Source organism: Myxocyprinus asiaticus, chromosome 43 (genome assembly GCF_019703515.2).
Source record: "Myxocyprinus asiaticus isolate MX2 ecotype Aquarium Trade chromosome 43, UBuf_Myxa_2, whole genome shotgun sequence".
Lineage (NCBI taxonomy): Eukaryota > Metazoa > Chordata > Actinopteri > Cypriniformes > Catostomidae > Myxocyprinus > Myxocyprinus asiaticus.
Genome location: NC_059386.1, coordinates 18,570,891 through 19,147,606, shown reverse-complemented (window position 1 = coordinate 19,147,606; position 576,716 = coordinate 18,570,891). Strand labels below are relative to the sequence as shown.

Below are 576,716 nucleotides of genomic sequence, written 5' to 3'. Positions count from 1 at the left end.
TAATCAGTATGAGCATGTAAACAGTGGACAAATCATATATTTGCATACATTTTCTTGTGACGGGTGACAGGTCAGCTAATGTTTCTGATATCCAAATATGACTGACTAATAGCCACGTAATGCATATTTATTTATTTCAGTTGCCTGACAAAGGAACTAGCCTACCAGAGTTCACTCGTTTTTCATTGACGACGGCGTCACAACGCTATTTTATGCCAACACCAGACTAGCTTGCTTGTTGTCAAGCTTAATGGAGGGCTATTGCCTAAGTTAGTCTGGCTGTATTGAGATGTTTTAAAAGTGGTTTAATTTTACAACAGTGACAAACAATGCCAAAGCTTAGGGCAAACACTATCGTTACCTGGCTGTCACCAATGAAGGCAGGTCAGGGAGACATGGATGCTGCTCTGCAAGGCGCTAGATATGAGTGCGTTAACTGTGGTGGCTGTGACAAGAGAAGTCGAAGAAGGAGGGGCAGGGGCTTGTATGGTCTTGCAGAATTACAACTCATATGGAGTTGTCGGAAATTACAACACGGTATTGAGAATTGATGCCACTGGCCAAATTTAAAAACTAAAATATAAAATTAGAAAAAGAAATAGAAAAAAATGTCTTGCAAAAAGGGCACTTATCTAGTCAAAGGCCAAAAGGGCAGGTGTTTGAGCACCACCTGGAGTCTATCTGTGCACGTGTGTGCCTTAAGGCCTAGAGACTTGAATTTTGGGGGAATGGTAGTACTCTGGTTCTCGCATGGACTCGCCCCGATCGGCCAAAGGGGGGCACTAAAGTGAACAAAACAAAAAAAAAATTACATTTTGGGCCCATAAATCTTGGGCCGTAAGGCCTAGGAACAAATTTTTTTCCTGTGATTCCTTGCATCATGGTGAATATTTTAGAATACCATCAAATTTTTGCTCCACCCATTCGTTTAAGCAATTTTGGATTGTTTGAGAAAAAAATAAAAATGAACTAGTCCTAGGTCGTTTGCCCCATCGGAACCAAACCAGTGCAGAAAGATTCAGCAGAGTCCTCAATATGGAAAGTTATCAAAGGAATTTTTAACTTTCGATTAATAATCAAACATTAAGCCAAAACTTACATAGTGGGCATGGCTATGAAATCTCATCATACACGGAATTATATATTATCATATTGCATGCCTCTGACTCTTGATAGCACTATAATAATTAAAAATATAAAATTGGCTCTAACTATGGAACCCTTGGTCCGATCAACTTGAAATTTTGCATGCAGTGACCTTTGTCCAAGGTGTCATCAAGGTCTATGAGGACAGTTTCATATCTTGAACAACATGGCCATCGACCAATCAACTTTTATCAGCTATTAGATAGGGTTAGAAAAGGCAGATCGGAATGAAACTTGTTAGGCCTATTTGTCTCTTGGCCCAAGAGGTCTGTGCAAAATTTTTTAAATATTTTCCACCGGGAGGTGCATTTATCATGCTTATAAATCATTGTATCTACCACTGTGTTACACTCAGACACAAATTATTCATACCATATGATAGATTACCTCATTCTGAACAACTTTGCCTCAAGAAGCATTGGTGTCAATCAAATGGTTTGTTAAATATTTAAGATTATTAAAAAAAAATTACTTTTTCAAATTAGTCCTAGGCCATTCACCTGATCGGAACCAAACCAGTGAAGAGAGAATCCCAATAATATTAATGATAATTTTATTTATTTATTTATTTATTTTAACTTTTCATTCATCGTCACAACGGTACGCCAAAATGTTCAAAGTGGGTGTGGCCACATTTACTTAAATGGTTATAACTCGTGAACAGAATGAGATATTATCACCAAATTGTGGACATTTATGTAGGATGCCAGTCTGAGGATACATGAAAAAAATGGTCATGAATGTAAAAAATGCCATATGTCTGTGCTAGCTAACATCATGATTCTGAAAAAATAAAGCATTTTAGGTGCTAATGGACTGTCTAATTAATACTTAATATTGGTTGCATATGTACTTAAAGGACCTTAATAGCTTGAATGCTGTTAATTGCTGCTTGCTTTATTTTTTATTTGTATTTTTATATGGCAAAGTTTCACCTGTAGTACAGTACCTCTGCTTAACCATAAATGACTCTTTCCACAGCACTTGTAATAAAGTGATGTACATAGTTGGAATCCAATAGTCTATTTGTCTATTCTAAGCATTTGGCAGACAATTTTATGTTCAAAGCAGCTTACAGTGGATTCCAGGAATGCATTTTAACAGTACATGCATCCCTTGGAAACCCATGACGTTGTCATTGCTAGCACCATGCCCTACCTATTGAATTACAGAAACACACTGATGTGAAAAAGAGCTTTGATTATCAAAATAATTTAACCTTCAGACTGAAGATCTTTAATTCTACTTGTTTGAAACAAGCTAATGACTAATTTCAAGTCCTATAGTGTTCTTTAAAACGGTAATTTAGCCTGTCAAGCCAAAGGCAGTTTCCTCTTGCTTCTCTTCTCTCTCTTTAACATTCATACACAAGCATCTTTGATAAAAAAAAGTTCACTACAAAGAGCCTCTTACATAACCTGCATATTAAGAAATTGGAGCATTTGCAATAATTTTAAAATGCAAAAATCAAAGGTTAAATTATGCAAAAGTGAACACCAATATTTTAGTTCTTAGCTCTCTGAGCAAGTTCTGCATGTCAGACAACTTGCTGATACACAGATACATTGGCAACTTAAATATAAAGGCATTTCAGATGTTCAGCTGTACAGAATATGATGCATATACACTAAGGGATTCAAAGGGAGCACAACTTTTTTTCCTTTCTTTGAGCTGAACTTTTGGACACTCAAGTCACACTACCATGTCCACATATCATTGCATTAGAAATTAAATAAAATCAAGTCGCATGTGCAAACAAATGATAGACCTTTCCACAGAACCAACTTTTCTTAGACAGTCTATCAATTAATTTTAACCAACTGGTCTCAATGCCATTTTCAGTGGATGTATGAAGTCAGTACACCTAACATTGCACAATGTTTAGCTTGAAATGTGTTTTTGCTATAATTCTTCCAAAAATGCCTCTTGGTGTGATAGTGTCTGATATTATGCAAAGACACTTATAAATTGTGGCAAAAGTTTCCAAATAGCTTTAGGGTGTGATGAGGAATGAGGATCTAAAAATGCAGCTTTTTAGAAGGGAACAAAAGAAACAAAATACTCAGAATAAAACATGGGAAACTGGGCACAGAACATGACAACACATGTGAAGACTGACAAAGAAACCAGGGCTTAAATACACATGGGCAAACAAGGAAATGAAGAACACCTGGGGAAAACCAATCATGAAAAGAAACTACAAAACAAACAGGAACTAAACAAGAATTTCAAAATAAGTCTAAGCAAAAACACAAGGAATACATGACAGAGTCGCCCCCCCCCCAAGGAGCGGATTCCAGAGGCTCAAAAAAAATTATAATATATTGTCCATGGAGTGTGGGGGGGAAAAGGGAAAAACAGGCAGTTCAAGAGGGGCACAAGGGGAGCAGAGGAACAAGGCAAAGACAGGGAGGCTTGAGACCAAGGCAGAGCCGGAGGGATGGGGAGATAGGGCGACGCTGCAGGCTCCGAGGACCAAGCTGGAGCCAGAGGTTCAGAAGTCTGAGGCAGAGCCGGTGGGAGTGAGGACCAAGGAGATCAAAGCAAATCAGGCGGGCAGCCAGGAGACCAAGGAGATGACCTCAAGGTGGGGACTGGGTCAGGAGTCCTAGTAGGCGGCCGCAGGGCTGAGATAGGATCAGGAGGTGGCCGCAGGGCTGAGACGTGGACTGGGTCAAGCGGTGGAGCCGCTTGAGGAATAGTCTCTGGAGGAGTGGGCGGAGCTGGGAGAGGCTCGAGACGGAGTCCTGGATGACTGGGAAATACCCTCCGTGGTCACAAACATGGGAATAGACTCAGGAACTACCTCTGTGGTCGTAAACACTGGCCGAGACTTGGGAACGGAAGCCTTTTTTTCCTCCTCCAGATGGCTGAAGTTGGCAACGCTGGCTCTGGGACAGACGAGGCTGGCAACGCTGGCTCGTTGGCCGTGGAAGGTAGGCGTGGGTGCTGGCTCGTTGGCCGTGGAAGGCAGGCGTGGGTGCTGGCTCGTTGGCCGTGGAAGGCAGGCGTGGGTGCTGGCTCGTTGGCCGTGGAAGGCAGGCGTGGGTGCTGGCTCGTTGGCCGTGGAAGGCAGGCGTGGGTGCTGGCTCGTTGGCCGTGGAAGGCAGGCGTGGGTGCTGGCTCGTTGGCCGTGGAAGGCTTGAACAAGAGAGCCGAAGATGCAGGTTTTGGACCGGGGTTCCCGCCATAATCCACTGTATAATGGGAACCGCAAATTTCCAGAGCCCTCTCCACATATTCGTAGAGAGTCCAGTGAGGATCAGAGGTATTAGTTCCTTCAGTGCACTATTCAGACCAGTCTGGAAGAAAACCACCAGAGAACAGTCTGGATAGTGCACTAATTCGCTAGCTGTAAACTCAGACTTGATCCTCAACTGGACAGTCCCCTTGTTTAAGGAGCAGAATTCGGACAGCCGCTAGATCCATTTTTTGGTCAGTCTTTATGACGAGGAATGAGGATCTAAACGCAGCTTTTTAATGGAACAAAAGATAAACAAAATCCTCAGAATGAAATGAAATGAAATGAACATGACAACACACATGAAGACTGACAAAGAAACCAGGGGGAACAAGGGCTTAAATACACATGGGCAAACAAGGAAACGAGGAACACCTGGGGAAAACAATCAGGGGAAAACCAATCATGAAAAGAAACTATAAAGGACTACAAAACTAACAGGAAACAGGAACAGGGAACTAAACAAGAATTTCAAAATAAAAGTCTAAGCAAAAACACAAGGAATATGTGACTTTAGGGTCTTTGTACTCTAAATGTATGTATTTTGTTTGCTTTAAAAAAGAAAATTTAGTGGTAAGTGTACCCGTTAAGCCCACCAAAAATCAGTTTTCAGACAAATTTTACACATGTTTTAAATAAACATGTTTATTTGTTTGTTTGTTTGTTTTTTCAAAGTTTTATATGTCATTTCCAACAATGTCTAAAATATTACAGTAAATGCAAATATTTCATGAAATATGTTAAAAGTCTGGTATGGGCTTAAACAGTACATGATGTACCTTTAAACCCATGGGTGTTCCAATACAAATTATAAATATTTTATTGCCTACAATTGGTAAAACATATCCAACATGACTGGTAAACATAATATAACATTTACATCAACACAAGAATTAATTCTATAATATGTAAAATACATCAGTAGGTGATCAGTAAATGTATTTAATGAACAGACTAAATACATTCATCACCATTAAAACATTTAAAAGATGCATTAAATATGTATTAGGTATTTAATAAATTTTTTAATTTAAATACATTTTTAAGTATTAAAACCTCTCAATAAATAGTGGACATCTAATGACAAAGGAACTTCTAAAGCAATAAGCCACAAGAGGCTGTGCATTACAATGATTTTACCACATGTAAGAGGCATTCTTAGGCCCTTTTCCAAATGGCACACTTGATGTGGACTTGTGGACCGCAAGGGCTTAGGTTTCCATCTGGGAAGGGGCCACTGACATGATGCGAAGCAGAGTGCCTAAATCCTCCTTACCTGTGGTAAAATCACACTAAATCATGACCAAAACAGCAATGATGAAAGACACCTTGCATTACTCAGCTTTCCATTTCAAAATAAAGGGTAATTATTGTCAGACTGATATTTCATTACACGCATAGACCAAACCATTAATCTCTTAATTTTACATAAAGTATACATAATTTCTAAAGAATGTATTGGAAATAGATTAAATATGTGTTCATGGAGGGTCTCTTCACACCAAAGTTTCACACCACTTCTTGTGTGGTCGCTAGGGAATGCTTGCACAAAGGCAGTCCCAACCAAATATTGGCTCATCTGATTGTCTTGCAATTAAAATAACACTCAAGTGAAAAATAGACTTATTTAAATATAAAAAAGCAAAAAGAAATGAGGGTTTCCTTTTATTTTATTTCACTTCAAAGTGGGCTTAAAAGGTACGTGGGCTTAATGGGTGTACAATAGCAAAAGTTCAAGCAGGCTGCTTGCAACATTGGGACATTAAAGCACTAAACTCATTTGTTTATCTAAAAACAGAACACAACACAGCTTCACACAAAACAGAGAACAGAACTTACTAAACATGTCTTAAGAGTTTGCAATCGAAGAAGTTATGCATTTCTATGCCCAGTCTTATTTTTTTGAACGGAGCACTCAGAAATCAAACAGAAACATAGACGAGGCTACAGGCAGCCACAGTCACATCGTATCCTAACCTGATGGCAAACAACACACAATAAAAGGTATGTTTTCTATGTTCTATGTTTTTGTCCTAACAAGCAGTGAGGAGCGGCGGTACATTCTATCGATTGCTTGTTTTCTATTTTCTGCTCAAATTTTCTGGGCATAGAAATGCATCAATTCTTCATCTATAAACTCTACAGATATGTTTAGTAAGTTCTGTTCTCTGTTTTGTGTGCAGCTGTGTTGTGTTCTGTTGTCGCTATCACTGTGGAGGACCTGTTTTTAGATAAACAAACTAGTTTTCGTTTGAACTCCCCAATGTTGCGAGGGGGGCTTTTGAACTGTTGCTCTCGTGCCCTATCATGAATGCACACAGGAGATCAACGGTCAGTGAATATTTTCACTAAATAATACATTCGATTTCGATTTATTTCTCACCAAACCTTATCGTATATTTTCAAAACAATCATGAGTCTCATGAAATAATTTATTAGACTTCTGAATTATACTTTTGTATTCTTTTGAAGCGTGAAGATATGGTCACCTTAAACTGCCGTTGGATGACATCACTGAGCACAAAATTTTTTCACAATTTCTCCCTTTGTGTTAAGAAATTAAAGAAAGTCATAGAGTTATAACAGCACAGGGGTGAGTAAACAATGACTGAATTAAAATTTTTGGGTGAACTTTACCTTTAAGGATTCTTCAAATGTTATTAGTGCTATGGTGTCTTACGTAATAAATCTTTCAATAGAACAAGGCAAAATTCCAGGGGAGCTAAGTGATAGAGTTATTCCACTTTATAAGAAGGATAGCACATTAGATGGCACAAATTACAGACCAGTTTCCATTTTATGTGTACTGTCAAAAGTGATGGAAAGGATTATTTATGAACAGATTGAAAAATATATTATTAGACATAATATGTTGGATGAGTTACACTCTGGTTTACAGAGTGGAGGTAGACAGAGGTAAACTGTGTGGGGATGGTTATGTCAGATCTTCAGAAAGCTTTTGATACTGTAGACCTTGGCATTCTGCTCTATGCATTAAAAGTAGTGTTTTTTTAATAAAAAGGCTATTTATTGGATTCAGTCTTATTTTACAAATATATGCCAAATGGTTGACATAAATGGAGCACTTTCTATCTCTCTACCTATTACCTGTGGAGTTCCACAAGGGAGTATTTTAGGTCCATTTTTTTTTTTCCTTTTTATATTAATTATTTAAAAGAAGCCTGTTTAGGTGAGCTTTTTTCCTTTACGCAGATGATTCGGCAATTTCAGTTTCGCAAGACGATAAAAGGGTTCTTGAAGACTAAATAAGCACAGAGATGCAAAATGTGTTACACCTGGAAAAAAAACTAAGGTCATTTTATTTGGCTCTAGAGATAAGTTAAGAAAGAATCCTGAAATTTTTGTTAAGGCTGGAGATGCGTTAATTGCATCCAAAACAGTTAATTATTTGGGACGTCGAATAGATAACACATTAACAGGGGAGAGTATGGCTGTAAAAGCCCTGACAAAAATTGTAAGTGAATTAAATTACTAGCCAGAAAGTTAGTGCTATTAGATGTTGAGACTTTATAAAATGTCTCATTTTGATTCTGCTGTGTCCTTCTGCTATGGCAGCATTTCTCAATGTACTAAAGTAAAATTACAGAAAGCTCAAAACAAACTAGAGTAAATTAAAACTTGTACTCATCTGGTTATTAAACATTTTAATGATCTTGGTTTCTTGCCAGTTGAGAACAGAGTTATTTTAATTAAATTGGGTCTTACCCATTTTTCTTTATATATATATATATATATATATATATATATATATATATATTCCAAGGTATTTGGCCAACTAATTCAACTTGGTAAAACATCATCTTAATTATGCCACAAGGGCAAGTAATACAAATATTTGTCCTTGTAGATTTAAGAGTTTACTGGTGAAAAATTCCTTTTTATACACAAGCACAATTGTTTGGAATAAATTACAAGTGTCTAAGTCAGAGAGACATTTTAGAATGCCCATAAAAATAAGCCTTTGGCTTTATTGTGCTTGTTTATCCATGACAGTCTTCTGTGCTATTCTTCCTCTGTCACAGAAAATAAATAATTAAAAGGCATGCTCAGAAGAGAGGTTGAAAGACAAAGGCAGTAGCAGCATGGGCACCTCTTCCATGCTGTTGCATAAATTAGTTTAAACATTAAAGGCCAATTTGAGATTAGGATCCTGTAGCTGACATGGCTTGCGCCCCATCATACCACATTAATGTGCAGTCTCTGGGGAGATTAAACTCATTACTTACATGAACTGACAAAAGGCCACTGGCAAGCCTGGCATCACTGCGGCCGTGAACGCATAACGCACCCTTCAGTTCAAATTAAGCTGGAATGCACGAGTTACGTGTGTGCACATTCTGTATGCAGGGGAGAGACATGGAGAAAGAGAGATTGATCTTTCTCTCACTATATTTTTCATGCTAAGACTCCTCCTGAGCAGATTTTCAGATCTTCTCATTCACAACTGTGGCAATGATCTTCAAACACCTGTTGAACAGAACTGATACAACAGACTTTGACATTCCAGCATCATTCACGGAGAACATTATCTCAAATGAAATCAAAGCCTTTAGCTGTTCAGTGGGTGTCCCTGTCTAAAGTTTCAGCACAGGCCTTCAGATTATAATCCATTGGTTTAATAATAATAATAATAATAATTATAATAATAATAATGAATCAAGGTAATTAATTTAGCTAGATGCTCACACTTGCAAATATGACAACTTCACATGTCAAAAACTATGCGACAACCCAGTTAGCAAATTTAAGTTCTCAAAACTTTTTCCAAACCTTACATTGTAGTTGTGGGAACCATATAAATGCCCAGTTTTCTGACAGTAATGTGAGTAGAACTTCATTTAAAGGTTAGCATAACATTTTTGAACATATGAACACTTTCTGAAAATGTCTTTATCAGTTTCCACTCTCAGATTGTTTTTACGAAATCCAGTGTAAGGGACGTACAAACAATGTGGCATTCAGAACGTTTTCTCCCAACACTGTGAGGACTTCACAATGAATCAAATTCTAATAACATCATAAGGATGTTCCATTAACATGATTTTAATTATGTTTGATTCAAACCTTTACATAATGATACCAAAGTTGTTCCCTGTTAGATGAAACATTAAGTGAAAGGAGTCTGTTGTATTAAGACTAGTTGTCAAACAAATATGGGTTTCTTAATGGCCAATGCCAATATCTACAGAGCAGGATGGCCGATGGCCTATATAAATGCTGATAAACATGACACAATTTCATAAAGGCAAATCAGAGGTACACACAATTTCTAAAATGAAACAAACACCTTTTTCATGCAATATTTACTTAAATTCACTTAAAAAGAAGGAATAAAAAAACACATTGTTCACTATCCATTGACAAATCTGTTGGTAGATTTTATGAACTGACACAGGGGAAAGTTAACACTACTGTTAATTGGCCAAGCAAACACGGTTATCAGCCAATGCCAATAATCACAAAATGGCCAAATATCAGATGATTAATCAGTCTGGCTGATATATCGGTATATTACAAATCAAGATGCAACTTTATGACTTGAAATTATAAATTAGTTACAGATTATCAAGCACTGAAACTTTGCTGTCTACAGAACAATTTGGAATCATGTGTAACAGTCACATGAAGTCCTTTTTGCAGCCTAAACTGCTTCAGAGTGTTGAATCTTTGAATATTGGTCAATTAATCTGCCTGGCCAATATATTGGTCTATTACTAATCGAGATGCAACTTTATGACTTGAAAATATATACTGCTTACTGATTATCAAGAGCTGAAACTTTGCTGGGAACAGAACAATTTGGAATACTGTGTAACAGTCACATGAAATCCTTTTTGCAGCCTAAAATTCTTCAGAATGTTGAATCTTTGAATATCGGTTGATTAATCGGCCTGGCCGATATATCAGTCTATTACTAATCAAGATGCAACTTTATTACTTGTTAGCATGTCCCAAAACTGCCATACCATCCCTTTCCCATCACCAACATAGTGCATAGTTTAAGTGCAAAGTATAAGTATACGCATTGGTATGTGGCCAGTGGGTAGGGAGAGAGAGAATCTTAAGTGCTGCTATCTCAAAGTAATAAGAAAAGTTTGAGTACAAGCTTAATATCAAAGGCAACTTCAAAGGCTTTAATGCTATATGAACTTTTGTCATGAGCCATTAGCATTATTTTTGAGCGCTCAGATGGTTCATATTATTCTATCACTTGCATGCAGTTGACTTTTCTTGAGTGGTCAGATTCCCACACATTTTTACTAGTTTAATCATCTCTGTCCTTGAACTGCTGACTCTGCACATATGTGTGAATGTACGTAGGTGTTTTCTTTCTTTTTTTAAGTGTGGCTTATTTTTTTAGTAAGATAGTGGATTTTACTGTCATTTATTTGAAGAGTGAATCATAAATCGATCAGTTCCTCTAGCCATCCACACACACAGCTGCAGATACTTTGGCTGCAATCTTCTAGAGATGCTGTAGCCACTACAAATCTCAAAACTTTAATATTAGCCTATCAGTTCAACCTATTCTTGGACATTCTGTTGGTGTTAAATAGATATAATCAATAAGCAATGATGATTACAATGAAACCTTTAATATTAGATTAAGATTAGCATGGAATATCAAAAATCGCAGAGTATACAACTGACATAACAGAGAGTTGGAGATTGAGAAATAGAGGTGTCAGCATAGAAATGTACACCCTCTCTTCTCCAATTTTTACATAATTTAAAATAGGCTAGTCTAATACGCCTCCTCATAATTCCTCCACCAGAGGTGGTTTTGTGTCCGGAAACCTCCCACCCTAATCCTATTCTGAAAAAGTGATGTGGATTTGAGCAATTTCGCCTCTCTGGAATGCTTCAGTAACACCATTAATTGTCATGGTTGAAATTGTGAGTTGTGAGTAGTGATTCGAATGTCTCAGTTGGGTATTTGTCAAACCTTGCTCTCTTTTGCAGTGCCTCACAAACTGATTGAAGCTCAACTCCAATACAGCTTAGTATTTTATTTGAACATGTAAGAAACAAGAAGAGCCTGCCGTTATAGCTATTGCAGCTATTGCACCACAGTTTTCTATTGTAATCTACATAAAATGTCTCTCTCTAATTACAAATTTTTTAGTGATTTACACAGTTATGTGGGCAAAAAGCATGTTTTTCCATTTGACAGCCATATATTGTGATTAAATAATTTATGTAAGTAATATACAGTATAAATAATAGAAAAGTGTCATTTTACTTTAGTAAAATATAATGAAAAAAAAAAAAAGAACTTAGTGGCTTATGGCAATGTGAGTATATGTATTATTCTATATGTATATTATTCACACCAGTCATAAGATGTTGATTTTGGCCCTTCTTAACAGTTTTTAAAGTGCATCTTTTAGTTTGACTACAATATAAATGACTTATTAAGGGGAACAGTTCACCCAAAAATAATGGAGATATGATTTGTTTATATCCAGACAATGCAAGTCAATGGGACCCAAAATTTTCAAGTTCCAAAAAGGACATAAAGGCAGCATAAAGGTAATCCATATGATGTGAATAGTTTAATCCATGTCTCCTGAAGCGAAACGATCACTTTTGATTCTTAGACTCTTTTTCACTATAAATCTTGACAACTCAATCTCCTTGGCATGCTGATTACTCATTGAAGCTTGATTACAATTCCTCATGCTTGATGCATGCACAGAGCGCTGCACGCACTCTTGAACGTTTTAATCAGGAGGGTGCTGGAGCTCTCCACACATTTTTATTGATTATTATATAATACACATTTTAATATAATTCATTATTTAAAGCACAAATTACTGGTACAAGAGCAGAGGCAGAATAACACTACATACCTGACCACCAAACAAGACAATCTTAATTTGCTAAAAAACTTTCTTGTTCAAAATATTCAAGAAACCAAACACTTACAAAATGGAAAAACGTAATAAAACAGACTGCATTCATTGGATCAATCCATATTATATGACTGAACTGCAGTGCTACATTTCACATCCCTGGAACTTAAAGTAAATATATTGTGTTAGAGAGCTGTAAGCCAGAACAGTGAATGAGTTTCAGACATTCACTGATGTTATGTCCCCCACATTGAGAGGGGCAACCTTGTCTTACATCGTGCAGCAGTGATACTTGAGGGACTCCAGCCAAATGTACTGCTCTGATAGACAGTCTTGCCACTAGATAAAATGTCCCTTCATCAGGCTTATAATTGGGGCCAAACTTTGAAGATTTGGAGCTCTCTTTCACTACAAGGAAACAAAACATTAAAACTTCTAAGGTAGGGCGAAAATAACTTTTCAATCCTCTTGCTGACACCAACTATTTAGGCTGTCAACCTAAGAAATATGCCTACAGGGAGATGAAGAAGTTAAAAGGTGATGAAAAAAGAGGGAAGACTGAGAAGATGAGAGAATCAGAGAAAATTAACGATTTATGGCAAAGGGAATGCCTCCTAATTCTTCTCTCATGGCATCCTCGTAATGTTACCCAGTCACTGATGCTTATCCCCCTAAACAACTTGTGGATTTTCCATTTGCAAAACTGTGTCAATTGACTGCAAGCACAGCAGGGTGGGACTGACTTGGTGGGTGTCTTGTCCCCCAAGATCTCATCTGCTGCAGTGCAAAGACTCAGCCATCCCCCTAGAAAACAAATTATTGTACCTTTCTTTTGTAAAAGCCTCAAAAATAAGACTGGAGGGAATTCAATAGGAATAAATTCCACACACAGATAACATTGTTGATTTGCACATGCCGTCTGCATTGATTTAGCACTCGATTCACGAAATAAATTATGCAAATCAGGTAACAGTGCAAACATGCTCTTAAATTTAATGCTGCAAAATTCAAACTGGACAGCGCAGTTCCGATCTTGCGGGTTTGTTTTGATTGTTAGGTTGTGGAGGATGCAGACTACCGCAATCTGGCACACTTTATTGGGACTGTACTGTATCACCCACCACGTTTAATATGCTCTTTTAATTTTTATCATTGATGAATTATGCCACCAGGGTCAACAGAAAATGTACATGAACATGTTTTCTTTTTTTCTGTTGTCCTCCTGCTTTTTGTGGTAGGCAAATAACGTAAATCTCTAATAAGCCTAAATTACAAAGAAAGCTTGTGTGTTAGCAAACTGATCTTACTGTGAATTCGTCAACAGTAGTTCGGAAGTTCTTCTGCTGAAATCATTCTGTGCTTACCAAAATTTAAATCACTACCCCCAGTGGCTGAACCTAGAACTGTTGTTGAACATATGGGAACGGGTGAGCTCCATTTTCCAAGAGTGAAGCCAAAAGTGAGCTGTAATTTAGTTGTAAATGATGTAATACAGTCAACAGGAATGCATATTTTATTAACTCTTTAAGCTTATTAATTATTTATTAATAATTTTGCACTGCACATATTATTGTAATCAGTAAAAACATCAAACTGATCAAACAGCCATGAATCATATGTTGTTGGAAAGCTCTTAAAGAGTAATATACAATCAACCAATTTGTTTTACTCTCAGACAAAAAATATAGGGAGTAATAGCTACTGTACGTATATGAAATCTTACATGTAAACAGGTGTTGCTTATATGCCATAAATGATAAAATATCATACCATTACTTAGAGGGTGTGATTATCTTTAAAACGAGCCAACAAACAACGTAATCGGATGCATAGATCATTAGATAATTCACACGAAGCACAATATGCACACGGCACATAATGTGCTATCTGGCTAAATACATGTTAACTTTCCTGGATCCCTCCTCGGATGACATCATCGGAAATGATATAGTGTCCAGTGTCATGGAATGCTAAGCTATGCTAATGCTTATTGAATTAAGACTCAGATCGCTGCAACCAGATGAGAAAGTCATCCAAATATGGACAGAGAGGATCATTTACTCTGATTACATATTGCCATCAGGAGATGGCACCAAGTACATGACACAGACTCAGTGATGACTCAAATTACACAGAATGGAACTGAATGAGATCTCGTTACTCATGCCTGCATGCTTTGGAGAGAGAGCATACATTTAGTCGTTCTATTTACATGTGTAATTCGTTCTTACATACAATTATTATGTTTTATTTGTTTGGAGAGGCTTTTGGACATTGGAGATGTTTTTGGACACTAGGATATATTATTTTGTAATTCTATAACTTTTGATATACCCTCAGGGCTTAAATGATTAACCCTACACCTTAACCCAAACCCCAACCTTAAACCTAACTGTCATGTGGAGTAAAAATGTAATGTTAGAACCAAAATGCAACCTCTGAATCATGCTCCTCATTAAATATAGAATGGGATTACTTCCTCGTTCCCATGGGACCAGAACCCAAGTCTCCCAGGCTGACCACAGGAAAAGGTAAATACTTTTGTATTGAAGCAAAATTGTCTGATGGGAGATGAAGCTCGTCAGTACTTGGCAGAATGGGGTCAATTTCAGGGTACCAGAACATTCTAAAGCAACATGTTGAGTTCCTGTGTGATCATGTTGGTGTTTGCATTGAAAAGAATGACAATGACTTAATTTAAAAATAACACAGCACTGTTTCAGCACATTTAACACCTGGTTATGTTGGATTTGTGAATAAAACAAGTTTTTGCCTTGAATTTGTGTGCAAAAGTTTGTTTAAAGTATTCACCCTTCCGTGTTTGTCAAAGAAACACGCAACAGATAAAAAAACGTGTTTAATAAACTATGACATCTGACAGATTATCAGTGCTTAGATGTACAAAGCCGAAAGAAACATGCTGAAGCAGAACATTTTACAAAAATCCTGACCAAGTCTGAAGAAAAGGGTGAGAACTGCATTCAATAATTGGCATGGGGCTAAAGGAACCCAATTACTGTATGTTCTGCAATGCTGTATTTTACATGCTGTAGTCTCACAAACAGACAAGAAATCAACACCAATGCAAAGGATGACATCCTTTAATGCAGTAAGGGGGTGAGATGAATATGGCTGAGTGTGGCTTAGTTTTTAGCCTACTTGAGAAACACAACTCCGCTCATGCCTTATAAATTTTAAAGCCTTTCATTGATGTGCATTTCTCATTCTCCTTTTAATGATATGAGAATTTCTCTTGTATTTTTCAAGGGAAATGTCCTAGGAACCTAGCAGTGTAATATGGCAGATTGTCCTGAAAGGAGAAAAAGAGATGCATATTCAGCTGTTCTCACAAGCACACACTTGCTCTCTTTAAAAAGAAAAAAGTTATCTGTCTTCTCCGTCTCTTTGATTCTGCACCCTGAAATCCATTAAACCGTGCATCTGAAGAAGAAGCTGTTTTTCTTTTTACCTCTTTCCTTCAGGGCCCCTAAAGAGCATACACAGTTTTTTTCTATTTTTCTTACGTTGTACCTTGCCTGCCCTGTTAAGTGAGTTTGAATTTAAGTTTGATTAGAATGTGCCTGTCGTGCTCTCTTTCTGTCTCTCTCTCAAAAAGAAATTTGGAGAGCTACAGAGGCTGCCTGATTCTTAGAGCAACTTCTAATGTGAACTTTCTGTACATTTCACAATAACTACATGGATGATAATGCAGCATTCACTTGTGAGAACAAATGCATTTAATGATATTGTGGCAAACTGTGGGTGCATGATGATGCAATGATTTACACTAACAAACACATGAACAGAAAGCACACACATTTCAGGAAGAAGTTGTTCTAAACATGAAATAATAACAGGAAGTAAAACTTTTACAAGAAGACTAATAAGAATATATGAGGTGTGCTTGTCCATGCAAACTTGCAACTACTTAGTACATTGCTATGTGGTTTCTTGGGTGTCCTGAGTGGTTTCTATGTGGTTGCTTCCTTTCTCAATCCTTCCCTGGAGTATCACTAACACCACACATTTTGGATGTCTCCCTTATTTGACACACTCAGTTTAGATCAGGGAGCAGTTTATATCAATAGTGAGTGCGATTCAGAGGTTGCATTTTCGCTCTTAAATTAAAATTTTGCTCCACTGTTGGTTAGGTTTAGGGTTGGGGTTTGTGTTAGGGTGTATGGTTAATAAAATATGCATTACTGTTGACTGTATTACATTATTTATAACAAACAATACAACTCACTTTTGGTATCACTATGTGGACACACGAAAATAGAGCTCACACATGCCCATACATTTAACAACACTTCCAGCTTCAGCCACTGGGGTCAGTGACTTGAAAACGGTAAAGCACAGACTGATTTCAGCAGCAGAACTTTCGGCCTGCTGTCGCTGAATTCACAGTGCTGATGGTCTGTCCCTAGATATGGCTTAGGTCCCTTCTTCAATGTAAGTCTATGGGATTTTTTTTTTTTTTTTGCCCATTTAATTTCATACCAGGTGAAAATTGTAAGTCTGGTTGCTTATAAAAATAATAGCAAACCTGTTCTTGTCAAGTAGCACAATTTGAGGAATCATTCTGTAGCACAGAGTGGGGCAAATTTAATACTTAGGGTTCACGGTTTAAAACAAACCCTTAATATAATAGTGATGCTTGCCTTTGCAAGCACCACAAATTATCTGCAATTAGTCAACACTGTAATGCATGATTGGGATATCATTTGTACATGGTTGATGCCACAATATAATTTTGCAAGTACCAGACTAGTTTGTGAATGCATTTATTTCATTTCTTCTGAGACTGATACACTTTTTAGACAGTAATGATGTTTGGTATTTCCCATGGGCCTTTCAGACGCATGAAACTGTAATCAGATTAATTATGGTCTTGTTTTCGGTACTTAATCAGTAGAGCTGTATTAATCAGTATTGGGCAATCAGCCTGTAGTTAATCAGTAGCGTTGTGACTACTTTATTTCCACAGTAACAATCTTACAGCAACAATGCAATGCACTTCTGCCATCCCTGCCATTTACATCGACAAAGAACACAACAGAAAGTGACAAAAAATGTCCTAATTTAATGTATCTACAAAAATATATCAACCCAACTTCTAAAATAAAATTAGAATGAATGGTGTTTTGTATGGTAATCTGTAATCATCCTATGTCATGTTTGTATGTTGTTCTACCTGACTAGATGTAATCGCATGTAATTACATCATTTGCAGCAAACAATAAAACTCACTTTTGGCGCCACTCTGTGGACACTCACAAAAATGGAGCTCACACGTGCCCATACGTTTTACAGCTTTTCCAGTTTCGGACTTCACTTCCAGCAACACTTCAGGCTCTGGCTTAGATTGCTCTTAATTAGTAAATTACTCAATAATTCTTGCCATTAGCTGATTGGTAATGTAATCAAAAATGTAATCATGTAATCCATAAAAAGCAACTGCAATATGATTATGCAGATGTTTACATATAATGAAAATCATTTACAAGTACTTGATTATGTAATCTGATTACTTCATCCAGATTACATGTAATCCATTACTACCAGAACTACATAGATTTACTCCTGTCTCTTTTGTTATTCTCTCTCTCTCTCGCTCTCTCATATGCACACGCACACACATCAATAGCAATGATATATCTCCCACAGATACTCCCTTGGCTGAAAGAGTTCTTTCTTAACGACACAGATTTATGCTGTTTGTTTAAAGTACCACATGGTAATTTATACCAGTAATTAATGTCTAAGCACAGCTAGGCACCAAAGTTAACAGCAGGAAGTCTAAATTGTGTGTATGTGTGTATCTTGCAGATATTCAATTCTCGAACACAGTGTAAATAGGTCATCCATTAACTGATTCAAAACATTAAAATTCCATAAGACTCTAAAACCCTTTCAAACCCTTGTTTGTGTGGTGTGGATTTTAAATGACACCTATGTATTATCAGATGCAATACAAACTCAATCTTTTCCATTTCAAAACAAAATATTTCATCTTAGTCACGGCACACAGGGGTAATTACTCTGTGTAGCCCTAGTTTTGTTCGCTGCATGTAAAGTATCCAAGCGCTGATAGAACATTTAATTAAGGTTACCACTTGCATATTTTATTCATTGCTGCTTGAGAAAGTCTCAACATCGGTTTGACTGTACTTATGAACAATTTATAAACAATTGAATATTACCATGCAATTTTATTAATTAGATATCTTCCTCTGTGCATTGCACAGGGCCTACTGACTTATTCATGAACTATAAAAGGACTGAAAAAAACAAGGTGTGTTTTTAAAAGAGAGTAGACTGAGAGTAGACTACAAACCCCACAGTAACACCAATGACAGGCTTTCACAAAGCGATGGATAGTATACAGTCTGGAGACTTGCTGAAGTTTAAACTTCTAAGGCTATATGAACTTGCTTTGCCCCTTTGTGCTATCAGCTTTGTTAGTTTGACTCATAAGAAGGTTTATATTTATTCACTATGTATTTTCAGAATCAGAATCATAATCAGCTTTATTGCCAAGTATGCTTACATATACAAGTAATTTGTCTTGGTGACAGGAGCTTCCAGTGTACAACAATACAGAAACAATACAAAAACAGTAGCAAGACATAGATAATAATAATAAATAAAAAATAATTATACACATACATACATACACACACAGACACACACATACACACATACATACACACATACACATACATAGTGCAAATCAAATACAAATCTGTTATCTGTTATGTACAGCGCAAATACAAATCTGTTACGTACAGTGCAAGTTTTTTTGTTTGTTTGTATTTTTCAGAGGAATGAAATGGCAGAAGAGGTTGACCCAAAGTGTGGAGTTTTTCTCTAAGATCAAGAATGTACTGAATTTCATTTTTACTGTTTAAAGGTCCCTCCTCCCAAGCTTCCCGCATGACGTCAAGCACGTCGCGCAGCCGACGCCCATACAGAAGCTCGAATGGGGAAAACCATGTGGAGGCTTGAGGGGCCTCTTGAACTGCAAATAACAGGGGTTCAAGACACTTAAACCAATTCTTAGCATCCTCGTGTATGAACTTACGAATCATATTTTTCAGGTTAACTTTGAATATCCCCGTGCACACACCTCACCTTCACCCTCCGCCCCGTGCCCAAAGCCTCGTCTTGAACCAAACATTGGTGGATAGTGGTTTGATTACAACTGGTATCCACCAAGGCTTGATATGTACTTCCCCTGATGCTCATAGGTATCTGAAACATTCCAGCTCAATAGGGGGCAGCCCGTGGGGTGTCAGGGACCCAGACCAATGTCCCCAGTTCCATCACTGGGCATTGATCCTGGAAGTGCCCTGGCTCCCCGCAACTCCAGCAAGCTATCCCAGATGCTATGCCCACACCCGCAGCAGCAGATTCACCAACTTGGGGGAAGAGTGAGAAGAGACAGGGAGAACCACCTGCTGGACAAACCCCCGTGAATGGGGAGCCGGTTTGAGGGTAAACGTTCCCCATTTCCGGGGAAACAGGGTGGTGCAGAGACCAGACACGGGGGGGCAAGTGAGGGAGAGAGAGAGAACGAAAGCTCCTCCTCCAACAGGTATGGTGCCATAAGGACGGCCTCCTCCAGCGACACCGGGCGGTGGCACTGGACCCATTCCGCCATTCCTGTTGGCAGACGAAGGATGAACTGCTCCAGCACCACCAGATCGATGACTTCCTCGGCATCACGCTCCTCCGCCAGCAGCCACTTCTGGCAGGCGTCATGGAGCTGTTGGGCGGACACAAATGGGTGGCTGCGCTTGCTCAGCGTTAGCGAGCGGAAGTGTTGTTGTTGTTGCTCTGGGCTGCGGCCGACGTGTTGCAAGATGGCTTTCTATAAGTCCTCATTCACCAGAAGATTCACATCAGGCAGATGTTAGGCCATGAGCTGGGCTTCCCTGGACAACAGCGGAAGGAGGCGGGCCACCCACTGTGACTTAGGCCATTTCCACAGCACTGCTGTTCGCTCAAACAATTCGATAAATGCCTCTGGTTCATTTTGTGGACCCATTTTCATGAGGCTGAGCAGGGCCATGGAAGCTGTTGGGTCTGGGGTCATGGCTGAGCCTTGTTCCTGAGCCAAAACTGAATAAATCATTTTAACTGGCACAATTTTTGAAAATAAACATGGAGAGAGAAATTTAACTTCATATCTGTGGGGCAGTGAGTGTGTGAGAAACAGAAGCTCCAGGGCAGCTACAGTGTGTTTGGGGATGCTGTGTGTTCTTCTGCTGGCTGCTGTCATAGTGCTTTATAATAACTCATCAAACAAAGAGACCAATTAAAGCAGGAGTACAATGACCTTTGGAAACATCCTCATGAAAGGGGTAATCTTGCACTACACAAAGATTATACACAAAATATTCAATATTAAAAGGACATAGCATAAATAAATAAGTAGTGTAGTTCAGTGTAGGAATAAAGAGCTAATAGCAGAACTGGTTGTGTTAAAAGATGGATGGATTTAATATGAACTCAGTTTGTACTGTACTTGAGTGGAAGAGCTGTAATGAGAGCTGACATGGCCCACCCAGGGATGAGGTGACTACTCCTGACCGGTCTGGCCCGGGGCATCGCTCCAGCCCCATCATCGCCCCTGGGCCAGCGCGTGGTGGATGTTAATGTAGAAGCGCATCCTGGCGTCAGTACGACATCAGGATTTGTTCGCGGCCATCGACCTGAAGGACACATACTTTCACGTATTGATCCTTCCTCGACACAGAACCTTTCTTCAGTTTGCCTTTGAGGGACGAGCATACCAGTACAAGGTCCTCCCCTTCGGTCTGTCCCTGTCTCCTTGCGTCTTACCAAGGTCGCAGAGGCTGCCCTGGCCCCACTGAGGAAGAAGGGCATTCGCATTCTCAATTATCTCGACGACTGGCTAATCCTAGCTCACTCACGAGATCTATTGTGTGTGCACAGGGACCTTGTGCTTCAGCACCTCGACTGACTCAGGCTTCAGGTCAACTGGGAAAAGAGCAAGCTCTCCCCTGTGCAGAGCATCTCTTTTCTCAATATGGAGTTGGACTCGGTCACTCTCAGGGCCCGTCTTATGACCGAACGTGCTCAGTCAGTGCTGACCTGCCTGAAGACCTTCAGGCAGAAGGTAGCAGTGCCAATGAAATTATTTCAGAGGCTCCTGGGGCATATGGCATCCTCGGCGGCAGTTCTCCCCCTTGGGTTGATGTGAGACCGCTTCAGCACTGGCTACAGACTTGAGTCCCGAGGTGGGTATGGCGCCACGCCACCCGGTGTGTGACCATCATGCCACAGTGCTGTCAGACTTTCAGCCCTTGTTCGGACCTGCCGTTTCTACGGGCAGGTGTTCCCCTAGAGCAGGTCACGATGGACACCTCGAACTCGGGCTGGGGCACCATGTGCAATGGGCTGGCAGTGTCGGAGCTCTGGACGGGGCCCCGACTCCGATGGCACATCAACTGCGTAGAGTTGCTGGCAGTATTGCTGGCCATGAGGAGGTTCTGGCCATTGATTCAAGGCAAGCATGTGTTGGTCCGAACCAACAACACAGCGACCGCAGCATACATAAACTGCCAAGGCGCCATACGCTCGTGTTGCATGTCGCAACTCACCCGCTGTCTCCTCCTTTGGAGTCAGCAGACCTTGAAGTCTCTGCGAGCCACTCACCTTCCGGGCGTCCTCAACCATGCAGTGGACACGCTGTCACGGTAGGTAACGCTCTGCGGGGAGTGAAGAATCCACCCCCACATAGTCCAGTTTATTTAGGAGAGATTCGCGGAGGCGCGGGTAGACCTGTTCACCTCCCAAGACTTCTCTCACTGCCCCCGTGGTACTCACTGTCCGAGACGTCCCTCAGCATGGATGCCTTGGCGCACAGCTGGGCTCAGGTGCTATGCAAGTATGCATTTCCTCCTGTGAGCCTCATTGCACAGACTCTGTGCAAAGTCAGGGAGGACGAGCAGCAAGCCCTGTTCGTTGCGTCGTACTGGCCCAATCGGACTTGGTTCTTGGATCTGATGCTCCTGACAGTAGCACCTCCCTGGTGCATTCCCCTGAGGCAGGACCCTCTCACTCAGGGGCAGGGCACGCTCCAGCACCCGCGGCCGGACCTCTGGAATCTCCACATCTGGCTCCTGGATGGGATGCAGAAGACCTACCAGACACGATCACTCAGGCCAGGGCCCCCTCTACGAGGCAGCTGTATGCCTTGAAATGGCGTCTTTTCACTAACTGGTGTTTTTCCCATGGGGAAGACCTAGGGATGTGCCGTCGGGTATATGCTGTCTTCAGGAAGGGCTGGAGAGATGGCTGTCTCCCTCTACCCTGAAAGTGTACGTAGCTGCTATAGCAGCTCACCACGATACACTGGATGGGAAACCCTCACGACAGCACGACCTGATCAACATCTATCTGTGGTCCTACCTGCCCTACAAAGAGCCCCCTTTGAGCCCCTGGAGCAGGCTGAGCTCAGCACTCTGTCCCTGAAGACGGCCCTCCTGGTGGCGCTCACTTCCATCAAGAGGGTGGGGGATCTGCAGGCGCTCTATGTCACCAGCAAATGCCTGGAGTTCGGGCTGGCACACTCTCACATGATCTTGAGAGCTTTCTCTGCCTCGGCCACTGTGTTGCGTACCCTCTCTATAGATAGGGTCCTCCTGTGGTATCATTCCATATGTGAACTGCCCCGTTGGTAAGTCCATGTGAGGCATTCTCCACATGCTAACTCCCTTCGGCAGGATGTGGTCTCCGTAGTGCTCTCCTTCCTGGAGAGGGAAAAGCAATTCCCTGCGCTATTCTTGAAAAGTGCTCGGTGGGACATTGCTTGACAGCAATAAGTTAAGACACCGTCTGTAGCCTCCTTAGGTAAGTGCCTCCACCCCCCTTAACGAGACAAGGGAGACGCCTTACCTAACTCGCTGGAAGGTCATGACGTGGTTGAGCGCTCGCTGCGAGGCACGCAGCAGCTTGCCCATGTCCACTCTTCTGTAACTTGTGACACGGTTCAGTGCCTGTGGCGTTTCCTATAGGAACCCCTAGTGTCACTACATCGACACAACATCGAGTGAGTGACAGACAGGGAACGTCTTGGTTACTGGTGTAACCTCTGTTCACTGATGGAGGGAACGAGACGTTATGTCCCTCCTGTCGCGGCGCTGAACCGGCCACTAATACGAGAGGACTCTCTCTCGGCTCCTCAGCATAAATCTGAATGAGTGATGCACACAATCTCCTTTTATACCCGTATGTCCAGGGCGGAGAGTGGCATGCAAATTCCACTCGCCAATTTTCATTGGCCTTTTCTATTTTAAGCAAAGGTGATCAGGGCTCTCAAGATCGAACCCCTAGTGTCACTACATCGACACAACGTCTCGTTCCCTCCATCAGGGAACAGAGGTTACATCAGTAACCAAAACATTCTCTCATCTGTCATGTAGCCCCAAATAGTAATCAAGCTAAACTAAGTGACTTATTGAATATACATAAAAAAAATTATAAAAGCAAAATACTGAATATTCGCCATGGTGACTGGTGCTTAACAAAAGTGGGGAAGTGAAGACAATAGTTTTTGGTATCTGCAGTGTTGCTCCCAAAAGCTGCTCAGACTGCTACTCAACTATGACATTTCTTAACTAAAATAATTAACTAAGCTCAAAACAGTTTTTTCTTAATAATAGGCAAAATATCCAATTATGAAAGATTACGCACAGCAGTGTTTCAATTGTTAGCTGTTTACTGAAAAGGCCCGCCCATTTGAGAGCTCGACCAATCATCATATAGTGAAGTCAGGCTTCCAGATGGGACAAAAATACATCGATTGAAAGCCCAATGTCCAATAGGCAACCAGATGCAGATCCAATGCAAATAGAGCTCATGAATCTCAGTAGACTCCCAGAGAAGCATGACATCCAGGCAAGACTCAAAATGACCCATGTCTGAAATCAAGTACTGTCAGCGTACTTGAATGTGACATCTCCTCAGCTACTGAGGGATTATGGGATTGTAAAGTGTCCATTCAGAATCTTGACGGAAATAGTAGGTCATCCGAGTATTCTCTCTTACTGTTTTATGAAAATGTAGGATTCTGACATACTACTCCATTGGCATACTGTAAGGGGGTTCAGTGGAAAGGAGGAGGCGAGAACTGGCTTGACAACTTAAATAACAATTTATTAACCCATAAACAAAACACACAACTGAAAACACACAGTACAGCTGCCTGCAATTCTCTCTCTCTCGAACTGTCGTCCCCGGCCGCCTTTATCCCTCGCGCGCCCCATCAGGCTGATTGGGGACCGGGTGTGTCTCATTCCAGCCCGGCCCCGCCCTCCTCGGCTCTACACATACCTTTTTTGGAATACTATACATTAAGGAAGTATGGATATTTGGACACAGTGGACATGTTTAGAGCCTCTCTTCCAAACAACATCGATCTTTACCCAGAAACTAATGTTACAGATATCTGCCATAGACTCTCATTAACAGGGTTCCCACGGATCCTTAAAAGGTTTTAAAATGTCTTTAATTCAGCTTTCCAAAATTTAAGGTCATAAAAAGTCTTAAATATCTTAAGTTATCATTTAAAGATGTCTTAAATTTGGAGGTGGAAAGAGAGGAATCCTGATATGACCTAATGTGATAATCAAACTTTAAAAGAATATGATTTAATTAAATAAATGCATGCGCTGCATCCTTCAGAGTGATAACGTGGCACTGTTCTCCAACACATGGGGGCTTATGTGTATTCAGTTGTTGTAGAGCAGTTCGCAATCATTAAGCCATATCGGAAATTTATGACAAGCAATCATCCCCCAGCATGCTCGTTCTACCTGGAAGAGCTGTCGATAGTGTTGATGAAATATGACAATGTTTACTTTTGATTGTTTATATTGTAATACGTTGTAGATTATTGTAGGAGTATACAAGAGCCCCTGGTGTATTTCAGCCTTTAAAGTTAAAAGTTCTGCACTATGAATCAAATCTTTTTTATTCATTTTATTTATTTATTTTATTTTATTAATGTTTTTTTCTTGGTTATTGCTATATTGGTTGCACCATAAACTGCATCTGGAATTAATTCAATTTGGACTCTTGTAGCCTCTGTCTGGCCCTCCCCATCACAGGAAGGAAAGACTAAGAACATTTAATATTGGCTACCAATTTTAAAAAATATTGGCAGGTTAATTGCTTGTTTTTGAACACATCATATTAGCGAAATCCAATATTGGTCGACCTCTTATTTGTATTTATTTATATAATGGTGCATAAACCAATTTTAATGTGATATATATGGAAAACATGTCTTGAGTATTTTAAACTTGCATATAGCCTACCCTGTTTTACTGATAAGCAATGTTAAGGCCATGTTGAATGTATGCTCCTGTCTGTTTAAGTAAGAGTGTGTGATACATTATTTATTTTGAGATTGTATGGGTTTGTTTTTATATGGGGATATGGTATTAATTTTATTTGTTCAGGTCATAAAAAAGGTCTTATAAAGTCTTAAATTTGATTGTAGAAACTCTGCAGCAACCCTGATTAAAGCATGGCTTCAGTAGCGCTCTATGCGCTGCACATCAGTTGATTTCTATTAACCTATTTATGTAGAACTTGAATGAACAGAGTGATAGTGATGTGTGATATTTTACACTTTTATTTACTAAAATATTAAAATGAAAAAAAGAGTGATTTATATACGTATATTGTTTGTACATGTATTCTTATGAAATTTTAGTTTTAAAGCAATCACCACTGATATACACCAATAGATGGGTTTCTCTCACTAATTAAAACCTCTGTTCAACATAACCTACTCTTTTACAAATTATGTTATAAAAACCACTTATAATAAAAACAAACCAACTTCAGTTTACAGATAATGAGCTCAATTAACAGTATTTGATCAAATATAATCCAAACATAAAATAGTTTAAACTGCCAAATATTGTGTATATTTAGTTATTCTCTGTCTGTAATGTAATGCATGTAAATGCAAAGTTCAGTCATCTTCAGGAAGTGAATCTATTGTATGTCTAAAGTTCCACCAGGTTCATTGTGACTTTCTGCTGCAATGTTTGACTTTATCATTTCCAAAGTTCAAAAGCTCAAACATTTCTCACACTTTAACAGTGAACTGGTGTCAATGAATGTTAAACTTCACATATTGACCACAGAGCAGTTCTGTTCTCTGTCTGTCACTCACTCTGTCTGACAGACGTTGTGTTGATGTAGTGACACTAGGGGTTCGATCTTGAGAGCCCCAATCACCTTTGCTTAAAATAGAAAAGGCCAATGAGAATTGGCGAGTGGAATTTGCATGCCACTCTCCACCTCAGACATATGGGTATAAAAGGAGATGGTGTGCACCACTCATTCAGATTTTTATTTCAGAGCCGAATGCATGTATTGTGTTCGTCCCATCACCTACGCTTACGCTGCTGGATTTACGGCACATATCAGCGGTCACCCTCGCACGGTCGAGTGTTGTGCTTCCCCTGGGCGCTTTGGCAGCCGAGTCTACAGGTGCTAAAAGAGTATATTCTAAAAGAGTATATTTTCTACTAAAAGAGCTCGCACAAACGATTGGCATCTTTTTAAAGATGGCTGTTATCTCTCCCCTCTGGAAGCCATGAAATCTGTCTCGAATGCTTGGGGCGCCAGCACGCCGAGGCAGCTTTCGTGGAGGGGTTATGTTCTCATTGCGAGAACATGCCCATGAAAACGTTGCGGTTATGGCTCACTTCCTTCTTCATGACGCAAGAAGCCACCGTGGCTGCTTCCCAACCCGCTCTGTCCTGGGCTGAAACTTAGGCGGCCGAGTCGTTGAGCGCACCGGGCGATCTGGATGTGGACATGGGAGCGTTTCCGCCAGCTCAGCCCCGCAGACCTCCCATCCCCCAGCATGCTCGTTCTACCTGGAAGAGCTGTCGAGTGATGCAGGCGGTCCACCTCAGGGCGATTTAATGTCTCTATTGCGGCTCGTGACGAGGATGAGTTATCAGTTGCAGCATCGAAGGGTGGGCTTCTGCTGTCGGAAGTGGACGAACCGTCTGAGCTTCCGCTCATGGGCGGTAGAGCTCAGGATGAGGCGGATGTTGAGATGGCAGCCGTGCTTGCCCAGGCAGCTGCGAACATCGGGCTAAAGTGGAACCCTCCACCTTGCCCTGAGCGTTCACGGCTGGAAGAGTGGTTTCTGGGTTCTGGTGCCTTTCTTCCCGAATGTGCACGAGGAGCTAACGAAGTCGTGGAAGGCACCTTTTTCTGCCCGCGGGCTCGTCCATCTTAACTGCCCTAGACAGCGGTGTGGCTAAGGAATACGTCGAGCTTCCCCAGGTAGAGTGCACCGTAGCGGTGCATTTATGCCCATAGGGCGCAGCCACCTGGAAGGACCGACTAAGGCTCCCTTCCAAGGCCTATAAGTTCTCTTCCTCGTTGGTGACGAAGGCTTACGAGGCCGCAGGTCAGGCCACCTCTGCCCTGCACACCATGGCCATCCTGCAGGTCCAGCAGGCCAAGGCGTTGAAAGAACTGCATAAGGGTAGAACTGACCCAGGGCTTATGCAGGAACTGCGTACCGCAACCGACCTCACCCTACGGGCGACGAAGGTCACGGCGCACGCCCTGGGCCGAACGATGTCCACTCTGGTGGTCCAAGAGCAACACCTGTGGCTCAACATTGCGGAGATACGTGACACAGAGAAGGTTCGCTTTCTCAATGTGCCTATCTCCCAAGGGGGCCTTTATGGCTTCACTGTTGAGGACTTCACCCATCAGTTCTCGATGGTGAGGAAGCAGACCGAGGCAATCAAACACATCCTGCCATGGCACGACTTGGCTGCCTTCAGGCCTCCGAAGTCCCACGCTCCATCTGCTTCTCCCAGGGCCATCCTCCTGCAGTGCTGGCCCCGGCTCCTGCACCATCGGAGCCCATACACCGGCCTCCGAGAAGAAGATCCTCCCGCAGCAAGGCAGCTCCACCTGCCCATCAGTCGGCCCCCAAGAACCCCGGATGGGCTTCAAGGCAGCCCTAACATGGGCGACCCAGGGATAAGATGTCTGACTCTGACCAGTCTGGCCCAGGTGAACTTACCAGCCAGTGCATGGTATGAAATCGCATGGTCAATAAAAGAGCAGTTCCCTCATTCCCTGGGTCAGCGCGCTTGCGACGGCCAGGCCCTGGAAGTCTTTCCGGTCAACCAGTCAGACGCGAGTACCTTGCATGCCCTTGTTCTCCGTCGAGAGATGGCTGGCGAATAGGTAAGTATGCTGGTCTCTGGGGCCACTTGCCCGCCCCAGCCACCAGCCACCGTTGCGGGCTTGCAGAACAGTACGTCCCCTCGAGTTGTATTTCCGGCGGGGCGCCTGCTCTGCCTTGCCGTGAACCAGACTCTGTGCAAAGTCAGGGAGGATGGGCAGCAAGTCCTGTTCATTGCGCCGTACTGGCCCAACCGGATGTGGTTTTCAGATCCGATGCTCCTGGCAGTAGCCCCTCCCTGGCACATTCCCCTGAGGCAGGACCTTCTAACTCAGGGGCAGGGACCTAGCAAATCTTCCACCAGCAGTTGTAAATACAATCACTCAGTCCAGAGCCCCCTCCACGAGGTGGCTGTATGCCTTGAAGTGGCATCTCTTCGTGAACTGGTGTTCTTCCCATGGGGAAGACCCAAAGAGGTGTGCAGTTGGGTCTGTGCTGTCTTTCCTACCCGGCCCGGTTATGTGCCCAAAGTTCCCACCACTCCCTTTCGGGACCAGGTGGTGAAACTGCAAATGCTCCCTTCAGAGGAGGAAGACCTGGCCTTGTTGTTGCTATGTCCAGTTGGTGCCCTGCGCATCTATCTGGACTGCACGCAGAGCTTCAGATGCTCGGAGCAGCTCTTTGTCTGCTTTGGAGGGCAGCAGAAGGGGAAAGCTGTCTCCAAACAGAGGCTGGCCCATTGGGTTGTGAATGCCATTTCCTTGGCTTACCAGTTAAAAGACCTGCTGTGCCCCTTGGGAATCCGGGCACACTCCACTAGAGGTGTTGCGTCCTCCTGGGCACTGGCAAGGGGGGCCTCTCTAGCAGACATATGCAGAGCTGCGGGTTGGGCTACACCCAATACCTTTGCGAGGTTTTACAACCTACGCATAGAACCGGTTTCGTCCCGAGTGTTATGGGGTAACAGCTGGTAGGCCGGGCAGCCGGTTTGGTGTACCACTTGCATTTACGCCTTTCCCCTTTTTCAAGGTGATAATGTGCGCTATTTTGTACACAACAGTTCCCCATAACTGGTGAACCCTGGATGCCTCTTTAAGTCTTAAGCACTGTTTGGTGATGAACTCAGTGGAGGAGTGATGCCACCAGGCCCAGTACTCGTGGTATGCCCCTTTTCAGGTGAGCCCTTGTACTCGGGCTCAGTGCTTCATACATGATGATTCCCCTCTTGGTAATCCCATGTGACGTGTTTCCACTGTTCGGTTTCCCATCAGGTGAACCCTGTGTTTCCCCTCATCAGAGCTCCGCTCTGCTTCGTCCACTGTTGCTGTGTACCCTCTCCATAGATAGGGTCCTCCCAGTGGTATCATTCCATATGTGTACTTACCAGTTGGTAAGTCCATGTGAGGTATTCTCCACATGTTAACCTCCCTCTGATAGGATGTGGTCTCTGTAGTGCCCTCCCTCCTGGAGAGGGAAGAGCACTTCCCAGCGTTATTCTAGAAGGTGCTCGGCGGGAAATTGCTTAAGAGCAAAAATCAGGAAAGGCCACCGCCTGTAGCCTCCTTGGGAAAGTGCCTCCTCCCCCATTAATGAGACTAGGGAGATGCCTTTCCTAACTCGCTGGAAGGTCACAACGTGGTCGAACGCTCGCTGTGAGGCACGTAGCAGCTTGCCCATGTCCACTCTTCCGTACCTCGTGACACGGTTCAGCACCTGCGGCGTTTCTTATAGGAACCCCTAGTGTCACTACATCGACACAACATCGAGTGAGTGACAGACAGGGAATGTCTAGGTTACTGGTGTAACCTGCGTTCCCCGATGGAGGGAATGAGATGTTGTGTCCCTCCTGCCGTGGCACTGCAGGCCATCTCCTTTTATACCCATATGTCCGGGGCGGAGAGTGGCATGCAAATTCCACTCGCCAGTTCTCATTGGCCTTTTCTATTTTAAGCAAAGGTGATTGGGGCTCTCAAGATCAAACCCCTAGTGTCACTACATCAACACAACATCTCGTTCCCTCCATCAGGGAACAGAGGTTACACCAGTAACCTAGACGTTTTGTTGTTCACTTTATGTTAAAAACAGAATCAAACTGAAAAGATGATTCTGCTTAAATGCAGGTAAAATGAAAATTACAAATCTGAAAGAATGTGATTTGGTTCATTTTAGAAGTTTTTGGGTATTCTGTATGTGTGCTGTACTTTGTTACTGATGAATTTTGTTGATGTCAGGATGTAACATTATGAGAAACAGAAACCACAGAGCAGTGTTGCATCAATCTGTGGCTAGGGGAAGGGCTTCCTGGGCATGCACTGCTAGATGGTACATTTATTTATAAATTGACTTTTCATTTGAGGACTATTTTGCCACAACCGATAGATTAGTACATACGCACAAACAGCAATTTTATAATATGTATACAACATTATACAATTTTATAATAATTTTATAGCAAATTATAACTTTTATTAGCAGTGTTGTAATATTTGACTGAAGGTTATTTACGACAATGTGATCAGGGTTCAGTCACAGGGAATGGACAGAGAGAGATTGGAGATTATGGTGGATATCTATGAGAGTGTAGATTCTGTGAGAGATCATGACTTTAGGACTGAGACAGACTCCAATACAAACACACGACAACCATTTCAGTATACAGGCAGGGCCGGACTTAGGGGGGTGGGGGCCCCTGGGCTTGAGTCATTTTCGGGCCCTACCTACTCTACAAATGACTTTAAATAGAACAACATGTATCATAGAGCTATGTATCATAGCTCTAAAGCAGTTACATAAGTCCAGTCAAATACTGAATCATTTATTTATATGACAACTGACTGAAGCTTGAAAAACCTTTTCCAAATAATAATAATAAAAATAAAAGTTCAAAGTGATCATGACTTTTGTGCATTGCAATAAACACAACTGTTTCTTTGGCAGAATGATTAAAAAATAAAAAAATAAAAAAAAAAATAAAAATCTTCTTACATGGAAAATACTGAAAAACATACAAAGACCTTGCAAGGTTGCAGTCATAACAGAGAATTTCTATAACATGTAAACAGCAAGTCTATAATGAGTAAACATTCTTGGTAAGTGCTGACATTGTATAGATTGTATACATAGGAAGCATTAGGCTGACTCACACCCATGTATGACTACATCCCATCATTGGCAATTTTAGAATATAATCTATAACAGAAAAGTAAATTAGCATTTCCTCTTTTAAAGATACAGAATTTAGTGTTGGCACCTACAGCTGTTGGTTCACTCTAGCAACAACTACAAACTGCCTACAAACTACAAACTGCCTAGCTTAGTTAAAATTTTAGGGGTAATATTAGATAGCAATTATAATACAATATAATATAGGAAGTGCTCTCAGTTGCAAGAAGATATCAAAATAACACATTGAACAAAGTGCAAGATAAAGAATGAGTGAGTGGTTAGGTGTGTATGTGTGTGTGTGTGTGTGTGTGTGTGTGTGTGTGTGTGTTGAGTAGGTAAGTGAGTAGGTGGGTGAGTTTTAGCGAACTTTGAAAAACATCAAAACCATGCACACAAATGCAATAACAAATTACAGTAAATAAACCAATAGTACACTGTCTATCCCCCTCACACAGCTTAAACAAGCATGACACCATACAACAGCAGGATCCAGATGCTGATCATTTAAAACAACAACATGCTATAGAAAAATAGGTAATCGGGTTTTGACTTTATGTATGTACTGTCTGTCATCTCATTTTAAAGATATTTATGTAGTACAAATGATGAGATTGAGGCTTACTTGTTAGAAGTGGTGTCTTCTGGATTTCTTAGCAGCAAAGTCTTTGATCAAATCAGCACGCACACTCTCATCAATTTTACCCCAGTGAGCTGGATTGGTGGCTAAAGAGTCTGTAGAAGTTGTAGGCCTATCTGGTTCAGTAGCTGAAAAAGTTGCCATTTCTTCCACTGAGCTAACGGCTTCTGACTGAAGAGATGATCATCCACTGATGGGCTGCCCTGCTCGTGTAGTCAGATCGGCTCCAGAGGTTTCCTCCAGCAAGTTGTTGTCCTCTGGATTCTCTGCTTGCACATCAGGCTGTGGTGTCACAGGTGTGAAAAATCCAGTGATCGTTTTCATTTTACTGAGAGCTTCCTTTTCGCGTTGCTGTCTCTCATTTTTTAGTTTTCTTTTAAGCGTGCCACTCCGATACCGCTTGTCCACCATGTTAACAGTGTCTAATGCAGACAGGTGTGTAACGCGATATGTAAACGCGACACATCATAACCACCAATAACCAATCAGCAAATATCAAGATGACTGACATGTAATTTAGTTAATTAAATTACATCATTCCGTACACAGTACCAATCAACAAACTTTAAATGAAAAATAAAATGACCGGCATATAACTGAACAAATCAAATGAAAGTAAGCGGGCGGGGCCCCGTACTGGGCTGGAGCCCAGTCAAGGCCAGTGGTAAGTCCGGCCCTGTATACGGGTATATGGGGATGGGGGCGTGGTGGAGCGTTTGTTTGGGGAGAGGGAAAGCGGTAAGGCTTCACCCCTGGATGATTATTATAACTAACTGCAGCTCTGCATGTGATCATGGAAGAGCGATAAAAGAGGAGCCGACACCAGAGGAGGCAGAGAGAGAGCTACACAGCAGTGCCCCCATTAGAGTGTGAATATGATTCCTTTGAGTGCTTATTTTGTTGAATACAGAGTTAAAAACTTTACCTGAACCCTGCTTCCTCATTTCGATAAACGTCCATACCTGCTACAGTGGACCCCGGAGCTCCATGCCTCCGGTCACCCTCATGAAAATGGGCCCGCAAGATAACCCGGAGACATTCCTCAAACTGTTTGAGCGGACAGCGGAGTTGTGGAAATGAGGAAGCCCAGCTCGTGGCCCAACATCTCCCTGCAGCTAACCTCCTGGTGTATGTGAACATAAAGAAAACCATCATGCAACGAGTCGGCCGCAGCCCGGAACAACATCGACAGCACTTCCGCTCGCTAATGTTGAGCGAGTGCGGGTGCCCATTTGCATTCGCCCTACAGCTGGGGAGGCGGAGCCAGGGCCATCTACATCAGCTCCCCGTCAGGATGACGTAAGGGAGGGGACTGGCATGGACCTCGTCAGGCCATAAGAACTGATGGCACACGGACATCACTTTGTGTTAGTTCTGGTGGATTACACAATGCGATATCTGGAAGCAGTGCCTCTGCGCAACATCTCAGCATGCAGTGTTGCGGAGACACTCTTCAGAATTATCTCCCGAGTGGGGATTCTGAAAGAAATCCTCACTGATCAAGGCACTACTTTTATGTCACGTACACTATGCAAACTGTATGAATTATTGGGTATCAAATCGATTCGCACTAGTGTTTATCACCCACAAACTGACAGTTTGGTGGAACGAATTAATAAAACCCTGAAAAACATGATTCATAAGTTCATGCATGAGGACGCTAAGAAAACCCCTGTTATTCGCAGTACAAGAGGTCTCGCAAGCCTCCACATGGTTTTCCCTATTCGAGCTGCTGTATGGGCGCCGCCCAGGTGGTGTGTTTGATGTCATGTGGGAAGCTTGGGAGGAGGGACCTTCAAACAGTAAAAATGAAATTCAGTACATTCTTGATCTTAGAGCAAAACTCCACACTTTGGGTCAATTAACACAGGAGAATTTTCTCCAAGCTCAAGAACACCAATGCTGACTGTAAGACAGGGGAGCTCGGCTACTGGAATTTGCACCAGAAGACAAAGTGCTTGTATTACTCCCAACATCGAGCTCCAAATTACTCGCCAAGTGGGCCCTTTGAGGTCACACGACAAGTAGGAGATCTCGATTATGTGTAAAACGAACAGACAGAGGGGAAAATATACCATCTCAACCTTCTGAAATTATGGAGGGTAGTGGTCCCTGTGACGTTGGCTATGGTGGTTTCAGAGAGGGCGGAGCTCGGACCGGAAGTGAACATAAAAGCTAATCATGGCACTCCGGTCACTTGTGGGTACCACCTCTCACCGGCTCAAGTCACAGAGGTGGCCAAGTTGCAAAAGGAATTTACAGACGTGTTCTCACCTCTACCTGGTCTTACAAACCTCATACAACACCACATCGAGACTACGCCCGGGTTAGTGCTACGTTGTCATCCCTAACAACTTCCCAAACACAAAAAAAGAATAGTCTGAGAAGAATTAGACACAATGCTCGATACGGGAGTAACAGAGGAATCCCACAGTGTTTGGTCCAGCCCAGTCGTTCTAGTCCCTAAAAGCAACGGGTCAGTATGATTCTGTGTGGATTATAGGACAGTCAATGCAGTGTCTAAATTTTACGTATACTCAATGCCTCATATTGATGAGCTGCTCGATCGGTTGGGCACAGCTCGCTTTTACTTGACATTGGATTTAACAAAGGGGTATTGGCAGATCACCTTAGTCTGCCATCATTACACAAATGCTTATTGCTTCTGTCATTTTAAAGTCTTGGTCTGATAATCATCCAAAAATAGCGAAAGGCCATTTTATAATCAATAACCAAAATATAATAAATGAAAAGAAAGTAATTAATGGTTATTTTCTAATAGGAGATTAGTGGTTTATTTGTTCTATGGAAATATTCTGTTTATTGTTCATATTGTAGGGGAATACAGTTATTACAGGATTCCCACGCATCCTCGAAAACCTGGAATTATGCAATGCAGTTTTCCAGTCATGGAAAATTAGAAAAATAACGAAATGTCCTGAAAAATAATGATTTGTCCTGGAAATGATTTTAGTATAATAAAACTGTTTGAATGTGTCACTAACAAGGTTTTTGTTACATATACTAAAACATGGTAATCGGGACTTGGGATAGGCGTCAGATACAAAAATTGATATTGTTTTGTCACTTTCGGCGGCAGTTAATTAAATTAAAATTGCAATATGCCCTAGTGTGATTATTAAACCACAAAAGGCTGTGATTTAATTGAATAAATATATAATCTGCATGTGCTGCATGCTTCAAAATGACTGTGAAGCCGGCACTCATACACTGAAAACATCTCATCATGATCATTGCACGTGTGTGTGTGTGTGGTAGAAGACAGAGAGCAGAGCGCTCTGAAGTGCACAGCACATACAGACTATATATTTATCTAAATAAATCTCAGCTTTTGGGGTTTAATAATCACAGTGGTCCATGTACCAAACTGCTTATCCGGAGGTGAGAAACTACCGTCAAAAACACACATAAATGCCAAAATAAAATCTCTATTTAAATGATTGTGAAATGGAGAAGAAAAAAGACAAATAATAATAATAATGTTTTAATGCAATAACTTACATCTGTGATGTTCTGTTGTGCAGCACTTTTTTTGATAAAAAATAATGCAATGTAAAGTTGATGTATTATATATATGTTATGTACAATTAAAGTTGTAATTAATTAATTTGATTAGACACCATTTTGATAATACAGTTTAAGTAAACTGTCAAATACGGAATAAACAAACAAAAAAAAAAAACACCAAAAAAAAACCAATCCAGTAACCACAACATCATGACCTCCCATGTTTTTTTGCTTAAACACACGTTGGGCAAAAAAAATGTCCTGGAAATGTCCTGGAAAATTGTGCCTTGAAAAGAGTGGGAACACCACTCTTTTTCCCACCTGTAACACCAATTAGAGGGACCAGTATGAACAATAAAAAGAAAGTTGTCCACATTTCCAAATGCAGAAGACAGAAACAGAAGACGAGTTGAGGATCTAACCTCGAACTTACCGAATCAACAGTAATTATAGGCATATGTAAATGAATTGACATCAACTCTTACAACTGCAGGGTTCTGATTGGTGAACAGTACAAATAATTCTAGAAATCTTACAAACATGGTATTCTGTTTAACTATGTGATTGCAATCATTCAAAGATTATATTTTAAAAACACTAAGTCAAGTTTGCCAGCAGAAACGGGTCAGAGGTGAGTCTTCTTTTAGATACATTGGTGTCCAGTCCCTCTGACTTAGTCATATAACTTTCAAAACTCCAAACATTTCCAGCAATGACATCATTAGACAGAACAAAACAGAGGGCTATCTTTCCCTCAAGGTTGAGACAGACCTCACTGGGATACAGGCCTTCTCCAGCTGGAACAAACAAAACAATATGTCCAAATGCAACAGAGCAAAGTTAGGAAGAAATATACTTTTAGTGATAAATTCTAAGAATACCAATGCTCAATGAATTAACAACTTACATGTACTGTGTATAGTGCTGGAGCCTATCCCAGCTGTTTCAGGCCAAAGGCAGGGAAACACCCTGGATAGGTGCCCAGTCCATTACAGGGCTAACACACACAGACATAAACATTCACGCTCTCACTTTAGAATTTCCAATTCACTTAACCTGCAGGTTTTTTGGACTGTGGGGCAAACCAGAGCACCCAGAAGAAACCCAAACAAACACGGGGAGAACATGCAAACTCCATACAGAAAGGCCCTGGGTGAGTTGGAATTTGAACCGGGGACCTTCTTTCTGTGAGGCAACAGTGCTGAGCCACCTTGCCACTCCAAGGGGTAAATCCGCTACTTCAATATAATGTAATTGTTGATTGAAACATAATTGGTACAATTATTATTTATTTTGAAAAAGAATGTTAATATTTAATTGACTCACCCGTTATGTGATATCTAATCCGGGGAGAGTTAGTCACGTAGTGAGGTCAGAGGTGAAGAAGCGGAGGGAGAAGCAGAGAACTCAGCACATGCTGAATCTCAAATAGGGTGTTATGTGATAAACATATTTTGTTTATTCTATTACATCACTGGGCTGTGAGCATCCCGAACTCTTCACTGTGACAGTACACTGCTGACATCATCAAATGAGAACGTGTGTGAGTTTGCTTTTTGGAAAGAAGCAGTTATTCTTTTTGGGCTACCACATACCCAAGCTCCATTCAGACCTGCAACAGTAAACTGGTACTGTACCATTTTATTTATTTTATTTTATTTTATTTACTGGCTTAAAATATTTTGATAATTTTTCAAGGCTGAATAATTCCAAGCACACTTAAACCATGATTTCAGTCTAATTGATTCTGTTTTCCTGAATTGCAACTGAGACTACAAAGGAGACAACTGTTTATATTTCTTTCTTTTTTTCTTAGGAGGGGTTGAATAATATTATATTGCATTAAGAATAAAAAAGAAGACAAGCAGATAAGTTCAGCTGCATTCAGCACAGTGTTATAATGTTTATAAAGACTAGAGGTAACTGAGGTTATTTATTTGATCAGGACTGAGTCTCAGTGAATAGACCGAGAGAGACTGGAGATGATGGTGGATATCTATGAGAGTGCGTATTCAGTGAGTGATCATGACTTTAGGACAGAAACAGATGCCAAACAAACACAACAAACAAAGTGGGGTCCGGGAACCCCCTGGGGGCCGCACGGGGGTGCTAGGGGGTCTGCCAAAATTTTTTGAGAAATATGAAATGGATATTTTGAGTAAAAAAAGTTTACCAAATTTGACATTATCAGTGCTGTTTGAATTCCATATAGCTTTCTAAAGACTTATCATGTGATTAACCACAATTCTTTTTTTAAATATTGATAGCCAATGTTCCTTCTTAGTCGTGCATGTTAGCACCCAGGCACTTCTGATATTGCTCCCATGCAGACAGGGGGGGAAATCAGTGCAAACAGAATCAACAGGGTTTTCTTGAGTAAAAAATGTTCTTCGGTGGTGGCTGACGTACTCAGCAATCTACATGTACGATGCAAGTTTTTTTTTTTTTTTTTGCATAATTACAATAAATTAATATTTAATTCAATTATAAAGTTACATTTCATGTATGTATTGAATATGAGTTACTTTTGATCATCTAAGCATCTAGAAACTCAACAGTCAACAGACTTTTTGTCCTTCAATGTGCTGTGGGAAATCTAACTACAAAAATTATAATTCTCTTATCTTTTACTCACCCTTATGCCATCTCAAACTCGTATGACTTTCTTTCCTCTGCAGAACATAAACAAATATATTTTGATGGAGATATGATGTAAATATATCTATACAATGCAAATCAATAGGGTCCAAAACTTCCAAGCTTCAAAAAGGAAATAATACATTAAACAAAATGTAAAAACCTACAGTGTGTGTTTGTAATACAATGAATTCAGATGTCAAAAGGTCAAGGAAAATTGTATTCCTTATGTCATGACCCCTTTAAATTGTATTAAATAAATATTTTAAGTAATTTATATAAATATATGTGTGCGTGTGTGTGTGTGTGGGCAGGTTTAAGTGGTTCACGAGGATTTTTTATGTTACAAACTGGTAATTACAAGGGTATTATGCCATTAATGTGGTTTATGATTCAAATCACTTAAAAAACATACTAAACTATGTTTTATTGAAAATGTAAAAATGCAGAAAGTTTTTTGTGAGGGTTAGGTTTAGGGGTAGGGTTAGGGTAGGGGATAGAATCTATAGTTCATACAGTATAAAAATCATTATGTCTATGGAGAGTCCTCATAATGATAGCTGCACCAACATGAGTGTGTGTGTGTGTGTGTGTGTGTGTGTGTGTGTGTGTGTGTGTGTGTGTGTGTGTGTACATATATTTCTGCTCAGGTAGCCAAAGTGTCAATATAAATAGGTTTTGCCTAGCAAGAACAAAAATTAGAGGGAACATTGTTGACAGCCATGTGTTACATTTTATATTGCCTTTATATTGTAGAAAGGGGTCCCTCACAAGAGGATTATCATATTTGGGGGACTTTAGCATCAAAAAGTTTGAAAACCCCTGGCATATGACACTTGGTTTTTGTTTTAAAGCTTTAAAGCAAGTCACTATCAACAATGGCATTGTGTGGAAATCAGCGAATCAGACATGCTTTAAAAAAAATGTGTTCTGCCTAAACAAAGAAAGTCATACAGGTTTTGAATTACATGAGGGTGAGAAAATAATGAAAATATCCATTTTTGGGTGAACTTCTCCTTCAACAATTTATGTCATCCTTAGGGAGTGACCCTTTGAGAAACAGAAGATCCAGTGCAGCTACAGTGTGTTTGGGGCTGCTTGCTGAGTCCTGTGTGAGATGGGCAGAGGTGCCAAAATATGATAGAATGAGCGGGGGCCGCTAGTGGAGGCAGCAACGCACTAGGGTCCGCTCGGGGGATAGGAAACTGGGAGGTGTAGAATAGGTAGAGATGGAGAATGAAAATAGGCTAAAGCACTAAAGAGACAGTGGCGGTTGCGGCCGCATTGAAATGAGCTCTGCGAGAGATGAAATGAGCTAGGGGGATCAATAGGCCCGAACGCAGGGGCCACCCCCGCGGTAGGGCAGGGTCGCCCCGGATGGAGGCGTGAATCCTAGCTGCCCGGACTGACCTTAAATCTCCCTCCAGCCTTGGTGGGTTTGACTGATGGGCCCGTGCAATGAACAGGCACACACAGAGGGAAGGGGCACAGCAGCTGCTCGAGTAGGCGAGCCAAACCTGCGATCGAACGGGGGCCCTCGCTGCATTTGACCGGGAGAGTCCTCCTGAGCTTTGAATGGGAGAGCCCATGATACAAATAAATGTGAATAGCTCACTCTACATTTGGTCGGGAGAACCCTCGCTGCGGTTTGAATGGGAGAGCCCTTGATGTATTGCGCTGTAGGAGTTTGCCACGCCTGAGCGGAGGTGTGAATCCTAGGCGCTCGGAAACAACCTAAACCCTTCCTCCTTACAAGGGGGGCCCTCACGGCATTCAAAAGGGGTAGTCCTCACTGTGATTCGAATAGGGGAGCCCATGAAACAAATAAATGTGAGTTAGCTCGCACTGCATTTGAACGGGAGAACCCCCTGCTGTGGTTCAAACGGGAGAGCCCTTGAGTGTTTGAGGCCTGCCAGTCCAGAAATTTGAGACAGGGGGGCTCCTGGACTGGACGGGAGGGCCCCCGCAGCATCTAAACAATGGGGCCGGCCTATTGAACAGACGAGGATGAAGCAAGAGTCCCCCTGACTCTGATTGTGAACGTTATGATTAGTTAATAAAGGCTTGTTGTGCTTTCCTGATATGAATTCAGTTGGTGTAGGTGTAGCTGAGATATGTGTCAGATGACCAGCAGCCCAGTAATCGTATTTGTGGGCTGCTGTGGTTGCGGCACCGATGCGAAAGGAATGGATTGAGTAGTTTATCTGAGATGCCGGAACTGAGCAGGATGGATTTGAGGTGTTTTTGGAACCAGAATCGGGAAACTGCTTGTTTTTTGTCATCTACGAAAAGTGGATCGAGAGGGGTACTGGTTAGGGACCCTCTGTAATGGAGATAGTGTGCTAATGATTGAAAGGGCTGGATGGGAGTAGGCAGATTGAAAATGAAAATGTAATGCCTTTTTTGGTCTGATCTGTTTTGCTTTGTTTGATAAGGTATCTGATTGTCTTGTTGTATATGATATTGAAGTCCAAAATAATGGGATGGATTCTTGGGTCGAATTTAGCTGTGAGTTCTGAACAGCGAAGGAAATGGAAGGTGAGGATGAACACTACATCTAGTGTTTTTGAGGTGTTTGGAGAAATGTAGCCCTGGTGGAGAGTATTTAAGCATCGAATTAGCAGAGTGATGGAGGGGGGAAGCCTGGTATCGGTTCTGGTGGGTAGGGATTTGTGGATACCTTTAACGAGATGTGAGATCTGGGGTGGCTTATTGAGGAGGAGTTTTTGCCGAAAATGTATTTATGGAAGAAATGGATCCTGCTTAGATGGCTCCTGGATGGTTTTTGGATTGATTTAGGTGTGAGGAGAAGCAGGATGTGGAAATGAGAGAAAAATCTGGAAATGGAAGAGTTTTTTTTTAGGTGAAAAGTTTACGTTGCGTATGAGCGAGAACTTGTCCTGCAATATGAAAGGTTGGGTCGTCGAGCACGGCATTCGACGTGAGGGCGTATAGAAGGCTATATTCGAATGAAATTGATTGATACGGAGATGTGGCTTGTGTTGAACTGTTTAGGGAAGACCTGAAACGGCCTGATTGTTGTCAATCACCAGGTGGGTAATGGTTCATTTGGAATGAATGGCATAATATGGATTACTGAGCCATGTAAGCTTAGACGCATGGCCTGAAAGACGTGCCACGGTTGTAGCACGTCAACAACGCATTGCACTGTTTGCGGTGTAGTGGGAGTTTAACGCATGGCCCGAAAGACGCCACAGTTGTGGCGCTTGGACAGCGCATTGCGCTGTTTGCAGTGTAGAGTGATTTTGTCACTTGGCCCGAAATACACCACAGTTGTGGTGCTTGGACAGCTCATTTGCACTGTTTGCGGTGTAGTGGGAGGTTTAGTTGCACGGCCCGAAAGACGCCGCAGTTGCGGCACCTGGACAGCACATTTGTGCTGCTTAGTGATGTATTGAGCCAATAGAAAACATGGTAATGTGGTAAATGTAGCGTCTGCAGACACCTGAAAAAATTGTTCGCTAGATTGAATGTCGGGAACATATGTGAAGCAATGTCAGGAAACATGCTTGCGTGTGCATATGAATGACATCATTTAAAGTTGGTTTGTCATGAAATTAGAAGGCACCTGAAACTGAGTGCCCAGATGAATACCATAGTCTGATGTTTATTAACTTATGCGTATGGTTTGGAGCTTTGTAAATTGTTTTCCAATGTTTTTTTTTTTTTTGCTCTGATCGTGGGCAGTGGGTGGGGCTGAATGCCAGAAGACTCAATGCCATGTAGAGGTAAGCAGCTGTTTATATACTCTTACTCTGGCAGTGTGACTGGTTGGATTAAATGACCTGCTCCTCCCGAACCTTGTTAAATGAAACTCCATTTTATGTAGATCGGGGCTTTTCTCTTGAAGACCACAACCTATTTTAAGTAACTCCAGACAATCCAAAGCGTGTCAAAAAACAACAACAAAAAAACAAAACAACACAAAACATTGTACTCTGTATATACCTCATTGTATTCATTACACAATAATAAATACGCTTTTCTACTATTTGTTTCCCTGTATTCGAATGTCTGCAGACTCAGCATTTGATGTTGTCCATCAATGTAAAACGTATTATAGATCTGCAGACTGTCATTTTCACTTAAACCTGTCAAAAACAGAAAAACAAATGCCATATTTAGTCTGCAAAGGCAGCACAGAATCTTCATCTGAAGCAGCATGAATACCACAAAAAGGTGTGTTTACACAGAAATAACAATTGCAGAGGTAATGTTATGAAAATAATGTCTAAAATATGACATTATAAATATAAAAATGAGAAGAATGAAAAGTGAAAAATAATCTGTCATGATAATGACAAAGTTTAAGGATGCACTGATTCTGCATTTTATTTACACGGAACCAAAGCAACATCAAAGCTGCCTTTGACACTAGGGGCTGAGGTGGGTTAGAGTTGGCATATTTTGGTATGGTTTTTATGTACCATTACATCTTTGCATTGAATATGGAGCAGGCACAGAGCCTGCTAGGAACAGTCTTAATTCAGCTGTGTAAAGATGCCTGAAGGGCAACAATGGTGGCTCATCCATGCTGCCTCTGAAATGGAAAAGGTCTTGATTTGGTGTTCAGTTTCTGTTTCTAGTGCACAGTTGTGTAGACAGGGTTGGTTTTGTTAATTAACACACAAATGGTCTATTTGCAAAACAAATATTTGTTAGACTATTAGCTCTAGTGTAATACAGTAGGTGCCGTGGACAAGAAAGCAAGCTCAAGACTCATTCTTATTTCAGAATTAAAACTAAAAACCTATTCTGATGACTGATTTTATATTTCAAATCTGTTCTACAATAGCAAACCCATCTTATTGACTGCTGAGATTTTATTGCTGGATAAAAATTTTTTTTTAAAACCTGATGTACTCTGTCATCAGAGAATTTTTGCCCCGAGTGTGAATAGGTCCACAAGAATGTATTGTTTTGATTTTAAAATCTTGTTTGCCATCAATTGGCCTTAGAGGGATAGTTCACCAAAAAAATGTAATTCTCTCATCATTTACTCATCTCCATTCCATCCCAAAAATGTATGACTTTCTTTTTTCTGCTGATTACAAATGAAGATTTTTAGAAGAATACTTAAGGTCTGTACGTCTGTACAATGCAGGTGGCCAGAAATCTGAAGGTCCAAAAATCACATAAAGGCAGTACAAAATTCATCCATAAGACTCCAGTGGTTAAATCGATATCTTCAGTTGCAATATGATAAGTGTGGGTGAGAAACAGAACAATATTTAAGTCCTTTTTCACTTTAAATCTCCAATTTCAATTTTGGCATTATTGCATTAAAAACTAGTTGTTCAGTTAAGTTGAGCACACACTATTTTGGTTGTCACTACCTGAATTTTTAAGAGTGAATTCAGATGGAAAACAGTAGCATGAACTTTGAGCTTACTGGAAACAAATGACTCACTCAATAAAAACACTTAACACACACCAGTTCATGTTCCGTTCTAGACATCCTGTCCCTGTCCCATCCTGTTCTTCCTCACTCCCTTCTCTGTCTCCTCTTCACCTAGGCTCAAATCACCTAAAGTTCACCTGAAGATGGTTCCATGCAATACTGTATAACCCTGCTGAAAATACCAGTTTAACCAGCATGCTATTCCCATGCTGGTCTAGGCAGGTTTATGCTAGTTAGTTATGGTTTGGTTCTGGTCCTACTGGTGGGCTAGCATTGCACCATGTTGTTCTTCAGCAAAAATGAGCTGTTGAAGCTGTTCGACCAATATGGTTTTTCTGGTAATGCTGGTTAAACAAGAAAGTTTTGCTGGTTGAGCTAGTCAAAAAGCCATTGTTTTTAAACACCAGCAACCCATGTTGTGCACCAGCATTTGAAACACAACATATGCTGGTGACCAGCTATGCAGTTTTTTTTTTTTTCATCAGGTTAATGTTCTGTGTGAATGCAAGTGATTTTCCCATTCATTTTAGGTTCTCTCTTAAAATTGCTCAGTGCAACTGATACAATGGTCTCATTCTCTTAGCAATATACAGCAGTAAATCAAAATAAAGATCACAGAATAAATTCTGGGAAACTCTGTGTGGCTATAGGGGCTGTGCCTTTGCTTTATGTTAATATTTGAGAAGAGACCGCGGAATCTTCAGAAACACACGTTGAACGTTCGGTTTGGTGTTTATTTTGCAGAAATGACCGTCTGCACATTATCCTGCTTATTACATGCCATATTGCCAAAATTAATAAATAATTATTTTATAAGCTTACTTGTCTTACTTTAGATTGCAGAGTGATACAAGCAGTAGAAAAGATGACTTGCAATACCTGGATTGGATATTACTTTATCCCCAGATGTACGGTTGTTATTCAGAAATATCAGACCGCGACTGACAAATAAGAATAGAGTGTTCCAGAGTAATAAATCTATCTAGTAATAAATCTAATAAATCTATATAAATCAAAGAATGTATCCACTCTTAACTGGCAAAGTTTATAACTATTGTTATAGCACAGTAGTTTATGGACAAGTGATTAGGCAGCCTCTTCTGTAACGAAGCAGACGTGGAATGAGGATCTAAATGCAGCTTTTAATGGAAATCAAAAATAAACAAAGTTACTCAGAATAGAATGAAACAAAAACATGGGAACCAAGCACAGAACAAGACAACACATGTAAAGACTGACAAAGAAACCAGGTGTTTACACTACAAAAGCATGTGTTTTCGACACCCTCTGACTGTGGTTTGAGTGATCCCAATCCCATCACAAAATGTTTTGGACTCTGTGTATACTTGTATTTAGCGCTGTCCAATTGTGATCAGATCACCTGAAATGGATGTTAGTACTACTGTAGGTGTAAGTGGTCAAAGAGAGACAAAACATACAAGGCAAAATATCTTCCTGTAGGAGAGATGTACAATGATCACTGAAACTTTTATCTAGTAATGTGGTGGTGGATCATAACTTATTCTTAATAAACAATTCTAAACTTGTACTTGCACATTTAGAGTGGAAATTCACATGATCTTTCACACATAGCGTAGACCTCGTGTCAGTTCCATTTTTGTAGTTTAGTTCTAAGTTGTGTTAATTAACAGCCAACTTAAACTGAACTACACAGGAGCTGTTAAATGTTAAAGAATGTTAAAGAAATGTCTGATGTTTATTACGACGATGTGATCAGGTTTCAGTCTCAAGGAATGGACAGAGTGAGAGAAGAGATGATGGTGGATATCTATGAGAGTGCAGATTCTGTGAGAGATCATAACTTCAGGACAGAAACAGACTCCAATACAAACACACAACAACCACTTCAGAATACAGGTAATTATTCATTTTATTCGTTCAGCACTTCCCTATCTTAACTGTCATAAATGGAGATGTAACTATGGAGAGGAAAAAAAATAACATCACATTTGCGGTCTTCAGGAAGTGAGTGTGTGAGGAACAGGAGCTCCAGAGCAGCTACAGTGTGTTTGGGGCTGCTGTGTGTTCTTCTGATGGTTGCAGTCATAGTCCTGTGTGTCCAACTCAATACAAACATTCACCAGTGTCAAATCAAGAGCAAAAACCTCACAGAAGAGAGAGACCAGCTACTAACCACGATCAATTATCTAAAATCAGAGAAGGACCAGTTAGAATTCAAGATCCAAAACATGACAAAAGAAAAGAAAGATCAGTCAAGTGAACATTTAAACCAGGACAAAGAAGACATGTGGAAGCATCTTCATGAAATGAAAGGTAATCTTAAACTACACCACAACTACAATGAACACCTGTTATAAGTAAGTTGTATAATTTACTGTGAAATAAGAAAAAGATCTAACAGCCGAACTGGTTATATTTACAGACGGATGGATTTATTATCAATTCAGTGTTTACTATATTTCCTCTGAGATGAAGAGCTGGAGTGAAAGCAGAAGATACTGTACAGAGAGAGGAGCAGATCTGATGATCATAAACAACACAGGAACAAGTAAGTGAAAGATAGTGTGTGTGTGTGTGTGTGTATGTGTGTGTGTGTGTGGGCAGGTTGAAGTGGTTTACGAGGACTTTTTTTTAGGCTACAAACTGGTAATTACAAGGGTATTATGCTATAAATGTGGTTTATGAGGACATTTCTAGTGTACCCATCATTTAAATTGCTTAAAAAAAGTACTAAACGATGTTTTATTAAAAATGTAAAAATGCAGAAAGTTTTTTGTGAGGGTTAGGTTTAGGGGTAGGGTTAGGATTAGGGTTAGGGGATAGAATCTATAGTTCGTACAGTATAAAAATCATTATGTCTATGGAGAGTCCTCATAATGATAGCTGCACCAATGTGTGTGTGTGTGTGTGTGTGTGTGTGTGTGTGTGTGTGTTTTATCTTGAGAGTCAAAGGTTTGAGTATGAAACACAAATATAATACAACCTCTTAAAACCCATCCAAGGTTGTTCATGTGACAGTTCATAAATGGGAAAAAACATGGTGTCCCTAATAGGTTGGTGTAGTAATTATAATTAGCTTAATTTAAGAGCAAAAGAAGCACATGGTGTATCTTCACAAATACGTGTGAACTGGTTTTGTGTGTGTGGTGTTTTGCTGAGAGGTCAATTTAATTTTGTCATTATCAGATGACGATATAATTGTATTGTTGTTATATAATGTGTCATTTCAGGATTTTGTTATTAATATTTCTGGTGGTAACCAAGTCTGGATTGGTCTGACTGACAGTGATGAAGAAGGCACATGGAAATGGGTGAATGGCAGCACACTGACCTCTGGGTGAGAAATCACTTAATTTAACTGATTATTATCCAATAAATTATTCTCACAGTCCGTATCATTTCACACAGATATCAGCACTGGAGATCTAATGCGGATCTGTTGTTTCAGATTCTGGAGGAATGGAGAACCCAATGGCTATGTAAAAGAGAACTGTGCTCTAATTCAGTCATCACGGTGGCATGATTATCCATGTAATAATGCTTATAAATGGATCTGTGAAAAGAGCATTATAAGACCAAAGACTGTCATGTAGCCCCAACTAAATTTTTTCAGTTTACACCATAATAAATCATGCTGTTCCATAAATAAAAAAAATAAAAAAACATTTTTAAACGTTGTGCTGTGTTTGAATGTCTGCTTCTAATGTTGTCCTTCAATGTGCGTAATATAGAGGAAGTTCTGGAGGTGTAGTTTACACTGTAAACTGTAAATAAAATAAAACAACACTTGTGGCATCCATTAAGCAACTTCATAATGTCTCTCTCATTTAAAAGATCTTTGTCTGGTCAAGTTTTCTTCATGCAATTTATGAAATATTTTTGTATTCCTTTGTAGATGTGCAAAATAAACAGGGTTGTAGACTCTAGACACATGACTTGGAATTGACTTGGACTTGAGTCACAAATGTGATGACTTGTGACTTGACTTAGACTTTGACAACATTGACTTGCGGCTTGACCAGGACTCGAGCCCTCTGTTAGTTTAATACGATTCTGATGCTCTTTTATGTCTCCCCCACAGTCACTCTTCGATCAAGAAATAAATCCACCCGGGTGGGAAGAAATAAACGGACACATAATGTCACAAGCAGTTCTTCGATTTATTAAAAGCAAGCATAGGGTTATATGGTTCTTGTCACACAAGGCTGGTGTGACAAGAACTTTCTCAGTCCTCCATATATGGGGTTGTTTCCTCTCGCTTACAGAAGTACAGGTGCATCTCAATAAATTAGAATGTCATGGAAAAGTTCATTTATTTCAGTAATTCAACTCAAATTGTGAAACTCGTGTATTAAATAAATTCAATGCACACAGACTGAAGTAGTTTAAGTCTTTGGTTCTTTTAATTGTGATGATTTTGGCACACATTTAACAAAAACCCACCAATTCACTATCTCAAAAAATTAGAATACATCATAAGACCAATAAAAAAAGCATTTTTAGTGAATTGTTGGCCTTCTGGAAAGTATGTTCATTTACTGTATATGTACTCAATACTTGGTAGGGGCTCCTTTTGCTTTAATTACTGCCTCAATTCGGCGTGGCATGGAGGTGATCAGTTCGTGGCACTGCTGAGGTGGTATGGAAGCCCAGGTTTCTTTGACAGTGGCCTTCAGCTCATCTGCATTTTTTGGTCTCTTGTTTCTCATTTTCCTCTTGACAATACTCCATAGATTATCTATGGGGTTCAGGTCTGGTGAGTTTGCTGGCCAGTCAAGCACACCAACGCCATGGTCATTTAACCAACTTTTGGTGCTTTTGGCAGTGTGGGCAGGTGCCAAATCCTGCTGGAAAATGAAATCAGCATCTTTAAAAAGCTGGTCAGCAGAAGGAAGCATGAAGTGCTCCAAAAATTCTTGGTAAACGGGTGCAGTGACTTTGGTTTTCAAAAAACACAATGGACCAACACCATTGCACCCCAAATCATCACAGACTGTGGAAACTTAACACTGGACTTCGAGCAACTTGGGCTATGAGCTTCTCCACCCTTCCTCCAGACTCTAGGACCTTGGTTTCCAAATGAAATACAAAACCTGCTCTCATCTGAAAAGAGGACTTTGGACCACTGGGCAACAGTCCAGTTCTTCTTCTCCTTAGCCCAGGTAAGACGCCTCTGACGTTGTCTGTGGTTCAGGAGTGGCTTAACAAGAGGCATACAACAACTGTAGCCAAATTCCTTGACACGTCTGTGTGTGGTGGCTCTTGATGCCTTGACCCCAGCCTCAGTCCATTCCTTGTGAAGTTCACCCAAATTCTTGAATCGATTTTGCTTGACAATTCTCATAAGGCTGTGGTTCTCTCGGTTGGTTGTGCATCTTTTTCTTCCACACTTTTTCCTTCCACTCAGCTTTCTGTTAACATGCTTGGATACAGCACTCTGTGAACAGCCAGCTTCTTTGGCAATGAATGTTTGTGGCTTACCCTCCTTGTGAAGGGTGTCAATGATTGTCTTCTGGACAATTGTCAGATCAGCAGTCTTCCCCATGATTGTGTAGCCTAGTGAACCAAACTGAGAGACCATTTTGAAGGCTCAGGAAACCTTTGCAGGTGTTTTGAGTTGATTAGCTGATTGGCATGTCACCATATTCTAATTTTTTGAGATAGTGAATTGATGGGTTTTTGTTAAATATGAGCCAAAATCATCACAATTAAAAGAACCAAAGACTTAAACTACTTCAGTCTGTGTGCATTGAATTTATTTAATACACGAGTTTCACAATTTGAGTTGAATTACTGAAATAAATGAACTTTTCCACGACATTCTAATTTATTGAGATGCACCTGTATATTCTTGCCAAGTGCATTTTGTGATCAAGACAGTGCCAAAAACATACAAAGCAGATAAGCAGGCATCAAAGTCACATTGTTCCATCTGAGGCCTATTTCTCACACCCTCTGACTTGGAAAGACTTTATACCTTCTAAAATCAAAGATCAGAGTTGTACATTTAAAAATGTGCAGTAAATCACCGATTCATTTCCCCAATAAACAATTCGTTTGATTTTTTAAATCTACATTTCCATGCTCCATATTCAACCAATCAGAGAACCAACCAGTCAACTTCCACGAGAGGACCAAGTTTGAAGATTGCACATTCAAGGTTGACACAGACAAAATGATACCAAATGTAATTTAATTTAGATATAAAGAATAAAATATCAATGGCAACAAAAGGATTGTAACATGTAGAACCTCTGGTTTAAAAATTACAGACGCTTCATCAACAACATACAATTTTGTGAGGCATCTGAAAACACACAGACATAGGTTAGTTGAGATTGTTAACTGTTACACGTCAGCTATGGTTCAGTAGCATTTTACTTATCATGTTAGCTGGGTTAGCTAGCTAGATACTTAGTTCCACTGAGCTCAGTGCACTGCAGCTACAGTTTTGGCGTAAATTATTTTGCATACCTCATTGCTGAAACCAGATAAAAGATTGTGGACCAACGGTTGCCACTAGTCCCGTAAAATATGGAATCGTCTAGTATTTAAAATTGAAATGATGCATCTCATATCGAAGCTGGTCAGATGGTGTCAAGGTGAAATCATTTCAGATCGTTAAGATAAGTAGGAAATTTTGCCTATGGTGGGTAAGGGATCATCTGAAAAGTCCACACATTGTGCTAAAACATGCGAATACTATAGAGGGTGTAATTACTTTAGTAATTAATACTCGGACACTAATTTGGGAAAAGAAGAATTATGACTTGTTTAACCCTCCTATTGCATTCAAAATCTGCATACACCTTTTGCATTCGTGGGTCAGTTTTGACCCAGTGAATTTTTAAGCTTATAAAAGATTGATAATCCAATTGTTTTCATGAAAAAACATATCTATAAAATATCTACATTTTTGGCATGTTAACAGAAAAATATAAATGTTAGAATATATGATGTCAGTTTTTAATTTTTTATTAAATTATTTAGAAATTCTTTAACCTTTCAAAATATACATTAACTACAGCCAAACCAGTGTGATACATGTGAAGATATATATTTTTTATCAAGGTTTATATGAAATTTCATTTGAATATACCATTGCATTAAACAAAAAGAGATAATTTCTAATAATTCTCCTATTAAGTTACTTGCGTAACCTCCGTTCCCTGATGGAGGGAACGAGACATTGTATAACATATAGAGAGGCAAAACATACAGGTACATTTAAAATGTACTCTTTATTTATATGTATACAGAATTTTGCCATTAAGCTGAAGAATTCTTTATTTACTAAATAATTCACTGAGGTGATATTATTTTAACTCAGGAGACTGCACACAGTGGAAATGATAATTCTGTGGATGATTTAAATATTTGGTTATAGCATGTAGGTTATGATAACTTTGGTGCTGTTTATGGTCGGATGAGGGCGCTATGCGCCCAGAAACACTACCCATCTTGTACTGGAGTTTAAAGATACTAAAGTATAACAAATAAATACAATAATGTACATTTGATAAAATGTGTTTACTCTTTATATTAACATATATATAAAAAATGACAAACAGAATGAAGATTTATTGTATTAATATATTATTTAATAAGAATAACATGTAAGGCCCAAGTATTTTAAAAGTTCATATGTCACATTGTTTCTGTGACAGCTCCAGAGCTCTGACGCTCGGTGTATATGTCAGCGTCTGAATTCACTCACTCATTTCGTTCACTCACTGCTAAGATATAGTACACTAACTGCCATTCACTATATAGGAAATAGTGAATGAGTGAACGATTTCAGACACAGCCACTCATTTCGCCATATGATCATCTCGTGCCCGCACTTCTCTCATGCGCGAGCCCCATGCACCTCGCTGTGCATGTGCAAAAATGCTGTCTGTTCACGCTCCAGTTGTCAATCACGCGAACGGCAGAGCAAAAGGCATTTACACTTAACTTGTACTGTTTTCATGGATTTATACAGTTAATCAGCCCAAAGTAGCTGCGATAGTTTCCAGTAAATGCGTAAATACTGCTCATGACATGCGGGATGTGGGATAAAGTGCACTGATATATTGCTGCACTGATTTAAAAATTTACACTTAAAAACTGATGTCATAAGAGCCAAGTTACATAATCACCCTGAAAATTACCATCACCATGTCACAGAAAAGCCAGCGTTATGATTAGAGCCAAAACTTACCTCAATGTGCTGCCTTAAGTTGGAGCTGCCATTTTAATCTTGAAATATCCACTTTTCTTGGTGTTAAATGAAGGCATTGCATGACGAAACGTCATGGTTACTTGCGAAACCTCCGTTCCCTGATGGAGGGAACGAGATGTTGTGTCGATGTAGTGACACTAGGGGTCACTCTTGGGAGCCCGAGACACCTCTGGTCTTTGATAAAAGGCCAAGGAAAATTGGCGAGTGGTATTTGCATGCCACTCCCCCGGACATACGGGTATAAAAGGAGCTGGTATGCAACCACTCATTCAGGTTTTATGCTGAGGAGCCGAGACAAGGTCCGGCCATTTCAGCAGGTAGTTCAGCGTTGTGGCAGGAGGGACACAACGTCTCGTTCCCTCCATCAGAGAATGGAGGTTACACAAGTAACCATGACGTTCCCCATCTGTCACTCACTCGACATTGTGTCGATGTAGTGACACTAGGGATCCCTATACAAAACGCCACAACTGGCTGAACTGTGTTACGTGAACTGGCAATGTGTGATGGGCAGACCACTGTGTGCCTCATAGCCAGCACACCATGTCGACACGTAACCTCCCCCAACATAGTTATGAGTGCCGAACGGCCTTTTGGGGACAAGTCGACTACCCAAAAGATAAAGACAGGCTAACCCAGTCATGGCCTCTTTTCCCCTTCTATTTTTCCACTCCCTAAAAAAGAAGGGGGATTATCTGACTGAGCCGCCAGGTCTAGTCAGGGGGTGTCCCTCCCAAGGGAGGACACCGCGGAGACCACACCTCGCCCAAAGGGAGGGGGGGGATATTTAATTGGAAAAATACATCACATGGTCTTGCTGACCATGTGGAGATTCTTCAAGGTAGATCCTGCCCAACGGGGGAGGAGTTACTACAAACATGGAGACTGGGGTAGAGGGGCTCTGCACAAGGAAGACGCAGTTTGCCAACAGGGAAACGAATTAGCGGAAGATATACATCACATGGGGATTGCCTTACAGGGAACTGCCACATGTGGAGCACCTACCACAGAACAGGGCTCTTAGTTAGCACGTGTACTGGGCCGGCACGAGTATCTCCGAAGACTCAACTGCCACAGGGCTCGGAGGAAGTCAACCAGGGAACATAGTTTGTGAACACTACTGGGAATGAATGGCGCAAGTCTTCAGCTCATAAGAGGTGGAAGTTATGTGCAAGCGATACATCTGGCCAGCTATCCCGGGCTTATCCACTTGTATTGCGTGCCACTACCTGGGATGAAACCAGTTCCATCCGGAGGTTGTAGAACCTTGTAAAGGTGTTGGGTGTTGCCCAGCCTGCTGCTCTGCAAATGTCTGTTTGTGTGTGTGTGTGTGTGTGTGTGTTTGAGAGAGAGAGCGATTGAGCATGGGCAATAACCTGCATCCGTCGCAACTCCCAAGCAGAAAAGAACATTAAAGCTATAGCTGTTTAACAATATTCCTCAGCTGTAGAGTAGTGTTCTGGTCAACTACATCATATTTTCTCTCTAGGTCCTCCCTGAGTATTTCGCGGTAGTTGGTTCGTTCTCTCCTCCGCCATGTTGAATGTTTACATCTGCTCCTATCGCGGAAGCTCTGATAGATAAGCACCTTGATGTATAAGCCTTAATGCTGAAACTGTTAGCTTAACTGTATTTCCCAGCTGTAGTGTAGCAGTAATTTGAGCTATCATAGAGTGAGAGACAATGCTGATGATTTCAAAGAAACTGCTCACTGACTGTCAGCTGACTCAAATGAACCTCAGCTCAACTCCCTCATTACACATAAAAATGGTCTTTTGTCACCACCTGCTGGCTAAAATCTTTAATGTCACAGGGATAAGACACACACATCTAGCTGCTTTTACTGCTAGCTGCTCTCACACGTTAGTTTAGAACGTCACGAACACAAGTGGAGTGATACAAAAAGTAAAGCGTCCGAGTGCTACTTTTTTAAAACATCAGCACTCTTGGAACGTCTCACTCTTGTGATGACACAATCAAAACTTCAAATCACACAACTACACACATGCACACATATCTTTCAATCACTTGCTCCTCTCTGTTGTTTATGATCATCAGATCTGCTCTTCTCTCTGTACAGTATCTTCTGCTCTCACTCCAGTTCTTCTTCTCAGACAAAATGTAATACCAACTGAAATGATAGAAAATCCATCCATCTGTCAACCAGTTCAGCTATTAGATCTTTATTTCCATACTACTTTATTTCAACTGTTCTGCAGCTTCTGTTCCTCAGACACTCACTTCCTGAAGATGACAGGTATATAGTTATTTATTTTTTACTATTGAGGTTATTACAGAGTTGCTAAACATTTAGACTGTTTAATCTTTTTGTTATCTCATTACCTGCAATTGGTTTGTGTTTGGAGTTTTCTGTCTGTCCTGAAGCCACGATCTCTGCACAGACGTAGAAATTCACCACATTCTCTACAGTTTCTCTGTCCATTCCTAGAGACTCAGCACTGATCATATTTCATAAATAACTTCAGTTGTTTCTAGTCTTTCATCCACAGTTTTTCTGAGCAACCACTGGGCGGAGCCATGATGATTCTAATTGCCTGTTTTGTATTTCTGGTCTCGAGATGGCAAGTAAAAATTGCCAAAACAAGCGATCCAGAGTAGAACCACAACCATTTAAGTGTTACATGGTGTAAAAATTTATTTTAAGCTCAACTTGTGCATTTGTTGGCTGTCATAACAACCCAGAATAACAACGTAACTAACCTCGGACCATCGCTTCATATCATCTACACATCCAGGTGAGGCACTGTCTATAAAAAAAATGGTCATCTGTACTCTGTGAAGTATTGCCATGTTTTTTTGACAGTTTGTACAAATGTAATACCTTAAACATTACATTACCCGCTATGAATATACGCCGATGCGAGAGAAAACACTGGAGACTGGAAATTGAAAACAGTCGAATCGTGAAACACTTCCGCATTCAGGAAAATGGTGTATAGTCAAACATTATAACACTGTGCAAATGCTGAATATTTTTGCTGTGTAGTTCTGCTCTGTTATTCTCTTTGCCTCTCCTTTTTTTTTTTTTTTTTTTTTTTTTTTTTTTTTTTTTTTTTTTTAGCATCAGTTAGAACTAAAGAACAAAATGGAACTGAAGCGTGAAGTGTAACATCCTATTCAAACTAGACATGTAAATCACTTCTATAATAATCAGTGAAGCAGTCTTCACTTACTGTCAAGCACCCGGTGTATTGTTTATTAATAACACATTTTGCACATCTACAAACTCTTCCTTCATGTGTCTCACTGTAAAGTCGCTGAAGGAATAAAAAAAAATTATTTATATTTTTAAATATATCAATATTAATACTTTTGCTAGACAAGTTACTCTGTAATTTAATTATATGTTTTAACTCCAATAAGCAAGAAGAATAATAGAAGTGAAATCTGAAGTGAAGTGATTCTAAATTACAGTAAAATAGTGTGCAGTTTAAGTAGGACAGCTGGTGAAGTCGGACACTTAATCTTCTATAATTTGACGTGTATTTGCCCATTACTAAAATCAGCTTCAATTTCATTATATAGTATTATAGGAAGACATTCATGTAGCCATTTGGATCATATTATAAAAAGAACGCTAATGGCAAATTATCCCAATCAAATAGTCCCACTTTACCTGTATTCAGCTTAGAGGATTCTGTCTCAATCAGCCAAAGCTCTAGTTTTAGCCCATTTGAAATTATTATCTTGAATAATTTAAACTTGACTTTTACATGTCTGTTTAATTTTTAGTTTTTTTCATTATATATGTAAAGCACTTTGAATTACTATTGTGCATAAAATAAACCTGAAATGAAAGCATGAGCTCATCTTGCATTTCTGCACTGGTGAAAGTGAAAACTAGTAGAATGTTGTGAAACATTTGTTTTTTTACAATTTGCATTGCATTAGTGTTTCAGTGTGGATGATGATATACAAGCTGAGGAATGGTTTTATAAGCTAAACATCGAAACCTTTGAAGATATTTGTATGTGAGCTAAACCACGAAGAAGGATAAAAACCAACTTCTCAAACTGAACAGTAATGTGCAGAAAAGTAAAGTATCTGCAAAGGTCTTTATTCCAGCAACTTTCTCTCTTCTTTCAAGGCCACAATTTTCGTCCTTGATGCTGAAAACTGGAGGATATTCAATAATTCACTTCACACTGCTGAGCACTCAGGCTGACTGAGAGCTGAATGATAATTAGCATTTAACAGGGATCAACAACCCCCCCCCCCCACACACACACACACATTAACTATCTTTTCCCTGACCCTATTTATCCTAAGCTCCTGGATCTTTGCTGTATGTCTGTTCGCATTTACCACACCTTATGAGATAGTATAAGCTATTCATATAAGAAAAATACTCAGTAATTTACTATTGTTTGAGAGATATAGAGCTTTTCAACAGGAGATGCCATAATCAGAGTCATGTGCTCATGTGGAATACAATACCACCTACCATTCCTTCATCACCATCCTGAAGTTAAGCTGCCTGGAGAGATATTGTCAATTTTTGTCACCATTGGGAGGGAGTCCCATTAGTTGATTAGACTTCAATGTCATAACAACAGACAAAACCTCAGGCGATGTGTGGTAAGATGGAAAGCTACGAAGTTCCCATGGAAACTGTGAATATTTCTTGGAAGTTTAGACTGTGTGCACATTTCATATGGTGGTTCATTCTGTTGGTGGAGGGAAGACATCATCTATATGGTCTTATGCTGAGTATGTTCCAGAATTTGAGAACTTGATCCAGATTTCTCAAGCACATTGAAAGAACAGGTGTCACTGATTTTGTTGTTGTTGCTGTCACCACCAGGATATTAGTGAGAAAATGTGTCATTTCCAGATTTGCACAAGCAAAGCCGATGAAATACACTGTAAAAAAAAAGAAAAAAAGAAAAAGAAAAAAATGTGTGAGTTTACAGTAAATTCCTGGCTACTAGTTGCAGGACTTTCAAAGTATATTTTACAGTAGTATTTCTACAATTTATTACAAATAAATGACAACTGTATACTGTGACTTCATAGTGAACAGGACCAATAAATTATTGTAATGTAGCAATGCTGTGTTGTAGAATCACAATGATGATTTGTATTGTTTTAATATACAGTGTTTGTTAATTGTCACTATCATTGAGATTTGTATGCTGAGTGTTGATAACGTCATGGTTACTTGTGTAACCTCCTTTCCCTTGCACAGGATCTGTGTAAGCAGGCTCACTGGGGGAAACGCATATTTGCGTAGGCCAGGGGGCCAGCTGTGTGCCAGCGCATCTATGCCGAGGGGAGCCTCGGTGAGGGCGAACCAGAGCGGGCAGTGGGAGGATTCTTGGGAAGCGAACAGATCCACCTGTGCCTGTCCGAATCGACTCCAAATCAGCTGGACCACCTGAGGGTGGAGTCTCCACTCTCCCCTGAGGGTAACCTGCCGTGACAGCGCATCCGCTGTAGTGTTGAGGTTGCCCAGGATGTGAGTGGCGCGCAGCGACTTGAAGTGCTGCTGACTCCAGAGGAGGAGACGGCAGGCGAGTTGTGATATACAACGAGAGCGCAGACTGCCTTGGCGGTTGACATATGCTACCGTTGCCATGTTGTCTGTCCTAACTAACACGTGCTTGCCCTGGATCATCGGCCGGAACCTCCGCAGGGCGAGCAGAATTGCCAACAACTCGAGGTAGTTGATGTGCCAATGCAGTCGCGCACCCGTCCAGAGGCCGGCGGCTGCGTGCCCATTGCAAACAGTGCTCCAGCACATTTTGGAGGCATCTGTCATGACCATGACGCGCCTGGAGACGCGCCTGCCCGTAGAAATGAGAGGTCGGTCCAAGGGCTGAAAAGACGGTGACAGACCGGCGTGATGACCATGCCATGTGTCCTGTGGCGCCATGCCCATCTCGGGACACGAGTCTGGAGCCAGTGCTGAAGCAGCCTCATATGCATCAACCCAAGAGGGGTGGCCACCGCCGAGGATGCCATATGCCCCAGGAGTCCAACTCTAAACCGAGAAAAGAGATGCTCTGAACCGGGAGGAGCTTGCTTTTTCCCTGTTGACCCGAAGCCCTAGTCGGCTGAGGTGTGAGAGCACCAGGTCCCTGTGTGCGCACAACATGTCTCGAGAGTGAGCTAGGATTAGCCAGTCATTGAGATAGTTGAGAATGCGAATGCCCGCCTCCCTTAACGGAGCAAGGGCAGCCTCTGCGACCTTCGTGAAGACACGAGGAGACAGGCCGAAAGGGAGGACTTTGTACTGATACGCCTGACCCTCGAATGCAAACTGCAGGAAGGGTCTGTGTCGAGGAAGGATCGAGACGTGGAAGTACGCATCCTTCAGGTCTACCACCACGAACCAATCTTGATGCCAGACGTTCACCAGAATGTGTAATTTTGCGTCAGCATCTTGAACGGGAGTCTGTGTAAGGCCCGATTCAGTACTTGCAGGTCCAAGATTGGCCGCAACCCACCACCTTTTTTCGGTACGATAAAGTAGGGGCTGTAAAACCCTTTCTTCATCTCGGCTGGAGGGACAGGTTCTATCGCACCCTTCTATAGGAGGGTAGCGATCTCCACGCGCAAGGTAGCAGCGTTTTCGCTCTTGACCAAGGTGAAGTGAATACCGCTATGTGACCCAGGGAGGAAGGAAGCCACTCTTTTGCTGAACTGTTGGGTACCGCAGCCACTTGGGCATGCGGCAAAACCAAACAAAAAGGCAACAAAAGATTTTCCGGGGGATGGAGTGGTCTTTTTACCAGCTCCAAGTGAGTGGGTTCCCTCATCCCTGGGTCACCCATCTCAGGGGTGCTTTGAGGACCTCCGTGGGTTCTTAGGCGCCGGCTGTGAGACAGGTGGTGTCTGCTTCCTGCGGTGGGCTCCACGCCGGGGCTGAGCCGAAGGGGCAGGATGCGGCGGGGCCGGTGCAGTCACCGCAGGGGGACACCCTTGGCGATGAGCAGACGGGGCGCAGGATCTTGAGCCGCGCCAGGGCAGGATGTGCCGGATTGCCTCCGTCTGCTGCTTCACCGCCGAGAACTGCTGGGCAAAGTCGCCGAATAGGCTAGCCTGGGAAATGGGGGCAGTAAGGAACCGTGTCTTGTCGGCCTCGCCCATCTCGACCAGGTTGAGCCAAAGGTGGTGCTCCTGGACCACTAGTGTGGCCATCGTCCGCCCGAGACCACGCCGTGTCCTTGGTCACTCGAAGAGCGAGGTCGGTCGCCGAGCGCAGTTCCTGCATCAAATCTGGAATCGCCATATAGCCATGAGGGTCGTGCCCAAGACAGCGATCGTGACCATCCGAAGTTGAGAGATAACGACCGCAACCAGGAATAACACACAATCGGAAAGGCATCTTTAAAAAGACACGTCTTTAAAAAGACGTTCCATGTGTGCCGCTCTTTTAGAGAAACATATACTCTTTTAGAGGAGAAAAAAGCTCTTTCAGAAAATATACTCTCTTGTTTTTCTGCCGAAGCGCTCAGGGGCGTTCTCTGCAGTGCACCAGTGCAGAGCAGGGAGAAGCCGCTGAAATGCGCCGTCAGATCCAGCAGAGGTGAATGAACAGTAGGATTCAGCTCAATGAGCATGACCGTTCGGCTCAGAAGAGAAAATCTGAATGAGTGGTTGCATACCAGCTCCTTTTATACCCGTATGTCAGGGGGAGTGGCATGCAAATACCACTCGCCAATTTTCATTGGCCTTTTATCAAAGACCAGAGGTGTCTCGGGTGCCTGATTGACAACTCATGATAAAAAGTTAATGAGAGATAAAACCAACCATATTATAGCCTAGCTTTGCAAACATTCCTTCCTCATTGTTAATTTAAAATGATACTATTTACTTTCAAGTGCATCATATGGTGTAGTTTGTACATCATGAGACGACATAACATCAACCACTAAATTGACTTTTTTCTCCATACAATACAGTACAATAAATTGTGTTCTTACAGTTGCACCACCTGGGAGAAATTTTATTAGAAATAAATAAGAGAAGATCCCATCCAAAGGGAACACTAAAAACCACAATGGTGACTTCAAATGAAACACAATTTTCCCATAATGCAGTGCGATATTCAAATGTCTTTTTTCACCATGATTTGTTGTGTTGTAACAGAATTGAGTTGTAATTATACAGTAAACTAGTAAAAACAGAATTTTATTGTAAGAAATTACTGTTAAATCTTGTTAAACCCTGGCAATTTTTTACAGTGTACTGTATGAATTAAGACTTAAGCAAGTACAGAAACCTCAGCAATCATCACTACCAAATTTAAGGAAATATTAAATGAAGGGTTACTTTGGACTGTGCTGGAGCTTTTTTGATATCCTGTAGCACTGTGAATTATAATGATGGAGACCAGCGTTTCCCATATGCGCAATTTAATACAGTATTGGTTGTAATGCATTACTAAGTAATGAATTACTGTAATTAAATTACTTTTTCATTAAAAAATTAAAGGGGTTACTCTTAATTTTTCAGTAATTTAATTACACTTCTGATGTAAATGCGTTAAATACTGCATAGACTATAGAACAATTCTATATAAAACAATAGTGAATTTAAAATTGAAATTTAACATCTAATGTTAAAATATATGTTTTCTAACTTAACCCTACCCCCTTAAATTCTTTGGCCAGTTCATGAATAATTTATTTGATTTTATATGATTTACGTGAAACAATTAAAAGAACAGTTTCATGTCTAACATTGTATTTTTCATTTGGTCGAGATTGATCGGGGTTCCCTTCGGCATATTGTGGTGCCGTTTCACGGCCCTCTTCAGCCAGTCACGGCCCACCCGGCATAACGCGGCGGCCTGACTCAGCTTATCGCTGCCCTTTCGGCCCCGTTTCATGGCCGGCCCACCGGGACTCACTATGGCCAGTCTGCCTCTGGCCCCGTTCACACATGCAAGGTAAATTACAGGAAAATCGTTGGGTTGCCTTTACTGGTAAATGTACCAAATGTGCCATTCACACATACCATCGATAAAGAAATTTATAGCTAATGATACAACTTTGCATTAAAGAACATTGCCAGAGCAATTTACCAGTATTTTCATGTGAATGTGAAAGTAGACCGTATACTTTCATGTACTGGCAAACTGCTCCTGACCGTCCATTGGAACAGCTGCTAATAAGGTATCTACTTATGTATATCTATGTGAGTAACCACCTAAATAGTGAAACTAGTGTGCAGCCATATTGAAAATTTTGTCTCTGAACTTCCAGTCTAGCGTTTTCTATATAGATATCTATGGTGTTGATATTAAAGTGTAATTAGCTAACGAAGTGGATTTGCAGGTTATGGAGTTGTCAAAAGTTCCCATGAGTATTTTAAAGTGTTCAGGGAATGTCATAACTAAAGCAGAGCGGGAAGGTTTTAAAACAAGAGTTCTTCATTAATAAATCCACAAGATCCTACCTTCAAGCTGTGGATATACTGATATGCCTCTGTGCTCAAAAAACTCCAAGAGACAAAACAAAGTCATAAAACATTTCTCTGGACACCTCTGACCATCTTCTCATGTTATTCACCCATCGTGTTATAGTTAATGTGATTAGATTTTTAGAGTGTTAAACTGGGACAGGGGAAGGGGTGCAACTATATTTATTATACACACACACATACAGTGCATCCGGAAAGTATTCACAGCGCTTCACTTTTTCCACATTTTGTTATGTTACAGCCTTATTCCAAAATGGATTAAATTAATTATTTTCCTCAATTCTACAAACAATATCCCATAATGACAATGTGAAAGAAGTTTGTTTGAAATATTTGCAAATTTATTAAATAAAAAACGAACTAAAAAAAAAAAAAATAATAAAATCACATGTACATAAGTATTCACAGCCTTTGCTCAATACTTTGTTGAAGCACCTTTGGCACCAATTACAGCCTCAAGTCTTTTTGAGTATGATGCTACAAGCTTGGTACACCTATTTTTGGGCAGTTTCTCCCATTCTTCTTTGCAGGACCTCTCAAGCTCCATCAGGTTGGATGGGGAGCATCGGTGCACAGCCATTTTCAGATCTCTCCAGAGATGTTCAATCGGGTTCAAGTCTGGGCTCTGGCTGGGCCACTCAAGGACATTCACAGAGTTGTCCCAGAGCCACTCCTTTGTTATCTTGGCAGTGTGCTTAGGGTCGTTGTCCTGTTGGAAGATGAACCTTCACCCCAGTCTGAGGTCAAGAGCGCTCTGGAGCAGGTTTTCATCAAGGATGTCTCTGTACATTGCTGCATTCATCTTTCCCTCGATCCTGACTAGTATCCCAGTTCCTGCCGCTGAAAAACATCCCCACAGCATGATGCTGCCACCACCATGCTTCACTGTAGGGATGGTATTGGCCAGGTGATGAGCGGTGCCTGGTTTCCTCCAGACATGACGCTTGCCATTCAGGCCAAAGAGTTCAATCTTTGTTTCATCAGACCAGAGAATTTTGTTTCTCATGGTCTGAGAGTCCTTCAGGTGCCTTTTGGCAAACTCCAGGTGGGCTGTCATGTGCCTTTTACTGAGGAGTGGCTTCCGTCTGGCCACTCTACCATACAGGCCTGATTGGTGGAGTGCTGCAGAGATGGTTGTTCTTCTGGAAGGTTCTCCTCTCTCCACAGAGAAACGCTGGAGCTCTGTCAGAGTGACCATTGGGTTCTTGGTCACCTCCCTGACTAAGGCCCTTCTCCCCCGATCGCTCAGTTTGGCCGGGCGGCCAGCTCTAGGAAGAGTCCTGGTGGTTCCAAACTTCTTCCATTTACAGATGATGGAGGCTACTGTGCTCACTGGGACCTTCAATGCTGCAGAAATTTTTCTGTACCCTTCCCCAGATCTGTGCCTCGATACAATCCTGTCTCGGCGGTCTACAGACAATTCCTTGGACTTCATGGCTTGGTTTGTGCTCTGACATGCACTGTTAACTGTGGGACCTTATATAGACAGGTGTGTGCCTTTCCAAATCATGTCCAATCAACTGAATTTACCACAGGTGGACTCCAATCAAGTTGTAGAAACATCTCAAGGATGATCAGTGGAAACAGGTTGTAGCAGAGCTCAATTTTGAGTGTCATGGCAAAGGCTGTGAATACTTATGTACATGTGTTTTTTCGTTTTTTATTTTTAATAAATTTGCAAAGATTTCAAACAAACGTCTTTCACGTTGTCATTATGGGGTATTGTTTGTAGAATTTTGAGGAAAATAATGAATTTAATCAATTTTTGAATAAGGCTGTAACATAACAAAATGTGGAAAAAGTGAAGCGCTGTGAATACTTTCCGGATGCACTGTATATATAACTGAAAGTGTACATTTTATTTTATATTCCATTTACAACAATTTTAATCACATTTAAGCCTTTTAAAAATGTGGAGTGACAACAAAATTTTAAAAAGTTAAAATGTTATTTCATTAATGTTATGAACTTACACGTGAAATAATATGAACTGTCACTATTTGATATTTCATGTCATCTACACATTTTAACAAGTTGAAACCTAAAAAAATTAAGCAGAATTACACGTATAACAGTTAAACCCTTTCTGTTTTATGGAAATCATGGAAATGGAAAAGTATCATGGAAAAGTGCAGTGTGTCATAGCTGTCTGAATGTGATCTGCCTGGTCCAATTAAACTCTGTGAGTGTCGAAAAAAGAACATTTACAGTGACAGCAATACACCTCACAAGCATTTTCACATAGTAATTCACATACACCACCTGTAGACTCACACCATCAACTCTTGGGAAAAAAATCATTTCTGTGCTCCCACACGTAATCCATTTTGGTCGACTCTTCTCAGTAGCTTCAATACTAACAGGAAGTTAGATGACAAAATCCGGAAGAGTGGAGCGCTGAAAAGAGGCGTGCTAAATAAGGTGAATATGTCACTCAATATGAAAACTACTCAAAACTTAAGGGCTGTTCACACCGAACACGTTTTTGTGTCTGTCTGTGCTATTTTTCATTATGTAAACACTTGAGCCTGGGGAGCAGAATATTAGATCAGGCCAGAGAGTGCAATTCTGCATTGCTTCGCACTGTAGTTGGCAAGCCGATAAATACATTTAGTGGTTGTCAAACCCAAGAATTCAATCTTGAAATGTCAACAAATAAAATGGAGGCATATTTTCCTGCAAGCAAACAGACAGGCGATTAAATATGCATTCTTAGCTCTGTTTAAAACAATAGATGTGCCTCGGTGCCATAGTGAGGAAAATGTTTGCACATCTTGCTTTTTTTTTATTTTATTTAATCCAGTGTGAGATTATTTGGTGCAATGCACATTTGTTCATCAGTAAAGCTCCTTTGGCATGGATTGCAAGGATTTCATTTACCAAAAGTGTTTGTCAAATTTCCATAAAATTTATTTTTCCCCATCAGAAGATATATATATTATTAGATTTTTGTTGTTGTTGTTGTTGTTGTTGTTGTTTTTAATCCATCCGTGAGCTTGTCATCCGCATGTCCTTCTGTTAAAGCAGGGATTGTGATGGTTTTATCCAATCCGGTCTGCTTTGGAGCACTAACACTGGGATAAGCTTCTACATATTAGAGCAGAAACACACGCCTACGATGACAACCACACGATCAACTCAGACAACTGTGCATGTAATGATGCATACAAATGCAGACATACAGACCCTCATATTTACTGTCTCACATTTACACACACATTTACAAACAAGAAACATAAGTTGGTTGCATACCAGTATGTGAAAATGACTACAAAAAAACAAAAAACATGTACACTGATATTTATTTATTTAATAAGGGCAGTATTTTTGTCTTATTTTTCAGCAAAAAAATATCCAAACCAAAATATCCAAAATATCCTTAAAGGAATAGTTCACTCAAAAATGAAAATTCTCTCAATATTCACTTACCCTGATGCCATCCCAGATGTTTATGACTGTCTTTCTTCAGCAGAACACAAATGAAGATTTTTAGAAGAAGATAGAGCTCTGTCAGTCCCTTATAATGGAAGTACATGGGTGCCAGCACTTTGATGGTCCAAAAGTCATATTTAGATAGCAGTAAAGTAATCCACACGACTCCAGTCGATCAATGAATGTCTTCTGAAGCAAATCAATAAGTTTGTGTAAAAAATAAATCGATAATTAAAACGCACACCCCATAGCGCCAGAGCCCTTCTACGAAGATGAGACTACAAGCTTAGCATAAAATAGCATAACGTGGCAGTCCCATAGATATTCTATGGGTGGTACTGTCGTAACACACTAGTTGACCGTTACATTCTGTTACTGTAACCTCTGACAGTGCGTCCCTGTCACTGATAAAATGGAGAAAGGAGCTCTGAGCGCTATTTGATGTACAACACAAGCCCAGATGGGTTATCGAAATCAAGTATTTTTCTGCACATTTTAATTACCACAGAAGCACACCAAATCTTAACTATCACCAAAATGAAGAATGAGACGTTTTTGCTTGCAAGTGCTTTTCATGGTGAGTTCAAAGTGGTGCTCAATGCTGCCATTGACGCCCTGACACAAATCATGAACTCGGCTTCACGATTGCTTTAGAAAAGCAGATTGCCACAGTCTACCAGCATATTAATATTATGGAGGATGAGAGTTTAAGAGATTTAATGCCCATTGCAATGGATATGCAATCTATTGGGAGAACAGTTCTTTCAATTAGTCAAACTCCCACTTAGACTTTGGGAAACTTTTAAAGTTACTTGAATTGGTGCTATTTTAGTACATTTCTATCTTTATACTGTGGAAGGCTTTGTTTGGAAAATGTTAATGAAGCATTATATTGTTACATATTGTTTTGTTTTCTTTCCTAAGAAGGAAATAAATGCATTTTGACAAAAAAAGAAGTATATATAGTGTCAAATTTCAGCACTTTCAAAATCTGTGAAAAAAAATTAGCAATTAATCATAATTAAAAATGTTTAATTTAAGTTAGGTTTAGGGTTGGGTTTGAGTTAGGGAGTAGGGTTAATAAAATATGCATTCCTGTTGACCGTATTACATCATTTACAACTAAAAATACTCGCTTTTGGCACCACCCTGTGGACATTTCACCTCTACAACACTTGCAACTTTGACCACTGGGGGCAGTGGTTAAATTTTCAGTAAGCACAGACTGATTTCAGCAGCTTCCTCTTGCCAAATTCACAGTGTGATCAGTCTGATAAATTTACTGGAGAAGCAAATTTGTGTAAGGTTTGTGTAATATTCAAAACAGCTTGCCATTGTGTTACAGTGATTTTACCACAGATTCAGGGTGTTCTAATGGGCGGTAACAGCAATCGACACCAATGTTCAATAAACAGATACATTTATTATTAATAATAATGGGATTAAACATTTCTTCTGCAAAGTAGCATAGGTTATTATCTTGACAGTTTGTGTTGGCACATTATTATAAAATGTGCCGTCGAAGGTGTGTATTTGTGACACACATTCTCCAATCATAATTTTGAGTCAGAACTAGCAGTTTATTAGCATATTGATGTATTCTCACAGAATGCTAATTGTGTTAAAATGACACAATTCACATCAATTGACGTATTTGACATAAATGGATGGCACTCTGTGTGTTTTTGTATGGTTAGAAAAAAAGCCTTGTAAAAAAAAAAAAAAAAAAAAAAATGTAAGAAATGTATAAATGTAAATAAATTGCTGTTAAAAATAATTTTTGACTTTAGTGCATATACAGGACTCTGTCCTTTTCTCTTTCTTTCGCATTAACACTCACACAAATACAGACCCAGTCATGCATAAGAGCCAAGTCTGCAATGTCCGTGCTGTATTTTGCAGCAGTCTGGAATTATACATGGAGAGAGCGGGGCCATAGAGTTCACTGAGAAGCCAGAGAGTGCTAAAGGCTCATCAGATGGGAATGGGCTAAACTAGGAGGGCAGGGCGCTGTACGCCAGTGGAATCACAAAACCAGCTTTCCTCAAAATGGCCCAACACTTCTGAGTGCTTGTCTCTGAGGCCTATAACAAAAGACAGCAGAAAACAAGACAAAAAGTGAGTTGGACTGATTACAGGGTGGTTCAAGGCCTCACATGCCCACAACCATCTTCTACTCCCACTCTCACACTATCTCTGACTTCAGTGTCCTTTTTTAGTTTCCCCTTAAATACTGTCCACTTACCACTTTTCAATAATTTCACAAAGTAACAATAACAATTTCCGAACCGTTTTGACAGATGCAGCCGTGTTCTCTAATAGCTCATTCCTTTCATGTATTTTGTTGGATTATTCCCAATCCTCTTTTGAATGAACAAAATCAGCAGATTTCTGACTTTACCTCTCATGACACTCACAATTTTCTACCCCCGCCTTTTCTTTCAGTACAGAGCTCAATTGAGTAGGCATTTATGAAAAGTGTATACACTCTCAGACAGCATATAATCCAGTGCTGTTAAGGGTATACTGTATTTTAACAAAAGCCATAGGTGGCAGGACTAATTTGCAACAACAAACTGAGGAGAAATTATCCTCCTTTTGAAGACGGATAGAAATTATGATTGTCTGGAGGATGTTCTGTTTTCTGTGATCTTAGAAAATGTTCTTCGGACGGTAGAAATTATGGTGATGGAAAAAAATTGTTCTTTTGCTCTCTGCATTCAAATGGACTGAAGTGTTTACAGTATTTTGCTTAAAGGGTGATAAAAAGACATCTCTCAAAATGTTCTAATGTAAGTCTATGGAAGTCTTTTTTTTTTTTTTTTTTTTTTTTTGGATAGTTTTAAATGCAGTTTCACAGAAATTATCAAAATAAAATGTGCAAAAATAGCATAAAAGTAATCCATAAAACTGCAGTGGTTTAATCTATGTCTTCTGAAGTGATGCAGTAACTTTGGGTGAGAAACCTTTTTTGCTATAAATCTTTAAAACAAATTATATTAAAAAAGGACTTAAATATTTATCTGTTTTTCACCCACACATATCATATCGCTTCAGAAGACACAGATTAAACCACTGGAGTCACATGGATTATTTTTATGCTGATTTTAATTGTGGAAAAAAACCACACACACAGTAATTGTGTCCGGACAGAATGATCATCATCGTTGTACTACAGTAATGCAAATTAGATTTTGTGTGTGTGTGTGTGTGTGTGTGTGTTGCATTACAGTAAAGAGAATGTGCATAATTGCCATGAATACAGTGACAAAAAAAAACAAAAACGAATATTCCTAAAAATAGGCTTCACTTTTTTAAGCTATTTTTTTATTTATTATTTTATTTTTGGGGGTTGAAATATAATGTGTACATTTGTTAGTGAGATTCACTCAGCTGTCTTAGCAGACAGACAAGGCATATTTATCCTATTTTTTGACTCCTGGAGTCCACAAACTATTTTGATTTCCTTTGGGTGCACTGGGTGTGTTATAAAGTTGATTCCAATTTCATAGTTTAAAGATCTGCTGTAAATCTTGCTTGTAGTAAGGCGTTTTATCAGATCATTCACTTGTACTTATTTGTGATCTCAAAGCTCTGAAAATCTTGTTTTTCTGTCATTGCCCAATCTGTAACACCACTGCTGGACCATTAACTGTAATGCATTAGGAATTAATGGAAATTGCATACAAACAGGAGGATTATAAATTATTTCCAACCAAATTTGGTGAATATTCAGGCAAGGAAGATGTTTGTATCAACAAAGACTGTTTGCAAAAACAAGTCAAATGAATTTACCACACAGACTTGCATCTAGAGGATAATTTCACTGATCTGTTTTCTGCGTCATCACTGAGCAGACATATGTCCGGTTATAGGATTTATGCCAGATTTTATAAGCCTAAATTTACCTCCCCTCAGCCAACTTTGGTTAGACTGGATAAAGAATTGCTGTTTAAAAGCAGAAGACAGTGACTTTGTATTTCTTTAAGAGACATATTAAACTATTTATCACAGAATGACATTGTAAAGAATTGTGTGCATCCAACTTTGTGGCAACAAACTGGGGAGGAGAATTTCTGTTCCAACATGACAATGCAAGAAGATAATCATCTATAAGCAGAGACAGCATAATTTCTGAAACAATTATTCTTAATATACCATGCACAAATGACACTGCAAAACATGCCCAGCTTTTTTTCAGGCTTGCATATGCATTAAGGGCACTTCAAAGCAGTGGTGTAGTAGTGACTGAAGAGTTGGGCATACTGTGAATTTATTGAGGACTGGGTACTGTGCCTTAATAATATTCCAATTAAATATGCAGTCCTGTTTTGCAGTATCCTTGAAACTAGCACTGCAAAGATCATTTTGAGATTTTATGAATACAGTACAGTTACGCATAAAATTTATGAATAAAATATTGAGTAGGCTACAATTCTGAAACTGAACAATATACACAGTAACCAATTGTGATGAGGAGGAGGGCGTGGCTGGGCCGTGAGGAGGCATACCCGGCGCTGAGTTGCCTAATCAGCGGAAGGGAGATAAAGGAAGAGCCGGGGATGCCAGAGAGAGAGAGAGAGAGAGAGAGAGAGAGAGAGAGAGAGAGAGAGACATGGCTGCTCTCTCTGTGTGTGTGTGTGTGTGTGTGTGTGTGTGTGTGTGTGTGTGTGTGTGTGTGTGTGTGTGTGTGTGTGTTTTATGTTGCTGTGTTATCAGTTTGATGTTGTGTTCTATTTAAAGTCTCGTTGAATGTAGATTCGGCTCCCACATCCTCCTTTCCCAAACTGTTATACCAATATTATAGAATATATATAAAATATTAAAGTTTTAAAAAACTTCTAAAAAACATCATTGTTAATTCAATATTTACATCGATGAGGCAAAACATTATGACCACCTGCCTAATTTGCTGTTGGTCCTTTGTGTGCCACCAAAACAATACCGACCTGCCAAGGCATGGACTCTGCAAGACCCCTGAAGTTGTCCTGTTGTATCATGTCCTGTAAGTTGCGAGGTGGAGCCACCGTGGATTGGACTTGTTGGTCCAGCACATCCCACAAATGCTCAATCGGATTGAGATCTGGGGAATTTGGAGGCCAGTGCAACACCTTGAACACTTCATCATGTTCCTCAAACCATTCCCGAACAATGTGTGCAGTGTGGCAGTGCACATTATCCTGCTGAAAGAGGCCACTGCCATCAGGGAATACCATTGCCATGAAGGGGTGTACCAGGTCTGCAACGATGTTTAGGTAGGTGGCACATGTCAAATTGATGTCCACATGAATGGCCAGACCCAGGGTTTCCCAGCAGAACATTGCCCAGAGCATCACACTCCCTCCACCTGCTTGTCATCTTTCCACAGTGCATCCTGGTCCCATCACTTTCCCAGGTAAATGGTGCACACATAAACAGCCGTCCAAGTGATGTAAACGAAAATGGGACTCGGACCAGGCGACCTTCTTCCACTGCTCCAAGGTCCAGTTTTGATGCTCACGTGCCCATTGTAAGTGCTTTCGACTGTGGACAGGGGTCATCATGTGCACTCTGACAGGCCCATTAAGTAGCAGGGTGCAATGCACTGTGTGTTGTGACACGTTCCTCCCGTAACCACCATCAGTAGACCTTCTGTCAGTTTGGACCCGATGGGATAGCCTTCATTGCCCTCGCACATCGATGAGACTTGGGCATCCAACACCCTGTTGCCGGTTTGTCCCTCCTCAGACCACTGTTGGTAAGTACTCGCCACTGCTGACTGGGAACACCCCACAAGCCTTGCTGTTTCAGAGATGCTCTGACCCAGTCATCTGGCCTTAACAATTTGGCCCTTGTCAAAGTTGCTTATGTCTTTAATCCTGCCCATTTCTCCTGCATTCAACACGCTGACTACGAGTAATGATTATTCACTTACCATCTAATCTACCCAGCCTTGACATGTTGCCTTGTTAGGAGATGATCAACATAATTTGCTTCACCTGTCAGTTGTCATGATGTTTTGGCTAATTGGTGTATGTATTACATGTATTTAAAGACTTATGTTCTTGCTGAGTATTACAAGATAAATATGTGCTTTAAAATGTTCATTTTCACCTATAACCTACCATCTGCCAGCTCAACATGGGAAATCGTCATGCTGCTTCCGAAAGTTCATGTACCCTGATATTGACTGAATTGCAGAATTATTGACCAGCATCTCCCTTCAGACATTTCTTCATCAATTTAAGTAGTATCACATTGCCCTCTTATGCTACTGATAGTGCAGTGCACGAGCAATCTCTTAAACACGGGTTCTGGTCCCATCGAAACAGGAAGCAATTGCATTCAAGTAAACAATGGTGAGCACGATTCTGAGTGCATTTTTAATGTACAATCACATTTTTTCTCCACTGATGATTAGGTTTAGGGTTGGGGTTTGGGTTAGGGAGTAGAGTTAATGAAATATGATTCCTGTTTACTGTATTACATCATATTCAACTAAAAATACAACTCGCTTTTGGTGCCACTCTGTGGACACTTTACCCAGAAAATGGTCAACAACACTTCCAGCTTTGGCCACTAGGGGCAGTGGTTTGAATTTGCACAGACCAATATCAACTACAGAACATTAAACCTACTGTCTGAATTCACAGTGTCTGCAATACCCATCCATACAGGGTATTTGGGTGTTTTAGGATTATGATTCCTGTCTAAAAACATTGCAACAACCAAGATATGTCCCCACTTTCAAAACCCAGAGGTCTTGTCATAGTTGTAGATAACAACAGAACAGAGTGCTCAAAGGCTGTGGCAATCTGAGGTGATGGAAGTCTGTACCATTCTCACTGACATGCTGACAGTAATAATCCAAAAATGCCTCTCTTTTTGCCTGGCAATGACACAGCTTGTAATATGGTGGAGTGCAATGACATATTTTGCAGCATCAGAAAAAAGACTGCCTCTCATTGAGCTAGAATATTTCAATAAATTGACTATGTCAGGCTTGGCTCAAAGATATTTCAGTCAGCTGGTATGGTCCACAAAATCCCCAGATTCCATCACTGCATGCAGGAACTCTTCACAAGCTGTATAATTTAGCCCTTGCATCAAATACTCTTTAATGAGGATGATTTCAGTTGTAATGCTGAGGGAAATGGTAGTCAAGTGAGCTCAGTTCTTTTGAAATTTCTCTGCCAGTTTGCCAGCAAGCAAGTTAGCAGTCTACTGTCTTACTTTTAGGAAAGTGCCAGGTAAAGGTGAATGAAAAGAGGAAAAGAGAAGGAATTTTAGAAGAGAGTTAGAAGACTAATGTAAAGAGTGTGACCAAGGGCAGGTGTCTCTGTGCTGTGGAGTCTGCTTCAACTGTTCCAATATTCAATCATTGTTTAGAAATGTTTGTGTTTAGTTCACTTTTATGCCACAATGTCATCTACTGTATACAGTGTAGAAAAGAATGAACTCATTTGTAACAGAAGACAATTAAAAAATTGTCAACTTTACCCCCATATCAGAATTTCATTGAGACATATTCAACAGAGTATGATATACTATAGTTCATGACATTACTACATTCACCATGGTCAAAATACATAACATCCAAATTGCCCCCCTCATTTAATTCATAAATAATGTGAAATTTCAATGACATGTTTATCACTGAACTAGACATGTCCCTGTTTGTCATTTCAGAAATCTGGTCAACTTAATGTTTAGTCATATAAAGTAAAGTACTCTTGGGAGTTTGTTTGGATGTCTCTATTTAGGCTGTAGGGCATATGGAGTTTTTCCTTCTAAACTGTGCCAACTGGGCTGTCGTGAAACTCCACTGAGAGCCTTTCCATCTTGCAACCACAACCTCAAAAACTCTAATGTCAAATCTCAAATGTCTAATCTCAAACTCTAAAAGAAAACTGATACGAAGATTCTGCCAGTTTTAAAATTTGTTGAGACATGGAAGTGTGTTTATAGTTAGCATGTTTGTGCATGGAGGAGACAAAAATGATGGGGAGAAATTAGTGGAAAATTATCAAGAAATCTGACTTTTAGTTTCCCGGTGAAATGACCACTAGAGGCGCTACAACAACAATGACTTTATACACTTTCACACAAACCACGAGAAAAATGGCAGAGTATCATTTCATAAACACTTACTTTTCACCCTTTTCCTCACATACTATTATCTTATGACATCTAAAAATGTTTACTATACCACAGGACTTGTAAGGAAATTAATTTAGCATATATGCTTAATATAACAAACTACATGAAGAGCATGCAAGTCAACACATGAGCCACAAGTGTCATAGAAGCACCACAGAGTGACATGGTTGTTTTAGCAGTTGTGTTTTGTCACATCACATTTGCTTTTTATGGCACTATCAGTTAGGTTTAGGTTTAAGGTTTAGGGTAGGGAGGTCGGTTTATTGATTTAAAACACGATAGAACATTAACCTTAAAAACCTCATCTGTTTGGGAGAAAATGTAACTCGCCTTTAGAAGCCACTAAGTGGACATTTAACCCCGGAAATGCTGCATTACGTATAAGAAACCACGTACAACCTCAATTCTGGAAAAAGTTGGGACAGTATGAAAAATGCTAATAAAAACAAAAAGGAGTGATTTGTAAATTATATTCACCCTTTGCTATATTGAAAGCACTACAACTTCAAATTATATGATGGTTTACCTTGTGAATTTCATTGTTTTTTTGTTTTTGTTTTTTTTTTAATGTACAGTCATTTCAAATCAGATGATTGCAACACGCTCCCAAAAAGTTGAGATGGGCAATTTAAGACTAATAACAATTTGACGAGTTAAAACAACAAGGTGATGTGAAACAGGAGATGTTAAACAGGTGAGGCAATCGTGTCATAGTATATAAGGAGCCTCCAAAAATAGCCTAATCCTTCAAGAGCAAGGATCATTCAAGACTTGTCAATTTGCTTCAGCAAATAATCCAGCACTTTGAGAACAGTGTTCCCCAAAGACAAATAGGAAGGATTTTGGGCATTTCACCTTCTACAGTGCACAATATAGTTAAAAGATTCAAGGTATCTGGTCAAATCTCGGTGCGTAAAGGAGAAAATGAAAACCATTTCTGAATGCGCGTGATCTCTGATCCCTCAGACATCACTGCTCTTAAAAACATCACTCATCTGTAATGGATATCATGAACATGGGCTTGGGATTACTTTAGTTAACCTTTGTTAGTCAACACCACTCACCGCTGCATCCACAGATGCAAGTTAAGACTTTACTATGCAAAGCAGAAGCCATACATCAACACTGTCCAGAAGCGCTGTCAAATCTCTGGGTTCGGTCTCATCTTAGATGGAAAATAAAACAGTGGAACTGTGTTTTTCGGTCCGATGAGTCCACATTTCAAATAGTTTTTGAAAAACACAGCCGACATGTTCTCCGGGCCAAAGAGGAAAAGGATCATTCAAGCTGTTATTAGCGTCAAGTCCAAAAGCCAGTGTCTGTATGGGCCAGGAGTATGTCAGTGCCCATCGTATGGGTAAGTCGCACATCTGTGAGAACACCATGAATCCAGACAGATATGTAAAAATTTTGGAGCCATCCAGCACCGTCTTTTCCAGGGACGTCCCAGAATTGCTCGTGCACAGCTCTGTTCTGAGTGAGCACACATGAGGCAACTCTGTGCTGCACCACAAATTTCATCTCATGCACAAAATAACAGACATGTTGCATCGGTGTTGGTTTGGTAACATGCGCTGATATATGTAGGCCTACAACGCTCCAAATTTACTTGAATTGTTCACTACAAGTTCCTTTATAAATCTTAAACAACCCTATGACACCAGGTTTTTGTAGACAGAAGAAGGTGAAATCATCTCGAAGGTTTAACCAGATCCCATAGCAATGCCACGTACAAGTTTATTAAATTATTAGAGAAATATTAGGCCTACTTGGGTATAATAATATGAATATAGTTATTATTAGTTATTTAAAATAAATTGTAGGCCTAATATATTTCTGTGATTTCTTAATGTAGTAAAAATACCCATTATTATTAATATTATTATTATTATTATTATTATTATTATTATTATCAATCAAATTGATCTTGTTTTAAGGATTTTTGAGATATTTTTAGATATTTTTACAGGAAAACAATACAAAAATTATTATTAAGAATATGATTTTTGCCTTAATATCAAAGGTTACTTACTAGAAAAAAAGAAATTATGATTCAACGTGAATTTTCTCGATAAAAAATATGACCGTGCCTGGTAACGTGCATGTAAAATGGCTAGAAATAGCATTTTAGCTTAGCGTAAAGCTGACAATTTACACAAGGTTTATTTCTATTTCTTCTGCTCCAAACTTACTTCAAACTTACTTCTCTGTCTGCTTGTATGAATGTAACACATCATAAGAAAGTGTTTCACCACTGTTCAAATGCACTTTGGATCGCATCATTTATATGTATAAATGTTTTCCATCTGAAAGGACTAAATATTAAATGAAACAAATGACAATAAAATGCAAAGTAATCTCTTCAGTAATCAAAATACTTTTTGAATGTAACTGTATTTTAATTACCAATTATTTAAACTGTAGTGGAATACAGTTACTTATATTTTGTATTTTAAATACGTATTCCCGTTACATATATTCCGTTATTCCCCAACCCTGACTTTAGTTGCATTTGGTGCAAGTACCATGCGCAAAAGCCTCCTTTTGGAGGGTGTGTCCAGCATATTTGCACGTGTACTGTAGTTATTTGCACATTTTTCTTAGTAAATCACCTGAAAAACGGCCATGATGCGCACACACAATTTCAAAGATTGCACAAGAAAATTAGCACCAGTTATTTCATATCTTAGTAAATCGGGGCCAAAGACTATTGTGCAACGAGCAGCCCTATTTATATCTGCAAAAAAAAACAAAACAAAAAAAAAAATGATATATATCAATAATAATTGGGAACATCTTCTGATTATCAATAAGCGATCCCAAGCCTAATGTAAACTTAACCTGTGTCTCATGACAAGTTGTAATAATAGTAAGAAATAGCAAAATAACTTTTACTCCCATAGTGAAAAATAAACAAACTAACGAATTATGTTTTTTACATTTTTCCTAAGTTCACCCCCTAACCGAAACCTAACCATAAAGTGTAACCTCTTACCCAAACCCTTCTGAAAATAAAGTGTTGGATAGGACACTAGCTAAAATTTGATGCCTGTATTGTATTAATTTGAATTCTGTTGTACGTTACCTTACGATTTTGTCATCTCGTATTAATTATATTGAGTTTTCATGAGACTTTTGTGTAGACCAGATTTTATGCCGCAAGTCAAAAGTCTGGCTACGTGAGACTAGTTTATTACTGACATGATTATAAGTTCAATGCATTTTCAATATCTTTGGGCTCAAACTTGTCTTTTGAGGCCTAGTTTAGTATACATTATTTTCAACATGCATAATTGTCCTGGTATGATATTTGCACTCTTTTGCAAGCTGGATTAGTAAATCAGCTTCTGTTCAAAACATAAATATATGAATAGGAAGTCTGAGCAGCAATGCTACTGAGACACCTAACTCAACTAAATGCCTGAATGTGCTTTTGTAGCTCTGTCACACAATGACCTGGAAGTGCCAATCTACAGGCCCTTCAGCAAGCCAACAAGCCCGCCATGCCTGCTGTGCTCTGAACCCAAAGGACTTGTTTCTTCCTCCTCCTGTCCTTCAGCACTGTCTCCTCTCAACTCTGCTCACTAGAGTGGATTTTTACAGACACAAAAAAAGTGAGGAGACAAGTGGGCTGGAGAGAGATGGAGGAAGAAAGGCAGGGTATGCAATGAAAGTGAAAAAGGTCATAAAGAACATGATTATAATGCATGCAAGGCAGCACTGTATTTATATTTCTCAAACATTCTGGTTACCCTGCAAAAAAAGAATCTTCTTAATCAGTATTTTGTCTTGATTTCCGGTAAAAAAAAAAAATATCCTTAAAACAAATTAGATTTACTTGAGACACAAAATTGTGTAAGATAAGATTTGTTTACTGAAAATATATATTGAATTAATAATTAAGATAATTTCTTACACTGTTGTTTTTCCCTGTTGTAAGCCTAAACCTCATTAATTATTTAATTAAACTTAATCCAAGATATATTCTGTTAAAACAAGTCTTAATATCCAAGGCAATTTCTTTTCTCAAGTAAATTCATCTTCTTTGAAGGATGTTAAGATATTGTACTGGATAACAAGACAAAAATATCGATACACCCCTAACCTTAAGTATCAAACTTCTGCAATTAATCAAGTCTGGATTACTTAATGCTTAGACTCCATTTAAACATGGCTTTGTAAATAATGTTATCCTTTTTAATAAATTTAAGAGGAAACATCTTCCATTGACTTCCATTGATAAAATGTTCAGAAACATTGAATGTTAAAAATGTAACTAACAGTGATGATTTCATCATAATCTATGTATATTGAAATGCAATAGGTCTTCTTTCATACATCTGTTGGCATTGATTCTTAACAATAACTTATAAGCCTTTAAAGACAGACCTACCAAGGTGAATGACTCAACCGAGTTTGTCTCACTGGACTCTTATACACTCACGGAGCACTTTGTTAGGCACACCTGCACACCTACATATTGATGTGATTATCTAATCAGCCAATCGAGTGGCAGCAGTGCAGTGCATAAAATCATACAGATACGGGTCAGGAGCTTCAGTTAATGTTCACATCAACCATCAGAATAGGGAAAAAATTTGATTTCAGTGATTTTGACCATGACATGATTGTTGGTACCAGACGGGCTGGTTTGAGTATTTCTGTAACTGCTGATCTCCTGGGATTTTCACGCACAACAGTCTCTAGAGTTTACTCAGAATGGTGCCAGAAACAAAAAACATCCAGTGAGCGGCAGTTCTGTGGATGGAAATGCCTTGTTGATGAGAGAGGTCAACAGAGAATGTCCAGACTGGTTCGAGCTGACAGAAAGGACTATGGTAACTCAGATAACCACTCTGTACAATTGTAGTGAGCAGAATAGTTTCTCAGAATGCACAATACATCGAACCTTGAGGCGGATGGGCTGCAACAGCAGAAGACCACGTCGAGCACTTTATTAGGTCCATAGTGTTCTTAATAAAGTGCTCAGTGTGCGTATATTTGTATAAATCAGAATAATTTGCAACAAACCTAATATATATATAGTGATTCTATACTTATATTCAGTAGTTTTATATATATTTTTCCATATATATTTTAGCAATTTAGATTTGATTACGTCATTTGCAATGCTTTGGGAAGATGCACAGCAAAAGTCCCTTTGAATTAAGTTTATTTAAGTTAGTTAGTTACATTTTTCATACCTCACTGACAAATATTTTATTTTATTTTTTTCTTGTTTTAAGCCTAATCAGTACATTTCTTTAGATTCCTCTGTAAACAAGACTTAATAACTTTTGTCATTTTGCCTCTCAAGTAAATGTGTCATTTTTAAGGACATTTAGATGTTTCTTACTTGAAAACAAGACAAAATACTGATTAAGAAAAGTACAGAGTTCGTCATTTGGATGTTCGTCATGCACCTTGGAGACAAAGGAAGGTTGTGTAGAGAAGGAGAGAGAAATAATTGGAAGGAAATGAAGAAGTAGAGAGCGTATGTGTGCAGATGTGTGTCAACTCCCTTCCCTCAGTGCCTTTTCACTGTTGTGCAGGAGAACACTAAAAAACACACTTCATCTCACCCTAATGACTCTGATGAAATGTGAATGAACTGGATTATGACCACAGCAGCTCTGTCTGAAAATGCTTCCTCAGCAACTCCCTGGGAAAGTTTTGTAAATGAGAAATCCAACCTAGACATCTTTGTTTTCTGAGATGGGTTGATTTCTGTAAATCCAGATCATTTACCTCAATACAAAATTATTTCACTCGCCACTAGAGGATGTGGTAATGCTTTTTAGTAAGCAACAAGTCCAGACTAGATTTATTTCTTTGTGTGGTTTTATAGGAAAAAGCTGGTTATGTATATAGTTACGTCTTAGTTTCACCTCACTGACTTGAGGATGTTGTGATAAACCACAGAACTCATGTGAATTCCCCGGTTCACATTTCTCATTCACCCAAGCAATTGTGCGTCAGTTGTCTCACAACATCCGTCATGCATAATAGTCTGAATTCTGAATGTAATTAAATGGCAAAATGAAGCCGCAGATAAAACACAGCCTCACAGGGATTTGTTGGAATGAAAAAGGCTGTTATTGTACAGCTGTGAATCTAATCTTATCTGAAATGAGAAGAAATGGTATTACAGTGTGAACCTGACCTGAATTGAGCAGGCAATTCCAACCTGGCCCATATTACACTTGCATCCATTCAGTGACTTGCAATCATTCTGAGTTTTCGTGAAACCCCTAATTCGATCAGGTTATTTCAATAACAAATGTTACTGTGTCTGAAGAAATTTTTGATTATGCGTTATCTAAATTTTCATTTAGACAATCTGTGATGCCATCTACCTTTAAATCACTCTCCTTTCATTCATACATTGATTATTCAGTTTTGCCTTCTTTTGATGTACCTCTTGATCAAAGTCTTTAACTCTGAGTTTGTTGAGGGTTACTGTAGTGTGGCTGACCTCAAGCTGACCCCCACTCTTTGTCTGTATGTGGATTAATGGATCCACAATGTCTTGATTAGGGATGGGAATGAGTACCTGAGTATTCAGAACTTACAACAATGATCAATCACAAAATGAGCCAGATCTCATGAAAAAATGGGGACTCTAGTATATTTTTTGCAAAATTACTGTAAATTACATGGTTCCATGGTGAAATGTCCACAGTGTGGCGCTTAAAGCTAGGTTTTTTTTTCTTTTCTTTTTTTTTAAACAGATGAGAATTTGAAGGTTAATGCTCTATCAAGTTTTAAATCAACAAAACCTACCTCCCTACCCTAAACCTTAAACCTTAACCTAACCAATAATATCATAAAAAAAGCAAATGTGAGATAAAAATGAAAAACATTTTAAGCAACCACATCAAGTTGACACTTTCGGCACATGTGTCAAATCACGTGCTCTTCAGGACTCGTACAGATACTGCGCAATTTGATTGCACTCGAACAAGCTTGTAAATGTAGTTGGTTATGTATTGCAAATATACTTTTACTTAGCATTGTGTGAGGAGCAGGGTAAAAATTAAGCAAATTAAACTGATTTCGAAAGAGGAAATAAAAGTCACTGTCGCAATACGTACAACAAGCCATGTAAAAATAATTGAGCAAAAATGTAAGTATAGTAAAGTGAAGTGTTGTCACGATACCAAAATTTCAGTAGTCGGTACCGATACCAGCTAAATTTTGTGGTTCTCTATACCAATTTCGATATAACAGCAAAATATGCTAATATGGTAATGTGCTATTGAACACACTCCTTTAGCCTATTTTTTTTTTCTTTTTTTTTTTTTATTAAATTTCTTTTAAAAACTTTTAACAAGTAAAAATATAACAATTACTTTTCAACATACCATTGCATTTAAAAAAAAATATTCAGCAGCACTCTTGCTTGTGATATATTGCTTAATTTTTTATTATTAATCATTATTTATTAATCATTATTTATTATTATTAATAATAATATTACTAGAGTGAATATGACATTTTACTATAAAGTTGTAATATATTTCTGTTACAATTTCTTCAATTACAGGTATCTAGCTTTTATTATGAAGTGTGTGGTTTTGACAGAAGCTTCACTTCTTCTGAGGGATAAACAGTTCACCACATGGCCCAGTGTGATCGTTAACAGTGCAAGTGTTGTGATTTAATTATATAAATATACTGTATAGTCTACAGGTGCTGCGTGCTTCACAGTAGATTAGCGCTCCTCTCCTCTTACAATGCAAATTATTCTCAATGTCTGTGGAGTTTCAAATGTATAAGTGGTCTGCTTCACACATTCATTTAAAACACGCAGCTCATACAGAATAAGATTGCAGTCTTTTGCAGTTTAATAACCACACTAGGTCATATCACGATTTGAATTTGATTAATTGTGCATTTCAATGTAAAGGGAGTAACAGAGCACACGCTCAAAAAAACGTGTGAGCATTTGAAAGCAGTTGTGTGTCATTCAGACTATGGGATTCAGTCGGTGCTCGCTACTATCGGTACTGCAGAAACACTGGTATCGTTACATCTTTTTTATGTTAGTACCGACTTGGTTACGAAGTACCGGTACTTTTGACAACACTAGTAATGTGTTTCTATGAGACCAGGTTGACGAAAACACCATAATTTCACTTTATTTTATTCAACTATAAAACAATTTCTTTTTCGTTTTGTGACTGTTTACAGTGGCATTTTGGGTGGAATCTTGCTAGATAACCTTAGGACAGCAATGGTTCATGGACACTGTAAGTGACTTGAGTCTGGGGCAGCAACATTATTCAACAATGTTTATAAAGAAGCAAAATTGCATAAGATATTAAGACTTGTTTTCAGAGAAAATATCTTAAGTGTATTTTTATTTTAAACCATTGGCCAATTGTTTTTTCTTTTTTAAATCAAAAATCTATCACAATTTAGTAAGGTTTAAGCACTAAAAAATAAAAAAAATTGCCAATGGGGTAAGAACATTAAAATTAGAACGTACTGTCATCTCTGTATTCTCCGAAAGTTTTATTGTCTTACACAATTTTGCTTCTCAACTAGTGGAATGGAACAGAATGCAGGACTCTGGAGACATGTTTGTTTGCGACATTTATTTAACACTTTCTAGCTGACGTCCTTCTTTTAAATATTCGATTACGCATTGTCATGTATACTTTGTCCTTTATTGCAACATAAATGCCACGAGATGCTGGAAAACAGTGAAATATGATGCAATGACCAAAGCTGTCCATCTGATGTAACTGTACATAGTGTAGACCAACAGCTAAAATAAATATGCAGACAGAACTCACTCCATCGAAAAAACATCATCTCTCTACACTTAGAAGAGAATGAATCCCATATTTGCCATATAAGGCATTTTTTCTTACTGTGATCTTCCAAAAGTCAAAAGAACTTGCTGTAATTATAATCATTAATGCTTGTTTCTTCCTCTGCTGTTCTGGTTTGTAGTTGATGCAATCATTGCAGAGCTTAGAGTAATTTTCATTCTTTTTTGCACACTCTTTTCTTCAGTATGACAGAATGGCTTCTCAAAAGCTTCAAAGTAAGATCACATAAAACTGGGCTGCTTTCTGAGCAAGGAACTCCAATTTCAAAAAGCGAACTTATTATACTTTGTGTGCAGGAGTGGGGGTGCATTTGCCTGTCAGTGTTTAATGTTTCTAATCCTCTGTCCAAAGACCTGCTTGCATAAACTAAGGGAAAGTGCAATGGTCTTCATTTAAAATTTCATGTATTCAGTTTATTCCCTAAAGAGAAAATTGCTCCTTTAATGAAGTCTGGATGGAGTCTTCTTGCATAGAAGCTCATCCTACACACTTTGCAGATCCTCCACTTCACTTCTGAAGATCTTTTTGAAGATAACACATGGCTAACATGAAGAAAAAGATCAGCATGTGTAAGATATGATTTTAATGAGAAAAAAAAATTATGAGAAAAAAAGTTTATTGATGCAGCTTTAATTTAGCAGATTGCAGAGTAATGTTTTGCTTTTTGTATAATGAAATCATAAAGGAGGGGAACCAGGGCAACTTTCATATTTTAAATAATACAGTTTGCAGGGACTGAAATCCGGCGCGGGACTGCAGGTATTGTGCACAATTGCATTCATTCCCGCAAGTTCCACCCCCATAATGCGGAAAAATCCCACACACTTTTAATCACTTTACAGTGCAGCAGCGAATTAGTAAACCACTAGATACAGATGAACAAATCAAATCAATAAACTTGTTTTTGTATCAAACTGTAATTCCAGAAGCTGTGCAAGTAAATCCATTCTGTCTCTCCCTTTCTCTCTCGTGCAGCAGTCAGCAGCACCTTGAGCACTTGTTGAATTTAGTATAAGTGCACACAGTAAGGAGCGCTTTGTCACATAGTTACTGAACATAAGATGTTACGGATGCATAAACCTTTCTAAACCTGTTAATTCCACATGCAAATGGCGTTATACCATGTCTCCATAAGCGAGCGACACAATAAAACTATATCGTTCCTGTTTATAATTAACAAAGCTGTTAACATTGCAAGCACGTGACGGCGAACGCCTTTCATATCTTGGTGCTCCTTTATTATTCATAATGCAGCATATTTGCAAGAAAGACAGAAATAGCAAAAATGCTTGGTGTAACATACCAGCTGCATGATGAAGAGAGACACTTAAACACCTGTTACATCTCTCATCTCCATCTCTTGTTCCATCCAGGGTCGGAAATTAACGGGGGCTCTGGGCTAAAAAATCCCCCTGCAATCTGATATAGTTCCAAATATGTTCATCGTGATCTTCATTTGAATTTTCACTAAAAATGATTTGTTTCATGCCCCGTTGTGCAGTTGCCGAGTCATTGGCAGAAGCTCGCACCAAGATGTGCACTTCTCACGCTCCACATCAGTTCAGTGTCATGCTTCTGCGCTAAAATTACTAAATGCTACAATGTAGCTAATAACAAAATAACAAAAATAATATCTGGATGTGTTAAATAGCCTTATTTTACGGAGGAATGAAATGGCAGAAGAGGTTGGATGTGTTGGATAAATATAAAAAAGACTAAACTGTGTATTGCACATAGTTATTGCTCAATGTGGCAATTTAACTGTTCATGAGATGGATAGCCTGAGGGAAAAAACTGTTCCTGTGCCTGACGGTTCTGGTGCTCAGAGCTCTGAAGCGTCGGCCTGAAGGCAAAAGTTCAAAAAGGTAGTGGGCAGGGTGAGTGGGGTCCAGAGTGATTTTACCAGCCTTTTTCCTCACTCTGGAAGTGTACAGTTCTTGAAGGGGGTTGCAGGGGGCAACCAATAATCCTCTCAGCAGTTCGAACTGTCCTTTGTAGTCTTCTGATGTCTGATTTCATAGCTGAACCAAACCAGACAGTTATTGAAGTGCAGAGAAACTGTATCAGCAGCGCCTGTGGCAGGTTGAATTTCCTCAGCTGGTGAAGGAAGTACAACCCCTGCTGGGCCTTTTTCACAATGGAGTCAATGTGGCTCTCCCACTTCAGATGGTAGTGCCCAGGAACCTGAATGACTCCACTGCTGCCACAGTGCTGTTTAGAATGGTGAGGGGGGTCAGTGTTGGGGTGTTCCTCCTAAAGTCCACAATGATCTCCACCGTTTTGAGCGTGTTCAGTTCAAGGTTGTTTTGACTGCACCAGACAGCCAGCTGTTCAACCTCCCTTCTGTATGCAGACTCATCGTCATCTCGGATTAGGCCGATGACAGTGGCGTCGTCTACAAACTTCAGGAGCTTGACAGAGGGGTCCTTGGCGGTGCAGTCATTGGTGTAGAGGGAGAAGAGTAGTGGGGAGAGCACACATCCCTGAGGGGCACCAGTGCTGATTGTACAGGTACTAGAAGTGAGTTTCCCCTGTCTCACAAGCTGCTGCCTGTCCGTCAGAAAGCTGGTAATCCACTGACAGATAGACATGGGAACAGAGAGTTGGTGTAATTTATTCTGGAGTATAGCTGGGATGATGGTGTTGAAAGCCGAACTGAAGTCCACAAAAAGGATCCTTGCATATGTCCCTGGTCTGTCCAGATGTTGCAGGATATGATGCAATCCCATGTTGACTGCATCATCCACAGACCTGTTTGCTCGATAAGCAAATTAAGGGGATCTAGAAAGGGTCCAGTGATGTTCTTCAGGTGGGCCAACACCAGTTTCTCAATGATTTCATGACCACAGACATCAGGGCAACAGGTCTGTAGTCGTTAAGTCCTGTGATTTTTAGTTTCTTTGGGACAGGAATAATGATTGAGCGTTTGAAGCAGCATGGGACTTCACACTGCTCCAGTGATCTATTGAAGATCTGTGTGAAGATGGGGTCCAGCTGGTTAGCACAGGACCGAAGACACGCTGGTGAGACGCCATCTGGGCCTGAAGCTTTCCTCGTCTTTTGTTTCCGAAAGAAGCGGCTCACATCATCTTCACAGATCTTAAGTGCAGGTTGAGTAGCAGGAGGGGGGTTGCAGGAGGTGTTGGTGTTTGTGTGAAGTGAAGGTCAGAGTGGGTGTGGGGTGTGAGATTGGGCCTTTCAAATCTGTAGTAGAACACATTCAGGTCGTCAGCCAGTTGTTGATTCCCTACAGGGTTGGGGGTAGGAGTCCTGTAATTTGTGAGTTGTTTCATGCCACTCCACACTGATGCAGGGTCGTTAGCTGAAAACTTGTTTTTCAGCTTCTCAGTGTATCTTTTTTTAGCCACTCTGATTTCCCTGTTCAGTGTGTTCCTGGCCTGATTGTACAAGACTTTATCCAAAGCTTCCTCTTTGGCCTGAAGAAGCTGCCTGAGCTCTGCTGTAAACCACGGTCTGTCATTGTTGAACTTTAAATAAGTCCTAGTAGGAATGCACATATCTTCACAGAAACTGATATATGATGTAACAGTATCTGTGAGCTCGTCCAGGTCTGTGGCTGCAGCCTCAAAAACACTCCAATCCATGCAATCGAAGCAGGCTTGTAGTTCCCACTCTGCTTCATTGGTCCATCTCTTTACAGTCCTTACTACTGGCTTGGTTGATTTTAATTTCTGCCTGTAGGTTGGAAGAAGATGAACCAGAAAGTGATCAGAGAGTCCCAAAGCTGCTCTGGGGACAGAGCGATATGCATCCTTTATTGTTGTGTAGCAATGATCCAGTATATTCCTGTCTCTGGTGGGGCATGTGATGTGCTGTTTGTATTTGGGCAGTTCACGTGCAAGATTTGCTTTGTTAAAATCCCCAAGAACAATAATAACTGAGTCCGGGTATTGTTGTTCTGTGTCTTTGATCTGATCAGCCAGCTGTTGCAGCGCTGTGTTCACACACGCGTTTGGCGCGATATACACACTCACCAGAATAAACGAGGAAAACTCCCGCGGCGAGTAGAAAGGCTTACAGTTAATAAAGAGCGCTTCCAAATTAGGAAAGCACATCCTCTTTAACGTTGTTACATCTGTACACAAACTTTCACTGATGTAAAAGCATGTTCCACCGCCTCTCGTTTTCCCCGTTAACTCCGCGATGTGATCCGCTCTGAACAGCTGAAAGCCGGCAGATGTAACACACTGTCCGGAATGGCTTCACTCAGCCAGGTTTCTATGAAGCACAAGGCAGCAGAGGTTGAAAAGTCCTTGTTTGTGCGGGTGAGGAGATGTTGTGCGTCCGTTTTGTTAGGAAGAGAGTGGAGATTCGCTTAAGTGAATACTCGGCAGCGCTGTTCGAAATCCGCGCCGACGGAGTTTGACCAGCGCACCGGCTCGTCTTCCTTGCCTGCGTCTCTTGAAGAGCAGAGCTGTGCCTCCAACTAAAATGTCTAGCAAAACGTCTGAATATTCGAAAACCGGGAAAAGATTGTCTGGTATATGCTGTCGAATGTTCAGCAGTACGTCTCTGGTAAAACTGACTGGAAAAAGATTACTAAACACAGGACAAATAAACAAAAACAACAAAAGAACTGAGGAGCTCCACACTGAGGCAGCCATCTGCGGCACCATCATGATGATATCATGTCATCGTCATATCAGTAACCTTATAAAAGCTGTTTTATTCTACATGGAGAGGGTCCACACATGGGGGCTGCCATGTTAGAATCACATGACCAGCCGAATACTACTCGTTTAATCTCAGTAACCGTCCTGTTATTTGACACTTTCACTCATTGATTTAAGTAATTATGGCTGACTGTGAATACTAAATTTCTACAATGGCATCTGAAACTGAAAACTATTGATTTTAAATGATGCTACATCCAAGTTGCTAGATGACACAAAAACAAAAGTTACTGAGTGCACCTTTAAGTCAGAAAATATACTTGCGTTATTCACGTAAATTACTGTGGTACCAAACCCCAGTACTCAAGGGGGCGGTAGAGTTACCTTCAAATATTAGTGGCAACAATTTCACTTTAACTAACTTGCTCAGCAAGATTCTCTTCAAACGGTTATGACACCATGGCAGTAGTTGACCTGATAAAGAAAACTGATGATAAAGAAGAGCTAAAGCTAATTATAGCACCCCTTGCAGCAACAATGTAAAACATATGCAATTTCTGAATGGCGAGAACTCGATTGCATGTGAAATCGTGCTTGTGTAGCTAGAAGGATATGTTATATATGTTACTCTTTATAGTAAATAAAACAGCCTAATTAAATTAGCCTAATGGAGTTTTATGTTTCAATTATGTCTCAGTATGTCTCAATTATGTTTTATTTACGTACTACCGGTCAAAAGTTTTGAAACACTTACTCATTCTTTATTATAATTTTTTTTCACATTTTAGAATAATAGTAAAGTCATTAAAACTATGGAATAACATAAATGGAACTATGGGAATTATGTTGTGACTAAACAAAATCCAAAATAAATCAAATATGTGTTTTATTTTAGCATCTTCAAAGTAGTCACCCTTTGCCTAGAATTTGCAGACATGTACTCTTGACATTTTCTCAACCAACTTCTTGAGGTATCACCCTGGGATGCTTTTTAAACAGTATTGAAGGAGTTCCCATCTATATGCTGGGCACTTATTGGCTGCTTTTCTTTATTATTTGGTCCAAGTCATCCAAAAAAACTTTTTTTTTTTTTTTTTAATTTTAGATTTATAATGAAATAAATTAATATGGTGGCACAATTATATTTTTGTCTACAAAACTAATTTCAAACATTTAAGCATACGCCTTCAGATCAAAAGATTTTTAAGATCATGAGAAACATTTCAGTCAAGTGTTTCAAAACTTTTGACCGGTAGTGTATGTATCAACTGGGTCTCATTTGTCTCTTGTAAAAATCCATTGGAGATAAAAGCACAATATAGATACAATTAAGACAGTTGTATACATTCAGTAAAGCTATAGAGCTATAAAATGAATGTGGATAGATTAGCTCAGATAGCTTAGTACTGGAAGAATCTGAAATGAGAAAATGTTAGATTTTACATTGAAAAATTTTTTTAGGGATAAAAACTAAGACACAGGAGACAGTATCTCCATTTTCTCTCCATATAATCTCATTGCTGTCTAGGAGAAACAATTCACATACTGGAGAGATCTCATTTGCGATGTTTCTTCCCATGGGTTGCTAATTGACTATTTTACTAAAATATATCACAGGTATTTCAATATTTTAAAAGGTTAGTTCACCCAAAAATAAAAATTCTATAGTATCATCATTTACTCATTGTCATGTTGTTCCAAACTTTCGGCCTCAAGGGTGCAATTTATATGACACTGCATACCATACCAAAGCTGCGTTCAAGCTTGGTGAACTCTGAACTGTGAATCTGGATGATGACTGAATGTGATTTTATTTGTTATTTGGGAAATTGTATTTACCAGAAGCCCTCGCGCGTGACAGCATATCCTGGTCTGGTGCGTTGTCAGAAAAAAAATCTAAAATATTCAAAGCCTAGTGTGTCTGCCCCTTCATTCAGGCACAACAGAAGATACTGTTGTCTAAATCTAGTGTCATCCTAAAACATAGCACATTTACTGCATTATACAAAATAAAATGAGTGTAATACACAATATTTACAATACTCTTGTTAAAGCATAAGTGTTAAACAGTCTTGAGAACACATTGCTCATAAGCGGTTTGATCTGATATATTACCAAGCAGTGCCAGAGTACTGAAGAGCAAGAGGCAGAATTTTGCTCTGAGAATGTTCAAGCCCTGTTCGGCCTTTTTCCTCTGATTTTGTTCAGTCGGTTCATGTCAGAGTTAAACGCTGCTGTGCGGAGAGATAAAGATGACTAATTGAAGAGAGGGTCAGATGAAATTAACCTGAATCCAATTTGAAACAGCCTGATTCATTCCTGCTCTCGCACACAATGTGACCTCAGTCCAATAGAATGTAGAACCAGACACTGAACTGTTACATCATCACAAATACACAAGCAAACAAATGCTAGCACCCTTAAAATCACATAGCAAAAACATGCAGGCAGTTCCCAGTATGTCACATCACATGTAAATCAAAAATAGGTTCACAAGTTCTAGTTTTTTTCTGTCTAGAGTATGAACATGCCCCAGAGTTTAAAGGCTTTCTTGTTTTCCCTCTGTGTGTTTTAGTAATCATGCATTTGCATAAATCACATCCAGTTCTGTGGCTTTTGGCCTGTAACAGAGCCAGAAAGCACTTAGCAACCCACCTTGATGACTCACTTACAAATAATTTGCAACTATAAATTGACTTACTGGAGTAAGAAACTAGTTTTCATGTGCATTGTAGCTTTGTGCTAATTTCACTGCAAAGATAAAAAAAATAAAAAATCACTTGCACATGACATATCAATCTTCCTTATCTCCATTGATATGCCACTGGCGAAAAAAATAATGACTATGTAACATTTGCTGCCATATCTATCTAACTTAACTGATATTTAAAATTTTTAAATTAGAGACATGGTTTAGAAAAGACCAGACTGTGCTGAATTGAGATGTCATATAAAAATTTGAAATTCGAACATTCGTTGAATTTAAGATAAAAAATGCATCAATATATCCTAAATCAAATTTAAGATGTATGCCAAGCACTGATGATGACTTAGGTGGAGATCTTTGGCATCTCGCAGCATAAGCAATGCATTTTAAAACGCTGTTAAGAGGTATTCAGTTTCGAAAATCGTTTTGAGATCTCCATGTTTTGTTCCATTCTGTAGTGAGTTCTGCCTAGCGTCCTGTTTGAACAGCCCCTATTGCAGCACTGGGCTTAGATACAGTACATGCCATTACCGTGGTGAAGCGGAGTCTGAGCAGCATACTGCTGCTTCACAATCACATTCAACAGAATACCACTACTATCTAGGAATTTTACAGTGTACCTACTGTACAACTGTAATTATGGAAAAGAAATGTGGTATAATGAAGCCTGAGTACCCCAGTAGTTAGTACTGTGCAACCCTAAGTTGTAACATAGAACTGTCTAGTGGTCGCAATTCTCAAACAAACAGAGCAAATTTTTTAAGTGCCACATACCCACAGTGTTTAAACTTTTTGAGGGAATCAACCATATAGTTGTCTCTGCATATTAAGCTGGGATAGGAGAAAGTATGTAAAAAAATAAAAAATGCATTGAGAAATTGTACATCATCATGCCGTTATCTAGGTATCTCCTTGTCAATCATGGATCAGCCATTGCTTTATAGGTCTGCTTGCAATCTATCATATTGCTGTTTCAATGTGCCAACACGCCAACCTCCTCTTCCCCCTGCCGTCCTGCACAGGTGTAGGCTCCTCGCCCATGGCTCCTATCTCGAGCAGCATCTGACGGTTTGAGTAGCAATTTTATCGGACCACCAGACGCGGCTTATGCCAAAAAGAGACAATACATTCCTGTTTCATATAATTCATCAAATAAATGTCATGCCAACTTAACTCAAGTCTGCGAGTCTTTCTGATAGAACAACCTAGCAACCACATAGCAAAGTTTTGCGCAGCAACCACCATTCACATTTTCTTTTTTCTTTTTTTTTTCTCCTCTTTTCTCCCCAATTTACAATGACCAGTTCCCAGTGCACTCTTAAGTCCTCGTTGTGGTGTAGTGACTCGCCTCAATCCGGGTTACGGAGGACAAATCTCAGTTGCCTCCACGTCTGTGAACGTCAATCCACGCATCTTATCATGTGGCTTGTTGAGCGCGTTTTTGTGGAGACATAGCGCGTGTGGAGGCTTCAGGCTATTCTCTGTGGCATCCACACACAACTCACCACGCGCCCTACCGAGAGCGAGAACCATACTATAGCGACCACGAGGAGGTTACCCCATGTGACTCTACCCTCCCTAGCAACCGGGCCAAGTTGGTTGCTTAGGAGACTTGGCTGGAGTCACTCAGCACGCCCTGGTTTCGAACTCGCAACTCCAGGTGTGGTAGTCAGCGTCTTTACTCGCTGAGCTACCCAGGCCCCAAGAAAATGTAAAAATATAGTCCTTATTTCAATGGCACACAGTTTTGCCATTGTTTATCTTTTATGTAACAGCAAGTATAAGCCATTTGTATCTGCTGTATCATAGTTCCTTTTGAAAAGTCTCTGTTAATAACCCCTGGGACAAGTTTTACACATCAAAGGTAGCTGGCAATGTCACAAGCATCAAATAAGTCAACAGAATTCTCTATCACTGCACTAAAATGAGGCTGGTTGAATACAGCAAACTCTTGAATATCAACAAGACACATTTTGAAATTAATGTAAATTGGGAATTGAATAATAGATTCATTCATTTTATAAGGGATGTATAAAGTGTGTGTGTGAGTGAGTGAGAACGGGAGAAAATGAGGTGAAAAATAAAGAAAAAATTCCATCTGAACTCATCAACACTTGATTCTAATGACACACCATACAAGCAAACAATCATGTGCAAGTTACCATGCACTGATAAAGATTAATTGCAGCACATTACCATTCATTATAGTTCACCCAAAAATGAAAATTCTCTTATCATTTACTCACCCTCATGCCATCCCTGATGTGTATGATTTTCTGTCTTCTGCTGAACACAAAATAAGATTTTTAGAAAAATTTCTCAGGTCTGTAGGTCTATACAATGCAAGTGAATGGTGACCAGAACTTTGAAGCTCCAAAATGGAGATAAAGTCACCATTATCATAATCCATCAGACTCCAGTGGTTTAATCAATGTCTTCTGAAGCAATCCAGTTGGTTGTGGGTGAGAACAGACCAAAATATAACTCCTTTTTCACTGTACATGTTGTCATTGCAGTCTCTAGGTATGATCATGATTTCAAGCTTGATTACACTTCCTAGTGCTTGATGCATGCGCAGAGCACTAGATGGTGCTGTAGGAAGTATAATCAAGTTTGAAAGGAGCAATCGGGGGAGAAGGGCCTTGGTAAGAGATGTGTCCAAGAACCTCCTGTGAATGTACAGAGTTAAGGGTTTGAATACGTATGTCACTGTGATATTTCAGTGATTTTTTTATTTTTTAATTTTTTTATAATTTTGCAAAGTTATCAGAAATATGGTTTTTGCTTTGTCATTATGGGGTATGGAGTGTAGATTGATGTGAATTTTTTTTTAAAGCATTTTAGCATAAGGCTGAAACATAACAAAATGTGAAAAAATGAAGGGGTCTGAATACTTTCTGAATGCACTGTATATAATAAATATTATAATTCAGACAACTCAAAGATAATACATTATTGTGTTAGATGAGCAAAGCATTGATTAGACAATACTAAATGTGTCTTTAGAAGTCAATATATTGTTTGGTTTGTTTCCATGTAATTGAATTTATCACTGGCCTATAGTCCAAAGAGATCAATTTTACAAATTAGTTTGTCAATCTGTCTGGTGTAGACTTTCAAGAGAAGTTCTCACAGGACGCATTTTTGTTTGCTTTTGGTGCATCTCATTAGCATATCTAGCCATAAAAAACTAGTTTTTTGGAAGCTGTGTCAGGTTAAATATAGTTTGAAACTGTAGACAACATCGAGACCCCTGCACTCTGCTCAATCCAGCTGTCTTTGGTCACCTGTTGGTTTGTTGTCTGTATAGCAGTGTATTCCCTGAACAGCTGGAGTGGCCCTTATTGCCTCCTGCTGACTGAGACTCACAAAAACTTCAAGCTTGAATTGCTCCATTGGTAGGAAAATTCCTTATAACAGTGGCGTGGTTAATTGCATTAAATTAAAATATATATATATATATATATATTTCTAATTGTACTGAAATAATGTGCTAATTAGCAGCCTTAGTTTTAATACTGAGCACTTGACCCTCACACAAACCGTTTTTTTTTTTTCATTGACGTATGGTTAAGTATGTTGGTTGCACTTTATTTTACAGTATGTGTACTTTCAGTATATTTACAGTGTACTTACCCAAGAAAGTACTGAGTATTAGGTAACTACATGTACCTAATATGGGTTAAGGTTAGGGTTATGGTTAGGTTTAGGGTTAGTACCTAGTAATTACTATAGTTATATAATTACTATTGTAATTATATAGTGTGTAAATGTAGAACAGTACTGTAAATTAAAGAGCTACCAGTATGTTTATTAAGCTATTTACTAATGGGGACTGTTGGCTGGTGCCCAAAATGTAGGTGATTTCAGGTTTTATTTGTCCTTGCACAATATAGGCAAAACCTGACTCTCATACATATACTTGTATACTTGTATTGTTTTTATTAGTGCTGTTGATCGATTACAATTTTAATCATGATTAATCTTATAATTGTTCATAGTTAATCATAATTAATCTGAGATTTTGTAAGTGCTGAAATTTGACTCTAAATATACTTCTCTTCATGTCAAAATGCATTTATTTGCTTCTTGGGAAAGAAAACAAAACAATATGTAACAATATAATGCTTTACTAACATTTTCTAAACAAAGACTTCCACAGTATAAAGATAGAAATGCACTAAAATAGCACCAATTCAAGTAACGTTAAATGTTTCCCAAAGTCAAAGCTGGAGGTTTGACTGATTGAAAGAACTAATCGCCCCATAGGTTGCATTTTCATTGCAATGGGCATTAAATCTCTTAAACTGTCATCCTCCACAATATTAATCAGCCTGCAGACTGTAGCTATCTGCTTTCCTTCAGTAACCATGAAGCCGCATTCTTGATTCACGTCAGGGCGCCAGCGTCAATCACCGATTTGAATTCCACATGAAAAGAGCTTGCAGACAAAAAGTCTCATTCTGCATTTTGGTGATAGTTAAGACTTGGCATGCTTCTGTGGTAATTAAAATTCGCCTTAGGCTGAAAAATACTTGATTTCTGTCACATGTTCCATCTATGCTTGTTTTGTACCACAAATAGCGTTAAGATCTCCTTTCCCCATCACTTTATTACTGACACTGAATCACTGCTGTGTGTGTTGTGGTTTGAGCGTCAGTTTAATGACTCCGGGCGGACACATTACAAAGGTTACGACCTTCCAACAAGTGTTTATGCTGGTTTATGCTTTATTAATGGTAAATGCATTAATCGCAATTAAGAAAAATGTACACGTTAAACTTTTTAAACACATGTGTTAATGTGTTAATTTTGACAGCTCTAGTTTATATCCATGGTATTTTCTATCACCTAACCCTACCACTACCCCTAAACCTAACCCTCATACAAACCTTTTTGCAGTTTATTAAGCTGTTTTACAGCTAATGGTCCCCACAATATAACTGTAGGTGATTTCAGGTTTTACTATTCTTGTGGGGACCATACAAGTCTATTTTAAACACATAAATGTGCAAGCACACATCTTTCTTCCTTCCTTCCACACATACACACACACACATGCTTGTATATATGGTTTACGAGGACTTTCCATAGACATAATGGTTTTTATACTGACCTTACTACATTTTCTATCCCCTACCCCTAAACCTAACCCTCACAGAAACCTTTTGCCATTTTTACATTTTCAAAAAAAACATCGTTTTGTATATTTGAATTACGGGGACACTTGAGGTGCCCTCATAACACACACAGTCACACACACATCACACCTCACATGTGTGTGTGTTTGTATGTGTGTGTGTGTGTACTTAGCTATAGTTTTGGAACTATAGAATTTTATCTAATGCATTTCACAGATGATGTCTTAGCTGGACTCGACACTGAGTCATTGGTTGAAGCTTTTAATAAATCTTGTACTTCTACACTTGATAATGTCGCTCTGCTCAAGCCAAGGAGAATTAAGGGTGTTTTACAGCCTTGCCCACATGACGTCACCCACGCTCTCAGTCAAGAGTGCAGAAAAGCTGAGCGCAATTGGAAAAGAGACAAGCTTCAGATCTCTTATGACATTTTAAAGGAGTGTTTAACTAACTATCAGAGAGCTGTAAAGGAAGCAAAAGCTAAGTTTTTCTCTATATTAATCTCTGATAATATAAATCAATCAAAACTATTGTTCAAACAATTGATTCTGTTTTAAACCCAACTAGAAATGCTTTTCTGGATGCCACCCAAGAGACCTGTGAAACATTTTTAAACTTCTTTATTCACAAAATTGAGCAGATTAAAGGAGCGATTGCACCTTCACAATTTAACTACTAATTCCTTCCCTGTCCAGCTCCCTGACTCATTTTGAACCAGTTTCATCAGCACAGATAGCAGATGTAGTCTCTAAGATGAAGTGTTCCAGTTACAAGCTGGATATTCTTTCTCCACACCTTCTTAAAGAAGTTTTCATGACTATCAGTTCCAGTGTGACAGCTATAATTAACAGCTCATTAGCAAGTGGAGTTGTTCCAAGTAGTTTTAAACATGCAATTCTACATCCTTTGTTAAAAAAAACTTTTTTAGATCCGGCAATACACAACAATTACAGACCAATCTCCAAACTGCCTTTTATTTCCAAGATTTTGGAAAGAGTTGTTTATTCGCAGTTCTACTCCTATCTATATACATTTAACATTTTAGATAAATTTCAGTCTGGTTTCAGACCCTTTGTCAAGTAATAACACCAGGAGAGTAGGATGCAAGTGCAGTTTGGAGTTTTAATGAAGGTTAGGCAACAGTACAGATCAAACGACAAGCAAAATCCAGCAATGAGTACAGGCAGAGCTCAGGCAAATGGCAGACAGGGATAATCAGGCTAGAAGCGAACTCGTCGTCAATAACAGGCAAGGTATATCAACAAGGAATCAGGCAGAACAATGAAGCCTTGGTAATGTCTTAAACACAAGGAATAGAGCGTATACTTCGCAGTGAGTGGACGTGACAGAGTCTATTATAAAGGGTGCAGTGATAGCTGTGGCGATGACGTGCAGGTGAGGCTGATTAGAACTCCGGTGATTGGGATCGAGGTGGTGCATGGGAAATGGAGTCCGGGGTGGCCATATTTGGATGCTGCTGTGACTGATGGGAATCGGAGTTCATGACACCCTTGCACAGCACTGAATCTGCATTGTTGAAGGTCACTAATGATATTTTTCTTTCCATGGATCCAGGTTCACCTGCCATCTTAGTTTTATTAGATCTATAGTCTTCCTTCAGCCTGAGCATTATTTTTCATCCAAAAAGACAACAATAATAGTCTAATAATAGTGAGTTTCAATAATGTCCTTACCTTCTCCTATATTAAAACTTGCATGGCTACAAATCTACTGACTTCAGTATAAGAATTATAAACACAAAGCAGATCTACGGTATAATTTTCCTACAGTAGCCTATTTAAACTGCTGGGCATGGCTTTTATCAGAAAAGAACACAATAATAATAATTCTGAGTTTCAATAATGTTCTTTCGTCCCTGTTTAGTGCATTTCACATGTTGAGTTGAGTCGAGGCGTCAAGCGCCACATTGCCCTCCACATGACAAGCGTCAGTGGTGGTTCTAGCTTGTTGGGCGCCCTGTGTGAAACCCACTTCAACACACCCCAAAGTTGTTGCTGGGGGTGGTGGTTGTATGGTGCCTTGTGCAAAACCCGCTTCAACACACCCCCAGAGTTGTTGACAGGCGGGGGGGGAGGGTGTCTGTGTGGGTGCCTCATGCCGCAACCCCGCAAGATGCCGCCCTGGGCAACTGCACATATCGCCCATGCCTAAATCTGTTACTGACAAGCATTGCAGAAAGCGTCACAGAGGGACGATTTTATGAGTTTGCCACGTAAAAAAGCGGGAGGTGTGCACAATAAACATTGAAAACACGTATTTGGAAGAGAGAAAAAAAGCTTGCAGTTGCTTTGATAGCAGAAAGTATTAAAAGGACTCGTTTATGTTTAGGTCTAATCATTTTCTTGGTGAATTTAAATTAGTTCAATAACTGGGGTCTCTGATATTCATAAATGATAAGGTAATATTAAATTAAAAGAAATTATGAGACATTCGATGTCTCTTTACAAATTTGGACAGTTTTTAAATATTTCTTGTTGCTTAGTACTCTCAAAGACATTGCTGGTGAAGCAAAAATGTGTGTGTGAAAAACACATTGGTGTAAAGTGGCGTCACTTCATAGACTTCAATGTATTCTGCAGCACTGACACGAGTCATGTGAAAGATCCTTAATGTGTATAAATATCAGTCACTTTTGCACATTAATCATTGGATTTCATAATCACAAAAGTGACCGATTATGGTTTCAAAATGGCAAATTTCTCCGAAAGGTGAGGAGTTTGGATCCCTGAAACTATTATTATTATTTTTTTTCATGCATTTATTTATTTTGTGGAATTTGATAATTTTCCATGGCAACCCTGACAATCTTTCACGGCACACTGTTTTAATCAAACCAGTGAAATTGTTATATTTATCAAACCATGGCAAAGAGGAATTATTCACAGTTTTTCCAACTCTTGTGGTACCTGTGATTATTACGACCTTCCTACAAACACTAGAGTTAAAATATGTTTCTCTTAATTTTAAAGATAGTTGGCTTCTCTTCAAAAAGTGTGGCTACCGGTCATTAGCATTAGCTTTGTAGCTCTGCAAACGCCACACTGTATTATCAAAAACAAACCTCATAATATATTATGAGTTATACAATGCCATGAGACATACAGTAGATAGTCTGCTTTACTTACTTGTGGAGTGTGGTCTGCTGTCATGCTGAAATGCTGAAAATTTCCCTCTCTGTGCACTTATGCAGGCACATTGCGCAGAACAAAGCTAGCTCAATGTGATTGGCTAAAGAGGACTTCTCCAAAAAAAAAAAAAAGTAAAAAAAGAAAAAGCTATTTGTGAATGGTAACTGGCAGTAAGGTCTCAAAAATAGCCACACACAAATCCAAAGCGATCCACACACATGTGACAATTTACAAATGCAGATTCAACAATCAATTAATAAATGTAACAGCATTCACACATTTTTGATGCAAATAAATTAAAGAACTTGATAGATACATATTTGTGAAAACATTTAGAATTTATTAAAGTGAGATTTATTTGTGTTGGCAATCAGGGAAATATATGTGCTCTCACTTGTGTATTTCTGAATTTTATTTTGAATTTATGAATCAGATTTTGTGAATGCGAATTGTGCTGTACATTTATGATTGTATTTTGTATATATATATTATTTTTGAGATCATTCTGGCTCCATACAAATCAGACAAAACCTCCCTTTGGGTCAAACTTGGGACATTTTTGGAAGTTGTCATTTGAAAAAAATGATCCTAATATAAATTAAATAATAATTTTTAAAATTCTAATAATGCAAAATGTTTTCTGTTAGGGTTAAGTTTAGGGTGTTGGTTAGGATTAGTTTATAATATTTATAGTTAGCTTTATATAAAAACAATAGAAGTCTATGGTATGACCCTATTTAGATAGCTGAACACACACACACACACAAAGTGTGTAAAGATGAATGCTGCACAGGCTACAGGCACCTGTCATTCTTGATACTAACTTACATTTTTGTATTGGCGGGAGGTCCTGTCTGTACCTGTCTTTGTCAGGATACGGCTAACAGCCTGTGGCATTCTGCTACAGTAAGTGGTCCAGAGATTTGATCAGGATGAGGCAGTCTCAGAGTCTTGCTTTTCCTCTTGGGCATCCCTTCAACTCTGTTGCTTTCAGAGAAACTGCAGAGCAGCCAAAAATTAGTCTTAAGAAGCAAAGGCCTCTGAGTGTAGGCACCCACACAGACCAAAATATGGGACCTCCCAGCTAATATGGGACAGTTAGCAACCCTACTACAGAGAGCTATTGCAGTACAAAGTGAAAAACATAAGTCCTCCAAAAATCAGTACTGGTAAAAAAAAAAAAAAAAAAAAAAATTTTAATTAATTTTTCTTGACACATATAAATTACAATAATATACACTGCTAAGAAAATTTAGACAACTTTACAGCTCAAATAACACATTATTGTATGGAAGAATTATTATATGAACAAAAATAAAAGCTGTTTATTTATGCTTTTACACTCTCTGTAATGCATTGCCACATAAACTTTCATTGAAAGTGCACTCAAAAAATGAAGTCATAACCCTTACTTAAGTTTTTAAAAGCAGTTGTTCATTCAGATTAAGTATTTTCATTGATCCAAAATAATTTGGTTAAATTAGGTCAAATCAATGTACTGTAGTAGTTTTAACACAACTTTATTAGGTTAGTCAAACTCAATTTAATAATGTTTAATTTAATTATTTTGTTGGTCCAACTTAATTCATTTTATTAATAATTAATAAACTGTTAAACTGTTGCACTGTCAATTTGATAGCAACTTCTTATGGAGCTGCGCAGCACTCAAATTAAACATCACTTGAACTTAAAAGTCCATGCATAACAAAATGCATAAAATAACACTTAAGTTTAACATTTGTTCACCCCATCTAGTCCCATGCAAAGCATGCTGGGAAATGGAAATCCCCTGTCCAGTTTCATTAATGCTACAAAAAGCATTTATGTAGACCCAACTCAAATGGATTAAGTACATTTCAGTTTTATTAATTTAATTGGATAGAACGCAATGAAATCAAGTTGTAATAAAATGTTCTAGAATTGTGTTGCTTTAGTTCATTTAATTAAACCTACAATAATCCTTTATTGTATTGCTTTTTTGTACAAACATGTCAAGATGATTGTCTTTGCAAATCACAATCAGCAATCAGCCTCCAATCTTTTGTAATAAAAATATGTATCTCCCAATATGTTAGCATATCATGTCAGTGCATTTAAATTAATCACAAACGGTCCTCTTCAAAGCACCCAGTAGATGCATGTCCTCTTGTGGTTGTGAACCAATTTAAAGACACATTAATTATGTATGAAATTACATGATATATATACTAAATCCCTTAACAGAAAGCCACCTGTAAGTGGCCTTTATCTTTTTGCCCACGTGTCTTTACAGAGCAAACGCATGAGGATGAAATGCTTCTTGTAAGGGCATCTTTCTCTGTGCCTCCCAGCGGGGCCTGTTTATGTAACCTAGTTTAGCCTCAAACATCTAGAGGCCCAGTATCAGTCATTAAATTAATGAGCACATCCCTGGAGATCCTTCATGCAAAACAAAGATGTCAAAACAGGCTGCTCTTCATGATAAGGTCTGTCCATCCCCAAGCAGTTTTGTTGACATGGCGTAAAAGGTCCTTATGCCCATTTGTAATTATTAATTATTTTCCATCACTTTGACAAACTGGGAAGTAATTTTTCTTTATATTTTTATCCGTCAGTAAAATATCACTTACTGTATGTTCTTGGATTCTTCATTATATCCTATAAAGCAGACAAGAGACATTGCCATCTTAAAGGAATAGTTCTTAGAAATTATCATTCTCTCATCATTTACTCACTCTTATGGTGTCTCACACTCATATGGCTTTCTTCTGTGGATCTCAAACTAATATATTTTGATGGAGCAATGGGGTGTTATTGTCCATTAAATGCAAGTCAATGGAGTCCAACACTTTCAAGCTCCAAAAAGGACATAAAGGCACCATGCAGGTAATCTAAGTGACTCGTGTGGTTTAATCCATGTCTTCTGAAGAAATATGATCAGTTTTGGGTGAGAAATGGGACAAAATGTAACTCCTTTTTCACTATAAATCTTGTCATCTGCAGCTACATTTTGGTACATTTCTCACCCAAAACCAATCATATTGTTTCAGAAGACATGGATTAAACCTTCGTAGTCATATGGATTGCCTTATTGCTCTTTTTGGAGCTTGAAAGTGTTGGATCCCACTGACTTGCATTGTATGGACAAAAACATCTCATATCTTCATCATAATTTCTTCATTTTTGTTTCTCAGAGACAGAAAGTCATACAAGTTTGAGAAGGCATTAGGGTGAGTAAATGATGAGATAATTATCCTTTTATTAACAATATCACATGACCCATTCCACTGGACTACACTTCCAATCCCTCCCTATTGTCGTGAAGGTTGCTTTAAAACCTTGTTTTCTTAAATTTTCGTCCCTAAAGTGTGATCACTGATGCAGGATGAATGCAGAAAACTTTTAATGAAGTTGTCAGGTCTTTTTCAAGAGAGAACAGTTTCAGTGTCCATTATCAAAACAACCAGAAATGAGCCATGTCACCTTGACCACACAACAGTAGAGTGAGAGAAAACGTGGGTCAAAACACCACCAGAAATAACAGTTCTGGAACCAATCAATGATGTAGCCTGAGATTAAAACCATCTCCTGTGGACACTCAATAACAAAATGCTGCATTTGCTTGCAGAGAAATAACCAGTGTCTGCAGAACTTTCCCGCCTTTCCAAACATCAAAACAGCAAAAGTCAAAGACATTTTGACGTTTTCACACCAGTTGTTGAGCTGGCCGGAATAGCTCGCAGTGAATGTGCTCAGACTTGTAGGCGTCATTGAGTTCATCATTAAATTTCAATTATAGATAGTAGAAAACAACGGCCAGAGTAGTTTCAATTTAATCCAAAGGAAGTGGGAAGTAGAATCAGGGGTTTGATTAAGAATGAAATTTCATTTTGAAACTTCTCCTGAATTAACAAAGACAAACTCATTATTAAAGCCTGCATATAAACAACCCAATTACACAGATAATAATAACCTATAATAATCATGTTCTATAATCCCGTTTCAATTTCATATAATTAAATGAAATATAAATGCTACAAAAGGTCAAAAGAACTAATGATCAGAGCAATCAATACTAAACAGGAGAAACATGGATTTGGAGGTACAGGACAGAGAATAGTCTAGTGATTTAATGAAGTACTCATCAAAGCAGATTCCCTCTGCAACACAGCCAGTGCCTGAGGCTGAACAGAGAGAGCCTTAAAAAAATTACTTACAAGTGATGAAAGGAAGGCAGAATGAGAGGATACAATACCAAATAGAATGCATTCGAGCAGAGAGAGATGTAAAGGATGAAAAACATGTTTGGCTTGTTGCCTGGTTTGTATGGAAAAGGATGCACATGCACTTTAATAAACAGGGGAGAGCGGGGATAGTTGTCACATTTTTATTTACTCCAGTGACTATATCTCAGGGTTCTTCAACCTATCTTGGAAATTGGCATGTTAGTTCCAAATGCTTTGCCACCCATATTCGGACCCAATATGCTGAATTCCAGACAAGCGCCACCATGTGGTGAATGACCATTCCCCGAAAATTACCCATGCTGTGCCTTAGACATCAAATCACAGATAATACATTTTCAAAGAAGTAAAAAAAATAAATAAATAAAAATGGAACAATTTGAGTAGTAATTCCATTAATATACTCCTAACCCAAACCCTAAACCTAACCTTAAACTTACTTCTTTGAAAATGAAGCATTTATTAAGGAGTTGCCATCATTACATATAACAACATGCATAAAAAGGGTGACTTTCATGCAATACCTGCCACATCGTGAGCCACTTTACCTCACATGTTATAAATGCTTAATAATACTTATTCAACATAACCTGTGAAAATGTGGACACCTGTGAAGCATTTATCAAGGAGTTGCCAACATTAGAAACCTGTGTACATATTTTAAAGTTCCTGAAAAATGTTTTTGCAGTAGAGTTTAGGTAACTGGGACTAGGTAAGACCCTTCTTTTGACATGAACATGACAAGGCAGTAGACAACACAAGTGAGTCAAGACACTGTAGTAATCAATAAAATCACAAAACAGACTGTAGCAAAATGAAATTTTTCCTCCTTTTAATCTCATTTTGATAGTCTATATTTTTCCTACATTATAACATAAATCATGAATTAGGGCATTTTATGTTTATATATATATATATATATATATATATATATATATATATATATATATATATATATATATATAGTATGAATATGTGTATTTACTAAGCATTTATAACATGTAAGTTAAAATCTTATTATTTGGCAAGTATTGAATGAAAGTTGCATTTTTTTATGCATGTTGATTTTACTGAATACAAATGATTTAAAATGCATTTGTAAATGACTTAGTCATGAATAAACTCATTTCAACATCCTTAACATAAAGAACATTACTGTAAATTATTACCAAATGATTAAAGATGGTTTTAATATGAACATACAAAACATTGTTTCAGAAAACAAGCATATGTGTATTTGGACTCTTGACTTAAAACACTTGTTACTGAGAAGTTCCTGAAATATCTATTCTTACATGTGTCTGATTTGTGTGTCTGTGTGTGTGAAAGAGTGCATATGTGTGCATAAACATATCCATGCGTGTATATCTCTGTTTTCCTGCGTGGTTGTGGCTGTGTTTTGGAGTGTCCAAGTGTTTCTGGCTACAGACACAAGTGTGTGAGTTTGTGTGTGTGTTCAGACCTTTATAGTTATGGATGTGATTAAAGAGGCTAAGCAGAGGGAGCAGCACTCTCTGATCAACCCCTAAGCTCTGCTGTCTGCTGCTAAAGAGACAGAGGCTGTAAATGAATCCTCTCTTTACACTCCAGTTAAAAAGGACTTCAGAGCCATGCAGACACCCCAAAGACCAGCCTGTCCAGCCTGCTTCTGTCCGCTACACACAGACACTGCCAACTACAGCTGGCTGAGGGCCAGGCCTGACTTTAGTAGAGCTGCATGAGGCTCATACTGTGTGTGTGTGTGTGTGTGTGTGTGTGTGTGTGTGAGATGACAACATTAACCTGGACAATAATATATTATTTACTTTCATCAGCCACTATTTCAAATAAAAAAGAGATTTGAATAAATGTTTTGTTTAAAATGCAACAGCTTGATAGATATTGACACAACACTTCCTGAATTGAAGATAAATTTATTTTAGCATAGTTCATCCAAAAATAAAAATTCCATCATCATTAACTAACTGACACCAATCCCATATGACATCAATGAAATTTTAAAAAATCATTGCTTATCACATTTCTTAAAGTGGTGTGATGTGTCTTGAGGAGCCATTTTTTAATGTATGAGATTTGAGAGCTATGGCAGAGGGGAAGATTTTCAACAAATAACTACTTAATTTTTGGTCTGTTCCTCACACAAATTTATCGTATAGATTTAGAAGATTGGAGTATAGCGCACAGATTGTATGGACTACTTTTATGGTGTTTTTAGTCAATATGTACAGCTCGACAGGCCCTGTATCCTATTAACTTTCATTGCATGTAAAAAGCATCCAGAACACTCATGATGTGAGTAAATTATGTCAGAAATGTAACTGTGGATGAACTATTCCTTTAAACACTGAAATACATTTCTGTTCAAATCTGAAACGGTTGTGCCATTAATTGTCAAACTATTGCTCTTTAAAAGTTTCATTCTAATCTCTATCATAAGCAGATTTATTTATTTGAAAAAGTGGTTGATGAAACTAATTTTATAAATCTTATGACCTGAGTTCGAGTCCCAGCTCGTGAGGTTGTTTCCCGATCCCATTCCCTCTCTTCTCCCCAGTCATTTCCTGTTTCCTCTCCACTAAAAAGCCTACAAAAGGCCAAAAAAAAAAAAAAAAAAACCTGTTAAACTTAATTGCATGGATTTAACCCATTAAATCCTACATTTGTCTCAGCTAAGTGAAGACATGTTTTTTCTCATGCATCTCATGAGAATATGTAAGAATAGTACGAGATGCTGAATGCGTAAAAAAAAGTTGTAAAAAAAATTTACGCATTTGCCATCTCGTACTATTCCAACGAATTCTCATGAACTGTGTTGAACAAACCACATTCAGCTTTTTTTAAATAAATAAAATAAATAACTAAATACAAATATAAAAGTTAGTGAAAGTATTTGCTTTATTCTAGGTCACAACTGTAACTGTTGGGAAACTACTGCACAGAGTCAAAATTTAGGAAATTGCAAAGAATATTGATTGATTGTGACCATTTACATTTTTAATTGTCCTCTGATATAAATTTGATGAGCCAGTGCAAAATTATTAATAAATAAATCATTTTAAATGGTAGTTGTATGTGTCTTATGACAGGTTTTACTTGCTTCCTTTGTGGAGCTTAGACACAGACATCATCTTTCAGATGGAATTAAATGGCTCTGGTCATGTTACTATATTCATATGAAATCAAGATAGGCTGCACTGTCATTTATTGTTAACAAGTCATGAAAAATGTGTAGACTCTTTGTAGACCCTTTATATTTCAAACTAAATAGGCCTACTGGACTCTGGACTCTTCTTCCATTTAAGAATAATATTCTTATCCAGTAAAATTTCCAAGTATCAAAACAAAAAACAAAATGTGACCATTTTGAAATATTAAAATTGTAGGAAGTCTTTGAACCCATCTAAACTGAGATTTTGATGCGTGGACCTTTTTGATGGTAAGCAATTTAAAAATGTCCCTCTGATATCTGCACATGCTGCTGCAGGTCTGATTGGATGAAGTGTGCAGAAAGGCATGACACCCTGGGGCCGCACTGACAGCGGAAGGATTCTCTGCATCACAGCAGAGAGGAGCTAGTGCCACCTATGGACTGACCTATCTCAGAGAATAGGAGAAAGAGGGTAAAAGGGCATTGAGTAAAAGTATAAAGCTCCAAGCAAATAATTCTTTTTTTTTTTTTTTTTTTTTTTTTTTTGAGCACTCTCAATGGGTCTGACAGTGTTCTGGAATGGAAAAATTGCAAACCTGCTTTGAATAAAGCACTGCATACATCCTGATGAAAAGGTCCACAATGACCATGTGTGTGGCAGTATTTGATGCAAGTAATGAGTCATAGCTTAACAGTCGTGACCAGGTTATCTATCAGGGTTTATTTACTCAGATCTCAGAGGAATTACAATATACCAGCTCAATGTTCGGAGTAGGATCCAGTTATTAGACAAGGTCAGTGTCAGGTAAAATATATATATATATATATTATTTTTTTTTTTTTCACATACTGGCACTGTTGTTAGATTTTCAGAAAGTATGCTTCAGAGTCCAATTTGTGAAATTACTATACAGGTGTCCATGTCACAAAAGATGGGACATAAAAACAAGTGTTCACAATAATAGATGCATATAACACCACAAATAAGTATATCTCATTAATGGGAAGTGATCTTCGGATGACATCAGTTCCACCAAAATGGAAAATTCTGGCATTCATTCACCCTCATGTCATTCCTAAGGAGGAGGGGAAGATTTTCAGCAAATAACGACTTAAATTTCGCTCTGTTTCTTACACAAAGCCATGTATGGCTTTCACCCTACAGTTCACAGTACAATTTTCAGGTCATTTTTGACCCATTTAAGGGTTAAAAACAGTGAAAAACAAATGCTAATCTTGTATTTGGTCAAAATGCCTTCGGATTCTCCACAACAATTAAAGGGATATTTTACCCAAAAATCATTTACTCACCCTGATGCCATCCCAAAACTGTATTACTTTAATTCTTCTGATGAACACAAAGATATTTAGAAGAATATTTAAGCTCTGTAGGTCCTCACAATGCAAGTGAATGGGTACCAAAATGTTGAAGCTCCAAAAAGCATATAAAGACAGCATAAAAGTAATCCATAAGACTCCAGTGGTTTAATCCATGTCTTCAGAAGCGATATGGTAGGTGTGGGTGAGAAACAGATCAATATTTAAGTCCTTTTTTTTACTATAAATCTCCACTTTCATTTTCTTCTTCTTTTATTTTTGGTTATTTGCATTCTTTGTGCATATCACCACCTAATGGTCAAAGAGGAGAATTTATGGTAAAACCAGACTTAAATATTGATCTTTTTCTCACCCACACCTATCATATCGTTCTGAAGATATAGATTTAACAACTGGAGTCTTATGGAACTTTTAACTTCAAAGTTCTGGCCAACATTCTCTTACATTGTATGGACCTCCAGAGTTTAAATATTCTGAAAAATCTTTGTTTGTGTTCAGTAGAAGAAAGAAAGTCATACACATCTGTGAACTATCCCTTTAATACAGGAGTAAGTTAAGAAATGTATACAATTTTTATGACACTTGTATATTTGACATATTTATGCAATGTCAGCATGTTTGGATGATTACTAGGGTATTGCTAGGTGGTTGCCAGGGCAGTACTAAATGGTTGCAAGATGGTTGCCCAAGTCAAAAGAGGCCTGCACCAAGTCTCCATGACACCTTGATGCCTAGATATGTGGGAACCTTTTCGATGTAAGTCTATGGGATTTTTCTCTAAGTTTTTGTCCACCAGGCAGAAGTTTATATTCTGAAATAAAAATGTTTGTGAATAAAAACCAGGATTCTGCATTTGTTTCGGTATTTTGGAGTAAACTATTCCTTTAAATTAAAAAGTTTTTGGGGGGCTAACTAAGCTTTGTGTTTCATTCACTTCCATTCATACACATGCAAATGTGGGTAAGTGGAAACGCAAGCATATGAAGTTTCATATTTCAATGTGTAACAAAAATCACATTTGGTGAACTCTGACCTGCAAATTCACATGCGTTTTATTTTTTTCCAATAGAGGATCTAAATGTCCATTTATCTACACTGACCTTTTGGCTCAATTCAAAGAATATAAATTTCAAAGCTGCATTGTTTGCAGTGTTGCAGGAAAGTGGAGTGGATGATAGATTTTAACATTTTGAATATAATATTACTTGTTAATTGTATTTTTTATTATTATTAGTAAAACCAGAATCCCTAGACTAGAGCATCATATTTTGTTGCCGATATTTGTTGTAGAGTCTGAATTCCATTTCGCTTGCTCAAAGCCTAGTTTGACTGCTGCATTAGGGGCTGTTCACATCAGATTCATTTTTGACAGTCTGTGCTCTTTTCCATTGTTTTTCTATGTGAGCATGCGCTTGATGGATGTCTTTGACCACTGCTCCACGTCCAGCTGTTTTTTTCAACGTCAACCACAGGAAACAGTAACTTTTTTTTTGTGTCATCTCAGACTTACAGTGACACCTAGTGACGTGGATGCAGCATAATTCAAAATCAATAGTTTTCAGTTACAGTTGCCATTGCAGAAATTCACTATTCACAGTCAGCCATGATTATTTTAGTTCATGAGTGAAAGTGTCCAATAACAGGACAGTTATTGAGATTTAGCGAGTAGTGTTCGGCTGGTCATGTGATCCTAATATGGCCATCCCCATGAGGAAAATCATCTCCACGTAGAATAAAACACATTTTATAAAGCTATTGATATGACTGGAGTTTTCATCTCATGTGAGTGCTCATGATTTTATACAAATGTTTCAAAATTACAATTCAATTCTTTACAAGTAAAACTTTTTTAATGAGGAAACAATTACATTATATGTACATTACCCATTATATGCATTGAGCTACATCTAGCTTTTTTTTACGTAAGAACATGTTCAGATTGAACGGCCTATAACTTGTAAAAAGTTAGGGGAAGTGACATCACAGGAGGTTGGAGGAGCCACTGGAGGGTGACGGCAATGTGGTGGTAAAGTTATCAGACAAATCAAAGAGTAAAAAAAGAAACATCTCTCACCTCCTTCATGAACTGAATGACCTGCAGGGATCAAAGTGCAGCGAAGATCTGAAGGAGTGACAAACTTCACAGCCATACTTCTAAAACTACTGGCTTGATAATATTACTGCACTATATGGAAGAACAGGAAGAAGTGGGTTGCCATCCGGAAGGTCGTGAGTTTGATGACTGCTGCCGGCACGCTAGTTATATGACATCTCCCTGACATCCTCACTGTGTACCTCTAGCGTGCCCTTAAGCAAACCACTTAAACCATTTCTGCTCCAGGGGACAAGGCTTATGCTGCATTCTGACCTCTCTATCGGCTGCTGTGTGTCTGCGTTCAGATAAGAGGCTTGGCATCTATCACCACCAAACACACCACAATGTCCTGTGAAATGATAATAAAGATGAAGTAGTAACATACTGCATCTTAGCCCTAGATATGTGTTTTCTAGTGTCCGCTAGTCATGTTATGCCTTTAATAGCATTATTCCAATAAAACTGATCAAAGGAACACATCTGTTGCTTCTGTGTCCTACTCTTTACAGAGAAAAAGACACTCACCTTCTAATATCACTAACAGAAATCCCATTAGAGGCAGTGGACTATCATTATTTGTTTTTGATTATGTGCCATTTATGTATTGATTATGTGCCAGATTTAATGACTAAACAAGAGCTTTTCAAAAGAGCCATGTCCTCTTACAAAACAACAAGGAAATGCATAACACTGTAGAGAATGGAGATGTTCAATGTGGCTTACAATGTAAAGCCTGAGTCACTCTTATGTTGTCATATTATTGTTTACTAGTGATGATAAAATTCAAAAACTGGGTTGCCATTATAGAAACACAAATGAAGGCCTGCAAAACTTTTGCATCCATTAACCCATTCCGAAAATCAATAATTTAGGTGGAATAATGTGGTTTTGACAGATCTGCTAAAAGCCTCTTTGTTACGTGCTACATTACTGTGTTACATGTATTACTCATAATAAAAAGTAAATAATTACATTTAGTGTTACTTTGCATTGAAGACTATTTCTTTAGAGAATTCACATTGAAATTCACTAAGAATGAATTGTGCTTGATGAAAGTGCAGTTTATTTGCACTCCTCCCTGTGCTGGTTAAGTGCCCGATTCACTAAAGGAATTATGCAGATCATAAAATAGTGGACAAATCTTTGCTGATCGCAATACGCACGGTACAATTCTGATCTTGCTGGTCAGTTCTGAGCGCTATAAACAGTAGCAGAGGATCCAGCAGATCACCGCGATTTGGCACACTCTGCTGGGACTGTACAGCATTATTCCACTACTGCTATCCGGACACCTGAATGTGTACTTGACTCTGCACATTTGGATATACACTGATAAGCCAAAACATTATGACTACTCACAGGTGAAGCGAATAATGCTGATCATCTTCTAACAAAGCCACATGTCAAGATCTGGGTAGATTAGATGGTAAGCAAACAATTGTTTCTCATAGTCAACGTGTTGATTGAGGAGAAATGGGCAGGAGCAAAGACCTAAGCGACTTTGACAAGGGCCAAATTGTTATGGCCAGACGACTGGGTCAGAGCATCTCTAAAACAGCAAGGCTTGTGGGGTGTTCCCAGTCAGCAGTGGTGAGTACCTACCGACAGTGGTCCGAGGAGGGACAAACCACAAACCGGCAACAGGGTGTTGGGCGCCCAAGGCTCATTGATGCGCGATAGCAATGAAGGCTTTCCCATCTGGTCCAAACCGACAGAAGGTCTACTGTGGCACAAGTCACAGAAAATTTTGATGATACAGGAGGAATGTGCCACAACACACAGTGCCTCGCACCCTGCTGTGTATGGAGCTGCGTAGTTGCAGACTGGTCAGAGTGCACATGATGGACCTTGTCCACTGCCTAAAGCATCTACAATGGTCACGAGAGCATCGGAACTGGACTTTGGAGCAGTAGAAGAAGTTTGCATGGTCTGATGAGTCTCATATTCTTTTACATCACACGGACGGCCCTGTATGTGTGCGCCCTTTACCTGGGGAAGTGATGGGACCAGGATGCACTATGGGAAGATGACAAGTCGGAGGAGGGAGTGTGATGCTCTGGGAAATGTTCTCCTGGGAAATCCTGAGTCTGGCCGTTCATGTGGAAGTCAATTTGACACGTGCCACCTACTTAAACATTGTTGCAGACCAGGTACATCCCTTCATGGCAATCGTATTTCCTGATGGCAGTGGCCTCTTTCAGCAGGATAATGCGCCCTGCCACACAGCACACATTGTTCGAGAATGGTTTGAGGAACATGATGAAGAGTTCAAGGTGTTGCACTGGCCTCAAAATTCCCCAGATCTCAATCTGATTGAGCATCTATGGGAAGTGCTGGACCAACAAGTTGCTAATGTCTTGGTGTCAGATACCACAGGACACCTTCAGGGGTCTTGTAGAGTCCATGCCTTGGCAGATCGGTGCTGTTTTGGCGGCAAGCAGAGGACCAATAGCATATTATGCAGGTGGTCATAATGTTTTGGCTCATCAGTGTATTACTCTATGTAGCAATAGTAGTTATAATAGCTGAAAAAAGAAAAGTTGCAGGTTCAAACACACTAAGAAGTGGTCCAGGCACTATTTGTTCCCTTCCTGAAAGAACTGAGAAGTGATCAGAAGAAGAGTTCTCGTGCCTCGTTGTAAATAAAAAAGTAACTCAGATATTATAATGTCAATTCAAAAAGTAATGTGTTACCAGTTACTTTAAAAAGCAGTTGTTGCTACACTTTTTGCCACTTTTTACAGAATGAAATTAAAACTGATGACATTTACATGACATTTGGGACTTGAATGAGGAAACCAAAAAGATTATTGTGCCTTAGAAGACAGATCTCACAGTAAATTCAGAAACAGTAGGTTAACTTTTTTTTAGCTAAACTTAGCCTGATCTCATGAAATGTACATAACAATAGCAACATTTTTGCTAACCAAAAGTACGTGCTTCATTAGACGTTTGGCTGCAGTTTCCTAGTAAATTGTCCAACGGGGGGCACTAAAAGAGAGAGAAATGATGTTGTAATCAGAAAATGATTTTAAGGTGAATATTAGATGGATGTTTTAATGAGTAAAACGTACCTCCCTAGCCTGAAACCTTAGCCTAAACCTAACCAATAGTGTACTAAAAGATAAACGATAGGTGAACAAAACAGACATCCTTACCCTAAACCAACATCTAAACCTAACAGATAGCATTTTAAAAGCAAATTCGACATGAAACAACCACATCATTTCGTGTCGCTTCTATGAGACTTTCACTTCACTCACACTCCTTGGCTGTGCTTGAAGCTCGGTCTCCGAGTCCAAAGCTCAACTCTCCATCAGGTGGCATTTGTGTGTAAATGTGGGTCATCTGTAATACAAGCGTTAAAATGTTAAAATGTTAAAATTTTTCAAATGATGTGTTAGAGTCAAAGTGTTTCAGCAACCCCCCCCCCCCCCCGGGCCGAATTTTCTTCCCAGTCCGCCCCTGTTCGAATGTATGGGCACATGTGAGCTCCAGTTTCAGGGAGAAAACCCCACAGAGTGGAACCAAAAGCGAGTTCTAAAACAAGTTGTTTTTAACTGTAAAAGATGTAATACAGTCAAGAGGAACTTAACTCTACCACCAAACCCTAAACCTAAAATTAACCCTCAGTGGAGTAAAAATGTAATCTTATAGGGAAAATAAACCTTCGAATCGTGCTTGTCACTAATTCTGCAAACACGATTACTTCCTGGTTTCAATGCAGGATGGAGCATGGGTTTCCTATGCTGTTGATTGCAGCACACTTCAGGTCACACCATAGGATAAGGTAAACACACATGAACTGATGCAAAAATGCCTGATGGCACTTGTCAGTAACTTAGCATATGGGGCCTATGTCATTCATTCATTAATTCAGGGTACTGGAACATTCAGAAGCAACATGTCAGTTTCCTGTGTGATCATGTTGGCTATAGCTCTAAAGATACATTCTGGTGTAGCCTCATTATGGCAAAGCTGAACATGATTTCTGAGTATTCGGAATGAACTGATATACCCATGCCATCAGAACTTAATTTGTCTCACCACTTTAGTCTGGATGCAATTTCTGTCTGTTTACAAGCTCAATTCTGCCTTATTTTTATTGCTGATAATCACAGGCAGGAATATTTTGCACATGACTGCATGATTACATTTATCTCATAGCAGGGGCCACGATAAGATGAAACGGGCCGCCACATTATGCCAAACGGGCCGCGACAGGCCCCCCACTATGTGAGTTAAAATCAAACTAAGCAGAGGTCACTCTACTCTTCTGAAGGGCTCTCTGATTCTCGCCATGATCCTGTGGTCAAAAAGAATCTACCGCAAATCTCATCAGAGCTAATCTGAAATGTCTCTTCTTTGTTATACTGAATATTCAAACTCTCACCAGTAGGCTATTGTTCCCTGTTAGGTGTCATTTAAAGGTAAAACTCCAATAATGCAGAATAACAATTAAAATCAATGCGCATCATGGGACAAAAAGGATCCTAGGTAATTGTAAACAAGTTTGAATATTAGATATAATATCCGCAAACAATAATACCTAGTGCCTGAAGGGGCTTAAAATTTTGATGCGATCTTGAAATAGGGGACTTTCTATATGTTGTATGAACACAAATGTATGAGTCCATGCTGTTGTGAGAGTGCATGTGTGTTTTATCTGCACAAAACTGAATGTGGCCACAGCTTGTTTCATAGATTCAAGGAGGAGGAGGACAAACTGTCTTTAGATACTTTGATAAAATAACATCATTCATCGGGTGGAAGCAACACCAAACTCTTGCCTATACAATTCTCATCTAGACATAAATATATTAAGTCTTTGTCTGTATGCTTGTACAGGGGAAAAAGAAAACTGCATAGCTGACATGAAAGTGTTAATGAATTACTGTGAAATTGGCAGATGATAAAGACAGAATAGAGAAGTAGGTTGTTGCTTTCCTGTGCTCTGCAGCTGCTTGGCACTCTGCGTTAAGACTGTTGTCCTTACAAATATGGCAAATTCTATACTCCTTATTTTTATAGGCATCATACAAGGTAAGTGTGAATCTATTTACTACAAAGAACATGTTTTTACTTTTAAAATGAACCTTTGTGGTTTAGATGCTTCACAAAAATTGTTGATGAAAACTAAAACTAAATGAAACTGAAAACGTCTTTTTTTCTTTATTAAACTTTATTTTAAAAATATACCATATATATATATATATATATATATATAAACTCAGCAAAACAAGAAACGTCCCTTTTTCAGGACACTGTATTTTAAAGATAATTTTGTAAAAATCCAAATAACTATACAGATCTTTATTGTAAAGGGTTTAAACAATGTTTTCCATGCTTGTTCATTGAACCATAAACAATTAATGAACATACACCTGTGGAACGGTCGTTAAGACACTAACAGCTTACAGACGATAGGCAATTAAGGTCACAGTTATAAAAACTTAGGACACTAAAGAGACCTTTCTGCTGACTCTGAAAAACACCAAAAGAAAGATGCCCAGGGTCCCTGCTCATCTGCAAGAACGTGCCTTAAGCATGATGCATGAAGGCATGAGGACTGCAGATGTGGCCAGGGCAATAAATTGCAATGTCCGTACTGTGAGACGCCTAAGACAGTGCTACAGGGAGACAGGAAGGACAGTTGATCGTCCTCAGTGGCAGACCACGTGTAACAACACCTGCACAGGATCGGTACATCCGAATATCACACCTGCGGGACAGGTACAGGATGGCAACAACAACTGCTCGAGTTACACCAGGAACGCAGAATCCCTCCATCAGTGTTCAGACTGTCCGCAATAGGCTGAGAGAGGCTGGACTAAGGGCTTGTAGGTCTGTTGTAAGGCAGGTCCTTACCAGACATCACCGGCAACAACGTCGCCTATGGGCACAAACCCATCTTCGCTGGACCAGACAGGACTGGCAAAAAGTGCTCTTCACTGACGAGTCGCAGTTTTGTCTCACCAGACGTGATGGTCGGACTCGAGTTTATCATCGAAGGAATGAGCGTTACACCGAGGCCTGTACTCTGGAGCGGGATCGATTTGAAGGTGGAGGGTCCATCATGGTCTGGGGCGGTGTGTCACAGCATCATCGGACTGAGCTTGTTGTCATTGCAGGCAATCTCAACGCTGTGCGTTACAGGGAAGACATCCTCCTCCCTCATGTGGTACCCTTCCTGCAGGCTCATCCTGACATGACCCTCCAGCATGACAATGCCACCAGCCATACTGCTCGTTCTGTGCGTGATTTCCTGCAAGACAGGAATGTCAGTGTTCTGCCATGGCCAGCGAAGAGCCCGGATCTCAATCCCATTGAGCACGTCTGGGACCTGTTGGATCAGAGGGTGAGGGCTAGGGCCATTCCCCCCAGAAATGTCCGGGAACTTGCAAGTGCCTTGGTGGAAGAGTGGGGTAACATCTCACAGCAAGAACTGGCAAATCTGGTGCAGTCCATGAGGAGGAGATGCACTGCAGTAATTAATGCAGCTGGTGGCCACACCAGATACTGATTGTTACTTTCGATTTAAACCCCCTTTTGTTCAGGGATACATTATTCCATTTCTGTTAGTCACATGTCTGTGAAACTTGTTCAGTTTATGTCTTAGTTGTTGAATCTTTTTATGTTCATACAAATATTTACACATGTTAATTTGCAGAAAATAAAAGCAGTTGAAAGTGAGAGGACGAGTTTATATGCTGAGTTTATAAACACACTCATTAAGCACTTTATTAGGAACACCTGTACACCTTATTAATGCGATAATCTAATCAGCCAATAATGTGGCAGCAGTGCAATGCATAAAATCATGCAGATATGGGTCAGGAGCTTCAGTTAATGTTCACATCAACCATCAGAATGGGGGAAAAATGTAATCTCCGTGATTTCGACCGTGGCATGATTGCTGGTGCCTGATGGGCTGGTTTGAGGATTTCTGTAACTGCTGAACTCCTGCGATTTTCAAGCACAACAGTCTCTAGAGTTTACTCCGAATGGTGCCAAAAACAAAAAACATCGAGTGAGTGACAGTTCTGCAGACAGAAATGCCTTGTTGATAAATAGAGAATGTCCAGGGCTGTGTTTCCCAAAAGCATCACAAGCTTAAGTTGATTGTAGAGATCACTGACACCAATGGTTTCTATGGTCTACTTAGGCTTCCGATGCTTTTAACTTTTGAAGCCCAAAACTACTAAAATAAAAATGAACTAAATGGAATTACTGCAATGTGTGTTTCCCTGCCTTCAGCCAGAGACAGCTGGGATAGGCTCCAGCACTCTCCATGACTCTACATTGTATAAGCGCCCATTGAAAATGAATGAATAAACAGAATTAGAATGGGAATAAATACATTTTTAAATGGGATTAAATTGTTAAAATTATAATTTCCCTAATGGTAGTGTAACGCTTGTTGGAGGGACAAGACAGGGTGGATTTAGATGCAGATTCTTTTAATAATAAACAAATGCAATGATGATGCAACAAGGAAGGTTATAATTCAGAAGACAAAGTTACAAAACACTACAGCCTTGAAGGGTATCAAAGACTGATAAGGAACAACTGAAACTGAGGGGTATATATGCACATAAAGACTCATGAGTAAACTAGGGACAGCTGGAAACAATCAGGGAGGAAATCAGGAAAACAGACATGGCAAGTAAAAACTTCAAACTAAAAGTTCTAGGTTTCTTCAACAGAAGAAACAGAAAACAGAAAGATGACAAAAAGGGGTTCATACTGTGACAGGTAGCAATGCTAAGACATCAGTTTATATTTATATTCCAAAAGCAGGACATCTAATGAGATCTCTGATGTTTAATTTACAAATAATGTCCTGAGATCAGACACTTCCTCCTATTAATGATATACAATAGCTAAACCTGTTGCATTATTGCCAACTGGTCCAAATAAGTCATTTGTGTTTTTAATTAGTTTTTAACATACTGAATATCATTCTTTACTTTTGTTGGCAGGAATGTACAGTCTCACTGTAGATCATAACGAGTCTGTAACTGCTGTGGAGGGACAGAACATCAGCTTGCATTGCATTGTGGGAGAGGAGAACGATATCAACATTAAACAGCTGGAATGGATTAAACAGCAAGATCAGAAGATCGCTGTGTTCAATCCTCTATTCTCTACACATTATTTTCTACACAATTTTAATCTGCAGTTAATGAACAGGTCAAAAACAGGGAAACTCCAGGGCTCTATTCTGCACATGTATAATGTAACAGTGAAAGACAGTGGAAACTATATTTGTGAATTCATTTCTTATCCTAGTGGCTCATTTAGAGGAACTGCAAAGGTGCAAGTCACAGGTAAACTTATTCATCTATGTAAAGTCTCCCACCCACATCTCTGATAGCACATTTAAAATTGAATAAGTAACATCTGTCTGCTAACTTCAGAGCCTCCAGTATCAGTAAAGATGTCATCAAACCCTTATAAGTTCATAAAAGAGGGAGATGAAGTGAAGATCACTTGTTCAGCTAGTCATTCACCGATCCGTTATAAACTTCAACGGTCAAAGGTAAAATGAAAAACATGACTAGACCACAAAAGCACAGTCATGCTCTTATTTTACAAGTCTTAAACTACAGTTTTATTTACAACGGTTATTCAAATCTCAATCTGATCTGTTTTTGCTCATCATAGGACATGTTATTTTCACTGGAAAGCTTGAATGGAGAGTTCATTTTACACAATGTCACCAGAAACAACAGTGATCTGTATGTCTGTTTTCCTGAATGGGACTCATTAGCCAAAAATCAGCAAGAATTCAACACTTCTGTTCAACTAACTGTGAATTGTGAGTGTTTATTTGAAGAATCCTGAACAATTATTTCCCAAACTTATAAGGAGTTTGTAGGACAATCACACATTACATAAATTAAAATATAGCCAATCAATCTACAGATAATTGCTATTTTTCCATCCAGTCCTTGACAGCATTGAATGTAACATCCGCAGCCCTTTAAAAGTCAGTGTTGGTGAAGACGTGGCGATATCATGTAAAGCAAAAGCTTCTCAGTCCTTGCAGTACAAGTGGATGAAGGTAAGAATTTTCTAATTAAAACAATTAAGAGATTAAAATTAAACATGTAAACAGTCTTGCTTTAAATAAACCATAAGTACTATATGAAACACCTCAGCTTGTTTAAAATGACAAATGCATGTGGTGATTTTTAGGGTGACACAACAGTGTCTTCATCTGACACTTTTCCTCTGACTTCTGTGACTCTGGAGCAGTCAGGAACATATAAACTGACAGCTGCCTTTCAGAACAATCAACTCCAGACAGACATGGCATTTACTATCCATGTTCTCATAAAGACAAGTGAAGGTGAAGTTTTGTATTATTATTTTTTTTATGTTTTTTTTTATTATTATTATATTTTATATATATATAATAAAGTTTAATTGAATCACTTTTCACAGGTGTTACCTCTTATTTATATCAATCTACCCACACTCTGATTTTCTGTGTGTAGGGCTGAGCAAGAATCATGGAGATTATTCTTCAGCAACCTGGTGCATAAGCAATCCTTAAGGATTGTCATGGTATATTGTTGCTGATCTAGTGCAAGAGACTCTTTGATATACTGAATACTGTGCAAACAATATTCCTATTCATCTTCACTTGCTATTACAGGATGGACTGGCCAATAGGAGAAGAGATGTGGGATACCCACAAGACCAGTACCAGAGAATCTGCACTGTTTGGAAAATATGTCCCAAAATGGGGCGGTGTGCACATTGTATTACACATCAGTCATCTAATATGGGCGCATGATACATGACACATGTCTATTATGCAATGTGCTTGTGGCAGTAGCACAAATATTAACTAAATTCTATAATTTTTTAATTCAATCAATACATTTAACTAGTATGGTCATTTAAAAAAAAGATCAATATCATAGTTGTCTAGTATGCAGTATAGTATGTAAAAAAAATAAATAAAAAAAAATGTATTTTTCCAAACATTTAATACAATTTGAGTTAAATTTTAAGTAAATTGTCAAGAAAAAGTATGTAAACCCTTTGGAATTAGTTGGTTTTCTGCATTAATTGGTATAAAATGTGATCTCATCTTCATCAAAGTCACAAGTATAGACAGCTAACAACACACAAACAATTATGATCTTTCATGTCTTTATTGAACATATCTTATTAAAATAAAACAGTGCTGTGGAAAATGTAAGTGAACCCTTGGATTTAATTACTGGTCGATCCTCTTTGGCAGTAATAAACTCAAACAAGTGTTTCCGGTAGCTGCGGATTAGACGTTCAGAGGGAATTTTGGAACATTCTTCCTTACAGAACTGCTTCAGTTCAGCCATATTCTTAGGATGTCTGGTGTGAATGGCTCTCTTGAGGTCATTCCACAGCATCTCTATTGGGTTAAGGTCTGGGCTCTGACTGGGCCACTCCAAAAGGTGGATTTCCTTTTTTCCAAGCCATTCTGTAGTGGATTTACTTTGATATTTAGGGTCATTGTCCTGCTGCATCACCCAACTTCTACTGAGCTTCAGCTGGTGCACAGCCACCCTGACATTATCCTGTAGGATATCTTGATAAACTTGGAAATTAATTTTTCCCTTGATGATGGCAAGCGGTCCAGGCCCTGAAGCAGCAAAGCAGCCCCAAATTAGGTGTATCCACCGTACTTTACCGTTGGGACGATGTTTTCATGTTGGTATGCGGTCCCTTTTTTACACCATACGTAGTGCTTCGTGTTCTTCCCAAACAATTCAATCTTAGTTTCATCAGTCCAAAAAACATTTTCCCAGTAGCATTGTGGAGAGTCAAGGTGGTCTTTGGTAAACTTGAGGCATGCAGCAATGTTTTTGTTGGAAAGCAGCGGCTTCCTTCGTGGTGTCCTGCTATGGGCACCATGCCTGTTTAATGTTTTCAGTACAGTAGACTCATGAACAGAGATGTTAATCAGTTCCAGTGATTCCTTCAAGTCTTTAGCTGTCACTCTAGGGTTCATTTTTACCTCACTGAGCATTCTGCGGTGTGCCCTTGGAGTTATCTTGGCTGGACGGCCACTTCTATGGAGAGTATCCACAGTACTAAATCGACTCCATTTATAGACAGTTTGTCTTACTGTGGACAGATGAATATCTAAGCTCTTTGAGATAACTTTTAACCCTTTTCAGCATTATGCAAAGCAACAATTCTTGATCGTAGGTCTTCCGAAATCTGTTGTTTGTAAGGCATGGTCCACATCAGCAGATGCTTCTTGTGAATGACAATCTCAAATATAAGAAGTGTGTGTGCGTGTGTGTAGGTGTTTTATTTATTTATTTATTTTTACTTTTATTGATTGGACAGTGGAGAGACACCAGAAAATGGTAAGGAGAAGAGGGAGTGAGGGATCTGTTAAATGACTTAAAAGTAAATGCAATAATTTATCAATATGGACCACACATGAAAAATGAATCAGCTTGTATTTCATAAATCAAAATAGCTTTTTGTCAGGAGGACTCTGAATTATACACACCAAATTTTGTGACACTTTTCACATTTCCGGGTAAGTACATCTGGAAGTAAGTATAAGGCACAACGCGGAAGAAGAGCACAAATGGGAGAGGTAATTGGAAGACCATGGATCATTTTGCATTCCCAATAGCAGCAACAGTAAAATAAAAAATTCACTTTTAGATTTCCACAAAAGAGAAAAATAAAAAAATTATAATTAGAATGACGTGGATTACAGCAGTCCAAAAAGAGAAAGATTTCAAATTGACTGTCACTCCTTCAGCAGCTGTATTTGAAACCGCTTTGCAGCAGTGTTGACTAGTTGGCAAGATTTAAAAAAAAAAAAAAATACATATATATATATATATATATATATATATATATTATTATTATTATTATTATTATTATTATTTTTTTTTTTTATTTTTTTTTTTTATTATTATAAAAAAGTTTGCTAAATTTAACCTATTAAATGAAGGAGGGAATACATCATAAAAGTCTCTTAAAATGGTCCATTGGTCCAACTGCCCAGGACAAGTTTGAAAAAATGTTAATCAGCTAAATTAAATCAGCACGTTGCTTCTGAATGTTTATATATTCTATAATTGACCACGTTGAGCCGAATTTCTGACAAGCACCATCCCCCATCAAATATTTTTGTATTATCTCAAATGTGGTCGTCTTTCACTGCTAGTATTGATAGCACTGATAGAGGTTGTATTTTTGCTCTAAAATTAATTTTTTACCACTGACTGTTAGATTTAATGTTGTGGTTTGGGTTAGAAGGTAGAGCTGGGTAGAACCCAGCCAAACTGAATATTATATTATGCAGTAGTAGGCTAATGTGTGTCTGTCATAAATTCTTCACTTTCACACATTATTTTAAGGCTCTCTGATTAAAACCACCAGTCCTTATTCTTCTTGAAGGAAGACCTTTGAGATTCTGTGTAAAAAAAAATATGTTTCTTCATTCTGTCATCTCCAGTGACAGAAATAGAGTAAGCAGGAGTCTCCTCTTCTGTGTCACTGCATGTCTTTCACATTCTGTGCACTGTATGAACCCATGAACAAAAACATTTGCCATTACGCAAATGTTAAATTAAAGTTAAACCAGTCACTATCAAAATCCTCGCTTATATTTCTGTGTGTGTTTGGCATGAACATCCGCAGGCGGCACGCACTTTGGAGCGTTTCAGATGCTGTCAATCTTCACGCACTCTTCAGCAGCTGCTCAGACTGAGATCTGCGGTGCGGCTCAGTGAGACAGCTAGAGTGTCACATGATGCAATAAGTCTGGTTAAAGCAATACAAAAACGCAGCAGTCATGGAATTTCTAGATTCACTTAAAATGTTGTCCCATGCTGTTGCTTATGTTGAGGCAGTTGAGGGAGGGGGGCCTCCAGGAAGCTAGATCAAGCCTTGCATGATCATAATCCGTCCCTGCATGAACCTGTTGTCCCATAAAATCTATAGTGGCAAATCTCATTTAAGCTACTGTAAGCTGACATATCTTGCCTTTGTTAAACTGAATTTTCAAAGTCTCACCATTATAGCTTCCTGTCAGGTGTCATCCAAAGGTAGAGCTTTAATAATGCACAATAACAAAGGAGCTCAATGCTAATTGTAAAACAGTCTGATATTTCATGCCTGCAAGGGCTTTAAACATTGATGTGGTCTTGAAAGGACTGTCTGCTGTGTGTGTGTGTGCGTGTGTGTGTGTGTGTGTGTGTGTGTGTGTGTGTGTGTGTGTGTGTGTGTGTGTGTGTGTGTGTGTGCATATATGACGGTGTGTGAAAGTGGATGTGTTCCTGTGTGCATGTGTGTCATCTGCACACAGGTAAATGGTCACTGCTTGTCACATTGATGCATTCTGGCAGGAAACCGAGGAATGCACGCTGACTGTCAACACATAAATGAAATCAGGTCATAATTCATGTTCAAGCCGTGCCTTTTACATATAAGGAGTTTAAACACCAGAACTGAAAGCTAAAAAAAACCTGTAGATTAGGAGAAGGTTAAAGTGATGTCTACACAATTTTACTCTAGACATAAGTGCATATCTCCATTAAATTGTTTGTGCGTCTGCTGTTCAGGAGGTCAGAAAACGCTACTGCATAGCTGAAATGAAACCAAGCAACTGCCAATACAGACAGACAAGAGAAATAGGTTTTGGTAGACGGTGAAAACTGTCTCTCTGGTGGTGTAGCTCATTTCCTGTGCTCTGCTGATGCTGTTGTTTGGCACTTTCTGTTAAGATTGTTGTCCTCACAGAGATGGCTGAGGCAACTTATAAACTTCTTAGACTTTTATGCATCGTACAAGGTAAGAGTGGCCTGATTTTCCATTTTAATTAAGGTAGAACTTTTATTGGCTTTAAAAATAACTCTTCCTTTAAGTTTATGTATAATCCTAAAGCAGGGAATCTAATTAGGCATCTATTGTTAGATACACATAAATGAGACTACAGTCCAACTGGGAAAAGCTGAAGATGGTTTGCTGGCTTTAGACTGGTTTAAGAGGTTCTAGCTGGTCTTCGACAGGTTTAGCTGGTCAGTCAACTGGTCTTCCAGCATGACCAGCTGACAAGTGTCCAAAAGCCCTCTAAAACCAGCAAACCAGACCAACCTGGGAGACCAGCTAAGACTGGTTGTTTCTTTTTTAACAGGAAAAGGAGATTAAACATTTTGTACACCATGTGTAAATGGTGTGAATGTCATTGATTTAGATTAGATGTATTATTGCTAACTTGTCCAATGAAGTAATCTGTGGTTTTATGGAAACTGATTATCACTCATTAAATTGGTTGCTAGGAATGTATGGCCTTATTATATATCATCATGAATCTGTAACTGCTGTGGAGGGCCAGAACATCAGCCTGCCCTGCATTGTGGGAGAGGAGAATGATATCAACATTAACCAACTGGAATGGATTAAACAACAAGATCAGAAGATCGCTGTTTTCAATCCTCAATTCTCTACACATTATTTTCTACACAATTTCAATCTGCAGTTAATGAACAGGTCAAAAACAGGGAAACTCCAGGGCTCTATTCTGCACATGTACAAAGTTACAATGAAAGACAGTGGAAACTATATTTGTGAAATGACTTCTTTTCCAAATGGCTCATTAAGAAAAACTACACAGCTGCAAGTCACAGGTACACTTGTTAACATACATTCTTAAGAGCACATCTTTGATAGCACATTTAAAATTGAATAAGTAACATCTGTCTGCTAACTTCAGAGCCTCCAGTATCAGTAAAGATGTCATCAAACCCTTATAAGTTCATAAAAGAGGGAGATGAAGTGAAGATCATTTGTTCAGCTAGTCATTCACCGATCCGTTATAAACTTCAACGGTCAAAGGTAAGATGAAAAACATGACCAGACCACAAAAGCACAGTCATGCTCTTATTTTACAAGTCTTAAACTACAGTTTTGTTTACAACGGTTATTCAAATCTCAGTCTGATCTGTTTTTGCTCATCGTAGGACATGTTATTTTCACTGGAAAGCTTGAATGGAGAGTTCATTTTACACAATGTCACCAGAAACAACAGTGATCTGTATGTCTGTTTTCCTGAATGGGACTCATTAGCCAAAAATCAGCAAGAATTCAACACTTCTGTTCAACTAACTGTGAATTGTGAGTGTTTATTTGAAGAATCCTGAACAATTACTTCCCAAACTTATAGGGAGTTTGTGGGATAATCACACATTACATAAATTAAAATATAGCCAATCAATCTACAGATAATTGCTATTTTTCCAACCAGTCCTTGACAGCATTGAATGTAACATCCGCAGCCCTTTAAAAGTCAGTGTTGGTGAAGACGTGGCGATATCTTGTAAAGCAAAAGCTTCTCAGTCCTTGCAGTACAAGTGGATGAAGGTAAGAATTTTCTAATTAAAACAATTAAGATATTAAAATTAAACATTTAAACAGTCTTGTTTAAATAAACAATAAGTACTATATGAAACACCTCAGCTTGTTTAAAATGACAAATGCATGTGGTGATTTTTAGGGTGACACAACAGTGTCTTCATCTGACACTTTTCCTCTGACTTCTGTGACTCTGGAGCAGTCAGGAACATATAAACTGACAGCTGCCTTTCAGAACAATCAACTCCAGACAGACATGGCATTTACTATCCATGTTCTCACAAAAACAAGTGAGAGTAAGAAAAAGTTTTTTTATATATTCCTTTGTAAATGCAATGGCTTTTTGTAAATATTTAAAATATGAATAATAGACTATAAAACCTCAGTTTGCCCAAAGCGATGTTGACTGATAAGCAAACAATGGAAAACAATTTCAAAATCATTGAAGCCCTTGGGAATTAATTATACATTTTAAAGTAGAGGTTAATTGATCCGTTTCAACAACCCTCTTGCGAAGCCCTCCAGGGCATCTTGTTTTATGAAGGGCCTTGAGGTACTTTTGTGTGCGCGTGCGTGTGTGTGTGTATGTGTGGGCAGGTTTAAGTGGTTTACGAGGACTTTTTAGGTTATAAACTGGTAATTACAAGGGTATTATGCTATAAATGTGGTTTATGAGGACATTTCTAGTGTCCCCATAATTTAAATCGCTTAAAAAAACATACTAAAAATTTTTTAATTGAAAATGTAAAAATGCAGAAAGTTTTGTGTGTGTGTGTGTGTGTGTGTGTGTGTGTGTGTGTGTATGTGTGTGTGTTTTAGGTCATTCTGCAAGCTGCACTATATAGTTTTTTATGATAAGCACTTCCTGCGCCATGCCACAGTGGTGAAAATGGCCTTGACAATGAATAAAATCACTGTGAAAACTCACACCACAACATCTGCCCTGTTTGTGGCACTCTACATTAAAGTATTGTAAAGTACTTTTAAAGTCAACATGAAATCAAAATAGACCCTATTAATAGACCCTTTATTAAAGGAATGATTTGTGTTCAATACATATTTTGCTTAAATGACAGCATTTGTGGTGTAATGTTGTAACATTAAAATAATATAAAATAACATTAAAATACACAATGTTTCAAAAGTGTAGCCACAAGATGTAAACATTATACTGTACTTGTTATATCCAATATTACAAATTATTTGTCATGACGACGCAATGCCGGTGAAGCATGTAAGCAATTTTAGCACACCAAAATCATGTTAACATGTATAATGTTTATGTCTTGTTGCAATACTTTTTTAATCCGGGTTCAATACAAGTTAAGCTCAATCGACAGCATTTGTGGCATAATGTTGACAACCACAAAAATTAATTTTTACATGCCCCTTGCTTTTCTTTAAAAAAAGCACAAATCTGGGTTCCAGTGAGGCACTTACAATGTAAGTGAATGGGGCCAGTTCTTAAATGCTAAGATGCTCACTGTTTTAAAAGTATAGCCACAATACATAAACAATATGCATGTTAACATGATTTTAGTGTGATAAAAATCAATTACTAGCCTTTTCTGTGTAAAGTTATAACCAATTTTACAACTTCTTTGCCATGACGATGTAATGTCAAAAAACCCTTAAACCCTTAAACCCTAAACTGACTGTAAAAATAAAGATTTAAACAACTTTACAGCTCAAATAATACATGAGTTTTAACAGAAGAATTAATATATGTGCTTATATAAAAATATAAGCTTCACATTTCTGCTTTTAAACCCTCCAAAATGTGCCCTACTCACTTCCATTGTAAGAGCCTCACTGGAACCTATAAAAAAAAGGAGGGGCCAGTTTTTTTTTTTTTTTTTTTTTGTGGTAATCAACATTATGTCACAAATGCTGTCAAATGAGCTTAACTTGTACTGAACCCGGAATATTCCTTTAATACATGTTTGTGGTCTTATTGTGAATGATTCAGCAGTCCATGTTATTCCACAAAAATCTTTTTAAAAATCCAGTCATCAGTCATATATATTAATTTTCTCAATCCAATCAATTCCCAGTGCATAATATAACACATTTTTTTTCATTGAATATCCCATTTCACTCAGAATGCGATTTCATATTGACTTTAAGGGCCAATTTTACTATATCTAGTGCAATGTTCTACCATTCTTCGATTTTGCAAAGTAATGAACAATGTCTGGGGTGTGACTTTTATATGATCCAGCCATTGACCACGTTTACATGCACTTAAGAGAACGGTTTATTCCAGGGTTTTTGCAAAAAACAGCATTCTGAAACATCATGTGGGTGAGAACGCCATTTTCATTATGCTGCTTAAGGGATTAAGAGAAAGTGGTTTAACACACTCAGGTTTCTCCCGAAGGACGTGTCTTAATGTGGCCATGTAAACACATAAGTGGTGTTATGAGTGCGCATGTGCCTGAACAGACCGAATAACAAACGTCATAGGATGGAGCACAACAACAAGTCAACACAGCGAAAATAATTCAACATTTTTCTGGTAGTACAGTGGGAAAAGCATATACACAACAAACTACTGTATACCCATTTACACACACCAATGTAAATAAAATATCGACAGTCTCTCACGTTTGCGTATATGCGCTCCTGCATTGGGGGAATCTCTGAGTTTTACGTAAGAGGGAAATCCCACTATTTCAGAGCAAATCCACTGCAGATCGGGATGCAAAGTTAAGGAAACAAAAACAGAAACAAATCTGGAATATCTGTAAATAAAGCGAAGCAACGGGGAATAAAAATAGCAACGTCTTCCTCGGATAGCATGTTTGTTGTGGTGCCTTCACGTGCTATTGGAATTATCGTAAATACGAGTTTCCACTCGAGAGTTGCACATGAACAACGCCTCAAGTCGTAATTACGACTGGGAAACTCTGAGATAATTTTGATACCCGAGATTCCGAGAAGGGAGAAGTCGTAAACTTTCAACATGGTGGAGGAGAGTACAGTTTCTTTAGTGAATGACAGGTTTTAATCATTTTTCTAAATACAGCTAATTGTTCGTGCTTTCCATTTCGGTCATATTTATTTATGTATATCAGCAACAATTTGATGCATGTTGTACATTTTCACACAGTGAAAAAGCTTGTATTTGACCAAATTTCCATTATCGTCAGCAAGTTAACTGAGTAATATGGATTATGGTGTCAAAATAAAAGTTCCTTATGAAATATGTATGAATAAATCTGCCATTGTTCATATTTCCTGTTCTTTGTGACAACAAAGCACTTGAACGTGATACTTGTAATTACCACTTCAGAAGTGGGAAGTAGGATAATTCCGATAGCACATGAAGGCAGCATTATTTACACAAGTGTCACGGGGACATTAAGTTGCTGTGGAGACAGCTGCTTACTGACCAAGCATGTTTACGGGAGTAAAGAATACAGTGCATGTAAACCGGAACGCTGCTCTCTCGAAATAACATGCTTTCTCACAAGACTATTTCTGATGTCCATGTAAACGTAGTCATGACAGTAAAACAAACTTAATCAATCTTTCCAAGACCTATGTGTCTCTGTCTATTTATCTTTTGTGTTGGTCCTGAAGATTATGGGCAAACTATTTTTGTTGTTAATTTATCCCTATGTACATTATTTATTTATACTTTTATCCTTCCCTAATAATTTATATTGAAGGAACTACAACGCAGACCACACATTCCATAGTAAGAAGCTTCAGCACTGCATTTCCATTTCTCAATCAAACCAGCAAACATCTGAGCAACTTGACTTCAGTGGAGACCAGCTCAATGAAAACTGGCTCTACTGTGACAACAACAGAATCTGGCCACTTACTGACAAGCACAGCAAAACCATATGCAACTATGGCAACCCTTGAACTCATTGGCAGGTCTTCTGCTCCTCCTGTTGGCAATGCATCCACATTACATGCAACCACTGCAAACTCTACACACACCTCATATACAGTAAATCTGAGCACAATGCCAGATTCAACAACCAGAAGCAAAGTATTTACATCTGCTGTCCTGAGGAAAAACATCACCACCAACTCTACAGTGAGTGGCCCCAGTGTGACAACACCAAAAGGTATATTAACATGAAATAAAATGTGTTGCACGATTCTGTGTTTGGAAATGTTTGTCTTTGTTACTGTTTATCAGAATGCAGTAATGTTGCTCTGCCTCTGGAACTACTTTCTTTTTCAGCTAACGTCACCTACAGTAGGTCCCGCTGGCTATTTTTTAATGTAAACCAATAGCCAAATAGCTATTTAGGCTTTGTTTTTGGCTACTGTTTCTAGATATTGTAGCCTTTCTAAAATATTGCCAATAGATAATGCAGTCATTTAATGGCAGTCAAAATTAATGTAATATTTTTTTTACATTACATTGGGTTGCTGTACATTCAAAATGCTTTTGGGGGTAAAACTGACCTTCAGCCTCCACTATACGGTCACATTCAGGTTAATTTTGGTATAGAACACCTACTTTTTACAATCCAATAAACTGACATTCCTCCAATCCCAATGGATGAAATGAAGTCCTGCCATCCTCACTGAATAACCTGCTTCGCTCAGAAATACATCACATTACGGAAGTAAAAATGTGTTGCGAAAGCCATTTATTATCAACTTTAAACTAATTCAATTAATATAAAGTCATTAGTCATTCATGATAGCTTGTGAATGATATCAATGTGTTGTACAAATATTCAAACAGACCTGCACATGACAACAGAAACAGGATATGCATTGGGGCATATAACAGAGCTTATACCAAAACTATTACTGGTTGAATTTGGCAGGTCAATTTGGAAACCTCACATATGTATTTTCCTCTTTTCTTTCCCTCTCCTACTCTCTCAAGCCTCAAAAAGCACTGCATATATCGCTGTCCCTATTGTGTTGCTGTTGCTAGTGTTGATTATGCTTCTGTATAGAAGACATCTCAACCAGAAAAGGTGAGAGACAAAGACCGTTTGCGTATCTTCTGTCATTTAAAACAGTGGCTAATAATATCTTTATTTGGATTTTCACTTTTTCTTTTCAGAATGGATATGCCACCCCCATTCAAGCCTCCTCCACCACCAGTGAAGTACACATCAGTAAGGAACCAGGAAGTCTGCATGACTGATATTATAGTTTGACTGTCTCATGCACTTTAATGCCACCCACAGACTGTGAGCCAAAAATGTACTGACTGTAAAAAAATAAAATTTTCGGTTCAAGTGAACTGAGGCCAAATGTAATATTTTTAGTTTTCATGTTGTGATGAGGAGGATGATGATGCACGGCCGGCACTGAATAAGCTGATGAGCGGGAGTGCAAGATAAAGGGGAGCCAGAGGTGCCAGTTCGAGAGAGATGCACGCGGCTGCGTTGCATGTGTGTCCATATGTTTATGTTTGTTTTATGTTGAGTTTCTGATTAAACTTTACATTGACTGTTCAGCCAGTTCCCACCTCCTCCTTGCCCATCCCTTACCCTGTTACATTGGTGCCTCCGGCTCCCCTTTATCTAGCTCTCCCGCTGATCCGCTGATTCAGCGCCAGCCGTGCATCGTCAATTGCCTCTCGAGCTTTACAAAGCAAACCACTCCTACACTGTGACTGTGTAACATTTTCCCTGAAATGTGTGAAAGTTCAAAAATTGGCAAAGTTACATGTGAGAGTGGAGGTGGGCTCAAAAGCCTGGTGAATTCCCGAAAAGTGAAAGACCCTACAGGAAATGTTAAAGTTTAATCAGCAAATCAACTATTATTTTCAATATATCAGTTTTGCATTCAAATACAATTACAGTACAGCTGCAAATACAATGTGTATGTTTATTTCTGTAGCATTGCATGTTACAAGTAAAACCCAATCTACATGCTAACATTGGTCTCCTGTGGTTGTCTGTCCTGTGGTTAAAGTGAAGGCTACTGTTCTGTGGCATAATGTCTGTTAACAAAGCGAAGGCTACAACAATGGATCGTTTTTCAGGCCCCATAAAACCTCAGCTTTCATCTCAGATAGATGACAAACTAGCTGCCAATACCACATCAGAGTGACGGACAGAGATGGTACTATCCTCAACTTTGCAGGTCATTGCCAAATATGGCCTCAGTGTTTTTAATCAACAAAAGCAAAAGTGTTCAAAGTGGCAACTCACTGCTCTGGTCACCATTTCTGTTGACTTTCAATAAAGGCTTTTGTTTATAAGGTGGTTATAAACTTAGGCTGTATTGCTGTTCTGTAAATGTATTTTACACAAAGTTCTGCATTTGAAAATGCAGTTTCTTTTTAAAACAAGCCTTCATTGATTGTAGAGAGAACATTGTTATTAAAGGAATATTCCGGGTTCAATATAAATTAAGTTAAATCAACGGCATTTGTGGCATAATGTTGATTACCACAAAAAAATATTTTGACTCATCCCTCCATTTCTTTAAAAGAAGCAAAACTCGAAGTTACAGTGAGGCACTTACAATGGGGCCAATTTTTGGAGAGTTTAAAGGCGGAAATGTGAGGCTTATCATTTTATAAAAGCACTTACATTAATTCTTCTGTTAAAACACATGTATAAATTTGTTTAAGTCATCATTTTACATTACATCGTCATGGCAACGAAGTTGTAAAATTGGATATAACTTTACACAGAAAAGGTTTGTAAGTTATTTTATCACACTTGTGGCTATACTTTTGAAACAGTGAGTATTTTAGTGCTTAAGGACTGGCCCCATTCACTTTCATTATAAGTGCCTCACTGTAACCCAGATTTTTGCTTTTTTTTTTTAAAGAACAGGAGGGACAAGTCTAAAGTAATTTTTGTAGTAATCAATATTATGGCACAAATGCTGTCGACTGAGCTTAACTTATATTGAACCTGGAATATTCCTTTAAGATGGAAATGGAAGCCATTTCTGGCAGAGAAATATGCCTGATATAGTGTGTATGTGTATTGTGTATTAAACAGAGTGAGAAAACAAGAGAGAGAGAGAGAGAGAGAGAGAGAGGGAGATAGGGAGAGAGAGAGAGAGAGAGAGAGAGAGAGAGAGAGAGAGGGAGAGAGAGAGAGAGAGAGAGAGAGAGAGAGAGAGAGAGAGTACAAAGGTGCTTTTTGTACAGAGTTCTGTACATTGTGGTTCTTTGCTAAAACAACAGCTACATGTTCAGTGAAAGGGACGTTTCCTGCACTTGCACTTGTGGTCGGAAATGGAAAATTCAGAAAAAAGGATTGATTGTTTTGATGCTGAGATCATCAGTATCCTGCATCATATAATCACGTCTGCAATGTACTATTGTCCAAAATATTTTTTCAGTAATTTACTGATAGCGTGAGAAAACCAATTATAGTCACTATAGAGGAACATAATGGCCAAATTTGTACAAAACAAATATAAAATTTTTTTTTTTTTTAATTTGTGTAATCATCCTTGCTTCATGGAATATAGGACAGTGTTGATTTTAATATTTTTCTTCTTTTGAAAAAAAATAAAAATAAATGTCACTTGAGTACCTAATGAAATGTTCCACTACATTTTAAATATAGGAACATTTGTGTTCATAACAAGATTTTATTTTTAGCATTTTAGCTACATGTAATTCAATTAAATGTTGTGCTTTTTTCAGTGTTACGGTTTCAATTTTAGTATACAATAAATAATTTGGAAATGCATTACTACTAAAAATATAATTGTCAAAAGAATTTATTTCTTTCATTTTCAAAATAACAGCATGATTTTGCTGTTGAAGTGAATTATATCAGTGCAAGATTAGATATATCACTAATAAGCAACAACATTTATAGAGGAAAAATAAGAGAAAAGGAACCTAAGTGACTTTCCAAATTTTGCACACAAAACAATAAATAAAAAAGGGTCAAGCAATGACAACGAGCCTTCATTAAAACAAATTAAAAGTATTTTAAAAAGCATTCGACACAGTTTCTAATTACATTTGAATAAATAATATGATAACTGCAAGGACTAAATGCTCTCAATGTATGTCTAAAGTGAAAACAGGGAAACAGTGTTTTATGACACTTCACTATACAGGCAGAATCAGTGTGTCTCTTGTGATGTGAATGTTTGCAACGAGTAAGTTAGTCGCCACGTTTCCTGTTTGTAACCGAAAAAGTCTAAAGACGATAAAAATAGCAGCAAGACTGGTGCACTGCTCCTTCAACATGCTCACGTACAGTTGAAGGGTTTTATAAGACAAGAAATTTATTGACCATTTGAGCCAAATTCAAGATGTCAGGTAAGTTGAATGCTGTTTCATTTATTCAGCTTTAACATATATATGTGAATGTGACCACAAATGATAGGACTCTGTTACTGTTTTTCAGTGAAAGCTCTTTTGTCGATCAGTAGATATTGTTGTGTTATGGCACACTGAAATGTATTTGTTCTTTCATATTGCAAGTTGATTCAATTTGAGGTGTTAGGGTATACTTTTTATAATACTGGCACATAATTAACTTCTGACATACTTGAAAGCTTCTTTTTGATAATATTGAATATATTATTAAGTTAATACTCTGCACATACTGATAAAAAACTGATAAAAAACACATAATTAAATTGATGATAGTGATTGAAGTATATTAATTACATTGGTGATAGCAAAATTTGCAGATTTATGAAGTTCTATATGTCATGAAAGCTAGCGTATCTCATAGTCAACTTTTTTCTACCAATTTTTTCAATGATTTGAGCTGACAAAATATGAGACATTTAAGTTAACACCTTTAGCATATCGGTAATTTTAGTCTTTATCCCAATGGCAATGGCAATATATTTGTTTTGCACAGCATAATAACTGCACCAAAAGTCTGTCTGTTTTTGTCTAATTATAATTTCTGTCTGTTTTATCTATTTATATTGATAACCACCAGACAAAATATACAGTATGCTACTGTACAACAAAATTATTATAAAAAAAAAAAAAATTATAAGATAAATAATAGACAAATAATTTAATAAATAAAATTAAATTTGTCCTGAAATTTACAGTATCTCTCTCTTTAGATTTTCAATGCATCGGTGCATATGTGGCTGTTTCTCTGACATCTATAGCACTGCTGATATCTGTGTGTTTAAATGTTGCACTCTATTTATTAAGAAGACAGGAAAGACGCAAAGCAGGTATGCTTCATGCATGCAAATAAAATTATTAGAATTTTTTTTTTTTACAGAAAATACACGAGACAATTTTTTGACAAATTTATAATGCAAGCTTGTAATATTATTATTATTATTTTGTCATTACCATCATTTTCAATCAGCAAACAGAGACATATTTGAATATGGAGAGGAGCCATTCCGTCGAAATTCAATGCAGTCAGACAGGTGACAATTAGCACATTGTTTGCATAAATTTTTTGATCATTTGCATGTGACAATACAGTTAAAATGTTCTGATTTTACATTGATTACAAATGGTTTGATTTATTCCAATAATTGTTATTATCTAATTTCACAGCCACCAGCTTTTGAAACATTTAAATTACATTTTGGTTCTATGTTGTGCAGGTTTGAGGATGAGATGGAAAGACAGGAAAATCCAATTTATGGGAATATATGTTTAGATGGAGGAGGTGGGTTCATCTCACAGTAATCCAGTGTAGTTTGATATTTATATATGTACCAAAAAAAAACTATCATGGGTGTGACCCCAAACGTAAACTATGAGACTTGTTGAAAAACCTTAAAATTCAGAGGGAGGTATTGGTATGTATTTAATGATTTAATATTTGTTTTGTCCAGGAACTTTCGGAATTTCTGAAAATGTGTGCTATGAACAAATGTCACATGCAAGCGCAGCAAAGCGGGTTTTAAAGGTATGGCCTTCTTAAAAATCTCTTAGAAATTGTGCACATTTGGCGTTATTCAATGCACTTTTTTTGTTAAATAATTTAAAATAATACTTGATTTCATTACACTGTGTGCCCAATTATTAGGCAAATTGTATTCCTCAGGATTAATTTTATTGTTGAACAAACACAATGCTCTCAGTCAATCCAAAATGTTATTGAACCTCAAACCTGAATGTTTAACAAAAAAAAAAGTGAGTTTTGTCTTTCTCAGGGGAATATATAAGTGTGCACACATATTAGGCAACTATTAGTGTGCACAATTATTAGGCAACTAAATTACAAAAATAATTTCTCTTAACTCAATTGTTGATTCTCAATTTTTAGAGTAGGTGCAACAAATAAGTTACACAAAATGACAATTAAATAACATTTTTGGCCTTTCAAAAATATTCAGTGACCAATATAGCCACCCTTCTTTTCAATAACTGCCATGAGCCTTCCATCCATGGAGTCTGTCTGTTTCTTGATCTGTTTACGATCAACTTTCGCTGAAGCAGCAACCACAGCCTCCCAAATGCTGTTCAAAGAGATGTATTGTCTTCCCTCACTGTAAATCTCACGTTTGAGAAGGGCCCACAAGTTCTCCATAGGATTTTAGTCAGGTGAGGAAGCAGTGGAGTACTTGGAGTGGAGTACCCTTGCAGGCTAGCCAAGCAGTGGAGTACTTGGGTGCATGTGATGAAGCATTGTCCTGCATAAAGATCATGGCCTTCTTGAATGCTGAGGACTTCTTCCTGTACCACTGCTTGAAGAAAGTACTTTCCAGAAACTGGCAGTAGGTTGAGTTTCAGTCCATCTTCAACTCGAAAAGGTCCAACTACCTCATCCTTAATGGTAGCAGCCCATACCAGTACCCCTCCTCCACCTTGCTGGCACCTGACCCGAAGTGGTGCCCTGTGTCCATTAGTGATCCAGCCATGGGCCCATCCAGCTCGTCCATCAAGAGTCACTCTCATTTAATCTGTCCATAAAACCTTTGAAAAATCTGTCTTCAGGTATTTCTTTGCACAATCTTGACGCTTCAGCTTGAGAATATATTCAGTGGTGGTCATGCTTCAGCCTTATTGACCTTGGCCATGTCTCTGAGCACTTGACACCTTGTACTTCTGGACACTCCAAGTAGGTTGCAGTTCTGGAATATGGTAGCATTGGAGGATAATGGGTTCCTGGTAGCTTCACGTTTAATTCTTCTCAAGACTTTTGCGGTTAATTTGCGCCTTTTCTTCTCCATGCGTTTTTTTTTTGCACCCCAGTTGACTATTCGCAACAAAACATTTAATTGTCCGATGGTCACGCCTCAATAGTTTAGCTATTTCAATAGTGTTGCATCCATCTGAAAACCATTTTACAATATTTGACTTTTCAGTGTCAGTTAAATCTCTTTTTTGGCCCATTTTACCTGAGGTAATGAACGCACCTTGATATAAGGTGTTAGTCACTTTCGCCACACCCTCCCTCATTACACAAATATATATCACCTGAAAATGATTGAATCCAATAAGCATTCAAGTTTATATGGTTTGGAGTTGGAAAATGTGCATGGAAATAATGATAAGATCAGAATACCCACTTGCCTAATAATTGGGCACGCAGTGTATTTAAATGACACATCACACTTCTAAACTATAGTTATGGTACATGAACTAGCAGACATAAAATCATAATTAAAAAAAGCTAGTTCGTTTATGCGTTAACCTTAAAAACATGATCGTCTCCAGGCTTTATTTGTGTTTTGATAAAAAACATGTTATGTTCATCCACACTTTTCACTTATTTAATGATTTGTTTTTTATTAATATTTATGTAAAGTAGTTAGTTAGTTAGTTTATTATTAGATGCCAACCAAAGCATTTGCACATTAAACTCTAGTGGTGTAAAACTTGATATGTGCATTTTATTGCTGAGCTGTCTGTCTTGTACAGTAGCAATCTGTTTCATCTTGCATGTAGCAAGTATTCCAAACACTTAAAAAAGAGCCTCAAAATGAGAAAGCAAATCTTTAACTTACAGTACTGCATTGTGTGTCGGTTTACAAAATCACCTTAATGACAGTGGCTTACTTTTTCAGCTTTCATGGAATTTCAAAGCAGCAGCATAGACAACTGTGTGAAAATCTATTTATACATGAAATCCATTTTAGTCATGAACCCCCACACATTTTATAAAAAGCAGTCACATGAGCAGGCCTTTAAATACAGGCATCTGTGGTCAAAGTTCTCAGACCACTGTGCAGCATTGAGTGTCAAAGGTATCATTCTTATCCCACAATAATAACTTGTTAGCTAGACATTCAAGGTTTAGCAGCAATTACTGTACTGCAAGAATGTACTGAGTTTTTGTCAACATATCAACAATTTTGACGCTAGTTTTGCCAGTGACCTTAAATTAGGGTCGTGAAATATGGTAATGTCAGGTTTATGGCGGAAGACTGAGAATTAGCTATTGCAAAATTATTTTGATGGCCTTTATTGTGTTGTATTTTAACCTGAATACCAAATGAGAGCAAGGTAATGCTTGTGAGGTTTGTAAAAAGTTCAAAATCAAAAGTCAAACTATTCATTACTTCTCTGTCTCACATAATATTCAGGCAACAACAACTAGAAATACTACTTTTAAAGGAATAGTTCACCCACAAAATTTTAATTCACTCATCATTTACTCCATTTACTACCATCCCAGATATGTATGACTTTCTTTCTTCTGCTGAACACAAACAAAGATTTTTAGAAGAATATTTCAGCTCTGTAGGTCCTCACAATGCAAGTGAATGGTGACCAATATTTTGAAAGGCAGTATAAAAGATATCCATATGACTCCAGTGGTTAAATCCATATCTTCAGAAGTGATATGATGGGTGTGGGTGAGAAAGATTAATATTTAAGCCCTTTTTTACTATCAATCTCCACTTTCACTTTCACATTCACATTGTTCTTTTGTTTTTGGTGATTCACATTCTTCATGCAGATCGCCACCTACTGGGCAGGGAGGAGAATAAATAGTAAAAAAGGACTTAAATATTGATCTGTTTCTCACCCACACTTATCATATCGCTTCTGGAGATGTAGATTCACCACTGGAGTCTTATGGATTTATATTATGCTGCCTTTATATGCTTTTGGAGCTTCAAAATTTTGGTACCCATTCACTTGAAATTTTTTTCTAAAAAGCTTTGTGTGTGTTCTGCAGAAGAAATAAATTCATACACATCTGGGATGGCATGAGGGTGAGTAAAAGATGAGGGAATGTTCATTTTTGGGTGAACTATCCCTTTAAGTCAGTGTTTCCCAACCACTGTGCCATGGCACACTAGTGTGCTGTGAAAGATTGTCACAAAATAAATTAAAAATAAATTAAAAATAATCGGGGGTCTTGGTTGATTACAGCAGTAGTCAACCACGTGCTTGGCAACCGCAGTCCTACCGAGGCAGATCACTTGATTGATTACAGCAGCGTGTGCACAGTGAATCTGTGTCTGACAGGAAATAGAGCTTGAACTCTGAAGAAGGGGTACTCGTGAAACTTCTCATTTGTAAACAAGCTGAATAACCTGGTAAATATGTATCGACCATCTGAATGAGAGGGGCATGTTGTTCATTCACTTCAGCATCTTTCGTCTTCTTTGTTCATCAAGGAGAGAAAAGGGCAGAAGAGCTGCGATTAATGTGTAAAAGTGAATGATGTTTATACACGTTAAGGGGCCTTCACGTGACTCACGTCAGCGCTGCAGAATACATTGAAGTCTATGAAGTGAAGCCACTTTACACCAAAGTGTTTTACCACACATGTTTGTGGTTTACAAAATGTCTTTGAGAGTGCAAAGCAACAAGAAATATTTAAAAACTGATACTGAATGTCTCATAATTTATTGTAATTATACATTACCTTATCATTTCCGAGTATCAGAGACCCCAGTTATTAAACTAATTTAAATTCACCAAGAAAACGCCAAGAACTAAACATAAATGACTCATTTTATTACTTTCTGCTATCAAAGCAACTGTTTTTTTCTCTCTGTCTTCCAAATACATGTATTCAATGTTTATTGTGCACATCTCCCACTTTCTTGCGTGGCAAACTCGTAAAATCGCCCCTCCGTAACGCTTTCTGTAACGCTTGTCATGTGGAGGGCAATGCAGCGATTGATGCTGGTGTTGAACGGAGCGTTGACGCCTCGACTCAACTCATGTAAAATGTGCTTTACAATGACGAAAGAACTTTATTGAAACTCAAAATTATTATTATTAGTCTATGATTGTCCTCTTTTCTGGTAAAAGTAATGCTCAGCAGTTTAAATACCGTAGGAAAATGATACCATAGATCTGCTTTGTGTTTATAATTCTCAAACATTCTACTGAACTCAGTAGATTTGTAGTCATGCAAGTTTTAATGAAGGAGAAGGACGTTATTGAAACTCACTATTATTAGACTATTATTGTTGTGTTTTTGGATGAAAAATAATGCTCAGACTGAAGGAAGAATATAGATCTGCTTTGTTCATTTAATGCTTTAACACTAAAGTCTCTTGGTAGATTTCGGTCGTAAACAACTCAAAATGATTCAATGACTCACTCATAGCACATTAGACGCTCATTTGTCATCTCCAGAAGTGGTCACTGAGCTAATCAGTTAATAAAATTGAACAAAAAAATACCCTTTATTTTTGCAGCTTATTCTGCACAATTGTGCAGTTCATTTGTATGAACATCATTTGTATATTTTTCCACTGTATTAAATGTGTTATATAATGATTTTTAAAAAAGACTTACAACCCTGTGTTTCATTATCTCACAGGTCCAGCAGGGAGATGTGTCTTATGCCTCTTTGGATCTGACTGCCAATAAAAAGCATAGGAAGAAGAGAAAATACCAAAAACAGGGTCAGACTCACCAGGCCAAAACATGTTCGCAACCTTCTGCCCAACAGAACTGCCTGGACCAGGACACCGAGGATGAAGTCACCCTCCCATCCCGGACCAGCAGTCTCATGGTATCCCGCCATAGTATCTACCTCAACAGCCATCAAGTAGCCCTGGAGGCAGAAGAGAGGGAGAGAGAGAGGGAGAGGGAGAAAGAAAAAGAAAGAGAACAGGAGAGAGATGACAATGGAGAGAAAGTGAGCAGAAATTTGCATGAAGGTTTTGATCACTCACTCGGTAGATCAAGACAATGTCTAGAACAGAATAGTTAACAGTTTGAGTAAAAAAAAAAAAAAAAACTTTTTTGTCTATAAAATAATCACAGCATACTGTGGGACGGAACTGGAAACAGCTCAGAATTTACAAGCGAAAGAACTTAACGTCGTCGTATAACACGGGTCACAGGCCTGCGTGTGTTGTGTAGAACTTGGATGACAAGTGAGAAAATTCTCATATCTGTCTTTGCAAATGTATGCAGTGGAAATCAACATCTCTTCAGAGGTTGTGTCAAATAGAGAATTTCCTCCAATTTGCTTTCTTTTTTCTTGCATTTGAAGACTATACATGTACTAAGAAAAATATGTTAACAGATATTTATCTGCTTGATTCTTATTGCTGTATTTTAAGATGTTTAAGACAAAAATAAATGTTTGTGCAAAAGTATATTTATGAATATTCAAGTCATTTGGTGTAACGATGTACTATGTACAAAATTAAAATAAGATGTTTTATAACTTATAATATGTTGTTTCATAGATTTTTAATGTGACTTGTCTGAATTACCTGTCGGCCTGCGGCCAAATCACAGCAGTGCTAATGTAGGGTGATATCACACTCTTGCTCCTGTGATATTGCTTATATATATATATATATATATATATATATATATATATATATATATATATATATATATATATATATATATAAATGTTTGTTTCACTTTGTCTTTTAAATCTTTAAAGAATGCCTCTTTGCCATGATAAGCACAGTAAATACCAAACTACAGTTGCTACTACTATAGAACTGAGGTAACCTGTTATTATTTACCAATGTGACAAAAAAATACAACTCTAGTAACTGAATTTTGGCTAAGGTTACTATTGTAATAATTCAATGTCAAATGCGAGGGCCAAATATCGTCAAAATTGTGTATCTTTTTTTGTTAAAATACAGTTCGGTTCACATTATACAAAAATAAAAGATACAAATTATACAAAATAAAAAGATTGTGGTTTTCTGGGGTTTTCATTTTAAAACAGATTTTGCAACTAGGCCGGAACAAGAACGTCACAGCACAAACTTCCGCCCGCACCTCACTGACGTATTTTGGTCACGTGATTGTAAACATGGACGCCTGCTGCTGAAAGTCATGCGACAGCTCTTGGCCATAAATTCTGTTGTTGCATTTCGATTTATTTAATTAAAACATATTTACTAGACATTTCTCTTGATATATACTGCCAGCAATATTGCCATGGACCCTGACGGACAACTTCGAAATGTAAGTATGACAGCTAGCCCGTGCAACCTTCTCGCGCATCTCTCAATTTTGACGGTAATTGAATATGGGCATAATCATATTGTTCTGTTTTTGTGATGTAGTTGCGGGACTTTCTTCTCGTTTACAATCGCATGACGGAAATCTGCTTCCAGCGATGCACAAGCAACTTTAACTACAGAAATCTGACAATGGACGAGGTGAGGCAGATTTAATTACACAAAATGAACCTTAAAATCAGTCTAGCTTACCTTTCTTCCATAGAATGTTTACGCAGAATAAAAAGATTGTTTTGTAAATTAAATGTGTATATTTGTAAAAACAACAACAACAGCTGTAAATATATGGAAAAAGCATCTGCTAAAAATGCTTGCTATGTACTTTATTATGAAAAATGGTAACAAAAATAAAATAATAAAATTAAAAGAAACACTTAACTGGAGGTATTATTACAAACTCCATTTTAATAATAATAATAAAAAAAGCCAAAATAAAAACAATTAGTTCACATGATCAAAAACACACTAATTGAGGCATATGTGTGGTATTAGATTAAAAGACCACTTAATGTAAAAAAATAAAATGATAATAATAATAATAAATACATTAAATGAATATTCCAGGTTCAGTACAAGTTGAGCTCAGTCAACAGCATTTGTGGCATAATGTTGATTACAACAAAAAATAATTTTGACTTGTCCCTCCTTTAATCCTCCTATGGTATTGAAAAATGGCACCTCCCTTTGGTATTTGCGTCATTTTTGTCCAGAAGTGTCATTGTAACCCTTTTTTTATGATGTTAATGATACCATTTCTGCTTCCCTGGAGTAAGAAAAATACAATTATGCATTTCTTTTGGGATTTTATGCTATTTTGAACTTGTTTAAATGTACATTTCAAAATTTTACCATTAATTTGCATACATAAATAAGCACTTTTTATTTTGTAATTTTTATTCAGAGCCTACACTTCTATAAGTTGAAACATGAAGAAAATATAAGAATGCGGCATAAATTGGAGGCACATTGCTGCCATCTGGTGAACAATATATAAATAACGTGACTTGAAAACCATGTCATTCCAGTAACAGCCAGTAAATGACTGTAGCCACTTACTGTGTAGTCTGATGGCTTGTTGTAACCTAATTTGATATTTTATCACAAGATATGCATTTGGATATATATTTAGACATTATCAAACTATTATTTGAAGTATCAGTTTTTAAAGTTAATGTCATTATGCTTCCAATTCAACCTGACCATGGTGTTACAAAGAGAAGACAAAGAATAAGCATTTTTCTACCAATCATTTATTGAAAACATAAAAATGTAATAACTCAGAGTAAATGCATAATGATGTCAAGAAAATGAAATGAACTGCAAAATTTTGAAAATTCAATTAGAGTATTAAACAGAAGAATCAGCGTAAACATTTAGCAATTTCAAACTTTCTATAGTAAAAATGTATTTTGCAAACGTGTGTGTGTGTGTGTGTGTGTGTGTGTGTGTGTATGAGTGAGTCAGATTGCTGTCATCAATGAATACCAAAGGTGTCACTTTTTTTTCGACCACTTGGATAAATTAAGCCCAATTTTTTTTTTATTTATTTTATTTTTTTTTGTATGTTAAGATGGCAAATGGAGAGAAAGTCACCAAGTCTTGTACTGCTCAGATAAAGGAAACCATTTTTATTAAATGAAAAGAAAAAAAATCTGTAAAAAATGACCAAATACCATAGGAGGGTTAAACAAAAAAAAGCAAAAATCAAGGTTAGTGCTAGGCACATACAATAGAAATGAACTGGGCCAATTTTTGGAGGGTTTAAGTAGGGATGGGCATTTTGGTAATTTTGCCTACTTGAGTAGTCGAGTACTCGAGGGGCAATGACATGTACATAACTATACATATATAATAACATGTTTGACAAACATCTTTGGCTGCTGAATTGCGTCTTGTTGTTCCAACGTATCGTTTATTCATTATTATTGGCTGTTATAAAATAATCTGTTACAAAATGTACAAAAGATTGCATAATCAAAATATAATGCATCATATTTTGTCATTATGTGAAGATTCGCTGCCCAACTCAACGAAAGAATGTGCATAACATGGGTCTGTCTGTTCTTCCTTCAGGTTACCGTAGTAATATTAGTAAGCGCGTACTAGTTTTAAGCGGTTGGCTTAACAGGAGACGCCATAACCATCACGTTTTTAATATGGGTGTTAAGTTGAAGTTCAGTTTTGAAGATGTTGCATTCTGTTCCATTTAGCTGCGCTCTGTCTAGCTGTTTGAAACACTCGCCTGCTGTATATGCGTTGAGTCCACTGCCATATGCACCTGGTGTGTGTGTGTCCAAGTGTTCGCTCCTGTGGGGAAAGCTGCAATGCTCCGTATTTTGTTTTTTGTTTTTTTTTGTTTTTTTGGGGGGGGGGGGGGATTTTTCCCCTTTTTCTCCCAATTTGGAATGCCCAATTCCCAGTGCGCTCTAAGTCCTCATGGTCGCATAGTGATTCGCCTCAGTCCGGGTGGCGGAGGACGAATCCCAGTTGCCTCTGCGTCTGAGACAGTCAACCGGCGCATCTTATCACGTGGCTTGTTGAGCGCGTTGCCACGGAGACATAGCGCGTGTGGAGGCTTCACGCCATCCACCGCGGCAACCATGCTCAATTCACCATGCGCCCCACCGAGAACAAACCACATTATAGCAACCACGAAGAGGTTACCCCATGTGACTCTACCCTCCCTAGCAACCGGGCCAATTTGGTTGCTTACAAGACCTGGCTGGAGTCACTCAGCACGCCCTGGGATTCGAACTAGCGAACTCTAGCGTATTTTACCACTGAGCTACCAGAATGCTCCGTATTGTTGATATTGTGATGATTCATGAAGCGTTACATTCAACTCGGAGAGTCGGAATTTCCACCTTTCAACTGGGGAAAGTGCAACGGAATGACACTTTATGTCTGACTTCTAACTATTTCTAACTTCTAATCTCGTGCTGAAATCTTCATTCATTTCGTGGAGATGCAGGTGTGTGTTACTTCATGCAAACATTTCGGCACCCAGGGCAGGGAGGTTTACAGTCAGTGACAAACGTTCACTTTTATTGAATAATATCCATTAATGAGTCAAAGTTCTTACATTAAATGATAATAAAATGTGTTTAGCAAATGTTTTGCAGACAGGTGTTCAAAACACGGTTAATTACACTCTCTTTGTTTTGATTATCGTAACGATAGCATTGCTGCGTCGCATATCAGTTTTGGTTGCTATGAGACGTCTCTGACAATCAATGTACCCCTCAAAATCACAAAGTAATCAAACTCAAAATTAAAAATATGCTCCCTCTTTGACATGTTTGTGTTTAGTTGTCAGGTAATTGTCACTGAATTTCGAATTAAGTTAAAAGTCACATCATGCGTGATCATCATCGATCATCGTTTTCATGACCGATCATTGCTGCCATGTCTGAGTAACCGAGTACTCGTGCCTATCCCTAGTTTCTTTATATATATATATATATATATATATATATATATATATATATATATATATATATATATATAAGAAAAGGAGGGATGAGTCAAAATTAGTTTATGTGGTAATCAACATTATGCCTCAGAAATGTTGAATGAGCTTAACTTTAACTATTGAACCCAGAATATTCCCTTTGATTTTAGGGTTAAACTTTGGCTAAAGGTGAACTGATCTGACAACAGAACTAGAAAATCTGCAGTGCAGAATGTTATTGTAAATGGAGTCACCTCTGTCCTTGTATATATAATCAGCATGCCAATTTTATAATGCATTCTTTTCCCTCTTTTGTTTGTGTTGTTTCCAGGAGAGTTGTGTGGACAATTGTGCTGGTAAGTTGATAAGGACCAATCACCGTTTGATGGGCACATACGTGCAGCTGATGCCTGCAATGGTGCAGAAGCGGATGCAGGAGATGGAGAGCAAAGCTGCAGAAGTTGCAAAAGCTGAAGCTGCAGTGCAGGAAGGAGCATCAGCATTAGAAAGCCCATCTGCTGTCTTGACAGACACACTACCTTTGTCTGCATCAGTGCTGGAGATCCCTGCTACATCCTCTCCAGTGATGGAGATGCCCTCTTCCAAAGCTGATCATGTGCCAACATCAGGGCTTGAGACACCACGAGTACCTTCAGCTCATAATGATCCATCAGAAATTAAGACAGCAGCTAAGAATGGCTCAGGTTTCGGAGGAACGCCTTTGATTCTTGAGCCAGCCACACAAGCAACAGAAACGGCGAAGTTGCCTGTCCCATCCCTGTCAACAAGTGAAGCATCATTGTTAGCAGTATCTGCGGTTACAAATAACACTCAATCCTTTACGAGTGAGTCTTTAGAAGGACTGGTAACTGCGCCACCAGCAATCTCAACATCTTCAAGTTCTAATGTACCATCACCTAAAGTTGATGCAGGTTCTGTCTCAAGTGCAGTAGCAGCTATCCCAGTAGAAAAACTCGATCTAAAGCCCAGCAGTGTAACAGCTGCTGTCCCGGAAACACGGTCTACAAGACAAAACTCCCAAACTCTACCTTGATGGCGATGGCAGAGAAGCTATATCTAAGAGATGTTGTTTATGCTGCACTGATGAATTTCCCAGAGCATATGCATTCTTAAAAGCCAAGAGTTACAAAAGTCTTCTAAGACTGTTAACCATTCGCAGTAGGATGGGCTTCATAAATGATATTTAAATACCTCTATTACAACATTGAATAACAATGTATTGCTGGTCAAATTGTGAACTCTGTCTTTTAATAAAAAATGAATCTTATGAAAACTAGAAATGTCTTTTTCCTTCATGAGTGTGTACAAGGTTAATTTAATTGTTAACTATTACAAAAATCCACATAAAAGTAGATTTGTTTTCTGTTTTAATCACATTTTATGTGATTATAAGCATTATAGTGACAACCACACAACAATGCATCTTATGACATTTGGTGTTTGAAGTGTGTGACATTATTTTATACATTAACTCTTATTTAGGCTAATCATAAGGCAAATCTACCTGTTCAAAATGACAATAACCAAAGTTAATATAATTTTAATTATGACAAATTACCATAATAAATCAATATTGGTTTTCTTCAAAGTGAAAGAATCATTCTGATTTATTTTATTTATTTATTTATTGTTCTGGGATGCAAACTCATGAGAAGTGTCATAGCAGGTGTTACAGATGTATATTTTCAATTTTTTTGTTTGTTGTGTTGAGAGCTTATTATTATTATTATTATTATTATTTTCAGTTTTTACACAAACTAACCCTTTAAAGTGATTTTTAATAAGGAAAATAATAATAAAACAAATAATAATAACAACCAAACAATTAGGACAAATTAGCTTCAGAAAAGGTGACTTTAGCTGAAAGGTGAGTAGTTTGCATGCCTGATTATTATTTTACAGTGCTGGTTAATACCAAGTTGCAACATTGACAATAATTGTAGTAACTATGGTTGCTATGGTGTGTTGCTTTCAGAGTAGCTGAGCAGGCCATGCATACTTACTACTTTCTGGGCGGGCTTTTATTTATTTATTTATTTATTTATTTTATTATTATTTAGAAGCAGTACAGTAGATGTACAGCAAGAGGCAACATAAAACAAGTGAATAACACGTGAATAACGTTACAATACAAAACGATTGAAATCTTGTGTCCATTAGTTTACTCGTATTCTTTCAAACTAAATATATATTATGAAATAGGAATGAAATATAAATAGACATAACCTCGGGCACAAAAGAGAAATGTGTCCTGAGGCGCATGTTTTCTTCACTGTCCACAGAGGGCGCTGTAGTGACGTTATCTGCGGGGAATGAGTGTGTATCTCTCGGCGGGGAGGAGATCACAGACTCTGGATCCAGTTGTAGGGTGTGGACATTGGAAGAGTGTCGGTCACTTGTTAGTCCATTCAAGCTAAAAGGGACCATATAAACAGGTAATAGTTGTTATTTTGATCGGTTGTGTGTGAGGGGAACATGAATTGTGTGTTGATCTTGTAGTGAATGACTGTGGGCGTATATAATTGCTAACAGTATTAGCACATTAGCTCTGTGGGCGAAAAATACAGTAGCATAGCCGTAAATACACTGTATATTGAAAAGGTTATTATTTGAGCATGAGCAAGTCAATAAATAATCGGACTGGGCTGTTTTTTTTTTAAATTTTTTTTTTTTTTATTTGGTTTACTCTTAGTTAGGGGTCTTTAGTCGCTCTTTGACTGTAATATCTGTTAGCTGCGTGGCTAATGTCATAGTCACTCATCCGATTGAGAAAACACAGTACTCTGTCTGTCTGTCTTTTCAATCTGTCTGTCTTTTGTCTGTCTTTTCAATCTGCCTGTCTGTCTTTTCAATCTGCCTGTCTGTCTTTTCTATCTATCTATCTATCTATCTGTCTGTTCTATCTATCTATCTATCTATCTGTCTGTCTTTATCTGTCTGTCTATGTCCATCCGTCTATCTGTCTGTCTCTATCATCTGTCTGTCTGTTTTTCTGTCTGTCTGTCTATCTGTCCACCTGTCTGTCTTTTCTATCTATCTATCTCCATCTATCTGTCTGTCTCTCTCTATCTGTCTGTCTGTCTTTTCAATCTGTCTGTCTGTCATTTCTATCTGTGTCTATCTGTCTGCCTGTCTGTCTTTTCTATCTGTCTGTCTATCTGTCTCTATATCTTCATCCGTCTATCTGTCTGTCTTTTTTCTGTTTGTCTTTCTGTCTCTATCCATCTGTCTGTCTGTCTTTTCTGTCTGTCTCTATCATCTGTCTGTCTGTCTGTTTTTTCTATCTGTCTGTCTTTTCTGTCTATCTGTCTTTTCTCTCTGTCTGTCTCTATCTGTTTGTTTGTGTATCTGTCTGCCTTTTCTATCTGTCTGTATGTATCTGTCTGTCCGTTTTTTCTGTCTGTCTCTATCTCAGTCAATCTATCTGTCTGCCTGTTTTTTCTATCTGTCTGCCTGTTTTTTCTATCTGTCTGTTTTTTCTATCTGTCTGTCTGTCTTTTCTGTCTACCTGTTTTCTCTGTCTGTCTTTTCTATCTATCTGTCTGTATGTATCTGTCTGTCTGTTTTTTCTGTCTGTCTGTCTCTATCTCAGTCAGTCTATCTGTCTGCCTGTTTTTTTCTATCTGTCTGCCTGTTTTTTCTATCTGTCTGTCTGTTTTTTCTATCTGTCTGTCTGTCTGTCTTTTCTGTCTACCTGTTTTCTCTATCTGTCTGTCTTTTCTATCTATCTGTCTTTTCTATCTGTCTGTGTTTTCTGTCTGTTTTCTATAATTCTATCTCTGTCTGTCTGTTTGCCTGCCTGCCTGCCTGCCTGCCTGCCTGTCTGTCTGTCTGTCTGTCTGTCTGTCTGTCTGTCTGTCTGTCTGTCTGTCTGTCTGTCTGTCTGTTATCTATCTATCAATCTGAATGATATTTTACAATATGTTTGTCTGTTTAAACATATACAGGACATCTCTACCTACTGTTTGAATATATAACTGGTTTTTTGAATATATTCAACCCTCTACGATCATGTTGGAGAAAGAATCGTCATTGGCTAGTACATTTTTGTTTTTACTTGCCAGACTTTTGATGATATGTAAGCATAATGTAACTAAAAAATATATTAAGCAAACTGAGAGAAAGGGCCTCTTCATATATATTCACGCAATATAGTATATTGTAATTTTTTTTATATATATATTTTGCTTTATGATTTTAATCATATTTTAGCTTTTTAAAAATGTACAAATTTCACATTCTATCAATTTATATGATGTCATGAAATCGCATTTTTAATAATGATACAAGCTGTTGTCACTGTTTGAAATTTCGTACACATTTTTAACAAAACAATTCACAAGGTAGGAACCTAATAATGAAAATTAGGGGTCAGGATTGTGAAATTTGGCTGACAATTAATTGTCAAACAAATAATTGCTATTATGATGATTAATTGTCTGTTTTAGATGTTTCACGAATATGACGATTAAATACCATACAAACTCACTATGTGTGCTTCATGCACACAACAAAGTAATTTATACAAATTTATCTTGGGTCATATAATAAAATAAGGGTATATGATTTCCTTTTCAAGCTTCAAAAACGTATGAATGACAGTCAAATATAAAAGTATACAATTTAAAATAATATTTTAATTATCAAAATATGTATAAATAACTAAAATATATCTCTCTTATTTGTCCTATTTACTTTTGATCCATTGGAATATTTCAATGTTTTGTTTTCTTTTGTAACCCAGCCAACCTGTATAGCTATTATATGATATTATATTATATTATGCAATAGTAAAATATTTCTGCCTTAAATTCTTCACTTTCACACATTATTTTAAGGCTCTCTGATTAACTCACAAGCCCTTATTTCTCATGAAGGAAGACTTTGAGATTCTGTTTCTTGCATTTTATTATCTCCACAGAAATAGAGCAGGGCATCTCCTCTGTCTCACTGTTATTAACACTGCGTGAATAAACCCACAATGACCATGGACATTTGACATTACATGGCCGTTAAGTGAAACCGGAGCGCTTTGCGTTCACAAAATTCGCTGGAGTTTGGCGCAAGCCTCTGTAGATGGTGTGGACATCAGAGCACTTGAGAAGTGGTTCATCTTCACACACTCTCAAGAGAGCTGCTCTTGTGACGTCCGCGGTGCGGTTCCCTGAGATGCTCGGAGTTCAACTGAATGAGACACAAGTGCTCATGAGACAGCATGCAGGGAAAGACGAGGCTGAATCCAGCTTCTTAATCAGCTGCTTTTTATTCAGTAAAAGGGCCTCGGTGCTTCGACACTACACAACTCTATCACTGGCCAGTGAAATGTTAATATTGCCAGTGGCTAATAACAGACGTATTTGGTCGCATAGTGCGAAATTTACTCGCATATGCAAGTGATTTACTCGCAATGTAGAGGGCTGATATATATGTGTTTCTTCCTGTCTCTCTGAACCTCTATGTGTTTGCTTATGTAACCATATATAGTACCTGTCTCCCCTTCTTTCAATTTGTCTAAACTAGGGATGCGCTGATACCACTTTTTGTCTTCCGATCCGATTCTGATATTGGAAATCTCAGTATCGGCCAATACTGGTCCCAAGCCGATACCAGTGTTGTTGTTTTTTTTTTTGTTTTGTTTTTTTTTTTTGCATAATCAGTTTAGAATATCTTTACATTATTGTGTGGAACTAATTGGGAGTACTCTTTAATATGTAAAGAAACACAAACCTCTAACTACAAATTATTTCAATATAAATGTATAGCTTATTAAGAAACACTTTATTATTAACTAGTATACTGGATAATATAGCAGCAAAATTAACAGGAATTCCAGACTTCAAGTCTTCAGTAGAAAAAAATGATTTTTTTATTTTTTTTTTGCAAAATTTTCTCAACTTGTATCTGGACTTTAAAGGATTCAGATCTCTTTTTTTGTTCAAGTTGTAAGTTATCAGTTCACTTTTCACACAGTTATTTTTTGGAACCCATTCAACTTAAATATTGTTATAATTTGTAAACAAATGATAATAATAATATATTATAATAGTAATATATCTCAATCGTGCACCTTTAACTTTTAAACCATCACGCTTTTATTTTGGCATTCTAATCTCTCCAGGAAGTCCTGTATGTGTCTGTTTGTAGGCAAGTTCACAGCAGTTTAATTCGCTTCTTATTCAAATTCTGGTAAAATGCACGTCCGGTGCCGTTCTAAATGCATATTATAAGTGAACCGAACTATTGAGCATCTACATCTGAAATGCTGTTCTTGAGTAGCGCTCAAATATTACGCACCACTGTGAAGGCTAAAAATAGGTGCGTGTGTGTGTCAACAGAGCAGCGCCATTCAATAACACGCTGGGGCAGCATGTGCATACTATATATTTACTTATGAAACACAGCCTTTTGTGATTCACAGAGCTATCGCACGTCTTCGAGTGGCTTTGAATAAAATGCACGAGTCATATGAACTGCTTTAATGGTGTTTTTATGGTTCATTTTTGGAGCTTGACAGTAATGAACATGACTAACACACAGTATCGGATTTGGATCAGGCTCGTCAGACCGATACCCGATCCATTTAAAAACGTCAGTATCGGAGCCGATACCGATCCAGGTATCGGATCGGTGCATCCCTAGTCTAAACACTATCATGTTTAGTGTCTTTATGATTAAATACAAATGAACTGAATCAATATCAGTCTGCTTTTATCTGGACAGTTACTTTTATGTCATTTTCTATATTTAAGTGAACACTTTTGTTTGCATGTCCAACTGTATTTGCTCTCTGTTTATAAAATCTTTCCAGAATCCCAATGTCACACAAACTCGGCAATGTACGTACAGTGCTTAATAGTTCATGTTAGGACTAGCTTTAAGGTATTTGAAGATGCTTTTTTTTTATTTTATTTTTTTATAAGTAAATGTAACATTATTAAAGCTATATTTGTACAGACATGCTAACTGAGAAGTTGCTTTTCATAAGTTTGACAGGTCTTTGCAAAGACCTGTTAACTAAAGTATGAGTTAGAGTGATGTCAGAGATAGTTAAAGAAACATTCTCTTGGCACAGTGCTTTTTTAGACTGCGTAAGCGAGTGATATTTGAGTCCTGCGTGATTACTTTGGGTACTCAACTCCTATCAGAACTGAATAAGCAATTATTTGCATTGTTTGGAAAAGACTTGAGGGTGAGTAAATGATGACACATTTAACATATTTGGGTGAAACTATTCCTTTAAATATAAGTATTGGCAAGTAAGTTAAAGACTCTTGACCAAGTTTTGTTTTTTGCAGTTTTTGTGATCATTCTCTAGTGACTGTCAGTCCGTTCAGGTGACCTTGTTTGAGCTTTCTTCTACTTGTCACTCTGCAGGACGGACACCAGACACTTGCCCTGAGGCAGCAAAGAGACTTTTCCCATCGCACCCATCCCGTGGCTGGATGTTCTGTCAGCCCTCACCTGTCGTCTTCCGGGAACAGCTGTATCAGACGCCTCTCCCAGGACACTCCTGGTAGGGGACGAAAAACTCAGTGTGAGAGAATATGGATGACATCTTTACTCAGTGCCGTGAAGGCAATGCGGTAGCCGTCCGCCTCTGGTTGGACAACACAGAGAATGACCTTAACCAGGGGTGAGTGAATTGTAGAGTATGTATTTGAATCCTCGAGCCCAGAATATGGATAACAGCATTGAACGTGGTACGATCTGTTGCGGCTTTCCATTACGGCATTTACTATTGCGGTTGTTCAGACTTTCACAACTACTTATTTGTGGTGTTGGATACTGTAGTCTTGCTTTCGTCGAGACTCCTTAATCTGTTCAGTATGTCTATTACATGGCTCTCCGGAATACATAATTCTGATTGGTCAATTGCAGCATCCTGCAGTCAGATGTTTTTGTAAAATGACGGTATATCTGACCGTTGTCACTGGCATCTTCTACACTTTACTAGTTTCATGTGTCTCGTGTCAGTGCGTCATCTCTTTCTTCTCTGTTCAAATTGTCAAAATTGCAATCAACATTGTAGAGAACATTCTCTGTTTGTTGTTTCCCCCTCCACATTAGCGACTTCTGCTGTCTTGTCCCTTATTTCACCCCTCATATTGTTATCTGTCCTCAAATCCCTGGGCGCAGTAGAACACTGAAAGTAAGATGATGAGGGTAGATTTTAATTACATTTCGTCTGTGTTGTGGGTTTCATTCATTTATTTGGCCTTTCATGGCATAGACAGTTATGGGTTTAGATTTAGATCAGACTGTTTTCAGGTAAGTAATGTTAATAACCTGGTGCAATTTTGAGAACTGTGAGAATTATTTTGTGGCTTTACTGTCTAAGCTAATTTAGAGGTCTCATCTTATGTTTTATGTTCAATATTAGTTTATTACTCCTTTATCATACTTTGTATTTTATTTTTCACATGAAAATATGAGTGGTGCTTGACCATGCAAAACTACCTGCCATGATGCTAGGGTGTTACTATGTGGTTGCCAAGTAGTGGTGCACCGATCAGGAAATTTGAGGCCGATACGATAACTGATATTTTAACACTGTGATTGTCCGATACCAATCCGATCACCGGTTGCCACACTTTTACGTGTTATATATTAATGCCCCACACTGTAAAATTACATTCAGTTTATATTCATTATAAAAATGCTAACATTTATTTGAATTAAAAACAGTTTTGAATAGTTCTGTTGTCACTATCAAAGACCATTTTGACATATTGGCAACCAGTAAACCCCATGAGAGCATCATACACAGCAGAGACACATTTAAAAATAAGAGATATATACACTATGATTTAATTTTGGGTTCTCACAAAATACCGTTTTTATGAGTGACTGATGAGAGATTGAGAGCACCCAATCGCTCGCAAATTAAGAGCACACAAATGTGAAACTAAGTGGGTGCATTAACACTCAAACTGTCTCTCGCTCCACACATCGTCTATCGCAACCTGCATTACATGAAGTATACTCAGATTTGTATTTGCATCTTTATTTGTTGTTTAATTCATTTTACATCTGTATGCAATATCTTTGTCTTCTCCTTCTTACTGTACAGCAAATCAGAATTACTACCGTGATGACTCTTGAAAATGGGCACCTTACAATTCATACCCATGTAGGCTAATATTATATTTTTAAACAAACGGGCATATTCAACTGAATTACAGCATGCCTAAAAGTGTACATTCGCAAATGCTTAGAATAACTTATAATTCACCCTTCAGTGGCCGCACTGTAATGCTTAGAGGGCTGAGCAAGTGCTCATTCATTAGAGTAGCAGTGTATGTGTGATTTTGTGAGTGGTGCATTAAAAAAATATCGGCACGGAATCTAAGCACGATCAGATGATCACCGATTAAAGACAAATATCGTCCGATAGCAATCAGTGGCTGATCAATCGGTGCATCCCTATTGCCAAGGTGTTCGGAGTAGTTTTAGGGCTTTACTGTAAGATTAAGTCAAAAGACCCTACCTCTAAGTAGTATCATATTCTGGTCCCTAGATATGGCTCAGGTCCTTCCTTTAATGTAAGTCTGTGGCATTTTATGTAATGTCATTTTATTGTCCGTCGGTCAAATAAGTTTGATATGAAAGTAAAAGCATGCATGTCCTTCAACAATCTGAATGATCTGAGGTATCATTCATGGCCATAGCACAAACTATGACAAGTTTTGTGTTCAAGTTTAACACTTAAAATGAAGCAGTACTTAAAATAGTTCAAATCCCTAACCCTAAGTATGAGCAATAGTAATATTAGTGTTTGCTTTAATGTATTAAGTTGAAGGTGCATTGTTCGTCTTCTAAGTCGTTTTGGATAACTGTAAATGTGTAATTGTACCGTCTTGTGAATTTTGTGAAAATTGTCATCGTTGGAAGTTCAGGTTTAAAGAAATATGACCTGAGATATTCTGTCTTCATCTTGTATGCACAACTGAAAACTTTTCACACGTGTTGAAGGCCAGAATTGAAATTCTAGCCCTATATGGTGCAAGGGATACTCAAGGGTTGATCCATGCACCCTCTTCAAATACCCCCACCTCTGCCAAGCTCCATCACAAACAGCCTTGGTCTGCCTTCCTTCACTATTGTGTCCCAGAACAGCTAAAAAGCAGAAAAGAGAGAAATACATTAAGGCAGGGGTGCTGGAAGGTAGATCTCCACTTGCTATCAGGACAAGAATGATTACATGGAAGAAACGAGTCAAAGAAGAATGGTTCTTTAGTGCAGATTCAGCATGGGTTCAGCAAATTGCAGGCAATGGCTAGTTACATTAAGTTCTTTTTTTTTTTTTTTTTTTTTTTACTAGCGAGGCATGTTGTAACATCCAATTTAGATTACAATGTAGGCATTTCCTGAGCGCTTTACATGGCTGAAGTTGTGACTTTGAAATTATTTGGCGAAGGAAGTATATTTGACTTTAGATATGCAGCATGCAAGGGAAAAAAATGGCAACTTAAATAGCATATTACCCAAAAATAAGAAAATACCTTTATTTATTTTGTGCTTGCATTGCATGTTATATGTAATTTCCCTACTATGAACAACAGCAGATGCTTTAAAGTCCTGCAGACGTTTAGTTGAGCATGGGGGTATGTGTAGGAGTAACATACTAACAAAAGAAATCTATGGTGTATGTCTCATTTGTGACTCAGAACAGGGGAGGAGGGAAGGTCTGGACCAAAACTAAATGGTTGGAACGAATAGTTTCCGTACGATGAGCTCACCAACCAAAGCTTGCTGACTTGAGCAATACCAGTCCACTCTGTCATTTCTCTCTCTCTCTGCTCAACCATTTCAAGTGTTTTCTCTTTCCAAAAATAGAAAAACTCCAGCTTAGGGATTTGTTGTGAGGTTCACCTAATGAAATCATTTTGCTGCTGTTTGGTAGAGACCTGCTTCCAGCATATATGCCAAATGTGGTTACATTTTGTGCAGTGGCGGGTAATTTTGGACATTTAACAGGGCTCGAAATTAACTTTTTTACTTGGTAGCACTGGTGCTCCCAACTTCAAAAAGTTAGGAGCACCAGCAAAAATTTAGGAGCACCCACCGAAAATTAAGGAGCACCACAACTACAATTTATATAATACTAAATAGGCTATGTATTTTAAACAACATCTTCACCATCAGCATTGGCGTGTTCCACCTCAACATGTCTGACGAGGATGTTTGTGGAAGTGATGGGTCGTTCATGAACGATTCATTCATTTTGAACGAATCTTTTATGTGACTCATAAGAACGAGTAGTCTCAGAGAGTGATTCGTTCATTTTGTGTTGACCGCGCATGTGCATTGCGCAACCTTCGTTTGTTTGTTACGTGAAAACCGCAAACGAACGAAGGAAACAGAAAATATTAGTTCACCTTTCAACTCTTTTGGTCCGAGTCGTTCGTTCTTTTGTCACGTGACAGCTGTATACGCTATGTATTGCTCATACAGGAAACAGAAATTATTAGTTTACCTCTCGAGTCTTCTGGTCCGAGTCGTTCGTTCTTTTGTCACGTGACAGAAGAACGAACGACTCAGACAAGAAGACTCAATCCAGAGGTGAACTAATCATTTGTTTCTCATAATTTGTCCTTGGCTGCATTAACAATGTTTCCTTATTGGGACTATAATCAAAGTTTGCGTAAGTAGACATGTTGGGGGATTTGGCTATTGAAAATGTAACATATTAATTTAATTCTGCTCAAATGAACATGAACTAAATGACTTGAAAAAAGATTTGTTCATTTTGCTGAACGAGACTCAAAGATTCAAGTCTGTAAAATGATCCGATCTTCCCATCACTAGTTCATGGGCTGTCCATCAAGCAGGATGCGGACATACACTATCACACACTCCTTGACAGACAGGTCGGTGTCTCCATCAATGATGAATGAGATGTACTGAGCTGACGATACTTTAACTGCGGTGTTCTCACAGATGGTATTTGCTATCACGCCGATGATGTTGGCACATGACTTGTCATTTGCATATGTCATGTTGATCTCAACGCCGTTCATTTTCATGAGCTGCAACATGGGTTTAAATTTAGTGAAGTCGAGCTCTTCTTTGGCGATGGTGTAGGCGGTGTTAAATTTCATGTTCAGCTCTGCCAATTTAACGGAACGTCCGGCAGCATCCTGACGATTAAAAGCTTCAGCAATCGAACGTGATGCTGAATTCTTTACCACACACTTGTCCCAGCATTTCTTGTACTTGGCGCTCTCCCCGTGTTTAATCAAGCTCTCGCGCTTAAAATGTGTGGATTCAGTGGCGAACGCAGTGTTACCTGCAACCTCTGTCCCACAGGCTTTACAGTGAACGCAGTGCATTAAGCCATTTTCATAGCGGAGCCACTTGAAGTCTTTCAGCCACTCTCTCCGAAAACTGTAAGCCTTCTTTTCCGCTGGTGGATCCACATTCACCACATGATCGCCATCACCAACTCCAGGAGTTACATTATCTGTAACTTTAGGCAGCTTACAAAAGAAATCAGTGTTCTTTTCATCTTCTCTCTTCAGCTCTTTACATTTCGTGCGCTAGTTAGCTCCCTGTCACGTGACAACGGAGCGCGGTGAAAGGGAGTGATTGACGGCTAATATTAACCAATCTAAAATCTGCATTAAATTTAAGAATGTAAAGATGAATTTTAATTGGAAATGTAACATTGAATAGAACGATGGACCGGTCACTGTATCAGTTTACAGCAGGCACATAGTGCAGTAATTAGCGAACGTTTTGTAGAGAAATAAAAACCGGTCGCACCACAACAATTATTGCACTCGCACAAATGCTCCCAAATATATTTTGAGTTCGCACAGATTAAATTTCGGGAGTATATGCGATATGGTCACAATTTTGAGCCTTGTTTAATTAGTCATTTTTTACCTCATTGAGCATTCTGCGGAGTGCCCTTTGAATAATCTTGGATATTTTTGGAATAATTTTGGATAATTGGCAACCTTTTTGACATGGAGTGCCATTTTTTTATTTTCCTGGTCATTGGCCAAGACCCCCCAACCTACCACCCCCCCCCCCCCCCCCCGACACACACACTTGTGAAAATGTTTTTATTTTGCATTTTTCTAATTTATTTGTTTATTTTTAATTACAAATAATATTATCAGCATTAACAGTTTGAGTGAAAAATGTGGGTGCAAAACCCAGTGAATATGATATGATCCTGCATGTGAATTTTCACAGAGCATCTTGTGAAAGTGCTTTAATGAAAGAACCTGAAGACGCTGACTACCACACCTGGAGTCGCAAGTTCGAATCCAGGGCGTGCTGAGTGACTCCAGTCCAGTCTGGAGTCTAGTCTGGCTTCCTAAGCAACCAATTGGCCCGGTTGCTAGGGTGGGTAGAGTCACGTTGGGTTAACCTCCTCGTGGTTGCCATAATGTGGTTCTCGCTCTCGGTGGGGCGCGTGGTGAACTGTGCGTGGATGCCGCAGAGAATAGCGTGAAGCCTCCACACGCGCTAGGTCTCCGTGGTAACGCGCTCAACAAGCCACGTGATAAGATGTGCGGATTGCTGGTCTCAGACGCAGAGGCAACTGAGATTCGTCCTCCGCCACCCGGATATGTTACTACATACAGTATAGTGTAAAGCCTTCCCAAAAGAGTGGAAGCTGTTATTACAGCAAAGGGGGAAATTGATGCCTAAGGTTTTGAAATCAAATGTTCATCAAGCACATATGGTGTCCACAAACTTTTGGCCATATAGTGTATTTCTTATATTATGTCATACATTTTTCAAAATCACACAGAGGGGTAATTACTAGCACGTTGTTAGCAACAGCAAGAGAGGAGCAGGCTATTTTACTTATATTAAGTTTTTCGCACCTGCATTCCAACCTACATCTTGATGTAATCCTTCCTCATGATCACGCAGTGTGTTTTCATCAGCTGAATGGGATACTAAACACTATTAAAGTGTGACGAGACTCGCACTGTGTGTGCAAGCCATTCGCGTATCACAAGCCCACTATATACAGTTGTGCTCAAAAGTTTGCATAACCTGGCAGAAATTGTGAAATTTTGGCATTGATTTTGAAAATATGATTGATCATGCAAAAAATTTTTTTTTTTAAGTTTTAAGTCTTTTATTTAAGGATAGTGATCATATGAAGCCATTTATCATCACATAGTTGTTTGGCTCCTTTTTAAATCATAATGGTAACAGAAATCACCCAAATGGCCCTGATCAAAAGTTTACATACCCTTGAATGTTTGGCCTTGTTACAGACGCTCAAGGTAACACACACAGGTTTAAATGGCAATTAAAGGTTAATTTCCCACACCTGTGGCTTTTAAAATTGCAATTAGTGTCTGTGTATAAATAGTCAATGAGTTTGTTAGCTCTCACGTGGATACACTGAGCAGGCTAGATACTGAGCCATGGGGAGCAGAAAAGAACTGTCAAAAGACCTGCGTAACAAGGTAATGGAACTTTATAAAGATGGAAAAGGATATAAAAAGATATCCAAAGCCTTGAAAATGCCAGTCAGTACTGTTCAATCACTTATTAAGAAGTGGAAAATTCGGGGATCTCTTGATACCAAGCCAAGGTCAGGTAGACCAAGAAAGATTTCATCACAACTGCCAGAAGAATTGTTCAGGATACAAAGAAAAACCCACAGGTAACCTCAGGAGATATACAGGCTGCTCTGGAAAAAGACGGTGTGGTTGTTTCAAGGAGCCCAATACGACGATACTTGAACAAAAATGAGCTGCATGGTCGAGTTGCCGGAAAGAAGCCAATGCCACAAAAAAGCCCGGTTACAATATGCCTGACAACACCTTGACATGCCTCACAGTTTCTGGCACACTGTAATTTGGAGTGACGAGACCAAAATAGAGCTTTATGGTCACAACCATAAGCGCTATGTTTGGAGAGGGGTCAACAAGTATTGTGCTCCTTGAATCAGGGCCATTTGGGTGATTTCTGTTATCATTATGATTTAAAAAGGAGCCAAATATCTATGTGATAATAAACGGCTTCATATGATCACTATCCTTAAATAAAAGACCGTTTTTTCGCCTATTTTCAAAATCAATGCCAAAATGTCACAATTTCTGCCAGGGTGTGCAAACTTTTGAGCACAACTGTGTGTGTGTGTGTGTATATATATATATATATGTATATATATATATATATATATATAATGTGTATATATAACATAGTATAAAAAACATGTAATTTATACAGTATATGAAAAATAAGTGGCTGGTAAAATTGGGCATTCACCAGCCACTTTGTACCCTGTTAATTTTGTACCCTGCCTGCTTCTGTTCACAAAAGCAGCAATGAGTAGAGGGACTGTGTGATTCATTTCTGTTAAAGGGCCATGTGGAGTTTTAGCATGGCTGCAGATATCATGACCTTACGTGTTTGTGGGAGGAGACAGGAAATAGCAGACATACATGGGTGTTTTGTATGCTCTGCGTTTTAAATGTTATGTCAGTCAGGAAACTGGACTTGGCTGAACATATCTATAGAGATCCTTATCTAGATATACATTATGTTCTCAAAGGAAAGGTCCTGAAAATTTGGCCGTTAGGTCTTTGAAGGGTTTGAAGCCTTCACTGAAGTTGTAAATTTCTGGATTTATCTTTTAAGCTTTAAAGTCAACATGAAATCAAAATTGACCATATTTACTTTAATACTTATTCATGTTCTTATTGTGCCTGATTCATTAATGCATGTTATCCCAAAATAAAAAAGTTTGTCTTTGTAATCTTTCATCAAAATGCAATAACTTTCTTTGCTTCTGAAATAAGTGGACTTAAGAAACAACCAAATAGCTATAGATCGCAACAGCGCCCTCCCTTTTTTTTTTTCAGCCATCTTGGTTCTAGAAGTATTTTTGTCATTAATTTTTTCCAAAGGGATTTCCTAAAATCATTCATGAAATAATTCTAAGCCACCAACCAAACCGCTCCAAGGTGAATCACAAAGTTACAAACTTTGATTTTAAGCAAAAAGTATTTGGGAAAAAGTCAGACAAAAAGACAAAGTTACATGACAAAGTCATTAATGAGGGAATGAACTACAATCCCATGAAACATTGCTAATGGCGTTACTGAAAAAATATACAGATATATGCAAATATATAAATAGTTTGAAGACGTAGGGAGACTGACTCGGTCGTGTCGTTTGCAGTGCATCATGAAAGTGGGCGTTTGGTGCTGAGCTATTTTGCCGTGATTGGTGGATCTTTCTTCACCAGGATTTCTGCTACCAAAAATGATTTTTGAAAAATGAAGTTGACATAACATGGACTGAGTACTTCAGCTGTAGAAAATACCATTGATTAACCTCTGACCTCATGGTAGGCCTGTATTTGTTTTCAAGTTATCATAAAAAATCTATTCCCTACATTTTACCTACAGAACCAAACAGTTGTGCTCTATTTAGGCATTGCTGTAGCAAACTCATATTCAGTTTTTTTTTTTTCTCTTTGAAAATCCTGTTTCATTCGGAAATACGTCATATAAAGGAAAGAAAAAGGATTGCCGATGTTTTTTCGTTTCTTTTTTACTTTGTTTTTATTAGTTTTTAAACAGAATCAGACAATGACAACAGCATGAAAAAAAGAAAAATAATTATTGACAGCAGGTTTTAGCTAGTATCATAGAAGTAAAGAAAAATGACACAAAAAAAGTTAGCAGAAATAAATTAATAAGATAAAATAAAAAGACAAAATAACAGGAAACACACATTGACACGTGAATGCCTTTTCAAATTGACATTATATTATTTAAAAAATGCTTTTTCCCCACACAAATTATATTTAATTTTTTGTGCTCAAATTGTGGCTCAAAGAGTAACTGACACATTTTGTAGCATTTTGTCATTCTTGACATCCAAAAAGGGCTCAGAATTGCTAATGATAGTAGAACAGCAGAAAATTGAAGCTAAATGTTAGGTTATATCATTGTTTGGTTCTGTGACTAGAAAATGAGGAAAAGCCAATCAGAGGCAGCTTTGCAGCATTTTGAGTGAATTAGCCGCTTTGTTAAACACACCCTTAAAAAATTTTTAGGCTATCTTTTTGTTCTTCTTTTTTTACTTTAGTTTTTTTTAGTTGCAGTCTTAAAATCTAGCGTATCACTTCTGTTTTGATGTGCGGTTTGAATCAGCTGTAGCTGCAGTGGATGCATTTAAATCTTTAGCGATATACAGTAGTTCACCGGTTTTTATTTCATTTCCTCATATAACAATCACTTACTTAAACCTTCCCTGCTTCACTAGTCTGGAAACACCTCTAAATACATTTTTAGACCATGACGCCTCTGTAGTATGCTGCGGTTTGTGCCCTAATTCAGTCTGGCTTTTCGCTCAACTGCATTGGTGCTGAAAAGGAGAAACTTAGATCTGGAGTTGTAACCCTAAAATCATTTTTGGATGACCAAAACATAAAGAACAGGGTTTTGTGGACAGAAGGAAGCTCTTAATAAGTGAGGTTTTCAACTCTTTGATCGAATGACGCTGGCCCAAGTTGTGATCCCTCAGCTGTGTGACTCTAATGTCGATGTTTACATTATCTCCCTTTGTAGGTTTGTAGTACTGCTAGTGTGAACTTTCTTTTCCTCTCTCTCTCTCTCTCTCTCTCTCTCCCTCCCTCTCTCTCGTTGTGTGCACGTGTGTGTGTGTGCGTGTGTGTGCTTTTGTTAATGGTCTGTGCACTGTAGATCTGCACATCCTTACAAGGACAAGAGAAACTAACTTTGTACGAATTGACCACAATGCCTGCAATTAAAAAGGCAAGGGCAGTGTGCTGTAATATAATTTCCTCTCTTTTCCACTTTTGTTTGCATAGTCCATTCCTCCAGTCCTTCATTTCTCTCAAGGCATACTGCTGAGTGATGTGATAAGAGCTAGCTTTGACACTTTCAAAGTGTGCTGGACGAAGATAGCTCTCTTTTACACTTTGGTGTGTCATAGTTTTTTGCTTGCTTGCTTTTCCTGCATTCATTTTTCTTACATAAAATTTCACTATTATAAAATTTGGCTAACGATTAATTGTCTTACAAACAAGTATTGACATTAACTTTTAGGCTCACTGGCCCCTGTGGCCCAATTGCCATTTAGCATTTTCACAAGCCAAAATGCCCCACCTTGGAAAAAGTGATAAAGGTGGAGACTGTAACTGCATGCATGTGTTTGGACTTTTTATTTAAACAAGAATGATATGAGTTTAGCAGGACACAGGCCTAATGATAGTCATCTCAATGAATATATAAAGGCAAACATGGCCAGTTATAACAGGAGTAGGATAGAACAGGAGTAAAACTTGGTCATTGATTTGTCTATAATTCATGGTTATGGCCTTATTATTGCAAATGCCACTGTTAAAAAATGGAAGAACAATGGTAAACTTTCATAAGGGCAATATGAAGTCTATAGATTTGCCCTATTAGGTTTCATATGAATCTATAAAAAAATTTCATAATACAAGTTACCGTTACTACAGTAAAAAAATGTAGTGAGGATGATGATTTATGTGGTTGCATGGAACAGTGTTGTCTATCCTTTTCCTTGTGAAGCCCTGCATATGAATAATTGTGACTAACGATTTAATTGTCTGTTTTAGGGCTTGTCACGATTATGTGACAACTTGTCACGATTATGTGACTTAATATTAGAGGTCGACCAAGGTGGATTTTGACAGTACAGATAAGGCAGGAAAAGGCTGATAACTGATTAATCGGCCAATTGTTTTTAAAATCGATTTATTAATTGTTAAAAAATGTTAGTCTTTCATAGGGTTGTCACTACACCCAAATAAACCCAAAAATTTTTTGCTAATAACCGATAGTTCCAAAAAGCAACTATCGGCACCGATTAATCTGTAAAACCGATATATCAGTCTTACTGATTAATCGGTAAAACCGATATATCGACCGACCTCTTAATATGTGTGTATAACTTAAGAAGTAATTTAGTCATATTTAACTTGGAATCATATAATATAATAAGGTTTTAAAAACTGCTTTAAAAACATTGCACAGGAGTAAAATTACATGAAAAATTTTAATTTTATATTTGAAAATATTTTCACATATGTCTCTCTTTTTGATTTACTTTAGTCTTGGTCAAGTTTACATTTACACTTGTTTTTGAAACCCAGCCAACCTGAATATAATATTATATTATGCAATAGTAATATATTTCCATCCTAAATTCTTTACTTTCCCACATTATATTAGAAATGTCAGTAGGCAGGTCACGTGACATTACACTTGAACTGATGCCACAGTATACGTCCCCAGACTCAAGCTTCATAATAACAGCAAAATGCCACATTGTTTTTTTTTTTTATTCATTACAGTTATATGTAGGGTAGCAATATTCCCAGGAAGCAGTGGTATTTGGCTGAATTCGGTGGTGAAGCCAGGGGCTGTACAAACAGACGGAACGCAACAGAATGGATGCAAACACATGGATCTTGAAACACACATTTCCAAGTTGAACTCCTTTCCTGACGAAGCATTTAAAAAACTCATTGCTTAATCTGAGAAATGCTTATAAGAGAGCAAGACGCAACGACCAAAGACCTCCACCTACTGTAAAGGTCTGTTCACACTGAACGCTTTTGCAACCATCCATTAGTTTTTGTATGTAAACGAACGTTAGATATACGTCTTTGTTTTGCGTTGTTCTTGTTTAATCAGCGTCTCGTGCAGGAGCACTGTTTTTTAGATTAAAGAACTGTTAAAGAATTTTAAAAAGCATATTAAGACACCTGCTTTCTATTAAAATGTATTTGTTGTGCTGTGTCTAGCCTTTTTTAGCACAAGAATGCAATCGAGTTATCGTCCGTGCTTGGCACACATCCAAAATTCCGTTGCTAGTTCCAAAGATGTGTCTCCGTTACTAATTCAAAAATGCCACTTCAGAACTAGTAACCATGAGTTGGGCTGTTTCTAAAAAGTTATTGAAAAAAACTGTGAGAGAGAGACAGAGAGAGCGATTGAGCTTGTGTGATTACCTGCGTCTATCGCGACTCCTAAGCAGTAGTGTTGTGTTAGTCAGCTTGCTGAAGATAATGGGAATTTTGGTCAAATACATCCTGTTTTCTCTGTGTAAAAATAGATGTCCGAGCTTGGGTCCCCCCTGAGTATTTCACGGTAGGCGGTGCGCAAGAGTCATTTGCTATAGAAACTGTTCTCTCCTCCGCCATGTTGATTAGATCTCCTCACAACGCAGAAACTCTGGCATCAGGTAAGTATGTTTTTCATTAATCCGTCTGATGTGTCTCTCAGCTGTGATCAGCCTTAATGCTGAAACAGTTAGTTTAACTGTATTTCCCAGCTGTAATGTTGTAGTAGTAATCTGAGTGATCATGGAGTGAGACACAATGCCGTTTAGGGATGTCATAAAATATCGATTGTTGATGGGCACATTATTTTATCAATATATTTTTGAGGCATTTATATATTAAAATTAGCCAACATTTAAATTAGAAGCCCAATTTGCGTGCTTTCCAAATCACTCAATTGGTCTCTGCTTATCAGTCTGGCATAATAGCATTGGGAGACCACAAGAGGGTGATGTAACATGTATCTCCCACACACACACAGGATGAGCTTAAGCGGGGCAGGAGATGGCAGTCTAGAGTTACGAAATTTTTGGTACTTCTTCACAGATGAACAAAGTGATATTGATTTTGCAGGTTTGTGTGTGAAACTGCAAACTGAACGATTAGAAATGGTGACGTTTATTATGCAATTTCTTTGGATGTAGCATTGAATAGGTCTTTCATTCAAGTTGTCATACCACAAAACGACATACTTGTAACTGAAAATACATTGTGTAGGCTCTATGAAAGATACAGGTTCACAATAGATTATCCAGTGATGGCTAGAGTAAATAATTTTTGTCCTTTAATAATGATTTGGGTGGAATTTTATGGAAAACTATGCAAGTTGTGCACCGTGGCACTTCAGAATGTTGACGCTGAGCGTTGGCGGTGTTTTCGTACCTTTTGTAGAAAAAAATAATTGTTTCTAATTTTAGAAGTTGCCATGTCATCCACCAGATGCATCCGGTGTGCAACCCCTTTAATTTTCCTTGCCTCTCACACTTTACCAAAGTTTTGTTGTGAAATATGTCTGAAGAGACAAATACTATTGTGCAACGAGCAGCCCTATTTATATCTGAAAAATCACGATATATATCGATAATCATCGGGAACATTTCCCAATTACCGATGCGTGAAAAAGGCGTTGATGTTTACTGACTCGTAACACATAAAAATGGTCTTTTGTCAGGAAATAAATAACATTCTGGAATTCAGGACTCTGTTTTTCTGTTCAATTGTATTTATTCATTTGACTTGCTGTTTACGCATTTTATATTATTTTCTCACTTTTTTTTTGTTTTTTGTCAAGTAGCTAGACTTTAACCTCTTCAGCTGTGACCAAACCAGCACGTCTCTCAGCACGTGTTGTGTTTAAATATGTGACAGAGTGTGTAAGATGGAGTATTATGCTGCTTAAAGTGTGTGTGCAAATGTGAGAGTGCAGTAGGATGCGTGTGTGTGGTCTGGTGTGTTCTGACAGGACCTTGTGAGAAGTTTCAGTAGCCCTCCTAAGTTTAGCCATGCTACTGACCTGACTATTTACCCAGAGACTTCCTACTGTACCACACACACCCACATCTTCAACAAACACTTCATTACTGAAGACAAAAGCTTTCAAAACTAATCGCTGTGGGGATGACCAGGAGCACCAGCTGCAGATGTTACTGTCACTTATTTATAACACACTCACACCAGTTGCATTCTGAGGTCACTGGCTGCAGTAGTGATTTAAATGGAAGAAAAAAACTCCTCTGCTTTAGGACTGTGTGGTCTCAATGGCAGCTCTAGTCTTGTAAATTTGTGTCACCATCAAACTTAAACAGCTGTAAGTTTTGCTGTGGTTTTGAAAAGGAAATAGGGCCTGAGAAAGGATCCTGGACTAAAACTGTGTTGATTGAGCGAGTGTGTCAGAGTGAGTGAGTGAGAGGGGTGTAGGGGGGATATAGGCTACATAATATGGAGGAAAGGGCCAGTTAATGGCTGTTTATATTTAACTGGCTGGGGAGTGCAGTTGGGACAGACAGCTGAGAGAGGGATCACTAGCCTGACTGGAGACAATTTACCGCCAACCCCCCAAAAAGATGTCCCTTGATTTAAAGAAGTAGTTCACCAAAAAATGAAAATTCTGTAATCATTTTCTTATTCACATTTTGTTCCAAACTAGGGCTGGGTAAAAACTTTATTTCAAAATCAATTTTTAAAATCACTGGATCGATCTTTTCAATGTAAATAATGATTCAACTTTTATTTTTAGGTGAATTTTTCCTTTAATAAACATAATGACTTCTTTATAATGATGCTAATTTCTTCATTGTGTACCTTGAAGAGCTCTTGACACCTAACAGAGAATGTAAGAATGCTTATTGGTTTATTTCTCACAGGGATGATCACGGGTTCAGTCCGCTGCACTGGGCGTGCCGTGAGGGCCGCTCGGGTGTCGTGGATATGCTCATCATGAGAGGGGCACGCATCAATGTCATGAACCGTGGCGACGACACACCCCTGCACCTTGCTGCGAGCCATGGCCACCGTGATATTCTGGCCAAGGTGTGAACAGATTGCAGTAGATAAACACTTACACACCTTCAACTGAACAACTACAATGACCACAACATTCACAGAAAGGTGCAAACAAACACAGGCTGAGTAGGCGTACAGCTATAAACGGCAGCAACCAAAACCTTAGCAGCATTTTTCACATTGTAAATACTCACAAACATTCACACTTAACAATATAGTTCAACCAAAATTGAAAATTCTGTCATCATATACTCACCCTCATGTTGCTCCAAACCAGCATGACTTGCTTTTTTTACGAGGAACTCAAAGGGAAAGCCTCAGTCCCTATTCACTTTCAATGCATCTTATTTTTCATATAATGAAAGTAAATGGTGACTGAAGTTAACAATTTGTCTTGCCTCCTTTTGTGTTCCATGGAAGAAAGTAAGTCATATGGGTTTAGAACAACATGAGGGTGAGTAAATGATGACAAAATTTTGTTTTTGAATGAACTATCCCTTTAAGCAATCTTCAAATAGAGTATACTACATAAACATCTGTCTGACAAAGTTTGTTTTTCTCTCCTATACATCTCTGCATTTCAAAATAAGTTGTTTCCGTTGTTGATGTTCTGAATCGACTATTTCTGGATGCTGAATCATTTTGTGGTTTGTGTTGTCCAGCTCATCCAGTGTAAAGCAGATACCAATGCCGCAAATGAGCACGGCAACACCCCTCTCCATTACGCCTGTTTCTGGGGCCACGACCTGGTGGCTGAGGTTAGTATGTAGCACCCTCTGCTGGGAAAAATTAGGAAATGTCCATTTGTTTTACACATTTCAGTCGTTTCTAGGAAAATGTCCCATTAAGGAATACTTCACCCAAAACAGAAAATTATATCATCATTACTCATCCTTGTGTTGGCCCAAACCCAACTTTTCTTTCTTCCATGGAACACAAAAGGAGAATATTTGCAGAATGTCTGCTGTCTTTTTCTCTACAATAAATATTAATGTGGACTGGAACTTTACGTCAAACCTGGCACTAGGGCTGTCACGTTTATGAAATTTGCCTGATGATAAATTGTCTCTTTTAGGGCTTTCAATATTAATTGTCATATAAATTGTCATATTTCTTAAGGTGCATGTGTGCTTCATACACCTTAAGAAGTCATTTTTACATATTTAAGTTCAAATATAAAAAATTATAAAATAGGATATATATATATATATATATATATATATATATATATATATATATATATATATATATTCAGTTGAAGTCAGAAGTTTAAATACACCTTAGCCAAATACATTTAAACTCCGTTTTTCACAATTCCTGACATTTAATCGTAGAAAACCGACCCTGTCTTAGGTCAGTTAGGATCACTACTTTATTTTAAGAATGTGAAATGTCAGAATAATAGTAGAGAGAATTATTTATTTCAGCTTTTATTGCTTTCATCACGTCAGAAGTTTACATACACTTTGTTAGTATTTGGTAGCATTGCCTTTAAATTGTTTAACTTGGGTCAAATGTTTTGGGTAGCCTTCCACAAATGTCTCACAATATGTTGCTGGAATTTTGGCCCATTCCTCCAGACAGAACTGGTGTAACCGAGTCAGGTTTGTAGGCCTCCTTGCTCACACACGCTTTTTCAGTTCTGCACACAAATTTGTTTTGCGGTCAAGGCTTTGTGATGGCCACTCCACTACCTTGACTTTGTTGTCCCTAAGCCATTTTGCCACAACTTTGGTCATTGTCCATTTGGAAGACCAATTTGCGACTGAGCTTCAACTTCCTGGCTGATGTCTTGAGATGTTGCTTCTATATATCCACATAATTTTCCTTCCTCATGATTCCATCTATTTTGTGAAGTGCACCAGTCTCTCCTGCAGCAAAGCACCCCCACAACATGATGCTGTCACCCCCATGCTTCACGGTTGGGATGGTGTTCTTCAGCTTACAAGTCTCACCCTTTTTCCTCCAGACATAACAATGGTCATTATGGCCAAACAGTTCAATTTTTGTTTCATCAGACCAGAGGACATTTCTCCAAAAAGTAAGATTTTTGTCCCCATGTGCACTTGCAAACTGTAGTCTGGATTTTTTTATGGCAGTTTTGGAGCAGTGGCTTCTTCCTTGCTGAGCAGCCTTTCAGTTTATATCGATATAGGACTCGTTTTACTGTGGATATAGATACTTGTCTACCTGTTTCCTCCAGCATTTTCACAAGGTCCATTGCTGTTGTTCTGGTATTGATTTGCACTTTTTGAACCAAACTACGTTCATCTCTAGGAGTCAGAATGTGTCTCCTTCATGAGCAGTATGATGGCTGCGTGGTCCCATGGTGTTTATACTTATGTACTATTGTTTGTACAGATGACCGTGGTACATTCAGGCATTTGGAAATTGCTCCCAAGGATGAACCAAACTTGTTGAGGTCCACAGTTTTTTTTTTCTGAGGTCTTGGCTGATTTCTTTTGATTTTCCCATGATGTCAAGCAAAGGGGCACTGAGTTTGAAGGCCTCCAATTGACTCCATTTAGACAATTATCCTATCAGAAGCTAATTGGCTAATTGCCTAAAGGCTTGACATAATTTTCTGGAATTGTCTAAGCTGCTTAAAGGCAAAGTTAACTTGGTGTATGTAAACTTCTGACCCACTGGAACTGTGATATGTTGTCATTTAAAAGTGAAACAATATGTCTGTAAACAATTGTTGGAAAAATTACTCATGTCTTGCACAAAGTAGATGTCCTTAACGACTTGCCAAAACTATAGTTTGCTAATATGAAATCTATGGAGTGGTTAAAAAATTAGTTTTAATGACTTCAACCTAATCATATGTAAACTTCTGACTTCAACTGTATATAACCTTTTAAGACAGCTCATGTCCCCATTCTTTTCATTTTTGTTGTATGGAAAAGAGCAACCAGGACGTTCTGCATTTTGGATGGACTATTAATTTAGGATTATATCAGTAGTATTTTGTGTATTTTATACATAGGCGTTACAAGTTGTTTTCAAAGGGTGTCTTTTTAGTTTTCAACATACCAAATTTTTTTTATTTTTTATTTATTTTTTTCTTTCCAGGATCTGGTCAATAATGGTGCTCAGGTAAGCATTTGCAACAAGTACGGAGAAACTCCACTGGACAAGGCCAAACCAACGCTTGCCGCAAATCTGAAAGGTAAAACACTCTCCTTCACTAATTTAGCAACTATGACGTCAGCTCTAGATTTGTTGGAGGGTTGTCTGCTTATGTCACCAACCAGTGTGGAGGTGCACAAATCAGTTATAATATTTACCAGTTGCTCAAATAATCCTGTTGTGTTTATGTATCAGAGCTGGCAGAGAAACAGGGACAGAGCCTGGCGAAAGTTCCCTTTAAGGACACTTTCTGGAAGGGAACCACTCGGACACGACCACGTAAGCACTGTCCTTAGAACGTCTGGTTCTAATTTACATGTTATTACAACAAGCTGTAATGATGTAACTGAAATTATTTTCAGTATCCATAACTGTTCTATAAAGGTATTGCATTTCTCTATTTTTCATGATGCCTGAAGGTAACGGCACACTAAACAAACAAGCTGGCATAGATTATAAGCAGCTTTCGATGCTGTCCAAAATCAACGAGAACCACTCCGGGGAGGTGAGCTTATTTACTTAACAAAACTACAATATGTACCCAGAACCAAGTCTTAAAGTGTTTATGGAAACAATGTCTCTGCTCTCATTGGCAGCTGTGGCAGGGCCGCTGGCAGGGCACCGAGATCGTTGTCAAGATGCTTCAGGTGCGGGACTGGACTACCAGAAAAAGCCGTGACTTTAATGAAGAGTACCCGAAACTAAGGTATGGATGATCCACCTAGGGAGTCTGCCCTCCATCAGTCATTTTTCCAAACAGATTAGGAATCATTTCGGAATGGAATACTGCTTACTGCGTACTTCAGAGTGTATACTGTTTCCTTTTATTTAAATTTTTTTTTATTAGTAGATAAAACCATAGAATGCTGTATTGTTGTCACCTCATTTTGTTGGATGAGGTCTGCTCAGTTATCATAACAGACATACAGTAAATATGATAACTTTGCATTTGAATCCAATTTTGTGTACAGGTTTTTTTTACTTTTAGCAAATAATGGATGAAGTTGCCCATCTGTCCCAATACTCAAATCAACCTGTCTAGCACCAACAATCATGCCACGGTCAAAATCACTGAAATCCAATTTTTTCCCATTTCTGATGGTTGATGTGAACATTAACTGACCTGTATCTGCGTGATTTTATGCATTGCACTGCTGCTACACGATTGGCTGTTTAGATAATCACATGAATAAGCAGGTGTACAGGTGTCCCTAATAAAGTGCTCAATGAGTGTACATGCTGCATACTACATTCTTTCAAAAATAGTAAGTAGTATGCCATTCCAAAAATACATAAGGATGTGCCAGAGACCTGTTGTCTCTGTTTGTGTGATCATGTGTCCCTCTCCATCTCTGTGTTTCCCCAACTGTAGAATCTTCTCCCACCCAAATGTGTTGCCTGTGTTGGGGGCGTGTCAGGCGCCACCCGCCCCTCACCCAATCATAATCACACACTGGATGCCCTATGGCTCCCTTTACAATGTGCTTCACGAGGGCACCAGTGAGTAAAATGTGGTGTTTTCATGGAGCATTTGTCTGTTTCATTTACATGTTATTTGATGTTAATAGTTGAAAATATGCTTAAACCCTCTTTAAAGGCTGAACAACACCATAGTTCTGACACTGTCAAAGCTATAAAGAGGAAGATCATATGCTGTTAGTTGTTTTAAGAGATACTTGAGTCCAAGCATGATGTTATTTTATAGTTTCTTTCTCTCTTGGTCTGTATCTCCTGTCTGTTTAGACTTTGTTGTGGATCAGACACAGGCGGTGAAGTTTGCTCTGGATATAGCGTGCGGAATGGCTTTCCTCCACACACTGGAGCCCATGATCCCTCGGCACTATCTCAACAGCAAGAGTGTCATGGTGAGGAAGAGAAAGCTGACTTTTCCCAGTATTCTCGGTTTTAACAACTACAGGTTTTCCACAGTGCCTATTTCTTTTCTACAAGAAGAACATGAAGAGTTGGGATAATATATAATGTAAGGTTAAGAACAATATGAATCACAGGGCTCTGCTCTTAATTGAATTTATTCAGACTGTCATTGGGCAAAGTTAACCACAGTCATTGTAAAATCCTTATTCACTGTTTGTTTGTTTGATGTCATGGTGTGCAGAACTTGTGCAGTGGAACTTGCCCAACACAGATTTAGCCTCAGACCAATATGAAAAAGAACTGTTACAAACGGTTTCAGTTCACTGTGAAGGATCTGTGCATCCAGTCACAAGATAAGGAATTCCCATTGTGTAATAATGCAGTAAAAATAAATTTGTTGGTTGTGGATTTCTCATTGTCCACAACAAAAATGTAATCTCTGTAATGTCCATTGGAATTGTGGAAAGTTGATATGTAAAGGTCATGATTAGTTTAAACCATGGTGGACAACGTATTGTAGATTGTGATCGTCATTGACCCACAGCCACAAGTAAAGCCAAGCTCATTCTACACGACTTTCAAACTACCAAAATCGCTATACTGCTTACATTACACTCCATTCATTAATGTTATCTGTCCTATTGTTGGTATAGCAGTGAGTTTACCACACAATCGATTCAGACAGTGTCCACAAATTACAAGAACTTTGACCTACTGTTATTCCAGACCAACACTGCAAAATCCATGCAAATACACAAGAAATGAGAAGTTGTTCACGTGACTTTGCCGGAAATGGAGCCTCTTGCTGTTCAAGTTGTTTGCACAATAATTAAATGAAGAGACTACAAGTATTTGCATTGAAACCCACTTTGTACAGTCATTGTCAACTATGTTTTTGCATTGTATAAAATGAGCATTTTATACAATATACTTAATGTGTTGTTACATTATATGCAATAAAAGTGAATCTTGTGAGAGTTTTGCAGAACAACAAGTATTTACCTAATAAGTACATTGTATCAATTGCTTTTTTTATGCAAGTACATAGTAGTTTAAAGGATAGTTCACCCAAAAATTTTAATTCTCTTATCATTTACTCACCCTCATGCCATCCCAGATGTGTATGACTTTCTTGGATATGCTCATGAGAGGGGCACGATAGAATAATATTTCAGCTCTGTAGGTCTTTACAGTGCAAGGGAATGGTGACCAGACCTTTGAAGCTCCAAAGATCACATAAAGGTAGCATAAAAGTAATCCATATGACTCCAGTGGTGAAATCCATGTCTTCAGAAGTGATATGATAGGTGTTAGTTGAGAAACAGATCAATAATTAAATATTTAAATGTCCACTTTCACATTCTGAGAGTGAAAGTGTAGATGTATAGTAAAAAAGGATTGAGATATTTATCTGTTTCTTACCCAAAGAGATCGCATCGCTTCAGAAGACATATATTAAACCACTGGAGTCATATGGATTACTTTTATGCTGCCTTTATGTGATTTTTGGAGCTTCAAAGTTCTTGCCACCATTAACTTGCATTAAAAAGAACTACAGAGCTGAAATATTCTTCTAAAAACCTTCGTTTGTGTTCTGCAGAAGAAAGAAATTCCCACATCTGGGATGTCATGGAAGTGAGAAAATGATGAGAGAATTTTCATTTTTGGGTGAACTATCCCTTTGAAGACAATATAAAGCGGGACATTTTCTTTTTTTTGGCTGCAGAACATTGCCGTTGTCGCTGTGTCACTCACACTAGCAAATTATGTACAGTTAATACCAAACATGCTTGCAAATATTGGAGAGTCTTGGGATAGCACAAGACTGATCTATCTGTGATGAGATCAATCACCGATTTAGTCCTGATCTGGGTTTTTTGTCATCTAAAAAATTTTTAAATTTGTTTCTGACATCAGAATTAATGTGAAATCATGTAGTGTGAGTTTGGTCTAGCTGGCATTGAGAAGTGTAGTGCTTTTAATCTCCTACACTTTCACTTTGATCTGACATAGATGTTCCATGTTCATATGTCCTAATGAATGTGTTCTTAAATGATTTGATATCAGATTGATGAGGACATGACGGCCAGGATAAGCATGGCTGATGTGAAGTTCTCCTTCCAGTGTCCTGGCAGGATGTACTCTCCCGCATGGGTGGCACCTGAAGGTATTCACTGCTCTAAATTCTCAATTCCAAACTTCGCATGAAGAATTCTAAAGAAATATCCACTTTGCCTGTTTAATCCAAACTTTTGATCCATTAATACCTAAATGTCTCACTCCACATCCCTCTCTTTTGCCCTTGTGTATCCTCACAGCTCTGCAGAAGAAGCCAGAGGAGATCAACCGGCGCTCTGCAGACATGTGGAGCTTCGCTGTGTTGCTCTGGGAGCTGGTCACCAGAGAGGTGCCCTTCGCTGACCTCTCAAACATGGAGATCGGCATGAAGGTAAGATACTCAGGTCTCATATTATCCCTCTGGGGTCTGAGGGTGTTTTGGGCCCTGGAGAAGTTTTGACATGCCTTGACATTTGTGCTTTTTTCAGTTGCTTAAAAACATATTAATGGCTAAAGTCTGATAACACTGTATTCAGCACAAACTGGGCTACAATAATATGTGAGCAACATGTATGTACATGTTTGTATTTTTGAGAAAATAACATTTATGCATGGTTTTTGAAAAAACAAACATTTTAAGTCACTGAAATAAGGCCATATAGCACATACTAAACATTTGTTCACAAGACTTTTGAGAACTGGATCTTGTAGCTTAGAGTTTTTGCAACAAAAATGATGTGAAAACCATCCTGATCACTCATTCATACAAAACAATATAGTCATTTAACTTTTGTAAGACACTTTTAGTGTTAGAAAGGCCATATGCGAGGAGGTGTGGATGATCATGAATATTGATGTGATACACACCTGAGGAGACAAAGACCCCTCTCCTGAGAGAGAATGAATGTGAGGAGACTTAATGATTGAATGCGTTGTTTGTAGCTTATTCACAAAATCAAGTTTAAGTTAAAAGTAATCTGACTATACATTTTCTTTACATAAAGACTTTACTTAAAAACTTTAGACCCACACTACTGTTTAAAAGTTTTAGATCTGTTAGGTTTTTTAATGTTTTTAAAAGAAGTCTCTTCTGCTCACCAAGGCTGCATTTATTTGATCCAAAATACAGCAAAAACAGTGATATTGTGAAATATTTTACAACTGTTTTCCATTTGAATATATTGTCAAATGCAATTTATTCCTGTGATCAAAGCTGAATTTTCAGCATCATTACTGCAGTCTTCAGTGTCACATGATCCTTCAGAAATCATTCTAATATGCTGATTTTCTAATATGGGTATATTTACAGCACATTTTACACATTTACACCCAAACAGATATTTACAAGCACAAGCTTCATTGATGATAATGAGGCAGCATAAACACTAGTTAAAATATAATCTAAACATGCATATTATTTTTATATCAGATTACATATATTGATATCATACAGCATTCAATTTAAATACCTGCTTTAGCAGAAACAACATTTACATGTAAGTAAAACTTGCCTATTAGGACATATTTCAAATTTCAATACACTGAATCTTGGCTGGCAAGTCTGGAAATAGTCCAACTAGTAAAATATGTGCATGCTTATATAAAATAGCATGTCAACTAATGTAAGTAAAGACTTACTCAACTGAAATTGTATCCTCGGCTGGATCAAGTCGCGCTTCAAAATGCAAACGTTCCTCGTCGGATTCCTGCTCTAATTCTGAGGAAAATGTGAACTCTTCATCACAATCCATGACCTTCCTCACCTGTGTAGCATGCCATCTTCCAAACGCGCAGAAAAGTGAATGAAATTGATGTTTTTTAAGGCATTGTTGTGGGCGTTTACCATTTGCATTGATCGCCTCAGCACATTACCGTATGAATAACGTGATCTGCTGGTGGGTGTGATCACATTAGGGATAATTAGCTGAGCCAGGAGAAACTGAATGAATTCTGTCACAATTTATGCACCCTTATGTTGTTCTAAAGACATATGACTTTCTTTCGTAACATTTTACAATAAGGTTCCATTTGTTAACATTAGTTAACATGAACTTACAATGAACAAAACTTTCACAGCATTTATTAATCTAGGTTAATGTTAATTTTAACATATAGTAATACATTTATTAAATAAATTATTTTATATGTTAACACTAGTTATTGCACTATGAACTAACAATGAACAGTTGTATTTTTTTCAACAAATATTAACAAAAATTAATAAATGCTGTAAAAAATATATTGTTTATATTTGGACATTGTTACTTCATGATACTTAATGCATTAACTAATGTTAACGAATGGACCTTATTGTAAAATGTTTCTTCTGTGGAACACAAATGAAAATAATTGAATGAATGTCCCGTTGGCTGAAGTTAATACAATGGCAGTACATAGGGACTCACTTCAACACTTAATTAACCCTTTAAAATCGGATTAGACCGCCAGCGGGCCCGTAAAAAAAAATCTAAATACAGTCTACAGTCTTGACCAACACAAAATAGGTATTGTTTTAAAGCTTAGAAACTGTACTTTACAATGCATGTCGGCATTACTATTACTTGTAGACAAAAATATAGCGAGTAATATCTAAGTCCATGTCTTTAACATACATGTTACATGTAAAAAGGTGTTGCTTATAAGCCGTGTTTTCGCTTATAAGTTCACGAAAAATAAACAGAACATAAAATATCACATACCATTACTTAGAGGAGGGGATTCCTGTTAAAACCAGTCCACACACAACGTAACTGGATGCATACATTATTAGATAATCCACACAAAGCACAATGTGCAAAGAGCTCATAATGTGCTATCTGGCTAAAAAATTTTAGCTTCCTCTAATGCTTCCTCTTTCAATGACTTCATCGAAAATGATGTAGTTTGTTGTCCAGTGTCATGGAACGCTAAACCAGTTGTATTAGGATTTAGATCGCTGCAACCAGAGGTGGAAGTCATCCAAATATGGGCAGAGAGGATCGTTCACTCTAATTACATATGGCCACCAGGAGATGGATCCAAGTACATGACACAGACTCAATGATGGCTCAAATGTCACAGAATGGAACTGAATGAGATCTCGTTACTCATGCCTGCATGCTTTGGAGAGAGAGCATTCCTTTAGTCATTGTTGTATTTGCATGTGTAATTAGTTCTTATGTACAATTATTATGTTTTATTTGTTTGGACACTGAAATGTTTTTGGACACTAGGATAAATTATTTTTGTAATGTTACAACTTTTGATTGCTTTGTCGTATTAACACAAAATTTTACTCACAGTTGACATGATTGGGAACAAAACAAAAGTAGTTTTTCATTATTTACACCCAGATATATATAATGTCAAATCTGTATTATTTAGAAAAGTGATACCAAACAAATGACCCCCTTTGGGGTTTTTTATTTTTTTATTTTATTTTTTGGATTTTTCCCCTTTTTCACCTAATTTGGAATGCCCAATTCCCAATGCGCTTTTAAGTCCTCGTGGTCGCGTAGTGATTTGCCTCAATCCAGGTGGTGGAGGACGCCAACCCATGCATCTTTTTACGTGGCTTTCACAATGGCTTAAAAGACCCCTATTATCAAGCAGACTCAAAATCTGACATCAAACAAACTCAAATCTGCACCATTTTCCAATCCCTCCTCTGTCTCCACTAGGTGGCACTAGAGGGTCTGCGACCCACCATCCCACCAGGCATCTCCCCCCACATATGCAAGCTGATGAAGATCTGCATGAATGAGGATCCTGCAAAGAGGCCCAAATTTGACATGATCGTACCCATCCTAGAGAAGATGCAAGACAAATGAACAGCCCTGCTGGACGCCCCCCTTCCCCCCCCCAAAACACTGAGTTCACAGTATTGCCTTAAACTTCACCACTCACCAAAGTGCTCTATGCCACTGTAGCCCTTTGCTAAAGAAAAAACGCTTTACTACTTAAAGCGCTGTTGAACTTATTGAAGCCACATTGTCAGTATCTCCTATATTCTTATATGCAATCATTAGATAATGTGTGTGTTTGTGCCTATGTATGTTCATTGGTTTGTTGAAGTGTTTATGGAACAATGCTCTTTTCTCTCAGAACCTCTTTTCTATAGCCATTAAACAGGAAGTGCTGCCAATGGTCATTGGACACAGTGAATGTACTGTAGAGTCAGTTTTCAACTAACCAATCTGCAATTTCAGCATCTTTTCCATTTCTCCATTTCTGTGTTGATTTCATCAACATGTCACCAAGATCAGTTGTTTTAAAGAATTCATCCAAAAGTAAAAATTCTGACATAATTTACTCACTCTCATGTTGTTCTAAATTTGTATTGGAACACAAAAGGAGATGTTTGGCAGAATATCAACTTTTATTTGTTTTTACTTCTTGCTTCACATTCTGCCTATAATCTCTTTTTGTGTTGCACAGAAAAAAAATCATATGGGTGAGGAACAACATGAGGGTGAGTAAATGATGACAGAATTTCATTTTTGGGTGAACTAGCCCTATGTAGTTAGCTCCAATTCAATCAACATCAAAATATTTGATGGCTTTCGTGTGTGTGCCCTTCCTAAGGGGCATTTACTAAGGAATAGAAAGAGGTTTTTATTACTATCTCTGTTAACTGTATGCAAAAAAAAAAAAGTATGCAACAGCAGCTGTTACTATTTAAAAGCATCGTGCCATTGTTTTTCATTGTGTTTTTCCCTCCGATTGTCAAAAGTATAATCGTTAAAGACCATGTTTGCCAGAGATCTATCTATTTTTTAAACAGGCTGATAAAAATGCATTAGAGCAATGCAATATATAATAAATAATAATATATAATTATGCCGCCTCATGTTAACAGATAACCAAATTTTGAAGTGCCCATTAAATCATGATTGTGCTGTCCCTTTCTGAGCAGGGAGATACATTCTGTATTATGAAAACCTGTTATGTCAGATTATAGAAGGTACCATAAACTAAATAGAAGAGCCCTTTACAAACATCACATCAAATGTGAGAACTTTAGTGCCACAGGTCGACAACATGCATTAAGGGTCATACCTCCATTTAGCCCCTTTCTTGTCCATATGTAAAACAAGTCTGATACCACGTCCATACGAATGCATGTTTTTAGCCTGTGCTAAAATGTCCTCTCTATGTAACTAACAAATCTATTCTAATTTACATTGTACATGTTAAGCATGTTAAGTGCTGAAATATCTGAGAGATTTTTATACTGTATACTTATATGTTTTTAATGGGCAGTACATTAAGAAGCCATGATTGCCTTTATGTTTGCTTTTCTAAACACTACATCTATTTACTCCTTGTTTCGCTTTCACAGTGTTCCTCTTTCAGCTAGTCAAGTATAATGGGAAACCATTACTTGTGCATACTTGACATGCATAAGACATTTTTTATTATTATTATTTCACAGTCTTTGTTTTAAAAAGGAAAAAAAAGGGTGAAACACAGACTGATTAACTAACTTATGCTCACTCTGACCCTTTGAAGTTTTTAATTAAACTTTGTGGCTTTTCTTTATCTTATTTTGGAGATTTGGGCTGTTTATATTTTATTCAAGATAACAAAAGTTTACTAAATGAAAAAGAGAACAAATAAAATGTTTTGGCCATGCTCGATGCTTCAAAGTTGTGTTCATTCAGTACTTTTACAGCATTTATTAATATTTAATGGTTGTAATACATATGTATTACAATGTAATGTTTGTAATATGTAATAATGTTATTAATACATTTTTAACATTAAAAGTTGTGAACATGAACATAGTTAATTCATTATGAACTAACAATGAACAGCTGTATAAAATAACATTAAACTAGATTAATAAATGTTGAGAAATATTGTTTGTTCATGATACCTACACTGTATCGGACAACTAACTTTATGGAATTTTATCCTAAAATGTATGGAAACTCGCCCCTAAAAAAGATAATTTTGTCTTGTTGAACAAACAAATCATCTTAAGTTAAATGAACTTAAGATATTAAATAGCATGAATCAAAAGGTTTAGTTTATTGAACTAACACTGCATGTAATCTTAAGTTTATCAGTTTATGAAACTTAAAATATTAAATTGCACACATTAACTTTTTCTAGTAAACTGTATTCATATTCTTTTAATTGAACTATGAGCTGAAAACCTTCATTTTAATTTGATGTTTTGCATAATGCATTTGTGCTAACGAATGTTACTTTAATGTAAAATGTTACCCTTTCATTTATTGGGTAGTTGACATGAAATGCCGTGTTCTGCTTTGTGACATGCTACTTAATCTAGAACTATTAAAAATAATAATAATATATATTATTATTATTATTTTTAATTTTATTATTTTTTTTATTGCAGAACAAAGACATCCACATAAGAGCAGGGGTTACAAAGACAAAAAAAAAAAAAAAGGGACCGCAATTGAAATACTATTTTTTTATTATTATTATTATTATTAAATTCGGTTCTTTAGCAAATGAATTTTCTCTCACATTTTTATAATTATCCTTGCAGGTTTTATGACGTCATATTGATTGCACGAGCCAATACAATGTTTGTTTGTATCAAGGCAATATTTGTACTTTTACAATTCAATTGTCACACACTATACTTTATATTAGATTATAAATATACATTTATAGATGTATATACATTTTAATTTTATTAACAAATATTTTGGAAATAGTGTCAACCCTATTAGGGTTATATAATATAATATTTGATCATTAACATTCATATTTCATAAAACATGGGCACGTTCAACACCGTTTTGCTATGGTTTCCGGGTTGAACGACATGTTTCCTCGAAATGGTGTGCAACGGGCTTTGAGGTATGTTTTCTCTCGTTTTGTGGGTGTGTCAGAGGTGTTATCCAAACAGCATTGACATGTATATAAACCCCGCCGTATTAAAAAGGCAGTGCGCACAATGGATCCAACTAAAGTCCTTTACAAATGTGTCCACTGCAGCTTGGTGTATGCAACGATTGAAGACATTAGAAGAAATGTTTGCTTTGTCATCCTGAAATGCGCAGCAAATATTGGATCACCATAATTAGGAACCACAGTTTCCACATATCCCTTCACTCGATTGGGATGTTTTCTGTTATTCTGGACGGCAAGGGCAGTGACTGTAACATCGAGCGTATTTTGTAGTATTAAACACTTATTTAAACCGATTTCATCAGGCTCCAAAAATTCTTCGAAAAGAACGCAAAGAATGGCCTTCTCAGCTGCCATAGTTCCAACGCTTGCGTAACACAACATGGTGTTCAACGCAACACTGTTTCCGTTTAAATAAACGTTTTGCTATGTTTCGTTTCGTCAGGGCTGAACGTGCCCCAGTACATCACGTGTTTGGTCAGACGATTCCGCCGGCAGCAGCAGATCACGTGATCAGTCAGCTGACGCAATATAAACTCGCTCGGGAGGTGATGTGTTTGTCAAGACACAACTGTTGTCATGTTCACTGTTTGCAGCTGCTGAAAATACGGCTAGGCTTTTGGTACTATTTGGCTTTCTGCTTGTTTGCACAGACACTCACTCTTAATTCACTGGTTTTAATCAAGGATAACACCTAGACATTTTACCCCAAGTGTCTTTCGGCATGAGGCTTGCAGGATTCGGGCTGTCCACCGTCTGCGGTGTTTTCATAGTCTGGACATTGTTTTCAGTGCCGCTGGCTTCTTCATACCCTCTTGAAGGAGGAACAGATGGACCCGAGCTGAGGTTCGTGGATCAGATTGATCGATTTAAGGTCGGATTCAACTGGCACAACGTCTCCTGCACGATGTGTAAAGTCATATTTACCACTGTTGATATTGCGCTGATGGTGAGAACTGCTTTTCCTTGAGTTTTAAACTATTTTAGCTTCCTATTTGTAATAAATGTTGACATTTTTGAAAAGTTATGAAAGGGTGAATCTCACGAAACCTGTTAAGAACATGTGTCATATCTCATGGGTCATATTTCACCCCAAAATAAAATATAAAGAAATAAAATCATAATTTGCTTCAAGAAGAGGAAGCTTATTTAAGGACCATTAAACATTTTGCATTGTGACATTTACATGAAAGTTAAGTACATTCATTTCACAAATCTTTCATTAAAAGAATAATATTATTTAAAATGTTTATTTATAAATCATGTTAATATTTGTAGTATACTGCCTTAAATTTATGTGTTTTTTTTTTGTTTTTTTTTTTTTACTTTTATTATAGTAAGAAATCTGTATTAGAGTAATGAGAATTGCCATTGAGCATTTTTACACACATTGGCAGCCAAAAGTTTGGAATAATGTACTTGCTGTTTTGGAAGGAAATTGTTACTTCAACTAAAGGTGGCATTCAACTGATCAAAGTATAGTCAGGACATTACTGATGTAAAAAACAGCACCATCACTGTTTGAAAAAAGTCATATTTGATCAAATCTAAACAGACCCCATTTCTAGCAGCCATCACTCCAACACCTTATCCTTGAGTAATCATGCTAAATTGATAATTTGGTACTAGAAAATCACTTGACATTATATCAAACAAAGCTGAAAGCTATTTGGTTCATTAAATGAAGCTTAACATTGTCTTTGTGTTTGTTTTTGAGTTGCCACAGTATGCAATAGACTGGCATGTCTTAAGATCAATATTAGGTCAAAAATGGCAAAAAAGAAACAGCTTTCTCTAGAAACTCATCAGTCAATCATTGTTTTGAGGAATGAAGGCTATACAATGCTTGAAATTGCCAAAAAAAAACTGAAGATTTCATACAAAGGTGTACACTACAGTCTTCAAAGACAAAGGACAACTGGCTCTAACAAGGACAGAAAGAGATGTGGAAGGCCAGATGTACAACTGAACAAGAGGATAAGTACATCAGAGTCTCTAGTTTGAGAAATAGACACCTCACATGTCCTCAGCTGACAGCTTCATTGAATTCTACCTGCTCAACACCAGTTTCATGTACAACAGTAAAGAGAAGACTCAGGGGTGCAGGTCTTATGGGAAGAATTGACACTTTTGAAACAGAAAACAAAAAGAAAAGGTTAGAGTGGGCAAAGAAACACAGACATTAGACAACAGATAATTGGAAAAGAGTGTTATGGATCTTAACCCCATTGAGCTTCTGTGGGATCAGCTAGACTGTAAGGTGCGTGAGAAGTGCCCGACAAGACAGCCACATCTATGGCAAGTGCTACAGGAAGTGTGGTGTGAAATGTCACCTGAGTATCTGGTCAAACTGACAGCTAGAATGCCAAGGATCTGCAAAGCTGTCATTTCAGCACGTGGAGGATTTTTTTAATGAGAACTCTTTGAAGTAGTTTAAGAAGTTTTGAATATTTTTTTTCAAATTGTAATTTTTCAAGTTATTAATGTCCCGACTATACATTGTGATCAGTTGAATGCCACTTTGGTGAATAAATGTACCAATATCTTTCCATAAGAGCAAAATCTGTACATTATTCCAAACTTTTGGCTGCGTGTGTGTGTGTGTAATAAATATGATCCATTAATGTAATGAGAATTTTGGGGGAATTTAATGGTCCTAAAATGTGTGCTTAATATTCATAAAGGGACATTTCACCCAAAAATGAAAATTCTGCAAACTGGGCTGGTTGTGACGTAATCACAAGAACATTCTGCAGTCAGTATAGGCAATTTATAAAATAAATGTATATGGCCAATTTATACCAGACCAGCTTCCAAGATTGTCATAATCACGGTGACTGACTAGTTCTTTATCTACATTCACAGTTCAAATGTTGACGTAATCTAACTACAGACATTCAAATCTGTTTCTGCACCACTGGCACAGAGATCGGGTTATACACTTGTCATTATATTCACAGTTAACAAATACCTTTGAGGCAGCTGTCTTCAGTTTCTGATATTACTGGAACACTGTACTGGTTCAACTGCATGTTCTTATGTATGGGTCCCTCTTTTTATGTGTCTTAAATTGTTTGACAGTTTTTTATTGTTTGTGTCTGCATTCAACAACGTTACACAAGCACAATACGCCCTGTGTTTTATACCAATTTTAAAGCAGCATATTGCATTCGACATTGTGTGACGTGAAGAGTTAAGGGTTAAAGTTATTTCCTCTTCCCCAATAATAGGATGCAAAGCAATATTTGTTCATTATCCTACTTAGTCTAATGCTGCTGACTTTATGAATGATCTTCGATATCAATCTTGTCTAACTGTGACTGTCCCTCTTTAAAGAAGAATAACACTAAACCCACATAGGTTTTTTTAAACACCGTTTAAATCATAACTACTTGCATAAACATCTGGACTTGTGTATAACGGAACATCTCCTTATGGTTCAACACGTGTCTACAAACAACATAGAATCCACTTTCATTCATTTTTGGCTTTTTTTATTTTTTATTTAGGTTCCGTGGCTTTTGTAGATCAGTGGTTATGGACCGATCAGACAAATGCACTTTCCACTAAGAAAAGTAAAAATATGCAAAATGGCACGTTTACACATTTAAATGAATATCAAATGCTAAAACTACATTGATTTACCAGGAATATACTGTAATGTCTGTTGTTGTTTATGCTTGAGGACTTGCCATTGGCTGTCCTCATTGCATAATTAATGAGGTACCTCTGTGCAGGTTTTGGGGACTGTTTGGTGTGTTTTTAATTCACATTTAAAAATAATCGGTAGTTATAGTTATGTTTAATGTTAATTATGTTGTTTTATGACATGGGTTTATTTTTTAGTTACCCTGGGTGAGATTAGTGTTCCTTTGATTTAGGTGTGATACTGTTAGAGGATATAAAGACTTTGAAAGCTTTTCAAAGCTTTGAATTAAATGACTCGTAATATGATTCGCTGTTTCTAAGTACTTGAAATTCCACACACCTGCTGATGAACCAATATGATGCATGTTCTGAAACATTGGTCCGAAACGATTGATTTGTAAAAGTTTCAGAGCTTTAAGAAGTGAGTTTGTTACATTGTGAGTCTGTGTGTTAATCACTAGTTTAGGTTAATCGGAGCCTGGACTATTGATTGCTTGAGCAAGACATCAGTTTGATCTTTGTCTATCAAGAGCAGGAAAGCAATGACTCAAAGCAGCTAGTAGTCATTTCTGTTCAGTCAATTTCCACACTATACTTGTTTTAATGCATGCTGCCGGTCCCGGCGGCCCTGGATTCACACAACAGTACATTTGGGGGCATCAAAGGCATTTATATGATGCTCAAAAATGCTGTTGACAGTAGGTAGGTAGGAGCAACCTGCAATTCTTCAAACTTTGTAAAGCTTGTTTTCATCCATGTTTGTTTTTTATCATACAAACAATTTATTAAATGTTAGAAACGAGTAAAATTAAAGTAATTGGAGTCTGAACTGTTCAAAACTATGAAAAAAATAATAGTTTATGTAACCTTCATCTTTGTTCACAGAGTGACACCAACACGGAGCGTGTGGCACATGCTGTTGGAGAGGCCTGTGCCCGACTGCACCTGGCTGACGCACATGTATGCCGAGAGATCACTGAGCTCTTCCGAGAAGATTTCATCCGTGCGCTCCAGGTGTCCTTCCTCTGGCCCTCGGAGGCCTGTGCTCTGCTTGTGGGTCCAGCATGTGGTCATTTCGACATCTATGCCCCCTGGAACGTATCCCTGCCGCGGGTACCCAAACCTCCAGTTACGCCACCCACCCCTCCCAAACAGGGCTCTCCAAAAAGCAGGATCCTCTTCCTCACCGATATCCACTGGGATGCTGAGTACACAGAGGGCAGTGTTGTCGATTGCAAAGAACCGCTGTGCTGTCGTAATGAATCTGGGAGGGCCAGTTGGAAGCACCATGGAGCCGGACACTGGGGCACCTATGGCAAATGTGACCTTCCTCTACGTACAGTGGAGAATCTGCTCCAAAACGTAGCCAATTCGGGGCCTTGGAACTGGGTGTACTGGACAGGAGACATTCCAGCACACAACGTTTGGTCTCAAACCAGAACTCAACAGCTGAATGAGCTCAGTACTATCTCTAGACTTATACTGAAACATCTGGGGCCTAATGTAACAGTGTACCCTGCGGTGGGAAATCACGAGAGCACGCCAGTAAATAGTTTCCCGCCTCCGTTTGTACGTGGGAATATGTCTTCCCAGTGGCTGTATGACACCATGGCGAAAGAATGGGCCCACTGGCTGCCTGAGGATGCCCTGGAGACTATACGGTAAAACATAAATGCTCTTCCATGACAGTGACCATATTTATAACTGCGTATTCACACTGAGCACTTTATTAGGTAAACCTACTTATTCATGCGACTAATCAGCCAATCCTGTGGCAGCAGTGCACTGAATAAAATCATGCAGATACAGGTCAGGAGCTTCAGTTAATGTTCACATCATCCATCAGAATGGGGAAAAATGTGATCACATTGATTTTGACCGTAGCATGATTGTTGGTGCCAGATGGGCTGGTTTGAGTATTTCTGCAGGGTTTCCGTGGGTCTTAAGTCTGAATTCGCCCTTCCGCAAATGAAGGCCTTAAAAAGGTCTTAAATCAGAGCAACGAGTCTTAAATTCATAAGGTCATTGTATTAAATGTTATGAGGGATTGTTTTTTGGTTGCTGTTTAGTAGGGTGACCAGACATCCCATTTTTAAGAGGTGTGTCCCGACAATGTAATTATGTCCCGGTTTCAGGAGGTAGGCTCACTAATTTTTTTTTTCTAATTACATTTAATGTACTCATTTTCCTTCTCGCTATTGTCTTTGGTATTGTTTGCAGAGAAGTGAAGCAATTTTGATGCGTCGCACGTTGATTTGACGATACTTTAGTCTTTCAGCAAATCCGCTGAAATGTATCTGGTTACCTTGGCAATGATGTCATGCGCTTGGCGTGCACTCTTTGTCGTCCTGACAGTCAGCGCAAGTAGAAATGCACCAATAAAAATTAGTTTAACAATGAGCTAAAAGAAGCCGATCCATTTCTTTTGTGTAACACTTGAATATGTAAGCGAGTATTTTTCTGTCACTGTTAATGTTCATTTCCCCACGAGCACAGAGGTAAATCAGACAGTGTCACATTCAGACAGCTACACTGAACTGTTTACTTAGTGCAAGCACTTATATGTTGATGTTGGGGTTGTATTTTGAATTTTAGGACTTTAAAAATCTGGTCACCCTGTTTAATTTATTTTAGAGTGAAGACTAGGCTTAATTTCTGCACCACACAGCTTGCATTAGATTGCTAAATGTTCATTGAACAGTATAGGTGGCGGTATGTGCTGCTCAGTACGTGACAGCAGTGCCGTTGAGGAATATAGCTGGTACAGTGGGTCTGATCAGAAGGTTTAAGTTATTTCCACATTCTGGTGGTTGGGAGCAGAAGTATTCAAGCTTTAAGATACTTTTTGTAAAATGAGTTAAAAAGTAATGGAGATCTATTGAAAGTTGCATTTTTAAACTTTGAAGTGTTGCTACAAATATAGTGCTCCCTAGAAACATACATTTAGAGAACATATTGACATATTGTGTTCCCTTCAATTGATTCCTTACATTTTCTTTAGTTGGTCTTAAAATGTCTTTAAAAAGTCTTAAATTTAGCTTCATAAAACCTGCAGAAACCCTGATCTGTAACTGCTGATCTCCTGGGAATTTTCTCCCACAACAGTCTCTAGACTAGAGTTTACTCAGAATAGTGCCAAAAACAAAAAACATCCAGTGAGACAGTTCTGCGGACGGAAACGCCGTGTTGACTAGAGAGGTCAACGGAGAATGACCAGACTGGTTCGAGCTGACAGAGAGGCTACGGTAACTCGGATAACCACTCTGTACAATTGTAGTGAGCAGAATAGCATCTCAGAATGCACAACACCTCGAACCTTGAGACGGATGGGTGTTCCTAATAAAGTGATCAGTGAGTGTAGATCTGAAATGTTATCAGTTAAAAAATGCACTTGGATATGCCTTAGTAACGCAGATGTTTAATTTAAAATGTGTTCTTCAGACATGGTGGTTTCTACACTGCAGAAGTTGAGCGAGGTTTGAGAGTGGTGTCTTTGAACATGAACTTTTGTGCTAGAGAGAACTTCTGGCTGATGGTAAACTCTACAGACCCAGCAGATCAGCTCCAGTGGCTTATTCGCATACTACAACAGGCCGAGAACAAGGGAGAGAAGGTAAGAAGATCAGAGAATCTGCCCTGCTATCCATTTTTATCTTTCTTTTTTTTTCCTCCCAAAATGAAATGGTCATTTACCCACACATGTTTGTTACAAACCTTGATGACTTTCTTTCATTTGTGAAACTCAAAAGGAGATGTTAAGCAGAATGTTAGGGACTGAAAGTCTCAGTTAGTATTCACTTTCATTGTAAAATAGCCTATTTATTGAATATTTGATAACACTTGGACAAAATCAGAAAATGTTTTATGTAGATGTTGAAGCCTTTACATTCTTGTAAGTTTAAGTTGCTTCCATCTGGCCGCAGATATAATCTGCCAACATGTAGGGCAAATAGACTTAACTCATTTGTTCCAGCTGCCATTGGCTTTTTAAATAATTCAATGTGATTTTTTTTTTTTTAATTTATTTTTTATTTTTTTTTTGTATCTATTGTCCATTTATTAATGTTTGTCTGATGGTTGTGTGTTTACTGCTGACTGTATGACAAATTGCCCCTCGGGGACAATAAAGATATCCTTGACCTTGCTGCAGCAGTTTAATTAGTTGCAACTTAAGTGTTACTGTGTGTGGGTTAGTGGTTACTGTTTAAACAACCAGCCAACATGTTATGAGTCAGACCAGCTAAAAGTGGATGTGTGACAGGTGGTTCTCAATGTGCTATATGCAGTGTTTCACAGTTTGGCTTTAATTGCAATTTTCTGCTGCATTTCTTTTGTTTTTCTTTGTATCCTATAGCTGAAAATTCTTTTTTTATTTTTTTTTTTTTTTATCCTATTCATTTATCATGAAAAGAGAATCAAGAACAACATAAACAAACTTGTAAGGCCTCTACCCTTTGCCAATCTGGTAATCTTCCCATTATCCATTCCACACACTATACTGCTGCATCTCTAGCCAAAGATTTGTCTGTATCTGGTTTTTGTTAGGTTCACATCATTGGTCACATCCCCCCTGGACTCTGCCTGAGCAGTTGGAGCTGGAATTACTATCATATAGTCAACAGGTCTGTGACTTTTTCTGTAAATACATTCTTTGCCCCATTTTAGTGTACATAATGAGTAAACTTTGATCTGTTGTAATGCATAGCTAGGTCAACATGGCGGCGTGACTTCAGCCGAAGGGGTTGGAATAGTTCTTCTGTCTTTTATGATCGCAAGTGTCATAATTTTGGAAAAAATTGGGTCATGTTGACTATAACTGACTGTTCAGATAATGGTCCCAAATGTCCACTTGCCATATACGTGTACATAAGAAAATGATTAATGATTGACTTAAGTTAACTCTTTACAGTACAGTTCCTTTATACATTTTATATAATTCACGTATATAAAATGTATGAAATGTATACGCGCGCACACACACTTTGTGTGTGTGTACGGTGTATACATTAAGGTATATAAATTAGGGGTGTAAAACGATATCGTATCATATTGTATCATACGATACGACGCTCACGATTCAATACCATATGTATCGTACGATATATAAACAAACACATTAGTGTAATTAAAACCAAGCAGCACAACACTGAGGGCTGCGAAACAATCTCCTCCCACGAGAGGCAGCGCTGAGCGCTCACAGGAAACACAGAGCAACACACAGTATATAGGCGAGAGGATCGATGACAAACGAGAAGTATATTGTAGCATTACAGCTTGTCCAATTTGCCAAACAATGGTGTCATGTCCCAGCGCAACAGTACATCAAACATGTTGTTTTATTTACGCCGACATCACCACGAAAATCTGTGGATTTGCGACGCAAAAACAGCAGCAGTAAAGTTTCATTTAACATCCAGCCTCTCCCAGACGACACGGAGCATGACACTGAGCAAGACGCTCATAAGTAACAAAAACAAGCTTATTCAAAAATCTGACAATGTAAGAACCCGCGATTACATGACACTTGTTCTCTGCTTTTGACGTTAAATGAAAACTGATATTAGCACAACATTTGTGCACATTATATGCTGGTAATTACGGCGGTAATGTTTACATGCAAAGTGATTTGAGTTTTTCTCATTACATTAAAACAAAATAAATGCAGTGCTATTGTTTTAGTTACTTTAATGTAGATCTCTGCTTGTTGTTGCCATTGTCAGACATTTGATTTAAAAGACATTGATGTTGAATCCTTGAATGAGTTTGAGCTAAACATTTATGGGCGCTTTTGTTTTTTGTTTTTTAATTGTATCGTGAAGCTTTGTATTTTATCATGAAATTTGTGTATTGTTACATGCCTTATATCACTGATCAACCACAATATTAAAACCACTGACAGATGAAGTGAATAACATTTATTATCTCTTTACAATGGCACCCGTCAAGGGGTGGGATATATTAGGCAGCAAGTGAACAGTCAGTTCTTGAATTTCATGTGTTGTAAGCAGGAAAAATGGGCAAGCGTAAGGATCTGAGCAACTTTGACAAGGGCCAAATTGTGATGGCTAGACGACTGGGTCAGAGCATCTCCAAAATGGCAGGTCTTGTGGGGTGTTCCTGGTATGCAGTGGTTAGTACTTACCAAATGTGGTCCAAGAAAGGACAACCAGTGAACCGGCGACAGGGTCATGGGTGCCCAAGGCTCACTGATGTGCGTGGGGAGCGAAGGCTAGCCCGTCTGGTCCGGTCCCACAGAAGAGCTACTGTAGCACAAATTGCTGAAAAACTTGCTGGTCATGATAAAAAGGTGTCAGAACACACAGTGCATCGCAGCTTGCTGCGTATGGGACTGCGTGGCTGCAGACCGGTCAGAGTGCCCATGCTGACCCGTCCACCGCTGAAAGCGCCTACAATGGGCACATGAGCGTCAGAACTGGACAATGGAGCAATGGAAGAAGGTGGCCTAGTCTGATGAATCACGTTTTCCTTTAGATCATGTGGACGGCCAGGTGCGTGTGCGTCGTTTACCTGAGGAAGAGATGGCAGCAGGATGCACCATGGGAAGAAGGCAGGCCAGCGGAGGCATTGTGATGTTCTGGGCAATGTTCTGCTGGGAAACCTTGGGTCCTGGCATTCATGTGGATATTACTTTGACATGTACCACCTACTTAAAGATTGTTGCAGACCACGTATACCCCTTCATGGCAAGTGTTCCCTGATGGAAGTGGCTCTTTCAGCATTATAATGCGCCCTACCACACTGCATAAATTGTTCAGGAATGGTTTGAGGAACATGACAAAGAGTTCAAGGTGTTGATTTGGACTCCAAATTCCCCAGATCTCAATCCGACTGAGCATTTGTGGGATGTGCTGGACCAACAAGTCCGATCCATGGAGGACCACCTCACAACTTACAGGACTTAAAAGATCTGCTGCTATCGTCTTGGTGCCAGATACCACAGGACACCTTCAGAGGTCTTGTGGAGTCCATGCCTCGATGGGTCAGAGCTGTTTTGGTGGCACGAGGGGGATCTACCCGATATTAGGAAGGTGGTTTTAATGTTGTGGCTGATCGGTGTATATACACATTAGGGCTGAAACGATTAGTCAACGTTATCGACAATAAAAAAAAATTGTCAAAAGTTCTCTTGTCAAATAGTCATTTGATCTCATTTAACGTTAACATGAGATCACAATAAACTCTGATGACACCCGAGTGCAGCTCTGCAGTTCGCGCCTGACTGAGGAGAGGAAGAAAACAGCTCACAGTCCAGATGCACTCTAAACATTCCAAACAGCTTCAGGTGATGTAGATCGCAAAGTATGAGGGAATTATAATGCAAAAATACAAACTAAGTAAATACAGAAGCACTCTTGTTGTGAAATAAGCAGAGCTGGAGCTGCTGCTCCGCTGAAGCAAAACTTGCGTGTCGAGCATCTTTAAAGGAAACATCACACCGTTACATCTTAAATTCAGATATATTTAATGCGTTAGAGCTTTCTTAAAGTTCAAATAATATGGAAGCAGATCATGTAAATAACTACAAACTCCGAAACTGGCATTTCTCTGTGCAGTCAGCGCCTCTTCTATGAGTTGCACAGATGTCCCGATCTAAGGGGGAGAGATTGAAACTGCACCCGGCTGATGCACACTCTGTCACGCGGACACTCATCCCTCAAGTGCGGACGCTTAATGCAGCTAGATTATAACATGATGGCTCTTGACTTATTGAATCATAATATATGTGTCACTGTGCATTTCTTATCGTGAAGAAAATTGGCAATACACAGCTTTATTAACTTGAGTTAAAGATTGATTGAAGTGAACAGAAAGGTGAGAGAGGAAGTCTTCACCTCATTATATACCGCAACAAAATACGTTTTTGTTTTGGCTTGTTTTCCAATATAAATATCTAAAACTCCTTTTAAAACAACGTACATTTTCTTTAGCAGCTATACTGCAGAAGAAAAAAAAAATTATCTGAGAATGTTGCATATAATATTAAAAATACAAATATTTTAAAATATCTAAATCCTTTAAAAAAGATGCAGACTATTTAGACTTGCTTTTAGAGAATAGATCATGAATAAAAGTATATTTTGTCTTTACTGCACTCACAGAAGTATAACTAAGTGAAAAAACACACTTCTATACAAAATACACTTATATTTAAGATACATTCTCTTAAAGCAAGTCTAAATATCTTAAATGTTGCTTCTCAAGTAAATGTATCTTGTTTTAAGGATTCTTAGGCATAAATGGAAAACAAGACAAAAACACTTAACAATAGTTGGCAAATTGGCAAAGTTTTTTTTTTTTTTTTTTCTCTCAGTGAATGTCCTTTTAGAGGTATTTTTAAAAGATGATTTTGTCCTCTTTATTGTTAGTAAACACGTTTAATACAACCTTTTAAGTCGGTGCACAAGCTGAATAGTTGTTTAATAGCTAATGATTAATCGTTGAATAGTCGAATAATCGGTCTAATAATCAATAGATTAATCGATTATTAAAATAATTAGTTGCAGCCCTAATACGTGTGTGTGTGTGTGTGTGTGTGATATCCAGTATACTGTATTTATATAATCTATCTGACACTTCATCAGATGTTATTTTTCACAATGTTTAACAAATGTATTTATGTTTGTTTCATTTGCCAGGTATGAGAGCACAATAACTGGTCAGTTTTTTGGACACACGCACGTTGATGAGTTTCAAATGTTCTATGATGAGAAAACATTGAGCCGTCCACTGGGTGTGGCTTTCATTGCTCCAAGTGTCACCACATATGTCAACCTAAACCCAGGTACAGTTCACTAAACTATATTAAGGGTTCCCATTTAGAAATATCTTAGATCATGGAATTTTAAAATGGTGTTTTCCAAGTCTGGAAAAGTCATGGAAATTTCTATAGTGAAAATGCATTTCTTTTCTGTGCTCTCCAAGTTTAATCAAAATTGCTATTTTCTAGAGTAAAACTTGCCTACAGCCATAGTGTGATTTGTGAGCAAACCGGTTCACAAATTGGTCTAATTGATACATAAGCAGCATATCAGTCTAAATGAGATCAATGATTAAATATAGCTGCAAGCAGCAATTACGGGGCCAAGCGGGGGTGAATTAAATCACTTGATTGGCATGGTAATTTCACTGTGACACAAGGTCTCATGTTTTTTTTGCTATAACATTCCCCTTTTAATACGGCCAGGATATCGTGTGTATTACGTTGATGGAAACTACTCAGGCAGCAGTCGCATGGTTTTGGATCATGAGACCTTTATTCTTAACCTCACACTGGCCAACAACCAACCGGAAAGCCCAGTTGAACCCACAAAACCAGATGCCAACCCATCATGGACCTTATTGTACCGCGCTTCTGAGGCCTACGGTTTGTCCACCCTCTTTCCATCAGACTTGGACAGTTTAATCAAAGTATTCCTCAATGATGACCATGTGTTCCAGCTATTCTGGCACCTTCATCATAAAGGCCACGTATCGGAGCCCTGCAAGGACACTTGTAAGACAGAACTCATCTGCTTCCTGCATAGTGGACGCTACGACCTTCTAACGCAGTGTAAAGTACTACCTGCGAATGGAGAGGTTGTTCGCTCTGTTAGGAAAACAATGTGTTGATTTGAGACCAGTCCAACTGGCATGAACCAATGTCCTGTTAGTATCATAATAGCCACAGAGCACTAATCAATTTAAAGGGATCGCCCAAAAATGAAAATTGTCAACATTTACCTACCTTCATGTTGATCCAAACCTGTATGACTTTTTCTTTTGTGGAAGACAAAAAGAGTCCCAAACTCATCTCTTTTGTGCTCCATAGAAGAAAAAGCCATATGGGTTTAAAAAACATGAGGATGAGGAAATTACAGAATTTCCTTTTTTTTTTTTTTTTTTGGGCGAACTATCCCTTTAAAACCAAGCCAACATCACAGGGACTCTCTTTTTTTTTTTAATTTTTTTTTTTTAATACACACAATTGTAGCATTTGAGTCATTTGGTGTAATGTATGTTTGTCTTTCAGAGATTATCCAACTGTCCAACATTTTTGCTGTTCTTGTTTTACAGATTGTTGCATTAATATTACTGTAGCTAATGACCGTTGTTGGTTTTCAATGTCATAACATATGTGATCAAGAAAACTCAACCATATGCTTCCCCTAGCAAGGGAAAAATAAATGTCAGCGATTTTCATAAAGACATTTGTAATTTAGTGCAATGACCCTGCGTACTAAGAAAATGTATTGGTTGAAATTGAATCAAGTGGTATGTTGGTGCCTTAAAGATGACTTGTACTCCTAAAAACCACAACAGCTCAAACTTTTGTCTTCTTTCTCACTTATCTTTGTGAATGCGTCACTGTGGAGTGAATTGTGGGCAGTTGCTCTACATGTGTTAGGTTGATTCAGGAAATAACACATGTACACTGGAGCCTGTTCAAGGCTAATTGTATTTGATTACGATGTTGATTCAGCCCCATGTCATCATACACACAATTTGTTTTAATGGTCAAGAAAAAATATTGGAACAGATTCTGTTGAGAACAGTTACTTTCTTGTCATGTAATCTTTTTCTGACTTTGTGAAAATCGCTTCACGCTTGCTGACAATTTTGCAATTATGCACTATGCACTATGTATACTGTGACTTTTTGAATGTTGAAATCATGGATTATCTGATGCAGGTTTTGATTGAGTAAATAAATATTTGGCAAATTCTTTGTGATTGTGTGTAGTCAAGCCTTTTTTTTTTCTTTTATTTTTTCATTAGTGTTCTGGTAGGTTAGAGGGTAACTGTTTAGATTCTGTTTAGACAGAAGTTATATTTCAATGTGTGAACTTGCAAATAGGAGACACCTTTTGATTTCACTAACAAATGGATGCAATGCGGGGAAGTACCACAAGGGGGCATAGCAAATAACATACCCATTCTGTGAACTAACGCTGCCACTAGCAACTAGCAATTTACAGACAAGTGGGATTTCTCAAGACGCCTATTCTACCGACATCTGTCAGGTAGTAGGGACATTTTATGTGTGGTATTTCTAAAAAATAACAACAGCTTTAATCGGCTCAAACAATGCACATAAATAAGTTTCCTAACTACAAAGGTTGAAGTATTTAATTTTCCACTTTAGCAGGTGTTAGCTTTAAAGACAGCGTACTTGTTTATTTCTGTGTACTCATTATATCCAGAGAAGAGAACCATTTAAAACTACTGACAAAACCAACTAGAACCACCAATATAAAAAAGTCAAACATGCAAGAGTGTTGCTATTCATTCTTAAAGGGATATTTCACCCCAAAATAAATTTCAAGTCATTTATTAACCCTAATGCCATCCCAGATGTGTATGACTGACTTCTGCGGAACACAAATTAAGATTTTTAGAAGAATATCTCAGCTCTGTAGGTCCTCACAATGCAAGTGAATGGTGGCCAGAAATCTGAAGGTCCAAGCGGTTAAATCCATATCTTTAAAAGCGATATAATAGGTGTGGGTGAGAAACAGATCAAGTCCTTTTTCACTAAATCTCCACTTTCATATTCACATCTGAAAGTCACATGTGGTGCCTGTTTAGTTTCACTTTCACATGAAGTGAAAGTAGAGACTTATAGTAAAGAAGGACTTAAATATTGATTTGTTTCTCACGCACACTTGTCGTATAACTTCTGAGGAGGCGGATTTAACCACTGGAGTCATTTGGATTACTTTTAGCTATGTGGCCTTTGTGATTTTTGGAGCTTCAAATATCTGGTCACCATTCACTTGCATTGTAAGGACCTACAGAGCTGAAATATTCTTCTAAAAATCTTCATTTGTGTTCTGCTGAAGAAAGAGTTATACACATCTGGGACAGCATGAGAGTGAGTAAATGATGAGATCATTTTAATTTTGGGGTGAACTATCCCTTTCAGGTACTTGTTCAATTTCTCTATACTGAAAATTCTAAATTTGTGCATTTCTTAAAAAATAAAATAAAAAAAAGACAACTGGGAAAATATGATTATTTGTTTCCTTTTTAAAGCTTAAACATATGATGACAAAGATATTTCATACACAAAAACAAACAAAAAAATCCCGTTCATATCACATTTCTGTTATATCTGTAGGTTTATCTGGAGTGTTTACATTGGATTCAGTTTGTAGTTTATCATCAGTATACATTAAGAGGGATATGGAAGTATATTAATGAAAAATGTCTTTGAAACAAAAAAGTACACTGAATTGCACTAATTGAAAAATAAACACATTGCATTAACAGTGCTTGCATTTTTGGGGGATGCAGTTTCATGTGGTTGTATATTTAAGCTATTAATATTTCAACTGAAATCATTTCACACAAAATGTTATTAAAAATCTAATAAGAAAAATTTACCTTCCACGAGACTGAGCCGTTGGACCTTTCCAAAACCCCACACTCCAAAGATAACAAATCTTCAACATTGTGCAGAAACGGTTAAAAACAACAGCAGTAAAATAGTGCCCTCTACTGACAACTGTTATGAACAACAAGGCTTAAAATTGTCAGTAAGCCTCAATAATTCGCTGCAACCACAAAACTATGAAAATGTGCAAAATGATTGAAAGTGTCACTGTCTGCGGTCACATTTTTGTTTGTTGTTTACAAAGTCTACAGCTGTCACAGAGACAGGTGAGATATCTTACAACATTTATTTCATTAATATCTCTCAGGGATTAGGAAAATTTTTTGCATACCTTTCCATGAAAAAAAAAACTGCATACAGCACCTTTAATATTCTGTCCATTATATTCTGCTTAGCAAATTTGCATCTAAAATTTCAGTGTTAAAATTCGGTTTGAAACTCAACAGTGGTGAAGCATAGTAGCTAGCAAGTGAAGATTGTGTATCGGCATTAATACTGTTGATTTCCAACTGAAATGTAACCACTGAAATTTAAAAGGTGAATTTGCAAAGCAAAACATTACAGACTGAATATTACTAAAATAAAAATGACATTTAAAAAAAAAAAAAAAAAAATCGGAATATTTTGGAAGGTGAATATTTATTACTGAATTTGTAATGGTGAAATTTTGTGTGAAATGTTTTCAATTGAAATATTCACAGCTTAAATCCAAAAATCTGAAATTGCATTCCCAAATTAAACACTGTTAATGCAATGCATTTATTTTTTATTTAGTGCACTTCAGCATGCCTTTTAAAATACTTCCATAGATATATAAGCACCACCCCTTTATATCACTTTACCATTTTTAAGAGAGTACAAAAAAGGTAAACAATTACACATCATTACAAGTAATTCATGGCCCAGTGTGTAGCAATCTCATCAAGGGTCAGTAAAAGACAATGTCACACCAAAGTCCTCCTTATAGATGTCCCAAGTCTTAGATTTGTGTGGATTGTCCAACTCTTCCCTTGAGAGATGGAGCCTAGGATGCAAACATCAAAGCAACAGTGTTTAGTGAGCGCTTCAAAGGAACTATAGAAAACATCCAAATCATCTCTCAATCAAGCACTCTGTCCCAACTACTGATAAAGACCTACCTGTTGTTCTCTACAAAGGAGGTGTTAAACCAGAAATAGAATGGACAGTCCTCGTACCCCTTTGGCAGACCCTGGGAAGAGAGAAAAAGTAATGTTCAAGCAACAGGGAAAAGACATTTACTATCAGTCAAACTCATTTAAACTACATAAAAAGAAACAGTTCCATAAAAAACCTCATAAAAGATATGGGTAACTCACAGCAGAGGACTCAAACATGACCTTTACATCACCAGTTACAACAGGCCCTTCATGTAAACTGATCACCACTGCATTGTTGCCAGTGTCAGGAAACATCTGAAAAAAATACAACAAACATGACAGGTCAACCAGATTGGAACATGTTCCTGGATCATCATCCTTTATTGTTCCAGAAACGACATTCCTATAAACCAAGCATAGCCCTATCTCTAAAATCACAAAGATTGGTTAATGATGTTCCAGAACCAGAAACAAATGTTGATCCAGTTAGGCAGCTGGACTAGGCGACATCCAAAAAATTATTTGTTGCATCCTTTTAACATGACAAACAACTCCAGTTAGTGACACTTACTGCACAGTTCTCCTGTTTGGCACAAACACTCTGAAAGACCAGTTCTCCTTTCACTATGATCCTCACTTTTAGGTCACTCCCGTTACCCTTTCCTACACCTGTAGAACAACCACAGCACAACCAATGGGGGAAAATACATTATGTACACTAGTATATACAGTGTTGGGTGTAATCTGATTACAAAGTCATTAGCTATTGTAATCTAATATTAAAAAAATAAAAAATAGTGTAATGAATTACATTTGAAAGTCAGATTAGCTACTGACTTTTAATATAGTTAATTACATATAAGTACTCATATTTCAAAATAATATTTTTTTTTTTTATGTAGAATACATTAAAACATGAAATATGTTCATGTGGCTCATAACAGTGTGCAGCCCATAACGAGTCATTGTAAAGTAGATACTCATCTTACCGATTGGAGTTGTGTGGAAAGTGAAAAATGTTTTAGAAAGTAACTAAAAAGTAATTAATAATGTGATTAAGTAAACAGTAAGTATACCAATTACATTTTTAGAGAAGTAAATAGTCATTTGTAGAGGATTACCATTTTCAATAATTTACCCTTATAAACCAATCTTTGTTTACAGAGTAAAACATTTCTGTAAATATTGAGTAATTTGTCATGAATACCACTGATAAATATATTTGTATATTTTTATTAAATTAAGCAATTTTTTCCATTGTCATGATTGCTGATCTCAAATTGCGTCTGACCTGCAATGGAGTGAATTCGAATGCTCTTTATCTTCAGGCTCTTCTGAGGTGGCAGCTGACGGTTGTATTGGTTCTTCATGATCTCATAGTACCCAACATACCTGCTCTGCAAGTGCAAAAAAGAAAAGAACAATAAAACTGTAACAAATATATTACATTATATTCCATCTCCAGATTGAATTCATAGATTCTAATGTAGAGTCTAATTCTAATGTCTCACCTGAGAGGGAGTTTCAACACCTTGGAACTTTGAACTCATATTTTTATCAGTCCGTCTTTCCCCAAAGTAGTCCAAACTCTCCTGCAAAATTGTTTAGGAAAAAGAAAACTTACAGTCTTGGAAAGGCTCTAAATCTAAACAATCTAAATCAATATTAACCCTATAAAGTCATGCATACCATATTAGACACATGATATTCTAAAGCCTCTACTACATCATCAATGTGATGAATACTTTGCTGAAAAACTTGATGTATGCAATATACTAGATGTCTTCTGCCTACTGGTTAAGTTTCTGTGCTCTCCTGGAAGTAGAAGACCTTGTAATATAGTTTCTAAAATGTCCGCTGTGAAATTGTAGCTGGTTTTAATAAAGTAAAATAATAATATTTATATTATTACTGATATTTCAAAATGAGTATTTGCTGAATTGAAGCAACTTGTGCTTGGTTAAAATTTTGTACGTTATTTTAAAGAAAGTCACGCTGAAATGCGTGTATCAAATATGATACAACAGGCTTTTCAGGTATATCTCTCAATCATTACATTACATTCATGCCCACCAAAATAAAATAAAAAAACACAGAGCTTTGAAAATACTGACACATATTATTTTTTAAAGATATATTTAATGTGGGAACTGATATTTGCATGTATTTTTATATATGCAGCCTGCTCTGTCATTATAAAGACCTCATTGTTTAACATTACAAGCTATTATAATGTCAGCTTACCATAACCTCCTGAGACCCAGCAAGAAATGTGAACATTTTGCTTTTAAATGTCAATATAGCGTTCTTTGCATAAAAATCATATGATAATTAATGATAATATGGTCATATGATAATATATATACACAGTGGCAAGAAAAAGTATGTAAACCCTTTAGAATTATCTGGTTTTCTGGATAAATTGGTCATAAAATGTGATCTTATCTTCATCAAAGTATAGATTTAAGTGCTTTTTATAAGTCAAAGCAGCTCTAACCAACGCCTTTAATCTAAAGATATATGTATATATACACACACACACACACACACAGTATATTTCATATTTGATTTGATGTACTGAATTGAAATTTTCTACTTTTCAATATACCAAGGAGAGGAAGTTGTCATGGCCAAACATCCAAACATTTGGTATCTCTGAAAAGCCCAGGAAGTCCTCTTAAGGTACTCCAAAGATTTACTTATGTGGCATGTATGGGCTTAGAGAAATTTCTATAATAAAAATTAATTGCTGGGTCTCAGGAAGATAATGACCTTAAAGGTACCAAATATATATATATATATATATATATATATATATATATATATATATATATATATATAATATATATATATATATATATTAGATTTTGTCTATAGAATAAAAAAATAGCTCCATTTCAAAAGATTAAAATTTTATTAGACTACTATTTCATATGTCAGGCTTTATATAGTGTTAAAACACCTAATGTACCTGTGCACTCTCAAACTGGTCACTGTCAATGAGCCACGTGCACACCATAGTCCCGGTTCGTCCTGTTGGACAAAATCAGAACCTTTTAATATGTCAAAGTCAGAATTGTGATCTTGAAATTCACCAATTCACTAAATTGTATTTAAGAGGGTATGATAAGTAAAACTAATCAATAAATCAGTACTCATAAATTCACAAAATACCCCTTTAAGAAGTTACAATTATATGTAGAATATGTCATAGCTTTACAGTAAAGTTAAATTCGAGAGCACACATAGCACATCATCCAATAAAATGTCATCAAAAAAAAAAAAAAAAAAAAACGAACCTTTTCCTCCTTTGCAATGAATGGCAATCACATTCCTCGAATCTGCTGCCATCCACTCCCTAACACTGGCTGTGTAACGCAGCATGTCCCTAACAGTATCAGACCGAGATTAATGCACCTCATCAAGATCTTTCAGCATACATCAAAGAAAAAGTTTTTCAGGATTAGCTGTGATGACAGCACACTTACTCAAGCGACGGCACATTATGGTCATCTATCATAACACGCTCTACTCTATAGTGAAAGAATTGTGGGTCGTAACCCTTTTCACCTGAAACAAGAGGTCAAGTTAGGCATAATCTTTTTCATGTATATTTGAAACAAACAACATGGTTTGAAATGTACATTTATTGGCTATAAACGCAAAGACACTAGACACAGATAGGCAACAGAATTTTCTACTCACTACAGAGATTATACACCTTGTAGTGATCCGGATGTTTGGTGTCCAGGAATCTAGCAACCTCCTGAAATGCATCACATTTATTTATTGATGATCACACACTTGTTTTCATGTAATTTTTAACAAAAGATTAAAAGTTCAGTCATAACACTCTTAATGGCGCAAGCTGATAGGTTCTTTGAAAATGTAATCTGTTAAATCAGTCGGTTCGCATGGTGCAGATGATTGATCCTTCAACTTGCAATCTGTTAACCAATCAACTTGCATACTCTCGCTTTGTCTTTTATTTAAATTGCAGGTTGAAGTTGAACAATTGAGTTGTTTGCAGGTAAGTCGGTTTCACTGCAGCATACTCTGAAACCCTCCTCCTCCTCAGCACCACTTAAGCGCCACAACTTCTAAATCTGTTTCAAATGTTGTCTACGATGCTTACATAAAATACAGCATATTGCAACATTACTTGCTTGGAGAAAAGAAATGACAAAAAGTGTAGCGATTTCGTGTTTGGGTCCTGTTCTGACTTAAAATCTTACGGTACAGATCTGGTTTGGGCTTAAAATCTGACAGTGCCAGTTGGGTCAAGTAGGGTCCGGGTCGGGTTCGGGCTTTATTTTAAGGCTGGTGCAGACCTCTACTTGCCATATTTATTATAACACCTTAAATTGATTCCAAGAGTTGTCATGACTGAACTACATTCTGAACATCTGCTAAAATATTTATTCACATTCCTTATCCTAAAATGAATGAAAATGCTCTTAAACTCTTGTCAACTTACTCTGATGGGGTTCCGATAGAGTGCCTGCTTACCAGAAGATGGAAAGGACATGGCAATGACTCTTTCTGAGAGGAGAAAGAGAAAAAGAGTGTGTGACGAGGAGGAGGGCGGGGCGGGGCCGGGCCATGAGTGCGCACTGCCGGCCCCCAATTGGGCAAATCAGCCGAGGAGAGGGATAAGGCCGAGCCGGATGCGGCAGTTCGAGAGAGAGAGAGAGCCACATGCAGCTGCCGTGTGTGTTTATGTTGTGTCATGATCAGTGAGTATTTCTTTTGGAATCCCCACTCGGGAGATCATTTTGAAGAGTGCTTTTGCAACACTACGTGCTAAGATGTTGCATAGAGACACTGCTTCCAGATATCGTGTTGCATAGTCCACCAGAACTAATACAAAGCGATGCCCGCGTGCAGTCCGCTCTAATGGCCCGACGAGGTCCATGCCAATTCTCTCGAAGGGAAACTCGATCAACGGCAGAGGGCGCAATGGTGCTTTTGGGGTGGCCGGTGGATTCACCAACTGACATTCACAGCACTCTGCACACCATTTGTGTACGTCACCATGAATGCCTGGCCAAAAGAAATGGGCCATTATATGGTTCAAAGTCTTTTTCGTGACCTAAGTGACCAGCCATTGGGTTATAGTGAGCTGCCTGGAAGAGTGGTTCCCACCTCCTCCTTGCCCATTTTAACCCTGTTACATTGGTGCCGAAGCCCGGGAAGGAGGAGGGATACGCTGTCGTGGAGTCCTCGCCACTGCTGTCCGCCCAAAGAAGCAGCCGCGGCTGTCCACTGGGGGACGGAGGAGTCGCTGCCAGGGGCGGAGGGGCTCGCTACCAGCCGCCAGAACGTGGAGGGGCGTTCCATCCGGGGAGGAGCAGCTGTCATCTACCAGAGGGTGAAGGAGTGGATGAGGACCAGGTGACGGCATGTCTGGGAACTGGCGAGCTCCACCTTGCCCTTTCCCTCTCCTCTTTTCCCTCCTCTTGTCTCCCTCCGAGGTCTCGAAAGGTGGGGGAAGCCTGCTGGCAGGCGCAGCCAAAAGGGCAACGCCCCCCCTCAGAAGGGGGGTGGGTAATGTATGTTATGCCCGGGGTTCCCAGGCCTGAGGCAAAGGAGGGAGGAGTGTGACGAGGAGGAGGGCGGGGCCAGGCCCCAATCAGGCTAATCACCCGAGGAGAGGGATAAGGCCGAGCCGGATGTGGCAGTTCGAGAGAGAGAGAGCCACATGCAGCTTCTGTGTGTGTTTATGTTTGTGTCTTTTAAGTTATCATTAAACATTATTTTGACTGTTCAGCCGATTCCTGCCTCCTCCTTGCCCATTTGAACTGTGTTACATTGTTTATTTTTTGTTTTTTTTAGTGAACACTTTTTTTTTTTTATGAAAACAAAAAACACACAAACATAAACAAACACGGCAGCTGCATGTGGCTCTCTCTCTCTCTCTCGAACTGCCGTATCCGGCTCAGCCTCATCACTCTCCTCGGCTGATTAGCCCGAATGGGGGCTGGACGTGCGCACACACAGCCTAGCCCCGCCCTCCTCCTCGTCACACAGTGATGATCATGTTTCAAGTTACTGTACTTCATAAAAGGTGCATTTGATGCTAAATAAATGAATAAGACAAATCAAAAAGAGAACTGACAAAATGACTAAATATTAGCTGACTGCATCAAAAAGCAAACCAAGGAAGGCAACCAAACCTGTGACATATGTGAGGTCCAGATCAAACCCATCTTTTTGGTACCGTCTTTTGTTTTCTGACACCTGTGTAAATTCCAGACACATTCAGAAATCACATCACAATAAATTATCATAATCAGATTATTATAACAATATTAGACGTTAAACGTTACTGTTGTGTTTAAGTCACTCACCATTCTCCTGGTAACTTTTTCAAGCTCTTTCTTCTGAGAGGCCAATCTGAAGATGCGTACCAAGATAACGATCCTAAGAGATCTCAGGAATGTGACAGCCCTGCAAACAGAGTCAAATATCAATAAAACAGATGTTACTGCAACTGTTGTGAATGACTACCTCAAAAATGTGAGCATCAGATATGATTTAACACAAAAAAAGTTCTCTGTGCTGTACCTGGGAATTAGGCTGGCTCCTGAGAGATCGGAAAATGTGTAGATCATGGTGACTACCAGCGTAATGGCTACAATAACAGCATCCATAATATTCAGCTTTGAGCTGAAATACACCTTGAATCTGAGAAATAAGATGGAAATAAGACTTTGTCTTTTAAACCAAGTCTTGATTATACTCATAAAAGTAGTGCTTTTTCTCTCTAGGAAACTTGTCCAGAGAGATAAAAAATAATTTTTAAAAAGCACTGAGGGCAGGGAAAATGTGTTTCCTGTAGATAACTTCCTATCATGAGGGACATATCATGTGAAACAAGACCATTACAGGGGCATAAATTCTTGTCCATTTATGCTTTCTGTAATGGCTCTGTATTTGAGTCGCGGATGAAACAGTGAAAAGAAATAGTATGTGAACCCTTTGGAATTACCTGCATTTATGTATAAATTTGTCTTAAAATCTGGTTTGATCTTCATCTAAGTTACAATAATGAACAAACACAATCTGTTTTAACTAATAACACACACATTATTGTATTGTTCTTGTCATTCAAACGTTCACAGTATAGGTTGTAAAAAGTATGTGAACCCCTAGGCTAATGACGTCTAGCTAATTAGAGTCAGGAGTTGACAAACCTGTCATCCAATTAATTAAACGGGATTGGAGGTGTGGGTTAGAGCTACTTTGACTTCTTAAACGCACTTAAACATTTTGAGTTTGCAATAAGAAGCATCTGCTGACATGGACCAGGCCTCGCTAAAAAAGAGATCTCAGAAGACCTATGATCATGTATTACTGCTTTGCAAAAAGCTGGAAAGGGTTACAAAGTTATCTCGAAAAGCTTAGTTATTCATCTGTCCACAGTTGACTATTTAGTACTGTGACTACTCTCCCTAGAAGTGGCCATCCAGTTAAGATGACTCAAAGGGCATACCCCAGAATGCTCAACGAGGTAAAAAAAGAACCCTATAGTCACAGTTTAAGACTTGAAGGAATCATTGGAACTGGTTAACATCTCTGTTTATGAGTCTACTATAGGGAAAACATCAAATAGGCATGGTGTCCTGAAGAAAGTTATTGTTTTCCATCAAAAACATTGCTGTGCACCTGAAGTTTGCCAAAAACTACCTTGACACTCCACAACGCTACTGGGGAATCTTTTTGAGTACTGATAAAACTATGGTTGAATTGTTTGGGAAGAACACGCAGCACTACGTATGTCGTAAAAAGGGCACTGCATACCAACATGAAAACACCATCCCAACAATAAAGTACGGTGGAGGGAGCATCATAATTTGGGGCTGCTTTGCTGCTTCGGGGCCTGGACCGCTTGCCATCATCGAGGGAAAAATTAATTCCCAAGTTTATCAAGATATCCTACAGGATAATGTGTGCAAGCTGAAGCTCAGTAGAAGTTGGGTGATGCATCAGGAAAATGACCCTAAACATTGAAGTAAATCCACTACAGAATGGCTTCAGAAAAAGAAAATCCACCTTTTGGAGTGGCCCCAGTCAGAACCCAGATCTTAACCCAATAGAGATGCTGTGGAACAACCTCAAGAGAGCCGTTCACACCAGACATCCAAAGAATATGGCTGAGCTGAAGCAGTTCTGTAATAAAGAATGGTCCAAAATTCCTTATGAACGTTGTGCAGGCCTAATCCGCAGCTACTGGAAATGCTTGGTTGAGGTTACTGCTGCCAAAGGAGGATATTAAATCCAAGGGTTCACTTACTTTTTCCACAGCACTGTGAATGTTTAATGGGATGTGTTCAATAAATATATGAAAGATTATAATTGTTTGTGTGTTGTTAGCTTAAACACATTGATTTATAATTAATTCAGAATACCAGCTTATTCCAGAGGGTTCACATACTTTTTCTTGCCACTGTATGATGCTATGAAAGAAGATGTTAAAAGAACAATCATTAAACAGAAAAACTACAAGTAGTTGAAACACTACTAACCCTTCCACATAAACACGGAGCAGCACATCAATGAGGAAAAAAAAGGAGATGGCGAGGGAAACGGCCTCCAGTGCGCTTCCCACTTCACGGCTCTTGTTGGAAAAGGACAAATCCACAATGACCAGAACAATGTCCACGATGATTAGTACCAGGCCAAAAACACTGCAAATTACAACAGGAGTGTATCAATTTTCACAAAAAAACAAAACCTTTTCACAAAAAGTAAATATTACAAAGACTTTAAGATGGCAACTAATGCCATGTCACAGTAACGCACACAAAGAACCATTTGATACAACTAGGACTTTATCTAAACAACTAGAGGCCTTGAGAGCCTTTTTATGCAGCATTTAGAATAAAATGATGACACTCACCGAAATCCAAAGGACATCACAAAAGGAGCTATTGTCTTTCGGACACGCCTAAAAAACAGACAGAAGACAGTGTGAGAAATGACAACGTCCAGAGCAACATGCACATTTTAATTGTCAACAAATAGTAGCCTACACTTAACTTACTGGTACTTGGTGTCTGGCTCCCCACTCTCTTCCTTTCCATCATCGATCTGCACCTCTGCCTCCTCTTTCACTCCATTACTGGACCACATATAAAGCAGAAACACAAAATACGAGAAGATGACAAAGATGACAAAATGTAAAATATTTATTCTTGCAGAAGGTTTACAACACTTCAGCTCTTACTGTCATTTCTTAAGCATGGCTTCTGGGAGTGCTGCTGAATTACTCATTTAAAGATGAGGGAGCAAAGGTCATAATACTGTTAAAGTGTTAGTAGCTTTAATTGAATGTTATTCACTTACCCATTAACTTCCTTAGAATCTAACCCAGGGGTAAAATGCACTGACGTCATTTTTTTTTTTTTAAGGGAAAGTTGCAAGGTTTTTAAATTTCTCTCTAAAAATGGGAAAGAAACATAAAAAATTAAAAAAATAAAAACTTCAAATGAGGTTGGGGTTGATCAAGTTAAACCAGTTACAAACATATATGCAATATCGTAATTCAAATATTAAATATTAAATACAATGTACACACACACATACATACAATTATTATATATATTATCAAATTCAAATATAAAAGAGTATTGAAAAATAAAGTATAATTAGGTCTAACTAACACAAACATGACACAAGTATATGAATACTTACTTTACACCTATAAATCCTCCGAAGGTACAGATTCAAGGTTTCAGATGTGGACTGAGGACTTCTTTTCCTGTTTAATATTCCATGGATCACTAATCCCAAAGTTGATGGTAATAATCTGTAACCAGAAGGTTTCTAAATCAAGCACAAAACCCTAAATTAAATTAAATTAAACAAAGTTCTGAAAATTAGGCATGCACTTTTCAGAAAGCTGATTTTTCCCCCCCCCCCAATCATTTATTTGTCATAATCTTAACAAGTTCATGTCAACGGAATGTGAGCATTAGGAAGAGTGATACAAACCGAACAGCACATCCGGGAAAACTGTTTTCCTTCCCTTTGCTTTGCTTGCAGCTTTTCTCTTTTCAGCTCTCTTCAAAAACACACATTCCTCCGACAGCTTTTCTGCGTTTCATCTCCCCTGATTTTCTTTACGAACACTGACTGTCTCGTGATTTTTGGTTTTACAAAGGAAGGAGGTTCAAAGGTTGGCCGTAGTTTTCTTATTTCTTCCATACACACTCAGGCCGCCCCCTTCTCCTCTCTTCTCCTGTTGCAGACGTAGCGGTTTCTCCACTTCCTGATGCGCACTGAGGGCACACAAAATCAGTATCAACGAGCGGTAAAGGTGAAAATAAAATTAAATGTGCTTCCTTTAAATTAATTGATCTGTTACAACTCTGTAGTGTTATGATATCTCTCGCTTTCATTATTTTAACCATACTTGCACCTTAAGTTCATATTGCTGTCATTTAAATGTCACTGTGAGGCTACTACCCAGCTAACAATTTTTGGTTCCCAGAACATACATTTTTAAGGTTTGTTTTTGGTTAGCCAGGAAAGTTTTCTTTACAGAAATAGAACGTTCTTTTTAGGTTTGCAGAACGTTCCCCTAACGTTCTTTTAACGTTTAATCAACGTTCCCCTAATGTTCCGTTAATGTTCCCCAACCTCAATTTTCAACATATTTATATTTACATATTCATACTTTCATACATTAATAATAAATAAAACAATCAGTCTATATGAATAAATAAAAAGCCCACAATCAATGTCTTTGTTGATCCATTGTCTAATTGTTTACATAAAATATCATAAGCTATGAATCACAGGACATTCAAAACATTTAATTATCATTTAATACAAAAAAACATGAAAACATTTTCATAGAAAAAAATGTGCCAGAACAGTATGATAAAAAAAAATATTTATGTAAAAACGGATCAATTTTTGCTAAACTTAAAAAAAAAAAAAAAAAAAAAAAAAAAGAAAGTTCAATCAGTAATAATATTATTTTTTGACACTGCAGCCTCCTTTTAAATAAATAATCTTGGTTGGTGAAAAATAATAAAAAAATGTGAACAAAATATAAAACCTAAAAATAATGATTGGAGAATGTTCTATAGTTCTTATTCGGTTATCCCTCAAAAACCACCCTGCAACGTTCTGGGAAAGTTAGTTTATGGTTATATAAATAAAACCTAAAAATAACCATTAGGGAATGTTCTGTATAAGTTCTTTTTAGGTTGTGACAAATAAACCTTCCTGCAACATTCTGGGAAGGTTAGTTTATGGTTATATAAATAAAACCTAAAAATAACCATAAGGGAATGTTCTGTATAAGTTCTTTTTAGGTTGTCAATAAAAAAAAAAACCTTCCTACAATGGTATGGGAAGGTTAGTTTATGGTAATAAAAATAAAACCTAAAAATAACCATTAGGGACATTCTATGTAGGTTCTCATTAGGTTGCCATACAAAAACCTCCCTGCAATGTTCTGGGAACGTTAGTTTATGGTTACAAAAATAGAACCTAAAGAGAATGTTCCTAGAACGTTAGGGATTGGTCCTCAAAAAAATAACCAAAAGTGGAACCAAATGCTAACCTTAGGGGAACGTTCTTTGTTTGCTGGGTATGTACAGCTTTGTGACACCAACAAAGATTATTTATTTAAAAGGAGGCTACAGTGTCAAAAATTCATATTGTTACTGACTGAACATTTCGAACAAGACCAGATACTACAAGACCCAGACCAGTACCAGAGTCTCTAAAACCCAGACCATGACTAGTCCCCTCAAGTCCCAGACCAGTACCTGTCATTCCATGAACCAGGCTGTCCATTTCAATTTCACAGAGGAATGTATCGCAACATTCATTTTAAGCATTTAACAATCATATCCTCTCCTCTTTTTAAAGTTTTGTTATGTTTTAGTTCTGGTATGTGTGGAATGGGGAAAAAAAATAAATAAATCTCACCAGTGGACACACTAATGTGGACCATGCAGAACCAACAGAGCCTATAAATATTAGATAAGAAAATCTGGAGGGCATTTCATTGACACCTGAACTTGCAAAGAGCAGAACACCACATTTTGTACGTATGAATTTATCTTCAATAATAATTTTATAATTTTTAAAATACATACCATGCTTTTTTATAAAGTATTTTTAAACATTAAAATGTTCAATGTCAATGTAAATTCAAGTGCAAAGCTGTATGTTGTGTATATTTAAGGTTTTTATGATTGGAAACCAGATTTACCTAACTTTCCCCCTTTTTCATATAAATAGGTTAAAATGCCACAGCTGGTGTTTATCTTGGTATTTCATGCTCTTATGTCACTTCAAATGTCGGTATAGCATGTTCACACTTTGATGACAATGTTTGTTACAAATACAGCCATATAAGAGGCTGTGGCACATACAGTAAGTCATGTTGTCTTTTATTTATTGAGGCAGAGGAAGAATGCCAGTTGTCTGATGTCTCAAAGCTGAAGGAAGAAATTCTCAGGCTTAATAATAAATTGGTGATCGGGGAATGGAAAGTTTCATATCTGCGCACACACCGGTGCATCAAACTCTTGTGGTCACTGGACCACAATAAGACATCTGAAAATACTACTGGACCTTTACCAACCTTACCAAGTACTGGAGGCACACTATTAGTTTATGACAAAGGTCATATATACCAACCTTCTCAAAATGAAAATTGTTCCAAAAAATAAATTCAACCTTACACACTCCTTTGGGGTCTGAGGGACCATAAATTCTTTATGAGAATTTATTATAAACCAAATTCAGCTTGCTAAAATGTCCTCCATGAATAAATGTACATTATTTCTGCCTGTAAACATAAATAAAATGCAGTGAATTTGATAAGATGTGTACTAACTGGGATCAAACTAACCCCAAAAAGAAACAACATTTTAATCCTTTATTTTAAAAAAATTAAAAAATAAAATCAGCTTTCTGAAAAGTGCATGCCTAGTTTGTAATAAAACAGAGGGTCAAAGCTTCAATAATTTATACAGAATAATATTTGGTTAATTCTGAAATGATGATTTTTTTTACATTTTATTATTATTATATTTTTTTAAATGCACAGTCTCTGGGAACCCAAACAACCAGAAAGTAAAACTTAAGAGAACAAGTTGGTTGAATCTTTTCATTGTTATCTCTGCAATTTATATTCCCTATAGATTGTTCTGAGTTATATGATAGACTAAAACCAGGAAGTGGATTCTACAGGATTAAACCCAAACCATCATTTGAACCGTTCCTTGTGTACTGTGACATGGATGATGGCAGGGGCTGGACTGTGATTCAGAAACGTGTCAATGGGAAAGTTGATTTCGAAAGGCAAGTCGATAACTATAAGTCAAATACACAGTGTCTTTGTAATAGTGCTTGCCTATAGGTGTTTGATTCTTACATTTAGAATTATAAAAAAAACAACGTGATAACATCATTTTACTCACAGAAAGTGGGAGGATTATAAAAATGGATTTGGCAATTTCCTGTCAAGTAGAGATGTATTCTGGCTTGGGAATGAATGTATTCATGCTTTGCTCAGTGATTGTAAGATTCTCCATGAGCATATGAGACTGTGAACTGTGAACTGTGTTTGAGCTGGTCATTTTACATTTCTATTCTGGAATTATTTATTTGGAAACCTCTTTAGGTGAGAATGTGATGAAGATCAATTTGATGGACTGGAAAGGAGAGACATCTTACGCTATATATGAAAATTTCAGTGTGTCAGATGAAAAGGTAAACTGTTCTCAGTTAAAATAAAATGCTTCCCATTCCAGCAGAAATACACATTTTAAGTTCTCTCATCTGTAATGCAACAAAACTGATATCCTCATCCATCCTCAGGATAAGTACAGGCTGCTCTGTGGGATGTACAGTGGTCAAGCAGGGGATGCTCTGTCTGGAGGGGCCAATATGGTGGAGCAGTGGTCAGCCTCTCATAATGGCATGCAATTCAGCACCCGGGACCAGGATCATGACCGCTACCTACAGGGCAGCTGTGCTAAAGTGAGCAGGGGAGGCTGATGGTATAACAGGTGAGTCTTTTCTGCTGAGCAGGGTACCCTGGCCCTATTTATTGTTACTTTATGGCCACTTCTTTACACTAAGCACAGTTTAACTCTTTAGCATAGAAGTTTACTTTTCATATTATTTGCTTATACATTTGTGAATTCATGTCCCATCTTGTTTGTAAACTCTGTCCTTTCTTGTTTGTGAACTCACTGTCTTGTCTTGTTTGTAAACTCCCTCTCTTGTTTTGTTTGTAAACTCTTTCTCATGTCTCGTTTATAAACTCCTTGTCTTGTTTTGTTTGTAAACTTTCTCATGTCTCGTTTATAAACTCCTTGTCTTGTCTTGTTTGTAAACTCTTTCTCATGTCTCGTTTATAAACTCCTTGTCTTGTCTTGTTTGTAAACTCTTTCTCATGTCTCGTTTATAAACTCCTTGTCTTGTCTTGTTTGTAAACTTTCTCATGTCTCGTTTATAAACTCGTCTTGTCTTGTTTGTAAACTCTTTCTCATGTCTCGTTTATAAACTCCTTGTCTTGTCTTGTTTGTAAACTCTTTCTCATGTCTCGTTTATAAACTCCCTGTCTTGTCTTGTTTGTAAACTTTTTCTCATGTCTCGTTTATAAACTCCCTGTCTTGTCTTGTTTGTAAATGCTTTCTTATGCCTCATTTATAAATTCCCTGTCCTGTCTGTTGGTAAACTCTCTGTCTTCTCTTGTTTGTAAACTCTTTCTCATGTCTCATTTATAAACCTCCTGTCCTGTATTGTTTGTAAACTCCCTGCCCTGTCTTGTTTGTAAACTCTTTCTCCTGTCTCGTTTATAAACTCCCTGTCTTCTCTTGTTTGTAAACTCTCCCATGTCTCTTTTGTAAACTCCCAGTCCTATATTGTTTGTAAACTATTTCATGTCCTTGCAGGTTTGTAAAATCCCTGTCCTGTGTTAATGTTTCATGTTTCAGGTGTCATGCTGCAAATCTTAATGGGAGGTTTTACAGGGGTGGAGAGTATAAAGCCAAACATGATACCGGTGTGGTCTGGAGCACCTGGAAAGGATTGTGGTACACTCTAAGGCACACATCCACGAAGGTCCGGCCCAGCACCTACATGGACAACCTAGGGAGTGGAGCAGGACCCGCAGAGTGGCCAATCAAATAATCTCATCATACACATTTATGTCCTTTACAGTATCTATAAGGATAACTGTGGTTATTAGAGCTTTCTGTTAACCACAAATGTGCCAAAAGCAAGGGAGTATCTCAGAGGGACTCTTGGCACAACTAATGAACACATTATGTTTTCCTTTATAAAGTGTGTAAAGTAATTTCAATATTGTAACTTTTTGTTTAGTTAAGTACTAATCAAGCTTTGCATGAATGCAGTGTTTATATATAATAATAAATAATAAAAGAAGCATCTGAACATACTGCAAGTCTTGGCTGAGGTAGCACATCAACAATGCAATATTGATTCATTTTTTACTTTGTCAACAGTGAAAAAACACTCTTACTGTGTATATATTTTCATCTCTCCTTCCAACAGCTGCAATTTCATATTGTCCAGTGTACAAACAAATCCAAACATTTGTGTTATCCAAAACATGATTTCAATTATTATGCATTCATATTGTGTTATATTCTTGTGATAATAATATATCATTTATGTGAGGGTGGTTTGCATAAGATTAACAAGTCTTTTCAAATTCATAGTAAAAATGCAATGTGAGAAACTGGGAACACTGTATAAAACTGATCATAAAGATTTCATTTGATGTATTCATCCCATTAACAAGCAACAAAGATCTTCTCAAATCTGATATGCATGTCCACATGGTGCAAAATTTTGAAAAACTGACTCCCACAATTATAAACAAGTGCTTCATTCCATAAAGACATTTATTTTAAAGAGTTTGCATCAGCAGAGTTTGGGAAACTCACAAAAACTCTGGCTCAATCAGGTGAGTCTTTGAATATTCAGAACCTCTACTCCATCTTCCTCGCCCAAGTATACAGAAATGTCCATCATGTGCTGCTCTGACTCAGTGAGACTATAGGGGGAGCTGCTGTAATCCGCAGAGAGAGGAAGGCTGCGACAGCGCCCCCTGCGCTGTTCTGAGGTAGAGAATGTGGAACTGCGTTGCCTTTGGCAGGTAGATGAATTAGCCTCTCGTAGCTTCCTGGCTAGGATGTTTCTCTGGATGGGGGAGGGGCCTCTTCTGCTCAAGTTCTGTTCTGCCCTTTCTGCTCTGTCCATTGCGGAAGAAGGGCTCCGAGCCAGCCTTTGATAATTCACAAGGGGATCTTTAGTGGGTGTTATTGGAGCTGAATTAGGAACTGCTAAAGTATTATCTTTTGAGTTTGACTGAGATAGGGGAGTGTCCACCCATGGCCTCCTCCTATGGTCACCCGAGCTATTAGTTATACTAGGTTTGGAACAGGACCAGACCTCAAGTTCAGGAAGTGTCTGCTCCCAGGTTCGATTTCGAGAAGTCACTTGAGTCATGCTCCTCTCTCGGAAGAGTTGCGATGCAGGCAACTGCTGCTGGTTGTTCTCATGGAAGCTTGATGTCCTCCTGAAATTTGGATTATTGGAGTAGGTCACTCTATTGCGCTCTACCATCTCCACCCAATCTGCTGTGCGCTCAAGACGGCGGGCGTTGACACTGAATGCAGACTTTTGGGGTCCCAGCAACATGTCCAGCTTGTGCCTATCCGACAAAGCGCCCATGATTTTTGGAGGCCACGTAGGTTCAAGGAAGGGAGACTTTATGCGGAATTGGCTGCTGTTGGCTTCCTCTGGGCTGTCAACTTCCTGAGGCACTGGAGTTAGACCTGCAGGGGTTGAAGCTGAGGCTTCCAGCATGGTGTCATCAACTGGACTCTGGGACACATGATAGACTTTAGTGGCCTCTTTTAACCCCTTCTTCTTCATCTCTTTGAGCTGCTGTTGAGCTAAGCGATAGCCAAAAATAGGGGGAAGGATCTTTTGGCCAGATGGAGACATTCTCTCCGGGACTTGAGGAAGAGGTAGAGACATGCTATGCTGTCGAGCAAGCACACCTCTGTCGGAAGACCCTTGCTTGGCAGGCAAGTTTAGCCCCTTTTGTAGGGGAGCTGCTTGCAAACTCTCTGAGAAACTGGGTCTCTGCGTGCTGTGACCACAAATAGAAGCCTCATCAGAGTTTTTTCGGCCACTGGGAGAGTGAATGGAGCTGCGCCGCATGGAGCTGCATTTAGGAGCACGGCAGAGTTTTCTCCACACAGTAATTAGGATGGTGGCCAGGATCACAGCCAGGCACAGGGAGATCCCAGCCACTACTACTAGATTCCCAGCTAGGGGAGAGCTCACAGCTGGGGGATGGGTGCCAGATGGAGGGGAAAGCTCCTCTAAATAAATTTGGAAACAAGAAGGTTGTTTTAATAATCCTGCAATTCTTATTAGTGTCTTGAAGAACCAACAGTTCTTCTGAACATAGATTATTGTATGTTACAGAAATGTAAAGTAAACTGAAATCTAAACACAGACATTATATCTCTTCAGGCCCTCAGAGTTAGAAGAAAGCTTACCAGTGCAGTCTTCCAGCGAACAGTGCGATTGCTCCCTAACCATGCCAGTGCACTTCATCCCACCACCAGAGGGTAGTAGACACTCACGTACACGCTCTCGAACCCCTTCACCACATGTCACACTGCAACCGCTCCATGGCTGCCATGGACCCCACATTTCTTAAAATACACATCGGAGAGGAGAAAGGAATTTAAAATAATTATTTATATATGCATACACCCTAAATTACAATGAGCACAAGTCAAATTATTTTTCTTTTTAGGTTCTTTTATCCAATATAGGCTCATTGTGTGAAGCGCTCAAATCTATAATGGGCTTTTGGTTTGGTCCACCTTAAACGTTTTGCTGTCTGATCGGGGGTGGGGAAACCCCTTGAGCACTTTTCCACTTCTATATCAGAAGTCTTAATTTAAGGCAAAACATGGGACAGTCTACAGTGCATCTATAGTGCATACGGAAAGTTTTCACAGCGCTTCATTTTTTCCACATTTTGTTATGTAACAGCCTTATTCCAAAATGGATTAAATTCATTATTTTCCTCAAAATTCTACAAACAATACCCCATAATGACAACGTGAAAGAAGTTTGTTTGAAATCTTTGCAAATTTATTAAAAAAAAAAAAATGAAAAAAAAAAAAAAATCACACGTAAATAAGTATTCACAGCCTTTGCCATGACACTCAAAATTGAGCTCAGGTGCATCCTGTTTCCACTGATCATCCTTGAGATGTTTCTACAACTTGACTGAAGTCCACCTGTGGTAAATTCAGTTGATTGGACATGATTTGGAAAGGCACACACCTGTCTATCAGGTCCCACAGTTAACAGTGCATGTCAGAGCACAAACCAAGCCATGAAGTCCAAGGAATTGTCTGTAGACCTCCGAGACAGGATTGTATTGAGGTACAAATCTGGGGAAGGGTACAGAAAAATTTCTGCAGCATTGAAGGTCCCAATGAGCACAGTGGCCTCCATCATCCATAAATGGAAGAAGTTTGGAACCACCTGGACTCTTCCTAGAGCTGGCCGCCTGGCCAAACTGAGCGATCGGGGGAGAAGGGCCTTAGTCAGGGAGGTGACCAAGAACCCGATGGTCACTCTGACGGAGCTCCAGCATTTCTCTGTGGAGAGAGGAGAACCTTCCAGAAGAACAACCATCTCTGCAGCACTCCACCAATCAGGCCTGTATGATAGAGTGGCCAGACGGAAGCCACTCCTCAGTAAAAGGCACATGACAGCCAGCCAGGAGTTTGCCAAAAGGCATCTGAAGGACTGTCAGACCATGAGAAACAAAGATTGAAATCTTTGGCCTGAATGGCAAGCGTCATGTCTGGAGGAAACCAGGCACTGCTCATCACCTGGCCAATACCATCCCTACAGTGAAGCATGGTGGTGGCAGCATCATGCTGTGGGGATGTTTTTCAGCGGCAGGAACTGGGAGACTAGTCAGGATCGAGGGAAAGATGAATGCAGCAATGTACAGAGACATCCTTGATGAAAACCTGCTCCAGAGCGCTCTGGACCTCAGACTGGGGTGAAGGTTCATCTTCCAACAGGACAACGACCCTAAGCACACTGCCAAGATAACAAAGGAGTGGCTCTGGGACAACTCTGTGAATGTCCTTGAGTGGCCCAGCCAGAGCCCAGACTTGAACCCAATTGAACATGCTCCCCATCCAACCTGATGGAGCTTGAGAGGTCCTGCAAAGAAGAATGGGAGAAACTGCCCAAAAATACGTGTGCCAAGCTTGTAGCATCATACTCAAAAAGACTTGAGGCTGTAATTGGTGCCAAAGGTGCTTCAACAAAGTATTGAGCAAAGGCTGTGAATACTTATGTACTTTTTTTTTCTCGTTTTTTATTTTTAATAAATTTGCAAAGATTTCAAACAAACTTCTTTCATGTTGTCATTATGGGGTATTGTTTGTAGAATTTTGAGGAAAATAATGAATTTAATCCATTTTGGAATAAGGTTGTAACATAACAAAATGTGGAAAAAGTGAAGCGCTGTGAATACTTTCCGGATGCACTGTAAGCAAATATGGGATGTTTGGCGACCCTAGTGTTGTGAGAAAACCCCATTGGGTTCTTATAATTGTGGAACCTAAATTCCTGGTAACTGGCAAACCATTAACAGTGGTATATCAACAAACAAATTCAAACCTTTCAAACAACTTCAGAATAAATGCAAGACTCAAATGCAAAAACACAGCCCCAAAGGTCTGACTCACTTGTATTCCTTTGCACAATAACACAGGTGTGTGTTAAACTGGCCTGACTGTAGACGAGTGTGAAATGAAAGCAGTACTTATTCCTGCCAGTGTCAAAGATGGAGCAGTTAAACTCCGTCTCATTCTCCCCTTGCGTGAGGAAGTTGAAGGCCAGATGAGAAGCAGCCTTCTCCTTACTCTCCTCCTTATAAAGCAGAACTTTTCCATTTGTAACTGTACAGGGTGGAGTGATTCGATGAACTAACACAGCTCCATCACAGCCACTTTTGTAGATATTGTCTACAAGAAGTTTGTAGGGGAAGATGCTGGACAGGTAGAGAGGACCAGAAGATTTGATGTCTTGCTGGGTGTGGGGTGATTTTATTGAAATCTGGATGAAGCCACGCTCTGTTAGAGGGGATGCACAAGTCATCTCCACATGCTGTGACCTAACCACTTTGATATTGCGTCTTATCTGGTTCTGCAACTTGTCAATGGTGTTCCTCCCTATCTGCATTTGTTCCAGGTAGCTGACATCAAGGTATAAAGATGAGGCTTTGTTACTAGGACAAGGATGGAAGTAGTCACTAGTGTACACGCCAATCCTGAAATCATTAGAGCTCCGGTTGTTGCTGCCACGATCCACAGCCAGGTGAAAGGTGGGCCAGTGCACGTGCAGAATTGGGCTCCACCACCAGATGGCAGAATGGTTAAACACACCAACCTTGTGTATCTGCTCAAGTCTGAATCTGAAGTTACTTGCATACAGGAAGCAGGAGCAGTTGAACTCCAGTGACCCTTCTGATTGGTTAAAGGGAAGTGACCTGGTGAGTACTGTAACATTCCTGTTGATGTCAATCAATGATACAGTCAGTTTGTGGTCAGTCAGGTTGCTGTCAGTGCTGTAATCCACAAAAACACTGGCATTGCTCAAGGCAATGTGCATTGAAGGCCAGAGATGGATACCAGCCATAGCTATAAGAAAGAGACACAAATTAAAACCAGTTAGTAGAACCTAACGTTTAGGAGGCAAATTGGGTGAATAGTTTGCTTCTGTGCTATAAACATGCCTTAATGATGGCATAAAGTGTCTAAATTTACAGCTCTTTATAACTAGATTTTTTTTTTTTTCTCAAGAAAATGTGAATGGTGCTTGCCCATGCAAAACCAGTGCCCTTCTATCAAGGGGAACCTACAAGGTTAGCGACTGTCCCATAGACATTCTTTGGGCGGTAAATTGGCAAGGAGACGAGGTAAGAGTTTTTGAATGGATGTCTATGTCTTCAATGAACAGTAAGGTTTTTTTCACCCTTTATATTGTCCACCAGGTGCAAATTATAAGTCTGATTGCTCTGAAAAGTAATAGCACATCTTTCCTGAACAAGCTGAGGCATCATTCATGTCTGTAGCACAAACAGTATGGGACAAGTTACACACAGAAGTTTAATACACAAGGTTAGGGGTTTTGAAAAATTTGCCGTCGCTGGTATGAGCACCATGCCAACCACTGGTGATTTTAAATTGACATTATTTTTCAGACTTGGATAGCACTTTATCGTTTGTCTGAAATATAACCTTAAATGTTAAAAATGGACATTATTTTTGTGCATTTTGAGCTAGATGACATTCTAGATGAAAACAGGAGGCATTTGATAATATGACAATACAAATCTAAAACACATAACATACAGTAGTTCTCAAGTTTAAGAAAGGTTCTACTGCTGTACTGTAATGTTGTCTGTTACTGCAGTACAATAACTTGAGGAGCCATTGTGATTTACAAATGCTGCTCTGTGTGTGTCACTTCCTGCAGAAAAAAAAAATGCATCCAGCGGAAGAGAGTGCGGGAAAAGTCAGCGACCCTCCCTTCCCCCTCATTCCATTTTCCTCTCCAGTCTATTCACGGTGCACTTGAAAATGACAATCACTGACCTTCATTTAAACTCTCTTTTGCATGTGATTATATATCTGAACATTTGTACTGTTGTCAGGTTCCCTGTGGAAGTAATAAGAACTAAATTGCATCATTACACCTGTTTAAAAACCCTGCATTGTAAGTTCTATTGTAAGCTGGCCTTTCTTTACATGCAAGGAAGACATCTCACCAAATCCAGTCAGGAAGAGTAACAGAAATAAGGTCGCTGTAGGGAAACCCTGTGTCATTCCGACTTGTTCAGCCTCTTATCATGTTTGTCCACATCACTCCACGCCACTTTTATTCAATCTGTCCTGAAATGAACATAAAGAATGAATCAAATTCATGAACATGTAATGGGAGCCAGTTGGTACGTGATAACTGTGCGGTATGTGTAAACCTCACTCCCCTGGCCTCAAGAGGTGCACTAGCGACTGACGCTATGGGCTGTAGTCTTTAGCCTCCTTGTTAACGCGCTCGCCTCCCATGCTGGCTGATGCTGGTTCGAATCCCGCTTGGAGCGGGTCGAGCAGGACTGGTAACAGTGGTGCCATGACCCGGATGGGAGTGAGGTTTAGGGTGGTGAGTGTAAGAGGAGCCACCTGGTATGTGATAGCTGTGCATTGTGTAAACCTTACTCCTCTGGCCTCAAGAGACACACTAGCAACTGATGCTAGAGGCTGTAGCCTTTAGCCTCCTTGTCAGCATGCCCGCCTCCCATGCTGGCTGACACCGGTTCGAATCCCGCGCGGAGTCAAGCAGGACCGGTAACACACACAGCACACTTAAGGATCATTCTTTCCCATTCATTCCCCATACGTACTGAACATGTTTGTTTGAAATTACCTGGCTCTATCATTGGCAACCAATAAATGAATTTGAATGGACTCTTGATAAGCACAGACTCCTAACAATACAAACACCAACTTATTTTTATTTCATTTGTATCCATTTTGGAAAGTATTAAGCAAAAAGGCTTTTAAACTATTAAAGAAAAAAAGATGGTTGGGGTAGTTTGCTGGTCATGACGTCATGGACCTCATGAATATTAATATTAATCATGAATGAAATTAATTTCAAATCATCTTATTTTACTTTTACTGTTGTCATTCTTGATGACCAATTCAAGTTCTCCAATAAATATTTCACATATTTAATTTGACAACTTTATCCCTATATCTGCAAATGTTAAAACTCCTTAAGTATTGGCAATGTTTCTTCTGCATTAGACACTTACCTGACGAAGGCTATTTCAAAAAGTGGTAGGGACCAAAAATGACCCACCCGTCCCAACCATAAATGACACCTTGCAACAATGTAATAATCACAATACATCTAAGAACTCTAAAAACCATCAACCATTTATAATGACTTTAAGCAAAATGTTGTAAATTCAGTGCCTATCTGTATCATTTCTCTGTAACACTTTACAATAAGTTTCTATTTTTTAACATTATTCAATGCATTAGGTATTACCAGTTAACTATGAACAATATATTTTAACAAAATGTATTAATCTTGCTTAATCTTAATTTATAAATTGACAATTGTTCATTGTCAGTTCCTATTGCATTAACTAATGTTAACATATGTGTTAAAGTGTTATTCATCTAATTCCAGATTATAACAGCATCAGCCAATAAGCTTAAGTGCTTAAATAGTGATGAAATAAATAGCTATATTTAGCTGATTAAAAAGAGTAGTATTTTACTTTAACACTTTACAATAAGGTCATTTAATAATTCATTTATTAATCTATCTAGCATTTATTCATCTTGGTTAATGTTAATGGACAATTGTTCATTGTTAGTTAATGTTAGTTCATAATGCATTAGCTAATGTTAACATATACAACTTTTAATGTTAATAAGTATTATATGTAGGCTACTATATATTGAAATTAACATTAACCAAGATTAATAAGTGCTGTAAAAGTATTGTTCATTATTAATTATGTTAACGAACGTTACAACCCATATTGTAAAGTGTTACCCATTTCTCTCATACAAAGACACATTACGCTTCTCTCAAAAATTAAAGAAAGCATCATCCAATAAATTTACGTGCACAGATTAAATAGTAAAATAATTAGCTCACTACATGTAGCTGATAAAAAAGTAGTTTACTCACATAAGATATTGAGCGTCATATTCTCTTCTATCACAATGTCGTGGTCCGGATAAAAGGCAACAACATGTTACCGGGAGTTTTGTTTATAAGAGTTAAATGAATGAGATCGTCACGGTGCGCAAACGGTGAGCTGCTCGGACAGGCGCGCGCTCACATTGAGTGACCGTGAGCGCGCATTCCATTGCTTCCTCTGCTTCAGCTATTATTAGAGAAATTAAGTTAGGATGCGGTCTGGACTCCACAAAAATCGATTTCGTTTTCACATCTAGCCGACGAATTACAATAAATTAAAGATGATACGAGCAATTATATCATTTTCAACATGGAGTGGTCTCTATTTCTAATACTGCAGTGGTGAAGCTTTATCCACTCCTCAATAAATCTGCTCACAAAAGAAAGGTTTGTCTCAAAGACCACCTTATACAGCTTCATATATGAAATAATGTATTTAGCAAGAATTTACTCATTGTAATACCATTTATGATTACTGGCTCACGTTTCCTTGGAATAGATGTTGTAAAAAGACTAAATAAATCAGTAGTCATACCAATTAGTGTCATGAAAAGACCAACAAGGTCAAAAATAAAATGTGTGACAAGGTTAGAGAATTTAGCAAACCAGACTTAGTATAAAACAAGCCGTACGCCAGCAATCCTACTGATACGGGAAAGATAAATGCCATTAAAACGTGAAAGAAAACTTTAAGAGAGAAAATGTTTAATTATTTTTACACAACAGTCCGATATACTGTAAATTTGGAAGACTGCATGCTCTTATGAGGTGCAAATCGAAACGGTTTTCAAATTAGCAAAGACATGCATCACTTCTCTTTTCAATGTTTCAATGGAAGTTTTTCTGCATTTAATAATCATAAAATATTTCCTTATCTCCTTTCCTCATACAATGTCTTTATGTGAATGACTTTTTAAGTATGAAGTATCCAGTAGTTCTGGAAAGGTTTATGAAGACAGTCTAACAGCACTGAACATGTGCTGGAATCACAACTTGATTCCAAATACATCATTATAATCTCTGCATCCATCACATAAATAAAAAACATTCATATATTTAACTGTTATTCCGTCCTCTTTGTGAAGAAATCACTAAACATGTTACACAGTGAGCTGTCTGAACATATCTCATACAGTCAGGTTTAGGCAAAACAGTAAGGAGTGCGGTAACACGCAAGTACATAACCAATATTCATAAAGACTCCATTGACAGTGGAAAGTTGGAGCCTCCTGTGTCCAGAGCGAGGGCTAATCGGTTATCACTTGTCTTCTGAGCGGGATCTGGTTCCAACAGGAAGCAGCTGAAAGTCAGCCAGGGTCAATATTTTATCAGTGTCATGCGTCAGAACAAGTTTGGATAAAAACGCAGACCTTCTACAGAGTCATCTCGGCATAGATGGCCCATTTTTTCAGCTAATAACAACCTGTGAAAGAGTGTGGCACATTAAAATAGAGAGAAGATGCTGGAAGATGAATAATGAATGAAATAAGAAAAGCGATTTCTCCAAATATGAAGACAGTACCTCTCTTTTGAGAGGAGAACAGAGAGTCCTAACAGCTTGGCAAACTCTTCTGCTGTGAGGGAGCCCTTCTCAGACACCTGGGAGGCAAAATGCAAAGGATTACTCTCCTATTGTTTTAAAGGAACTGCATCCTCCTTTTGTCTTTTGGGACATTTTTGACCTGTACTGAAAACCATTAAAAATGCATAAATTCTTAATTACTTTACAACACCACTAAAGACCCCCCCTTAACAAAAATCTGTTTTTTGTGGTCCCACAGTATATAATGATTGGGGGAAAAGGGCTATATTCTGAATATTAATTAACATAATTAAAAAAAAAAAAAGTTTAAAAACTTGGCAAACATTGGCAAAGGATGTACCAATTTTGTTTATTTCAATCACTTTGGGCACTTTATATTATCTCATCAATATTACAAAAATCTCTGATTTATTCTGCCGTTGCAACAAATCCTTTCCTTCCCACTAACGTCAACAATTTGTTTAGGAAGGTCCTGTAACAATTCTGCCATTTGGTGGTGGTGGTGGTTTACACACTCTACTGATTGGTTAAGTTTGGATATGGGGTTTGGGTAAGGGCATAATATTAATAAGTATATCCTTAACGCCTCGTGTGCGGAACTCGCACATACTTTCGCATTAGACATCCGGGGATTTGCACGTGATGAAGTCGTACAAGTTTATGCGAACAACATCCTGCGAGACCATACAAAATAGCCAACTCGTAAATGATTAAATCAGTTTAATGCCCATCATAACTGCTTGTCTGTGCTTTTGGATGTCTGTGCTTGACTGTGCAACAGGATTGCAAAAGCTAAATGAACATAATATAATATACTTATATTAGCATGTTCTCATAGATATATATATATATATATATATACACTGTACGTCACAAAGATTTTATATTGTTGATTCTTACGAAACATGTCACATTCATCCTAAAAACCAAAGAAAAAAAATCCTATTTTTTTAGATCACAAAGATTGTTTTTGCATTATTTTCATGTAAATTTTCATGTTTTTTTGTAATTCCCTTTATGCTTAATGCTGATTCTAATAAGATTCTATTTTTTACTGTAATACAGTAAGTGTACTGTGTTACATTAATTGCTTCAATGCAATGTTTTTTTTTTTTCTTTCTTTCTTTTTTTTTTTACATTTAAATAAGCATAAATACTGCAATAATACTGCAATAATTTAAATAATATATACAAATAAAATAAAAAAGGTCATATTACACAGTAGTGACTGAGAATTTTTTGCACTTCAGTAAAGAGTATTTGGGGGTAAAATGTGCTTCTTTGTCATGAAAATAATGTCACAATGCAAAAAGTCTTAATGGTCCTACAAAGAGGCTTCATTTTCTTTGAATTTCTTGTTTCTTTTCTTTTGATTTTAGGGTGAAACATGACCTGGACACATTCTTGACAGGTTTCAGGAGATTCAACCAAACTGAATCAAATGTGAGTGGAGCAATAATTGACGCCACACATCGAATGCTTAAATAGCACCTATTATGGTTTTTCAAATATTACATTTATTCAAATATTACCTTTCATGTAGTGTGTTATATAGATGTTTGTGAATGTAAAAACGTCTGCAAAGTTTCAAAAATCAAAATGCACAGGGGGCCTGTGTAGCTCAGTGGTAAAACTCCACTGGAGTTCACTAGTTCGCTAGTTCGAAACCCAGGGCGTGCTGAGTGACTCCAGCCAGGTCTCCTAAGCACCCAAACTGGCCCGGTTGCTAGGGAGGGTAGAGTCACATGGGGTAACCTCCTCGTGGTCACTATAATGTGGTTCGTTCTCGGTGGGGCGCGTGATGAGTTGAGCGTGGATGCCACGGTGGATGGTGTGAAGCCTCCACACACGCTATGTCTCCGTGGCAACGCGCTCAACAAGTCACGTGATAAGATGCGGATAAGGGTTGACGGTCTCAGACGTGGAGGCAACTGGGATTCGTCCTCCCGGATTGAGGCGATTCACTACGCGACCACAAGACTTAAAAGCACATTGGGAATTGGGCATTCCAAATTGGGAGAAAAAGGGGAAAAAAATCCAAAAAAATAAAAAATACAAATCAAAGTGCACGACAAATGGAGTTATTGACTCCCAAAAGAAAGAACCGATTCTGAACGCCTGAAACGAGTTGTTAGTAATTCCAGACTTACTTCCTGTACTAACCTACGTAATTTGGTAACAAAAAACCCGCCTCTAGTCTTCATTGGCTGCTCGCGAAGAGCTTTGACCTGCCCTCAAACACTACACTGAGCAGTAGACCAATCACAACAGACTGGGACATCTGACCAATCAGAGCAGAGTAGGCTCTCTGAAAGGAGGAGTTTAAAATGAATCCTTTAGAACGGATCATTGAACGAGTCGTTTTTGACATTGGGGAAAAGAAAGCAATGCTGCAATTTAAATTACCTTGGATGCATGTAAATCTATTGTATGAGACCTTTAAAACAAAATCAGGCATGTTTAAAAACCATAATAGGTGCTCTTTAAAGATCTTCCAATACACTCATGTTTTTGAACATTTCTTTCGTATACCACATCTGCCTTGGACTCTTCAGGGTTGGACATTTCTAATCTGACACGCCCATCACTCCAGCTCTTTGACCTAAAACACCACCAACCCATCACATCTGCTAGCTGTGTCTTGTCCAAAACACTTTGAAGGTGGTTAGTTTCATACAATGGAGACTTTGAACACCAGCGTTTCTATGAGCCTGAAATGGGAAACTTCTCTCACTCTCCTGTCCACAAACATTAAATGGATGAGAAAGAAATTGGCTGTACAAGTTTGTGGTCATAGATCCGATCCATTTTCCACTCTACAAACCCATAATTAAACATGACAGGATATTCAAGCATGATGTTTGTACGGTCACATAAGTGATTTCACAGATGGGGGTAAATAATGGCATGACACTCACGTTATCTAATGCTGAGGCAATCATTTCCTCCTCACTGTGAGACTGGAGTTGAACAACCATCACCCCGCTGTCAAACACTCGCAACCTGACAGAGAGAGAAAATAAAGTTTTAGATGCTGGGTACTTAAAGTACACAACAAGAGTCAGAATATTGCTGCTAAATTCCATGAAATCTAACACATTTACTTTTATGCATTTGGCGGGCTTTTATCCAAAGCAACATAAAATACATTCAGGGTATATATTTGATTAGTTTGTGTGTTTATAGTCTCTGGGACTTGAACCAATGACTATGGTGTTGCTAACTCCATGCTATACTAACTCAGCTGAAGGAACACTATAGTGTGCAAAATGCAAAATGAAGCACGCCTAATTGCAGTTAGTGACCCACATGGTTGTTTTCTTTTGAAAGGTGGAAAATAAAGACAAGAGACAGAGGGCCGACATGGGTCCTGAAAACAGGAAGTCTGGCAGGAAGTGGCTGACCAATCCCACACTGACCTGCCTCTGCTTACAAAGCCTGGCTTGCACACACTCAAATGCATGCTGGCTCTCTTTTAATCACGCAAACACACACATTCACACCCTTACCGCAGAGGGAGCTTAAGCGACTCAAACATCTTGCAGGCATTGACCAAGTCCTCTGGCGAGAGAAGCTAAGAAAATCAAGAATGACAGATTATACGTATTTAAGGCTCATCAGACATATCTTTTAAAATACATTCCTATGCCTAATGAATTATTCAAGTATGGCATATTATTAGCACTTACATTAACTAATTAATTAACTAATAAAAATGTATTACCAACACCTCAAAGACAAATTTAAGATTGTGTCCATGTTATTTAAGATATTAAACACTTTTTACAGCCTAACATTTTGAAATGTGAATTTAAGACTCGCTAATACTTTCTATACTTTCTCCAGATGACGCTCACTCCTAATGATGCTGGACAGGAGATCAGGATCAGCTATGATTAACTCTGTGATAAGAGACACTAATGCTGTCGTCTACAAAAAGCAACACTAGTGCCACAACATTTCACATGGATCCAAAGATGTTCTTATGTTGCAGGGCTACATTGTTTCTTTAAGGAGCACCGATCATTACATGATCTCAGAATAAAAGATCTCCAGAGGCTCTGTGATTGTATCTGTGCAGATGCATCTTACCTCCATTCCTCGGGCTCTGTTCACCAAACAGTACACTTCAGTGAGAGCCATCATTCCTCCACGCTCCTAAAAAAGGAACAGAAGAACAGAGAGCAGTACAGAAGAAGAGTAAGGCAGGAATGGAGTGGATGATATCACATGGTATAACACAGACACATTTAAACCAAATTATTCACAGTTGTCCTAGAGTTAAAGTCAACATGAAACTGCATTCACAACCCATTTTACTACCATAATGTGAATTTTTCAGAGTAAAACAGGATATGCAACATGAAAAAATTGTATTAAATAAAAATAGGGCCGGACTTGACTTTATCTATCAGGAATTAATTGGACTATGAAACATCAAAGTAGTCTTAATATGACATGAGGTTGAAAAATAAGAACATTTGGTGACATCAGCCAAAAAAGAAAGAGACAGAGTTACAAAGTTGTACTTTAATGCATTGTTTTAGTAATATACACTGTTGAATCATTCATACGAAGACCAGAAATATGTATTAAGAAAGTAAAAAAAATGTTTTTTAATCTTGTTTAATGTTCATTTCTATGTATACTAATACATTTTTAACATTTCAAGTTGTATACATTAACATTATGCAATATACTGTATATTGAATGAACAGTAATTACCAATGAACAATAGTATATTTAAATGAAACATTAGTCTAGATTCATTTTTGTTTTATTTTGTTAGTTCATTATACCAAATGCATTAAAAGGAATGTTCCGGTTTAGGTACAAGTTAAGCTCAATCGACATCATTTGTGGCATAATGTTGATTACCACAAAAAATAATTTTGACTCGTCCCTCCTTTTCTTTAAAAAAAAAGCATAAATCAAGGTTACAGTGTGACACAGTGAGAAATGTGAAGCTTATAATTTTATAAAAGCACTTACATTAATTCTGTTAAAACTTGTGTATTATTTGAGCTGTAAAGTTGTTTAAATTGTCATTTTTGTAGTCATTTTAGAGTTGGTTGACATTACATCGTCATGGTAACAAAGTTGTCAAATTGGTTATAACTTAACACAGAAAAGGTTTGTAAGTGATTTTATCACACTAAAATCATGTTAACATGCATATCCTTTACGTCTTGTATCTAAACTTTTGAAATAGTGAGTATTTTAACATTGAAATTGGCCCCATACACTTCCATTGTAAGTGCCTCACTGTAACCCAGATGTTTGCTTTTTTTATTTTTGTGATTAACATTTTTTTATTGATTCATATATACAAATAAAAATAAAACATATATACACAGAATCAATATTTAACGGCCACTATTTGAGTGCCCAATATGTCACACATAAAACTCTGAACCTTCAACCAAAATTCTTGCATCTTAACACACCACCAAAAGACATGGGTTGTGTCTCCATCTTCTGACTGGCATTGTCAGCAGGTGGGTGTGCCTTTAAGACCAAGCCTATACAATCTATAGGGTGTCCAATAGAATCGATGTAAAATCTTGAATTGCATAAGGTGCATCCTTGCATCTCTATATGCGGACTTGATGTTTTTTAGAATCCTAGCCCACACTCCCTCCTCCAATACCAAGTTTAAATCTTTCTCCCATAATCTCTTGATAGAAGTTAAAGCTCTGTCCCCCAGACTCTGAATTAGCAGGGAGTAATACACTGATGCCTCATGACCTTTTCCAAAAGCAGTAATCACCTCTCCCAGAGTATCTGCCGCTTTAGAGGGGTGTATGCTACTCCCAAAAATAGAACAGAGCAGGTGGCGCAGCTGTAAATACCTAAAAAACTGAGATCTGGGAATCCCAAAATGTTGAACCAAATTTTCAAAAGATCTCAACACTCCACTCTCCAATAGGTCACCGAGTGTATTAACCTCCCTCACAATCCACTCTGTCCAGCAGAGAGGGGACTTATTAGTACATAACTTTGGGTTCAGCCATATGCTCGAGGCAACATTTAAATAAATGTCCGAATTAAACACCAAGTGCAAATGCGAGATAAAGTGTGTAATTTAACTTCTCCGGTTAGTTTGATAGAAAGGCTCTGCAATGGCGAAATAGGGTCAAGAACTTCCTGTTCAATACAAAACCAGGGAGGGGTGATTTTTGCTTTTTTTTTTTTTTTTTAAAAGAAAAGGAGGAACGAGTTGAAATTAATTTTTGTGGTAATCAACATTATGCCACAAATGCTGTTGATTGAGCTTAACTTCTACTGAACCCGGAACATCCCTTTAACCAATGTTTACGAATTGAATCTTATTGTAAAGTGTTACCAAAAAGTGACTCAAGTTGCATATGTGTAATCAGAAGTAAGGCGTTAACAGAACTTTATAAAACGTGTTGGTTGTTGTCCAGCAGAGGATTTCTATGACATTATTGGCCCTGCAGTTGTTTATCCAACTTAAAATTCTAAAGTTTATTAATTTGCTCATTCACAGAAATTTCGATGTGCTACTGTTGTTTCTGATGTTTATTTCTATGGTTATCGTTTGTTACCTTCATAGTCATCGATGTAACTGCTTACTGTAACGTATTGAAATGTTGGTGTGTTATGCATTTGACTGGGTTGAAATGTCTTGCATTGAGAGCTGTTCCTTATTGTTTTGTGTACAGTATGTGTGTGTTTGGGGATGTCCCGCTCATGGTGTGCAAGTGGGACACTGTGGGCAGAAGGGGTTCACCGCTGTTTTATGTGTGGATTTCCAAACAGTTATAGAGTGTACAGCTTTGCTGTGGCCGACAACAGCCTTAAATAAAAACAGTGTTTATGAGATTGGCTTCCTGTGTCTTTATTGCAATGCTACAGTATATTTAAAATCCCTTTTCTGTAAAAACCTCATATAAAATGCAATTTTCAGCTGTCTCTGGACTGGCGCCCAGTGAAACCAGAAATGGTTATTACCACACTCACTAAACCAGAAATCAGACATGGCCGTCATATGCAACTAGCCAATTCAAGTTTGATGTTCCACCTTGATGTTTTTAGGAATTTGTGGCAGTAGGGGTAGTCAGCGCTCCAGTTGTACAGGCAACACGCCTCATCAAAACCAACGAAAGCAGGCAGCAGAGCCTTCAACAGACATGCTTTTGAGCTCAAAGACAGATGGACTGAGCACAGCAGAATGCAGGGTTCTCGAGACTAGTTCATTTAAGTTTTAAACTACGTTGAACTTAAAACAGCATGCTAAAAACATAGCTCGTGTTACTAGAGACGCTAAAAACGTGAGAAACAATACAACAAAAGTAAGATGACCCAAAAGAGTCTGTCTAACACGAGAACACAGACCAACAATTAAAAATGCCGCAGAGGGAAGTAAGGCAATAAAAGGGTTATGTTCAATGATATGGAAATAAAACAAACAATATTTAGACTTTTAACCATTTAAGCATGGACTTGCCTGCCGGGAAAAAATATAATTAAAATATTAATAACTACAGTCTTGACCTATACAAAATAGGTACAGGTTAAATCTTAGACACTGTAGTTTACAGTAGGCATTATGTAGACATTCTGACCAAAACTTACGTTTTTTAAAATTTTCTGACAAATAAGAAGTATTCCGTTTTGATAAATTAATCATAATTTTGCAAGGTACATATTATTGTAATCAGTAAATCATCAATCTGATCACATAGCCATGTGTCATATGTCCCTGGAAAGCTCTCAAAGAGTAGAATACAACCAGCCTATTTGTTTTACTCACAGACAAAAGTATAGCGAGTATTTGCTAAGTATATTTTTTTGACATTTATGCTACTTTGCTTGTAAGCCGCTTTTTCACTTATAACTTCACATAAAATATCACATACCATTATTTAGAGGAGGGGATTCCCGTTAAAACCAGCCCACACACAACATAATCCAAACGAAGCACAATGTGCACATAGCACATAATGTGCTATCTGGCTAAAAACATGTTAGCTTTCCTAGATCAGATGACTTCATCGAAAATGATGTAGTATGTTGTCCAGTGTCATGGAATGCTAAACCAATCATATTAGGATTCAGATCACTGCAACCAGAGGTGGAAGTCATCCAAATATGTGCAGAAAGGATCATTCATTCTAATTACATATGGCCACCAGAAGATGGCGGCAAGTACATGAAACAGACTCAATGATGGCTCAAATGACACAGAATGGAACTGAATGAGATCTCGTTACTCATGCCTTTAGTCATTGTTGTAATTGCATGTGTAATTAGTTCTTACAAAAAGAATTAGTATGTAATTAGTATGTACTGTATTAGTATGTAATTATGTTTTATTTGTTTGGAGAGGCTTTTGGACACTTGGAGATGTTTTTGGACACTAGGATAATTCATTTTTGTAATGCTATAACTTTTGATTGTTTTGTCGGATCAACACAAAATGTTACTCTGTTATAGATGACATGATTGGGAATAAAACAAAATAAGTTTTTTAAGAGCTGCATTATTTAAACCCAGAGATACAGTATATAATGTAAAATTTATATCATTATTATTACTATTATTTTTCTTTAAAATGATACCAAACAAATGACCCTCTTTAGGTTTTTCTCTAGAGTTATAGGCCTTTAATTTTGGGCATGCCACTGAAACAGGAAATCTTTAAAAACACCCTCAGAGCTTAAAGGGTTAAGCCAATTTTTTTTTTTTCGCTTTTGCCTAAATGCTTTACTTGTCTGCTTCCACAATATATGTATTTGATGTAATGCTTTCGAATTATCTGAATGAATGTTTTTTTAGCCAATATATTATATTCATAGTTATTTTAATTATTGTATACTAAATTATATTTATTTGGGGGCCTTTCTCAGATTAATTGGATTAATTAGTCGCCACATCATGTTATTAATTCGATTAAAAACTTTAATCAATTGACAGTACTAGTTACAGAAACTACAGAGTAACTGAACACTCCAACATGCACATTCTATAGGAAATGAAGACACAAACACTCTTAACCCTGGTAATGCATGCAAATGGGCATGCAAGGCTGCTTGATAAGCATCCTTTACCTGTCGATCATAAAAGCCCCCCCCCCCCCACACACACACACAGGACATTACCTCCAGTGGGGCCTGCAGCATGTCTCCCAGCTGTTTGGCAAGCTGAATGTGGTACTGTGTGCCAGAGCCATGTGTCTCTCTGGTCACTGGGTTGGCTATGCCCATACTCAGCAAATAAGACTTGAAACGGATTGTCTGTCAAAACATACAAACACACACATGAGAAATTAAATTGGTTCTCTAAATTAATTAAGTATGGCTGTTATAGTCTACTAGCAAAGCTTAGAAATTTTATAATCTATGTTAAAGTGTATGGCCGCTAATCTGTGCTATATGTGCTATGTTTGGTGGATCTCAATCCTGGTTGCTATTCAGCTCAATGCTATGCTCAGTCTGTGTCTGAGCAATCGGCCTCATTTCCTGGCATATGATGACACATGTGCAAAGAGTGTGAAGTGAGTGACCGGGATTGCTGAGCTCTATGTGGATTAAACTGGCAATGTTTACCAAGCTTTGGATTTAAAGACATTTCATTGAGTCAGAGAACACAATGCATACATATCTAATCAAATATATTATTTCGTTCAGGAGGATAGGATTGATATCTACCATCTTTGAAAAATATAAGGACACATAGTTAAACAAAATGGATAAAACTTTACAAACAATACATAGCACAGCAGTTATCTAAATGTTATCTAAGATCTAATTAAGCCTATTGACTTAGCCTATTGGATCAAAGCAGTAATAGACTTTAAGGTAGATCGCAGGAAACAGCCTCACAGAAGGGCACCCTTTTGTCAATGTGTGTATGTGAGTAGTTGACATGAAATACTTTTGGGAAGTTGATTTGTTCTGTGGTGTGACATGGTATCCTCCATCTAAAACCATTTTATACAGCATTTTGCAAATTCTATTATGATTCAAATTAAAATGATTATGCATGCAGTTTGTATGACGACATATTAATAGCAAGACTAAATACAATATACAGTATGCACATTTAAAAATGCATGCATCACACGGTAGGACCATTTAAAATGAAGGTGATTAAAAATATGGGAGCAGGCTGTTCTCTTAACAGTAAAATAGCGATAAACTTATCCTTAATAAAGGTGCTTCATTAAATCTGACCCTGTAGGCTGCAAGAAAGCAAATCTTTTAGGGTCCGTCATGCTCACTGCCTGAAGCTCACCTCATCTTCTGTGATGTCACCTTGTTTGTCTTTGATTTTATTGGCAATGGATTTAGAGAGCTCCACCATCTCTTTAGCCTGCAGGTAAAGACAACGAGTCACAGAAAGAAGACCTAAACATGGCATGATAACAGACTGATCCACCAATCTACTGAGTGACTGACCTTTTCCATCAGTTTGCTGAGATCCTCAAAGGCCTGCAAAAAGATGTGATAACCAAATACAGAAAAGTAAGAAAGCAGGATCATTCTAACTCTTTATCAAATCAGCAAACAACACATTAAGCACTTTTTATTACCTCTTTATCAAGGGCCACAATCACCTGTAAATCACTCGATGTACCCACACCTAACAGGATATCCCAATGTACGCTAGGTGCCCCAGTGTGCACTCTCTATTTATCTCCCATTATAGCTGTGCCAGGAAGCCTAATCAGAGCCATGAGGTAATTTACCATTAAAAGCAGGGCCCCACTTTCTTTCAACATCAAGGGCCCATCAGATGCTCCCCATAGTGAGATTGTGACCGCTGTGTTCCTGCACCCTGATTATCAGCATTTATCTCAAACATACAGTCATATGGCTTTAATCCAAGTTCTCTGTAGGTTAGATACTGTATGACTACCTGCCAGTCTGTATCTCTTTATTTCTGTATACAGGTCTTTTTGAATCTGTGTTAAACTTTCTTACTTCTGAAATGTTTTTATCTGTCTCTTTCCTTTTCTCCTCCAACTTCCGTTCTATCCCCACAATCCCCACTGCACGTGTCTTTCCTGCCTAGAGAACCACAAAAAGAAAAATTCAGCATCTGTTAAACACACACACACACACACACACACACACACACAGAGAGAGACAAGCACACACACATACAAACAAACAATCACTCAAACATGCATGAAAACAAATAACAAAGGCAGAGGAAGGAAAGGGCACACCCCTGAGTAACCTTTCAAGGACAGGTTTTGAAAATCTACTGTTCTTTACATGCTACAAATCTTGAAACAATTTCACACAAGTGTCATGAAATGGTAACAAGTAATCTATCATACTGAATACACTGAAACAGCCAAAATAGAGACAATCTTGTACATACCTGAACTGTATTTATAGCACAAATGGCAAAATACATAATCACAGTGCCACCATGAGGGTGTAAGAAACACTACACCTTTATTACTTCAAAGCAGGATTAAAGTAATAGTTTGCCCAAAAATGACAATTCATTATTTACTCGCCCTAATGCCATCCCAGATGTGTATGATTTTATTTCTTCTGCAGAACACAAACGAACATTTTTAGGAGAATATTTCAGCTCTGCGGGTTCTCACAATGCAAGTGAATGGTCACCAAGACTTTGAAGCTCCAAAAAAACACATAAAAGCAGCATAAAAGTAATTCATAAAGCTCCAGTGGTTTAAGTGTAATCGAGCTTGAAATCATGATCGCCATGGAGACAGCCGATGTCAAGATTTATAGTGGAAAATTAGTTATATTTTGGGTCTGTTCTCACGAAAAACCATTTGGATCACTTCAGAAGACATGGATTTATCCAGCAGAATCTTATGGATTACTATTATGCTGACCTTATGTGCTTTTTGGAGCTTTACATTTTTGGTCACCATTCACTTGCACTGTATTGACCTACAGAGCTGAAATATTCTTCTAAAACTCTTTGTTTGTGTTCTGCAGAAAAAAGAAAGTTATACACATCTGGGATGGCAATTTTCATATTTGGGTGAACTGTTCCTTTAAAAGTGTTGAAAGCGATTTTTTCACGGAAAGGTACACAAAAAAGGTTCCTACTCCCTGGGAGATATTAATGAAATAAGTGTTATAAGATCTCACCTGTCTCTGTGACAGCACTAGACTCTGTAAACAGCAAACAAAAATGTGTCCACAGACCGCAGACACTGATGCTTTCGACCTGTCAATCGTTTTACATGTTCTCATAGTGTTGTAGTTACAGCGAATATTTGAGATTTACTGCAATTTTTAAGCCATACTATTCATACCAGTTATCAGTTAAGGGCACTATTTTGCTGCTGTTGTTTTTAAAAACTGTTTCTGTTCGATGTCGGTCTCAATAAAGCTCATTTGTATATTTGGAGTGCGGGGTTTTGGAGAGAGGGGGCGTGGCTAATCCAACGGCTCAGTGTTGTGGATGTAGAACGGCTAAAATCGCGTACAGTACCTTTAAGGGGTAATTTAGTGAGATTAATTATATTACATATACATTTTATTGAGATTAATTATAAAACCTAAGACATAAGATTTAAGATCTTTGGGGTAGGTAACCATTTTGCAACTGAGAAGAGTCTAAACAGCTGTTTCTGGTTATATGCTTATTTAACTTAGTAATTGATACAGTGCATTTAGTAGGCCGGTGAAAATCATTTAAAGTTTATTTCTCAGTGAAGTGTGATATTTGAGCTTAAAGCAATTTCACTTACATTTATTGAATATTCACATAATTTATTTTTAACATCATATCACAAATCCAAATTAATATTTCAATGTTTAACTTTTGCATAATCCAATTATTATCATTATTTTATTTAAAATTTGATAGGTATGAATAAATCTTTAAAAGTCATTTTATTTTTATAGTTTTCATCAACTTTTTTTGTTAACCTAAGCTACAAATTAACAGATACAAAATAATAAATATAGTAACACATATATAGTACATGCTTAATAAGACCCAAAATCATTGTTGTTTATGTATCATTAAGGGTCTCAATGTAGGTTGACCTTGGGTCCAGTTCCTGTGGGGATCGGCTGTGACACAGGTGTGTTCTCCCATCGTTTCTGAGTCATCTCCTCTGTTAGACGTCTGTAAAACTACACAAACAAATGACCACAGATAGAACAACCTACTTACATCTCAGCTGCACTGTGCCTTTCTAAACGTCATGCTTCATGGTGTTACAACAATACTGTGCTGCTACAATACTGTATTAAGTCAGATTTAGCAAAGCAATAAGCTCCAGACACGTGGAAGCAGAATTAATCTATGCATCATCTCAGTTCAAACACTACTGCTATGTCACTCTTTTGGTTACTGACCTCAATCTGCCCATGCTCCTTAAAGGACAGCTTTATATAGGAGTACTTGCTTTGCTGGTAAGGGCCTGGTTCCTTATTTTCAGAGGCAGGGTGCAGGTAAATGACAATCTTGGCACTGTAGGATTTGAAAGGCAATCTAGTGTCACTACTTACTACACTGACAGTGGTAGTATTGTAGTATTACTACTCCATGCACAAATGTCACCTAAACAGATGTTTTAATTGTACTCTGATGACAAAGCGGAGAATCACCTCTTTCCAATGCCTGCTGCTTGCTCCTCAAAGAAAATGATTTGTGACAAGGGTATGTATATACAGCATTCCTACAGAGAAACACAACAAGAGAGGTCAGACATTTATGCACTGGAAATTAACATAAAAACAGAAGAGATCATTTCAGAGTGAGGGGAAAGTTTGGTACACGCTGCAATTCTGTACTAAAGAAACATGCAGCATATGTGGACTCAAAAATGAAAATTCTCTCATAATTTAATCACCTTCATGGCATCCCAGATGTGTATGACTTTCATTTTTTCTGCTGTAAACAACTGAATATTTTTAGAAGAATATCTCAGCTCTTTAGGTCCTGACAATGCAAGTAAATGGGTACCAACATTTTAAGAAAGCTCCAAAAAGCACATAAAGGCAGCATAAAAGTAATCCATATGACTCCAGTGGTTAAATCCACATCTTCTGAAGTTATATGATAACACCTATCATATCGCTTCTGAAGACATGGATTTAACCACTGGAGTCATTTGGATTACTTTTATGCTGCCTTTATGTGCTTTTTGGAGCTTTTCAGGGTGAGAAACAGATTAATATTCAAGTAATTTTTTACTATAAATTCTCCTCCATGCCCAGTAGGTGGCGATATGCTGCCTTTACGTGCTTTTTGGACCTTCAAAGGTCTGATCACCATTCACTTGCATTGTAAGGACCAACAGAGAATATATTCTTCTAAAAATATTTGTTTGTGTTCAGCAGAAGAAAGTAATACACATCTGGGATGGCATGAGGGTGAGTAAATGATGAGAGAATTTTCATTTTTAGGTGAACTATCTCTTTAAGAAATTGCACATGGCAAAATGTAAGAGCAGTAAAAGACACACGAGTTGACATTACATTGTTCTTTTGGTCTCTCCAGAGTAAGCGATGAGTACTAAGAAGAACGACTCCCGCATCAAGTTTAGCCTGTCATTGAGGAAACAAATGAGACCTGTAAGTTATACAAATATAAACTACACATTCATGTAATATATGTCTTCATATAGCTCGAAGTATATTAACCCGTCAGTAGTCATGTATTACTTCTAGTTCTAGTTGAATCAGAGTAAATGAGAAACAACATAAGAACTACATGATCTAAAATACATCTAATGTTGTGTATCATTGACAGCCAGTGTGTTCCACACGATTCTGTAATTTCATTTTTCTGTAATTTAAACTTTTTCTTGTGTTAGCAGTGTTTGCATCAGCTCTCTACGAATAAAATACCTTGTCTTCTCCGTCATAAAGTCTCACTCCTCTTTGCTGGATTACTAACGTTTCGTTCATTTCAAGGAGTCCATTTGTCCAAACAAATCTGTCCATTTTAATGAAACGAATAAAATATCAGAAGTGAGTGAATAACAGAACTAGTGCAAACTAAACATGAAGCTACAGCTGTTTACTTCCGCTTAGGTGTCCGAGTATGCGCCTGTCCATAAACTGTTTAAATATGCCTTTTATAAAGCTATATAACTCAAAATCAATAAACAATTTTTAAAAATACAATCCTTAAATTATTCTTTACTTTATAGTTTTCACAATGTCATACACATCTAATGTTTTATGTAGTTTTACAAACAAGGATCAATATCTAGGCTTCGTTAACAATAATATGCAGTTAATAGGCACGAAAACACCCATAATTTATTAAATGGTATTAAGAGAAGAGTTAAAATCAGGTTAAAAATTATCTTTAATTCTCTGTTTTTCAGGATTTCATTCACACACAGTCTGCTCATGTAGTTTTCCAAGCGATGAACAATATTTACGACGAATAAATATAAACAATCGAGTTTATTATACTTTTATTTTTCCCAGGCCTAAAAGAATAAATAATTTACAACAGCAGTTAGAACATGGTTTAGTTCAATATATAGTGTAACTCTTCTGAAAGGCGTATTTAAGAACTGTCCCTTTCATGCCGGGGTCCTGACAAAGGAAGTCGCACACGACCTGCAGCTTTTAGCATCTCTGCTAAACCCTAACAAACAGCGAAAAAAAAATCTAACGAAACTATATTTGCGTGAAAACTATGTTCTTCTGTCACTCCGCAGACATTATCAAGCGCACAGATGTGATCAAACGCATGCCTATATGTGGAGAATGATGCATTTGTGGGGTGTGTGGATTTAGCACTGGACTATTGTTGTTCCTCACGTCAGTGATGCCAGCCTTCACCCTTCTGTTTCACCTATTGAACCTCTCAGATATACTTCTGGTTTCTCTAAAATGTTAAATTAGAGTTAAGAAGTAGAACAATATAAAAATAATTCCTGTGGATCACTGTAACAGAAGTTACTAAATGAAGTTTCTCATAAGCAGGTAATTGAAGGATTCTCAATGAGATGCTGTTGGAGTGATTGGTTATCAATTCAGTTATCAGTGCAACGACAGAGAAGATGGACAAGAAATCCTTTGACATCGTCTTGGACGAAATCAGAAAGGTAAAAGTGCCTTTTAAATGCCTTCTTTTTATTTGCATTATAACATAAACATTATGTTCAGAAAGGGAGAAAATTATGACCAGTTGGTGAAATGCTTATTGAATGAGCAAAAGAGGATAATGTTAATTATTTCCTTTGTTGTCTAAAGTGTGTTCTGACAGATCAGAGAATCAAAGCTATAGAGCAGGTTCATGGCTATTTCTCCAGTGAGCAGGTATGTTGAAAGTACTAATACAAAGTCTTCTGCATATTGGTGTCTGTAACACTGCAGCATTTCAGATGTGCTTACCTGTCAAAATACTTTCCACAGGTGATTGACATTCTAAAATACTTCTCATGGGCAGAGCCACAGATAAAGGCAGTCAAAGCCTTGCAACATGTAAGAGTTTTGTTTCCTATAGATAATTCAATCATCCATGTTTATATATATATATATTTAAATTAAATATAATATATATATAATTAAATGCATCTCTCAACTGCACAAGTTGTTGTTTCTTTCTGCAGAAAATGGTTGCAATTCCAACAACCAAGGTTGCAAACATCCTTAACTGTTTTACATTCTCAAAGGACAGACTCGTTATACTGGAACTCATAGCTCTGTAAGTTACGCATTACAGAAAGTTAACACACAAATAAGTATCGAAACAAATCAAATTTAAATCTAGTAATGCTATAATGGCCGTTCCATTTCCTTATAGAAATATTTCTGATGCCCAAAACTACCGTCCTGTGGAGGACACATTCCGTATTCACCTTTCTGAGAAGAAACGTGCGAGACGAATCTTAGAGCAGGTACAACTCACCCTCCTCGTTAATGTGAATTTACAAACTGTAGGTTCTAGCCAAGTGTAGATGATTTTGTATGAATGTGGATTGAAATGTAGTAAATGTCTGTAATTTGTTCTTGTGGTATTGTGTGATGTCCAGGTATGTAAGGTGGGATGTAAAGCTCCAGTGGCGATGATTTCATCCTGCGGGATGATCCCAGGGAACCCTTACCCTAAAGGCAAACCCAGCCAGGTCACTGGAACCTTTCCTGTGAGTTCCTTTACCCTCTTACCACAACAATACATACTGTATATTATAGGCTCATTCATTTTGTGGGCTTGTCTGTTTAATTGTTAGTCTTAGAGATTAAAGCTGGGTACACACTGTATGATTTTGGCCACAATTGAACTGTTTAAGATATACAGTTCGTGGATTGTAAAAGATCTCTCTTATCGTAAGGCAAACTTTTGATTGGTTAGTGTGACATGTTCATGAATCTTGATCTCCAACGAAGTTATGGCTGTTTCACAAATTTTGTGAAATAATGTGGCTTTTACTGAAACTTTTAAGGGGCTTCCTGCCAAAAAGGAGGGAGAGGATGCAAACCTAGAAGGAAAGGGCATTGCTGCCCGCATCCTCGGACCAAGCAAACCGGTATGTTTTACTGAACGTATGTTACTGCAGTGAGATATTTGTTTTTTGGATGCTTTTGATATGTGTTTAATGGCAAATCACCTCCTGAAGTGATCTTGTATAGAGGATAAGTCTCTTTAATAATAGATCCTTTTTTTGCTCAATTACATTGGTTCTTTTTTTTTTCCCTAACAGTCACCTTCAACTTACAATCCACACAGACCTGTGCCATATCCCATCCCACCTTGTCGACCACACGCAACCATCGCCCCAAGTAAGACCCTGTTTCTTTAGATTAGAATAGAGGTATTACAAAGAATAGGGTGTTTGGGAAATTTAATCCCCAGGGTACAAGATGTAGGCTCAGGAGTGCTACTTTAGAATGGAGCTGTGGAGGAGGCCATGATTCTTTTCCACTGACAGGGTTCTGGTGCCCTGGTTGAGAGCCGGAGAATCAGCTCAGAATCAGCCCCTTAAACCTGCTGGTCTTGAACCAGGAACCACTAATGTCTGTGTCTGGGGGCAGGATATTAAGCAAGATGACCTCACTTTGTAAAGTTTTCAAAACAATCATTATAATCAATAAGGTGTCTACACTGAAAATGCCTGATGCAACCATCATTCAGTTACCGGATAAATATTGTAATTACAAATGTCATGTGTAAACTGATTGCTAAGAATTCTATTTGTTCTATATATATATTTAATGAACATTAGTACTGGGACCATTTGATGGAAAAGGGATAAAGGTTGCCCTTTGTGAGTTGAATTGTTTCCGTGTGTATGCCATCAATGTGTGCCTCTGTGCACTCAAATTAGAGGTGCACCGATCGATTTTCTCTGTCCTTTTTTGCATTTCGCAGCCCCCTTCGGCATATTGCAGTGCTGTTTTGCGGCCCTCTTCAGCCTGTCATGGCCCGTTCGGCATAGCACGGCGGCATGTTTCAGCTTATCGCGGTCCGTTCGGCCCCATTTCATGGCCGACCCACCGGGAAAAGTCCCAGTTCTCCCTGTAGCCAGTCCGCCTCTGATTTGTGTTACAACAAGAGGCCAAAGACAGTAAACAAATCATAAATATTAATGGTTCTCACTGGAGCTGTTTTACAGCTTGTAATGGATATATTTTGAGGGTTTCTGAGACATATGACATGGTTTTGGTTGCCAGTATGTCACAATGACCTTTTGATATTGGCAACAGGACTATTAATAACTGTTTTCAATACAAATAAATGTTAGCAATTCACAGTTAATGTAATTTTAATGTAATTTTAGTAACACTTAAAAGGTTTCACTTCTTTAACATTAGTTAATGTATTAGGTATCAGGAACAAACAATGAATAATATATTTTTACAATATTTATTAATCATAACGTTAGGTAATAAAAATACATTTGTTCATTGTTAGTTCATGTTAGTTAATGGTGCATTAATGTGCATTAACTAATGCAACTTTTTTTATTTTAAAAATGTATTTATATATGTTGTAACTAACATTTAAGTTCATTAGTTCATGTTAACTACAGTAATGTTAAATGTTAACAAATAGAAACTTTTTGTAAAGTGTTACTGTAATTTTACTGTGTAGGGCATAAACATATAACTGCAGCGTATAACTTGCAAAAGTGTGGCAAAGGGCACTTTAAGAAAAAAATCGGTATCGGCCCATCTTAGTGTTAAAAATCGGAGATCGGTTTCGACCTCAAATTTCCTGATCGGTGCACCACTAACTCAAATTATATGAAAGTTTTTGGGCGGGAGGAGGGGGGGATGGGGATGCTCGGTTATCTTTATTCGTCAACCCTTGCAGAATGTTCTCACCCTCTTCTCTGGATACCACTCAGGTGCATACAACAATGCAGGTCTGGTGTCAGTGGGTGGGGTCATCACTGCCTGTGTGCCTCCCCCACCCTACCGAGCCACTTCCAATTTGGCAGGTACAACTTGCTAGAGCTGTGTGCTGCCTAACAGCTTTAATTGCAATGCTGTCTGTAGATGCTACTTCACCAGAGCATGCTATAAATCTGCCTGCAGCACCAATAACATGCAGTTTGATCATGCTTAAAACTCACCACAGTGATTCTTTCTGATCTAGCTGCTAATATGATCATTTCCATATGCTTTGACTGATTATATAGGGCACAAATAGAGTTTTTTAGTGGATGTTAATATCTGAATGCAGCAACTTTGCTGCATTCATTTTGTCACAAGGGGCAGAGGTGGGTAGAGTAGCCAAAAACTGTACTCAATTAAAAGCACTAAGTCTTTTAAAAATGAATTACTCAAGTAGAAATAAAAGCACTAATGTTAATAATTACTTGAGTAAGAGTAAAAAAGTATCGAATTAAAAGAATGCTCAAGTAGCGAGTAGCTAGTTCCAATCGGATTATTATTATTAACACCTTGCATGCATGAATCATGTGCCTATGTGATCCTTTATACCCTCTGTGATAGTTAAAAAATTAAACTTATGATATCATTTATTCAACCTCATGTTCTAAACCAGAATGACTTGGACACAGTGAACACAATTAAGGAGATGTTAGACAGAATTTTATCCTTAGTCACCTTTCACTTCCATTTCTTCTTCATTTTTGAAAGTGAATGAGGATGTTAGTCCCTAACATTCTGCCTAACACTTGTTTTTGATTCCAGAGAAGACGAAGACACAGGTTTGTAACAACGAGAGTGAGTCTAAATGATGACGGAATATTATCATTTATCATACCTAAAATCATTTCTGCAGAGCTTTGTTCCCACCAGAAGCCTGCAGTTGGCTAATGAGCGGTGCCTTGTTGTACCAACACAAAGAGGCACCAAAACACTTTCCCAGACTTTCGGTTTCACTGTACCTCGTTGGTGGAATGACTTTCCCAACTCCATCCGTGAAACAGACTCAATTTCTGTCTTCAAAAAAGGGCTAAAAACACATCTTTTCCATGAGCACTCATAAAATAAAAAAATAAAAAAATATATATATACTGTTGTTAGGGGTGTGCAGCGAAGCCATTATCTGTATTTGTATCCGTATCTGTTCACATGACAAAATTATCTGTATCTGCCTCTGTATTCGGATAGAACTGAGTGTGGGCGGGGCTTAAACCGGAAGTATGTCAACTAAATGAAACGACCAATTTTTAAATGTTACTATTAAATTTATAGTTTCTATTAATAAAATATAATAATATATAATAATTATTATTATTACACTATTATTTAAAACAAAATATTATTATTTTGTTTTCTTACCAGGTGAAACTGAAATTGTAGGCTACATTAACAGTGGAATATGTTGTTAACTGTGGTTTCTCCTGGTATTTCAGATATTAATATCTGCATGAAACAGAATTTTTGTTTGTCTGTGCATGTATAATAGCATTTTTCTGAAGACAGGAGGTGTCAAGCAAAATGTTATTTCTCAAGCACACATTTTACAGTGAATAATAAATTCAAATTCAAATATTAAAATAAATTAAAATAAAATCAACATAGCCTACAAACAGGTGAAAGTCCCGTAAATCTATCAGGATTTTTTACGATAAGACACCATTATATAGTTAATAATAATAATAATAATAGTAATAATAAAGTTACATTTATATAACGCCTTACTAGAGGTAGCACAGTTTAAAGAAGAAGAAAAAAGGATGGAGCAGGTTTCAGTGTCTTCGTTTCACATAAGGAGGAATATTTCTAATAGATGAATACTCTAGGGAGCATTTAAACATTTTATGGAGCATTTTTAATTTTATTTATTTTTTTCTTTTTTTTTTTTTGGAATCAAGTCTTAACCAGATAATTACTTTAATTGCTGTTGTGGATATAAATGTGGTCAACTTTAAGAGACGGATAGATGGGCTCCGACGTGAAATCATCACTTCAGGTTCAGGAATTTAACATCATGCTCAGGTTTAGGCTATAAATAAAAACATGAGAATCATGTGTGAATCGTGTGATACATTAACATAGACATTTCAAGAAGTGGAAAGTGTATATGATGTCGTATCTTAATGTTACACTTGATAAGCTCCAGATGCGCACAGTTAACAGAGACTGCAAATGGAGTCGAGACTGCACCCATCTGATCTGAAATCACATAAGATTTACACTTTAGAAATATTGGCTGCACAGATTCATAAATTCATTGTAATTTTGTATGTGTATTTAAAATGTCACTTTATCCTTGTGCCTCTTGGACAATAAGTCATAAATATATTTTTTATATTATTCAGATTAATCCGTTATTTGTTTTGAAGTCATTATTCGTGCCTTTCCGAATAAGGTTTTTGGCTTCGGGCACATCCCTAATTCTTGTTGCACTCTAATCTGTCTGGGATACTACTATTTCTGATGCTAGTGAAACTTTGTAATGCAGAACTTTTCATACTGCTGTCTCCTTAAGATAAATCGCTTATGTTGTATTATTCCTTTTTTGTAAGTCGCTTTGGATAAAAGCATCTGCCAAATGAATAAATGTCAAATTAATAAATGTAATTTATGGGTGAACTCTCACTTTAAGGATGCTTGACAGATCGGGTCTTAAAATTAGAAGAAAAGTTTGGAAACGTTCCAAGTAATTATAGCAGAAATAAATTAAACAATGTCTCACAGGCTCAATTATATTAATATGTATTGTATATTTTTTGTTATGAATCAAAGTAAGTTTGTGCTTTTATTAATGCTTTTACTAATTTTACTAATTACTAACGTCGCTATTTCACAACTTTTAAAGTCCTGCATGCATTCTTAGTTCAGAGTATTCTGTGGCTTACAGTACATACTCACAAAAGAATTTAGATCATTAGTTTTGTGCAATAAAAAGTGAAGTTGCACCTTATCTCTGTGTTTAGAAGTGTGTTTTGGCTAATTTTAGTTCAGAGCTTGTTCTCTGTTTTCCTTAAGTGAAACGCATCGCACGCGTGCTTTACAATGCATATGGCTGTATACTTGTGCTGCATTATCAAGTACGCGATCAGCAGAGCAAAATAATGTGTCTACATCAGACGTGAGCGGCGTGGCACGACAGACAAAAACAAATCGCTCCCATTATAATCAATGACGCTGTCGACAATGGATGCGTCCGCATGCCATTGCGACGAGACATCGCTCGCGTCCAATGTAGACAGTACCCACCATTAAACCTTCTCTTAAAAATAAATTTTCTCCAAAAAGTTACTCAAGGAAATGTAGCACGTTACTTCACACCTCTGACAAGGGGGCGCTATGCTATACATTTAAAATGAGTTTTTAGAGAAGGACTGCTTGTTCTGCAGCATTATGCAAATTAAGGTGCAGCTAGAGTGTCAACATTCCCTGAATTCTCTTTCTTTCTAATACGTTTTTCAACTGCAAAACTAATACATTTGGATGCATGTGGTGTTTTCATTTGATGACTGATTTTTATCCTTTTAATATTTCACTGTGCTGATCTTTCTATTTTTCCAGGTTACAGCCGACCTGCCTGTCAACAAAATCCAATCCCCAATGTCTCTAGCACACCAGCTATGTCTCCTCATAACTCCACCCCATCCACTCCTGTCTCCTCCCAGCCTCAGACTACCACACCCATCACTCCAGTTTTCCCTGGCATGGTACCATCCCAGAACCCTGTAACCCCTTCCCCGACTTCTGCCCTCTCACTCTCAGTCATCAAAGGGCCTCCTGTCCCAGCCGGATCTCCCCATCCCATTCAAAGTGGCCACATCACGCCTATTCCCTCCCCATTTCCTAGCATGCCTCCTTCAGGAAGAAACACCCCTTCAGTCATCAAAACCCCATCTGGAACACCCTGTGGTACGCCTGGGCCAAGTGCAAGCATCCCCCCTTCTCCCTTCCATGGATCACCCCGCTCGGAAACTCCTTCCGGTGGCCCTACACCTACTCCCATGGCTCCTCATGGATCTGCTATGGGTTTACCCTCAAAGAAAGTTTACCCACCCTTTTCAGATTCCCAAACAGGTCCTTCATTTGTTGGATCTCCCTCTCAACCCTCTACCCAGTCACATTCAGTTATCCGTAGTTACACACCCTCAGGGATGTCCTCTCAAACTCCTGGACGCTCTACTCCCAGTATGCAGAGTGTCGGAGGTTTACCAGCAGTGTCTGCTGCTCCAAGCCCTATGCCATCACCTGGCCTCTCCAACCAGGCAGCCATGAGTAGCCCAGCTGGGGCATTCTTTAGTGAGCAGCATGCTAGCTCCATGGTCCATCATGGCGGAGGTAGTGGCAGTAACAGCCCTGTCCCTTCTGCTTTCAAAGGGCCCTCACGATCAGGCACCCCTTCCCTTAGCTCTCTGGTAATGCCTAATTCTGCTGTCCTTACCCGACCCCTGAGCATGCCATCGCCCCAGCCGTCTTTACCGAACACTGCTGTTGTAGCTGGACTCCACAGTCTTTCCTCCGCGCTGGGCTCCCAGTCTCGGAGCAGCCCTGCCCCGCATTTCACAGCCATCTCCCCCTTTCAGTCTTTATCGACAGCTTCACCTTTTCCTGGAGCCCAATCCTCCATTTCCACCTCATCCAACCCCACTCCTCCTACCTCATCTGTATATTCAGGCCTGGCTCACTCCAGCACTCCCGCTCCCTCCCCCTTCAGCCTCGGAATGACCACATCTCCCTCAGTGTTCCCGGGCCTTCCTCCTGGCGCAAACCCTGCCTTCCAAGCTTTTGGAGGTTCTGCACCCCCTGTAGCAGGTAGTCCAGTGCTGTCCTCCTTAATGGGACTTGCAGGAGCCGCCGCCTCAGTAGCCACCGTCGCACCTCTCCAGGCAGCAGCAGTAGCAGCGGCCGCTGCAGCAGGAGTCCCCTCATCCTCACATGTGCTTCCTGGCTTTGCCTCTGCATTCAGCTCTAACTTCAACCCTGCACTGGTTGGCCAGGCTGGGTATGTTTATCTTCACATGTAAAATTACTTAAGATAACATTGCAAAGTATTAAGAAGTTGAGAGATTTTTTGATTTAGGTTTACTGGATACAAAATATCAAAACCTAATGCTAAACTGTTAACTGATCATCTAAATTGTTTATGGTATAGAATTGAGCTCTTTTCCAAAACCTTAAGTACACTGTAAAAATGTAAAGACACTCTAGGCACTCAAGGCATCCTTCAGACACCTTTTAAACTCTGAGAAACTTACTCTTGGCTCCTACCAGAGCTTCAAAGAAATCTAAGGACTGTTAACAGTTTCAGCTTAACTACTAATAGAAAGGCTTTGAGGGACTTGAAATATATTTTGAAGTTCCTTGAGGGCATAAATAGAATATTTGAGGCTCCTTTAAAGAGTGTCTGGAGGATCTCCAGAGGGTTTTTATCACAGATATATATATATATATATATATATATTAGAACTTTATTGCTCATGACGTCCTATCAGTGAAGACACTGCACCACCATATTGCTGTGCCCAAACATTCCAATGTCCCTGTTGACTTAATAGGAAATCATCTAATTTCAGCGAGTAAACTTTAGTCATTCAATCACCGATTTTATATCTGAAATCTGCACGTACATCCCTACAGTGCAAATGTCCTACACATGTAATTATTTAAAGTCAGTAATTTTTCCTGTTTCTTGAAAGCATGAGCAAGTTATGTATATCTACTGTATATCAAACAGTATCCACCTCTAACAGACTTAATCAGCGAACAGATCAGCTGAATGTAAACAAGTTCACTGAAACTGAGGTAAGATACAAACAGACATTTTCAGACTTATTTACTGTGATCATCGAAATGTTTGTTCAGAGTTACTTGTTTTATGTTTTTATCAAAAAGTGCCTTGTTCTCGTGGTCACTTGAATAAGAGCGTGCGCTCTCGCTCCCTCTATCACACATGCAGCAGGCTCTGAGATTGAGGGAGACAAGCAAAGCAAAGTTGGTTAAAATTAAACTGATGCGGGTTCGACCGGAAGACAAAGAATTAAACTGACTACAGAGAGCACTTCAGTGTGAAAACAAGCATATCCCGGGCATTTAAGGCAATTTAGAAATCCCGGTCTGACTTTTTTAAAGTCCCTTTTGGGGGTAAGGATGTATTGTCACCCTAAACAAGCAGATATTACAGCTTTTCCTACTGACATTACAACTTGTGGACAGTTTTCCTGTTTCCTTAGATGGTGGTTGTGCTGCACTGATAGACTGAACACTGGGGCAGGTGAATGCTCTGACATCGCGATCCGCATATATCTTCTCCCTCGTAATGAATATTATCCATAACAAGGAAATCAAACATTAAACATGATTGTCACTAGAGGGAGAAATGCAGGTTGGAGACAGTGAAACGGGGGTGTTTTCTCCTGTCACACATTGACGCTCTATGAGAGGTTTGACATACTAAGATGGCCACTCGAACACTTCCGGTGGCTTCACCTCCTGCCGGCAGTTTAATGTTGCATCAGCGATCCAGTTTTATATATATATATATATATATAATCTCAGTGGTTTTTATGCTAATTGGAGCATTGTGTTGTTAGCTTAGCAACAAGCTAACATCAAACTATTAGAATCGATTGTGTGTCGAGTCTCGTGCATTTTATTTGAGGGGCGCGATTTCTGTGAAACAAGGATTTGCTGCCCAACTAGAGTGTTTCAGATCTGTAATTTTTGAGCTTCCTAAAATAGCATCTATGTAGGCAGCTAGTTGAAGTCAGAAGTTTACATACACTTAGGTTGAAGTCATTAAAACTCATTTTTTAACCACTCCACAGATATAATATTAGCAAACTATAGTTTTGGCAGGTCGTTTAGGATATCTACTTTGTGCATGACACGAGTAATTTTTCCAACAATTGTTTACAGACAGATTGTTTCACTTTTAATTGATTATATCACAATTCCAGTGGGTCAGAAAAGTTTACATACACTAAGTTAACTGTGCCTTTAAGCAGCTTGGAAAATTCCAGAAAATGATGTCAAGCCTTTAGACAATTAGCTTCTGATAGGAGGTGTACTGAATTGGAGGTGTACCTATGGATGTATTTTAAGGCCTACCTTCAAACTCAGTGCCTCTTTGCTTGACATCATGGGAAAATCAACAGAAATCAGCCAAAACCTCAGAGAAAAAAAAAAAAGTGGACCTCCACAAGTCTGGTTCATCCTTTGGAGCAATTTCCAAACACCTGAATGTACCACATTTATCTGTACAAACAATAGTATGCAAGTATAAACACCATGGGACCACGCAGCCATCATACCGCTCAGGAAGGAGATGCATTCTGTCTCCTAGAGATGAACGTAGTTTGGTGCAAAAAGTTCAAATCAGCAACAGCAAAGGACCTTGTTAAGATGCTGGATGAAACAAGTAGACAAGTATCTATATCCACAGTAAAACGAATCCTATATCGACATAACCTGAAAGGCTGCTCAGCAAGGAATAAGCCACTGCTCCAAAACTGCAATAAAAAAGCCAGACTACAGTTTGCAAGTGCACATGGGGACAAAGATCTTATTTTTTGGATTAATGTCCTCTGTCTGATGAAACAAAATGGCCATAATGACCATTGTTATGTTTGGAGGAAAAAGGGTGAGGCTTGCAAGCCGAAGAACACCATCCCAACCGTGAAGCATGAGGGTGGCAGCATCATGTTGTGGGAGTGCTTTGCTGCAGGTGGGACTGGTGCACTTCACAAAATAGATGGCATCATGAGGAAGGAAAATTATATGGATATATTGAAACAACATCTCAAGACATAAGCCAGGAAGTTAAAGCTCGGTCACAAATGGGTCTTCCAAATGGACAATGACCCCAAGCATACCTCCAAAGTTGTGGCAACAAAGTCAAGGTATTTGAGTGGCCATCACAAAGCCCTGACCTCAATCCGATAGAACATTTGTGGGCAGAACTGAAAAACGTGTGCGAGCAAGGTGGCCTACAAACCTGACTCAGTTATGCCAATTACTAACAAAGTGTATGTAAACTTCTGACCCACTGGGAATGTGATGAAAGAAATAATATCTGAAATAAATAATTCTCTCTACTATTATTCTGACATTTCACATTCTTAAAATAAAGTAGTGATCCTAACTGACCTAAGACAGGGAATGTTTTCTATGAGTAAATGTCAGGAATTGTGAAAAACTGAGTTTAAATGTATTTGGCTAAGGTGTATTTAAACTTCTGACTTCAACTGTATGTAGGTAAAATTTTGACCTAGATAATGTCAAACATTTTATGTTGAAATGCTACCTCCAATGTGTATATTTTCCATTCTTAGATTAATTAAAGTGCTATAAACTCTGCAGTTTATGGTCATATTGCAGTTTATGGTCACATTGCTGTTTAAAGAAGTATAGATACCAGGTCTCTCAGCAGCATATAGCACATGTGAATTATGGCTGTCAAGCGGCGTTATCATAGTAAGCACGTCACATGCTAGCTGGCCTTTGATTTTAGCTTTGGTCAATGTGATTACAGACAATTGTAACAATACCCAACATTTATGGTGGGGAAAAAAAAATTATACTGTTACAAATTGTGATTATGACAAACAATTTTAAAATAGTCTCCTGATAAATAAAAAAAAATATCGATTTTTAAATTCATTAAAAAAAAATTACACATTTAGCTTAATTCTAATACAATGATTTATAGATAAATACAGGAAGCTATATTTTTGTAGAGTTCCACACGAACAGGTTTTCTCTCTGAGAAGTTTCGTCTCTTTAATTCTTTGTTTAGTCCTTTAATGCAACACTGCTAGAGCCTGCAAAGCGCTGCTTGTTCAGTGTCGTACATCAAGTCCTGTGCTCTGGGTAATGTTACTGGTACTATGCATGATCCACAAGTTTATTTGTGTGGTGTTGTGGAGAGTATTTGTCTTGAGTCATTCTACTGATTCTGTCTGACACTGCTTTAATAAATATTTTACTTGTAAAAAGGCTCATCAAACTGTTGGATGCTGTGAACTTCATGTTCATTTATATTTATAATATAATAGCTGAGCACTTCTGAATGCGGAGCGAGGATCACCCTGTGACTCCAAGAGCTGTGGTTACATTGAAGTGCATCATTCTGCATTCGAGTTGCGCATAAGGACATTGAAGTGCGTCGTTCTGTGTCCTGAATGTGCATAAGCGGTTATGTGCCACTCTGTATTGGAGCTTTTCATGTTTCTTACTTTTATTACTTTAAGAGTTTTGTGGAATAAGTGGTTCTTGTAACTTTGCCTATTTATTTGTTGATTATCCGTTAATTACCCTGTTAAAGGGCTGTGCTTAGTGCTCATATCCCTAAAAATGCATCTGATCGGTGTCACATGGACATAATGCAGCCTAATTATACATGGGTTCCTTAACACTAATAGTTCAGACAATGGACAGACTAGTCAGTTGGTAGTATTAAATTGGTAGTTTTGCACATTCCTATCTTTTACCAGCAAATTCTTTGTTACAGAGTGAAACAATTGTCTTTTCAGACTCAACTGTTCTTTAATAGACATTTCTTTCTGAGAAAAAGGAGTTAACACCGCTAAATATATAAAAACATCAAATCATCAAGTTGCAATACAGAATCACAATACTTTAAAAATTGCAATAAATATCGAATTGGCAAGTAAATACCATTGTAAAATCGAATCAGGAGGTCTGAGGCAATTGATTCCCAGCCATACTCAACACTGTTAAAGCCCTTTTGTCAAAGTAAGATGATCAATAGGGTTGCCTCCTAGAATGTTACTCACTGTGTGCTATTCTTTGATTCTATGTTACACAGGCTAACAGGTAGTCTACAAGCCTCTGGAGGAGCAGGTTTCCCAGGGTTGCTTTCTTTCCCCCCAGGGATGCCCAGCTTCACTACTACAGCATCTTCAGCTGCTCTGTCTGGTCTACACAACCCCGCCATGCAGTCCGCACTTTTGCAGGTAACATACACCTGCAGTGTTTAATCCAAATTTATACTCTTGCTGTTTAAAATAATACAAGTTCACTTCTGATTATGCATCTATAACATTGGCCAATCCAGTTTTTACTAGATGCAGTTTATAATTTGTAATTATTACTGTGTAAATTATAATGTTTGTTTATTTGTTTGTTTAACTATTATCTGTGATCAATCTTACCAATAAATTTGACACATTTGGCCAACATACCATGTGTGATTGCAGGCTCACTCAGCATCAGCACTGGACAGTTACCCTCCTCAGCCAAATGGGTTTACTAACTACCCTGCAGCCGCTGGCTCAAGCTTTCCTCTGCAGCCAGGCCTGCACCCATCATTGGGCTGGCAGTAAGTCCTCTTTGGGCATATGAAAAACTATATAACCTGTATGTATGTGTGTGCAGTGTGGTGTGAGTAAACAATGATGAACATTGTGGACTGTGGTGCTGTAAATTTAGAAGGTGTGCATGGGAAAAAAGGTGTGTCTAAACGGCAATTGTGGGTAAAATTTAGAAACTACTGTGGCAGCTCTACTCTCTGGTAATTTTTTAAAGAAGTGACTTAGCATGTCAAATCAAAACATAACCTTGTGGTTTTGCACTCTGCACTAGCAGATTGTCATTGCAAGACTGTTTTCTGACTGGACTTTGAGTGTGTCATGTATTTGAATGAATGAAATGTAGTATTATTTTGGTTTGTAGTAATTAGGGCAATTAGTTAATTTTAAATATACACCAGTAGATGAACTGTGAATAGTGTGGGTGTGTACATTTTTACTCTATTTTATTTTTTGTATTTTTTTTTTTTTTTCTGTATCCTGAATGTTAGTGGGTTAACTGAGCTTTTAAAATGTCTTTTGTCAAATACTGTACATGTAAATACCCTTTGAGAATGGGTAAATTAGGTGTTTGCTCTTTGTACTTGTAGCTGTTTTTGTTCCCTCCATAGTTGACCCTTTTTTTTTTTTTTATCATGCAAATTTATCTACAGGAGTTGATTTGTGATCAATTTGCTCAGCGACTCTAAGGTAACTTTAGTGTTACAGATTATACACAGTGCAATTTTGCTGACAATAAGTTCAGTACAATACATTTTGCATGTATACAATGTGTAGATCTCGGAGTCTGCAGAACTCCTGTTTTTTTTCACCATTATATATTATAAAATATATTAAATAAAATGGTTGGTTTAGACTAGTATGTTCTAACAATATAATGAAATAAAAGATCTTTTCTTATACTTGTGTGCTTTGACTTAATTCTGAATTTCTGGTTAACCATTGCTAACCAGCAAGTTTAGGACTTTCCAGAATTATCACATTACCCACAGCAACATTCTGAAATAAGACGGATGTAGTACCATTTGTAGAAAGAATTTGAATTACATTATACAAGTAGATTGCTATCATGGTTCCTGTTCTGGATTTATTATCTGCTTAAATTTGATCAGTGTAAAATGTATCTGGTTATTTGTTGATGTCTGCAGCTGAGTGGTCATAAAATGTCAAGAGCATCATGCTTTTTTTTAGTTTTGACTTGCCTAAAGGCAAGGACATATTCATGCTGAGATTTTACATTACTACAATTTTAAATAATTGTAAATGTACAGTACTGTGCAAAAGTCTTCAAAAATAATGCCATAAATAGTTTTCATTTATCAATTAACATCATACAAAGTCCAGTAAACATAAAAAAAAAAAAGCTAAATTGATATTTGGTGTGACCACCTTTGCCTTCAAAACAGCACCAATACTTCTAGGTACACCTGGATACAGTTTTTCTTGGTTGTTGGCAGATAGGATGTTCCACGCTTCTTGGAGAATTCACCAAAGTTCTTCTATCTATTTAGGCTGTCTCAATTGCTTCTGTCTCTTCTTGTAATCCCAAACTGACTCGATGTTCAGTGGGGGGCTTTGTGGGGGCCATGACATCTGTTTGCAAAAGGAATATTTGGGAGTTTAAAATGTATATTTCCTATTGACACACTAAAGCTTAAGATATAAATAACCATCTTAAGACAAATGTTTTTGTGAAACATCTTATGTGCCTAAGTGCACAGTACTGTAGTTTGTAAAATTTAATACAATTATTTTAAAGCTTAATTTCAGTGTATTTTAGCTTCCTACTTAGTTATATAAGCACGTATATGCATAATCACTATATTTGATTTGGGGTAGTGATATTTATTTGGTAATTTATCACCAATAGGCTGACATATTGGAAGTATTGATGGATGTTTTAATACAGATGCTTCCCTTGATAGTGAAATTCTCTTTTTTTTTTTTTTTTTTTCACAGATCACAACAGAAATTCAATATAGATGTATTTGCTGATGTTGAGCAGTTATATATATATATATATATATATATATATATATATATATATATATATATATTTATATTATATATCATAAACTCATAAAATGTCAGTTATAAGTGGTAATCTCCACTTTACTCCCAGTGACGTAAGAGACATGAGACTCCAGCCATTACCAATGGTTTCCACTTGACCTTTCATTCACTTTCATGCAGCATTTCGCAATACTAATGAGTTCTCATATGAAGTACATGAATGAAGTTCCTCCCATTACTTGACACAGATTACACAAAATATGAATTAAACCTTTTAATTTATGGATGTTTCACCAAACACTATTACATAATCGGGTCTTTAGAGACCCGGCATGTATACCTATCTACAAAATGCCCAAAAAGTGTAGAATTTTCAAGAGAATTAGAAAATAATACAATATAATATATTCTGATATATTTTGATGTTTTATTTTTCATATATCAAATAGATGATACAACAAATCTAGAACAGGATTCATTATTTCCACACTGAAATTTCATGAGACACAACTGGCTGTCAAACATGTATTGAGCTACACATAACACATAAGCTACACTTAAGTTACACAAGTATTTTCTAAGGCACTTTTGAAGCCGTATTGAATTAGACTCCATAATTCACATTTGAGGTATGACTGTGTGCAATTTATGTTGTAGAACAAACATACTTTACGACCTTTTACCTCAGAGCTTATTTTACTCATTAGTTCAAAAACCCCATTATAAAAACCTATTGGAAAATCCAGAGGGAACACATGGTGAATTCTCTTCCAGGTTTTTGGACTTGAAGTTGAACAGCTCTATACACTTTTGTTAACTAGCAGTTATAAAAAATAAATTTTTGCAATTTTTATTATTATTATTATTTAGAATAGAAAGGTTGGGGAATACTAAATAGGTGTGGGCATAACTCCAAAAAATGGATGAGGTACTGGGACACTAAAGACCTGAGGTATGCATTAAAGGGGGTTAACAAATTATCTGTTATTGTTTGATCTCAAACAAATTTTTATCAAATGTTTGTGTTTTATATATGAAAACACAAAGAAAATTTGTTTTCAATTATGCTTTTAATAATGCAATAGTAGATTAACTTCAATCAAAGCTAAAGGTCAGCTAAATGAATAATCGCCCTTCCCACATTCAGATTAAAATTACAATGTAATGTATGGCTAAATAATTATTTTAATGTAACTGGGAGTCCCTGTTCTGCCTTAAAACCCCTGTTATTATAACTATATATACAGTATACAGTGCATTCAGACAGTATTCAGACTCCTTCATTTTTTCACATTTTGTTATGTTACAGCCTTATGCTAAAATGCTTAATTGTTTTTTCCACATCTACACTCCATACCCCATAATGACAAAGCAAAAACCAGATTTTTGATAACTTTGCAAATTTATTAAAAAGAAAAAACTGAAATATTACATTGACATAAGTATTCAGACCCTTAACTCAGTACTTAGTTGAAGCACCTTTGGCAGCGATTACTGCCTCAAGTCTTTTTTGGTATGATGCAACAAGCTTTGCACACCTGGATTTGGGGATTTTCTGCCATTCTTCTCTGCAGATCCTTTGAAGCACTGTCAGGTTGGATGGGGACTGTCGGTGGACAAACATTTTCAGGTCTCTCCAGAGATGTTCAATTGGGTTCAAGTCTTGACTCTGATTGAGCCACTCAAGGACATTCACAGAGTTGTCCCTAAGCCACTCTTGTGTTGTCTTGGCTGTGTGCTTAGGGTCATTGTCCTGTTGGAAGGTGACCCTTCGACCCATTCTGAGGTCCTGAGCACTCTGGACCAGGTTTTCATTAAGGATATCTCTGTATTTTGCTGCGTTCAGCTTTCCTTCAACCCTGACCAGTCCCTGCTGCTGAAAAACACCCCCACAGCATGATGATACCACCACCATGCTTCACCGTTGGGCTGATATTGCGCAGGTGATGAGCGTGTTTCCTCCAGACATGACACTTGGAATTGAGGCCAAACAGTTCAATCTTCAGAGAATCTTCTTTCTCACAGTCTGAGAGTCATTTAGGTGCTTTTTTATGTGTCTTTCAATGAGGAGAGGCTTCCGTCTGGCCACTCTGCCATAAAGCCCAGATCGGTGGAGTGCTGCGGTGATGGCTGTCCTTCTGCAAGTTTCTCCCATCTCCATACATGATCTCTGGAGCTCAACCAGAGTGACAATCGGGTTCATGGTCACCTCTCTTACCAAGGCCCTTCTCCCATGATTGCTCAGTTTGGCTGGGTGGCCAGCTCTAGGAAGAGTCCTGGTTGTTCCAAACTTCTTCCATTTAAGATTTATGGAGGCCACTGTACTCTTGGGAACCTTCAATGCAGCCGAAATTTTTTGTAGCCTTCCCCAGATCTGTGCCCCGACACAATCTGTCTCTGAGTGCTGCAGGCAGTTCCTTTGACCTCATGGCTTGGTTTTTGCTCTGATATGCATTTTCAGCTGTGAGACCTTATATAGACAGGTGTGTCTTTCCAAATCATGTCCAATCAATACAATTTTCCACAGGTGTACTCCAGTCAAAGTGTAGATTCATCTCAAAGATGAGCCAGAGAAATTGGATGCACTTGAACTAAATTTCAAGTGTCACAGCAAAGGGTCTGAATACTTATGTAAATGTGATATTTCAGTTTTTTCTTTTTAATAAATTTGCAGTTATCAAAAATATGTTTTTTGCTTTGCCATTATGGGGTATGGATTGTAGATTGATATGAAAAAATAAATAATTGAAAGTATTTTAGCAGAAGGCTGCAACAAAAAATGAAGGGGGTCTGAATACTTTCTGAATGCACTGTATATACAGTACTGTGCAAAAGTCTTAGGCACAAAAGATGTTTCACAAAAGCATTTGTCTTAAGATGGTTATTTATATCTTCAGCTTTAGTGTGTCAATAGGAAATATAAATGTTAGACTCCCAAACATTATTTTGCAAATAAATAAGATTAGAAAAGAAGAACAGGGAGCCCTGCAACAGATGTCATGGCCCCCACAAAGCCCCCCACTGAACATCGTGTCTGTTTGAGATTACATATAGAGACAGAAGCAATTGAGACAGCCTAAACAGATAGAAGAACTGTGGCGAATTCTCCAAGAAGCTTGGAACATTCTATCTGCCAACAACCAAGAAAAACTGTGTCCAGGAGTACCTAGGAGAATTGGTGCTGTTTTAAAGGCAAAGGTGGTCACACCGAATATTGATTTAGCTTTTTTATGTTTACTGGACTTTGAATGACATTAAGTGATAAATGAAAACTATTTATTTCATTATTTTTGAAGACATTTTTCACAAGTGCCTAAAACTTTTGCACAGTACTGTGTGTGTGTGTGTGTATATATATATATATATACAGGTGCATCTCAATAAATTAGAATGTCGTGGAAAAGTTCATTTATTTCAGTACTTCAACTCAAATTGTGAAACTCGTGTATTAAATAAATTCAATGCACACAGACTGAAGTAGTTTAAGTCTTTGGTTCTTTTAATTGTGATGATTTTGGCTCACATTTAACAAAAACCCACCAATTCACTATCTCAAAAAATTAGAATATGGTGACATGCCAATCAGCTAATCAACTCAAAACACCTGCAAAGGTTTCCTGAGCCTTCAAAATGGTCTCTCAGTTTGGTTCACTAGACTACACAATCATGGGGAAAACTGCTGATCTGACAGTTGTCCAAAAGACAATCACTGACACCCTTCACAAGGAGGGTAAGCCACAAACATTCATTGCCAAAGAAGCTGGCTGTTCACAGAGTGCTGTATCCAAGCATGTTAACAGAAAGTTGAGTGGAAGGAAAAAGTGTGGAAGAAAAAGATGCACAACCAACCGAGAGAACCGCAGCCTTATGAGGATTGTCAAGCAAAATCGATTCAAGAATTTGGGTGAACTTCACAAGGAATGGACTGAGGCTGGGGTCAAGGCATCAAGAGCCACCACACACAGACGTGTCAAGGAATTTGGCTACAGTTGTCGTATTCCTCTTGTTAAGCCACTCCTGAACCACAGACAACGTCAGAGGCGTCTTATCTGGGCTAAGGAGAAGAAGAACTGGACTGTTGCCCAGTGGTCCAAAGTCCTCTTTTCAGATGAGAGCAAGTTTTGTATTTCATTTGGAAACCAAGGTCCTAGAGTCTGGAGGAAGGGTGGAGAAGCTCATAGCCCAAGTTGCTTGAAGTCCAGTGTTTAGTTTCCACAGTCTGTGATGATTTGGGGTGCAATGTCATCTGCTGGTGTTGGTCCATTGTGTTTTTTGAAAAGCAAAGTCACTGCACCCATTTACCAAGAAATTTTGGAGCACTTCATGCTTCCTTCTGCTGACCAGCTTTTTAAAGATGCTGATTTCATTTTCCAGCAGGATTTGGCACCTGCCCACACTGCCAAAAGCACCAAAAGTTGGTTAAATGACCATGGTGTTGGTGTGCTTGACTGGCCAGCAAACTCACCAGACCTGAACCCCATAGAGAATCTATGGGGTATTGTCAAGAGGAAAATGAGAAACAAGAGACCAAAAAATGCAGATGAGCTGAAGGCCACTGTCAAACAAACCTGGGCTTCCATACCACCTCAGCAGTGCCACAAACTGATCACCTCCATGCCATGCCGAATTGAGGCAGTAATTAAAGCAAAAGGAGCCCCTACCAAGTATTGAGTACATATACAGTAAATGAGCATACTTTCCAGAAGGCCAACAATTCACTAAAAATGTTTTTTTTTTATTGGTCTTATGATGTATTCTAATTTTTTGAGATAGTGAATTGGTGGGTTTTTGTTAAATGTGAGCCAAAATCATCACAATTAAAAGAACCAAAGACTTAAACTACTTCAGTCTGTGTGCATTGAATTTATTTAATACACGAGTTTCACAATTTGAGTTGAATTACTGAAATAAATGAACTTTTCCACGACATTCTAATTTATTGAGATGCACCTGTATATATATATATATATACAGTATGTTATAAATGATAATACATGGAATTTTAAACACATTTTAGCCCCATTAAAACCCCATAACAGAAATATTGTGATTTACAGTATGTTTTAACTCATGCAACACCAGTATGGAAGGTTGAAATAATAAAAATGAAATGCTTATTGTGAGTTACTTGCAGTAAAGACCTGGCTGTATTACAAGTTTGCTGATTTATTGGTTTCAGAAACACACTAAAGAAAGGAAATACATTTAAAAAAAACAGTGGTTGGAAACCACAGTCAAATGCTAATAGGGAGAGGAAGACTGGCATAATAACTGTAAAATGAAGCATCTTAACCAAAAATTAAAGAACCAAAACAATCATAACTGTTTCATGAATGACCATCTTGTACAGCTTGATATTGCACAGTGTGTGGTGTCACGAGATCATTAGTGTCTGTAAATGATCATTAAATTGCACTGTAGATAAGACCACACCCTTCAGAGGAAGTACTTTAGAAGTACAAATAGATCTCTCCCTCACAGTGTCTCACAAAGCCAGTGCTGTTCTGCAAGTCCTGTGTAGCCCCACACCACATGGAGATGGAAGCTGACATGGAGCGAGGTACCCAGTGCAAGCAAGACCTAATCAGTAAGATGATATGACTATTGTTCTTGCTTTCTTTCTCTTTCTGCCCCTCTCTTGGCTCTTTAAAAACAGGACTTGAATATCTCATGGGTTTCTCTCAATGGAGACATAATCAGTTTGATACTTTGCATTTTTTGTTTGGTTTGCAAAGCAGTCACTTCTACAAATCTGTAAATCACTGTACTTGTGAGAGGAGAGAGAGAGAGAGAGAGAGAGAGAGAGAGAGAGAGAGAGATACATATACTGTATCAAGTCACATGGCTTCTATTCTTAGTACCAGCAGATCTTGTTTATACAGAATCATGGAGCAAGCAGATAATGGCAACACAACACACTGGAGAAGTTAATGGAGCTTTTGGGAATATCCACTCTAAAGTGTTCAGTGTTAAATGCAGCCTGTTGCAATAAAAGGAAGCAGTTAAAAGTAAAAAAAAACAACAAGACAAAATATGTCAGTACCTTGCAGTTCAATATTTTGTGGTTTTGAAGGCTGAACTTTATCCTCATTTGAGAAATTATATCTGAAGATGTAGAACAATAAGGGATTATAGTAACCCTTTACAATAAGTTTGTACATTAACACTAGTTATCGCAATAGTTATCATGAAATAACAATGAGCGATACTTTTACTGCATTTATGGACACGCTTTACAGTAAGGTTCTATTTGTTAACATTAGTAAATGCTTATCATGTACTAACAATATATTTTAACAGCAGTTAATAATCTTGGTTAATGTTAATTAAAAAAAATACAATTGTTCATGAATAGTTAATGTTTATAATGCATTATATACTGTTTACACATATAACTTTTAATGTTTATGATGAAATTAACATTAACCAATATTACTGTAATAAGTACTGAAAACTATTGTTCATTGTTAGTTCATGGTAACTAATGTAGTTAATGTCAATGGATACAACCTTATTGTAAAGTGTTACTGCAGGTTTATTTCAACATACTGTAAGCTAATGTATGTTTAACATTAAAAGTTGGATACTGTACATTAATACAAATATGATGGTAAGTTGTATAGCCTACATTAGTTAAGGCATAATGATCTAAAACTGAATGAACAATAAAATCATATACAGTATTTATAAATTAACATTAACCAAGAATAATAAATGCTGTAAGACAGTTTTTCATTTTTAGTTCATAATATGTAATTCATTAACTAAAGTTAATGTATAGAATACTAACATGTACATACACTTTACAGTACTGTACTGCATACAAAACAGTACAATATGCACTTATTGTGTGAAATCTTGTGAACTATTATCAGGATTCTTCTTATTATTGCGTAATAATTCAGCTATATACAAAATGGATGTTTTGACACAAACAATTTATTGCACTGTGTGTATTGTACAATACACAGTACTGTCATTGCCATGAATTTTATTGTTTAACACAACACATGAACTTGGTAAGTGGAATTGTAGAAAATGTAAACACATGAAATGGGTGCATATCTCTCAGGTCATAAACAAGTATAATATATGGCCTTGGTCTTAAACCTTTGGGTGTGTGGAGTACATTAACAAATTATAGCCTTGTCCATCACACTTACATATACTCATGTGGTTAGAGCAAACATTAAAGGGTTTTTGGCCAATGTTCACATACATACACAAACCCACCAGCACAGCTATTAATGAGCCAACATTAGAGCTGATTTATGATGGAGAGAAAGGGTTCTCCTAGGTGAAACATCTGGTGTTTGTCTGAGCTACTGGAGGTCCAGTGAAGACCAGGCCTGGTCTGCAAGGTCTCACGGCCCATCAACTTTGAAAACAAATGTTTGAATATGCTTAAATATGTGGGCCCCACAGCTTATACAAGGGCACCTCAACAGGGCCCTGTGACTATGAGGGCCCCCAGCCTTCTTGTAGGACCCTTTTGTCTTCCTGTTTCTAATTTTTTTTTTTTTGAGCCACTCTTTAATCTTATAACACTGCCTAGTGAACGTTTTCATGTTCTTCTGGAAGTAGAAGACCCTGTAAAAAGAAATTAAATTTCTTGAAAAACTTTCTCAAATTCAATTAAGTAAGGGTAATGACTTTATTTCTTGAGAGTAATAGTGTTTTATGATGTCATAGTATGTATGTGATTACCTTAACCCTCATTGTTAACTTTCTGACACCAAATTGCTTAACAAATACTCAGTGTTAAGGATAAAAGATAAGGCATGGTTCACAGATTAACTGTAAGTATGGGTTAAGGTTAATGTTAGGGATAAGCTAATGTTAGGAAACTAAAATAGGGAAATTTGAAAGTTGAACACTTGCAAACTAAACCAGTTGTGTGGTCAACTTTATCATACTTTGACTAAGGAGAATCCTCATGCTTGTACCATTCTCTGCCATAAAACAAATTGTACCATACAATATCCATACAAGACAAATGTGGTCGTTTTGAAGATGTAGTGTAATTTATCGCAGGGAAATTTCTTTGCTATAGGGAAATCTGCTTACTGACTGAGCCGCATGTATACGGGAGTAAAGAGTGCCGCTTATACAATGCATACAGGGATCGCTGTATTCTTGCAATAAGCCGCTTTCTGGTGTCCATGTAAACGTAGTCAGTCTGTAAGAACACAACAACATATCTTAGTGCCTCCACCACATGTTATCATGTTAGCAGTTTGTGAGAATGACACTGTTTTCTGTACTTTCAGGTGACAGTAAGAAGGGTCTGGGCTGCTGTGGGTGGTTCATTGTGATCATCTCAGCGTTTTTCTGTATATTGATCTTTCCAATCAGCGTTTTCATAAGCATCAAGGTATGAAGCACAATAGAGCCTGGCACAGAACAATGGTATAGGCTACTGAGTAACCACATATGGTAAATGCCAACAAACAAAATAAATATGTAGTCTGGGTGATGTTTGTTAGTAATTATTATCCTTTTTTTTTTTTTTTTTGTCCTTTTGTTGTAATATTACAACTGTATACAAGATTATAATAATTTAATTGTCTTTAACTGGGAGTTACTTCCAAACCCTGAATGTTTTACTCCTGAAGGTGTTGTAATGGTGTTGTAACCCACCTTAAGTGCTTTGTTACTGTGTTATAGATTGTGAAAGAATATGAACGTGCAGTTATATTTAGACTGGGACGGATAACAGCCCGAAAACCCAAAGGACCAGGTAAGCAAGAACAACATTTAATATCCAGCTATCAGTCTTTCAAGTCTTAGATAGGCCAGAGAGGAACAAGCACTGGTGAAACTCCAGCTTTAATCCTAAAATCAATATTAGGCATGGGCATTCCACTGATATGTAACAAGGGCGTAGATTTGGCTTGAACATTGGAGGGGTTGCAACATGAAGCATTTACATGTTTCCATTGATCATGGTATAAATATTGGGGGTGGGGGGGGGTTGTATTTGTTTGTTTTGATTACTGGGGGTTCATGAAACAGATCATGAACTTCCAAAGATAATTCCAAAATGTCACCTGTGTCTAGGAATCTTCTTCATCATCCCTTGCACAGACTCCTTCATCAAGGTGGATCTGAGAACCATCTCATTTGACATCCCTCCTCAAGAGGTATAGAAAAGATACTGTACTCACCTACTGTAGTGTCCCTTATGATATGATGTTTAATATGAAGTGCAAATGCAGAATATCTTGTTAATCACCAAATTCTTTCCACACTACTCTATACCCAATGTTAACATCATTTTGAACATTTTATCATCATTTTTTTAACATTTTAAATCCATTAAAGGAATATTCCAGGATCAATACAAGTTAAGCTCAATCAACAGCATTTGTGGCATTACCGCAAAAAAAAAAAAAAAAAATGATTCTGACTCATCCGTCCTTTTCTTTGAAAAAAGCAACAGTGGGGCACTTACAATGGAAGTGAATTTTCAGAGGGTGTAAAGGCGGAAATGTGAAGCTTGTAATTTTATATACTTACATTTATCACTTACATTAATTATTCTGTGAAACTCATGTATTATTTGAGCTGTAAAGTTTTATAAATCATTATTTTTATGGTTGTTGTAGGGTTTTAGGGTTTATGGCATTACATCGTCAAGGCAATAAAGTTGTAAAATTGGCTATACCTTCACACAGAAAAGGTTAGTATGCCTCATTTTCTTTTATCTGTTTTTAGATCTTGACAAAAGACTCAGTGACTGTTTCTGTGGATGGCGTGGTGTACTTCCGTGTAAATGACCCCATTGCCTCTGTGGCAAATGTGACCAATGCTGATTATTCCACTCGTCTATTGGCCCAGACCACCCTGAGGAATGTACTGGGCACCAAAAACCTGTCTGAGGTCCTGTCTGACCGAGAGGGCATCTCACAGAGCATGCAGGTGAGTGCAAAGACGAGAGGATGTTGTAAATGCTTTATAATCCATGATGCCAAACTTTGCATATGACCGGCTCAGCATATTCGAAACCAACAAGTTAGGTTTTCAGTAATTTTTTTCATTTCAATGCATTTTGTAATACACTCCTGATAGGTGATGGGACCACAAGAGCACGCACAGTCCCAAGCCCTTCACTAGCGACTGTCCTAAACTGTGACGTCAAAGGCTTTGTACACTTTTAAGGGCATCTCCAAAAGAAATTGTGCACTCGTTAAACCTACACTATAATATAATTTAATACTTACGATGGATATGTTGCTTGCAAAAGTAGAATTTACTGTATTCTTTTTACATTGATGCAATTATGAATGGATGTCAAGAAAAAGATGCATTTTGCCCACAGAATGGTGTAATTACCATCAGTTTCTTACTGGACCATGCTAACAAGCCAAACCTTGACCCCTTGATTTGACCCATAATGCCTCTGTTGACTCTGCAGATGACTCTGGATGAAGCTACAGACTCGTGGGGTATTAAGGTGGAGCGGGTGGAAATTAAAGATGTCAAATTGCCTCTACAGCTGCAGAGAGCAATGGCAGCTGAGGCTGAGGCAGCACGGGAGGCTAGAGCGAAGGTGGGCATCACATCCACACACGTGCCTCATTTCCTAATACTCTTCATTTAGACTTTGCCTGCATAATTATGATAAAGTAGTACGCCTAAGAAAAAACAGCCAGATGACCTGAAATGTTTAATTCTTACATGTACAGTGGGGTCCAAAAGTCTGAGATCAGTGAAAATCCTTCCATTTTGCTTTTAATTATTATTAATATATATATATATATATATATATATATATATATATATATATATATATATATATATATATATATATTACAAATTGAATGATCAGCATAACTATTTGATTAAAAAGACTAGATGTGTAAAAATAACCCTTTTTAAGACAAACATTGATATTAGCTTGACAAAGCCTTGTCTGAAAGTTTAAACTAGTCTTAAAGGATTAGTTAACCCAAAAATGAAAATTCAGTCATTGTTTACTCGCCCCTGTGTTGTTATAACCCTATATGACTTTCTTTCTTTTTCTTAACACAAAGGGAGAAATTATGAAAACAATTTTTGCTCAGTGATGTCATACAGTGGCAGTTTATGGTGACCATCTCTTCAAGTTTCAAAAGAATGCAAAAGTATTATTCAGAAATCTAATCATCTTTAATGGAGTACTCGGAAATCAAACAGAAACATAGAGGAGGCTACAGGCAGCCACAGTCCCACAGTAAGAAAGTATCCAATTAAAAGAGTACTCAAGTAGTGAGTAACTCGTTACCTTCACAAATGACATAATGGACGTTAACTCCCCTATATTCCATTACATAATACACATTTAACATGTATTACAGAATTATTTGTATTATTATTATTAATGGAAATTCTGTCATCATTCAAAATTATGTTGTTCCAAACCCGTATGACTTTCTTTCTTCCATGCAACACAATAAGGAGATATTAGACAGAATGTTTGCCACTATTTAATTTCAGTGAATGTGTTTTTTCCTCTATATTTTGAAAGTGAATGGTGACCGAGACTGTCAGTCTCTAACATTCTGTCTAACATATTTTGTGTTCCACAGAATACAGAAGGTCACATGGGTTTAGAACAACATGAGGGTTGGGAAATGATTTCAGAATATTAAATTATGGCTGAGCTATCACTTTAAAGGGATAGTTCACCCAAAAATGAAATATTATCATCACTTAGTCACCCTCATGCCATCCCATATGTGTATGACTTCCTTTCTTCTACAGAACACAAATTAAGATTTTTAGAAGAATATCTCAGCTCAGTAGGTGCATACAATGCAAGTGAATGGGTGGCAAATTTTTGATGCTCCAAAAAGCACATAAAGGCAGCATAAATGTAATCCATAAGACTCCAGTAATTAAATCCATGTCTTCCGAAGTGATATGATAGGTGTGGGTGAGAAACAGATCAATATTTGTAATTTTTTGCTAGACATTCTTCTCCCTACCCAGCAGGGGGTAATATGCAGAGAAGAATGTGAATCACCAAAAACACAAGAAGAAGTGATCTGTTTCTCTGTTTCTCACCCACATCTATCATATTGCTTCTGAAGATATTGATTTAACCACTGGAGTCTTATGGATTACTTTTATGCTGATTGATTAGAATTTTTTTTAGCTTTAAAATGTTGGCACCCATTCACTTGCATTGTATGGACAAAAAGAGCTGAGAAATTCTTCTAAAAATCTTCATTTGTGTTCAGCAGATGAAAGAAAGTCATACACATCTGAGATGGCATGAGGATGAGTAAATGATGAGAGAATTTTCATTTTTGGGTAAACTATTCCTTAAGGGCTCTTGTCAGATCTGGATGAATTTGTCAATAAGAAGATAGGTTTGGAAATGTTTCTAGTAATTATTAAGGTGAAAATGTCCCACAGACATTATACATAATGCTGAAATATATACCAAAGCAAGATCACATTTTATTAATGCCTATTTCATAGCTTTTAAAGTCCTGCGTGGATTCTTATTTCAGTGTAGTTTCATTTTTCAGTGTCTAAAGAATTTAGATCATTAGTTCTGTACAGCAGTACCGCCACTCTCTAAATGTAGAGTATGCAGCCTGTGTAGGGCACCAACCATGGTCGCGGAGCACTCGCTGTGTCTGAAACCTCCCCATATCTACTATATAGTGCACTATTTCGGGTGTCCGCCATTTTGTAGGAGTGTCTGAATTCTGAGTGAGCCACTTGTTCACTACATTTGTTCACTCAATTCTTACCCACAGTGCACTCTAATTTCGAATGTACATTCGACGTACACTCAATGACGGTTAATTGCCCATAATCCACAGTGGCGAAGACTTACGAGCTGGAAGTTTACTGCTTCCTTCCCTCCTGCAATATTTTATTTCATGCTGAATGTATTAAATTGCTTTTTGACAAATCATTACTTGATTAACATAACATACAGAGAGGCAAAACATACAGATACATTTTAAAATGTACTCTTTATATTTATACAGAATCTTTATTTACTAAATAATTCACTGAGGTGATATTATTTTAACTCAGGAGACTGCACACAGTGGAAATGATAATTCTGTGGATGATTTAAATATTCGGTTATAACATGTAGGTTCTGATAATTTGGTCGGATGAGGCACTATGCGCCCAGGAACACTACCCATCTTGTATTGGAGTTTAAAGATACTAAAGTATAACAAATAAATACAATAATCTACATTGGATAAAATGTGTTTACTCTTTATATTAACATATATATAAAAAATGACAAACAGAATGAAGAGTTATTGTATTAATATATTATTTCATAAGAATAACAAGTGAGGCCCAAGTATTTTAAAAGTTCATATGTCACATTGTTTCTGTGACAGCTCCAGAGCTCCAACGCTCGGTGTATACGTCAGCGTCCGAATTCACTCACTCATTTCATTCACTCACTGATGAGATATAGTGCACTCACTGCCATTCACTATATAGGAAATAGTATATGAGTGAATGATTTCAGACACAGCCACTCTCTTTGCCATATGTTCGCCTCACGCCCACACATCTCTCATACGCGTGCCTGCCGCCCCTCATTGTGCACGCGCAGAAATGCTGTCTGTTCGTGCTCCAGTTGTCAATCATGCGAACGGCAGAGCAAAAGGCATTTACACTTAACTTGGATGTTTTCATGGATTTATACAGTTAATCAGACCGAAGTAGCTGCGATAGTTTCCAGTAAATGCGTAAATACTGCTCATGACATGAGGGATGCAGAACAAAGCGCACTGATATATTGCTGCACTGATTTAAAAATGTACACTTAAAAACTGATGTCATAAGAGCCCAGTTACAGAATCACCCTGAATATTACCATCAACATGTCACAGAAAAACCAGCATTAGCATTAGAGCCACAACTTACCTCAATGTGCTGCCTTAAATTGAAGCTGAGATTTTAATCTTGAAATATCCACTTGTCTTGGTGTTAAGTGAAGGCATTGCATGACGAAACTGTTCTTTTTTCACTGTGCAGAGTGAAGAAAGTGTTTCACTTTGTTTGAAGAGCTTGATGCTGCAGCAGTGATGGACTCGGCTTGTGTGACAGTCTGTGACAGCGCGTGCAGCTGTTAACTTCCGCTGTCGTAAAAGTCCCATTCAATAATCTTTCAATAAATTACACATTAATTAAAATGAAAACCAGTAATGTAACGACAGTGTAATGTGTACATTTTTTTCATTAGAAATTTACTTGAGTGAGAGTAAAAAGTACCCACTTTTAAACCTACTCTAAAAGTAAATTTCTTCCCCAAAACGTTACTCAAGTAAATGTATCAGAGTAAATGTAGTGCGTTACTGCCCAGCTCTGGTCTCATTGAATAATTTATTAGACTTCTGAATTATACTTCTGCATCCTTTTGAAGCTTGAAGAGGTGGTCACTATAAACTGCCATTGTATGACATCACTGAGCACAACATTTATTCACAATTTCTCCCTTTGTGTTAAGAAAAAGTAAGAAAGTCATATAGGGTTATAACAACACAGAAAAGAATGACTGAATTTTCAATTTTGGGTGAACTAGTTTGAAGTTTGATGGATTCACAGACATTACAGTAAGACAAGCTAGGTAGCTAGCTAACTAGCTAGCTAGCTAGATATATAGATAGGCCTTTTGTGGGTTTGTATTCATTTAAATTTTAAGTTTGAATTAACGAGTATTCCATTGGCCCATTTGAACATACCATCGATGTAAGTCTATGAGATTTTGCCCATTTTTGATAATTGGCTGTGCAAAACTGTAAGTCAGATCAATTAGAAAAGACACAGCATACTATTCCAGAACAGTCTGAAGGCCTGTGCAGAGTTTGGTTGATATAGCTTAAAAGGGCTAGGAGGAGTTCAAGTTAGAAATGTTGCACTTGGTTTATGGACTAAGTTTGTAGAATAACTGTGACGAAGCCAACATAATTATTGTAGTTGTAAATAGTTCGCCTCCTCGGGGGTCGATGAGTTCTGCATTTCTTTTTTCTTTTTTTGTATGGGTCCCTCAGTTGCCCAGAGTATGGGAGCTGGGTCTTGACACTATATACTGTTGGGAAGAACTTCAATTGTATTCCAAAATTCCTGAGTATCAAAGCTGGATCTCTACATCATGTGGCCACTGGTGGGTGGGCACAGAGATGTGCTGGGAAAGCTGGATAACCAGGGAAAAAAGGAAATTGCAATACTTGTATGAACAAAGGCAAGGGGCTCAGGCACAGCTATCACAGAAAAAGCAGCGACCATCAACCATGCTGGGGCAATCTGGGCGGGATTGAGTGTGTGGGCTCAGCTGCTAATTTGTTTCCTGGGGATGCTGGTATTATTCTGTTCATGAGATATTGTCTTTGGGGCAATACTGCATAAGTGAGTATATATATGTATGTATATATGTGAATGTAAGTGTATGTACAGTATATATGTGTATGTATACTGTATGTATATATGCACGTGTGTGCATATGTGCATGTATATATGTATGTATATACTGTATGTATGTGTTTGTGTGTCTGTCTGTGTTTATATGTATATATATTAAAAAAATGATCGTTCAACATATTTGACAAGGGATGTGTAAACCTATCTTTTAACTGCCCTGTTGACTCCTCATATATGCATTCATTCAACAACACTTGTAACATATCACTTTTTTTACCCTTTATATTTTTTCCCTTTATTATAATAGCTATTCATACACCATAATCAGTTGTTCCAGTTATCTTATACACAAAGTTATGGCCTAAAATGAAGAGGAAATATTTAATTTGATAAGTGACCTAAAACTATTATAATTAATTATTTTTCCTTCATTTTAGGCCATAACTTTTCTTTCTTCAATTTGTCAAAATCTTAACACTTTGTTTATTCCCAGATTTGAATAAAAATCACAGATTTTTAGACCCCACTGTATATTGGAATATGAACTGGTTTGCACTGGCTCTATGTGTAATGACATACACTAATAGATTCTGGTTTGTGATAATGCAGGTCATCGCAGCAGAGGGAGAGATGAATGCATCCAGGGCTCTTAAGGAAGCATCTCTCGTGATTGCAGAGTCTCCATCCGGTCTTCAGCTGAGATACCTCCAAACCCTCAGCACCATTGCAGCTGAGAAGAACTCCACCATTATCTTCCCTCTGCCCATGGACATGATAAGCCAATTCATAAAGAAATGATTGCAGAAACATTTTTGTGTATTTACAAAGTATACAAATGTATGCAAAAGCAGTTTAACAATTTTTTTTAGAAATTTTAAATGATTTCCTTATGTGCCATGTTGAAGGAATGTTGTAATTTATGTATAATATGAAAGAGTTAAGGTTTACAAATGATTTTATATATATATACATGAATGTCATATATTTCAGAACATGCACTGGGGTTCAAAAGGCCCTAACTGAAAACTTTTCATTTTTCTATCTTTTTTTTTTTTTTTTTTTTTTTTTTGCAGATTATATTATCAGCAAATCACGATAACAATTTAACAATCTACCTGAAAAATAACATGAATTTAGAATTCCTTAATATTTGGTATGCCTCCCTTTTGGACCCCACTGTAAGCCAATGCCTAAATGCTAATTTATAATCCTTAAAAATAAATGTACATTTGCATGAACTGCATTAAAATCTACATTAACAAAACATTTGTAAAATGTTACTTTTTAAATGTGTTCTTAGTCATTTTCACTTATGAAAATGACATGGCTGTCTTAAATAAGGCTCATCTTTATTTAGTTGTTGTTGAGAAAACGATCAGTAGAATAATTCATTTAGAAAGCAAGAAGGAAATGTCTAAGATCAGATCAGAGTTCCTGAGAATTGTAAATTACCACTCCATTCAGAGTGTTGTTCTGAAACATTGCACCAGAGGGCAGCACTTTTGTGCCAATCAGTTAGCACAATAAAGCGTCCCAAATCAAGCACTTGATGTGGACTTGTGGTCTTGTAGCTTTCGCTTGCAACTGTCCGTAGTATCCACAAGAATGCAGGGCATCTTTTTGTCATATTAGGAGTCACAAAGGTTCTTATAAGCAACCCTTTTGTAGCCACAATGTACCCTGATGTGCCCTTTTCCAAATCCCACAGTGATGTTTCACAGTGGACTCCTACTCAATAGTTTATGTGCAGCATTACATCACAAAAGTGTAGACTCCGATTAGGACCACAAGGGCTGAGGGCGGCATTTGGAACAGAGTGGCAACTTGAGGAAATAATCTACCATCTTCAATTTCACTGTGGTAGCTCAAAGATTTCTGTTTGGTTTTCTGCATTCTCCTCAGTCAGTATGGTAGACTCCTCATATACATCCAGACACATGCAAAGAATAACACTGGGGAAAGGTTTTCAGTATGTTATGTTTTAAAATTAATCTGTGAGAATGTCATGTCAAGATAAGACATACGTTTAAAATCTATGATTATATACCGGTGTAATGACCACAACAGCAGATAGAAAACAGCAAGGTGCACTTCAAATCCAGGTGATTCACAAACAGATGATTGCCACAAACACTCACATAAAAACACAAATTTGGAATGATACAGAGGTGGGCTACTCACCAGATCAGCGCAGCTGGTATTAGAGTGAGCCCTGCAGCCAACAGGAAACTAAACCCAGAGAACCAGGACAATGTAGCTGCGTAAATGCTGCTAAACACTGTAAATGAAACACCAACACTCAACATCTCCTTGAAGGCTACACATGCAAACATGGCACCTGTATACAAACGTAGCCAAAAGGAAGAGTCTTACACAGACATCAATAATTAAAAGTTCACGAGAAAAGGGAATATTCTACTGTTATGAACAACTCCTTAATTTGTTTGTTGAGGAATGTTGGAATGACTGCAAAATACTGTTACAACGGTAATTAATGTCATCTGTTAAAAATTATTTTCTATTCTATTCTGACATTCTTGCCTTGTTTAGATGCAGCCACAAATTTGGACATTCTATTCTATTCTGAGATTCCTACCTTGTTCAGATCCAGCCAGTATTTTGGACATTCTATTCTATTCTATTCTTTTTTTCTCTCTCCCCTTTTCTCCTCAATTTGGAATGCCCAATTCCCAATGCGCTCTTGGTCCTCGTGGTGGTGTAGTGACTCGCCTCAATCCGGGTGGCAGAGGACGAATCTCAGTTGCCTCCGCATCTGAGACCATCAATCTGCGCATCTTATTACGTGGCTTGTTGAGCGCATTACTGCGGAGATGTAGAGTGTGTGGAGGCTTCACGCTATTCTCTGCGGCATCCATGCACAACTCACCACGTGCCCCACTGAGAGCGAGAACCACATTATCTATTCTATTCCATTCTATTCTATTCTGAGATTCACAAGCACGAGAGAAGCAGAATAAGATGTCTTTGGTGATCCTTGCGCTTTCACGGATTTTGTAAAAAGTTTTGATGCCAATGTATTTTACCCTTACATCTGTGAGGAGAGCAGCTCAGGCAGCACTGGTGTACGTATCTCTCATACTGTACGTCTCTATGATCAGTTGAACAGTGGTGTTGTTATGGCGAATCAAATTGAAATCTTTAATAACAGATTTTGTATCCAGGCAAACAAAAGTCATGGGTTTACCCTGCATACATTAACGTTAATGCGCACTAGCTCGCTGACTAGCTGAGGTAAAATTTTGCTCGATTTAGCTTACAAATGATGAACAAGTGTAAAATGTTGCATGCTAGAATCCTACAGTGATCAGCAGGTCTGCCAAGAACAAGCAACCTCTTCTGTTGGATAGACGTAATAACATTATAGCCTGAATGCAATCTTTATAATTAGGGTGGCCAGACGTCCCATTTTTCCTGGGACAGTCCCGTATCTAAGCACTTTTTCTAGTGTCCCGACTTATTCTGAACAAATCGTGTTTTGTGCCATATTTCCCCTCTCCTAAAATGTCTCTATTGCCTAAGCAGCTTTCTCAGTCACGTGAGTATTCTAATCAAAGGTAGCCAAGGATACGGCTTGTAAAACCAATTAAATCATACCGTGTTATTTGAAGTACATGATTGGATTAAACTATCCAATCACAATTCCCTATCAATAAACGTCCAGTTAGTGAACTGATTGAAGTGTCAGTTTGAAAGAGCACACAGATGAAATTGCGGCTGGAAAAATGTCAAGGAAGCGTGCATGTACATTTAATGAGGATCTTCAAAAAGAGTTTACATTTCTAAAAAAGGAGTCACAGACAGAGCCTAGTAAAGTGAGGTGTGAGATTTGTGGAGCTCGCTTTTCCATCGCCCATTGAGGCTGCACTGACATCGCGCAGCATGTTCATAAAAAAAAGCATGTGGATTCTGCTAAAAGTAAGTGTGCCACACCAAGTGTTAGAGATTTTTTTGTGAAGCAAATTTCAGAATCTGACAAGGTGCATGCAAGTGAAGGACATTTTGCTTATCATTCTTTTGTGCATGGCCATAGCTTTGCACATTCATGACCTGAGAAAACTCTTGCAGGCCAGGCTGGAGGAATCATTCATACCCTCTGACATTAAAAAGCAGTTGGATGCCCTGGTTGAATCCGGTGACATGCGAGCGGATGATTTCTTTGGTGCTTTGAGAAACTTTTATTCAGCATCAGTGGATTACCTCCAAAATTGGAGCCGTTCATTGGAGAACACAGAAAAACTTGTGTGGGCCCTACTGAGAGTCATCCCAGAGTGGAAAGACATTCAGAGCAGCCTCGAACACTTCTACTCCAGAATCCCCGCTCTCAATTTGATTGATGAAACCACGCTCTTTGATGAGTGGGGCTGCGCGAAAAACATTGTCACTCGTCGCATCACTGAGTGGAACATGAACAAGACAGCCATGTCTGGGAGATGGACAGACACTTTTCATGAGCTGGAGAGCAAGACCATCAACTTCGGAGTCTTAGCCAAGGTCGTGGAGTTTGTTTTATGCCTGCCTGGGACATCTGCATCTGTGGAGCGTGTGTTCTCATTAATGAACGCAGCATGGACACTGGATAAATCTCGACTCAGTGTAACAGTCATGAAGGAAATGCTTTTCGTACTTCTTAATTTTGGACTGGACTGCTCTGCATTTTACGATAAACTCTTGAAAGACAAGCGCACACTGAGAAAAATTGCTGCCTGCAAAAAGTACAAGGTGACAACAGTTACAGATGTAGACGCACCCTCTACTTCGCATTGATCTGTGCCTAGGTATGGATATGTCAGTTTCATTTTTGCTGGGAGGGGGCTGTCCCGTTTTCAACAAGCAGGAATCTGGTCACCCTATTTATAATCCCTTTTTCAATTAACTAAAATCAATCCTCAGTCTTGTCCAACGGGCTGTATTCACGACATGGGCTGCCAGTTGCCCATCCCTGATCTATTCTATTCTGAGATTCTTGCCTTGTTCAGATGGAGTCACTATTTTGGACATTCTATTCTATTCTATTCTATTCTATTATGAGATTCTTACCTAGTTCAGATCCAGCCATTATTTTGGACATTCTATTCTATTTTGAAATTCTTGCTTTGTTCAGGTTCAGCCACTATTTTAGACATTCTATTCTATTCTATTCTAAGTAACACTTTACAATAAGGTTCCATTCATTAACATTAGTTAACAACATTAGTTACCATGAACTATCAATGCACAATACTTTTACAGCGTTTATTAATTTTAGTTGATGTTAATTTCAACATTTACTAATACATTTGTACAATCAAATGTTGTATTTGTTAACATTAGTTAATGCAATATGAACTAACATGAACTAACAATAAACAATTGTATTTTTTTAACTAACATTAACAAAGATTAATAAATGCAGTAAAAATACATTGTTAATTGTTTGTTCATGATAGCTAATGCATTAACTAATGTTAACGAATGCAACCTTATTGTAAAGTGTTACCTTATTCTATTCTGTTCTATTCTGAGATTCTTGCCTTGTTTAGATGCAGCCACAATTTTAGACATTCTATTCTATTCTATTCTATTATGAGATTCTTACCTAGTTCAGATCCAGCCAGTATTTTGGAAGTTCTGTTTTATTCTATTTTGAAATTCTTGCCTTGTTCAGGTTCAGCCACTATTTCATTCTATTCTATTCTATTCTAAAATTTCTTCTCTTGTTCACATGCAGCCACTATTTTGGACCTTTCAGTTCTATTCTATTCTATTAAATTCAGATATTCTTGCCTTGTTCGGATGCAGCCACAATTTTAGACATTCTATTCTATTCTATTCTATTCTGAGATTCTTGCCTAGTATGGATCCAGCCAGTATCTTGGACATTCTATTCTATTTCGAGATTCTTACCTTGTTCAGATCCAGCCACTATTTTGGACATCATTGATCGTAGAACAGGAGTTGGCATGATGGACAGCAGCAAAGGCAGCCGCACTGCAGTGAGTAAAACATGCATTCTATTACCTGAAAACACTCCAACCATCTATCTCTCTAGAAACTCTGAATGTCTAATTTTAGTCTTACCCAGGAACATAAGCAGGGTAGACTTTGCAAACGTGGCCATAATGAGCCCGGCTGCCACAGACATCATTCCCACCAGGATGATATGTGCGTCAGGCAGACAGCGGGACAGCAGCATCACACCAGCAAAACTGAAAAGGTAGATGGCAGTGGAGAGAGCTGAGCCATAACCTACCAGCACCTCACTCCAGCAGAGAGGAGTGTTCAACTCATACAATATAAATATGGACATTCCACCCTGCATGGCCAGCTGTGGAAAAAAAACAAACAGATTGTTACTTTGATCAACTCATTCTATTAATTGAATAATTCATCATGTCTGAGTTAAAAATAAAACTTATGATGCACTTTGAACTGACAGAGTTTGTGAATAAAGCTGTGCATTATGTATCATGAACAACAATGAACAATGACTTCTTACAGCATTTATTCAAGTTAATTTATCAAAGTAATATAGTTTGTTCATTTTAGCAAAATATATTAGCTAATGTTAATGCATACTTTTAAATTTTAATGTAAAAATGTCATAGTATATGTAGAAAATATCATTAACCAAGGTTAATAAATGCTGCAAAAATATTGTTCATTGTCCTTTTGTTTTGTGCATCAAGACACAACCCCAAACCTTATGTAATTTGCACCCTGGAGTAATAATGATCACCTTAAAAAAAACAAAGGCAGCCAACATGAACAACAGCAATATGTTCCTTCTCCGTGTTGAGTCTGCGAACAGAAGGTAAACGCCTTGCAGACGGGCAGTCAGAGCTTCAGACTGGTGTAGGCGAGGGACTACAGAGCTTGGGCTAGACATTGACAGGGACTCACTCGGAAGGGACTCTTTCAAAACCCCCAGAACTTAGAGAATGTTAAGGAGATGCAGAATGACTGCAGTGAGGAAAGCCCAGGTAAAGCCAGCTGCCTTGATGTAGAATCCAGTACAAAGAGAAGCTAAGCCAGTCAACACTCCGAGAATCACGTCCAGATGAGCCATTCGGACAGTCTTCTGCCCTTCTGGGCCCTCTCCACAGAGGTCAGCTAGATAAGCGAAACATCCCCCAATCAGAGAGGTGGCTCCTCCCATCAGGCCAGCTAGAAAGGAGGCAACTAGCAGATAATTGAGGCTGAAGGAGAATCTACTGACTAAGACGTAACTCAGGGCGAACAGAGTGTCACCCACTAGAGGGGGAACAATGGCCACTTTACACCTACAGTGGTCACTGTATGAGACCAGGAGTAAAGTAGATATGAGACCTGGGATGAGAAAGCACAGTTCACTCTGGCAGAGAAATATAGATGTCTCCTTCTGTACTGCCTGAGAGAGAGGAGAGAAGGTAAAAATAACAGGAATTCAAAATGATGCAGATTATCAGTGGTGCTTGCTAAGGCAAGTATCGCTATTACTATTGCTTAACTTCTGTCATCCTTCACCATTGTGCTACAAACATGAACGACATGTCTAATTGTGTGGCTTTTCTTGCTCATAAATTATAAACCAGGTAAAAAAAATTCTATAAACTTACATTAAAAGAGAGACCTGAGCCCTGTTTAGGGACAATATTATAGAAAATTGGTGGTGGGGTCTTTTGACTTGTGCCAGTAAGCAACCACCTAGCACCCACCCAGAAGACCATAGCAACCACCATAGCAATGCCCTTGTTGTCACCAAAAAAACACCATAGCAAAGACCTATCAGCACCCTAGCAACCATCCAGAACACCCCAGAAACCACCTAGCAGTGCCTTAGCAACCACCAAGAAGACCATAGCAACCACCATAGCAATCCCCTAGCAACAACCCAAAACACCATAACAATCACATAGGAATGCCCTAGCAACCACCCAGACCACCATAGCAATAACCTAGCAAAGCCCATTAGCCACTTAAAACACCATAGCAACCAACCACCTGGCAATATCCTTACAATCACCTACAACACCACAGCAACCACCTATCTACACCCTAGAAGCCACCCAAAACATAATAGCATCCACTTAGCAATGACCTAGTAACAACCTTGAACACCACAGCAACCACTTAGCAATGACCTAGCAACCACCCAGAACACCATAACAATCACCTAGGAATGCCCTAGCAACCACCCAGACCACCATAGCAATAACCTAGCAAAGCCCTAGTAGCCACTTAAAACACCATCGCAACCAACCACCTGGCAATATCCTTACAATCACCTACAACACCACAGCAACCACCTATCTACACCCTAGAAGCCACCCAAAACATAATAGCATCCACTTAGCAATGACCTAGTAACAACCTTAACCACCACGATTACCATAACAACATCCTATCAACCATCAAGAACACCCTTGCTACCAACAGAAAATGTACAAATCTACTTTATATAAAATCTAATTATTCAATATACACCATAGAAACTACCTAGCAACACCCTAGTAATGCACTAGTAACAACCCTGAACACCATAGCAACCACATAGCAATGACCTATCAACCACCCAGAACATAATAGCAATAACCTATCTACACCCTAGCAACCACCCAGAACATAATAGCAACCTCCTAGCAACTCCATAGTTACAAACATAAACACCATTGCAATCACCTAGAAAAACCCTAGTATCCACCCAAAACACCATAGCAACTAATCATCTAGCAACACCCTTACAACCACCTAAAACAACATTGCAACCACCTAAAAATGTCTTAGCAACCACGGAGAAGATCATAGCAACCACAATGAACACCATACCAACGTTCCTGTAACCATCTGGAACACCCTTGCTAAAAAAAGAAATGTAAAAATCAACTTTGAAATTATTCAATATGCACCATAGCAACCACCTTAGCAACAACTTAGCAATGACCTAGCAACCACCCAGAACACCACAGCAATAACCTATATATACACTAGCAACCACCCAATACATAATAGCAACCTCCTAACAGCACCCTAGTTAAAACCATAAACACCATAGCAATCACCTAGCAATACCCAAGAATCCACCCAAAACACAATAGCAACTAACCACATAGCAACACCCTTGCAATCACCTAAAATGTCGTACCAACCACCTAAAAATGGCTGAGCAACCACCGAGAACATCATAGCAACCACCTAGCAACGCCCTAGTAACCACCACGACCACCATACCAACGTCCTAGTATCATCCAGAACACCCTTGCCAACAACAGAAAATGTACAAATCAACTTATTCAATGTACACCATAGCAACCACTTAGAAACCACCTAGAAATGCCCTAGTAACGCATTAGTAAAAACCTTAACAACACTGTAACCACCTAGCAATGACCTAGCAACCACCCAGAACACCATTGAAATCACCTATCTACACCCTAGCAACCACCCAGGACATAATAGCAGCCTCCTAGTAACACCCTAGTTACAACCATGAACATCACACCAACATCCTAGTAACCATCCAGAACAACCTTGCTAACAAAAGAAAATTTAAAAATCAATTTGGAAATTATTCAATATACACCATAGCAACCACATAGCAATGCCCTAGTAACACATTAGTAAAAACCTTAACAACATAGCAACCACCTGTCTACACCCTAGAAGCCACCCAAAACATAATAGCATCCACTTAGCAATGACCTAGTAACAACCTTAACCACCACGATTACCATAACAACATCCTATCAACCATCAAGAACACCCTTGCTACCAACAGAAAATGTACAAATCTACTTTATATAAAATCTAATTATTCAATATACACCATAGAAACTACCTAGCAACACCCTAGTAATGCACTAGTAACAACCCTGAACACCATAGCAACCACATAGCAATGACCTATCAACCACCCAGAACATAATAGCAATAACCTATCTACACCCTAGCAACCACCCAGAACATAATAGCAACCTCCTAGCAACTCCATAGTTACAAACATAAACACCATTGCAATCACCTAGAAAAACCCTAGTATCCACCCAAAACACCATAGCAACTAATCATCTAGCAACACCCTTACAACCACCTAAAACAACATTGCAACCACCTAAAAATGTCTTAGCAACCACGGAGAAGATCATAGCAACCACAATGAACACCATACCAACGTTCCTGTAACCATCTGGAACACCCTTGCTAAAAAAAGAAATGTAAAAATCAACTTTGAAATTATTCAATATGCACCATAGCAACCACCTTAGCAACAACTTAGCAATGACCTAGCAACCACCCAGAACACCACAGCAATAACCTATATATACACTAGCAACCACCCAATACATAATAGCAACCTCCTAACAGCACCCTAGTTAAAACCATAAACACCATAGCAATCACCTAGCAATACCCAAGAATCCACCCAAAACACAATAGCAACTAACCACATAGCAACACCCTTGCAATCACCTAAAATGTCGTACCAACCACCTAAAAATGGCTGAGCAACCACCGAGAACATCATAGCAACCACCTAGCAACGCCCTAGTAACCACCACGACCACCATACCAACGTCCTAGTATCATCCAGAACACCCTTGCCAACAACAGAAAATGTACAAATCAACTTATTCAATGTACACCATAGCAACCACTTAGAAACCACCTAGAAATGCCCTAGTAACGCATTAGTAAAAACCTTAACAACACTGTAACCACCTAGCAATGACCTAGCAACCACCCAGAACACCATTGAAATCACCTATCTACACCCTAGCAACCACCCAGGACATAATAGCAGCCTCCTAGTAACACCCTAGTTACAACCATGAACATCACACCAACATCCTAGTAACCATCCAGAACAACCTTGCTAACAAAAGAAAATTTAAAAATCAATTTGGAAATTATTCAATATACACCATAGCAACCACATAGCAATGCCCTAGTAACACATTAGTAAAAACCTTAACAACATAGCAACCACCTGTCTACACCCTAGCAACCACCCAGAACATAACAGCAACTTCTTAGCAACACCCTAGTTACAACCATAGACACAATAGCAATCACCTAGCAAAACCCTAGTATCCACCCAAAACACCATAGCAACCAACAACCTAGCAACACTCTGAAAACCACCTAAAAACCATAGCAACCACCTAGCAATGACCTAGCAACCACCAAGAACACCATAGCAATCATCTATCTACACCCTAGCAACTACCCAGAACATAATAGCAACCTCCTAGCAACACCCTAGTTACAACCATGAAAACAAAAGCAATCACCTAGCAAAACCCTAGTATCAACCCAAAATGCTATAGCAACCAATCACCTAGCAACACCCCTGAAACCACCTAAAACACCACAGCAACCACCTAAAAATGTCTTGCCAACCATCATGAACACCATTCCAATGTTCTAGCAACCATCCAGAACACCCTTGCTAACAACAGAAAATGTAATCATTTACTTTGAAATTATTCAATATACACCATAGCAACCACTTAGCAACCACCTTGCAATGCCCTAGTAACAACCCTGAACACCATAGCAACCACCTAGCAATGACCTTGCAACCACTCAGAACATCCAAGTCAGGGCTCGAAATTAACTTTTTTAATTGGTGCACTGTTGCTCCCAACTTCAAAAAGTTAGAAGCACCAGCAAAAATTTAGGAGCACCCACCGAAAATTAAGGACCACCACAACTACAATTTATATCATACTAAATAAGCTATATAATAAAAAAATATCCTCACCCTCAGCATTGGCGTGTTCCACCTCAACATGTCTGACGAGGATGTTTGTAGTAGTGATGGGTCGTTCATGAACGATTCGTTAATTTTGAACGAATCTTTTATGTGACTCAGAAGAACAAGTAGTCTCAGAGAGTGATTCATTCATTTTGTGTTGACCGCGCATGTGCATTGTGCAACCTTTGTTCGTTTGTTATGTGAAAACCGCAAACGAACGAAGGAAACAGAAATTATTAGTTCACCTTTCAACTCTTTTGGTCCGAGTCATTCGTTCTTTTGTCATGTGATAGCCGTATACGCAATGCATTGCTCACACAGGAAACAGAAATGATTAGTCCACCTCTCGAGTCTTCTGGTCCGAGTCGTTCGTTCTTTTGTCACGTGACAGAAGAACGAACAACTCGGACAAGAAGATTCAATCCAGAGGTGAACTAATCATTTGTTTCTCATAATTTGTCCTTGGCTGCATTAACAATGTTTCCTTTTTGGGACTATAATCAAAGTTTGCATAAGTAGACGTGTTGGGGGGATTTGGCTATTGAAAATGTAACATATTAATTTAATTCTGCTCAAATGAAGCAGAATTAGAAATGGATCATCATGATGGCGCTGTGGATGGCTGCCTCGGTGTGGAGCTCCTCAGTTCTTTTGTTGTTTTTTTTGTTTGTCCTGTGTTTAGTAATCTTTTTCCAGTCAGTTTTAACAGAGACGAATTGCTGAACATTCGACAGCATATACCAGACAATCTTTTCCCGGTTTTCAAATATTCAGACGTTTTGCTAGACATTTTAGTTGGAGGCGAGTGAGACGAGCCGGTGCGCTGTTCAAACTCCATCAGCACGGATTTCGAACAGCGCTGCCGAGTATTCACTTAGTGAATCTCCGCTCTCTTCCTAACAAAATGGACGAACTACATCTCCTCACCCGCACAAACAAGGACTTTTCAACCTCTGCTGCCTTCTGCTTCACAGAAACCTGTCTGAGTGAAGCCATTCCAGGCTTCCAGCTGTTCAGAGCGGATCGCATCGCGGAGTTAACAGGGAAAACGACAGGCGGTGGAACATGCTTTTATATCTGTGAAAGTTGGTGTACAGATGTAACAATGTTAAAGAGGATGTGCTGTCCTAATTTGGAAGCGCTCTTTATTAACTGTAAGCCTTTCTACTCGCCGTGGGAGTTTTCCTCGTTTATTCTGGTGAGTGTGTATATCGCACCAAACGTGTGTTTGAACACAGCGCTGCAACAGCTGGCTGATCAAATCACAGACATGGAACAACAATACCTGGACTCAGTTATTATTATTATTGGGGACTTTAACAAAGCAAATCTCACACGTGAACTGCCTAAATACAAACAGCACATCACATGCCCCACCAGAGACAGGAACATACTGGATCATTGTTACACAACAATAAAGGATGCATATCGCTCTGTCCCTAGAGCAGCTTTGGGACTCTCTGATCACTGTCTGGTTCATCTTCTTCCAACCTACAGGCAGAAATTAAAATCAACCAAGCCAGTAGTAAGGACTGTAAAGAGATGGACCAATGAAGCAGAGCGGGAACTACAAGCCTGCTTCGATTGCACGGATTGGAGTGTTTTTGAGGCTGCAGCCACAGACTTGGATGAGCTCACAGATACTGTTACATCATATATCAGTTTCTGTGAGGATATGTGCATTCCTTCTAGGACTTATTTAAAGTTCAACAATGACAAACCGTGGTTTACAGCAGAGCTCAGGCAGCTTCGTCAGGCCAAAGAGGACGCTTACAGGGGTGGGGATAAAGTCTTGTACAATCAGGCCAGGAACACACTGAACAGGGAAATCAGAGTGGTTATAAGAAGATACTCTGAGAAGCTGAAAATCAAGTTTTCACCTAACGACCCTGCATCAGCGTGGAGCGGCATGAAACAACTCACAAATTACAGGACTCCTACCTCCAACCCTGTAGGGAACCAACAACTAGCTGACGACCTGAATGTGTTCTACTGCAGATTTGAAAGGCCCAATCTCACACCCCATACCCACTCTGACCTTCACTTCACACAAACACCAACACCTCCTTCAACCCCCCTCCTCCCCCCTCCTGCTACTCAACCTGCACTTAAGATCTGTGAAGATGATGTGAGTCGCGTCTTTTGGAAACAAAAAACGAGGAAGGCCCAGATGGCGTCTCACCAGCATGTCTTCGATCCTGTGCTAACCAGCTGGCCCCCATCTTCACACAGATCTTCAATAGATCACTGGAGCAGTGTGAAGTCCCATGCTGCTTCAAAGGCTCAATCATTATTCCTGTCTCAAAGAAACCAAAAATCACAGGACATAATGACTACAGACCTGTCGCCCTGATGTCTGTGGTCATGAAATCATTTGAGAGACTGGTGTTGGCCTACCTGAAGAACATCACTGGACCCTTTCTAGATCCCCTTCAATTTGCTTATCGAGCAAACAGGTCTGTGGATGATGCAGTCAACACAGGATTGCATCATATCCTGCAACATCTGGACAGACCAGGGACATATGCAAGGATCCTTTTTGTGGACTTCAGTTCGGTTTTCAACACCATCATCCCAGCTATACTCCAGAATAAATTACACCAACTCTCTGTTCCCATGTCTATCTGTCAGTGGATTACCAGCTTTCTGACGGACAAGCAGCAGCTTGTGAGACAGGGGAAACTCACTTATAGCACCTGTACAATCAGCACTGGTGCCCCCCAGGGATGTGTGCTCTCCCCACTACTCTTCTCCCTCTACACCAATGACTGCATCACCAAGGACCCCTCTGTTAAGCTCCTGAAGTTTGCAGATGACACCACTGTCATCGGCCTCATCCGAGATGACGATGAGTCTGCAGACATAAGGGAGTTTGAACAGCTGGCTGTCTGGTGCAGTCAAAACAACCTTGAGCTTAACATGCTCAAAACGGTGGAGATCATTGTGGACTTTAGGAGAAACACCCCAACACTGACCCCCCTCACCATTCTAAACAGCACTGTGGCAACAGTGGAGTCATTCAGGATCCTGGGCACTACCATCTCACAGGACCTGAAGTGGGAGACCCACATTGACTCCATTGTGAAAAAGGCCAAGCAGAGGTTGTACTTCCTTCGCCAGCTGAGGAAATTCAACCTGCCACAGGCACTACTGATACAGTTTTACTCAGCAGTCATTGAGTCTGTCCTCTACACTCTAATAACTGTCTGGCTTGGTTCAGCTACGAAATCAGACATCAGAAGACTACAAAGGACAGTTCGGACTGCTGAGAGGATTACTGGTTGCCCCCTGCCCCCCCCCTTCAAGGATTATACACTTCCAGAGTGAGGAAAAAGGCTGGAAAAATCACTCTGGACCCCACTCACCCTGCCCACTACCTTTTTGAACTGTTGCCTTCTGGCCGACACTTCAGAGCTCTGAGCACCAGAACCATCAGGCACAGGAACAGTTTTTTCCCTCAGGCTATCCATCTCATGAACAGTTAAATTGCCACATTGAGCAATAACTATGTGCAATACACAGTTTAGTCTTTCTTATATTTATCCGACACATCCAACCTCTTCTGCCATTTCATTCCTCTGAAAAAAACAAACAAAAAAAAAAACAAAAAAAAAAACAAAAAAAACATTTGCACTGTACATAACAGATGTATTAGATTTGCACTACCCATGTGTATGTATGTATGTGTGTGTCTGTACGTATGTGTATAATTATTTTTTATTTTTTATTATTATCTATGTCTTGCTGCTGTTTTTGTATTGTTTTTGTATTGTTGTACACTGGAAGCTCCTGTCACCAAGACAAATTCCTTGTATGTGTAAGAATACTTGGCAATAAAGCTGATTCTGATTCTGATTCTGAACGACATGAACTAAATGACTTGAAAAAAGATTCGTTCATTTTGCTGAACAAGACTCAAAGATTCAAGTCAGTATAATGATCCGATCTTCCCATCACTAGTTCATGGGCTGTCCAACAAGCAGGACATACACTACCACACACTCCTTGACAGACAGGTCGGTGTCTCCATCAATGATGAATGAGATATACTGAGCTGATGATACTTTAACTGCGGTGTTCTCGCAGATGGTATTTGCTATCACGCCGATGATGTTGGCACATGACTTGTCATTTGCGTACGTCATGTTGATCTCAACGCCATTCATTTTCATGCAACATGGGTTTAAATTTAGTGAAGTCGAGCTCTTCTTTGGCGATGGTGTAGGCGGTGTTAAATTTCATGTTCAGCTCTGCCAATTTAACGGAACGTCCGGCAGCATCCTGAGGATTAAAAGCTTCAACAATCGAACCTGATCCTGAATTCTTTGCCACACACTTGTCCTGGCATTTCTTGTACTTGGCGCTCTCCCCGTGTTTAATCAAGCTCTCGCGCTTAAAATGTGTGGATTCAGTGGCGAACGCAGTGTTACCTGCAACCTCTGTCCCACAGGCTTTACAGTGAACGCAGTGCATTAAGCCATTTTCATAGCGGAGCCACTTGAAGTCTTTCAGCCACTCTCTCTGAAAACTGTAAGCCTTCTTTTCTGCTGGTGGATCCACATTCACCACATGATCGCCATCACCAACTCCAGGAGTTACATTATCTGTAACTTTAGGCAGCTTACAAAAGAAATCAGTGTTCTTTTCATCTTCTCTCTTCAGCTCTTTACATTTCGTGCGCTAGTTAGCTCCCTATCACATGACAATGGAGCGCGGTGAAAGGGAGTGATTGACGGCTAATATTAACCAATCTAAAATCTGCATTAAAGAATGTAAAAATGAAGTTTAATTGGTTATGTAACACTGAATAGAAAGGTGGACCGGTCACTGTGTCAGTTCACAACAGGCACATAGTGCAGTAATTAGCGAACATTTTGTAGAGAAATGAAAACAGGTCGCACCACAACAATTATTTGCACTCGCACAAATGCTCCCAAATATATTTTGAGTTCATTTTCAGGAGCATATGCGACCAAAATGGTCGCAATTTCGAGCCTTGACCCTAGCAACCGCCCAGAACATAAAAGCAATCACCAAGCAAAACCCTAGTATCCACCAAAAACACCATAGCAACCAATCATCTAACAGCACCCTTGCAACCACCTAAAACACATTAGCCGCCACCTAAAAAAGGTCTTAGCAACCACCCAGACATCATCGCAACCACTTAACAATGTCCTAGTAATCACCATGAACACGATACCAATGTTCTAGCAACCATCCAGAACACCCTTCTTAGCAACAGAAAATGTAAAATCAACTTTGAAATTATTATCTAGGGCCCATTTATTCACCAGTGATTGGGAAAAGGCTTTTTGAAACTAATCTAAAAGCTCACATGACACACATGTGTCAAATCTGACAAAAAGCTGAGCTGATTAGGAAACTCTCTATGGTTCTGAACAGGGGCGGGTTTAGGATATCTGAGGCCCCAAGCAACCGGCTAACCCGGGATACCATTTCGAAAATGTTTGCATAAAAAAATGACAAAATTAATTTTAAATCATAATTTTAAATTCATCCTATCAGCCATTGTAGCCAAGAACATTCAAAATGTTTAATGAAATAAAAATCTAGTTAAAGATAATCAATGCATGCATTTTCCATTTTTCCCCCACAATACAGTGATAAAAAAGCAATATTTACCTACATTTATTTTTACAAAACAACATTTTCTTTCTTCTTTTTTAATGAACAGGGTGTGCAAAACATACTACTTCACTCAATAACATATCAGAATTCAGTTATTTATTATTATTATAATCTATCAATTATTTATTAATGTCCAGATTGCCCAGTTTATAATATGATACAGTATTATTATTATTATTTTGAGGATTTGTTGTATACAATAATAATATCCTGTATATCTGTCTTATTTACTTTAATTTCACTTTATATTCTGACGCTGCAGAGTATTGTTCACCATGTTGCAAAAGGCTGTATTTTATGTAAGCATCGTAGTCAACATTCGTAACAGTAACAGTAACAGTAAACATATCAGGCACGGCGGCCCCTCCGCACACTCGAGCAGAAGGGAAAAAAAACATTGCCGTTTATCAAGCCCTTAAACGTTGCTTGGTGAAGAGCGATCTGGAATAATGTTAAACATTGTAATAGCCACCTATTTGCAACCTGCACTTGTTCAGAACGTTAAATCTTTGTGACACCTGCGCTAAAAACAATCTAGACAGCGCAACGAATGAAACAGAACGCAGGTGTCTCGACATGCGTTTTTGAGACCTAAAGTGCTTTTTAACTTGACACAGTGTCTAAAAATGTGCCGATCCTGCGTAAGACACTGAAGAAACAACGAGACACGGTGCAGCAGTCAAGAAAATTCGTCCAGCGAATTTAAATAGGAAAACAATGGAAAAACGTGTTCGGTGTGAACAGCCCCTCATCCGTTTGTGCGCATCTGTGAGTGAGAGCACGTGGGTGAAACAAGTTCGGAAGGCCTGTATATTTTTTTTTTTCATAAATTACAAACCCGAGCCCAAGATCCTACTTGAAAAACTGACCCGAACTCGGCGAACCTCTCATCTGAACAGCTATGAGAGCGTATTCGCGCGTGTACCAGAACAACATGTTACCCCTCCAGTGGTTATTGCGGAGCTTTCCTAACGGGGCGGGGCCTCCGGCCCCCCACCCCAAATAACTTGAAATGATCCACACATGATAAACGCTTGTGAATTGCTTGGAATTGTCTTACACAGACAATGAATGCAAACAGACAAAAGTGAACAAACATCACAATCTCAACTTCAACAGATATTACCGGTTCTCCAGAACTAATTTTCCTAGATAAGCCTACTATTATCATCAACCTAGTTTCCATCCACTTTTCGCGCTGTTTTGTTATCGACAAAGTGAAAATGCGTAAAAATAATAAAATAAAAAAATGTTTGCGAAATCTGCCGTCTTCTGCCTGTTTCCATTCAAATGGCCTTTTATCGATAAAAATGGTGTGCATGATAATGTCATGCATAAAAAATAAATAAAAAAAATTGTCACATAAGGTTGTAAACCAAAAGGTTTATCGCAAAAGCCGTTTCCATACAGAAATGTGTGTATATCGCTAATTGTGTACCTTTCGCCTCCCAGATAAAATGGCAGAGTATTAAGACGATTAATTGAAATTAGTCAGCTTACTGTCATATTAATTTCACAAGTAAATGCATTCAGAAGACAAGGATATGGAGCAGTTGTCCTTCTGATAGGACTGTAATGTTGGTCCTGATGTTGCGCCTATCACAGGTTGCCACCGATTCCAACCCGAAAGTGAATCGTCATGGCCCTGTTCAAGCTGGCAACCTGCACCAAGTAGGCTAGTGGGGAAACGTCTCAGTTACTGTCGTAACCTCCGTTCCCTGATGGAGGGAACGAGACATTGTGTCGATGTAGTGACACTAGGGGTCGCTCTTGAGAGCCCCGAACACCTCAGATCTTTGAGAAAAGGCCAATGAGAATTGGCGAGTGGAATTTGCATGCCATTCCACCGGACATACGGGAATAAAAGGAGCTGGCTCCCAACCACTCATTCAGGTTTTGTGCTGAGGAGCCGAGACAGGGTCCCGGCCATTTCAGCGGGTAGTACAGTTACGATAGTAACCGGGACGTTCCCCTTCTGTCACACACTTGACGTTGTGTCGATGTAGTGACACTAGGGGTCCCTATACAAAATGGCACAACTAGCTGAACCATGTTACGTGGACTGCCGGTACCTGTGCAAGCAAGCTGCTGCATGCGTAGCAGCAGGTGCATCGGTCTGCACGTAGCCTCCCCCAACACCTCAAAAAACATTGTATAGTTCCCCACATCCCTGGGGGGGAAGAGACATATCTAGTATGGAAGCAGGCTGCGCCAGCCGCGGCCTTTTCTCTCTATGTTTTCTCTCCACAGAGTATTCAGTTATTTGGCTGGGGCCATTTTAACGCTCAATATATGCACCGGGGAAGGTGTTCTTTTCCTATCCTATTCTTTCAGGGGGAAAAGACCCCGCGGAGACCACATCCTGCCCGGAGGGAAGGTAACATGTGGCAAGCACGTCATGTGGACTCAGAGCCGCACATGGAAGAGGTGCGGTGGTAGGTCCTACCTGAAAGGGGAGGAGCTCTACAAACATGGCGACCAGGACAGAGAGAGCTCTGTCAAAGGGAGACGCAGGTCTGCCGACAATACATCACAGGGGGTTACCGGTGTAACCGGCACCTGTGGAGCACCTACCTCAGTAAGGGCATATTAGCACATGTACTGGTTCCGGCTGAGAATTCCTCCGCTGAATTCGCGAGCCACAGGGCTAGGGAGGAAGGACATCCAGGGTTCACGGGTTCGTGAATTTGCATGGGAAAAGAAGTGCACATCATCACCTCTTTGGAGGAGAAAGGTGCTATACACAAGCGATGGAATACGGACAGCTGTCCGTATTCCCGAACTTACCTGTTCATACCTGACAGAACACGGGACGAAACCGGCTCAACCCGGAGATTGTAAAATCTTGCGAAGGTATTGGGTGTCGCCCAGCCCACTGCCCTGCAGATGTCTGCTAGAGAGGTGCCATGGTCCAGTGCCCACGAAGATGCCAGACTCCTTGTGGAGTGTGCTCGTATTCCAGAAAGGGTGGGCACAGCTTGGGCCTGGTATACCATAGTGATGGCATCCACGATCCAGTGGGCAAGCCACTGTTTGGAGACAGTGTTCCCTTTCCGCTGTCCACCAAAGCAGACAAAGAGCTGCTCAGAGCGTCTAAAGCTCTGCGTGCGATCCAAGTAAATGCACAAAGTACGCACCGGACACAGCAACGACAGGGCTGGGTCTGCCTACTCCTGGGGCAGTGCTTGCAGGTTCACCACCTGATCCCTGAAGGGGGTTGTGGGAACCTTGGGCACATAGCCCGGCCGAGGTCTCAGGATTACGTGAGAGTCACCCGGACCAAACTCCAGGCAGGTATCGCTGACAGAGAACGCTTGCAGGTCCCCGACCCTCTTGATGGAGGTGAGTGCAATCAGGAGGGCCGTCTTCAAGGAGAGGGCTTTCAACTCGACTGACTCTAGCGGCTCAAAGGGGGCTCCGCGAAGGCGGAGCTGTGTGCACAGCTATTAAAAAAAAACTGGTGCGGTGTAATATCAGGGTTTACATATGATACATTCCTGATATTCAATAGGCTATTTTGAACAATCATATAATCTAAAGCATTGCCATCACAACTGCATTATGTCCTGCATATTTGTCCAGCAACTTTTAACGACCAACTGAATTTGATTGTCAACTAAAATTATTTTAGCGTCATAATGCAATTTACATTATCTGAAGAAGCTCAGCAAATGCGATCCGAGGTAAAGAGGGTTAGATTTTAAATATTTAAATGTTTTAAAATGTTCAAAATCTCGTTTTCTGAAAGTGAACTCAGCATTTGACAAATAGTTCTGATAGTTTATAGTCTTGAAAAAAGTCTAGAACATTCTGAGAATATCATTCAGCTGACTTTTTTTTTGTCTACAGAACAAGGTAAGGCTAATTTAAGTTTGTGTAAAGAAAAAGCATATATAGGTCTAACAATATAATATTTTCATTTGGTAATTTATTTTTTTAATTTATTGATTTTTTGGTTTGGTAATTTATTTAATTTAATACAGGGAATTTTGCCAGCATTTTTTCAAAAGTATAAACAATAACTGTATAGAATTGGGCTATGTTAGTATTTCAAAAAAAAACCCACTGAAGCTTTTCTCCTTGCATTGTGTATTTATTTTTTAATTTAAAACATCTTTGTGCACAGAAATGATATGTTTTATGTATTGCGGACTAATTCCTTGACTGCCATATTAGCCTATTTTGAATGGTGTGGAAAAGCAACTTTAATAAATAAACGGATGTCTACCGTGATTAAATTAATAAATTAAATTAATATTAATAAGTGGCCTGTAACACTTCTCAGTGGAAGGAGGAGGCAAGAAGCAGGTTTCTTGGTTCAGGTAAAGATTTTTATTTTCCTCTCTGCGGCAGGTATACACTCTCAGAGCTTTTATGTTGTTCACTAAGCTTAGTCTAAACTACACAAACCACTTCACAAAATAAACTCTCAACACTGCAATAACTAACTCTTCGCTTCACACTCGGGTCTCTGGTGCCCAGGCTCTCTATCGTATACCTGCGGTGTGGCTCTATTTATGCCGCTCTCCCCATGCTCACTGAAATTAGAGACAGGTGTTAGACATAATTTAACTCAGGTGTAAGCGCCCTTACCGCTTTCTCTCTCTCCGGAGAGATGCTTGACCACGCCCCCGCTGCCACATGGCCATTCATTTGTTCTCCTTGTACTTGTTGATAACAGGTGCATGATACAAGATATTTGTGTTGGCACTCCTGGAAGTGTCATGACGTAGATGTGTTTGCAGCATCGGATCTGTGCAGGTATGCCATTAAGAACAATCCATAACAGTGCGAGTAATGCTTCATGTACAATAAATTGGTGTTTAAGGATGTATACCTTGTGGTCATGATTAACACAGGCTAACGATTGGGCCAAATTCTGTCATGTGACACTACATTTTTGCATTAATACCAATTTTCTCGACAAAAAGTGTTTCCAAACCAGTTTTTCACGACATTTGAAGTATCGACATAGAGTTTATGGTCTAGAATTAAATGGAAAAATATTATGCCGACACTTGTGATATTTTAGAGATAATTTGCGTTTCCATCGGCTATATCGGTAAACGTTTTGATGTGCTACACCTTTTGTTGCAAAAAAAAAAAAAACCTTGGATGGAAACATGTTAATGTAAACATTAAAGTGACTACAAAGCAAACAGAATTGTCTCTGAAAGTGCAAAACTTGTGTGTGATTTTATTTTAATGTATTAATCAGCCCCTCTCTGAGCTGTTTTATGTGCTAGTATATACTCAGAGATGACATGTCACCTGGTGTATGGTGGCATTGGTGTTGTTTAAGCAGTGGGACAGGCTCTCAGCAGAGTAGGGCATGCCGCTCAGCTCAAACCACAGTCTACGGTACACATACTGCTGTAACAGTGGATAGATCATAAACATAGCAAATGCATACATGCCAAACACTGGCTCGATCAGGCACAAACGACCCATCTCACTTCCTGCTCTGAGGTGGGAAAAAGCAACACAAGGAGGAAAGACATGTTTAAGAAGACATAGTATGACATTTTGGGCATTAACTAATGAAATAATGGTAATACAGTAGAATAGCTAAATCATTTCAGTCAACTATACTGGATCATTTACTCACCCTGTTGTGTTTTCAAACCTGTATGACTTTCTTATAAACTATCCATTTAATAGGTAGCTAATGAAATCCAGCTGACCATGAAAAAGTGCTTTATCTATGGGCTGATTGCCGTTTACTGTTTAACATTGAAGAATTATTTTTGATGCACCCAGGGGTAAAACTTAGTCAGACATTGCCTCAGTCCAACAATTACAACAAATTAGATTATTGAATCATAGTTGCACACTTTATATGTAATATGTTGTTTAATGGGCATACAAATTGTAATACATGTTGAGTAATGAACAGCTTTAATGATTCTTACCTGAGAGTTATGATGGGAGACATCTTTCCATATTTAAAGCATGTTTACTTTTGCCTTCTTTAAACCCACCTAAAAAGTCAGTGCATCCACTCATTGCATGTTGGATTCTACCCCACTTGAACGACCCGTTCGAGCCATTAGTTCCTGCAAGACAGCGTCATTCACTCCTTACCTCTTCAGTGACTCAAATTTACCCTGTTTGTTACGACAGCAAATACTCAAAGGAATACACACCCTTGTGTGACAGAGAGAAGGAAGTGATAAGGAGAGTTTAAATGAGCACAAGGTGTCAAATCAGTATTTGGACACTTAAGCCACATTTAAAAATGAATGCATTTTGTGTTCGGACATTATCTGCGGAAAAAAGAAGAAGAAATAGAAAAGAATATGGCCATTTCCTTTTGAAACATTTTAATATTCATCCCCAACTCCCAAAAGTGAATACAAATGTGTAATATATAAATTCTTTCCATTCCTTAGTATTATATTCTCTATGCTACAGTTACAGCATGGACCATCACAAGTTGAAACATATACAGCAGGGAAGAGATGATCTGCCAAGACAAACATGCATTGATTACTGTGCACTACAACACAATAAATACTAGCTTACAAGTGACCATAAACCCAGTCGAAAAAGACAAAATAGAGGTCAACTGTTATAGACAGATGGACAAATTCCATTCAGTACAATAAGTGACTTCAATCACCCCCTATCAGTTTACAATGACTGTGTCAGTATTTTCAGGGATATCAACATTCAGTAGTTTAGATGTCCACAGGACAAAGAGTCAGTGCAGTTTCAGAACCTGATTTTGTTGTTAATCATTCATCAACACTTATGGTCTAATCCTATAGTCATGGCTGTCTTCAGGGCCAGAAAATTTACTGCTAACTAACACGAGAGCTCTTTCAGGATATTGGATGTTTTGAAAGAGTATACACATAAAAAACAGGACAACTCCTTACTGTAGATTTGTAACAATTTTGTACTAAACTAAAACCATAGTAGATGCAGAATGATTGTTAAATTGAGGTTGCTGAGGTTTTAGTTGAGAAACACAGTAAATAAAGATAAAAAATACACAAAGGACAAAAGAATGTTGGATATCATAAAAACAAACAAACCTGAATTTCTGAAAAAACAAACAAAAAAAAAAACTGAAAGGTAAAGGCAACTAAAATGTTATAACGGTTTATAATTTTTCCTGTTTATTATCCTGTTTTACCTACTGTGAAAAACAGTTGTATTATTGTTTACACAACTAATCCAGATATTAGACACATATTTTTTTTAAGATTGCTGTAATGTGATAACCTTTCCATTTTTGCTACTTTGCACGTTAAACAAAGGCACATCCCTGAAACACTTGCGTACTTGTAATTTTTAAATGTAACTTTTTATTTCAAACTTGTGACTAGTGAAAGTTAATTTGCTGTCATTTTACATTTGAATAAAAATGCTTAAAAAGATTTAAAAATATATTAATATATTAAAATAAATTCAGTGTTATGTGCTTGGCAGGAAACATTGAGAAACTCCTTAGCATGAGTGTGAGAGTAGCAAAAATGGAAATTTAACACAGATAACGCATTTGTTTCACAGTGACAGAGCAAATGAAAAGAAAGTTTAATTTTGAATGTAAAGCTACATAATTTGAATATGCAATAGCATCAGGATTTTGAAAGCATAAACTAAAATATACAGTGTATATTTTCTAAAAGGTAAACAGTAGTGTCCCAAGTGAAGAAAAACATAATTGCTGTGTGTTGACTGCAAACAGCACTTTTTGTTTATAGCTGGTCTTGAATAGCAGACTATTGTACTTGTGTGTACAATACCCTGTACAAGCACCAACTGATAATACTATAAAAATATTATCAGTAAAGAGTTTACAAAATTTCTCCTTTAAGATATTTGTATCAAAAGTGTAGTAGGTTGAAAATGTTGACCATTGAAAGATTTATCAATTGTAAAAACAAACAAAAAATCAAATTTGCCAGAAATTCTAAAAATTGCCTTTGATTTGAAATATCAAAACCCACTTTGCATGAGGAATGTTATATTTGCCATGTTATTGAGAAGAAAATAATCTTGATATTTAATTACTGAGAAAATGAGAACTGTCTTTGAGACAGAGCAAAATTATATCCCTGAACTTTATCATATAATTTAAAGATACAGTTACATTCCTTTCTAATTCTTCCATTCAGAGAAAATTCTCTCTAGGTTATTCTACGCTCAACAGAGGTATTAAAGAGTTAACCAGCATTACATTAAAGATAGCTTAACTCCAAAAATACATTAAACGGCTAAATTGTACCTCCTTAAAACCATTACGCACCTGTAACATACCTGCCCATGATTTTTCACAGGTGTAACTTGAGGTGTGTTTCATTAAGAAAATGTCTAAATGATATTTCAAAATATTAGAGGTGGAAGCTATCATTCCCAAGAGTCCAAATTTCTACACTAACATGACACAATCCTAGTTTTCACATTAAGAATGGAAGACTCAAAATCACATGCACATCAAGTAGCAAAACATTGATTATGATAAATTACAAATTACTAATAAAGATAACAACAACAATTTACAACATTTCCTGTAGTCGGTACATTTACATTTTCCTTGATGTCCCTGTTTCATGTCATTAGTCATGAACTGTGTGAGAGCACTCAATGCCTTTGTCAGATCAGTTTAAACGGGGTCACACACCGGAAAGTTCTTTAGTTAGCTAACGTTAGCTAGCTAGCCTGAGTTTTAACTTTACTCTCTCTCCAATAAAAATAAATAATTTTGATGGAATAATAAATTAATATTGAACATTAACTAAATAATTTATCACGTTGGTCAATCTGGAAAAAATTTACAAGCCTCTGTTTTCAAAGTAGCAATGTAGCAGTTGAAGTAACTGCTAATCTATTTGTTAGCTAATGCTATCTAGCTAGCCTGACTGGGAAAGTTATCCAAGCAGGTGTTTCCATATGTTTGTCTATTTAAAATTGTGTCGAATTTAATGGAAACTATATGACTGGTGGTGTGGAACAATTCTGAGCAGTCACTGATGTCATTTCAGTGCGCTGTCAGTGGACGCCGAACAGTGGCGGTGGTGCGCTCCCTTACAAAAACTGAGAGTTCATGGCAAATTTACCGCAAACTTGCCGCAAATTTGCCACTCCTTATTTATACATGCAAATGAGCTTCTGATTCGTCGCAAATCGTTGCTAGAAGTTTGCAGCTCTTCGCCGGTAGTGGTGAACCTGCAGCAAACCTTTGTCAACAATGGCCAATATGCCGCAAAGTTAATTTGCATGTGAAAATAATCACTGGTGAATTTGCAGCTAGTTTGCGGCAAATTTGTCATGAGCTCTCGATTTTTGTAAGGGCTCACATTGATAATTCCTGACCTTTTAAAATATTTCTATGTAACACATATAGTAAGAGATCAGGTGAAGCAGCTTTTAGCCATTATGCCCCAAAGATCTGGAACATTCTACTAATTGAAATTAGACAGGCTCCAAGCATCCACATATTTAACATAAAAAATTATAATAATAAAATTAAAAAAATAAAATAAATAATAATAATAATATATATATATATATAAAGTATACAAAATTGAAATAAAAAATTACATTAAAATGTATTTTTTAAATTGAATATTAAAACAATAATAAAAAGTAAAACAAACAAAAATAAAGAAAAATTCACACATAAATGCATATCTACATATCAACCAAATGCTTATAAAAAAATATATAAATAAAATTTTTTTTATAAGCATTTGGTTGATTATATATATATTTATATTTTATGCAGTTACTGTCTTTGATTTTTTATTTGATATGTGAAGCACTTGATGTATGAAAGGTGTTATACAAATAAATGTATTATTATTATTATAAAAACCAATGGTTTTGAAATTTAGGACACTGTTTGTCATACGGCTGCTGAGTCCGGTGTGCAACCCCCTTTAGACGTTAAACCTTAGTGGCTTAAGTGAAAAAATAGACTGGATTCTGAAGATGTTTCATCTAGTTAATCAAGAAATATATATAAAATTTTGTGCAGTGGAAAGTCAGCCCTTGTGAAGAATCATCAGGGCCTTCTCAAAACCATGTCAGCACTTCAAACAATCAAACTATTCTGTATATTGAGAAGTACTTGCTTGGAATAGTTGGTTTAGATATCAGCTGGGCTAGTTTTTTGGTGGGTCCATAGAAATTCTCCATGGAATGGTGGTGGTAGTCACTGCAGCTTTTGAGGAGACTTGTACATCTCTTGAACCGTCTAATTTGAAACATTATGGATTACAACAGCAGGAACACTGGGAAATGTGTGAAATCAGAAGACTTATTTCATAGAAAACTAAACCAGGCTGGAAAAAATGCTGGTGCATTTATCTGTAGGAAGAAGGAAGGACAGAAACCTAAAGTGCTTTTTGTTGTAGAAAGTTCTCAAATACCATTCAGAGGAATCTACAGACATTTGTGTTGGAGTCCAACAGCGTGTCCTATACAGTCAAATCCAATGGCGAGCTACTGGCATATACACAAAAATGGTCCTGCCTCCATCTTGGCCAAGAATGTTCGGCAGAATATCTCAAGTTGAGCATCAAGCTCTTTCGTTCTGAAGCACTGCTACAAGTTTAAGTTAAAGTCCGATCCCAAGAGAAAAATTACATATATATTTTTTTGCGTTATGAAGTCAAAACGGAAGTGACAGAGATCAGCAAGACTGAAGTATCTCCATCTTGCAGTTAGCGTCATCAAAGTCTGAACAGATTAAATCTGACAGGTTCTCTGTTGAACATGAAAACTGCAATGGTCTCTCTTCTTTTCAAAGAAAATAATTGACAGCAAAATTAAGCACTGTACTACTGTAAAGGAAAGATTAAAAGTGACAGAAAACAAATGGAAAGATGGATGAAGCAACAGAGACTCATCTGGGTAAAGTGTTAGCGTTTGGGATTCGAGCTGGGGACGATCGAGCTGCTGGTGACCCTCTGAGATTGGGTGTCCCTGGTCCTGGAGACACCACCCTGTGAGTGGGTGTACAGGGGCCAGGGGAACACAAGTGTGTGGGGGTACCAGGGCCTGGAGAGTAAGGGTATGGGGGTATTTCAGGGCCTGGGAAGAAGGCTCTGTGAATAGGGGAGGAGGAGGGTGACAGGTGAGGACTCGTCTGGAGAAGCCACATCAATTCATCATTGTTGCGGCTTAAACGTTTCTTCTCGTTGGTCTCCTTCTCCACATACTGCTGAAGGTTAGCATTCTCTTCAGATAGTTGCCTGTAAGGACAGAATAAACACTAACCGTTAAAAAAAGAACTGTGGTTAATTCATATGTGGATAAGATAAGCTGGCGGGTTCTTGGCTAAAATCAAGCTACAAATAAGATGCAATGTGTATCAGATTTATGCTGATAGTCAAAAGTCTGGCTACATAAGTCTGAATATGACATTAAATCACTTTAATCCAGGAATATCCATATACTGTAGATAACAGAGAAAATACAGATTTTTAATATTTTGGCTATTACCTGGACACTGTGAGGTGTTGGTCAATGCGGGCCATCAGGTCTTCATTCTGCTGTTGAAGCACCTGGACCCGCTCCTCCAGGTACAGGTTTTTTTGGGCCTGCTCAAAGTATCACGTGAACACAGAGCTCAACATTAAATTCTTATACAAACTTCCACTGGACACCAAGGGACTGAAATGGCTTTTATGTGCCGACAAAACAATGAGTTTCATAAAAGCGGAAAGTAAAGGAGTAAAAAAGTAGTTTTAAAATGCAAGCTGAACCTATTTCTGGATCATAAATAATAAAACATCAAAAGCAGCTGAAAGGAAAAATAAGTAAAAATGGAAACTGACTCTACAGCCAAATCATAAATAATGTAATACACAATAAAACTGACAACAGAATATATATATACACACACACACACATACAGGGGTGTAAAATAACGAATTACAAATACTTCAGTTACTAAGTAGTTTTTCAGAGGAATTGTACTTTTTTAAGTAGTTTAAAAATTTTATAATTTTACTTGAGTACATTTTAAGTGCTGTAACTGTACTTTTACTGCACTATTTTCCCTCTGTCTGTGTTCGCTACTTCCCTTTTTTGATTTTATTTTTATCCATCAACGTGTTTGGTTACCAGAGTCTCATGACTCCCGTCAAATCAAAACACGCATAGAAAACTCGAACAGCAGCTGTAAATCTGGAGCCAGCTTCTATGGATGTGGATGATGCCTCAAGCAGCAGTTCAATGTCAACACCTGAACATCCATAGCCGCACCTGAAAGGGCTTTTCGTGATCGTGTCTTGTGAGTTTAGCTTCAGTCAAGATATCAGCATTAATTCTGCTTACTAGATTTTCTGTATCTATAACGTAGCCTGTATATTAGCTATCACTGAGATTATTAGGTTGCTGTGAGAGATTTATGTAATGTTAGCAATAGGGCTGGGCGATAAAATGATCTCGATATTAATCGGAAACAATATTGATGATAAACTTTGGAGCAATTTTTTATATTTAGCCTATGTTTTGCATCTAGACCAGGTGTGCTCATTACATCAGTCTCGATAGCAAGACAACAACTGGTTTATAGGGATGGGCGGATCGATCCTAAGGTATTGATATTTCCGATACTGATGTTGCATCAAAAATATCGATCCTCACACAAAAATATTGATGAACATTTTTTTTTTTTTAATTTAACTATGGATATTATTATTTGGTTACCATGAACATGAACAATAATCATAAGCTTCAGAGTGAAATAAAAAGGATTATGCTATATTAGCAAATACTTGTGCAGGATGTGAACTATTTCTTCTTCCCCTCATCTTAACGTGCATAAATGCTGAAAGACACAAGCAGACAAGTGCTTGTGCCGTCACATCACTCGTTCAAACTAGAGGGATCAGTGCCTTGCAGAAGTAATGATAGAAAATCAAAGAACAGCTTCAGGAGTAAATTCACACTAAAAACAACATATCTAAAGGTGACATTTATTATAATGAGTTTGTGTGTCGTTTGTTATGTTTATTTAAATTAAATGTTGTTAGAACGTTGATAATGTTCTGTAATAGTTGTTAATAAATAATAATAATAATAATAAATAAAATAAAAAAATAACTAAAAAATAACTATGGTTTTACTAAAGTAATATTGTAGTAACCATGGCTGTAGTAACCATGTTTTCTTTTCTTTTTTTTACTACAGTAATATTGTAGTAGTAACCATGGTTAATTATTTGGTAACTATAGTTTAAATAAATACCATGGTTAAACTATAGTTACTCTAGTAAAACCATGGATAATTTTTGTAAGGGTAAACAAAACAAAAGTCTAATAATGTTCTGTATAGGCTCATAAATGTAAAACAATTATGACTTGAATTATGACTAAACATAATATTTTAAATTACCCATTTTATCCCAAAATATAGCAAAAAAATTAATGTAAAAGAGGTATTGACGATATTGGACTTGAAATGATGGTATCGGATCGAAAAGAAAATAACTGGTATCACCCACTCCTACAGGTTGATCTCAATAAAATCTAATATTTCCTTGCTTCTGTAAGTGTGCACACTGATTGACAGGCGGCTTATGTATCTATGCTTTACATGCGTGAGTTCGCGCTAAAGTGCATATGCACCTAAATGGTCAAATACACTTAATAATTCTGCCAAAATGCCCATCTTGGCGAGGTATTAATGTAAACACAGTCAGTTATAACAGACCTGCCGTTGTCTAGTATTGTTATGATCCTGCTACGTATGCCTCTTGGTCCCTGTCTGTTTTCTGTCTGTGTGTGTTTGTGGTGTGTATATGCACGTGGCTGAGTCTCTGATTTCCCAACTCCACCCCCTCATTTCCTTTGGCCTCACCCCTAGTCTAGTTTTTGTTATGTTAATTGTCTTCACCTGTTCCTCATGTGCCTTACCTGTATATATACTTGTGTTTATGTTTAGTCTGTTTTGTTTGCTCAGCCTCCAGATGGTTTGTCATTCAGTTTTTAAGTTCATTGTTGTTTTTCTCTCCAGTTGTTTTCTTCCTTGTGAGTGTTTTGTTTTCCCTGTTTGTTTTGTTTATTTAATAAATCTTTATTTTGCCTCATTCCTGCTTTTGGGTGCTCATTCCTGACACATTCCGTGACAAGTATGTGATTAAAGGCTAATAATCAAACAACAGTAATGAGAAAACCACTCACTACTTTTGGCTGAATAACTTTAGTAGCTTTAAAAGTATTAATGTGATGTCACTATTTTATGATATATTAATAAGTTGTTTTAATAATATTGTTAATTTTTTAATAATACCAAACCCTGATGTGGAGAGTTTAGTAATTTGAATAATAATTTATTTGTATTTGTTTTATACATTATGATTTAAAATGATGATCAGTGCATTGCAAATACCGTTTTTATCTTTTCATCTCTGTAATCATGTCGCCCTATTATTTTTTTGGAATCAGATACATGTAGATAAGTGATTTATTTTAAAAGTTGTCAGTGAAAAAGAAAATTGTTGAAAGATACCTATATTTTTCATTCTTTCTGACAAACAGCCATAAAAAGGGAATGTGAATTACAGTACGTACAGTATGCAACATTTTGAAATTGCAGCAAACAGTTTGTTTTATAAGGGGGGCATAGCTTTCGTGAGTACTTTTAAATGAGCTACTCTTTTACTCTTACTTGAGTAGTTTTACACTAAATTTTTTGGGAAGTAACAGTTTTCACTTGAGTATGATTTTTCAGTACTCTTTCCACACCTGCACACATATAATTACTCTTTGTAAGCTTATAGAGGAGTGATGAAGTACTTGATTAAATACTGTTCTAAAAAAGGTGAAAATGTGGCTCTCTAGCGATATGGAAAAGGCAGAGTGTTATCCTGAATACCTTTTCATTTTTAGAGCTTACCACTTTCTCCAGCTGGCAGATCTTCTTTTCCTGGTCATGAATTTGCTGGTTCTTCATCTCCAGAACCTCTTTCAGACTCTTCAGGTCCTCCTCGATATGCTGATATGGAGCTAGGGCATCCTGCAAATAAAAATGCAACACTTTCATTTAATGTGTGTCACTGTTTTATAAGTAAGTATATGTGAGTCTTAAAGAGGCATACCACGATCTGTTCATCTGTGCTCTTCCTCAAGGCCTCTTCAAAACGCTTAGCTTTGTCTTTCAGAGTTCGGTTCTGGAACGTCAGAGTGTCCACCTGGTCCTAAAAGAAACAGTACTGTTAACAGAGAAAGCAAAACAAATAAAGGGCAAAACATCTCATTCACTGATACAGTCATACTAAGACAAATAATCACAAAAAGTCAAAGTAAATCAAGTAAATCAAAACTACTATATTAAATCACCTGAAGGGAGAGGCGTAGTCTCTCAAAGTCCTCTTCGAAACTGGCTTTCTGCTGCTCGTGAGCTTTTCTTAAGTCTGAATGAAATGAAATGAGAAAGTAAAATAAAACTGAAAGTTATGCTCTACATTTCCCCTTGGTGGTTAGTAGTGGCATTATTAACTGGATACTAACCTCTCATTGTCCTGGCATGCTCCTCCTGCAGTGTTGCCATGGTGATGTTGTGCATGGTCTTCAGGTCTTCCAAGGCAGCCTCCTGGTTGGCAGTCAACTCCTCTATCTACAAAAAAAAAAAAACAGTTGAGATGTACTGTGTAATCTGCAGCAGTGCAGGTAGTTAAACTACCACTAATCATGACCATGAGGAGGTTACCCCATGTGACTCTACCCTCCCTAGTAACCAGGCCAATTTGGTTGCTTAGGAGACCTGGCTGGAGTCACTCAGCACACTCTGGATTCGAACTCACGACTCCAGGAGTGGTAGGTCAGCGTCAATACTTGCTGAGCTACCCAGACCCCACTTATTCTATGCTTTCATGATCATCAGGTAGATAATCTAACCTGTTCCTGGTGCTGGGTTCGAAGCTCCTCCACCTCTGATTGGTGCTCTGCTCTAAGATGGTCTCTGTCTGAAGCGTGACGTAATCTCAGGTTCTCCTCAAAGGTAGCGAGCTCAGATTCCTGCTGGATCTGCAACTCTCTGAGCTCTCTCTCAAAGCACTCCTCCAGCTCCCTCTTCTCCTTCTGCAGATGCTCCCAGCGAGCTGCATTAAAGGCTGGCAAATGTGGGCAGAAATGATGGATTTAGCCAACACAAACCTTGTTTTGGTAGCTTTTGGAGACTGGACAAACAGAAACCTCTTTTAACTCACCCACTTCATGCTGAATCCTGCTGAGCTCCTGGGACAACTCTCTCTCCTTCTCTTCAGCACTTTCACTCTGAAACAAAATAACACATCTGCTTTGATACTCATCTACTACATGGCTTTTAACACAAATATTACACACACTCCATGTTGACCGACATGTTGTGTTTTGGATGCTGGACAGCGCTAACCATCATAAACCAGCTTGGACAAGCATGGAAATTCATTTTCAGCAGTACGCACACACACACACACACACACACACACACACACACACACACACACACACACACACACACACACACACACAGAGAGTATTGCATTTAGTATTACATTTATGGCCTTTGTCTAAAGGAAAAATCAGATCAAAGACAGAGACATCACACGAATTCTAGTCTGCATTTAACAGCTAACACAAAAAACAAACAAACAAACAAACAAAAAAACAAATTGATATGTTGCAGAAACACCACATGAATTATATTCTGCATTTAACAGCTAAAACAAAACAAAGAAATCGATGTATTTCAGAAACATCACATGAAGTCTAGTCTGCATTTAACAACTAACAAAAAAGAAAAAAAGAAATTGATGTGTTGCAGAAACACACCATGAATTCTATTCTGCATTAAACAGCTTAAAAAAAAGAAAAAAAGAGAAAAGAAATGGATGTGTTGCACAAACATCACATGCATTCTAGTCTGCATTTAACAGCTAACAAAAAAGAAAATAAAGAAGTTGATGTGTTGCAGAAACATCACATTCATTCTAGTCTGCATTTAACAGCTAACAAAAAAGAAGGAGTTGGCAGGTTACTAACACACACAACCTCTATACATAGACCCTTTTATTTCTAAACAGAATGGCATGTGGAAGAGATGAATACAATTACATTAAACATAAGCCTAATTGTGTATGCGCAGGCTTTAAACTAGAACATATAGAAAAGGTTTTTTTTTTTCAGACCGCTCACTGAATTGTTTGAGATTGTGTACCTGTGTCTTGAGTTAGTTCCTATATGCAAAATAAAATTACAGTGCCAACTGTGAGCAAATGGAGTGAACACATTTTAAGATATGATAATTTAGCATATTTTCTCTAATAGACACCAGAGGGCACTACGCTTCTAAAAACATTAGCAGACAAAAAAAAAAAAAAAAAAAAAAAAAAGAATATTATAAAAATAAATTAAAAAAAATTATATGAGGAATACAACAACATATGCGATTTATCCTAAGGAGACAGACGATAATATGCATGCTGTGAGTGTGTGCAAACCATCCAAGTGGTACACTCTTGCAAACAGTTACCTCATCTCTCGTAGTCCAAATAGGTCTATTTACAGTAGAATAAGGATTATGATTATGACTTGTTCTGTTGTTTGGGAGTTGTGTGAGATTGAGTGGATGTGTCAGTTCAAGGCAGTATATCGGTTAACAGTAAACACTAATGGTTGCCTAGTGGATAAGGCTTTGGCATGGCAACACAAACATCACAGGTTCAATCTCAGGTATGGAGACGTGTGAAGACCGTATCATTCTGTCCTTGAGCATGTCACTTGATCTTAGGGGTTGTGCTAAAGGGGATGTTCCTGCAGTAGGTGTACTGTAAATCATGTTGGTAAGAATACATTTGCTAAACAGCAATAACTTTGTATATACAACATATTTGGGATTCATTTTTTTGAGAATAAGATTGATTCTCTAAATAGTAACAGTATTCAAGCAGTTATTATAGCTTAAAGTCAAGGAAACCAAAACAGCCAAACCAGCTTAGGCTGGATTAAAAAAAAATTCAGCATGGGTTTCAAGCAAAAAACTGAAAGAATTAGCCTTCCAAGTTTTGAATAACTCCTTCTGTATGTTCAACCAAAAAGACAACACAAAAGAACTGTTGGTACATGGAGAAGGGTCTGTCTGTGTCCACTACAAGTCACGCCCCCTTCAAATAACAGGCAAAATGCTAAAGTCTTGCAACAGTTGATGTCACATCCTTTCACTGTGTTTGTTGTGTTTATTTGAATCCCATAGCAACCCTTCAGCTACAATACAACTATCCCTACCCCTAAACATAACCCTAACCATAAACTTTAAAAACTGAATCTGTATCAGTAGGTGGTGACAGTGAGAAGAAATGTGATGAAAATGAAGAGGAGAAGAAGCTAGCATATGCTAAGCTAATAGGCTAACCTGTTAACTTGTGAGCGAATTGGAGAAAACAGAAGAGAGAAATATTTAATGCCATCATTTATATCGTCGGTTTAATATTATGTTTTGTGACATAATTTAAATGTTATTCTTTGTTATATTTACATAGTTAAGACAACAAGAATCATACAGCGATTGCATATAAATTTAAATGTTATTTTAGCCAATAGAATCGTTTCTTGATCCAAGGGGGTGTTCCTTGGAGTGGGCGTGTCGTGTATTGGGTGTTCCTTGTCATCTTGCGGGTTGCAGACAGCTACACTTGGGCATTTGACTCAAGCCTAGCAATTCAGTATCGTAAGTGAGGATAATGTGATTTTTAGAGCATGGAGGTCTGAAATAAAGTACCTTGAGGCAGAAGTGTTGAGTGCAGATCACAAAGACATCCAGACCCACGCTGGTCTTCTTTAGTTCTGTCTGAAGAGCCTGTAGTTGCTTGCTCTGCTCTTCACAGCGGCCCTGCAAGAGCTGCAGTTCCCCATGTCTCTCAAACTCCTCTCGTACTTTCTCTTTCTTCTGCTCCTCTTCTTTTCTCTTCTCTGGGCCAGGAGAGCCAGTACGAGGTAAAATCTGCATGCTTGAGGCTCGTACTGCCGATGTTACTCTCTGCGGCCTCTGGAGGACTAAACAGATAAATGTACAAGAGACTAATAAAAAATCTATTTTGTTAAATTCACCTCAGAATGGCCCTCTGTGGATAAAATGGTCTCTGTATTGTAAAAACACCCCAGGTAGTCTTGTGCATTTAAAAACCACGAAACAATTTACATAAAGCTTTACCATAATTTTTTACGTAAATGAATTACATAAATTTTCTATATGTAAAGGTAAGGAACTATAATCAGAAACTAGACTGTCACAATGTACAGTCATTTTAAAATGAAATATTTGACCAAATCTAACGAAAAGTTACAACCATACTTAATGCGCAGTGGATAAAAAGACCATGACCAATCTTTAGTTCAAATAAAATAATGGAAGAATTGTTATGCAATCCACCTAGATTAGTCACACCATGACCAGTGAAGTGGAAGTGTTACATAAAGACATTGTCCATTATTTATGCTCTATAAGTACTTATCTTGATAAACTGCTCAAAACTAGCATTAAAATCAATGGGTATGGCATTAATAAAATAAAATATCAAGGTGTGTATCTTAATGTGCTCCAAGATGAGGGAAATTTCAGAGCCATATAAAGTTTTATGCATAAATATGCTAATAGCAGCTAATACTTGTGTGCATATGGCAGCTGTGTTTGAAGCATAGTGGATGGTCCCTCAATTTGTTCTTTCTATCCATGATTAATTTGATCAACACATTAAGCCAGATGGAATGACTGGATGATCTACGGCTGTCATTACTGTAGAAACTAGCTTCAGAAGAAGGACTTGCCTGTGAGATTGAGGGACACATAGCAGTTAATTGCAATGATGGGGCTGTTTTGCTTTAGGTCCACTGTGTTGAGAGTGCAAGCAATTTGTTTATTAATGATCAGCATTAAGCAGCATTTTTTCCAATGCTTTTTTCCATCACTTTTATCAGGTCTTTATTGTCACATCAGGTATTGAATTAAACTCAATATACATCTTAGCAAGCTATAGTTGTCCTCTGCACACTGTAAACTTATGGTAAATGCACATACAGTTTGTCTATATGCACAGGGAAAGGTTACTGTATATACTGTATTTCTCCTTGATTTGGTTGTTGATTTAACAAATGCATACTTTATTTATAATCTTATAAAATGTATTAAAAAAAATTGGAATTTTAAACTAACATTCACACCAACAAAACTAACATGGGACTACCATAGTTTTTATTTTTATTTTTTGGACATTACCATGGCAATACCATGTTTTTTGGCCATGTTCCATGGTAGTACCATAAGATTCTTTGATTTCTTTTCTGAAGTCCATGCAGATGCCATTGTATATGTTTTCATTCAGTACCGTGGTACATTGAAGGGATAGTTCACCAAAATGTTTTGAAAAATTCTCTCACCATATATCCCTGATGTGTATGACTTTCTTTCTTCTGCAGAACACAAACTGAGATGTTAGAAGAATATTTCAGCTCTGTAGGTCCATACAATGCAAGTGAATGGTGACCAGACATTTCAAGCTCCAAAAATCACATAAAGGCAGCATAAAAGTAATCCATACGACTCCACTGGTTTAATGTATGTCTTCTGAAGTGATGCGATCACTTTGTTTGAGAAACAGATCAATATTTGAATCCTTTTTTACTATAAATCTCCAATTTCACTTTCGAAAGTGAAAGTGAATATTTATAGTCAAAAATGACTTAAATATCGATCTGTTTCTCACCCACACCTATTATATCACTTCTGAAGATATGGATTTAACCACTGGAGTTTTATGGATTACCTTTATGCTGCCTTTATGTGAATTTTGGAGCTTCAAAATTCTGGTCAACATTCACTTGCATATAAAAGACCTACAGGTCTGAAATATTCTTCTAAAAAATCTTCGTTTGTGTTCAGCAGAAGAAAGAAAGTCATACACATATAGGATGGCATGAGGGTGAGTAAATGACGAGAGAATTTTCATTTTTGGGTGAACTTACCCTTTAATATAATGGTATTATTATCTGATAACAGTACTTATAAAGTACTGATAATTTATTTATTTATTTGTTTATTTTTAGTGCCATGTCAGCAACAAGGCTATCCACACAGTGAGAACAGATTAAGTATCAAAAACATAAAAATTAAATAAGGAATTTTAGTTTTATATTAAACAGAAACTCTAAGATATTTTTAGGTGATACATTTTTAAAAATGTCTGATAAGCTTGTTTCTGAGTAAAACCTTTGTCTAATAGTATTAAAAGCAGCGCAATCCAATAAAATGTGCTTAATAGTCAGTATAGTCTGACAGGAAAGACATGATGGAGGTTCTTCACCTTTTAATAAAAATCCATGTGTCAGTCTAGAATGACCTATTAACACCTAGTATATACAATTTGATCATGCCTATTTTCAAAGTTAGAGAAAAGATTATTAGTTATACTGGATTTATTTCATACAGCTTATTGTTTTTACATTCGTCCCATTCTATCTGCCACTTGTTAGAGATATAAGAGTTTAGTAAGTGTTTTAGGTCTGTGGGTGGAATACTATACTCTGTGATTTCTAGAGAATGGGCTTCTTTAGCTGCGATATCTGCTTTCTCATTGCCTGACAGTCCAAAATGACCTGGGAAGTAGAGTATAGTTAAAATACTCAAAATAATGGGGTGATCAGTCTTTAAAGATTCCAAAGCTTGAAGGCAAGATTTTGAGTCTGTGAAAATTAAAAATTTTGTTCTTGTTCATTCTTAAAATTTTCCAGGGCTAAAAGCAGAGCATGAGCTTCAGCAGTAAAGATGGAGCATTGTCCAGTAATACAGATTCCATAGTGTTGATCTCCGATAACGGGTGCTGCCGAAACTTTATTATCTGCTTTTGATCCATCAGTGAAAAGAGGTTTATGGAGAGGAAAAGCATATCTTATATCTAAAAATTGCTGGTGGTACTCATTAGGGTGTGTCTCTGTCTTTTTGTGCTGGGTCATTGTCAAAATTATATTTGGCCTTTTCAGATCTCACGGTGGTATAGGACAAACATGAGCTTGGGTTAAGTTGTCCAAATTGATATCCAGGTTTTCTAGATAAGGTTTCATCCTCATTCCAAAAAGTCTGATATATCTGGGTCTGGCTTCATATAAGTAAGATTGTTCGGGGTGAAAAACTGTCTGGTAGGCTGGATTGCTTTGGTTTGTTCTGCAGTTTCACTGCATATTGTAATGCCAACTTCAAACGTCTGTTCTGGAGTGAGGTTCTCTGGCTTCTGTGAAAAGACTCTGAACAGGAGAGGTTCTGAAAGCTCCTAAAGCCAGTCGTAGTCCTTGGTGATGTAAGGTGTCCAGAATTTTAATGTAGGACTTTCTTGCTGAGCCATATACAAAGCACACATAGTCTAGCTGGGATCTGACTAGCACTCTGTAAAGTCGTAAAAGTACAATGAAGGCAGCACCCCATTTTGATTTTGCCAGCACTTTTATAATATTCAATGTCTTGAAACACTTTTTCCTCAGGTTTCTCATGTGTGGAATAAAAGTGAGTTTGTTATCGAACACAAGTCCTAAAAATGTAAGTTCTTTGACAACTTTGATGGGTTCTCCTTCCAAAAAGAAACTCTGGGTCAGGATGTAGAGACCGCAAAAGGCAAAAGTGCATACAAACAGTCTTTGTTTTAGAAAATTAAATCAATTTATGATTGACCATTTATTTATCTTATTGATGCATAATTGTACTTGTCGTTCGATTACATTCATATTTTTTCCTCTGTAACAAATGCACAGATCATCAACATACAAACTGCAAAAAATATTGGGCATTATAACATTTGCTATACTATTAATTTTGATACTGAAAAGTGTAACAGAGTGAATGCTTCATTGAGGGACCCCTAGTTCTCGAATATGTGAATTTGACAGGGTAGTTCCTATCTGAACACGGAAATGACTATTGGACAGGAAATTGAAAACAAAAAAAGGGTAATCTGCCTTGAAGACCGAATTCATATATCTTTAAGGATGCCATATCTCCAAGTGGTATCATAAGCCTTCTCCAGGTCGAAGAATACGGCAACAGCATGTTCTTTTTTAATAAAGCTGTCCCATACAAATTATTCCAGTCTAATAAGGTGATCCAATGTGTTTTTCCTTTCCTAAACCCACAGTGGAATTTACTGATCTTGTGTTCAGACTCTAGTATCCACACTAGACGATCATTGACCATTCTCTCCATAGTTTTACAGAGGCAGCTGGTCAGTGCTATTGGGCGATAATTGTTAGCATCAGAATGGTCCTTGCCTGGTTTTGGTATGGGTATAATTATTGCTTCTTGCCAGGATGAAGGAAAATTTCCTGTTAAGTACTGATAAAGTACAAGTACTTTTTATTCATATACTGAAACAATACAGTATACTGAAATTAACCCCTAGTCAGAATACATCAAGAATCACTATCTGATCTTTTTTCATTTTGGAGGCTAAGCATTTTTGTCACGGTCCTGTCACTCTGTCAGTCTGGATTTTTGTTTGACAGGACCATGGTATTATCGTGCCATGTCTGTCTTGTGTTTTGTTGTCTGTCTTTTTGTGAGCGCGCGGTTCGGTTGTATTCTCTGCCATGTGCTCTTCGGTCCGTCTTGTTTCATATCAGGAGCACGGTGACTGGATCCTGACTTCTTGTCTGGTTCAGTTTCGGTCTGTGTCAGAATCCGGACACTCGTGCTCCATGTCAGACTGTTTGTTATTGACGTGGGCACATCACGCTTATGTCTTCTTGGCAGCATGCACTCGTGTCAGTGGTTTGTCTGCTCTCGCGAACGCGGGTGCGCCTCGCGTCATGCTTGCATTACGAACTGGCCAGGATGGACTTATAGATCTTGGGTCCCAGATCGGGATGAGGATGGAGGTTTCTCGAGGCAGTAAGGCAGGCTATGAAATGGGAGGAGTTTATTTCAGCCTGTGCCTCAGAGGACTTCCATTCCTCATCCCAACCCAAGGACGAGGGCACCCCACACATGGAAGTGGATGCCTCAGCCGAGCCCACTGCAGCTGTCCACCAGGAGGCAGAGGCTGTCACAACAGAAGTACTACCCCTGTCGCTGTCAGCGCCCACGGCCATGGAGGTCGTTCCCCCTTCCCTGCCAGTTTTCAAGGCCACTGAGGCTGTTCTCCATTCTCTGCCAGTGCTCACGGCCACAGAGTCCGTTCCCCAGTCCATGTCAGTTCTCACAGCCACGAAGGCCATTACCCAGTCTCTGCTGGTGCTGCCAGTGCTCACGGCCACAGAGGCTGTTCCCCAGTCTCTGCCAGTGCTCACGGCCACGGAGGCCGTTCCCCAGTTGCACCTGCCAGTGCTCATGGCCACGAAGGCCGTTCCCCAATTGCTGCCAGTGTTCACGGCCACAAAGGCCGTTCCCCTGTCACTGTCAATGTCCATGGCCATGAAGGCTGTTCCCCTGCTGCGGCCAGTGCCCACGCCTGCCATGGTCAATGAGCCTCCGCCGCCCGAGCCTTCCATGGCACCACCCACTGAGCCACTCCCTCCTGACCCCCTGTCCAGTGGCCGCCACCCAGGATTCTGTCCCCTCTGCCCTGAGGCTGCCTCCCAGTTTGCCAGACCCCGCCTCTGCCCTGAGGCCACCTCCCAGACTGCCAGACCCCACCTTTGCCCTGAGGTCTCCTCCCAGGCCGCCAGACCCTACCTCTGCCCTGAGGCATCCTCCCAGGCCGCCAGACCCCGCCTCCGCCCTGAGGCCTCCTCCCAGGCCACCAGACCCCGCCTTCACCCTGAGGCCTCCCCCCAGGCTGCAGGACTCCGCCCCTTTCCTTAAGTTCCCTCTTTGGTTTCCCTCCCTTTCTGTTGTTCTGATTTATGTTAATGCTCGTTTATCTTGTGTATTGTTTGATGTTCCCATTTTTTTGGGGGAGTGTCATGGTCCTCTTACTTTGTCAGTCTGGGCTTTTGTCTGACAGGACCATGGCATTATCTGCCCATGTCTGTCTTGTGTTAGTCCTGTTTATTCCTACCCGGTCCGGTTGGTCTTGTTCCCAGCTGCTTCTGCCCAAGCCCTGGATTACCTTTTTCACCTACGGGGTAGTTTTTTTCCCCCTTCTGGGAGCTTTATGTTGTTGTTGTTTTTTTTTTTTTATATAAATAAATCCCCTTTTTAACTCTGCTTTTGGGTCCTGCCTCTGCATTCTGTGACACATTTTAGTCTCTGTACAGGCAGTAATAATTAAGTACATGAAGTGATAATTAGTTATATAGTGCTGCTAATCTCTAATGCATATCTGGTATGCATTAAGTTAGACAGAAATAGAGAGTCTGATTTAATCAAAACAATCCTTACCCTCTCTTCTGCAAGAGAAATTATAAACAACCAGGATGTACAATTTTGTAAATCTGTTTCCTCTCATTCCCTCATTTCCAGCTAAATGTGATCCTGCTTTAAACTAACAGCACTTTAATTAAAGAGCTTAAACATTATACTGCCTGAAAGACAATCCAATCCAGCAGCACACACACATTCACACACCACAGTCACCTGCCTCCTAAACTATCAGAGCGGCTTAATCTATTGTCAGGGAGTCAGTCTCTATGACAACAAAGAGGAAATAGTCATTTTCAGGTAGTATGGTGGGAGAAATTGATGTTAGGGTGGTTTTCTCTGCTCTTGATGAAGACAAATAAAACAAGGGGCATGGATGGCATGACTGGAGAGAAAGAAGAGGGTAGAGCAGAGGAATGTCTTATGAAGTATAAATGAAAAAGTTCATTCTTATGGTGCTGGTAGAGACAAAAAAGGAAAGGTTAGGTCACTTCTTAGGTGAACAAGAGAGGGAAGGAGAAATAAAGCTCAGTGGAGGGGACACACAAAAGATTGATTTGTCTGTTGAGGAATGGAAGGGATACACTATTGCATTGTATTAAGATAAAAAACTGAAGACTCTTGATTGAATACTGATTACTGATTCATTTTGTACATCCTGACAGCTGAATTTGACCTCAGTGGCCACAGTGATTACATCCTATGAAGTACTCTCCTTTTCACTGGGATGTTCAGTTTGTTAGTGTGTAGATATTTGGGGACAAAAACAGAGCTAAATGTGACATAACTTTCTTTTGGGCAAAATTCGAAGTCATCCTTAATTGGAAAATCGATGTATTTTTTTACATTTAAAAAAACACATGTAGAGGTATTTATAGTATCTGTAGTATTTATAATTAGCTTAATAACAACAGAAGTCGCTATTTAGATAGCTATGTAAATGTTTTTAGGTTTAAGGTTTACGGTAGGGAGTTAGGGTAAGGGTTGATTTAAAACTCCATAGAGCATTAATCTTAAAACTAGAGATGCACGATACCAATTTTTGAAGACCAATACAAGTACCAAGTTCCTAGTTTTAGTTATCGGCCAATAGCGAGAACCGAAATGAGTAGTTTTGTGTTTGTATTTGATATTTTGATAATAGCCAATATTAGCATTTTAAGTAATTAAAAATGACAATTCCAGACCATTTTACCAGGGTGTAGCTCAACTTTAAAATAATCCAGCTAACACATATAATATGTTATTCATGCTTTAACAGTGTTATTTTATGCATATTGTTCTGGGTATTCATGGAGTGGGCAATGCAGCCTTAGTATTGATTAATTATTCTGGGTTTGTTGCATTGAGCCTGACAGAGCCATCCGACGTTCGTTTGATTGCTTTATCCTGTGTTTTTGTTGGGCTAAGAAAAACTGACAAATAACTCCTATTCCTTTTTCCAGCATTTTCTTTACACAAAACACAAATGATTTTTGGAGTTGTGGTGTTTAGGACAACAACGACTGTCTGACGTTAGTCTGAAGAATGCGCTCTATTGCTTTTTCTCAAACACAAGTGTGTGGAGAGAAATGCTGCCTATATCACTTGAAATGGATGAAATGAAAACTCGTGCTAGTTTCAAATGGTTTTCTTTCTTTTTTTACTCTTTTTTATCTGTTAGAATGACAGAAAACATTTGGGGCCCTTATTTTAAGAGTGCTAGCACTAAGTGCAGCACTATGCCATACGTCATAAGCCAATGGGCATGGCTGTGAAGTTTTGGTATTTTCATGCAAGCATGCACTAAGTCTAGGTGCAAGAGAGTTTGGCGAAATTGCGCGGCAAGGTACTAATGGGCTGGGTCATGTGAAATATAATTTGGAGGTTCTTCTCCGGTTATTCCACCATCTGCGTCCTATTATATAGTCCATTCCATCAAGCACCAGCAATATAAACATAGACAGCACTTTCATATGAAGCTGGTAGTGTAAATAGACTATATGCAATGAATAAGAAGAATTGAACTATGGACTTACATTATTTTGTGCATTTACTGCGTCCTTGTTAAATTTGACATGCTCCTTTTATTTGCATGGTAAATGTGGTTTAGGTTATGAATATAGGCTCCGTTAAATTATAAAGAATGTAAGTATTATTAATCGTTTTCATCTACTGACACACAAATCATGGCTAGTATTAACAGCGATTGTATCGACACGCACTTCACTTCTACTGGTCGATTTTGAAAAACTAAATTAATTTATTGAAACACAAAATAATTTAACAAAAATATTTCTACATTCAAATTACATTTCAAACAAAACAAAAATATAATCAAAATAATGAAGTGGTAAAAAAAAAAAATCATACAAAATGCAAACAATTTACCTTCTTCCACCAACTCCTTTTGCAGTGACTTAAAAATCACTCTACGACAACAGGTGGAAAAATACCAATACAAATTAGATCATAAATACAATTACAAATATAAACATAATAATAATAATAATAATTGAAAAATAAACAATGACCTATAGATAGTTCAACATATCTCATCAATTTTTGTCTCATTAAACGGCTGCAACAGTGATCGTTAGGGACATAATTTGATCTTTCACCATATTTTCAGAGTTTGGACATTAACTTTATTACCAACTGCTGGTGGAATAAATAAACTGCAAATGCAAATGAATTTAGACTTTGTGCTGAAAACACACATGGTATTGAAATGTCTTAGCTCAATGACCTATTTCTCAGGAAAATAGCAAGTTGTGCTTTGCGCCACTTTATTTCCAGACAATACACAATGTTTGTGCACATACACCCAAAGATAACGCAAACACTCCCACCCAAATTGGATAAGACGAAGTGCACAGTCTCTGCGCGTAGCGCTGCGCTTTGTGTGCCTATGAAAAAAGAGCCCTTGGAATTATCCGTAAAAAAAAATCATGGATGACTGACAAGTGTTTGTGAAAGCGATCTCTCGCTCACACACACAAGCGTGCACAGAGAGAAAGAGAGAGAGAGAGAGAGAGAGAGAGAGAGAGAGCGCACACACGTGAGAGAAGCCGCATATACAGGGTCCCCCCCCAAAAAAGCTGCTATGTTTGATTGTTCATACATTAAAAATGCATAAAGGCATTTGCACGATTTTTGCCGTACTTTTTGTAAACAACAAAATGACGTCACTGTGATGTCATCGTAAGCAATATCTTGCTACAAATAAATAAATAAATAATTTGGCCCCCAGAAAATGGGGCCACATGGCAAAAGAGAAGCACCTAAGTTTGCTGCTATTTAAAACTTAGCTAAATGATTTACTTATTTATTTATTTATTAGTCCATGGAAATTCTTCATAATGATAGTAACACCAACGTGTATGTGTGTGTGAGAGAAAAAGTACATTTGGAGTGTTACAGTGGAGATGTGAGTGTGAGAGAGCATGACATCATCTAATAGCAGCAATGTACACTTACAGCAGAAGGGGAGAACTATATAATGAAAGCAATATCTTGGGTTGATCTTTGTCTTGGTTAGTTACCTGGAGACTGTGGTTTAGGAGAGACCACAGCCAGTCTCTTAGGGGAGGAGAGAGATGAACGAGTGCCGTCAGAACTCTTCTGGAATTCCTTACAGGCAGCTATAGATAAAAAAAAGACATCAGCAAAATCTGTTTATGACAGTTAATGGCAGTGCTTTTTGTGTTCCACAGAAAAAAGAAAGTCATATGGGTTTGGTACAACATGAGAGTGAGTAAATGAAGACAGAATTTTTATTTTTGGGTGAACTCTCCCTTTAAGAAGTAACCTGTATTAAAAGATATTTGCACAGGGCACACACACACACACACACACACACACACACACACACACACACACACACACACACACACACACAGATACACAAGTGTAAGTGACTGCAAATCCATGAATGCATTCACAACTGTAACCCCCCCCCCCCTTTTATATTTCTCCTTCTATCTCTCTTCTCTGGTATGGAGTCGTAATATGGTCTCAGTGGTCCGTGGATCGATTCCAATAAGAGGCAGCCATCCACAAAATAGCACAACTGCCAGGGTCCGTTTGCCGATATGACATTCTGAGAAAATGCAAGCATATATAGACCAGCATAGGCATAGGACATAAAATATATTACAAAATCTATGTGTTCATCTCACACATCCAAGATCTGTGGTCATTACATTCCCAGTACAGTGAAAAGAAGTCGAGTTTATTTTAAAGAAATAATCCTAACATATCTATTGTACCATAGCGAAAATTTTTAATTTTAAAAAGAAATATGATAAAGTGTGTAATTATTAGTGGTGGATGTTAATGCATGAATGATACCTCACATTTTGTGGCTTGTTAAGGAGATGTGTGCTATAACTTTTCTAAGCAATCAAAATTATGATTTTGGCCTGGCGGACAAATAAATAGGTGAAAATAGAATCCAGTAGACTAACATTACACAACACCATATCTGGGTGATTCTCATGAAACCTGTCAAGAAAATGTCCTGGTCTTATTTTACGTTGATCATCCCCTAACAAGGCCACATGTCAAGGTCTGGGTAGATTAGATGGTAAGCGAACAATCAGTTTTCGTAGTCAACCTGTTTAATGCAGGAGAAATGGGCAGGAGTAAAGACCTGAGCGACTTTGACAAGGGTCAAATTGTAATGGCCAGACGACTGGGTCAAAGCATCTTTGAAACGGCAAGGCTTGTGGGGTGCACCCGGTCAGCAGTTGTGAGTACCTGCCGAGAGTGGTCCGAGGAGGGACAAACCACAAACTGGCGACAGGGTGTTGGGTGCCCAAGGCTCATCGATGTGAGAATGCAACGAAGGCTATCCCGTCTGGTCAGAACCGACAGAAGGTCTACTGTGACACAAGTCACAGAACATTTTTATGCTGGTTATGGGAGGAATGTGTCACAACACACAGTGCATCACAACCTGCTGTGTATGGGGCTGCGTAGCCGCAGACCAGTCAGAATGACCATGATGACCCCTGTCCACCATTGAAAGCACCTACTGTACAATGGGCACGCAAGTGTCGGAACTGGACCTTAGAGCAGTGGAAGAAGGTCGTCTGGTCCGATGAGTTCAGTTTTTTTTTTTTACATCACGTGGACTGCCGTGTACGTGTGCACCGTTTACCTGGGGAAGTGATGGGACCAGGATGCACTGTGGGAAGACGACAAGCCAGTGGATGGAGTGTGATGCTCTGGGCAATGTTCTTCTGGGAAACCCTGGGTCCGTCCATTCATGTGGAAGTCAATTTGACACATGCCACCAACTTAAACATTGTTGCAGATCAGGTACACTCCTTCATGGCAATGGTATTCCCTGATGGCAGTGGCCTCTTTCAGCAGGATAATGCGCCCTGTCACACTGCACACATTGTTCGGGAACGATTTGAGGAACATGATGAAGAGTTCAAGGTGTTGCACTGGCCTCCAAATTCCCCAGATCTCAATCTGATTGAGAATCTGTGGGATGTGCTGGACCAACAAGTCCGATCCACGGCAGCTCCACCTTGCAACTTACAGGACTTGAAGGATCTGCTGCTAATGTCTTGGTGCCAGATACCACAGGACACCTTCAGGGGTCTTGTAGAGTCCATGCCTCAGCAGGTCGGCGCTGTTTTGGCAGCACGCGGAGGACCAACAGCATATTAGGCAGGTGGTCATAATGTTTTGGCTCATTAGTGTGTATATATTATAAATACTGTATATATATATTTTTTTTTCTTATTTGGGGTTAAAGTAACCAGGAAATTTTCTTGACTGGTTTCGTGAAAATCACCCATCTAGGGACCATAATATAATAGAAACTTGAGGGCGGACTTATAAAATGACTTGGGCCAGTAAAAATGACTTGGGCCAGTAAGCAACCACCTAGAACACCCTAACAACCATCCAAGATTTTGCATATCAATGCGCTAAAAAACACTCAAATGCATAGAAATGCTCTGGCAACACCATGACACTCACATTTTACATCAGAAAATGTAAAAAGCTTATTTAACTTTATTATTTAGTAGGAAGATCCACTGTATGAAATAAGCCAAACAGATATAAATGAAACAAACTCAAGAAATTATGCAAAAAGACTGAAGGTACTGATGGCGTACAGGGAATTTCAAATCCCCATCGCACAACAGAGAGGGGCGCGCATGTTTTTGGGGTTACTGCTTTGGCTTACTTTCACTAAAAACAAAGCACACACCACATAAACAGCACATTTCAACAGGGGTCCCAGGGCACCCAATTACTGCCAGCTCATCTCAACATGTAGCAGACAACCATAGACACCCCTCTTGAATCCCAACTGACGCCTCCTCGCTTGGACCCCACTCTTTCCCCATCCCCTGCTAAGACAGCACCTAAGGCCCCACACATCCAGTCTGGTTACATGTTATAATCGAGCTACAGCTGGATTTTGCGTAGTCAAGCCACAGTCTACATCTGTCTTTCCAAGTATACTTAATACAAAGCATAATAGACTATTTGAAGGATGGACGTCAGCTGAGGAACTGTTAAGTACATGTTGCGTGTCACCTCTGTTTTTTGGAGCATGCGCCCAACAACAAGGCTAATTGTGGTCTGAATAATGTGTATACATGCTGGACGAAGGAGAGTTACAATGGCATTATATAATGTAGGTCTGTTAGTCCGACCTTGCAAAAATCAGACTGGTAAGAATTCAGGACTGAAGCAATTACGAATTACTATTTTAGTCCAACTGAAATAATATAGATTACTATATTTAATATTTATATATTTAAAATTGATATATATTACTAAATTTAATTCAGATTTCTAATGCAGTTTGAATGATTTTTTTGTGGCTAGGCTGTGGTTTGGTTAATAAAAGTGTATTAAATTGACACTGTTTGTATACTTTGGGCATTCAGAAACACTGTTTGCATTTATCGAACTGTAATCATGCATCTACTGTAGTTTATGACAACTTTATTCATTGGATGTGTATTACTCAAGGCAACCTCACTCCCTGTACTGTTTTATTATATCTATGAGGGCCAAAAGTTGGCTGCACAGACAGTGTACATAGCAGGGTCTTTGAAGGCTCATGAATGCTGTCACTGCTCACTATCTAGACTCCATGCTAAGATACTAACCTAATCTAAATTGGTACTCCATGATGGGCCAGTAGTCCTGTCAGCCCTTCTGCCCCTCCAGGGGACTAAGGATTTTACTTGGATGGCACAGAGGGAAGCAGCAGGAAGAGAGTTGTATGCTCTCAGAGCTGTGCTCAAGGATCAGAAAATGGGACAGAACTGATAACAATGCAGCAAGAGAGAGGAGGACAGGTTAGGAAAGAAGAGATGGAAGAAGAGGGGGGATCAGGACATACTTCTAGCCCCATTATCCCTTCAGAAGGTGGAAAACAACTGACTAAATGGGCTCAGGTGAGCTTTAATTGGACAGGCACTAAAGCAAAACTCTTCTGCTTTGGAAGCTTTGAAACTGCATGGCACCTAAAAATGTTCACTAACTAAAGACCAATCAGCTGTAAGTTAGAAGGCTAGATCGAAGCAACAGCAGTAAAAGGAGACTACTTCATTTAGATTTGTTTTACTGTTGTAAAAATTGACTTTGCATTGGTCTATTTTAGCATTGCAAAACAATTTTTTATTTAAACAATTAGTGAAACATCACAATCTGGCTTAAATATAATGCTCATAAGTTATTTAAATAATAATAAAAAAATTCATAGCAATTAATTCACACATGTGATGTTTAAGAATTTAAAAATTTGAAAAGCGTTTGGGGCATTCGTCAACTTAAGGTGCGTCACAATGCAATGCGACAAGCCACATTGGGCACTTGCCATGTATACAATTTCATTTATTATAACAGGTGAGATCTATATTGTATTAGTAGTATAAAGAAACTATAGGTTTGTCCACTTTAGTTGATAATTTGGCCTAATAGAGCCGAGTTGACAATACCAGCATTAGAGCAAAAATTGACTAGTGCTTGTAGTGATCTGTGTGAGTGTGTCAATGTGTACTGCACACAAGAGCAGACAGGCCCTTCTCCTCGTGCTATGGTGTGATGAATGAGTCTGGGTGGCCTACTTCCTAAGCTCTAAGATAGAAAGGGTGTTTCTTCCCAAAACAAAGTCCACATTTCAGTCTTGACTAAACATAGTCCGTGGCAAATCCCCCCTACAGGTTTGTCCCATTATTCACCAGCACAGAGAGATTAATGACTCTGTATAGGACATGGACAGGTAGGTGGTGCAGTTTACTTATGCCTGACAAATACGCTTTCTTTTTTTGGTGTTGGTAACATTTGTGGAGGGCTGTGTTCAAACTGAAGCTGCTCTCTCTCCTATGACATTTGACATGACAGTTATGGCACTGGAGGAAGCATGCCACCTCTGTACAACTATTGACAGGAAAAATCCAGCCTTACTTATAAACAAACAAGCACATTAAATTTGTGCATACTAGTTGAAATGCATACTTGTTAAAGTGCATACTTGTTATTGTGCCTATTTGTTACCAAACATGACCACTGGTGTATGTTAAGTGAAGCGAAGCGGGTGTTTTCAATTCATTCCACTGGGAGTAACTCAGGTAACCACTTTGTACAGCTGTAGTGAGCAGAACAGAATCTCAGAATGCACAACACTTCGAACCTTGAGGTGGATGGGCTACAAATAGCAGAAGACCACGTCGGGCACTTTATTAGTGCCATATTGTTCCTATTAAAGTGCTCACTGAGTGTATAATAATTGAAGCGTATGCTTCTTATAGTGCATACTAGTTGTAGACCATACTTGTTGCAGTAAATATTAGTTGAAGTCCATACTTGTTGAAGCACAATCTTGCTGTAGTGCATGTTTGTCAAAGCACATACTTGTTATAGTGCATGGTAATTGTAGACCATACTAGTGTAGTTTATACTAATTGAATGCCATATGTATTGCAGTGAATATTCAGTTTTAGTTTACATTTGTTGAAGTCCATGTAGTCCACATATTTGTTGTAGTGTGTTAAAATGCTCACTTTTGAACAAAAAGAAAGGGTGACTTAAACGAACATGGTGGCTTGGTCTACTTACCTGCTGGGGAGCTTCGCGAAGGCGGCAGCAGGGAGCGACGTTTGGGTGCAGGAGTGTTGGGGGGTTGAGGGTTGCTGCGGCAGGGTGCTCTGGGTCCATCCCCAGGGGGAGATGTGATGACTTGGTGGAATGGCGGCTCGTCATTTACACTGTTGGGACCTGAAAATCACCCAAAAAGGTGTTTAATGTCAGTTTGCCCTTAAAAATCTCTGGATGTGGATTTTTAATGGTTTCTCATTTTGTGTTACAAATACTGTCTAGAAACTGAATATTGCGAGTCATTGCTCTCTGATTCACTGATAATGCATAATCAAACTGTGCAGTCATGGGGCAATCTTAATCTTGCTATTGCCTTCATTCTCTCAGTCGGCTTCTGTCTGACCACATTATTCATCATCTGTGGTACTATAAGATTCATCTAACCACTCATTAACTTTACAACTAAACCCAGACCAGTCCTTCATCCCACTCCGGCGCATGATCATTAACCGCAGCCCAGCTCGATAAAACAAAATGCTGCAATAAAATGTAAATTACTGGCCATGTGAATGAAAAAACCTCAAGACACAGCATCTCTTCACTGTGGCACAACGGATTTCACAAATCACACAGGTACTTTTATATCATAGGTCTTTTAAAAGACACTCCTCTCTACTTTAGCTTTAGTTTCAGGTTGTAAAGCGACACCATTTTCTGGAGCCGGTACAGAATGCAGGGAGGATCTCTCTGACCTTGTGTTATCTGTCTGATTTATGAAGTGCTGACAGAGGATTCCAGGAACAGAAAAGATTGGACAGATGCAGAAATGCTGACAGTAAACTGTCAAAAGTGCTTTTAAATACCATATTTTACAACTCCCATATAACCTGAGACCAGAAAGAGGGAGCTGAGAGGACACATTTAGAGACAACTGCCATTAATTCAAAGAGATTTTGCTGGGATGAAAAATAGATACTTTCTATGGCCATTAAACAGGACCACACTAACAGAATCACTTATCCAGTTTGAGGGGGATCTGATAAGGAAAAGATCTAGGACAAAGTTTTGGCTGCAGAGATGGATCTTCGAAACAGCTGGAAGTGCTGCACAGCCCTCCAGCTCACAGCAGGGGATGTTAAGGTACAGAGCAGCTGAGAGACACATTTGACTGGCTGGTGGAAACTTGTTGCTCATTGGTGGATATTCCTCCAAATCTCTGTGAGAACCAGTTAACTGCCTGCATTGTGAAGAACTGGGTTAGTTGCAGAGAGACTCAATGCTTAAGATTTTTCCCAGTTTCATCACCACTCTGGATTTCCATAATCACCCAAATGATGGGAGCATTATACTTGTGTGGGTTGGATCACTTTCTGAACCTAAAATATCTTCTGTTGGTTAAACAACCAGACTCTGGTCTACTAAAACATTGTTCTATATTTTCATATAATTGGCAAAAAATGGTTCATATAATCAAAATTAGTACTATTGGCCATTCATTTACTACTATATTACAGGTTGTGTTTTAAAGGTACACTCAGTAACCTTTGTCTTTGTGTCATCTTGGACTTACACTGACACCTAGCGGCTTGGATACAGCATCATTTAAAATCAATAGTTTTCAGTTTCAGATGCTATTACAGAAATTTAGTATTCACAGTCAGCCATGATTACTTTAATCAATGAGTGAAAGTGTCAAATAACAGGTCAGTTACTGAGATTAAGCGAGTTGTATTCGGCTGGTCATGTGATTCTAACGTGGCAGCCCCCATATGCAGACCCTCTCCATGTAGAATAAAACAGCTTTTACAAGGTTACTGATATGACTGGAGTCTTCATTTTAATGAGTGGTCATGATTTCATACATATATTGCAAAATTACAATTCATGTCTTAGGAAAAAAATTACTGAGTGCACCTTTAAGTCAAATATTTAATTCAGGAAAAATTACATAAAATCTGAAAAATCTTATCTGATTCTTTGACACAAATAACTGACAGAGCATTGCAGTGACACAGCATTACACGATTTACATTTTGATTGATGCAGCACAGGGATTTAGGCCTCTCTCTCTCTTATTCTTGAACTTGTTCATTCGCAGATGCTGCGATCTTTGCATACTAAACCCCATCATCATGTACAGGTGCACTTATATTCTTATAATTTCCTATTTGTTCACTAATCTTTTCTTAATTATGGGGAATCTCTTATGAATATTATTCAAATGTTTGGTTAGTTAAGTAAAAAGTAAAATAATTGGCTGGCTACCACATATCGTAAATACTGGCAGATATGGCATAAAAAGATCACAAAGAACACATCCTTTAATCTCCTTAAAGAAAGAGACAAAAATAAATAATTCATTCAAACATTCCTTCATTAATATCACTCACACAAACGCGCAAGCACACATGCATCCATGCATACACACGCACGCATGCACACACATAGAAGTCTTGGAAAAACTTCACAACATCTGTTATGAAGCAATTCACATGCTGAATTTGAAATGCTGTATGGAGACAAATATTGAGCCTAACATCAGTAATAAAAGTATACAGTTCTATTCTGGCTGAATAATTTATTATACATTGCACCAGGTGGGAATCAAAATACAATGGAAGACTAATTTAATGCTGTGCTGGTGTGGAGAAATTTCAGCTCGTAAGAAAGGCAGAACCAAACAATCAGCACTTGCTCTGGTCTTGTGGCAAACAGAGAGGTATGGGCGAATGAATGTTGGTAAAGAGAGAAGAGTAAAGGAATGTGCCCCACTCCAGAGGTAACAGGCACTATTTGAACAAGAAATGCCAATTAGACTGCAGATGGTATAGTGGAGGAGTTAAAAAAGGGCTAGGTGGTTAAATCATCACTGACCAGACCACTAGAGAGCAAGAGAGATACAAACAGACAGATGGACAGATTGAGAGAAAGGATAAGATGTTATTTCAGCACAGGTTATTTTCCTATCCGCCAGCATTTGGATGGCACAGAGAGAAAATCAAGATCAAGAAATCTGGCCCACTGAATGCAGCAGTGACCCATTAAGAGATGGAGCTTGCAATGCATTATTAAGCACAGAGCATCAGAGGTGCTCCTGAGGACGTTCAGAAGTAAACATTATGCAAATCAACCCTTCAGTCTTGCATTCACAGCTACACGTCAGAACTGGTGTCACTCCAATACTAATAGTGTATGTGACCCAGAGGAGTATTGGTTCATTCTTTAGCACTGCTTGCAGAAAAAGGCCAGATGGGCCAGAATGCACTATAAAACTAGTATACTAGGTAGTGAGCACTAAAAACAGTCAACAATGTAGTGTGCACTACAACAGTAGTACACACGACAGAAGTACACACCATATATACAGTACGTAGTAGACTAGGTAGTGTGCATTCTAAAACCAAGAATGCACTACTAAACCGTAGTACACTTGTAAGCACTACAACAGTAGTACACACCACACACCACATAAGTTGTAGACTAAGTAGTGTGCACTATAAAACTAAGTACACAGGGCAGTCTGCACTGCAATAGCAGTAATATAAAAACAAGTATGCACACCTAAATGAGTACAGAGAGTATTGTTCACTGGCACAGTAGTACACATTAGTAGTAAATATTACACTATAAAACTAAGAATGCACTACTAAATGCATACACATGGTAGTGATCAGTGCAACACTAGAACACACCACATAAGTAGTAGACTTGGTATAATAACTGTTGCCATTAGTCTCCTACTTATGTGATGTACTATTTTTGCAGTGAACACTACCTTGTGTACACATTTAGTAGGACACATTAATAGAATAAGTAGTGTGCACTATTAAACTAAGTAGAAGGTAGTGTGCACTACAGCACTAGAACACAATGTAGAATAATTCAAAACATGTACAAAAGGTAGTGTGCACTAAAACACTTGCACAATAGGTAGTGTGCGTTACAAAAGTAGAACACTGTGTAGTAAGCAGTAGGTAGTTTACTACAAAACTAGACCACAGTGTGCATTCCAAAACTATTATGCACTATAGAAGTGTGCACTAAAACACTAGTACTTCAGATAGTGTGCACAAGGTAGTGTGCTCTACAACACTAGTACCTTAGGTGTATGCACTAGGCAGTGTTGTACAAAACTAGTCCACAAGGCAGTGTGCACAAAATTGGGTGCACAACACAATTAGTACTAGGTTATGGTCCAAGGTCAAGGTAATGTGAACTAGGTAGCATGCACAAAAAATAGTAGGAACTTCGAAACTAGCATGCACAACGAATGTACAATAGGTAGTGCACACTACAAAGACAAGTATGCACATAGTGTTTCACAGATCAGTTTACACTGAGCTCAGTGCTAAAAAATTTATTATATCTGTCTCTTGCAAGCACTTATAGACACTGAGAACACACTGAGTAACAAGACATAACATATTGGTATAATTACTCCTAACACAACCCTAAGTTTTTAAAAAACTGACCATGATACACAACACATTGTTTAGGTTAATGTTCCTTAACTACAAAAGTATTATGGAGGGAGGTATTGGAATTGCAGAAAGGGCTAAACAGGCCTGGCAGAGGTCTGAGAAACACAATCTCTCTCTCACTCTCTCTTTGGGACGCTTAAGAGGGTTAACGGAAACGGAAGCCAGCTGAAAACGAGAGCTGGAGAACGGTCAGGATTTTGGGATGGAAAAGCCTGGCTTTTCTCCAGTCAATTAGTGGGTCTGACTCCTCATCTACAAAAAATCCAGTGAAAGCTTTCAGGGAAATAGCCTGGATGGGATTAAGGCATGTAGAGTAATCAGTACAAAACTAGTAGGCTCCTCTGAGGTTATAAAAGAGGAGAGAGTAGGTCAGCACTCACTCAGGTGTGGGTTAATGCAGGCAGGCTGTGTCTTAACCACTTACAAGCAGTCTATAGATCTACAAAAAGAGATCCATTGACGGGAGTGTATTATCTGTCGATAAAATGATTTCCAAAGGAATCGCCTCCAAAATATTGCAATGTAAAACACAACCTTTTGATGCTGCTAATGTTTACAGGTGTATGAAAGCCAGACCATTAAAAGTGCAAAAACAGGAATATTAAAGTCATACAGGTTTCTGAAGACATGAGAGTAAAATAATGATGACAAATATTTAATTTTGGGCAAACTATTCCTTTAACACTGTGAGAACGAAGTTTGTTGTGAGCCAGAACAGTGGGTCTTTACTTTATTCATTTGAGATTGGGAAGAAAGAAGCAAACAGACAATTTGCATTGTGTATTATGTGTAAAAATAGAGCAAATGTTCATTAGAATCTCTCAGTAGCATGATATAGAGCTCAGCGGTTTGGTGAGAGTGTGAGTCAGCAGTACCCAGAGCACAGACTGCCCACTGTGAAAACTGACAGAGAGAATGCGAGAGATGTAGAACAACACATTCAGTTCACACACTCATTCAATCTACAGCAACAATCCTGTGCATGAAATAGTGTATGTGTGTAATCGGGTTTGACTGCTCCTTTAAATATATGTGTACATTTCTGTGTGTCATATTGTTCCCATGCGTGTGTATGATTGCTGTGGTGTGTTTGTGTGAGGAACCATCTGTTCTCAGCAGTGTGGATGAGTCAGAGATAGGCTGGAGTGATGGCATCTGTGCTCTCAGCCCCCAGTTCCCCCCTCACTTTCTGTAACACCTTCCCTCTGCCACTTTCTTTTCCATCTCTAAGTCTCTTCTTTACCTTTTCTATCCTGTCGCCACTCATCTCCTGACCCGTTCCAACTCTTTCCTGTCTGTGAGGTGAGGGCGTGGTCTCGCCCATCTGGGGAGAGAGAAAGCGATAAGGACATCCACCTGAGATGAATTGTGACTAATTACCATCTCTATGTTCACAGTGAGAGTTGGGGGAGATAAAAAGACAGCCAGTTCACAGAGAGAGGAGAGAGACAGGCAGACCAGAGTCTTCGTGTCTGTTCCCTGAGGGAGAATCTTATGTTGTGTGAAGCTGAATAGCGGACTGTTAATTTGAGTGATGCTGATAAGCTGTCTTATGTTTTGAGTGAAGCTGTTCAGCGATTGCTGGTTATTTGTGAATAAAACGGACTCACGTGAACTGTGGAAACCGGTTCCGGCTTCCTCCTTTATCTGCCCAACCTGAACCTTCATTACACTGTCCTATTCTCCTATGTATTTTTCTTTCACACTACATTTTGCTGTGTGCACTAAGCAGTGTGGATTATAAAACTAAGTACATTACAGTACACACTGCAATAGCAGTACACACAAGTAGTGTGCACTGTAAAGCTAAGTACAGTATGCACACCTAAATAAGTGCACAAAGTAGTGTTCGCTGTCACATTAGTACAAATAAGTAGTAGGCTAAGTAGTGCACTATAATATAAGTAAGCACTAGTATGTACACAAGGTAGTGTTCACTGCAACACTAGTACACACCAAATAAGTAGTAGACTAAGTAGTGTGCACTGCAACAGTAGTTCACACCACATTAATAGACTAAGTAGTGTGCACTATTAAACTAAGTAGAAGGTAGTGTGCACTACAGCACTAGTACACTAGGTAGTATAGTACAAAGTTAGTAAAAAAGGTAGTGTGCACTAAAACACTAGCACAATAGATAGTGTGTGTTACAAAAGTAGAACACTGTGAATACACTATAGAAGTATGCACTAAATGAAATTCAGTCTGTTACCATTGCTTTTGTTCAAGTGGTACTCCTGTTGTTGTTTAACAGATCTCCATGTGACAAGGAAGTGGAGAGAAAGTCAGAGGGAGCCAAAATCAAGTTTTTCTGAACCGGCTAGTGGATGTCGGCTTTAATATACTGTTATGAGAAGGATTTTAGACCCATTTGTTGACCGGGATGACCATTTGTGGGACGTCGCAGAAATAGAAACCATTCCAGTAGCTGGTTAGGACAAAAACTCTAATTAACATGGAAAAGATCATTTAAAATTAATAAAAATCATTTAGCAAACATTTTGTTTTTATTAATGTGATTCTATAAAATCAGGCTGCACTCAAAAGTACTTTCTCATCTCCAGCAAATACTTTTTGTAATGAAGCCAATATGATGTAGTGTGCACTTAGAAATGTGCACTACAAAACATGTCCATTAGGTAGATCTGGTCTGCCGTAACAAACCAACTCAACCATAAGACACGTGTCAAGCTCAAAGTCCTTTCCTGGACATAAATGTAGAGTGTAAAGGGGGAATTTAGGTAATTTTTTGTGTGATGTCAGTTGCTGTTAAAGCTGCACTATGCAAGATTTTTTTGTTACAATTAACAAAAGTTCATTATTGAGTGAGTACATAAAAAATTTTTGTTCAAAACCCTGTCCTTGTCGTACCTTGATACACTTTGGTAAGCCTTCAAGAATGCTTTTTATTTAGAGCAGTCGGGTCGCATTTGGCTTGAAATCGCAGGCTTATATAATTCATCCTTGCTTGTTTACATCATGTCCGTAAGCTCAGAAAAGAAGGACTGGTGGCTGCTTTGTCGTGCCGTGTGATTGTCGGCTGGGGAAGCTTTGGCGGTTCAATCAGTCGCAGTACAGGACAGCAGCGGCAGTACATCAGTTTCCAGATGGATGTTTAACTGTTATCTGTTTGGCAAAGTAGTTTACTTGCTACAGCTTGTATATGTTTTCTGGTAGGGTTGTAGAAGCTTATATTGGTTGTCATGGATTAATGAATCCAAATTATTTATGTGTATATTGATCGCGATGTGTTTAATAGGCTACATTTTCAGGTGAATTTACTGTAACATGTTTACTAATATTCACAACTTCTGAGTATTTTATAACATTGCTTCAGTTTCGAGATACCCTAAGTGTGAGTATCCCTAAGTGTGTGTGGCTGTGTGTCGCTGTTTTCTTATTTCTTATACCTCAATCACAGAAATGCGCAAGTTGTTGTCACTTTCCATTGCCCTTTTAGCAGATAGTGCTAACCATAATTAAGAAATCTGTTTTAAGATTTTCACCTTGGAGGATAAAATATTTGATAAATCCCATACACTAATATTGAAGACCAGAATATTATTGACAAAGGCCATTTTGCATGGGCAACCCCTGGCAACCAACCCAAATGCCCTTTTGCAAGGGTAAACATAATTTACATTTTATTCAGAAAAGTCCAAATCTGTATCAAACACATTCCATAATTTAAGAATAACCTCCTTGAAAATCAAAAAGCACAATCCATTAGCCTGGTTTGCTCCACAATGACGATTTGGACATTTTCCATGGGAACACATAGAAAAGGTCAAAAGCAGTATCTTTACAGAATGGCCCATCTGAACCTTTAGACACAAAGGTACATAGGCACACAAAACACACATAAAAAGGATGAGCTCTTACAGCTGAAGTTCAATTAAAGCAGCATCACCTTGACTGAAGGTCATTGTCTCCTTTGTGTCTTGATTCAGGCATGTATGTGTCCGTGTTGTGTATATGATATCGCTTCCAATTGTGCTTTACTTTGCTGTGGCTGGAAAGGTCAAGTTTGAAATGTTCATGCTTGGTTAGTGTGCCTTTATAAAGCACTCCACATGTGTGGTCCATTCAAAAATGGAAACACCCTACATCACGTATAGTACACTAGGCAGTGTGCTAGTGTTCTAGAATTGTGTGCAAATTTGCATACTATGTAGTATTCACATACTACGACACAAATAGAATGTGAGATTAGAATTAGAGAATACTAAATCATAGTACATTGATAATAGTATGCCAAAGATGCCTAGATCTCATACACCTGAAAATCACTTAAAGCAGCACCACCTTCACGGAAGGTTATTGCCTCCCTGGAGTCTTGTTGCAGGCATGTATACTGTATGCACGTGACATTGCCTCCACTCGTGCTTTACTTTGCTGTGGCAGAAAAGGTCACAACTGAAATGTTAATGCTTGTTAGTGTGCCTCAATAAAGCCCTTCACAGCCAAAAAATCTTTCTATTCAAAAATGGATAAACCCTGCATGTTACTGCACACTGTAAGATGAAATGCATTTTTACAGGCATTTCTTAAGTAGAGCAACTTCAAACAGCCTTGCAACTTCATGATTTTACTTGATAAGAAGATCTGAATGATGTTCAAGGGATGGCTGTCACTGAAGACACCCCCTATAGACAATAAACTAGACCAGAAAGAGCGCAGAAAGAGATGAAGACAAAAAAGAACGAATTAAAAGAGTTTCTGGCATAATCCCATGACATCACATCCATCAATTCTGCATGCAAGCTGGGAGCTCACACCAAGGAACTGACAGTAAGCTATCTCCAAAGATGAATTACACCCAGACAGACAAAAAAAAAAAAAAAAAAAAAGGATGTAAAGAGAATATGTGATGATTGTCCCAGCCTGAATGGGATGAACTGTGTAATATGTCCTACAGATGTTCAAATATTGCATCTTTTTCTATAATCCATATATTTCAGATTCTGAGTGTGAGGGTGGGTCTATGTGATCTACAGAAGTAGCATTTTAAGGAATCGTAGGCACACTACTGACACAAAAGCTGTTCCAAATGGTAAGCATCATAATTATGCTCCTAAAATGCCTCGTTTTGGCCAAATTCTAAGGCTGCTTCACATATATCATTCACAAAGAAAGCAATTTCAGCATAATAAAACTTTAAACCTGCCTAAACTTGTCTGCTTTGTGCATTGTGGTGGAGCTTACTAAAATATCAAATCCAAGATGGCGGACGATTTGCTGCCTAAGTAGAGCATTCCAAACCAGTCCATGAGGATTAGTATGCTGCCCATAAAGCAAGATGCAGCGCAGCAAATATAAGAGAACACAAATGTCTCAACACATGATTTTAAAAGTTAAAGATCTTTTAAACTTAACAAGGCATCTAAAGCAAATAAAGCAAAAATGTCCGTCTTGCGTATGTTTACCTAAAAAAAACAGCAACTGAAAATCAGACCAGACGGACGCAAAAACATGTAAACAGCCCCTTAGAAGGCAGATGCCTATGTAGATAGTAGGCAGTGTGGCAGCCCACTAGGATTTGAAACAGAGCTTATTTAAAGTCTGGGCTTTTAAGGTCAAATGACGCTGGGTCTTCTCAGAACCTCACAGTCAGAGGCCAACAGCTTCAAACAAATGCGGCAGCTAATATAAGCCTGCTATTAACTATTCACTCCCCTTGAGATAAAAGGGGGAAAACGAAAGACAGAGACAAAGAGACAGAGAGATTAATGTGTGTGATTATCAATTAATTGTTGTTTCCTTTTTCGTGATTTATTTTCATTTGGTTCTTTAGCAGTAACTGTCTAATAAACAGCGACTGCAGAGACAGTACAAATGTAATGGTATTTGTTAAGTCAAGGAAGCAGTGTGAATCCAAATTTGAATTGAAATGAGAGAATATAACTTGTATCTGCTAATGAGGTATCTAGCTTGTTCTTTCATACTATGATAACAAAATTACCTTAAAATTCAGTCATTTGGTCTCTACTCCTTAAAGGAACAGTTCACCTAAAAATGAAAATTCTGTAATTATTCAACCACTATATACTGTACCTATAAGTCTTCTGAAGCCATACGATTGCTTTGAGTGAGTTGTTATGTACTTATCTTTTAGCAGCATTTGAGTGTTTCTATGGAGGGCAAGGTTTTCAGTAAATGGCTATTTTAATTCCTCACACAAAGCTATAGTATGGTATTAAAAGCTTGGAATATAGTGCATAGGTCATATTAACTACTTTTAAGCGACTTTCATGGTGATTTTTTTATTTATTTTGGAGCTCAACTGCATCAGTCCCCATTCACTTTGTTTTTGTGGAACAGATCTGCTTCAATGTTCTGCCTAACATATTGTGTTCCACAGATGAAAGAAAGTTAAGGGTTAGTAGTGTCTCAAATATGAGTAAATGATAACATCATTTTCGTTTTTGGGTGAACTATTCTATTAAGAGTCTTCTCAAATATTTTAGACAAGCCATGATGTGAGACTAACAAAGGCCACTTGACAGATCTCATCTCCTCAAACCCAAATTGCTGTCCTGCATCCACACAAGAACAAAAATGAGAGGCAAATATTGACTTGGCGCCTAACCTATCTGAAGCAGCTCCAACACTAACTACAGCTTAATAAGTCCAGTTGCATTTGTCGTCATCATTCACACTCTCGAGTTCAAATAGATTTAACCAATTACAAGTGGACCAGCCTCAATCAGTCAGACCAGAGAAATCGATCAACTGTCGGTGACAGCCGGTCCCAGAGGGAGGGATCTGATATCTACAGGAAGCCTGGGTCAATATTTCACTCTGATACAATACCAAGCCTAAAGCAACAATATGTCATTTCACCAGACATAAAGTACGCCACATAATGCCCTTGTTTACTTAAGGGGACAGGTGGTCAGAATTTAAGGATGCACTCTTAAGTATGGTCTCTTCATGGACCTTAATAATTTGAGCTGCTATTTACACACTTAAAGATCATTAATATCTGAAAACAATGGTCATATGGTGTTATAGCCAGATTAGTGAGAGTTAATACCCTATCATGTTATCTAGTGCTTGACTGCTTTTTCCTCCAGGGCCCAGGCCTACAGACAGTCAATATACAGTTGAAACATCATCAGAACAGCAATAAGCCCGGTAGCACAATTAACAGCACTTCAGAGTGAGAGAATCACTCATGTGCACCTCTGACTTACATATTAAATAGTGTGGAAGGATTGTGAAAATACACAGCCTATACGTAGATGTCATGCATGCACACATACACAAACACATACACAGCATATATATATATATATTGGGGCCACTATACACACCAGTGCACGCAGAAAACATGTCTCACCATCTCTCCCCCTCTGTTTTTCTCACACTTTCTGTTGTTTGTCTGTTTGATCCATATACACAAAACTGTGAATGCTAAGGGATTCCTCTTCCCAAGCGATCCTTGTGATGAAAAGAACTGATGACATAACTCATCCAGTGACGCATTGAACTTCAGGTGCCTAAATCTGCAGCCACGTCAACTGTTACCGGGAGAAGACTGGCCAATATCACTTATGTAGGTCGCATTAAAAAAACACATGCAGCGCATGCAGATGCCAATTCTCAAAGACGGCCCCTCTCAGAGCAGTCTGGAGTCTACTTCAGCAGAACTGAGCAGTCTGATCGTACTGAGGATTATTCGTGTTGACTCACGCTACCCGTTATGAAAGACCACTTAGATCAAACAAAAAGTGTCTTTAGTGATGTAAAATTAAAGGCCAACAAATGAAAAGTCCTTGTATAGGATTTTTAGAGAAAGAAAGTAGTAGGTCACCCAAAGATGAAATTCTATCATCATTAACTCACCCTCATGTCGTTCCAAATCAGTATGACCATCTTCCGTAGAACACAAAATGTGAATTTCTGTAAAATATCTTGGCCACTTTTTGCCATATAATAAAAGTGATGGGGTACTGAAGCTATCAAACTCCAAATTGGCAAAGAAATCATCATATTAGTAACATTAATGTTGTCCATATGACTCCTGCACTACATTCCAAGTTTTCTGAAGCCATAAGATAGCTTTGTGAAAGGAAGACTGAAATTTAAGTCATTATTCACTGATAATCTTCTTTTCCTCCAATGCTTTGAAATGGACTATAAAATATATATGGACTTAAAAAATTGTGCCTCTGTGTAATTGGACATCAATACAAATTTTGGTCATGTGACATGCAAAAACCAATGGCGCTTGACATCAAATGGTAAAGTGTCTAAATAACCTTCAAAGTTTTATTTTTATGTTCAAAGAAAGAAAGGTATAGGGTTGGAACAACATAAGGGTGAGTAAATAATGACAACATTTCTTTTTAGGGTGAACTATTCCTTTGATTGCCCTGTCGCACCATCTGTATTTTGTTTTGTTGTTGTTGTTGAATAATGTGCTAAATATCTCATGACGCTATTTTAGCAACTATAATAGCGAGAAGTTAGAATATGGTAATGAAGGTGGATCTGCATACTGCATGTAGGCGGAGTTAATAAAATGATACAAATAGCATTATAATTAAAAAGTGGAGCATTTTGCTTTTATGTAAACTATACCTCAGGGATCTTGAAAATGCCATAAACAAGATTACAATGTACTCAGCTACAAGTATTTTAGACAGCATTTTAAATTTCAGTAACATAGAAAGCAAATCTTTAAAACCGATACAGTAGCTTTGGCTCTAAATATCTGTTTGAATGAGCCCTATTTAGAGTATATGAATAGTCTATATATGCGCATCTGTGACTGAATATACTGTATGTGTGCTTGCGTTTCAGTAACTTACGGTTGGCAGGTCGGCAGGGGTCACTCCGTGTGCTGTCGGTGGAGTGGTTACTGGACACGGAGGAGACACTGGAGCTTCTGACAAACCCAAAGGCAGCTAGACGAGCTGGTGGGAGTCGCGAGTAACCAGGAGGGCGTAGACCAGACTGAGCTGGTTTCGGCAAGAGCGATTTAGCAGCTAACCCAGCAGCCACTGGCTTTTTTTGATCTGAAAGTGACGAAGAGCATAATTAGTACTAAAACTAACTGAAAATACTGAAAGCTTTCTCAGACGTGCGATCACTATTTGAAAAAAAAAACAAAACAAAAAGATTGTTATCAATAAAATAAAATAAAATTATGCTTTTTTAAATGCTTTTTCAGCCTAGTTTTGGTGTCACAATGGGGGTCAACTATGCATAGCATATTCTTGTTACACTGCTGTGACAAAATGAGGCATGGAGAAATTTTCTGCAGGGTACAGGATCATGACTGTTACATTTGAGGAAAAGATGCAGGAAGTTAATTTAGAAAATATGAGGAACAAAGAAAGTGTCGTGCCCTGAAATGAACTGTTTCAAGCAAGCAGTCTGGCCTAAAAGATATTTACAGTAGGATGGAGAAAGACCTAAAGAGAGACTGTTTTACAGCTTCTCTCCTGTGAGAGGTAAAGATTGCTTTAAAAAAATCTCCTGAAAGGATCATAAAGAGCATGATATGCTGTTCATCAACACATACTGTATATCACTGTAATATTCACATGGAGAAGAGCCATATTTCTCCCCTCATCCTCCACTCAGGATGCAATGACACTGCCTTAAACATAATATCTATTTATCCATCCATCCATCCATCCATCTACAGTGGCAAGAAAAAGTATGTGAACCCTTTGTAATTAGCTGGTTTTCTGCATTAATTGGTCATAAAATATGATCTCATCTTCATCAAAGTCAAAAGTATAGACATAGCACAACGTGCTTAAGCTAACAACAAACAAACAATTATAATCTTTCATGTCTTTATTGAACACATCCTATTAAACATTCACAGTGCTTTGGAAAAAGTAAGTAAACCCTAGGATTTAATAACTGGCCGATCCTCCTTTGGCCTCAATAAACTCAACCAAGCTTTTCCGGTAGCTGTGGATTACACCTGCAGAACATTCAGAAGGAGTTTTGGACCATTCTTTCTTACAGAATTGTTTCAGTTCAGCCATATTCTTAGGATGTCTGGTGTGAACGGCTCTCTTGAGGTCATTCCACAGCATCTCTATTGGGTTAAGGTTTGGGCTCTGATTGGGCCACTCCAAAAGGTGAATTTCCTTTTTTGAAGCTATTCTGTACTGGATTTACTTCAATGTTTAGGGTCATTGTCCTGCTGCATCACTCAACTTCTACTGAGCTTCAATTGGTGCACAGCCACCCTGACATTATCCTGTAGGATATCTTGATAAAATTGGGAATTAATTTTTCCCTTGATGATGGCAAGCATTCCAGTTCTCGAGGCAGCAAAGCAGCCCCAAATCATGATGCTCCCTCCATCGTACTTCACAGTTGGGATGATCTTTTTATGCCATATGTGGTGCTGCATGTTCTTCCCAAAAAATTCAACATTAGTTTCATCAGTGCACAAAACATTTTCCCAGTAGCTTTGTGGAGTGTCAAGATGGTCTTCAGCAAATTTCAGGAAATTTCATTTTTTTGGAAAGTAACGGGTTCCTCCGTGGTGTCCTGTCATGGACACCATGCCTGTTTAATATTTTCAGTACAGTAGACTCATGAACATAGATGTTAATCAGTTCCAATGATTCTTTCAAGTCTTTAGCTGTCACTCTATGGTTCTTTTTTTTACCTCATTGAGCATTTTGCAATGTGCCCTTTGTGTCATCTTGGCTGAACGGCCACTTCTATGGAGAGTATCCACAGTAATAAATCATCTCCATTTATAGACAATTTGTCTTACTGTGGACAGATGAATATCTAAGCTCTTTGAGATAACATTGTAACCCTTTTCAGCATTATGCAATGCAATAATTCTTGATCGTAGGTCTTCTGAAATCTCTTTTTTGCGAGGCATAGTCCATGTCAGCAGATGCTTTTTGTGAATTGCAAATTCAAAATGTTTGATTCACTGAATTTTTCCACATCACTGTTAATGTTCAATGGGATGTGTTCAATAAAGAAATAAAAGATTATAGTTGTAATATATCTATCCATCAATCCATCCATCCATCCGTCTATCTATCTATCTTCAGTGGCAAGAAAAAGTATGTGAACCCTTTGTAATTAGCTGGTTTTCTGCATTAATTGGTCATAAAATGTGATCTTATCTTCATCAAAGTAACAAGTACAGACAAAGCACAATGTGTTTAAGCTAACAACACACAAACAATTTTAATATTTCATGTCTTTATTGAACACATCCTATTAAACATTCACAGTGCTGTGGAAAAAGTAAGTAAACCATAGGATTTAATAACTGGCTGATCCTCCTTTGGCCTCAATAACCTCAACCAAGCATTTTCATTTATTTCACGTGGAATACTATGGTATATCATTTGTTCCTTATTTTATCTATATTTATCATTTAACGGCTTTCTCTGACAAACTCTCAAGTTACGGATACAAACAGCACACAATCTCATATCATCACATTCATCGACTTCAGTCAACTCAAAGAATCAACAGAATTGACAACACTGTAAGTAGGCCACCCCCTTGTCATAATTTGCATGCTTGGCTGATAGAATGGTAAAGAGAAGACAATAGAACACCATAACATTAGCTGAAAAACTTTGAAGGAGTTACCGGCATTGCCAAATAAAAGGAATAAAGGAGTAATAGTGACTGTTGTTGAATGTTAATGATGGCTGATGAAGATGCTCAGTGTGGAGTGCTTGCAGAGAAAGATAATCAAACTAATCGTGAAAAGTGTGGATTTTAAAGGATTTTAAACTGGAGCCCCATCAAGTAAGAGGATGGCAGCACACTACACTCATTTTCATTGTTCTTGCGAGGCTGTTGTAACACCATGGTAGGCATTGATGCATTGTCAGACATGAACCATGCTATGAATCTGAAGTGTGTGGTATCCAAGCTTCCATATAAGCTACAGGAAAGATGGAGGACAACTGCTTATGAGTACTATGAGCACAAAGGAAGAAGACCTCCGTTTCAGCAGTTAGTTGACTTTATTGAAAGACATGCAAATATGGCCATAGATCCGTTGTTTGGTGATTTGCATGAAGTTGTAATGAACAGTACAGTAAACCAACAAAAGTCTTAAAATCCAAGCCCAAAACTATCACAATTTTCAAGAGAAGTAACTTTGCTACCATAGGAATAAATGCTCCCAAACTACTTGAACCATGGAGAGTTACCAACAGCCAAGGAAATGGCCCATATGCTGTGAAAACTGTCCTAGGTTGAGTTGTTTATGACCTTGTTAATTCCCCTGCAGAAAAAGATGCAGTCATCTACACAAACTGCATTTCAGTATCCAGCTTGACAGACAAGCTAGTGCAACAATACAATCATGACTTTCCAGAAAAAGCACACATAGAAAAGTCAGAGATGTCACAGGAGGACAAAAGATTCTTGAGCATGATGGAAAATTCCGAAATCAAGGATGGACATACTACCGCTATCATTTAGGAATATCAATGTTAAAATGCCAGACAATTGGCAAATAGCTCTTTAGCGCATGTCTTGTCTGCTCAGGAAGTTTGAAAGGGGCACAATGTTTAAACATGAGTACAGTACCATCCTAGACAATGTCATAGAAAAGGGACATGCTGAAGTCGTGCCTCAGGCAGAGCATAGAAAAGAAAACGGCAAAGTGTGGTATATACGAGGGCTCTCTGACGGCACGTCTTCCTCCAGTCCCAGGTTTCGGCACCAGTGTAACGGGGTTCGGGAAAGAGGAGATGGCAACCGGATCAACAATCAACAAGACTTTATTTATAACATAAAACACTGAACTGGAACTTAACAACAGACGTCGATGACACACACACACACACACACATCTCCGTTTGTGCGTGTGTCTCTCTCTCTGGCATCCCCGGCTCCTCCTCTTATCTCTTTTCCGCTGATTGGGTTACTCAGCATTAGGCGTGTACCCTCACAGCCCAGCCACACCCTCCTCCTCGTCACACACACTTATAGGTGTCTTGCTCTGTTTCCGTAAGGAACCATTTGGCCTCATGGCTGACATAAAGGCATGATCCATCAAGTCAAAGTCACATTCACAGACTTTCTCTGCTTTCTGTGGTGGCCAAAAGGTGATGTTAGTCAAAAGCTCATAGAGTACAGAATGAGTGCATCTGTTAGGTGCTACATCTTCATCAATTTGTGGAAGTTACGCTCTAAAAAGAACAGTGGATGATAGTCTTGTGTCCATTCCCTCAGAAAAGTATGCCATTGTAAACTTTCAAGGAACCGGAATGGGGTCGGGTGGAGCCACAGGAGGATGGAGGATTTGGGACTCAGGAGGAGGAACTGGAGGTGGAGCAGTCGGAGCCACAGGAGGATCGGGGATTTGAGACTTAGGCAGGCGGAGCCGAGGGAGGCCCGATGAAGGCAGGCAGAGCTGTGAGAGGCTCGAGGGGTGGAGCCATGGAAGGCAGAGCCATGGGAGGCTCAAGGGGCGGAGCCATGGACGCCGGAGCTGTGAGAGGCTTGAGGGGCGGAGTCATAGAAGGCAGAGCCGTGAGAGGCTCGAGGGGTGGAGCCATGGAAGGCGGAGCCATGAGAGGCTCGAAGGGCGGAACTGGAAAACTTGGAGACCCGAGTGTAGCCGAAGGCTCAAAGGACCAGGGTGGAGACGGAGGCTCGGAGGACCAAGGCAGCGCCGGAGGCTCGGAGGACCAAGGCGGAGCTGGGGGTTCAGAAGACTGAGGCGGAGCCGGTGGGACTGAGGACCAAGACGGAACCATAGGGATGGAGGTCCCCGGTGGAGCTATCTGTCTGTCTGTCTATCTATCTATCTATCTATCATGCTGGGGGTATGTAATCAGGCTACAAAAATCAAGTACTTGTAATTAGATTAAATACATTTTTTAAATAGTCATAACCAGATTAATATTACCTTTTTTATGGATTACATGATTAAATATTAATCAGGCAAATGCATATTTCTATCCATCCATCCATCCATGTTGTATTTCTTTCAAATGCTTGCTGCCTTGGGTATATTTTATCTATTTATAGTGGCCCCAAAATATATTTGGTCACTTAAGGCAAACTAAAAATGTATGAATATCATAGTTTATCACATTACATAACTATATAACATTTCTAATTTTAAAATTTAGTTTGACTTCCAGAAAGTTCCATATACATATCTTTTGTTTTAGAATTTAAAAGACTTATTTTTATGTGTGTGTATTTAAGTGTGCTTGTGCTAGTTTGCTTTAATATAAATGGCATTTAGTTTGAAATTTTGTTATTTAATGCATTGTCATTCAGTTTAAATACTTTTAGGGGCCACTGTAAGTATTTGAGGTAGAATACTCTGTTTTACCAATACACTGTTTTGATCGGCTCAGTGAAAATTTTTGGTGCTGAACGGACAGCGCCTGATGCTGACAGTCTCCAGGCAGCAGAATGAAATTACAAGAGGCACCTAGAGCCCCTTCTGTTTTAATAAGTCCAAGAAGAAAATTGTTAAAGAGACTCATATTGAGCTGAGCTGTGGTCCATAAGCTTCTTCAACAGCAGTTCACCATGTATTATCACAATCAATGATAAATTGATTACTACACTCAACCACACTCAACTGAGTGTGGTAATGTATTTTGCTAACCCCTCTGTGCTTCTTTTTACAACAGTATAGGTGACAAAAACTGTTAACATGCTATTAATGAGGATTAAAATGAGTATCAGGTCTATTGTTTATTGTCTCCCCATCTAATTACTCTTAGGCTGGGTGCAAAACCTAAGGCAGTTTTGCTGCCTCACAGCATGATTGATTAATTATTAAAATTACAGTTCCAAAAAAGGGTTTTCACAGCAATGCTATAGAAGAACCATTTTCAGTTCCCCAAAGAACTTCTGAGTAAAAGAACCATTAAGGAACCATTTTTGAAGAATCTTTTTATAGTCTAAAGAACTCTTTCCATGACAAAGAACCCTATTTGTGTAATGGAAGATAAAGGTTCCATGGATGTCAAAAATCCATCATGGAATCATATATGCCAAGTTAGAACCTTTATATTTAAGAGTGTGTATGAGAGGGGGTCACATGATGCCATGCGAGGATCGGATGTGTGAATGGCGAGCTCTGTGCACTTTGCTAGTTTTAATACTTTTTATGATAAACTGGTGAGATTTGATACACTCTTGTAACAAAGTAAAAGGGAAAGGAGGAGGCGAGAACCGGCGTAACAATATAAATAATATTTAATGGTTAACTTCCGGCCCCGCCTGCCGGCAGGTCATCCTCACCTCTTCGGACCTGGGAGGGTGACAAGGGGAGGGAAAAAACAACAACAACAAAAAAACAAGAGGGAAAGGCCAACACGGAGCGACAGTGGGAGAGAGAGAGGTGAGAGAGAGAAAAAAAAACGTACTCGCCGGTTCTCCGATATGCCATAGCCTGGTCCTTGGCCACTCCTCCATCCTCTAATGGATGACAGCCGCACCTCCCCGGGCAGATCGGAGGCAGTCCTCCAGCCCCTGGCGGACAGAATGCCCCGCCGCATTTTAGGTGGACAGTAGGGGTCTCCCCCGCCCCTGGCAGCGGTTCTCCCGCTCCAGGCGGTCGGCCAGGAGCCCCTCCCCGCTCGCTGTCGGCGGTCCTCTCTTGACCCTGCCAAGTTTTAGCGGCCGGTAGGGGTCTCCTCCGCCCCTGGCTGCAGCCCTGCCCACTCCAGGCAGTCGGCTAGGAGCCCCTCCTCCCCTCGCGGTCAGCGGCCGTTCCTCCGCTCTCAGGCGGCCGGGCTCCTCTGACCCAGGCTTCATTGCATTTATCCATGACTGGGAAGGTTAATGTTATTAAAATAAATTGTATTTCAAAATTCAACTACCTGCTACAATCTCTCCCTATAGATGTCCCCCTCTCTTATTTCAAGCAATTTGATAGCATAGCGAAATCCTTCATTTGGAATGGTAAGCGTAGCAGATTACATTCCAGTAAGTTACATAGGCCGATTGACAAAGGTGGGCTAGGCCTACCCAAGATTTTGTTTTATTATTACGCATTCGGTCTCAGACATTTGGCTCATTGGTCGCTTCCACCTGAGAGAGCCCCTCCCTGGTTTTGTATTGAACAGGAAGTTCTTGCTCCTATTTCACCACTGCAAAGCCTTTCTATCAAATTAACTGGAGAGGTTAAGTTACACCCCGTTATCTCGCATTTGCACTCGGTATGGACAAAAGTGTCCAGAGTGTTTAATTCGGACATTTATTTAAATGTTGCTTAGAGCATATGGCTGAACCCCAAATTATGTATTAACAAGTCCCCTTTCTGCTGGACAGAGTGGATTGTGAGGGAGGTTAATACACTCGGTGACCTATATGAGAGTGGAGTGTTGAGGTCCTTTGAAAATATGGTTTAACATTTTGGGATTCCCAGGTCTCAATTCTTTAGGTATTTACAGCTGCACCACCTACACTGTACTATTTTTGGGAGTAGCATACAACCCCCTAAAGCGGCAGATACTTTAGGAGTGGTGATTATTGCTTTTGGAAAAGGTCATGAGGCATCAGTGTATTACTCCCTACTAATTCAGAGTCTGGGGGACAGATAATTAGTAGGGAGTAATACACTGATACAGCGCCCCTTCAACTTCTCTCAAGAGATTACGGGTGAAAGATTTAAACTTGGTATTGGAGGAGGGAGTGTGGGCTAGGATTCTAAAAAATGTCAAATCTACACCTAGAGATGCAAGGATGCACCTTATGCAATTTAAGATTTTACATTGATTCTATTGGACCCCCTCTAGATTGTATAGGCTTGGTCTTAAAGACATGCCCACCTGTTGGCGATGCCAATCAGAAGATGGGGACACAACTGATATTTTTTGGTGGTGTCTTAAAGTCCCAAGAATTTTGTTTGAGGGTTCAGAGTTTTATGTGTGACATATTGGGCACTCAAATTACATTTTGCCCCAGACTCTGTATTTCAGGTGATGGAGCGGTCATTAATATAGGAGATAAATACATAAAAAATTGGGTCCTAGCCAGTGTTATGATCAGCAGACAGGTCATATTTAGGGGATGGAAGTCGGCTGGAGCGCCCTGGTTTCAAGAGTGGCACACCGAGATGGGCATGGTAGTGGCATTTGAAGCAATGTCATATAGAAGGCTAGGCAACGTAGATTTATTTAATAAAAAATGGGGCAGCTATTTAGCCTTTTTAGAAGGCTCTCGGGGAGGGGCAGTGGAGGGAGATTTGTAGTTTTAAATGTATGATTTTATATATATATATAAAACACTTATATTCTTAAGTGTTTCCTTTTGTCTGTTTTAAATATTTTTGTTTTGTTTTTGTATTTGTATTTGTATGTGTGTATACTTTCATTTGGTATTGGACCACTAGATGTTTGTAGTGTGTGTGTGTGTGTGTGTGTGTGTGTTCGGGGGGGGGGGGGGGGGGGGGGGGGCAAATAATTTGATATAATTTGATTCTGTGTGTGTATGTTCTGTTTCTTCAATCCTGTTTTTGAATTAATAAAATGTTAATATAAAAAATAAAATAGTGTGTTTGAGAAGGGCTGGAACTAAATGGTGAAGGATTGTGGCCCTCCAGGAGCAGAGCTGAATGTATGCAGATGCTGACACCATAGGGACTTCAATACAGGCTCTGGCACAATAATGGCCATTAAAATTTTAAGATGCACCTCAACATTTTTGGGAGCACAGGAAGAGGACAAGAGCCATGCAGCTAAGCAAAACATGTGAGAGCTGCTTAAAAATACACATAAATATGCACATGCAAAGAGCTACATGGGATGAATTCAGGGACCCGCTTTCAGGCTCGCTTTGAACTGACAGACTCTCCCAGCTTGAGGCCATAATTTGGGGCAGGTGGAGAGAAGGATCCCCTACTGCTCTTGGAGATAAAGCACCTCTGCTCCCTCTTCCATTTACACTGTCATTAGAGCAAAGCATAGCGCATACTAAATGACAGTCTACACTTTCTCATTTTCTCTCTCGCATTTTCAGACATTTATTAGACTGCACTGTCAGCAGAATGCCAGAGAGACGCAGTCTTTTCAACTGAACCAAAACACACACAAGCAAATGCAGATAACAAAGCACCCCCTCATCCATTCATCACTAATCAAACTTTCACTGGCTCTATTGCTCCACCCAGAATCCCCCCTACCTAACCCCAGGCCATCAAGGTCGTTAATGAAATTGCAGGCAGCTTCTCCTCCGTGTCAGGGTCGTGATCATTAAAGATAAATGTGTTATTGCTCCCCCTCACTGAATTTTTATCCAACTATCCATTTTCTTATTCTGTGTTCCTCCTTCTTCAACTGACAAGTGTTGAGATGCCTAATAAACATTCAGTTCCGGCCTCAGCTTTGATTCATCCATTACAGCTTTTATAAAAAAGAAAAGAAAAAAAATCCAATTTTTTTTTTTTTTTTTTTAAAGCTTAAAGGGGCTATCTTTTGTGGAACACAAAAGGTGATCCTATGCAGAATGTTTAGTCTAAGTCACCATTCACTTTCATGCATCTTTTTCCATTCAATGAAAGTCAATGAGAGTGAGTCAATGACAGAAGAATGTTAATTTTAGGTGAACAATTACTTTAAAGCCAGACGGGAGTGATTTTCCCAAAGTGTTTTGGGAACAAGTAAATGAGGAAAAGAGGAATGTATTTCTCTGTGTGTGTTTGTATGCAAATTTTTAATTATGGACTGAAGCTCAAGAATTTATAATGTTAAAATGTGTGAATACATTACTAGAGCTCTTTTACCAAGGCCTCGCTGGTGCAATGATAAATACTTATCTGCATAAATGAAGAAGGAAATACTATTAAATTGTTACTCTTGTTGATTAAAAATTAATGAAGCCAAAAATACATTGAATTCTGTTTTTACACTGGGTTGAATACAAAAGCAAGGTATTCTCCCACTCTCTGTGGACGTTAAGCTCTGATTTTAGTGAATGCAATCTAATGATTTACAAAGCCTAATTAGCTGTTAGAGATTCTGTGCTATAAGTATATTTCCATGAGGGTTTTATCCATAGGCAGAACAATAATCCAAACTGCCCCTCTTAACTCAATTCCCCCAAACCAAAGGCTAGAGACAAAATTGTTTTATCATTGTTTAAGTGTGAATAAAAACACGACTAAACTAATTTCAGATTATTATATTAATATGCACTTGGATTACTATATTTATGCACTACGAAATAACAGTGAAACTTTACCAAGGATTTTTAATGCTGTCTATATTGTATATTGGCCAGGAATAATTCCATTACCAGAATCACACTCTTAATGTAACATAGTCACTAAATACCTTTTTTATTTTTGGTCTTTGATCATTTTTATTGGTACAAAGATGACAGGAAACAATGGAGAAAAGAGAGGGGGGATTTTTGATAAAAAAATCACAGGCTCGATTCAAACTCTCATTGCACATGTGAACCCCACAACAAGTAGGAGCATATGTGCTAAACGCTAGGCCAAAACTGCACAAATTATCTGTTTTTAAATGAAGCTTCTTATTCATTAATTATTAATGCATTATCAAAAACAACACCACCAAAACATGAAACAAACTGTCTATATGATTTACGAACTTAAAGAAATAATTCACCCAAAAATGAAAATTCTGTCATAATTTATTCAACCTAAAGAACACAAGTTCTTGATTGAACATTCCAGCCACTGTGAACGAGCTTCTCTCATAGCACTCACAACCGTGCAACGTTAAGTTATTTAAAAATGAAATAAAAAATGATTACGGGACTACTTTAAAAATCAAAACAAGCAAGTACAACCCCCCCATTATTTATACCATGTTTAATGCTTCACCCCCCCCCCAAACAATGTTCAAGCCAAATCTACGCCCTAGCAATCAAACATTTTTGCACGTAGAAAGTGCATACCAGAGGTGTGTGATACTAACAGGGCAAAACTTTCCAGTTGAACTAATTTATCCCACTGAAGGGGTCGTTTTACCAAAGTAAAACTCCCTACCACAAACCTACAGACTAAGCTGCCTCTTTACCTAGCAGCAAAATCTCCACAAATCATGTTTGAACTTCAGATAGTAGATGTGACCAGGCATAGTATAACAAAGTTCTTAGGATGGGGTGCAGTGGGGAAGCAGGAGATGACAAAATTTAAACTCAAACAGGTAATTTATTTTAACAACAACTCAAACAATTTGCTTTTCAGCGCAAACTCAGCACATGCACTTTCGGTGTGTGTCTGCATGGGTAGCTCTCCCCTCACTGGCATACGGTTCACTCTTAAAACCCGTCTCCACTCTCACTACAATGACAAACATCTGTTAAAGACAATCATTGCCAGGTGATGATTCTTACAGTTTTCATCTCCTGATCTCGCTCTCCATTCACAAGCCAGTGTGGATGGAGAACCACACATAGTTATGCACAGATATTGGCATGACTTATGTGCTAATTGCTTTGCACTTCAAAGCATTATAAACAGGGACAAACAGCAAGAAATCAACATCCATATGCATTAATCAAGAGTGCCATGGGTTTGAAATGAGATAACAGTGTTTGGAAATAGACAGTTGCCCTCTGGAAAGAACACGGGGTATGACAGCAATGCTGGTAGTGGATTTAAGATGAAATAATTCATATCTTCACCTTGGCAGGCAAAGTTGTTGGAAATGAAGTGCACTTGAGGAACGGTGGGGAATTTTAAGCTCAGAAAGATCTCCCTCATGGCACAAGATGAATGTGAATTTTATGTATATTCAACGGAATGCCAGGAGAAAAAGTGTATTTTACACTGACTAGAGGCTGGGAAGAGTTTATCTGTAACAATTACAAATGCATAGCTGACATGGATGAGAAAAAATTATGTATTTCGTTCTCTTGCTTCCCTCAGTTTAAATCTGTTCATCTCGAAAATACTCCAGAGTCACTTAGGATGAAGATTTATATATATATATATATATATATATATATATATATATATATATATATATATATATATATATATATTCAAAACTGCATTGCAATGAACTCCATCTGAGCTTGCACCAGTATGGCATGTAATCATTAAATTCATTCAATTGAAATGTATAGATATCTTTTATTGGAAAACAGGACAAAAATACTGATTAAAAGCATTTTTACATGATTTTTGTGATCTTACCTTGAAGTTCCTGAGGTGTTTGAGTGATTGACTTTACAGCCTGCATTGGTTGGCTGAGGGCCAATGGTGACTTTGGGTGACCTGTTAGGACCATCCTATTCTTGGCAGCTGCAGAAGGAGACCTGTTGACAGCACCAATGCCAAGCTGGGGTCTAAGGCCCCTTGGTGAGTGAAAAAAAATCCCTGTGTCCTGTGCTCCCATAGGGGGTCCTGAAGGGTCATCAGTTCCAGACCCTGGAGACCCAAAGGCGACTGGAGATCTGCCCGTCTATAATGATCAAACAAATTACCACAACATTTAGCTGCATTAAAAGAAAATCTTAAAGTAGTGGTAAGTGATCTTTCACTAAGAAAATGTTTTTATATTTTAAAAGCTTACAAAATATTGACACCAATCCATCAACATTCAGAGACTAATCTTACTTAAAGGGATAGTTCACCCAAAAATGGAAACTCTGTCATCATTTACTTACACTCATGTTGTTACAAATCTTTATTACTTTCTTCCATGAAACATAAAAGGCGATTTTAGACAGAATGACAGCCTCTGTCACCCTTCACTTTAATTATTGGGTGAACTATCCCTTTAAAATATGAAACACTAGAGTTTTCATGTAATCAGATTTATGAAAATCATGTTGTAAATTACCAAAAACATAAAAAGTTTTTGGTTAAACAATAACATCTTCCTTAGTGTCTAAATCTGTATCCCAAATTGCATACTTATGCCCAATTATACGCTATTTTGTAGTGTACACTAAGTAGTATGTTCAGAATGAAAATGCAACGGAAGAAGTGTTCTACGAGTACCCGAATGATGTATACTTGAAAAAAAGAAAGAAAGAAAAAAACAGTGTGTGGAATGTTGAACACTTCATGCACTCAATGCTTGCGGCTTGCCCTACATAGCGAAAGGGGCAGAGTTACTTGGCTGCAATGCTGGCCTGAGAACTTTTTATTTTTATTTACTGGTAATTTATGGTGAATGTGGTAACTACTGAAATTTCTTTGAAGACAGTTCCTTACAAATTAAGTTGAAAGCTTTACCATCACCCTAAGCTGTGTGAATATGTACATTATTTGATATTTAAACAGAGCCGGCACTGGTCAAATTGGTGCGATCGACTGGCATTGACTTAACCACTGGAGTCATATGGATCACTTTTATGCTGACTTACTGTACGTAATTTTTGGAGCTTCATAATGTTGACACCCATTCACTTGCACTGTATGGACCAAAAGAGCTGAGATATTCTTCTAAAAATCATTTGTGTTCTGCTGAAGAAAGAAAGTCATACACATCCGGGACGGCATAAGGGTGAGTAAATAATGAGAGAATTTTTGGGTGAACTATTACTTTAAGTTAAGAAATTATTATGGAACAAATTTTTTGCATATTATTAACAACATCAACTATTATTATTATTATTATTATTATAAAACAGTACCATATTTATGGAATATTTTCTTCATGTGGCATAGCTATGCGGGCTTTTATTTTGGTGGTACACTGAAGGAAGATATTTCTGTTTCCACTCTTATGTCCACAAAAACCCAGTGTTATGAGCTTATTTTTTATTTGCATAGTAACTTTTAGCAGCCAAGCATGTTTTGAATTACACAACCGTGCAATAAATTAATCTAGAGCGCTGTAAACTTAACATGCTCATTTGCCTTATGCATGCTTTGAATATGTGTAACACTACAGAGAACAGAGCTGCATACATACAGTAAGAGCTTATTTAATTAAATCGCAGCATTTGCGGTTTAATAATCGCACTACGTCATATCGCAATTTAGATTGTATTTTGATTAATCGTTCAGCCCTACTAAACTTTGAAAATTCATACACTACATGGCTGAGTGCATAGTGTATACTGTAGAGTAAGTCCACAGTGCATAGTGCATCATTTGGGGCACAGCTCATGTCTACAGTATTCCTTACCACTGCAGAAGGGGGCTTGTTGAGAGACTCATAGAAGCTGTCCACCCTGCCTGTTATTTTGTGAGGCATGGTGCTGCTGGGTGGCTTAATCCCAGACACCATAAGTCCAGGGGAGAAGAACCGGACTTTCTGCATCTCTTGACGATATTTATCGTAAAGCAAATTTGAGGCACTCAGCACAGGGGCTTCCCCTTGATCTCCTGTTGCTGGTTTGGCTTGAGTGTTGCTGTAATCTGAGAGTCTCGAAGGTAAGGACAACACTTCATAAGATCCATCAAGGGACTTCACCTGCGGGGTTTTCCGAATGTACGTTATGATTTTGGGGCGGACGCTTTTGGGCTTTGATGGGCACTTGGGTGGAGAGGACCTTTCTGTTGGAGCCTGCTCAGGAGGAGGTTTATTGATACTTGTGTTGATAGTAGTTTTGACTGGGGCTCTTAAGCCCAAGCTGTACCCTTGTGATACACCATAACCCAAGTGAGGTACTCGAGTAGGTAAAGTCTTGATTGGCGATGACTGAGGCTGTCTTTGTGGTGACCTTGTGGTCTTGGGGGATGGAGGTGTCAATGGTCTGGTTGGACTGCTGTAGGTCCGCCGACTGAAGTGAGTCTTCCTCTCTAGGCTGCAAGGACTTGCAGCACGATCTGCTGAGCTTTGCCTCGTCAAGCATTGGGCGTCTTGAGAGAAGGTCTGGTTGGGAAACTTGTGATTACTGTTGACTTCTGCAGTCTGAAGAACTTGTTGATGTAAGGATTGGGATGGTCGTTGTTCTGTCTGGGTGTCTGTGCTTGGATATCCTGAGGTTAGCCTTTTTGCTGTTTCAGTAGAAAGAGGGCGCACTAGCTGCCTACAAGAAGGTAGCACCCTCAAAATGCCTTTTTTCAAATCGGTTGACATCCTTTTCTCCTGGTTCTGTTCTGCTTCCATGGTGAGTTCTTGCTCTTTAACTCCTCTATTTGAAGTATCCTCCACACTTTGAGTGATTAACTTACTTCTGTCATATTGTGGTTCCTGAGGCAGTGTGGTAGAGTTGTGGTTTTGGTCCAAATCCTTGCAAGGAAGCCCCTTGTTTCTCTCTGAGTGGATGAAGGACTCAGTAGTGGCTGGTTGCTGGTTCCTTTCTTTGCCTGAGGTAGACTTGGTGGACTGGGAAGAGAGAGGCTGTCTGCGGCCTGCACTGTCCAGGGCACTGGCTAAACTTCCACTGAGGCTGGTCACTGCAGAAAGAGAAGACGAAAAGAAGACATTGCTTTCAGAACCACTCCTGGCCTCTCTCAAGGTCCTATTTCCTCCAGAGCGAGAGATAGAGGTCCTGAGGTCAAGGGGCTGAGAGTTCTCATTTGCATCTTTGTCCACACTGTGGTTCTCATTGTGGTCTTTCCAAGTGAATCCTGCGGTAGAGCTTATGGTTGTAGATCTCGGCTTCTTTTCAGAGATGTTCTTTGCTACCTTCCTGTTCCTCTCACTCCACTCATCTCCCTGTTCTTTATCCACAATAAACGTTTGTAGTTCTTGACACTCCAGCAGTTCAAACTCTTCCAGCTCAGGGTCCTCACTCCGAGCATGTGTTCCCCAGATAATTATCCTCTCCTGGGCTTCAGAGTGAGACACAAGTGGGGGTAGTAGGCTGCTATGCTCTTGGCCATCTGGATGAATTTCCTCTTGGGAGATTTGATTGGCATTGGCATCTCCCTCAGCTTCTAGCAATGGCTGCTTGTCGTTGTTCTGTATTTCTCCTTGTTGGTTGCCCTCACCAGTTCGTATCTTTCCATGGACATTCATGTTAGTAAAAGCTCCACGGTAATCCTGGATCCATCAAAGATCTTGGTCATCCCTTGTCTCAACTAGGCCTTCAAAGTTTTCAGTTCAGCTCGAGATTGGACTCAAAAACTCATCTCACATTGTTTCCATTGCATGACATGTTTTTTTGCTTCTCAACATGGAGGTGCACTTGATGACATCATATCAGCTTTCAGGATCTTCAAATGCCTTGTTTATTCACCTGGTGCCAAACCTGCACAGAAGGTAGGACATGAAATTGTTTCAAGACAAATTAATCCCAGTTGGATTGCTTAATTTCCACCACAACATTTACAAGATTTGCATTTATTTACATGAGGATTTAAAACCTCATCATTTTGGGCTAATTTTCATGATGTTTGTACATTTAAAGCAATGCATCATTCTTGTTTTATCTATGTAATGAAGCAAGATTCCAGTAGCTTTTTACAGTTTTTCTCAATCGCTTTGGCTAATTTTTGAAACAGCAACTGTCTCAACTGTTTTATGGGACATCACAACTCTATTGCATGACTGCAAAATGTAGTAACTCACCCAAAACATTTAATTCATGCTTCAATTTATTGTGTCAGTAAATTGGCCAACACCACCAAAATGAAAAGTTTTTTGTCATCGTGTGAGCCGTACTGGTCAAAATGTTTAGATGTTTTTTCACCATGGCAGTCAACCCTGGAAATATTTGTTATACACAAATTTCATTTTTGTTCTACTTTTTTGTTGACACTGACTGCTTACTGTACTATACAAGAATGTCAAGTTTTGTCTAGCTGAATGCTCTTGCCAATACTGTACAATACTGTAGTACACAGAAAAAGGATATGCACATTTGTATGTATACAGTAAATGTATTTTTGTAGCAATGTGTTAGATGTAAACAGAAAATTCACATTTGCATGTCCATTTTTACACATTTCTTACATGTAAAGTCATATATAGTGAACAGAAAATTGCCACAAAATGACATCCATGCAAAAAAAAAATAAAATAAAAAAAAATTAAAAAAATAAATAAAACAACAACAACAACAATGTCATAGATATTTATGGAATATACATGTATGTCTGACAGATTTTGTTAATTGAATGGATCATTTTGCATGTGATGGCTCACACAATGAAAGAATGTTTAGAAGTTGTGAAGAGTGACAAATTCACTGTGAATCAACTCATCAGTTCTGATCAGCAAGCCATGTGCATTTAGTTATTGTGTAAATTGTAGACAATTGTAAATACTCTTTTGCACACATGTGCCAAAACACATGCAATTTGCTTAAATTAATAAGAAATTCTAATCTGGTGTGAACAAAAAGCTAATTGTTCTGATTTTTTAACTTAATGTTTTGAAAAAAATAATTTACATTCGAGAATTGAGCCAAAGCGATTGAGAAAAACTGTAATTGTGTTGTTTGGCTTTTTTTTGCATCATTTAAGTTTTCAATTAACATAAAGCAGCTTAAGGGCATACATCACACTCTGTAAACAAAGCAATGTATAAAGGCATGCATTACATCTAGATATTTTATTCATACAGAAATGTATATAATATGTATTTGACTGAATCATTTAGTAGAACAGAAAAAAAATAAATTCACTCAAGCTACAAATGTTGTTGAAAAAAAAAATATTATCAGTGGTCATTTCTACTAAGGGTGTGCAGCGAAGCCATTATCTGTATTTGCATCTGCATCTGTTCATATGACAAAATTATCTGTATCTGTGTCATGTGTATTTTGTTGATTCATGTCTTTTATTTTGAAAACTTTAGTTTCTGTTCCCTTGTCATGTGATTTCATGTTTTCCTCCATGTTCATGTGTCATGTTTTCATTGGTTTATTGTTTAATTATCTTGTTATCAGTTCTGTTTGTTTATTGGTTCTTGTTCTCCCATGTCTTGTATTTAAGCCCTCATGTTTGCCATTGTCCATTGTCAAGTACTGAATGCATGTGGATGTATTTTGTGCTGGCCAAGTCAAGCCAGGTTATGTTTATGTCAAGTTTTAAGTCATAGTCAAGTTCATTTTTATGTTTCATGTTTGTAGTTAGGGTTATAGGTTATCACGTTTGTAAATAAACTGCACTTGGGTTCTCTACACTTTGTCATCGTCTTAGTCATTGCCAGCATAGTTATAATCTGTCTCTGTATTCGGATAGAACCGGGTGTTGGTGGGGCTTAAACCGGAAGTACGTCAAAACTAAATGAAATGGCCATTTTTAAATGTTACTCTCACATTTAGTTTCTATCAATAAAATGTGTTTTCATAATAATAGCCTAATAATAATAATCATCATTATTATTATTTTTATCATAATACAATTATTATTTAAAAAATATTATTTTATTCTTTTTTCTTACCAGATGAAACTGAATTTGTAGGCTACATTAACTGTGGAATATGTTGTGATTTCTCCTGGTATTTCTGATATTAATATCTGCATGAAACAGAATTTTTGTTTGTCTGTGTATGTATTACAACATTATTCTGGAGGCAGGTGTCAAGCAAAATGTGAGATGTGAAGCACACATTTTACAGTGAATAATAAATACAAATTCAAACATTGAAAGAAATGAAATTAAAATCAATATAGCCTACCAACGATTATAGCCTATTTTTACAATAGGACACCATTATTATTTATAATAATAAAATAAGCTAATAATAATATTAAATGTTACATTTATATAGAGCCTTTCCAGAGTTCAAGAACACTTAACATTCTCAAATTTAGCACAGTTTTAAAGAAGAAGAAGAAGAAGAAATAAAAGAGTATGTTTCAGTTTCTTAATTTTACATAAGGAGGAATATTCCTGATAGATGAGAACAAAAATGAAGTTTTAACCAGATAATTACCTTCAGGGCTCGACATTAAGCATATGTCACAGTAGTGTTGCAGAGATGAAGGACCCAAATGCAGAGATGGAACTAAAAGGCTTTATTAAACAAAGAGAAAAAATACAAACAAAAACTATCCCAATGGAGGAAAAAGTAAACTCAAAACCAACTACTAGTAAACTACTAGAACCGACCGAAGAATTCTATGGTCAAACCGACAGCTATGGCAATGCTGATTGAGTAGCACCTGTGAGAAATGAGAGGGAAACACAGGCACACACAGAGAGAGGAAGGTGGAACCATCATGGCCAGACTGTGACAGAAACCCCCCCCACCCACCCACAATGCATCCACAGCCTACATCTTGAGGCACCGGCCAGGGGAGGGAGGGTTGGGGAAAGACAATGATAGAGCATGAGTGTCCGGATCCCAACACCAGAACCAAAAGTGAACTAGACAAAGGTGGGGAAAGCTATAAGAGTGGCTCTAGGTAAAGGACAGGGTCCGGGGGCCTGGGAGGAGGCATAAGGAAAGGGCCAGGGAGCCAGGACAGATCCGGTGGGTGGCCACAGAACCCAGACTGACAGGGCAGATGGCCAGGGGGCCAGGACAGATCCAGTGGGTGGCCAGAGAACCAAGCCCGACAGGGCAGATGGCTAGGGAGACTGGACAGATCCAGTGAGGGGCTAGGAACAGACCAGACAGACGAGGAAGCGGGCACAAGGAACCAACAGGAACTAGGGAGACTGAGCGCCAGATGCTGGGAATTGTAGGAAATCAGGCCAGGCGATGGCCACTTGGGACTGGACAGACTGGACGGCAGCCGCTGGGAACAGTAGGAGATCAGGCAGGGTGGTGGCCACTTGGGACTGGACAGACTGGATGGCGACCGCTGGGAACTGGACAGACTGGTAACTGGTGTCTGATGGGTGCTGGCCACTGGGCTGAGCAACAGACTGGAGGCTGGTGTCTGAAAGGTGCTGGTTACTGGGTTGAGCAACAGACTAGTTGACGGCTGCTGGGGACTGGACGGACTTATCGACAGCCACAGGGAACTGAACAGGCTCGTCGACAGCCTCACAGGACTGGACAGACTCGATGAACACAGGGAACAGGACAGGCTCATCAATGGCCTCAGGGAACAGGAAAGGCTCGTCAATGGCAACAGGGAACTGGACAGGCTCGTCAACGGCCACAGGGAACTGGACAGGCTCGTAAATGGCCACAGGGAACAGGACAGGCTCGATGACCACAGGGAACAGGACAGGCTTGTCAATGGCCTCAGGGAACAGGACAGGATCGATGACCGCATGGAACAGGACAGGCTCGTCGATGGCCACAGGGAACAGGAAAGGCTCGTCAACGGCCACAGGGAACTGGACAGGCTCCTCAACAGCCACAGGGAACAGGACAGGCTCGTCGATGGCCACAGGGAACAGGAAAGGCTCGTCAACGGCCACAGGGAACTGGACAGGCTCGTCAAAGGCCACAGGGAACTGGATAGGCTCGTCAACGGCCACAGGGAACTGGACAGGCTCGTCAACGGCCACAGGGAACTGGACAGGCTCGTCAATGGCCACAGGGAACTAGACAGGCTCGTCAACGGCCACAGGGAACTGGTCAGGCTCGTCGATGGCCTCAGGGAACTGGTCAGGCTCGTCGACAGCCTCAGGGAACTGGACAGGCTCGTCGACAGCCTCAGGGAACTGGACAGGCTCGTCAATAGCCTCAGGGAACTGGACAGGCTGTGCGTCGACCAACGTAATTTATAATCAGTACCAGATTACAAATCAGAAGTAATATACTCAGCACTGCCTATTTCATAGTCCAGATTGACAGCTGATTGCTAGCATTTTTCATCTTTTTTGGCAGCAAATTTGTATTAATAATGAATATTTATCTTAAGAGGTAAAATGCAACTATGTTTGTGGGTGGTATCTAAAAATAACTTATTGAAATATTTTCTATACCTAATACATTTCTCTTTAAAGAACTACAATTTGATAAGCTAGTGTAATGAATAGGGAGTCTAGGGTGATTGACAAAAATAGCTTTTGTAATTCAGAGTAAGTCTCTGGCTCACTCTTTTAATGGCAGATGGCATTACGTCCTCCTTTCTAGTAATTACATTTTCAAATCTCCAATGGTAAGAATTCTGTATGACCAAATGAGGAAACTAATTTGAATAAATGAAGACTGATGTGCTGGCTAACTGAGCTGCTGAAAAAAAGAATGTTTCCCCATGCATTGGAATCTCTCTGTGAAGGTTTGCCTAACAAAACAGGGAAGAAAATGAAAGATACAATAAATGAGGGTGAGAAATGTCTTGTAATTAACAACATTGCTCACATGGGACAAAAACCATCACAGTCATTGTGTGGCGTTAGGAGAGACAGGATGAAAATTAACCATAATCAAATGTGTTTTTCGATCTCTATAAAACATTGACTCAATAGCTGCATGCCTATAATTATGATTTGGATAAGCAAACAGAGAATCAATGCTGTGCTGTTATGCAAATCAAACCGGAAAGAAAACCAAAGCAAGGCCAGTTTGACATTTTCCCAGTAGGTGGGTGTGTGTGTGTGTGGAGGGGGGGAATCTCTCCATGTGCTGAATGGGTAGAGTGGGTGGGTGGGTGAACAGTGACAAAGGTGGGCTGTAATCAATCTCAACATGTAAAAGATTTGCAAGAAGAGAGGGAGTAAAAGAGAGAAGTTGATTTATACAAGGCTAGATTTTTGCATTGACTCTAATGATTTTTTGCTCTTACTGATTTGAGTAATTTATGCTGGATCAGTTAACAGGAAGTAGTAAGCCAGACAAGAATTTATGGATTCTCCAGTGACCATTAAATCTCTTCAAGCATCAAGCTGAAGTAGGGCTGGGCAGTATAATGGTATATACTGTGTAATGGTACAAATGCATTCTGCTATACTGTTTATACCAATTTTTATAATCAGATACCAAGCAGAAGATGGCTGTTTACAGCAATGTTGCAACATAGTGTCACCATATAGTGTTCATAAAGTGCAAGTGATATCAAAGATATAAGTTCAAGTGTTTGTGCAGGAAATCAGAGAAGGAGTATATGGAGAATAGGAGCGAGCCCAGACAATCCATATCACAGCCAGTTAAATGGGCAACAATCCGAGAACAAGCATATTGACGAGGCAGGCCCAGACTGTCACATAGTTCCACCCACAATACTGCAGACTGATGAATTGGTACAATCACCCACCCACACACTCACTGGCATATTAAGACTGCTATCAAGGTATACTGCACAGACTGAATCTCATGATTGCACAAATATATATAAATATAAGCATTACTGACACAACATTATCAAGGAGATAATTTGAAACCCCAGGACACACAATCAAGCTTTATGGGTTAGACGTATTAGTGCTGTGATTTGCATGCATGGCAGTTTGAATAACTGTATTTGCTTTAATGATGCCATGTCTTCAGTTTCTCTGCAGAGTTTAGTGGAATATTCACATCCTCAAAGGTTTTATCTTTCCTTTTTTTAATCCTCTATAATTAAGCAGAATGGATATTTGTCCAATATTTGTTAGCTTTTTTCCTCACATTTAAAGATACTCATTTATTAAATTCTGTTCAAAGGTTTAATATAATACATTCTATGATAAGTGTGTATAAAATATTACTATCTTAAATCCTTTGCCGTGTGTTTGTAATTAAAATACTAGATTTATTCACTACTAAGCATGGCCCGGTCTAGCTTTTTGGAGGCCCTATAGCCAGATTTTCAAAACTGGGCCCCACTTCCTACTGGTACATCTAACCAAACACACCCAACATCATAAACTACAGAAAGTAAGCCTAAACTGTGCAAATAAACAAGTCAATTTATTCAAAATGATAAAGCTTAAAAATGCAAAAATATTACATATAATTATAGTTTTTTAGTACAGGTGGTAGTACTCTGGTACAACATGGTAGTATATTGGTAAATAATTGGGGTAAATACCAAAGGTAAATGAATGTACAGTGGTATTTCTCAAAGTTCCATTGTATGGCCATCTGATTCCATCACTGTACCATGGTACAGCCACAGTACTTTTTTGTGAGGGAGTACACAACACTTCACTTATAATGCACATGAACTCTGTTAAAAACCGAGGCCATCACAAAACCCATTACATTCAACGTTTGTTTCAAACAAGAGCCCAGAGGCTGTTTAACCTCATGTAGCTGTAACTTCAGCAGATGGAGTAAATGCCTCAGGTTGTCTTCCACTGACATACTGACTCCAAAGCAGGGCCAGGTCAGGAGCGAGATGAAAGACAGGAAGGGGAACTCTACTCTGACACCATGTTCTAGTTACACATACTCTGGCACAGAGCACTGAACAAACTCCTGGGCCCTTGTCTTCCTCCAGCTCTTACAAACATTCAAAGGTTCATGCTGAGCTATCCTGCACTTTTTCTTGAAATGTGAGGTATAAGAAGTTCCTGGAACATACCACACACAGCATGATTTCCACAAGAAGGACATATTCCTTGATTATAATTATATATTTTTTAATAATTTTATTTATTTATCACACATTACACATATACAGTGAAATTCTTTTTTTCACATATCCCAGCCAAGCTGGGGTCAGAGTGCAGGGTCAGCCATGATACAGTGCCCCTGGAGCAGACAGGGTCAAGGGCCTTGCTCAAGGGCCCAACAGTGGCATCTTGGCAGTGCTGGGGCTTGAACCCCCAACCTTCTGATCAGTAACCCAGAGCCTTAACTGCAGAGTCTCCCATCCTGGCTAGCTGGTCTTCAGCCAGTCTAGCTGGTCTTTAGCTGGTATCCAACTGGTCTAGGTTGTCAGCCAGCCTGACCAACTCACAAGTGCCCACAACCCCTCTAAAACTTACAAACAGACCAACCCATCCAGGGTGGCAGACCAGCTAAGACCATCATATCTGCTTAGGTTGGTTTAAACTGCTTTTTTTTTTTTTTTTTTCAGCAGGGTTCCCATAAAGGATTTTGATTAAGATCCAGGAATGTCCTGCTTTAGGAAATCATGATTCCATGCAAGAAAAAACTGGTCCAATACCAACTGCAATACCACTGAATTCTATAGCATGGGATATGACAGTCTTTGCTGTAATTAATAAAATTAACAGAAAATTACTCATCTGTAGTATGCTGAGACGGATAAAATCCAATAGTCTTTCAGCTGTAAAGAAGGGATCTGTTTGATAGAAGCTGGTTAATAACATCAGTAACGTGACTCCACCTCCTGGTTTTCCCAACCCAGTTTGTCTGTATTGTCAGATCTGATTAGAGCTTTGTTGTGGCAGGCAAGCCTCTCGTTCATCGGGGAAGGAGGAAGCAGGAACCGGATTAACAATCAAAAAGACTTTAATTCAACATAAAACACTGAACTGAAACATAACAAAAGTGTCTCTCTCTCTCTCTCTCTCTCTCTCTCTCTCTCTCTCTCTCTCTCTCTCTCTCTCTGTGGTCCCTGGCTCATCCTTTTATCTCTCTCCCACTGATTGGGCAACTCTCTCAATTCTCTCAGCCCGGCCACGCGGGGGAAACCTCTGGTCTGACTTACTCCCCCCCTTCACCCTTCCTGGACGGGAGGAGTTGCCCCTTTGGCCATTCTGTCGCCGGCTGGTCTGCCCCGCCTCCTGGGTACTTGGGTAGGGCGAGGGGAGGGGAAGGAGAAAGATAGCGGGAGAGACAGAGAGAGAGAGAAAAAAAGAAAAAAAAAATCTGGTTCCCGACCATGCCGCCATTCAGTCCTCAGCCAGCAGTCCAGCGGTCCTCCGCGATGCCTCCTGGCAGCTGGCAGCGGCTCCTTCGTCTCCTGGTAGATGGCAATGGTTCCTCCACCTCCTGGCGGATGGCAGCAGGTGCTCTGTCCCCTAGTGGACGGCAACAGCTCCTCTGCTTCCCGGCAGACGGCAGCGATTCCTCTGTCCCCTTGCAGACAGCAACGGGCTCCTCCATCCTCTGGCGGATGGCATTGGCTCCTCCGCCTCCTGGCAGACAGCAGCATGCTCCTCCGCCCCCTGGCGGACGGCAGCGGCTAGGACTCCATGACAGCATGTCTTCCTCCATTCACGGGTTTCGACACCAGTGTGGAAGACAAGCCTCTTGTTTATCAGGAAGGAGGAAGCAGGAACCGGGTTATCAATCAAAAATACTTTAATTACAACTTAAATACAACACAAACACTGATGCACACACACAGTGGCTGCGTGCGTCTCTCCCTCTCTCTTGAACTGGCATCCCCGGCTCCTCTTTATCCCTCCCGACTGATTAGGCTGATTCAGTGCCGGGCATCCATCGTTACGGCCTGGCCACGCCTTCCTTGTCACACAGTTCAGCCCTGGTCACCTTTCCCTCTAGCGCTACTGCGAGCAACCTCTGAGACATGGGTTTTGGTCATGTAGGAACCAGGAAGTAATCACGTTCACATAAGCAATGTTGAGCGTGATTCAGAGGTTGCAATTTCTGTCTAAGACTAAATTTTTACTCCACTGGTGGTTAGGTTTAGGATTGGTGTTTGGGTTAGGGGGTAGGGTTAATAAAATCTGCATTCCTGTTTACTGTATTAAGTCATTTACAACTAGAATTCAAACTTGCTTTTGGTGCCACTCTGTGGACATTTCACAAGGAAACTGGAGCTAAAACTTGCCCATAAGTTCAAAAACACTTCCAGCTTCGGCCACTGGGGGCAGTGATTTGAATTTCAGTAAGCACAGAACAATTTCAGCAGCAGAACTTTCAACCTACTACTGCCGAATTCACAGTGCTGTCAGGCTGTTTTTTTGTTTTTGTTTTTTTTTTGGACATAGTACCATGGCAATGACATGTACTTTGAAGTACCTTTGTGTCTGAATAGAGTCATCATACATTGACATAGCATATATCAAATAATGTTATTACCATTTTATTCCATAGTACCGCCACGACACTTTATGTGATCAAAACAACATAAGACGTTAAAAGTTGTCTAAATTCACACCAAAAAAAATGCATCTATACATAGTCTTTAAGTCAGTTAAAATAAATGTAGATATTTATGATGGAAGTAAAGCTCATCTCCCCTGCTCTTTTGAAAAGTAAATCAACACATATTCTCAAAAGTTTGCTTTTGAGAGGGGAATCATCTAAGCTTTGGGAACTGAATTCACCCAAAGACGAAGTGTACACACCCCCATTCAGCTGTGATGAAAGAATACTCTAACAGTGAATAACAACCCGGTCTGTGCTTAACCTTTGAAGAGCTGTATGTATCAGCCAGAAAACACACCAGCACAACATTAATGACATCTTTACCCTCAGGTTTTTACATCTACAAAGCTCTCTTTCTTTTAATCTCAAACCATTTTTGCACCTTGGAGAGAGAATGTTGAGCATAAGAATGGCTGTTGATATCCGTTCCATCACTTGACAATGGTGAAACCAACAATGGGGTTTGGTATTCAAGATTTAAGTTAAATCTTGGCACAGAATCAAGATTTTAGAAAGGTCACAAACCACGGTGTACCTATTTCATATGTAAGTTAAGGAGGATTTATCAATATAAAGTTTGCACTATTCAGCATGACAAGCCTCTAAATCGAAGCTACGCATTCCTATGGACCCCTTTATACTGGTTGTGGAAATTGCGACAAAGGTCAGTTAAACTTTTAAAAGGCTGATTGGTTAAACTAAAGGACCAAGTGAGATCTGTATTGTCAAATTGGTTGTGTAGTGTATTATAACATGTGGATGACTGAAATCTTTTGCTTTTGTTCAGATAAGCCAACTTTTCTGACCAGCAAATGTTCTGCATTATGAAAATATTTGTGAAATGCTTGGTGTTGGTGAAGAATTTTGGTGCCAATTTAAGGGTCATGTTGAAAATGTAATTCAATGCACAGCTCTCTAATTATAGAAGTGAAAGGCAGCAGTAATTAACAATTTCCGATCCAATAATGTCACAGCAGGAAAATCTGTTGTTGAGAAGTGTGGACTATTAACTCATGTTGTGTTCTTGTTTCTTTGTATCTCTGATGTGGCTGAAATATAACAGCTGTGTGATGGATGCACTTAAACAGGCAGGTTTGCTGTGTGCTTCAGTCAGGTCTAGAGTCTTGTTCTGGGTAAACGGGTGTTTCTCCAGCCCCCTTTGGAGCTAATTAACCATGGCCTAAAGATAGCACATAAGACTTCACAACTTCAGCATGAGACTGCTTTCCACTTCAGTCCTGTTAACATGTTAATTTAGCATAATCTACAGTGGGGTTCAAAAGTCTGAGACCACCTACAGTAAAAGAGATCTCTCAAAACGCTTCTAAATTTTCATTGTATTAAATTAGAATTCTGTTTTGTCCAATTTATTTATATATTTATTTTACAGAAGAAGAAATCAATGCACCATAAGGAAAAGCAGGCTCAGCCCTGTACTTGATTTGATGTGTTCTGTAAGCAGAAAAATCTGCACCAAACAGCACCACAAGGGTTCTTGAGAGAAGCCAGCCAGGCAGGAGCAGATGCCTGAGTCAGGGTGAGTGTGCCAGCCAATCTTGAAAAGAGGTTTTATCAAGTGTGAAACTGGGGCATGGTAGAGTGTGACTGGATGTGGCACCAGCTCTCCCATCCAATGCTGAACTCCAAATAACAACAGAAAATGAATACTGAGCTCCCTAAAATTACTCAATCAGACAATGAGCTCAAGGAGATGGGCTTAATTAAATAAAATAAAAAATAAATAAAAAAATAATCGCCATATCGCTGCTGTCGCTTAGCCACAGCGGGGGCAATCAAGGGATGGGTCAGAGGAGGGGAACCAGCAGCGGCTCTGCTAAACAGGCTTAATTCAGCGAGACTAATGGCACTTGAAAGCCCTTCTCCTCCTGTCATGGACTTAGGATGAGTGTGTCAATCAAGGTGCAGAGCAAAACTCAAAAGGCATGGAGACACAGAAAGAAGGATGTGACAGAAAGGGCCTCAACAATGAAGAAGAGAAAATATGGCTGTCCAGAATAATGTGAGGAGTTGAAGAAGTGTCTAAAACATCCAGAAAACAATGCTGTCTGCTTCTCAGTGAATATTGTTTTAGCCCAACAACACAGGCCTCATGTGGTTTCATAAGAGGCTTGAATGAATAGAACTTTTGTACTAATGATCCCAAACATCTTGGTTCCTCCCAAGGTTTCTTCCTCATCTATTTAAACATTGTTTTAAAGAGTTTTTCCTTGCCACTGCTGATGTTTCTTGCTCACTGGGGGGTTTGTAAGGCACTATTCATTGTAAAGTTGCTTCAGAATCCACAAATACTTGAAAGAAACTCTTAAAAATAAATGGTAAGCGAATGGGCGTGCTTAACCTTCATAACATTTTGATTGTCAAGCTAAAGAGGTCATACTATTGTAAATATAATTTTATTTACCATAATGTTTGCAATTTGCTACCGTGTCACCAACATTTGGGACATTAAAATTAAATAGACAAAATAGCGATGCCCCGATATGAAATTTCTGGACCTATATCGATAACCGATAATTCACAGCTCATTGTGACCGATATCAATACAGATAACTGATATGTTAAAAAAAGGTTTAATTCTTGATCCTTTACTCTGGAACTGCTAGCTAATTCATTAAAAAGCTTCTCATTTGAAAAATATGTGTCATTTAGAAGCTTGGAATTTGGATTTGCTCTTATTTAAGGTTTGGGGGGTGTAACATGAACCAGAAATGAGCATATCTTATAGATGAATGCTGATTTGAATTACAAATAAATGACAGTACACTTGCATAAATTGTATGGTGCCCATTTAAATGATTGTTTACTGTAATCCTGATGAATCGCTCAAAGAGAAAAAATAATGAACTTCTAACAGCTTAAACCAAAATGAGGCAATAAACTGCATGTAATGAACATTCAACAATAAAACACACTATACAAAACCTAATCTCTGTATACATGGTGGAAGCTGAAGGCAGTCAGAAATTCTCAGCCACATGCAAATAAATCAAATTAACAAATTACCACCGAAAATATTGGCAGTAATTCCATTATCGGCGCTATAATAATATTTGGATTTTCCCAGTTATCGCACAATAATATATCAGCTGCCGATATATTGTGCATCCCTAAAAATTAAAAAAATAAATAATGATAATTATAACATTAAAAACAACAACAACAAAAACTAGGCCAATGGTAGAATTTGTAACAGGGTTGCAAATATAGCCTAAATTAACTATCACGTTGTGGGGTGAGCTAGTTTGGGACCAAATATTGGTTTATAGTTAATGATCAACCTATATTTAATTTATAAATTAAAAAAATAAATACAAATTTGTGGTTTGTTTCTGTTGTGTCTTCAACTTTTGTTTGCTTTGCTAATTTTGCTATGTTGTGCATCCCTGGGCCACCTTATGTAACAGCTGAATGCTGAGCTTTATGAACGCAGTCAACACAACATTTGTAAAATTTGAGAAAATAGAATGAGATTATTTATTTGTCTTCCCATGCCATACATTTTTTTTTTTACTTTTCTGGCTAGGTTAATTTTATGTTTGATAGTTTATATAACATATCTAATAGTTCTTACAACTAAAAACTATGGAATTTGTGACTCTACTGCTTTAAAAATAAGTCATATGACACAGTATGGGAACAGTATACATAGACTGTGCCACAAATTTGTCACAAACTTTATGAAATTTAAAACAATACTTTTCAGGGCAGATCAGGTCCCATCGTCTATCAAAAAGACCACTTTGATATTATTCATAAGAGCCACGGAGAGGTTTACATCAGCAATTCTGCTACACGTCACGTAAATCTTAGGTCTCAGCTCATGTACTGGAAAACAAGAGTACCACATGTGACTGTGTAGTTTTCAAAAATGTATCCCTGCTCATGGGTCTTTTATGACGCCTGACACACTGACCCACTTGTCTCTGGCCAGATCCCCAGTTCTCAGAATTTCTAGACACATTATAACTGGTTTGATTAATTTACATTGTTTGCTCATTATACACATCCTGAAGAGACCCTGACAGGTTTACAGATCTGTAATGGTGATGGTCAATGACTTTCCACAACTTATTATGATTGGACTTAACTGTTCATGTGATCATTCTTTTAATTGGGATTGGACTTGGGTTTATACCATCATGTTTGTAATGTGGTATTTAATCTCTCTTTGTGGGGACTACAAGGCATGTTGTCAATTAGCACAGAAAATTATTTTGACAGTTTCAACACTTACGTGTACAATGGAGGTCTATGGGGCAATCCGGAGGATTTAAAGGTATATTCTGGGATCATTAATAGTTTACTGCATTTTACAGCATTACACCGTCATGGCAACAAAGTTGCAAAATTGGATTTAACTTTACACAAAAGTATTTTATTTTATTAAGCACTTGTATAACACTAGTCTTGTGGCTATACTTTCAAAATGGTGTGTATTTTAACGATTATCCCAATGCAATGACTTGCCCCATAGACTTCCATTATAATTTCTTTATTGTAAACATGATTTTTTTTTCTTTTTTTTTTTTTTACAAACCAAGGGGCAAAAAGTTCTTTTGGTAACAATTTCTATAAAGCCCATATTTATAATATATTGTAAAGGCATTATACAGCATTCATAATGTCTCAAAATACACTTTATAATAAGTTATAACTTCTAATATATATATATAACTACAGTTATAATACATTATAAGATTTCCCCTATTCATCGTTATACTTCATAGTATAATATATTATAACACAATCAACATCCAATTGTAATGCAGCAGAAGTTAATAAAGTTAATCGTATAAGTGCTGTATAGTGTAAACAGTCAAAAGGCTTTATGATGTAATCATATTATAAGTGGTCTTTGCCTGCTTTAAGTAAAGTTACAAAAGCAATATCTTCTTATAAACAACCATAACATAAACTTGTAACATACAATACATTACAAGTAAAACTTATATAATAGAAGTTATTTATAAAATAAGTCTCCAAATAAGATGCAAACATTAAAGTTTTTTGAATAGAGTCCAGTATAGAATCAGTTTGATTTCTTTTATTCTTGTGTGTGTTTACATGTGTGATCAACATACATATTTTTTTCCTCAAGTGAGAGTTTCTGATATATTTTAACCTTTACAAGAAAAGCTTGTTTTAAATAATATCTAACAATTTACACTGAATATGTGTTATTTTGTATTTTTTGCATGTGTACTGTATATAACTTCCAGTATGACTTGTAATGTCTTATAAATACTTAAAAATATCTTATGGATGTTTATAAGAAGACATTGATTTAGTCAGTTTACTTAAAGCATACCTATTACAAATATATATAATACATTATAACTTCTACAGATAAAATTGGATGTTGCTTGTGTTATAATGCATTATACTCTAAGGTATAACTATGAATAGGTAACTATTATAATGTATTATAATTGTGGTTATGATTATTTATGAGAAGTTTTAACATATTATAAGGTGTATTATGATACATTACTAATGCATTATAATGCCTTTACAATGCATTATAAATATGGGCTTCATAGAAAGTGTTATTGTTATTTTCTGTGGTAGAGCTTTAACTTGTACTGAACCCCAGAGAATTCATTTATGAAAAATGTATGCCCTTGATGTTGCGGCAACTAGAGATGGTTAATAAACTCCCACTAAACAGCAGTCAAGCATGCTCCAGTTTGTCTGTCTAGTCTGTCACTCCTCCGCTGGGACAAGATTTGACAGCGCCACAAAAACACAGTGACAAGTAACTGAGATCATAGTCATGTTTTGACTACAAACAGGAGTTCATTCCGGATACAGATTAAAATATGACTGGAAATTTGCCCCACTTTATAAGGCAATCACTAGACCTGACCTCACTACGGCAGACATCGATTTACTTGTTTTACAGTAATGATTCTATTTGAGAAACATGGACTCTCAGAGACTGGGTTATTATTTAGGTGAGCCTAATCTATGATGGGGTGTGGAGAAACTGGACCACATCCTTTAGTTTGGCAGATGGACTAGAGCACGTTTAAGAGTAAAACACACAGCTTTATAATCTAGATGAGCAATTAAATGTACAAATAGTTCTGAAACTACTATTGCATACACCTTGCTCAGATTATACTTACACTTACTAATGAACATATATATATATATATATATATATATATATATATATATATATATATATATATATATATATATATATATGCTTCTTGTTTATATCATGCATTATAAAGGTATTCTTAATGCATTATAAGTCATAAAGCCTTTTAAATAAAAAGTCAATATTTAATCATGATTTTAGTCAACAAAAAGAATATATTTTAGCTGATGATAATGTGCAAAATGACAAAAACATGTCAAACTGCAACAGACCAAACTGTAATCAAATATTTAAACTTTAAAAAAAATATATAATCATTTTCTTAATTTAAACATGCATTAAACATATAACAGACAGGCTACATACAAAATACTGTACAACTGTCCTTGTTGTGAAAACCTGAGTTCCTAAAATAATAGCATATAATGAATATATTAAGGTATTTGCTACTTTTTAGAAGTTAGCCTACTGTATTCTGACTTCTCCATGCATTAGAGACTGTTATTAATTTTCCGTGTTTAGTCAGTTTAAGATATTACATTGTGTGTTCCGTGTTTTTTACGGAAACAGCGTATTCACAATGCTACTTGCACAATGCATGTTACGAATATTATGAATAGAGTGTAACTTAGTTCAAGTTCACTTGTTCATACGCTCCATTGTCTGTGCAGATGTAAGTTATAATATTCCATATGTTGTGAACATACTGATTAATCTCATGTATAAATAGGATGCGTTTGAGTGAGGTAATTAACCCAGTTCATTTAAAGCAGTTCATTTTTGTGTTTAGCGTGTTCAACTGATGCAGCTAAAGTGGGAATTCCCCAATATACTGGATTATTGGATTAAATGAATCCATATCTAATATCTTCTTGTATAAACATACATTTCTCTAGATGTTCCTTCTTCTGTTTATATCTTGCACTGTTAATATCTTGTCCTAGCAACCACCCAGTTCACCTTTGAACCAACAAACAATGCCCTAGAAACCACCAAGCAATCCCCTAGAAACCAACCACAACACCCAAGAACCACCAAGCCATGCTCTAGCAACCAACCACAACACCCTAGAACCACCAAGCAATCCCCTAGAAACCAACCACAACACCCAAGAACCACCAAGCCATGCTCTAGCAACCAACCACAACACCCTAGAACCACCAAGCAATGCCCTAGCAACCATCCAGATAACCCTAAAACCATCTATCAATGCCCTAGCAACCACCCAGAACATCCTAGAACTACCTAGTATTGCCCTACCAACAACTCAGATCACCCTATAACCACCTAGCAATGCTCTAGCAACCGCCCAAATCACCCTAGAACCACCTAGCAATGCCCTAAAAACCACCCAGATCACCCAAGAAGCACCTAGCAATGCCATGGAAACCACCCAAAACACCCTTAAAACCACCAGGCAATAAACTAGCAACCACCCAGAACACCCTAGAACCATTAGCAATGCCATAGAAACCACCCAGATCACCCCTGAACCACCTAGCAATGCCCTAGAAACCACCCAGATCACACTAGAAGCACCTAGCATAGTGGAAAAATGAGATCAATATATGGATAGAGTGAGAACGAGAGGGTAAGTGTTAAATGGAAAGAGGAAAAAAAGTAGAAAGAGCCACAGAGATGTCAAATCTCCTGAACATGAAGCCCTAAGACTTTTCAGCTCCATTCAGAAAAGCCCAGAAGGGATTTAATTATATTGCAGACATTAAACAGCACAGACTGAGAGGGAGAGTGCATTAGAAAGATGAAGAGAGAGAGATAAAAATGACAAAAATAGAAATTTCTTCATTTCATTCTGAAAAAGACTTCATCTGTTAAAGGTGAAGGGTGCATATGTTGTGTATGTTTATCATGCAAGTGTGAATCCCATGGGCTCCAGCCTCCTCAAGAAGATGTTGTTGTTTATTTGGATGAAAGTTATGATGCTAACACATGGTAAAGACATTGGAAAGACTGACTTCTATAAAACACACCATGAAAACGGCACATTAACAAGAGTAAACTCGTGTTCAGAGGAAACCGTTTCTTGAGCTGAGTATTATCTTTGGAACATGGAGTATGTTGAGGATAATATCAAACAATGAGATTACATACGTAGCTACGGTCATTATGAAAATAATTATTGGGAAACTATAAGTCTAGTCCCATTGCTATGACAACCCCATCTCGCAGACTCTCATCGCTGGAAAAGTCTTTCCTCAGTGTGTGTGTAAGTGTGTTAAGGTGAGAAAGGGTGATGGGAGGGGATGGCAGCAGCCTGTCGCCCAAGTGCCATACCGACCTGTCCCAATCACTGCTCATTAATTATTTTTTCATTTTTCTTTTTAGTCTGTAATACACTTAACAGTTGAGGTGAGAAACCGTAAATATTTGCTGAAAAAAGCCCTTCAAATAACAATAATTCAATATATAATGTTTAAAAAAATTATAAATAGTTATATTTAAATAATTATAAATTATATATATATATATATATATACACTATATTGCCAAAAGTATTCGCTCACCCATCCAAATAATTGAATTCAGGTGTTCCAATCACTTCCATGGCCACAGGTGTATAAAATGAAGCACCTAAGCATGCAGACTGCTTCTACAAACATTTGTGAAAGAATGGGCCGCTCTCAGGAGCTCAGTGAATTCCAGCGTGGTACTGTGATAGGATGCCAGCTGTGCAACAAGTCCAGTCGTGAAATTTCCTTGCTACTAAATATTCCACAGTCAACTGTCAGTGGTATTATAACAAAGTGGAAGTGATTGGGAATGACAGCAACTCAGCCACGAAGTGGAAGGACACATAAAATGACAGAGCGGGGTCAGAGGATGCTGAGGCGCATAGTGCGCAGAGGTCGTCAACTTTCTCTAGAGTCAATCGCTACAGTCATGTGGCCTTCAGATTAGCTCAAGAACAGTGCGTAGAGAGCTTCATGGAATGGGTTTCCATGGCCGAGCAGCTGCATCCAAGCCATACATCACCAAGTGCAATGCAGAGCATCGGATGCAGTGGTGTAAAGCACGCCGCCACTGGACTCTAGAGCAGTGGAGACGCGTTCTCTGGAGTGACGAATCACGCTTCTCCATCTGGCAATCTGATGGACGAGTCTGGGTTTGGTGGTTGCCAGGAGAACGGTACTTGTCTGACTGCATTGTGCCAACTGTGAAGTTTGGTGGAGGGGGGATTATGGTGTGGGGTTGTTTTTCAGGAGCTGGGCTTGGCCCCTTAGTTCCAGTGAAAGGAACTCTGAATGCTTCAGCATACCAAGAGATTTTGGACAATTCCATGCTCCCAACTTTGTGGGAACAGTTTGGGGATGGCCCCTTCCTGTTCCAACATGACTGCGCACCAGTGCACAAAGCAAGGTCCATAAAGACATGGATGAGCGAGTGTGGTGTGGAAGAACTTGACTGGCCTGCACAGAGTCCTGACCTCAACCCGATAGAGCACCTTTGGGATAAATTAGAGTGAAGACTGCGAGCCAGGCCTTCTCATCCAACATCAGTGTCTGACCTCACAAATGCGCTTCTGAAAGAATGGTCAAAAATTCCCATAAACACACTCCTAAACCTTGTGGAAAGCCTTCCCAGAAGAGTTGAAGCTGTTATAGCTGCAAAGGGTGGGCCGACGTCATATTAAACCCTATAGATTAAGAATGGGATGTCACTTAAGTTCATATGCGTCTAAAGGCAGATGAGCGAATACTTTTGGCAATATAGTGTAAATATATATTATAAAAAATAATAATACAGAAAAGTAAAATGCATTACATTATTTTGGCACACAAGTTAAACATTAAAAAAATACAATACAAAAAATGGCTTCAGAATGCAATATATTGTTTATTTCCATATTATTTAACATAATCCTATCATTGGCCTACAGTTCACAGCAATCCATTTTGCAATTGATTTCATCAATCAGTCCGAGAGTTATTATAAGGCTTGTTTAAGAACGTCTCAACTTACACCTGCATCAGACAGATGATTTTGGAACGTCTCGTTTGCATCGTGTCATAAAAATACCGTTTTTAGGTCGCTGTGTCATGCTAAACGAAGTTTGAAACTTAGAAAAACAGGTCTTGAGATCCCTGCATTCGGATTTGCTCTCCATCAAGCTGTGTTTCTACACTAGAACATGTTCTCATCTTGCGTTGCCTTCTCTCGGTAAGTGTGGTTTGTTCTGTCTGCATAAGCTGCGTGTTCCCTATACAGCTGGGGTTTCACCTACTGCCCCCTGGAGAAAACAGGTGGTACTATAAGCTTGAATTTCTCAGATATAAGGAATATTCCTTATTATGGTCTAGAGACATGATTAATTGCATTCATTTTTTAAAACATTATTATTTATATAATTAATTGCACCAAATTAACGTGTTACATCGACAGCCCTAAATATTTGCTATTGTTTTTTTCCCTGGTGCTATAGATGTTATTGTGACTTGCAAGCTGAATTCTGGCCAGTCTGTGTTCAGATACAGTCTGTTCCCTGGACACGGTAACTGGGAAAGAGAAAGGCAATTCATGCCAGTTTGGGCACCTTGGGATGTACTGTACACGCATACACACAGGTGGAGCATGCTCAGTAACATGTCCTCTTGTATACTTTTTCTACTGAAAATAGCTTGCAGCGTCTATGTGATTCAAATCTATTCTCACTCCATCACAACTCATTCTGGGGTTATTTATCTGTGAGGAATGGTTATTCAGTCCTGGAAGAGTCACTCGGACAGGTACGGCAGGGCTTAACCTTAATCTTCACTGCTGATGGAACTCTGTCAAAGAGAGAATATTGAGAGATTATCCCATCAAGGTAAAAAAATGGGCATAATGGTTGCTCTGTTGAGTTTTGTGAAATCGCATTCTTAAAACCCTTTCTGTGCTCCACTTGTTATTTCTGAAAAATTCTGTGAAACTCTGTTTATAATATTTAAGCAATATTACACGGGTAAGTGTACTGTTGTACTGAATATCATCACGATTGTGTGCAAAATATTAGTACTCTTGGAACGCATGTCCAATAAAATTAGGGGCCGGAACTGTTGTATAATTCAAGATTCTTATTAGAGAAAATTAAGAATAATTTTTACAATATAAATAATATTATAAATGTGTATGAAATGTAGTCCTATGTGGTGATAAATTACCATGCAACATTAAACATACTCTGTGTTCAAATTGTGTCCGGCCTCTTGGGGGGTCTGAAAAAACTGATTCAGGCACACTTGGGCATGTTTAGAATTTTCCAATGTAAAAAGTCTAATTTGGATTATTTATTATTTATGTCATGTTGTGTCACCACAATCATTTAAAAAACAAAATCTAGTTTTATGTTGCTAGTATTCTAGTTTTGATGAAACACCAGGGCACCCCCCAGTTAAATTGTTTTATTTGGCTTTATGGGCATAACTCTTATGGGGTGTCCTGGGCATCCAGCCCCTCCTCAATTCAAACACTGAGTACTGTATATTCTTTTAAAGTTTACATTTAAATGCAGGGTTTTATGAAACAAAAGGAATGGACCCTTTTCACACTTCTGGGTTTTGGAATGCGGAAGTAAACGAGGGTAAACTTCGATAGAAAGACCACAGCAAATGTAATTTTTGCTTACCCGTTTGCTCCAACATCAAATGAAAAACACCACTATGGTGAAAAAAAAACAGAGAGCGATGGATTACAAAAGTCAGAAGAGAGAAGATGGCACATTTACTGTCACTCAATACAAAGTACAATGTTATAAATAAAAAAATAAATAAAAATTTGCAAATATAAAAAATGCTAGATTTACACCACTAAATAAGGCAGAAATGGGTCATCACAATCTGTGAAAAGAGTCCATGATATTGCGCGACTATAGCCTGGTATTCGTGCGAGCCATCACAGAACCACTTGCGCAAGAGAGCAGCTCTGCTGGATTATTTTCCTAATATCAAACATCATTCAAACAACTTGTATTAGACAGGAGGAACACTCTGACCATAATTTGCTGATAAGTCTTAGAGGTCCAGACTTTAAAGCCCTTTATGTTCTTGCCCTTAGTAAAACCATGGATGGCTCATTACTGTGGTTAGATCAATGTTGCTAGTCTTCTTAAAAAATGAATTATAGAAATAAGGTGTTAATTAAATTAAATTTTATTTCACCAAGTACCGTAAAGTAAAAAACAATGTGTTGAATTTAAAAGATGGTGAACTTAGATGGTGAAAAATAACTCAGATCCAGTGTAAATATGAAATGCAATTAAGTAATTATGTTTTATATTAATTAAATGGAATTATGTAATAAACCAACTTCGAGCATGAGGATGACCATAAACAAAACAAAGAATAATTTTCTTTTACATTACACACATTTTTCTTATAACAGTTAGATATGATTTATACAGACCCATATTTATCATATTTATATTTAAGTTTCATACCATGAAATCATTCAATATAATAGTATGAAACCCACAGTAAATGTGAGATACAGTATATGGCCGATCATACTGTACATCTATAACAATATACAGTTGTGCTCAAAAGTTTGCATACCCTGACAGAAATTGTGAAATGTTGGCATTGATTTTGAAAATATGACTGATCATGCAAAAACAAACTGTCTAATGGTTTAAATGGCAATTAAAGGTTAATTTCCCACACCTGTGGCTTTTTAAATTGCAATTAATGTCTGTACATCAATAGTCAATGAGTTTGTTAGCTCTCACGTGGATGCACTGAGCAGGCTAGATACTGAGCCATGGGGAGTATAAAAGAACTGTCAAAAGACCTGCTTAACAAGGTAATGGAACTTTATAAAGATGGAAAAGGATGCTCTGGAAAAAGATGGTGTGATTGTTTATCTTCAGAAAGCTGATTAACAGACTCTCACACTCTCTCTCTCTCTCTCTCTCTCTCTCTCTCTCCACACACACACACACACACACACACACATCCTTGTTTCTCCAATAACTTGTTAGAAACAGCCCAAGCCGTGATTTTAGTTCTAAAGTGAAATTTTTGAATTACTAATGGAGGCTTGGACGCATCATTTGGTTTAAACCAGCAACGGCAGATTCTGATCCGTCGCGTAAGAAAGTAGTTCCATGCACAAATGCGTTTTTTTGTGACCATACTCAGTTTTTCCTATTTTCTTTTTTACAATTTACTTGTTCATTGAACTGTTGTATATAAGCAATATCACACTTGCAATCATGCTATATGGCCCTAAATCAGCACTGTTGTGATCACCTACGGCACTCTGCCTGCGGCTGAATCACAGCAGTGCTGATGTTGGGCCATATCGCACTCTTGCTTGTGTGATATTGCTTAAATATATATATATATATATATATATATACTTTGGGCAATGATATCCATCTTATAAGATTCTTGTACAACGTTTCATATGGGTTATGTTTATCTTGACAATATTTAAAGCATATATCATAATACATTTCAAACTGTCTTGTCCCTCACAAGCTGGGTGGTATCTTACCCAGTTTTCTACAGAAACTGACCCTGTGTTGAATTATACTCAGTCACTGTGTTTTTATTAGTGTTTGGCATTGGTAAATGACTGTCTCCAGAGCAAAAGGCTGAATAAGGCAGCAGCCCAGCAGACCAGAGAGGAATACTCAGAGACAAAGATGAAGTATGTAGAACCATGGGGACAGACATGGAGGCATGGAGTGTTCAAGCTGTTGCAGGCAAACGTGACGACGGATGGCAGGTGGCAATGGCAACTTACCCGCAACAAATAGTCATATAAACAGCTCCGCTGAGCAAAGATGCTCAGTCTTTTATAGGGATATTTCACCCAAAAAAGAAAATTCATTCAACTTCCATTGTATTGAAAAGAGGGACCGGGACATTCTTCATAATTTCTCCTTTTGTGTTCCGCAGAAAAAAGAAAGTCAAATGAGTTTGTAACGACAAATAAATGATGAGTAAATGATGACAGAAGTTTTGTTTTTAGCTGAAATATTCTTTTAAGCTTTTTTTGTTATTCTTTTTAGGGACAGATAACGATGGTTGAAGAGTCATCTAATAATTGACTTGCCAATAAGTGAGGTCAACAAATTTTAGACAGGTCTATCCAGCTGTTCTTGAATGCAAGAATATGTCTTATATAAATACCCTCTAAGAAACACATTTGTTTGGGTTTCGGTGAACCGTTAATTAGCCTAATTATACAGGGCTTCCTAAATACTGATTAGTTGACTAGTCATTGAGGCAACCGAATAATTTTTTAATAGATTTTTGTAAAAATGTTGCATATATTTTTAGTAGAGCTATCAAAATTAACGTGTTAACCCATGCAATAAATTAAAAAAGTTTAATGTGTTAATTTTTCTTAATCGCAATTAACACATTTACCATTAATAAAGCATAACTTAACAGCATAAATACTCGTTGGAAGGGCAGAATCTTTGCGATGTGTTCGTCCGAAGTTATTACACTCATGCACACTTCACAACACACACACACAAAAGCGCTTCCGTGTCAGTGATAAAATGATGGAGAAAGGAGCTCTTAACGCTATTTGTTATACAAAACAAGCTCAAATGGAACTTGTGATTGACAGTGGTGCCCGCCTGGACGTCATTTCTAAATGAAAGGTGATGTGTATTTTTGTTAAAATACACTGGGAAAAATAACCACACACTAAAATAACAAAATTATATTACACACTAAATAAAAAAATAAAAATAAATAAATAAATATATATATATATATATATATATATATATATATATATATATATATATATATATATATATAAACTGAATAAAAGGCGGTCAGACGTTTCAAACCAATAGCGAAACTCGAATTATTTTTTAAAGAATGTGATTGGCAGGATGCTTGACGTATTTGGTTGTTAATCTAGAGTTGACAAGGAGAATGTAATTGAAATAACGTTTCGTGACAGCCTCTCGTTTAACTATAGCTGGGTTTCCATCGAAACGTTTAACATTTTTAAACGCATTTCTAAAAATGCGACTAAGAAAAATATGAATCCTTGCGCGTTTCCATCAAATATCTTGATCTATCCATCATGTTATCTTGAGGGAGCCCGTCTGATCATGATGGAGCAGCTGAATGGAAAAGTTTTCGGGAAAAGTTTTATTTGCAGGATTGGAGCAATTGTACCTTGTTTTATTAAATACTGCCAGGAGACGCTGTAGAATAAGCATAATATCTGATATAAAGAGGGCTGAAATGGGCTGTGATGCCCACACGCCACCAGCCTGCACATACCTAGGAGCGCCCACGCTCAAAACTGTTCTGGCGGATTGTGAGGACCCACTTTGGGTTAAACATTTCCAAATGTCAAGGGCTTTGTTCAAAGAACTGTGTGCCCAGGTCGGGCCTGTTGAATTTCAAAATTCGTATAAAAATAGTTGGATGGAAACCCAACTAGTGTTTAAAAAACTAATAAAAGCAAGCAGAGTACAATTTCTGAACTTTTTTGCACACATAAATTCTACATACTTAAGGAACTGCAAGACGGAGATGCGCCTCACAGGCTTGGCACTATGAACATTCACAAAGACTTTGGAATAAAAAGAGCAAGTACAGAATTAATTTGAAATGTCAGGGACCAGGAGGTTGAACTTTTCACTGTAAGGTAGGCATTGGTTTCTTACTTTAATCAGAAATGCAAGACTTTTGCTTTGTTAGTAATGTATATTGTGATGACAGGACAATTGACAGATCTTCCATCCATCCATCTTCTAAAGCTGCTTGTCCTATGTAGGGTCACAGGTAGTGCTGGAGCCTATCCCAGCTGTCTCAGGCAGAAGGCAGGGAAACACCATGGACAGGTGGGCAGTCCATCACAGGACTAACACACACAGACATAAGATTCACACTCTCACCTACAGGCAATTTAGAATTTCCAATTCACTTAACCTGCGTGTTTTTTGGACTGTGGGGGAAACCGGAGCACCTGGAGGAAACCCATGTGAACACTGGGAGAACATGCAAACTCCACACAGAAAGGCCATGGGTGAGCTGGGTCTCGGCTGAAAGAAATCAAGTATTTTTCAGCCTATGTAAGGCACATTTAATTAGCACAGAAGCATGTCAAGTCTTAACTATCACCAAAACGCTGCATGAATCTGCAAGCGCTTTTCATGTGGAGTTCAAAAAGGCGCTTCACTCTGGCATTGAATCATGAACAAAGTGGATAGTCACAGTCTGCCAGCTGATTAATATTGTGGAGAATGAGAGTTTGCGATGAATATGCAACCAATGTGGAGACTAGTTCTTTCAATTAGTCAAACTGACTTTGGGAAACATTTAATGTTACTTAAATTGGTGCTATTTTATTGCATTTCTATCTTTATACTGTGGAAGGCTTTGTTTGGAAAATGTTAATAAAGCACTATATTGTTACATATTGTTTTATTTTCCGTCCTAAAAAGGAAATAAATGCATTTTGACAGGAAAAGAAGTATATTTAGAGTCAAATTTCAAAACTTTCAAAATCTGTGATTAATCACGATTAGCTAGAAAAAATATGCGATTAATCACGATTAAAAATTGTAATGGACTGACAGCACTAATTTTTAGGATAATCAGGAAACATGAGCCTTACAAACATAAAGAGAAAGAGAGGAGAAAGAGAGAGACAGAGAAAATGAAGGAGAAAAGAGAAAGGAAAAAAAAAAACAGTAAGTCAGGTCTGTTAATCACGCAGCCCTTACAGAAAGAGGATAAACACAATTTGGAGTGGGAGATTGAATTAGGAGCAAGAGAGGAAGGAATCGAGATCTCTCAATGCCCTCCAATCAAATTATTCTGCCCTAAAAAAGCGTTTGTCCATGGGAAGGGTTTGTGGGATGGGGAGGCTTATTCTCGCTTGGGTGGAGAGCTGCTGGGGCAACGATGGCAGATCACTTCCAAATCCTGACCTACAGTATCAAACCCTGCTGACCCTACCCACAATGCAACATTTTCCAAATTACACACCAAACACTACAAATACTTCACTACTTACATTTACACAAACTAGCACAGCTCATTAAGCACACAACATTGTGTAACATTAACAAACAAATCATTCTTTTAATAACTAAAACTATGTTTCTTTATTAAACGGATAGTTTAATAAAAAAACGTATCATCATTTCCTAACTCTCAGTTTATTAAAGTGAATGATGACAGAGGCTAAAGATACTGCTAATTTCTGTGTCCTTCTGTGTTCCATGGGGAAAAGAAAGTCATACTTTGGAACAACATAAGAGTAAATGATAGTTTGAGTGAATTATCCCTTTAATGGCACACACACATTACGTCACACTGTTTTAAAACTGTTGTTTTCCCAATGAAAACAACACAAAACTATAAAACTCATTCTTAAAAAGCACCTTAAATTACACGTTTATGAAAAAGTGGGTTACAACCGATGGTTTTACAGTGTTATATCACATGTGACACATTTTGGCATGCTGTGCTGACAGTCTGTGGTTGTACAGTGACATATGGCTGCATGGAACTGCAGTCAGGATCTGAGTGCTGGGAACTGGCTGTATGACTGAAAAACCAATGTCATATGACTGCCTATTATTGTTGCCACCTTGGCCCTGGAAAATTCCTGGACACCTGATCAAGGCTGATAAACATTTTGTTGGCCACTGTACAAGAAATAAAACATATTATTTATGATTGTTTACTCCTTGTTTGGTATGGAAATCATTGCAGATATACTGTATAGCAAATAATTCAATCAAACAATAACATCAATACACTCAAAAAAATATTTTAGCCTAATTTTAAGATTCAGAATTAAGAATTAAGATTGTGTAATTTTTTAAAACATTAAAATAATAAAACTTAAAATATTCAGTTTTTTAAATTTTATTAAGTAAATGATTACTCAGTTTAATTTGATGGAATTTTGTTATGAAATTTAAATGTGTAAAAAAAATTGAGTGTGTGTGTGTGTGTGTGTGTTTAACATATTATTTACTTATTCTTGAGTTTATGGTTCACAATGAACATTAAAATGTATAAATATGTATGTATAAAGAATGTATTGAATAAAATGTATAAATCATTTGTATATTTAAACCAAAGGAAATAAAATAAATGTACATAAACATTCACTCAAAACATATTTTCAAGATGTACGCGTTTCAATGTCATAAAAAATTTCCATCAAATTTAACTGAGTAATCGTTAGCAAAATTAAGTTAAAAAAGTAGATATTTTAATATCTATATTATTTTGTTTTACTAATTTAATTTAGTTAAAGATTACATTTGAATCTATAACAAACACAATTCAATTTGAAATTTGTTATAAAATTGAAATATGTAAATCTTAAAAATAGACTTTTTTTTATAAAAAGTCAAAAAATAAACCAAAAATTTGTTGTAAGGCTGAGAAGCCTGACAGGAACAACTTTCTCACATTATGTGAAAATATTCAAATTCAGGTACATTTTGCATCCTGGAATGGTATAAAATTTTTCCAGGACAGACGGCTAAAAACCTTTACTATCCTAGAAAATCCTGGACAGCTGGCAACACTACTGCCTATAATAACTAACAACATCTCATACACAAAAATAAGCATCTCTGTACATGATTGCACATATAAAACTTTCACGGAATATAACCAAAGTCCCTTTAAGGCAAGTCAGTTCACTTGGCGGCCATATTCAGGCAGCTTTATGTCTATAGCTATCAGTCATGCATGCAGTGGCGGTTCTGGCTTACTTGGTGCCCTAGGCGAGAGCCAATGTGACGCCCCCCCCTTAATATCATCAACAACAACATGAGAAACAAATCAATATTTAAGTCTTTTTGGGGGCCTGGGTAGCTCAGTGGTAAAGATGCTGGCTACCACCGCAGGAGTTTGCTAGTTCAAATCCCAGGGTGTCCTGAGTGACTCCAGCCAGGTTTCCTAAGCAACCAAATTGGCCCAGTTGCTAGGGAGGGTAGAGTCACATGGGGTAACCTCCTCGTGGTCGCTATAATGTGGTTCGCTCTCAGTGGGGCGCGTGGTGAGTTGAGCATGGTTGCCGTGTTGGATGGCGTGAAGCCTCCACATGCGCTATGTCTCAACAAGCCATATGATAAGATGTGCGAGTTGATGGTCTCAGACGCGGAGGCAACTGAGATTTGTCCTCCGCCACCTGGATTGAGGCGAGTCACTATGCGACCACGAGGACTTAAAAGCACATTGGGAATTGGGCATTCCAAATTGGGAGAAAAAGGAAAAAACAAAAACAATTTTTTATTTTTTATACTCTAAATCTCCACTTTCACATCTGAAAGTCACATTTGATGCCTGTTTAGTTTCACTTTCACATCTGAAAGTGCAAGTGGAGATTTAGAGGGGGGACTTAAGTATTGATCTGTTTCTCACCCACATCTATCATGTCGCTTCTGAAGACATGGATTAAACCACTGGAGTCTTATGGATTACTCTTATACTGCCTTTATGTGCTTTTTGGAACTTCAAAGTTCTGGACAACATTCACTTGCATTTCATGGACCTAGAGAGCTGAAATATTCTTCTAAAAATATTCATTTGTATTCTGCAAAAGAAAGAAAGCCATGTTTCTGGAATGGCATGAGGGTGAGTAAATGATGAGAGAATTTTCATTTTTGGGTAAACTATCCCTTTAAATAAAAATAACTAGACAATGAATATAGAAATGAAGTAACTATATATATATACACTGGCAGCCAATAATGTACAGATTCTGCTCTTATGGAAAGAAATTGGTACTTTTATTCACCAAAGTGGCATTCAACTGATCACAATGTATAGTCAGGACATTAATAACAGCACAATGGGGTTAAGATCCATAACACTCTTTTCCAATTATCTGCTGTCTAATGTCTCTGTTTCTTTGCCCACTCTAACCTTTTCTTTTTGTTTTTCTGTTTCAAAAGTGGCTTTTTCTTTGCAATTCTTCCCATAAGGCCTGCACCCCTGAGTATTCTCTTTACTGTTGCACATGAAACTGGTGTTGAGCGGGTAGAATTCAATGAAGCTGTCAGCTGAGGACATGTGAGGTGTCTATTTCACAAACTAGAGAATCTGATTTACTTATCCTCTTGTTTAGTTGTACATCTGGCCTTCCACATCTCTTTCTGTCCTTGTTAGAGCCAGTTGTCCTTTGTCTTTGAAGACTGTAGTGTACTTCTTTATATGAAATCTTCAGTTTTTTGTCCATTTCTAGCATTGTATAGCATACATTCCTCAAAACAATGATTGACTGATGAGTTTCTAGAGAAAGCTGTTTCTTTTTTGCCATTTTTGACCTAATATTGACCTTAAGACATGCCAGTCTATTGCATACAGTACTGTGGCAACTCAAAAACAAACAAAAAGACAATGTTAAGCTTCATTTAATAAACCAAATAGCTTTCAACTGTGTTTAATATAATGGCAATTGATTTTCTAGTACCAAATTAGCAATTTAGCATGATTACTCAAGGATAAGGTGTTGGAGTGATGGCTGCTATAAATGGGGCCTGTCTAGATTTGATCAGAAATGACTTTTTTCAAATAGTGATGGTGCTGTTTTTTACATCAGTAATGTCCTGACTATACTTTGTGATCAGCTGAATGCCACTTTGGTGAATTAAAGTACCAATTTCCTACTGAAACAGCAAAATATGTACATTATGGCCACCAGTATATATATATATATATATATATATATATATATATATATATATATATATATATATATATATATATATGTATATATATATATGGTCTAATTAATGTTCATGCAGGTTCTAGAGTAAACAAAAAGGCAATTGTCTCTTAACTGTAAGGAGGAACTTCTGTTTCCAAAGTTGGTGTATTGAGCATTGTAAATTGCAATGCCTCTAACAAAATGGCCCCTATAACTGTAAGGAGGGACTGCAGCCACTATATTTTAATGTCTCTGGCCTGATCCAAGCAAGGAGATATATAACGCTTGAAGAGTGCTATCTGATAACATTCCCATTAACTACTACTAGCTACTTTTGAATAGCCGTCAATGGAGAAAGATGCTTTTCGGCAACATAATGGTGTATTTACAGCATCTACCAGCAGGGGCAAACTGGCCCATGCTAACCAAATAAACCTCAACCCCTTGGTCTGACCAGAAAGACTGCACTGATAATGATGAAAACTTAAGAAGAAATTAGAAAGCTCTGGAAATCTCCTGCTGTCTCCATTACACTTTCTGTCTCAGTGCCTGAACCAACACTGTTTACCCTGTTTTCCAGCCCAAGTAGTGTGAGAGACTGTTTGGTGTGACCAAAAACTACGGATACCTGGAATTCCCAACGTATGACCCGCATTTACTCAGATGTGTTGCAGTAGGTATGTGAGTCTCAGTATATCGATGTTGCTTGTGCTAACCTAATGTGATATGGATATGCAGAGAGGGGTCAGGGAGACAGAGTCATGGGAACAAAGCTAAATGCAGCTTCAGCACCTGCAGTGCGTCTGGGCGGACGGACTCATCAATCTGAGAAGAAAGCTACGGGCTATTCTACGCTTGAATACAAATGGTATCACCCTGATTCTCCCAGGGGAACAGGTGACCATGTCACTATTGTTTCCTGAAAGCAACGGAATGAGAACAAGGTGCTATTTCATAAAGATAGTATGTGTGCTTTGAGCATGGAGCATCCCACAGGCTAAATACCCTTTAAATCTGTTGTATAGGAGTGTCAAGTCTACATAGGAGTTTGCATTACTAACTGCACCAAAACGAATTGCAAACTGTTAGTTTGAGCACCCCAAGGGGGAGTATTTGAAACTTGTTTAAAAGAGTCATTATTTTCTAAATTCTGTTAATTCGGCAGCAGTAGATCAAAAGTCGATCTGCTCACCGAAATTCCAACCACTGCCCCTAAGTGGCCAACGCTGGAAGTGTTGTTGACGTACGGGCACGTGTAAGCATATGTTCCAGACACGTTAAGCTGTGGTGCTTATGTTGGAGATGCTGGTTTGAATCTGACCTGCATCATGTTCCACTCCCATTTTCCTTCTCTCTCTCCAAAATTTTTCTGTCCTCTCTGGGTTTACAACATTTACATTTATGCATTTAGCAGACACTTTTATCCACTTATTACAGGGACAATCCCCCTGGAGCAACATGGAGTTAAGTGTCTTGCTCAAGGATGCAATTGTGGTGGCTGTGGGAATCAAACCAGCAACCTTCCGATTACCAGTTATGTGCTTTAGCCCACTACGCCACCACCACTCTTACAAAAATGCACAGGTGTGATATGAGAGCTTGAAAAAGCTTTCAGCACACAAAGGTCTGATTCACATGTTTCCCATTCAAATCTCTACAGGTATGTACACAAAAATACATCCCCATGCTCCTCATTAGTCTCTTGTGCTGCTCAGATTTGAGGAACAGTCATATTACAGTGGCAGGCACACACACACACACACACACACACACACAAATAAAAACAAAAAACAATCCCTGCCAGTGTCTCAAACAAGATTTCCATCTTCGGCTTCTAAATGAAACCCCCCTGCTGAGAGCGATCTGCCTACTGCACCCCTGCCACCAAATCCATCCTAATTATGTCACACGTAAAACCATTTGTCAGATGTATAATCTCCAAAGCATTTATCAGAAGGTCAGGTTGGTGCAAGAGATTCGTAGGAAAATAGACAGAGTTATTACTCTGTGCCTCTCAAATAAGATTTTGGTGGGATAAACAGATCCCACGGACTGAGGAACGGTGGTGAATAATGAGCAGATATGCAGAAGACAGGAGAATGATTACCCTGCTCTGTACACCCCCACGGTCTCCGTATCAACACAGGTGTGGAGAAATCCGTTTGACTCCCACCTTTGTTATGTCACTCAAAACCAAAGGCTAAATTGTTCAACACAATCTTTAAATGTAAAATGTTAAAAGAAGGGCAAAGGATGACATTGCATTCATTATATTTTGACAGTAATGGTGTGTATGTGTTATAAAAGAGACACTAATATAGTTCAGGAGGAGAATATTCATATAACCCTGTCATTCACAATTCTAAAGAATATATAGAACTACTTTTTCGGACAATTTACACAAAATATAACCTTTTCCGCATTATTTTATACATGAACTATTTGACTTGAAATGCAAATAAATACATTTAGCAAAGCAAAGTCAAAGAATCCCCTAATCTGTTTTAAGAAAAAAGGAGTTATTGTTGAGATTTTAGAGCTGTTATTTCTGTAAAGGTGCACTCAGTATTTTTTTTAGTCATGAAAAAATTTTACCTCAAAAGAAATGAATAGTACTTTTAAAAATGTAAGTTTAAAATCATGTACACTCACATTCGATGAAGACTCCAGTCTTATTAGTGGCCTATTTAAAGCTGATTGGGGGCCGCCATGTTGAGATCACATGACCAGCCTTATACTACTCTTTTTATCTGGGTAACCACTTATTGTTGAAAACTTTTGCTCAAAAACTTTTGCATAAATAAATCATGGCTGACTGTGAATAGTGCATTTATACAATGGCAGCAGTAAACGAAAATGGTTAAGTATAGGTTACTTTGTTTTTTTATGTGTATGTGTACAGGTCGAGCAACGTAATTTTTGTCATCAGCACGATACACAAGCCCCGCACATCTGCAGCCTGATTTTTCTAACCCTGCGTACTTTGTACCAGAGTCTGAGCATGCACTTGGAATTGTTTGCACCTATTAGTGTGTCCACAAAGTGGCAACACTCACAGTTGGGCCACTGCTTTCACACCGGTGAACAACAGGAGAAAAAGGTGGAAATAACAACAGTGGATGTGCACGTCAAGAGCGTATGTGTGAGTAGGTCTGGAGATACCTGCATTTGTATAATCAGAGTCTGAAAGACTATAAAGATATCTTAATGAGTCCCTAAAGAGAAAGTCCAGTTTTGCATAGCAGTCGTAGCGTGCATGCATTGACTTGTGTATGCACGCATGGTCAAATGGTGTACACTTTAAAAGGCTAAAGCTTTCGACTATATGCATACGGTAGCATACGGATAAAAAAACGAAGTATAGTTTGGGTTTAAAGTGTCATTGTGCTAAAAATACGGAATCTGCACACAGCATTATGTAGAAAACCCTGCAGATTTCCGCAGATTTGGGACATGCATCATTCACAAATTTCCACACATTCCCTGTCCTTTGTGTGTGTTTTATATATATATATATATATATATTTATTTATTGATTGATTTATTATACCTTCCGCAACCATTAAAGGTATAGTTCACCCAAAAATGAAAATTCTATCATTATATATTCACTCTCATGTCATCCCAGATGTGTATGACTTTATTTTTTCTGCTGAACACAAACGAAGATTTTTAGAAGAATATTTCAGCTCTGTAGGTCCTCACAATGCAAGTGAATGGGTACCAACATTTTTAAGCTCCAAAATGCACATAAACACAGCATAAAAGTAATCCATAAGACTACGGTGTTTTAATCTATATCTTCAGAAGTGATTTGATAGGTGTGGGTGAGAGACAGATCAATATTTAAGTCTGTTTTTACCATAAATTCTCCTCCTTGCCCAGTAGGTGGCGATATGTAAGAAGAATGTGAATAAACAAAAGAAGAATGTGAAAGTAGAGATTTATAGTAAAAAAGGACTTAAATATTGATCTCTTTCTCACCCAGACCAATTATATCACTTCTGAAGATATGGATTTAACCACTGGAGTTTTATGGATTACTTTTATGCTGCGTATATGCTTTTTGGAGCTTCACATTTTTGTTACCCATTCATTTGCATTGTACGGACCTACAGAGCTGAGAAATTCTTAAAATATTTGTTTGTGATCAGCAGAAGAAAGAAAGTTATACACATCTGGGATGGCATGAGGGTGAGTAAATGATGAGAGAATTTTCATTTTTGGGTGAACTATCCATTTAAAACTATAGTACTCTCAACTCAGTTTAACATATTTTACCATGTTTAAATCTATTCTGCAAAATGTAGTATATTTTCCAACAAGATTAGCACAGAAAATGCCAAAGAAGTTAGATTCTTTCTGGGCCTAGACTAATCTAAACACTCTGATTCATCATTGTATTCATGCACAAAACAGCCATGTCTCTGATTGGAAATCTTAATGTTGCAAAAAAAAAAAAAACAAACAAACAAAAAAAAATGTGTATTCTTTATTGTTATTTATTTTTACCCTTATTATAACCTTTTTGGACCAGCCTTTGTGTCTAAAAATGCTGTCTAAGTTGGCAGCTCACCAGGTTTTAGAACAGCTAGTGTCTATATATGCTGGTGGCAGTATACATTTTGGGCTCTGTTGTTCCTCTTGGGGTTTGAAATGAACCCCAATATCTCTCCTCCTCCTTCTCCTCCCTCCTAAAAAACATGCAACAGTAATTACTCCTGCAGTCTCCTCACAGGACAGGACAGGGCTCCCTGCACACTGCAGGGTTTTCGTCAAAAATGGAACAAAGAAAAAGTGGAACCCTTCCCCCCAACACAGATTTCTCTTTCTCTCCCTCCTCTCTATTCTCTGCTACTACCTCAGCTGAGGCAGACACATTTTATTACTCTGACTGTAGCGAGACACTCACTCACATCACTCGTGGGGTGAACAGGGGACAGCTCTTTGTCTAGACGCTACCTATATTGAAAGTTCAGCATTTAAATAAGGAAGCCCAGGAGTGCCATTTACAAAAGAATGAAGGAATAAATTATCAATCTATTAATTTAAAAATAAAAATGTGAATAAACCAATTTATAAATGGACAAATAAATAGACACATTTAAATGTGAATAAATAAACCAATTTAAAAATGGACAAATAAATAGACATTTAAATGTGTTTATTTAATTCATGTTTTAAAATGTACTGATATTTTGCAATAAAACAGCACATTAATAAGTCATTTTTTAATGAACCTTTTAAATTGCGTTGTATAAAGCATTTGGCAATTACTTTTCTTCATCCATTTGCCAGTTGATTTTCTTCATCCATCTGCCAATTGCTTTTCTTTATTGCATTTGTCAATCTATACCAGCTGAAGCCCAGGGGTGCCAATTAAAAGGAATAAATTATCAATCTATTAATTTGGAAATAAAAACTTGAATAAATAACTAAATTTCTAAATGGACAAGTAAATAGTAATTAAATGTAGCAATAAATTAGTACATTAATGAGTCTTTTAAATGCATTTTTTAATGCACTTTAAGGGTGTGTTCACACTTGTAGTTCGGTTCTCTTGGTCCTCTTGGTCCGGACCAAAAAATAAAATGATACGTTTAGTCCTGGTTCACTTAGCATTCACACTGGCATTTTTAACACTGAACCTAAAGATACAAAACAAAAGGCATCGGGAAAAAGTCACAATCTGATTGGAAAGATTTTATGATGTATATTTTGCAACGGAACTTGCCGAAAATCCAAAATGCTGGCTGCTGGGCGAAATGCGCTCGTTAGATTTATATATGTGTATATGGTGGTATTTTTACCAGCTGAAAACAAACAAAGAGATAATAAAAAGTGTAAAGGAGTCAAAACAGCACCAGGTATTCCTCCGTTGCACACACAAATAAAGATATGCTGCAAGGACGGCTGACGGCGGTTCCGACGCCTGTACCGAACTGTAATGGGCAACATAGCTCCTATGAAAAGAAGAACCAGTTATGCTTGAGGTCAGTATTAGGCAAATTACTTCCTGTTTTTGGTCCGTTTAGACGTCTTTGGTACATGTTGCGTTCATATATCAATCGAACCGCACCAGAGTTCGTTTGGAAGTGGACCGAGACCCACTATTCAGGCGGTCACGTTCCGCTTGTTTGGTGCGCACCAAGGTTCGGATGGCAGCATTCACACTTGTTCAAATGAACCGCACTAACACAGCAATCACACCAGAGTTCGTTTTAATTGAATCAAACCTGCCAAGTGTGAACACACACTAAAAGCACCTTTTAAATTGCATTTTAAAAAGGTATTTGCCAATTGCTTTTCCTCATCCATTTGCCAATGGCTTTTCTTTTTCGTTTTTGTTTTGCTTTTGCTTTTTCTTTTCTTTTTCCTTTTTCTTTTCCTTTCTTTCTCCAATTGAGAATTGAGTTAAAAAAAAAAATGCCATTGGACTGTTGACTCGTGAGAGCAACCAATGAACTTTCGATTCAGTTATAAGACACACCCCCTCTCCCACGTGCCACTCGAAGAAGATGTACGACGGCCTGTCATTGGACGAAGGTATGAGCAGTTTACATGATATTGCTGGATCTGCGAATCCCACGCATAAGAAACGGATGCGAAGCATATCAGAAGTTAATGGTGGCTTGTTCACAGTTGCTGTAAAATGCTGAACGCTGCCTTACCTGAGCATGCACAGTGATATGTGTCCAAGATGGGAGCTGGTAATCGTGATTCTGTCAACAGAACCAGCCTCCCGACCCGTGCACAACCACCGCCATTTGCCTCACCCTACTTCACTGCTTGAGGTACCGAGCCGATGAAGAATACACCAGATCCTGTACTAAAGCACCTCCGTGAAGTTGGCACCCCATATAATTAAATCTTAACCAAATCTATACCATTCTAAAAAAGAACGATTGTACTGGTTCGGTGTTTGAGATATTAGACATTATTTTTTTGGCTGTGCGACGTCACTTTCCACCCCATGAGGTCCAGATCTCTCTGAACCGGTGTTGTTCGTTTGTGATCGATTTGTGCTGTCAAAAGAAACATCATAACAATTTCCATTCTTTGTATTTAACAAGATAGCTTTTGGGAGCTGTGAAATCGTGCAGGCTAAATCCTATGTCAATCACTCTCACCTGTCTCCATCATTTGTGCTTGCTTCTGGTTTGTGCCGTGTTTAGTATTGTTGAAGCATTAATTTTATGGCAAGGATTTAACCTTTCACACCATCAAACTCAAACACATCTTTTTTTCTCTGTCAGGAAATAACAGACTTGGTCTGATATTTAAACTAGGGATGAAAACGAATCACCTTTCAACTGAAGTAACCTTTTCTGAAGCTAATTTGCCTAAATTGTTTGGTAAAATTTCTAAATTATCCTAATTAAAATCACTTTAAATGGTTACTTTAAGCTTAAAAACTAAAACAAAGTCTGATTTATCTACAGTAATTTTCTAGATTTATCTACAGTAATAGCAAAACATAGCAAGATACAATACAAATCAAATAATATTATTTTTTTAATTAAGTATAAAATACAGTCATGTGAAAAAGAAAGTACACCCTCTTTGAATTCTATGGTTTTACGTATCAGGACATAATAAAAATCATCTGGTCCTTAGCAGGTCTTAAAATTAGGTAAATACAATCTCAGATGAACAACAACACATGACATATTACACCGTGTCATGATTTATTTAACAAATATAAAGCCAAAATGGAGAAGCCCTGATACGTAGAACCATAGAATTCAAAGTGGGTGTACTTTCTTTTTCACATGACTGTAAATGTACCCTACACAAGTGTTTTTCTCATAAATGTAGAACCTTTTGATCTAAAGGCTCATGGTCAAATGCTTGGGATTATTTCTGTACTCAAAAGTACATTGTGCCTAATTATAGACGTCTATACAAACCTTTTATTTAATTATTTAATAGTATAAAAAAAAATAGCCAACAAGTGTCCAGCATATGAAATCATTCAATACATGTTTAAAAAGCATCCCAGGATGCACCTTAAGTTGATTGAGAGAATGAACCGAGCATGTAGTGCTGGAATAGACAAAAGGTTACACTGAAGAAGTTCAGATATAAGATGTTTCTGATTGAATTGTTTTAGTCACTGAGACACTGAGACCCCGACCAGGCTATGTGCCCAAGGTTCCCACGACCCCTTTTAGGGACCAGGTGGTGAATCAGCCAAGACCTCAGAAAAAAAATTGTGGACCTCCACAAGTCTGGGTCATCCTTGGGAGCAATTTCCAAATGCCTGAAGGTACCACATTCATCTGTACAAACACTAGTACGCAAGTATAAACACCATGGGACCACGCAGCCATCATACCACTCAGGAAGGAGACACATTTTGTCTCTTAGAGATGAATGTCGTTTGGTGCGAAAAGAGCAAATCAATCCCAGAACAACAGCAAAGGACCTTGAGAAGATGCTGGAGGAAACAGGTAGACAAGTATCTATATCCACAGTAAAACGAGTCCTATATCAATATAACCTGAAAGGCTGCGCAGCAAGGAAGAAGTCACTGCTCCAAAACTGCCATAAAAAAGCCAGACTACAGTTTGCAAGTGCACATGGGGACAAAGATCTTACTTTTTAGAGAAATTTCCTCTGGTCTGATGAAACAAAGATTGAACTGTTTGGCCATAATGACCATCATTATGTCTGGAGGAAAAAGGGTGAGGCTTGCAAGCCTAAGAACACCATCCCAGCCGTGAAGCATGGGGGTGGCAGCATCATGATGTGGGGGTGCTTTGCTGCAAGAGGGACTGGTGCAGTTCACAAAAGAGATGGCATCACGAGGAAGGAAAATTAAGTGGATATATTGAAGCAACATCTCAAGACATCAGCCATGAAGTTAAAGCTCAGTCGCAAATGTGTCTTCCAAATGGACAGTGACCCCAATTATACCTCCAATGTAGTGGCAAAATGGCTTAAGGACAACAAAGTCAAGGTATTGGAGTGGCCATCACAAAGCCCTGCCCTCAATCTGATAGAAAACTTGTGGGCAGAACTGAAAAAGCATGTGCGAGCAAGGAGGCCTACAAACCTGACTCAGTTACACCAGTTCTGTCTGGAGGAATGGGCAAAAATTCCAGCAACTTATTGTGAGAAGCTTGTGGAAGGCTACCCAAAACGTTTGACCAAGTTAAACAATATAAATGCAATACCAAATACTAACAAAGTGTATGTAAACTTCTGACCTACTGGGAATGTGATGAAAGAAATAAAAGCTGAAATAAATAATTCTCTCAACTATTATTCAGACATTTCAGATTCTTAAAATAAAGTAGTGATCCTAACTGACCTAAGACAGGGAAAGTTTTCCATGATTAAATATCAGGAATTGTTTAAATATATTTGGCTAAGGTGTACGTAAACTTCTGACTTTAACTGTACATTATATATATATATATATATATATATATATATATATATATATATATATATATATATATATATATATATATATAGATAGATAGATAGATAGATAGATAGATAGATAGATATATTCATTTTCATTGAATTTTTAAGCATGAATTTAATAAACACATTTAAATGTGTCTATTTATTTGTCCATTTAAAAACTGGTTTATTTATTCACAATTTTATTCACAATTTATTCCTTCATTATTTTATAAATGGCACTCCTGGGCTTCCATATATAAAAACACACAGAAGCATGCATTTTCTCATCCATCCATTCCTCCTCCGCATGGCGACTCCATCTGCACACTCCCACCATGTGTGCAATGTATCTTTGTCCTGATGCTGAGTCCTCTCTTCTTGCACACACACATACACACACATCTGTCAGTCAGGGTCCCCTGATCACATACTGCATTGCAACACAGCATAACAGACCACCAGACTCAACAACAGAAAAGATCTTCACAGACATGATAACACTGTCGCATCAGGGATGGCTTAAAAAAGATTCAGTCAAATTCGAATATTCTTCTAATTCTGCTTCTAATTCTCTAAGGTTAGAATATGCAGGGTTCCTTTTGACCAACTATTTCCATGTTTTTTTTTCCAGATTTTTCCAGTTGTTTATGATTACTGGATAATACTTTATTTAGAATAATTGAATACTTGAACAGAAACTGCTGGGGAGGATTTCCATTAGTATGTCAGGTATAATGCTTAGAAATAAACAATTTTAAACAATTTTAAACAATTATTAGCGTACAAATGTCTCCAAAAAGACAAAAAATGTCAAACCATGAATATGGCTTATTACTGAAGCTAGAATATAAATTTATGTCAAAGGTTGCTTGCAAAACATCTTTTCCATATTTAAATTTCACACCTCTTATTGATACAGGAGAGTCACAATGCTTGTGATAATGAAGTAGTAGATTATATACTGTATATTCTTTCAAGGCTATTTGAAACAGTAATCACAAAACAAAGCTTAGTGACTCTGTCCTGGGAGGATGGGGAATGGCTTATCCCTCCCTCGGTACAGGTGGAATGTAAAACAGATTGCCTGAAAGGGTTAAAATATTCTGCAGAGCGTCTGGGGAGGCAAGGGGGGAGGAACGGGGGGATGGCAGGTCTGAGCCAATAACTGCACAGATTTATTGAGATTCTTCCATTGTCATTATGCTGCCTTTCTTTTATTTCACTCTTAACATCCATTTACATTCAGCCTCAGAGTTTATTTCATTACCATTCCTTTATTTTATTGGGACAATACTAATGAACAAAATGATTATCTTTTTTTTTACTTTTTTTTTTTTTTTTTTTGTCAAAAGATATTCCAATCTCTCATTTCTTTGTTTCTTTTTCTTTCTCTTTCAAAGATGCAAATGAGCTTTCTTTTTCTATGTCTCTGTCTCATTGACATGTCAGTCATGTAAACAGAAAGGCATGCTTGGGTACACACAACACCTTGTGCCATGCAGCGTGGTGGGGAGGAGTGATATTGCAGTGAGACCCCGCCCCACATGCTCATACACACACATGCACATGCACACACACACACACACACACACACACACACACACACACGCAAAAACTTAAAAAGATGTGTCCTTCCTCAGCTTCTCGATGAAATTATGCTTTACAGTAACAAAAAACCCTGAATGATTCATTAAAACCAGTGATTTCCGACCAGGTGTATCCCTATTTTGATTTTTCTTTACCTATAAAACTATCAAAAGGAAATTATGACAAACATTTTAGGGCTAAATTTTAGGATTTTTACAGTTACTTTTTAAGAAAATAAAGGAAAAAAATGTCATGTTTATTAAATTTGTGTGGATGACACTACGCACAATACTGTATGTGCTATTGTTTTTCAAGTATTGATGTTTTTTTTGTTTGTTTGTTTAACCCTTCTATTGCGTTCGGGTCATTTTTGACCCAGGAGAGGTAGATAATATTTTTAACTACCACATAGTTTTTAGTACGGGAACCAAACTTTGTAACTTTGTTAAAATAAACATAATATTTTTTTCCCCCAATTTTTTAATACAAAACGTTAAGAGATATAACCATTTTTACAAAAATTGTTACATCTTTTGCATTCGTGGGTCAGTTTTGACAAGGCATCCATTGTGGCTTTACACATGACATTATGTAGATTTTTTTGTACACATTTGAATTAGATTTTTACTTACATTTTGCCTATTTACCATACTCTCTCACATACTTTTTTGTCTCTCACTGGAACTGCATCTTGTTTACAAACATGCACACACATACACATACAGTCACACACAGACATATACACATTCCTGTACAAAACATACATGACAGATGTAACAAACATAACAAATAAACTAAATCAAAGGTACTATGGCCTTAAGGGGGTGTGGTGAGAGCAAAAGTTTAAGCACACATCAGTCTAAACAGGACTTGGAAGAGGAACTTGATGCCGAACCAGCTTGTTGCATACTCACGCATCAACATTCGGCAGCTCATGCAAGTAAATAGAATAGATTTGGCTTAAAAACAAAGTAAAGAAGCATTAATGTTGTATACTTGAGTTTTACAGCTGTTTTGACGATGATTAGTTGAAAAAGAATACGTTAGTTTCATAATTTTTGACCACCAAGTTGTATTGAGCAGTTATGAGTAACAGGAAATTAATTTAAATTACTAGTAATCCTCACATTAGATGTTAGTATAAATTGTACATTGTTATATTTAGATCAAATTTCACAGACATGTTGATAATAAAGATGTCTTCACATGTATCACACTGGTTTTGCTGTAGTTAATGTGCATTTTGAAATGTCAAAGAATTTCTACATTTTATTATTTCTACAAAATGACATATTAATATTTAATTTTTATATTTGTCAGTTAACATGACAAAAATAGCAATCTGTTTACATGTATGAACATCTAAGAACCTATTAATGACTTACAATATAGTTTTAGATGAAAATCATTGGGTTATGAATGGTTTATAAGCTTGAATTCTAATGGGTCAAAACTGACCCACCAGTTTCTGAACGCAATAGGAGGGTTACAAGTGAATTTAATTAAATTACTAATGCTAAATAATATCCAGCATAATACAAGTAAAAAGGAACACATTTCTTGGTATCAAGGATAACTTGAGTCTTACTGATAGGGCTCTGAGGGAACCTAAGACCATAAATTTCAGGAAACACTGATTTAGATTATAAATCAATGTGACAATCTGTGATGGACATGCAGTCCACAGTGGAATCCAGTGTCTGGTCCTTATATGCCCTCATGACAGAGCCCAACACTAAAATATAAATTCACCTCAGTTGATGTTAAGCCTCTCATCTCATACCTTTAACCTCTGATTCACCAACATCAAAACCCATTAAAGTCCAGCACTCTTTAGCAATCGGCCAATCACAATGAAGTCAATCACAATCTCCTATAAATCATCACTCTAGTATCCAATATCCAGACAACCGGGTCTTCCAGACCTATAAGGGCTTCCCTGTTATAAAGACTCATTTAATATGAGCAGAGAAAGGAGGAGAGCTTAGATGAATGCAGTGACTGTGGTCAGTGATCTTCTCATTACAGAACTCTCATCTCTATGACCTCAACGGCTGTCTGGACGATAAAGTCGGGCCGTAACCGTTACATTGACGTGATTAATTAGATGTAGATATGCTGCTTCCTGTCCAGACACAAAGGCAGAGAGGCTATATTAATGAGGAGAGAGGAAATAGCAATCTATGACAATGTAAGAGTGTGGAGAATGAAGGTTGGTTGAGAAAGAGGCAGAGAGAGACAAAGAAGCAGTAGAACAGGTGTAATGTGGAAGGAAGCGGCATGCCCATTTTTTTCAAAAGAGAATTTTGAATGCATCTTCTACAATATATATATATATATATATATATATATATATATATATATATATATATATATATATATATATATATATATATATATATATATATATATATATATATATATATATATATATATATATATATATACAGGTATACTCACTTAGCACTCTATTAGGAACACTATGGTCATAATAAAGTGCCGACTTGGTGTTGTGCATTCTAAGATGCTATTTTGCTCACTACAATTTTACAGAGTGGTCATCTGAGTTACCGTAGCATATATATATATATATATATTTTTTTTTTTTTTTTTTGCTGTATGATGGTCACATTACAGCTGACTTGAAAACGTTTTCCATATTTATTGCGTGAAAATGATTTCTATACATTTAAAAATATATATATGGCTGTCCCACAGTTGTGGCGTCATTTCCACCACACCAAAACAACTTTGCTCTTACTAAAGTTTTTTTCAAAAGTTAGTGTACTTGTTAACCAAGTTGACAAAACTGCCAATGAAGGTCATGAAATATGAGATAAATGATGTTTGAAGAAAATAATCACCTGTGAGAAGAAGTTCTATTAGGCATCATTTCCAATCAAGCTGTAATTAATATGATTTAATTGCATTTACCATACAGAAAATGTAAGCCATGAAATTAGCCATAGCAAAACAAAGGAATCTTTTAGCTATTTAAAAAATAAATAAATAAATAAATAAATTTCACCATGGAACTCTGTTGAGATTTGGTGGAAATTACACTGTAGTTGGAATTTTCATGACTTTCAGAAAAAATACATCAAATCTCTCCACTGTTGGATATTGTTAGTAAAAAAAATGTGAGGGCGAATTTTTTTTAACAAGACTTGGACCCACTTTATATTAGGTGGCCTTAACTACTATGTACTTAACCATTTGATACAATGTACTTATTATGTACATACATGTTGTTGCATTGTAATTACATTTAAAGTACTTGCATTTAATTACATTTGTAGTTACACTGTTAACTTTACCCCTAACCCAACTCTTACCCCAAAACCTAACTCTAACCCCTAATCCTAACCCTAACCCACCCTTACTCCTAAACCTACCCGTACCTCAACTTCAGTAGCAGCAAATGTAGGACTTCTGCAGAATAACATGTAGTTACACAGTAAATACATAGTCTTGTATGTCTTTAATGTTAGTACATATTAGTTAAGGCCACCTAATATAAAGTGTGACCCAAGACTTTACTAGAAGTCCACAGTCTAGAAGTCAGCCTAATCAAGTTGCACCTTCCACATCTATTACAATGTCAAATCTGCTTATATATATACAATCCCAATTCCGAAAAAGTTGGGACAGTATGAAAAATGCTAATAAATTGTAAATTATAATCACTCTTTGCTATATTGAAAGCTCTACAACTTCACATTATATGATGTAATACCTTGTGAATTTTTTTTTTTTTTTTTTTTAATGTACAGTAATTTCAAATCAGATGATTGCAACACGCTCCAAAAAAGTTGGGACAGTCGAGAGTTTACCACTGTGAAACATCACCATTTTTTCTAATAACACTTATTATGCATTTGGGCACTGAAGACACAAGTTTGTTAAGTTTAGAAAGTGGAATTTTCTTCCATTCATCCATTATGCAGGTCTTCAGCTGTACAATTGTACAGGGTCTTCGTTGCCATCTAATGCGCTTAATAATGTGCCACACATTCTCAACTGGAGATGGTCAGGACTGCAGGCAGGCCAATCTAGCACCCACACTCTCTGCTTACACAGTCATGCACTTGTAATCCGGGCAGTATGTGGTTTGAAGTTGTCCTGCTGGAAAATGCAGGGACGTGCCTGGAAAAGACGGGGCTGGATGGCAGTGTATGTTGCTCCGAAATTTGTACATATCTGTCTGCTTTAATGGTGTTCTCACAGATGTGCAAGCTACCCATGCCATGGGCACTGACACACCCCTGGCCCATACAGACACTGGCTTTTGTACCTGATGCTGATAACAGCTTGGATGGTCCTTATTCTCTTTGGCACGGAAATGTGGACTCTTCGGACCAAAAAACACAGTTCCACTGTTCTACTTTCCATCTAAGACGAGACAGTGCCCAGAGAAGTCAGCAGCGCTTCTTGACAGTGTTGATGTATGGCTTCTGCTTTGCATAGTAAAGTCTTAATTTGCATCTGTGGATGCAGCGGCGAGTGGTGTTGACTAACAAAGGTTTACTAAAGTAATCCCAAACCAATGTTCATGATATCCATTACAGACAAATGCCGTTTTTTAAGACAGTGATGTCTGAGGGATCAGAGATCACACGCATTCAAAAGTGGTTTTTGTCTTGCCCTTTACGCACTGTGATTTGACCAGATTCCTTCAATCTTTTAACTATATTTGCACTGTAGTGAAATGCCCCAAATCCTTCCAATTTGTCTTTGGGGAACATTTTTCTCAAAGTGCTGGATTATTTGCTAAAGCATCTGTTGGCAAATTGACAAGTCTTGAACGATCCTTGCTCTTGAAGGATTAGGCTATTTTTGGAGGCTCCTTAATACTATGACACAATTGCCTCACCTGTTTAATATCTCCTGTTTCACATCGCCTTGTTTTTTCAACTCATAAAATTGTTATTAGTCTTAAATTGCCCCTGTCACAACTTTTTTGGAGTGTGTTGCAATCATCTACTTTGAAATTACTGTACATTTAAAAAAAATAAAATAAAAAAACCCACTAAAGTTCACAAGGTAAAACATCATATAATGTTTAGTTGTGGTGCTTTCAATTTAGCAAAGGGTGAATATAATTTACAAATCACTCCTTTTTCTTTATTAGAATGTTTCATACTGTCCCAACTTTTTCAGAATTAGGGTTGTTATATATATATATATATATATATATATATATATATATATATATATATATATATATATAAATATATATATAGTGAAAATGCACAGTATTATCAGACTGTAAAGTTCATATGGAATTTCACTTGGTTTAAATAAATAAATAACATAAATAAAGATTGGGATTTTAACACGGGTCTCATTGCATGCCAAATAGTAATTCTACCAATATACTAACATATCTTACATACACAGTACAATATTAAAACGAATAAGTTGTTCAAAGTGTTTTTCCCCCTTTTCATGTCTTATCTTGCAAAAGTCCAGCCAAGAAAAATTGTGCATGATGCCCATGTATGACAATTTGAATTAAGGGCATCTGTGATGGTGTGACTGTGTGAAAGAGAGAGGAAGAGTGAGATGCTTATAAATACTTCAGAGCCTTGGAAAGTATGAAACCAAGGGGCGAAACCCCTGTGAGGTGAACGAGGGGTAACTTGCTCCTCGGGGGGTAAAAAGCTCTCCTTAACCTGGAATTGACCTTGTTTATATAATGAACTGAGCTTCCATCTCCAAGTTAATTCTCAACACTACACTCGAAGAATGTGTCGAAGAACAAGTGTAGCACTTTTACAAGGACAGAAGATTTAGCATCAGCAAGCTAAATTGGGTGGCAGTTTTACGAGTTGGGGAAATAAGATCAGTGTTTGGCACAAACAAAAAAATGGACTCCAAACTAAGTTGCGACTGTGCGACCGCAGCATGCAACTGAGCTATCAAGGTTACTGTGTAGGACGGAAGAGAGGTGAAGCGTGGGTTACCATTACCGAAGCACCCCTGGGAAAATAGCGGAAGCTTTCAGTCTCTACTTATCAGCTTGCCTCAATTTTCCCTCAAAGAGAAAACAGCTAATAACAATAGTGAGAAATGAAAGGCTTTACCCAGCCTAGACTGCAAAGCAACATTAATCCAACTCTATGAAAAGGCTCAGACAAGCGGAGTACCCTTGACTTATAGATTATACACAAAGCACCTGTGTAAAAACTCAAATACATCATTCACAGCCATTATACTCTTCTAAGCAGTTCATTCTGCTATAGAACAGAGTGCCGTATAAGCACATTACCAAAATAACAAGACTCAGAAAAAAAATGTCCCGTATCCCTGTTTTATACTATAAAATGTATTATCTTTTAAGGCCCTCCACTTAAATGGCAATTCAAACTATCTATCAGTGTAAAATATATATTAAAAAGGTGAGACCTGAGTCTTAAGTGATTCTAAAGCTCGACTCAGGAGTATTTCAAGAGAAATTGCACCATTCCTGCCCACTCGTCGGGACAGTTTTAGCTTACATGAGGTTTCTGAGCAGTTCTCTGCATCAGTTTTTGCCTGTTTTATAGATGAAAGGGGATGTTAGGATTATAAAGAGAGAGAGAGAGAGAGAGAGAGAGAGAGAGAGAGAGAGAGAGAGAGAGAGAGAAGCTACAGCTCTTCAAATCTTTCAGTTTTTACAGTTGTTTTATTTCATCTGCAGTCCTTAATGACGCATCAAATGTAAATGAGAGCGTGGTGTCTGCGAGCGTGTTCCGTTGGAGTCGTTTTTCTGTATTTCCCAAAAAGCAGAGCATTAAAAAAGTAAAGCAAGACAGTTTTGCTGAAGGCGATGCAATGTATCAAATGCACAATGGAAGTTTAATTGCAACATTTTGGTTTAGAGTTACATGAAACACAAAAAACAACACCATTTTACAATCTGCATAAAAGTTAAATAACAAAACCTCTACAAAAGTTTAAGGCAGGGTGTTGAGAACAAGAGAGATGCATGACCGGTAAGTTATAAACAGTTGCTTGATGAGTTTATCAACTAGTGTAAGCTGAAATATTAACAATTTAATCGCAAGGTACAAATGCCTGATTCTTAAAAGCCTTTATCACACATAAAACAGCAAAGACAGAAAGAGACTGCAAGAGGCCTTGTAATTTAACCATCTGCCATAAAAGAAGTAAAAGTTATATGTTTTCATAAAAGCACAGTCGTATGATGTCTTACAACTGGAGCCTGATCTGATGAAGAAAACATGACTGTGGTGACATTTTTGCAAAATGAAAACACTTGGCTCCTTATATGCATTGTGGCAGTTTCAAGGTGAAATGCACACTGAGTGGCACTAAATGCGAGTAAAATTTTCTCCCAAACAAATGAGATTTTTAAGGTTAATGATCTATCTAGTTTTAAATCTACAAAACCCACCTCCCTACCCTAAAACCTAAACTTAACAATAGTGTTATAAAAAGCAAATGTGAGACGAAATACGAAATTGCTGAGCAACCACATTATTCTGTGGAGCTTCTATGAAACTTTCAGCTTATGTGTCAACTCACGTGCTCTTCAAGACTTCTCCTCATGATTTGTGTGAAAGGGAATAAAAGTAATTGTTGTTTTAGTGCCTCTAGTGTTCATTTCTTCAAGAAACTGCTGTGATATGTACAACAAGCCATGTAAAAATAATTTTGCAAAATGTTACTGTAGGTATAGTTAGGTGTTTCTATGAGACCAGGTAGTACAATTTTGCAAACTGGCAAATTTGTATGAACTATTAATTATTATGTTTAACATGAGACCATGTTACATGTTCAGTACTGGTTTGGAATGAGTTCTACTAGTAGTCAACCTTTATGAGTTTTTGAATAGCCAAAGGCAGATGCCGATATTCAAAACAAGTGAGGGGGTGACTGATGGCCAATTTAAAGTAGAGCTGTCAGAATTAATGCATTAACATATGCAATAAATGAAAAAAGTTTAACGTGTTAATTTTTTGTAATCGTGATTAACGCGTTTTACTGTTAATACAGCATAAACCAGCATAAATGGTGATGTAATTTGTAACACTGCAGTTGACGCGACCTGATGCGATCTTTATACTGTGGAAAGCTTTGTTTGGAAAATGTTAATATATTAACTACAAAAATTATGCAATTAATCACAATCAAAAAAATGTATAGACTGACAGCACTTATTTAAAGTAAATATGAAAATATATAAGCCTCATTTATTAACCAACAATCGAAAACCCCAAATTGGTCAACCTTTAATCTAAATATTGCTGGGGACGTGTCCCCCTCAATGTCTATGGTGGTTACGGTCCTGTGTTATTGGTCGACACAGATAATCTTTTAAATAGCCAAATCTCCACCATCATTAATGGTTTATCACTAAACTCTACCCCTGAACATACAGATAAATAATAGAATTGCTAATTAGTAAACTGTGTGAATACAAGAAATGGGCAGCAGGAACCAAGGCAGCAGAAGCAAAGAAACTGTCCTTCAATACACCTCTTAACATTGCACTTCCTGTTAGTCACAAGGACATGTATCATCTCATGCAGTGATATTAAGAAATCAATCACAGGCAAAACAGCAAAGCACAGGAATCACACACTACAGAGATATTTGATTCCAGCCTTCCTGGCTCACCTTGCGAGACAGAGGCAGAGCTCAATGCGTGGTGGGCCATACTAAATAAATTAAAAGCACGGAAGGAGCAGAATTGGAAGCGCAAGGCAAAGGGAAGATTGATCCAGTTGAAAGATCAGAAGCCTCATGGGTGTCTCTGGGAAAAGAGGGTTGATATGTCACAGGGTGAGAGCTGCCAGAAGGAGACAGGGCACGTTACAAGACCTCTCTGCAGGGGTGGAGGTATTTAGGACAGGTAAAATGTGAAAAGTGCAATGTTCTCAGCAGGCAAGAATTACTCTAGTTCCGTGATCCACATCCTGAGGGTGGGGAATAAAAGCATTCCTGTGTAAAGTAGGATTTGTAGTGTTACAGAGATGGGTTGGTGTTGACGACAGAAAAAAGTCCAGAGGTAACGGACAAGTCAAGTTTTCAAACTGGTGTCATGCAAGATGCAGTCCCCCTTGAAATCCAGCCCCCCAAAGCAATTTAACTGGCTGAAAGAACATGTTTTTTGGGTTGTTCTAGTCAATGCCTGATTGGAAATCCTTTAATATCAGTTGATGATTTATTCAGTTTTAATCATGAAAATACATCAATTAATGCCATTTAAATTCTGTAAGGCATATCACAAAACTGAACCCAAATAATTTCAATTTAAACATTTCTCTGTCTTTAGCTTTGTGCCAAATGAAACACTAATGGAAGCAGAAGCACACGGAAGCACTCCCTGTTTTACAGCTGACGGAATTGTCATTTCAAATGCATGCAATGTGTTACTGCTAGCTTTAGCAGCTTTAGCATTAGCCATACTCAGTTCAAGCCTTACTACATCTCAAATAATGCACATACAGTGGCATGCAAAAGTTTGGGCACCCCTGGCCAAAATTTCTGTTGCTGTGAATAGTTAAGTGAGTAGAAGATGAACTGATCTCCAAAAGGCATAAAGTTAAAGATGAAACATTCTTTTCAACATTTTAAGCAAGATTAGTGTATTATTTTTGTTTTGCACAATTTTAGAGTGAAAAAAGGAAAGGAGCACCATACAAAAGTTTGGGCACCCCAAGAGATTTTAGCTCTCAGATAACTTTTACCAAGGTCTCAGACCTTAATTAGCTTGTTAAGGCTATGGCTTGTTCACAATCATCGTTTGGAAAGGCCAGGTGATGCAAATCTCAAAGCTTTACAAATACTCTGACTCCTCAAACCTTGTCCCATCAATCAGCAGCCATGGGCTCCTCTAAGCAGCTGCCTAGCACTCTGAAAATTAAAATAATTGATGCCCACAAAGCAGGAGAAGGCTATAAGAAGATAGCAAAGCGTTTTCAGGTAGCCGTTTCCTCAGTTCGTAATGTAATTAAGAAATGGTAGTTAACAGGAATGGTGGAGGTCAAGTTGAGGTCTGGAAGACCAAGAAAACTTTCAGAGAGAACTGCTCGTTGGATTGCTAGAAAGGCAAATCAAAACCCCTGTTTGACTGCAATAGGCCTTAAGGAAGATTTAGCAGACTCTGGAGTAGTGGTGCACTGTTCTACTGTGCAGCGACACCTGCACAAATATGACCTTCATGGAAGAGTCATGAGAAGAAAACCTTTCCTGCATCCTCGCCACAAAATGCAGTGTCAGAAGTTTGCAAATGAACATCTAAACAAGAAGTCCTGTGGACTGATGAAGTTAAAATCTAACTTTTTGGCCACAATGAGCAAAGGTATGCTTGGAGAAAAAAGGGTGCAGAATTTCATGAAAAGAACACCTCTCCAACTGTTAAGCACAGGGGTGGATCTATCATGCTTTAGGCTTGTGTTGCAGCTAGCGGCATGGGGAACATTTCACTGGTAGAAGGAAGAATGTATTTAATTAAATACCAGCAAATTCTGGAAGCAAACATCACAGCATCTGTAAAAAAGCTGAAGATGTAAAGAGGATGGCTTCTACAACAGGATAATGATCCTAAACACACCTCAAAATCCACAATGGACTACCTCAAGAGGCGCAAGCTGAAGGTTTTACAATGGCTCTCACAGTCCCCCGACCTAAACATCATCAAAAATCTGTGGATAGACCTCAAAAGAGCAGTGCATGCAAGACGGCCCAAGAATCACAGAACTAGAAGCCTTTTGCAAGGAAGAATGGGTGAAAATCCCCTAAATAAGAACTGAAAGACCCTTAGCTGGCCATGAAAAGTGTTTACAAGCTATGATACTTGCCATAGGGGGTGTTAATAAACACTGACGATGCAGGGTGCCCAAACTTTTGCTTCGGGCCCTTTTCTTTTTTCTTTTTTCTTTTAAACTGTAAAAGATGGAAATAAAAAAGTAACATTGTTTAAAATATTAAAGAAATGTGTCATCTTTAACTTTATGCCTTCTGGAAATCAGGCCATCCTTTGCTCGCTTAGCTATTCACACAACAGAAATTTTGATCAGGGGTGCCCAAATTTTGCATGCCACTGTATTCACACAGCGAGAGTGATGGTAAAGCTTTCAGTTCACAATTGTAAGGTGATGTCTTCACAGAAGTTTCCTTAGTTGCTACATTAATCAGTAATTACAACTGTTTTGTCAGGCCAGCATTACTACATAGCACAAGCCAAGACCATTGAGTGCATGAAGTGTCCAACATTCCACACACCATTATTTCCTTTGAAGAAGTACATCATCCGGGGACTCGTAGTACACTTATTTTGTTGCATTTTCAGTGTAAACATACTACTTGCACTACTTATACTACAAAATGGTGTAGAATAGTGTAAAGTATGTGATTTTGGAAGCACCTTTTGTGTTTTCATTTAGCATTCTAACTGATTAGCCTGCAAAGCTAAAATTCCATTAAGCATTCTCTTCAGTTAGCATGCTAATCAATTAGTTGTCTACACTAAAATATTTAGAGCTAGTTAATTGGTGTAAACATTTCAAATGGCATTACAAACAGCTACCCCAGATTCTGAAGGGGGAATTGAAAGTTGCTTTGTTTAGACATTTACATTTGTGTTTTTGGCAGACTGTTTATCCAAAAGGGCTTTTTAACTAAAAGGTTGTTAACACCAAACACGTGTTTGTGTCCATTTGCACAGTTTTTGTTTTTATTGATTTTCTATGTAAACATGCACTAAACAGATATCTTTGACCATTCCCCCATGTCTCACTTTTTGTGTGTGTGTGTGAGACTTGCGCAAAAGCGGCACATTTTTTAGACATCATGTCAGGATAAACATTTTAGTTTGATTCCTTGTGCTGTGCATGCCATTTTTAGTGAAATAATGCATTCAGTAGGGCTGGGTATCACCTGGCACCTCACAATATGATACGTATTGCAATACACGTCATGATTCAATATATTGCAATACTTCACGAATCATAATTTGATTTGGATACGAATCAATTCCAATTCATTTGGCTATATTTCAGTTATACTGTATACTGATGTCTGATGAAGAGCATGTAGTTCAAAACGTCACATTTTTGTCTCTTGGTTATCTCATTAAATTGAGTTGGAAGTAACAGTCTGCCAACTTTGTTGTTTGTTTACATGATATGAATACACAAATAGTTGAATTTAAATATCGATTCATGGATCTAAAGTATTGATACAATATCACGTGAAAAACTATAGCGATATATCGATATTTGATTGTATCGACAGTACAATCTAGCGTTCGTTCTGAACGGCCCCTTGCAGTACATTCAAGGTATACATTTCATCAGTATATGTGTTCCCTGGGAACTGAACCCATGATCATGGCACACTCTAGCAGTTGAGCTACCAGAACACACAAGTGTCAGTCAAGCTTTAAAGCATCAATAATCACTGAAATGTAATTGCCTAACTTCCCCTTTAAATGGATATCCAGAAATCTCAGAGGGAGACTTGAACTCTCATCCATCAGTGTGAAAATCCATTATGTCCTATTGACTGACAACTGGATCACAACCCGGTTGGGGGGCAAAGCCTTCGTAATCCTTATTGCCAATTAGCATACCTCTTAAAACACAACCTTGTCGTTCTCTATCCCTTTCTTTATCTCCCCTTTTTCACCACTTTACCACCTCTTATCAGTTAGGAACCTTTTGAGAGAGACAATAGCTGTGTCTTTTGCATCAGATCCTGTATGTCCCAGATAGCACCTATACATCTCCGAGGTGACGGTTTTAGACCTTTTTATCTGGAAAGCATCACAATCTAATTAACATCTGCTAAACATCTTTAAAAGCTCAGATTTACTAACATTCTAAATCATAAACATCTCAAAGACATCTGCCGAATGTCTTATTGACATCCTAGGCATTCTTTTTGAAATGCGTCTTATAGACATATTGCAGATGAGCAAACAATGTAAAAACTACATCTTCCAGATGTAAACATAGACATCAAATAGACGTCTGGGTGATGTACATGTGCTTTCAGGGTGAAACCTTGACAGGGGTATTGACACATTTACTCTAATCACTTTTTTAAATCTTTTTTTCCTTACCCTGGTCTGATCAACAGAAGCAAAGAAATGGGTTAAAGGTGTTTTGATACTGCAAAAAAAAACAAACAAACAAAAAAAAAACAATTTGCAATATGCAAAAATATTCATTGCTAAAGGCCGGTTGCTAAGTTCATTTCCAGGCTGAGTAAGTCAGTTCGAAACTGTGCCTGAGGCTCTGCCTTTATTCTGATGCGGCCCATAGAGGCAGCAGCAGCTCATGAAGAGTGGATATAAACAGTTTTAGAGGGATGTTTACATCTTTATCTGAAAGCAGAAGTGTGAATGACCGAGTATGCTGTACGAACTGGGTTTAGAGTTTCATGGTTTACAGATTCATTTGACAAGTGTAATGAGTCTGTGCATGTGCAAGTTCTGGATTTAGATTTTTTTCTTTTTCTAGATTTACAGATAACAACATCAATGTGTTCAAGCCTAAATATTCCTTAAATATGTAAACATCATGGCCGAGTCTAAGGGTAGCCTTAGACCACTTGCCCACCCTAATGACCAAAATGCACCCCCCAAAGATGCCATCTTAGTACCACCACACAACATTTTTAACTACAGAGGGTTATTTCAGAAACCATATATCACTAAACTTATGGTGCATCTACAATCACCCTAAGATTTTTATTATTATTTTATTTTTTTTTATAAAGTTAACGTGCTTGAACAGCAAAACAGCAATACACATTAAAATTCAATGGATATGTTTTCTCATAACATTTCACAAAAGCCCATAATACAGCCCACAATTCATAATTCCGCTTGACTAATTCAGCTCATGAACACTCACCTCACAGAAGCCCAGATTCTCTGTTCAGTCTATCCTCACTCAACCCGTTCATCACCCACCCTCTCCCACACCGTCCGTCTGACTGAATGATCAGCGCTCTGGCGCGATGCTTTGAGTGCAGCATCTCTCTCTCTCTCTCTCTCTCTCTCTCTCTCTCTCTCTCTCTCTCTCTCTCTCTCTCTCTCTCTCTCTCATCCGGGATGCTGCTGTATGGTACTCTCACCGTCAACCTGTTAACGCTGCACTCTGCTGGCACTAAGATCAATTGCAAGCAGACCGCCGTCGCAGCAGGATATAGCTGCAGGCAGTGCTCCAACGGCTTAAAGGCACAGTTCACCCAAAACTGAAAATTCAGTTATCGTTTACTCACCCCTGTGTTGTTATAACTCTATATGTCTTTCTTTCTTTTTCTTAACACAAAGGGAGAAATTGTGAAAAAATATTGAGCTCAGTAATGTCATACAATCAGTTTATAGTGACCACCTCTTCAAGCTTCAAAAGAATGCAAAAGTATCATTCAGAAGTCTTATAAATTATTCCACGAGACTCATGATTGTTCTAAAAGCATACGATAATGAATGGTGAGAAACAAACTGAAATCGAATGTATTATTTAGTGAAAATGTTTACTGACCGTTGATCTCCTGTCATGATAGGGCACGCGAGCAACAGTTCACGAAGCCCCCCTCGCAACATTGGGGTATTCAAGCGAAAACTCGTTTTGTTTATCTAAAAACAGGTCCTCCACAGTGATAGCGACAACAGAACACAACACAGCTGCACACAAAACAGAGAACAGAACTTACTAATCATGTCTGAAGAGTTTATAGTTCACAGTGGACAGAGTTACCCGTGCGAAGCCGAAAATAGAAAACAAGCGATCGATAGAAAAGATACCTTTTATCACATGTCGTTTGCCATCAAGTTTGGACACGTGGGACTGTGGCTGCCTGTAGCCTCGTCTATAATTCTGTTTGATTTCTGAGTACTCTACAAAAAAATAAGGCTGGGCATAGAACTGCATTAATTCTTAAACTACAAACTCTTTAGACATGTTTAGCAAGTACTATTCTCTGTTTTGTGCGCAGCTGTGTTGTATTCTGTTGTTGCTGTTGCTTTTGGTTTGTTATCAGCCTTAACGTATGCTTTCATAACAATCATGACAATCATGGAATAATTTATTAGACTTCTGAATTATACTTTGTGTCCTTTTGAAGCTTGAAGAGGTGGTCACCATAAACTGCCATTGTATGACATCACTGAGCAAATTTTTTTTCACAATTTCTCCCTTTGTGTTAAGAAAAAGGAAGTCATGTAGGGTTATAACAACACAGGGGTGAGTAAACAATGACTGATTTTTTTATTTTTGGGTGAACTATGCCTTTAACCATGAGTGGAAGTGATGCCCCCTTTTGGAGTTAGCAAACCCCCTTTTGGATTAACCACGCCCCGTCTGGAGTAACTCTGCAGTCTTTGGGAGATTCTGCCCCCAGCAACAGGCTGTTGTCATAGCAAGAAAGAACAATAAACAAAAACTACAAATGTGATCAGAAAAAGCTTTAAAAGCAAAAATAATATCTTGTATAGAATTAAAAAGCAGAAACTCATTGAGTTACCATTGCAATTATTTTAAAGAATTAAATATTTTAAGAGAAATGAAAAATACAAATGCAAATTCCAAAATGCATTTTATTTACAGCATCAAGTTGAAACAGTAGGTAGACGGTCATTTACAGTGCAGACAAAAATAAACCAGTCCAGAGGGGAAATGTTATGTACACCAAATGCACTACATTAGAAATGGTCCAAAAATAGACAGACAAAATGACAAAAAGACCTTTAGAGTGAATCAGCTTAAAGGAACATTCCAGGTTCAAAACAAAATAAGCTCAGTTGACAGCATTTGTGGCATAAAAATAAATTTTGACTCATCCCTCCTCTTCTTAAAAAAAGCAAAAATCAAGGTTACAGTGAGGCACTTACAATGGAAGTGAATGGGGCCAATTTTTGGGGGGTTTAAAGGCAGAAATATGACTCTTATAATTTCATAAAAGCATAATTCTTCTGTTAAAATTTGTATATTATTTATGCTTTAAAGTTTTTTAAATTGCAGTTTTACGGTTGTTTACGGTATTAATTGGATACAAGCAATTTTATCACACTAAAATTCTTATCATGCATTTTGTTTATGTCTTGTGGCTATACTTTTGAAACAGTGAGTATTTTAACTTTTACGGAATTGGCCCAATCCACTTCCATTTTAAGTGCTTCACTGTAACCCAGAATTTTGCTGGACAAGTCAACATTATGCCACAAATGCTGTCAACTGAGCTTAACTCATACTGAACCCAGAATATTCCTTTAACAAGTTTGCAGATATAGTTTCAAATAATGTGGACAGTCTTGGCTAACTGATCTCCATTGGAACTCCTCATATATTATGACAGCTTTGCATTTTTATCATTATATATTATTATTATGTGTGTTTACTTGTAACAATAAACTAAGCAATGTTGGGTAAATTAATCTCAGATAGGATCTTGATTTTATTACTTTTTACTGTTATTACTTTTCTTAAAAATAAGTATTTATTAATACTTATTTAGATTCCTTTTTATGTAATCCCATTGAAGCTGCAGTGCATCACATCCTATATAGATGCTTTATGTCATTTTATTCTAAATTGAAATCGCAAAGTTTCAAGACTTGAAAATAACCATGTAAAATGTGTTAATACACATATGATAAGAAAACGTTTTAATCTCTTAAACTCTATGTAATTAAAACATGAACCATGCCTCTGCACATACATTACTTTCAGCACTGTCAAGAGTAACATTTGTTATTTACAAATCATTTACTGCAGGGAATACAAAATACATGATGCACAGAATTGTGAAGGATCTTCTTTTACACATCTTTATGATTTTCAGCATACATTTGGGAAGAAAATATGACAATTTTTTTTAACTTCAACATTTTAATACCTGTAAAACTAACAAGTTCTTTTTTAAATACTCCTAACTCCTTAGAACAGATTGGTTGATGGCAGGTTTTTGTGATTATCTTGCAAACAGCAGCATGTAGGCACAAAACTGTATACCTGATTGGTCATTATGCTCCTGAGAAAATCGATTGGACATCGAACTTAATGTGTCACGTCTGTTTGGCAACACCTCTGTTTTGTAGACAATTCATTATTTTGTACAACTATTTGCCGTAATTATGCTTATTTCTACTCAAAAGTCATAAGGGAGGGGTTGAATTCTGTCAATACTCACTGAAATTTGTAACTTTTTTTCCTGCAAATTTGATTTAAAGCAGCAATAGGGTAAATTCAGCTATAAATTAATGATGAGAGACATCAGGCTAAATTTGTCTGAATTCACCCTATATAACCACTGGAAGGCTTTTGGCAGAAGAAAAAAACGAGCAAATTTTAACTATAAAATAGAACCTGTATACCTTTATAATTTCTTCAATTTGAGACCCAATGTGGCACTGCTGTAGTGATTGTGTACATAAGTGTACTGCAGAATTAAAATGTTTAAATTCAGATCATTTTTAAGCATGGCTAATTTGTAAAATATTCAGGCAGAAAAACCCTTTGTCACAATGTGATATATGTCCAGACAACTTAAATGACCAAAAACATAGCCCAACATACCAGTTTTCTCTGCAAAAAAAAAAAACAAAATAAAACACAAAGTCTTCTTATGCAACATAAGGCAACCAAAGAGGCAAAATTAATCTGCGTAGATTAGAAGTCACAGTAACCAGTACTGTGAGAGATATGCATGAAACTTCAGTAACACAATTTTTCCACCACACCACCAGATGGCAGTACCAATCAAAGATCAAGTCAAGGTTAACCGGTATAAAACATACAAATTCTGGATCAGGGCAGTTCAAACCAGTGGGAGAGGGTTCCTGATTTACAGTAAATGGGACCTCACACACAACACACTACTATAAATGAAGCGGAAAAGCCAAGCATGATTCGAAAACTCTTTTTTTTCTCTTCCTTAGTTGTGAGGGTGTGTCCATATACATAAAACCCTAAACATAGACATCCAACAATCACATAGCAACTCTGATTTTGCTTCATATGCAATTTTAAGACAAAAGCACAAATTCAGTTAGATAACAAAAGCAGCCATCAACTTAAAATACTGCAGCTCACAATATGATTGATTGAGCTCATTATCTGTTTTTTGTTTTTTTTGTTGTTGTCATTGTTTTTGCTTATAAATCATCTAATTAAAGATGTGCCTGCTTTGGTTTCTACAAGACATGTGAAGTAGACCCAAAACCCTAACTGTGAGAATACTGAAAATTGCTTCAAACCATATAGTGCCCTTTTCAGAGCTCCTTATACTCCCTAACAAGGAAGTGACAAAAGGAAGAGTTAAATCAGACATAGAGCTCTATCTGATTAGATTCCAATGGTCTGTGCTCCTCAGAACCTTCCGGTATTGTGCTTTAATGTAAAGTCCAAGTAAATATCGTAACACTGTTCTATGCGCTTAGAGATCTCCGTCCTCGTCAACCCTCGATCCATGCCCATTACTAAGGAAGGCCTCCTTCTCTGGAGTTATAGAGTCCCTGTTTATGGCGCAGGTTGGTTTGTACACATTGAGTTCCTCGTCCATACTGGAATGGACCAGAGCAGCTTCATGACTGTGCCAGATTCCATAGCCAAAGTAGATTATGAGTCCTGGGGAGAACAGAGGGATAGCAGAACATATTACAAAGCACATACTAAAGTGCTTCTTAAGGGCCATTCCTGGAGGCCATTCATAATTGTTAAATGAATGAAAGGCTATATTTGATCTTTACAATTAGCACAACTCGTGTTCACAAGTAATCAGGGCTGCGTTTGCCAAAAGCATCGTAAGCCTAAGTAGATCGTAGAAACCATTGGTGCCAATGGTCTCTACGATCAACCTAAGCTTGCAATGCTTTGGGAACCGCAGCCCAGGCCAGTTTTGAGAGAGTTTCTTGATACTCGCTCTGTGAGCATGTACCTATAGACATCCAGATGGCAAATCGTATCCAGGTACCCCTGTCCAATTGCATCATCAGGTACACGTTTACAAACATGCTTACCACTGGAATGAATGGAAGGCAAGGGACCTGTTGGAAAATGTAAAAAGAAATCAATCAATAACTGCAAAGCAAGTGTATAATGTGCTAGAATTACCCCTCAAAAGTATTTGGACATGCAGAGAAAAAAATAATTATGAAAATATTAATAACTACAGTCTTGACCAACACAAAATAGGTAGAAATTTAGTAGAAATGGATGCATTCATGGGAGATTTAAAACATGTAAAACTGAAAAAATTCAAGAGAGATGAATAAGACTATAAAGAAGGCAGGATCTATGCATGGCACCTACAAAATCGCTTGACTACAATCCCTAATTCGTCTCGAAAGAACTCTCGGAAAGTTTCCTTCAGCATTACTAGCAGCGAGGATGAGGAGCACTCTAGAAACAATGAAGCCTCTTCCGACATTTTTTTAGCGCCCAGAAGGGAAACGCACAGAGAGTGGAGCGAAAGAGAGAGAAGAGGAATAAGAGACCTACCCGGAGAGGGAGGAAGAAGCCTAGATCGCCCTTATACACAGAGCAGGAACAGACTGAAACTGTAATCAATATCTCAGATGAACATCTTTCAGAGAACAGTTTAAAAGTGTTATCCAAGGGGTTGTCATTTGCCCCAACATCTTCTCCTAATGAATTTGATACAAAAATAGACCTTTTCCGTTTCTATAGAAACTTTTGAAAATTGAAAGCGTGGTATAAATCAAATCCTTGTCACAATACAAGTACATCTAAGTATATCACTACGATACCAGGCAGTATCTTTAAACCTAAATCCATTTTTTGTCCTTTGATTCAAAATGCTACTTTAAATACTTTTGTAAAGAAGGTTAGTTTTGATGTGGAGCAGCTTTTCAATGAGAATAACAAGACATTTCATAAGATTAATTTATTTATAAAGGAAAACAAGGCTCTTACAAGTTTGATGAAAAATGATAGAACTGTCATAAAAAGAGCAGATAAAGGAGGTGAAATAGTAATTTGGGGTAAAGGTAAATACATAGAAGAATCTAATAGACAATTGAAGAATACAGAATACTATCATTGGCTTACATTTGATCCTACAAATAGCCTCAAGTTAGAGCTGGAACATTCTCTGAAACAGGCTCTGGATACTGGTTGGATTTCTGATAAAGAATTTAAATTTTTATTCTATAAAACCCCTGATTAGCCTCATTTTATTTGCTCCCCAAAATAAAAATAAAAAATTGAAAATCCTCCAGGTAGACCAGAGAACAGTGGTAATGGGAGCTTATCTGAACCCATTTCAAAGTATATTGACTATTTTATTAAGCCCTTTTTACCTTCATTACCTGTATACATCCAAGATACTACAGATGTATTGAAAAAAATTCAAGAACTGAACAACATTGGCATTTCTTCTAATCTAGTAACTATGGATGTAGAGTCGTTATACTGTATACTAACACTGAACATGAAAATGGATTGTTGGCTTTGGAATATTTTCTGAATACTAGACCTGATACAGAGTTACCACCTTCAGGGTTTATATTAAATCTTACTAAATGGACCCTTAATAATAATATCTTTGTGTTCCAAGAAAAACTTTTTAAACAAGTAAAAGGATGTGCTATTGGCGGTTGTCACAGTCCTTCCTATGCTGGATTATTCTTAGGCAAATGGGAACATGATAATGTATTGAATCCTAGAACAAACAGTTTTTTAGATAATATCATCTGGTGGTGGTGTTACATTGATGACATTATCCTATTTTTGGGGGGTTCAGAGGAAGATCTAGTATCATTTCACCAATATCTTATAGTACTAACTCAAATGTTAAACAATCCCTAGAGTACAATAAGGAGAAGATTAATTTTCTGGACCTTGAAATTAGTAAAGATAAAGATGGCTTTTTACATACATCAATATTTACGAATTCTACTGATAGAAATATGGTTCTTAATGGTAAGAGTTTCCATCCTCCTAAATTGATACAAAACATACAGTTTGGACAATTTCAAAGACTACGTAGGATTTGTGACAAAGAGCAAGATTTTGAGGATAAATCTAAGGACTTAGAAAAATGCTTTTTAAACAGAGGGTATAAGTTCGAAACTCTCTAAAGAGCTAAAACACGTGTGAAAAATATGACACGGACAGATTTTTTAAAAAGGAAAACGAGATCTGAAACATCAAATAAATTTGATTTTGTTACACAATATAGCACAATTGCTGAAAAAGTGAAACGGATTATCCCAAAAGAATTGGGTCATTATACAGAGTGATGATTTTTTGAGAGATACATTCCGAGATCTTCCAATGATAAGTTTTAAGAAAAGCACTACCTTAGGTGACAGATTAGTACATAGTTAGCTACCACCCACTCGTGAAAATAATTGGTTAGGGGATAAACCTAAGGGTTGTTTTAAATGTCACCGAAGCGATCACTGTGATAATGTAGTACAAGGAATACGTTTTCTAGATGGAAAAACAAATAAGAGTTTTCTATCAAACACTTCATTAATTGTAAAACTACTCATGTTATCTACAGGTTGGAATGCCCACATTGTAAGGTTTTCTATATTGGTAGAACAAAAAAACGATTGCAAGACCGTCTGGCTGAACAAAAATATGCCATTAAGAGGGGTAATGAAAAGTATCCTGTGGCTAAACATTTTAAATCAATGCACAACTGTAATCCTTCTACTCTTAAAATACAAGGTATTGATCATTTAAGTACTTCAATCAGGAAAGGTAATAGAGAACAAAAAATGAATCAGAGAGAGACTTTTTTGAATATACAAGTTAAATGCTATGAAATATACTGGATTGAATGAGTATTTGGATTTTAGTCCTTTTCTATCATTTGTGTGTGTGTGTGTGTGTGTTATAAGTGGTTGTATTTCTGTTCTTTTGTTAAGTTCATTATTTGTAATATTCCCTTTGAGTAAAATCGAGAGGTGACGCCATGCAGGGTTCGGACGTGTGAACGGTGAGCTCTGCGCACATTGCTAGTTTTAACACTATTAATGTCTAAAACCGGTGAGATTCGATACACCTTGTTCCATAACTGTTCTAGGAAGACAATATGTAAAAGAATTCAAAATCCTTGGGCTCTGGAGACATTAAAAGATAATTACGTGCTCAAGTTGACGCGCCTGATGCCCCGAGCAAGGGAGCCGATTTGGCCAGAGAAATGAGGGAAATTCGGCGAGAAATTATGGCAGTGCTGACGAAGGTCGTTGTTGACTTGGAGGATCTTGCTGTAATACGTCAATCGATCACTGCCATGGAGACGAAATTCACTGAGGTGGTTACAAGAGTGGGGGATGTCGAGAAACAGATCGATTATCTGGAGTCATCGGAGAGGGAATTATCTGCTAATCCGCTAGCAACCAAGATGGATTTGGAGCACATCTGGGAGAAGTTGGAGGATATGGAGAACCGTAGTCTGCAGAATAACGTCCGTATTGTTGGAATTCCTGAGGCCAAAGAAGGTCAGGATATGGTGAAATTCCTGGGCGGGCTCTTTCCGAGTCTGCTCGACATAACAGGCCATAATCTGGAAATCGACGAGCTCACAGGGTTCCGGCTCGGCGATCCGCTGAGGGAGACAGGCCCCGATCAACTCTGGCCAAATTTCTGAGATCATCCAATAAATGTCTCGTGTTATGCGAGGCGAGGAGTAAAGGAAGTCTTTCTTGGAAGAACCACAGTATTTTCTTGTTCTCAGACTTTGCGAATTCGACAAGAGAGAAATGTGATCAATTCAAGGAATGCAAGAAACTCTACATCAATGGAAGGTCGCTTTTGCACTGATGTTCCTGGCCAAATTGAGAATAGATGCTAAGGATGGCCGTAAAACATTCACAGGTCCCCAGCAAGCGATCTCCTTCATAAAGTCAATGGAGTAAGTTATTTTGTGGTACTCACGTTGTAGCTGTATGGACTGACTCACTGAACATTCACTTGACTGTCTGAGGAACCTGAGCACCTTTTTTGTTTATTTTTGTGCTGGAGTTTGTTTTGTGGAGTAACACACCTTTCGTGACAGTGTTGTGGAGGTATCTGCATGTTCTTTGTGCTTATGCCTCCTAATAGCTGGAGTTTTGTGGAGTATTTCTTGCAAGACATTGGAGTGATTAGGTCATTTGTTGCACTCATGTAGCAGCCGAATGGGCCGGCTCACTGAACATTCATTTGACTGTCCGTGGAAAATGAGTGCCTTTTTTTGTGCTGGTTCTGCCTAGCGACTGGAGTTTGTTTTGTGGAGGAACACACCTTCGGGACAGTTATGTGGATGAATCTAAAAAATGTGTGTGTTTATTCCGTCTATTGGCTGGAGTTTGTTTTATAGATTATCTTTTGTTGTGCAATTATGTCTCACAACATTTTTATAGAAACACCGGACTTGAGCAATCCGATGGCAAAGTTGTAGTGGAGGCTCTCGTAGGTGTACATGGACTGTTTGAGTTTAGAGGGATGGACGACAGTTGGCGCTGTCATGCGCAGGGTTATTGCGCACATTTTTCTTTTTTCTGTTTGTTTGGTTCTGAGGGAAGTTCAGGGTTTGATTATTGCACTAATGTTGGAATGTAGTCTTAAATATTTTGTTTTTGACACACAATATATTTTTGTCAAAATGTCAAATTTTAATATGAGTGGATTGTCTCTCTCCACATGGAATGTTAATGGGATGGGGCACCCCATAAAAAGAAGGAAAGTTATTTCTCTTTTTAAGTGTAAGAAATATGATATAGTGTTTCTTCAAGGAATGCATCTTTCCCCACAGGAAGCTGAAAAATTTGGGACATATTTTCTTTAGTGCTGGCTCAAGTAAGAGCAGGGGAGTCATTACACTGATAAGTAAGCATCTACAATTTAAATGTCTCAAACAGATTAAAGTTAAATTAGGAAGAGTCATTATTGTTTTAGCAGAAATTCAGGGGCAAAGTCTTATTTTGGCTAATACTGATGCACCTAATGTTGATGATCAGGGCTTATTTATAGATCCTGAAGGGACGTTGCAAGCCGCTGGCACCCCTCATGATATAATACTGCGAGGAGACTATAATCTTTTGATGGGCTCAATCCTTGATCATAGTGAAGCAAAAGTGTGCAAGCCCCCTAGAGCAGGGGTGTCAAACTCAGTTCCTGGAGGGCCGCAGCCCTGCAGAGTTTAGTTCCAGCCCTGCTCTAAAATGCCTCCTTGTAATCTTCAAGCACTCCTGAAGACCTTGATTAGCTGCTTCAGGTGTGTTTGATTAAGGTTGGAGCTAAACTCTGCTGGACTGTGGCCCTCCAGGAACCGAGTTTGACACCCCTGCCCTAGAGCAACATTGACGATTCACAGGATGTGTAAAAATCTTGGTCTTACAGATATTTGGAGAATTTTGAACCCATCTGGTAGGGACTATACATCTTTTTTCATCAGCCCATAAGATTTATTCTAGAATAGATTATTTTATTTTTTAATAACTAAGTCCCTTGTTTCATCTGTTATTGATTGCTCATTTGGAAACATTTTAGTCTCAGATCATGCCCTGGAGAGTTTAGAGGTGTTGCCACATATGGAGAAAAGGAAATCATATAGTTGGCGCTTTAATGTATCTCTTTTGCAAAATACTGAATTTCAACAAATGTTTGAGGATATTAGAACCATTAGAACTTCCTAAACTGACGGCTGAGAAAAAAAATGATCTTGATTCTGAGATAATATTGGAGCAGCTTGGCGAGGTAATTAAGACCTTACCTACAGGCAAGGCTCTGGGGCCAGATGGCTTTGCCGCTGAGTTTTTTAAATCTTATGATACAGAATTGGCTCCACTTTTGCTATAAGTTTATACGGAACCATTAAATAATGGAAAGCTTCCGCCAACCATGGCGCAAGCCCGGATCAGTCTGATTCTTAAAAAGCACAATGATCCAAGTGAGTATAAGAGTTACCCTTCAATTTCCCTGATCCAGCTAGATGTTAAAATATTGTCAAAAATTTTGGCTAACCGATTAAGTAAATTATGACATCTCTTATTCATATAGATCAGGTGGGGTTTATTCGGGGCCGTAACTCTTTTGATAACATTAGGCATTTCATTAATGTCATGTGGGCAATGGCGAACGATCAGACTCCGGTCACTGCCATCTCACTTGACGCCGAAAAGGCGTTTGATATGGAAGAATGGGATTATCTTTTTAAGATTTTGGATATGTATGGGTTCGGGAATACTTTTTTTGGGTGGATTAAGTTACTTTATAGACACCCGGTAGCGGCGGTTCAAAAGAATGGATTAATTTCCGATTATTTTACTCTGGATAGGAGCACCCGGCAGGGCTGCCCTCTTTCCCCCTTATTGTTCTGTCTTGCCCTGAAACCATTAGCAGTCACGATAAGAAAGGAGGATGATTTTCCAGGGGTGGTGGCGGGAGGTCTGGTGCATAAGCTTTTGCTTTACGCAGATTATGTTTTATTATTTGTCTCCGAACCTAATAGATCTGACTTGTCTCCAGAGAATTATTCATTCCTTTTCTAAATTCTCAGGATACACAGTGAGTTGGTCTAAATCCAAAGCTTTGGCTTTGACAGCGTACTGCCCAGTAATGGCTTTTCAGCCAGGCACCTTCCAGTGGCCCAAACAGGGCATTAAGTATTTGGGAATTTTATTCCCAGCAAATTTGTGTGATTTAGTTAGAGTTAATTTTGACCCTTTAATAAAAAGGTTTTTGAGCGATGTGGGCAGGTGGGCTTCGTTACATTTATCTATGACTGGGAAGGTTAACGTTATTAAAATGAATTGTTTTCCAAAATTCAGCTACCTGCTACAATCTCTCCCTATAGATGTACCCCTCTCTTATTTCAAGCAATTTGATATCATAGCAAAGTCCTTCATTTTGAATGGTAAATGTCCCAGATTACATTTCAGTAAATTGCATAGGCCGATTGACAAAGGTGGGCTAGGCCTACCCAAGATTTTGTTTTATTATTATGCATTTGGTCTCAGGCATTTGGCTCATTGGTCGCTCCCACCTGAGAGAGCCCCTCCCTGGTTTTGTATTGAACAGGAAGTTCTTGCCCCTATTTCACCATTATGAAGCCTTTCTATCAAATTAACCGGAGAAGTTAAATTACACCCTCTTATCTCGCATTTGGACTCACTATGGACAAAGGTGTCCAGAGTGTTTAATGCGGACATTTATTTAAATGTAGCCTCGAGCATATGGCTGAACCCAAAATTATGTATTAATAAGACCCCTTTCTGCTGGACAGAGTAGATTGTGAGGGAGGTTAATACACTCGGTGACCTATATGAGAGTGGATTGTTGAGATCCTTTGAAAATATGGTTCAACATTTTGGGATTCCCAGGTCTCAGTTCTTTAGGTATTTACAGCTGTGCCACCTGCTCTGTTTGATTTTTGGGAGTAGCATACACCCCTCTAAAGCAGCATATCCTCTGGAAGTGGTGATTACTGCTTTTGGAAAAGATCATGAGGCATCAGTGTATTACACCCTGCTAATTCAGAGTCTGGGGGATGGAGTTTTAACTTTTTGGCTGAGGGTTCAGAGTTTTATGTGTGACGTACTGGGCACTCAAATTTCATTTTGCTCCAGACTCTGTATTTTAGGCGATGGGGCGGTCATCAATACAGGGGATGAACACATAAAAAAACTGGGTTTGGGGGAAGGGTTATAATTTTATATAATTTGATTCCACATTTTCTGTTATGTTTATTTAAGTTGTTGTATGGAATCAATAAAAATTGTTAATAAAAAGAAAAAAATATATTCCCTTTGAGTAAGAAAACAAGTAACAATAGCAAATGCTTAACACTATAGTTAATAAGTTGATCATGTGACTTACTAAATGATTGATATTACTCTCACCTGTGTGAAGTTTGTTTGTTACTCTCCCTGAGGAAGGCTCATAGCAATACGCGTAGGAGAGCTGTTTTACCTTTTGTATTAAGCCATGTAATAATAAAAGCTTTTTAATTAATAAGAGTGCCATGGTTATCTAGCTTTTTGTTTTTCAAAATAGGTATTGTTTTAAAGCTTAGACGCTATACTTTACAATGCATGTATGCATTATAACCAAAACTGAACAAGTGCTTGGAAATTTGCAGACAAATCAGAAGCTTTAATTTATTAATAACTTTGCACTGTACATATTACTGTAGCCTAATCAGTAAAAACATCAAATTGATAAAATAGCCGTTTGTCATTGTAAAGCTCTGAAAGAGTAGAATATAACCAGTCTATTTGTTTTACACAGAGCGCAGTGTGCACACAGCACATAACGTGCTATCTGGCTAAAAAAACACAAGCTTTCCTGGATCAAATGACTTCATCGGAAATCATGTATTATGTTGTCCAGCATCATGGAACACTATACCAATCGTATTAGAATTCAGATCGCTGCAACCAGAGGTGGAAGTCATCCAAATATGGGCAGAGAGGATCGTTCACACTAATTACATATGGCCACCAGGAGATAGCGCCAAGAACATGACACAGACTCGATGGCTTAAATGACACAGAATGGAACCGAATGAGATCTCGTTACTCATGCCTGCATGTTTGGAGAGAGAGCATAGTCATTGTTGTATCTACATGTGTAATTAGTTCTTATGTACAATTATTATGTTTTATTTGCTTGGAGAAGCTTTTAACTTTTGATTGCTTTGTCGTATCAACACAAACTTTTGCTAAGTAACAGGAGACGTGATTGGGAACAAAAACAAAAAGCAGTTTTTCGGAGCTACCTTATTTACACCCTGAGATATATAATGTCAAATCAGAAAAATAAGAAAAAAAGTTAATTTTTGGTTCACATTTTTTTGTGATTTTTCAGCAGTTTCTTAGGCTGAGATAATCATAATCTATATCATTAAAAAATGGAAAAATTATACCAAACAATTGAACTTCTATGTTTGTTTTTATTTTATTTTTTATTTTTTTTGTAGAGTTATAAGCCTTTAAATTTGGGCATGTCACTGAAACAGGAAATCTTTAAAAACACCTTCAGAGCTTAAAGGGTTAAATCACATTTAAGAAGTGATTTTTAATGGATGTTTAAAGCCAGCTCGCACATGATGTTCTAGCAGAGTAACCACAGGTGTAGTTCACCACAATAACTATATTCAACTTATGTTTGACAACCAGAAAATGTCCAAATATTTTTTATTATTTTGTATATCAATTGTTTTACAATTTGAAACAGCATGAACTTCTCTTTGCGAATTTATTAAAATAATGCTATATTTCTTAAAAAATAGATGACACTTGGTTTGATATTTTGTTGTATAATGCAATGGCATTCATACATTTTTATGTGTCATTGTTTGGGGTCACTGTATAACAACGGAAAACATGGTGTTTTGTTTTCTGTGTTAAATCATAAATAACCAAAATTAGATTAAAGTCTGTGGGGTTAAATGAAACCAACTCTATAAATAGTAAATCTGCCTCTAAAAGAATTGATTTAATAAGTGTGATCACATCCTGGTACTTTTTTAGACATGCAGTTTCTAGCATTAGCCCTTGGCATCTAACCTTAAAAGAGAGTTTGGTTTTACTCTCTGGTTGCCTCCAGATGATAAATGTGAGTACGAGACACACACTGAACAGGACACAGAGAGTGACGATATTCCACACCGCAGTTCCACCCTGCACAGCAAACAGGCTGAAGGTGAGAATCAGCAGCCCTGGAAAAATAAAGAGTTTAGAAAACTCCAAAAAATGAACACCCCCAATGCATCTTTAAAGGACATCACCAACCAATACAGTACATTTAATAAAAACAGGATTCCCACACTTTTTGAACAATTTACATGACCTTTCCAGTCAGTCACTTGCGATTACTAGATAAGAATTTTTAAAAACCAGTTTGATTCAGACTGATTCACAAGTTAATTATTCAGAGTAATTTGTGAACCGTTTTGAGTAATAAATTGACAAGAACAGACTTAAAGAAATGATTCACTCACAAATGGCTTGTAAATGAGTTTTATGCTACACAAGCTCTACAAGAGAACAATATCTTTCTGATGAAATATTTTGAGCTGAGCATAACTAAACATATAGGCCTATTCAACATAGAAATTTACATGAAGGCCTGGAAAACACAATTTTAAAATTCCCTGATATTTCAAGGTTTTTCCAATAGGAACCCTATAAAACACTAATGTATAGGATCTGAACGATATATGGAATCACATCGTGGCATACCAAGCAGACTTGTGCAGACGTTAACGGTGAAGCCAGACAGGTTGGAGGGTTCTGTGATGTCAGGGAAGAGCAGCGTTCTGAAGCTGAAACGCTCTTCTATGCCTGGAAGAATCCCCAAGCTGGGTGTGCTTATGGATTCACTCATCTCCAGTTCTTCATGTGTGTTCGCTATATGATATGCCTGAGTGAAATGCTCGGGCTGGTACCTGTAGAAAACAAATTATATTACAGAAATACATTGTAAATAGCCTGACGGCAATGACAATTAGCCCTTAAAATGCATCCATTTAAAGAGATGTATGTTCATGTGTACAAAATTATTGTAAATCCCAACCTGAGTACTAGAACACAGGCAGCGACCAGTGTGTAGGCCAGCAGTGTTCCTATAGACATCAGATCAACCAGGTCCTTTAGATCAAACAGGAAAGCCATGATGGCTGCAGAGGAATGGAGAGAATTGGATGGAACATTTTGAATGTTCATTTACATTCATTGTGATCCTAGGCAATGAGTACAGATTATAACATTAGAATATTGCAGTGTAGAACTATTTAGGCCTACATGACTCGTATACCCACACTAATATACCTACAGTATTTAGGTAGAGACAAAGATTATATACAATTCATAAAAGTTCTTACTCCTAAGAAGATCCTTCACTCTTATTCTTTAACAGTGAACAATTAATAAAAAAAATAAATAAAAAAAAGACTTTACAGTGGCAACTACAAATATTCTTGTGGTTAAAAGAGTCAATATATTAATGGACTATCAGCAGTTATAAAACATTTAATAATGTGTTTGAAGGTCATCTGTAATATTAGATTTATATTAACATTTATCAAATTTAAATATAAGCACTAATCACAAATAGGGTCAAATCTGGCATCACTGTGGTGTCACAGCATTACAAACACAAATATAATGTTCTTTAGAGAGAAAACTATTATATATGTGGCGTTTTATATATATATATATATATATATATATATATATATATATATATATATATATATATATTATGTTTATTTTAATGTTTATTGCTAGAAAATAACAAAATCACAAAACATTTTCGTTTTTGAAACGATTTTAAATTGTATTTAGAAGACCAGATTTTTTATAACAGAGTTTCAAAATTGAAAACCGCATATACAGTAAATAGAAAACAAATCAGCTGAGGAGGATGAGTGATATTTCCTGAAGGTTAAGCCCCTCCTTCACTGAAAATAAACAGAAACTGAACCTGATTTTTAAAGAAATGAATGCCCCTATTTTGTACCCTATTCGTGGACAGTGCCAAAAGCTTAAGCAAACTCTCTAAATGCATGAAAAGGAAATGCATGAAACCATTCAAGTCTATATAAGTCAATAACATTTTTACTATGGTAAAACTGACGTCACTGCATCATGTTTGCGCAATAAAGCAAATAATTCCAACACAGGCTGTCTTCGAAGTCTTTTATACCAGGAAATTACTGGAATTGTTTTGAAAAGACAGGGGGAAAATCTTTAGTAATTCCAATTACATGTAACTGCTCCGTGTTTGTCTTATAAACATTATGTTTCCAACCCCCTCCCTATAGATATGAACAGACTGATGTTTTTATCAGCAACAACGCAACCCACTGGAGCTGACACCTGAATGAACCTTTCATTCCCATAACATTCATGACACATTTCCTTGATGTGAATCATAAGGAATTTAACGATTTTCATTCCGATTCCTCTTAATGATACTTTTGAGAAACAAAATTACTAAAATATTCAGAAAATGTAAAATGCAATTCTAATTGCATTTACTGCCCTCAGCAGTCTGTTGAAAAATAATGAAATCATTTCAGTGTTTACAAATTCATTCATTCAATGTATTTTTTATATTCATAAAATACCAGTTAATACAAGAAAACGTTGTCATATTAACACCCAAGTCAGTAATTACACTGATTTTGAAGTATCACGGGCCTTAAAGGTATAGTTCACCCAAAAATGAAAATTCTCTCATCACTTACTCACCCTCATGCCATCCCTGATGTGTATGACTTTCTTTCTTCTGCTGAACACAAAAAGAATATCTCAGCTCTGTTGGTCCTTACAATGCAAGTGAATGGTGACCAGACCTTTCAAACTCCAAAAATCACATAAAGGCAGCATAAAAGTTATCTATATGATTCCAGTGGTTAAATCTATACCTTCGGAAGCAATATAAGTGTGGATGAGAAACAGATCAACATTTAAGTCCTTTTTCACTATAAATCTCCACTTTCACATTCTGAAAGTGAAAGGGGAGATTTAATGTAAAAAAGGGTGGAAATATTGATCGGTTTCTCACCCAAAGTGATTGCATCGCTTCAGAAGATGTATATTAAACCACTGGAGTCGTATGGATTACTTTTATGCCGCCTTTATGTGATTTTTGGAGTTTGAAAGGTCTGGTCACCATTCACTTGCATTGTAAGGACCAACAGAGCTGAGATATTCTTCTTAAAATCTTCGTTTGTGTTCAGCAGAAGAAAGTAATGCACATCAGTGATGGCATGAGGGTGAGTAAATGATAAGAGTATTTTCATTTTTGGGTGAACTATCACTTTAAGTACACATAACACAGTGACAGTTCTTGGTTAATTTAACGTGTTGGTTCAGTAAGCAAATCAGAATAATTCGGTAACTGTTCTGAATGATTCATCAAGTGTTTTTCATTCGCAAGTGAACTGGCTGTATGTTTTGCACTGTAGATTCAGCCGTGGTGCTGAATAGTAGTGCAAAATGCTCCAAAATTATTGGCATGAAGAATGCATGTTTAACAGAAACAAATTCAAGAAAAAATTTGGTTTCATTATCTTTTTTTTTCTTAATTTAAACATTTCTGACTAACAACCAGTCCTCGGTTCCCCACCCTACTTACCAGATATGACCCCAGCAGCTAGAGTGGACATGATGGGCGTCTTCCTCTCACTCACCCTTGCCAGAAACGAGAAGAGCAGACCGTCCCGGGCCATGGCAAAGATTATACGTGGGAGGGGGAACATGGACCCCAAGAGACTGAACATAGAATGATGGTTGCAAAATGCAACAAAATAAATGAATAAAGGAAGAGAGTAGAAAAGAAAAGAAAAATAAACACATGAGCCGATTGGACAGCTGCCAAAGACCGTATCAAAGGCAGAAAGGGATAAATCCAGTTTATATACGAGAAAAATAGTTAAACGAATCCCAACGTAACTGTAGAGGGCAGGCCGTGGCATATGGTCTATGCCAGTGAGGTTCAGTGCAGCGGAAACGCAGTTATTCCATGCACTAAAGCATGCTCCAGTGCGACGGATGTACAATATCGCAATTGTAACGCGACGTCAGTAGATTAGTAACATTAAGATGCTCACCTGCGACAAAGCCTGATGTTATAGTGGCTTGTATGGGTGTTTTTCTTCTCTCGTTGATTTTAGCCATGTATTTGAAGAGCAGGCCATCGGTAGCCATGGCCCAGAGGAGACGGGGCATGGGGAACATGGCACCAAGCAGACTGCCGCAAGAGATGAAGAAAACAAACCATGCCATGCAAAAAAGAGACACAGACATACTGCATTCACTCGCTGCGTTGGTGTTATTATAATAGGATTGATAACATTCTTACAATACGATTAGCACCCTGACACATGCCACAAACAGTCCACCACCATTAATCAGAAGTTGGATTAGACCACCCAGGAGACAAAGGTCTACAGAGATGTCTATTGATTTGCAAGAGCTTAAGCATCAATCTCTTGGCATTAAAATGGAATTTAATTTTGAATTTGATGGAATCAACTGATGATTTCAAAGGTGAAGAGTGTAATTTTGGCAGCACTAGCATCACCAAATGGAATTGTGAAAATATTGATCTGTTCCAAACAGGTCTCCCAAACAGAGCAATGTTTTGAAAGTGCAACAGAGACAAAATGTTACTCTTCAGATAAGTAAACCTATGAATAGTCTCAATGTGGCAAACTGTAATTTGATTGGCTGGTTTTACAAAACAATTTTTTAAGTGCTTTAGATAAACTATTTGGGGTTTTGTTTGAGGCACTTAGTAGCAAGTAAAAAATATATCCACAAAGAGAATTGTATATTCTGCGAGGCAACAATTTCTGAGTTATGCCAGTGAAATAATTAGTTACTACTTACTAATTGTGGATGGACAGAAATGGGCAATTCCACAAAAATGTCCACCATACCCTGGAAAAATGGCGATTTCAATCTTATTTCAATTCATCATGCAGCTTTGATGGGAATTATAATGTAATATAATATATCTCAGAGGTCGAAGTCTGCAGATTTCAAAGCATTTGAATGGTTTCCTCTCATGATGTAAGTGCTGCTTTCACAACTGTCACATCCATAACGAAGAGATGTCACATCCGTAACGTTGGTTTTTCCCCATTTATGTGAACTAGAATAATGTTTCCCTGTCTGTCACTCACTCGACGTTGTGTCGATGTAGTGACACTAGGGGTCACTCTTGGAAGCCCCAAACACCTCTGCTTTTTTGAAAGAATTGGTGAGTGGAATTTGCATGCCACTCCCCCGGACATACGGCTATAAAAGGAGCTGGTATGCAACCACTCATTCAGATTTTCTCTTTGGAGCCGAGCGGTTGTATTCAGTGCACTGAATTCAATTCCCTCCAAAGACGCACCTCAAAACTGTCAGATTTACAGCGCATTTCAGCGGCTTCTCCCCCTCTGCACACGTGGAGTGCAGAGAACACCCCTGGGCGTTTCGGCAGAGCGAAAATAAGAGATTATATTCTAAAAGAGGATATTTTCAATCACAAAAAGAGTGGCACACACACGGAACGTCTTTTTAAAGATGCCTGTCTGTTTGTGTGTTATTCCTGGTTGCGGTCGTTATCTCTCCTCTTCTGATGGCCACGATCACTGTCTTACGTGTCTGGGCACTGCCCATGCAGAAACATCACTCGTCGATGAGTCGTGTCCATATTGCGAGAACAGGACCATGGCAATGTTGCGGTCGTGGCTTGCTTTCTACCTACGGGTTTGAGGCAGCGTTGGTTAGCACTAGGGGCGATTTGGGGACATCAATGGGACCACCTCCACCGGGTATCCCCCCATGGACCTCCCATTCCCCAGCATGCTCACTTGCCCCGATTGGGCTCTTGCACGAGACCGCTGGCTCGTCTCAGCATGAGTTCGACTTCTCGTTCGGAGCTCGGGAAGACGATGAGTTATCGAGCGCAGCATCGGAGAGCGGGCTCATCCAGTCTGACGCAGAGGCTTTGGCTGGGTTTCCTCCTTCGGGAATGGTCGGCCAGTCTCACGCTGATGCGGAAATGACGGACATGCTTTCCCGGGCGGCCGCAAGCGTCGCACTAGAGTGGAACCCTCCACTCTCCCCTGAACCCTCGTGGCTCGACGATTGGTTCCTGGGCTCGGGGTGCTGCCCACGGCCAAGCCCCACCCCCGTTCCTTTCTTCCCGGAAGTGCATGAGGAGCTGACAAGATCGTGGGAGGCACCTTTTACTGATCTTTCAGCTCCACCGCTCTCACTACCCTCGATGGTGGAGCAGCCAGGGGGTATTCGGTGATCCCCCAGGTGGATAAGGCGCTCGCGGTGCACTTGTGGCATGGCGCTCCAGCTGTGGCACAAACACGTCCACACGGGATTGGTTCCAATGGACTATGGGGACAAGATTCCTCCTACCCCCTCCTTGGCCAATCTTATGGTGGGCGGCAGGAGCCAGGTAAGTGCTTCGATGTCCCTGGACTCAGCACGGCCACGGGGCTCGAGTCCCCTCAACGTGGCACCTCGAGCTCCGCCCCGCCACGAGGCCCCACCCACCGGTACGTCCGACGTGATCATTCCCTTGGTCCCCCTCGCCCTTAGTTTGGGCACATGGCTCGTGCTTTCCAACCCGTCGCAATGGCTGACCCGGACCGTCCGACTCGGCTACGCAATTCAGTTCGCCAGGCACCCGCCCAGGTTCACCGGCGTCCGCTTCAAATCGGTGAAGGGCGAGAACGCCACTACCTTGCGTGCGGAAATTGCTACCCTTTGCACAAGGGCGTGATAGAGCCTGTCCCTCCAGCCGAGATGAAGAAAGGGTTCTACAGACCTTACTTCATCATACCGAAGAAGGCGATGGGTTGCGACCAATCCTGGACCTGCGAGTACTGAACCAGGCTTTGCACAGACTCCCGTCCAAGATGCTGATGCAAAAACGCACTCTGACAAGCGTCCGGCATCAAGATTGGTTCACGGCGGTAGACCTGAAGGACGTGTACTGCCACGTCTTGGTCTTACCTCTACACAGACCCTTCATGTGGTTTGTCTTGAAAGGCCAGGCATACCAGTACAAGGTCCTCCCCTTCGGCCTGACCTTGTCCCCTCATGTCTTCATGAAGGTCGCAGAGGCAGCCCTTGCCCCACTAAGGGAAGTGGGCATCCGCATCCTCAACTATCTCGATGACTGGCTAATCCTAGCTCACTCTCGACAGTTGCTGTGCGCACACAGGGACCTCGTGCTCCAGCACCTCAGCCGACTGGGGCTTCGGGTCAACTGGGAAACGAGCAAGCTCTCCCCGGTTCAGAGCATCTCTTTTCTCAGTTTGGAGTTATACTCAGTCTCGATGACAGCACGCCTCACAAATGAGCGTGTGCAGTCGTGCTGAACTGCCTGAAGGCATTCAGATGGAGGACAGCGGTTCCACTGAAACTTTTTCAGAGGCTCCTGGGGCATATGGCATCCTCAGCGGCGGCCACACCGCTTGGGTTGATGCATATGAGACCACTTCAGCACTGGCTTCAGACTCGAGTCCCGAGATGGGCATGGCGCTGTGGGACACATCACGTGGCCATCACGCAGATCTGTCGCCGCCTCTTCAGTCCTTGGACCAACCTTGCATTTCTATGGGCAAGGGTTCCCCTAGAGCTGGTCTCCAGGTGCGTCGTGGTTACAACAGACGCCTCCAAGATGGGCTGGGGCACCGTATGCAACGGGCACACAGCCGCCGGCTCCTGGACTGGCCCATGGCTGCGTTGGCACATCAGCTGCCTAGAGTTGTTGGCAGTACTGCTCACCCTGCGGAGGTTCCGGCTGTTGATCCAAGCACGTGTTGGTCCGGACGGACAACACAGCAATGGTAGCATACATCAACCATCAAGGGGGTCTACGCTCCTGTTGCATGTCACAACTCGCCCGCCGTCTCCTCCTCTGGAGTCAGCAGCGCCCCAGGAGGAGGCAGACCCAGCCTTGGTGTTGCTGTGTCCGGTGCAAGCTTTACACATTTATTTGTATCGCACGCAGAGCTTTAGAAGCTCCGAGCAGCTCTTTATCTGCTTTGGTGGACAGCGGAAAGGAAGCGCTATCTCCAAACAGAGGATTGCCCACTGGGTCATTGATGCCATCGCGATGGCATATCAGGCTCAGGACGTGCCACCCCCTGCAGGGTTACAAGCCCACTCTACCAGGAGTGTGGTGGCCTCCTGGGCCCTGGCCAGTGGTGCCTCTTTGGCAGACATCTGCAGAGCAGCGGGCTGGGCAACACCCAACACCTTTGCGAGGTTCTGCAATCTCCGGGTTGAGCCGCTCTCATCCCGTGTATTGGCAAGGCACGAGCAGGTAAGTTCCGGGACAGCTGGCTGGGTGTACCACTTCCGCATAGTGCCTCTCCCCTCCCTTGAGGTGAAGATGTGTGCTCTTGACTCCCAGTTGTGTTCACAGACTGTGATCCCTGGATGACTTTCCTCCTTAGCCCTCTGGCAGTTGAGTTTGCGGAGAAACTCGCTGCCGGCCCAGTACGTGTGCTAATGAGACCCTGTGCTGAAGTAGGTGCTCCACATGTGCTGGTTCCCCGAAGGCGACCCCATGTGATATGTTCCGCAAAATAATTTCCCTGTCGGCAAACTGCATCTTCCTTGGGCAGAGGCCCCTCTGCCCCCGGTCGCCATGCTCTGTAGAAACTCCTCCCCCTTCGGGTAGGACCTACCATGGGATCTCTCCACATGACATACTTCCGACAAGACTCGGTGAGAACATGTGATGTATTCCACACAAAATACCCCCCCCCTCTTTTTGGCCGGGGTGTGGTCTCTGCGGTGTCTTCCCCCTGGGCGGGACACCCCCCAACGCAGACACTTATAGCTCCCAGTCAGTTAACAAATTCCACTCTTTCTGGGGAGAAAAGATAGGGAAAGAGGCCTCGGCTGGGCTAGCCTGTCCCTATAGTTGGGCAGCTGACTTGTTCCTGATGGACCCTTCGACGCTCATAAGAGCGTTGGGGTTGGTTATGTGACGGCCTGGTGTGCTGGCTACAAGGCACACAGCGGTCTGCCCGTCACACACCACCAGTTCACGTAACACAGTTCAGATAGTTGTGGGATTCTGTATAGGGACCCCTAGTGTCACTACATCGACACAACGTCAAGTGAGTAACAGACAGGGAACGTCCTGGTTACTTTTGTAACCTCCGTTCCCTGATGGAAGGAACAAGACGTTGTGTCCCTCTTGCCACAATGCTGAACTACCCACTGAAATGGCCGGGACCTGGTCTCGGCTCCTCAGCACAAAACCTGAATGAGTGGTTGCATACCAGCTCCTTTTATACCCGTATGTCTGGGGGAGTGGCAAGCAAATTCCACTTGCCAATTCTCATTGGCCTTTTTTAAAAAAAGCAGAGGTGTTTGGGGCTCCCAAGAGTGACCCCTAGTGTCACTTCATCGACACAACGTCTCGTTCCCTCCAACAGGGAACGGAGGTTACAAAAGTAACCAGGACGTTTTCTCCAGTGAAAACACCCTCCATTACCACAAATTTGTAGGATGCATTAGGAAACTAAAAACTGAGCTGTCTAATGAAAACGGATTAGTGTAGATGTGGACTTACTTATTGTAACAGAAAGTATTGTAACATAGAAAAAAATTACACACTTCACCTTCAAATGGACTCCAGTTTTTCAATAGACAATTACAATATATTGAAATAAATAAGGGGAAATGCCAACTCTAAAATTACTAAAGTTTTAATTAGTAACTCAGAAATTAAAGAGGTTAAGTAGAAGATCATGCACACTGTCCCTTGGTTATTTTGTAGATTAGTCAGAGTATTTCAAATTAAGTCAGACAATTCACACATAACAGTAAATAGATTTCTATACAATAACATTTGGTTTTTATGTAGGTCACGACTATCACAATAAAAACTGCGATTATTATGTGTAAAAAAAAACTATGTGGCATGGGGCCTCATTTCCACTCATAGCTTCAACTGAATATTACATAACTGAGAAACAGGATTCATAAATCAGCACAGCAAATTTCCCATCATATTTTTAGCTAGGGGCTCATATGAACAGCCTCAGATATATATAAACATACCCCATCACACACTCCTACAAAGCACTGGGTCCAGTTCCAGATTGCACCCTATCGACCTCCCTGGGGTTGTTCGAGTTCCTTTAGTAAAATGTACTGATTGGGCTGGTCAAATTCCTAAAGGTTGTGTTATCAAAGTGACTGAGGTCTTTTAAACTGTAACTAGAGTTGCAGGTAATAACACCCATTCTTTTCACAGAATGGGGGTAATTATTCATTTGAAGTACATTTTCCATCCATGGGCTGGTTTACTCTAGACTGGACCATAGTGTGTGTTTAAAACCAAGTTCCCACCCAAACTCAAATAAGCAGTGCTTACCTGGTGGAGAGGGCGCAGAGCGAGCCCACCGCCACGGCATAAGTGGCCCCCTCCCAGCCGACATACTTAAAGGCGGCTGGCAGAGGACTGTTCTTATCCAGCATGTAATATGGCATCATCATGGTGAGGGCAGCAGACACGCCAAAGTACGCCACAAAGCAAATAAGAAGGGATGAGACGATTCCTATGGGTATGGCCCTCTGTGGATTCTTCACCTCCTCACCTGTGATATGGAAAAGCATCTTTTGTTTTTGTACGTTTTTTATTTTATTTTTTTTAATTTTTTTTATGTTGGCATGACAAAGGCCACGTCCACACAAATTTTCAGTTGAAAACCTTTTGTTTTTCTGTTTCCTACCATCATATTTTTCCGAAGTATGCAGTACTAGATGTGTTTTGAAAATCTCAAGTGGAAGAAAATGCTGTTCCAGTGTGGATAAGAGGCATAAGCATAGCAAAATCAACGCGTTTTCAACCAAAAACATATTAGTGTGGGTGTGGCCACAGCCTTTTCTACACTTTAAGCTGATTAGGGTTTTTACATAATCCCTAAACAAAGACTAAAATGATTCAATGTAACTTCCCCTACTGTAGCTTTCAAGCTACAGTATATCCACCAAACTTGGTACAGACCTTCAGACTGTTCTAACTTAGTGTGCTATGACTTTTCTAATGCGCATGTACGTTCTTGAGATGACTGACACACGATGTCTGTATCTAAAATGTGATTGGCTCTTATACCTGTAAGGTGGGACTTCCTTTCTACATCCGTTGACTGTTAGGCGTTCCAATTTCTCCCATTCATTTTAATAGAAGTGGCCTGTCTCTGCTAAATAGTCTCTGATCTAACAAGCTGGCTGTTCGGTAAGGGCTGTTTAACCTTTAAATTCAAGCTTGTAAAAATTTTTAAACTTTCAGACCAGGATTTACCAAGCCAACATCATCTTACCTAGTTTTAGTTTAGCTTGTTTTGCCACTGATCAGGATACGTTGTAGGCTAGATTCAAAACGGCATCATCCATATGAGCACCAAGGCTGCACCAAAGTACCAACCACATTTTTTGTTTTAACTTAACTCAACTAAACCAAACTTCTGACAGTCCTTCAAGCATTGTAAGTTTAAATGTTAACATATGATGTCCATTGGGCGGACCAAAGGTGGCCATAAGCTCACCTATAACCATACTATCCTCAAATGGCAGGGGTTCTTTTTTGTTGTTGTTGAGCCAATTATTGAAATAAGACACCTGTTTATGTTCAGCTCTTTACATTATTGCTAAGTAATGTGGGATTTAATCTTGTACCATCCTATCCTTTTACATAGCTAATCATTATTGTGTGAAATTGAAAATGTAACTGATACGTTAGCTGATTACCACACAAAATAGTCCATTTAAATTTATTTCTGTGACTTCCACATGATGCTGGCACAGAATATTGTCACGAACATTACAAGCATAATGGTTAATGCTCATACCTCACTCCTTATTTTAATCAAACCAGCAACCTTCCGGTTTCTAGACTTGAGTCTAAAGGGATAATTCACCCAAAAATGAAAATTCTCTCATCATTTACTTACCCTCATGCCATCCCAGATGTGTATGACTTTCTTTCTTCTGCTGAACACAAACGAAGATTTTTAGAAAAAAATATCTCAGCACTTTAGGTCCATACAATGCAAGAGAATTATGGCCAGAACTGTGGTCCAAAAAGCATATAAAGGCATATAAAAGTAATCCATAAGACTCCAGTGGTTTAATCCATACCTTCAGAAGCAATATGATAGGTGTGGGTGAGAAACAGATCAATATTTAAGTCTGTTTTACTATAAATCTCCACTATCACTTTCACATTCTTCTTCTTCTTCTTTTTTTTTTTTTTTTTTGCCGATTCGTATTCTTTGTTAGGTACCTAACCCACCTACTGGGCAGGGAGGAGAATTTATATTAAAACAAGTACTTAAATATTGATCTGTTTCTCACCCACACTTATCATATCACTTCTGAAGACATGGATTAAAACACTGGAGTCTTTTGGATTACTTTTATGCTGTTTTTATGTGATTTTGGAGCTCTAAACTTTTGGTACCCATTCACTTCATTGTATGGACCTACAGAGCTGAGACATTCTTCAAAAAATCTTTGTTTGTGTTCAGTAGAAGAAATAAAGTCATACACATCTGGAATGGCATGAAGGTGAGTAAATGATGAGAGAATTTTTCTTTTTGGGTGAACTATCCATTTAAAGGCGTGTTTCGGGTTTAATACAATTTAAGCTGACTTGACAGCATTTGTGGCATAAAGTTGATTACCTCAAAAGATAATTTCGACTCGTCCCTCGTTTATAAAATAAAAGCAAAAATTGCAGGCACTTACAATGGAAGTGAATGGGGAAAATTCATGAACATTCAAATGCACACTGTTTCAAAAGTATAGCCACAAGATGTAAACATTATACATGTTGACATAATTTTAACCTCATCTGTGTAAAGTTATATCCAATTTTACAACTTTGTGTCATGTTGACGTAATGTCGGTAACCCCTGTAAATGCCGGTAAATCCCTGAGTTACACCACAAAAATCATGTTAACATGTAATGTTTACGTCTTGCGGCAATACTTTTGAAAAAGCGTGTATTTTTACATTTATGGACTGGTCCCATTGACCTCCATTGTAAGTGCCTTACAATAACCATGATTTTAGCTTGTTTTGAATAAACGAGGAATGAGTTGAATTATTTATTTATTTATTTTTATTTTTTGTGTGGTAACAACAAATGCTAAACTAGTTTTGAACACTGAATATTCCTTTAACTACTGCACCACACTACCCCCTAGTAATTTTTTTTATTAACTAGTAAATAATAATAAACAATTATAAATCAGTGGCTCTGATAGATAAAAATCCAAATATGTGAGTAGGTACAAAGTACAATAAACCTTTGTTTGAATCTGGATGTGAATTTATATGCCCAGGGCAACATTACACATTTTTAACTAAACTGACAGATTAGAGTATTTATTGAGGCAGAACATGTCTCAGATTTTGTTGTAAATTTTGTTGCAAATTTAAAGCACCTAATACGAAATACCAAATACCAATGGCAACTTGTCAACGGCAAAATTCAGGAGGCCCAGGACAAAATTTGTAAGCGTGGGCCCCATCTCCCCTGGGTCCAATGAGTATGCTATAATATAGAGGACCTTAGTGGGCCCCCCTCATCACATGTTGTGCCTGACAACATGAACTACAACATACTGTATACTCTGCTGAAAAAAAAAAAATGGTTTAAACTAGCCTAAACCAGTTTGCTGCTCTTAACTGGTCTCCGAGCCTGATCAAGCTGGCCTCTTGGCTGGTTGTAGAGGGGTTTTAGGCACTTTTCAGCTGTTAAGGCTGGGGAACCAGCTTAAACCAGCTAAGACCAGCAAACCAGTTTAGGCTGGTTAGAGATGCAGGGTAGTTTGGATTTACATTAGCAATCTGCTAATTTAAATGTAAGTATGAAATAAATAAGAGTAAGTGAATAAGCAGCACTAGATGAAGCGACTGTAGCAGCTGTAGTTTGTATTAGGAAGTCTTGAAACAACATGATTCAGTTGCTGCAATGTGTTGTGTGTGCAGTGCATAAGTACTTGCTTTTGGCAAAATTCCTGTGGTTTGACATTGCACAGAGCAATCATGGTAAAACAGAGGAATAGTGTGTTCTTGCCAGCAGTGCCAGAGAGAGCTTAAGCACATGGGCAAATTACCATGCCTGACAAACGTGTATTAGAGGAGGGGTTACTGGGAGGGCCTTTCACTCTCTCTGATTGTGAAACACAGCCAGAGAGAGAGAAACAAGCCCAGACAAACCCTAAAACACTCCAACCAATCAAATGCGAGAAAATACGGGGGAGGGACACTCTATGAAAGAGTGGGGCAAGAGACAAACCATAAAGAGAGATCTACTGAGAAAGTCCATGCAAGCCAGTTACAAACATTAAAAAAATCTCTAAATAACCTTGACCAAAGTGACTGGGATGTTAGTAGAACATGCAGGTAACACAATAGCCTAGCAATGTTGTACCATGTCACTTATTAGATGCACTTATACATACAAAACACAATTCTTAAAATTATTACTACTGTTTGCGGACATGCATCATATACTTGACCTTGCTCCTAAGGCAATTTCAGGAGAAATCCCTCACAGATTTAGGGACCAATGACACCAGAACACTAAAGTTCATAGTGTTCCTTTAGTTTTTAGAACTGTACATACCAGTGGTGGCGATGCAGTCGAACCCCACAAAGGCGTAAAAGCAGGTAGCCGCCCCTGACAAGACTCCCGTGAAGCCAAAGGGCATGAATCCACCCTTACCCAGACTCTCTTCAGATGGCAGGGGCTCTGTGACACTTTTCAGAGAGAAAAAAATATAGATTTGTAAATGTAAAGGCATACGCATAATTTAAAAGGTGAAGTGTGTCATTTTTGCGGAACTAGTGGTACCAAAGGGAATTGCAAAAGTAACGCTGGTTTCCAACATATGGATGCCCACAGAGACCATTTATTATTATTTATTGTCTTCTGTTTTGGAGATAACTTCAAGAAAACTTTAATATACTGTAACAATGAGATAAACTTCAGAACTTTTGTTATGATGAGATCACACAAAAATAATACTTGAGAAAACAATAAACAAACAGATAATAATTTTTTTTTATAGTTCTCCATAAGGAAATACACAGTGCTTGGAATGCAGCAAAAGATTAGTGTTCAAGTTTAGGTAAGTTAAGGTTTTAGACTTTGAAATGCTGCATCAGAGCCGTTTTGTCATTGTTGTGACATGCGGCTTGTTTTCTGTCACCTATGTATGAGAATCAACACATAATGCGACACTGTCTTTGCAGTGTAAATGCAGTCATAAAAGATTAAATATATAAAAAGGAAGACAAGAAAAAACACAATTCAGTGTGGAAATATTACAACATTATTGCCTTCCAGTTATGTTTTGAATGGCAAATATTCTATCAAAGCACGACATTGAATGGAGTTTGGGCTGAATTAATTGGCCAAGTGTAATACTTAGGATTAGGAATTAAAAAAAAAAAAAAAAAACCCTAAACAGAATGTCTTGTAAGCACTGTAAAAATAATAAACAGAGGGCTTTCCTTTGTTTGGAAACAGTCATTATTTTTGTAATGCTGTTCAGTGCCACTAGTATTACAGAATTACACTTTCCCTTTACTTGAAAAAAAAAAAAAAAAAAAAAAAAAAAGATTAAAGGAATATTCTGTTCGAAACAAGTTGAGCTCAATCGACAGCATTTGTTGCATAATGTTGATTACCACAAAAAACACTGGGGTACTTACAATGGAAGTGAATGGGGCAAATTTTTAGAGGTTTTAAAGGTTGAAATGTGAAGTTTATAATTTTATACAAGCACTTACATTAATTCTTCTGTTAAAACTCATGTATTTTTTGAACTATAAAGTTGTTTAAATTGTCATTTTTACAGTCGTTTTAGGCTTTGTTGACATTACATTGTCATGGGAACGAAGTTGTAAAATTGGCTATAACTTTACACAGAAAAGCTAAGCAATTTTATCACACTAAAATCATGTTAACACGCATATTGTTTACGTCTTGTGGTTATACTTTTAAAACAGTGAGTATTTTAACGTTTACAGATTGGCCCAGTTCACTTCCATTGTAAGTGCCTCACTGTTACCTACAGTTTTGCTTTTTTTAAAGAAAAGGAGGGGCAAGACAAAATAAATTTTTGTGGTAATCAACATTATGCCACAAATGCTGCCGATTGAACTTAACTTGTATTGAACCCGGAATATTCCCTTAATATCCAAATGTCTGAAAATTTAACTCACTTAAGAGTGGAATTGGTTCCATTCAGAACCTCAGCAGGGTCCAGGTGCCAGTTCTTGAGCGTACCTTTAACCAGCCCAGATACGACCATAAACAGCAGCACCAGGATGTTAATGCAGGTGAATACTTTGTTGACCACAGCTGACTCCTTTACCCCAAAGGTCAGCAGGCCTACAGCAAACAAAACATAGTTCAAAACACTACGGTGCAAAGTCAACACAAATGACTGCTAAATATTTACATTCAAGACCTTTTATTTTCAGAATGAATGAGTGTGTTTCATATTAACTTGTTTGGGACAGAATATTCATAACTTTATACTTTAAAAAAAATACATTTTCTAATATCTTTCTGTAGAAGACAAAATATAATACAAAGTAAATATCATAAACTTCATATAATTTACATATATAATACAACCCCAATTCCAAAAAAGTTGGGACAGTATGAAAAATGCTAATAAAAACAAAGAGGAGTGATTTGTAAATTATATTCACCATTTGCTATATTGAAAGCACTACAACTTCACATTATATGATGTTTTACCTTGTGAATTTCATTGTTTTTTTAAAAATGTACAGTAATTTCAAATCAGATGATTGCAACACACTCCAAAAAAGTTGTGACGGGCAATTTAAGACTAATAACAATTTAATGAGTTAAAATAACAAGGTGATGTGAAACAGGAGATATTAAACAGGTGAGGCAATCGTGTCATAGTATATAAGGAGCCTCCAAAAATAGCCTAATCCTTCAAGAGCAAGGATCGTTCAAGACTTGTCAGTTTGCCAACAGATGCTATAGCAAATAATCCAGCACTTTGAGAACAGTGTTCCCCAAAGACAAATTGGAAGGATTTTGGGCATTTCACCTTCTACAGTGCACAATATAGTTAAAAGATTCAAGGTATCTGGTCAAATCACGGTGCGTTAAGGGCAAGACAAAAAACATTTCTGAATGTGCGTGATCTCTGATCCCTCAGACATCACACTCTTAAAAACATCATTCATCTGTAATGGATATCATGAACATGGGCTTGGGATAACTTTAGTAAACCTTTGTTAGTCAACACCACTCACCGCTGCATCCACAGATGCAAGTTAAGACTTTGCATGGTAAAGCAGAAGCCATACATCAACACTGTCAAGAAGGGCTGCTGACTTCTCTGGGCTCGGTCTCATCTTTAGCATTTTTCATACTGTCCCAACTTTTTCGGAATTGGGGTTGTATAACAAGATGAATGAATCACAGTTTAAAGAATAGCTCACCCTAAAATATTCATTCTATTATTATTTATGCTTAAGTCACTCCAAATGTTTTCTTTCTTCCGTGGAAAGCATAAGGAGAAATTTAGAGGAATGTACTGGTTGCTCTTTTCCATAGAATTGAAATGAATGGGGATTGCTGAACAAACCATTCCAACCAGTTTAGTGAAATGGATTATTAATTGAAAATATCCAACTCTAAAGAACACAAATCACAAATCAGACATCGCAACTTCTTTCATAAACATGCCATAGAGAGCTAGGGCAGATGTCAAGATTTTTAACAAATAAAGACTTAAATTTAGTTCTGTTTCTTATCCAAAGCTATCATATGACTAAAGAAGATGCATTGACCACTTTTATGATACATTTATAGTGCTTTATTGTCCTTTCTGAAGCATAAAATCTGCAGTAAATTCTAACATAAGATTTCTCCTCTGTGTTTCATACAAGAAAGAAAGATAAATGTGGTTTGGAACACATGAGAGTGAGGAAAGGATGACAATTTTCATTTTTTTTTATTAATTATTCCTATGAGCAAAATTTAAACTAAACCAAATGTACTGCAAGTTCTCATGTAATTAATGCACCAGTCATGCTTTACCTGTGAGAGTAAGGATGATAACTACGGCAAACATATCTGGGTACTCCGCCAGAAGGCCCGGAGCATTCATGGTCATGTACTGACGACAGAAATGCTCAATATGTTTTCCGATCAGTTCGTCAAATGTGGCACTCCAAGCTCGGGCGACGCTTGAGGTACCTGAGAAGGTTTAAAAGATTATGTCAAATTACATAACGTATGTGTTACGACACATAGGATAAACAGAAAGGCAAAAACCTGCACTATACATTAGTTTATACACTATAAACAAACCCCAAGTTCAGCCTAGCAGAGTAACCACTGGTGTAGTTCTTCACATTAACAATGGACATGTTCCACTAATGTTTGACAACCATACATTTTCCAAATACTTTTTGCATTCATTTTGAACACTATATCTATTGTTTTATCATTTGAAACCTAACAAAATGTGCACTGTTTCTTTAAAACAAATGACACATGGTTTGGCATTTTGTTATTTTCTTAAGTGCAACTTAAGTGTCCAAATTCTTTAGGCAAAATCAGTTGGGGCCCTTACTGGGTTTGTATGATAGTGTGTGTTATAGTCTCACCTATAACATATGAAAGTATCAGATTCCAGCCAGTTATAAAGGCCCATAGTTCCCCTACAGTCACATAGCTGTACAGGTATGCTGAACCTGTTTTGGGCACTCTTGCACCGAACTCTGCATAACAGAGGCCCGCAAGCACCGAAGCCAGGGCTGCAATGAGGAATGATAGCACGATGGCCGGTCCGGCGTTTTCCCGGGCCACTGCTCCTGCGAGGACATACACGCCTGCTCCGAGGGTGCTGCCCACCCCAAGAGCCACCAGGTCAAAGGTGCTCAAGCATCGGGAGAGTCGTGATTCCTCAGAGTTGCAGTCTACAACCTTCACCCTCAGCAACTGCTTCCCAAAACTCAGAAGTTTCTTCAAATCCATGGCCGTTTTGATCTGAAGGGTGCCCCTTTTTGTGCCTGTCTTTATCTATGATTTTCCTTCTCAGTTTTTCTCCTTCACACATGCAAACGCTGAGGACTCACAATGTTCAGAATGTTGGTCGCAAGTGTTGTTTAACTGTGGAATAAAAACACAAAGTAATCAGTCGGACGTTCAAGAAAGCCCTGGAGGAAGGTTATACATTGTAATGATGTGAAACCATCTGAAAATTTGAGTAATAGTTCCGAAAAAAATGAAATGATCTCATATTCACACATTCTCATGTCATTCTTTTGTTGAAAGCAAAACGAGAAATTTTGAAGAATGTTTATGGATTTACTTTAAGGTTTGGGCTATCAAGCTCCAAAAAGAAGCAAAAAAAAAAAAAAAAAAACAACACACACCATGAAAGTAGTTTGTACAGCTTGTACGCTATATACAGCAGTCTTCCAAAGCAATACTATATCTTTGCGTTTGTTATTCACTGATAATCTTGCCTTAAGCCATAGCTCTCAAATCTCTTTCACGCTTATGCATATTCAACCTTGGCATGTCGTGTGGCAAAACCCAAATCCATTTAGTGTCACTGCATGTCAAACCAAGTGCGATGCATCTTGAAGCACCAAGTTTTTAAATATGCGCATGCGCAAATGAGAGTTGAGAGCGAAAGCACACAAAGTTATCATACGCCTTCAGGAGACCTGGACTATATAGCACACTTGAAATATAGTTTTTATTTTATTTATACAATTTTGCTAGTACTTTAAGGGGCCATTCACATCGAATGCGTTTTTGCGTCCATCTGTGCTGTTTTTTCAATTGTTTTGAATTGATTGATTTTCTAAGTATAGATGCGCTAGATGGATGTCTTTGACCTCTGCTCAGTTTCTTGCTGTTTTTCGACGTTTCACGCAGTAGCGTGGTGTTTTTAAGATGACTTGTCAATTTAAAAATTTTAAAAACTCGCTTCGATACACCTACATTCTTTTTAATTTGTCTAGTTTTTTTAACGCAATAACGCGTTCAGTCTGAACGGACCTTAATGGTGCTTTTTTTTGTCCATTTTTGGGGCTTGATACCCCCTGGTCACTGTATGCTTTCATTATACAGTAAGGGAAAGAACAGCATGGTCATTATTCAAAATTTCATAATTTGTGTTCCACAGAAAAAAGAAAGTCATACAGGGGTGCGTTTCCCGAAACTATCATTAGCCAACTATGGTCGCAAGTTCCATCGTTACCAACATAGTTCAACAATTTGGTGTTTCCCGAAACCGTAGTTCCAAAGAACATTTGCAAACTGCGTCGCAAATTTGTGTAGTTGGACTACAGCTCTCCTCCTGTGGTTAGAAGCATAGTTCCTTGTTAGTTTGTGGTGTCGACGTCATTGATTTCACCACAGCTGGGGTGTGTTCTATTCAGAGTTATCACCCCTATGCTCTATTGTTTTCAAAGACTTCACCATCCACTCTGAGAGCTTTGAAAGGCTTGAAGTTGTGATGCTCAAAGTTATTTTTATTGGAAATTCAGTTTGAAACGATCTTCCAGCGTGACTGTCACAATTGTTCTCCCTTCGATATTCTCAATAGGCTATGTTATAGAAACAAATGCATACTTCTTGTTTGCAGCAGTCTTTCGATTAATGTTTGCAGATGAAAAAAAAAAACATAGACCAAGATAGGAAATTACACAAAATGTTTATTAACACAAGTTATGACAGTCAGATTAAATAATAGAAAATACAGTAACTAAACTGTATTTAAAAATGAAAAAGTAACCAAACATTTTCTGAATTAAATGTTCACTGACTTCTGCTCCTGCAGGATGCATTCTGCCTTGATGTGGGTTCAGTGGATCATCATCATCAGTAGCAGCAGAATCTTCATCATCTTCAGCATCAGCATGACCCCCTATTCTTCCTCAGGAAGTTGAACAAATTTCCATGACTACAATGTTGTGATTGGATTTTTTGAGGAGTTTTGTGGAAAGTCAGCGTGGTGTTCATAAGCTGTAACAGCAAAGGTGCTGACCTAAGACTTGCTGAGCCACAGGCCATCACCAACCATCTCCATAAAACTTCCCATAGCACAATAATGCAGTGCAGCTAAGAACTGCACTGCTGGACTTAAGGCGTAGTTTCGTCTTGTGGCCCTCTGAAGGTGTGGTTTCACAGCCTGCAGCAATTCAAGGAATCCTAGGAATCTGGAATTTTCTTATGATGTCGTCATCAGATAGAGGGGCAAGTGGGGAGAAATCTGTCCTTATGTAGGCATTTATATACACTACCTGACTTCTATGTCACCTTCTGTGCTCAAGCTGTAGGATTCTTTGTAAAGCTGCCATTGTTGAGCATTTGATACACACATAGATACTGTATTTATTAGGAGAGTCATTAATACACCTGCTACTGATGCACATGAGGAATGGATAGAAACACCTTGGTGGCTAATAATCACCTAAATTAACTAGCTAAACATGTTCATCAATTCATCAATGATTTGTGACAGTAATAGGGCACAGCTTAATTTAATGATCAAATTATTATATTCATCTGTTAATGGGTTTTTGGTTTTAAAATAGGCTGCTTTCATGCTGGGGTTTTTTCATAGTTCTCATGCTGTGGCTTGGGAAAAATGAGAAGGCCTCTCTTTAGAATTGTCTGTGGATTTAAATAAAGGATGTGTTTTGTGTCATGTCTGGCTTATATTATCATGGCTATTATGCCTTGAAAATCTTTACATAGCCACTTTATTTACTTGACCATGTATATGATGGTGGGTCACCACCACTGCAAAACAATAAAAGTTTGTGGAATTTCATTCCATACATAGGATTCTTAATCATACTTACAGTATATAATTTACTAATGACATTATTCTGGTAGTTGATAATGAAGTAATGACATTGCATGACATGATTCACACAATAATTGCTTACACGGCAAAGTATTTTTGGTCATCAAATGGGATATTATATTTTGTATTTAAATTCAGATTGTGAAGGGTTTTAACTTCTCTGTCACTGAAAAGCAACTTGAAAATCATATGTTTGTTGCCATGCAACACCACATAGCTTCACCAGAGTCCCATTTGCCAAACCCAGTCTGTATCTTTCACTCCATATATATTTAATTCTATATTTCTCATTGTGTCAAGAATAAAAGTGGCATTCTTATTGGTTTTTGAAACGTGTGCATATGTATGTGCTCAGGTGCAGTAAAGTGAGGTAAGAGGGAAACCCCACTATTGCAGCTCAATGCTGCGAGAGGTTGCAATGAAATCAAACACACCAGCAAAAGAGGGGCATGTGAAAATAAAGTGAAACAACAGAGAACAGAAAATAACATTTTTAGTTGAAGCAGTCCTCAGATGCCATGTTAGTTATTTACAGCAGCGTCGCGGGGAAATAATGTTGCTATGGAGCTGCTTACTGACCGAACCGCTTGTATACTGTAATAAAGAGTACGCCACTTACAAAGTGCATATAAACGTAAATGTTTGTCGTGTCTTAAGCAGTTTTTTTTCGCAATAAACATCTTTCTGTCCATGTAAATGAGCTGTTATAATTTGATATCCATTCGATCTCTGCAGAATTTATTACTCCACCCCTTGAGTAACGTCATTAATGACAGTTCTACATTGTTGAACCAACATGGTTCGAACGATGGATGTGCAACATAGTTACAAGGGTTTCGGGAAACAGTTGTGACTAGCTAGTTAGTTTCTCTAACGATGCATCGTACTATGGTGGTTAAGCAGTGGGTTAGATCATTACATGGGAAACGCACCCTAGGTTTGAAACGACATATTAAGTAACTGATTTTTGGGTGAAATATTTCTTTAACTTATAATATCTTAAGTTGCTTGGATTCGTACTTCAGACCTACAATGAAGAAATAACATTCTAAAATGACTGTATAATAATGCTTTAATAATGTCAAAACATTTTGTCTGATAACTATAAATGTTTAAACCTTCATTGTTGATTTATTCACAAATTGCCATTCAAGATCAGAACCAGGATGTTATAACAGTCATGCAGAGATTGATACAGTTTAACTCCCCCATTTTTGCTCCAGATATGAGTGGTTTATGCATGATTAATGTTTTATCTTTTTTATAAACTCTAGGACACAAACCAGCACATTTGTGGGGAGGACAGCAGCTGTATAATGATTTACGCAGCTGCAAATGTGCAGAGCCCTGATACATATTCACAATCTTCAGTGTCAGACTTAAAAATATAGTCCTAGCATTTAATGAGACTGAAAGAGAAAACTAGGCTGTATTTAGAACCACAACCAAAATTCTCTTGAATGAAAAGCATATGTTGATTCCCAAAGGACAACATACTGCAAATGTTCTGTAATATATGTACAAATCAGCTTTTCAGGCAATGAGTTCATACAGCTGCAGTGTCTCTAGTACACTCTTTTCCCAAGTGCTGAGTAATATGGAGAGAAATCCATAAAGTGTGACTGGTGGCAGAGCTGGAGAGGCCCACCGGGGGATAATCTATCATACTCACACACACACTGTGTTATTAACGGACATGTCTTACATAACCTAAGGCAGAACTTAATGGCAGAAATACATTCAATTGCAAAAGAATGACTGGGAATATGTGTTTGCATCACAGTTGCACACAGTGAGCACAGCCTGTATTCAACAGTTCTAAGAAGTTTAACTGATCTAATTTAATCCCTCTATGACTAAAGCCACTGATATGAGGGCATGTTGACCTCACACTACAGATATGATGCAATTAATTCTGTATTCATCTCACATAGCAAAAAATAGATTTCATTTAAAAAATAAAAGTTTAATGAGATTCATTTAATTGAGGTCCCATGCAGTTAAATAAAGCCCCCTTTTTTGTGCAGATTTGTTGTAGTCTTGTACAAACTGACATTATTTTAGCCAACTAGATGAAATGAAAAAGGTCCAAGCAGGATCCAAAATTAGATCATCTTCATATTGCATGTAACACCACACATCAGACCCTAGGTTTTCTGTTACTCTATTTTTATTATAATTTTTTCATTTTCAGAAAATTCTGTAATCACTTTCCAATGTGTCATCGTTGGTTTGGATGTAAATTTTTGTACATTCTTTTCTGTCCAACGAAAATTATTCATAATTTTTTCCAATGCAATTAGGTTAAGTAAACTTTTTCAAGTAATATTTTATGCAAAAAAATAAAAAAAAATAAAAAAAATAAAAAATTCAAAAACAACAGCAACAATTTAATCACTTTCTAATGTAGAACAGGGTGAGGACAGGGTGAGAATTTTTTTCTGAAATAGTTTTGTGTTCACTTGCAATAAGTTTTGCATTATTTTGCAGTAGTTTGCATTCCATTGCAATACATTTTGCGTTACCTAGCAGTAGTTTGCGTTCCCTCGCAATAAGTTTTGCGTTACCTAGCAGTAGTTTGCATTCCCTTGCAATAAGTTTTGCGTTATCTTGCAGTAGTTTATATTCCCTCGCAATTAGTATTGCGTTCCCTCGAAATAAGTTTTGCGTTCCCTTGCAGTAGTTTGCGTTCCCTCGCAATAAGTTTTGTGTTCTTTCGCATTAGTTTGTGTTCCCTCGCAAGAAGTTTTGCGTTCTCTCACATTAGTTTGCATTCCCTCGCAATAAGTTTTGCGTTACATCGCAGTAGTTTGCATTCCCTTGCAATAAGTTTTGCGTTATCTTGCAGTAGTTTATATTCCCTCGCAATTAGTTTTGCGTTCCCTCGAAATAAGTTTTGCGTTCCCTTGCAGTAGTTTGCGTTCCCTCGCAATAAGTTTTGTGTTCTTTCGCATTAGTTTGTGTTCCCTCGCAAGAAGTTTTGCGTTCTCTCACATTAGTTTGCATTCCCTCGCAATAAGTTTTGCGTTACATCGCAGTAGTTTGCATTCCCTTGCAATAAGTTTTGCGTTATCTTGCAGTAGTTTATATTCCCTCGCAATTAGTTTTGCTAATTGTTAAAATCATGTTAACACACATATTGTTTATGTCTTTTGGCTATACTTTTGAAACAGTGAGTATTTTAATGCTTCTTTTTTTTCTCCCCTTTTCTCCCCAATTTGGTACGCCCAATACCCAATGCGCTCTAAGGGTGTGTTCACACTTGTAGTTCAGTTCTCTTGGTCCGGACCATAAAAGAAAATGATACATTTAGTCCTGGTTCGCTTAGCGTTCACACTGGCATTTTTAACACCGAACCTAAAGATATAAAACAAAAGGCTTAAGGATAAGGTCACAACCTGATTGGACAGCTTTTATGACGTATATTTTGCAACGGAACTTGCCGAACATCCAAAACATTGCTGGCTGCTGGGCGAAATGCGCTCATTGGATTTATACATGTATATATGGTGGTATTTTTACCAGCCGAGAACAAACAAAGAGCTAATAAAATGTGTAAAGGAGTCAAAAGAGCGCCAGGAATTCCTCCGTTGCACACACAAACGAAGATATGCAGCAAGGACAGCTGACGGCGTTTACGACGCCTATACCGAGCTGTAATGGGCAACATAGCTCCTATGATGAGAAGAACCAGGTATGCTTGAGGTCAGTATTAGGCAAATTACTTCCTGTTATTGGTCCGTTTAGACGTCTTTGGTCCATGCTGCGTTCATATATCAGTCGAACCGCACCAGAGGTCATTTGGAAGTCCTCATGGTGGCGTAGTGACTCGCCTCAATCCGGGTGGCAGAGGACGAATCACAGTTGCGTCAGAGACCGTCAATCCGTGCATTTTATCATGTGGTTTGTTGAGCACATTACCGCAGAGACATAGCGCGTGTGGAGGCTTCACGCTATTCTCCTCGGCATCCACGCACAACTCATCACACGCCCCACCGAGAGCGAGAACCACATTATAGCAACCAAGGTTACCCCATGTGACTCTACCCTCCCTAGCAACCGGGCCAATTTGGTTGCTTAGGAGACCTGGCTGGAGTCACTCAACACGCCCTGGATTCGGACTCACGACTCCAGGGGTGGTAGTCAGTGTCTTTACTCACTGAGCTACCCAGGCCCCCCGAGTATTTTAATGTTAAAAAATTGGCCCTCAATCATTTCCATTGTAAGTGCCTCACTATAACCCAGATTTTTTGCTTTTTTAAAGAAAAGGAAGAGCAAGTCAAAATTAATTTTTGTGGTATTCAACATTATGCCACAAATGCTGACAACTGAGCTCAACTTGTATTGAAACCAGAACATTCCTTTAAATTGTCCCACTAAATTCAATCAGATAATTTATGTTATAATGGAAGCGTGAACGATTTTCACACAAATTTGTTCTGCTCATGTTTCTTGAGTAAAGCCCAATGAAATTAAGTTCTGACAAAATGTTCAACAATTCTATTTCCTTGCTCATTTGAATGAATTGAAGAAACAGCAAAAAAAAACTTTTTGAGTGTAGATGGAGTAGAAAAGACTATCAGCCTATGAGAGCCAGATAGTACGAGCATATAATGTAAATTACAATAAACTACTGTGAATCGTGACCCAGTTTTCTTTCTTTGGATCTCCCATCTAAACAGCAAAGGGGACTAAAATGTTACTTCCTGACATGCCACACTTAAATGGAAAGTTTCACAGACGATGATGTGAGGACCTTTTCTTTTTCTCCCGGGTGGTGTGGAGCTATCGGATGTCTCAGATCTCAGATACATGGATCAAACAACCAAGGCCGCACATGGAAATACGTTAGCAGAGTCACACGAGCAGTCCTGCACCATTAACTGTTGTCATCTAAATCACACAAGCATTACATGAGGGCTTGACTGGATCAAACCTGCTACTGAAACGGCAAACAAAAGCTTTGGCCTAATTTCCCAGATCTAAACACCGGAAGTTCATTAAAATGAGATTAGCAGCCTAACTCAGTGTTAAGACAAATGGTGTTCTTCACAAAGGTATTATGAAAGGTTTAAAGCTGTTTGCAAGACAGGGTCAGTGAAAGTTGTATCTTGTGTATTTTCCTTTGAACAAATGCCCAGTTATTTTCCGATCAAGCTTTTGCAACCTGCATGCTTGACCATGCTTTCCAAGAGACTTCAGAATACAAATATCAGCATTTCAGGAGAAACAAGTAAAAAAGTTTCATTAAGGCTATAGTGTAAGCACAGAACAATGTGTTTTAAATGTAGAAACTGGCACTGGAACAAATTTAAGAACATTGTAATTACTAGTGCTTGCTAAATCAGCTTATGCTATTGCTCATACTTAGGTTAGGGATTTGAACAAACCCCATAACCTTAAGTACTACATTTATATTCATGCATTTGGCAGACGCTTTTATTTAAAGCGCCATGACCTTGGCCTTGCTAGCACCAGTTTAGCTAGTATTAAACTTCTGCACATAACTCGTCTTGCACCATTTGTACGGACATGAATGATACCTCAAATCATGCGGTTAGTTGAGGTGAGATGTGCCATTAATTTTCTAAGTAATCAAACTTTTGATTTTCGCTTGGCGAACAATTAAACAGGTGGAAATCCTTTAAACTCATATTGTCATACTAAGACACTTAGAGGTGGGCTCTTTTGCCAGTATGCAACCACCCAGAACAGCCTAGCAACAACCTAGCAACCACCTAGAATACCCTAGTAACTGCATATAGCAATATACTAAAATACTCAAAACCTCCCAAGAACTGTGGTGGCAAATTTTGCACAAGTAAGCACAACTCACATGTTCTTCAGAAAGTGTAAAAATGTAGTTATGCTTTTGATCCCTGAGCAATTGAGCAAGCAAGAAAGCCTTATGGGAGAATTCTATTCTTTTGACAACATTGTCAATGCAGTCATCTCTCACACTTGACAGCCCTAAAAATAGAACTTCAAACATCACATGGGCATGCTATTCCAGTCACTCGCTCTGTGTGCCTGACTACTGCACACTAAACCATTAAGCTGTATGTCAAATACCAAACTCATCTACTCCGCTCTGCTCTATATGTTCTGTGTTGGATACAAACATACACAAAGATTGCCGTTGGCTGTGTGTAACACAAAAAAAAAAAAAAAAAAAACTGCATAACACACCTACAGTCTGGGTTGAGAATCCTGAAAACATGATCAGTTTGCTTTATCTTGTTTTAGAAACAACACTGCATAAGATATTTAGGTTTTTCAGAGAATGTATTTTTAACGTGTATTTTGTCTTACTGTACTAGCAGAGTTTTTATAGTCAAAACAAGTGAAAAAATCTACCAGTGCTGAAGAAGTAATCCAAGTATTTAGAATACGTTACTGACCTTGAGTAATCTTACGGAATACGTTACAAATTACATTTTACAGCATGTATTCTGTAATCTGTAGTGGAATACATTTCAAAAGTAACCCTCCCAACCCTGCCTACAGTACACCTGAAACGAAAGTGGAAGGACATAAGAAAGCCACCTGTAATTGAAGTTTTCATTAAAGTTTACTGTCCTATGGTAAATGAAAGTCAGAGGTAATCCAAGCACAAGCTTGTTCTCTCCAGCTGGACCAGACTCAGATATCTGAACATTCCCAGAGTCCTGCAATGGCCAGTGAGCTGGTTTAAACCACTCCACTGAAGTGACATCAGACATGTTGAGAGGTGTCAGTCTCTCTGCCATCAGTGTCATGTTGTGGTAATGCTGAAAGACCATGAATGGAATAAAGTTCATGTGTAATGGTTAAATATGTTTGAAATATATATGATGCGTTTCCTCAAGTAAAGACCAACACATACAGTAATACTGTACGCGATTTACATTATACAGATTTCATCCACTTTTAAAAGGTAATTTCGTGTAATTTCTGGGCAACTAGTGACACCAAATAGAAATGTTAAAAATATAACTATATTCAAACAGGTTTCCTAAACACCTCCCCATCTCCCATTGGCCAGACAAATATATAGCTCAGCTAAAATAAGATTACCAGTTTGAGCACATATGTGGTCAGGATGCACTGATGAAGAAGTCTGCTTGAGGCCAGTCACAAAGTTCTGACAGAGATGATGGAGAAGCTCTTTAGTTTCATTATCTGTCCAATTTGACTCTCCTATCACAGCCATTAAATGGTATTGAGTAATCCAACAACATTTATTTTTGCAAGGGATGGAGACTTTTCTGAAGTCTCAGATTTGCCAAGACAACAGAGTTTTCTATCAAAGTCAGAGATTTCAATATTAACTTAAACATTTCTCATCAAATACTTCCATGTCCAAATTATCTGGGCTATGCTATCCACATTGGTTTCATAGCTCTATACTCCTACTGTATGCTAATAATTGTCTCATTAGGGGCCAAGCACCGAAGGTGCTGTGACACCTATTGTTTCTGTTAGTTTTCTTGTTATTATTAGGGGCTAAGCACAGAAGGTACTGTAGCTCCTATTGTATTTGTTAGTTTACTTATTAGGGACCAAGACTCAAGGGGGTGTAGGCCCCTATTGCTTTTGTAGCTTTTCTTCTTATTATTATTATTATTATTATTCCACCATGGGAGACTATGACAGCATATGTAGGAAAATGCTCAAATTTGGCACACTGATAGAGGTGGGCACGAATAGCCCCCTTAGCAAATTCATCATACACATGGCCAGCATATACTAGGTTTTTGCAGCATTCTGTCTGCAGTAGGTATGAAATGGTAAAGAAAAATCACATCTAAATAAATCCTGACAGCTTCATCTGGCAGTGAGGTTGTGCACGGTTAAGGGTGCCATCGTTTTTATTCCAGCTCAGGCAGGAGCGTTTGCGTTCAGGAGTGTGATGACCATATACACACACACACACATGCAGTTTATCTGGCTAAATTAAGCAAGTGGGTAGAGCAGGGGTGTGGACCCTGGGTGCCAATCATTGGATGACTCTGTTATGGTGTTTATCTTGCAGCGGTGTAATGTTTTGGCCTTGGGAATTTTGGGATTTCTTGGGATTCTTTATATATTTTGCTTTTAATAAACACAAGATAAGAATTCACAACATTCCTTCACTAAAAACAAATCAGCATGTGAACTGAAATATTATCAAAGAGCATAGTTGCTGATACTATACTAGCATCAATACGGGCTTTAGTACTGACGTCACCAATGCTTAGTAGTGTATCATAACAACTGTAAGAGGAGACCCTTCTCGAAACAGCAAGTATTCAGATAGGAAACAGGGTCAAGGACATAGTCTCTATCCAGAAAGAAAACTGAGACGTGTTTTGTTGACGTATTTTTTTCCAAAGTCTATCCAACCTCATGAGCATGTTTAGAGTGGGCATAATGTACCTGGCACTGTCAGACCGCCCTTTGCCTAGAAACTAGAGGTGGGAAAAAATATTGATATGTTAAAGTATCGTGATATTTTTCCTTGTGATATTGTATCGATATTTGCACGCCAAATACAGATATAATTTACATATTTCTACATTAATATTGTGGTGATGGGAATTTTTTTTTCTTTTTGCCAAATCGATCTAGGAATTCAACAACAGTCCCTTAGAAGGTGCAGTTGTCTTGCTTTACACATAATCACTATCCCTTACTAAAATGTATCACGATGTTACAGTAGTAACATTAACTGAGGTATTTTGACAAAAATGTTAGTATTATACAAAATAGGCTAACCTGAAATCAATTATACTTTTGTGTATTGAAACTGCTTTGTAATAAATAATGTTTTTAAAGTGTTTAGGCTACTATTGTATTCATAAATACTATAATTTATTTTTAGAAAGACTAGCTACATTGACCTAACCACAGAAATAGGGAGCGATTATGGTCTTAAATGCATATGTCTTTGCTTTGTACATAGATTGTAGGAAATAAATTATACTTGTTTTGTAAACTGAGACTTTTATATTAATTTAACAATGCATTTGGTGATTTGGAAGCAGTTCTCTTAAGTCTGATGAAGACGAATGAGAAACATTGAATGAAATAAAGAATCGCAATAATATCGATATTAAATTGTATCGCCAATTACCTTGTGATTCCCACCCCTACTAGAAACATGTGACTGCTATTTTGTTTTGGAACATGTTAGTAGGAGACAAACAGTGTGTAACATGTCTTCAGTTTTGGTATTTGCCTGAAATGTCTAAAAACTCATTTAGGATGTGGCCAGCCAGCTGACGTTCTGACAAAACATCCTCTGTCAGACTTCTCTTCTAGATTGTATAAAATTGTCAACAAAAAAAGAGAAAAACAAGCTTGATTAGGAACAAACCCGCAAACACGCCAAGGTATCACAAGCTCTTTTACTCTTCGCAGTCTTTAAGAGCTATAAACTTAGTAAGAGAACATGCCATTCAATGGTCTTTCATTAACAGTTGGACACACCTTGTATTGCTGAACCTTTGTTTCTCCATGAGCTTGACCTTAAGTCTTGGTTGTTTACAGTGGCAACAAGTACAAGTTTCCTCAACATATTTGTTATTAAATAGTTTTAAAGAAAAGTTCATCCAAGAATGTCAATTCTATCATCATTCCGACTGATCTAACTGTGAATTCGGCGACAGTAGGTCGAAAGATCTTCAGCTGAAATCGGTCTCTGCTTGCCAAAATTCGAATCACTGCCCCCAGCGGCCAAAGCTGGAAGTGTTGTTGAACGTATGGGCATGAGTGAGCTCTACGTAGTTTCTGGGTGAAATGTCCACAGATTGACACCTAAAGCGAGTTGTTTTTAGTCGTTATAGATGTAATACAGTCAACAGGAATGCATATTGTTTTAATCCTAACCCAAACCCCAACCCTAAACCTAACCATTAGTGAGTAAAAATGTAATCTTAGAGGGAAAATGCGATCTCCTAATTGTGCTCAACATTGATTATAAACAAATCCTTTTATGTTTGATGGAAGAAATAAAGTCAAATGGTTTAGAAAGACAAGGGTGAGTAAATGATTGCAGAATTTTTGGGTGAACTACTTTAAATCAACTGTAGTCAAATCAGTGTCTTTACTTATCCAGAAAAAGATCCATAACAGCTCAGAAAGGATGACACACGAGACAGAAGGGTCACTGTTGTGAACAGTGGGCAGGGTTGGGGAGTAATGGAATACACGTAACACGAATACGTATTTAAAATACAAAATATAAGTAACTGTATTCCACTACAGTTACAATTTAAATCATTGGTAATTAGAATACAGTTACATTCAAAAAGTATTTTGATTACTGAAGAGATTACTTTGCATTTTATTGTCATTTGTTTCATTTAATATTTAGTCCTTTCAGACGGAAAACATTTATACATATAAATGATGCGATCCAAAGTGCATTTGAACAGCGGTGAAACACTTTCTTATGATGTGTTACATTCATACGAGCAGACAGAGAAGTATGTTTGAAGTAAGTTTGGAGCAGAAGAAATAGAAATAAACCTTGTGTAAATTGTCAGCTTTACGCTAAGTTAAAATGCTGTTTCTAGCCATTTTACATGCACGTTACCAGGCATGGTCATATTTTTTTATCAAGAAAATTCACGTTGGATCATAATTTTTTTTTTCTAGTAAAACCTTTGATATTAGGGTAAAAATCATATTCTTGATGATAATTTTTGTATTGTTTTCCTGTAAAAATATCTAAAAATCCTTAAAACAAGATCAATTAGATTTATCTTGTTTTAGAAACAACACTGCATAAGATATTTAGGTTTTTTAGAGAATGTATTTTTAACGTGTATTTTGTCTTACTGTACTGGCAGAGTTTTTATAGTCAAAACAAGTGAAAAAATCTACCAGTGCTGAAGAAGTAATCCAAAGTATTTAGAATACGCTACTGACCTTGAGTAATCAACGGAATACGTTACAAATTATATTTTACAGCATGTATTCTGTAATCTGTAGTGAAATACATTTAAAAAGTAACCCTCCCAACCCTGATGGTGGGACACAATCTAAGCTATCTGTTGTTGGAAGCCAAGCCAGTTTTACACCTGTGAAACTGCCATTGACCTTCCCACATACAAACACTCTGTCAGGCTGACACTAATCCTGGACAGTGGACAATGTAGATACAAACTGTTAAAAATCGATTCACATACAGAGAGCTAAGAGTGACCCCAATTACATAACAAATGATGCGGGAGTGAGACATACAGTAGACTTCAAAATTAAATCATTGAATTTAGAATACAGACACACTAAATGCAAACAGATTGGGTTTCACAATTTTGATATGAAATCAAAATTGTTTGTGGAACTAGAATTAAAAAAAACGATTAAATGCATCATTTTCAAAGAATCTAATTTACGCTGTACTGATGATATTTAAAACACTGGATGGATGCCGTTTAAACCAGAACCAACCTTATATAATCAACAATATATCAATCTAACATCAACAGTGACATAAAGGTTGACAATCTAATAGTTAGTTTCTCATTTCTACAGGATTCTAAAGCTTCCAATAGCTCTAAAGTGACATACCTGATGATGGAGCGAGAATGATGAGCTAAACAGTCACTTTCATTTTAAAATACATGTCAGCAGCACATGTTCTAAAGCATTAGGCCACAGCTTAGAGACTCAGACAAGGCAAGGCTCGTTTTTATGCTATACAGTACGTAGGGTGTCGGGTAATGCATGTTATGTGTTGAGGTGTAAGCTAGGTGCATGTGACCCAGTTTTGAGAAAATAAGCAATGAATCACCTAAAAAAACATCATTGATATAAATAACACCTGAAGACAGGATCAGCCCATGAGGTGAGTCACAAGTCACAACAAGACACTTAGATACTTCATAGCTTCCATGAGCAATGCATCTGTTTTGTGCTGACATCTGTAAAAATTAAAAGTTTCTCAAGGAGCTATTTGGAGTTCCTCAAATGCCACACTAGATCAGGAACATCTGGAGAATATCTAGGCATCCTTTCAGTCATCTGAGAGCTGAGTTCCTGCAAGAACTCTAAAGAAGGTCAATGGTTCTTTCAGTAACCCCATCATAAGGAAAAAGATTTAAAGGGACTTTTGAGGTTCCTGGAGTACATTTATAGGACAACTGAGACTCTAATAGGAGTCTCAAATATCATATTTGAGGTTCTCCAATGGTGTGCTAGAGTGGCATCTGAGGAACCCTTGATGGTGCCTTAAGAATCTTTTTACAGGGGCCTGGGTAGCTCAGCGAGTATTGATGCTGACTACCACCCCTGAAGTCATGAGCTCAATTGTCAGCATTTGTGGCATAATGTTGAATACCACAAAAATTTATTTTGACTTGCTCTTTTCATAAAAATAAAAAAAAAGCAAAAAATCTGGGTTACAGTGAGGCGCTTATAATGGAAATGAATGGGGGCCAATTTTTTAACATTAAAATACTCGGGGGCCTGGGTAGCTCAGCGAGTAAAGACGCTGACTACCACCCCTGGAGTCACAAGTTTGAATCCAGGGTGTGCTGAGTGACTCCAGCCAGGTCTTCTAAGCAACTAAATTCACCCGGTTGCTAGGGAGGACAGAGTCACATGGGGTAACCTCCTCGTGGTCGCTATAATGTGGTTCTCGCTCTCGGTGGGGCACGTAGTGAGTTGTGCATGGATGCCGCAGAGAACTTCGTGAGGCCTCCACACGTGCTACGTCTCCATGGTAACACGCTCAACAAGCCACTTGATAAAATGTGCAGATTGACGGTCTCAGACGCGGAGGCAACTGAGATTCGTTCTCCGCCACCCAGATTGAGGCGAGTCACTATGCCACCACGAGGACTTAGACCACATTGGGAATTGGGCATTCCAAATTGGGGAGAAAGAAAAAATCTTTAGAGTTTAGAGTGAAATTGGCTTTTTTGGCTTTGAGAGAACAAATAAATGTGTAACTGTAGTTGTAAACTTTGAAATTTACAGTACAGTGCACCATCACAATAAGCTACCCAAAAACATTCCTAGCACTATAATAATATTGTCACAAGGGCCAACAACAGGGCGTGTGGGATTCATAAATACACACCCACCCACCCACATGCATACATATTTAAGCAAAGTATTTCTATCTATATCGAATACAAATCATCAGATTTCTTCTGTATGATTCTAATGTCTGTGATCCATGTAAAATGCAAACATCTGGTGTCTTTAAACAGCTTCATCCAAAAACATTAAATGTTTCATGATGAGTAATTCCTCTAACCTACTGCAGCCTATAAGAGGATTTACTGAAACAGTCTGCACCATTAAAAGGCCTCTTTGTTGTGGAAACCATCAGGTCTTTGGATGGAGCATGCCACTTATAGTGATTTAGCTAAAGAAAGGCCCCCAAATGGCCCTATTCAACAAAAAACTTATCTTGGTGTTAAAGCATTTGCATTGTTTACTTATAAATACAGTTAACAGTATGTGTTCCAGAAAATATAGTCAGTGTTGATGGAACAAGCTTTTCCATTCGGTAATGAAATATAAAAGTTTAATATAATTTTTTTCTTATTATACATTATTATTATCTAATTTTTTTAATGTAAATAATAATAAAAAAATTAAATATGTTATTACATATTTTCCATTTTAAAAAAAGTACAGCTTACAGCCTTATAATCAATTCAACAAAAGTTTAAATTAAAATAGCAAATTATTAATCACATGGACCCAGGCCATCTAATATAAATCTTTTAAGCTCCAGTCTTGCAGCCTTGCCTGGAAAAAACATTCAGCTCCCAAACTGCCAATAATAAATATCTTTAAACATGCTACTGGCATGAGGTGACAGAAGAAGAGAGGGGACTTTGGGTCACTTTAAAATAGAAAACATTTACCTGCAGGGCTTTTAACATGCCATGGGAAAATGTGATGCTTCATTTAAGCTACAAAGGAAAACAGGTCAAACAATAAAAAAGGTCATACTTTATATCAGTGTTCATGTTACAGTGTAACTACTGTGTAATTACTGATTAGTACACAACATATACTTAATTTGTAAATATGTTGTGATGCTGCTTATTATAATTGTGATTCATTTGTACTTACTTATTTACAATTGTTTACATGTGATAGCTTATGTGTAACATGTAGATATGTATCTTAAAAAAAAAAAAAAAAAAAACATTATTTATTCATTTTTGGCCAGATGATATTTTACAATACGAGTGAATTTCTGCTACTGGTATGATAAAAAAAAATAACAATAATTTTAAAAAATAAAAATAAAAATAATAAAAAAGAAAATGACAAAGCAGACACAAAAACAAGTGTCAAGATAGAACTCAAGCCTGTAACGCTCCATACACACTGCAAGCGCATGACGCAACAAAACTAGAACGCCTCCCATGACCAATTCCCATGTTTTAAAAGCGCCTATTTTTATAAACACTAGAACATTCTTAATGCATGTAACTATCCCGCTATTCTTCTGCTGGACATTCCACGTTGGAGCTGAAGGGGAGACCCCGTGCTCGCTTGTCCCCCGTTTTCCTGCCCCCTTGTAGTAGCAGCAGAGGGAAGTGAACTAACATGTGCTGTCCGTCCGCGATTCATAAAAGTGTCGAATCGATTCCGAATCAATGATTCGTAACTATAAACGCGTGCGTTTTAAAACAAGAAACTGTTTCAATATCTTTCTGATGTTTCCAAATCATTAAAGGAAAATAGAGCAGAGAACGTCTCGGATAGGAAGAGTATAACTTGGCTGCAACAGATGTTGGTCTTACCTTGCAGCTGGTCTCTGTGCGCAGAGCAGACTGGATCCTCAGATTCTTGGGTTGCAGGAAACCGTTCGTAGTCAATATTGTGTGTTCCAACTGAGAGTTTAGCGTGGTTGTGTGGGCTGAGTCTCCTGACAGGTGGTGTGTGTGTGAGAGAGAGAGAGGGTAATATAGGTAAGTGGATCGTGTTTCACCGGAGTTTTGTAAATGCTCCGCCCGACTTATACCATATTGGCCTTTGAGAAACCGATATGCAAACTGTCAAACTTAAGGTCACATTGAAATGATAAAAAGACACTATGCAGGTCAAAATATAATTACATTTGGTTTGAGGTTATACATTTTGCAATACAATTAACATACAGTGGGTACATTGAGGGCATATTAAAATCTGGGATTTATATTACAATTAAAAACTGAATAATAAAATAAAAATAAAAAACCTATGACGTAAAACAAATTCGAAATATTTACTGTTTAGGTGATATTGCAATTCGTAACGAAGAACAATTACATTGCATTGAAATTAAAAATCTCATCATAGGACGAGGTTTCAGACGTGACCAGAACTCCAAAAGCACATAAATGCAGCATAAAATTAATCCGTAAGACTCCAGTGGTTTAATAAATGTCTTCTGAAACAATCCAGTTGATTTTAGGTGAGAACAGACCTAGCTCTTGTTCTCTCTACATCTTGTCATTGCAGTCTCTAGGCACGATCATGATTTCAAGCTTGATTACACTTCCTAGTGCTTGACACTAGATGGCGCTGTAGGAAGTGTAATAGAGATTAAAATCATGATCGCAAAGGAGACTGCTGTCAAGATGTACAGTGAAAAAAAGTTATATTTTCGTCTGTTTTCACCCAAAACAAAATGAATCGCTTCAGAAAACATTGATTAAACCACTGGAGTCTTAAAAATTACTTTTATGCTGACTTTATCTCCTTTTGGAGCTTTTAAAGTTCTGGTCACCATTCACTTGCATTGAATGGACCAACAGAGCTGAGATATTCTTCTAAAAATCTTCAATCTTGTTCCGCAGAACAAAGTCATACACATCTGGGATGGCATGAGGGTGAGTAAATGATGAGAGAATTTTCATTTTTGGGTGAATTAACTGTTTAAGGAACAGAGGAAGAAAAAATAAATCTGTTCAAAGATCCAAAAGACCATTCTTTGTTCTTCAATCAAGTTCAGTTTTGGGTGTAATCCAAATACAAAGTAATTAGTTACTGTAACATCTTAATTTTTCCCTGACACATAGTGTAAAGCATTACATTTTAAACTAATGTAACCAGATTACTGTTACTGGCTTTCAATTGACCTTTTTCACCATCCAGGTTTTGCAACGCAGAAGAAAAAGACTGCAGGGTGAATGGGAGACCACAGCATATATTATTTTCACTTACCCATTTGCTCCAACAGCAAATGAAACAATCCACTATTACTTTTCAACGACTTGCCAGAAGAGGGAAAGTCGAGAGCGGTGGATTAAAACAGACAGATGGGAGAAAATACCAAATTTTTTGTCACTCTCTAAGCAGCTAAATAAGAAACCCCCTCGCAGCTGAGGTAATTCATTTTAAAAAACTAATTCCAGGCTAATATAGCACAAAGTATAATGTTATAAATTTATACTCAATATTTGAAAAATTGCTAATATAAAACATTTCAAATTTACGTTGCTAAATAAGGCGGAAACGCATCATCAAAGTCCATGAAAAAGGTCTATTAGGTTAATTATGCATGTGACAATGAAAAAGGAAGAAACAGAGACATAACTTTGAATTAAAAAAAAAAAAACATTTTAAGAAAGTAATTTAAAAATAATTAGTAATGTGATAACTTTTTTTTTCTCTATGAAGTAGTTAGTGTAATCTGATTTCATTTTAGAGTAATTAGTCATTTGTTGCACATTTCATTTTTGTGTTACATATCCAACACTGATCAAGATAGATTCAGTACCTAAAATAATGGAAAACAAATGAAGGAAAGACAATTTCATATAGAGACCAGTGTTCCACTGTAAATAATAATAATAATTATTATATATAAAAAAAAGATACTTGAGGCAACACTTGGAGTTCTTCACTTGCCATACCGGGTGAACCCTCTGGAGAACCTTCAGGCATCCTTTAAAGGAGCCTCAAATCTCTTAAGTACTCAAGACCTTTCCATAAAGATGGGGTTACTGAAGGAACCACTGACAGCCCTTAGAGTTCTTTAGTTCTTGCAGGAACCAAGAGTAAGTATCGCAGAGAATGAGAATTGAAAGGGTGTCATCTCCAGACGGTTCCCCCAGTGTAATAGCCATGGAACCCCACATGGTGCAAAGTATCATTTCATTTTTTCAGTGTGGTTTCATAAAATAAGAAAACAACACACTTTACTCACCGCTTTGATGAAAATGTTAAACGTTAAACAAAGCAAACTACTAATCACTTTAGATTTTGCATTCTCCCTCGTGCCAAACCACTGTTTGATATACACTAGAGGAAATTGTTGACACAATTCAAGTCTTTTATATGCAAGCTCTTAAAGGAATTGTTCACCCAAAAATGAAAGTTCTCTCATCAGTTAATCACCCTCATGCCACCCCAGATGTAAATGACTTATTTTCTCCTGCTGAACACAAAGATTTTTAAAAGAATATCTCAGCACGGTTGGTCATACAATGCAAGTGAATGGGTACCAAAGTTTGAGTATGAGTAAATGATGAGAGAATTAAAATTTTTGGGTGAATTATCCCTTTAACTGCATGTGCAAAAAAAAAAAAGAAGAACAAAAAAAAAAAAAAGGAATAATATCATTACATCCATATGCACTTACAAGTCTCATTGCACCATGCATTGTAGTAGTTTTTAATGCACTTTATGTTGTTTTTGTGCATTTTATATATATGTAAATTTCCCTCACAGGAGAAATATACAGTAGGGTCCAAAAGTCTGAGACTGCATTTTTCTACTTCTAGACAAATTCTTTCATTCCACATAGAAATTTGAATGAAAGTTCAATTGAATAATTAACATGAATTTCAGAATTGTTTAATATTGGACTACACAAGTTTGTGCTTGTTGATCTTCGTTCTGCCAGATTTAAGAACGTTCCAAAGAGCATCTTGTGTGCTTCAACTGAAGCAAAGAAATCCAACCTTTTGTACAAAGCAGTTAACATTGCCAATATATTTAAAAATGGCTTATTCGATTAGTTACCTTGACATAGTTCAGAATCGTAAGTAATTACAGTATAATATTTCAGATTTAAATATTTTAAAAATGTTAAACACTCTTTGTTTATATTAATATATTCAATGTAAAAGAAGACATTTTTCATGGATATCCATTCACTTTTTATTTATGCAAATAAAACATATTTCAGGGACCAGGGGAAGACACCCTAACAAATGACAGATGTATATTCATTTTTGCAGCACATAGCTTTGTTTTTGCCAGCAAGTCAAATTTAACTTGATTAGTGATGAGGCGGGCACATGAGAAAGCCAAAAGCTTTCAAATTCTGGATCAATCAACCCAAGGCTGCAAGTAAATATTTCTTCACCACTGTTAAAATATAAGTAACCTGCTTAAAAACCAAACAAATAGTTGTAATGTGTTTTTTGAAGCAAGTTTGCAGGTAAAGACGTTGCAAAATGATGGACTTAACAGGTCACACTTTAAAAGATCCAATAAGAGATCTCGTCTGTTTAAAAATATGAAGTAAAAAGTAGAGATGTCTCCACAGAAAACAGATTACAGAATTTTTAACACAAGGGAGTGCACTTCAAATCCAGGACAAACACAAATGCTGGTAAACCAGCAAAAGGCCATGAGTGGCCGTTTCACTGTATTTCAGCTCTAAAGTCCCAGATCATCTTTTTGCCTAACCTGTATCCATCCCTGATGGAGAAACGTCATTAGATTCCACCAATTTTGCAGAATGTCCCATCAGCTCCAGCTCCAAACAAAAAAATGCTTAAGCCTCACAAAAATTGTACACTATTCACAATATTTACACCTTAAGGTTCATCAGAAAAATGGTCAGTGGTCAGGCATTATGTCTTGTCGTTCACTTGTTTTCGAGTAGAGTCTTTATATCTTTAATGCCATGCTCAGTCGCAACAGTAATCACGTGGTCTAAAGCGTTGAGCCGACCAAGAAGCCTAACCACCTCCTTTATATGTTCCCTGTTGAGAGACAGAATAATATAAAAAAAAAAAAAATTGTAAAGGACACATACTTTCATTTTACAAAGCAAAAGTAGTAACCAAGGTGTGTGCCATTTACAGAGATGCTGTGATTTCTAACACTGAAACACTTGACAGAGACTGTTTTACCTTGCATTCCTCTTCTCTATATCTGATCCTGCCACACAGCTGCGGTAAATACTGCTGGCCACGTGTTTCATATATCTGCAGAAGTTCTCCAACTGAGGAAGAGTCTGCTGTCCTTTCATACTGCTGAACCATTGGACAGGAAAACACTCCACCAACTGAGGGCAGCAGGGAGAATGAGCAGTTAAGCGCTTTGAGCAAATGAACATTTCACATTTGTAATGGAGACAAAGTTACATGCTTATTATTAATGGTTTTGGATATAAAGCACACTGTAAAAAAATCCAACTTCAATTTTGTCAGATACACTCAATTTTAAAAGTTGATTGAACTTATGAATAAAAAGTTGAGATTACTTGAAACAATCAATAAAGTCAACTATTATGTCATCCAAGTCAGAGCAAATTAAAAAGTTAAACAAGGAGCACATACAATGTCAAGTTTCTGGTGAAGATATAACTTAAAGGCTTTTGAGCATGCTCAGTTTAATCACTAAAGCTCAGTCCCGAGGAGGCCATTTGTGGCAGAATAATTTGAAATAATTGTTACCTACACCACTTTTTAAGTTGGACCAACAACTTGATGCCTTGGTGGGGCTGACACATGATCTTTTGTAGAAATGTAGATTTGCTTAATAAAGAATATATTTTTGTATCAAGAATATTGTAAATGATGGTCAGCTGTGCTTACAATTGCAAGTTTATTGAATTTAGACCTACTAATCATTTTTTATTTATAATTTTTATCCCCTTTTCTCCCAATTTGGAATGCCCAATTCCCACTACTTAGTAGGTCCTCATGGTGGCACGGATTCTCACTTTTCAATCCGGGTGGCGGAGGACAAGTCTCAGTTGCCTCCGCTTCTGAGACAGGTAATCTGCGCATCTTATCACGTGGCTCGTATTGCATGACACCGCTGAGACTCACAGCATGTGGAGGCTCATGCTACTCACGATTAGTGGTGAGAACCACTAAGGAGGTTACCCCATGTGACTACCCTCCCTAGCAACTGGGCCAATTTGGTTGTTTAGGAGACCTGGCTGGAGTCACTCAGCACACCCTGGATTCAAACTTGCGACTCCAGGGGTGGTAGTCAGCGTCAATACTCGCTGAGCTACCCAGGCCCAGATCTACTAAACATTCATATTTTTGAGTTTGCTGAACTTATTGTATTGAGTTCATGGAACTTGCAACTAATTTGCCTGAAGTTGAGAAAACTAAAAAATTTGCAGCTGGTTGCTTTACTTTTTAAAGTTTACTCAACTTTTGTTTTTTGCAGTGCATTATTTGTAAATAATCTAATGAAACAGTAGTCATTAGCTTTCCATTTTTGATGGTGATCGTATATTTGAGCTAAAACATTGAAACTTACATTTTGTCATGCAGCCGTCAGCAAACAATTCGACATGTTCTATAACAAGGTGCAGAGGAGGGTTTTAGTCGTACCTTGCGACATTTCTCTACACTCTCTTCGCTGACATCTACGGACTGCATGGCTGAAAGAATGTAGCGGTTTAGTGTGCTGTCCACGGCCAGTTCCTTCAGCACGGACTGAGACAGTATCCCATCCCACTTTAAGATATTGCCCAGAAACTGAAAACAAGAAAGAGGGAGAGACACTGTTCCCATTCATATTTTCACAAAATAACAATTCCTGCTGGGAATTGAATTAAACCAGATGCATTTTTAGTATGGATGCAAGAGTATTTGAAGTATATTAAGTATTATTAGCCTTACCTTCACACAAGTCCAAAACTGCCTCTGGGAGAAGAGGTAAGGACCAGAGTTCTTGTTCTCCATAACACTGATAGGGAAGATACAATAAAAGTCACACACTAGTTTACAAAACATTGTCATAATAAGACACTAGAAAAGGTTTAAATTAGGGATGCTCCGATCAGGATTTTTACAACCGATACTGATCGTCTTGTCACCTGATCGGCCGATACCGATCTCGATCATTTCATCTTTTATCAGGATCTCTGTCATAACTGGCTATATGCAAGCTTTCTGCTCACTGTCGCTATTAATTGAACTTTCCTCTTCCCACTAATATCACTTTGCCTAGCTTTTGCTGACAAAAAAAGTTTAAAAGTCTTATTAACAAAGCTTTTTTTAATAAGACTTTAAAACAAGTATAGGCTAAGAAAATATTCTCTATATTAAGATAGATTAAAAAAAAAAATGCTTAGTGTCAAACTGAAGACAAACTAATAACCCATATGTGCAATTAAACTTAATGTGACATTTTCTGGTTATTTTTTTTGGGGGGGGGGGATTTTTCCCCTTTTTCTCCCAATTTGGAATTCCCAATTCCCAATGCGCTCTAAGTCCTCGTGGTCGCATAGTGATTCGCCTCAGTCTGGGTGGCGGAGGACGAATCCCAGTTGCCTCCGCGTCTGAGACAGTCAACCCGCGCATCTTATCACGTGGCTTGTTGAGCGCGTTGCCACGGAGACATAGCGCGTGTGGAGGCTTCACGCCATCCACCGCCGCAACCACGCTCAATTCACCATGCGCCCCACCGAGAACGAACCATATTATAGCGACCACGAGGAGGTTACCCCATGTGACTCTACCCTCCCTAGCAACCGGGCCAATTTGGTTGCTTAGGAGACCTGGCTGGAGTCACTCAGCACACCCTGGGATTAGCGAACTCCAGGGCTGGTAGCCAGCATATTTTACCACTGAGCTACCCAGGCCCCGACATTTTCTGGTTATTGATTCATTGTCATTATTTCATATAATTATTATTATTCCTCATTTTATTTTTGCATTATATTTAATACATTATATCATGTTATCTTAATATTGTATAAAGGATTACTATATTTCTAAATTCCTTCCCTGTCTTTGGAAGTGAAGATGGATGATTGTATTAATAGTTTATTTTTCACTTTTTTGCTGCTTGAACTTTCATTAGGGGAACACACGCTCTATCATGAGGGCAAGAGCTGAAAGGAAGCAGAGAAAAAGCACATGTTTCTGGACTCTACAGGTGCTAATATTGTTAATGCCGTTTAATCAGAAGATATTTAATAAAGATGTTTGAATTACACCACATTCTGTAACTCGCGTTATTACTGAGATGCCTATGCCCGACGGTTACTGAGAAGCTGCCTCCATGAACGATAATAAAGACCGTTTCACAGCGCGTGCTGTTTTACCTTTGCCTTGTCGTGTGTGAAAAGTCAAATGAACAGTACAGTACACAAACTTTTCATATTCGCCATACCTCTCCCACTGCATCATTCTTAACTGCTGAATCAAGACTATTGTCTTACAATCCTTTGCCAGTATCCCTCACACTCTGTGATGCCATGACAGTGCTACTGATGTCTTAAAGGAGCCACGTGTCTTTTGCGACATGATCGATCAGTTTATGTGATCGGCCAAATTACGACCACAGATCGAGTCACAGGACGTAAATATCGGCCGATACCGATCGGTGGCCGATCGATAGCAGCATCCCTAGTTTAAATCACTGAAAGTTCTGCATGTACAAAATGTGCTTTGCAAGGAAAGACAACATGAGTGACCATTCAACCATTTCACACTCACTTTTTTGGAAACAGTGGCAGGAAAATGTCATCATCAAGAGTCCGTCGTATTCGCATGACTATAGTCCTCAGAAGCTCCTAAAAACAGACAGAATCCACTTTATTCCTAAGTAATGCACTCAGTGATTTTTGGTTTATTTTGCACTGGCCAATATGGCAGTTGTCTTAGACGTATACTGACACTAGTGGGGTGGGTTCAGCATCAAGCAAAAGTGACCGTTTTCGGTTAGGTATTTGGTTATGACATGTAAATATGCACTACTTGCAGCCAGCCATGAAAGTGAGCAGAATTTGGTGTATAGTTTTGCAGAGGTCCGCAACTCGACCCATGCCCAACGGGACCAGAGAACCCGTGGGGTTTCGGGTGGGTTTGGGTCAGTTTCTCAAGTAGGACTTCAGGTTCGGGTTTGGGTTTGTAATAAATGAAAAAAATAATCAGGCCTACTGAACTTGTTTCGCACTTTCACTCACAGACACGCAAGAATGGGTGAGCTAGGGTGACCATTGTTTTCTGTTGACCAGTGTCAAGCTAAAAAGAACATCAATTTTCAAAAACGCATGTCGAGATACCTGCATTCTATTTAATTTTTTGTGCTGCATCTAGATTGTTTTTAATGTTCTAAACAAGTTTAGGCTGCAAAGAGGTGACTGTTACATTGTTTAACATTATACCACATAGTTCTTTCACCAAGCAAAGTTTAAGCGTTTGATAAACGTTAAGGCAATGTTTTTTTTCCCCTTCTGCTCTAGTGTACTCTGGGGCTGCCATGCCTTGTTAAAACTGTGCGTTTACTGTTACAATAGTGTTACGAATGTTGCCTACAATGCTTACTTTAAATACGTATTGCAACAGTACTTGCTAGGAAAATACATTCTAAAGAGAGTAAGCGATTTCTGGTTCGGGTAGGGTTCAGGCTTAAAATCTGACAGTACCGTTTGGGCCGGGCATGGTTGGGCCACACTGTCTCGGGTACGGGTCAGGTTTCATTTTAAGGCCCGTGCAGACCTCTACGTTTTTGGTGTGTAAAATACACTGCAAAAAATGGCTGTAATTTTAATGGTAAAATAATGTAAAAATGCTACAGTAAAAAAACTTTAATTGGTTAACGGGTAGTGACCTTAATATATATGGTAAAATTATAACAATACATGGTTTTGTCAATACATAATTTTAAGGAAAAATATAATAAAAATGTTGTTTAGATGTAAAAACTTTGATTTTACCATATAATTAACGGTAAAAATGTATATTATGCTTAACGAGAGAAAATGTACTATTTACCGTAAGCTATTTTTAAAATTACGGTGAAACAAATCACATTTCATTATACTTAATGGGAATAGTTACGTTTCTTCTTATTTTTAATATCAGTTATGTACATTGCAGTGTTTTGTGTTATATTTTATGTAGTTTAGTTAATGTTTATTGCATTCTTTTAGTGTCACATATGTTACCCTGATGGTGTCTCTACATGTGCATTAATTATTGCTCCTGGAAGGGCCACTCTTGATGAATATTTAGTCATCATGTGGTGTTTTGTAGTTACTACGATGATTAACAATAAAATTTAAAGCAAAAAGCAGACTTTATAGTTCCAGAAGGTTAGTAAATCAAATTTATAAATATATCAAAATATAAACAGTAGTGAATCATTAAATATACAGGCATCAAAATTACATGAGAACAATCTTATACCGTAAAGCCTAAAATCCTAATGAGGACAAATTACTGAGTAAACCTTTAAAACCAAACCGCCGGATAATCAAAATACAACATAGAAATTACAGTTAAACTACAATCCAACTCCCAAGTTGTTTTCATAAACTCTTTTCATCTATGCATTTATAATTAGTTGTTTAGTAAAAATAACAACACACAAAAAAGGCTTTTGACATCTGTTCACTGACTTGTGTGTTGCGGTTTTCCCCGTGTAGCACAGTGGGATAGTCTTTGATCAGCCTCTGCATGAAAGCCACCAGTCTGGACGTCTGACTGCTGGAGAGAGGATCCCATACCTGATCCGTCAATACTGAGGAAGGGCGGAAATCACGTTTTAAAAGGTGTGATATGGGTTTGAGGTGCTTTTAGATCACAGTTTAAAAGACTGAATGAATTCATCCATAAGAATGATGGAAACCTGTCTGACTGACCTGCCAATTTGGGAAGAATGACTCTTTCTACAATGGCAGGCAGTAGGCTATTATCTACGTCCTCCTCTTTCTTCAGGGTACTCTGCTCCTCACAGCCGTAGAACAACAAAGACTCAAACCACAGCATGTACTCAAAGTTTGGACACTCCACCTGTATAGATGAATACCAATGGTGAATTTGGCAATTAAAGGCCAACATTAAGGTAATTCAAGGCAGATGTGATTATAAAATCATCTGGAACTGCATAGAAAGTGTTCTCTGTACCTCCAGTGGAGACCATATAATGAGCTGCAGTCGAATAAGTGGGTTGAAGAGTTTGGGCAGACACAGGCCAATGTAGGCATCTCTGTAGCATGTAAAATACAGCTTCCTCCAAGTCTCAAAGTGAGACTTTATGTTGTCCAGAGAGTGGAAATCATCCACCACATCCTCAAAAACCTTCTTCGACTCTTTTAAAATGCGATCTGAAAGTGGATTCAAAAGAGGCAATCTTAAATGAGGGAATAACAATGAAGCAACAGTCAAAGTGTACAGAGGTATCAGATCTTGTATGTGTTAGGATGTAGTGGTGTGTTAGAGTGGTCACCTCTCTCTAGGTTGTAGCTGGTGATGTCAGTGGATGTCTCCTCGTCATCACTGGACAGCCCCTCCTTATGTTCAGCTCTCTTCCCATTCTGTTCTCGAGCTTGTCTGCGGCGAGTTCTGTTGGGGAAAACAAACAAAAAAACAGACTGATGCTTAGTAAAACTGCAATATATATTACAGAAATTTAAGAGCTTTGTTTAGTTTAGTGACAGACTGATATTTTGGTCAGTACTTGTCCATTTTGGGCTTAGTGGCCAATAACTGTGAACACATGGTAAATTCCAAAGTCTACCAACAACCTTATAAATAGATGATGCACAAAATGAGTAAATACATAAAAAAAAAATATTCATATACGCAATTGAGAGCCTATACTAGTTTCCTCAAATAAACCGTAATATGTAAACATTACAAAAATATGGAAAGTGTACCGTCTGGCTTCTCTTTCGGCTATCCTCCTCTGCTTGGCGTGCTCTTGATAGGCTGTGCGATCTCGACCAAATAAGTCCAGGTTAGGAGTAACAACAGCCTTACCTGAAAAGGAAAGGACTGATATTAACCCTCAGTAAAATTGAACTCGCCAGTCCTGATATAACCTGCACGCAGTACGTTTATATGCACTTTAAATGTTCGATTTCAGTCTAAAACAATAATTCGTATTTTTTAAATGCAAGGTAAATACTTTAGTCTGACTGAAATAATTCCAGTCTGATTTTTGCAGTCATACTAATCGATCTTTGAAGATCCAAAAAGCACATAAAGGCAGCATATAAGTAATCCACTGTTTTTTTTTGTTTATTTGGAATGCCCAATTCCCAATGCGCTCCAAGTCCTCGTGGTGGCGTAGTGACTCGCCTCAATCCAGCCGGCGGAGGATGAATCTCAGAGGCCCACGCTATTCTACGCGGCATCCACGCACAACTCACCACACGCACTGAGAGCGTGAACCACATTATAGCGACTACAAGGAGGTTACCCCATGTGACTCTACCCTACCTAGCAACCAGGCCAATTTGGTTGCTTAGGAGACCTGGCTGGAGTCTCTCAGCACGCCCTGGATTCAAACTCGCGACTCCAGGGGTGGTAGTCAGCGTCAATACTCACTGAGCTACCCAGGTCCCCAATCCACTGGTTTAATATAAGGACTCCAGTGGTTTAATATAGGTCTTCTGAAGCGATATGATAGGTGTGGGTGAAAAACAGATCAATATTTAAATCCTTTTTTACTATAAATCTCCACTTTAATTTTTTGAAAGTGAAGATTTATAGTGAAAAAGGATAAATATTTTGGTCTCACCCAAAACTGATTACATCGCTTAAGAAGACATATACAACAGCCAGCAGCACATCACTTTGCAGCTCTCGCCTAGTTACCCACTGAAGCTTAGCAGGGATGAGCCTGGTCAGTACCTGGATGGTAGACCTCCTGGGGAAAACTACGGTTGCTGCTGGAAGAGGCATTAGTGAGGCCAGCAGGGGGTGCTCACCCTGCGGTCTGTGTGGGTCCTAATGCCTCAGTATAGTGACAGGGACACTATACTGTAAAAAAGTATTTCGAATGAGACATTAAACCGAGGTCCTAACTCCCTGTGGTCATTAAAAATCGTAAAAGAGTAGGGGTGGAACCCTGGTGTCCTGGCCAAATCTGCCCATTGGCTTTTATCCATCATGACTTCCTAATAATCCCTTACATATGAACTGGCCACATCACTGTACTCTCCTCTCCACCAATAGCTGGTGTGTGTAAGCACTTTGGCTGCCGTCACATCATCCAGGTGGACGCTGGACACTTGTGGTGGTTGACGAGATTCCCCCTATATTATGTAGAGAGCTTTGAGTGTCTAGAAAATTGCTGTATAAATGTAATGAATTATTATTATTATTATTATAATATATTAAACCACTGGAGACGTTTGGGTTTCTTTTATGCAGCATTTGTGCTTTTTGGAGCGTCAAAGATTTGGTCACCATTTGCTTGCATTGTATGGACCTACAGAGCTGAGATATTCTTCTAAAAATCTTCATTTGTGTTCTTCAGATTAAAGAAAGTCATACACATCTGGGATGTCATGAGGGTGATAAACTGATGAAAGAATTTAAATTTTTGGGTGAACTCTCTCTTTAATCAGACCGGAACTGGCCTTGTTGTTGTTCTCATACTTAGAAAGACAGAGGTGATGTATCTGATTAACAGTTCTTCAGCTGACATCCTTCAAATATTCAATTACACAGTGTGTCATGTATACTTGGACAGACAGATGTCGACTATGCAAAAACCTGCTGCAGCTCAATTATAACTGTGCATGTAAACGTACTGACTGATACATCTATATAAATTCTAAATGCCACACTAACATATGGTAGTACACACTGTTTTACCTACTAAAAACACAATAGTCTAGGAATTTCTGTTTTGGAAAAAACTGGAGGAAAAATAAATTTTCCTCCAAACCTACTTACCTGTTCAGTATCTTTGCAATGTTTTATTGTGAGCACTGATCATTCAACAAGCAGTCAGTGAGCTTTCTCCATCCAAAAGCCACATATATTTTCATTTGTCTCACTCATACGTTCACAACAATTACACACATGACAAATTCTTTGACTGTGCCTATTATTATGAGGTGTACTTATACCTAATTCTTAACCATAAATGTTACAGTCGCTAACTAAACATCTTAAGAAGCGAAAGAAAAAACAACGAGGCCATTCAATTAAAAAATAAAAACCTTCAAGATGGACTGACTTGAAAGGCTGGAAAACTCCGACGATTCATCTTTAATATCATCCTGTCTTCTCTGGATGAGACGGGATGCCCGTTGCCGTAGTAACTGGTGCATGGCGGCCTCTAGCTCCAGAATAACAGGCACCTGAAAGATATGATGATTTTTGTGACAGCTGAACCAAAAACAGGCGGCCGGAGGCCGAGACGGGGTCAGGGCTCAGTGTGTTTTGCTATAGCTTGGGAGAGAGAGAGCGAGAGCTGCCAAACTAAAACAAATTTAGCTCTGATTGAACAGTTTTATTCAACTTAAGGTAAGAATGGGTTAGTTTGCAAACTACAAATTTTGTCAAAAATGAGTCATGACTGAAAATGGGTTTCGGGGTGTCTGACAGGTTTTGCTCAACTATGCTCAGATTCAGAAAATGGAATGTTACTAATAATAAAATATATAAATATAATAGAATATAATTTATTAAAATAAATAATATAATACATAACACTGTATAAATAGGCTGGACAACTCAAAAAGCCATTTTCCTCAGTTTCAGGCTGGCATAGTTACTGCATTTTGGCTTTGTAGGGCTGAGTAACTAGCTAGCATTAGCTAACTGAAGCAGTGTTAGCTGATCATGTTAGCTAACTGCAACCAACGTTGGCTAGCAAGTTGTACAAGTTCATACCCAAAGTCCGTAAAAAGCAGCATATTAATAATATCTTGGATGGTTTTAGTGTTCTTGGATACAGCTGTTAATCTGGCTAAGTGGCCAGGCAGCCAACTTGCTAGGGCAAGTTAATGTCAGGCAAACATTAAGCTAATACTAGCTGTAATGTTTCAACAACAGTTGACGGATGTGGTTAAAATAAAATAAAAAATGTTTACTGTATGCTGAAGGTGCTCTCACAACATCACTATCAAGCAAACTTGCTAATTAGCTACCTAACGGCTAACAATTTGGAAGCATCACACAAAAAGAACGACCTAATAGGTTTTCCAGACAGAATGTGTTCTTACGTTAAAAAAAAATATGCTAGATGCAGCGAAACAAATGGAACAGAATGCAGGCGTCTCAAGACGCATTAATAAAGTTTAAGTTCTTTTAACTTGCCATGGCATCTTTATCGCAACTTTGAAAATCAGTGAGATGCAGTGCAACAGTCAAAAATGTCCACCTACAGTATGTTTACATAGAAACACTATCGAATAAAAAAAACAATGCAGATGGACGCAAAAACACGTTTGGTGTGAACAGCTCCTAAAACTTCCACAGTTCTAAATTAGCTGAAGAGCTCTTGATAATGATATAGCTAAACAAATTAAGACTTTATTTTTAAATTAATAAGACTGAACGTTGGCAATCTGAAAGTTCTCCATGCCCCATCAAAAACACCATGATTTGAGTACATATCACCTATTTTTTCTGAAAAAAATGAAGCTATTAAGAACTAAATGTATGAATGAAAAGCCACCACTGAGCATAAAGACCAAAGTTGCCATCTGCTGTAGAAAAAAGTATGTAACGTTATACCATAATTTGTGAGGTAGCGGACTGCTAAAAGTGCCAGGTTTAATTAATAAAAGTATAACATGAATGAGTTTATATCAGGAAACTGTTGTCATTTACAAAAATAAATTTAAGGTAATTCTATTCCAGGACAATACATTTCTGAAAGTCTGATTAACACCACAATTCAAACACAGGCAAAGTCAAATTAACTTACAAGTCTAACACCAATCGCAATGCAGAATGCATAGTCAAGAAAAAAACAACAACATCAAAACAAAACATACAGTAGGCATAAATCATAAGCTTATTCTTACCTTTTCACTGAAACACTCAAGCAAGTCTCCAACATACCCTCGCATTTCTTGCAAGAATCTATATTTGTCTTCAGCCTCCTGCGAGGAGCCTTCCAGGAGCTGGATGGTCTTATTGGAGGCCACCAGCTCCTCCTGGATCTGCTCATAGCGTAGGGCATTGGAACTGTGCCCCTGACGCATGAAGCTCAGCCTGGCACACAGGAGTCAAAGAGAGATTTACTGTTAGTAAATTATGGGGGGTGTCAATGGGGTCGCACAGGCACTGACAGCTAAATGCGACTGCAGGTGTTGGTTTTTTTAACTATGAATTTTTAGTTTTGTGGCATGTTTTAGTACGTCTATTTGCTTTGAAGCCATCTATATACTAGAGTAATCCAAAAAGTTGACCAATTGAACTTGGCAGATTTACAGTCTTTCTCGTCCAGGAAGACGCACCAAAAATACTGCCGTGACAGAAGATCACCAGCATTAACTAAGACAATCAGCGTTTGAGAAAACTGGTAAGAACCTAAAACTGTGAGCCGTGTGATTGGTGCATTCTCGCATGACACAATGCTGCAAGTCCAAAGTGCAATTCATTTGATATATTTTTGATATTTTAGGGCATTCCAAAACAAGTCAAATGCTTAAGTAAATTTAGGGGGTCAACTGGACAGATCTGGACAGGGAAATTGAGGGGTTAAAGTAACCACCGATGAGAAGGGAGTTCAGACCGTACCTGTCTTTGAGACGTTTCTTTACCAGATCTGTGGTTATAGGGGTCAGATCACTAGAGGGAATGGGATAGGGGACTGAAGTCTCTGTTCTCAAAGGCTTGCTGTTGTCTGCTCCAACATTGGTGTAGGTATATGGCATGGTGTAGGAAGCTCCATAGGGCTGTGCATCATAAGTGCCTTGGTAATACATTGCTGTTTCCTCCGCTTGGGAGGTTTGGACCTAAAGTGGCAACACAGGACATACCATTAAAGATCTGAACATATACACTGATCAGCCACAACATTAAAATCACCTGCCTAATATTGTGTAGGTCCCCCTCGCAGGGCCGTAGCTAATGGGGTGAAAGGTTCTAGGGGCCCACAGGTCCAAGGGGGCCCACAAATTTTTTTAAACTGTAATTTTTAATATGAAAGGGGCCCAGACCAATATACAGTCACAGGGCCCAGAATTTCTTGCTACGGCCTTGCCCCCTCGTGCTGCAAAATCCCAGGAGATCAGCGGTTACAGAAATACTCAAACCAGCCTGTCTGGCACCAACAGTCATCCATGCGATTATCTAATCAGCCAATCGTGTGGCAGCAGTGAAGTGCATAAAATCAAGCAGATACTGGTCAGGAGCTTCAGTTAATGTTCACATCAACCATCAGAATGGGGTAAAAATGTGATCTCAGCATGGCATGATTGTTGGTGCCAGAAGGGCTGGTTTGAGTATTTCTGTAACTGCTCATCCTGGGATTTTCACACACAACAGTCTCTAGAATTTACTAAGAATGGTGCCAAAAACAAAAAACATCCTGTGAGTGGCAGTTCTGTGGACAGAAACACCTTGTTGATGAGAGAGGTCAACAGAGAATGGACAGACTGGTTAGAACTGACAAAGTCTACGGTAACTCAGATAACCTCTCTGTACAATTGTGGTGAGAAGAATAGCATCTCAGAATGCTATTCTGAGATGCGGGTTGGTGCTGTTTTGGCAGCACGAGGGGGACCTACACAATTTTAAGCAGGTGGTTTTAATGTTGTGGCTGATCGGTGTACGTACATTCGGAGTTCCTGGAATATTTTGTTGGAATAAGAAAGGCACTGTCTGGCATGAAACCTGTTAAGTCTCGAAGCATATATGTTTTTGTGGCATACTGCAGTCAAGAAGAGCACAAGATGGAGCACACTGTGACTGTCCCACCTGAGGAATGCTGATGCCCTTTCTGATCTGCTCCTGTTCCCAGCGGCTCACTTCTTCATCCTGTCCATTATCCAGAGCTTCATCATCACTGCCCTCAATGCCTGAGCCACAAAACAAACACTACGATCAGACCTTGGTTCAAGTAACATCTTTTCCTGTATACCCAGATGCTCAAAATAACTGTTTTGCATTGGGAAAAATTTAATAATACAAATAAATGAACCTTGATTTTTTTTTTTTTTTTTTTTTTTTGTTTTTTTTTTGAGTTCACGAAAGGACCCCTTTTAAGTAACCTACTTTGTTTTATTGTTTTGAGTTTAATGAATTTGTCTCTTTAAATTAACTGGAACTTTAACTGAAACTGGGCAGGGGATTTCTATTTCCCAGCATGCTTTGCATGGCACTCGATGGGGAGAGTAAAGGTTAAAATTAAGTTTTATATAATGTGTCTTTGAGCAAGATGAATGTAAAGGGTAGACTTGTTAGTGTTTAATGTTTTGTTGTGTTATTTAGAAGAGTTTCTGTTATGTTTAAGTTTTTGGGGGTTACCATTATGATGAATAGTGGGACTTGAGCTTAGGTTGAGTACAGCTACAATTTAAGATTGTTTTACAGTATACTGCTTTACTCTGTGAGCTATTACTTTGCTACACTGTTTAAAGTTGTCATTATTGTCAATCAAGTTTTATTAATTATTATTACTTGAAATGTCAGGTTTTGGGCTCATAACTCAAATATTTAAGTTCACCGAACATATGCATCCTAAAAATCCATAGACTTAAGATTTTAAGTGATTATAACTCTTATAAATCAACTTTTGAGTACAAAATTGAGGCTACGTGGAATACCCATAATGCTGTCCGCTTGAATTATTTAATTATGTTCCGTGGTCAAAGGAAAGTTATGGGGGCATTTAAATAGTTGTAATTTAGAATTTATCGAGGTTTTAGCTTGTAGTATTATTTTTGTTAGTTTTTGCAAATAGTTGTTTCATGTGAGGTCACTATTAGGGTGATCAGTGTCCCATTTGGTCAAGTTGGACCGTTGACTAATTTTCTTTGTGCATATGCAGTTAAAGTGCAGGGGCCTCATTTATAAAGACTTTCGTAAAATGATCATAAATATGAACGTACAACAATTTCCTAAATGTTTCTACCAACAATTTATAAAACGTCTGTATGTACGACTTCGCGGTTGCCACGGTTTTCTAAAAAAGTGGGTGCAACTAATGGTTTCTGCCCATATAATGCAGCCTATTCAACAACTCATCATCAGTTATTAATTTTTATTAACAATAAATCCATTAACTGCCCGTGTTTAATATAAATACACACCTTCTTCAACCAATGTCTTTATTCTTGCTAAACCTTAATAAAAAAAATAAAAAAATGTTTTTTCCGCTGTTCTCTTCTGCTCACTCGCCATTAATCAAACTGGATTTTAGGATTTTAGTCAAATCATTCGTTTTTATGTATGTCCTCAACAACAGTAGACAAGAGGCTGAAGGGTGAATTGTTGAAAAAATGAAGGGACGTTTTTAATATGAGACTGTTGCGGTGCTTTCAAACATCTGTATATTGATTTAGCTATATTTTAAGGACTGTAAACTATGTATATCTCCTCCTCATTCCAAAAATGTGCTTGATATAGCCTATTACATACTGTGTATTATACCTGCTTGTTATTTCATAGGTCTTAATATGTATTTATTATGAAAACGTGCAGATTGGGCTATAAAAAATATTCTGCTACAGCGGATATCTAAAATAAACATTTACAATTTGCATACATAATCTAAATAATACCACATTCTGACACATTTTGGAATATTCTTGTTCACGTAAACGTGCTAAATAATTTATTAATAAATTCAGTCAGTGACTGACTATTCGTATTTTCATCACTAAAATAAAATAATCAAGTCAGCGTGCACTGGCACTCCGGAGCATAAGCACAAAACCTTTTGTATGCATGCCTGTCAGTTGACGTAGGCATACGAACATTTTCAAGTCAATTTCTTCCTTTATAAATCCCGATTTGTTCCTCGTAGGATCAAATCCAAGGAATTTAGGATCAAATCTGATCGTACCTATGTTTTATAACTGAGGCTCCAGGTATATACGCATTTCTTTCGAGAATTAAGTTTATTTAATGACTGACCTAGAATCAGTTATGATCTTTGAGCTGTGCTAATGTTTGATCTATAATTTAATCAATTCAATTAAAGTGATTAACAACAATAGAAACAACAATATTTAAAAAGCAAATCTGAGTTAAGTCTACTTGCATCTAGTTAACTTAGCCTAAATAGTTAAGTTCATTCTATATGAACACAAAGTTAATTTAACCTAATTACATAAGTTTAGGAGATGCCACTACTCAATTAAATTGAGGGAACGAGTTTACTCAATCAAATGAGTAGTCTACTTAATAGGGTTTTCAGTGTAAATAAAGCATAGTGTTTCCAATTAGCATGCATTCAGCATGCTAGCATTCACAGTACTAGCTAGTACTAGTTAGTTAGGTTTCTTCTACTTGAAGTATTTAAGTTGAGCTTATATGGTAATTTAAAGTTCAGCCAAAGAGTTCAATTAAAAGTTGTGCCAATTAAATGTACAAGTTAGCTTACTTAATATTTCAGGTTAAAAGCAATTAACATGCACGTGTACTACAAAAACAAAATCTGAAAGTTCTATTAACTTAAAACATTTGATGTAACTGACTCAAATTTTTGAGTTCTGCTAACTTATTAGGGTTTACAGTGTAGATTTCTTAGTTATTCAGCCATTATATATATATATTTTTTTAAGTGACTTATTATCACTTTTATTATACAGACAGCACCTTTTTTAACAACCTGAGATTAAAGGGAAAGTTTACAGAAACAAAAATATAAATATAGCTGCAAGCAGCAATGACGGGCCCAGGCACCATGGGTCCATTTCCACCTGGTGGCTTTCGGAAAACAGTGCAAGGTGGACACATGTATTTGGCATTTTACATTATTCTAAACAATTTTGAAGCAATTTGGGTAAATATAAGAGGATTATTTTAAAGTCTGTTGTAAGAGACACACTTCCTGCTGCCAGGTGGTGGCGCTATGACCAAAACAGTCACATCCATGTGATTAGCCCCAAGACTAAACATACATCCCAATTTTGATCTAAATCACACATTGCACACAGAAGATATGAGACACTTTTTTATGAGACACCCATTTTTTGCCAATAATTTAATGCCTTGCCATGGCAACACCATTTGATATATAAAAAAATCTGTTCACAATTTAGCATCTTCAATGTCTTGGCATAATATTGTCTAAATGAGGTGACAGTCTCATTAATACCCTAGGAGGATTATTTAAAAGTTCAGAGACTGCAATATTAAAAAAATCCAAAATGGCCGACTTCCTGTTGGGCAGAGCTAATAACTACAATTATGAAAGTTGTCCGGCTTGATGAGAACTATATATGCACCAATTCTGGTGACTGTAGGTGAAAATAGGGGTGCTACAGAGGCCGTCTTACCCAATTTTAAAGGGGGCGCTACGCACTTTCAGTACTTGGGCCCTAATAATAATAATAATAATAATAATCCTTAGAAGAAGCATAGGGCCTCCCGCACTTTCAGTGCTTGGGCCCTAATCATTTATTTTCTTCTGCGGAACACAAAACAAGAATGTTAGCCTCAGTCATCATTCACATTTACTGTATGGAAAAAAAGATGCAATGATGTGGCCAAGAACAACTTTCTGCCTAACATTTCCTTTACTGTTCCATGGAAAAAGAAAGTCACGAGTTTGGAACAACAAGAGGTTAAGTAAATGACAGAATTTTCATTTTTGGGTGACTATCCCTTTAAGTGCTTTGTTTAAGGGCATATTGTTGATGTGGGGTTCCCATAACTCCCAATGAATTTCCCCTTATAGGGTTCGAATCAGTCAGATTACTCGCGCAGATCTTTCATTACTAAGCCACCATGATAGCAAACGGGTTACATACTGACCAATCTCTTCAGCTATTTTCTGCCTCTGACTCTTCATATTAACGCCACTGAAGACAATTCTCTTCTCATCTTCATCGTCGTCACTGCCGCCTTGCTCATCCTCACGTACAAGACGCTTGTTTGTCACCTTGTTTTCCACCAATGGACCGTCACCCCCAAGATCTCGAGCCATCTGTCTACGTTTACGAGCGGCGTGGATGAAGGCCGCATCCGGGATCTCGCCTGTAGGAACGTATGAGAGTTAGTGTTGGTGTAAACAGACCAACTAATGAGATTCATGTGAATCAGATTACCTAGGGCCTAAACTGACCAAAGCCATTTTTGTTTGGCATATACAATTGTACATTTGAGATCACATGCAAGGTTTGACAACACTGAATGTTTAAATAACACCCATTAGGAGTTCCGGTCTTGAATGTTTAAAAACCAAAACAGCCTAATCATGCCGACTTTGGTACTGCGACTTCTTCTGCAGGTCTGGCCTGGAGATGGTGATGGGGTTGTTTACCTGGCCTGAGAGAGCTGAGGGCAGAAGTAGTCTGGCTGAACGCTGCACCCCCAGATCTTTGCTCACTCTCCTCCACCTGTTCCTCATTGCTGTCCACCTCCATTTCTTCTTCTCCCTGCTCACTTCTGCCATCTAAGGGCTCTTCTTTAATTGCCAGCTTCTGAACAGGTCCACCTGGAATAAACAATGGTGTGCAATAAGATTATTGGGGGCTTGTCAGGGAACTGAAACTAGGACCTCTCGTACCGCTAAACCAAATGGGGTCATTACATTAACTAGTAATTCTTCAAATACTTGTTTCTGATGACAGCTCTAAACTTTAAGGTAAAAACAAACTAAGAAATTGTCTTTACTACATACTTTCAATTTGTTGTTTTAAAATATAAAGTGGTCCCCTCTGGGCTCTATGCCCCTGGGGCCAGATTCATAAAGCATTCTTGACAATATTAAGAAATTCTTAAGGCTATTAGAAAAGGCAAGCCCGTGAGTAGGTTGATCAGACAATGTCAAAGCCTGTCTTTTTATTCTTAAGTAAAAAATTAAGATGATATTAAGAAAATATTTGAGAACTTCTTAAGAATTTTTCAAGAATTGCACTTAGGAACATTTTTATGAACTTCTTACAATTTATCCTAAGAACTTTCTTAATTTTTTCTTAAGAACATTTTCTTGAATTCGGCCCCAGATTCTAATCTAAATCAACAATATGATACAGTGAAGAAAAAAAAAAGATTGGTACCATCAAAGCATGTGCTTTGTCCCTGTATGGTATCACTTTTTCCTAAATCCTCCATGTATTCTTTCTTCAACTGCTTGACAATCTTCTTGCTGTAGTTGGATTTCTTAACCCGGAACACTTCAGTCTCATCTGATGGTCAGAGATATTATGAGATACACAAGTGTCATTTTGCGTATACTTGAAATGACATGATAAATCTATCTGTGCTTATTACTATTAGGCATTCATTCAATAAGCAACAATTTCTATACATATAAGAACCATACAAAATGTAATGTTCACATATTGGTCTTCAGCCAATCACTGAATAGATTCAAATATACACTGATCACTATGGAGGTCCATCCATCCATCTTCTACTGCCGCTTGTCCTATGTAGGGTCGTGGGTAGTGCTGGAGCCTATCCTAGTTGTCTCGGGCCGAAGGCAAGGAAACACCCTAAATAGGTGGCCAGTCCATCACAGGGCTAACACCTACCTTTCACCTACGGGCAATTTAGAATTTCCAATTCACTTAACCTGCGTGTTTTTTGGACTATGGGGGAAACCGGAGCACCTAGGGGAAACCCACGCGAACACAGGGAGAACATGCAAACTCCATAAAGAAAGGCCCTGGGTGAGCCGGGACTTGAACCGGGGACCTTCTTGCTGTGAGGCAACAGTGCTACCCACTCAGCTAATATGAAAGTTCACCCAAACATTAAACTTCCCTTAACAAAGATTTTTAGAAAACTATCTCAGCTCTGTTGGTCCATACAATGCAAGTGAATGGTGACCAAACATTTCAAGCTCCAAAAGTCACATAAAGGCAACATAAAAGTAATCCATAAAACTCCAGTGGTTAAATCTATATCTTCAGAAGCGATATGATAGGTGTGGTTAAGAAACAGATCAATATTAAAGTCCTTTTTCCCCCTACAAATCTCAACTGAAAGTGAAAATGGAGATTTATAGTAAAAAAAAGAATTGAAATATTCATCTGTTTCTCACCAAAATTGGTTACATCACTTCAGAAGACATGGATTAATTTTATGCTGCCTTTGTGTGATTTTGGAGCTTCAAAGTTCTGGTCACCTTTCACTTGCATTGTATGGATCTACAGAGCTGAAATATTCCACTAAAAATTATTGTTTGTGTTCAGCAGAATAAAGTAAGTCATCCACATCTGGGATGTCATGAGGGTGAGTATATGAGAGAATTTTCATTTTTTTGGTGAATTATCTCAGGCTTAATTTTCTATATGCAAAACAAAACTTAATTTGGGTTAAATTGTGACCAGATGAACATTGTCTTGACAGGTTTTGACAAAATCACACTAATGCATTTCAGGTAGTGCATGTCGCAGTAATATTGACATTCTACTTGCCGCAGTAGAATTAATACGGCTTATCCACGAATTATAAATATAAAAAAAATAGCAGATAATCAAATACCTTCATCATCATGGAAGCTCAACAGACTCGCTTTCGGTTCCTCGCGGTTCTCCTTCTTTTTCTTCTTCTCTTTGTTGGATTTGACTGCACCGGACTGAAATCCGTTCCCGTGGTTGTTCAGCATGTTTGCTCCGGTGCCGGGGCCAGTGGCGGTGGTGGTCTCGCTCGGGTTCGCCGAGGCTTCGGCTCCGGGCCCGCTTGACTGCTGATCCTCCTTTTTCTCCTCATCGTCCGAGTCATTCCGCCGCCTTAAGTTGCACCTTTTAGCTTTCTTAAACATGGTGATGTAGTTTGCAGCGCATCTAGGAGTGTGTGTGTTGGCTAATTTGGAGATTTTTGTAGGGCGCTACAGATAACGATAATACCACCATTCTGCCGTTGCAGGAAGCGTTTATTTTCGTCTGTGACTCTTGGGATTTGCTGCGCGGCAACTGGAGTGCGCTGCTGCCACCTAGTGGAGAGGTGCAGCACCCCGCCCCCTTTTCTGGAGTAACTTCGCTGTCTTTTGGAGATCCCGCCCATACTTGATTTATCCTGGTAACCAGTTATTTGTTGTGGACTTCCAGGTCAGAAATGAAAGGCGTCTGTGGTGAAAATGTCACAGTGAAGAAAATGACCTCCGAAATTCCTCTTCCTTTTGTCTTATTGTTATTATTATTATTTTGGTGAAACATCTGATGTATTTTTTTTTATTATTCTCTTCTAGGCCAAGTGATTATAAATAAGCCTGCCGAAATATTCAAAGAGAGGACATGTTTAATGAAATCTATTTGTTGTTTGCATTTTTCTTCAGGTTTATACACCAAACATTACTCTGGTGGATAGAAAAAGATGCACTGTCAACTTAATACAATGTCATTATGTTTCAGATAATATTGTAATCATTTTGTTTAGCCTTAGTACAATGACAATTTACAAGTCAAATATTTAATTTTGCCAGCAACAAGCAGTCTTTATAATTTCCTGCTTACCTTTTTCACACACAGTTTAAATGGGTTTATTTTTGAAAATATATAGCTGCCTTTACATAAAATCATCATATCCTAAAATCCTTTATAAATATAGTATAATATAATAACATGAATGTTATTTATGTATTTATTTATTTAAATTTTATTAAAATAAAAATTATATATATATATATATATATATATATATATATATATATATATAATGTTAGACAGTCTTTAATACATAAGATTCCACAGTTAAATGAACCTCAGGTTACATATTTTTCATATGGCATTCGTTGTCAAGAGTTCAACATTACACTGAAACACAGCGAGAGCCTTCGCAACGGCGTCCATCTAGCGCATGTTTACATGGGCCAACAATTTAAAAAAGCGCAATATCAACAGCAGCATCAATATTCCAAGTGGTGAAGGTCATCAAACAATCAGAAATATCTCCTGTTGTCACACTTGATAACGAATGCCATATGAAACATATATAACCTGAGGTATATTAATTTAATTGTGGGATTTCATGTATTAGAAAAGTGTCTAACATTATATATGTTTTTAATTTCATGATTTATATTTGCAAAACCTTCTTGTTATTGTATTATACTACAACTATAAATCAACAGATTAAGGACCACAGACATTCTGTCAGCTTGTACGCTTAAGATTTCATGCTTACTGAGAGTGGCATCTGGTGGCCGAGGTTGGTACCACACGCTAGTTGTTAGCTAGCAAAAAAAAAAAAAAATACCGTTCTCATTTGTTGCCTCTTGATGAGAAAATAAATATTTCAGAGAGAACAAACAATAAATTCAGATTTATTCATTTTTTTTTAGAGAGAAATGTAAAGTTTTGCCTCAGAAAAAAAATTGTAGGACATAGGCTCAGGAAGGCACTAGTGTAAGACACCAGGAGGCATATTTTGGCCTTAGTGATTTTTTTTTTCACCTTGTGGTTCAGGGCTTCTATACAAACCAAACCACCATGCCAAAACAAATGCTGCAACAGGTGTAACCCACTGCTTCAAAAGTAGAAAAGGAAAACTGTAAGTCAGACTTACACTATATAGGAACTATCAAATGTTTATTTCACAATTTAATATAGCAAAAAGAGAGTAAAAGCAATTAGAAAGTCATGATTCACATAAACGTATTAATAAGGAAGAAAAGCAGTGTTTCAAAGTTGGTAGTTCTCCAGAGGACTTTATGGTTTAACAGACAAAGCCAAAGTAAAACTATGACATTGAAGATGCTCTGAAAAAGGATGATGGGGTTTCTCCAGGAAGAACCTACAACTATACTTAAGACTGTGAGGCCAAAATATGCACCTCATGTGGGTGACTCATATGTCAGTGCTTCACAAGACATTTCCTCTGGGCTTATTGTAGCCTGTCTCACCTGCAAGAAAGCTGTGGAGGTAGGTGTGCTAAACCTTCGGCAGATATTCTGACTTTCAGCAGAAGCATGTTAGATGGAGTACAATCAGAGGAGTAGATCTTATTCTCGTGTTTATTGTGGTGGATGAGAACATGCGCTGGTACCTGAAAGAAAACATCCAGATCTTTTGCTCTGAACAAAAGGAGCAAGAATGCAACAAGATGCATGGCATGTACCTGTCTATTGACTGCATTTGTTGAAGGTTTGTCCTACTGTTAAAAAGAATGGTTGTCCAGTCCAATATGAATGATGACCAACAAGAAACATTAAATAGAATAAGCCATGGTTGAAGTCTCTTTTAGAAAACTCAAAAACCTTTTTGTGTAAGATGCGTGAGTCATTTAAAAGGATTTTCTTTATGCCGTTTTTTAGCCATTAATGGGTACATGTACGGCAACCTGCCAGGCATTGAGTTTTGCCAAAACCGGATGGTTGCTTTGTATCTTTTTGGCAACAGGCAACAAGATATAAAAAATTGTATGGATGCAATTGCTATGCATAGGCTGGATTCTGTAATTGTAGTCCATTGTTTTCATTAATGTGTCTTATTTTTGTCTTATGTCTGTTTTTTTGTGTTGATCTTATAACTTTTTACCTTATATGGTGTGCTTTCTTGGCCAGGTCTCCCTCGAAAAAGAGATTTAATTTCAAGGGGCTTCTCGGTTAAATAAAGGTTAATAAAGTTCGACATTCATTCTGCCTGTATCCCCGCACACACTTCTAGACCGCGGGCACCGAGTGGATGTCCTCTACCTGTTTTCTGCCACCTTTGTCACTGCAGAAATGGTCCCTACGTCAATAAGAACATGGCTCCTGAACTGCCAAATCAATCATCATCTGCATGGTAGACTGTGAGGAAACGTGTTTTTTGATAACATAAATGACATATACAGTATAATGTATCGTTCAGGCAAAAAAGACTCCATTTCCTGCTTTGCAGCAAGTAGACATAAATAAAGGACATAACCTAATGAAGAATATTGTAATATCATCTTCTAGCATTTTATGTTAACTTTAACTAAACTTTTACGTTATGTAAAGCCATGTACCATGATTTGCTACTTGCTGGATGGTTTAAGGGGCCAGCAAGGCATTGCTGGTTTTGAAAGGCATTCAAGATATTTCAGTTTTTCTGACACATTTAGTGAGATGCTTTGATTCTGACTTACTGTAGGTCCAGTCCTGACATCTGAGGTAGTACCCAGTCTAATAGACTCCAGTATGACAAACAGTTTGAGGGCATCCTTTATCAAGATGGTGAAATTTATTTTACATCATGCTGCTGTTCTAACTGTATTTTGTCCAAAACAAACCAACACTATTTCCCAGAGCAGTAAATGTGTTTAATGGGTATTTATTGTAGGTTAAGAAAATAATGGATTTCAGGTTCAGCAAGGTGAAATGTTCACCTACAGGTGGCAGTTGAGGGAGGGGCCATCTTCTCCTCCAGTGATCTGGTCAGAGATACCAACTCTGGCCTCATAGGTCCCTTGATGGTGTTTAATACACATTGTCACACATTGTGTTCTTGTGAATGCAAATGAAACTCTTCACTGTAGGAAATGTGACTCAGTACCAGTGGAATATTCCGGTGGAATCTGGCCCTGGCTTGTCTGATCCAAACTGCATCGCATTTGCTTACTACTCAGCTATGGACTTCAGCTCTCAGTATCAGAGAAAGAAAGATTTATAATTCTGGCCTCGATCTAACATAATAACAACAACAAAAACAACAAATCAACAACAACAATAATAATAGTGATAATAATGAATTATTATTATTATTATTATGATTAAAAGTTATTTTTTATTTAGCTCTGATATAATTTTATCTCATAAAGATTTTTATTCCTTGTCTGGATCTAACATGTAATAATAATAATAATGTCAAGCAACTAACCTTGCTCTCTTTGTCTAGTGTGTGCTGTCTCATGTATCTGTTTGGTTGACTGTCTCTGCCCGCGTGTCGGGAGTGTGGTTGTCTTCCAGCTTGCTGTACGACTGTTCTCGCCACCCACGAATCGCCAGTGGAGGATTCCTCATCTCTGCCCGCGTGTCGGGAATACAACTGCTTCCAAATCGTCTGGGCTTTGTTCTCTGCACCTCACTACGCTTCAACAGACACTTCCTACGGATCTGCTCCTGACTTCCACAATGCATACACCTGTCTACGAACACACTCTTCCTATCTGCCCTCTGTGCGGCCACAGCGCGCACGGACACATACTTCTCCCCCCGCTACTGCAGCCGGTGCTGGGATTCTTATACTTCGCCAGCACAGTTTATGTTGACATTTATTGACATTGACATTAAATTGTTCGATGAAGGTCGTGTGTGTGATTACGCTCCTCTCCGGAAGGGCCGGTGAATGGGGGACTGCCATGTGGGACAACAGACATCTGTGTTGCACTACTTTTGAAGACTTTTCCTCTGAACTCCGCTGATGGTCGGGAGGTGGGGAGGGTCTTATCCAGACTGTTCCAAGGAGATCGACGAGTCGCAGATTATGCGATCGAGTTTTGCTCCCTGGCTGCTTCCTGCGAGTGGAACGACTATGCCTTGTGGGACAGGTGTTTGCGTGGGCTTTCCAATGATGTCCAGGACGAGATCTATCCTGTGGATCTGCCCTCACGTTTCGACGACTTGGTGGACCTGGCAGTCCGAGTCGATCAACGCCTGGCCCTACACCATAACTGCCGTTGACGCTGCTCTCCACCTCCTCGGGCGGCTGACTATTCCCTCCGGCTCACTACTTCAGCCAGCTCACCCGAATCACGCCTGACACTGAGCCTATGCAAGTCAGGAGAACCCCGATGTCACGTAAGGAGAAAAAAACGATGCCTTGTGAATGGACTATGCTTTTCTTGTGCCTGGTCAGGCCACTTCCCCTGCTGCCTGCCCTGGTAAAAGACACTGCTCGTCAGTAAGAAGGGGGTTAATGGCGAGCACTACACCTTTGGACAAAGCCCCCGGACTTTGTAGACTTCTCTCAGCCTGGCTGCAGTATGGGTCTACCAGTCACACGGTCTCAGCCCTGGTGAATTCCGGAGCCGAAGGGAATTTCATTGACATCGACTTGGCTTCCAAATGGCAGCTTTCCAGGGTCCAGTTGGACAAATCCATCACCACCCACTCCCTCAGTGGCATGCCCCTGTCAGTCATCACCCAGTCCACTAAGCCAGTCACCCTCATCTCTGGTAATCATTCAGAACAACTGTCCTTTTATCTGAGCCGATCCCCATCGACCCCGGTAGTGTTGGGGCATCCTTGGTTGATAACGCACAACCCACACATAGATTGGTCAACCAACACTGTTCTTGCGTGGAGTTCTTACTGTTCTGCACACTGTCTAAATTCTGCTATCTCCCCTGTCCAGTCTTATGTTTCGTTGTAGGATGAACCGGCGGATTAATCCAGAGTGCCATTGACATACCATGACTTGAGGCTGGTGTTCAGCCGGTCCTGCACCATGACCCTCACTCCTCATCGCCCTTCTGACTGTGTGATTTAACTGCTTCCAGGCACCTCTGCTCCTGGGGGATGGCTGTATTCGCACTTGGCTCCTGAGAGGGACGCCATGAACAGTATGATTCTCTGTCTCATCCGCCCTTCCTCGTTGCCTGCAGGGCTGGGGTTCTTCATTGTGGAAAAGAAGGATGGCTCACTTTGACCCTGCATAGATTATCGAGGGATGAATGACATCATGGTGAAGAATTGCTATCCTTTGCCATTGATATCCTCAGCCTTCAAACTCTTGCAGGGAGTGTCTGTTTTATGAAGCTGGACCTATGCAATGCTTATCACCTTGTCCGAATCAGGAAGGGGGGTGAGTAGAAGATGGCCTTTAACACCCATAGAGGGCACTTTGAATATTTGGTAATGCCTTTCGGATTGGTCAACGCCCCCGCCATCTTCCAAAGACTCGTAAATGACGTGCTTAGAGACATGGTAGATCATTTTGTGTTTGTTTATCTTGATGATATTCTGATCTTCTCCCAGAATATCCAGGACCATGTGCAACACTTCAGGCAGGTACTTCAGCGACTGCTAGAGAATTGGCTGTTTGTCAAGGTGGAGAAGAATGCTTTTCATGCACAGTCGGATCCATTCCTGGGGTTCATCGTTTCATCTGAGGGAGTGCACATGGACCCTGCTAAAATCAAAGTCATCTCTTATTGGCAAAAACCCAGATTCTTGCAAAGCATTGCAAAGTTTTCTGGGGTTCGCTAATTTTTATCGGAGGCTTATTAGAAACTAGAGCCAACCCGCACTGACTTTTCCTGGTCCCCGTGGGCTGAAACCGCATTTTCTAAGTTTAAGGAGCAGTTTTCTACCGCACCTATTTTACTCCCGACCCTGCAAGTCAGTTTGTGGTGGAGGTGGATGTGTCCGAGGTTGGTGTTGGAGCGGTCCTCTTGCAGCACTCTCCCTTGGACGGAAAGATGCATCCGTGTGCTTTCTTTTCGCAGTGCTTAACACCAGCTGAACAGAACTATGACGTAGGTAACCGAGAATTGCTGGCTGTCTGGTTGGCCTTGGGCGAGTGGCTTCACTGGTTAGAGGGTTCTGGTTGCCATCGCTTGTGCGGAATGTATGCCAGTTTGTTGCCACTTGCCCCATCTGCGTGAAAAACAAGACCTCTTGTAACCCCCCGGCCAGGCTCTTCCAACCGCTGTCAGTCCCTTCGAGACCCTGGTCGCACATAGCCATGGATTTCAAAACTGTTCTCCCCCCCTTTCCCATGGCAACACAGTCATTTTGAATGTAGTGGACTGGTTCTTGAAGGTGGCTCATTTCATTCCCCTCCCCAAATTACCCTCAGCTAGGGAGACAGCGGTAGCAGTCATTAATCCCGTCTTCTGCATTCATGGCCTCCCGGTCAATGTGGTTTCTGACAGAGGCCCCCAGTTTGTGTCACGTTTGTGTCACAGAATTCTGTCGACAGTTGGGGGCTACAGTGAGTTTGTCCTCTGGGTTCCACCACCAGACTAACTGGCAAGTGGAGCGGACTAATCAGGAACTGGAAAAGACCCTGCACTGTATGGCCTCCCGTAACCTGTCTTCTTGGAGTGATAATTTAGTCTGGGTAGAGTACTCCTTGCCATCGCCGTCTACGGGTTTATCGCCCTTCCAGTGTAGCCTCAGCTACCAGCCCCCTCTGTTCCCCGCTCATGATCCCAACATTCAGGTCCCATCTGTACACGCATTTTTGCAGAGGTGCCGACACACCTGAAAAGCTGCCAAAGAAGTCCTCATATGGACTGCCACTCACGTTAAGAGGTTAGCGGACCGACACCAGTCTTAGCCCCCAACTTACGTGTGCAGGCAGAAGGTTTGGTTGTCCTCCAAGGACGTTCCGCTCCAACTCCCCTCACTTAAGCTGGGTCCCAAATTTACCGGGCCATTTCCCATCACAAATTACCACCTCACCTCAAACGTATCCCTCCCATTTGCCACGTCTCCAAATTAAAACCGGTTTTACATTCCAATTTCACTACCTACTTAATCCTTGTGTGTTCTCACTGTCTTTGCTAGATTATATCTTGCTCTTTTTGTCTAGTTGGTGCTGTCTCGTGGATCTGTTTGGTTGCCTGTCTCTGCCCACGTGTCCGGAGTGTGGTTACCTTCCAGCTTGCTGTACGCCTGTTCTCGCCGCCCATGAATTCCTCGTCTCTGCCCGCGTGTTGGGAATATGACTGCCTCCTAATCATCTGGGCTTTGTTCTCTGCACCTCACTATGCTTCAACGGACACTTCCTATGGATCTGTTACTGACTTCCACAACTCCCTGTTGGCAGCAATGAAATTTGTTCCATTGTCTGATCTAATGTGAACTACTTGACCTCTTCGGGAAATTAATCTTCTTGAAGCATTTATACATCCATCGGTGTCTAAGGAGTAAGCTATTTCCAAGTGCACCTCTCTACTTGCCATACAAGTAAAAATCACTCCATAGCTTTTTAAGGTACCACGTCTTCTTTTAACTTCAACAGGACCGAAGTAATCTACTCCGACATTTGCAAAAGGTGGATAAACAAGTGTAATCCTTTCCAGAGGAAGGTGTGACATCTTTTGCTCACCTGTCTTCCCTCTATAGCATCTACAGACAACACATTTGGAAATTATTTTTCTTGCAGCAGCATTGGCATTTGTTAACCAGTATGTTTGTCGGAGTTTAGAGAGCATATGATTCCTGCCACAATGACACAACTGTTCATGAATATGATGAAGTATGAGATGTGAAACATGCTGATCCTTGAACAATATAATGGGATGTTTGGTTTCAAAAGGCATAGCGGCCTTCCTGAGTCTTCCTACTACCTGCAAGAGCTCATTATCCAGTACAGGGTCCAATCTGTATAGGCTGCTCTCCTTCTTAACTCCACAAGTACCATGCTTAAGTTCATCAGTCTCATCTTGAAACTGTTGTTGTTGTTGACTGAAACAAACAATGGGCACTTTAGCCTCAGAGAGATATTCTAAAGACAAATGTTGTCCACCCAGCATTGCTTTGAATGACTTCATTTGTGTATCCATGGTAGACTTGGTAACGTGGTGATTCATTTCCAAAGCCAGCATCTCCTTCCTTTTAAGACAAAACTTAATTAATAGTTTCAACTTCATAATCCAAGCACCTGCAATTTTCAATCTTTTCCACTCAGAGAAATAAGTGATAAGCTGATCAGTGGCATTTTGTGTACTCCGCAAGATGACAGCATTTACCTTAAGATCTCTTTTGATCCCTGGGTCATCAGCTTCAATTGTACTTTCCTCTATTAACGCTAACCAATAGTCTTCTGTACTCCAGAGAAAGCTGGGACCTTCAGTCCATCTTTTGTTGTGCATAAAGGTTTCAATCTGCGTCCCACGTGAAGCATCATCTGCTGGATTTTCCTTTGTGGAAATGTATCTCCATTGCTGAAGCAGTGCTATCTCTCTTATGTAGGACACCCTATTTGCAACAAACGTTTGAAAGCATTTATCCTCATTCCTGATGTACTTGAGCACCGTCATGTTGTCAGTCCAAAAAACTGAATTCTCCAACTGAAGTTGTAACTCCTTACTTAGCATTTGATCCACTTTAACAGCGAGAACAGCAGCTGTAAGCTCCAAATGAGGAATGGTTAAACGTTTAAGAGGTGTTTGTAACACTTCTCAGTGGAAAGGAGGAGGCGAGAAGCAAGATTTCCTGGTTCAGGTAGGCGTTTAATTATGTACCCTGATGCTTACAGTTCCACTCTCGACAGCTTCACAGGCAAATATTTACTTAAACAGTTCCGCTTCATTACACTATCAAAATAATATCATGTAGCACCGTGGCCTTCCTTGCGCCATTCTCTCTCCCCATCTGCTGGCGGTGTGGCTCTTTTATGCCGCTCACCCCGTGCTCACTCCCCAAAATTAGAGACAGGTGTTAGACATAATCTAGCTCAGGTGTAAGCGCCCTTACCACTTTCTCTCTCTCTGGAGAGATGCTTGACCACGCCTCCGCTGCCACAGTGTTACTCTGGCTTTACCAAGCAGAAATGTCACATGCACTTTGTTAGTTCTGTTTACCATCTTGAGATAGGTAACCATGCCATACACACTTTCACATGTATCTCAAAAATGATGTAAACAGGCATAGATGATTTGTCTAAAATCCTTGGGTTTGAAACATCATCTACTTGGAATTCTGCCTCCCTATCCAAATCAGAATTCCAGCGAGCCCATTGCCTTTGAAGTATTGGAGGTATGTCTTCATCCCAACCCAAGTTCTTTTATCTCCTGTAAAAGTAACTTAGCAGGCAACGTAAGAGGAGCCAGAAATCCTATGTGATCATACACTGAACTAACTACAGACAAAATACCTCTTCTTGTGCATGGCTGTTTTTTTCAACTGCATTTTGAATTGAAATGTGTCAGCTTCTACACACCACTGAAGACCTAATGTTCTTTCAACAGGCAATCTGTCTCTATCCAAATCCAATTGTTGGATATCTTTGATCCTGTGTTCTTTTGGAACTGACTGCAGCACTTTGCAGCTATTACTGATCCATTTTGTCAGGCAGAAACCACCTTTCTGACAAAGAGTAGTTAGATCTCTTACCATGGAGAGAGCTCTCTGCTCAGAAGAGACACTCTTCAAACAATCATCCACATAAAAACAATCAGTGACTGTTTTAACTACTTCTGGTTGTATTCAGCAGTTTGCCTTAAAGCATAACAAGCATAACTTGGAGAAGACATGGCTACAAACAGATGAACATTCATCCTGTGTGCAGTGACTTCCTGGTTCAAATTTCCATCAGACCACCACAGAAACCAAAGAAAATCCATATCTTCTTCCGCCACCTTGACCTGATGAAACATAGCTTGAATGTCAGCCATTAACGCTATTGGTTCTTGTCTGAATCGTATCAAAACTCCCAGAAATGAATTGGTAAGATTTGGACCTTGCAACAACTGATTGTTAAGTGATGCATTCTTAAATGTTGCTCCGCAATCAAATACCACTCTTAATGTTCCTTTCCTTGGATGGAACACTCCATGATGAGGAATGTACCAGACCTTACCATCAGCACGCATTAACTGATTTTGTGGCACCTTTTCAGCATAACCTTTCTCTAGGACATCAGAAAGGAAGCATGTATATTCTTCCTGAAACCTTTTGTTCTTTTCCAATTTCTTCTTCAAACCATTGCACCGTTGTTTGGCAACACACAAGTTGTTAGGCAATGTGACATCATTAGCTCGAAATGGTAGCTTCAAACTGTAATGTCCATCCTGTAGTTTGACTGAGTTGTTCATTATTTGCATAAACTGCAGCTCTTCTCTGGACATTTCTTCCTTATCAGTAGTGTTTTCACTGAAATCCTGATTGTACTGACTATGGAGCTTTTCAACAGAGATCCTGTTAATGGTGACAGAGTGGGTACCAGCTTCATCCCTGCAGTCACTGTTTTCTTCCAAGGGTCCATTAACAACCCACCCCAGTAGAGTTCTAATGGTGTATGGCCCATTACCATAGCTGTTTATTATTTCCCACGGTTCCATTATCTTAGATGCAGTAGCTCCTGTCAGCAAATCCACATTGGCTTCAATGCATGGAAGTTTCACACTGTCAAGATACGGCCATTTGGATAACTCCTCTTGTGTTCCGATGTTCTATACTTCAGGAAGGGGGAAGCAATGGTTGGTGTTGATGCCACTTATCTCCAAACCAGAAACAACATTGCAAGACACAGACTGCTCCTGACCCATGGTGTGCAGAACATTTTTGACTTTTCGTCCTTTCATATTCAGCTCCTTCATTAACTGTTCTGAGCAAAACGTAGCTGAACTCCCATGGTCCAGAAAGGCATAAGTTTGGATTATTTTGTCACCTTTAACATACTTTACTTGTACTGTTATGATTAACATTACACACTTCTCATTACACCACTGTCATCGGCCTCATCCGAGATGACGATGAGTCTGCATACAGAAGGGAGGTTAAACAGCTGGCTGTCTGGTGCAGTCAAAACAACCTTGAGTTGAACACACTCAAAACGGTGGAAATGATTGTGGACTTTAGGAGAAACACCCCAACACTGCCCCACTCACCATTCTATACAGCACTGTGGCAGCAGTGGAGTCATTCAGGTTCCTGGGCACTACCATCTCACAGGACCTGAAGTGGGAAATCCACATTGACTCCATTGTGAAAAAGGACCAGCAGAGGTTGTACTTCCTTTGCCAGTTGAGGAAGTTCAACCTGCCACAGGTGCTGCTGATACAGTTTTACTCAGCAGTCATTGAGTCTGTCCTCTGCACTTCAATATCTGTCTGGTTCGGTTCAAACGAAATCAGATATCAGGAGACTACAAACGACAGTTCGGACTGCTGAGAGGATTATTGGTTGCCCCCTGCCCTCCCTTCAAGAACTATACACTTTCAGAATGAGGAAAAACGCTGGAAAAATCACTCTGGACCCCACTCACCCTGCCCACTACCTTTTTGAACTGTTGCCTTCTGGCCGACACTTCAGAGCTCTGAGCACCAGAACCGTCAGGCACAGGAACAGTTTTTTCCCTCAGGCTATCCTTCTCATAAACAGTTAAAACTGCCCCATTGAACAATAATTAATGTGCAATATACAGCTTAGTCTTTTTATATTATCCAACACATCCAACCTCTTCTGTCATTGCATTCCCTTGCATCTGAATATAACCGATTTGCATTTAGATTTGTACTACGTATGTGTATGTGTGTATGTATATATATATATATATATATATATATATATATATACGTATGTGTGTGTATGTATGTGTATATGTATGTATACAGTGTGTATATATATATATATATATATATATATATATATATATATTGTCTATTGTGTATTCTTTATATACTTTCTTTTCCTTTCAGTATTTATTTATTTTTTATTCAATTTTTAAATATTTTTTAAAAGCCTTGTTGCTGTTTTGTCTTGTTATGTACTGGAAGCTCCTGTCACCAAGACAAATTCCTTGTATGTGTAAGCATACTTGGCAATAAAGCTCATTCTGATTCTGTTTCTGATTCATTACCAGCCCCTGTATGTCCACAAGTTTGGGCAGAAACTAGACTTCTCCTTTTTGTATCCTCCACCTGTGAATTGTCAGATGGTACCTTACGATGTATGTGTAAGATTAGGGATGTGCATGATTACAAACTTCACAAACAAAGCGGTTGTCACATTCCTTGCTTATAAATTATGTCCTGACTTCAAACAACTGAAACAGATTCCTTTATCTTTCAAGAAGTTGATCTTCTCTCACTGTGACTTCTTGAGAACATAACACTTTTCTAGTACATGATTGCCTTGATAGAACAAACAAGTCTTGTTTCCACTGGGCTTGTGAGCAGAACGATTCCCCTGTTGTATTGTTGAGTCTTTAACCGGAACTGAGGCAACAACATTTGTGGCAAAACTGTTTCCTCTAGGTGTCTTACTAGTTTTAACTGCACCTTGTTATTTATCTTGAATATATCCAAATACATTCATTCAGATGCCATTTTTGCCTGTCTTTCAATAAACTCCAAAACATGTGAGAAGTTGGCTCTACATCGGTTCAGTTCCATTATCTCACAAGCCTTTTCTCTCCAACATTCTCTCAGCTTGAAGAGTAACTTCATCACAACAGATCTTATATTACATGGCATGTTAAGTTCTTGCATATAGGAAAGATAATTCATGCTATTACAACATGCACGCAGAAACAATGAAAATGCATGCAAACCTTGTGTATCCTCAGTCTTTATCAAGGGCCAGCCAAAGGCCTTATCCATGTATGCAGCAGCCACTATGAATTCGTTACCAAAGTGTTCCTTTAGAAGACTTTTAGCTATTGCATAACCTCCTTCTGGAGCTAAATGCTGGCAACTTCGAACCAATTCTCTAGGTTGCCCTGTGGTGAACTGCTCAAGAAAATACAAGCAATCCCTTTTATTGCGAGTTTTTTCCTCGACACCTTGCTCAAAAGCTCTGATGAATGGTATATAGTGAAATGGATCACTATTAAAAACTGGAATATTTCTTTTGGGAAGAGTGTGAGGTTGAGCTTGCTGTACAAGGTATGCTGTTAATTCCTCCTGCCTTTTCAGAATCTCATACAGGGTTTCACCTTGAGGAAGAGGGTTTGTAGCTTGAGATATTGTTATATTGCCACTTGAATTTTGTGCAGAATAATACGAGTCATATTGCAGGTAAGTACTATTTCCTTGTCTGTTCAATCCTTTTCTCTGTTGCACTGATGCTGATTGTGATGTAATGATGCAAGATGCTCCAGCTGTATCCTTTGGTATGTGACTCACTGGCACATATTCAGTAGCTCGAGGATTCAATACTTTTGGCCTTGTGGAATCAAGAATTCCATTTCCTGTCATATCCTTTGAGTTTTGATCATACATCAATCCTTTTCCTTTAGAACATTTGCTATGATTGTCAGATGTACTCAAAACAGCAATTTTTGCAGTGGATGCTGCAATTTCAGCATCTAATTCAGTTGTTCCATCTTCTTTCTCAATTCCACCTGCTGTGCTTCAATTGAGTGTTTAGCTTTTAGTGCAGCAGCACGTGCCATTAGCACAGATCTTTCTGCCTCGGCCTGTATGCGTGCTGATACAGTAGAAGAACTTCTACTGCTACATGAACTGTGTTAAATACAGGCAGTGGCAACCTTTGACACATTTGAGACACTGTCCTCAGGAACAACATCATCATTAACATTCACACCATTAACGCCTTCAGATATTTTCTGACATGTTACAGGTTTAGACAGCCATACGTTCACATGTTCAATAAACTCATTGTTTGAAATCATTTTTTCCTTGAACCATATATTATGTTTTTCAACTTCATAAGGAGGCAACAAAATCAACAATGACTCGTGCTTCTTGAGCCTCTGAACATAACTCATTGAAATTTACAAAGACACTTCGTACCTCAGACTCATATTCTTTATCATCATGCATCAACCTTTTGATTGTCTCTATCATTTTGTGAGCTTTGTTCAATTGAGCTTTTCTTAGTTTTTGCAATTAATCAAGTCTTTCAACCAAAGCCTTCGCTGTGAGTTTAGTTGATCTTTAGTGCTTTTCAGGCTCATTTTCTACGACAAACTGTTGGCTTGTCGCAGTGGACTCATCCACAGCCAAACACTGTTCATCCATATAACACACAGTTACCAATAACCATGAAGTGCAAAGAAATAAAATGTCTTAGTCTTTTGGCAACCAGTGCATTGGATTTACACATATGATTCATGTGCACACAGAGACAATGGCCATTAAATGCACAATTGTTGCAACAATGTACCTTTTAATCCAGTGAGGCTTCCTTCAGTGTCCCCGCAGCGGCGGACAACAGACAAATAATCCAATGTGAATCCAACACGAACAGCAAACAGAATCCGCGATTTTGTAATCCTATATCCACAGAACAGAATCCGATGTCCTTGTGGCAAATCCGTGAATGTCCGACGAATCATATATTCCATGCGGTTAAGCAGAAGCAAAGTTGTTTGACTTAACTGTAGTCCCACAGAAGCCAAGCCTTTGACTAAATGCATACAACGGAAGCAAAGGTTTATAATATATGCATCCAATGGAAGCATAGTTTTTGACTAATTGTAATGACTTCCCAATAAAGCCAGAGATGGCTTGGTAACAAGAGTGAGCACATATTTAATGCATGCTAAAAGAGTCCAAGCATCCAGAGTATAGCTTTAAAACTATGTCTTTCTTTATTATATTCCAATGGGATAAAATATCATTTCAGTTCAATTTCCTTATTTCCATATTCCAACATGTCGATGAAACATAACATGTACACATATCGTCAACATGTTGCAGACATAGTAGACTCAAACATAATCATATTGTATGGTGCACATTGCACGTTCAAGTTCCCGTTGCACGCTCAAGCTGCACGGTCAAAAACTGTATGCTTCTCTGAGTACCAACACACCTGACTATCATTACCAAAGTGCTCTATTTATCTACAGTGCCACCCAGTGGACAACAAAAGCATTACAATTTAAATATATCAGTAAAATGGCTCCTACAATCATGATTAAATAGCCATGTGTCATATGGCATTGGAAAGCTCTCAAAGAGTAGAATACAACCAGCCTATTTGTTTTACTCACAGACAAAAATTTAGTCAGTAATAGCTAAGTATATGTCTTTGACATACATGTTACATGTAAACAGGTGTTGCTTATATGGCACGTTTTTACTTATAACTTTACGAAAAATAAACAGAACATAAAATATCATATAGCGTTACTTAGAGGAGGGGATTCCCATTAAAACGAGCCCACACACAATGTAATCAGATGACTTCATTGGAAATTATGTAGTACATTGAACAGCATCAAGGAAAGCTAAACCAATTATATTAGGATTCAGATCACTGCAAGTAGAGGTGGAAGTCATCCAAATATGGGCAGAGAGGCTCGTTCACTCTAATTACAAATGGCCAACAGGAGATGGCGCCAAGTACATGACACAGACTCAATGATGGCTCAAATGACACAGAATGGAACTGAATGAGATCTCGTTACTCATGACTGCATGCTTTGGAGAGAGAGCATACCTTTAGTCATTGTTGTATTTAGATGTGTAATTAGTTCTTATGTACAATTATTATGTTTTATTTTTTTGGAGAGGCTTTTGGACACTTGGAGATGTTTTGGACACTAGGATACATTATTTTTGTAATGATATAACTTTTGATTGCTTTGTCATATCAACACAACATTTTACTCAATTACAGGTAACATAATTGGGAACAAAGGTATTTTTTAGGAGATACCTTATTTACACCCTGATATATTTAATGTCAAATATGAAAAGTATGAAAAATGTTTTTGGCACAGGTTTTTTTTTTTATTACTTTTTTTTTTAATGATTTTTCAGCAGTTTCTTAGGCTGAGTCTTATTTATTATTATAATCTATATCATAAAAAATAAAAAAATGGAAAAGTTGTCTTTATAATTATACCAAATAATTTACCCTTTTTGGATTAAAAAAATAAATACATTTATTTATAGAGTTATAAGCCTTTAATTTTGGGCATGCCATTGAAACAGGAAATCTTTAAAAACACATTCAGAGCTTAAAGGTTAAATCACCATATACTAGTTTTATTGAAAATAATAATAATAATTAAAAAAGTAAAACTTGTACTTTAATTTTGCACTTTTTATTTTGTTTGTTCTGTATGTTACTATCAAAGACACCTTACATGTGAAAAACAAGTGATTATGAATTAAAACTTGTAAAAGTACAGAGATGTATGCTTACACATATTCAAATGAATAATAATTATGTAACTAAATGTTCCCCTTAGTTTGTATTTGCAAGTGCCACAAAGTGCAATAACTGCATTTAATCAATTTTAGGTTTTGGTGGGTAATATCTGCATATTTCAATATTTCATATTTTATGGATTGTTTTGAAAAACTAAAAAAAAATAAAAAATACATACAAAAAGTCATAAACTGTAACCGATTTTACTGTGCTTGTAGATAATTAATTTGTAGTCTTTGATGTATCAATATAGAGCAACTATCAACAGTGAAATGTAAAAACCTGTAGTGAGAGACCCCTAGTGAGAGAACAACAGTCAGCCAAGACCTGGGGCAAAGACATGTTAATAACCATTAGCTTTCCATTTCATTTGAAGTTTTTAGAATAAAGATCTATTCTATACTGCCTTATTGTTACTAATGTAAGGGGGAAAGTCTTGAATTTTACAAGGCTCGCTCTGACCAATTTCGCGAAAGAACTTAAATCATAGAGAACGGAAAACAAGTGTGAGCTGATTGAAGCGTATGTAACTGGGTGAGCAGTTGTTTTTGTCCCTCTTGATTTTGTTTGATTTGCTTGCTGAATCCAAATCTTGGAGTTCTCAAATGAATGTAGTTTATCACGTAGGCTTTAAGCATAACCCGTGCCCAGTTAAGGATTAGGATGGAAGAAGTGAACATTATCAGTAGGCCTAAACATTTGACATTAAAGTCCTCAAATAACTCATAATGCTTTTAGAATACAGGGCAACATCTGTGACCGGTTCCTGTATTCTTATCAAAGCTCCTGGTTTTTGTTTTGCTAAAAAACAAACAAACAAACAAACAAAAACAAAAACAAAAAAACACTGATCAAGCGTTTACTCTTCACAGTGATAAGCAGAAGAGGCATTGATCACATTGAAACAGACATTAGCTCATTCTGAAAAAGAATGCAAAGCTTGTCCAAATAAACAAGCTCATTATTGACACATATTGTTTTCGAAACTGTTTCTTTGCCATTAATCATCCATTGTGGTACACAAAGCAAGTGACAATTTTGCCACTGTTTAGCAGAATAGGCTAATCTAATTTAATAACTATTAAGTGTTATGATAGTATCCTACACAAATGATAAATGCTTTTTGTGTATGACATCTATCAGTAATGTTGATATGCTAGTGATAGGCACGAGATACCGTCTTGCTGATTAGGCTTATCAACACAGAATAATTTGTGAAATGATTTAATATAAAACATCAAACTACTTTAAACACGGACAAAAATGCGTACAGTGAGATTGGGGCGTTGTTCTATTCGGAGAACGTTCAATGCTTGTACCAGCCACTGTTTTGCGCCGGTCTGCGAGAACGCGCACACGAGCACGCGCAGTCTCCTCACTTCTAGTAAATAACACGAGGAAATTATACACGGTATTTGCTGTCACATAGATGACCAGTGCACTGCTGCGCTGACCCGTTTATTACTACTTGAAGGAATTTAGTAAAATACTCAGCACAACAACACACTTGGTGTGTGAGTGAAACTGTCTTAGGGGCCGTTCACACGCGTCTTTGACCCTTGCGCCGAGTCTCGCGTTCCCCCTGTGATAGTAACTATCATACTTTGGCGGAAAATATGGAAACTGTCAGTACAACACGTAGCTATTTGTGTTGGAAGTGAAACATTATCGTGTGTTAAGTATCTCATCCACCTGCGTCACATTATCAGACACTTCGAGCTGTTTTTATTGACTCCTGAGTTCTGAAGATGACGGTTACTGCGTTGTTTTTGTCGTGTTATCTACGTTTTGCAATTTGCAACCTTAGTTCACCTCATGTCTATTACTGATGTTTACAGTAAATAACAATAAAATAAAATATGTCAACGATTTATAATTTAATCTAACTGCAGCCTAATTTTCCCAAGGAGAGATTAAATAGCCTTCATCTTTCATTTTTAAATAAAACCTTGGCGAGTTTCAAGTCTAATCTGGAGTTAGGAAATACCCTAATCAATAAACTAACCGGCAAAAAAATGGATTTCAACACTGATTGTAAAAAAACGATAGCCTACATTTAATGAGGCGACAAATAGCTAAATCCAAATTCCTGCACTCAGTCAAATCCGTATATCTGTAAGTTATTTCGACATCAGTAAAAGCGATCGACTGAATGAGTTGCTGATCACCTGTGGACGGCCCGTGATGTTTCAGTGCACCGTGAGACTCCCAGCTGATTGGCTGACCTGGATACTCAGCCTCCCGATGCAGCCAATAGAAACGCTCCGATGCTTTCACACATGAAACTGCTATAAATTAGGCAGTTGCCCTGAAAGAATTTCTGAAAGTTACTGCCGGTTACTGCAGGAGGGAGGACGAAAGAGAGAAATAGAGACATTGCAGAAATTGCCTTTCTCTCAAAGGTATGTGTTCATTATATATTTTAATAGCATATATGAGCACGTGAAATGTATGTATTTATACAGTATGTGAGCACCGTCAGATATCTTAACATATTTGAGAGGACGAGGAGCAGTACACTTCTGTTATTTTAGCCTGTTATAAAAATGTTATAATTTTTTTTCCCCCGTAGTTTATTTGAGCTGAAGAGAAGTTGTTTAACTACTATATTATTAATCTTTCTCTAATCACGAATAAGCAGGTCAGAAATGAAATTTACTGCATTCATAAATGCAACACGCAGAAATATTTTTAATCTATTTCACGTCAGAATTTCTCTTACCTTAACAGCTGACACTGCTTTATTTGATATCCGGTGTCTAAACAATGTGGGAGTCTGTTGCAAATTGAATTTTTCTCCCTCAAGCAGTGTATTGCAAAAGAGCCGAACTGACTTTGAAAGACGTGAGATTCACTTTACAGTGATATACATAACAAAGGAGTGAGTCTCTGAAGTCACTTTTTGTTAATCCTCTCAATGAGCCTTTCACAGCCTTGAAAAATACCCCCCCCCCAAAAAAAAACCTTGAAAGGAAAATGTTCAACTCATTAGGGCACTTGTTAGTTATTTTTATTTTATTTTAGCCATTTCTGTATAGCAATAGCATTACATGATGATTCCATTTAAATGACTGTCCTAACAAACTTCTCCCACTTTTTCTTCCTCAGATCAAAGGATCCCCTCCACTCTCTGAGGTCTGATCCCACCAAACCCTGTCAACCACCTGTTTTTTTTTCTTTTCTTCTTCTTATCTGTCTGCTTTCCTACTCCTTTCAGCCATGGCACCCACTCTGGCCACGGCATTTGCCCGTCGCTGGTGGATGGCAGTAACGGCCATTATTGAAAACTTGCTCTTCTCTGCTGTCCTACTGGGTTGGGGTTCATTACTTATCATGCTGAAGTCTGAAGGCTTCTATTCATACCTCTGCACAGAGCCAGGTAAGAACTAATCTGAAATGTTAATCTTAAATATAAAAAAAATCCAGTTTGAGTGGTTTTACACCTTCATAAGAACTTTTTATTATTATTAAGAAAACCATCTAAGTACAACCCACAAACCAATGCTCTGAAGAATAGGGCTCCCAATTAGAATCCAATTCGATATCGATTAATGTGGGTATATTTCAGTTATAATGTCCCTTTTGCTAACATATGAAATAAATTCTCTCCCAGTTAATGCTGTTAATTATACAGGGGACCTTCTAACTAGGTTTCATTATGAAAATATACATTTTACTGATTATATATATATATATATATATATATATATGTATATATATATATATATATATATATATATATATATATATATATATATATATATATATATATATATATATATATATATATATGTATATATATATTTTATCACTTTGGTCACATTTTAGCTTTTTAAAAATGAACAAATCCAAGTTACATGGTTATTATTTAATTTAATAATTTGTACTATTTACAGGTATTTATGTACATTGATTAGTTGAACACGTGTTAAAATCTGGCAGTGTCTGTAAATGAGTGCATGTTAACAAGAGATCTTTCGAATGGCTTTATCATATCTGTGCTATGCGTGATTAGAATGAAATGTTTCTTTTTTGTTGTTTTTGATTAACTATTGACTGTAAACAACAGAATGGGTATTTAAAGAGACCTTATTCAATGACATATCGGTTGCATGGATCTTGTCTTTGGAGACACAATACACACTACTATTACTCTCAACACGCAGTGAATGTATCTCACGGCTAAATACTTCACCACTATACTACACAATTACTGGTGAGTGAAATGTAAACATTTACCAGCCAGCTGACAAATATATACATTTTAGTCACAGCATGAAATTTGGCTGCTAATGCTAGTGATTTCCTCTCATTGCAGTGGAGGGCTGCACATAGAGTAAAAGGATTCTTGGGATTTAAGAATCGAGATCAAAGATCGTGATGCAATGGAAAATCGATATTCTTGGTGTCAAAAAGGTTGAGAACCACTGGTGTAGCTGATTGTAGCAGATTCCAAGTAAAACATTTTGTGCTCACTTTCTCTAAGGAGGAAGAATCCCCTTCTCTGCCACTGCAGCTTCCATTAAATCAGCTGTTAATCACAGTGCCAGAGCTCTGTAAAACACTGGAATGTGAAGTGATCTGACCTAATCAAGTGCACCCTTAAATCGAGAGGCCTAATGTTAAGTATAGTTTAGTAATAGTTTAGCCTAATGGACTATTTTATGTAAATTAAGATTTTTCCTATCTGCTTTTAGAGCCTCAGACTTAGAGTTCTGATTGGCTTGGAATTGAAAGGACGTGTAAGAACATGTTTTGGTCTCAATGTGACTGCTGATGCCATTTTCTCTTGTTTTCTCTTGGATTCTCAGTATTTATTTAAAAGAACATGGGGACCCATTAAATCATAAAAGCTGGTTTGAAATTTCCAGGCAGATGAAGGGGGAGACGAGGGGCAAGGGAAGAGAAAAAGAGTTGAATGTGAAGGAAACTGTAGGAGGCTTATCGTTCGAGTAGATCTAGGAATACCGCTTCTTCAGGGTTGAGTTATGGGCATCTCACATGTCTATCTCTCTGTTTGACAGAGCAAAGCTGTGCTTGTAAAAAAAAAAAATAATAATAAAAATAGCACGTAAAAGTTCTTGAAAAGCCATAAAAAGTCCTAGTTCCTGTTTTGTGACATTACTCAGTTGACTGGCTTTTGGTCTGTCACATTGTTGTGACGTAATAAGTCTGTCTCAGCAAAAATTGCTGGTGCACAAGACAGCAAAATCTGAAGTATTCAGCAGTAAGAATGTGTCGTCTTAAAGTCCACTCAAAGACTCAAAGGTCCAGGACAATGTATCATATAGCAGGAGTCATATTTACACTATGGTCTTCCTCTTTGACCGTTTAGCATGGTTTGAAGCATGTGAGGTTTGTGGTTTAGTGCACTGTTTTTTTTAACTACAACAAAGTCTTTATTTCCAGCTGTCTCAGCTAAAATAGGGTTAGGATCACTTTGTAATGTGTGTAGATGAAATGTGCCTTACATTTTATCAGATCTGGCCAATAAACTAATGACTGTGAATGAAAAGAACAACCCATCCTTGTTTTCTCTCCTACTTGTCCTGGACCTTAATCTGTCCATGCAGCTTTTGTATTGGGAAGTTGATGCATGTATCCAACTAAAAGATTATATCAACCTAAAGATTTTAGTTTAAAATATAAAGATTAAAATATGTTTATTTCTTCACACAGTTGTTTAAAATGTTTGTTTTTTTCTTCCATTTTTGGAATGTGTGTTTAGAGTGAGCGTACACGATGCCTATAAATAATTATAATCATTTTTGAGAATTTTAAGTAAACTGTCCTGTTTGGGCTGGGAATTTAATTTCCATGTGACTCTTAGAGAGACATCACATGGCAATAGACCTATCAGTAAAATAGTTGAAGGATCAGATAGATGACAAGCAATATTAATTACTTATCGTTATCATAGCAGTATGTTAAAGACAAGACAGTTTATTACAGTAAGGTTATCTAATAAACTGCTTAATCGGGTTCAGTAGGTTCATTCTCACATCTTTGTTCCTCTATCAACCCTTCTATCAAACACTCAATCCAGTTTTTTTGCTAAGAGCTGGGTTTTTTTTATTTTTTATAATTAAAGTTGCATTCATTAATTGTTTTCCTCATTTAAATGTTTTACTTCTAAAGAAATGAATAGTAATTTTGAAACTTATGTATAACATCATGTCCACTCATGAGATAAAGTTCAGTCACATCAGTAACCTTATAAAAGCTCTTTTATTCTACATGGAGCAGGGGCGAACTCATGAGGGCAGCCATGTTAGAATTACATGACAAGCTGAATACTACTCGCTTAATCACAGTAACTGCCCTGTTATTGGAAACTTTCATTCATGGATAAAATTAATCCTGGTTTACTGTGCATATTGAATTTCTATAATGGCATTGGTAACTGAAAACTACTGTGTTTGAATTATGCAGCATCCAAGCTGCTAGGTGTCAGTGTAAGCCAATGTGAGCCACTTTGACATACTTCAAAAAATTATTGAGTGCACCTTTAAGTTGCATGACTATTGGATGTAAAACAAAAGAGATTGAGTATGATTCAACTGTCAGAGTTGTGCCTTCCAGATATCAACTGCTTTAAACAAAACATTCTGTCATCATCTACTCACCCAGTGTAAAACCTGTTTGTCAAGTTGGACTAAATTAAATTTTATTAAAAACAGTTTTTATTTAATTAAAAAACTGTATTTAATCTGACTAAATTTACCTTACAAATTATGTTATACAAACATGTTGTCAGTTTAGTTAGTTTAAAATATCAAAGCTGCTCTTTTCCATTCAATGAAAATGCATGGTGATAACTGACTGTCAAGTTCAGCTGCAATTATACATTTAAAAAAAAAATTATATTTTAGGTCAGGATTTTCATTCCCAGGTCACCTTGCATGTTAACTGAAAACTGTACAATTAGACTATCACGTCTTATGCTAATACAAAGTTAAGTTGCTTAAAGGTGTTTTATTTTTTCCTTTCTTCATGCCTTATCTCACCTAGGCCATCAAGTGCCAGGACTGCTACTGGGGCACCCTCAACAAAACGGTCGCATGCATCTCCTGCCAACCCCAATGCCTTTTTGTAGCCATTACTAGTGCCCAAATGGGAACTCCATTCACACACAGGCTTAGTTTAGGAAAGAAGCCAGAGCAAGCTTTAGAACTTGCTCTTCCTCAGTTGTGGCAAATCCCAAGCCCTCTTTTTTGGCGCGAGAGAGTTCATGACTGAGTGCGAAACACGTCAGAACATTCCGCACTGATTTTTAAAGCACGCTTGGAGTTGGCAGCCTCTTCCATTGTAGCTGTGGAAGAAGAACACGTGTATCTTTGGGATGAGACTGGCACAAATTATAGGGTGATTACCAACCCTTCTGCCCCCGATAACATTCGACACCCACTTTTAGCATAACTTTGCAACTGGGTGGCATATTGGGACCTGGAAAGGTCGCATAAACAAATGAGAAAAGGCTTAGAGTTTCCTGCTCTTTCTGAATTAAATCAGTCTTATTCATTTTTACCTCGCTATAACTTCTCAAACGTATATTTTCCAAGGCCTCATTCACACTAATCCATATTCAGTTGAAAATTATTTCCATTTCCTAACGTTAACATTTTCCAAAGTTTTCTAATAGTAATGCGGTTTCAAGTGCATTTGATATTTTTCAAGAGAGGACTGAAATGTATCAACCATAGGCAGTTTAGGCTATATGAAACACACATTCAGGTCAAGTCATATTATCTAGTTTCAGTGTGCCAGCTGCTATTAATGGAGTGCAATCCTTTGTCACCTGGCTCAGTATCAGAGTTTATACAGTATGTGTACAGTGAGATAATACAAAGATGGCTTGTACAATAGTCCAAAAGGACGATTATAAACATTGTTCCCACAGCAGAACAAGATAAAGGAATAGCAAATATGTGATTTCTGCCTTCTATCATTCCCAGCCCTTATCTCAGGTCTTTATTGAAACCTTTCAAGTGATTCCTCATTCCAAGAATCTTTCAACCGGGTGAAGGTCTAACCCAGGAACTTTTTTAGTTGCAGTCATAAAGAACACCCTGCTTAGAAGACCAACTTAATCCAGGATTAATTCCATGCAGATTCAGGCTGGTTTAAACTGGGTAGTGCTTAAATTATGTAGACTTCATGAGGTAGCATCTATATTTACTGATTTTATTCAAAGTCAAAAGACAAAAATGTCATTTAATATGACTGAATCAACTCATCTATGCATATGATATAGGCATATATGACTTCAATAGGTTACACCACTGAAGGTCATTTTTGAGATCAAATAGAAATAGCTCCTTAAATCAGAATTGTTAGATTTTTTGCGACACTAGAGTCTCCAAACGGAATTGCAAATATAATAACTTTTTTTTAAAAAATATTTCAGAAATGTTCTTAAATGTTCTATTGGTTGTCTAAACAGATAGTCCCACCTCAAACTTTGTTTAAGCCAATTTAGCTGTGTCTGGCTTTACGGGCCGCTCAAACAAACATAGAGCCATATCGTTACTAATGTTAGTAAAGTTTATTTGAGGTGAAATCAACCTATAAATAGCTTACTTATAGACTCTGCATATTAAACTGGGATACAAGAAAGAATTTCATCATCACAAATATTACACACATCATCTTAACAAATGCACATATCCATTTACAGTGGAGTAAATTGTTTGGAAGTACAAGCATTCTGTAAATTTCAACCATAGGCACCACAGCTACATTTATGTTGTAGTTACACTTTAACCAAGTTGAGCTTTCCTAACAAGTTTTCATTGTACTTGTTGTGTCAAAAATGGTCCATGTACAGACAATTCCTTCCATAGTCTTCAAGCAAACTCATAGTGTCCTTACCTCCTGTAACCTTGCATTATTCCACTAACCGTTCCACACATGGTGTGTTGACAAGGCCGTAGAGTGCAAGTTTTGAGAAACCTCAGTTGTGAGCTTCAAGGAACTATCAAGAATTATGGGAGTCTGCACATGTCTCATCTGCGTGATTGGATAGCAACCAAAGTAGCAAGTATTTGATGCTTATGTCACAGTAGGACTCAGCAGGGACGCACGTGACCGATTCATTCTCACCTCCCTCCCGCACGTTTTCAGCATCTCTCTTTCACACCAACATCTGAGTTTTCTCACTTTACTGGACTTGGTATAGCAGAACTCGTGACCTCATGAGTAGTTCATTTGCAAAATGTTGGATATCAGGTCACACCAGTCTAAGGGGTCGTTCACACCGGATGCGTTAAACCGTGTTGTTTTTGGTTTTCCAATATAAACATGCGCTAGACAGCTTTCTTTGACCATTACGCCATATCTTGCTGGTTTTTTCAACATCTCGCGCAAAAGCACCACATTTTTTAGATGCCTTGTCGTGACTTGTAAAAAGAACTTAAATTGTTAAAATGTGTCACAATACACCTGCGTTGTGCTGTATTCTTGACCCTGCGTCTAGCTTTTTTTTTTTTTTCAAGAACACTCATTGTGAATGGTCCATATGGAAGTCAAGCTGGTTTTTGGAACATGCTTGCTGGTTTGTTGCTCAGTCAATGGGTCCCCAGTAGCTTAAAGCCCAGGTTGACCAAGATGGTCTACCAGGTCAACCTAGGTCCCTCAAGCTAAAAATCCAGCTCACCAACTACCTAAACAAGCTTGGACTAGCTAATGATTATAAATTACCAGCTTCAACCAGCTACAAACCATACAAAACCTGGTTTTAACTGGATTGTCTAGCAGGGTATCTCATTTATGTAATTCTTGACTTTGACACTAAGAGATTGTTTACAAGATCTAACCAGCCCAGGTTGATCAATATGGTCTACCAGTTCTACCTTGCCCCCATCAGCTGGTTGTAAAGCTGATCAACCACCTAAACCAGCTTGGACCAGCAAATGACCATATATGACCAACTTCAACAAGCTTTAAACCATATTAATCATGGTTTTATTAGGACTTTCCAGCAGAGGGTCTCTTTTTTTACATAAGTCTTGACTTTGAAACCAAGAGATGGTCTACCATGCTGAACCAGACCGGTCTACCAGGTCAACCTGGGCCCCACCAGCTGGTAGTCAAGCTGAACAACCACCTAAACCAACTTGGTCCAGCTGACCAGCTTGATTCACCAGTTTCAAACAGCTAGAAACCATATAAATCCTCGTTTAAGAGTGATTGTCTAAACGGATTGTCTAAAAGAATGTCCTACAAATGTTAAACTCTCTCTTTTTTTCATGGTCTTCTACAGGCAATAGCTCGACAGCAAACTTCTCCTTGCCATCTGTGTCTTCATCATTGTCTGATGATGCAGGATATGAATATGACGAGTTCCAGTCGGTCCAGCATGATGGAGGCGTGGAGGTGGTCCCTCTGAACCATCCAGAAGACCACCAGAGGATGAATGGCTGGCTGATCTGTAAGGAGCAGGATGAGATGCTCAATCTGGCCTTCACCGTGGGCTCCTTCCTCCTCAGCGCTATCACGCTCCCTCTCGGAATCGTCATGGACAAATACGGCCCACGCAAACTCCGTCTGCTTGGCAGGTAGGTGTCAAGCGTGTTCTCAATATGATGTGTATATCATTTACATATCTTGAATATATAGGGTCTGATTCACCAATATTTTAGCTGTGTGAAATTTGGAGTTGGTTTTTTACTGATGAATTGACCGTCGAGTGTTGTGTCTTTGTTTCCAGTGCCTGCTTTTCCCTCTCGTGCCTCATGATCGCTTATGGAGCCAGCAACCCAAATGGTATTCCCACAGTCATGGAAAACCTTGAAATTGTGATTTTCTGGCTTGTAAAAGTCACAAACATTAAAGAAAAAGTCACTGAAATTCCAATAATGAATAAATCATCAGCCAGAATTTGCTGTTTTCGAGAACAGTCTCTATAAAATTATGTTCAAATTATTATCCAGTTAACACAAACAACTGGAAAAGGGTCCATATTTATTTAAACAGTTCTCAGTATATGTCTTTGTGTGGCTGATCATGTTTTTATGCTGGAGATAATTGCAATACGACATCTGCCTTTTTTTTCTAGATCTGTCTGTTCTGATCTTCATCGCGCTTACCTTTAATGGCTTTGGAGGAATGTGTATGACCTTCACTTCACTTACGGTGAGTGTGTTTGTGTGTGCATGTGTGAGTTTGTGTTAACATATTCATAAATGCACAATTTTGGTGCTGCATTCCTCCAGATCTCCCCTGTTGAAAAGACCTACACTGGTCACCAACGTATGCTGTGTTTTAGATGTTGGTGTGCTGGTTTCTTTACCAGGCCTCTTAACTTGCTCAGCATATTTTTGGCTGGTCAAAAGTCTGGCCATGCTCATCTACTAGCAAGACCAGCACAAAACCAGCATAAACCAGCCTGGACAAGCATGGAAATTCATGTCTATTTTTTTCTAAATTCCTTTCTGTCTCTCTCATCTCAGCATCTCTTAAGCGTAACCCAGTAGGTTAATCATTAGATCCATCTGTGCATCTTAGTTCACTATTTGTCCTGCTGACATGCTCCTGCTGCTATGCTGGCACCATGCATTAACTCCTGATGGTGTACTACCCAGTGTGCTGATGCAGTAAGAGCAGCCTCCTGTTGGCATGAGCTCAGCATGATCTGAGAAAATAAATGACTATGAACACACAGAGGGTCCAAAATAAACTTTTGCCACACCTGCTAATGGCGCATTGAGAAAATGTACTATCCATAAATAGCTGTTTCTTACTGGCCATGAAATTGTATACATTATTTTTTATTCGAAATATATTGTCCTTATGATAATGTGGTAAATGAGATGTTTTGTCCTTGCATATTGTGACATGCACAGCTAGTTGAGTTCTTACTGTAAAAACTACACTGGTCACAAAAACGCAAAGATGCATTGTGATTTTTTTTTTTAACATAAAAATTTTGGTGTCTTGTGACATTTATTTGGGTGACATGGGTCACCACATATAGTTCTGGAGGGAAAAAAAAAGTCTCATGCAAACCTCTGATAGTTAATTTTCAACAGGTAAAAGTCATTAGAATTTATCTTTGGTTTGAACAAAGCTTTGTTAAAGCGATATTTCACCCCAAAATTTAAAATTCTCTCATCATTTACTCACCCTCATGCTATCCCAGATGGGTATGACTTTCTTTCTTCTGCAGAACACAAATGAAGATTTTTAGAAGAATATCTCAGCTCTGTAGGTCCATACAATGCAAGTAGATGGAATGCCAGAACTTTGAAACGCCAATTTAACCAGTGGTTAAATCCATGTCTTTTGAAGTGATATGATAATCTACAGAAATCTCCACTTTCACATTTGCTTTCAAATTGTGAAAGAATGTAAAAGTGAAAGTGGAGATTTATATACTTAAGTATTGATCTGTTTCTCACTCACACCTATCATATCGCTTCTGAAGAGATGATTTTAACCACTGAAGTCTTATGGATTAATTTTATGTGGCCTTTATGTGATTTTTGGAGCTTCAAAGGTCTGGTCACCATTCACTTGCATTGTAAGGACCAACAGAGCTGAGATATTCTTCTAAAAATCTTTGTTTGTGTTCAGCAGAAGAAAGAGGGTGAGTAAATGATGATTGAATTTTCAGTTTTGGGTGAACTATCCCTTTAATTATTATGAGAACGTTCTAATTTTTCGCTTCACTCATTCTCAGTGTAAATAGGATGTCAAACGAAGCACAACTAAAAAAAATAAAGACCAGTTCTGTCCAAACTCTTCACTTCAATTAAGGACCTGCCGATCACACACTTACGATCACGTTCTTATGTAACAGGGCACTTGCTGTTGCTCATCCACTTGTCACAGAAACAAGGCATGACTGTGGGCAGGCAATCCCAGTCTTCGGTCCAATTAGAGTCATAAAAGAGACTCGGCTTTCAGTTGGTTTGGACTGAACTGATCTTTCCTCAGTTCATACTGACCTAGTTATTACTCTAGTAGTGACGGAATGGAATGGAAAGAAAGAAACACACTCACATTACAACGTCAAAAAAGAGGCATGTATTTTAAATATGTCACAAAAACTCTTTTCAAGCAAAACAGTTTACAAAAATAATTGTATTAGTTAGTTCTGAGAAAAACTCTGGCATCATTTGTTTGCAGATGTCACTTGGGTCGATATTTTGTTAAATTTGCAATGAAATGTATATGTTTAAGTGTCCAAATACTTGGGGCCAATGTGTGCAATTTCTTTTCAAATTGTCTTCTAGTTTTCTAGTCCATATTGTCCTCTGTCCCTTGTTCTTTCTGTTTTTCGTATCTCTCAACCCTTACTCTCTAATTTCTATGGTTATAGTCAGTGCTTCTGAACTGAAAATGCTTTCACTGCTGATCTGCTGAGCTTTTGTCAGTCCATAATTGTTGGCCTTCTCTACTTGCCTGCTACTCTATTTAGAGAATGACTGGGAATCACTTATCTTTGTTTATGTTCATTACACTGAACTGTTAAGGAAATGCTCTGAACAGCCAGAGTCTGAATTAGAATATGAATTGGGTTCTTGCCAGGATTGTAACAGATTTTTTTTTTTTACCGAAACAGAAAAATAAACTGTTCTGAAAATAAATAAATCAGATTTTCTATTCAGAGAACTGTAATTATGTTTCAGTATTATAAAGAGCTGCACACACCGAATGTGTTTTTGCATCCGTCCGTGCTCTTTTTCCATTGTTTTTCTATGTAAACATGCGCTAGACAGACATCTTTGACCATTGTGCCGAGTCTCGCTGTTTTTTAGGTACGGTGTTAGGTGAAAAGGAAAGTTAACTCTTAAAAGCGTGTCTTAAGACACCTGCATTCTGTTATATGCGTTGCGCCCAGCTTTCTTTTAGAGCAAGAACACATTTTCCAAACATTTTCTATTCTGGGAACTGTCATTATGTTGCTGTATTATAAAAGTCTGTTAATATCGAACGCTTTTTTGCGTCCGTCAGTGCACTTTTTCCATAGTTTTTCTATGTAAACATGCGCTAGACAGACGTCTTTGACCGTTGCGCCGAGTCTCGCTGTTTTTCAGGGTCTCGCGCAAGAGCGCTGGATTTGTTATATGCAGTGTCAGGTGAAGAAGAATATCAACTTTTAAAAGCGTGTCTTAAGACACTGGCATTCTATTATATACATTACGCCTAGCTTTTTTTAGCGCAAGAACACATTTTCAAAACATTTTCTATTCTGTGAACTGTCAATATGTTGCTGTATTATAAAAGGCTGTTCACACCGAATGCATTGTTGTGTCCGTCAGCGCTCTTTTCCCATTGTTTTTCTATGTAAACATGCAGTTGATGGACGTCTTTGACTGTTGTGCCACGTCTCGCTGTTTTTCAGGGTCTCACGCACGAGCGGCATGTTTTTTAGATGTCATCAAAAACCTGCGCTCTGTTATAAGCATTGCACTGCGTCTAACATTTTAATGCAAGAACACATTTGGTCTGAACACCCCTGAGAAGCCAAAATTCAACTCTGGTGTATAATAAGTTATGAAACTAGTTTCATTTCATCCTAACTCCTAATAGAGCAGTCCTCTGTCTGTCTAAATGAAGTTATTTTTTATTGAATAATTTTTTTAATATGTTTCCTTGTTTTCTCTCAGTTGCCCAACATGTTTGGTGACCTTCGTTCCACCTTCATCGCACTTATGATTGGCTCATATGCCTCTTCGGCTGTCACCTTTCCTGGGGTTAAGGTTTGTTAGGTTAATACAAATTATCATATTCCAACATTGTGTTCTTAGACAATGGTCTAAGAGTGATTGGTTTATTGTGTGTTGTTTGATTGTGTTGTTTCTCTCTGTAGGTGATCTATGACCTTGGCATTACCTTTATCACGATTCTAGTGGTCTGGGCAGGCTGTGCAGGTCTCGTCTTCTTCAACTGCTTCTTCAACTGGCCCCTGGAGCCTTTCCCTGGACCTGAGGACATGGATTACTCGTACGAAACATGCAAAAACACGTATTGTTCTCATACACTTAAAAATTCTAAATTTTCTAACAGTCTTTCTTTCTCTCTGTCTATACAGTATCAAGATCAAATTCAGCTGGCTGGGCTTTGACCACAAGATCACTGGCAAGCAGTTTTATAGGCAGGTGACAACAGTCGGCAAGCGTCTTAGTGTTGACAACACCCTGAAACAGAAAGAGCTTGCTGCCAAGGAGGGCCACAAACTTTGCCTGTCCACCATGGATCTGGAACTGCAGTGTGACCCCAAGGAAGAGTGTAAGTGAAATTGTGTATACATTACTGGCATATTAAAAAAATTTTGAGGCCAGAAACATTCTCTTTGCAAATTCACAATTTTGCAAGTATTCCCATTGTACATTATTTAAAGGGATAGTTCACCCAAAAATGAAAATTCTCTCATCATTTACTCACCCTCATGCCATCCCAGATGTGTATGACTTTCTTTCTTCTGCTGAACACAAACAAAGATTTTTAGAAGAATATCTCAGCTCTGTTGGTCCTTACAATGCAAGTGGTGTCCAAAAATCACTTTAAGGCCACATAAAAGTAATCCATAGGACTCCAGTGGTTAAATCCATGTCTTCAGAAGAAATATGATAGGTGTGGGTGAGAAACATATAATTTTTTTTTACTGTAAATCTCCACGTTTACTTTCACTTTCAAAAGATTTGTGTTCAGCAGAAGAAAGAAAGTCTTACACATATGTGATGGCATGAGTGTGAGTAAATTATTTTTCATTTTTTGGAGAACTATCCCTTTAATGTGCGTTCTTGCGATACTTTGGTGGTAACAAACCTTCGTACTCAAGAAGGCGATAGAGTTACCTTCAAATGAATGTGCCATTAAACAGGATGTATTCTTCTTCTTCAGGATTTACTCTTAAAGCTAGCTATAAACCTGCAGACAATTTAACTAACTCACTCAGCAAAGTTTTTTCAAACTATTGCTTCACTTGACAGTAGTTGACATGAAAGAGAAATTGACCGTAGAAGAAGACAAGTTTACACAATGCTCGCTATAGTGACCCTTGAGGCAACACTGAAAATACATAGAATAATAATGTTACAAAAGCATTCTGATACATTTTGGAAAATGAAGCATTAAAAGATTGAGCTTGCTTAGCTAGAAGCACTTGCATGTTTCTGATATCTTTTGGGTCGAACTCATGGCGCTCCCTCTATGAATTGTTGTAAACTCTTTGTTTTCTCTTTCTTCTTCACAGCTCAGTCGTTCATGCAGAGTATTTTCAGTCCGCTGTTCATGTTGAGTCTGGTAACCATGTGTGTGACTCAACTCCGTCTCATCTTCTACATGGGAGCCATGAACAACATCTTGGAGTCCCTTAGTGGAGGAGATTTCAACACAGGTGTGTTTGAGGATATGGATGTACTGGTAATGCATGCAAATGGCTGCATGCTTTTTTCTACAATTACCAAAATTCCTATAATGTGGAAAGGAAATGTTCTTTTATAAACAGATTCCATTCCGACTCTAAATTCTGATGTGCATTTAGATGTGCTCTTATATGGATAGCTGATTATTGAACACCTTTGTCTGCACATCAGTTGTCTGTTTCAGACTACTAATCAGTAATCAGTAGTCTTAAGTCCAAAGTATACTTCGATTTTGACTCTTAACGCTCAGCGTCTGCGTACAGTTGAACGCGAGCCTTACAAAGTATACATTTGACGGTGCATGCATACACATGTGGTTGGCACATGCGTGCTACAACTGCTATGAGATGCCGGACAGTTTCTCTTCAGGAGTTTAGACCCATAAAGACCTTCAAACTCGAGTTATACAAATGCAGGTATCTCCTGACCTCCTCACACACAGGCTGTTGACCTGCATATATACTGTTGTTGTTTTTACATTCGTCTCCTGTTATTTACCGGCGATTATGTCTTCTAGCGTTTCTTCTTGACAGCAACGGCTCAAATGTGAGTGTTGCCACCTTGTGGATCCACTAATTCGTGCAAATAACTCCAGGCTTATGCACATTCTGTGCGTTCAAAGATGCGCGGTTAGAAAAATTGGGCTGCACATGTTCAGTGCTCGAGCACCCTGCTGATGATGAGATTTGCATCACGCGTCCTGTACGCGAACGCTCAGCATATATATTATTATTACTTGGCCAAGGAATTCTGATTATTAATATTAATAATTACATTTTATTTTATTTGTAAAGAGCTATTTGCAATACATGTAGTTTCAATGCAGTTTAACAGATTTTATTTTTAAATAGTGCTTTAAAAACCACCCATAAAACAAGCCAAAGGCTGTTTATGTTGTGCCTATTAATGCCCCTTACCCTTGATAAAATCACTGTAATGCACTGCCTCTTTTGTATTTTCGAATTTCGATTTTCAAAGACAGATTAGATTTCCGACATCTTGTTAGGTCTTGTTTTCTTTTAATTTATGTCACAGTAGAAAAGATCTATTTTTTCTTAAATCATTAAAGGTGTTTTTATTTTTATTTTATTTATTTTTTGCAGTTGAGAGAATGGAATTGAGTAAGAAGCAGCAGCACAGTTGACTAGCAGTAAAAACCAATAGAGCGTGTGTTCCCTTATGCTTGTTATTCTAACGTTTAACCTTCTCCTGAACACAATCTGTCCTCTCACCTCAAGCGTAACCCACTCCCTGCACACCTGTGCTCTTGAATATAAGGCATACACAAGCCTGCAAAGTGCCATAAACTCAGCCATTAACCAGAGTAGTCATTAACCAACCTCAGACATTATCCATTAGACAATGATATAATCTCCCTTTCTCTCTCTCACTCTCTCAGTGAGTCTCTACACGTCCATTTTCGGCGTGATGCAACTCTTGTGCCTGATGACGACGCCGGTCATCGGCCAGATCATGGATTGGAAACTCAAGGAATGTGATGATGGAGAAATCAATCAAAAAGAGGCCATCAAGTAGGTTATGAAACACTTGAGTTTAAACTGTTAACGTGGACGTGACCTAAATCATTTTAAAATGGAAAAATGCCAGTAAATCAATGACAGCTTCTTGAATATTTTAAAAGTTCAAAAAGATGGACTTTATAGATCTTTAAATGTCTCTGTTTTTTTTTTGTCCATGTCTTCAGGGATGAGCCCCAACCTAAACGCAGAGACAGACAGATTCAGAAAGTGACCAATGCCACACGAGCCTTCATCTTCACTAACATCCTCCTCGTCGGCTTTGGCATCACCTGCCTGATTCCTAACCTCCCTCTTCAGGTGTGTGTGTGTGTGTGTTTAAGATTGCCCTTAACTAAGTACATTTATATGCAGCCTAATAATCCGGCCGAATGCTCAATCGGAATTTTTTTTTTATTTTCGATCCTAATGAATCACAATATATTCCTTTGAAACAATCTACTTTTACTTTTTCTCACCTGAACTGCAAATGCCATGTGATGTAACACTTTAGATCACTTTGTATTCAAACTTAATACAAGATAAAAAACTGTCATTGGTAAAACACCTACTATAATGATTTTTGTTTTTTGCATGTTGCTTGCGAAATGAAATGTAATAATGTTAAATTACACCAGGGCTAGTCAGCTGGCGGCCTGCGGACCAAATCCAGCCTGCTGATCATCTTTGTCTGGCCCTCCGACTGATTTTTGATTAAATTGCCTCGTCATCTGAAATACCAGAGCGCTCTCTGTGCAAAACTCAGCATTTGTAGGCGCGAGCCACAGCAATTAGCGGTGAGTTTAACAACGCTCAATGGCACATGCAACAGCATTCAGCCGTCATCAGTTTTCCAGACCAGAGTGCGTGTTTAAGCTTTTCTGGCGATAGTTACACTTTAGTTACACTGCTTTGCTAAATATGGATCGCACTGTTTAGGTGAGCATTTGATCGCGTCTTTTTCAATCAAATGTATTTATACTGTATAAATTGCTTAGTTAAGTGGAGTGCGGTCAAATATACAGATAGAAAAATGATCACCGCAGCTGTAACAGAAATGTTGCCAGCACGTATGCACATCCTAGGCAACAAAAGAGCAATCGATTTTGAAAACCAAATGTTCAACAAAAATGCGCTGAAAAGTTTGCTTTTATTCACTATTCTTGAATCGTCAAACGGGCATGTCTCATCTGTTCAGGGTCTGTAGGGCTTGTAAAAAAGTGATAATGTGAAACTGAACCTGAAAATATCCTGATTATATTTGGTTCTATACAGCTGTGAGTCAGCCCTCTCAATCACGAACAGCATCAACTCAGTTTGTTCTTCTTTTGCCAATGATTACTTACACAAACCTCTGGCTCGTGCACTGGCTGTTGTGTGCAAATTCACAATATTTGCAGGACAATTTTTTTCCTCACTGAATAGGATGATATTGTTTAGAGAAAATGGAAGAATAGACATTTTATCTCTTTTTTTTCCTAAAAGAAAATTCAATTTAAATGCATTCTTAAGTAAACATGACATTTCTTTACCACCATTGTTTTCATATGTGGGTTGATAATTTGAGAGGGCCAAGGGCATAGATTTGGCTTGAATATTGGAGGAGTTGCAGCGTGAAGCATCTACATGTTTCCATTGATTATGGTATAAATATGGGGGGGGGGGGGGGGTTGTACTTGCTTGTCTTGATTATTGGGGGGAGGGGGGGGGGATTTGGGGGGGTTACCTCCCTTCCACCCCCCCTGGAAACTATGCCCCTGGTGAGGGATCTAAATGTTTCTCCTCAGTTTTCATAATTTGTAAACAATAGCCCTAAAGTGTTAAAATTATATTGTTTTTTTTTTCATAGAAAAGTTTATCAAAAATTATTTGTCCAGACCTTAAAAAATCAGAATTCAATATACAGTTTACCCTGTGACTATTTTAATACGAATAAATGCACAGTATTAAAGGTTTTTTTAAGTAAAAAGTTACTTGCAAAGAAAGCAATGAAAGATGAATACTGAAAAAAAAAAATTTGCCCAAAGTTTGCATCTTGATAATCTGGCCCCAGCAAGAAAGTAGTTGAAGAGCCCTGAAGTATACTACTAATTTTAAATGGCCATCAATGGAGAGAATTCCCCCCCAATATAACTATGTAGTTACCTCATCAACCAGAAGGGGGTTAACTTTCCAGCCAAATTCTGAACCCTTGGTAGATGTTTGGTGAGATTCTGCTTAGAAGTCCAATATTCCACCCTAGTGGCACAGTTATGATACAACTATGTATGCACATTGTCCCCTTCCTATTTTACCTACTTTAAGTATTTTATGTTTTCTCCTCTTATTTGTCCTCATGTCCTCTCTCTTGTTCTCTTTTTCCAGATGCTCTCGTTTGTTCTTCACACCATCGTCAGAGGTTTCATCCACTCAGCCATAGGTGGACTTTATGCTGCTGTGTGAGTTTATAATTTTATTCTGCATGTGATATTGCCAGTAATAACTGGATTAAGCATATAATGAGATAACACTTCTATGTGAGCGTTCTGGAGCGTTGTTCTCTCTGTAACTTGTGGAAATCTCACTATATGTCTGCAGGTACCCATCCACTCAGTTTGGCAGTTTGACTGGAATGCAGTCTCTGGTTAGCGCTTTATTTGCACTGCTGCAGCAGCCTTTGTTCATGGCTATGATGGGACCACTAAATGGAGACCCACTCTGGGTATGACACACACACACACACACGTTTACTTAGCTTATCTAAGTAAGGACATACCCTTGACTTCCATTGTTTTTATTTAAAGCTAATTATAGTGGCAATACATTAACCATAACTTTTAGCAATTTTAGAGTTTTCTTTATTTATTAAATGATATTCTGATTGAGGACATCACTGAATGTTCCCTAAGGGAGATTTTGTCAGATTTAGCTCAGTTTTAGGGACATACATAAAAGAGACCTTTAGTAATACTGGATGGAATAAATGCTTGCTAGGCTTGTTTTGACCTCATGTCTCTTTCTCTCTGTCTTTTTGCCTCTTTTTCTGATGTAGGTGAATGTCGGTCTGCTGGTACTTAGTTTGCTGGGATTCCTGTTACCTCTCTACCTGCTGTACTTCAGAAAAACTCTGCACAAAAAGAGGAAGGAGAGAGAAAATATGGCTAAAATCTACCTAAAAATCAATGGCAGTGATGTACCAGAGGCATTTGTGTAAAGAAAGCAGATAAAGAGAAAAACAAAAGCATGAGTCTTAAAGAGAAGCAAAGACAGAAAATATAATGGCCACACACAGAAGTAGTGACAATTGCACACTATTTTGCCTCTCTTTTCTTGAGGCTTATTCAACCAATATCTGAGTAACTAAATAGATGAAAAGAGGGATGAAGCAACATGGGAAATTTGATGTCTCTCTTTCATTGTCATATGAGTTTCTTTTATTTTGATTCAGTTCAAAACTCATATTTTTAATGGTAAAAAATTATATGTGACATGTTCATGTGACAAAGTTTTAACCCTATCGTAATCTAAATGGCCTATGTGCTTTAGAAAGATATTTCCATTTATTGCATATCAGAATATTGAATTTTTCTTTGCTATCATAAGATTTGAATACACCGTTATGTACCATGCAAACTGTGAAGGGCTGAAGAAGCCAGCCTGACCACACAGACGGTCTTTCACAGGAACACATTTAAAAACCCTCATTCATTCTGCCAACCTCCATTAGGGATTTCACTGTTGTAAAATCAGTATAGTCTTGGGTGTAAAGCCATAGTTTTGTGTAAACAAAATACTCCAGCAGGTATAAAGGCCAAGAAATGCTTCTATAAGAAGCACACAGCTAATTTTAGATAAGTAACAGAATTACATACCGTATAGGTACGATCTACATGAACTCATGGGCCTAAAAGGCAACAACTTTTAAATCTAATAATAGTAAACCATGATATATGATACCTCCAGGTGTAATGAAAGGTATCATTTGCTTTCAGTTGTGCAATACCATTGCATACACAAAAAACAACTTGCAAGACCATTTTTCATTCATAATGATTCAGAAAAGGGTGTTTTACATATTTCAAATGATATACATTTATGACAACATATACAATCTGATCACTTTGATCATAGGTAGTTTAGGAAAGCCTCAATTTATGTATTCCAGTTTGTATATATATTATTGCATGCACATAAGATGCATACATAAATAGGCTTGAATGAACTGGTTATGATCTGTACTAAGTGACTGATCTGCAAGGTGATGGCTCAAAGCTTTGAAAGAACCAAATGTCAGGGGAACAACAGCACTTTGTCCCACACCCATGTCCCATAAAACCCCTCAAGACTTGCAATTCCATTTTCTGTCTTTCTTTTATTTTGTGCTTGTATACTAAAATAACATTCTGTGATACTTAAGAGTGTGTAAGGAGTCATTTGGCATTCATATGTCAGTGATTGCACGAAGTTCCCATGGACCTCTAAAGTGAAATGTTATTTAGAAAGCACAACGTAACTCACAAATTTGCCTTTTGTAAAAGCCTTTTGTGCAGTTTACAGTGCAGTTAACAGTGTTGATAGCTGATGAGAGGATTGGAACCATGGATTCTATGAAAATGTTTTTGATGTTTTGTTTAATGTATTTATTTCTTTTGAGTCTCTAAATTTAACAGACAACATGGACAATGCAACCTTACTTGCAAAGGTTGCTATATTAACTTACATGTCTTTGTTGCAGTAGCTGTTTGTTTTAAGTTTTGTTTTCTTTAAAAATCTTTATTTCTTGTTTAATATGGCATTATTATTGAGGATTTCATATATTCAATAAAATGTGACTTTAATTATTGCTAATCTTGCTTTCATTTATTGTTATATAGCTTTTAGTAAGAGGCTGTGCGTGACTAATGGAAAGAGATGAGATGAGACTTCCCTAAAAGTTAAACAGTAGATAAGATCTAGAATGTTCTGCAGGTCCACTTCACTGCTGGGTTTGGTGCCTTGATCTCCCCAATGAAGAAAAAAAATGCTGAAAAATAAAGTTGCAACTGCGAGATATGTAAAGTTGAAATTAGGAGAAATAAGTCACAACTGTGAAATATAAAGTCAAAATTAAGAGAAATAAAGTCGCAATTACGAGACAAAGTCAAATGAAGAGAATTAAGTTGCAATTACAAGATATATAAAGTTGAAAAAACGAGAAATAAAGTTGCAATTGTGAGATATAAAGCCAGAATTACAAGAAATTAAGTAATTGTGAGATATATAGTCAAAATTACAAGAAATAAGGTCATAATTGCGAGATATAAAGTACAACTTACGAGAAATAGTCACAATTGTGAGACACAAAGTTGAAATTACGAGGAATAAAGTCGCAACTGTGAGTTATAAAATCAAAATTATGAGAAAATTTTGTAATTGCGATATATAAAGTCAAAACTAACAGAAATAAAGTTGCAATTCTGAGATATAGTCAAAATAATGAGAAATAAAGTTGTAATTGCGAGATATATAAAGTCTAAATTACAAGAAATAAAGTCGCAACTGTGAGTTATAAAATCAAAATTACGAGAAATAAAGTCGCAACTGCAAATTATAAAATCGAAATAATGAGAAATAAAGTCAACTGTGAGTTTTAAAATCAAAATTACGAGAACATTTTGTAATTGTGATATATAAAGTCAAAATGAAGAAAAGTAAAGTCATAATTGTGAAACATAAAATCAAAACTAAGAGAAATAAAGTTGCAATTCTGAGATATAAAGTCAAAATAATGAGAAATAAAGTTGTAATTGCGAGACATATAAAGTCGAAATGACAAGAAATAAAGTCGCAACTGTGAGTTATAAAATCTAAATAACGAGGAATAAAGTCGTAATCGCAAAATATAGTCAAAATTACGAGAAATAAAGTCGCAACTGCGAGTTATAAAATCGAAATTACGAGAAAGTCGTAACTGCGAGACATAAAATCTAAATTACGAGAAATAGTCACAACTGCGAGTTATAAAATCGAAATTACGAAAAATAAAGTCGTAACTGCGAGATAAAAAATCGAAATTACAAGAAATATAGTCGTAACTGCATGTTATAAAATCGAAATTATGAGAAATAAAGTTGCAACTGTGAGTTATAAAATCGAAATGACAAGAAATAAAGTCATAACTGCGAGTTATAAAATCGAAATAATGAGAAATAAAGTCGTAACTGTGAGTTATAAACTCGAAATTACAAGAAATAAAGTCGTAACTGCAAGTTATAAAATCGAAATGACGAGAAATAAAGTCGTAACTGCGAGACATAAAATCTAAATTACGAGAAATAAAGTCGTAACTGCGAGTTATAAAATCTAAATAATGAGAAATAAAGTCGTAATTGCAAGATATAAAGTCAAAATTACAAGAAATAATGTCATAACTGCGAGTTATAAAATCGAAATTACAAGAAATAAAGTCGTAACTGCGAGTTATAAAATCTAAATTACAAGAAATAAAGTCGTAACTGCGAGACATAAAATCTAAATTACAAGAAATAAAGTCGTAACTGCGAGTTATAAAATCTAAATTACGAGAAATAAAGTCGTAACTGCGAGACATAAAATCTAAATTACAAGAAATAAAGTCGTAACTGCGAGTTATAAAATCTAAATTACAAGAAATAAAGTCGTAACTGCGAGACATAAAATCTAAATTACGAGAAATAAAGTTGCAACTGCGAGACATAAAATCTAAATTACGAGAAATAAAGTCGTAACTGCGAGACATAAAATCTAAATTACGAGAAATAAAGTTGCAACTGCGAGTTATAAAATCTAAATTACAAGAAATAAAGTCGTAACTGCGAGACATAAAATCTAAATTACAAGAAATAAAGTTGCAACTGCGAGTTATAAAATCTAAATTACAGGAAATAAAGTCGTAACTGCGAGACATAAAATCTAAATTACGAGAAATAAAGTCGTAACTGCGAGACATAAAATCTAAATTACAAGAAATAAAGTCGTAACTGCGAGTTATAAAATTTAAATTACGAGAAATAAAGTCGTAACTGCGAGACATAAAATCTAAATTACAAGAAATAAAGTCGCAACTGTGAGTTATAAAATAGAAATAACGAGAAATAAAGTCATAATTGCAAGATAGAAAGTGAAAATTACGAGAAATAAAGTCGTAACTGCGAGTTACAAAATCTAAATTACGAGAAATAAAGTTGCAACTGCGAGACATAAAATCTAAATTACGAGAAATAAAGTCGTAACTGCGAGACATAAAATCTAAATTACGAGAAATAAAGTTGCAACTGCGAGTTATAAAATCTAAATTACAAGAAATAAAGTCGTAACTGCGAGACATAAAATCTAAATTACAAGAAATAAAGTTGCAACTGCGAGTTATAAAATCTAAATTACAGGAAATAAAGTCGTAACTGCGAGACATAAAATCTAAATTACGAGAAATAAAGTCGTAACTGCGAGACATAAAATCTAAATTACAAGAAATAAAGTCGTAACTGCGAGTTATAAAATTTAAATTACGAGAAATAAAGTCGTAGCTGCGAGACATAAAATCTAAATTACAAGAAATAAAGTCGCAACTGTGAGTTATAAAATAGAAATAACGAGAAATAAAGTCATAATTGCAAGATAGAAAGTGAAAATTACGAGAAATAAAGTCGTAACTGCGAGTTACAAAATCGAAATTACGAGAAATAAAGTCGCAATTGTGAGTTATAAACTCGAAATTACAAGAAATAAAGGCGTAACTGCGAGTTATAAAAACGAAATAACGAGAAATAAAGTCGTAACTGCGAGACATAAAATCTAAATTACGAGAAATAAAGTCGCAATTGTGAGTTATAAACTCGAAATTACAAGAAATAAAGTCGTAACTGCGAGTTATAAAAACGAAATAACGAGAAATAAAGTCGTAACTGCGAGACATAAAATCTAAATTACGAGAAATAAAGTCGCAACTGCGAGTTATAAAATCGAAATAACAAGAAATAGTCATAATTGCAAGATATATAATCGAAATTACGAGAAATAAAGTCGTAACTGCGAGTTATAAAATCGAAATTCCGAGAAATAAAGTCACAACTGAGTTATAAAATCTAAATTACAAGAAAAAAGTCGTAACTGCGAGTTATAAAATCGAAATAACGAGAAATAATGTCGTAATTGCAAGATATAAAGTCAAAATTATGAGAAATAATGTCATAACTACGAGTTATAAAATTGAAATTATGAGAAATAAAGTCACAATTGCAAGATATAGTCTAAATTATGAGAAATAAAGTCGTAACTGCGAGATATAAAGTCGAAATTAAGAGAAATAAAGTCACAATTGTAAGATATAAAGTCAAAATTATATATATATATATATATATATATATATATATATATATATATATATATATATATATATATATATATATATTACATGGCAGTATCAATGTTCCATAGTTAGGTGTAAATCGTAAAGTCTGTTACAGAGAGTAAACAAAAATCCAGTGTGCTGATCTGGCTCAGAAACATTATGACTAAACACTAGAATTAGACCACACAGATACCCTGTATTTAGTTTGTGCAATGTGTGCTTTAAGAAATGCCGAGATCATACTGTAACCACAAGAAAATAATCGGATGGTGGGATCTGAATCCGGATGAGTTATACATAGACTGTACCGGCTTATTGTTATATAAATTCTGGCAGGCTGGTTAGAGATCTCTGATGAGCATGATGTTATGAGGCAGCCGAATCGACAATACAACCACCAGCTGTTACATCACAAAGGCGACCACATCAGACCATCCATCGCCTGTCGTCCCATTTTTAAACAGACATTAACGCTGCTCACGATCCACCCCCATGACGTCACGACTCATATGTCACGGCACCACGGTTGTCGTTAACGCCCTCCTCGGCCCAGATCAGGAAGTGAATCTGTGGGAAATAGAAAAACGGTCCCTAGAATGACAGAAGCGGGTGAGGTGGGATAGATCGAGACACTGGGACTAACAGAGGATTCGACACCTATTTGGATTCATCCAGGTGCTAAACGACGTAATCTTGAGACGGCAAAGAGCACCGGGAAAAAAATGCTTATCAAAGAATTGTAAGTGCAGCTGTTATTTTCTATTTTTTTATTATCTGATTGTGATGGGAGCATCCTCTGTCTGTCCATGCAGCGCAGGTACCACAACCGCATCTCACCACCAGAGGCCATGGCGACATTGTAAACTTGACTTTATGACCGTTTACATTTTAAAGCCTTTGATCGTAATTATTTTTGGATGTAGCCCAATTAAAACACATGGATTTGGTGCATATTTATTATTTTAAAGGATGCAATCATGCTTTAGGTAGGCCTAAAATACACTTTATTTCTATTTAAAATGTAATTTGGCTGTTTCAATAATTATAACGTTTTCCTCAGATTTGTATCAGTGAATCGCCCCGGTGCTTTCGATTGCGATTTTGGACACCGAAACCCTCTCGAGCGAGTTCAACTGCCTCCTCGCGGTGTTATTGATACGCTGTTGAAGGTGAAACGGACGAAATTTAACACAGCGCGTTCCGATATTAAATGGGGCCCATTTATATTAATACTTTTACAAAGATTTCGTTCATTCATGATTATGTGCCAATGCGTTATGGTCACATTTTCGCCAAACCGGCGGTCTCGCTTTTCACAACAGCTGGATCCGTTCACCTTGCGCGTGTAATTCGAGCGGCTGTTTCATTGAACCAACCGACTATAACTTAATAATATACTCCAAACCTCACCTCCCGTCCTTCACCGTTGCAATATTAATAACCCTACTCTAAACACAGACACAGAAGTCACCCTCAGAAAGGTCATTCCTAAAAACCATATGAGGCTGTCTGATCATATCAACAGTAATCTGATACACATGTACACACTTTTAAAACGAAATAGGACAAAATGATTTTACATCAGAGTCAAGCTTAGAATAGTGCCCTTGATGTTTCTTATGTAATATTTGCCCTTCAGAAACCCCTCTTTTCCTTTCATTGCACGCGAATGCTGTCGAGGAGTTTGTTCTCTCGCGCAGGAATGCGCACTCACGAGTCTTCCGAATGACTCAGACACCGGAGCCGAATCTCTTCCTCGCGACGCTACTCGCAACCCTTTCGTCGTCACAGGCATCTCTCTGTCGTCATTATCAACGACGACATGGAGATTTTGAGGGATAGAGAGTACACTGTAGATAACGAGGTGTCCGTTCTGTAAAATGAACCACCTTATGTATATAATCGAGAACCATATCTCTCAGTTTTATTCATCTTTATATTTCAGAAACTGTTGTAATAACAAATGCAACATAGGCTATTTATTTAAAGGAGTATCTCAGCAAACAATTGCTGCATCTCCTCTGGGCTCTAAAGTGGATGCCTGTATACCCACTGTTTCCTTCAGGTCCTATAGCTTGCTGTCCATGGTACTTGATGGCAGGGGCACTGTTAGTATTTTTGGGCCCCCTGAGAACTTTACACTCTGGGCCTCCTATCTTATTTATCGCTACCTGTGCATAATTTTTTTTTTCATTAAAAGTTATAATTATTAATAAACGTGAACATAATGGTGATTGCACATTCAATAAGAGACACTAAAAACAAAGTTGAGTTTGAAAAGTTCATTAAAATAGCGTAAAGCATTAACTGAAATAGCCTAACTATAAAAAAAAAAAGAAAAAAAAAAAAAAAGAACATAGACCATTTCAAGGACTGTTCGTTGGTGACGTCACTGTTCCATGAACATTTTCTGCTTGTCAAAACAGAGACCATTCAGCAGAGATGAAGAAATTGAAATGCCCAACGGCAGCCAACAGTCAATGGAAAAATACAGCCTCATCACCGCTGCCTTTAAACACTGAGCGCGCCTCTCCTCGGGAGACCGGTCTCTAACTGCTGGAGTCTTCGTGGGTCCAGGAATGGAGCAGTGAGGGTCCGGTGCATGTAAGATGCGTCACTGGACCCGCACCCCTGGCACTAGTTAGATGCGACGCCGGAGATTGGAGCATGCATCTCAGCTGGGCCGCTCGAGTGAAGCTGTCCCCACATACGCCTCGGATCAATAAAATTGTACTGCTTATTTGAAATATGCTCTTTTATCATAATCTTGACCAACCGGTTTTGAGATTTCAGTCTTTCCCCATTCAAGTAGATAGGAGCTGTACTGGTGCATGATGCTTGTTTACATAGAAAAATAGCTGCCCAAACTGCCCAAGAGCGTTCCAAAAATGGCTGCTGAGTGGACTGACTTGCCTTGAAAAAGAGACTTTGTTGAAAGGATCTGGAAATACATTTGGACCGTTCTAATTCATTTGTTTTTGTTTACATTCTTGAAATATTCTATACATTTCAGAATGTTTGATCATGTTGTTTTAGTGAGTTGGGACTGTGTTTCTAATGAAAATATTGGATTTTTATGTTTTAAATGTAGATTTAAAGTTATCTCTTGGAATATCTGAAGGCACACCAAACCAGATTTTCCTCCATTGCAAGAGCATTAGAATAGAATAGATTTTATACAGGTGAAAAACTGATAGCTTGGTCCATAATTCATAGAGGTCTTGGCTTTAAAGCTCTTAATTTTACATTTCTCATTTGTAAGAATTACCACAGGCTAGACCATGGTTGGCTTATCACTGAGGAGGTCAATGTGACTATGGTTTCTATAAAACAAACTATAGCATTGGAAAAAACTGTAGCCTAAACATATTTCAAATCTACAATTAAAACTGCTTTGTTATAATAAAAACTAAGCAGACTTCTACTTCCAATTTTAAAGTTTTAATATGAATCGATAAATTTTCTTTCAAATCATACCTGTTACTAAGTAGGTGATGCTACAGTAATGGCACACATTATGTTTTCTCGCCTTTTCCTCAATATTGCTGTTCAGAGTTAGGGTCTATATGGCCTTATTTGATGTTTTGTTTTTTTGTTTTTTTGATTTTCTCCCCTTTTCTCCCCAATTTGGAATGCCCAATTCCTAAGTCCTCGTGGTGGCGTAGTGACTCACCTCAATCCGGGTGGCGGAGGACAAATCTCAGTTGCCTCCGCATCTGAGACCGTCAATCCACGCATCTTATCACGTGGCTTGTTGAGCGCTGTCGAGGTGTTCTCTCATGCAGGAATGTGCACTCACGAGTCTTCCAAAAGACTCAGACACGCGCTCAGCGAGGAGCCGAATGGAGACATGTGGAGGCTTCACGATATTCTTCAAAGCATCCACGCACAACTCACCATGCGCCCCACCAAGAGTGAGAACCACATTATAGCGACCACGAGGAGGTTACCCCAGGTGACTCTACCCTCTCTAGCAACCGGGCCAGTTTGGTTGCTTAGGAGACCTGGCTGGAGTCACTCAGCAGGCCCTGGATTCGAACTCACGACTCCAGGGGTGGTAGTCAGTGTCTTTACTGGCTGAGCTACCCAGGTCCCCCTGGCCTTATTTGATGTTTGAGATTCTCCATGGTCCTTCAAAATAGAAAATTCACGGTTTAATTCAGGTTTTGTGGTCTGCGGCGCGCTGTTTAGTGCTCCCGACGATTCAGTCAAACCTGCCATCCAGCGTGAGGATGCGCATGAGTCGCGCCATGCTGTACAGTTGGGAAGCACATTTAGTGCTTAAAAAGCCCTTTTGGGATAAACCACTGAGTGTCTTAAGGTGGATTCCACACAATAGATCATCTTTTATTATCAAGTAAGAGCAGTCTTCATTTTAACTAACCAGTGCTAACTGGCCATTTATCACAAAATTATGCAGGAAAAGATTCTGCTGGGCCCCCTGTCTGTTCAGGGCCCTTAGAATCATCCTAATCCTTCCCCCTATTGTGGTGCCCCTGCTTGATGCTGTCAGTAATGCACTAAAAATAACTCATAACCTAAAAATATTTGTGGTTCAAGAATAAACCTTTCTAACTGGAATTGCAGTGTGGTTCAAGTTTCAGTTCTGATCAAATGTATTCTCTGTATATTTCATGGTGATTACTGTGATATTGTGATATTAAATGATTTTTTTTTTAAATATACACATTAACAATAAATGTTAACTTGTGCTTCATGTGGTAAAATCAGAATTAACCCTTAAAAGCAGGGGAATTTCACTAAACACTCTTACATATTTGGGTCTTTAGAGACCCGGCACAAATATCTATCACAAATCGATCTACAAAATAACCAGATAGTGTGAAATTTTCAAAATATTTTCAAGACAATTAGAAAATTATAGAATACAATCTATTTTGATGTTTTATTTTTCATATATCAAAGAGATAATGCAACAAATTAGGACAAACCTAGAACAGGATTCATTACTTTCACACTGAAATTTCATGAGCAACTGACTGTCAAACACGTATTGAGCTATACCCTCGTGCAACCCCGCGGCCTTATGCGAGGACTCACTATTTTGGATTCACTATACGCAGTGCATAATTTAAATTGATTTAAACCCACTGCATACTGTTCAGGACACTCTAAGGAGTCATTTAAGGGTTAAATTTCTGACGCACAGAGTCATGTGACCAAACACCATGGCGTCGATTTCCGTGAACTGCTTCTATGGGCGCAATGCCAACAAAAGTGCCTCTGGTAAGAAACCTCTTCAAATTGTTTAAACTCTAACCTGTTTGGTTGTGAAAAGTTGCATCTCTAGTTTTGTTTGATATGCTGCTTTCGTTCATTTTTTGCGCTTTGGCGTGCTGATAAACATGAAGTACTTGGATGAGTGCTGTGGAACGGTTTTCTGACAGACGTTCCAAAAACATGTTCGTTAATTTGAATAACTTTTCACAATAACAAATATTTGGGTCATTTCGCTTCATTTTAATATAAATTTTGTTCTAATTTATTTTGTTATCACTGTACAATATGGTTGTATTCATTTACATTAGTAAATGCATTCCTATATTTACTGTGCATTTTCACATTGGGAATAAATGTATTCATGCAAAATCTGAGAAATGTTGCTTTCAGAGGCTTTATATGGAGTTAGGATGAAAATAAGGTGCATTTCAAACTCTTCTGAGACCAGAGCATACAGACAGCACACTGGAGGTTAAGTCATTCACTAAATAGGGAGTAAGGGAGCAAGGGTGCATCCAATAGCTGAAGTGCATTTACTCCTAAAATCCGACCAAAAGTTCATTTTCAGGCTGCAGATGATGTTTGGACCACTCAACATGTTTGACAGACATGGGACAATGATAATCAATACATAAATTCAGAATTTTACAATGCAAAAATTTATTTTAACATGGTTGGCAGTGATTCGATGATGCTGGCCATTACTTTAAATCAGAATTATTTATTCAGCTTTATAGAAAATCAGCTGTAATGTCTATAATGTCTCAAAAACATGAATAACCAACACTCCAGGAAACATAAACTATTTGATGAAAAAATCTGACTTTTTATAGCTTGGTAATTCTTAAATTTCACAACTTAGTCCCGCTGTCCACATATGGGGACATACATTTTTAGTAAAACTATTTGCTGTAGAATTATTATTATTATTATTATTATTATTATTATTATTATTATTATTTATTTTTTGTGCTTGTTCATTAGGTGTTACTAGTTACAGATCAAAAAGGGAAATTAAAAATGCACACAGCAGTCACACGGGGGTCTCAGGAGGATAAAGTACACATAATCTACACGTAAAATACACATAATCTACACATAAACTACACATAAGTATGTTCTCAGCATTTTTTGATTCTAAATAGATGAACAACTTAAATTATTTCAGTAGTACACTCAAATGACAAACGTCATATCATACTGTTCATGTGTTACACTTGCTATAGTTAACTTCCATGTTGTTTCTTCATCAAATAGCAATGTCAAATGTAAATCAAGTCAATCACCGGAACAACAGCACCACCTTGAGTAAGAAATAGCATGTATAATATGTATGTGTGCAAACAAATGGGATACTGATAATTCACCATTGTTGCACAGAAAATCAGTGTGACACAGTATATATTTTTAGGAATATAGTACTCATTTCTCTTGTAATAAACAAAGAAATAGATATTCTGTGATAGTAAACTTATACAGAAATGAAATAATCATAAAAATAGAATTTATGGAAGTGAAAAAACCCCCGATACTGCATTGCTAGGGTCTCTAATGACCTTATACACTTTTTGTACTTAAGCCATTATAAATGTTTTTGTGTGTGTGTGTGTGTGTGTGTGTGTGTGTTTGTGTGTGTGTGTTACATTATTTATAAAGAAAGACTGAGGAATAATAAAGAGGTGTGGGCACAACTCCAAAAATGGATGAGGTACAGGGGATAGAATGAGGTCCCGGGTCACTAAAGACCCGAGGTATGCGTTTAAATGTTAACTGGTACTGTTAACTAAATACTATTTAACATCACTGAAGCAACACAGATACATTAGGTTACATCAACAAAACTAATTTTAAGGTTTAGATCAGGTATAAATAGCTATTTAATGTACAAGTCTGGTTACACTTTGTTGGATTATTTCTACTTGAGCTAAAAATGTTACATTTTATTCTGTCTTATTCACTGCTCTGGTGGCACTTTCCTGCAACTCAGTTCACCTCTAGAATCCAGGCACAAAATCTATAGGGCCCAAAACACAAGCAAAACTAATTTTAAGGATTAGTTAGAAATACACTTTTTACATTGTATGAGCCAGCCTTATGTATATGCATTATTAAGTAATTACTAGTAAAAATCATGACCATTACAGTGTAATATGTGTTACCACACTATAAATGACTTAATTAAACATCAAAAGTAACATGTGACATTATTACACGTGTTCATCTTGGAATAAATGCATTAAATTTCACTCTGTTGACCCTTTCTCTGTATTGAACTTTAGAATCTATTTGTAAACTTGATTGTCATGTTACTGAAACAATAAGTAAACCCTGTCCTATACAGCGAAATGCACCCATGCGGGCAAAGACATTTATAATGCAGAAAGTAGCCTGGGTGTCATGGAGGCAGAGTACATAAGACACCAAATCCACAATGGTGACCGATAGTCCCTGTTCAGGGCATAGGCAGCGTTCAAGAGGGCAAGGTTACTCCTGCTCTTAGCGGCTGCTAACAGAAAATAATAAAAAACCTGAGCAACCACAGTATTTGATATATGGTGAGTCTTTACTCAGAGTAGAGGAGACCGGGGCTAGTTGTCTCACTTTTTACTCAGGGTAGGTTTATTTCTGAAAGTCAAAATCTGTATAGGCTCATACGTACCTTAAAGTCTTGGCTACTAAAATGCTATAGAACATTTCCACCGATATTGTCCAGAAAAAAGAGACAGTTAAATGAACACAGATTGAACTTTTTTCATAATGGAACCTGCCATTATGCAATTAAACAGCCTGTTATAACCTTTTCAGCTAAAATTAAATAGTGAAAACAAAATATTAAATAGCAAAAATGTAAAAGGTAACATACAATAAATAAATAAATAAATAAATAAATAAATAAAAATCAAACCTTTGTTTTGGCCAACAAATGAAATTAATAGATTGTATGAACCCATAACAGTCTCCCCTATATGGTGCATTTGATAGTGCAATAGTGCATTGCCCACAGAGTGGTTGAAGGTCTGAATTTCCCTCAATTACTTTTGCTTATCAAGGATTGTTAAAGCACTCAAAGCCACGGAGATGTTTTGTTTGCTCTCAACTTAAAATATGAACTTCTTTAGCAAAGGTCAACATTCACCTAACCAGCTACATCTTCCAGTCAAAGAAGCCCACATAAATCACGTGAGGACACATTTGAGGTGTGTGCGCCCATGTCATCATAAGGCAGACAATTAGAGTGCTTATCTGTCATGAAACACAGTAGTTGTGTTGTCTTACTCCTAAGACGTATTGATTATATACAGTATGTAAACTCAGCAAAAAAAAAGAAATGTCCTCTCACTGTCAACTGCTTTTATTTTCTGCAAATTAACATGTGTAAATATATGTATGAACGTAAAAAGATTCAACAACTAAGACATAAACTGAACAAGTTTCACAGACATGTGACTAACAGAAATGGAATAATGAACAAAGGGGTGGGTGGGGGGTCAAAATCAAAAGTAACAGTCAGTATCAGCTGCATTAAGTACTGCAGTGCATCTCCTCCTCATGGACTGCACCAGATTTGCCAGTTCTTGCTGTGAGATGTTACCCCACTCTTCCACCAAGGCACTTGCAAGTTCCCGGACATTTCTGGGGGGAATGGCCCTAGCCCTCACCCTCCGATCCAACAGGTCCCAGACATGCTCAATGGGATTGAGATCCGGGCTCTTCGCTGGCCATGGAAGAACACTGAAATCATGCACAGAACGAGCAGTATGGCTGGTGGCATTGTCATGCTGGAGGGTCATGTCAGGATGAGCCTGCAGGAAGGGTACCACATGAGGGAGAAGGATGTCTTCCCTGTAACGCTCAGCATTGAGATTGCCTGCAATGACAACAAGCTCAGTCCAATGGTGCTGTGACACACCGCCCCAGACCATGATGGACCCTCCACCTTCAAATCGATCCTGCTCCAGAGTACAGGTCTCGGTGTAACGCTCATTCCTTCGACGATAAATGTGAGTCCGACCATCACCCCTGGTGAGACAAAACCGCGACTCATCAGTGAAGAGCACTTTTTGCCAGTCCTGTCTGGTCCAGCGAAGGTGGGTTTGTGCCCATAGGCAATGTTGTTGCCGGTGATGTCTGGTAAGGACCTGCCATACAACAGGCCTACAAGCCCTCAGTCCAGCCTCTCTCAGCCTATTGCGGACAGTCTGAGCACTGATGGAGGGATTGTGCATTCCTGGTGTAACTCGGGCAGTTGTTGTTGCCATCCTGTACCTGTCCCGCAGGTGTGATATTCGGATGTACCGATCCTGTGCAGGAATCGTTACTTGGTCTGCCACTGTGAGGACGATCAACTGTCCTTCCTGTCTCCCTGTAGCACTGTCTTAGACGTCTCACAGTACGGACATTGCAATTTATTTCCTGGCCACATCTGCAGTCCTCATGCCTCCATGTAGCATGCCTAAGGCATGTTCACGCTGATGAGCAGGGACCCTGGGCATCTTTTTTTGGAGTCAGTAGAAAGTTCTCTTTAGTGTCCTAAGTTTTTATAACTGTGACCTTAATTGCCTACTGTCTGTAAGCTGTTAGTGTCTTAATGACCGTTCAACAGGTGTATGTTCATTAATTGTTTATGGTTCATTGAACAAGCATGGAAAACATTGTTTAAACCCTTTACAATAAAGATCTGTATAGTTATTTGGATTTTTACAAAATTATCTTTAAAATACAGTGTCCTGAAAAAGGGACGTTTCTTTTTTTGCTAAGTTGCACATTGCTTGGTTTGCTGCCAGCTACCATCGAGAAACAGTACACAGTTATTGGAGATGCTCTTGACAGGAGTAGCTTTTATAGGTTTGCTAAACAGATGAATTACATTTTATCAAACTTAGTTTAGACCACTAAATATAATAACATTTGTTCAAGAGACAAAGCCAAGGACATCTTAATGGAGATATTCGGAATTGCATTATATAAGTCTGCAAATGTTATCAAATTATGTTAAGAGTTATTGGAATTTGGCATAAGAGATGCTGAGTATTATTGTGGCATGACATCAAAAAAATTGCATTTAAATGGAGGGTACATAAGTTTGCATTACACTGTAATTACTGTAAATAAACGCTGGTGCTACGACTTTTATTTTCTTTACACAAATCACGAGTGCAACGGCAGTTCATAAACACTTCTAAATGCCCTGTTTCTCACATAATGCTATCTTTTTTTTGGGGGGGGGGGATTTTTCCCCTTTTTCTCCCAATTTGGAATGCCCAATTCCCAATGTGCTCTAAGTCCTGGTGGTCGCATAGTGATTCGCCTCAGTCCGGGTGGCGGAGGACGAATCCCAGTTGCCTCCGCGTCTGAGACAGTCAACCCGCACATCTTATCACGTGGCTTGTTGAGCGCGTTGCCACGGAGACATAGCGCGTGTGGAGGCTTCATGCCATCCACCACGGCATCCGCGCTCAATTCACCATGCACCCCACTGAGAACAAACCACATTATAGCGACCACGAGGAGGTTACCCCATGTGACTCTACCCTCCCTAGCAACCGGGCCAATTTGGTTGCTTAGGAAACCTGGCTGGAGTCACTCAGCACGCCTTGGGTTTCGAACTAGCGAACTAGCAAACTCCAGGGGTGGTAGCCAGCGTATTTTACCACTGAGCTACCCAGGCCCCCCACATAATGCTATCTTAAGACATCTAACCTAAACACATTTACTATATCGCATGACTTGTAAGGCTATACATTTTAACGTTTACATTACATAACCAACTAAATTTACAAGCTTGTTCCAAAAAGTATCAAAAGAGTCCTGAAGATAGCACATTCACCTTAAAAACCTCATCTGTTTGGGAGAGCATTTACCTCGCTTTTAGTGCCACCCAGTGGACATTTCATCTTGGAACTGCCGTAATAAGTGTAAGGAACCACGTAATATCATGGTCCCACTTGATATTAGGTGTCTTTAACTACTTTGTACTTAAATTACATTTGTAGTTACACTGTTAACCTCACCTCTAACCCTAAAACATAGCCCTAACCCTACCCTTACCCTAAAACCTAACCCTACTCCTAAACCTACCCATCCCTCAACCTCAGTAGCAGCAAATGTGATTCTTGTGATTCTATTAAACGAAAGTAAGACACAAAGCCATCATAAATACAGGAATATTCTTATTTATACTATTATTATATGAGTATAAAATAAAAATACCTGTAATAAAATGTTTGCTGCAAAGCCGTGAGTTGAAAATGATCTCCTCAGTCCAGTCAGCTCTGTTGATGAAATCCGATCAAAGTGAAGCCCTCGGTTTTTGCCATTGCGATTTTGACAGCCGTTACAGCACAGCACGACATTACAATTAGCTGAACCAGATAATTTAAATGTATCAGCTAACTTTTTTGAGGACTGTTGGGTATGCTAACTAACTACAAGTTTGGTTTACCGTTGGTGCCGGTCTTTATGCCACCGCTTCTGTCTGTGACGTAGGCAGTGACGTTGCCAAAATATTGGTCTGTAATGATACAGTATGATATGCTTGTTAATATAGTAGCTTTTTAAAAAATTGTTTTTCTTGCTCTCTTTCAGTCGAGTGATCCTACCGATTTCTGTGGAGGAGGTAAGTGCAAATTTGCAAATTGAGTGTTTTTTTAATTTTTTTATTATTATTTTTTTTTACTCTGAATGTGTGTGTGTGTGTTTGGGTACAGCACACTGTGAATGCTGGTAATGATACTGATCCTAAACAGTTTTTGTATGTGTATGTGTGTGCTGTGTCAATAGCTGATTTGCATTTGTTGAGTTTGTATGAGTCAGTCTTAGCTCATTTTGACAGCAGTCACGCACGATGTGGTTTTGTGATGTGCTCCGTCTGCACTGCCACAGATCTATTATTAAAAAAATGGACATTACTCTGTCAGCCAGTCAGTTAAGAGTCAGTTATCTCAGCAAGAGGAGGAATATTTCTTGTCTCATGCTGTCTGGTAACTGTACAGACCATGCAAAATCACTAATGCATCACTTCTCTGGGGGTGTGCCAATATTAATTGCCATGCTTGTAGCCAAGTCAGCAATTCTCACATATTTCCTTCCTCTGTCTCGCTCATTCTTTTCTCTGCCCCATTCAGAAGGAACATTGCCTGCTTACTTTGTGAGGTGTCTCCTCATTTCCCATGATCCTTTAGTGTGTCATTCAGTTCAGCATCTGGTTCTGAATACCCAATGAGTTACCTGACACCACCTCCTTGTGTCTCTCTCCTTTTCTCTCTCAGCCTTTCTCAGAGTCTAGTCTACACACACATTTTTGTGTTTTTGTGTACTGTGAGCTGTAAAATCATACATTTCCATTTTCTAGTTTCCTACTCCAAAACAAGACCAGTATTATCAGTTTTTTTTTGTATTATTTTTATTTATCTGTTATTTTAACGAAAATCTTTTTTTAAAATGCTACAGTAAAAAATTTGTTTACGGGTACCTTAACATATACGGTAAAAGATGGTAAAATATTTAACAAGAAAATACATGTAATTTTGTAGTAAAACATTGTACATATGTTGTTTTTTTTAGATGTAAAAAAGTATGATTTAACCGTATAATTAACGGTAAAAAATTATATTATATTTACCAAGAGAGTACATGTAATTTTTATATTAAACTATTTTATTACGGTAAAAAGAGGTCCCTGTGTGACCCATCACATTTCATTATACTTTATGGGAATAGTTATGTTTCTTCTTAATTTTAATATCTGTTATGTACATTGGGGTGTTCTGTGTTATGTAGTTTAGTTAATGTTTATTGCATTATTTTAGTGTCACATGTGTTACCATGATGGTTATTGTGTTTGTGTGAATGAAACTGTGCACTGTCTCTACATGTGTATTAATTATTGCTCCTGGAAGGGCCACTATTGGTCATTAAGTCATCATGTGGCCTTTTGTAGTTACTATGGTGATTAATAATACATTTTAAAGTGAAAAGCAGACTTTTATAAATTTAAATTGTAATATATCAAGTTTATACCATTGAATAATATAAATGGTAGTGAACCGTAAAATATACAGGTGTCAAAATTACATCCCGTAAAGCCTGAAACATGGTCAACGCATTTTTTTTTTAGGTAAATTTCGAGAAGGTTATAGCTGCAGACAGAGCTCCAAAAGGGGCGGGAGCTCCAAACCGCCAGCAAAGATAGAGTAGGGAGCTTCTAACCTAACCTAACCCTTTCCCTAACCCTAACCGTGTGTGGAAGTGACAACCCCTTTTGGAGTTGGCACAACCCCCTTTTTCAGTAACCTCAACCCATTCTGGAGTAACCCCGCCCTGTTTTTGAGATTACGCCCCCATTTGGAGGTCTCCGGCCTGCAGCTATACCTACTTATATACCTAAATTCTGGCAACCACATTTGCCGGTATTTTACGTAAATTTAACATAATTGTTTTACAGTGTATTAATATGGTGTTCAATGTATTTAACACTGGTATTACACTTGTATTACATTGATTGTTTTCAGTTTCCATATGTTATGTAATTAAATATATGTTAAATGCCATGTTCATGTTCATATTTATGTGTAGTAGGTTCATACAAAATCTTTGTTTAAACACTGACCCTCAACACTTACTTAGTTTAATAATTTTAAACCATGACTTGCACTATACATAAGTAATATTGGCACTATATTCATGTTGTTTAGTCAGAGGGGAACTGGCCCCCACAGTGAGCCTGGTTTCTCCCAAGGTTATTTTTCTCCATTAACCAACATCTTATGGAGTTTTGTGTTCCTTGCCACAGTCGCTTTCGGCTTGCTCACTGGGGTTATAAATACAATTATTATTTAATACTCATTTTTAAACACAATTCACAATCGTATTATATCAAACTACACAATGATGACTCTAAGACGTTATACATATTACAGTTTTATCTTCTGTTAATGCATGATCTTCTGTAAAGCTGCTTTGAAACGATGTGTGTTGTGAAAGGTGCTATACAAATCATACAGCCAATGCTTTTATCCAAAATGAATGAAATTATACCCACAGGGACAGTCCTCTTTGAGCAACCTAAAGTGAGATGCGTAGTTCACAGCAAAGGCACAATGGTAATACCTGTGGCTCCTGGACCACTTCTTAGTGTGTATGAAACTGTAACCCTTCATTTTCAGTACGCCTCACTACTCTGAACAACAAATATAGCTACATAGAGTATTACAGAAATATTGTGTCATACAGCAATATAGAGTACAACGTTTATAACAAAAATGTTTGTAAACATTTGATCCTAGTTCACTGTACTTACACTCACTGAGCACTCTATTAGGAACACCTGTACATGTTGTACTTATTCATCTAATCAGCCAATCATTTGGCAGCAGTGCAGTGCATAAAATCATACAGATACGGGTCAGGACATTCAATTAGTGTTCACATCAGAATGGGGAAAAAAATGGGATCTCAGTGATTTTGATTGTGGCATGATTGTTGGTGCCAGATGGGCTGGTTTGAATATTTCTGTAACTGCTGATCTCCTGGGATTTTCACGCACAACAGTCTCTAGAATTTACTCAGAATGGTGCCAAAAACAAAAAACATCCATTGAACGGCAGTTCTGTGGACAGAAACACCTTGTTGATAAGAGAGGTCAACGGAGAATGGCCAGACTTGTTTAGAGCTGACAGAAAGGCTACGGTAACTCAGATAACCACTCTGTACAATTGTAGTAAGCAGAATAGCATCTCAGAATGTAGAACATGTCGAACCTTGAGGCGAATGGGCTACAACAGCAGAAGACCACTTCGGGCACTTTATTAAGACCTTAGTGTTCCTAATGAAGTGCTCAGTGAGTGTATATGTATGTGTTTGTGTGGGTGGAGTTGTAGAGACATTTAGTTTTTTTTATCACCAAACATGTAAAATTGACATGATTAATCATAGACTCATGTAAAAAACCTCAACTGCTCTAAGACTGAGTCTTCTAGCTGTTTATGTTTCTGTCATGTCCCAGTAATCTCCTGGTTGTATCTTTGGTGCTACAGGACATGGTGGGATCAGGCCTTGGGGGAGAGACCCTCTCTCTGGGCCAGTTTATGCAAATTAAAAGGCTATACCCAGCTTGTGAGGCCACTCTTTCTGTCTGCAATAGGTTTTACCTACCTCAGCATATCCTGAGAAAAAGGATAGTCAGCCAAGATCCATTTGGATAGTAATTTAATCTGTTGTGTCACATAAAATATGTCTAGGAAAGTAAATCAAGTTTCCCTCCTGTCAGATGAAGGTCTCCTTCTAGCATGCAGTAGGAGTTTAAAAGGCTAAAACTGAGATTTTGTGTTGCATTTATTTAAGCAGCACAATTAAATTGGAGTTGATTAGATTTAAATTGAGTTGAATGAGCTGAGGCTGGTTAACATAGTGTATCTAGTTTCACTCTTTCATAATCATTTTACTGTATCATTGATTCATGTATTTTGTCTCAGATTAATTATCTTCATTGAGGAAATAATCATTAGAATAGGTCAGCCCCCCTCTAACAAAATTTACGTGACTGCGCCCGCCTTTTTTTAATTTACTTTTTTTTTAAATTTGTATATATATATAATAATATATATTGTGAATAGGCCTATACAACAGCCAAGTAAATAATACATTAATAATAAAAAAGATAGGCTAATATATATATATATATATATATATATATATATATATACATATAATATACAGCAGTAGCCTACATTATAGAGTAGCCTACAGCAATGTGCCAAACACTGGTGTGTAGTTTACGGCCATAAATATTTCTATTAATAATATATATATAAAAAATAAGAATTTTTGCATCCTTTATTGAAAATACATTTTTGTTCTATTTATCTTGTCCTTATTGAGCTGTATTTGTAGCCTATATTTATGATGCATTTGCAGCATCACATCACGTCTCCGTGAAATTGCACCTGTCACAAATACAAAAAGGCACGTCAGCCTGATCGAAATAATGGACACGTCGTGGAAAAAAAAATATTTTTGGCTGAACTTGATTCAGTCTTGAACAGTAGTTCCGCATTTTTAAAATGAGTTTTATTTACTTAAAATTACGATGTAATCTCAAAACAAAGACTTTGTGTAGAAAGAACCTAGTTGAATTAGGTAAACCCAACAAAATTAGACGTGTCAGTATAACTCAAATAAATCTCTTTTATTTTTTATGCACTAACTAGTGAAAGTGACTGTTAGCATGCTAAATACATGCTGGTTGGAAGCACTACAGAGTGTAGTTTAGTAACTATGCTTTGGTTAGGACAGCAATTGCTCAACAAAGCAAGCACTTAATTTCAAGTGCCACATCTACCTGTCCTCATCATTAGCTCAAACTCCACTCTTCACCATAATGGTAACCTCCAAAACTCTTCTAAATCTCAACATAACAAAACATTAAACACTAACAAGTATCCCCCTTTATATTCATTGTGCACAAAAATACATTTATACAATAACCCTTAATTTAACGTAATTAAACTTAATTTAATTTAGCATGCTGGGAAATGGAAATCCCCTGCCCAGTTTCATCAATGCTACATTAACACCACAAAAAGTATTCAGGTAGTCCCAACTCAAATGGATTTAGATTGAATGTAATGGATTTAAGTTGTGACTAAATGTTTTAGATTTGTGTTGCTTTAGGTCATTTTAATTAAGTTAATGGAACTAGCAACAAAAATCCTTTTTTGAGTGAAGATCTGGAAAATCCTTTATGGATCCTAAATAAACATTTGTAGGTAAGTTTTACACTGAGGTAAAAGTCTTAAGAAGACTTGAGTTGCAACAGATGTTTCCAGTTGACCGTTTAGGGTCATTTGATTTACTTAAATCTTTTACATCATCAGTGAGCATCAGATTATCAATTCTATAATTTTAAATCAAACCATGCAGGATTATGCTGATAAATTGATTATTTCTAATAAATTTATTGGCCAAATGGCGAGTAACTTAATTTGATTGCCTTATCATTTTCATTTATCCGTACAATACATTTTTATTGTATTGATTTATTTATCTTTTGATTTAACTTGGTGATTTTATCATCATTTTCCATGCCTCCCTTGGCATACTCTGGTGCCCTCCTGGGAAGGCGTGCCCTGCAGTTTGAAAACTGGTAGAATACATGGCGCTAGGGGTGGGGCCACAGGGGCACTGTCCACAGCTAAAGTCTGATTGGCCCCTTCAGTGTCCCTGCATGTGCTGAAAAATTATTGGCTATTGGAAGTCAGCTAATTCAGATACCCATAGTCAAGTCAAGTTATTTTTATTTGTATAGCGCTTTTCACAACACACATTGTTTCAAAGCAGCTTTACAGGAAATCATGCATTAAAAAATAAAAAGAAAAAAAGAAAAAAAGAAAAAAAATGAATCTGTAATATCAATAATGTCTTACAGTGATCATTGTGTAGTTTGATTAAATATGATTGTAAAATGCATATAGAAATTAAATAATTAAATAATAATTGTATTTAGAACCCCTGTGAGCAAATTGAAGGCGACTTTGGCAAGGAACACAAAACTCCATAAGATGTGGGTTAGTGGAGAAAAATAACCTAGGGAGAAACCAGGCTCACTGTGGGGGCCAGTTCCCCTCTGGCTAAACAACATGAATATAATGCCAATATTAGTTATTTGTGTGCAGTGCAAGTCATGGTTTTAAATTTGTAAATTAAGTAAGTGTTAAGGTCCAGTGTTTTAAAAATAAAAATAAAATATTTTTTCTGAACTTCAAGATGAATGACTAATGCCTTTGAAGAGCTGGATCTGGCAGGCTCTGGTAACCTCAGAATATGAATCCAAATAGAATAATATAAGCGTAGATGCCATTCAATTTTATGCACAGTTATATATCATGATGGATGTTTCTGGTTCCAGCAAACCTAACTAAAGCAGCCTATTGTGAGTTGAAGGATAAATTAGGTGTATGCCTGGCTAAATAGATTAGTCTTTAGTCTAGACTTAAACTGAGTAAATGTGTCTGCACCCCGAACAGTGTTAGGGAGATTATTCCATAGTTTAGGAGCCAAGCATGAAAAGGATCTACTTTTGTGGATTTTGATATTCTTGGAATTATTAACAAGCCAGAATTTTGTGATCGTAATGAACATGGTGGAATATAGCATGTCAGAAGACCACATAAGTACTGCAGAGCTAGACCATTCAAAGCTTTGTATGTAGTTAACAGAATTTTTAAATTAATAAGAAATTTAACAGGTAGCCAATGTAACAACGATAAAATTGGGCTAATATGATCATATTTCTTGGTTCTAGTCAGCACTCTGGCAGCTGCATTTTGAACCAATTGAAGTTTATTTATTGAACTTGCTGGACATCCTCCCAGTAATGCATTACAATAATCTAGTCTTGAGGTCATGAACATATGAATACATTTTTCAGCATCAGCAACAGAGAGCATGTGTCGTAATTTAGCAATTTTATCAGGTGGAAGAATGCTGTTCTACAAACACTGGAAATCTGATTTTCAAAGGACAGATTGGTGTCAAAAATAACATCTAAGTTCTTTGCTGAAGAAGATGACGTAACAGTACATCCATCGAGAGTCAAATTATATTTTAGCGTCTTATTTTTAGAGCTTTTTGGTCCAATCATTAGTACCTGTTTTGTCAGAATTGAGTAGAAGGAAATTTCCGGCCATCCAATCTTTGATTTCATTGATACACTCTGCTAATTTGGAGAACTGTGAATTTTCATTGGGTTTAGAAGAAATATAAAGTTGGGTATCGTCGGCATAACAGTGGAAACTTATTCCATGATTCCTGATAATATCTCCCAGGGGAAGCATGTATAAGGAGAAAAGCAGAGGTTCTAAAACGGATCCCTGTGGCACTCCATATGTAAAGGTATATTTCACTCAAAAATGAAAATTTGCTGATAATTTACTCACTCTCAGGCCATCGAAGATGTAGTTTCTTTCTTCATCAAATCAGAATTTAAGATTTTTAGGATTTCATTTCAGGCCTCCTCCTTTAAAAAATGCAAGTGAATGCTTGACGGTCCAAAATGCACATTTAGGGTGCATCAAAATAATCCAAAATAAGTGTATTGTTCAAAATGGTTGTTTGGTGTGTGTATCCTGGATGCTTCAACCTTCAGAAACCCCAAAGAAAATGCACACCGGGAAAAATATAAACTTTTCATCAATTGCCTATATGTGATCATGAGCGACTGAAGCTCTGGCTTATCGTGCTGAACCTGGATATCAGTACACCCCTAAATTCTCTAAAATATTGGAGGGTGTGCAGTGAACATTTTACACCTGAGGATTTCAGACCATCGAAAGAAATAAAGGGTCAATATCTGAATTCATCGGCTGTGCCCGTGCTGTTTTTCCAGCGAACTCAGGTATGTGTGAAAACTTTGTCATTGTCACGCCTCCCTCGGGCTCTGCACCTCCCTCAGCACTCCGCTCCTCATCACCCGATTTCTAATTCACCGCACCTGCATGCAATTCACTCGCTCATCACTGCCTGCATAAATAACTCAACTTCACACCACTTCACTGTCAAGTCTCACATAAAGGACTCGCAGTGTTTATTTACCTGTCTGTATTTGCTCTTGATCTTCGTCGATATCTGTTTAGTGCTTACCCTGCTGTTTCGCCTGTTATCTCTTCTTCAGTTCTGTGGACATCAACCTTGTGAATCCCTCTTCAGTTTGTGAAGCTTCTCTTCTGTGTGATATCACCTGTACCATTGATCTCACTGTGTAAACCCTGTAAATCCTGTGAATCTCAGTAAACGCTCTCGCACTTGGTTTCACTAACTACAACTTGTGTGGCTTGAATTCCTGACAGTCATATAGCCTATATATTTCTGCTAAAGAAAAAGCACAAGTAGATAATGCAACAGCATTGCTCCGAAATAAAAGATGGTTATTTACTGCAGTAATGTTTTTTTTTATTATTATTTGGAAATAATTTTTTATTTTATATTGTTTTGAAATAGTTTTGGACTGTTTTGGTTTGTGAATGGCGCTTGGTCTGTGGTCTGTGCAAGTTTCTCTTGTAAACAATGATGCGCTTCCTGCCTCCTCCTCCACGCGTGACCTTACCAATGAGCTTATGTCATCCCGATCATGAGTGCGCGTCACAGAGATGTACGGAAGTGAACATTTGTAGTAAAAAGTATATAAGTATTGTTTTGTTTCTAAAAATAATCAATCGTTTGGGTTCAGAAGAACTTTATTTGTCGACTGGAGTTTTTTTGATGCACCCTAAATATGCATTTTGGACCATCCAAAAAATGGAGTACATTCACTTGCATTGTTTAAAGGAGGAGGCCTGAAATGAAATCCTAAAAATCTTAAATTCTGTTTTATGAAGAAAGAAACTCAGATACATGTTGGATGGCCTGACGGTGAGTAAATTATCAGCAAATTTTCATTTTTGGTTTAACTATTCCTTTAAATTTTGTTTGATTTTACAATTCCTCGTTTACACATACAAAGTGGTAGTGGTCTGATAAATAGGACCTAAACCATGCTAATGCAAGTCCACTAATGCCAATATAATTCTCCAGCCTGTTCAAGAGAATGTCGTGATCTATCGTGTCGAAGGCAGCACTATGATCTAAAAGCACTAGAAGAGAAATGCAGCCGCGATCAGATGATAAGAGCAAGTCATTTGTAAGTCTGATAAGTGCAGTCTCTGTACTGTGATGGGGCCTAAATCCTGACTGAAATTGTTCATTTATTCCATTTCTCTGTAGAAATTAACATAGTTGCGAGGACACTACCTTTTCTAGTATTTTCGACATAAATGGTAGATTTAAAATCAGTCTGTAATTAGCCAATTCTCAAAGATCAAGCTGTGGTTTCATAATAGGTGGTTTGATAACTGCCATTTTAAAATTTCTTGGGACATGTCCTGAGGATAGCGAGGAGATAATAATATTAAGAAGAGGTCCTGAGATTACTGGGAATACCTCTTTTATGAGCTTAGTTGGTATTGAATCTAACATACATGTTGTGGCTTTTGATTTTTTGCTAAGTTTTGTTAGCTCTTCATGACCTATGACAGCAAAGGATTGAAGTTGCTCATGAGCAACATTACGAGACACTGTTTTCTGAGGTGCTGTGACAGTTGATTGCATAGTTCCAATTTTATTTCTGATTATTTCAATTTTATCAGTAAAGATATTCATGAAGTCATTACTATTGTTCTGCGACAGAATATCTGGTTCAGTTGATGCTTTATTCCTAACCAATTTAGCCACAGTACTGAATAAACACTTAGGATTGTTGTGGTTATTTTCTGTGAGTTTGCTAAAATATGCTGACCTGGCAGCTTTTAGAACCTGTCTGTAGCTACAGACACTATCCTTCCATGCATCGCAAAATACCTCTAATTTTGTATTCTTCCACTTGTGCTCCATTTTCTGAGCTGCTTTCTTGAGAGCATGAGTGTGAACATTGTACCACAGTGCAAGGCTTTTTACTTTAATTTTCTTTAATCGAAGGGGGCGACACTGTCAAGAGTGCTAGAGAAGACTGTATTTATATTTTCTGTTATTTCATCAAGTTCTTCTAGACTTTTAGTCTTACTGAGTATGTGAGACAATTCTGGAAGATTATTAGTGAAGCTATCTTTAGTGGTTGAAAGAATAGTTCTACCTGAATGATAGTGTGGTGTAGATTGAGTGACATTAGCTGATCACAACAAACAAGAGATGAGGTAATGATCTGAGATGACATCGCTTTGCAGTAGAATTTCTATAGTATCAGCATCAACTCCATATGACAGACTTAAATCTAGCATATTATTATGGTGATGAGTTGGTCCTGTCACATTTTGCCTGAGTCCAAGAGAGTTGAGAATATCAATAAATGCTAATCCCAATGTGTCATTTTCATTATCTATGTGAATGTTGAAGTCATCAACAATTAAAGCTCTATCTACATTAACTACTAGATCAGACAGAAAATTTGCAAATTCACCAAGGAAACCAGAGTAAGGCCCAGGTGATATATGTACTGTAGTAAGGGCAAAAGATGACAGATATTTTTTATTTATACCTGACAGTGTCATATTAAGCATTATTAGTTCTTAAACTAATTGAGATTTAAACTTATATCCTGGCCTCTGAGTAACACCAAAAACGTCACTGTAAATTGTAGCAACACCTCCTCGACCCTTCAGAAGAGGCTCATGTTTATAACAATAACCTGAGGGAGTAGATTAATTTAAACTAATATATTCATCCAGTTTAAGCCAGGTTTCAGTCAAACAGAGCGTATCCAAACTATGAATTATTTGTAATAATTTAATTTACAATTAGTGCTTTGGTAGAAAGAGATCTAATGTTTAGTAGCCCTACCTTTATATGATGTTTATATTCTTTTTTTCTTTTTTTTGTTTTTAAGTTTGACCTTAATCGGCCTGGGTAGCTCATCAAGTAAAGACACTGACTACCACACCTGGAGTTGCAAGTTCGAATCCAGGGCATGCTGAGTGATCCAGTCAGGCTTCCTAAGAAACCAATTGGCCCGGTTGCTAGGGTGGGTAAAGTCACATTGGGTTAACCTCCTCGTGGTCGCTATAATGTGGTTCTCGCTCTCGGTGGGGTGCATGGTGAGTTGTGCATGGATGCTGCGGAGAATAGCGAAGCTTCCACACATGCTACATCTCCACGGTAACGTGCTCAACAAGCCATGTGACAAGATGTGCGGATTGATGGTCTCAGACGCGGAGGCAACTGAGATTCTACACCACCACGAGGACCTAGAGTGCATTGGGAATTGGGCATTTGAAACTGGGGAGAAAAAAAAAGTTTGACCTTATTAAATTTTTTCTAAATGAATTAGTGAGAGTTTTGTGTTTGGTAGTTCGGGGAACAGACACAGTCTCTATATGATATCTAGGTGATACAGTCTCTATGTGTTGTGGTTTATGTGACCTATGTGACATCTCAAGGCAGCTAGCAGACGTTCGGATTAACCAGTTTGTCTGCTTCCTGACCTGGGCCCCAGTTAGTCAAATACTCTCATTATTAAGACTATGAGCCAAATTACTAGAGAGGAGAGCGGCATCTTCCTTGGAGGGATGGAGTCTGTATCTCTTTAGCAGGTCAGGTCTACCCCAAAAACTCTTCCAATTGTCTATAAATCCTATGCTATTCTCCAGACACAACTCAGACATCCAGCCGTTCAGTGACACTAATCTACTATAAACCTCGTCACCACGATGAGAAGTTCACACACCTTTTTTGCAAGTTCACACACCTTTTTAACATAATCTCTAGTGATCTCCAACTGGCAAAGCCAGACACCATTAGTGCCGACATGAATAACAATTTTAGAAAATCTACATTTAGCATTAGCCAGCACTTGTAAATTTGATCTGATGTCAGATGCCCGAGCCCCCGAAATGCATTTAACAATGTTGGCTGGAGTCTCTATTTCCACGTTCCTTACAATAGAATCACCAATTATTAGTTTTTTTTTTAAATATGATTCTCAGTGGGTGCATCACTGAGTGGGGAGAATCGATTGGAAACCCTAACAGGAATGGGAGAGTGGTGTCGCTTTGCTGAGCGAGTATGCCACCAAGACGTCACCCAATCGTCCTGCTGCAGGGGTTCTAGAGCCGGAACCAAAGTGTGTGTATTGCTCGCTGTTCTACCCGCACCCGAAACAGTCTTTACCGGCTTCTCTTCCTCACTGACCTCCACACAGATGCATGTCTCTAGCTCATTAACCTTCTCTGTCAGCCTGACTAATTCCATACATTTATCACATGTGAATCCCTCACTGCTGACAGAAGAAGCTATAGTAAACATGTGCCATGTAATGCAGGAAGAAATAACATGAGAGGATGCCATGACTTACCGCAGTTGTTTGTTGTTGTTGTTGTTATGGTTGTTCTTGAGCGGTGAGGGTTTGAGATCGAAGTGGTTCATAATTAGCAGATGTTTGAGATTGATGCAATAATCCGTGTAAAACACAGGGGAGAAAACAAATACACGCAGTCTTGTAGAGATGTAGACAAGCGGAAAATACACACAGATGAAACATTAGAAAAGTGGAAAAACCCAAAACACGCGGTAAAATGGCAAAGAATAAAATGATGAACGTATAAGAATAGGAATAAGCAATGCTAAGCAGGCTAGCAAGCTACAAACACTCGTGCAGAGTGCCGTCAGCAACAGGAACAGGTAGTGACGTCACTGGGCCAAGACATCATAGTTTGATCTATAATTCATGGAGGTTTACTTGTATCACCCTTAAGACAAAATAATGATTGCACAGCATCTATAGTTGTAAAACTGTAGTATTTATTATAACAAAATCCTTTTTTATATCCAGTGTAACTGTAAAAGTCCAATAAACAGTTTTAACCAGTGTTTACAGTTTATTCATTGTAAACCTCTAATAGTGCACTGATTAAATTAAATTAAAGAATTACATATCAAAAACATTAAATATTATATAAACAATTTAAATATTAAAAATATTAATATTTCATAATTTCCTAGGCAAATGTTTAAACTATGTGCAACATGGTTTTAAAATTATTTTGATTTAGAAAAATAAAGAATGTATCGTTCAAACCACACCCACAATTACTCTTCAACTAGTCAAGAATTTTAGGGATGTCTGTGAGCAGGAGAATTATCACCAAATGAACACCCTAGTAAGACAAAAACGTCAGTGCATTTCGTTCGTCATTTTTAGGTGAACTAAATGAAGCCTGTTTGTCCAGTAAGTATAAATTAGCCTTTAGACGTTACCAGTCTGTCTTAAATTGCTTAAAAAAAGTAGTAAATACAAGGTCTAGAATCCACATTTCATAGAACATATAATATTGTGATATGAAATTAATTTGGATCCTCTCTGCACACTTTGGCCCCTCAGGGTATCCCTTTTAAAAAAAAATCCTAGAATTGCCCCTGGTCATTAGTCTTCATGATTTTGTATATGTGAACAAATAACGACAAATGGCTGGCACCATCAATCGTGTGCTGAGAGCCTAGAGCAGCTTTTGGCAGATAAGCTTACATGAATTAAAGCCCTGATCCCTCATCTGCTTCCAGGAACCTTAAAGACACATTTTATTTGGCTGATGTTGTTTAAAGCAAGAGGCCAAAGTGCTATTCCTGGAGTCCATTCATTCAGCGGGGAATGATGGATTAAGAAAGCTTACTTGCTTAAGGGGCATCTGGGCAGTTTATGTCCCCTTGTAACACTCCCTCATGAACACTCGGCTTCCTTTTCCTTTTCCAAAGCTTGAGTTGAGTTCTTAGTCATTCTCTCAGTCAGAATAATCACACACACACATACTATAAGCCTGTCTGACTCTGTAGGTTGTTTGGTGCATGAAACATCCTTTCTGTCTGTCAGCCAGTGTCTGAATATGTCGATTAGGCTGTCGGATATGTCTTTTAGCCTGTCCATCAACATCAGTGAACTATAATCAGGGCTTAACCAGATTCCCATATAAACACATAATTTGAATGAACATGCTGTTCATTCAAATAGATTACACTGTTTTATGCAATAGCAGTTTAAATATAGATAGGCTATATAAAACAAATGCACAAAAATTAGCACATCCGCTGCAGACGAAACTAAGCCCGATGATGTGTGTTTGTGTGTGTGGTCAGCAGAGAGTGTGGGATGATAATGTGTAATGTAGGTTGGATTTTCATAGAGTGGTGGAAGGTGATGCGCACTGCTACTGGCCTCTGATTGACTGTAAGAAGAGACAAAGCCTCTGAATGGTAGAGGAATGATGACACTCCATATAGGTACACGATCAGCCACAACATTAAAACCACCTGCCTAATATTGTGTAGGTCCCCCTTGTGCCGCCAAAACAATGCCAACCCACATTTCAGAATAGCATTCTGAGATGATATTCTTCTCACCACAATTGCACAGAGCGGTTTTCTTAGTTACCATAGACTTTGTCAGTTTGAACCAGTCTGTCCATTCTCTGTTGACCTCTCTCTCATCAACAAGGTGTTTCTGTCCACGGAACTGCCATTCACTGGATGTTTTTTTGTTTTTGGCACCATTCTGAGTAAATTCTAGAGACTGTTGTGTGTGAAAATCCCAGGAGATCAGCAGTTACAGAAATACTCAAACCAGCCCATCTGGCACCAACTATCATCCATGCGATTATCTAATCAGCTAATAGTGTGGCAGCAGTGCAGTGCATAGAATCATACAGATATGGGTCAGGAGCTTCAGTTAATGTTCACATCAACCATAAGATGGGGGAAAAAATGTGATCTCAATGATTTTGACCTTGGTTGGTGCCAGACAGGCTGGTTTGAGTATTTCTGTAACTGCTGATCTCCTGGGATTTTCACACACAACAGTCTCTAGAATTTACTCAAAATGGTGCCAAAAATAAAAAAACATTGAGTGAGTGGCAGTTCTGTGGACGGAAATGCCTTGTTGATGAGAGAGGTCAACAGAGAATGACCAGACTGGTTCGAACTGACAAAGTCTACAGTAACTCAGATAACCGCTCTGTACAATTGTAGTGAGAAAAATATCATCTCAGAATGCTATTCTGAGCTGTGGGTTGGCGCTGTTTTGGTGGCACGAGGGGACCTACACAATATTAGGCATGTGGTTTTAATGTTGTGGCTGATAGGTGTATAGAAACACACATACAGGTATCTATCTATCTATCTATCCATCCATCCATCCATCCATCTCATCTTCTCCCCAAACATTCTCTCCCTCTACATGTGTTCATTTATTAATTTCTCTCTTTCTTGTTTTCTTTCTGTCTGTTATGCCTCAGTAAATGTGGTATGGGCCAAACTGATAAAAATAGGCATTGTGCTTTATGTCGTCATTTTCTTTCTGTTGTTCTCTCTCTCTCTCTCTCTCTCTCTCTCTCTCTCACATAAGAGTGTGACGAACAGTGTGTACATGGATGGATATCCCATTTAGACAGTCAGGGTTGTTTCTGGGTAAGATTTTGGAAGAGTTTTTGCCTGAATCTTTGGAGTTGAACACTGTTGGCTCACTCTTGAGTGGATGCTGCTGACACTGAATATGTGTGTCAGGCAGGGTTGGGAGGGTTACTTTTGAAATGTATTCCACTACAGATTACGGAATACATGCTATAAAATGTAATTTGTAACGTATTTAGTTAGATTACTCAACACTGTAAAACATTGCTGTAAATTTACGGCCAAATTCCTACAGCAATCTACTGTGATTCTTAAATACAGTAGTTTGCTGTTAAAAATGTTGCATTCTGGGAGATAAGAGCAGGCTCACTGTGAAGTGACTAGTTTTATGATAAACAGCTGTTCTATGCAAGGCATTAGGGGAAAATGAACATTTAAAATCATGATATTATCTTGGTGAAAGCTATATTGACATTTTGAAACTTATATTTGACCCCCGTCCCCCATGAAAATTTTAGTTTGTGGCACATGGTTAGTGTTCATGATGTTTCTGACCAACACCTCTGTTTTTATCATCTCACATCAGCCTTCACTTGTCTGTCTAATGAGAAGTCAAATAAAAAAAATCAACCTTAGCAGCAATGTACATATTAAATGTAAACTTTTGTTTTTATGAAAAAACAAAAAACAATAACAACCTGTACACAGTAAAATAAAAGTATAGCACTGCATTGTGGGTATAATGGTGAAATACCCATAAGCCTTTGCACTTGAATAAGTATGTATGCTTTTGCAATGCATTGGAGCTACAAAAATAAAATAAATAATAAATAAATGAAACACGTACAAAATTATTTATTCAGACTTAATAGAAGTCTTAGTTTAATTAGTATTGTTGTTTTGTTATCAATAGTTTTGATTGAAGTCACCATTATGGTGATTAGTGATCTCTTGAGCTGGCACCTTGGACCTTCTTTATTATTATTATATTATGTTCTTTTCAGCCAGTCATAAACAGCATGTTTAAGTTAACACAAGTTGTTGCACTGTGCTACTTAGAAGACAAAACCTAAGATCAGCCCGAATGTCTGATCCTACCTTGCAAATGGCACTATATGCGGCAATAGTGATGCATTACAAATAAAAACATAAAAGCAAAAACAGTAAAGGATATTTCAGCAAAATTATATCAGCAAATTGAGTGTTTGATGTTTTTGATTAACTTACAGCATAACTCGAGTTGTTATCAAGACAACAGTGGTGACAATTAACAAACATACTTTTACGTAAATAAGTAAGAGCTGAACATTAAAATCCAAGTAACTTAGACTACAACAAAAACAACGTCAAAATAAACCAGTAAATAGTAAAAAATCTAAGTAATTTCTTCATGCTGCAGTGCATGCTGGGAACATAGCTGTTAATTTCAACAACAGTAGATAGTATGTAATTTGACAGCTATATGCTGCTAAATTACAGTTGTATACTGTAGCTGTTAATTTCAGCAACAGCAAGACACCGTTAATTTTACAGTAACATGCTGGCAACCCTGCTGTCAGTTCTTTACTGTTTTTTGACGAGAAATTCTTTAAGAGTGAAGGTCAGTAACGTAATCTAAATACTTTGGATTACTTCTTCAGCACTGGTAGATTTTTTCACTTGTTTTGACTATAAAAACTCTGCCAGTACAGTAAGACAAAATACATGTTAAAAATACATTCTCTGAAAAACCTAAATATCTTATGCTGTGTTGTTTCTAAAACAAGATATGTCTAACTGATTCTTGTTTTAAGGATTTTTAAATATTTTTACAGGAAAACAATACAACAATTATTATCGAATATGATTTTTGCCCTAATATCAAAGGTCTTACTAGAAAAAAAAAAAAAACAAACAAAAAAAAAAAAATTATGATCCAACGTGAATTTTCTTGATAAAACAATATGACCATGCCTGGTAACATGCATGTAAAATGGCTAGAAATAGCATTTTAGCTTAGCGTAAAGCTGACAGTTTACACATGGTTTATTTCTATTTCTTCTCCTCCAAACTTACTTCAAATGTACTCCTCTGTCTGCTCGTATGAATGTAACACATCATAAGAAAGTGTTTCACCACTGTTCAAATGCACTTTGGATCGCATAATTTATATGTATAAATGTTTTCCATCTGAAAGGACTAAATATTAAATGAAACAAATGACAATAAAATGCAAAGTAATCTCTTCAGTAATCAAAATACTTTTTGAATGTAACTGTATTCTAATTACCAATTATTTAAACTGTAGTGGAATACAGTTACTTATATTTTGTATTTTAAATATGTATTCCCGTTACTTGTATTTCATTACTCCCCAACCCTGGTGTCTGGACACTCAATCACTCTCTTTTTATTTGACTTCCCTCACAATGAATTTATTTTACTAAACAAGGATTGCAAGATTGTTTGCTCACTCTCAGTTTAAGTGTACTTTGTTTGCATGACAGAAAACATTTCATTTTTGTGCCAAACACACAGTGCCAAATAAGTAAAATAAAACAACATTAGTAGTATTACAAGTGGTATTAACAAAAACAATACTGTAAACAAGTACCAAATAACAGTAAAATTAGAGCTTAACATCAAACTTTAAAGAAAGATAGTACAACAAGTGAAAAGCAAACAAATAGCAAAAAAAAAAAAAAAAAAAAAAAGAAAAAAAAAAAGGAATACATTACGAAAGTAACATTAAAGAATATTCCGGGTTCAATACATGTTCATCTCAATTGACAGCATTTGTGGCATAATGTTGATTACCACAAAAATTTATTTTGACTCATCCCTCATTTTCTTTAAAAGAAACACAAATCTGTGTTCCAGTGAGGCACTTACAATGGAAGTAAATGGGGCCAATCTGCAAACATTAAAAAACAAACTGTTTCAAAAGTATAGCCACAAAATATAAACAATATGCATGTTAACATGATTGTAGTGTGATAAAATCACTTACTAAACCCTTCTGTGTTAAGTTATATTCAATTTTACAACTTCGCTGCCAAGATGTAATGCTGTAAACACTAAAACCCTAAAATGACTGTAAAAACTATGATTTAAACAACTTTACAGATCAAATAACATGAGTTTAAACAGAATAATTAATGAAAGTGCTTTAGTAAAATTATAAGATTCACATTTCTGCTTTAAACTCTCCAAAAATTGGCCCCATTCACTTCCATTGTACGTACAGTGCATCCGGAAAGTATTCACAGCGCTTCACTTTTTCCACATTTTGTTATGTTACAGCCTTATTCCAAAATGGATTAAATTCATTATTTTCCTCAAAATTCTACAAACAATACCCCATAATGACAATGTGAAAGAAGTTTGTTTGAAATCTTTGAAAATTTATTAAAAATAAAAAAACGAAAAAATCACATGTACATAAATATTCACAGCCTTTGCCATGACACTCAAAATTGAGCTCAGGTGCATCTTGTTTCCACTGATCATCCTTGAGATGTTTCTACAACTTGACTGGAGTCCACCTGTGGTAAATTCAGTTGATTGGACATGATTGGGAAAGGCACACACCTGTCTATATAAGGTCCCACAGTTAACAGTGCATGTCAGAGCACAAACCAAGCCATGAAGTCCAAGGAATTGTCTGTAGACCGCCGAGACAGGATTGTATCGAGGCACAGATCTGGGGAGGGGTACAGAAACATTTCTGCAGCATTGAAGGTCCCAATGAGCACAGTGGCCTCCATCATCTGTAAATGGAAGAAGTTTGGAACCACCAGGACTCTTCCTAGAGCTGGCCGCCTGGCCAAACTGAGTGATCGGGGAAGAAGGGCCTTAGTCAGCGAGGTTACCAAGAACCCGATGGTCACTCTGACAGAGCTCCAGCGTTTCTCTGTGGAGAGAGGAGAACCTTCCAGAAGAACAACCATCTCTGCAGCACTCCACCAATCAGGCCTGTATGGTAGAGTGACCAGACGGAAGCCACTCCTCAGTAAAAGGCACATGACAGAGAGTTTGCCAAAAGGCACCTGAAGGTCTCTCAGACCATGAGAAACAAAGATTGAACACTTTGGCCTGAATGGCAAGCGTCATGTCTGGAGGAAACCAGGCACCGCTCATCACCTGGGCAATACCATCCCTACAGTGAAGCATGGTGGTGGCAGCATCATGCTGTGGGGATGTTTTTCAGTGGCAGGAACTGGGAGACTAGTCAGGATCGAGGGAAAGATGAATGCAGCAATGTACAGAGACATCCTTGATGAAAACCTGCTCCAGAGTGCTCTGGACCTCAGACTGAGGCGAAGGTTCACCTTTCAACAGGACAACGACCCTAAGCACACAGCCATGATAACAAAGGAGTGGCTCCAGGACAACTCTGTGAATGTCCTTGAGTGGCCCAGCCAGAGCCCAGACTTGAACCCGATTGAACATCTCTGGAGAGATCTGAAAATGGCTGTGCACCGATGCTCCCCATCCAACCTGATGGAGCTTGAGAGGTCCTGCAAAGATGGGAGAAACTGCCCAAAAATAGGTGTGCCAAGCTTGTAGCATCATACTCAAAAAGACTTGAGGCTGTAATTGGTGCCAAAGGTGCTTCAACAAAGTATTGAGCAAAGGCTGTGAATACTTACAGTATGTACATGTGATTTTTTTTTTTTCATTTTTTATTTTTAATTAATTTGCAAAGATTTCAAACAAACTTCTTTCACATTGTCATTATGGGGTATTGTTTGTAGAATTTTGAGGAAAAAAATAAATTTAATCCATTTTGGAATAAGGCTGTAACATAACAAAATGTGGAAAATGTGAAGCGCTGCGAATACTTTCTGGATGCACTGTACATCACTGTAACCTCGATTTATTCTTTTTTCTTTTTTCTTTTTTCTTTGTTTTTTTTTTTTTTAAAGGAGAAACGAGTCTAAATTAATTGTTATGGTAATCAACAACATTATGCCACAAATATGCCAAATATTGAGCTTAACATGCTTTGAACAAGGAATATTTCTTTAATTTAACAAGTAAAACAAAACAAAAAATTCTATCTATCTTTTCACTGTTCTTTTCATCTCATCGTCTTTTTCAGAATGTTTTTGCAGTTACTCCATCTGTTCAAATTCATCTTTTGCACAAATTTAAGTGTCTTTTTTTTTTTTTCTTTGTGTGAATGTATTTTTCTATTGTCATGCATTTTCTTACATTTTCAAACATTCACACATGCAGTGTGAGAATACATTTTGCAAACACAAGTCTGTTTGTTTGTGCTTTTTAAGTTTATTCTCCACAGGATTAGAGGTGATTACGATATGAAAGAGACCATTGTTCTTTCATCACTCTGTGTTTATTCAGCAGAAGGAGGGAGGAGTGAGTGAGAAATACACAGTGAGAGAGGGATAGATAAACAGGAAAAAAAAAATTACTGCTGTGGTGAAAATGTATGTACATGTATGTTTCCATCCACACATGTATATAAGGATTACTGAATGCATTTCTGTGTGTCTCACAGTATCAGGTAGGTCAGCTGTACTCAGTAGCAGAGGCAAGTAAAAATGAGACGGGTGGAGGAGAAGGGGTGGAGGTGTTGAAAAATGAACCCTATGAGAAGGATGGAGAGAAGGGACAGTACACACACAAAATCTACCACCTGCAGAGGTATTCACACTCACACACACCCAACACATGAGTGTAATTATTAACTGTACAATATTAAGGTCAAAATTAAAGGGATAGTTCCACCCAAAATGAAATTCTGTCATTTAGTCACTCTCATGACATTTCAAATCTTTATGACTTATTTTCTCAGCCAAACGGAGAGATTTAGCAGAATGTCCATATAGTGAAGGTGAATGGGAACTGATGCCATTGAGCTCCAAAAAATGACAAAAAAGTACCGTAAACATACTGCATTTTAAAAGAGATCAAATATAACTTGTACAATATATTACTATATTTTCTTCTTGTCTTCTAAAGCCACAAAATAGCAAGCGAGATTTTGAGAGCAGCGAATAATGACTTAAATTGCGGTCTGTTCTCCACACAAAGCATGATGTCTGAAAACATAGAAATTAATTCACAAGGGAGGGCATGTAAACTTTGTCTTTTAAATACTTTCATGGTGCTTTATTGTCATTTTGGGAGCTCGAACTGTGTCCGTCTCCATTTACCTGCATTGTATGGAAAAGAACAGCATCAACATTCTGCTAAACTCTCCTTTTGTGTTCCATCAAAAAAATTTTTAGGAGTTTAGAATGACATGAGGTAAAGAAGTTTTTATTTTGGGGTGAACTAACCCCTTAAGGTGATATTTTTTTCTGTTTTGAAAGGAATTACGTTGTTTTCAGAATCAATTTCTGTATGTTTTTAGTCTTTAGTCTCATTCCCATTTCTGCTTTTTCAGTAAAGTCCCCTCGTTTGTGCGAATGCTTGCACCATCTTCAGCATTGAACATTCACGAGAAAGCTTGGAATGCCTATCCATACTGCCGCACAGGTAACACACCCTTATATTCTCTCTCTCTCTCTCTCTCACACACACACACACACACACACACACACACACACAGACACAGACACTCCTTAGTCTTAACTCCTTCTCATGTGCTATTTGCTCTGTGTTTCTTCTTGCTTTCTTATTATAATTACTGCACTATCTGTTTCTCCCTCTCTCTCTCTCTAACTATCTCTCTCTCTCTCTCTCTCTCTCTCTCTCTCTCTCCATCACTGCATTTGAGGGCACTGAATAATTCACTGTTTGAGTGAGCAGGATTGGAGTTACAGCACAGGAAACAGATTATACTGACACATTCACTTCACATACATTTTCACAGTCCCATATACAGTAACATTGTAGCATAACATCAGAGGTATTCAAAAGTTCCAGATTTCCTTCCTAGCAAACGTCCAAACCTTCATCACTTAAACTGTTTCAGGAGTCAATATGTTGTGTAGCTATGTATTGCTAGTTCATTGCAACTTTTCAAGTTTGCAGCCATAATACCTTTTAAAAGCAAGAAATAACAAATCCTTAATAGTCAAAATAGTCAAAGACTACTGCTTTGTCTAGTACAAAACTGCAAATAATTTAAGAAATGCTAATCAATTAAACTAAACTAAACTTCTCATTTGAGTGTTATGTGTTAAAAACCGCTGGCTGAGATGCATTAAGTGAATTTGGCTGATTGCACCAACAGAAATCATCAAGCTGATCCGTTGTTCCTGTGTAAATACATTTGGCCACTTTAGGCAAAAGCCTGTAAAAGCACAACTTTTCGTATGGAAAGGTGTATGGTTGCACTAATAGGTGACCTTTGTATTACATGTTACTGCAATGTTTTTAATTCCTGGATGAAATTAATATGGACAAAAGATTAACGTTGTATAACATATAACAATTGGAATTATCATAAATTAGATGATTTCTTGAACAGAAATTGTTTGAGGTATCTAATTAAAAATATCTTTCTTTTTCTATGTTTGCTCTGCATTATCTTCCAGTAATCACTGTAAGTATTTGTTGTTTGCAAGCACACACACAGACATTTTAGTACAAGTCAGATGTGTTTAACATGTAGATTTACAGCACAAGCACACACACACACACACACACACACACACAGACACACACACATAGTTGTTGGTGCAGCTATCATTATGAGGACTCTCCATAGACATAATGATTTTTATACTGTACGAACTATAGATTCTATCCCCTAACCCTACCCCTAAACCTAACCCTCACAAAAAACTTTCTGCATTTTTACATTTTCAAAAAAACATAATTTAGTATGTTTTTTAAGCTATTTGAATTATGGGGACACTAGAAATGTCCTCATAAACCACATTTATAGCATAATACCCTTGTAATTACCAGTTTGTAACCTAAAAAAAAGTCCTCGTAAACCACTTAAACCTGTCCACACACACACTCACACAGTTTGACTGAAAGAAGAGATGGTAACTTTAGCTTCAGTGAAATGGCATACGTCAATTTGTGTCAGTGCACGGTCTGTTGATCAGTTATGGTTTGTCAGGGATTGTTTATTGATTTGATTGACATCTGTGTTTTCAGAATGAATATATGAAAGAAAATTTCCTCATCAAGATTGAGACGTGGCACAAGCCTGACATGGGGCAGCAGGATAATGTGAGTGCTAATGACGTGTATGTGTGTATGATGTGGCTGTCAGGGGTGTAGATGCCCCGCCCCCCCCCCACCCCACACACACGCACACACTAATCCACACTAGCAAGTACAACTTTCCCAATATTTATACTATGACTAATGGCATATATAGAATACATTTTACAACATTTCTGGTATTTCAATATTTATACTATGATTAATGACATATGCAGAATTAATTTTACAACATTTTGCAATATTTCTGGTAATTTACGATTCTTCGGGCATCCTTCCACCACCCCTACTCCTCCTTGATTATTAACCTTAACTAACTTTAGTTCAGTAGTCCTGATAGGGGGGAACTTAGAGCATGAGCTGAGCCACATGCTCAAGCACCTCCCCTTTATGGACAGAAAGACAAATTTGGATACTCTTAACAATCTGTTAACCATTTCCACTTCAGGGGCTAGGTGGACATGCGAACTAATGAAATGACTGCGAGTGTTCAGAATTCTTCAAATTTGGCACAATCGCGGAGCAAGGCGAATAAGAACTGCTCAGAGCCCTTTAGCGCAGCACGTAGCATTAATGTAATATGCGTTGCTGCGTAAACTGAGTAGTTGGTGAATAGACATCATGCAGTGGCGCATTTGCACTTAACACTTTTGTTTGTTCATGACTGCTGCTCAAGTTTATAGGGTCAGTGTATGAGTATAAGAATGAGTAAGATCCATATTATTTACATTATTGTTTAATTATATTAATGCTTTGATTTTATTGTATATGTAATAATTAGGGCTGTCAATGGATTTCAGAATAGATTTCTGTATGATTTTGAATTAATAATATGATACGCTGATTAATCGAACTAATCGCAATTAATCACATATATATTTGAGGAGAAAGGCCCTCAAATAAAAATAATTTAATATATAATGATTAAATAATTATAAATAGTTATATTTAAATAATTATAAATATAATACATGTTATAAATATAATTAATTCAGATAATTAAAATGCATTACATTATTGTGGCAGACAAGTGTGATAATACAATACAAAAAGTGGCTTTAGAAGGCAGTATATGATTTATTTCCATATTATTGAACATAAGCCAGTCTTTGGCCTACAGTCCACAGCAATCCATTTTGCAATTAAATTCATTAATCAGTCCGAGATAGATTTGTTATAAGGGCTTTTCTAAGGAGGTGTCAATGTACGCACGCATCAGATGGCTGTTTTTGGAGTGTCTTATTTTGGTTGAGTCCTGTCATAAACACAGCGTGTTTAGGTCGCTGTGTCAAGTTAAACATGGTTTGAAACTTAGAAAAACACATCTCGAGATCCCTGCATTGGGAATTGTGCTTCGTCCAGCTGTGTTTGAACACAAGAAAGCATTCTCATCTTGTGTACAGCTGTGTGTTGGCAATACACCTAGAGTTTCACTTACTGCCCCCTGCTGAAAACAGGTGGTACTTCAAGCTTGGTTGGAATGTTCCTTATTACAGTCCAAGGACATGATTCATTTGCTTAATTTTTAATATAATTAATCACACTGAATTAGCATGTTAAATTGGCAGCTCTAGTAATAATTCATTATGTTAATTAAGTTTGTGTTAATATTTGTTTGTGAATCTGACCATGATAACTTTAAATGATAAATTTCAGTCAGAGGAGAAAATTGTTTACATGTAACAGGATTACATATATAAAATACAAAATATTAGTAACTGTATTCTACTACAGTTACAATTTAAATCATTGGTAATTAGAATACAGTTACATTCAAAAAGTATTTTGATTACTGAAGAGATTACTTTGTATTTTATTGTCATTTGTTTCAATTAATATTTAGTCCTTTCAGATGGAAAACATTTATACATATAAATGATGTGATCCAAAGTGCATTTGAACAGCGGTGAAACACTTTCTTATGATGTGTTACATTCATACGAGCAGACAGAGAAGTACGTTTGAAGTAAGTTTGGAGCAGAAGAAATAAACCTTGTGTAAATTGTCATGTGAAAAATTAACTTTATGCTAAGTTAAAATGAAATTTCTAGCCATTTTACATGCACGTTACCAGGCACGATCATATTGTTTTTTTTTTAATTTTTTTTATCAAGAACATCCATGTTAGATCATAATTCATTTTCTCTTGTTAGACCTTTGATATTATGACAAAAATCTTATTCTTGATAATATTTTTTGTATTGTTTTCTTGTAAAAATATCTAACAATCCTTCAAACAAGATCAATTTGATTTATCTTGTTTTAGAGACAACACTGCATAAGATATTTAGGTTTTTTAGAGAATGTATTTTTAACATGTGTATTTTGTCTCACTGTACTGGCAGAGTTTTTATAGTCAAAACAAGTGAAAAAATCTACCAGTGCTGAAGAAGTAATCCAAAGTATTTCGATTACATTACTGACCTTGTGTAATCTAACGGAATACGTTACAAATTACATTTTACAGCATGTATTCTGTAATCTGTAGTGGATACATTTAAAAAGTAATCCTCCCAACCCTGAATGTAAATATGCCAATATAATTTAGCTATATAAAATAGTGTGTGTATATAGTATATAGTGTATATATATATATATATATATATATATATATATATATATATATATATATATATATACAGTAGTATGTGTAATACAGATCACGTGTTGCAAGGATATGTTAAAGGTGTTAATAGAAATGATTAGTTGTTTTTGTCTGGCTTATGTGGATATATCACAGTAAGGGGCAGGGTGAGGACAGCAGCCAGGCAGGCATTTCAGACGAGCAGGTAAGAATTAAAATTTTCTGATAGGGAAGAATGTTTGATTTGATACACAATATACAAATATTTAAGAGTATGCTATGAAAATTAATTTATCTGGGTGTTATTATGCACAGTGTAATGTATTGTAATGAAATATAATTTTTTGATCATACATAGTTGGAGACTTGCAGTCCTGTTGATATTATTATGGATAGATAGGGCCACTAGGTGACAGTTCAACAGTTAGATCAAGAATTGCACAGACACACCACCTTTATTTTCCTGAGGAGAATAAATCAATAATATTGTATTAAAGTCTAGATAGACAGATAGATAAATACCCCCCCCCCCCAATATTAATGGTTTGCAGTTCAAGCCCCCCAATGTTCGAACCAAATCTACACCCTTGATGGCTATATATGTTGACCTCTTGTGGTTCCTTTTTAACCAAGCACGTTTACATGCACGTTCTTACACAGATTATGCTTAATAAGATGACAACCTGGGTGGTCATTTAAACGCATTAAACAACTTTCCTTTATCGTTGTAAGGTCATAAACGGCGTAAGAATAAACCAATCGACAATGGTAGATTTTTTCCCATTACACCGTTTTTGCATTGCATCTAAGCACCTTAACCGCTGTTCTTACTGGTTTACCCAATGTGCGTATGTGTGGTGCGCATGCCTCTTCACGGTTTGATGTCAAAAGCACAGAATAACGCGATTATTTCAAATGTCATGTAAACGTGGATACTTTTTGGATTTTTTAAATAAGATGATTTTTGAGAGTAATGAGCGTATTGGTGTACATGTACAGTAAACGTGCTGTGTTCATCTCTGCAGGTTCACGGTCTAGATCCAGACACATGGAAAAAGGTGGATGTGGTGTATATAGACATTGCAGACCGGAGTCAGGTGGAGCCAAAGGTGAGGTTCAACAGGCTTCACATGTATCACACCATGTCACCTGCTAGATTTAGACATTTGTTTTTTTTTTAGTTGCCATGAGGACCAGGTACATGTCTAATCAGTGCTCTCTCTCTCTAGGACTATAAACCAGAAGAAGATCCCACAAAGTTTAAGTCTGTAAAGACTGGCAGAGGGCCGCTCGGTCCTGATTGGAAGGTGAGAGACACCCACTATTTTAACTATATAGCCATAGTAAGTGCATGTTTGCTGTATGAGTGTCGAGCTTGAATTATTAGTGGGAATGTATATCTAAATACTTAACAATTTTTGATCTGTGTGTGTAGAAAGAACTACCTAAAAAGAGAGACTGCCCACACATGTGTGCCTACAAACTTGTTACTGTCAAGTTTAAGTGGTGGGGCCTGCAAAACAAAGTGGAGAACTTCATTCAGAAGGTCAGTGTGAAACACCTAGAGCAGTAATTCCCAACCAGGAGAACGCATACCCCAGGAGGTACACGAGCAGGTTCCCGGGGGTTCAGGAAAATAATTTAATTTTGATTTGTTTAACCTATAAAACAAAATGTACAGTATGACTTAAAATAAAAATAATAGGGATTAGGTCTGGCAAAAAAATATAGACTTCCTTATAAAATCCCTAGATCGATCTTTTAATATGCAAAATTGAGCACAGGGATGTAAAAGTTTTTGAGAGATTGAGAGTAAAAGTTTTGTTTTGTTTAATGCATGTTCAAAGATGAGATCCATGCAATCTATTTGTCATTGATAATGTCTCTTTTAATATCCTTTCTGTTCTTTACAGTCAGTTGTAGTAAAAAAAGAAAAAAAAGAAAAAAGAAACATTTAATTTTAATGAAGAAGCTGTGCGACACTCTCGTTAATGTATTATATATATTAAAACATATACACACATATACAGTGTATGTATGTATGTATGTATATATATATATATATATATTAAAACATATACACACATATACAGTGTATGTATGTATGTATGTATATATATATATACATATATATATATATATATAATATATATATACATATACATACACTGTATATGTGTGTATATGTTTTGCTGCCACAGACTGCTTACAAGAAAAACAATGCAAAGATTTGAGTTATTATAATATATATATATATATATATATATATATATATATATATATATATATATATACAGTTATTTTAAGTTGTTTTTGAAGTTGTTTATTATTTTTTTTAATGCATTTATTTATTAAATGCATATACATGTTTTAATAAATGGGGGATTTTTTTTAAAATAATTTAAATACAATTTTTCGTCTCCATTTATGTCACCCCTTTGAAGGTTTTGAAGGGGCTGACTGCACACCACTGTTAAAAAGATTCTGCCAAGTCAAAATGAAGTCAAAATTGGCCATAATTAACTTTCCAAATGAATGTTTTGTGGTCTCATTGTGAATGATTTATTACAAAGAAAATGAAAATTGAAAAATGTTTGCCTTTGTAATCCATCATTAATGTAATGTCTTGCTCCGCCTCTGAAACGACTTTCCTTTTTGGCTGATGTCACCAAGTACTTTTATAGAGTTTAGAGTTTTTAAACACTTTTCATGATCCAGAAGTCCCTCCCTACATTTTTTCTCGTCAAATAACTTGTTTCACTCTGAAATATGTCATATTTCGGAAGAATTCGGACAGTGTTTCATGTTGACTTTACAGTAAATAGGCATATCATGGCATCTTGCAAAACTACACAAAAAAATCCACCTTCCAAAAAGATTTTGGTCCTGATATTTTTCTTCACCGTCTCTCTCTCTCTCTCTCACTAACAGCAAGAGAAGCGTTTGTTCACTAATTTCCACCGGCAGCTTTTCTGCTGGATTGATAAATGGATCGAGTTGAACATGGATGATATCCGCAGAATGGAGGAAGAGACCAGGAGGGAACTGGATGAGGTCGGATACCACCCAGCGGAATTTCTCTTACACACTTTTTGTCTACGGACCCTTTTCACAGTCTGTGATGATGCATTTCTCTCTTATTTAGCAGCGTAAATCTAGCAAGTTTTTTTATATTTTCAATTTTTAGTTATTTAGTGTACATTTTTTTTACATTATTTTTTGTGTTATATTACCCTGGCATGCATTAAAACTGTTAACACAGCTGCAATGACATTTCAAATATAGTTTCTGAGGGAGTGATAGTAAATTTGGCATCTTTTCTCTTCTGACTACCGTAATTCACCACTCTATTATTTCCACTTTTGAAAAGTGGAGGAACGTTAAAGTCTTTTATTTTTTTAATACAATTTAATTTAATTTAATTTAATTTTTGCTGTTGGAGCAAATGAAAAATCAAATATAATATTTGCTGTGGCCAATGTAACTTTTTTTTAAAGTTTACCCCACTGCAACCTCCACGTTCCTAACCTGGAAATGTGAAAAGGGTTCATTTAAAATCTTTTCTTATCTCTGTTGATTATTTTCTTGTTTATTTTTAATACCTATATGTTTATTAAATGAGACATATACTAAATTGATTTAGGTTCAGTACATAGCCTTCTGTATTTTATACAATATTTACTCTTAAATATTGCAAATTTTATTTATTCAATTCACTAAAATATGTGAAAACAGTAATTGTTTATTATCCACTGATTTTGTTTGCCAAGGATTTGCCACAAGGGGAAAATTACACATACAGGTGCATCTCAATAAATTAGAATGTCGTGGAAAAGTTCATTTATTTCAGTAATTCAACTCAAATTGTGAAACTCGTGTATTAAATAAATTCAGTGCACACAGACTGAAGTAGTTTAAGTCTTTGGTTCTTTTAATTGTGATGATTTTGGCTCACATTTAACAAATACCCACCAATTCACTATCGCAGAAAATTAGAATACATCATAAGACCAATAAAAAAAACATTTTTAGTGAATTGTTGGCCTTCTGGAAAGTATGTTCATTTACTGTATATGTACTCAATACTTGGTAGGGGCTCCTTTTGCTTTAATTACTGCCTCAATTTGGCGTGGCATGGAGGTGATCAGTTTGTGGCACTGCTGAGGTGGTATGGAAGCCCAGGTTTCTTTGACAGTGGCCTTCAGCTCATCTGCATTTCTTGGTCTCTTGTTTCTCATTTTCCTCTTGACAATACCCCATAGATTCTCTATGCGGTTCAGGTCTGGTGAGATTGCTGGCCAGTCAAGCACACCAACACCATGGTCATTTAACCAACTTTTGGTGCTTTTGGCAGTGTGGGCAGGTGCCAAATCCTGCTGGAAAATTAAATCAGCATCTTTAAAAAGCTGGTCAGCAGAAGGAAGCATGAAGTGCTCCAAAATTTCTTGGTAAACGGGTGCAGTGACTTTGGTTTTCAAAAAACACAATGGACCAACACCAGCAGATGACATTGCACCCCAAATCATCACAGACTGTGGAAACTTAACACTGGACTTCAAGCAACTTGGGCTATGAGCTTCTCCACCCTTCCTCCAGACTCTAGGACCTTGGTTTCCAAATGAAATACAAAACTTGCTCTCATCTGAAAAGAGGACTTTGGACCACTGGGCAACAGTCCAGTTCTTCTCCTTAGCCCAGGTAAGACGCCTCTGACATTGTCTGTGGTTCAGGAGTGGCTTAACAAGAGGAATACGACAACTGTAGCCAAATTCCTTGACACGTCTGTGTGTGGTGGCTCTTGATGCCTTGACCCCAGCCTCAGTCCATTCCTTATGAAGTTCACCCAAATTCTTGAATCGATTTTGCTTGACAATCATAAGGCTGCGGTTCTCTCGGTTGGTTGTGCATCTTTTTCTTCCACACTTTTTCCTTCCACTCAACTTTCTGTTAACATGCTTGGATACAGCACTCTGTGAACAGCCAGCTTCTTTGGCAATGAATGTTTGTGGCTTACCCTCCTTGTGAAGGGTGTCAATGATTGTCTTCTGGACAACTGTCAGATCAGCAGTCTTCCCCATGATTGTGTAGCCTAGTGAACCAAACTGAGAGACCATTTTGAAGGCTCAGGAAACCTTTGCAGGTGTTTTGAGTTGATTAGCTGATTGGCATGTCACCATATTCTAATTTGTTGAGATAGTGAATTGGTGGGTTTTTGTTAAATGTGAGCCAAAATCATCACAATTAAAAGAACCAAAGACTTAAACTACTTCAGTCTGTGTGCATTGAATTTATTTAATACACGAGTTTCACAATTTGAGTTGAATTACTGAAATAAATGAACTTTTCCACGACATTCTAATTTATTGAGATGCACCTGTAAGTTAATCGAACAAGTAGGCACCGCTATCGCTCAACGCCGATAATTTAAAAAGTAAAAAATCGTCAAATTACATAATCTGAATGGCCGATATATAGTGTAGGTCGATTGCTAGTTTTGATATGCTACTGATGAGTTTTTAGCCAATTACCTAACAGTTAAACTGTGCTGAGATATTTTTGTAGGAGCATTTTGACAGAAGAGAACAGATATATTTGAACTGAGCTGATGTGATAATTAGTTGTTGTTTTTTTTCCTGTTGTTTTGAGAGTGTGACGGGTACTGTATGTCACCTTCTGCTTCTATATTCCCACCGCACAAAGACAATTACGGGTAATGAGGCAGATGAATAATTGAATGTAGCTCATAATGAGGTCCAGTCGTTGCGAACAAAAGGGGCAGCAGAGCGGAGCAGGTCACAGCTGCCCAGGGAATGAGTGACGTCACATGTGGGCAGCTTTCCGAGTTTCACAGACTTTTCACTTTCAGGAACACCTTAGGGCAACTCCTTCCTGTATCACATTTTAAGCCCCTCCCCATAATGTCTCTGTGTGTGCATGCACAAATGGCACTTTTATTTTTCAAATTTCACATATGTTTTATGGTATTTAAAAATGATTTATGAAGTTACATTGATATATACATTTATTTTTAAAGAGAGTACTCGTCTCATCCTCTCTTTTTTTCCCTGTATTTCAGTTTTTCATAGCTTGAACATCTGTAGCTCAGGTAATAATTTAGTTTCTTGTTGTGTCTTTCTCTTTTCTTGTTTATTGCTCTCTTTCTCTGCCTTTCTGTTTCTTGGTCTCTTAGATGAGAGTGAAAGATCCAGTAAAAGGCATGGTGGCTCTTGAAGACTGAAGCTGCTGTTCCTGGATGCTGCCGTTCAGAATGGTAATTCACAATCTTTGGCGCCACCTAATGTCATAAATCTAAAACAGCAAGTGAAATCCTCCTAAATAACTTGATATTTCAAATATGAACTAAATAAATACTGTGTTTTCTTCATCACTTTCTCTCTCTCCCTCACTTTATTTCCACTCCAACTCTCTTGCTCAGACCAGACCTGAACAACTGGGGACCAGCAGCATCACTACCCTCAATCAAAGCAAAACTACATGTCTTTTTAAACATAATCAACGTCCATCATCCAGCCCTTTGTGTGGCCTGTCCATCCTGAGCATTCTTTGTATCCTCCTTTTACTCTGACAATGGAGCACATTGACTAAATAAAATATTATTTAAGAGTTACGGCCAGTTTATGAAGTCTACTTACAACAACGATCGGCTGTAGCAACTTAACAGATCATTTATGATGTCAGATTACTATCTTCAAGCCTGTGTTTTAAGATGAGTTCAATGTTAAGCAGATGCTATTTGTGTGTATATATATATATATTCAGAATATCGATTGGCAGTCGAGTTCTTGTGACAGGTGTACAAACAGGGTTTTTAAAGGGATAGTTCACCCAAAAATGAAAATTCTCTCATCGATTACTCACCCTCATATCATCCCAAACGTGTATTACTTTGTTTCTTCCGCTAAACACCAACAAAGATTTTTAGAAAAATATCTCAGCTCGGTAGGTTCATAGAATGCAAGTGAATGGTGGCCAGAACTTTGAAGCTCCAAAAATCACCTAAAGGCAGAATAAAAGTAATCCATTTGACTCCAGTGGTTAAATCCATGTCTTCAGAAGTGATATGATAGGTGTGGGTGAGAAACAGATCATTATTTAAGTCCTTTTTTTTCCCTATAATCTCCACTTTCACATTCTCCTTTTGATTTTGGCGATTCACATTCTTCATTCATATCGCCACCTACTGGGCATGGAGGAGAATTTATAGTAAAAAACTGATTTAAATATTGATCTGTATCTCACCTACACCTATCATTTCACTTCTGAAGATATGGATTTAAAGGTGCTGTAAGCGATTTTAGCATTCTGAAGCTTTCACGTGACTGAGTCGTTGAATTAGCTACACCCCCTCATTTAAAAACCTGCACTCCAAAGATAATTTTGAGACAAAAACTGAGCAAAACAGCAGCATTGTTTGTTTCTGTGGCTGTCAAATTCAACAGTGGCACAATAGCATCTTGCGGTCCACGGACACATTTTTGTTTGCTGTTTACAAAGTCTACAGCTGTCACAAAGACTGGTGAGATATCTCAGGACAATTATTTCATTAATATCTTTAAGGGAGTTTTTCTTTATATATATATATATATATATATATATATATATATATATATATATATATATATATACATATATATATACATACATACATATAATTTTCCATGAAAACATCGCTTACAGCACTTTTAACCACTGAAGTTGTGTTGCTACTTTTATGCTGCCTTTATGTGCTTTTTAGATCTTCAAAGTTCTGGCCACCATTCACTTGTATTGTATGAACCTACCGAGCTGAGATATTTTTCTAAAAATCTTTGTTGGTGTTCAGCAGAAGAAAAAAGTAATACACATTTGGGATGTCATGAGGGTGAGTAAACGATGAGAGAATTTTTATTTTTGGGTGAACTATCCCTTTAAATGAATGTTATTCAATGTCTTTTTTGCGGACCAAGATGTTTCTCCATATGTGTTTTGTTTTAATCTTGTAGTGATTTGTTTTTGTTGCTATATGACTAACTTTACCCTCTTTATAACCTATATTTACCAAAAGTTACCCCTTTAAGTGTGTTTATGAATCTTTATAGTATAGTACTGTACAATCCTATCTCTTCATCCTGACCCCTGACTTACTGTAACATGCATTTTGGGTGTTTATAGTGACTAGCTGCTTGATCACGTTAAATCAAGTTAAAGAATGCATTAGCAGTTCATAACTGAACACAGAACAGTTCATTGTGGCCAGCTCAAATCTGCTACATTTTACAGTATCATACACGTCTTTGAAATAAGCTGAAGTTGAAATACTTAATTGCTTGTTTGTTAATTGATCAGTTATTTATGCACAAATATTAAAGGGGTAATTCATCCAAAAATGAAATTCTGTCATCATTTACTCACTCTCATGTTGTTCCAAACCTTTATGACTTTCTTTATTTCGTGGAACACAAAAGAAGATGTTAGGCACAATGTTACCCTCAGTCACCATTCACTTTCATATGTATGGAAAAAGATACAGTGATATTGAATATTGACTGAGGCTGATTGAAGCTTAACATTTTGCCTTTTTTTATTTATTTTTTTATTTGGCATGCCCAATTCCCAATGTGCTTTTAAGTCCTTGTGGTCATGTAGTGATTCACCTCAATCTGGGTGGCGGAGGATGAATCCCAGCTGCCTCTGCGACCATCAACCTGCGCATCTTATCACATGGCTTGTTGAGTGCGTTGCCACAGAGACATAGTGCATGTGGAGGCTTCACACATCCACCGCAGCATCCATGCTCAACTCACCACACGCCCCACCGAGAACGAACCCCATGTGACTCTACCCTCCCTAGCAACCAGGCCAATTTGGTTGCTTAGGAGACCTGGCTGGAGTCACTCAGCATGCCCTGGGATTTGAACTAGCAAACTAGCGAACTCCAGGGGTGGTAGCCAGCATCTTTATCACTGAGCTACCCAGGCCCCAACATTTTGCCTTTTGAGTTCCATGTGAGAAAGAAAGTCAAACATTTTTGGAACAACATGAGGGTGTGCAAATAATTACAGAATTGTCATTTATTTGGGTGAACTCTCCCTTTAAGATGTAGATTTTTTTTGCCTCCTATTTCTTCTACTATGATTTTCCCTGTGTGTGATAAATTGCTTTAGTCAAAGTGTTGTATTAAAGGACAGCTTCCTCTTCTCTTTCTGATTGGTTTAGCTCAGAGATCAGGCTTCACCCTCTGGCCCACACACATTTAGAGGAGCTCAAAGACACAAAACTTTGTAGTCTTGACATCTTTCAGAAAAGGTTTACTATATTTTTCTTCTATTTTTTGTGGGCGCTGCAGCTGTGGTGCTCAGTTATGTGTTATGTTATGTGCATATTACCCAGTCCTCTCCTCTCTCACCTCCTTTCCATTGAAGAATTCATTATATTACTTCCCCTTGTATAACTTATAACGAGGATAAAGAGACATTTATCCAGATATTAGCAATAATACCTCCATTCCTCCTTGTACCAACCTCTTCAAATACAATACATTGTGAGATAGTGAATTTAGAAGTATAGTATCCCTACCCTCTCAGAATGTTGCAGCATTTGGAATTTAATACAAATTAATAGAACAAGTATTGAATCAATTGTAGGAACATGAAATGGGTTGAGTATGGGTCTTAAAAAGTGTCTTTTCTCAGTAACGTGATGTGTGTATGGATATGCATGCATGTTTGAAGTTCTCAGTGTTTCTTTCATTTGTGTGAGGGACATCCGACATGTAACATAACTAAAATGGAGGTTTACACCACTGCGTTCCTTTCCACCAATGCTCAGGACCCGCAGTAAATTCATCACACCTAAATTTATACAATGTGGGTCCTTCTCTTGGCCCAAAAAGAAGGCTATACCATATAGAGGATCTTAGTAGGTTTAACACAAGGTTAAATTGATTTCTTAGGAACTGAACACAGGTTGTTTTATGATATAGGAAAGATATGCGTAACTCCAGCAGTATTAAAACAAATCTCATTCCTGAATCTCATTGCCATCGTAACACAGCAATCAGCAATACTATGGAACTGCGTTTGTCCTGAGTCTAATCAAGGTGATGTATGGATGTATGTATTGATTTGTATATAGTATATAAATAAATGTAGATGAACACATAAATATATAAATATATAACTATATACATATAGTCTTCAGACTATCCTGCCAGGCTATCAGCACACAGAGTCTCCAAACCACAATAATTCCATCTAGCGTTTTAGTAATGGCTGGATGTTGTCTGTGGGTGCGGATACTGTTTCTTACCTGCTTATGGTTCATTAGATGAATTTGAACTGGAATTTACATGATGTTAAACTATTAATTATTAAAACCCTCAGATAATCTCCTACCATCACTGTTGCTGGCTCCACCCCTTCCCTGGCCATGGCCCTTTTTGGCAGGATGTGTCTAAATATGATTTCATCCATTGATTGTTGTTGTATTTTTTCCTGTGAGCCGTAGATGTCTGTCACTTTTAAATTCCTTTCAAAGTTCCTTTAAATTCCTTACACTGTGAATGAAGCCACGTTTGTGATCTTTCAGGTTAAGAAACGCCTTTTTGAGGCTGTAGAAGTGAAACTAAGAACAAGATTGTGTTTGAGTGACAGGTGGCTTATAAAAAGGTACTATCCACATGAACTGATCATTTACAGTTTGTATTGACATTATATGAGGCAGATCACGGTAAACAGGACTTTCTGATACATCTGTTGTTAGATTTCACAATTTCTTGTCAAACTTGAACCCAATGATTCCATTCCAAATATATATATAAAAAAACTGTTTTATCAATTTAGGATTTCTCTCACCCCACCCTCCATCATGTCATCTGTTTGATTTTTTTACTGTGAATTTGTGCCTTTTGTCATCTTATCTTCCAATAAAACTACATTGGAGATGTGAAAAAAAAAAAAAAACTTTTAAAGAGTAGTGTTTTACTGTTTTGCATTTCTTGACCTTTTTAAAACACTTCTTGATTAAAGGTGCACTCAATCATTTTTTGAATATGTCATCTTAGACTTACACTGACCCCAAGCGGCCTGGATGCAGCATTATTCAAGTCAAGTCAATTGAAGTATTTTTTATTTGTATACTGCATTTCACAACACACATTGTTTATTCAAAGCACCTTTACAGGAAATTATGCTGTAACAGAAAATTATGTTGTAATGTCTTAAAATCTTCATTGAGCAATTTATAAGAAAAAATTATTGAAAATCATGCTTTAAAAATGATTTGTCTTTAGCCCCCCATTGAGCAAGCCAAACCAGGCTCAGCTGGTGGAGCCAGTTCCCCTCTGGCGTTACAGCATGAATATAATACAAATATTAGTAAACTTTGTGTAATAAAAGTCATGTATTATTTGAGTAAACTGAGTAGATATTCATAGGTAATGTTTAAAATGAAAGGTTATTGATTGAACTGTAAGATTATGATTAAGTGTTTTTGAAGCCCATTCCAAATTGACTGTGGAAGTGCACGTAAATGCGGTGCCCTTTTTTATTTGGCTGATGAAGGCTATAGTTGACATTAATTTGTTGTTTACTTATTACACTTTAATAGAGTGTAGTCCATCATATGATCAAGATGATGCAAGCAGAGGTCATTGAGGTGCATTGTAGTCCAGCTGGAAGCTTGTGGCAGTTCATTTCCGGTAAAGTCAATCCTAAATGTGAGGTGCAGGCAGTGGCCAGTGAAGTATTAAGCCTGATCTCATGAAAAATACATGACTGTGACAGCATTTTTGCAAAATGAAGTTACGTGCTTCATTACACGTTTCGCTGCAGTTTCCCAGTAAAATGTCCAGCGAGGGGCGCCAAAATCGATTGAAACTGTTTCTAAATCAGACAAGGTTTTTAAGGTGAATGTTAGAAGAAGGTTTTAATGAGTAAAACGTACCTCCCTAACCTAAAACCAAAAGTCTCCTAAAAGCAAATGAGAGGTAAACAAAACAAAGCTTATCACTTTGGGAAAAAGTTTATAAATGTAGGTGATCTGTAATACAAGCATAAAGTATTCTCATTTTTCAAATGATGCATTAGAGTAAAAGTGTTTTGATATAACAACATAGTGTGTGAGTGGAAAAAATAAGTGTGTATAAAGTCATAATCAGTTATTATACTCTTGATTTGTGTGAACGTGAATAAAACACACTGTTGTTGTAGTGCCTCTAGTGTTAATTTCACCAATAAAATGCAGTGAAATGTAGAACGAGGCACATAAAACTCATTTTGCAAAAATGTAACGTTCATTCTATGAGACAAGGTTGGAAGTATCCCTTGTTGTACAGTTGGAGCTGGCAGCAGTTCATTCTCTGTGAAGTCCATCATAGTAGACTGAAGTGGCGTCTGGTTGTCACAGGCTGCAGTTAGTAGTCATAACTCAGAGACACAGCGGTGACAGATGAACATCGGGCTGGACCAGAGCTCGATCTGGCAGGCTCTGGTAACTTCGGGATATGTATCCTGAGGATGAAACAGATAAACAAAGTTATAGAATATGAGAAGTGTTTCTGGTTCCGGCAGACCTGACTAATGCAGCATAACTATGAAGTAAGGAATAATTGACTCTGGACTGTTGAATTGTTTAAAAATAATGCATGACATTTTTAAACAATTCAACGGTCCGGAGTCAATTATTCCACGGTTACCACATCATTCAGGGTTTTCTCTCAAGACATTTTCTGGTTTTTGTCCCTAAAACACTCTTACGAGAGGAACTACTTTCTTTTGCCTTGCTTTAATACAGTCCAAGCCTTCGTTGCTAATTCGTAAACGTCACATTAGAACTAGCAACGGAGGATAGTGAAGCTTGCACTGTTTTACTGAAGGACTTACTGGGTAATGAGTTTCGAACTAGCGAACTACCAAACTAGCGAACTCCAGGGGTGGTAGCCCGCATATTTTACCACTGAGCTACCTAGGTCCCTTGCATGAGGGCTCTTTTTAACCGAAATTGAAATAAATGTAGGATATTTAAGACATTGTTTTGATGTTCTTAACCGATTTACTTTCACCAATGTCTTTGTTTTAATTGGTTATTTTGTTGTGGTAGCCTGTAGGGCTCTTTGAAATAACTGAAATAATTTGGCGAAGTGATTTGGAACCGTTATGTGGTCAAGACCTGGAACTACTTTATAGCCGTGTGTTTACTTAAAAAATAATTGCACACCTTAGAACGTCCGTGAACCAATCAGAATCAAGCATTCAACAGACCCATGGTATAATTGAGGGATAAATTGGGTGTATGGTTGGTGAGTCTTTAGTCTAGTACTAAACTTAAAATTAATCCATATGACTCCAATGGTTTAATCAATGTCTTCTGAAGTGATCAAGTTTGTTTTGGGTGAGAACAGACCAAAATATAACTTATTTTTCACTGTACATCTTGTCATTTCAGTCTCTAGGCAAGATCATGATTTCAAGCTCGATTGCACTTCCTAGTGCTTGATGCATGTGCAAGGTGCTAGATGGGGCTATTGAAAGTGTAATCAAGCTTGAAATCATGATCGCCAAGGAGACTGCTGTCAAGATGTAGAGTAAAAATGGAGTTACATTTTGTTCTCACTACTGATCTGGAATGATTTCACTGTGACGCCAGCTGACCAGATTAAGTACGGGACAAATCACGCCCTGTATTGATTCGATACAGGACGCATTATTTTATCTTTAAATACGGGACGATCCCGTATTTTACGGCATGGGTGGCAACCTCCACCATAAAGAAACCTCTTTTACACACATTCACCCATATCTTCAGCTAATTTACCTAAACCGTAGTTACCTAAACCTTTCAGTGACCCCACTAATGACACACCCACCAACACATTCACACATGTACAATAAGCACAAACCAAACACCCAGTTGAGCTGATGTGAAGAGGTTGTAGATTGGGAAAGCAGAAGCAGGGGGTCAGTAATAACCCTCCCCTCAGCGAAACCTTAAGCCTTATTTGGATTTGAACATACGAAGGCAGATTAAACTAAACCCTGCTTATGAGGCCATCAGAAAGGGGGATGTATTTGATTCAAACATTTTGGGTTGAATTTGAAAAATAATAGTTTACATATGTGATGTGTAATTATTACATGTTGACTTAATT

General features: G+C 38.2%; 16 protein-coding genes, 1 long non-coding RNA gene and 2 pseudogenes across 38 annotated transcripts; 12 read left to right on the top strand and 7 right to left on the bottom strand.

The window, feature by feature from the left end:
- The first annotated feature begins 45,569 nt into the window (after positions 1-45,569).
- On the top strand, positions 45,570-47,517 carry LOC127433233 (CD209 antigen-like). The gene is made up of 5 exons (XM_051684951.1): positions 45,570-45,741; positions 45,847-46,158; positions 46,268-46,393; positions 47,032-47,182; positions 47,294-47,517. Exons 1-5 carry the CDS (start codon positions 45,570-45,572, stop codon positions 47,436-47,438), a joined length of 906 nt encoding a protein of 301 aa, XP_051540911.1. The 3' UTR covers positions 47,439-47,517.
- A 65,768-nt stretch (positions 47,518-113,285) lies between these two features.
- LOC127433395 (cell surface glycoprotein MUC18-like) lies at positions 113,286-129,608 on the top strand. Of its 7 annotated transcripts, none has more exons than XM_051685268.1 (10): positions 113,286-113,408; positions 116,348-116,558; positions 116,658-116,695; positions 116,786-116,907; positions 117,033-117,186; positions 123,640-123,755; positions 123,889-124,042; positions 127,421-127,831; positions 128,611-128,704; positions 128,794-129,608. In XM_051685268.1, the coding sequence occupies exons 1-10, from the start codon at positions 113,366-113,368 to the stop codon at positions 128,888-128,890; spliced, it is 1,440 nt and encodes a 479-aa protein (XP_051541228.1). In that variant the 5' UTR covers positions 113,286-113,365; the 3' UTR covers positions 128,891-129,608. The 7 variants fall into 7 exon arrangements, with proteins under 7 accessions (XP_051541228.1, XP_051541227.1, XP_051541224.1 ...); XM_051685265.1 differs by lacking the exons at positions 113,286-113,408; positions 116,348-116,558; positions 116,658-116,695; positions 116,786-116,907; positions 117,033-117,186 and adding exons at positions 121,755-121,787; positions 121,958-122,186; positions 122,675-123,022; positions 123,109-123,230; positions 123,356-123,509 and having other exon boundaries at positions 123,889-124,036; XM_051685261.1 differs by lacking the exons at positions 113,286-113,408; positions 116,348-116,558; positions 116,658-116,695; positions 116,786-116,907; positions 117,033-117,186 and adding exons at positions 121,755-121,787; positions 121,958-122,186; positions 122,675-123,022; positions 123,109-123,230; positions 123,356-123,509.
- Positions 129,609-131,807: 2,199 nt separating this feature from the next.
- Positions 131,808-139,323, top strand: LOC127433400 (uncharacterized). The gene is made up of 6 exons (XM_051685272.1): positions 131,808-131,982; positions 132,753-132,869; positions 133,010-133,073; positions 133,257-133,321; positions 133,491-133,564; positions 138,392-139,323. Exons 1-6 carry the CDS (start codon positions 131,976-131,978, stop codon positions 138,785-138,787), a joined length of 723 nt encoding a protein of 240 aa, XP_051541232.1. The 5' UTR covers positions 131,808-131,975; the 3' UTR covers positions 138,788-139,323.
- A 523-nt stretch (positions 139,324-139,846) lies between these two features.
- LOC127433399 (mitochondrial import inner membrane translocase subunit Tim10 B-like) lies at positions 139,847-144,814 on the top strand. The gene is made up of 3 exons (XM_051685271.1): positions 139,847-140,016; positions 140,118-140,213; positions 143,855-144,814. The coding sequence occupies exons 1-3, from the start codon at positions 139,990-139,992 to the stop codon at positions 144,575-144,577; spliced, it is 846 nt and encodes a 281-aa protein (XP_051541231.1). The 5' UTR covers positions 139,847-139,989; the 3' UTR covers positions 144,578-144,814.
- Positions 144,815-145,841: 1,027 nt separating this feature from the next.
- On the top strand, positions 145,842-178,831 carry LOC127433397 (integrin-linked protein kinase). The gene is made up of 13 exons (XM_051685269.1): positions 145,842-145,979; positions 150,919-151,177; positions 166,015-166,180; positions 166,816-166,911; positions 169,229-169,325; positions 169,481-169,564; positions 169,705-169,790; positions 169,882-169,991; positions 170,658-170,785; positions 171,029-171,150; positions 173,228-173,327; positions 173,479-173,609; positions 176,878-178,831. Exons 2-13 carry the CDS (start codon positions 151,089-151,091, stop codon positions 177,025-177,027), a joined length of 1,359 nt encoding a protein of 452 aa, XP_051541229.1. The 5' UTR covers positions 145,842-145,979; positions 150,919-151,088; the 3' UTR covers positions 177,028-178,831.
- Positions 178,832-180,138: 1,307 nt separating this feature from the next.
- LOC127433265 (sphingomyelin phosphodiesterase-like) lies at positions 180,139-194,466 on the top strand. The gene is made up of 6 exons (XM_051684984.1): positions 180,139-181,037; positions 184,622-185,397; positions 187,178-187,349; positions 188,282-188,358; positions 192,394-192,539; positions 192,942-194,466. The coding sequence occupies exons 1-6, from the start codon at positions 180,813-180,815 to the stop codon at positions 193,364-193,366; spliced, it is 1,821 nt and encodes a 606-aa protein (XP_051540944.1). The 5' UTR covers positions 180,139-180,812; the 3' UTR covers positions 193,367-194,466.
- On the bottom strand, positions 193,617-207,564 carry tpte (transmembrane phosphatase with tensin homology). 2 transcript variants are annotated; one of them, XM_051684985.1, is made up of 20 exons: positions 207,244-207,564; positions 206,944-207,075; positions 206,596-206,689; positions 206,294-206,371; positions 206,150-206,197; positions 205,776-205,937; positions 203,815-203,934; positions 203,598-203,697; positions 203,424-203,487; positions 201,725-201,789; positions 200,953-201,013; positions 200,736-200,817; positions 200,547-200,635; positions 200,219-200,280; positions 198,759-198,839; positions 198,539-198,644; positions 197,819-197,916; positions 197,467-197,562; positions 197,269-197,339; positions 193,617-197,153 (listed from the first exon to the last, which is right to left on the bottom strand). In XM_051684985.1, exons 3-20 carry the CDS (start codon positions 206,643-206,645, stop codon positions 197,051-197,053), a joined length of 1,536 nt encoding a protein of 511 aa, XP_051540945.1. In that variant the 5' UTR covers positions 206,646-206,689; positions 206,944-207,075; positions 207,244-207,564; the 3' UTR covers positions 193,617-197,050. The 2 variants fall into 2 exon arrangements, with proteins under 2 accessions (XP_051540945.1, XP_051540946.1); XM_051684986.1 differs by having other exon boundaries at positions 206,944-207,058.
- Positions 207,565-208,604: 1,040 nt separating this feature from the next.
- LOC127433232 (fibrinogen-like protein 1) lies at positions 208,605-212,705 on the top strand (annotated as a pseudogene).
- Positions 212,706-212,724: 19 nt separating this feature from the next.
- Positions 212,725-221,264, bottom strand: LOC127433263 (thrombospondin type-1 domain-containing protein 1-like). 4 transcript variants are annotated; one of them, XM_051684976.1, is made up of 5 exons: positions 221,083-221,264; positions 219,143-219,678; positions 217,059-218,012; positions 214,827-214,985; positions 212,725-214,646 (listed from the first exon to the last, which is right to left on the bottom strand). In XM_051684976.1, the coding sequence occupies exons 2-5, from the start codon at positions 219,198-219,200 to the stop codon at positions 213,214-213,216; spliced, it is 2,604 nt and encodes an 867-aa protein (XP_051540936.1). In that variant the 5' UTR covers positions 219,201-219,678; positions 221,083-221,264; the 3' UTR covers positions 212,725-213,213. The 4 variants fall into 4 exon arrangements, with proteins under 4 accessions (XP_051540936.1, XP_051540937.1, XP_051540935.1 ...); XM_051684977.1 differs by having other exon boundaries at positions 219,143-219,261; positions 221,083-221,262; XM_051684975.1 differs by having other exon boundaries at positions 219,143-219,266; positions 221,083-221,234.
- LOC127433269 (uncharacterized) lies at positions 217,767-219,136 on the top strand. Its single transcript, XR_007895865.1, has 3 exons — positions 217,767-217,864; positions 218,175-218,290; positions 218,851-219,136. It is a non-coding gene; the product is annotated as an uncharacterized LOC127433269 (long non-coding RNA).
- A 549-nt stretch (positions 221,265-221,813) lies between the features above and the next one.
- Positions 221,814-237,643, bottom strand: vps36 (vacuolar protein sorting 36 homolog). Its single transcript, XM_051684987.1, has 14 exons — positions 237,463-237,643; positions 237,091-237,159; positions 236,218-236,288; positions 235,966-236,080; positions 235,651-235,740; positions 233,587-233,673; positions 233,062-233,094; positions 232,898-232,975; positions 231,763-231,897; positions 226,730-226,795; positions 226,147-226,211; positions 225,556-225,640; positions 222,617-222,693; positions 221,814-222,517 (listed from the first exon to the last, which is right to left on the bottom strand). The coding sequence occupies exons 1-14, from the start codon at positions 237,556-237,558 to the stop codon at positions 222,436-222,438; spliced, it is 1,149 nt and encodes a 382-aa protein (XP_051540947.1). The 5' UTR covers positions 237,559-237,643; the 3' UTR covers positions 221,814-222,435.
- Positions 237,056-253,173, top strand: LOC127433264 (proline and serine-rich protein 1-like). Of its 5 annotated transcripts, none has more exons than XM_051684982.1 (13): positions 237,056-237,186; positions 238,558-238,679; positions 238,828-238,893; positions 238,990-239,058; positions 239,187-239,281; positions 239,381-239,474; positions 239,610-239,720; positions 240,021-240,104; positions 240,279-240,357; positions 241,926-242,018; positions 245,527-246,964; positions 251,789-251,936; positions 252,180-253,173. In XM_051684982.1, the coding sequence occupies exons 2-13, from the start codon at positions 238,635-238,637 to the stop codon at positions 252,303-252,305; spliced, it is 2,448 nt and encodes an 815-aa protein (XP_051540942.1). In that variant the 5' UTR covers positions 237,056-237,186; positions 238,558-238,634; the 3' UTR covers positions 252,306-253,173. The 5 variants fall into 5 exon arrangements, with proteins under 5 accessions (XP_051540942.1, XP_051540940.1, XP_051540941.1 ...); XM_051684980.1 differs by lacking the exon at positions 237,056-237,186 and adding an exon at positions 238,168-238,354; XM_051684981.1 differs by lacking the exon at positions 237,056-237,186 and adding an exon at positions 238,168-238,392.
- Positions 253,174-259,770: 6,597 nt separating this feature from the next.
- Positions 259,771-270,931, top strand: LOC127433560 (stomatin-like). Of its 2 annotated transcripts, none has more exons than XM_051685594.1 (7): positions 259,771-259,890; positions 262,574-262,677; positions 262,971-263,043; positions 263,364-263,446; positions 264,021-264,224; positions 264,721-264,855; positions 270,303-270,926. In XM_051685594.1, the coding sequence occupies exons 1-7, from the start codon at positions 259,836-259,838 to the stop codon at positions 270,489-270,491; spliced, it is 843 nt and encodes a 280-aa protein (XP_051541554.1). In that variant the 5' UTR covers positions 259,771-259,835; the 3' UTR covers positions 270,492-270,926. The 2 variants fall into 2 exon arrangements, with proteins under 2 accessions (XP_051541554.1, XP_051541555.1); XM_051685595.1 differs by having other exon boundaries at positions 259,798-259,863; positions 270,303-270,931.
- A 573-nt stretch (positions 270,932-271,504) lies between these two features.
- LOC127433559 (solute carrier family 46 member 3-like) lies at positions 271,505-292,530 on the bottom strand (annotated as a pseudogene).
- Positions 292,531-293,385: 855 nt separating this feature from the next.
- Positions 293,386-406,294, bottom strand: LOC127433951 (microtubule-associated tumor suppressor candidate 2-like). 3 transcript variants are annotated; one of them, XM_051686339.1, is made up of 15 exons: positions 406,245-406,294; positions 348,956-350,969; positions 347,011-347,278; positions 334,715-334,921; positions 321,439-321,597; positions 315,882-315,980; positions 305,800-306,074; positions 303,251-303,317; positions 302,940-303,154; positions 302,553-302,658; positions 302,382-302,455; positions 302,141-302,239; positions 301,939-302,058; positions 298,537-298,637; positions 293,386-298,286 (listed from the first exon to the last, which is right to left on the bottom strand). In XM_051686339.1, exons 2-15 carry the CDS (start codon positions 350,735-350,737, stop codon positions 297,938-297,940), a joined length of 3,921 nt encoding a protein of 1,306 aa, XP_051542299.1. In that variant the 5' UTR covers positions 350,738-350,969; positions 406,245-406,294; the 3' UTR covers positions 293,386-297,937. The 3 variants fall into 3 exon arrangements, with proteins under 3 accessions (XP_051542299.1, XP_051542301.1, XP_051542300.1); XM_051686341.1 differs by having other exon boundaries at positions 298,537-298,634; XM_051686340.1 differs by lacking the exon at positions 406,245-406,294 and adding an exon at positions 353,604-353,634.
- Positions 406,295-407,914: 1,620 nt separating this feature from the next.
- Positions 407,915-457,622, bottom strand: LOC127433774 (high affinity cationic amino acid transporter 1-like). Of its 3 annotated transcripts, none has more exons than XM_051685960.1 (12): positions 457,486-457,622; positions 439,524-440,028; positions 438,952-439,110; positions 437,085-437,253; positions 435,481-435,614; positions 431,217-431,439; positions 424,912-425,051; positions 421,869-421,971; positions 421,535-421,740; positions 420,860-421,011; positions 411,271-411,379; positions 407,915-410,960 (listed from the first exon to the last, which is right to left on the bottom strand). In XM_051685960.1, the coding sequence occupies exons 2-12, from the start codon at positions 439,891-439,893 to the stop codon at positions 410,770-410,772; spliced, it is 1,956 nt and encodes a 651-aa protein (XP_051541920.1). In that variant the 5' UTR covers positions 439,894-440,028; positions 457,486-457,622; the 3' UTR covers positions 407,915-410,769. The 3 variants fall into 3 exon arrangements, with proteins under 3 accessions (XP_051541920.1, XP_051541922.1, XP_051541921.1); XM_051685962.1 differs by lacking the exon at positions 424,912-425,051 and adding an exon at positions 424,437-424,573; XM_051685961.1 differs by lacking the exon at positions 457,486-457,622 and adding an exon at positions 441,699-442,163.
- Positions 457,623-460,819: 3,197 nt separating this feature from the next.
- LOC127433617 (PAX3- and PAX7-binding protein 1-like) lies at positions 460,820-481,650 on the bottom strand. Its single transcript, XM_051685661.1, has 18 exons — positions 481,237-481,650; positions 479,805-479,933; positions 479,066-479,239; positions 478,558-478,779; positions 474,553-474,653; positions 473,371-473,588; positions 472,653-472,842; positions 470,855-470,978; positions 468,540-468,642; positions 468,110-468,225; positions 467,788-467,987; positions 467,523-467,673; positions 467,280-467,401; positions 465,373-465,449; positions 463,549-463,615; positions 463,258-463,404; positions 461,815-461,969; positions 460,820-461,664 (listed from the first exon to the last, which is right to left on the bottom strand). The coding sequence occupies exons 1-18, from the start codon at positions 481,514-481,516 to the stop codon at positions 461,547-461,549; spliced, it is 2,694 nt and encodes an 897-aa protein (XP_051541621.1). The 5' UTR covers positions 481,517-481,650; the 3' UTR covers positions 460,820-461,546.
- A 19,139-nt stretch (positions 481,651-500,789) lies between these two features.
- Positions 500,790-521,163, top strand: LOC127433561 (large neutral amino acids transporter small subunit 4-like). Of its 3 annotated transcripts, XM_051685598.1 has the most exons (15): positions 500,800-500,859; positions 501,566-501,592; positions 501,675-501,836; positions 508,719-509,013; positions 509,166-509,221; positions 509,514-509,590; positions 513,070-513,162; positions 513,273-513,406; positions 513,495-513,691; positions 514,659-514,802; positions 516,230-516,362; positions 516,536-516,668; positions 518,712-518,785; positions 518,925-519,048; positions 519,379-521,163. In XM_051685598.1, exons 3-15 carry the CDS (start codon positions 501,677-501,679, stop codon positions 519,538-519,540), a joined length of 1,782 nt encoding a protein of 593 aa, XP_051541558.1. In that variant the 5' UTR covers positions 500,800-500,859; positions 501,566-501,592; positions 501,675-501,676; the 3' UTR covers positions 519,541-521,163. The 3 variants fall into 3 exon arrangements, with proteins under 3 accessions (XP_051541559.1, XP_051541557.1, XP_051541558.1); XM_051685599.1 differs by having other exon boundaries at positions 500,790-500,859; positions 501,566-501,836; positions 508,782-509,013; XM_051685597.1 differs by having other exon boundaries at positions 500,790-500,859; positions 501,566-501,836.
- A 4,116-nt stretch (positions 521,164-525,279) lies between these two features.
- Positions 525,280-569,413, top strand: LOC127433599 (phosphatidylinositol transfer protein alpha isoform). The gene is made up of 12 exons (XM_051685628.1): positions 525,280-525,433; positions 536,521-536,551; positions 557,357-557,502; positions 558,248-558,339; positions 559,344-559,351; positions 559,918-559,992; positions 563,596-563,679; positions 563,800-563,877; positions 564,006-564,116; positions 565,502-565,624; positions 568,761-568,841; positions 569,007-569,413. Exons 1-11 carry the CDS (start codon positions 525,417-525,419, stop codon positions 568,806-568,808), a joined length of 813 nt encoding a protein of 270 aa, XP_051541588.1. The 5' UTR covers positions 525,280-525,416; the 3' UTR covers positions 568,809-568,841; positions 569,007-569,413.
- Positions 569,414-576,716: the final 7,303 nt, after the last annotated feature.

What these genes read in the sequence shown, in the direction of transcription:
- LOC127433233 (XM_051684951.1), top strand. Translation starts at nt 45,570, where the DNA reads ATGTCTGATGTTTATTACGACGATGTGATCAGGTTTCAGTCTCAAGGA. An exon ending in ACAACCACTTCAGAATACAG is followed by an intron (nt 45,742 to 45,846) that starts GTAATTATTCAT and finishes TGCGGTCTTCAG; the next exon opens with GAAGTGAGTGTGTGAGGAAC. An exon ending in GGCAGCACACTGACCTCTGG is followed by an intron (nt 47,183 to 47,293) that starts GTGAGAAATCAC and finishes CTGTTGTTTCAG; the next exon opens with ATTCTGGAGGAATGGAGAAC.
- LOC127433395 (XM_051685261.1), top strand. Translation starts at nt 122,138, where the DNA reads ATGGCTGAGGCAACTTATAAACTTCTTAGACTTTTATGCATCGTACAA. An exon ending in ATAAACTTCAACGGTCAAAG is followed by an intron (nt 123,231 to 123,355) that starts GTAAGATGAAAA and finishes TGCTCATCGTAG; the next exon opens with GACATGTTATTTTCACTGGA. An exon ending in CAGTGTGACAACACCAAAAG is followed by an intron (nt 127,832 to 128,610) that starts GTATATTAACAT and finishes TACTCTCTCAAG; the next exon opens with CCTCAAAAAGCACTGCATAT.
- LOC127433400 (XM_051685272.1), top strand. An exon ending in ACAGGAAAGACGCAAAGCAG is followed by an intron (nt 132,870 to 133,009) that starts GTATGCTTCATG and finishes ATTTTCAATCAG; the next exon opens with CAAACAGAGACATATTTGAA. An exon ending in TATATGTTTAGATGGAGGAG is followed by an intron (nt 133,322 to 133,490) that starts GTGGGTTCATCT and finishes TGTTTTGTCCAG; the next exon opens with GAACTTTCGGAATTTCTGAA.
- LOC127433399 (XM_051685271.1), top strand. Translation starts at nt 139,990, where the DNA reads ATGGACCCTGACGGACAACTTCGAAAT. An exon ending in CTGACGGACAACTTCGAAAT is followed by an intron (nt 140,017 to 140,117) that starts GTAAGTATGACA and finishes TTTGTGATGTAG; the next exon opens with TTGCGGGACTTTCTTCTCGT. An exon ending in GAAATCTGACAATGGACGAG is followed by an intron (nt 140,214 to 143,854) that starts GTGAGGCAGATT and finishes TGTTGTTTCCAG; the next exon opens with GAGAGTTGTGTGGACAATTG.
- LOC127433397 (XM_051685269.1), top strand. Translation starts at nt 151,089, where the DNA reads ATGGATGACATCTTTACTCAGTGCCGTGAAGGCAATGCGGTAGCCGTC. An exon ending in GCTTGCCGCAAATCTGAAAG is followed by an intron (nt 169,326 to 169,480) that starts GTAAAACACTCT and finishes TTTATGTATCAG; the next exon opens with AGCTGGCAGAGAAACAGGGA. An exon ending in CGCATGGGTGGCACCTGAAG is followed by an intron (nt 173,328 to 173,478) that starts GTATTCACTGCT and finishes GTATCCTCACAG; the next exon opens with CTCTGCAGAAGAAGCCAGAG.
- LOC127433265 (XM_051684984.1), top strand. Translation starts at nt 180,813, where the DNA reads ATGAGGCTTGCAGGATTCGGGCTGTCCACCGTCTGCGGTGTTTTCATA. An exon ending in CTGTTGATATTGCGCTGATG is followed by an intron (nt 181,038 to 184,621) that starts GTGAGAACTGCT and finishes CTTTGTTCACAG; the next exon opens with AGTGACACCAACACGGAGCG. An exon ending in CCGAGAACAAGGGAGAGAAG is followed by an intron (nt 187,350 to 188,281) that starts GTAAGAAGATCA and finishes GGTTTTTGTTAG; the next exon opens with GTTCACATCATTGGTCACAT.
- tpte (XM_051684985.1), bottom strand. Translation starts at nt 206,645, where the DNA reads ATGACGTCAGTGCATTTTACCCCTGGGTTAGATTCTAAGGAAGTTAAT. An exon ending in GGAGCCAGCCTAATTCCCAG is followed by an intron (nt 203,698 to 203,814) that starts GTACAGCACAGA and finishes CTCTGTTTGCAG; the next exon opens with GGCTGTCACATTCCTGAGAT. An exon ending in TCATGTTTGAGTCCTCTGCT is followed by an intron (nt 197,340 to 197,466) that starts GTGAGTTACCCA and finishes CTCTCTTCCCAG; the next exon opens with GGTCTGCCAAAGGGGTACGA.
- LOC127433263 (XM_051684976.1), bottom strand. Translation starts at nt 219,200, where the DNA reads ATGACACAGGGTTTCCCTACAGCGACCTTATTTCTGTTACTCTTCCTG. An exon ending in TATTGTGCAAAGGAATACAA is followed by an intron (nt 214,986 to 217,058) that starts GTGAGTCAGACC and finishes GTGTATTTTAAG; the next exon opens with AAATGTGGGGTCCATGGCAG. An exon ending in TTCGCTGGAAGACTGCACTG is followed by an intron (nt 214,647 to 214,826) that starts GTAAGCTTTCTT and finishes AAATTTATTTAG; the next exon opens with AGGAGCTTTCCCCTCCATCT.
- vps36 (XM_051684987.1), bottom strand. Translation starts at nt 237,558, where the DNA reads ATGGACAGATTTGTTTGGACAAATGGACTCCTTGAAATGAACGAAACG. An exon ending in AGGAGCATGGGCAGATTGAG is followed by an intron (nt 235,741 to 235,965) that starts GTCAGTAACCAA and finishes TTGTTTGTGTAG; the next exon opens with TTTTACAGACGTCTAACAGA. An exon ending in TTGCCTCAGCATTAGATAAC is followed by an intron (nt 222,694 to 225,555) that starts GTGAGTGTCATG and finishes TTTGCCTCCCAG; the next exon opens with GTGTCTGAGAAGGGCTCCCT.
- LOC127433264 (XM_051684982.1), top strand. Translation starts at nt 238,635, where the DNA reads ATGGACAAGAAATCCTTTGACATCGTCTTGGACGAAATCAGAAAG. An exon ending in ATACTGGAACTCATAGCTCT is followed by an intron (nt 239,282 to 239,380) that starts GTAAGTTACGCA and finishes ATTTCCTTATAG; the next exon opens with AAATATTTCTGATGCCCAAA. An exon ending in AGCCACTTCCAATTTGGCAG is followed by an intron (nt 242,019 to 245,526) that starts GTACAACTTGCT and finishes CTATTTTTCCAG; the next exon opens with GTTACAGCCGACCTGCCTGT.
- LOC127433560 (XM_051685594.1), top strand. Translation starts at nt 259,836, where the DNA reads ATGGAGATGGAAGCTGACATGGAGCGAGGTACCCAGTGCAAGCAAGAC. An exon ending in TTGACATCCCTCCTCAAGAG is followed by an intron (nt 263,447 to 264,020) that starts GTATAGAAAAGA and finishes ATCTGTTTTTAG; the next exon opens with ATCTTGACAAAAGACTCAGT. An exon ending in GCATCTCACAGAGCATGCAG is followed by an intron (nt 264,225 to 264,720) that starts GTGAGTGCAAAG and finishes TTGACTCTGCAG; the next exon opens with ATGACTCTGGATGAAGCTAC.
- LOC127433951 (XM_051686339.1), bottom strand. Translation starts at nt 350,737, where the DNA reads ATGAATGTCCATGGAAAGATACGAACTGGTGAGGGCAACCAACAAGGA. An exon ending in CTCAACACTTCTGCCTCAAG is followed by an intron (nt 303,318 to 305,799) that starts GTACTTTATTTC and finishes ATTTTGTTTCAG; the next exon opens with AGTGAAAGTGCTGAAGAGAA. An exon ending in GAACCCAGCACCAGGAACAG is followed by an intron (nt 302,659 to 302,939) that starts GTTAGATTATCT and finishes TTTTTTTTGTAG; the next exon opens with ATAGAGGAGTTGACTGCCAA.
- LOC127433774 (XM_051685960.1), bottom strand. Translation starts at nt 439,893, where the DNA reads ATGGATTTGAAGAAACTTCTGAGTTTTGGGAAGCAGTTGCTGAGGGTG. An exon ending in CGACTGCATCGCCACCACTG is followed by an intron (nt 431,440 to 435,480) that starts GTATGTACAGTT and finishes TCCATATCACAG; the next exon opens with GTGAGGAGGTGAAGAATCCA. An exon ending in AAACCAAACTCTCTTTTAAG is followed by an intron (nt 411,380 to 420,859) that starts GTTAGATGCCAA and finishes ATTTTCCAACAG; the next exon opens with GTCCCTTGCCTTCCATTCAT.
- LOC127433617 (XM_051685661.1), bottom strand. Translation starts at nt 481,516, where the DNA reads ATGTTTAAGAAAGCTAAAAGGTGCAACTTAAGGCGGCGGAATGACTCG. An exon ending in GAGCTTCCATGATGATGAAG is followed by an intron (nt 479,934 to 481,236) that starts GTATTTGATTAT and finishes TCTGACCATCAG; the next exon opens with ATGAGACTGAAGTGTTCCGG. An exon ending in TTGAGTGTTTCAGTGAAAAG is followed by an intron (nt 470,979 to 472,652) that starts GTAAGAATAAGC and finishes CATATCTTTCAG; the next exon opens with GTGCCTGTTATTCTGGAGCT.
- LOC127433561 (XM_051685597.1), top strand. Translation starts at nt 501,677, where the DNA reads ATGGCACCCACTCTGGCCACGGCATTTGCCCGTCGCTGGTGGATGGCA. An exon ending in ATACCTCTGCACAGAGCCAG is followed by an intron (nt 501,837 to 508,718) that starts GTAAGAACTAAT and finishes GGTCTTCTACAG; the next exon opens with GCAATAGCTCGACAGCAAAC. An exon ending in TGGAGCCAGCAACCCAAATG is followed by an intron (nt 509,222 to 509,513) that starts GTATTCCCACAG and finishes TTTTTTTTCTAG; the next exon opens with ATCTGTCTGTTCTGATCTTC.
- LOC127433599 (XM_051685628.1), top strand. An exon ending in ACATGGGGCAGCAGGATAAT is followed by an intron (nt 559,993 to 563,595) that starts GTGAGTGCTAAT and finishes TCATCTCTGCAG; the next exon opens with GTTCACGGTCTAGATCCAGA. An exon ending in GGAGTCAGGTGGAGCCAAAG is followed by an intron (nt 563,680 to 563,799) that starts GTGAGGTTCAAC and finishes CTCTCTCTCTAG; the next exon opens with GACTATAAACCAGAAGAAGA.